General features: G+C 46.2%; 1 protein-coding gene and 1 long non-coding RNA gene across 5 annotated transcripts; one reads left to right on the top strand and one right to left on the bottom strand.

Moving 5' to 3' along the window:
- The first annotated feature begins 75,362 nt into the window (after nucleotides 1-75,362).
- Nucleotides 75,363-353,102, top strand: TCAIM (T cell activation inhibitor, mitochondrial). 4 transcript variants are annotated; one of them, XM_069211978.1, is made up of 13 exons: nucleotides 75,363-75,513; nucleotides 107,848-107,922; nucleotides 114,780-114,855; nucleotides 118,349-118,469; nucleotides 149,650-149,803; nucleotides 193,564-193,816; nucleotides 219,213-219,335; nucleotides 250,291-250,388; nucleotides 263,813-263,904; nucleotides 264,152-264,384; nucleotides 283,929-283,967; nucleotides 287,311-287,442; nucleotides 352,373-353,102. In XM_069211978.1, exons 3-13 carry the CDS (start codon nucleotides 114,827-114,829, stop codon nucleotides 352,596-352,598), a joined length of 1,500 nt encoding a protein of 499 aa, XP_069068079.1. In that variant the 5' UTR covers nucleotides 75,363-75,513; nucleotides 107,848-107,922; nucleotides 114,780-114,826; the 3' UTR covers nucleotides 352,599-353,102. The 4 variants fall into 4 exon arrangements, with proteins under 4 accessions (XP_069068079.1, XP_069068081.1, XP_069068082.1 ...); XM_069211979.1 differs by having other exon boundaries at nucleotides 75,370-75,552; XM_069211980.1 differs by lacking the exon at nucleotides 283,929-283,967.
- Nucleotides 353,103-470,181: 117,079 nt separating this feature from the next.
- Nucleotides 470,182-515,489, bottom strand: LOC138260851 (uncharacterized). Its single transcript, XR_011199026.1, has 3 exons — nucleotides 515,393-515,489; nucleotides 495,117-495,200; nucleotides 470,182-471,237 (listed from the first exon to the last, which is right to left on the bottom strand). It is a non-coding gene; the product is annotated as an uncharacterized lncRNA (long non-coding RNA).
- Nucleotides 515,490-576,716: the final 61,227 nt, after the last annotated feature.

Below are 576,716 nucleotides of genomic sequence, written 5' to 3' on the forward strand. Positions count from 1 at the left end.
TGGTAGCAAAGGTACAGTTTAGGGAAAGAACACTGGTGCTGGGGTCTGGTTAGCAGGGTCCCAGCACACTTTCAGTCAAAACTTAGCATCAGCAAAGGCAACAAGTTAAGGGGTAACCATCCAAAGGAGGCATTTCCTTACACAACCCCCCTCCCCAAACGAAAGAGGATGAGACTAACCTTTCCCAAGAGAGGCTTCATTTTCTAAGTGGAAGAACCTGGAAAGGCCATCTGCATTGGCATGGGCAGTCCCAGGTCTGTGTTCCACTACAAAGTCCATTCCCTGTAGGGATATGGACCACCTTAACAGTTAAGGGTTTTCTCCTTTCATTTGCATTACCCATCTGAGAGGTCTGTGGTCAGTTTGACCTATGAAGTAAGTACCAAAAAGGTATGGTCTCAACTTCTTCAGAGACCAGACCACAGCAAAGGCCTCCCTCTCAATGGCACTCCAACGCTGCTCCCTGGGGAGTAACCTCCTGCTAATAAAAGCAACAGGCTGGTGCAGGCCATCATCATTTGTTTGGGACAGGACTGCTCCTATCCCGTGTTCAGAGGCATCTGTCTGCACAATGAACTGCTTAGAGTAATCTGGAGCTTTCAAAACCGGTGCTGTACACATTGTTTGCTTCAGGGTGGCAAAGGCCTTTTGACAGTCCACAGTCCAGTTCACTTTCTTGGGCATTTTCTTGGAGGTAAGTTCTGTGAGTAGTGTCACTATTGATCCATATCCCTTCACAAACCTCCTGTAGTACCTAGCCAAGCCAAGTAATGCCTGACTTGAGTCTGGGTTTTTGGAGCTACCCAGTCCAGAATAGTCTGGATCTTGGGTTGGAGTGGCTGAACTTGGCCTCCACCTACAAGGTGACCCAAGTAAACCACAGAACCGTGCCCTATCTGAAATTTAGATGCCTTGATAGAGAGGCCTGCTGCTTGCAGGGCCTGCAAAACCTTCTTCAGGTGGACCAGGTGATCCTGCCAGCTGGAGCTAAAGACAGCAATATCATCAAGATAAGCTGCACTAAAGGACTCCAAGCCAGCAAGGACTTGAATCACCAACCTTTGGAAGGTGGCAGCGGCATTCTTTAGGCCAAAGGGCATCACAGTAAACTGGTAGTGCCCATCAGGTGTAGAGAATGCTGTTTTCTCTTTTGCTCCTGGTGCCATTCTTATTTGCCAGTACCCTGCTGTTACATCAAAGGTACCTAAGTATTTGGCATCACCAAATTTGTCTATAGGTTCATCTGCTCTTGGGATGGGGTGAGCATCTGTCTTGGTGACAGAATTAAGCCCTCTGTAGTCCACACAGAACCTCATCTCTCTCTTGCCATCTTTTGTGTGAGATTTGGGGACCAAGACCACAGGGCTAGCCCAGGGACTGTCAGAGAGCTCAATCACTCCCAACTCCAGCATCTTGTGGACTTCCACTTTGATGCTTTCCTTAACTTGATCAGACTGTCTGAATATTTTGTTTTTGACAGGCATGCTGTCTCCTGTGTCCACATCATGGGTACACAGGTGTGTCTGACCAGGGGTTAGGGAAAAGAGCTCAGCAAACTGCTTGAGGACCCGCCTGCAGTCAGCCTGCTGATGGCCAGAGAGGGTGTCTTAATCGATCACTCCATCTACTGTGCCATCTTTAGGGTCAGTGGAGAGGAGATCAGGGAGAGGTTCACTCTCTGTTTCCTGGTCCTCATCTGTTACCATTAACATGTTTACATCTGCTCTATCATGGAAGGGTTTGAGGCGGTTAACATGGATCACAGTCTTAGTGGTCCTGCTAGTGCCTAGGTCAAACAGGTAGGTGACCTGGTTCTTATTTTCTAATACTGGGTAAGGGCCACTCCATTTGTCCTGAAGTGCCCTGGGAGTCACAGGCTCCAGAACCCAGACTTTCTGCCCTAGCTGAAACTCAACCATAGGAGCCTTTTGGTCATACCACATCTTCTGGAGTTGTTGGCTGGCCTCAAGGTTTTTGCTTGCCTTTTCCATGTACTCTGCCATCCTTGAACGTAGGCCTAGTACATAGTCCACTACATCTTGTTTAGGCTCATCGAGAGATCTCTCCCAGCTTTATTTTACAAGAGCTAGTGGTCCCCTTACAGGATGGCCAAACAGAAGTTCAAAGGGGGAAAACCCTACTCCCTTCTGAGGCACCTCTCTGTAGGCGAAAAGCAGGCATGGCAGGAGGACATCCCATCTCCTTTTGAGTTTTTCAGGGAGCCCCATGATCATGCCCTTCAATGTCTTGTTAAATCTCTCAACAAGACCATGGGTTTGTGGATTGTATGGTGTGGTGAACTTGTAAGTCACCCCACACTCATTCCACATATGTTTAAGGTAAGCTGACATGAAGTTGGTACCTCTGTCAGAAACCACCGCCTTAGGAAATCCCACTCTGATGAAAATACCAATGAGTGCTTTGGCTACTGCAGGGGTAGTAGTGGGCCTAAGGGGAATTGCCTCAGGGTACCTAGTAGCATGATCCACTACTACTAGGATATACTGATTCCCTGATGCTGTGGGAGGTTCAGGTGGACCCACTATATCCACTCCCACTCTTTCAAAGGGGACTCCCACCACTGGAAGTGGAATGAGGGGGGGCTTTGGGTGGCCACCTGTCTTACCACTGGCTTGACATGTGACACAGGAGGTACAAAACTCCTTTACCTTCTGGGACATATTGGGCCAATCAAAATGGTTGACTAATCTCTCCCATGTCTTGGTTTGTCCCAAATGCCCAGCAAGGGGAATGTCATGGGCTAAAGTCAGAATGAACTCCCTAAACTCCTGAGGCTTTACCACTCTCCTAGTGGCAACAGATTTGGGATTTCTTGCCTCAGTGTAAAGGAGTCCATCTTCCCAATAGACCCTGTGTGTTCCACTGCCATTTCCTTTTTGTTGTTCAGCTGCTTGCTGTCGTAGGCCTGCAAGAGAGGGACAAGTTTCTTGCCCCTTGCACAGCTGTTCCCTTGAGGGCCCCCCTGGGCCCAAGACCTCAACCTGGTAAGGTCCCAGCTCCATGGAACCAGTTCCCTCAGGGGATAGAACTTCTTCCTGGGAAAAGAGGTTCTGTTTCGTTTTCTGTGCTGAAGCTGGCTCCCCAGTCTTCTTCCCTTTTCTCTTGGAAGTTTGGGCCATTATTCCAGACTCCAACATTTCTTTTTCCACCCTGAACCCTGCACTGTGCCCTAGTCTTGACACACATAATACCCAGCATGGCTGCATGGGTTTTGAGTTCTACCTCAGCCCATGCTGAGGACTCCAGATCATTTCCAAGCAGACATTCTACTGGTATAGCTGAAGAGACTACCACCTGTTTCAGGCCAGTGACCCCTCCCCATTCTAAAGTTACCATTACCATGGGATGTACTTTAGTCTGATTGTCAGCATAGGTGACTGGATAAGGTTGTCCAGCCAGGTATTGTCCTGGGGAAACCAGCTTGTCTGTCACCATAGGGACACTGGCACCTGTATCCCTCAGGGCTTCTACTCTAGTCCCATTAATTATGAGCTGCTGCCTGTATTTTTGCATGTTAGGCAGCCAGGCAGCAAGTGTGGCTAGGTCCACCCCACCCTCTGAGACTAATGTAGCTTCAGTGTGAACCCTGATTTGCTCTGGGCACACTGTTGATCCTACTTGGAGACTGGCTATTCCAGTGCTAACTGGAGTAGTAGTTGTTGTGGAACTTTACTTGGGATAGGTCTTGTCTCCAGTTTGGTGTTCATGCTGACTACAGCTGCGACACCAGGCCTTTTTGGGATCAAGGTTTTTACCCTTGTACCCAAATGAGGATTGTGAAGAGGGTTTGGACCCACCCTCCTGTGCAGGCTATTGGGGCCCTGTAGAAGACTCTTTACTTTTTCCTTTGGATGTCTCAACACTGTTCACCTGGGGAGGCTTTGTGATCCCTTTCTTTTGGTCACCCCCTGTGGAGTCTTGGTCACCCTTGTCTTGACGCAGTGGTCTGCCTTCTTTCCCAATTCTTGGGGAGAAATTGGACCTAGATCTACCAGATGCTGATGCAGTTTATCACTTAAACAATTACTTAAAAGAAGTTCTTTCATAAACAAGTTATACAGCCCATCATAATTATTTACACCACTGCCATTAATCCAACCATCTAGTGTTTTGACTGAGAAGTCAACAAAATCAACCCAGGTCTGGCTCGAGGATTTTTGAGCCCCCCTGACCCTAATCCTGTACTCCTCAGTTGAGAATCCAAAGCCCTCAATCAGGGTAGCCTTCATGAGGTCATATGATTCTCCATCTTTACCTGAGAGTGTGAGGAGTCTACCCCTACGCTTTCCAGTGAACATTTCCCAAAGGAGAGCACCCCAGTGAGATTTGTTTACCTTTCTAGTTGCACAAGCCCTCTCCAAAGCTGTGAACCATTTGGTGATGTCATCGCCATCTCCACATTTTGTTACAATCCCTTTGGGGATTTTTAGCATGTCAGTATTTTCTCTGACCCTATTTATGTTGCTGCCACCATTGATGGGAGCTAAACCCATCTCTTATCTTTCCCTCTCTATGGCTAGGAGCTGTTTCCCCAAAGCCAGTGTTTTGGCCATCCTGGCTAACAGGAGGTCATCTTCATTGAGGCTGCTCTCATTGCTTCCAGAGGTAGTGGTCTCTCCTGTGGAAGAACCAGTCTCTCTGATTATTACTTGTGGAGATAGGGTTTGAGGGACCCTATTCTCCCTAATTAGGACAGGAGGGAGGGAGTCATCCCCCTGCTCAGTAATTTCTCCCTCTGTAGGATTATCCTCAGAGGGGTAGTCCTTTGCAAACTCTGCCAAAAGCTCCTGGAGCTTTACCCTGGTAGGGTTGGACCCAGTCTTTATATTTTTTAGCTTACAGAGAGTCGTTAGCTTTGACATCCCTAGATGCAGGCAAGGGGTGAGGTTGAGCTCCACCACCATCTCATCTGTGCTAGACATTATTTATCTAAAAGTTGGGATTACTTTTTAAGAATCTAAAAACTACTTCTAGAACTTAAAGCCAAACTTTTACAAACGTTTAAACTCTAAAATAAATGCTAACATGGACTTGTACAAGGCCCTAGCAGGACTTTTAATAATTTAGAAAAATAGCTAAAACGTAAAAAATCAGTTTCTAATGACAATTTTTGGAATTTAGTCGTGTGATCAGATATTGGCAGAGTAGTCCAGCAAATGCAAAGTCTTAGACCCTACCGCTGATCCACCATTGTAGGAAGTTGTCTCTAAATATACTATCTCAAAGTAAGAGATAGTGTGCATATAGTCCAAGGGTTCCCCTTAGAGGTAAGATACTGGCAAAAATAGATAATTCTAATGCTCTTCTTTGTGGTAGTGTGGTCAAGCAGTAGGCTTATCAGAGGGTAGTTAGTGTTAAGCATTTGTTTTACATACACAGGCAATAAATGAGGAACACACTCAAAGACTTAACTCCAGTTTTGAGCAGAGCCGCTGTTCACTGGAGTTTCTTGTTCCTTTAGTCCAGGGCAGTCCTCTGAGGCTTCAGAGGTCGCTGGTCCCTGTCGGATGCGTCGCTGCTTGCAGGTTTTCAAAGTTGGAGACAGGCTGGTAGGGCTGGGGCCAAAGCAGTTGTTGTCGTCCGTCTTCTCTGCAGGCTTGTATGTCAGCAGTCCTTGTTTCTTCAGGTTGCAGGAATCTAGTTTCCTAGGTTCTGGGGTGCCCCTAAATACTAAATTTAGGGGGGTGTTTAGGTCTGGGAGGGCAGTAGCCAATGGCTATTGTCCTTGAGGGTGGCTACACCCTCTTTATGCCCCCTCCCTGTGGGGAGGGGGGCACATCCCTAATCCTATTGGGGGAATCCTCCAGAACTAAGATGGAGGATTTCTAAAGGCATGGGTCACCTCAGCTCAGAACACCTTAGGGGCTGTCCTGACTGGTGGGTGACTCCTCCTTGTTTTTCTCATTATCTCCTCCAGCCTGGATGCCAAAAGTAGGGGCAGTGGCTGGAGGGGCGGGCATCTCCTCTAGCTGGGATGCCCTGGGGTGCTATAACAAAAGGGGTGAGCCTTTGAGGCTCACAGCCAGGTGTTAAAGTTCCTGCAGGGGGAGGTGAGAAGCACTTCCTCCCAGTACAGGCTTTGTTCCTGGCCACAGTGACAAAGGCACTCTCCCCATGTGGCCAGCAACATGTCTGGTGTGTGGTAGGCTGGCAGAAACTGGTCAGCCTACACTAGAAGTCGGATTGGTATTCAGGGGGCATCTCTAGGATGCCCTCTGGGTGTATGTTACAATAAATTGCACCCTGGCATCAGTGTGCATTTATTGTGCTGAGAAGTTTGATACCAAACTTCCCATATTTCAGTGTAGCCATTATGGAACTGTGGAGTCCGTGTTTGACAAACTCCCAGACCATATACTCTTATGGCTACCCTGCACTTACGATGTCTAAGCTTTTGCTTAGACACTGTAGGGGCATAGTGCTCATGCCCATATGCCCTCACCTGTGGTATAGTGCACCCTGCCTTAGGCCTGCTAGATTGGTGACTTACCTATGCCACAGGCAGTGTGAGGTTGGCATGGCACTCTGATGGGAGTGCCATGTCGACTTAGTCATTTTCTCCCTACCAGCACACACAAGCTGTGAGGCAGTGTGCATGTGCTGAGTGAGGGGTCCCAAGGGTGGCATAAGACATGCTGCGGCCCATAGAGACATTCCCTGGCATCAGGGCCCTTGGTACCAGGGATACCAGTTACAAGGGACTTATCTGAGTGCCAGGGCTGCGCCAATTGTGGAAGCAAAGGTACAGATTAGGGAAAGAACACTGGTGCTGGGGCCTGGTTAGCAGGGTCCCAGCACACTTTCAGTCAAAACATAGCATCAGCAAAGGCAAAAAGTTAGGGGGTAACCATGCCAAGGAGGCATTTTCTTACATAGCCTGAATATCTTGGACTCGCTTTTCGGGAGGATAAGCCCGAGACTGCACTGTGTCCAGAACACCTACGATGAAGGTGAGCGTCTGAAAGGGAGTCAGGTGTGACTTAGGCTCGTTTATAGTGAACCCCAGCGTGTGCAGGAGGTTTGCCATAGTCTGAAGGTGGGAGGCGACTTTCTGGGACGAGTCCCCCTTCAACAGCCAGTCGTCGAGGTAGGGGAAGACTGATACCCCTAACCAACGCAGATAAGTTGCAACCACCGCTATCACTTTCGTGAACACCCGAGGGGTGCTGGTAAGTTCGAAGGGGGCACAGTAAACTGAAAGTGCTCATGACCTACCACGAATCGTAGGTAACATCTCTGGGCAGGCAGGATGGGGTGTGGAAATAAGCATCCTGCAAGTCCAACGCTACCATCCAGTCTCCTGGGTCTAAGGCAGACAGAACCTGAGCTAGGGTGAGCATTTTGAATTTCTCCTTCTTGAGAAGTAGTTCAGGTCCCGAAGATCTAAGATAGGACGTAAGCCCTTGTCCTTTTTCGGCACCAGAAAGTAGCGGGAATAACAACCACGACCTACTTAGGGCACAGGGACCTTCTCTATAGCTCCCTTGGCCAAAAGAGCTGCAACTTCCTAGTGGAGAAATGATCCTCCGGGAGTTGGCTGAGTGATGGAGGCATGGCTGGTGGAGCAGATTCAAAACAGAGGGAGTAGCCCTTTCAAACGATCTGCAAAACCCACCTGTCCGTAGTGATGGATTCCCAGTGGGGCTGGTGATGGCGAATCCTGCCGCCAACTGGAAGGGAGTGAGGGGATGGACTAGGAGGGTTTGGAGGCTGCAGCGGGGGCAGAGGTGGACTGGGCAGACCTCTGGTTCCCTGTCCTACGCCAATGTGGGATTCTGCGTCCCCGGCCACGCAGTGGCTGAACAGCATGGGTGGTACGGTTGCTGGGTGGGGACGCAACAGGGAGCCCCTTCCAGGGCCATGAAATGAGCGAAAAGGGTACTTCGGGGGTGAGGGGCAGAGGAAAGACCCAGGGACTGAGCCGTAGCCCGGGAGTCCTTGAATCTCTCCAAGACTGAGTCCGCTTTGCCTCCAAAGAGATTGGAGCCATCAAAGGGCATGTCCATGAGGGACTGTTGGACATCCCCAGAAAAAACAGACCAACCAGGCGTGGCAGCGCAAGGCCAGTGTCGTAGCAACCGATCTGCTCAGAGAGTCATATTGTGAACTTCACCGCATCTCTCCCATTGTTGACAGCTTGGGATATGATAGCACGGGCCTCCTCCTGTATCTACGGCAGGACTTGTGCAACCGTATCTCACAGAGAGTGGGTATAGCGTCCAAAAAGGCATGCGGTGTTCACAGACCGCAGCACGAGACTGGAGGAAGGAAGCAACTTCTTCCCAAATTCTTCCAACCTTTTTGATTCCCTATCCAGGGGTGCAGAAGGGAATGCGCCTGAAGAAGAGGAAGCCTGGATGACAAGACTGTCAGGCGTGCGGTGTTGGGACAGGAATTTAGGGTCGTTTGAGCGGGCCGATGGCGGCGTGCAATAGTCCTATTTACAGGAGCCCCTGTGTTGGGTTTGGACCAAGTACCGAAAAGGACATTGGTGAGGGCTTCATTGAATGGTAAAAGGGGCTCAGATGCGGAAGCCCCTGGTTGAAGCACCTCCATCAAGAGGTTGGACCTGACCTCTACAGTAGGAAGCTCAAGGCCAAGGACCTCAGACACCCTACTGACCACCGTACCATAAAATGCACCCTCCGCCATAGCCACGGTAGGAGGAAACAGCATGCCAGCGTCTGGAGAAGTGTCCAGTCCACTGGCCTCGCCCAGTTCCGGTGCCCAGTCCAAAGATGGGTCATCCTGGTATTCATAAGGGTCCAGGGACCCTTCCAATCCTTCCCCAAATCCGTACCCCTAGGAAAAAGGGTCCGAATCCGACCTGGGGTGAATAGGCCCCATCAAAGACATTGGGGATTAGGAGTGGGTCGACGTCGATAGTGGGCACTACAGATGTTGGGAGTGTCGACAGTCGACCCGGTGCCAGGGAAGGGCTCAATGGTGCGACCAGCGCCGGTGCGGATCCGGAGGGGACCTCAGTGCCCGGAGCCAAAGCCGCCGGAACGGAACCCAAAGGCCACTCAACCGAACCCTTTGGGCCCGAAGGTGCCGTATCGGAGTCGGTCTGCCCAAAAATGAGGCTCATGGCCTCATAGAATTCCTTAAGTTGGGTGGGGGTCACTCTGGCTCCTGGAAACTCGATGAAGTGCAGAGCAGACCCAGACGCAGGCTCAAAGGACGGAGGTCTTGACCGTCGACGATCCTCCTGCGTCGTCTCGTCAGCCGACCGACGGGGCAAAGTCGGAGAGCGATGGGACCTCTTTGACTTCTTCTTACCTGCACCAGAAGATTTTGAGGACGACGAGTGGTGATGGCTACTTGAACGGCCTCAAGACCTTCCTCTCGATCAAGACTGGGAACTACGCAGAGTCGAGCGCCGGGCTGCCATGAGTTTGAGGGACTGCTCCCCTGAAGGTCTTCGGGTGCATTGCCCGGCACTCGGAGCACGACTTCGGGTAGTGGTCGTGCTTGAGACACCACAAACAAACCCAATGCGGAGCTGTCGCTGACATCATGCGGTCACAGTCCTCGCACAGCTTGAAACCAGTCTTCGGGGACATCCTCGACACACCAAGTAACTCAATAAAAAAAGTCGACAAAACAGACGAATTCGGTCATAAAGAGACCCAAGGTAGCTCCCTCCGGATCAGCACCTGGCTCGGAAAGAAAAGAACTGACGTCACTGTGCTGAGGAGGCGTCTATGTACTACTCCCGACATCAACACAGTGACAACGACGCACGCGGAGTCGACCTACGCCACCTACCGACGCGCAAGGGTATTGCTCGAAGAAAAATCTCTGGATCCAGTCTGATGCCTGGGGGAAATTCCAAGGTAACTAGAATATGTCTCTACCAGATATTTTGTTACAGAAGGTAAGTAACTTGCACTTTAAGTCCTCTGCAGCATCCTTGGGCTAGCCACTGCTTAAAGGAGGACTGCTTTACAGTCAATACAGAGCTTGTGTATCTATAGCTATGCATGCCACAAACGCAATGTTACCCTGTAAACAACATGTAGTGATGTAGGTTCACATGCTCCCACCCTCCTCCCCAGAATTCCTTTAATGTTGTAGACACTTTTTTATCTTTTACATTTACAATATCTTCACATGGTCATTTTTGCCTCCTCTCTATACTCCATCGATTTTCTCACCCTTTGGATGGTAAGAAAACAATCTAACAATGAGGCTGTGGCCCATGCGCGTTCCCAGTAATAGAGTCCCTATACCTCATGACTCGAAGGACTTCTTCAAATAAAACCAACTTGCACACATCCAAGTCCAACAGTAGATGACAGCATGTGCATGTACAGCACTATATGCCACAAAATATGATTATAGGATATATAACATTTTCCGTGTGTGTTTTTTTTTTATATGTATATATATATATATATATATATATATACACACATTATTTTTATTTTTTTACACATCAACAAGAAACTTCTTTTGCTCAAAGGAAACACGCACTCCGGGCTCCAGAAAGACTCCTGTTATTGCATATTCCACTGACACCAGCTCATGCTACGCTTTTCAGCCAACAGGCCTTGTTCGCGCTGGCATATTCCAAAAAGAGCCCCTATTTTAAATTGTGCCACATTATAGTAACAAACAACGGACTGTGAAAATGTTATGCCAATCAATGAGGTCTCATAGAATCACCCATATTGGAACAAGTAAGCAAACCTAGGAGAGATATCACAGTTAAGATGAAAACATAGATCTGTTCTAAGTCATGCTCTAGAGCTCCTTCATACTTTCCATTATCACGCAAAATGCCATCAAGATCTTCTAATAAATTTAACTAAAGACTTTCTTTAGTAGAAGGATGGTATCATGAAAACTTCTATAGATGAAGGTCAAAAAAAAAAAATCAGATAGTATTGTTGACAATTCAAAAGTCATAATATTGCCCAGTTGGACTTACCAGTTACACCCAGGTGGAATGGTTTAAAAATAAACACACACAAAAAATAGGAATGACTGTCAAGCAAACTCACTGGTCAATCAGTCCATATTCTTCTTGTCATAATGCTTCAAAGGAAACAGTCATTTATCATCCCAAAATTAGATTCAAGTGGGCTACGAAGTCACCATAGAAGCATACACAGATACATAAGCTTTGTTTCTATGACAACAACTTCATTGCCTGATCTTTTAACATTCCTTCTAGGCATAGGTTAATTCACAGTCCTACTCAAGCCTTTGAGAAAAAAAAACAATAGTGAAGAATTAAAAAAAAAAAAATATGTCCAACCCATGTGTTGTTTTCAGACACAAAAGAGATGGGTAGGGTGCCTCTGAAGAGACAACCTCTCTTTACCTGGAATTGTTCAGAGAATCCCTTTCACTTCTTCTATAGGGAAAAAGTATAGAAAAAGACATGGTTAAACAAATGAAAAAACATCCACCTGTTAAAAAAAAAAAAAAAAAGCTTATGGGATATGAAGGGAAACATGATACTCTTACTGACAAAAATAACAGGTCTACTTAAACTGCACATATTGTTCCTCATCAAGATTAAGGCCATTGGGAGTCTGTGTCAAGCTCAATAATGCAACAGGATTCTTTTCTTTGCAACTGCTGTACCCCATCGCCACCTCTATGGTGTTCTTCTATTCTTTCGGCTCCATAGTATTTCAAAAGTTTCCAGTCACTGTTGTTTACCTGCTGAAAATGTCTGGCCATCAGGTGGCAGGGGTCCCTATTAGCAATGGCACGCTTGTGCTCCACTTCATGCTTACATACCAGGTGGATGGTACTCCCCTCATACTTTAACCCACAGGGACATTCCTGTATATAAACCACATAGGTGGTTGCACCCGTAATAAATTGGGTGATCTTCCTAACCTGGTTATTGGCTGTGGTATACTCCTTTCAACTGTGTGAGTTGGTGCATGCCTTGCATTTGCCACATATATAAAACCCCTTTAACTCATTACAGCCCCCCTTGACTTGTGATGTTACCATGGTGATGTCCCCATACATCACTAAATCTCAGAGGGATTTGCTTTTTCTGTATGTAATGTATTAATCATATTACCAATGATTGTATCATACTTCAGAATTTTCCATTTTCTGTTCATGATCTTATCTTCTTTCCTAGATTTAGTTTTGATCCTCTTCATAGCGTTCTCAGGTACCCATTCTGGGTATCCATGTTCCCTGAATCTCGCCCGCATGTGGATCAATTCTTTCTGGAAGTCAGTATCGCTACTACCATTGCATGTCGCTCTTAGAAATTCCGCATAGGGGATGCTCCACTTGAGTTGGTTATGATGATTACGCAGGGCATGGAGTAAAGTGTTGCCTGCTGTGGATTTTCTAGAGTTTAGGTGTCAGGTTGTCCCCAACCTCCTTACCTTCAACATATACAAAAACAATCGTAGTCACTAATGTGAATTCAAGATTATAGTTCTTGGTATTCAATCTTCTCACAAAATCCATAGCTTGTTTCTTAGAGCCTTGCCCGATCAAGAAGAGGTTGTCTACAAATCTTTCCCACATCAAGATCCTGTTCAAGTCCTCTTCAAACTCGGGGAGGTTGACACCTGCTCCTCCCACCAGCCCATCAACAAATTGGCATAGCTGGGGGCGAAACCAGTGCCCATTTCAGTCGAACAGGTTTGTCTGTACAGTTCTCCATTAAACACAAAGATATTATTGTGTAAGCAGAATTCCATCAAGTGCAATAGCATCTGAGTGTGGGCGATATAGGTATTGCCCTTAGGAAGTGTTCTGTTTCTTTAATCTCATTGGTATGCTTGATACATGTATACACAGATTTAACATCCATAGTCATTATGAGGTAATTCTATTCCCAGTGTATAAACTCAATAGGTTTGAGGAAGCCTTTAATATCTTCACTGTGTGAGGGGAGACCATTTACAAATGACCTCAGAAAGAAAACTATACATCGTGATGCATTTTCTAATACTCTCTCCCTGGTCAAACTCCTTTTATTGCATATTCCACCAATTCATGCAACGCGTTTTGGTCGGCTGGCCTTGTTCGCGCTAGCATTTTCCAAATAGAGCCACCATTTAAAATTGTGCCACATCATAGTAACAAAAAGTGAACTGTGAAAATGTTATGCCAATTTATTAGTTCTCAAAGAATCAGCCATATTGGAACAAGTAAGCAAATATAGAAGAAAAATCACTGTTGAGGCGAAAACATAGTTCTGTTCTAAATCATGCTCCAGAGCTCACTAATAGAGGTTATCATTAAAACATCTGTGGATCAGGGTAAAAAAGAACATTAAATAGTATTGTTGACAAATCAAAAGTCTTTGGTTAATTTTGTTAAGTAAGAAAAATACATTTTGATGCCATTTTGCTTGATAATGGAAAGTATTGGGGAGCTGTGGACTTTGACTTAGAACAGTCAGCCAAAACGTGTTGCATGAGTTGATGTTGGTGGAATATGCAAAAAAATAAGTCTTTGCAGAGCACTGAGTGCACATTTCTTTTGAGCAAATGCAGTGTCTTGTAGATGGAGAGTATCAAGTTCATTCCCAATTACACACGACACCCCCGCCTGGAGTCAGCACGAGTTAGCTGTATTGTTGTTTGGCGAGATATATATATAGATATATCTCCAATATGGTCCAATGTCGGATTCTCCGGCACTCTTGTTAGTGGTGCAATAAACTTAGCAGTGGGACTGCACCACAAATCTCCAACAATTTAGTTTGCCAGACGAAAATGAGTCGCACACCCTCACCAGGTTAACAAATTATATTTACTTTTATTCCATTAAAACAGGGTGGCGCAGACAAAGGCCTGAGATGATTCGGTCCTCATGGACCTTGATCACAGGATAATTTACACAGTCCTTCTACTATTTTTATCTTGCGTCTCTCCATTTCCTGTTTCTAGGAATTGTAGGTTCAAAGAATGTCATGATCAGTACTACTCTGCGATTACCCCACTACACCATATTGTGCGCAAAATAGTGATTTGGACGCATCATTATCTACGTTAAAAAGAAGTGCTGAGTGACTGTGTCAAAAAGTTCACTTTGTGATAAGAAGCGACGTGATTCCAGTTCATTTCACATTGTCCATTCTGTTTCCTCAACTGCTGATATTTACACTGTTATTACCACTGTCTGTTAGTAATATATGTTTGTTGTGTAATTGATTTACCAGTAAGTTTCTGGTGCCGTTCTACACCCCCATGATGTGGATATAATCAAAAAGGTTTTTTGTACTCTTTCATTCACTAATGTTAGATGACATGTGAGCCTTCTACAACCATCGCCTTCATATGTATTTATACGTTGTTTTCGCATGGCATTGAATGAGTGGGATTAATTGTATATTATAGTTGTGACTTTCAGATCCTCCCATTTTCACCATACATCAATTGTTATACTTTAGATTTCCCCATCAGGACATCATTTATTATATCTACATCTGTATCTCTTCTCCACCATCGAATTCTCCTATTGTTCGTTCACTGATGTCCTCAAACTGTCATTATGTCCTGCTTCCCCAAGTGGGCCATGAATGTTCCATATTAAATTTGATTTCTTGTGCCATGGATATTTTAACTCATTTCAACATATCATTTCTTATGATAATACTAAATAGGTCCCTTTGCCCCACTTCATAATCCAAATGTATATATATATTGTAAGAGAGGGCTTCTTTTTCACATGGTTATCCCCCCACTTTTGTCCTGGTGTGATGTGTCCTAGAAATTATACTACCCCCAGGGCTCCTGCTAACCAAGTTCCCTGAGCCAGAGCTCTTTCCCTACATCTGTTGTGATGCATTGGTACAATTGGATACACCCTGAACTACCACTTTAAGTCCCTAGTAAGTGGGTACCTATGTGCCCAGTGCATGGGGTACTAAGGGTAGGCCCTTGAGGGCAGGAACACTGATTGTGCCACCCTCTGAGCCATGCATCCAGATGCACCCAGCACTGCCATTGCAGGCTGAGTGTTCTGGTACAAACCTAAAACTCAAAATGGCACACTGTGTGCCTGTCCACTATACACCACGTTTACTATGGGTAAGACACCCATCTGGCACGCCTTGTAGCCCTAAGGCAGGGTGCTCCATATTTTATTTGAGGGCATAGCTGCATGAGCAATATACCCCCACTGTGTCCTTGCCCAGCCTGCCATATAGTGAGTGAACAGAGCAGCCATTTAATGCTTGTGCTGGACCCTGGTCAACACAGGTTTCCCAGCTACATGATGGCCACTCTGAACCTTGGGCTGTTTGGTATCAAACAACTCTGAATAATAAATCCAAACTGGTGTCAGTATTGGATTTATCCCTAAATGTACCCTGGGGTCACATTAGAGGTGCCCTCTACACAAGCTAACTATCCTGGCATGGTTGCTGACTGGTCCTATCCAGCTGCCACTTCCAGACAGCCAATATACAAACCTTGCAGGAGAGCCCTGCCTCTCCAGTTTGTAAGACAATGCCCTTCCTGGATGGAGGAGCTAACTCCCCCTCCCTCAAAAATGTGCACTGTTCTGGTGGTGAGCTTCAAAGGGATGACCGCCCTTGAAACTCAACCCCCAAGCCTGTTGCTAGCAGCAGCTGGCACCCACCTCTGTAAACCCCTACTTTTGGCGGGAGCAAAGGCGGGAAACCCAACAAAGGGAAAGGGGAGTGGCCCCACCTGGCAAGCACCACCCCCAAGGTGTTGCCTGCGAGGTGGACCCTCTCTTTAATTTTCCTCCATCTTGGATGGAAGGAAAATTACCAATTAGGGATAGGGCAGTGACCCTTCCCACAGGAAGTGCTCACTTTAGATAGTGTAGCCACCCAAGGGTAGGTGTCCCATTGCCAGGTTCCCCCTAAAGGACCCCCTAAATTCAGTATTTAGTGGGCACCCCTAGACCAAGATCGCAGATTCGAGAGGAAGAAGAGAAGACAGTACCAAGAAGAACCAAAGCCCGAGGACTGAGGACCGGCTGCACCAGAAAGGGCACCAAACCTTGCCTGCTGCACCAGGACCCGACAATCGCCGCTGGAGAGGAGCTGACCACCGGACAGACTTCAACAAACCCTGAGGACCTCCAGGCTTCACCAATAGCGTGAGATCTCTCTTCTGAGTGTAGGTAGCACTCTGCAACCAAGCAAGAACCAACAAGCCAGTAAGTGTCACTTCACTGACCGGCTAATATATCCAGAACCAGACGTTGCAACCGGACCCTATGACACCGCGACGACCACCAGGACAAACCCTGCCAGTGTCCAAGTTTGGCAGCACTGCGCCCTCCAGTGGCCCAGTCGTGCCAAAACCCTAAGTACTTGCCAGGCGACATTGGAGAACCAGAAAACAAGCTCCCTCAGAACTGAAAAAGGACCAGGAGGAAGCTCCAGTCGAGGGACTTCAGGAACACCCCAGACCTCCCACCAGAGTGCCCCCGTTGTCCTGTAAGCCACCCTCCAAGAGACTCACCTCCAATCTCCAAAGGTCTCCGTGGTGCCAGCTCCTGGATCACCAACTCGCTATGCACCTGGCCGTCCAGTGCCCTGCAACGAGGTACTAACTGTGACTACAGGGTACTACACGCCTTGCGACCTCGACATCCCAAGGGGACTCGAGGGCACCACCTTTAAATCTGAAAGACCCACTCTTTTCCAAGTGGTCCCCCTGGGTGGCCCTGTACCTGCTCCAAGAGGCTTACCAACGCTGCTCCTGCCAGAACCGGGAGCCACTTGAGCCTCTCGTGCTTGCACAACGTGTCCACCAACGTCCTCGACCAACCTGCAAAAGTGGAACCTGGTAACATAACTGTGCGATTTTATATGCATTTTTAAAAGTGACTGCCTAATGCTTCCTATGGTGCGTAATTACGCACAGAAAGACTGCATTAAATAAAACTTTAGAAATACATATCTTCAAAAGTACTTAACCAATTTTGATAATCCTGGTCTTAAAAATTATATAAAAATCTGAAGTATGTTTGTAAATTGGTCTCATGTTATTCCTTTGAGTGTGAGAGTCACATGAGTGATACTGTGAATACAGCAAATGCTTTGCACTTCTTCAAGATTAGCCTAACTGCTCAACCAACCTACCTCAAAATTAGACCATTAGGTGGTCTAGTTTTTACCTCTGGGATCCAACGTGTGGTTTTCTGGACCTCCTGCATAGTGTGCCTGGTTTTGCACACTACATAGAGGACCAGCCTTATATATATATGTTCGATGGCATGTGTAGCTGCAGATACACATGCTGTGCACATCCCGCCATCTGGTGTTGGGCTCGGAGTGTTACAAGTTGTTTTTCTTTGAAGAAGTCTTTTCGGGTCACGAGACCGAGGGACTCCTCCCATTTCGACTCCATTGCGCATGGGCGTCGACTCCATCTTAGATTGTTTTTTTTCCACCATCGGGTTCGGACGTGTTCCTTTTCATTCCGTGTTTCGGGTCGGAAAGTTAGTTCGAATCTCGGAAAAAACGTCGGTATTGTTTGCGTTCGGTATCGGGTTAGTTACAACAGATCGACACCGAATTTAGAAGAGTTCCGGTGGCCCTTCGGGGTTTTTTCGATCCCCCGTCGGGGCCTGGTCGGCCCGGCCACGTGTGAATTCAAGGCTGATGGAACGGACCCCATTCTGCTTCTGTCCAAAATGCCATAACAAGTATCCGTATATGGATCAGCATCTGGTCTGTAACTTGTGCTTGTCCCCAGAGCACAAGGAAGATACTTGTAAGGCCTGTCGAGCGTTTCGGTCCACAAAGACGTTAAGAGACTGAAGAGCCAGAAGACTGCAGATGGCGTCGACGCCGACAGAACAAGAGCGTTTCGAGGAAGAAGAGGAAGCTTTCTCTATCCAAGAGTCAGACTCGGAAGAGCTCGAGGCCGAAGAAACGCCGAAAACCGTGAGTAAGACGTCGAAACATCAGACTCACGAGAAGTCAACAAAAGCCCAGGGGACGCCACCGCCATCAGGCCATGGCTTAACCCAAACAAGCGGTGACCGAGCCAAGGCACCGAAAAAGGGCACGCTGGTGTCGAAGTCATCCGACTCCGGTCGAGATACCGCCACACAGCAATCTCGGACCCGAGACATCGGCTCTGAGAAATTTCGGCACCGTCACAGCGGCACCGAACAAATTCGGCATCGAGACACCACCACGCCGAAAATTACAAAGGTTTCTTCAGAGCCTAAAAAGACCTCCGAAAAAGTTTCGGTTCCGAAACATCCAGCCTCGGAGCCGAAAACAGGTTCCTATACAGAGGAACAAGGATTGGCCTCCCAAATGAAAAAACATAGATTTGGAGAGGAACTTCAAGCTGTAGAGCCAGACTATACTCAAAGGAGGCTCCACATTCATCAAGACACAGGGAAGATAACCACTCTTCCTCCAATTAAAATAAAAAGAAAACTTGCCTTTCACGAAAAGGACAAGGAGCCACAGGCAAAGGTGGCAAAGAAAACAACTCCACCACCTTCTCCACCACCATCAGTGCACACATTACCAGTAGCAACTCCTCCACTGATGCACTCCCCGACTCATACTGCCATGAGTCAAGATGATCCCGATGCATGGGACCTTTACGATGCTCCAGTATCGGACAACAGCCCAGACTCGTACCCTACCAGGCCGTCCCCTCCTGAGGACAGTACATCTTACACACAGGTGATCGCAAGGGCAGCTGCTTTCCATAACGTCACCTTGCATTCAGAACCAATCGAGGATGACTTCTTGTTTAACACGCTAACCTCCACTCATAGCCAGTACCAAAGACTACCTATGCTCCCAGGAATGCTAAAATATTCAAAACAAATCTTTCAGGATCCTGTTAAAGGCCGAGCCATAACTCCAAGAGTGGAGAAAAAGTACAAGCCACCGCCAACAGATCCTGTCTATATTACAATGCAGTTAACTCCAGACTCAGTAGTTGTCGGGGCAGCTCGTAAGAGAGCAAACTCTCATACCTCGGGAGACGCACCACCTCCAGACAAAGAGAGTCGCAAATTTGATGCTGCGGGCAAAAGGGTTGCAGCACAAGCAGCAAACCAATGGCGCATTGCCAATTCACAAGCGCTTTTGGCAAGATATGACAGAGCTCACTGGTATGAGATGCAACATTTGATAGAACACTTACCCAAGGAGTTCCAAAAAAGAGCACAACAAGTGCTGGAAGAAGGACAAAGTATCTCTAATAATCAGATACGGTCTTCAATGGATGCAGCAGATACGGCTGCAAGGACAGTAAATACTGCAATAACAATAAGAAGGCACGCTTGGCTCCGCACGTCAGGTTTCAAGCCGGAAATTCAACAAGCCGTGCTAAATATGCCATTTAATGAACAGCAGTTGTTTGGGCCGGAAGTCGACACTGCTATTGAGAAACTCAAGAAGGACACGGATACGGCAAAAGCCATGGGCGCACTCTACTCCCCGCAGAGCAGAGGCACCTTTCGCAAAACACCTTTTAGGGGAGGGTTTCGAGGACAACCTACAGAAACCACAACATCACAAACAAGGCCCACTTACCAAAGCCAATATCAGCGGGGACGTTTTCGGGGGCAATATAGAGGGGGACAATTCCAAAGAGGTAGAGGAAAATTCCAAAGCCCCAAAAGTCCTCAAAATAAGCAGTGACTCACAAGTCACCCATCCCCATCACATAACACCTGTGGGGGGGAGATTAAGCCAATTTTACAAACATTGGGAGTAGATAACAACAGATACTTGGGTACTAGCAATTATCCAGTATGGTTATTGCATAGAATTTCGAGAATTCCTTCCAACAGTCCCACCGAAAACACACAGTATGTCGAAACAACATATACATTTTCTAGGATTAGAAGTTCAAGCATTGCTCCAAAAAGAGGCAATAGAATTAGTACCAAAACAAGAACTAAACACAGGAGTTTACTCACTGTACTTTCTAATACCCAAAAAAGACAAAACTCTAAGACCTATACTAGATCTCAGAATATTAAATACATACATCAAATCAGACCACTTTCACATGGTTACATTACAAGAAGTAATCCCACTGCTCAAACAACAAGACTACATGACAACACTGGATCTAAAGGATGCATATTTCCATATACCAATACATTCTTCACACAGAAAGTACCTAAGGTTTGTATTCCAAGGGATACATTACCAATTCAAAGTGTTGCCATTCGGAATAACAACTGCGCCAAGAGTTTTTACAAAATGTCTAGCAGTAGTAGCTGCACATATCAGAAGGCAGCAAATACATGTGTTCCCGTACGTAGACGATTGGTTAATCAAAACCAACACGCAAAAACAGTGTTCACAACACACAAATTACGTCATAGAAACCCTACACAAACTAGGTTTCTCAATCAATTACTCAAAGTCACACCTTCTGCCGTGTCAAACACAGCAATACCTAGGAGCAACAATCAACACAGTAAAAGGAATTGCCACTCCAAGTCCACAAAGAGTCCAAACATTCCAAAATGTAATACAAGCCATGTATCCAAACCAAAAGATACAGGTCAAATTAGTAATGAAACTCCTAGGCATGATGTCCTCATGCATAGCCATTGTCCCAAACGCAAGGTTGCACATGCGGCCCTTACAACAGTGCCTAGCATCACAGTGGTCACAAGCACAGGGTCAACTTCTAGATCTGGTGTTGATAGACCGCCAAACATACATCTCGCTTCAATGGTGGAACAGTATAAATTTAAACCAAGGGCGGCCTTCTCAAGACCCAGTGCCACAATGCGTAATAACGACAGATGCATCCATGACAGGGTGGGGAGCACACCTCAATCAGCACAGCATCCAAGGACAATGGGACATTCAGCAAAAACAGTTTCATATAAACCACTTAGAACTGTTAGCGGTGTTTCTAGCTCTGAAAGCATTTCAACCCATAATAACCCACAAATACACTCTTGTCAAAACAGACAACATGACAACAATGTATTACCTAAACAAACAGGGAGGAACACACTCAACACAGTTGTGTCTCCTAGCACAAAAAATATGGCATTGGGCGATTCACAACCACATTCGCCTAATAGCACAATTTATTCCAGGGATTCAGAATCAGTTAGAAGACAATCTCTCTCGGGATCACCAACAGATCCACGAATGGAAAATTCACCCCCAAATACTGAACACTTACTTCACAATGTGGGGAACGCCACAAATAGATCTATTTGCAACAAAAGAAAACTCAAAATGCCAAAACTTCGCATCCAGGTACCCACAACATCAGTCTCAGGGCAATGCAGTATGGATGAACTGGTCAGGGATATTTGCGTACGCTTTTCCCCCTCTCCCACTTCTTCCATATCTAGTAAACAAGTTGAGTCAAAACAAACTCAAACTCATACTAATAGCACCAACATGGGCAAGGCAACCTTGGTACACAACACTACTAGACCTTTCAGTAGTACCTCATATCAAACTGCCAAACAGACCAGATCTGTTAACACAACACAAACAACAGATCAGACATCCAAATCCAGCATCGCTGAATCTAGCAATTTGGCTCCTGAAATCCTAGAATTCGGGCACTTAAACCTCACACAGGAATGTATGGAGGTCATAAAACAGGCTAGAAAACCTACCACTGGACACTGTTATGCAAATAAGTGGAAAAGATTTGTTTATTACTGCCATAATAATCGTTTATAAGTAGCTCTTAAACATTTGTAAATATATTACTTGAAACTTCATTATGTACATACGCATTCACTCCATTGCATGGGCACTATTACTAGCATACACAACTCCTACCTCACCCTCTGCGGGGAAAACAATCTAAGATGGAGTCGACGCCCATGCGCAATGGAGTCGAAATGGGAGGAGTCCCTCGGTCTCGTGACTCGAAAAGACTTCTTCGAAGAAAAACAACTTGTAACACTCCGAGTCCAACACCAGATGGCGGGATGTGCACAGCATGTGAATCTGCAGCGACTAATGCCACGAACAGATGTACACTGGGTAAGTAACATTTTCCATATATTTCTAATTTATTTATTCTTCTCACCAGTAAGTAGTTATTATTAGGACTATGTTTTTTTACTTGCCTATATCTTTGAAGCAGTTTGACGAATCTACACAAAACATTTGAAAAAAGTATTCCAGAGAATCTTGTTAGATGGGAAACATCCAGGTGATCCTTCAAGCGTGGGCTATGAAGGAGGGAGTGGGGGGCATCGGAGAGGGTTTTAAAAAAAGTGAATTTTTCATTAATATCCCATAGGAATTCTGAAATCAACTACAGTCCAAACTGCTGGACGGAATTACACCGAACTTGGCAGAAAGGTAGCTTTTGGTCCAGAAAGAAGCTTTTTTGATGTTTGGTGTAAATGTGCTCAGTAGTTTTTGAGATAATAAATTAAACTAAATATGTATATCTGGAGTTGTGAAGGCTTCACAAATACTCCTGATCTTGTCCTGATGTTGGCAGCCATTTTGAGAGTAGGCCTCAGCTTTCAGTCTAAAAAAAATGAAAAGCTTATCCCTCTAGCCTTGGCCCCCCCAGTGCTTAAAAGTGTTGCTTTTTAAATCACAGCAAAAATCGCGGCACTTCCACAAATTTTGCCGTAATTTTTTATTTAAAAAAAAAAGCAATAGCAGTCTCTTGCACCTGCTTTTATTTGTGCCTCCGGGTGGGCCAGGTAAAAAAAAAAAAAAGGAGGGGGGTGCATGGGGCCCCCTCATAGGATTTTTGAAGCCACCTCCCAGGGATTTTTTTTTAATGGGGGTGGGCCCGCGCAGCCCTCCACGGTCCCGCGGACCATAACCTCCACAGGGCTGAAATATAATAAGATAGGGGGTCTGTTATGCCCCCACAGATCCAGGGACCACTACCTCCTTGGGGCTAAATAGAAACTATGGAGGGGTCCCCTTGTGGAGCCAATAATGGCCCCCAGGGCCTGCTCCTGTTATGTCTTGGGGTGCCCACTTCTGGGACATAGCTGTTTGCTCTGACTTGGAGAGTCGGCGTGCGAGTGGATGTGTGACGGCGTGTGTGAGTGGCTGTGTGGCTCTGTGACTCGATGTGGGTGGGTGTATTTTTTTTAATTGGGGTCTGGATCTGCGGATGCGTTGCTGATTCACACAGGGGACTGTGCTGAGCACGGCAGAGGATCTGCGAAACCTTAAGCACCCCAATTTTTTTTTTTTGCCCATTTCTATCCTATCCATGAGGGGTACCTCAGACACCCCTCGATCGGTCCCATCGGGTCAGGATACCTTTGTCCTGGCCCCTTGAATCATATTTTTTTATTTCTCCCAACCATATATATATAGATATATATATACACACACACACACACACACAAGTTAAAGTGATGTTATAGTTAGGTGTTGAAATGAGATAAGAACTAACACTAAAACCCCTTTAAATTCCCCAGTAACTAACTGCAACTTGTGTGCCTGTTATGCCAGTCACTGCTTTGGCACCTCAAATGACATCATCCTTGTTACTGCTATTTCATATTACTCCTTACGTTCTTACATCATTTAAAAAAAGAAAGTTCTTAGTAAAGGCTCTATAGTCAAAAATAGCATAGAGTTACTTTGTGTATACTTAAAGGTGTATAACATTGAAATACTACACGCAATAGTGATTGTGCATGTTCAAAGTTATCCGGTGCACTGTACAGAAACCAGTAAAGTTTGGGGTGCAAGTAGTACTCCATATTAAAGAGCATAACAGCTTGAGAGCGCCTGATATGCAGAGGCATTTATTTAAATAGGTGTGTTTTTGAGACAAATGCTGTTGCAAAAATCTGTGACAAAAACCAATGATCCTGTTCACAATAGATTATCCACCAGTGAATGTCTGAGGATGTGCCCATGTTAACTAGTTGTAATACAGTGCTACAGACAGATTCAATGTAACAAAGGCATTTATGATGTCCATGGCCCTCATTATGACATTGGCGGTAAATTCTGCTTACCGCCGTACTGACGGCCGCCAGCTTACCGCTGCACTGGCGAATATCCGTTCACCATATTATGACACACACGCACACCAATCCGACAGAATACAGCCACATACACAAATCCGCCAGACCAAAGGTCAGTACTAAAGTGGGGGACTCAACACCCATACTGTTACGCCAACAAAACAACACCCATGACGTTATGACCCACAAATCACCACGACGGACATTCAATGGTGATAAACCATTGGCGGTACATACCGCTGCGCTTAGAATGGACACCCACATACAAAACACCTCCACATTGGCCAATACCAAATACACACACCTGACACCCGTACATACACAACACACCCACACCACTATAAAACACACACCCACAGTACCCACAACCCCTTGCGAACAACAATTTCCACCAGGAGACTGAGCACAGAGACAACTAGACACACACATCTACTTATACCCATACACCCCTCATGCACGCCACATCACACACCCCACCATATTACCCAGCACACCCTCACCAACACACATCACACAACACCCATAGCACCACAACGCACCCCCGTTTCACTGAGGAGTTAAGGGTCATGGTGGAGGAAATCGTCAGGGTAGAGCCACAGCTCTTTGGAGCACAGGTACAGCAAGGAAGATGGATCTTTGGAAGAGAATCGTGGACAGGGTCAACGCCATGGGACAGCACCCAAAAACAACGGATGCCATCAGGAAGAGGTGGAACGACCGAGTGGAGAAGGTACATTCCATAGCAGGAAGGCACCAGCTCGCCATATAGAGGACTGGCGGTAGAGCCCCTCTTCCTCCCCCACAGCTCACAGCATGGGAGAAGCAAGTACTGGCAATACTGCATCCTGAGGGACTCGCTGGAGTAGCCAGAGGATTGGACACTGGTAAGTCAACATTTGCTACTGATCACCTCCCTCCCCCAATACCTGCATGCCATATCACCCACAGCATCACTCCACCACATCCCACACACTCCACCAACACATCTCACTAATACCAATGCGAGGCCCTGCATGCTGTACCAATGCATGGACACCCATCGCTAAAGCATGCCCAGCACAGGGAAACTAACATAACCACAATACACCAACATACACAAGTAAAAGCTGGCAGGGTAACACCAACCATAGAGGGGAACCTAGGGAAGTACAAATGTCATACACTTGAAGCATAATACATCATTTACATCCCAACAGGTACCCCAGCCAATGTCAGTGGAGAGGATGTGCCACCACTATCCAGTCCCCCAACAGAAGAGCCCCCCAGTGATGACAGTAACTCTGGACTTTTGGTTCTGGAGGACCTATCTGGCCCATCAGGGACCACTGGACAGCCGGTCACCCAAGCCCACTCACAGACCACCACAGAGCCTCCCCCATCTGAAACCAACACCACAGCACCCACCCAGCATACCCACGCCTCTGTCCCGAGGACATGTCAATCAGCAGTGTGCCCACCTGTACAGGGACCCAAGGCCACACCTCGCCCACAGGACAATATGGGACCTGGGGTCAGTGGCAGTGGACACACCGTTCAGGGGACACAGGCCAACAGGGACACTGGGAGGACTGCTGTGCGCCAGGGGGAGGACAGGCCCAGGGAACAGACTCTCCAGGTGGCACTCACCGAGATCCTGGGAGCCTACCAACATTCCCAGGACACAATGGGCCAGATCCTTGACAACATGCAGGAGAACAGGCAGCTGCAGGAGGAGCAGTATTATGGGGATCAGGGAGGACTTGGAGGCCATTAACACCATCCTGATCTCCATAGCATGGGTGCTGGCAGACATGGCCAACGTCATGTGGGAGGCAACAGCACGCCAGCGGGCCCCTACCACTAGCCAGTCATCTGAAAAGCCCTCCACTTCCGCTGCTGCAAGTGGCCAGGAGGCCCCGCCACAGGACCCAAGGCCACCAGCATCCCTCCCCCTGCAGAAGGTGAACCACCCCATAAACGTTCCCTGCGGCCCAGACAGAAGCCAGAGACACCTGCCAAGACCACCACCGGGAAATTAGAGTTTCCTGATTGTCCCCCTTGTATCCCACTCTGTCACCTTGTCCACCTTGAACTGCCATTGCTCCCCTTCCTATGTCCCCCTTGGACACTGCACCTGTGCTACAGACAGACTGGAACAATACCCTGGACTTTCCTCCATCATCCCACCATTCAATTGCACTTTTCCCTCTATATTTTAGCACAACAATAAACACCCTTGGATAAAACACGACTGTAGGAAGTTGGCTCTGTATACACTATTTCAAAGTAAGAAATAGTGTGCACAGAGTCCAATGGTTCCCCTTAGAGGTAAAATAATGGCAAAAAGAGATAATTCTAATGCTCTATTTTGTGGTAGTGTGGTCGAGCAGTAGGCTTATCAGAGGGTAGTGTTAAGCATTTGTTGTGCACACACAGGCAATAAATGAGGACCACACACTCAAAGACAATTCCAGGCCAATAGGTTTTTATATAGAAAAATATATTTTCTTAGTTTATTTTAAGAACCACAGGTTCAAGATTTACAAACAATACTTTAAATGAAAGGTATTTCACGCAGGTATTCTAGGAACTTTGAATTATCACAATAGCATGTACAGTTTTGGCAAAAATTGCAATAAGCTATTTTAAAAGTGGACACTGCAAAAATCAACAGTCCCTGGGGGAGGTAAGTAAATGTTAAGTTCACAGGTAAGTAAAACACTTACAGGGTTCAAAATTCGGTCCAAGGTAGCCCACCGTTGGGGGTTCAAGGCAACTCCAAAGTTACCACACCAGCAACTCAGGGCCGGTCAGGTGCAGAGGTCAAGTGGTGCCCAAAACACATAGGCTTCAATGGAAATAGGGGTGCCCCGGTTCCAGTCTGCCAGCAGGTAAGTATCCGCGACTTCAGAAGGCAGACCAGGGGGGTTTTGTAGGGCACCGGGTGGGACACAAGCAGGCACAGAAAGTACACCCTCAGCGGCACAGGGGCGGCCGGGTGCAGAGTGCAAACAGGCGTCAGGTTTTCAACAGGAATCAATGGGGCGACCCGGGGGTCTCTTGAGCGATACAGGCAGGCACGGGGGCTCCTCGGGGTAGCCACCACCTGGGCTAGGAAGAGGGTCGCCTGGGGGTCGCTCCTGCACTGGAGTTAGGTTCCTTCAGGTCCTGGGGGCTGCGGGTGCAGTGTGTTTTCCAGGCGTCGGGTTCCTTGAAACAGGCAATCGCGGTCAGGGGGAGCCTCTGGATTCCCTCTGCAGGCGTCGCTGTGGGGACTCAGGGGGTCAAATTTTAAATCAATCTTTATTCGGATTTTACTCCATAAAAGATAAACGATCTTGATAATAATAATATACAATAAAAATACTTCAAGTAATCATTACTAATAAATAAATAATACCTTTTCTGCAACAAATTGGGCTATTATTAATTCTTATACCAGAAGTTTTCTAAATAAGACAGCTTTTTTCTTTGTTCTATGGCATATAGGATAAAATGTATTACTGCATCACATTTCTCTTTAGTATCCAGTTTACATAAATAATTAAAAGCTTCCTTACAATAACATAATTTGTTAATAACAAATAAAGGTTTAAAAAAATGTTTCCTCATGTCATGATAAAATTTACAGGATATAATAAAGTGCATTGTAGATTGTGCAAATCGTCCCAAGCAGGGGCACTTCGGTAGGCTTTTACTCCAAATCCTCACCTATGGGAAAGCTACCAAAAAATGCAACATTCTAAAGCGCATTCGAGTCAGATAAAATCTATACTGAATGTTTGCGACTGACAGTAAGTAATTTGGCATTACCTCGTTAGTTTCAGTCATATAAAGTGCAACTGATGATTTCCTACATTCTCTATTTTCTCTATCACTATCCCTCCATGCCATTAATTGGAGGATAATACCTGGATTGTTCAAATTTGGAGCTAGATTTATGCCTTTCAACAAATCTTTTAAATGCACGAACCATGGAATTCTATCCCAGTATTCTAATGTAAGGCAATCTTTAATAATCTTTTGGGTAAATTGCGTCCCTTCTTTGGACCAGATACCATGCCAAGCCAACAGCGCATTGGTATATATTAGATCTTCCACATAAGGGCAGCCCAGTTCCTTATGTACCATAAATGTGGAGGTGGTATTTGGGACTGCAAGTAGTCTACTAAAAAATGTGTTCGCTAGCACTTGTAATGAATGGATCTCGGGCATCAAACCCCAAAGGGCAGAACCATACGTAATGCTGCTAATTGATTTACTTTTGTAAATTTGCAACATTTCCCTAAGGGGTTTATTACCGATTATTTTATTTTTTTGAAAATCTAAAAATAGCCTTAGTTGTCCTAATATACTTCATCTTGATAGTTTCTAGATATTGTTTCCAGTGACCCATATTGGAAAACTGTATACCCAGATATGTAAATCCATTCACCTCTTCACATTTATGGCCCTTAATAAAATAAGTTTTCTTCCTGGCCTTTCGCTGTCCACAAGTCATTACAACAGTTTTGCTCATATTCAACAACATATCTCGTTCCTCCATAAATTCCACAAAGCCCTCGATTAGCCGCTGCAGCCCATTTGCCGTTCGTGACAGCAGTACTGCATCATCTGCATATAAAAGGACTGGAATAGAACATTCTCCTATTTTAGGTGTATCAATTTCTATATTCTTTAAGTGGGCATCTACTCCATTTATATAAAGGGAAAATAAAAGGGGCGTCAAAACACAACCTTGGCGTATTCCTCTCCCTAGCCTAAAACCTGGGGTACACTTGCCGTTTCTTCCATATCTCACCCACGCTGTTAAATGGTTATATAATCGCGCCAAGAAGTTTATTATATCTGAGGGCGCACCCATATCTATTAAGACTTTCCACAGCTTTTCATGATTCACCAAATCAAAAGCGCTGCTAAGATCTGCAAAACAAAGGAACACATGACCCTTCCTTGCTATTGTATATTTACTTTTTATTAGATTAAGGTTTATACATTGTTCCAGAGTACCAACCCCAGGTCTAAATCCCAATTGAGCCTCTGAGAGTATATGATTGTTGGTTGCCCATAACTCTAGTCTTTCTAGGAGTACTCTTCCCATCAATTTAACAGAAGTATCTAAAAGTGAAATTGGTCGATAGCATTTGGGGTCACCTCTATCTCCCTTTTTAAAAATAGGAACAATTATACTTTCAGTCCATGATGTTAAAATATATCCCTTTGTCACACTCATAAAAACTTGGGTCAAAATAGGACACCATAGATCGACGTGTGTCAAATAGGCATCTACTGGCACCCCATCAGGGCCCGGTGCCTTCCCTTTCAAACATCTTCCCATAGCAGATTTCACTTCCCCCAAGCTAACTGGTTTCAAGAAGGGTGGCTTGATCTCAATTATCCCAATATTCGATAAGTGAATAGTCAAATTATCTGGGTTAAAAATTGAGCCAAAATGAGAAAGCCATTCCAATGACGGAACATGTACTGTTATTTCAAGTGCATCACTATTTTTTAGGAATGGTTGTTTAATAGTTTTCCAGAATAGAGTACTGTCTTAGTGTCATTGCTTGCTCACGGTTAGCCCATGCCCTAGCTCTCAGTTGTGCCTTCCTGGTCTTTAATGCATGTTTGTAGCTAGAGCGTTTAATAATTACTTCTTCCCTATTTCTTGGTCGAGCTTGCAGGGCTTGTTTTAATTCCTGGCTAGCTAATGAACAATTATGATCAAACCACCCCACTTCTTTTTCTCTCTTTTTATTCCCCGATGTTATCACTAGGCTTCCTGCGATGGCGTTTCTAAGCTGGTTAAAAGATCCTAAAATCTCGTTTGGACTTTGATTGTATTCTGTACATGTGAACATTTCTTGACGGTGTCGTGTCACAACTTTTTTCATCACATCTATTTCATTTACCCCAGTCCATTTAATTACAATTCCATTTTCCCTTTTTATTCCTATATTCGTTGCTAATCGTTCACCTATGTTAAAGGGTTTAACTAATCTCATAGTAAGTAACAAGGGGTGATGATCACTATAGATGGTTGGCTCAGTCTTCAGAGATTCGACCATATCTATATTACTCTTAGAAATTAATATGTGGTCGATTAATGAAAAATGTCCTCTTCCTATAAACGTTGGAAGCTTCATTCCATTAAGCCCATCTTGTTCCGTCAATTCTAAATCATATCTAGATAATATTTAATTCAGTACAGTTCCGTAATTATTATGCAAAAAGTGCGATTGGGCGCTTCCCCCATCGTCGATAAATCCACATGTCTTTCCTATAGTATTCTGGCATGTCCCAATATTAAAATCTCCAGCCCATATTATTATATAACTAGAGGTTATATCATTTACAAAGGTCTGTAGATCATCCTGGAGGGTCGACGCCACTACTCTATTGGTGCCATCAAATTTATTATTGTAATAGTTTATTAATACAATTCCTAAAATTCCATCTATCCGAAAATATAAAAACTGATAATAAGGGGAATCAAGGGATGATTTCACCAATGTATACGGTACCAATGTTGAAATCAGTATTGCTAATCCTCCCTTTGCCCTACCACTGGCTGAGGCAGAAGCTGGTGTGGAGAATATCGCATATCCTTCAATAAAAAAGGATCCCGTATGCCATGTCTCTTGTAGGCAGATTATATGTGATGAGCTTATTATGGTCTGCCATTCCTTCTCAACCATTTTCGTTTTTACTCCAGCTATATTCCACGACATGAGTATAATTGAGTCTCCTGCTAGGGACCTCCCATCTGTCTCAACATCACCATTACAGCTTAAAGATTTTAATTTGGGCACTACAGTAATAGATTGTATTTTGTCAGGTAGCAAAATCCCTTTTCTACTCATGTCCTCCTGCTGTCAGTCCAAATCCTCCATGTTACTCAAGGGAGCGAATCGATTGGAACACTCTAGTTTGTTATGCCTATCCAAATTACTGGGTATATTCCGTGTAGCACCTATCTCTCTTGTACCTGAGATATTCATCATTCTATAAAAATATCCTAGGGGAACATCCATAATCTCCCTTCTCAAATTTTTACAGGTTCGATGTCCTATATCCAAGTCCACTAGTAGTTGACCCACAAAACGAGGATTACGGAAATTGACCACAATGCAGTCTCCCTCTTCTTCCTCCAAATACCCCACCCAATCGACTCTCCTTGCATATAAAATTTCGCAAAATAGTTTATCTGGTGTACATATATTCTCTGACGTCCAGTGTACTACTTTATTATGTAAATCTGGCCAGGTCTCAACAATGTTTGGTCCCAATTTGGGAACATTTTTAAGAATGATTGTGTATGGAGTAGCATTTGGCGGAAATTGTAATACCTCTTTCACAGGTCTATTTCTAATCGAGGACTGGTGCCTATAATTTCTATCCAATTGCTCCATTTGATTAATCATAGGTACCTTAGACTGGGGGATTTCTTCCCGTATGGGGTACCGGTATTCCATACTTCTTTTATTAGGATCTGCTTTCCCAGTCATTGCACTGTTCCTTATATCTACAGCCACTTGACTCTCATTTGATATAGTGTCACTGCCAAGGGACAACATTTTCGCTTTAGTCACTGAATTAACACTTACTTCTATCCCAGTTATGCGTTCTTTTATCTCCTTGAATTCTAACAGTACTTTTGATGCTATATGGTCTAACTTGCCATGCAATTTCTTGAAAAGATTTTCCATACGTTTTTGTAAGGGACCATTGTTATCTGATGATAGTACTACTGAATGACCCCCATGCATTTCAGTGATTATTTTGCTACCCTTAGGGAACTGTGGAGGTGGTAACATAAACTTAGATTTGGTGATCTGACTACTTCTTTTTTTCTTGGGTGGTGAAGGAATTTGGTTGTCTATACTGTTCGATGGATCAATTTCTTCTATTGTGTCTGTAGGTAATAAAGGGCCTAAGGAAAATCTAGGATCCACCCCAGTAGATTTTTCCTTTGGGGATTTTAATTCAGAAATTAAACCTACAGCCTCAGTACTCACTTCAGTGATGGCCTCATGTAAGACATTTTTTGTTGCCACTAGACGTACTTCAACATTAATAATTTCTTCATTAATTTTCCCCATTGCATCTGTAAGATAATTGGTAATCGTATTGGTACTTCTCTGGGTTTTTGTATTGATACCGTTCCCCATTTGATTTTGCTTTCTTTTCCCCATTATATATATGGGGTTACTTTATTGGACACTCTTTGCTGGTCATGGCAAAATATATGCAAATCTCTAGGCCAGATTTCAATAGGGTATGCCCTGCCCAGCCTCCTCCGGGCTCTGGCAGGCGCCCGGCGGGAGCGCAAAGGAATTATTAAAGTGCTCCTGCCCCTGTCCACAGAACCGGCACCAGCTGCAGCTCAGAGTCCTTAAGCGTCTCCTTGCGGCCCTGTAGCACACTGGATCATAAAGTCCATAGGAGAGTCAGCCTGGTGAGGAGCACGTCCCAGCCCTATATAGGTCCCCAAACCAGTGATTGCAGAAAAAAATGTCTGGGGGGTGGCTCAGCCCAGCCTCTGCCAGGCGCTGACGGGCCCGCCCTTGTCCCGGGCGTCACCCGGGCGCTGCCCGCGCGTGTCCCGCAGAGCGGGAGCGCGAGCTCAAATTTAAAGGGCTCCTGCCCTCGTTTCCTTTGCCGCCGCCGCCGCCTCCTCCAGCAATACGCACTTCCCGCGGAGCGGGAGCGCGAGCTCAAATTTGAAGGGCTCCTGCCCTCGTTTCCCTTGCCGCCGCCTCCTCCTCCAGCAATATGCGCTTGAGGGGGGGTCATCTCTGGCTACTCACGGGCTCGCAGTCGCCGGGGAGTCCTCCCTGTAATGTTAGTTTTCCACAGGTCGAGCCGGGGGCGTCGGGTGCAGAGTGGAAAGTCTCACGCTTCTGGCGGGAAACGTGTGGTCTTTAAAAGTTGCAAGTTGTTGCAGTTTCTTGAACAGGGCCGCTGTTCTCTGGAGTTTCTTGGTCCTTTTAGCTGCAGGGTAGTCCTCTGAGGCTTCAGAGGTCGCTGGACCCTGGGGGATGCGTCGCTGTTGCAGTTTTTTTAAAGTGGGGAGACAGGCCGGTAGGGCCTCCGTCTTCTCTGCAGGGCTTCAGGTCAGCAGTCCTTCTTCGTCTTCAGGAATCTATCTTCCTCGGTTCTGGGGTCCCTAAATACTCACTTTAGGGGTGTTTTTAGGTCTGGGAGGTTAGTAGCAAATGGCTACTAGCCCTGAGGGTGGCTACACCCTCTTTGTGCGTCCTCCCTGTGGGAAGGGGAGCACATCCTATTGGGGGAATCCTCCATCTGCAAGATGGAGGATTTCTAAAAGTCAGAGTCACCTCAGCCCAGGACACCTTAAGGCAGTGGTTCCCAATCTGTGCGCCGCGGCTCGCTGGTGCGCCATCAAAACTAGCCAGGGGCGCCGCACACAGTTTGGGAACCATTGAGCTATTTATAGCCCTTGGGCCAGTTCGTACAAAATAAAACTACTCAGTTGTAGCAGCTCTTTTTTAATTTTGTCCTTGAGCGCCCTCTGGTGGTTAAACACAAATAAAGGGATTCTACATTTCACAATATTTAAACAGTTATGTTATAACTACATAAAAATGAGACCTGCCCATTTTACTAGGGTTACCGTCAACCAATATTTTCCCCTTACTAAAAAACCCTATGCATGCTGTAATTAAACAACTGTTACATTTTTATTTTTTACAGTTATATATAGAATTACAATACCTTCATTGGCGTCATCCCAATTCTTTTCAGGGAGAAAAATGGATGTACTCCCTAGGCCAGGCTTACATCCCCCACCCGCCAACAAAAAGTAACATAATGGGGAGCCGCAGCCAGTGGCCAATAGATCAAGGGAGCCGTGGGTCGAAAATGTTTGGGAACCACTGCCTTAAGGGTTGTCCTGAATGGCCAGTGACTCCTCCTTGTTTTTCTCATTATCTCCTCCAGCCTTGCTGCCAAAAGTGGGGGCAGTGGCCGGAGGGACGGGCATCTCCACTAGCTGGGATGCCCTGTGGCACTGTAACAAAGAGGGTGAGCCTTTGAGGGTCTGCACCTCCACCCAGTACAGGCTTTGTTACTGGCCACAGAGTGACAAAGGCACTCTCCCCATGTGGCCAGAAACATGTCTGTTGTGTGCAGGCTGGCAAAAACTAGTCATCCCACACTGGAAGTCGGGTATGTTTTCAGGGGGCATCTCTAAGATGCCCTCTGGGTGTATTTCACAATAAAATGTACACTGGCATCAGTGTGCATTTATTGTGCTGAGAAGTTTGATACCAAACTTTCCAGTTTTCAGTGTAGCCATTATGGTGCTGTGGAGTGCGTGTTTGACAGACTCCCAGACCATATACTCTTATGGCTATCCTGCACTTACAATGTCTAAGGTTTTGCTTAGACACTGTAGGGGCATAGTGCTCATGCTCCTATGCCCTCACCTGTGGTTAGTGCACCCTGCCTTAGGGCTGTAAGGCCTGCTAGAGGGGTGACTTACCTATACCACAGGCAGTGTGAGGTTGGCATGGCACCCTGAGAGGAGTGCCATGTCGACTTAGTCATTTTCTCCTCACCATACCACACCATAAGACATGCTGCAGCCCTTAGAGACCTTCCCTGGCATCAGGGCCCTTGGTACCAGGGGTACCAGTTACAAGGGACTTACCTGAATGCCAGGGTGTGCCAATTATGAGATAAAGGTACAGTTTAGGGAAAGAACACTTGTGCTGGGGCCTGGTTAGCAGAGTCCCAGCTCACTTTCAATCAAAACTTAGCAGCTGCAAAGGCAAAAAGTTAGGGGGTAACCATGCCAACGAGGCATTTCCTTACAGTGTGTCCATTATTACTTGATTGGTGATAGAAAATTGGGCACAGGGTACAAAATTGGGCACAGGTGTAGCATAGCATAGCATCTCAAGGACTGGATGAGATAATCATTCATGTCATTTGAGATGTAATCACTGAAGCCTTTTAACATGTCATGAGTGATGTAATATGTGAAAGCATTAGCAGTGCATGACTGGGCACAAGTTATAGTTAGATCACTAAATTATAACAGGAAAATGTCAGTGGTGCTTGAGAAATTAGTGTTATATAAATGTCATATGGGTTTGAAAGGATTAAAACAAGATTTCTTGTGAATAGTTTTAAGCCCAGATTCCTCTCCTTTAGAATATCCCCAGATGCCAGACTGGATCCAAAGATTTTTCAATATAGCCCCTTGTGCCAGGTTGAAGACATTGTGCAGCTTTTTCTCGCTTCAACTCTGCATCATATAAGCACCATTCAGCCATCCAACCACACTGACGTCAGTTCCTTTATTTCTGCACCTTCATATGCGTATCTGGTGCTAACTCCTACTTTTTCTCATCAGTTGACAAGGATTTTCTCTTCACAATTCTCCCAAGTGTACAAGGAAACAGGACACTTCCTAGAACTGCAAGATTTAAGCTTTGTAGGGATAGCTAAAACCAAATGTCTGTGGCAGGTCTCCACGAGGTGTACCTCTGCTATTTGAGGTCGGGTCACAACTCCTTGTCATGTGAGAAATGTGCCCTGATGCACCTTAAGGTGGCCCACGACTGTAAGACCAAGCTCTATGTCACTTGAAGTCAAGGGGACAGACTTGTTCCCGGTTAAGTCCAAATTCAAAAAGAAGCACAAGATGTCCAAGCGGTCCTCATCCAAACCTTGCCACACTCCGCCTCAGAAGTCGCAACGATGTGACGATGCACTGCAGTTTGCTCCCAGTCCCCTACCAAAGAGTCCATTCTGCAGTTGATTCCAGTGCATCCTGAATTCCTGGGTTCATCAGTGATGCCAAAACAGAGTGAGTCATTTAAGGAGGCCATGCTCTGCATTTTCATCACCCTTCCCACTCCCTCTGGCATGACTTCAGGCCCCATGGATCCACATGCTTTGTTGTGTTACTGCTGGCAGGTCCAGCTTTGGTGCCAGCTGTGCCTCCTGACTGAACTTCGGGTTCAGCTCCAACACCAAAACTGACGACATGTCCAGCACCACAATGTATGCTAGTTTTCAACACATTGATACCAGTGGAGAATCCTGTTGTCCTGTCCTACTTCTAACCTAATCTTTCTTGACCTCTGCCATAGCAGCATTCTGATTCAAATCCTACACATCCAGAGCCCATATGTTCTGTAAAACTGTACCTTTGCTGTTCTGATGGTGGTCGGAGCACACCTTTGGAGGTGGTGGGGGGAGTACCGTTCTTCCACTACCTTGATGACTGGCTCGCTACAGACAGTCATGGACCACTTTCAGATGATGTAGAACCTCCTTACATCGCTGGAGGTCCCTAGTACTTCATAGATATATCTCATTTGTATTTGTAAATACTTTCATATCCTCACCCTCCCCCCCATTATTAGCAGCAGGGTTCCCCATGTATGAGGGAAAATTTATGATATGCGAAAGACTAGACCGGGGGGAGGTTCAAAGCATAAGCCACCTGGTAACAAGGTAAACTTATGTGATGGCCTGAAATAACAATGTGCAAAAGCTCCAAATAGCAGAAGGCCTACCAAGTAAACCTAAAGGACGGAGAAAACTTCCAGATTACATGGACACCAGTTATGTCTCCAAGATATGCCTACTATTAGGAACTGAAATTGCTTAAACGTACCAATCTGTGAAGAATCCACTAATGTATCTTATTCTTAAATATCAAAGGTTCCTGCAGTTACCCTGAAGAGACCCTGCAGTACTGGAATAAATCCTAGTAAAGAAAACTGAGTCTCAATGATTCTGTGACTAACACTGGTGTACTTTAGTTTCACTTTATTCACTTGCACTGTGCAGTCACATATGAGGAGCATCTAAAATAGAAAATTGAGAGTGGTCTTGAATTGGATATTTATAAATATTGTTGTTGAATAAAATGTGTAAGGTACTTATGAAACCTTATGGAAGTGGAGGGTTTTAAATCTATTGGTCACTGCCGAGGAAGTCAAGGTCTACACTTACCCTGTAGGAGCCCTCTTTTTTGTCATAGAATTACATACCCAGGTCCCAGGGTTGCTGAGTTTGCCACATTTTTTCAGTGTGCCCAAGAAGGATTGAGGCATGAGGCTTTTACTAGATCTCTGCCTTGTAAACCTGTTAATCAAGATGCAATCCCTGAGCTAGGTTTTGTTGGTCTTGAATTCAGAGGATTAATTTGTTTCCTGGATCTCCAGGACTCCTACTTTCATCTTCCAATTCTACCCACCCACAGGTGCTACTTGAGGTTCACAGTTTGAAGTCCTCCCTTCTGGAACAATGAAACCTGCATGTCTTTATGAATGAATGTGCTGGCAGCTTTGCTGCAGAGGTTAGGAGTCCATGCATTTCTGTACTTTGTCGATTTGCTGGAGAAGGCAGTATCCATGCTGCTAGTCCAGCAATATCTCAAGCCGATAGTGACTCTCTTCTATGTCTGTGGTCTTACCATCAATGTCCAGAAGTCTAACCTCACTCCCAATCAGAGGCTGACTTTTATTAGGGCATTTGACATAACGCTAATGAAGGCTTTCTCTCCTTAGATGATCGTGGATATTCAGCTGATGATTCTGATGTGTCTTACTCAAGCTTAGGTCCCAGTTTTGAAGGTCTTGAGCCTGTTAGACTTCTTGGCTTTGTGCATCCTGCTGCTGCCTCACTCCGGCTGGAGGATTAGAGCCCTACAGTGATGTCTGAGGAAGCAGTGATGCAACACCAAGGAAATAGCTTACGCAGGGACTTTCCAGCCAGTGCATTAGGGTCTACGCAGGTGAGTGGACCCCCTCCAGTCTTTTAAGGAGATTCAGCCCTACCTCTCCACCCCAAAGGCTCAGTCTACAGCGGTCACTGATGCTTCCATGCTGGAGTACTCATCTGGGCGACAACACAGCGCAGGGTGTTTGGTCAATGTTAGAGCAGCACCTGCACATAAATGTGCCTCAAGCTGCAGTGATTTTGTCTTGCACTGAGGACTTTTCCTTCGTTTTGTCTCATGGGCCAACATAAAAATTTGATTGGCTACCACCACTGTCTCTTACCTCAGCAAATAAGGCAGTAAGGTGTTGTGGACTCTACATTGGGAACTGATGTACCAGTGAAAGCACAAAAAAATATTCCCAGTGCTGGCTCTCTTAGCATGCTTCCTCAACGTGACCGCATATATATACTCAGTCACCTCGAACTGAAGAACCATGAGTGGGAAATAGAACCTGAAGTGATGGAGGTGCTTTTTTCAGATAAGGGTTTTCATTTGTGTATCGGTTTGCCATAGCTGTGAACAGGAAGTGTACTTGGTTTTGTGCCAAATATTTCCCTCTGGAATATTGCCTGGAGGATGCCGTCAGGTGCAACTTCTATCACTATTTGCTGTATAAATTTTTGCCGATTCCTACCTCTTTCAAAGTATAGCAGAAGGTGAGGGCGGATCGAGCACAGTTTATTCTTATTCATTCCTAATCAGCCGTCCCTATTTAGTTTGTCACTACCTGCGTGTATTCTGAAAGGTTAGTTTTATTTGTTCCCGCCCACTCCTGTTGTGTTTGTGTCTTTTTTATTTTTCTTGTTTGTGTCTTTTTTATTTTTGTTTTTATTATTATTTATGGCATCTCCATTCAAGATGATGTACAACTGCCAAGTTTAAATTCTTGCTCTAAAACATTTCTCCTAGTGATGATTATTTCTGTATGCAGGGTTGTTGAATTTCAGGTACTATCACTTTGTCCCCCTTGAGTTTTTATTTAACAAAACAATTTTATTGAGCTTTTTTTTAAAAACAAAATACAAATCTGATATATATTATATAGAATATTTCCCAGGCATCAGACTAGATCAGAAAATCTCGAGCAGTACCTGTGCACATCAGTAGATGCGCCTATGGCTCCGTGTTGACATCGCCCACACCGGATGTGACATGCCTATATAGACGCAACTTGAGTGCGCTGACATCAGTTCCTTTCTTTCTGCGACAACAGACGCTGATCCAGAGGACTACCTCTGTCATTTTTTTACTACCTTTTTCTTGACTTTTGTCGAGCTGTTTCTTCACTGTTTCCAGTGTGCCATGAATATGTCCCCCTCAGAAACCTACTGTAGGAAAATGACACTGTTGGCATGGTTACCCCCTAACTTTTTGCCTTTTGTTGATGCCAGCTGTGATTAAAAGCGTGCTGGGACCCTGCTAACCAGGCCCCAGCACCAGTGTTCTCTCCCTAAACTGTACCTTTATCTCCACAATTGGCACAACCCTGGCACTCAGTTAAGTCCCTTGTAACTGGTACCCCTGGTACCAAGGGCCCTAATGCCAGGGCAGGTCTCTAAGGGCTGCAGCATGTCTTATGCCACCCTGGAGACCCCTCACTCAGCACATGCACACTGCTTCACAGCTTGAGTGTGCTGGTGGGGCGAAAAAGACAAAGTCGACATGGCACTCCCTTCAGAGTGCCATGCCAACCTCACACTGCCTGTGGCATAGATAAGTCACCCCTCTAGCAGGCCTTACAGCCCTAAGGCAGGGTGCACTATAACACAGATGAGGGCATAGCTTCATGAGCACTATGCCCCTACAGTGTCTAAGCCAATTCTTAGACATTGTAAGTGCAGGGTAGCCATAAAGAGTATATGGTGTGGGAGTTTGTCAAACACAAACTCCACAGTTCCATAATGGCTACACTGAATTCTGGGAAGTTTGGTATCAAACTTCTCAGCACAATAAATCTACACTGATGCTAGTGTGGGATTTATTGTAAAATGCACACAGAGGGCATCCTAGAGATGCCCCCTGTATACCAGTCCAAATACTAGTGTTAGGCTGACCAGTTCCTGCCAGCCTGCCACATCCAGATGGGTTTCAGGCCACCTGGGGTAGGTGCCTTTGTCACTCTGTGGCCAGGAACAAAGCCTGCAGTGGGTGGAGGTGCTTCTCACCTCCCCCTGCAGGAACTGTAACATCTGGTGGTGAGCCTCAAAGGCTCAAGCCTGGTGTTACAGCATCCCAGGGCACTCTAGCTAGTGGAAATGCCCGACCCTCCGGACAAAGCCCGGCAAGTCCGGAAGAGATGATGAGAAAAACAAGGAGGAGTCACCCACCAGTCAGGACAGCCCCTAAGGTGTTGGCTACTGACCCTGAACCCAGGAAATCAGATTCCTGCAACCTGAAGAAAGAAGCAGGACTGCTGACCTGAAAGCCCTGCAGAGACAACTGAGAGAACAGCTGACTTGGCCCCAGCCCTACCGGCCGGTCTCCAAACTCAGAGAACCTGCACAGCGACGCCTCCAGGGGGAACAGTGACCTCTGGGGACTCGGAGGACTGACCTGCACCTAAAGGACCAAGAAACTCCAGAGGACAGCGGCTCTGTCCAAAACTGCAACTAAGAAACCATCTTTAAAGAAGACTCCAGCCTCACTCCGGAAGCGTGAGTCTTCACACTCTGCACCCGATGCCCCCGGCCAGAAGAACCAACACCGCAGAGAGGACCCCCAGGCGACTCCAGCAACATGTACACCCTGAGTCGACCTCCCTGCACCTCCACAGTGACGTCTGCAGAGAGGATCCAGAGGCTCCCCCTGACCGCAACTGCCCCGTAACAAAGGAACCAGACGCCTGGAAGAAGCACTGCACCCGCATCCCCCAGGCCCGAGAGAAACCAACTACCAGTGCAGGAGGAACAGCAGGCGGCCCTCATCCATGCCCAGTTGGTGGCTGGTCCGAGAAGCCCCCCTGTGCCCTGCCTGCATCGCCAGGGTGACCCCCGGGTCTCTCCATTGATTCCTACCTGAATCCCAACACCTACTTCACACACTGCATCCGGCCGCCCCTGTGCCGCTGAAGGTGTATTCTGTGTGCCTGTGTGTGCCACCCCACCCCCCAACCCCCCGTGCTCTACAAAAAACCCCTGGTCTGCTCCCCAAGGACGCAGGTACTTACCTGCTAGCAGACTGGAACTGGAGCACCACTACATAATGGGTTCACTGAACCCTAAGGTGTTTGGTATCAAACACTTCAATTTAATAAACCCAGACTTATGCTAGTTCCGGGCTTGTCAACAAGTTACCCTTTGCAGTCTCTTTCTGGATGGCCCCTGTCGTCGCCAGCTGTGCCAGGCACCTGACTCGACCAGCACATCTGCAACCAGACGCCCTAGGGCAGGTAAAACTGTAATGCTGGTGATTTTAGTGACTTTGTACACCTAGCACCCTACAATCATCAGGGGACACCGAGAACTGTCTACAAGGGCCCCCTTGCAGTAAAAGTACTTGCAAGTCTTTTCTATGTAAAAGCGCTTTTGAGTAAAAGTGTTACTTGCTAAATTGATACAACTGCAACAGTACTTCTGTTCTTTGAAAATTTCTGTTGTTGAAACATTATATAAACAAAGTAACTATTTTTGCTAAACATTGGTCTTGAGTTCCTTTTTGAGTGTGTGTCTCATATATTGACTCTGTGTGTTCAACAAATGCTTAGAACTATATTCTGATAACCCTAACCACAAAAGAGAGCTTTCAGGATTATTACTTTCACCCCTGTAAACCAATAAGAGTCATCTGTGCTATCTACATAGTGTACCCTTACACTAGGTACTCTAGATAGATAGCCAGCTTCCTACAACTCCTATGGCTTATGAAAGCTGAGTACTAACTGAATCCAAGGCCTGATATGCCATACCGAACAGGAGGTTTTGGGAATTAAGCATGGATGTGCCCATTTCTACTTGTATCTACGCAGCAGTAATTTTTAATCCATGACCAGTCATAAACTGCTGATCAGCTTTTTCCAAGGGACTTTCCAACATCCTCCACCTAGAATCGAGAAGTGAGTAGTGCAGCTCCAACAGTATATCTTCTCCATCAGCTAACAACTAGAGGCCAATAATCTGATGGACTATTTATCACGCCATCCCTGAAACGTGATAACTAACAGCCCTCAGGCAAGCTGAAGACACAAGGATATGTGGATTTGATCACGTGGGCAGTGTGTCTAAATGCTATGGAGATTGACAATATCACTCAAGAAACCCACCAAGATGACTCTCTGTAGATAGTGAATCTGGCAGTTCAGCAACACTTGACCCAACTCACAGTACATGATGTCCAGATCTGAGAGACTCTCGCACAGTTGTGGATGGCCAAGGCAGAATTGAGCACTACCAGTGACTATCTTAAGAGGACACCCCATTGTGGTCCCTGAACACTGCAAGCCCCTGTTGTTGTACTTGCTTACTAGGGGCACCAAGTGGTTGCTAAGATGAAAGAGAGACTGCACGAGAAGTTGTGGTTCCCTGGGATGGGCAGTGCTGTCAAAAAAGCAATCAAGGAATTATAAGCTTCTCAACTTGACAATAAAGCCGAACAACCGACCCTATTTATAACCGAAAGCCCATGAACATCTCCATGGACCAATCTTAGTGCTGATTTGGGCAGTTTTCCCAGTGGGAGGCAGACATTGGTCGTTATGGACACTCAAAGCAAATTTCCCATGGTCAAAATAATGACTACCTCTGTATTTCAACATGGGATCAAAATGAGAAAATCCTTGCCTATATGAACTGCCACACAAAATGAGAAACAATAGACCTATTTTTTTAAGGGAATGGGCATCTGAATATTCGCCACTGCAAGGTCTTGCCTAGGTGACCAAAGGCAATTGAAGATGTGGTGCGCTTCATGCATAGCCTTAATGGAGTAATGTGCATGGGAATTGAGCAGGGCAACGACCCAAAGTGGGGACTTCACAATTTCTTATGAGTGTACCACAATACACCGCAAAGTGTTACACATAGTGTCCCAGCTACTCTATTTGGGCAACCACTAAGAGACACTATTCCATGCACTCTCCAGTGACGCACACCTCTCTTGGACATCAAGACCAGCCAATAGTGCCAGAAGAACAAAGAATCCAGATGCCCACCGGCCTGAGGCTGGGAGAAGGAGACTGAGAAACTGGCACTTTGTTGCAGTAAAAATAAAAATAAAAAACACACTCTATCTTTTCTCTCTCTCTTTTTGCCTAGGTCTGTTCTGCTTTCCTACATATCTCCTATCGGAGCTTACAGAACCTCTCAGGAATGCACTTCTGAGTTCAAAGAAGACCTTTATTGTTGTTAATTCTTCCCCACCCACAAGTTCTTAAGAGACAAAATTAGTAGATTTCAAGCACACGTTTAAAAGAGTAGTTGCAGCAATGAAAGCAAAATATATCACAGTACTTCTCAATTGCAATGTACACAGCAAATATATATGATTATAGCATAGCAAACCATAAAAGTCAAATTCATCACCGTATGGGCAAGGAGGCAGGGCCTATCTTCAGCTTCATCTTTCTGGGGTCTGCAAGTTGATGACTCTGGTCAACTGCGAGAAAGAGATTATCTACCCAAACGGGAGACTGGCAACTGACGTCTAGCTCCAGCATGAAGTCAAGCAGAATCCAACTCACTGTAGCCCAGAGTCATCCTTAAAAGCAAACTCAGTGTGAGACTTGAACGACCTTGGAGAATGGCCAGTTCTCTTGAGCCATTCCGGTCTCAGACTGGATCGCGAGGTAAACACAAAATCTACGTGCTCTTATCAGCTAAGGTCTGGTGTGAAGAAAACAGCTTGGTTCATCTTGTGGAAAAACACAGCTTGGAAGAATACAGACATCTGTAATGTCTCAACTGCAATGTCTAACTCCATGTTAAAGCCAATAGGCAGCTAACCTAAATACAGAATGTAATGTCATGTCAAAGCCAATAGGCAGCTAAACTGCTAATGTCATGTCAAAGCCAATAGGCAGTTAACCTAAATATCAGATGTAATGTCTAATATCATGTCAAAGCCAATAGGCGGCCTGGGGCTGCAAAAAGACCAGGAGGAAGCCCCAGTAAAGGGACTTCTGGAACACCCCGGACCTCCTGCCAGAGGGCCCCTGTTGTGCTGCAAACGACCCTTGAACCAACTTACCTCCTGCTGTTGAGGGCATCCTTGTGCACAGCTCCTGGCTCGGTGATTAGCTCTGCACCCAGCCGCCTTTGTGTTCCCCACCAGTTGCGACCATGACACTCCAAGGGGACCCCAAGGATCATCTTTAAACTTACCTGTGCTGTGCTTTTCCAAGTGGTCCCCCACAGTGGCCTTGCACCAGCTCCAGAGACCTTCTCTTGCTGCTCCCGCCAGAACTGGGAGCTGCCCGATCTTCTCCAGCTGGCACAGAGTGCCCACCAACGAATTAGACCAACTTGCAAAAGAAGAACTTGATAAACCAATTGTGCGATTTTATATGTATTTTTAAAGGTGATCCCCCATTGATTCTTGTGATCCTCTATTGATTCCTATGGTGCATAATTACGCATAAAAACATTATTTTTATTAAACTTCAAAAATTCATATCTCAAAGTACTTACCCAATTCTGATGACCTTGGTCTTAAAATATTTATATAAAAACTTGAAATATTTTTACAACTTGCAAGTTATTCCTTTGTGTGTGTGAGTTGCAAGATTAATGCTGTGAGTACAACAAATGCTTTGCACTTCTCCAAGATTGGCCTCACTGCTCGACCAAGCTACCTTAAAAATTAGAGCATTAGTTAATCTAGTTTTTACCCATGTAAACCAAAGTGTGGTTGTCTGGACCCCCTGCACAGTGTCCCTAGCTTTGCACACTAAATAGAGGGCCAGCTCCTACAGAGACTGGGTTTTAATAAAGGACCAACATCTTGGGTGAAAATTTTGCACTGCTTGGGTTGTGCTAACCAGAAATAAGAGAAAAAAGGAACAATTGGCACCAAGGGACAACCTGCAGGAGCTCATTCTGACAGGTTGGAGGGCAGGAAGACGTAGATCCAGCTTGCCTACACCAACAATTTCACCTTCAGCCACATAAAGGTTCACTGTGAAAAGAGCCCTCGTCTACACCCGAAAGCAAACCAGCATTGCCTCCCATCTGTTGAGGGATTCAGAGGATATTCATGTTCTAGTTGGTAGTATAACCAGAGGTCAAATTGAGTAGGATCTTTGGGCACCGTGCCCATACTTTTTTTCAATTTCCAAAACTGTTTTCCTACTTTTTAGGTCGAGTGTGCAAGCGTTTTTTGACATTTTGTAAGTATTGTGTGGGCTTTTAACCACGCCCATCTCACGCCTCTCACTTTCACTGGTTCGTGGGCTTGCCTTTTTAAAAAATCCCTTGATGTCATTGTTAAATGCTTTAAGTTTGTCCTGCCTTGGGGCAGTTTTGTTACCGCCTTGTAGCCTGACCCTGTTACATAGATTATTGCACAATTGTCGATATACTTCAGTGTGGGCAAACTATTTTTTCATTTCGGTCTCCCCTTCGTGCTTCACAGCGGCCCTAGGGCTCACAGCACAAACAGCGCAGAGAGTGCGAACTCCATCGGCGGTATTGCAGCGCGGGTCACATTGTTCACGCTGTTACCTAATTAGAGTAATTTTTGGGGGCTCTCCCCTTCACGCTCCATAGCTTTCACAAAAACACTTGTAATTAATAAATGCTTTGCATAAAAAACACAGAAACCCTCAAAGCGGCTCTCCCGACACAGCAGGAGAGCCGATACTACAATATTCACTGCACACAGGAAGCTCGCCCCATAACGTTTTGCAGGCCATTACTTTTAGAAAAACGTTTGGCTCATAACTCAAACTGTGGTGGTCTTAGGACAATGGGACCACCTTCAAAACATTCACCACAAAGTGTCTACAGCATCTCTGGATCCCCACACAAGGTTAGTGGGGACCCCAAAATAATAACCACTCCCACCATTTAGTCTCTTTTTAAGCGCTCTCATGGTTGGAACTTTTGTTTTACAGCTTAAAGTAGTTTGTGTTTTAAAGGCCATGTTTGTAATTTCATTGCAGTAGGCCTGATATCCCTAAACACGTGTAATGCGCTATGCCCTCTGGGGCTAAACATATGGTTACAGAGCATTATTTTCTGACATTTTCTTTTCATGTGGTTATACTCTCTAGGGGCTAACTGTATGGTTACATAACCATGTTTCTTACAAATGCTATTTTCATTGTGGTGTCCTCTGGGGCCTATTCTGAGCATTCGAGTCTAATACCAGAAGTTTATTTGTGATAATGTTTTTTATTGGGTTTACATGATAATTGTATATGTTTTATTAATCTCTCCTTATTGCAATTAGGACCATGATTCAGGCCAGCTTAACATCCTTATTACACTATGACTGTTTGAACACTCTTGATATATTTGGGTGACCCTTCTAGTTTATTTTTCTCATTTCTCCTCCCTGGCTGTCTTGTGTCTTTTTTGTGGGGGAACTGAGTTAGCCAGCCAGTAGCTCTGAAGGGGTGGTGAAAGTGGTATTCTATTGGAATTAGCATGGCAGATTAAAATTAGGATGATAAATAGCAACATTTTCATTTTTGGCGGCAGATAGAGGGATAATGTAAACGCAAGTGCTTTAGTTATATGCCAGGCCACTGGAATTATGTGCTAGGAAAACCCAAAATCATGAGGCACGGTTGACCAATTTATGTGGCGAGAAAAGTCCAGTTATGAATCTACAACGCCAAAAGCTCTAACTCCAGCAAATGCAAGACCTATCGCATTGCAAATGTTTGTTAATAAAAGGTACCATCCAAGGATGGTTATTTACGACAGTTGAGATGCCTCAGCAGAAATCAAAGAGAAGACTCCTGTGCTGTAAAGCTGAGCGAAGGACGTATCGCTAAACAAGAAACAAGCCTTCTTGCCTGGATCCCTGCTGCCTGAAAGAAATGTACATGTATGCAGCAGGTTAATCTGCAAATGTAAAAACTGCTTTGAAGCCAATATTGGCTTTAATAGATTAAGTCATTTGAAGTTTCATGATGTCAAAGATTTTATTGTTTTTGAAAGGAATTGTAAAGGTGTTGCCATCTGAATTCTGGAGTGTTTGCACCATCAATAGTCTGGATGCGTAATACTCAAATCTGTTTTAAAGGGGCTTTTTTTATCTTAAACCTACATTTTTTGTAGAAGCCTATCTAAAACTGTGTGTAATACAAGTAATATAAGTTTCAAATATTAACTTACTGTAGCAGGGCGGCACAAGGAGGACACGTAGTCAGTGGTAAAATGATATGGTGACTTTTTATTGTATTTAAAGGTATGGTTCACGTTGTTCTATGTTCCCCGGGTGTACGATGACTGTCTCTTTAATTCTTCTCCTCGTCTTCTCATTTCAGGGCTCCCAGGAGGCGCGTGTGGGAACAAGAACGAGAAAAAGACCGGTAAGTAGGCTATCCTTTGCTATGGTTTTTTGTTTTCTTCTATTTGATGTCCCCCCCCCCCCTTTTGTCCTTTGTCTCCTCTCTGAATTACTGCCTGGCTCTCCAACGTCTTTTCTATGGCCTATGCTGGCTGCCTCTTCGTCTTTCTCTACTTGCGTTTTTCTTTTCTTTTGCGCTTTCAGCTTATTTTCTATAGTTGTTCCTTTTCCTCTTTCTTTGTTTTCCCTGTTCCCGGTTCTCTTCTTTAGGGTCTGACTGGGGTCGCACTCCTCCCACATCCGGCTTTATCTAGCGTATTCTAGGTCTGGACTTGAACACTAAGACCGCCTTCCTTTTGTGGTTCTTTTCCCCCTTTTCCTGCTTTCTTTTCTGCCTCCTGGTTCAGATTATGAGAACTTCTAGTATCTCCGTGTTTTGTATAGATTCCCCTAAACACCCTTCACCTGTGTCTCCTTTAAAGAAAACCCAAGAAAATACCGTTCTTACCCTCCTCCCGTACTCCCTTCCCTCCCCCAGTTTAGGGTAGCCACCCACCTGAGGGGGCCACCCCTTTCCCCAAGCATGGCTGGAATTCGCGCTGGACGCCTCCCGCACCGCTGGTGCTGGACTCTGGGTCTCTGTCAGGGTCTTCCGATCCACAGCTGTCTGCACCGTTTTCTCCTCTCCCTTCGTCAACGTCTTCGTTTGTTCTTCTCCCTCGGCTCTCATCCGTCTTCCTCCCTTCACCTGGTCCGGCCTCCGTTTTTTAATCCAAAAATGGCACGGATCCGCTGTCTCTGCCCGCCAGCTCCCGGATGCAAAAGGGATTTGGCGGCCAGCACTGCACTTCCGGGTCAGGAGTGGCAGTGCCGTTTTCATCCTCTGAATATGGCGAGTCCGTTGGTTGTAGCAACAGCCCGTCACACTTACATATTCACAATGCTTCCTGTCACAGACTGGAACCTAGCAGCATAAAAACACACAAGTCACTATCCCCAACTGTACCAACCAGGATTCAGTTCTGTGGCCCTCTGGTTACACATGCACAGATATCAGCAGTGAATACATTAACCAATAGAGGTTTCATAATATGAAACAGTGCATTTCCCACTGATTAGTTTAACTTGTATTTATTTTTCATTTGAGTTTGTGTGTCATTTTATATGCAGTTACCTAAAAGTGAAAGTCTGTAACAAAATAGTTATAGAATATTTTGTTCTTTTTGACCCCCTTGCCCATTGCACTCAAAATCACTGTCCCAGTACTTTACTTCGACCGCTAGCTGTAACGTAATACCCCATCTGGCACCCAGCCAAAGACTGAGAAACTGTGTGCTGACTGGCCACAACCCTGTACTAAGGACATCCCCTCTGAAAGAAAGTTAGGCTAAGATCCAAAGTGAGGCATCATGTAGTGAGCCATCCTCGAACTGCATGTAAGACATCCCCACATAACAGACACCTGGAGGCCAGCTCGGCCGAAGGAATAAGAAATGTGGTGGGACTGCTTGTGGACTCCTTCCACACCATTGACCTAGATATTGGGGACATATTTGTCCTTGTAACCCCCTGCCCTACCAACATACTGCATTATCCAAAAAGAGGGAACCCTGTAACCCTAACTTGACCTGGGTACTGAAATAGTCAAAAAAACCAATTGGTAGACAGGTAGGGACAAATTCAATCATTATTTTAAGAAACCAGTGCTCACTCCTGATTTCATGGGTCAATTCAATTCCCTTATTTATTTAAATCATTTGAAAAGGTCAGCAGTAACTCGTCATTAAACAATCTATAACATAGCTATATACACAACATAGATATATACATAACATCACAAACATTTATGACAGAAAAACAAATCACAATATTGACTGTATGAAAAAAGAGGGTTATGCCCAACATTATTTCTTTACATTGTGGTCACTGTTACAAGATTACGAATGTGATCCACTAAAATGTGATGATAGAGGGGTTTAGCTGCACCCAGCTGTCAAATTCCTAAATATGTTTTCAAAGGTATTATGTAGTGCATGTAAAATTCCATATTTGAGTTAATTAACTTCAAAACCCTCAATCTCGCTAGAGATGTGTCAACGCGTTTCGGCCTCTTCAGTCAGGGCCTCATCAGGACTGTCAGGGGGCACTGGCGCCTCTACAAAAACTAACAGAAAGACTAAAATCATACCAATTCAAATGGTATCAACATAACAAATATCCAAACGCAGTATGCATCAGTGTCAGTGTTACCCAAACTCATCTGTATCTCATCAATGAAACTTCTTATCAGCACATTTAAAAAATAATCCTTAATTACACCACCGTGTTATTAAGGTGAAAGCTAAAACTCAAGTTGAAACAGTGTACTGAGTCACCCACAACTAACGTGTTCTCTGTTGTAGCTAGGCATGCACCTTAGTCATGTGTCCTCCAAAGGTAAAGAGCTCTTAGTCATACCTTTATTCTGTTAGGCTTAGCACTACTTGCAGTTGCCGCATCTACTTTCAAGTTTATATCTAGCCAGCCAAAAAGAACAACAGCACATTAATATATTTGAATCAAAAACCTTTGTGCAAAGATGTATCTGTGCCTTCTATTAACCCCATTAAAAATATACTCAAACCTTACTTTATAATTTCAAGCATCTATGGTGGTTCACTGTCAAAGACTGGGGTGAATCCTTTTAATGGTTGGACCGATGTTGCTATCAAAAGTATGAAACAAAATCCAAAACTCAGAGGGTGCCATTACTCGTTAGCCCAGAATTGCCGAAACAAAATGAATTGCCTAAAGTCCAAAAACCCGACTCACTTGTATTGCCATGCCGGATGCAGGTAGTTCAAAGTTTTACGAACTTTCAGACGACAAGGATTTTCCTCTCTGCTGCTCGCGTCTTTCTCAACCCAAAAGTGGTTTCTTAGACATGCGTGGTATAATCAAGGTTTTATGGGAGCCTCCACTAGCTCGCGCCTGCTTTGAACTATTGGCGCACGTAGACCCCCATCTTAGGGGAACCCAATTCCCCGTTTGTATATGCAGCATGTTACGTAACCATCACTCTGAATGAAATAAACCACAAAAAATTTAATTAAACGCATCGCTAGAGAAGCGACAACCCTTTTCCTCTAGTGGTCGGGCACCATGTGCCTGTACCAACTCTCATCATCATCTGGCCCTGAAGGGGCCATTATTCGCCTTCCAACACAGTGACTAAACAAAATTCAGGGCAACTGGAACGAACAGGCGGCCATCTTGGGTGTACTTGTAATCTCGTTTTCATAGTGTAGGGTATAACCGGCCCTCGGCGCTAAAAATCTCTACTACGTAGCTCCACACTCGAAAATAAATTACAGACCGTATTGATGTTAGACATACAGATTTGTGTACCTTATCTCATGTTTGTTTCAGTCCAAACCCACCGCATATTCATTAATTATCAATGCAGCACAGTTATCAGTTAATTTCATCATCTTTGCTGAAGCTCCAATATTGGTTAACAACCTTCAACATATTGAGTGCACCATTCATATATTGTCACTACCTTTGTCATAATGGCTCCTTGTCATCTCTGACACATGGCTGAACAGCTATTATAGTCCCACCAACTGATTAGTGTCCATACTTCATCACAGTCATTTAGTCCAGTTTTAGCTGTTTGAAATTTTTCAATCATTCTTGCTTCTAATTTCAGCAATTTTGTTGTCATTGATGGTCCGTCCACTTTAGGCTGTACCACAGCCAATACTGTCCACCGTATATCTTCGGCTTTATGGTTGTGTTCCAAAAAGTGTTCAACAAGCGGTACTCCTTTTATTGCACATTTGATTCTTGAACGATGCTGCAGAATACGGGTTTTTACTGATTGTGAGGTTTGTCCAATATAGGCTTTATCACATGGGCACAAAATACAATAGATAACATTTTTTGTGTTACAGTTTGAGAAATCATATTGTACATGCAATTTGCCATTTATTTTTATATCTTTAGAGTCCTGCGTATATTGGCATGCTATGCACTTACAACACCTATAATGGCCCTGGACTGCTGGTAACTGCAACATTGAACTCAAGTTTTTTCTATCTGTTTGTATTTGTGCCGCCTGTACCCACTGATCTTTTAAGCTACGCGCTTTCTTAAATGAAAAGAGCGGTTTCTCTATATTTAGGTCTTTGATCATTTTCCAATTATTTTCTATAATAGCACGTATCTTATTGGCCTTTGGACTAAACATAATCACACATGTTAAAGGAATCTCTTTTGTTCTTATTTTAGGCATAAAAAGTGTTTCCCTTGGCATAAACCACGCTCTTTTTGCCGCCGCTTTTACCAACTTTTTGGGATATCCTCTGACTATTAGTTTTTTTATCAGTTCTTCTGCGTTACAAAAATAGTCTGCTTTGTCAGTACAGTTTCTCCTTATTCTTAGAAATTGCCCGTACGGCAAATTCTCTTTAAGTGTTCTGGGGTGTCCGCTAGAGAAATGTAACAATGTATTTCGGTCTGTAGGTTTTTTATATAAGCTTACTTCTAGCTTCCCATTTTTCGTCAAGATCCATAAATCCAAAAAGTTGATTTTTAATTTATCTTTACTCATGGTAAACTTGAAGTTAGCTGTACGCTGATTTAGCCAGTTGAAAAACAAGTTAAGCGTTACTTCTGACCATTCCCAGATCATTAGGATGTCATCTATGTATCTAAACCAATTGGTGATGTGTATTTTAAAGCCTCAGATAACACCATACAGAATGCTCAACAACTTCTAGATTCTGTTAATAAAACAATAGCAGAATTCAAAGTAAACACGATAAATCAAAAAACAACTAAATTAGCACGGGATATAAAAAACGTTAGCATTTTGACTACATATCCCTACTTGAGAGTAGATTTTTATAAAAATAACAACCCAAATACTCTCAATCTACAATTTCAAACAAGATCTCGCAGGAGATTCATAACTTTTTCAGATACATCCTCTGACTCCGAGTTAGAAACGCAAGGATCTTTCCCGCCGGCACAACCTTTTTTAGGCAGAGGCAGCCGGAGAGGGACAAGAGGGGGTGGAATCCCCAGGGGTCAATTTCAAGACCAGAATTTTTTCCGCACCAGGTGGAGAGCTTACAGGAGACAATAATGAGATCAGAAGACCCTATTCCTATCTATAACTTGTCCACATACCCTCTCTCACAAGAAGAGAAACAGGTACTTAGTAAAGGATTATCTTTTGTACAGATTAGAAATCAAGATCCTATAGATAGTAAAATAGAAGTCCTTAAATTTCTCCGTAAAGTTATATTGAGAGCTTTTTTTTAGCTCAACGCCCCTGCAGGAAGAGATTACAGATAGTGGCTTAGACCAAAATCTACCTTTTTACCTGAAAGAAATTACATGCCCGGAGAGATTAAAGTCTTTGAAGATCTAGTGTTGAAAGAACTAGATTCTCTTAACTCTAAAAAGACTTACTTTAAAGATAATTGCTCTAAAATTGAAAAAGAAGCTATCTCCAATTTGGCCGAGAAAAAAGACATCATAATTAAACCGGCCGACAAAGGAGGGGGTATTGTGATCTGGGGGTTGGGACAATATAACAAAGAGGTGATGAGACAATTGGACAATCGAGCGCACTACCGTGAGATTGAAGCTAATACACCTAAACAGGTCAGAGACCAAATTGAAACGATGACACAGACAGCTAGGGAGCACGGGTGGATTAGTAAAAAAGAATTTGAATTCCTGAACCAAAATGAAGGAAAGACCCCTTGTTTCTATGTCTTACCTAAGATACATAAGAATACAGAAAATCCACCTGGCAGACCAATAGTTTCAGCTTGTGGTTCCATTTTGGAGCCCCTGCCCAATTTGTAGACGTGTTTCTGAAACCCTTTGTAGCTAAGACACCAGCTTATGCACGGGACTCAATATACATCATCAATAAGCTAGAAAATTTGCCATATAATGAGGAGAGACAATTCTTAGTTACTTTTGATATAGAGTCCTTATATACAAACATCACGCAAGATGAGGCAATAGAGATCATTAAACAGATTCTGAACGACAATATAGAGCCAATGAACCCTCCTACAGATTTTCTAGTTGGGTTAGCCACGCTATGTCTGAAAAACAACTTTTTCAAATTTAATGAAAAACTATACCGACAAGTGAAAGGAGTAGCAATGGGGTGCAGCTTTGCCCCAGAAATTGCTAATTTGGTGATGGATTGCTTCGAGCAAAAATGGATCTATCCACAATCCAATCCCTTTAAAATACACATCACCAATTGGTTTAGATACATAGATGACATCCTAATGATCTGGGAAGGGTCAGAAGTAATGCTTAACTTGTTTTTCAACTGGCTAAATCAGCGTACAGCTGACTTCAAGTTTACCATGAGTAAAGATAAATAAAAAATCAACTTTTTGGATTTATGGATCTTGACGAAAAATGGGAAGCTAGAAGTAAGCTTATATAAAAAACCTACAGACCGAAATACATTGTTACATTTCTCTAGCGGACACCCCAGAACACTTAAAGAGAATTTGCGGTACGGGCGATTTCTAAGAATAAGGAGAAACTGTACTGAGAAAGCAGACTATTTTTGTAACGCCGAAGAACTGATAAAAAAAACTAATAGTCCGAGGATATCCCAAAAAGTTGGTAAAAGCGGCGGCAAAAAGAGTGTGGTTTACGTCAAGGGAAACACTTCTTATGCCTAAAATAAGAACAAAAGAGATTCCTTTAACATGTATGATTACGTTTAGTCCAAAGGCCAATAAGATACGTGCTATTATAGAAAAGAATTGGAAAATTATCAAAGACCTAAATATAGAGAAACCGCTCTTTTCATTTAAGAAAGCTCATAGCCTAAAAGATCAGTGGGTACAGGCGGCACAAATACAAACAGATAGAAAAAACTTGAGATCAATGTTGTAGTTACCAGCAGTCCAGGGCCATTATAGGTGTTGTAAGTGCATAGCATGCCAAAATACGCAAGACTCTAAAGATATAAAAATAAATGGCAAATTGCATGTACAATATGATTTCTCAAACTATAACACAATTTTTTTTATCTATTGTATTTTGTGCCCATGTGATAAAGCCTATATTGGACAAACCTCACAATCAGTAAAAACCCGTATTCTGCAGCATTGTTCAAGAATCAAATGTGCAATAAAAGGAGCACCGCTTGTTGAACACTTTTTGGAACACAACCATAAAGCCAAAGATATACGGTGGACAGTATTGGCTGTGGTACAGCCTAAAGTGGACGGACCATCAATGACAACAAAATTGCTGAAATTAGAAACAAGAATGATTGAAAAATTTCAAACAGCTAAAACTGGACTAAATGACTGTGATGAAGTATGGACACTAATCAGTTGATGGGACTATAATAGCTGTTCAGCTATGTGTCAGAGATGATAAGGAGCCATTATGACAAAGGTAGTGACAATATATGAAGGGTGCACTCAATATGTTGAAGGTTGTTAACCAATATTGGAGTTTCAGCAAAGATGATGAAATTAACTGATAACTGTGCTGCATTGATAATTAATGGATATGCGGTGGGTTTGGACTCAAACAACCACGAGACAAGGTACACAAATCTGTATGTCTAACATCAATACGGTCTGTAATTTATTTTCGAGTGTGGCGCTACTTAGTAGAGATTTTTTAGCAGCTGAGGGCCGGTTATACCCTACACTATGAAAACGAGATTACAAGTGCTCCCAAGATGGCCGCCTGTTAGTTCCAGTTGCCCTGAATATTGTTTAGTCACTGTGTTGGAAGGCGAATAATGGCCCCTTCAGGGCCAGATGATGATGAGAGTTGGTACAGGCACATGGTGCCCGACCACTAGAGGAAAAGAGTTCTCGCTTCTCTAGCGATGCGTTTAATTAAATTTTTTGTGGTTTATTTCATTCAGAGTGATGGTTACGTAAAATGCTGCATAAACAAACAGTGAATTGGGTTCCCCTAAGATGGCGGTCTACGTGTGCCGATTGTTCAAAGCAGGCGCGAGCTAGTGGAGGCTCCCATAAAACCTTGATTATACCGCGCATGTCTAAGAAACCACTTTTGGGTTGAGAAAGACGCGAGCAGCAGAGAGGAAAATCCTTGTCGTCTGAAAGTTCGTAAAACTTTGAACTACCTGCATGTGGCATGGTGTAGGAGGCTGGACTGGCTTGTAGTGAGTACCAAGGGGTACTTGCACCTTGCACCAGGCCCAGTTATCCCTTATTAGTGTATAGGGTGTCTAGCAGCTTAGGCTGATAGATAATGGTAGCTTAGCAGAGCAGCTTAGGCTGAACTAGGAGACGTGTGAAGCTACTACAGTACCACTTAGTGTCATATGCACAATATCATAAGAAAACACAATACACAGTTATACTAAAAATAAACTTTATTTTTATGACAATATGCCAAAGTATCTTAGAGTGTACCCTCAGTGAGAGGATAGGAAATATACACAAGATATATATACACAATAGCAAAAATATGCAGTATAGTCTTAGAAAACAGTGCAAACAATGTATAGTTACAATAGGATGCAATGGGGAAACATAGGGATAGGGGCAACACAAACCATATACTCCAAAAGTGGAATGCGAACCACGAATGGACCCCAAACCTATGTGACCTTGTAGAGGGTCGCTGGGACTATTAGAAAATAGTGAGAGTTAGAAAAATAACCCTCCCCAAGACCCTGAAAAGTGAGTGCAAAGTGCACTAAAGTTCCCCTAAGGACAAAAGAGTCGTGTTAGAGGAATAATGCAGGAAAGACACAAACCAGCAATGCAACAACTGTGGATTTCCAATCTAGGGTACCTGTGGAACAAGGGGACCAAGTCCAAAAGTCACAAGCAAGTCGGAGATGGGCAGATGCCCAGGAAATGCCAGCTGCGGGTGCAAAGAAGCTTCGACTGGACAGAAGAAGCTGAGGTTTCTGCAGGAAAGAAAAGGGCTAGAGACTTCCCCTTTGGTGGACGGATCCCTCTCGCCTTGGAGAGTCGTGCAGAAGTGTTTTCCCGCTGGAAGGACGCCAACAAGCCTTGCTACACGCAAATCGTGCGTTTGGCGTTTTTGGACGCTGCTGGGGCCCAGGAGGGACCAAGAGGTCGCAAATTGGACCTGCAGAGAGAGGGGACGTCGAGCAAGACAAAGAGCCCTCACTGAAGCAGGTAGCACCCGGAGAAGTGCCAGAAACAGGCACTACGAGGATGCGTGAAACGGTGCTCGCCGAAGTTGCACAAAGGAGTCCCACGTCGCCGGAGACCAACTTAGAAAGTCGTGCAATGCAGGTTAGAGTGCCGTGGACCCAGGCTTGGCTGTGCACGAAGGATTTCCGCCGGAAGTGCACAGGGGCCGGAGTAACTGCAAAGTCGCGGTTCCCAGCAATGCAGCCCAGCGAGGTGAGGCAAGGACTTACCTCCACCAAACTTGGGCCGAAGAGTCACTGGACTGTGGGGGTCACTTGGACAGCGTCGCTGGATTCGAGGGACCTCGCTCGTCGTGCTGAGAGGAGACCCAAGGGACCGGTAATGCAGCTTTTTGGTACCTGCGGTTGCAGGGGGAAGATTCCGTCGACCCACGGGAGATTTCTTCAGAGCTTCTGGTGCAGAGAGGAGGCAGGCTACCCCCACAGCATGCACAAGCAGGAAAACAGTCGAGAAGGCGGCAGGATCAGCGTTACAGAGTTGCAGTAGTCGTCTTTGCTACTATGTTGCAGGTTTGCAGGCTTCCAGCGCGGTCAGCGGTCGTTTCCTTATCAGAAGGTGAAGAGAGAGATGCAGAGGAACTCGGCTGAGCTCATGCATTCGTTATCTAAAGTTTCCCCAGAGACAGAGACCCTAAATAGCCAGAAAAGAGGGTTTGGCTACCTAGGAGAGAGGAAAGGCTACTAACACCTGAAGGAGCCTATCAGCAGGAGTCTCTGACGTCACCTGGTGGCACTGGCCACTCAGAGCAGTCCAGTGTGCCAGCAGCACCTCTGTTTCCAAGATGGCAGAGGTCTGGAGCACACTGGAGGAGCTCTGGACACCTCCCAGGGGAGGTGCAGGTCAGGGGAGTGGTCACTCCCCTTTCCTTTGTCCAGTTTCGCGCCAGAGCAGGGGCTAAGGGGTCCCTGAACCGGTGTAGACTGGCTTATGCAGAATTGGGCACATCTGTGCCCAACAAAGCATTTCCAGAGGCTGGGGGAGGCTACTCCTCCCCTGCCTTCACACCATTTTCCAAAGGGAGAGGGTGTCACACCCTCTCTCAGAGGAAGTTCTTTGTTCTGCCATCCTGGGCCAGGCCTGGCTGGACCCCAGGAGGGCAGCTGCCTGTCTGAGGGGTTGGCAGCAGCAGCAGCTGCAGTGAAACCCCAGGAAGGGCAGTCTGGCAGTACCAGGGTCTGTGCTACAGACCACTGGGATCATGGAATTGTACCAACAATGCCAGGATGGCATAGAGGGGGCAATTCCATGATCATAGACATGTTACATGGCCATATTCGGAGTTACCATGGTGAAGCTACATATAGGTAGTGACCTATATGTAGTGCACGCGTGTAATGGTGTCCCCGCACTCACAAAGTTCAGTGAATTGGCTCTGAACAATGTGGGGGCACCTTGGCTAGTGCCAGGGTGCCCTCACACTAAGTAACTTTGCACCTAACCTTTACCAGGTAAAGGTTAGACATATAGGTGACTTATAAGTTACTTAAGTGCAGTGTAAAATGGCTGTGAAATAACGTGGACGTTATTTCACTCAGGCTGCAGTGGCAGGCCTGTGTAAGAATTGTCAGAGCTCCCTATGGGTGGCAAAAGAAATGCTGCAGCCCATAGGGATTTCCTGGAACCCCAATACCCTGGGTACCTCAGTACCATATACTAGGGAATTATAAGGGTGTTCCAGTAAGCCAATGTAAATTGGAAAAAATGGTCACTAGCCTGTCAGTGACAATTTGGAAAGAAATGAGAGAGCATAACCACTGAGGTTCTGATTAGCAGAGCCTCAGTGAGACAGTTAGTCACTACACAGGTAACACATTCAGGCACACTTATGAGCACTGGGGCCCTGGGTTACCAGGGTCCCAGTGACACATACAACTAAAACAACATATATACAGTGAAAAATGGGGGTAACATGCCAGGCAAGATGGTACTTTCCTACACAACCCCCCCCCAAACGAAGGACAATAAGACTAGCCATTACCTGATGAGTCTTCATTGTCTAAGTGGAAATATCTGGAGAGTCCATCTGCATTGGAGTGGCTACTCCCAGGTCTATGTTCCACTGTATAGTCCATTCCCTGTAGGGATATGGACCACCTCAACAATTTAGGATTTTCACCTTTCATTTGTTTTAGCCAAAGTAGAGGTTTGTGGTCTGTCTGAACAATGAAGTGAGTGCCAAACAGGTATGGCCTCAACTTCTTCAGTGCCCAGACCACAGCAAAGGCCTCCCTCTCAATGGCAGACCAACGCTTTTCTCTAGGGGTCAACCTTCTACTAATAAAAGCAACTGGTTGATCCTGGCCCTCAGAATTAAGTTGTGATAGGACTGCCCCTACTCCTAATTCAGATGCATCAGTTTGGACATATAATTTTTTAGAGTAACAAGGGCTTTTCGGGACAGGTGCAGAGCACATGGCCTGCTTCAGCTCCTCAAAAGCTTTCTGACAGCTTGCTGTCCATAATACCTTTTTAGGCATTTTCTTGGATGTGAGGTCATTAAGAGGGGCTGCAATGGAGCCATAGTTCTTAATGAACCTCCTGTAATACCCAGTGAGGCCTAGGAAGGCTCTCACCTGAGTCTGAGTGGTAGGGGGAACCCAATCAATAATAGTTTGGATTTTCCCCTGAAGTGGTGCAATCTGTTCCCCACCAACAAGGTGTCCCAGATAAACCACCTTACCCTGCCCTATCTGGCACTTTGAAGCCTTGATAGTGAGGCCTGCCTTTTGCAGAGCCTCCAAAACTTTCCATAGGTGGACCAGGTGATCATCCCAGCTGGAGCTAAAGACAGCTATATCGTCCAAATATGCTGCACTGAAAGCTTCCAGCCCTTGCAGGACTGTGTTCACCAACCTCTGAAAAGTGGCAGGTGCATTTTTCAAACCAAAAGGCATTACAGTAAACTGGTAATGTCCTCCAATGGTAGAAAATGCAGTCTTAGGTTTAGCATCTTCTGACAATTTGATCTGCCAATACCCTGCAGTCAAATCAAAAGTGCTTAGATACTTGGCAGATGCCAGTGTATCTATAAGCTCATCTGCCCTGGGTATGGGGTGAGCATCAGTTTTGGTTACCAAGTTGAGACCTCTATAGTCTACACAAAACCTCATTTCCTTCTTTCCATCTTTAGAATTGGGTTTTGGTACCAGTACCACAGGAGAAGCCCATGGACTGTCAGAGTGCTCAACCACTCCTAGTTCCAACATTTTCTGAACTTCTTGCTTTATGCAGTCCTTGACATGGTCAGGCTGCCTATAGATCTTACTTTTGACAGGTAAACTGTCTCCAGTATCTATAGTGTGCTCACACCAAGAAGTGGTGCCTGGCACAATAGAGAAGAGTTCTGAAAATTGTCCTAGGAGATTTATGCAATTATCTTTCTGCTCAGCAGTAAGACAATCAGCCAAAACTACATCTTCCACAAGAGCATCTTGTTCTGTGGAAGAGAAGAGATCAGGTAGAGGATCACTGTCTTCTTCCTGTCCCTCATCAGTTGCCATGAGCAGGGTGAGATCAGCCCTGTCATAGTAGGGTTTCAGGCGGTTGACATGGAACACCCTAAGGGGACTCCTGGCAGTGCCTAAGTCAACCAAGTAGGTGACTTCACCCTTCTTTTCAACAATTGTGTGGGGTCCACTCCATTTATCTTGGAGTGCTCTTGGGGCCACAGGCTCCAAGACCCACACTTTCTGCCCTGGTTGGTACTGAACCAAAACAGCCTTCTGATCATGCCATTGCTTCTGGAGCTCTTGGCTGGCCTGAAGGTTTTTACTGGCCTTTTTCATGTACTCAGCCATCCTTGATCTGAGGCCAAGTACATAATCCACAATATCCTGCTTAGGAGCTTTTAAAGGTTGTTCCCAACCCTCCTTTACAAGTGTGAGTGGACCCCTAACAGGGTGTCCAAAAAGAAGTTCAAAGGGGCTGAAGCCCACTCCTTTCTGGGGTACCTCCCTGTAGGCAAAAAGGAGGCATGGTAGAAGGATATCCCATCTCCTGCGGAGTTTTTCAGGGAGTCCCATAATCATGCCTTTGAGAGTTTTATTAAATCTCTCCACTAGTCCATTTGTTTGTGGATGATAGGGTGTTGTGAACTTGTAAGTTACACCACACTCCTTCCACATGGCCTTTAAGTATGCAGACATGAAATTGCTTCCTCTGTCTGATACTACTTCCTTTGGGAAGCCCACTCTGGAAAATATTCCCAGGAGGGCCTTTGCCACTGCAGGAGCTGTAGTGGTCCTTAAAGGAATAGCTTCAGGATATCTTGTGGCATAGTCCACTACCACTAAGATAAACCTATTGCCTGAAGCAGTAGGAGGGTCAAGGGGGCCAACTATGTCAACCCCTACCCTTTCAAAGGGAACCCCAACCACAGGCAGTGGGATAAGGGGTGCCTTTGGAGTGCCACCTGTCTTGCCACTGGCTTGACAGGTTTCACAGGACTTACAAAATTCCTTTGTGTCCTCAGACATCCTAGGCCAATGAAACAATGGTACCAATCTGTCCCAAGTTTTCATTTGACCCAGGTGCCCAGCTAGGGGAATGTCATGTGCTAGTGTTAGGAGGAACTTTCTGTACTCCTGAGGAATCACTAGTCTCCTGGCAGCTCCAGGTTTAGGATCCCTATGCTCAGTGTACAAGAGGTTGTCCTCCCAGTAAACTCTGTGAGAGTCACTGACATCCCCATTAGCCTGTTTGACAGCTTGCTGTCTGAGACCCTCTAATGTGGGACAGGTTTGCTGTGCCACACTCAGCTCCTCCCTGGCAGGCCCCCCTTCACCCAAAAGCTCAGCAGTGTCTGCTTCCAGCTCCTCTGGTGTAGGTTCTGCACAGGGAGGGAATTCTTCTTCCTCAGAAGTTGAATCCACTGTAGAGGGAGGGATAGTAGGAAGTGGTTTGCTTCTACTAGCCCTAGCTTTAGGGAGCACTTGGTCCATTGTTCCAGGATCCAAGCTTCCCTGTCCTTTTTGCTTTTTGGCCTGAGCCCTTGTCAAAGCAAAAATATGCCCTGGGATGCCCAGCATTGCTGCATGGGCCTCCAACTCCACATCTGACCAAGCTGATGTCTCCAAATCATTCCCTAATAGACAGTCTACAGGTAAATCTGAAGCTACCACAACTTTCTTTGGACCAGTTACCCCCCCCCCAGTTGAGATTTACAACAGCCATGGGGTGGCTTTGTGTTATGTTGTGAGCATCGGTTACTTGGTACTGGTGTCCAAGTATGTGTTGTTCAGGGTGCACCAGTTTCTCAATCACCATTGTGACACTGGCACCTGTGTCCCTGTAGGCCTGGACCTCAACACCATTTATTAGGGTTAGTTGCTTGTACTTCTCCAAGTTATGGGGGCAAGCAACCAAAGTGGCTAAATCAATAGCCCCTTCTGAGACTAAAGTAGCCTCTGTGGTCTCCCTAATCAGACCAACCCCAACTAAATTACCAAAAGTGAGCCCAGCTACTCCCTTGGATTGGCTATTAGTAGGTTTGCTCCCACCACCACTGCTATTAGTAGGGACACTAGGTGTAGCAGTAGGGGTTGTAGTGGTAGGAGCTGTGGTGCCTTTCTTTGGACAACTGGGATCTGTTGTCCAATGGCCTTTTATTTTACATAAATAGCACCATGGTTTCTTTTCCTTGTTCTGATTAAAGGAGGATTTGGACCCACCACCCCCACCAGAGTGTTTTTGTGGGCCTGATGAAGACTCATTTTTAGATTTGTCCCCACCCTTGTCAGAAGACTTACCATCCTTCTTTTTGTTGCCATCTTTGTCACCCCCTGTATGAACTTTTCTGTTCACTCTTGTTCTGACCCATTTGTCTGCCTTCTTTCCCAATTCTTGGGGAGAGGTCAGATCAGAGTCCACCAAGTACTGGTGCAACAAATCAGACACACAATTATTAAGAATATGCTCTCTCAGGATCAAGTTATACAGGCTATCATAATCAGTAACTTTACTGCCATGTAACCACCCCTCCAAGGCCTTCACTGCCTGGTCAATGAAATCAACCCAGTCTTGTGAAGACTCCTTTTTGGTCTCTCTGAACTTTATCCTGTACTGTTCAGTGGTTAAGCCATAACCATCCAGGAGTGCATTCTTAAGAACTTGGAAATTATTAGCATCATTTTCTTTTACAGTAAGGAGCCTATCCCTACCTTTTCCAGTAAATGATAGCCATAGGATAGCAGCCCACTGCTTTTGAGGGACATCCTGTACAGCACAGGCCCTCTCAAGTGCAGCAAACCACTTGTTAATGTCATCCCCCTCCTTGTAAGGGGGAACTATCTTGTGCAGATTCCTGGAATCATGCTCTTTTGCAGGATGACTATGGGGAATACTGCTGCTGCCACCATGGGTTTCTAAACCCAACTTCTGTCTTTCCCTCTCTACTTCTAAAGACTGTCTATCCAAATCCAGCTGTTGCTTCTTGAGCTTCAGTCTGGTTTGTTCCACTCTCAATCTATTGAGCTCCCTTTCTAACAATCTGTCATCAGGGTGGGTGGGAGGGACATTTCTAGATACAGAGGTATGATGGGAATGAACAGAAGGAGACCTGTCCCTTACAGAGGGCACCCTAACAGCTTGGCTACCAGTATAATGTGAGAGCACACCATCAGTATGGTGTGATTCAACCTCTGTACCAACTATGCTAGACTGTCTAGTAATGGGCAGGCTGAGAAGTTTCTTTCCTGAATCTTTTCCTGGGGGAGTCCCTGGATCAGATTGAGAACCATTAGCTACTTTTTCACCAGATTCGGCACTTATGGCCTTATCCTGTACTCTAAGCATGTTAATTAACAGTTCTAAGGAAGGATTCTTCCCTACACTCAAACCTCTCTCTATGCAGAGACTCCTTGCTCCTTTCCAGCTAAGGTGATCATATGCAAGTTTGGACAGTTCAACATTTTGGCCTGTGCCAGACATTTTTAGAGAGAGTTAAAGTGATAGAAAAAAAGAAAAAAGTTTTCAGAACTTTTTGGAAAGACAGAAAAAACTTTTTAAACTTTTAAGAACTTTTTGAAAGTTTTAGAAGTACTTTTCAGCACTTTGAAAAGAGTGCAAAGAGGAAATGCAAAACTTTTTGGCTATGTGTATATACACTGACCTTGTTTTGTATATTTTTCTCTTATGAAAAGTACAATGACAAGAGTGGTAAGCAGTCTCAGGCACTTATCCCACCACTGCACAACCAATGTAGGAGGCTGGACTGGCTTGTAGTGAGTACCAAGGGGTACTTGCACCTTGCACCAGGCCCAGTTATCCCTTATTAGTGTATAGGGTGTCTAGCAGCTTAGGCTGATAGATAATGGTAGCTTAGCAGAGCAGCTTAGGCTGAACTAGGAGACGTGTGAAGCTACTACAGTACCACTTAGTGTCATATGCACAATATCATAAGAAAACACAATACACAGTTATACTAAAAATAAAGGTACTTTATTTTTATGACAATATGCCAAAGTATCTTAGAGTGTACCCTCAGTGAGAGGATAGGAAATATACACAAGATATATATACACAATAGCAAAAATATGCAGTATAGTCTTAGAAAACAGTGCAAACAATGTATAGTTACAATAGGATGCAATGGGGAAACATAGGGATAGGGGCAACACAAACCATATACTCCAAAAGTGGAATGCGAACCACGAATGGACCCCAAACCTATGTGACCTTGTAGAGGGTCGCTGGGACTATTAGAAAATAGTGAGAGTTAGAAAAATAACCCTCCCCAAGACCCTGAAAAGTGAGTGCAAAGTGCACTAAAGTTCCCCTAAGGACAAAAGAGTCGTGTTAGAGGAATAATGCAGGAAAGACACAAACCAGCAATGCAACAACTGTGGATTTCCAATCTAGGGTACCTGTGGAACAAGGGGACCAAGTCCAAAAGTCACAAGCAAGTCGGAGATGGGCAGATGCCCAGGAAATGCCAGCTGCGGGTGCAAAGAAGCTTCGACTGGACAGAAGAAGCTGAGGTTTCTGCAGGAACGAAAAGGGCTAGAGACTTCCCCTTTGGTGGACGGATCCCTCTCGCCTTGGAGAGTCGTGCAGAAGTGTTTTCCCGCTGGAAGGACGCCAACAAGCCTTGCTACACGCAAATCGTGCGTTTGGCGTTTTTGGACGCTGCTGGGGCCCAGGAGGGACCAGGAGGTCGCAAATTGGACCTGCAGAGAGAGGGGACGTCGAGCAAGACAAAGAGCCCTCACTGAAGCAGGTAGCGCCCGGAGAAGTGCCAGAAACAGGCACTACGAGGATGCGTGAAACGGTGCTCGCCGAAGTTGCACAAAGGAGTCCCACGTCGCCAGAGACCAACTTAGAAAGTCGTGCAATGCAGGTTAGAGTGCCGTGGACCCAGGCTTGGCTGTGCACGAAGGATTTCCGCCGGAAGTGCACAGGGGCCGGAGTAGCTGCAAAGTCGAGGTTCCCAGCAATGCAGCCCAGCGAGGTGAGGCAAGGACTTACCTCCACCAAACTTGGGCTGAAGAGTCACTGGACTGTGGGGGTCACTTGGACAGCGTCGCTGGATTCGAGGGACCTCGCTCGTCGTGCTGAGAGGAGACCCAAGGGACCGGTAATGCAGCTTTTTGGTACCTGCGGTTGCAGGGGGAAGATTCCGTCGACCCACGGGAGATTTCTTCGGAGCTTCTGGTGCAGAGAGGAGGCAGGCTACCTCCACAGCATGCACAAGCAGGAAAACAGTCGAGAAGGCGGCAGGATCAGCGTTACAGAGTTGCAGTAGTCGTCTTTGCTACTATGTTGCAGGTTTGCAGGCTTCCAGCGCGGTCAGCGGTCGTTTCCTTATCAGAAGGTGAAGAGAGAGATGCAGAGGAACTCGGCTGAGCTCATGCATTCGTTATCTAAAGTTTCCCCAGAGACAGAGACCCTAAATAGCCAGAAAAGAGGGTTTGGCTACCTAGGAGAGAGGAAAGGCTACTAACACCTGAAGGAGCCTATCAGCAGGAGTCTCTGACGTCACCTGGTGGCACTGGCCACTCAGAGCAGTCCAGTGTGCCAGCAGCACCTCTGTTTCCAAGATGGCAGAGGTCTGGAGCACACTGGAGGAGCTCTGGACACCTCCCAGGGGAGGTGCAGGTCAGGGGAGTGGTCACTCCCCTTTCCTTTGTCCAGTTTCGCGCCAGAGCAGGGGCTAAGGGGTCCCTGAACCGGTGTAGACTGGCTTATGCAGAATTGGGCACATCTGTGCCCAACAAAGCATTTCCAGAGGCTGGGGGAGGCTACTCCTCCCCTGCCTTCACACCATTTTCCAAAGGGAGAGGGTGTCACACCCTCTCTCAGAGGAAGTTCTTTGTTCTGCCATCCTGGGCCAGGCCTGGCTGGACCCCAGGAGGGCAGCTGCCTGTCTGAGGGGTTGGCAGCAGCAGCAGCTGCAGTGAAACCCCAGGAAGGGCAGTCTGGCAGTACCAGGGTCTGTGCTACAGACCACTGGGATCATGGAATTGTACCAACAATGCCAGGATGGCATAGAGGGGGCAATTCCATGATCATAGACATGTTACATGGCCATATTCGGAGTTACCATGGTGAAGCTACATATAGGTAGTGACCTATATGTAGTGCACGCGTGTAATGGTGTCCCCGCACTCACAAAGTTCAGTGAATTGGCTCTGAACAATGTGGGGGCACCTTGGCTAGTGCCAGGGTGCCCTCACACTAAGTAACTTTGCACCTAACCTTTACCAGGTAAAGGTTAGACATATAGGTGACTTATAAGTTACTTAAGTGCAGTGTAAAATGGCTGTGAAATAACGTGGACGTTATTTCACTCAGGCTGCAGTGGCAGGCGTGTGTAAGAATTGTCAGAGCTCCCTATGGGTGGCAAAAGAAATGCTGCAGCCCATAGGGATTTCCTGGAACCCCAATACCCTGGGTACCTCAGTACCATATACTAGGGAATTATAAGGGTGTTCCAGTAAGCCAATGTAAATTGGAAAAAATGGTCACTAGCCTGTCAGTGACAATTTGGAAAGAAATGAGAGAGCATAACCACTGAGGTTCTGATTAGCAGAGCCTCAGTGAGACAGTTAGTCACTACACAGGTAACACATTCAGGCACACTTATGAGCACTGGGGCCCTGGGTTACCAGGGTCCCAGTGACACATACAACTAAAACAACATATATACAGTGAAAAATGGGGGTAACATGCCAGGCAAGATGGTACTTTCCTACACATGGCAATACAAGTGAGTCGGGTTTTTGGACTTTAGGTAATTAATTTTGTTTCGGCAATTCTGGGCTAACGAGTAATGGCATCCTCTGAGTTTGGGATTTTGTTTCATACTTTTGATAGCGACATCGGTCCAACCATTAAAAGGATTCACCCCAGTCTTTGACAGTGAACCACCATAGACGCTTGAATTTATAAAGTAAGGTTTGAGTATATTTTTAATGGGGTTAATAGAAGGCACAGATTCATCTTTGCACGAAGGTTTTTGATTCAAACATATTAATGTACTGTTGTTCTTTTTGGCTGGCTAGATATAAACTTGAAAGTAGATGCGGCAACCTGCAAGTAGTGCTAAGCCTAACAGACTAAAGGTATGACTAAGAGCTCTTCACCTTTGGCGGACACATGACTAAGGTGCATGCCTAGCTACAACAGAGAACACGTTAGTTGTGGGTGACTCAGTACACTGTTTCAACTTGAGTTTTAGCTTTCACCTTAACAACACGGCGGTGTAAGTAAGGATTATTTTTGAAATGTGCTGATAAGAAGTTTCATTGATGGGATACAGATGAGTTTGGGTAACACTGACACTGATGCACACTGCGTTTGGATATTTGTTATGTTGATACCATTTGAATTGGTATGATTTTAGTCTTTCTGTTAATTTTTGTAGAGGCGGCAGTGCCCCCTAACAGTCCTGATGAGGCCCTGACTGAAGAGGCCGAAACGCGTTGACACATCTCTAGCGAGATTGAGGGTTTTGAAGTTAATTAACTCAAATATGGAATTTTACATGCACTACATAATACCTTTGAAAAAATATTTAGGTATTTGACAGCTGGGTGCAGCTAAACCCCTCTATCATCACATTTTAGTGGATCACATTTGTGATCTTGTAACAGTGACCACAATGTAAAGAAATGATGTTGGTCATAACCCTCTTTTTTCATACAGTCAATATTGTGATTTGTTTTTCTGTCATAAATGTTTGTGATGTTATGTATATATCTATGTTGTGTATATAGCTATGTTATAAATTGTTTAATGACTAGTTACTGCTGACCTTTTCAAATGATTTAAATAAATAGGGGAAAGGAATTGACCCATGAAATCAGGAGTGAGCACTGGTTTCTTAAAATAATGATTGAATGTGTCCCTACCTGTCTACCAATTGTGTTTTTTGACTACCAACATACTGTGCCACTTCATTACACCCCCCCAGGAATTGTTGCCAGACTGGACTATTTCCTGCACCAGTGAGCGATAGTCCCACATTTGTCCAGAAAAACCCCCCACTCTTGGTGGTTAGAACAAATTTAGGCTTATTTGTCCGTTTGTGCTTAACATTTGTGAAGGCAGTGATGCCTAGCATGTTCCAGGCAGATGCCAACATTCTACACTGCCCACGGACCGACAGCAGGGCTGTCAGTCATTCAGTGCACAAAAGCACTAATTATGATGGCCTTGCTTCATACGGCTGGCCTGCCCACGGAGGGACTGGAGCAGTGTAGTTAAGAGAGGCAAAAACGTCATCTTTTTTTTTTTTTTTTTTTTAGGATTGCCCTTGTCGCTTGTTGTCCATGTCTTGGCGGTCTGAAAAAGGAGGAGAGTCAAGGTTGGCCTCCCTCCAGCCTGCTGCTGTGTTGAGTCTAAAAGTCCATGTGTGCCCAGCAATTCTCAAGGGATAAGAATAATAACAGTAAAATAATCTTAATTCTCTTGCTGGAAAGATCTTTAGACAAAGTTTTGCCTCATCATTTTTAGGGTCGAGCCTGCGAGAGCATGCGCTAGTGCATGTGTCTCGCTTGCAAGACACTATTGTATACAGAAAAGGGCTTGAGCCCACCCATTGCGTAACATTTGTTGGCTTCAAGTCACTCTTCTTTACAGGTTGCTTAATTGGCCAGTGCATGTGAAACGTCATTTCCAAACATTTCTGTTGAGCGAGGACCAATCACAGATTGATTGACGTTAATTTGTGCCTGCTCACTGACCCTGACATGATTGAAGTTCTGTTTCTTCTCCCCTCCAACTCCCTCTGCCTACTACTCTCTTCATACCGCTTGCTTTTTTTAAATTTTTTTTTAATGAAAATAGCTTCCAGAAGTGCACTTTGAGAATTTTTGTTCACCCAAAACCTCCGAATCCTTAACAAACTATAAGCACTGGCCTGTTTTGTGACTACCAGTTTGATGTGATGTTAACAAGAGACTCTTCAGATTCAGATGGGGATTTTAGCAGTAACATGCCCATCACCCCTTTTTAGAGCGTTTGACCATGACAACGATGAGTTAATGCTTCATTAGCATTTCATGCCACATTGTCAGTCGCAAAATATTTTCACTGTCAGGATGTATTGAGCAACAGCAAACCAAAAACAGTTGCAACAAATCCTAAATGCGCATTACATTTTTTTTTGATCCAGCCATGTAACTAGTTTCCGTAGAAAGGCTGGAAGATCACAATGAAGAGCTAGCGCAAATTGTGAAATAAGTTGTGTAAAGAAATGCCACATTTTGCCTTTTGTTGATGCCAGTTATGATTAAAAGTGTGCTGGGACCCTGCTAACCAGGCCCCAGCACCAGTGTTCTTTCCCTGAACTGTACCTTTATTCCCACAATTGGCACAGCCCTGGAACCCAGATAAGTCCCTTGTAAATGGTACCCCTGGTACCAAGGGCCCTGATGCCAGGGAAGGTCTCTAAGAGCTGCAGCATGTCTTATGCCACCCTGTGGACCCCTCACTCAGCACATGCACACTGCCTCACAGCTTGTATGTGCTGTTGGGGAGGAAATTACTAAGTTGACATGGCACTCCCCTCAGAGTGCCATGCCCACCTCACACTGCCTGTGGCATAGGTAAGTCACCCCCTCTAGCAGGCCTTACAGCCCTAAGGCAGGATGCACTATACCTCGGGTGAGGGTATATGAGCAGAAGCAAAACCTTAGACTTTGTAAGTGCAGGGTAGCCATAAGGAGTATATAGTCTGGGAGTTTGTCAAATACGAACTCCACAGTTCCATAATGGCTACACTGAAATCTGGGAAGTTTGGTATCAAACTTCTCAGCACAATAAATGCACAATGATGCCAGTGTGGAATTGATTGTAAAATGCACCCAGAGGGCATCTTAGAGATGCCCCCTGAATACCAGTCCGACCCCTAGTGCTAGGCTGACCAGTTTCTGCCGGCCTGCAACAACCAGACGAGTTTCTGGCCACATGGGGAGAGTGCCTTTGTCACTCTATGGCCAGGAACAGAGCCTGTACTGGGTGGAGATGCTTCTCACTTCCCCCTGCAGGAACTGTAACACCTGGCGGTGAGCCTCAGAGGCTCATGCCTTTTGTCACAGCACCCCAGGGCATCCCAGCTAGTGGAGATGCCCACCCCTCCGGCCACTGCCCCCACTTTTGGCCACAAGGCTGGAGGAGATAATGAGAAAAACAAGGAGTCACCCACCTGTCAGGAGTGCCCCTAAGGTGCCCTGAGCTGAGGTGACCCCTGTCTTTAGAAATCCTCCATCTTGAGATTGGAGGATTCCCTCAGTAGGATTAGGGATGTGCCCTCCTCCCCTCAGGGAGGAAGCACAAAGAGGGTGTAGCCACCCTCCAGGAAAGTAGCCATTGGCTACTGCCCTCCTGACCTAAACACACCCTTAAATCTAGTATTTAGGGGCGACCCAGATCCCAGGAAATCAGATTCCTGCAACCTACACAAAGAAGAAGGACTGCTGACCTGAAAGCCCTACAGAGCCGACGGAGCCGACAACTGACTTGGCCCCAGCCCTACCGGCCTGCCTCCACACTCAAAGAACCTGCACAGCGACGCATCCGACAGGGACCAGCGACCTCTGAAGTCCCTGAACCCGAAGGACCAAGAAACTCCTGTGAACAGCAGCACCGTTCAAAAACAGCAATAACTTTGCAACTTTCTTGCAACTTTTAAAGAACTTAATCTTCCAGACAGAAGCTTGAGACTTCCCCCTCTGCACCCGACGCCCCTGGCTCGAGCTCCAGAGAACCAACACTACAGTGAGGACTCCCAGACGACTGCGACCTTGCGAGTAGCCCGAGATGACCCCCCTGGACCACCACAGTGACGCATGCAGAGAGAATCAAGAGGCTCCCCCTGACCACGACTGCCTGAAACAAGGAACCCGATGCCTGGACCAAGCACTGCACCCGCAGCCCCCAGGACCAGAAGGAACTGAACTCCATTCCAGGAGTGACCTCCAGGCGACCCTCTGCCTAGCCCAGTCGGTGGCTGTCCCAAGAAGCCCCCCTGTGCCCTGCCTGCACCGCTAGAGTGACCCCCGGGTCCCTCCATTGATTCCTATTGACAACACGACGCCTGCTTTGCACACTGCACCCGGCCGCCCCTGTGCCGCTGAGGGTGTGTTTTGTTTGCCTACTTGTGCCCCCCAGTGCTCTACAAAACCCCCTTGGTCTGCCCCCTGAAGATGCAGGTACTTACCTGTTGGCAGACTGGAACCGGAGCACCCCTGTTCTTCACAGGCACCTATGTGTTTTGGGCCCTCTTTTGACCTCTGCACCTGACCGGCCCTGTGTTGCTGGTGCAGTGATCTTGGGGTTGGCATGAACCCCCAACGGTGGGCTGTCTTTGCCCAGGAACTCGAACTTGTAAGTGCCTTACTTACCAGAAAAACTAACCAATACTTACCTCCCCCAGGAACTGTTTTTTGGACTGTGTACACTTTTTAAATAGATTATTGCCATTTTAACTAAAACTGTGTATGTTACGGCTCTAATTCAAAGTTCCTTACTTACCTGTGTGGAGTACCTTGCATTTTATGTATTTACTTCAAATCTTGAATCTTGTGGCTCTAAATTAAATTAAGAAAATATATGTTTCTATATAAAAACTATTGGCCTGGAGTTAAGTCTTTGAGTGTGTGTTCCTCATTTATTGCCTGTGTGTGTACAACAAATGCTTAACACTACCCTCTGATAAGCCTACTGCTCAACCACACTGCCACAAAATAGAGCATTTAAATTATTTAATTTTGCCACTACCTTACCTCTAATGGGAACCCTTGGACTCTGTGCACACTATCTCTCACTTTGAGATAGTATATACAGCGCCAACTTCCTACAAGTTGCCTCTAGGTCTGGGTGAGTTCAGATTATGTGTTAATGTTTGAGGGGCACAACAGAGAGCCCTGAGGTTTAAGGCAGAATGAGTTTCTCACGGTGTCTGCCAGCGTACCATTAAGGTGTTCAGAGTGAATGCACATCCAGTCCTTGGCCTCTATGCAGAGTGCATAGAGTGAAGGTCATGCATGTAATCCAATGGAAAATTAAAGCACCACTGCCATGTACAGATGGAGACTGGATCATGGGCACAAATCCTTATGTAATCCGTCATTTGCCTATCTTACATCATCTCTTTCCTATTCAGCACTGTAGGAAATCACCCTTTTTGGCATGGTTAGCCCAACTTTTTGCCTGGTATCTGATGTAATTTCAACTGAAAGTGCACTGGGTTTGTGCTAACCAGGTCCCTCGTGCCAGATCACTTCCTCCAAAACTGCACAGTTGTTTCCCCAATTGGCAAAACATTTAGCACCCTCTGTAAGTCCCTAGTAAATGGCACCCCTGGTACCTGGGCCACTTAAAAGGGTCCCTAAGGGCCACAGCACAAATTGTGCTACCCTAAGGGCCCCCTCACCAAGCACATTACAAGACGTGTGTCTTGGTGCAGACCAAAGTGAAAACACAGATATTCCCCTGCTATGTCTTTGTTGCTCCTCAGACATAGTAAGGGACCAGTGAAGCCATTTGAAATGCATGTGCTTGACACTGGTCACTACATGATGGCTTCAGTGAAGATATGGATGTTTGGTATCAAACATCTCGTATTGGTGAATCCACACTGATGCCAGTGTTGGATTTACCAATACATGCACCCAGAGGGTGCCTTAGAGATGAACCCCTGAAAGACTACCAACTATCAATGTGTTAACTGACTGTGATCCCAACCAGTTCAGCCACCTTAGCCACATTTCAGACCCCATAGGGTGAGGTCCAGCTCTCTTGGGGTTCAGAGACAAAAGCCTGCACTGTGCTGGGGTGTTAACACCTCCAGGCAGGATGGACATTCTAGGGAGGGAAGCTTCAAAGGCCTTGCCACCTTTGTAATGCGACCCAGGTCTCTTCAAATGGCAGAGATGACCAACCCCCCTGTCTTGACTCCACTTTTTGGTGGCAAGACAGGGGGACAATTTAGGCAGATTAGGAGGTGTGCCCACTTCATGCCAGTCACACTTGTAAGGTGGGTGAGCTGAAGTGGACACCACTTTTTAAATTCCTCCATCTTGGTTTGGAAGGAGTTAGGCCACTGGGGTCAAGGTTATGCCCACTTCCCAACAGAAGTGGACATAGAAAGAGTGAAGTCACCCTAAAGGTGGGCAACCCATTGGCTGCCATCTGTCACTCCCTTAATACCCCTAAATTGAGTATTTAGGTGGCACCCCTGAACCTCAGAACGGAGATCCTGATGACCTAAGAAACGGGACAAAGAAGAGTTGTACCCGCAGAAGAGGAGAAGGGAAGCAACTGACGTGGTACCAACCCCGCCAGCCTATCTACAACCCTTGAAGGAGTCTGCACCAAAAGACGACTCATCCTTCAGCTGAGCCTCCAGAAACCAAGGAGGACTGCCTGCCTTCGACAAAGACTCAAGACTCCTGTGAGCAGCGGACCTGTTCTCCAACAAACTCCAAAGAAGGGACTCTGCAGTCCCCCGGATCGCAAAGACCCGACACCTGAAGTCACCACTGCACCCGTCGTCCACAACCCAAGGTGAAGTGAGCCATCAGTGATAACAAGGTTCCTCAGCTGTCCAGTCAGAGTCCTTCATGGTTTTACCCCTCCTGGACTCCCAGAAGTTGCCTGCAGTCTCTGCACGCAGGCCTCCTCTCGTGCAACCTCTGAGGTGAGAGAAACTTGACACCTAAAGCACAACTGCGCCCGTCTCCACTGGCCCAAGTTGAAATGGACTCCTGGTGTCAACAACATCCCCAAGCTCTACTGAGCTCGAGTCCACTGGGGTTTCACCCCTCCTGGACTCCGCAATGACGCCTGCAGCCTCAGACTACATGACCCCCCAAACGCCAAAGTACACCCCTGCATCCGTAGCCCCTGGTGAAGAGGACCAAAAGTCACCTACATTACCGGGCACCCCAGGTTTGCGACCTACCCTTTGGTGGTCCCCGAATGGCACCCCAGCCAGAGCCTCCAGCCGAAATCCACGAAGACCAATCCCCATTGAAATACACTGGGCACCTGACACCGAACCGAGCCTCTGCACCCAGCTGCCCCAGTGCCTCCCGTAGTGACCTATTGGAGAGGTCCTCTCCCTTGCCCATTTAGGTCTATAAGATTAGTCCCATGAGTCATTGCAAAGTGCTTGTTGGCTGAATGTGTTTTCTTTCCATAGGTTAAAATTCAAGAACTCTGAAACTGCACTGTTGATATTTGCAAGTGGAAAGAATTTATGCTCAAAAACGTACTTACCTTATAACAAAGTTATTGGGCTCAAACTATATATATACAAAGAAGTGTTATGTTTCTAAATTGGTCTCATTTATTCTTTGAGTGTGTGTCTCATTTATTGCATCTGTGAGTACAAAAATTCTTAGCACTACCCTATGATAAGCCTAACTGCACACCCACACCACCACAAAATAGAGTATTAGTCCTATCTACTTTTGACTCTGCAAACCAGTTGGGGATCCACTGTACTCTACACAGTGTACTTTTTTTGAGTGCACCATATAGAGTGCCAGCTTCCTACAACCACAAATATAATGACACACCTCCTGTGTTGCTCTTATTACGTGATCATGTTAAATGACGTTGGACTGGAGGGCAGGGAACTGGTTGGAGTAATTGCGTGTTTCTTTCTTGGCCTCGTCAGTGCATTTTAAATTAAGGGGTGTCGGCCCCTGATCATACTGTGGAGACCATTGCAACTGTCAAACAGGACACTTCTCTTTCTAGTCTTTTAAGTTTTCGCTTAACAATTACATACACTTGTTTTTCATGAAAACTGCTTGCTGAATTGTCTGCATGAACGTTTATTTTTCACAGTTGTCCCATCCTGTCATTGTAAAAAATCAGTCTTCTTTTTATTTGAATACCTTCAGGCAAGTAGATTAAATGCAAGCCTTGCCAAACAAGTTGTGCTAGAATTACTTTAACACATCGGTCGTTTCTTAATAAGTATATCATTATGTGGTGTTGATTCTGCAAGGTCTGTGCATTGTTTTTTTTGTTTTTTTGGAGCAACACAGTTTAGATTTAACGTTCCCAATCTTAGAATTCATTAAAGTAGATTATAATTTAGAATTAAACATGAAAGGTTAGGGTTTCTCGGCATTTTAAGCCAAAGCCGTTTTAAATAAAGAACTAAAGGGCTTCTTCTGTCGCATTTCACTTGCTCGCTGCATGTCTAAAACGTGCATTTCGCCCCCAGCAGTGTTCTTCTGGCCCCAACTCTGTGTCACACTCCGCACCGTCCGGTGAAGGGTGGGGTCTTCGGTTTCAGTAAAATCCATATAAAAATTACTATAAATCTGCCATATCGTTTCCCCCCCCAAAGTCATATTAGTTATCGAAGTAGTTAAATGTACAAATAATTATGATGAGGAACGTTGCTATTCCAAGATGACTGCCACAAAATTCCTTTCATGGCATGCCTTTTCCGGAAAACTTTCCCAATCCAAAATGGCTGCGGTCGTGAGTGTTGGTCTCGTCCTCTTTCTACTTAAGATGACATGCAACGATATCCTCTCTTTTGTTTCCATGGAACCATCATTTTAGTCCCGCCTCTACGGTGATGAGCAGTGCTGCTGTTGGTGCTTATCGTGCCACGGATCAACAACAACAACACAACACAGCAGCTGCAGCCTGAGGACAGCGTGAGCTGCGCAGGGACAGAGGGCTGCAGAGAAGGTTAGTTGTGCAGCACAGGCAGGTCCCGGGCCCTTTGAAGTGAGTGGTGGCCAAGTGTTGCACCGCACACCTTAATTATTGCACATAACTAGTTTGTGTGGATAAAAATATTCATTTATTTTGGAATTTAGTAAACTGCGTAGAATTTTATTTCACTAAAATAAAGTCAGGACTATCTGTTAAAATCTGCATGCACATTATATTCTGTTGCATGAAATATACCTATCTCAGTAGATTAGGAAATGGCTGAACGTGTTCCCTTTTGATACTTGACCTAGAATGTGTTTTATTTGCTGTCACGGGCACGAGTACTTGTTGCTAATTAACACTGGTTTGCTAGACATACTTGCAAAAGGGTGGGACTTGATTGTTGCTCTACTTTGTGATCAGCTTATCCCGTGCCCTCTCCTCTCGATAACATCCAATCACAGAGGCCCATCTTGCTCATCCCACTTTTTATGAGCCAGTGAATCGCCTCCTTCCCCAGCTACAGCAGCAGCAACAGGGGGTTTAAATGACACACTGGAGAGAGCAGATGGGCCAAGGGAACAAAAGCATGCACATTTGTCAGCACCAAACTATTTTAAAAAAAAGTCAACAATATACTGGAGCAGTATACAGGGGATGCTAAACGTCTGATTATGTATGATGTATGTATTCTTGGCGGATTGATGTGCAAGAACAAACGTTGGAAGTGTGTGTTTCATAAGCTTATTCGCGAACATGAATTTATGTTTTACATTAGCCACTAATGGGTTGGGCTTGTGTATTTTGAATGTAACTGGAATATGTCATTTTATGTAAAGAGGAACTTCATGGATTCCATTGTAATGGAGATTTTTAAATGTTTTGTTGATTATTTTTTTATTTATTTGCTGATTTGATTTTATGAACATCTTTTCGACTATGCCATATTGATCTTGTCATGCAGGAGTAAACCAAAATAAGAGGTCAGCAGAGGTCTTAAGTTGCCAGAGTTTTCTCTCACAATAAATAGGTAAAAGTAAGATAAATACGGACGTGTAAAGTTATCGTAAATATGACGTTAATATTGAAGATTTACTCGGCTCATTTTGATAGAAAATCCTAAAACTTCCCAAATTATTTGAAGTTATTTCGGCTTTTAGAACTTTAAATATTAAAATAAAACTTCCAGACTAAATTATTTTCTTGTTAACAATGGGAGTCAACATTTTGAAGTACGAGGTGGTAACCTATTTGTTTACAGCATTAGATTCTGAGAGCAAAGCAGAGGGCAAGAGCAGCCAGCGAGATTTGTGGGACCCTCAATCCAGGCACAGGGAAAGGACTGAGGAACTATGAGAGACATCAGATCCAAAGAAACATGGACATGTGCCAGTTTAAGAGTACTCATATTCTGAATTTGTCTGCCCTCAAATTATCTCATTAAGCACTCACGGTGTCTAGAAGCTGTATTCCTTGTTCTTCCCTTTTACGCAGTGCAACTGTCAAACAATTTCATTTCCCAGTGATAGAGTGCCTTTTCAGTTTTAGAAATTCCGCAGGCCTTAACCCTTTGGCATCTAGCTTTGTCCCCCTGCGCACTTGTTCTTTGTTTATTTTTCGTGTGCTCAGAAGATTAATATCACGCTGAAAGAAACACCGTGAAATACAATGCTGTAAACGGGGTGTTACTCAAGTAACTAGAGAATTTTTTTTAGGCAATTATTAGCTGACCGTTGTTGCTAAGAACATACTTTGTATTTTATGCAGGTATGACGGCCTCGCCCTAACTCTGAAAGGTCATTAGGGGGTAACATCACTTGTGACTTCATACAATTCTGGCTCAGTAACAAAAAACTCTTAACACACAGAAACCTGGGGCCTCCGAATTATAATGGGAAAAAAAACAAATCCACAAGTCCCAGAAGGGAGAGTGCAGCTAATTAGAATTTTCACCTGGTTATGACTACCACATCAGTTTAGATCACTTCCTGTTGTCATGACTATTTTCATTCTCTTCTTAAGCTTTGGCTCCATGCTTCCTTGATACACCGCAGAGCAATTGATTCTATGAACACAAAAAGACTCGATCACCAAAAACCTATAAAAGGTGACCGGTTATCTACTAGTAGGAAGTGTGTTATTATTTTACACTGTTTAATATCTGAAAGACTACACATTTTTCCGATCTGTCTCTGACTGCTAATATGTAGTAGGAAACATACATAAATACATTTGACTAATCTGTGACCAAGGTGAAGGAGAGGTGTGCTAAAATAGTCAATGTGTAACAGAATAGCATACAATTTACTAACATAACGGGGAAAGTAAAGAGACTGTTAATGAGTAAATCACTGTTCTTTGTGACATTAATTAACATTGTGTTTTTAGACACTTCTTGGACTAGGTTGTACTCTAGCATCTAGTAATCCACACAAACCCACAAAAGATTAATTCTACATTTGAAAAGACAAGTCCATCGAACGGTCACTCGATTGTCTTAATGAAACGTTAGAAGAGAATAAAATAGGCTTGGTTGCTTCTTGGATGAATGGACTGACGGAAGATCTGCAAACTGGATGGGACTGAGTGGTGATCTGCATCAGTAATGCAAGTGCCTAATGTGAGGAAATGCCTCCTTGGCATGGTTACCCCCTAACTTTTTGCCTTTGCTGATGCTAAGTTTTGATTGAAAGTGTGCTGGGACCCTGCTAACCAGGCCCCAGCACCAGTGTTCTTTCCCTAAACTGTACCTTTGTCTCCACAATTGGCACAACCCTGGCACTCAGATAAGTCCCTTGTAACTGGTACCCCTGGTACCAAGGGCCCTGATGCCAGAGAAGGTCTCTAAGGGCTGCAGCATGTCTTATGCCACCCTGGGGACCCCTCACTCAGCACATGCACACTGCCTCACAGCCTGTGTGTGCTGGTGGGGAGAAAATGACTAAGTCGACATGGCACTCCCCTCAGGATGCCATGCCAACCTCACACTGCCTGTGGCATAGGTAAGTCACCCCTCTAGCAGGCCTTGCAGCCCTAAGGCAGGGTGCACTATACCACAGGTGAGGGCATATGTGCATGAGCACTATGCCCCTACAGTGTCTAAGCAAAACCTTAGACATTGTAAGTGCAGGGTAGCCATAAGAGTATATGGTCTGGGAGTTTGTCAAACACAAACTCCACAGTTCCATAATGGCTACACTGAAATCTGGGAAGTTTGGTATCAAACTTCTCAGCACAATAAATGCACACTGATGCCAGTGTGCACTTTATTGTAAAAATACACCCAGAGGGCATCTTAGAGATGCCCCCTGAAAACATACCCGACTTCCAGTGTGGGCTGACTAGTTTTGCCAGCCTGCCACACACCAGACATGTTGCTGGCCACATGGGGAGAGTGCCTTTGTCACTCTGTGGCCAGGAACAACGCCTGTACTGGGTGGAGGTGCTTTTCACCTCCCCCTGCAGGAACTGTAACACCTGGCGGTGAGCCACAAAGGCTCACCCCCTTTGTTACAGCGCCACAGGGCATCCCAGCTAGTGGAGATGCCCACCCCTCCAGCCACTGCCACCGCATTTGGTGGCAAGACTGGAGGAGATAATGAGAAAAACAAGGAGGAGTCACCCACCAGTCAGGACAGCCCCTAAAGGTGTCCTGAGCTGAGGTGACCCCTGCCTTGAGAAATCCTCCATCTTGAGTTTGGAGGATTCCCCCAATAGGATTAGGGATGTGCCCCCCTTCCCACAGGGAGGAGGCACAAAGAGGGTGTAGCCACCCTCAAGGACAGTAGCCATTGGCTACTGCCCCCCCAGACCTAAACACCCCCCTAAATTCAGTATTTAGGGGCACCCCAGAACCTAGGAAACTAGATTCCTGCAACCTGAAGAAACCAGAAGGACTACTGACCTACAAGCCTGCAGAGAAGGAGGAAGATGACAACTGCTTTGGCCCCAGCCAGCCCCAACCAGCCCCAGCCCCAGCCCCAGCTTTGGCCTGTCTCCAACTTCGAAAACCTGCACCAGTGACCTCTGAAGCCTCAGAGGACTGCCCTGGACTAAAGGAACAAGAAACTCCAGTGAGCAGCGACCCTGCTCAAAACCAGCTACTTACCAGCTACTTCTTTGCAACAAAGAAGTAACTTTCAAAGACTGCACGTTTTCTGCCGGAAGCGTGAGACTTCACACTCTGCACCCGAAGCCCCCGGCTCGAGATCTAGAAAACAAACACCTCAGGGAGGACTCCCTGGCAACTGCGAGCCCGTGAGTAACCAGAGATGAACCCCCCCTGAGCCCCCACAGCGACGCCTGCAGAGAGAATCCAGAGGCTCCCCCTGACCGTGACTGCCTGGAAGAAGGGACAGACGCCTGGAACCAACACTTCACCCGCAGCCCCCAGGACCTGAAGGAACCGAACCTCAGCGCAGGAGTGACCCCCAGACGACCCTCTGCCTTGCCCAGGTGGTGGCTGTCCCGAGAAGCCCAACATGTGCCTGCCTGCACCGCTAGAGTGACCCCCGGGTCCCTCCATTGTTTCCTACCTGAAACCCGACACCTGCTTTGCACACTGCACCGGGCCGCCCTGTGCCGCTGAGGGTGTGTTTTGTGTGCCTACTTGTGTCCCTTCCCCTCCCCCCCCAGTGCTCTACAAAATCCCCCTGGTCTGCCCCTCGAGGACGCAGGTACTTACCTGCTGACAGACTGGAACCGGAGCACCCCTGTTCTCCATAGGTGCCTATGTGTTTGGGGCACCTCCTTGACCTCTCCACCTGAACGGCCCTGAGCTGCTGGTGTGGTAACTGTGGGGTTGCCTTGAGCCCCCAACGGTGGGCTGCCTATGCCCCAGAACTGAGACTTGTAAGTGTTTTACTTTCCTCCTAATCTAACCTTTACTTACCTCCCCCAGGAACTGTTGATTTTTGCACTGTGTCCACTTTGAAAATAGCTTATTGCCATTTTTACAAAGACTGTAAATGATATTGCTTTTATTCAAAGTTCCTAAAGTATCTAAGTGAAGTACCTTGCATTTAAAGTGTTTACTGCAAATCTTGAACCTGTGGTTATTAAAATAAACTAAGAAAATATATTTTTCAATATGAAAACCTATTGGCCTGGAATAAGTCTTTGAATGTGTGTTCCTCATTTATTGCCTGTGTGTGTACAACAAATGCTTAACACTACCATCTGATAAGCCTACTGCTTGACCACACTACCACAAAATAGAGCATTAGAATTATCTAATTTTGCCACTCACTTATCTCTAAGGGGAACCCTTGGACTCTGTGCACACTATTTCTTACTTTGAAATAGTATATACAGAGCCAACTTCCTACACCTAGAATGGAGTGGCTTAGAAGAGGGGATATAAGGTATGGGAATTGAGAGTATTCACTAAGGGCATTATTCCACTCTTCACAAAATACTGAATAAGTATTATGTCACTGACTTCCATAGAATTTATATGTTGCTTATTTTTGTAAGCTATCTGTAACAGTCCCCACAGTATAGATACTCGGGAGAGGTATGTTTGGTTTTACGGTAAGTATTTTTATTGGTTATTGAAAAAAAGGTACTATGGATATTTAGATGGTTTAAGTTCTGTTTCTCCTTTGGGTGGTGAGTTTCTCCCTTCTAATGGTATGTCCCTCTTCTTCTTCTTTGGTACTGTGTGTGGTCGTCCTCGTAGGATCCCGCCGTCAACCATAAAGGGAAAAGGAACAGATATCTACTGTAAGTGGGATGACCACATGCATTCACGTCCTTTCTTAGTCTAACTACTGGGGAATGGGATACTGGAAGGGGGGGGTGATTCTGTGTCCGTGAGGATTGGAAGGTAAGTGCTTATTATCTTATTCACTCGTGCGCGGTGGGGTTTTGTGGTTTCCACGTGCTCTTTAGGTGTCCCTTAGTTCCCTCCCTGTCCTCCCCTCACCCTTCCTCCCTCCCTTCCCCAGCTCTCTTCTATTAAAGTGCCCCTCGTTTTGCCCACAAAGACCGTACCTTCCAGAGCCACGACCCTCCGGGGTCGTGGCTGGCTCTGGGGAGTTCCTCGCGTCGGTCTCCGGTATGGTTGCCGATCGGTCCAGGCTTCCCGTCTTCGAGACCGGATCTGCTCCTCCGAGGTCCGCTGTCTTCGTCCTGGGTTTCTCGGGGCTTTTCTTCTCTCTGGTAATTTTCTCTGTCTCTCTGCTTCTCCTCGCCGCCGCCGCCGCCTCGCGTTCCTTCCTCTCCTCTCTCTCGGGAATTCCGCCCCTTTTGGCCTCCTTCCTCCCCTCTTGGCCAATCCGAACTCTCCTCGTCATCGGAGGTTGCCCCGGTAACCTACCGATGCGTGCCTCGCTGTGAACGCGTTCCCATGGTGACGTGGGAACGCGGAAGAGATGTTCCGGCCTCCTCCGGCATGGGGGAGGCCTCTTGATCCGACACGGAGATGGGGGCCACCCGGTCACACACCCTTCCCCAAGAACTGTCCTGTTCCAGGACAGGAGACGACAGGGGAAACCGAGACAGATAATCCGCGGGGGCCTGCTGGGATCCCGGAACATGGCGAACCTGGAAGGAGAATGGCTGAAGTTCAAGGAACCATCTGAGTATCCTAGAATTCGAATCCTTATGTGCAGCTAGCCAAGTGAGGGGAGCGTGATCTGTGAATAGTATAAAAGGCCGACCCAGTAGATAGTATTGTAAACAATCCACGGCCCACTTGATGGCCAGGCACTCTCTCTCGATGATGGGATAGCTACGTTCTCTCGGAAATAACTTTCTACTGATGTAGACAATGGGATGGTCCAGCCCCTCGCTACCCGGTTGAGTCAGAACCCCCCCAAGCCCAACATCCGAGGCGTCCGTATAAAGGTGGAAAGGTTTTGAGAAATCAGGACAGTGGAGGATGGGGACGGAGGTTAATGAGGCTCTCAACCGCTCAAAACTTGCGTTCTGTGATTCAGAAAAAGGTAAAAGCCGATTGGGATGGTGTTTCATGAGGAGATCCGTAAGAGGGGCTGCCCAGGTGGAGTAATGGGGAATGAACCGCCGATAATAGCCCACTAGCCCTAAAAATGAGCGCAACTCCTTTTTAGTGCGGGGAAGAGGTGCATGTAAAATGGCATCAACCTTCCGCGTTTGTGGTTGTAGGGTACCTTGTTTTATGCGATACCCTAGATAAGAGATGTCGGTTTTCCCTATAATACATTTCTTTGGATTGGCAGTTAAGCCGGCTGTCGTGAGAGTCTGGAATATGTGCTGTAGATGTACTAGATGGTCTTCCCAGGTCTCACTGAAAATAACAACATCATCTAGGTATGCAGCCGAGAATGTAGGATAGGGTTTTAAAATCCTATCCATGAGTCTTTGAAAGGTTGCTGGTGCTCCGTGAAGCCCAAATGGCAATACGGTGAATTGATACAACCCGGACTGGGTGGAAAATGCCGTTTTTTCTTTATCTTGGGTAGCTAGGGGAATCTGCCAATACCCTTTTGTTAGGTCAATTGTGGACATGTATTTTGCTTTCCCTAGTTTCTCAAGAACGTCATCTACCCTGGGAATGGGGTAGGTGTCGAACAGAGAATTTGAGTTAAGTTTGCGAAAATCTATGCAAAACCTGACAGTACCGTCAGGTTTGGGTACTAGGACTACCGGCGAACACCAGGGACTAGTGGATGGTTCTATTACTCCTAAGGATACATTTTTTTTTATTTCTTCCTCGAATATTTGTTTTCTGGCTTCGGGAATGCGATATGGTCTTACTCTAGTGATAGTATTGGGGTTGGTTCGGATGTTATGGTGTATCAGGAAAGTTTTGCCTGGTTTTTCTGAAAACAATCTTTGCCATTGTTTTAATACCTTATGTGCTTGCCGTTGTTTATCCTCAGTTAAAGTTTCGTCAATTGAGGGTAGATTATCTTTCGGGGCTGGTGTGGTAGGGCAGAATTCAATGTCTAGTGTCTTGTTGGTGCATAGAAACTGGCCCATTCCTACGTTATGGTTTGGTTGTTCGGGTGCCTCCCATTTTTTAAGTATGTTCACATGATATATTTGGGTTTTCTGTGGACGAGATGATATTTCAACCAGGTAGGTGACGGGGGAAACTGCCTTGACTATCCGATAGGGACCTTGCCATTTTGCCAGGAGTTTGTGTTCAGAGGTGGGTCTCATTAGTAAGACTTGATCCTCAGGTTGAAATACCCGTAATTTACTTCCCTTGTCATAGTGGGACTTTTGGGTTTGTTGTGCCTGTTCCATGTTTTCATGTACTTCAGTCCATGATCTGTGTAGGTGTGTTCTTAACTTTTGGGCATATTCTAGCAAAGGAGTCCCCCCTTCCTCCGCCTCTGCCTCCCAGGTTTCCACAGCCATGTCTAACAGGGACCTAGGTTGGCGTCCAAACACCAACTCAAACGGGCTATGACCGGTGGATGCTTGTTCATGGGTTCGTATTGCGTATAATACTAACGGCAACTTTTGATCCCAGTCTTTCCCAGTTTCATGGACAATCTTCCTGAGTAGCGTTTTAATAGTTCGGTTATACCGTTCGACCAGTCCATCCGTTTGAGGATGGTAAGCGGAGGTTCTTATCTGAGCAATACCTAACGTTTTGCAGACCTGTTTCATTAAGGTGGACATAAAAGGGGTACCCTGGTCTGTAAGAATCTCATGGGGAAACCCAAGACGAACGAAAACATTGATCATAGCCTGTGCAACTGTTTTGGTAGTCATGCTGGTGAGGGGAATAGCCTCGGGGTATCTGGTGGCGTAGTCCACAATAACTAGAATATAGGTGTGTCCCTTTGATGAAGGAACCAAGGGTCCGATTAAGTCCATTCCTGTTCTTTTAAAAGGGACATCGATAATCGGAAGGGGCATAAGAGGTGCCTTCTTAGGCCTCCCAGGTTCGGTTAACTGACATCGTGGACATTGTGTGCAATATCTTCGTATGTGTGCATATATTCCCGGCCAATAAAACCGCCTGAGCAAATACTCTTCGGTTTTCTCTCTCCCGAAGTGTCCCCCCCCCTGGTTGATTATGAGCTAAGGTGAGAACATGTTCTCTATAGGCTGTAGGTACTAGAAGTTGGTGTTTACGTACTCCCGACCTGGTGGTAGTCACCCGATATAACAGGTTTTTCTGTACTAAAAAATAGGGACCCACCTCCTCACTCTCTTCTGTTACCGCCGACCTCCAAGCATGGGTAAGGGAGGGGTCCTCTCTTTGTTGTTGGCAAAAGCTACTGGGAGCCTCATGTAATTCTGCCACTATCTCTTCGATGGGCTTGGCACCTGATACCTTCCGGTATTGCTCTCTCTCTTGTCGTTTTTCTCTTCTGGATAATTTTCTGCGGTCTACTGAACATTCAATGTTGCTATCTGAAAAACGGGCCTCTATCCACCAGTCCTGGGATACCTTGTTATCTCTTACGTGGTCTAACAACTCTTGGAAGTGTATATAGTCCGTTCCAATGATACACTCCTCGATTAATTGTTGCATTATTCCCACCTGCAGGAAATCTCGATAGGGACCCCACCCGATCTGGAGTACCTTTAGGGGATATTGGGCCTTATCCCCGTGTATACAGCAGATAGACACCCATTTTTTCACTTCTGTGTCATCGTCGACCAGGTCTTTTCTAATTACCGATTGGCTACAGCCTGAATCCACAAGGGCATACACATTCTTTTCATTAACTGTTATCATTGTCTTGAACTTCAGTGCCCCTCTTCCTGTACACAGTACCCTACGTCTTGTCATTCCTATTTCCATTGGTTCCCCAATTTCTTGTTTCTGGGGACACATACGTGCAATGTGTCCCCATTCACCACAATTATAGCATTGGGGTCCCGTTGCAGGTGGTGCTTCAGGAAATCTACGAGTGGCTAGCTGATCGTGTGGGTTTTTCGCAAAGGTCTTTGGATTCGATAGGACCGGTTTAAGGGTGGATCGAGTTGGGAGGTTCCTGATATCTGTAGAACGATGAAAAGCGCAGGCTAAATCGATAGCTGTCTCGGTATCTACTTTTGGGTGTTGCCTGATCCAGTGTTTTGTGGATGGTGGTAGTCCTTCAAGATATTGTTCTAATATAATAGTCGTGATAACCTCCTCTCGGCTACTCCCAATATGGCCTAGCCACTTCAGTGCTAAGTCTTTGACCCGAAAATAAAAGGTCCGGGGATCTTCGTTGGTGCCCCATTTAACCTTACGAAATCTAACCCGATAGTACTCGGTATCGTGTCCTACCCTTTCGAGTATGCTGGTTTTTATATCTCTATAAGGTGTGAGACCTCCTGGATTCGCAGCTTGGTATGCTGATTGCAGGAGACCGGTCAACAAGGGGGCGACATACTGTCCCCATTTATCTTCCGGCCACAGGGCAGAGGATGCCACTCTTTCAAAGTTTGTAAAGAAGGATTCTGGGTCCTCTCCCTATTGATACTTCTGTAGCACCGAACTGGGAACATTTGGGTGCACTTTGCTAGCGGCAATAGTCTCCGTGAGCTTTTTCATCGCCATTTCATGCACTAGCTGATTATTCGCAAGTATGGTTGCCTGAGTCTTTAAAGCAGATTGTAGGGCTTCTCGATCCTCTTTGGCTTCTCGCTGTTGGGCTTCCCATACCAGTTGTAAGTGTCTTTGCCCTTCTGCTAATTGCTTGACCATGGTCTCTAATGACGGATTTTTACTCATTGTCTATACTGTTTGGACTGTTAAGGCAGGATACGTAATTCTATCCCACTTCTGACACCACTGTAACAGTCCCCACAGTATAGATACTCGGGAGAGGTATGTTTGGTTTTACGGTAAGTATTTTTATTGGTTATTGAAAAAAAGGTACTATGGATATTTAGATGGTTTAAGTTCTGTTTCTCCTTTGGGTGGTGAGTTTCTCCCTTCTAATGGTATGTCCCTCTTCTTCTTCTCCTTTGGTACTGTGTGTGGTCGTCCTCGTAGGATCCCGCCGTCAACCATAAAGGGAAAAGGAACAGATATCTACTGTAAGTGGGATGACCACATGCATTCACGTCCTTTCTTAGTCTAACTACTGGGGAATGGGATACTGGAAGGGGGGGGTGATTCTGTGTCCGTGAGGATTGGAAGGTAAGTGCTTATTATCTTATTCACTCGTGCGCGGTGGGGTTTTGTGGTTTCCACGTGCTCTTTAGGTGTCCCTTAGTTCCCTCCCTGTCCTCCCCTCACCCTTCCTCCCTCCCTTCCCCAGCTCTCTTCTATTAAAGTGCCCCTCGTTTTGCCCACAAAGACCGTACCTTCCAGAGCCACGACCCTCCGGGGTCGTGGCTGGCTCTGGGGAGTTCCTCGCGTCGGTCTCCGGTATGGTTGCCGATCGGTCCAGGCTTCCCGTCTTCGAGACCGGATCTGCTCCTCCGAGGTCCGCTGTCTTCGTCCTGGGTTTCTCGGGGCTTTTCTTCTCTCTGGTAATTTTCTCTGTCTCTCTGCTTCTCCTCGCCGCCGCCGTCGCCTCGCTTTCCTTCCTCTCCTCTCTCTCGGGAATTCCGCCCCTTTTGGCCTCCTTCCTCCCCTCTTGGCCAATCCGAACTCTCCTCGTCATCGGAGGTTGCCCCGGTAACCTACCGATGCGTGCCTCGCTGTGAACGCGTTCCCATGGTGACGTGGGAACGCGGAAGAGATGTTCCGGCCTCCTCCGGCATGGGGGAGGCCTCTTGATCCGACACGGAGATCGGGGCCACCCGGTCACACTATCATCATACTGCTCTGTGATTCCAGGTGTATTTATCAGTGTGCTCCTTGTTAGGTTGAGCCTTACTATATGTATTCTGATATTGAAAGATCTATTGTGATCTTAAAGTGGGCTTACACCCTGCCCTTTGTTTACCATTGGTTGGCTTTATTGTCACTTTCAGTTTCGTACTTCTTACTCAATGACTTGCAGTTTTCTTCTTATGGTTTTCCCTCCCCTGCAGCATAACCTCTTTACGACCCTTTTGATTGACCGACTTATGTCCTTCCGCTGCTCCCACTTAAGGTAGCACTTTTTTCTTTTTCATGCAGAACTTCATGAGAGTGCATGTGTTTGCTAGCTTTCTCCCAGTTGTACTGCTTCACCTCTCAAATACCACAGCCCTCGCTGTGTTGTCCCCCACCTTCAAAGCTTGTCTAAAGAAAGAATTAAACAGCAATATTCTTGCTGTGGTATGTATGGCTGAAAAAAAGACTTTGTGGGATTTTTGTCTCCAGTATTCCACTAAGCAAGTTTTGGCCGGAGGCTGTCAAGGTGCTAGGCCATTTGCTGCACTAAGATGTCTGAGGTAGCATGGTGTTTCTCCTGGAGGCCCATTCCTTCCCTCCTCTCACTGTAACAAAAGAAGCGCTGTGATGCGGACAGCGCTGGCCACGTCATATCGCTTTGCTTTCCAACTTTATTACCTCAGTCTCACTGCCCTCTTCCCCTTATCTGAATATCAGTGGAGTGAATGAACCGAGAAAACAATGCTTTTCATTTTAATGAAATATTAGCAGGTCTGACTTATAAAGGAGAACGTGCCAGCTCTGTACAAACGTTTGTGTACAGTAAAAACTAGTTTGCCTCTATAACCAAGCCTTACTGTTAACCCATTGAGTGCCTGTGGAACTGAGGCACACATATACCTCTCTGGGGAAGTCTGGTCGATACACGGCCTGCCTGTGGGTCAGTAAATATAACACACCTCATCAATGATACACAACTGCAAAGTAGTAATTATTTAGCATACACAGTTATTCCCAGCGTGCCTAGACACCCTGCAAAGTTTGCGTTGAGCTGCTATAACCTGCTAAGCAATTTACTGGTTTGTGAACCATGAAAGGCTGAGACAGGATTTGAATCTGTGACTGCCAGGTTACATGTCCACCCTGGCTGCAGATGTAATATTTCTCTATGTTTTTATATCAGTTGAGTTATAGCTTCAGAAAAGCAGGTTGCTCAAAGTGTCTGATCCCTGGCAAAATATGTCATGTTGAATCTAGCTTCATTGAATGCATCGCCCAGTGCCTTATGGGCAAGTATTATGAAGGCATCTAGATTCTGGTACTTCTGACAGCAGCAACTGGTGTAGGCTTCTGGCTGTCATTTCCGATGTACTCATAGTGATAGTTAATTGAAACCATTCACAATGTGCAGATTAATTCTAAAAACACTGCCAAAGCCAATTGGTTTTGCCTACACTAGAGCTGTTGGCCTTGTCAATGTATTATTTAGCCATGTTGTACAGCAGCATGGCTGAAAGTAAAGAAAAAGAAAAGCGATATGATGTGGCCAGGGTGGACTGCGTTATAGCACTTTTTTTGTTCTTTACTTTCTGCTATAGTGCACAGCAGCCGCACTGCAATCCTACATGGCTAAAACACATTGACTATGCGAATCGCTGTCGCATAAGTGACTATTCTTTTGCCAAAGGTTGTTTTTCTTTGCTTTTTATTTTTGTAGCTTCTGCTTGCAATATATAAATATATATATCACTGAAAAAAACAAAGATTACAGGGAAGTGATAGTTAGGAAATATAACTTGGGCCCCCGCCATGCACAGTTTTGACATCAATGTTACCTCAAATGTTAGTGATATCATCAAAGATGTCATGAGTATTGTAATATCTAGGGTAAATAGCTGTGCATGGCGAAGGCGCCTGTTATTTTTACCCAAGGGCACAAGTTTTCGTTACTTGAAATAACTCTAATTATAACAGTGAATTTCTGTGGTTTTGTACATTTAATATGTGAGTCTAACTAAAACTTCCCTGTAACCTTTATTTTTTTAAGTGAACTTCTATGTTTTTTCTTAAATTCTATTTCCTAACTATAACACCCCTGTAACCTTTGTTTTTTAAAGTGAACTTCTATGTTTTTTCTTAAATCCTATTTCCTAACTATAACGTACCTGTAACCTTTGTTTTTTCTTGTAAATTTCTATGTTTTTTTTTTTAACATAAAGTAATTTAAATTAATTTATGACCGCCGCGCACAGCATCCTCCTATAATGACCCACCCCTGTGCTACACACGGCATTTGTCTGTGCGCGCAGGGTATTGGCTGCAGGGCCTGGCCTGAGACCAGGCACTTCGGCCAACCCTCAATAACCACCCAACCCGTGCCATGCACAACCTTTGGCCAACCTCCTATAATTACCCAACCCCATGCATGAGTCTGTGAGTGGGTGCATGAGTATCCGAGTGGGTCTGTGAGTAGGTGCATGAGTGTTTGAGTAGGTCTGTGAGTGGGTGCATGATTGAGTAGGTCTGTGAGAGTGTGAATCTTTTTTAGTTTTTGCACTTTTCCACGATTTGTCTCATCGTTACACAGGGCGCAACATACTCGTTAATATCGCATGTGGTGGAAAAAAATTCCCTTTTCTTCATTTTAAACTTATAATGTGACCCTCAAACACCCCTGTATCTCACCCCATGTACCACTTTTCTTCATAATTTTCACCCCTAAGGACCAGGTCCCGTTACATAAAGTGGAGGTCGGAACTTTCTACTGAAGTTGCGGCCAGCCAATCAGGGCATTCCTGTTTGCGCGTGCATTTGCGAACCATCATGAATTTGTCGCAAAGTATTTGCGCTTCTCGATATATAATTTATATTTCCTTTAATATCTCGAAAACTACTGACTGGATTTACACCAAATAATATAAAGTGTGTTCTCCAGATCTAAAGCTCCCTTTCTACCAAATTCCAGCCACTCTGGCTGCAGGTGTGTCAAAAGATTCTATGGGAATTAACATGAAAAACACACCTTCCCCCTCTTTTTCTCAGCCTCTGCTTGATGGATCGCCCCAAAACTTTCCATGCACAACAAGGCCCAACTTAACACCTTCTTGGAAAATTTCATGAAGATTCGTTAAACGACACCAAAGATATAGCTAAGTAAAAAAAACGCTACTTACTGGTGACCGTCAGTAGGAGAATATATGTATATACATATATATATATATATATATATATATATATATATATATCTCAATCACCAGCTTGTCATAGCCAGTGGATCTGCCAGTGCTTGTTTCTTAAGCATTTAAGATGGAAGATGTATATCCCCACTTTTTTGTGTTCCACTTTCCACCTCACTTTTATTTACCCAACTGTCCACTGAATAGCCTGATATCTGGAATACCAATTTCCAAAGCCATGCAAAACTGAAATGTGTGGTAGTCTTTGGATCAGGTAGCTTTCTTGTAGATGTAAGATCTTAAATACTTTTTAGCAGAGTGAGGTCACCTGCAAACTGAAGTGGTACTATTGACAGAAGAGCTAGTCAATAAGAATAATCACATACACTCACTGAGTTATTTATTTATTAAAAGGTGTTTTGCAAAGCTATGAGGGTCTCCTTTCTGTTGCTACAAAGCGCTCACAGGACTGAGCTGCAGATGAGAATAAGCAATATTATTAGCACAGGAAAGGGCCATCTCTGATGTTCCATGCAACAGACAAAATGCGAAGCCCTTCAGCTGACAACTTGTGTTAAAACCTTTGCACTGGATTCCGAGAATAGTGATTGACCTCACTGATCTTAATGTTGCATTGAATGTATATTAATTATTACAGCTTTAAAGTGACCTGAAGGGTTTATCACCGAGCAATAGAGTAAGAGTGCGTAAGTGGGATCCAAACAGCAAGGATTCGGGTAGCAAATATTCTAATTCCACAAATACTTTGTGTACCCTCTCATACTTTATTACTGAATACTAACCCTTGTGAAATGTAAACACTTTGTATTTACCACTGCACGATCATGTGTAACCCTGGACAGGATTCCCCTTTAAAAGTTGAGGTTAGCACTTGTGTTATTTCTAATGCTGCAGTGGTTTACCACCTGTTTTTAGTACAAGCTGGTGATCTATAATCTGTTGGGATTTGTTTTTCCTCCATTTTTGGGGAGGAGTCCTAATGAATGTTGTGGTATGCAACAGAAACTTGGAAAGTCCTGGCAGAAATTCCAGAGGAGAATTTCCCTGTGTTAAGTTTATACTGTTTTGACTTTGACATGTGTTTTATTGAAAACTAAGCCTATTTGTTCTCTAGTGTACACTCCCACAACAAAATTCAAGTTTATTGAATTCAGCAACAAAGGGCATCAGCTTTAGATGTGACACTCAGTTAGCTTTTCCCATTATCTTTTAGAACAGTTAGCCAAGCCCAGCCCATCCCACCACAACCAACTTCTCCCTTCCTACAAAATGCACACCTCCCATAGGCCCATTCATGTTTGCAAACAGTACCTTATGAGCCCAGGTGACTTTGGTACAATCCAGAATCTTCACAATTAGATGCAAAAATAGTAACTTTTACTGAAACAAATTATGAGTGCAAAAGTAATATTCTCATTCTTGTCAGGTGCTTTATTACCTTGGACAAGGTGATCAATCGATCTACAAATACTGATTGATTGATTACCTTGTCCATCTGTGAAAGATGATGAGATGAGGGTTCCTGGACTTTGCAAAGACAGCATATTGCCTATTCAAGTTATAAGTGATATTTTGCGTTTCAGTTACATGACATACCATGATATTTCTTCTTTTATTGATGGTGGGTCTCACTGATTCTAGACTGCCGCTATAAGTAGATTTCGTGCCATTACTAAGTGATCCTCGGAGACCCTAAATGAGTTTGACATGCTTTTTGCTAGCTCATACCTAAGGATCACAACACTCGGTATCTAAGACAAGGTGGCCCAATGCTTTCTTATTTGACTAAGGAGATTTTTTCAAAATAGTCTCAATTTAGGGTACGCCTACTTTATAAAAAAAACATTCTGTCTCTGTATAGCCAGCATTGCCAACTCACTACTAGTGATGCTGAACAAATGCTTTGTACTTTCTCGGGTGCCAGGGCCATTAACATAATAACTTTTAGTTTCTGCGGTGTGAAGCTTATTGCATCAAACAAACGGGGTGCAACACATTCCGGCTTATCAAGCAGGAAATTACTTTCAGTCAGATTTATGGAAACTGTACACTCTTGCCACAATCCCGGTTTATTTTCTAAATGTGATCAAGTCGTGCATTTTAGGCAAAATATTTAGGCTAATTTGAGAACGAATATATAACAACTTGTTTTGGTACCACTGCTAGCCACCACAGTTTTGCCATTCCGCAGTGTTTTGTTACTTCATATTACCCTGTTCAGTGGTACACATTTTATGGATAAAAGGATGAAACACTGAGTCTGTACTTCCAGGATTCCAATTTCTGACCGAAAGGCCACTCTGGTGCTGGCAAGGGATGCTGAACTGCCTCAGCAATATGGCTAACTTCTGTTGATTTTTATTGGGGAATTTCCAATTTCTTTTAATTACAATATATTGCTAACGTTTTCCAAGAAATCTTACCGTGACCCAGCTGAGTGCTATTTGTAACTTTTTTCCACTTCCTGCCTCTTCCTGCTTTTCTCCAGTAAACTCACTTCTTTCTAATGTCTCAAACTTATTTTCCGACATGCTGCTTTCTCTTTACATATAAACTCATCCTGCATGTGCTTTCTTCACTGTCTGTATGTTTTCCACCTTTTTTTTCCTCTGTATTCCCATAACTGTTTTCTCCATTGCAGGTAAGAAGCTTTCAAGGAGGAGGCACAGCAACTGATAATTCGGCGCTTTCTATAATAATTGACAAATTAAAGTTGATCAGGCAATCAATTTTTCTCTGTTTCGTGCCTTAAAGGCCGCATTTGACTGTGTGCAGCTTAATCTCCTCTGCCAGAAAATTTCACGTTGGGGCATTCTGCGCGTCTTTTCTAAGCAATACAGATACCGTACACAGGCTCTTGGGGCCAGATGTATCAAAGGTTTTTACCCATTCTATGTCTATGGGAAAATGTGTTCATAAATATGGCCCTTGGACAAGAGTGAGAATTGGGGAAGGCTCCTTCCTATCTAGGAAAATATAGTCCCCTCAGGCCCAAAAACAAGGATGTTTAGTGGAGCCATATTTATTCAGTCTGTCTCTGGTAGACCTGACCGCAGACCTGGATGAGGTAAATGCTCATACTACAAGGCTAGGGGTTCTTCATATTTCCAGTGTTCTGTATGTGGATGATGTGATCCATAGTAGTCAAAAGTCGCTCTGCAATGTCTCATCGACAAGCTATACAGTTACTCAACAAGCCACTAAATATCAATAAACCAAATGAAACCTAACTCATGTTTGTGAGTAACGGAATACAGAACAGCTACAAATAGCATTTACAAGGCCAGCATCTGGAACTGGTGGAAACCTACAGGTACCTTATTCGATGATAAAGACCCCTTTTATCAACGTAGGCAGGAGCTACAGAGAAAGGGTCGTGCACTAAGCCTGTCATTTCGACCATTGCAGGGATCCTTGGACCATCCAAGCTTCACATCTCTGTTATAGCAGCAGAACTAATCCCAAGCCTGTCATATGGAAGCGAGACACTACGAGGCAAAGATGCAGAGGCCTTGAATTCAATCATTATAAAAACTTACAGACTCCCCTTTCGTCTTCCTTTCAGCGCCTCCACAGCCCAGATCAGACACAAGTTTGGCTCAGTAAATCAATTGATTGCTAGAAAGGAGTCATATATCAAAGTCTGGAAGAGAATACAGTCCTTGTTAGCCAACCCAGTGAGTAAAGCCCTCTGACACAGAATTCAAAAAAGCCAAAACACTCCTGCTCACCAGTACCTAGGCTTCGCCATTGTTTTGAAAGCGAACATTATGGGCACAGCTCTTCCCCAAGGGTCTTTCAAAAAATCAATAAATGGTGTAATGAAGAAAATCTCTGCAGTCAGTGGTAAGGAGGTACTATCAGTTAGATCACATGCTCAGACTGTCCTAAATGATTATAAAGTCCTTAAACTTCAGCCTTATTTAGAGACTGAATAGTCCAAGCAGCAAAAAGAGTCCTTTTTCAGGCACTGCTTTGGCCTAATTTCCAGGCTTACCCACCCTGTGCCGTGGCTTCGGGAAGAAGAACCCTCTTCACGCAGGCTGTGCCACACGGGAGGGGAGAACATTGCCCGTCTAGTCTGTCGTTGCCCGGGACTCATGAGCGAAAGGAGGGCGCCTTTGAGAGCACTTTTTAAACCAGCGAGGCATCCGATCCTGTAGTCGGGTCGTTATCGCACGTTTTAGCCTAGTGGACATCATTTTGAACTGCTGTTTTACAAACTTTTAAAAGCTGGTTGCACAAAAACTGAAGGACTGTGAACTGTGTTATTCTTTTTTCTAATACTAAGTGTATTAATTTTTCCTGTTTTAAGGTTTTTATTAAAGTCGCTGTGGCAGCTGTTAATGCAAAATTATGTCAGTGTATGCTACAGTTTTTATTAAACTTGCATACAAAATTACTTACTTAGTAGCTATCAGTGAACATGAAGTCTATTTAAGAGAGCGCCTTGAAGCGGCAGAGAGGGGCTGACCTCATTTTAGCCCAAGGAGGACAGCACAGTGTTTATTTTTTATGTCTCCCTACAGGCAGCGTTAACTGTTTGTTACTAGAATTTATGGCATCAATTCTTCGAAAAAACGCATAAACAGTACCTGTTGATTAGTATGTTGAACCCAGTAAGATTTTTTTTTTTTAAACGTATTCTATTATTAGTGTTCTCCTCCAGAATTTAGAAGGCAAAGCCAAGGTCCCTTGATCTATTGAAATTGATGACATGACTTGTTGCTCTATTTTTATTTATTATACTTCAAGCTCAGTTAATGATAGAGGGTGTCTATTTTAGTGTTTTATTTGATTGAAAGGATGTTATAAACCATGTAAGAACTGGGTTGGTGAGGATGTCAAAGAATATGTCACTACTACCAAAAAGTTCGCTTTTGACAGGCAAACCAATAGTAAATATACATTTTGATTTAAATTTTAAGGTTTCTTAGCAGCCGACAGAGAAAGGTACTCGGATAAGAGGAATCAAGTAACATTGTTTCACTGAGATTAAACATCTAGAGGTTTTTAGGAATCAGGCAATGGAGTAAAGAGGGAAGGTAACCCAAAAGCTCCAACACAGTTGGAAGAGCACTTTGGGTCCAAGTTGGATATGGCATTATGTTTTTCCTGTAACTACAAAGGGTGCAAGAATCTCTTCATTTTTATGTTGCAAGCTAAATTAGTTTTTTGGCAAGTACAAACATTACTGAGGTGCATATTAACTACTTGTCGAACCAGTTAATCTAGTTGAACTATACACAAAAAACTGTGACATGCCAGAAATTCTTCATTTCCAGAAACCTGGAGTACTGCAAGAGGGAATAGCATTTGACAAAGCATGTCAAATTTGTAAAGGACGGAAAAATTACTAAGTATTCCTAATTGATTAGACATCAGGTAAAATAAGTAGTTGCATAACGTTTAGTAAAAGAGTTTGCCATTATTTTATTGTAGAGTGTTGAATTTCTTCACTGTCCTCACACGCCACCTACCGTGTCACCACTGTGATCTTCACCCTATCACAGTTCTTTGCAATGTTTTTATCTGTCCACTTCCTTTCAAAATTGCTCTATGCCAGGATTTATATTGCATGATTTATCACAACCCTTTCCTGTGTCGTGTTGCATTGGCCTTCCTTATTGCTGCTTCTGGCTGTGATCTATGCTTGACACTTTTCCATCTGCATAACTTCTCCTTAGCTATTCTTGTCCTGTACTTGCAAGCCTTCTCCTCTGTGTTCTGTGTCATAGAAAGTTTCCACACCACCAGTCATGGCACCCATTCATGTCTTTGTAGAACACACATATAATTTGATGGAATACATCACAGGGGATAAAAAACAGGGGATGTGGTGTTTTTTAGGTTTGCAAATGTCAGGTGAATCCGTGGGTTATGAGATCTAATGTGACTCAACGGTGTGAAAAAAACATGGCAAGAGCAAGAGGAATTCTGAGTTGACTATGAAGGGGTGCAACCCGATCAAAATGTAGGTTAATCCACCCATCATATTTTCACAGTGCTTGCCATTGTGCTTGTTTAAACTACCTTGATTTTTGTTTTTGTTAGTGACAGATTTGTGTTGCAAGAGGTGAGTATTGCCTCATTATACTAAGAAGGCGGCTAATTCTTCTAATTTTTAATCATAAAGCATACATTAGTAAAATGTTGCATTTATAAATCAATTCTAACGAGTTCTAACTTGTTTTGAGTGCGTCAAAAACTATTAAAGCAGATATACACTAGTATGTGGGCATGTTGTGAAGACTGGTTGATGGCCCTGAGAAAATGGTCCCATCGACTTAGCCAGAATCCCTACATCCAATTGATGAACCCTAAAAGTTGCAAGATATGATCATTCATAAAGTCACATTTGGAACATCCAGTTGTGTAGCCCATATATGAAGTGTTGTCTAATCTTGAAGGCCAGACCTCCAGAGGGAAAAAGATAACTTAAATACTATTATGAGACTGTGACAAAAATGTAAAATGCTACATGTCCTTGTGCAACAAGTCGCATAATCTGAACATGTCTTAATTTGGTATGCATTCCGATCCTAACAAAGGATAAACGCTCCCCAAGAGTTAAACTGTATGTAAAGAGTAAATACTACAAGGGGGGCTCCAAGGCAACTTTGAAAATGTATTAGGTATCCTCACAGAAGTGGAAAATAAGTAAACACTAAATTAATTCAAAAGACAACCCCATATATGGACTGTAGAATTACAATAAAGGGGGAAATAAAGCTAATAGGTTGTAAGGTTTTTGAGGCATGAAATAAGAGACTGAAAAGGCCTGTATCAATGCAAGAAGATGCCATGCATGAACAGGAGGAATCAGTTACTTTAGATAACAACCAACATAAATCTATCTCTGCCCATTATTAAACCCAGCAATACATCACCTCCAATAGTTCCTGGAACCGTTTTAGTAGAAGTTCACAGCATCTTGTCTTCCACTACAGAATCGTGCTTAGGAAACCTCAAGATGTCTCATCTGCTGATCATAGCACTCCATTGTCAGAAACCCGAGTTTCAAGAAAACCTTCGCCAAAAACATTTCCTTGAGCAACTCAGTTTTAGTCAAATTATAGAAGCCTTGTTGGTAAACCTAACTACAAGTTGCCTGAGTAATCCTCAAGAACACCCATGGCAAGGTATTCACTCTGAGTTAAATCATGAACGTGAAGATATCAAAAGCTGCTTTTTGTGAAATGCGATTATATCACTGGACAGAAATCATGTATGTAGGTTCCGCTTTAAGCATCTAACTAATTTAGCAATTTCTCACCCATCTTTTTATCTCAGTACCCATTCTTGGCTATTCATTATAAACTCTTAATATTGTAATATTTCTTTCAAAAGAAGACAAGCCAATAGATCCATCATGTGCGCTTTCAAGAATGTTACTCATCATACTGTAAGGGTAGCACCGAGCTTTGGGCTAATCAGTAGTCCTCGATATTATACTGGTTGTTGGAAATGGCCCTCTCTCCAGGTCAGCCCCAAACATTTTGCCTTCCTCCTCCTACATTTTGCTGGCTTTTTACTTATTGGCCTTAAGACTCTGTGCCCTTTCCACTGCTAAGCAGTGCTACAGTGATTGTGCTCTCTCCCTAAAACATGGTATGATTGGGGTATACCTGATTGGTGTATTTAGTTTACATGTAAAAACCCTTTAGAGTCTCTTTTAGAGTGGTATACCATATCCGGGGCCTGTAAATTAGATGCTACAAGTGGGCCCGCAGCACTTATTGTGCCACCCACTTAGGTAGCACCTTAAATCTTGTCCCAGCCACGCCATTCCAGCCTGAAGGCAGTGTCCCACTGCCATGTCGACTTGTCATTTAAAACCCCTTGCCAAGATTTAAATGACCCTTTCAGTACATATAAGTCACCTCTAAGGTAGGCCCTAGGTAGCCTATAGTGCAGGGTGCTATATAATTAAAAGGTAGGACATGTACTTTGATGTTTTACATGTCCTAGTAGTGAAAGATTCCCAAATTCGTTTTTCAGTACTGTAAGGCCCACCCATCCCATAGGATAAAATTGGGGATTCCTTATTACATCAAATAAGCTGTAATTCCTCAACTAGAGGTGGTGGATATGTCATAGTTGGTACTTATAAACTTGTAACGATAAACCCTCTTTAATGGTAAGGTCAAATTTATCATTATAAGTTTGAAAATGACACTTATAGAAAGCCGGCATTTTCCTACTCTTAGCCCTCTTTGCCTGCAGCCTGCCTTGGGTCACATGACTGGGTTTAACTCACAGTTAGGACTTTGTGACGTCCTCCCAGACAGTCACACAGTAGTGGGATTAGCAGAGCCTGATTGGGCCACTAACCGACTTGATTGGGGGAGGAAGGGCATAGCTAAGCACAATCTAATCATGGCTATGCTCTGCAACCACACAACAGGCTTAACAACACTGTATTGTCAGTGCAGCCAGCTAGGAGACAGGGCAGGGGAGGCAGGAAACTCCTGGAACTACAAAGAACCCTTCTGAAAGCCTTTTCCAACTTCTAGGAGCAGGGCACCAGGGTATAACAAAAGGGCTCTCAGACACTGATCACTTCACTACTGGACCTGCGAAAGGACTCAGGTCTGCCTGCTGCTGTCACCTGCTGTGCATTCTGCCAGACTGCTGCTGTACCTGCTTTGCATCCTGGACCCTGCCTTGAACCTTCAGAGGCCAGCCCTGCTGTGGAGTCCTGCATCTTTATCTGCACCCAGGACTTCAGAAGTGGCTCGAAGGGGTAGTTTAGCTGGCCTCCTGTTCAGAACCACAGGAACATAACAGGCTTCCACCATCTTAAACTCACATCTATACCTAGCCTGAGTGAGTCTTGAACCCCACAAAAGGTCTCCAGCCACTCCTAGATCCCTGGTTGTGGTGCTGAAGGTGCCCAGGTGGCCATTATCCAAAAATGAGGACTTTCTCTTTTGAACCTTTAAACTTTAAAAGTTTATAACTCAGGTTCTAATAATTGCATTTGATGGGTTTGGTGTTAATTAATTTACTTACATGTCCTCTATTTTTCTAAATTGGTTTGGGATTTTTATTGTGTTGTGTTTTAACTGTATTGCTGTTTGTGTGCTTCACAAATACTGAACACATTGCCTCTAAGGTAAGCCTGACTGCTTTTTGTGCCAAGCTACACAGGGGTAAGCACAGGTTAATTTAGTGACTTGTTGGTGTTCACCCTGCAAGGGATTGTGGCTGTCGCTTGACCAGGGCTCATACCCGAGTAAACAAACAACCCACTTTCTCACACCAGTCCATTACCCTCTTGTGCAAAAGACCTCTGCGCATCGTTCTCATTGTATCATCCTACAAATCAGCCGTTTTCAATGAATCCTCAGTCATACGCTACTTTATACAATCATGGGAGCAGCATCTTTGGTTTCAACTCGCTGTCCCGCTCCAAGCTGCATGCAAATGAGACAAAAAGCCACTTTAACATTCTTTTGCTACGCGTGTACCCAAAACTCCGTATTCTAGTTTTGAACTGGGCTGTTCAGTGGGAGCGGTGGAATTTATACCATTACCAGGACGGACACAAAATAAGTACCTATAGTGTGATTGATCCTCAGATGAGCACATCATTTCTCCAGTTACCTGCCCATGCTTCCCAAAGTAGGTCTATTAAAAAACGGCACACTTAAGGTCAGTCTCATTCATAGTACTCAAAACTAGGCTACAAGCTACACATCATCAATACTCACAAATATAACACAAATACCCACAAAACAAAAATATTAGTACCTAGACTACGGATAATCCAACTCCAACAAAGAGAAAGCAGACTGTGGTCTGTAGTGCAATCACTGTGACTAGGGCGTGATGGCACCTGAACTCTAGCAGTATGCGAAGCCATACTGATGCCTACCAACACAGATAATGCAATAAATGTCTATAAACAATATAGCGCGACACAATTTACAACAATTTAATGGCTTCAAAGTAGGCGCTTCCACGTTGCCTTTTTAATTGTAATAATTCGTAATTTTGCACCTGAGAGTATACGTACTCAACATTTTGTATAAAGGCATTCTCAAGATCTGCATTTCATTAGCAAAACATAAAGCAAACTTAATACAGTGTTTATCTAGCCCACAAAATGACAAATCATTCTTGAAATATGGAATATGTATTTATTCGAGTGCTTATGGTCGAATCCATTTATAGATCTTGCTGCTTACAAAAAGGTATTGTATACACAAAAGTGGCTTACAGCCCGATCAATACTTACCATTGGTTGACTTGATTGTCATTCCCTTGCTTCTCATTCGTAAATGCATGGGTACCTCCCTTACGTTTGTGTGTTTCTCTCTCACTAGAGCCTGGACCAAGAACTGATTACGTTTCTTTCTGCTGTTCCTGCTCCGATTTGTTTCCCTCTTATTGTTGTTTCCCGCTTCGCTTCTTGACCTGTCCCCCAGCCACCTCCCTCATCGCTACTGCTTGCACCCTCGCCCATTGTTGCTTGCGCCGCTCCTCTCCTGTGTGTGCGTTTGTGTCTGTGTGTATTTATTTAATTTTTTCTCTGAAAAACCCCCAAAGACTATAGGGATGTTATAGTTAGGTTCACGTTCTACGCACACAAAACCATACCAATTTAGCAGTTATAGTTATACTTATTATAAATAGATTACAGGGATGTTGTAGTTAGGTTCAGAATTTACACAGTTAAAGGCGTAGCCCGTTGATTTAAAAAAAAAATATATGTTTCACACTCTGTTGAACCTGTAATTATGATGCCCAAAGAAGAACAACGATAAAAAAATTACTGATGTTTCGAATTGGACCGGGAGCCGTTTGTCCTTGTGCCACCATGTAACTGGTCTGGGGAGTGGCTGAGAAGAGACCTGTTTGATATTGAGATATATATATATATATGTGTATATATATATATATATATATATATATATAACTAAATCATCAGTCCCATATTTCACATACCTTCTGAATTTGTATTTGTTTTGCCGTTTTGTATAGAGTGAGCTCGACCCAAAGGCATGGGAGCGGTATACATGCACACTAGTTACATTACACAAGGAAACATTCACTTGTGTTTCTTGGGCACAAGGAGAATAAGCGATTTGCCCAGGACCACAGGATGTTGAGCTGATGCTGAGACTCTAACCTGGTTCGCCAGTTCCAAAGTCGGCAGTTCTGGCCATTACGCCATAACCTCTCCCCTAAGCATTTATTCTGAAGATCGCTTGTGGCTATGCTATTGCTTTCACCTTATTCACTGAACTAATAAAATGCAAAACAATTACAGTATTTTACACTGTTATTACCGCTAACATTTACAGCATACATTTCTTGGTACAACTTCCTGTGTTATCTTTGTGCTAATTGACAACATACCTTCAGAATGCACTCTTTGCTAAAATTAGATCAAATTTAAGAGCCACATGACAGGAAGCTTGCAAAAAATGCAGCAGATGTGGAAATGCTGTAAGCCTCCAAAGGCGAAAGAAAGGAGTTCCCTGAATGAATTGCTCGCTAGCTGCAGAAAACACAATGCTTGTCGTGTAATCATATATATGCCCTCGAGCACTGATTCAATTTCCTTGTCATTTAGGAGGAAGATGGCACAATTATACAATTGACGTTTTTTTTTTCCTATCCTGTGTTTTTGTCACTCACACAAAATTTATAAACATATGAAGCAGTCTGCAATTGTGTGTACTTTACGAAAGCACCATATAACGTTAACACGGTGGTGTCTCTGGAGATGACCGAACCAATTGTGGTATTTTTTTGGTATAGTGCGAACATGACCCAAAGGTATTGGAGCGCTTTACATGAGCACCAGTTACATTACATAACATCAAATTTTTTTTTTTTTTTTTTTTTGGTAAGCACAGGGAGATTAAGCGATTTGCCCTGAATCACAAGATGTTGTGCTGACGCCAAGACTCAAATCGGGTTCCCCAACACCTTAGTTGGCAGCTCTGGTAGTTACGCCACATCCTCTGTTACATGTTTATCATGAGTGAAAGGAAAATGCCCCATAATTTCAGGCTCAGTGTGTATTTCCATCTGGCACGTCTTCTGCCTCCAGTTTGTTGCAATCACCCCCCTTTTTCCTTCTTACATCTTAGTCTCTCCTTCCACCATCACTTATTAACCCTCCGTGAGGTTCTGCATATGGCTTTACTATTTTTAGGTCGAGCCTTCAAAGTGTGCAGGCGCTGTCTGCAAGACCTATTGGAATGGAGCAAAGGACTTTGCTCCCTCCTGCCTGCTGCTTAAATAGGTTGAAGGCAGTGTTGCTCTTTTTTTGCTGCCTCCTAACTGGTTTGGCAGCTGATACATCACTTCCTGATCTTGGCTGAGGAGCACCAGCCAAGTACAGTTTAATTATGCCTGGTTTGCGTTCTGTATCTTGGATGGGCTATTTTTTTGTTTCCTGCCTCTAATGAGTTCACAGATTTTATACAGCGGTCTTTAAAAGTTGCTTCTTTGTTTCCAAAAGTTGCAGTTTCTTGAACAGGGCCGCTGTTCTCGGGAGCTTCTTGGTCCTTTAGATGCAGGGTAGTCCTCTGAGGCTTCAGAGGTCGCTGGACCCTGTGGGATGCGTCTCTGTTGCAGTTTTCTTCGAAGTAGGGAGACAGGCCGGTGGGGCTGGGGCCAGGGCCAAATAAGTTGTCGTCTCCGTCTTCACTGCAGGGCTTCAGGTCAGCAGTCTTTCTTCTTCTTTAGGTTGCAGGAATCTATGTTCCTCGGTTCTGGGAGCCCCTAAATACTCAATTTAGGGGTGTGTTTAGGTCTGGGAGGGCAGTAGCCAATGGCTACTGGCCCTGAGGGTGGCTACACTCTCTTTGTGCCTCCTCCCTGTGGGGAGGTGGGCACATCCCTAATCCTATTGGGGGAATCCTCCTTCTACAAGATGGAGGATTTCTAAAAGTAAGAGTCACCTCAACTCAGGACACCTTAGGGGCTGACCTGACAGGGGGGTGACTCCTCCTTGTTTTTCTCATTATCTCCTCCAGCCTTGCCGCCAACGATGGGGCAGTGGCCGGAGGGGCGGGCATCTCCACTACCTGGGATGCCCTGTGGCGCTGTAACAAAGGGGGTGAGCCTTTGAGGCTCATCGCCAGGTGTTACAGTTCCTGCAGGGGGAGTTGAGAAGCACTTCCACCCAGTACAGGCCTTTTTCCTGGCCACAGAGTGACAAAGGCACTCTCCCCATGTGGCCAGCAACATGTCTGGTGTGTGGCAGGCTGGCAAAAACTAGTCAGCCCACACTGGAGTCGGGTATGTTTTCAGGGGGCATCTCTAAGATGCCCTCTGGGTGTATTTGTACAATAAAGTGCACACTGGCATCAGTGTGCATTTATTGTGCTGAGAAGTTTGATACCAAACTTCACAGTTTTCAGTTTAGCCATTATGGTGCTGTGGAGTTCGTGTTTGACAGACTCCCAGTGTTATGGCTACCCTGAATTTACAATGTCTAAGGTTTTGCTTAGACACTGTAGGGGCATAGTGCTCATGCACCTATGCTCTCATCTGTGGTATAGTGCACCCTGCCTTAGGGCTGTAAGGCCTGCTAGAGGGGTGACTTATCTATGCCATAGGCAGTGTGAGGTTGGCATGGCACTCTGAGGGGAGTGTCATGTTGACTTAGTCATTTTCTTCCCACCAGCACACACAAACTGGTAAGCAGTGTGTATGTGCTGAGTGAGGGGTCCCAGGGTGGCATAAGACATGCTGCAGCCCTTAGAGACCTTCCCTGGCATCAGGGCCCTTGGTACCAGGGTTACCAGTTACAAGGGACTTACCTGGGTGCCAGGGTTGTGCCAATTGTGGAGACAAAGGTACAGTTTAGAGAAAGAACACTGGTGCTGGGCCTGGTTAGCAGGGTTCCAGCAGACTTTCACATCATAACTTGGCATCAGCAAAGGCAAAATGTCAGGGGGTAACCATGCCAAGGAGGCTTTTCCTTACAGGGTGCAGCTGCATTTGCGGTGTTGCTGATGTCGTTGGTTGTTTCCGTGCTGATAGTGAGGTGGCAGTGTCAGCAGGAGAACGGTCCTCTGGTGGTACACAGGGATGTGCGGCAGCAGTGGTTGTTGGTGCGTCTAGGGTTCAGGGCTCGGAGGTCAGCTGCAGTGTATCTTTGTGTGGTGAAAGAGCCAGAGGTCCTGGTGCTGGGTGCGATCCAGGCTTGGATGGGTGCATACGGGCTTGCCTTTTGCACACCTTCATCGCGCCGGTAGCCCACACGCTGCATGCGTCCGCTGCGCAGCCGTACTGCGGCCTTCATTAATTAGGTCCTGGGAGGAGCGCTGGGAGACAGTGGGCAGGGCTAGGTGGGAAAACAGGCAGCAGGCGGAAGCGGCAATTGGAATAAAGGAATGAACAGTGAAAAAAAGTAGAAAAAACCCAGTAGAAGGTACTCAGAAAAACGGGAAAGGAAGGAGAAAGCAGTGAAAATGAGTCAAAAAACAGACAAGAGCACTCAGAAAAACGTTGGAAGAGGAGAAAGCAGTAAAAACGAGGCAGAATGCAGGAGAAAGTATTCAGAAGAATGGCGAGTCAGGAGGAGAAAGCAAAAAGGAGAAAGCAGTCAGAAAAAAACAGGGGGAAAGGAAGACAAAAGCAGTGAAAACTAGGCAGAAAGCACCCAGAAAAACAGGGGAAAGGAGGGAGTAAGCAGTGAAAACGAGGCAGAAAGCAGAATGCACTCAGAAAATTGGGGAGAGGAGGAGAAGGCAGTGAGAATGAGGCATGAAACAGGAGAGAGCAATGCAGCAGCAGGAGAGAGCTGGCCTGTGACCTGATCAAAGGTGTTGCGCTGCGGCCTCCATTAAGTAGGTCCTAGGAGGAAGGAGGGCTGCTGGGAGGTGATGGGTGGGGCTAGGCAGGAGGCGGGAAAACCGGCAGCAGGCAGAAGTGGCAATATGGGGGAAAAAGGAATGAACAGTGGGAAAAAAAAGAGGCTAAGAGCAGGAGAAAGTACTCAAAAAGCAGTGAAAACGAGGCAAAGAGCAGGAGAGCACACTCAGAATAACGGGGGAGAGGAGGAGAAAGCAGTAAAAATGAGGCAGAAAGCAGGAGAAAGCACTCAGAAAAACAGGAGAGAGGAGGAGAAGGAAGTGAGAACAAGGCAGAAAACAGGAGCGAGCGATGCAGAGGAGAGCTGATCTGGATCACACCACAGACTGCCTTCGATATGGTTTGAATTTCCCAGAGGTAAGGCATGGGGGGTAATACGCTGGGGACACCCACTTGCCCTGTTGATGTCGCTACCCATCGCTCCTCCTTCCTGGCTGCCTCCTGGGCAGGTTTTGACTTAACACTGAGTCCAGTGAAACTCTCCCAGATGACTCCGAGTGCTGACCATGTTTAAGACAGAATTGGTCAGACTCTCCACCCCTATTATGTTTTCTAGTTAATAGCCTGATGTTTCTTGATTGTGTCAGTTTTCCGCAGTAGACCAGCCACCTCCATCCCTCCCCCTTACCTGATAATCTTCTCAATGATTTGCTGTCCACTGACACACAACTCTGAGATCCCCACCAATGGGACTGTTTGTTGATTGTTTGGACTGTTGGAGGTTGCTCGGCTGCCCCTGGGTTGGGAGTTCTGGTTTTCTTGTTTACACAGCAATGCAGCGTGAGTTCAGCCAGCCCCACATACTGTCTAACCCCCACGATAGCGACTAGGGGAGTGTGTCTTTAAACCCCCCCCCCCTCCTTGCAGAGAGGATGCTATGGTTAGGTTGCGCTTTTTAACTTAGAACGTCTGGGGCATGGAGACAGTGCACAAAAGATATGCAGTACAGTAGTACATTAAGAGATGAGATGCCCAGAAAGTGTTTTTTCAGGAAACCCAGATATATAAATGGGAGTATGCACACCTACAAAAGTACTGGCATGATCCATGTTACAGCACCACATACACGGGCATTGCTAGAGGGGCCCGTGTATGGGTTAGGCCTGCAGTGCCCTTCATATGCGTGACCACAGAGATAGATCTGAAGGGCATTATGTCATAGTGGAAGAGCAACTCGATGGTAGAGCCCTCTTATTAGGGAGCATATACGTGCCAAATGTGACACAACAGTCTTTCCTGGTGTGCCTCTCTGTCATCCTGATGAGATGGGGACATATACCTTGGATCACTGGCAGGGACTTTGATTATGTCCTACACCAGCAACTGGACCGCTCACGCTCTCCTCTGCCGACATCCTCTGTGATGGCTGTTGCCGCTCACCTGTCCCAATAGGTCACGCATTGGTCTTGATGGAGAACTGGCACGTCCTGAACCCAGACACCATGGAGTACTGTTGTTACTGGCCACCGCACGATCTTTATGTTCGTCTAGATAGCATCCTTTTGCCATCATGCCACTGAGCTGCAGGTTGTGAGTGCAGAGTATCTAGGGAAGATACTATCGGACCATAAGCCACCTCAACTACACCTCAAGTGAGGGGTGACACGACCCCTGGCCCTTCATGGCGATTGCAGCCTTCTATTCTAGAGATTCAGGTATTTAGGCACATGACGACTACTGCCCTATCCAACTACCTGACCGAGAACTAGGGTACTGCCACCTCTAGACTTACGGAATGGGAGACAATGAAGGTGATACTCGAAGGTGGTACTCCGGGGCCATTGTATACACGCCGTGGTGGGAGTGAAGGCTGACATACACTGGGACTCTGTTTGGGTGGAGTCTTCCCCAGGGACCCCAGAGGTGGCATTGTGGGCTACCCCTGCTGAGAGACTGGCGCTAGAGGCAGAGGCAGCAAAGGAACACCATGCTTGCCTGATTGAACAGGTGAGATGCCTAGACTATAGAGTGTATCGGGGATAGATGGACGCTAAGGGTGATAAATCCAGCCGGTTGTTGTCAAGGGCTGCTGAGAAGTGGTGTACTAACCGTCCTCAGTACCATTTTAAGTATTCTCGGCTAGGCACTAGCCACATGGACATACATGAAGCGTTTACTGCCCGTCATTGTGCCCTTTATGACCCCCACCCACCGAACCATCAAACACAGACCCTGGAGTTCCTCATAAAGGTCACAATGCACGTTATTGAACCACCAGATTGGGAGGAGCTCAACGTCTCCATCAAGGAGCAGGAGATCCAGGGGTGTGGCCACAAGTAGGACCCCAGGTTTGGAAGGCTTGCCTGCTGAATATTACAAGGCGTAAAAAGCCCTCTTGACTCCCAAGTTGTTGGAGTTATACAAAGTTGCTTTGGCAGAGAGTAGGCTTCTGCTGATCCTTCATGAGGTGTTGCTGGTCTCACTTTCCAAACCGGGTAGGGACCTGTGGTGGGGCGAGGTGTGTGGTACGGAGGACTCTGAGCCTTTTTTAGTGAGAGTACTTATTTATTGAATGTTGAAATAAGGAGGAACGGAAATTATTAATTTAACGAAGTTTTGCTTGATGCACTCCACCGGAGTTTCTTCTGTAATGTCTCTTTCTCTGTCTTTTTATAGGTTCCCTGTTGCCTGGCGCTGGTTCGTGTGGACTCCCAGGTGAACCGAGAAAGGAAAAAGGAACGAAAACAAAAGGTAAGTTGGGTGTGGGGATATTTGCCGCAATACTAAGTTTTTAGAAGAGAGAGAGAGGAAATGAGTGGGAGGATTTGTGATTTCCCATGTGCTCTGCTGATTTCAGAAACAGCCTCTCTGGTGTCTCCCTTTAAACGCCCTCCTTAGTCCCCTCCCGTCTCTATCCCCTCTCCCCTGTGCCCTCGTAGTTGTAAAGGGTTGTGGAACAAGGACCGTACCTTGTGAAGCCACGTCCCTCCGGGGCCGTGGCAGAAAGTGCTCTTCTCTGGGGATCCGGTCACTGCTGCAGAATCCCTGCCGGTCCCTGTAATCCCCTTTTGGGCGTCCTCGTCTTACCCATTTTGTTCTCACCAGCACACACAAGCTGGCAAGCAGTGTGTCTGTGCTGAGTGAGGGGTCCCTAGGGTGGCATAAGATATGCTGCAGCCCTTAGAGACCTTCCCTGGCATCAGGGCCCTTGGTACCAGGGGTACCAGTTACAAGGGACTTACCTGGATGCCAGGGTGTGCCAATTGTGGAATCCAAAGTACAGGTTAGGGAAAGAACACTGGTGCTGGGGCCTGGTTAGCAGGCCTCAGCACACTTTCAATTCAAAACATAGCATCAGCAAAGGCAAAAAGTCAGGGGGTAACCATGCCAAGGAGGCATTTCCTTACAGCCGGTTTCAGAGATTCATCAAGCTCTTCTACTCGGGTTACCTCCGGGTGGGGGGTGAAGTGGTCAAAGACATACCTGTTCCTGATGCACCTGGAATGCCCGCTGAAGCAATTTGTGGTGGGCACGCATCCCCTCCGTTGGGAGACGCTTACCTTATGGTACTTGGGTTTCAACATATACCGTGCCTCCCTGGATCTTACACATGATAACCTCACGAACCTCATGAGCTATGGAGCACGCTGTCACTCTCAGTGTAAGGCAGGGTGTCACTATAAAAAATTGTGAGACTTCTCTGCCTACTATACTATTTTCATAACCTCCCAGAGAGCATACCTAGGAGTACTTTTTGCACCCTACATGCCATGTTGGGGTGTTTTCTTTGGAATAAGGGTAGAAGCTGAGTAGCACTGTATAAGATGCAGCTGCTAGTGGAGAAAGGGGGTCCCTAACTTCAAACATTAATATTTGGTGGCCCAGTTACACTGGCCCAGTCACTGCCTGGCAGGGTGGCTAGTTTCGGAACTGGGTATGCCCTCTGAAGACCGAGCACAGTCGGTGGTGGGGAGGCATTTCTACCATGTGGGGTAGCATCAGGTGAGCAATGCTACTGCACACGGCAGCTTCCATAGGAGCCTGCACCTTATGCCAGCTATGCCCCAATACGCACCTGGGATCCGCCTTGTTTCCATCTGACAGTTCAGGGATTTGATGGTGAGAGACAGTCTGGCAACATGGGAGGCAGTTAGAGGGGGAACTTTGGGCGATTTGTTCCAGGATGGTGTGCTCCTCCCCTTTGAGCAACTGGAGGCTGACCATGATATCACAGCGTGCCACTTCTACCCCACTGCCAGTTGGTGGCTGAGCTGGGTTGGCTGTGGCAAATCATCAACACAGAGCCTGATCAACACCCGTTGGCACACACCTTGTGTACCAAAGGGGAGGGTTACTGCTTGATAACATGGCTCACAGGAACCCTATCGCACGTTTTACAAGACCCCTTATTGACAATCTGTAGTTGCTGGGAGAGGGACATAGGCTCTGACTTGACACAGAAGCAATGGGATAGGGCACTTTTTCACCCACTTTAGGTTTCCCCCAGCGCCAAATTTCAATATATCCAACACCACGTTCCACATAGGGATTATCTCACCCAGTTGAGGCTTCACCAAATATACAGATCTGCTTTTAACTGTCTGCGGTGTCAGCAGCCCGAGGTTGACATGGCACAGATGTTTTGGACTGTCCTGTGACAGTGGATTTGTTGCGCAAGATCACTAATCCACTAGCTGGCATACTAGGCTGTATGAACTTAACACCCTGGTGAGTTGCCTCATTAGACTGTTTAGGCGCAGGAAAGCCAAAAAACACTTTATAGACCTGGCAATGTTGATGGTTTGTAGGTTGATTGCCATGCACTGGAAGGCTACCACACTAACCGGGTTGGGACATTGGCACACTACAACACAGGTAGGGCAGGGCTAAGACGGTAGTGCTGCGGCGGTAGGAGGCACGAGGGCTGCGCAAGTCACCCATTGCAGCAGACTGGAAAAGCTTGCTTGGGGTCTTGCAGGTGTCCCAGGAGGAGCTCCCTGCGCAAGGGTGAGGCGCTTACCCGGTTGACAAAGGCTGCCGTGCCGTAGATTATCGCTCTGTCCACCCCTTCCTATATTTGATCGCCCTGGCGGGTGGAGATGGAGTGTACAAGGGGGTCGGGATGAGGGGTCGTGCTTCTGGGAGCATGGATTCCCTGAAAATAGGGGTGGGGATGTGGGGTGGCCGGCTTTTAAGTAGGGGGGTTGATTCCCCACCATTAGTCCCTCTTGAATGAGACTGCGGTTGTCATGGTTTACCGTTTACTATGTTAAACTTGTTAATTTAATGAACCAGTACCCCCTGACAGACCCGGTGAAGTGCAACATATACACAGTGATTATGGTGGGACCTTGACACCTTGATACGTGCAACTGGTTAGCATAACTGTTTATACATTGTACTGTGTCATTGAAAAACCAACTAAAGATGGTTACAAAATAGTAATAGAAACATTGCCACACACTCCTATGTGCTCACTAGATTTCTGGTTTTGGGAAGCGGATGCAAATCAGAAAAGTTAGCATTTAATTGTCTAAGGTCTTTATATGGACATAAAGTTAAACCCCTTTTCGGGCAGAACCACTAACAAACACCATTCAGATTAATCTATCTCTTTGATAATACCATCTTGAGATAGGCCTATTAGCATACCCTATAACATTTTTTTTAATATGTTGAGCATCTTTCTTACGACACAGTTTACTGTAACCTTCTATTTTTCACAGATAGTCATCACACAAGGAAATGATTGCACACAATTGCTTTTTAAATCTGGTACCACCAAAACGTGTTCATATGTTTTATGTTATATTTATTTCTATAGCACACAATTGACCAGCAGGGTATCCTGCTGCTGATGTAGGAGCTGGATGGGCCGGGTGGGTCAGGGCAGGGTGAAGTGCCAGGTCTTCATTTTCTTGTGCAATTCAAGAATTGAGGAGGCGACTCTGATGTGTGGTGGCCAGGCTCTAGGAGTGAGATAGGAGAAGGCACGACCACTGGACCTGGTTCTGCATACGTGGGGTGGGTGTGCAAGTAACAGTCCAGCTGTGCAGATGTGTCTGGTAGGTTTGTGAAAGTTTAAGTGGTTGTCAATGTATGTGGGGCCAATGTTGTGTAAGGCTTTGTATGCCTTACACAAGTAGCTTGAAGAGTGCTGGTTTGTGGGTTGGGAGCCGCTGGAGCTCTTTGAGGTGTGGGGTGATGTCAGTGTGGAGTAGGAAGTTGATTGTGAACCTGGTGGCTGAGCTTTGTATGGTTTGGAGTCTTCTGGTCAGTCAAGCGCTGATTCCAGCACAGAGTGCATTGCCGTAGTGCAGCTTGCTGGGTGATGGTTCTGCTACATTCAGTGGTGAGCTATTTGAAGATCTTGTTGCGCATCTTGAGTGTGTGGAAGCAAGAGAGGGACACTGTGTTCGCTTGGCCGGTCATAGTAAGTGGATTGTCGATTACTATTCTGAGCTTCTTTGCTTGGGCTGCCAAGAGGGGTATGGTCCAAGTTCCACAGGCCCCCAGGTGGAGTCCCAGAGAGAGGTGTCTTTGCTGAAGAGTACTGCTTCCATCTTTTCTGTGTTGAGCTTGAGTATACCAGAAAGTGATGGAAGGAATGCTTTAAATAATCTCAGCACTAGTAATTGCTCAGGCTGCATCCCAGTCCATTGTTATTTTGCACACTGTGCCACCTCAGTTTGGACCCAGCCATTTGGAAATCAGTCTTGACCGTGCTCCAATGGAAACAGTCCAGCTGAGATTGCCAGGCCAGGCTCTTCCTGAACCAGAATACAGTCAACCCTGATCCGATACCGCCCTGATGTAGCATGGTGTGCAAAATAACAATGGACTCAGATGAGGCCTGAGTAATTACCAGTGGCTGAGAATACTTCAAGCATTTCATTCATCGCTTTTTTGTATACTTTAATGTGTCACCCTCGGGATGGTATGCCCAAGCGTGGGTCCGGTGCACACTGTGTACCTGGGATGAACCCATATCTGGCTGATGAGCCCTAACTAGGATGAAACTGGTTCAGAGTCGTTGCTGATGAGCCCTAACTAGGATGAAACCGGTCCAGGGTTGCTTGTGTTTCGATTCAGGGAGGACTTTGCCTTGAGTTCAGGCTGAACTGTTCCATTGGATCCAACTTCGTGCAGTTATTTGGTAAGGATGGGGTGGGAGCAGTGTTGCTGGCTGCAAAAATATCCAGTAGGCTGTGGCAACACCTCTGTCCATAGTCATCTGGATGTTGCCTGTGGTGGCGATGAGGGCAGTCTGTAGTGTGGTTGTGCCTGAATCCTGATTGAGCAGTAATGGTGAGGTGGGTGGCTAGATGTTTATCATCTTTTCCATGATTGTTTCTGGGTAGGATAATAAGTAGATAGGCCGGTAGATGGCTAGCGTCTTCGGATCTCCTGAGGGTTTCTTGAGGACAGGGAGTACTGTGGCCTGTTTCCAAGCATCTGGGTAGAAGGCTGTGATGACTGAGTAATTCAGGATTGGGAGGATGTGGTTTGCACTAATGGGGTGAGGGCAGGGTACGAGGGTGCTCTGGAGTAAATAGATTGCATGGTTGTTGCAGTTTCGTCAGACGGGCCTGCAAGAGTGGAAGGGTCTGGTTTGGGGCTCAAAGTTTTTGTAGGTGCTGGTGATCTTGTTGCTGAAGAATAGGGGCAGCTGGATGCAGAGGTCCTAAGCGGGAGTTACACTGGTAGAGCTTGCTGTCAGAGAGGTGAAACCTTGGAGCTGTTGGTGTTGCTTTTGATGTGGTCAGAACTCTTCTATGTACTAGCTTGCTTGCGGTCAGGTTCTCGTGGATTTGTTGGCTTTGAGAGGAACCAGGGTATCTGCAAAGGTGGTGATCCAGATGTGGAAGATGGAGGTGGATTTATGGAGTTTGTAGTTGTGTTGAAGCCAGTGATGTAGGAGTTCAGAGCACCAGAATGCTTCTGAGATCTTGTTCCAGTCCTGTCATGAAGATGGTCATGAAGGTTTGATGGTGGTGTTTCTTTGGTGGTGTGGGATGGGAACGTTGAAGTTGATAAAGGTGTGTTTGTTGTGGCTTGTCTAATGTGATGTTGCTGAATCTGCTGAAGATGAGGTCCATTAGGTGTCCGGATGGCATGTGTAGGGACTTATACTTGCTGGTTGAGTCCAGGTTAGTACAAGTCCTTGAGGAAGGTCACTCGTGATGGGATCGGTGAGGTCTTCCAGGTGGTGGTTGAGGTCATGCAAGGAGGATGAAGGCACTGGAGTTGAGAATCACAGGGGGCAAAGAAGTCTGTAATGGTAATAAAAAAAAGTTTATCTTGGAGGGCAGTAGATGAGTCTGATATTAATCACACAAAAAGTGATGGGAGGAATACTTGCAATTAGTCTAACCACTGGTAATCACTCGGAGTAGCATTCTACCCCATCACTCTTCTGCGCACTATGCCCATTCAACTATATTCAAATCAATCTTGGCCCTGCTCCAATGGTAACAGTCGAGCCCGAACTGCCAAGCCAGTTCCTTCATGAACCTAAAGACAAGCAACCCAAGAGAAGAACAAGAAGACAAGAGCAGTAGGTTGGAATGCTACCCCGCGCAATTCCCAGTGATTAGACAAATTGCATGCCACCCACTCATCACCTTTTGTCTGTTAGATTTACAGTCCCAGGCTACAAGGATATTCACAGATGTGGATCCCGTGTTCACTGTGCCATTTGAACCAAGCTATAACTGACTGAAGAGCACCAGTCACGGTGACCCCGGACCTGGGTTGCTTGTCTTCCGGGTTAGGGAGGAACTGGCCCAGCAGTGTGGACTGGACTGTTCCATTGGAGCAGGATCAAAACTGATTTGCATATGGCTGGATCCAAACTGAGAACAAGAATAGCCTTGAAAGGATGCAGTATGAAAACCACTGCCACACCTGCAACGAATCCTATTAGCTTCACTCCTTTTCACATTTTGGTAACAGCCCTACACATTTCATCTTTTTTCTTCCTTTTCAGTTCTGCCACAGTTTAGCGACTGCTCTACATATTTTGCAGTTGTCATTACTTCACTTGGAGATCGGTCTCCCATCATCAACAATCTTACGTGACCTCTGTAGCTATTTATGCATACAATTAATTGATCTCTCTGCATTTCATCAAAGCTTCATTGTTCACTTTCTCTTCTGGCAAGGGACATTGCACAATGCCTGCTCAAAATGCCACCTCTGATGCAAAATATGGTTGAAGTACTCAGCTAGGGATAAGCACCTTTATTCAGCTAAAAGGAATTTGAACAGACTTCAGTCAAGTCTGCAAATTGTGCATTTTAATAGAATTTTTGGAGGAGTTCTGTTTGATTCCACTGCAGTATACAGAAAATCCACCTTTTTCGCCCCTGAAAGTTCCTTACAGTCTGTGAATTTGCACACATTTTGCTAGGGCTTTACATATCATTTTAAAAGGCACTTAATGCTCCTCTGTAAAGATATGCTGTTTTTAATACTTCTGTGAGGTTTGGACAATTCAGTCATAATCCACAGCACACAAAGATTTGATGCTTTAACAGTTCTCTGTCTTTTTAGACACCTTTGTACATCTAATATTTTCTGTTCTTCTCTTTCTTGTCTCTTTAAAGATTTTCTCCTCATTCTACAAGCTGAGCAGTGGGATCAATGCACAGAGATGTTTTGCATCTCAAGAACCATCAAGAGGTGAGATTGCTGAATGTATTCACTTTTCTAGGTGTGTCTGCTAACATTGGTTTAGTTAGCCCAGTTGCTGTGTTTTTGCTGGAGTAGTTGACTGTGTACCCATACTTGAACTTTTCAATATTCTTGAACCTAATTCTAGTATTTATTTGTTTAGCTCCTACCCCCAAACATGTCTCTTTCATGACTATTAGTATGTCTTCCTTATACAATGCAGGATTTGGAATGCCATACTAGGTGGTTTCTTGATTGTTCATCTGTTTGCATTGTATCAATGTGACCCTTGAAGGTAAAAAGCCAGAGAATGACAATTGTGGAAGATTCTTTCTACATTACTGAATATCATTTAGGAAAATATGCTATTGTTCAGTTTTGTCTTCCAAAAGGCATTGCTGGTGATGGACATTCACTGTTTTATGACCACTCAAAGAGAGAGAGGTGTTCTGTGTTGCAACATTAGTGGCGTACGTCTCATTTCTTAGCGATATGTTATGGATACAAGTTTTTGCGAAGTATCCGCCATCACCTCACTTGCATCTGAATTTTGCTATTTTGAATGTTTCTTTAAAATGTTTGTTCTATAACCATACTTCCTACAGAGAGTTTATCCTGGTCTTACTGTACCAAACACCAGTCTGGCAGGCAACGTTTCCAGTCTACTTCCAGCAGTGCTATGAAGTTAGTCTGCGCAGGCAGTCAGGTCCTGCCATTCACTTTTGATTAAAAAGCTCACCATTGATCAAACTGACAGCAAGTCTTTCATTCACTTGCTAGTTTATTGGGCTCCGTCTCAGAATATCCCCAGCAGATAATACCCACCTGCTGCTAAACAGTATATCTCATGTCCAACCTTGATGAACGTTCGAGAGATCATGTTCTGCTGAGATTAATTCTGCTTTTATGTCTGAGATGGAAGGGGGGGCTAGGACAAGCACCACATGTACCCCAAAGGAGAACAAAACCGATGAGACTTCACAAAAGTGCCAGCAACTACAATGTTTATGATTCATAGTAATGCCAAAATCTCACACAGGTCAACCTCCCCTGGTGCACCATACACAGAAGAACGATGGAATTGACTCAATGTTAAGTATACAAAAGTGAGGCTGAAATGCTTTTATTAATCTTATCCATTGGTAATTACTGGAGTCTGCATCCCAATCCATTGTTATTTTGCACACCATGCAACCTCAGATTGGACCCAGCTGTATGCAAATCAGTCCTGACCCAGCTCCAGTGGGAACAGTCCAGCCCAAACTGCCAGGCCAGGTGCTCCCTAAATCGGGACACAAGCAACCTAGGACCAATTTTGCCCTAGTCAGGGCACATCAGCCAGGTATAGCATCGTTCCAGTGACACAGTGTGAACTGGACCCAAATCTAGGCATACCTGTCCCACTAGGACAACAGACAAAAATACACAGAAGTGATGGCTGAAGTGCTTGAATTAATCTCAGCCACTAATAAGGCCTTCTGCCAGCTCTGCAGCAGCTGTAGGAGATTTAAACAGTGGACAACTTTGAGAGGATGAGACGAGCAGCTGTAAGGATGCTCATAGTTTTATGCTTTTTACACAATCACATTTATGTAAGCCATGTTGGTTTAACCTGCATTTATAATGTACTCCTTTGTTACACAAAGAGATGTAGGCCTTCTCATTTGCGAGAGCTCTAGTCTCGTTTTCACAGTTGTACTTGTTAGCTCAGCAGAGACACCTCTGTTGTGTATCTCCTAATCAAGGTTCCTTCAACCATCTTCTCAAGAAAACCAGGGGCAAAAGTTAGTATACCAAATATTTGTGTGCTTAGTGCTGCGCCTGGGCCATGCAATTGACCTCACGTGTGGAGGCTTTCAGTATTATTCCTTAAACATAGGAACATTTCTGACAATGGGACCAAAGCAAGCAAACGGACACATATAGCATTCCCAAATAAAAATCTTCTTAAACATCAGGAGGCTCAGGGAGGTGGATGATGAGAGGAAAACTGTAGAAATGGCTTACTAACAAGTGGGCAAAGGATGTTGTGAGGTCTGCACAAGAAGGCAGAGAGGATATCTCTATTGGGGTTACACTTATAGAGCAGCAAAGTGAAAGGTCGTATTGCAGAGCGCACTTCCTTCAGAATAGTATACACCACACCACACAATATCTACCAGCGAGATCTTGAGGTGGAGCGGTGAATAACCAGGCCAAAGCTGTGAGCATTGACATTTGGGATCTAGGCTGTAGAAGAGGATCTCAAATAATTTATTGACCACATGATAAATTTGGTTCTTAATCTGCAGACCCCAAGGTCCCTCTGTACAACGAGAAGACCTTCAGCTCTCTCCTCAGGGTGCCAGGAGAGGTAGAAACCGTGAAAGGAGCTGCGTAGTGTTACCTTTAAATACCCAGTAACACAGACAGTAGAGTAGCGATAAAGTAGAATGAGTTTGGACACGGAGGAACTGATGTTCTGTTATTGATCTAAGGCATGAAACGCTCATGAAGAAGAAAATACTGATGGGCCTGAAAAAGGGGTTGTATTCTCCATATTCAAACAGTCACCGAAGGCCAGGTTTATTGTGATCTAGCAAAGAACGAACTTCAAGAATGAGAAACGAATTAGTGATTTCAAGTAAGGCGAGGATCATTGTTCCTCTACTGCGGATATCTGAGAGAGCAAGAGATTGGGACCAATTTATCAAGTGAACTTCAGGTGTATTAGTTCCTTTGATAATTAGCTTGTTCCTTTGCCTGTCTCTCTCTGTACCTCTTCCTTTCTTTACATCTCTCTCCTCATTAAGGCATCTCTTCCCGTGTCCTAGGACTGCGGACCTGTAGAGAAACAACATGTTGGTCAACAACGAAAAGTTTTTTAAAATATGATTGAAAAGAAAATTATAGTTGTGGGTGTTTTCATGGAAGAAAACATAACTTTAGTTCATCTTTTGTTATGTGTATATGTTTGGTCTAACAATAAAAAGAATTGAAATAAATCTCTAATGCAGTCAACAAAGGGGTTCCGGTCAAAATGTGCACATCTTTAGTGGGTACTGTATTCCTCACCAGTGATATCACTAAAACTCCTGCACAGTAGCCCCTGTCCTCCGTAATGCCTTGGGTTCTTGGGCTGTTTCCCTTTATAATGACCTGTGCATCTCAACCATAACCATCTAAAGGATTAGTACGTTTTGCACCTAATATTAAGAGGTGTGTAAGTTCTGGGCCTCTGTGTATAACAAAGAACCTGTTCTTTATAGCTAAAAAACACAATTTTGCCATTTACGAGCCTGTAAATGAAAGGTTTCATTATTTACCAATTTAATGGTAGTCGATGTATCAGCCTCAGAAGAACGAAAAGTTGAATGTATTTCTTAAACACATTCTATGTTTGTAAAAGTGAAATTGAAAACTTCGGAGTTGAGCTCGAAGGTCGCAGCCAGTAAGGCTGAACAGAGGCAACAATATATCTGCCATTTTACAGCTCATGTGTTTGAATTTCTCATTTCCTTAGGTGGTGCCTGCATGAAGTGTTTCAGGCGAGAGCCCTATCTGGAGCTGACGCTGTCAATGCTCTTAGGCCCTTCTATTTTGCTGTGCATCCCGATTTCTTTGGCCAGCATCCCAGAGAGCGGGTAAGCATAATGCATTTTAACTTTTTATCTTGTGTATGAGATCCCAGAAATGTAGAATAGCAAGCTTGAAAATATATGGTATTATCTGAGTCAGCATTTGCTAAAATAAAAAAGCTTTGTACAAACAATATGACGCCTATGCAAATGGAATAGTAAACTCACATTATACATAATTTTTTTAAAAAGGACACATTTTGCTCTGTTCGTCAGATTTCTCGTGTTGAGCTTTGATTCACAGATATAAAAAAGCTATGAAATTTGTGTTTAAATATTGTTTTCTAGGTGGAAGGTAATTTATCTGTGCAGAAGACGGGTACCAGATGTGGCTTTTCCCAGACCTCTGGGACCAGTAGTGTACAGACATTTGGTACTGGTTTTTAGGTATAGATTACGGACATGTTTGGTGTTTGTTTGTTATACAGAGAGGGTCTTTCAGTCAGTGATCTTCAGCCATTGGTTTCTTGAGGTGTCATTCACACTTTCCATCAGCATTCAGCCCACAATACATATAGTGGGGCAATGGGTCAGCTCCTTGCAGGCATTCACTTGTCAATATCATTCATATTTTGTGTCACCCCACAGGGCAACCATAGTGTTTCTATTGTCAGATAACATAAGTGACTTTCTACCACTTTATCTTTATATCTGCATTGAGCAAAGGCAGTTCTGCCAGGGAAAGGAAACCATCTTTAGCTTTGCCACTTGACCTCCAAGGAGTTGCAGTTGGAGGCCTACACTGGAAGCGAAGGCAGTGACTCCAAAGACATTGCCCTCGTCTCGGCGCATATAATTTACTAATCTATTTCCTATCCTTTGTATTTGGAATCTATTTTCTAATTCTAACTGTATTGCTTTGTTCCACACTTGTGCTGTTTGAACGATAGAAAACTGAATGAATTTTGCTGGGGTTCAAATTGGTGACCCACCTCAACCCGCATTGAGTCATCATCCTGGCTTTGCGAGACCCAGTCTTTTGCAGGAAGCCTGTTACCGCACAAGGTGCAGCCACCCGGGTGAAGGGGAAACACTGCATATATTTGCAGTAGTGAACAGAAATATACTTAACTGGCTAGCATTTCATAGGAATGCCTCCAATTTTAGAAAGATAAAAGATAATTTACAAAGATATTTTCACCTGCAGATTGGTTCTTCGCTACTGAGAAGACTGTTAATGCAGACTCAATAACAGCAGGCTGCTTCATCACTGAGGAGACTGCATCCTCCTCAGTAGCAGCGTTTTACATCATAGGAGACAATATTTGTTTTCAGATACACTTGAGGAGACAGTCACTGCAGCCTTTACCTACAGTTGAGCCCTTCATTACTGAGGAGACTATCACTGGAACACTGGCAGGGCTCTACCACTGAGGATAATGTGCTACAGTCGTCACCTGTAGAAGCACCCATCACTAGAGGCAACAGTCCATGTAGGTAACCTTTTCATCAGCAAAGAGGCACACATTATTATATTTACAGGTGTCACTCCCCTTTCCCATTAGTCAGTTTATAAGTCAGAAAAATGTCACCTTTTGGAAACTCTAATATGAAACTCCTGAAACAAGAAAGACATCATTTGGTGGACACGTTTGGCAAAGCTAAAACACTGGAATTGTATCCGTCCCAATGATTTATCTTAAGATGTCAGTCTGTTCCTTTCTTTGATATTTTCTTCCTTGCAGCAAGATGTTTGACAGTGCTCAGCAGTTGAGACAATCTACGCTGAACTCAAGAAACACGCAGACAAGCATTTGACCCACGACAGAAGGGCAGAATTTGCAGCTTCCAGCTGCAGGATGGTGCCATTTCTTCTCTTTGTAGAGAAATAAGGCAGCTGCCCTGAACGCAGCTCATTCATTGGCAGGATCTTTTAATCTACAGCCACAGGTGACAGCTTTTTATCTAGTGCTTTTTAGTTTCAATTGGATCAAGAGTATTTCTACTGATATTGTATATGCAAATGTACCAGGGGAAGGGTTTACTGAGCTTAATTCCACCTTTGGTCCTTGTTTAGAGGCTGTCTGTGTTAAAATGGGGGTCTGATCCTCCCCTTCTTCTCCTTTTCTCTGATTTGAGTACCTTAATTTGAGTTGACTTACCGGTGGGGTCCTTTTCCTCCCGGGGAAGCATTGCTTTGGCCTGTCTCGGAGCATAGAGACGGTAGCCATTTTTTCACCTCCACATAGGCACAATCACGGAAGCCTTCTTTGGAGGTCAGTGGTCTAGCTATCCGATTGTCCTGAATTTGGGACACACTTAAAGCCGGCAATGCTGCGGCTGCGCAGCGGGTGCGCCGTGGGCATGCCAAAGGCAAGCCCGTCTGTGCCCGTTCGGGCCCAGCACCCATGCCCATTTTAGTAGAGATAGAATATCCTATGATGCTGAGTTTCTCCTCTCACTCAGACCAGATCCAGTAGATGAATGTAATGGGCAAATGGATTTTATGGAAGCTACCCTGCCCTGCACTGGGTGTTACGAACATGCTAAGCCGTCAGCACAGACCCCACCTGGACCTCAGAAAGCACTACAAAGCTTGTTCCTTCTGGCCGCTCATAATTTGGACATCAACCTCCTTCTGGGCGAGCAGAGCCCTACAGTTTTGTTTTTAATAGAGACATGGCTCCATGAGGGTTCAGCACCAGATGTTATCTTGGCTCTGCCTAGCGACTACTTAATAACAAGGCTTGATAGAGCCTCTGGGAAGAGAGGGGGAATTGCTATCATTTGTAGGGATTCAGTCAAGGTCACCACCTGTCCCCTCCAGCTGCCAGACTGTGAGAGCATGTATTGTTCTGTCTCCTTAAACTTTCATTATAGTTTCTCTGGGGCCCTAGTATATCGTCCCCCCGTCAAGCTTTTCTGGAGCAAATGGCTGAATTAATATGCAACAAGCCAAATTTTACAATTCTCTGTGATTTTAATATCCCTGCAGAGAATCAAGACAATGCTGCTGCCAAAAGACTTTTGTCTGACATGAAGGCCTTAGACCTCACACAATTGATTAGGGACCACACACATAATAAAGGTCACACTATTGACCTAGTTTTTAGTACTATAGCTGATCTAACTGCCTTGCCTCTCACCCCCCTGGCTTGGTCGGACCATTTTTTTATCTCCCTCTCCCTTCCTACGTCAGCACCGGGCAAATCCTCCCAAATCATATCCCAACCCTATAGACGCTGGCACGTGCTTAAGGTTTGTGAGTGGATTGGTATTTTAGAGTACAAAACCAGCCCTGAAGGAGAATATGACTTGTTCCCTAGAAATATTTAATAATTGGATTACTAAAAGCTTAGATCTTACTCTCCCTTATACTCCTAGGCCGGAAGGCCACAGGACAAATAAGTGCCCCTTGGTTCTCCATCCATCTTCATCTGTTAAAGAGAGACTGCAGATGCTTGAACACGACAAAGGCCTGCCACTTTTGCGAGCTCTGGCCTCCTTCCATAAGCCTGTCAGACATCTTAGGTCATCTTCAGCACCTTTAGCTGTAACTCCCTCAATAGAAAAGGCCAAATGGGGAGGAAGATCTATGTCCTATCTTGGCACCAAATTGTGGAATTCCCTACCGTTAGCCCTACGACATACTAGCCACAAACTTTCCCTTCGGCGGCTACTAAAAACATGATCATTCTAATCTCTGTTCCTAAAGCAGTGTTTTTTAAGATTTCTGCATAGCGCCGGGAGGCCTCCGGGTAGCCATGCGCTTTATACATTTCCATAACATAACATTCATGTAATATCTTTACAAAGAGTGCCATTGATGATCTACACACCACACAACACCTGTGGCAGCCATAGTTTAGTGGATTTCTTCTCTCTTTGAGTCTGCTTATCCTTAAGTAAGACTACTCCAGGTTTCAATGGCTCCAATCAGAAGTTTATATGCATCAATCTAGTAAGCAACTGTAAAACAATAAGCATTTAAACAGTTCATATTTCTTACATGGTTAAAACTACTGGTATTAATCAATTACGATTCACACAAAACACTTTAATTTTTGTAATTCAGCCTATGGGGGTAACAAGCTCAGTTAATATATGATTAGTCTTCAATATTCCTTTCGCCTGCTGATAAGTTATTGAATAGACTGGGTACATATTTGTCAAGCTATTATGAGCAACGTGAATGTAGTTAAACTTTTTAATAGCTTACACGTATTTTATAGTAAGTTAATGATCCAAGTTAAACATAAAGGCAATGACTTTTGTTGGTCTTCCCGTATAAGGTGACGGAGCCTTCTGATGACATTATTCAGAGCTTTTGCTGTATTTGTATTAAACTAACACTATATTAGTCACTGAAAGATTTCATGACAGTAAATATTAAAAAATTAGGCAAATAGAGACTAGTAAAATCTATTGCTACTAAAGTATTATCTCAGTGAAAAAATGCTGCGCCTGAAATAAAGCATTGGACCATCAACATTGGACCTCTGATGGCTTCTTTGTTTGGCCCCTAGTCCCATAGCTTGGCCAACCCCTATATATTCTATTTCCAGATGTAAGTACCTTTTTTCTTGTCGCAAACCGTTTGTGACAAGAAAAACGCATTTTGGTATGTACAAACCCTATTTTGTGATTCTGTAATCTATTTGCCGAATCGGTTTGCAAGTTGCAATTAGGAAGGGGTGTCCCCTTCCTAATTGCGAGTCTTAGTTCGATGTATGATTGTTTTGTGACCGTGAATGCAGTCACAAAACAATCACAGTTAGCACCATGGGACCCCTTCCCCTTGGTGAATGGTAGCAAAAATATTTTTTCGGAGCAGGCAGTGGTCCTAAGGACCACTGCCTGCTCTGCTGAAAAAATGAAAAGAAAACATTTCATTTTCATTTTTGTTTTTTAAATGCATCCCGTTTTCCTTTAAGGAAAACAGCTCCATTGAAAAAAAAAAACTGCTTTATTTAAAAGCAGTCACAGACATGGCGGTCTGCTGTCCCCAGCAGGCCACCATCTCTGTGAGGGCTGTCCACAGGAGCAGAGGCAGCACCCACAGGAGTCCCACAGGACGGGGACACAGGAGTTGCAGAAGGAGCCCACGCAGCACTGCAAAAAGGGATCCCATGCCGTAGGAGATATATGAAGGAGGCTGTACTTTGCAGGATGGAGTGCTGGTGGCTGGAGCAGCAGGCAGAGAGGGCCAAGAGGACTACTCCGGACCACCACCCATGATGCAGGATCCACGCAGCTCAGCAGAAGAGGGGATCCACGCAGCCTGTCTTCGCTTGTTGTAGGTGCTTGCTGTTGCAGGGAAGTGACTCCTTCACTCCAAGGGAGATTCCTTCTTCTTCTTGTGCAGGCTGAAGAGTTGCAGCCTTCTGAGGATGCGCAGCGAGGGAAATGTTGCAAAGCTGTCAAGAGCCCTGGAAACAATGTTGTGAAGAGTCCTTTCTTCTTGGAAGCAGCTTGTCGGGTCCTGGAAGTTCCAGTCACAGTTTCGTAGGCCAGAAGTCGAAGCTGAGGTTGCAGAGGAGTCTTGCTGTAATCTTGCATGCCGAATCTGAGGACCCACCCAAGAGGAGAGATACCCTAAATAGCCCTGAAAGAGGAATTGGTCACTTAACCAGATAAGCACCTATCAGGAGGGGGCTCTGACATCACCGGCCTGGCCACTGAGATGCTCCCAGAGTTCCCTACCAACATTGGAAAAAATAAGGCAGAACCCAGGGATCCTCTGGAGGAGCGCTGGGCACCCCCCCTGGGGTGGTGAGGTGATGGACAGGTGTAAGGAAATGCCTCCTTGGCATGGTTACCCCCTGACTTTTTGCCTTTGCTGATGCCAAGTTATGATTTGAAAGTGTGCTGAGGCCTGCTAATCAGGCCCCAGCGCCAGTGTTCTTTCCCTAACCTGTACCTTTGTTTCCACAGTTGGCACACCCTGGCATCCAGGTAAGTCCCTTGTAACTGGTACCCCTGGTACCAAGGGCCCTGATGCCAGGGAAGGTCTCTAAGGGCTGCAGCATCTTATGCCACCCTGGGGACCCCTCACTCAGCACAGACACACTGCTTGCCAGCTTGTGTGTGCTAGTGGGGATAAAATGACTAAGTCGACATGGCACTCCCCTCAGGGTGCCATGCCAACCTCACACTGCCTATAGGTATAGATAAGTCACCCCTCTAGCAGGCCTTACAGCCCTAAGGCAGGGTGCACTATACCATAGGTGAGGGCATAAGTGCATGAGCACTATGCCCCTACAGTGTCTAAGCAAAACCTTAGACATTGTAAGTGCAGGGTAGCCATAAGAGTATATGGTCTGGGAATCTGTCATGCACGAACTCCACAGCACCATAATGGCTACACTGAAAACTGGGAAATTTGGTATCAAACTTCTCAGCACAATAAATGCACACTGATGCCAGTGTACATTTTATTGTAACATACACCCCAGAGGGCACCTTTAGAGGTGCCCCCTGAAACCTTAACCAACTACCAGTGTGGGCTGACTAGTTTTAGCAGCCTGCCACACACCAGACATGTTGCTGGCCACATGGGGAGAGTGCCTTTGTCACTCTCTGGCTAGTAACAAAGCCTGTACTGGGTGGAGGTGCTTCTCACCTCCCCCTGCAGGAACTGTAACACCTGGCGGTGAGCCTCAAAGGCTCAGCCCCTTTGTTACAGCACCCCAGGGCACTCCAGCTAGTGGAGTTGCCCGCCCCCTCCAGCCACGGCCCCACTTTTGGCGGCAAGGCCGGAGGAGATAATGAGAAAAACAAGGAGGAGTCACTGGCCAGTCAGGACAGCCCCTAAGGTGTCCTGAGCTGAGATGACTCTGACTTTGACTTTTAGAAATCCTCCATCTTGCAGATGGAGGATTCCCCCAATAGGGATAGGGATGTGCTCCCCCTCCCCTCAGGGAGGAGGCACAAAGAGGGTGTAGCCACCCTCAGGGCTAGTCGCCATTGGCTACTAACCCCCCAGACCTAAACGCACCCCTAAATCGAGTATTTAGAGGCTCCCAGAACACAGCAAGAGCTGAAAAACCTGCAGAGAAGACGGAGACACCAACTGCTTTGGCCCCAGCTCTACCGGCCTGTCTCCCCACTTCTAAAGAACTGCTCCAGCGACGCGTTCCACAGGGTCCAGCGACCTCTGAAGCCTCAGAGGACTACCCTGCATCTAAAAGGACCAAGAACTCCTGAGGACAGGGCTCTGCTCCACAAAGACTGCAACTTTGCAACAAAGAAGCAACTTTGAAAGAACACACGTTTCCCGCCGGAAGCGTGAGACTTTGCACTCTGCACCCGACGCCCCCGGCTCGACTTGTGGAGAACAAACACTACAGGGAGGACTCCCCGGCGACTGCGAGACCGTGAGTAGCCAGAGTTGACCCCCCCTGACCCCCCACAGCGACGCCTGCAGAGGGAATCCTGAGGCTCCCCCTGACCGCGACTGCCTGCTTCAAAGACCCGACGCCTGGTAAAGACACTGCACCCGCAGCCCCCAGGACCTGAATGATCCGACCTCCAGTGCAGGAGCGACCCCCAGGTGGCCCTCTCCCTTGCCCAGGTGGTGGCTACCCCGAGGAGCCCACCCCTTGCCTGCCTGCATCGCTGAAGAGACCCCTAGATCTCCCATTGGATTACATTGCGAACCCGACGCCTGTTTGCACACTGCACCCGGCCGCCCCCGTGCCGCTGAGGGTGTACGTTTTGTGCTGACTTGTGTCCCCCCCGGTGCCCTACAAAACCCCCCTGGTCTGCCCTCCGAAGACGCGTGTACTTACCTGCTGGCAGACTGGAACCGGGGCACCCCCTTCTCCATTGAAACCTATGCGTTTTGGGCACCACTTTGACCTCTGCACCTGACCGGCCCTGAGCTGCTGGTGTGGTAACTTTGGGGTTGCCCTGAACCCCCAACGGTGGGCTACTTTGGACCCAACTTTGAACCCTGTAGGTGGTTTACTTACCTGCAAAACTAACAAACACTTACCTCCCCCAGGAACTGTTGAAAATTGCACTGTCTAGTTTTAAAATAGCTATTTGCCATTTGTGTGACAACTGTATATGCTATTTTGCTAATTCAAAGTTCCTAAAGTTCCTAAGTGAAATACCTTTCATTTAAAGTATTGTTTGTGAATTTTGAACCGGTGGTTCTTAAAATAAACTAATAAAAAAATATTTTTCTATACAAAAACCTATTGGCCTGGAATTGTCTTTGAGTGTGTGTACCCCATTTATTGCCTGTGTGTTTACAACAAATGCTTAACACTACCCTCTGATAAGCCTACTGGTCGACCACACTACCACAAAATAGAGCATTAGAATTATCTCTTTTTGCCACTATCTTACCTCTAAGGGGAACCCTTGGGCTCTGTGCATGCTATTTCTGACTTTGAAATAGTACATGCAGAGCCAACTTCCTACAACAGGGGAGTGGTCACTCCCCTTTCGATTGTCCAATTTTACGCCAGAGCAGGGACTGAGGGTCCCTGAACTGGTGTGGACTGCTTTATGCACGAAGGCCACCAAATGTGACCTTCAAAGCAAAACCAATGGCTTGGGGAGGCTACCCCTCCCAAGCCAGTCAAACCTATTTCCAAAGGGAGAGGATTTTACCTCCCTCTCCCAAATGAAATCCTTTGTTCTGCCTTCCTGGGCTTGATCAGATCAAGCAGCAGGAGGGCAGAAACCTGTCTGGGGGGGGGCTGCAGCTGGGCTGCCCGGAAAACCTTGTAAGACTGGTGGTAGCAATGCTGAGGGGCCCTCTAAGGCCCCCCAGAGTTCATGGAGTCATACTTCCAGTACTTGCAACAGTATTAGGGTATGATTCCTGCTTGTTTGATACCAAACATGCCCAGGTTTGGAGTTACCATTATGTAGCTAGACATAGGTAGTGACCTATGTCCAGTACACGCGTAAAATGGTGCCCCCTCACTCATAGAGTCCAGGAAAATGGATCTGGAGTTTGTGGGGGCACCTCTGCTAGTGCAGGTGTGCCCTCGCATACAGGTACCTGCACTCTCCCCTCTGGGCTGAGAGGGCCTACCATCGGGGTGACTTATAGTGACCTGGTGTAGTGACCTGTAGTGAAAACAGGTGCATGCACCCGTTTCAAGCAGGCTGCAATGGCAGGCATGCGGAACCCTATGCATGGGCTCCCTATGGGTTGCAGAATACCTGCTGCAGCCCATAGGGATCCCCTGGACCCCAATGCCCTGAGTACCTAGGTACCACATACTAGGGACTTACATGGGGGACCAGTATGTCAATTGTGGGAAGAAAAAGGTACAATTTAGAGGAGAGAGCAAAACTACTGGGGTCTTGGTTAGCAGGAACCCAGTAGAACAGTCAAACATACTGACAACAGGCAGAAAATAGGGGTAACCATGCCAAGAAAAGGGTACTTTCCTACACGACCCCATTGGGGATCGCAAACAGTGTCATTGGCACTGTTGACATCAGGTTTTGCGACTCGCAAATTGCGAGTCGCTAAGACTCACAATTTGCGAGTCGCAAAACCTTATATGTGTACATGTAGACCTAGATGTCTTGAGATGTGATGAGGAAAAATTGTAAAGGCATTCTAATGGGAACTTATGAAAATGGTTTAACCCTGCAATAGGGTGCCCACAGAATCTCAAATCCCCCACAAGACGCACTGTGGGAGTACATTTATTTATAATAAAGTTGTCCCTCCTGCCCCCACACACAGGGTTTGGTGGCTTCTGTATTGAAAACATTCCCAGTAAACATTAAGGAAAGTTTCAATTCTATTAAGGACACAGAGGTGAGGATTATGCATTTCTTTCTTTGTTTATCATTCCATCTGCTCATTATCAGAAGAGTGGGACCCTAAACAAAATTACATTTTCCAGTAGCTCTAAGAATAAACAGTTCCAGCCAATCATCTTTCCGTCAATCTTGAAGAGGCATCATTCTTTTCTGTTCATCCTTTTTCTTTGCATGACAGCCATTGTCATTGTGCTGTAAGTGATCATTTTCTGTATTTTGTTGGTTCCCTACTAAAGAACATAAAATAGTCACTAACTGTATACCTTGTGTTAGGACAAATGCATGCAGTATACATAAAACATTGCCTTGACATTTATCCGCCTGTTTATTTTTTTATTATTTTTTTAACTTTATTTATGCTTTTCAAAAACAAAAATCAGGGCAGTTGAATATACTCATATACAGTTATCAGTGAGGGCTTAGGGAGGATAAAGGGCAAGGGATGGTCTCATGAACAACAATTTGTAGACAGTAGTGCGAGTACACAGTCATAGATAGTAACAATCGAGGCATACTAATGAGCAGAGGTGAGGGCATTGGAGCAAATGCAGGAGTCGACTTAGGCATGAACATCAGTGTCGTAGGTGAGAAGGTAGTCCCTGAGGGGTTGCCAGATGTCTCCGGGTCGTGATGTGGGTGGTTGTAGTGCAGCATTAATTTTACTGGTGATATCACAGTAGATTAAGCTGTTGGTCCATGCCTTAATCGTCGGGCCAACTCTGCTACCCTATTGTAGCTCTCTCTCTCTTGCCAGTAGTAATGCAAGTGCTGTGTATCTGTGAATTGATTGACATATGTCACATAGCCAAGGAGTGCCATAAGGGGGTCTGGGCCGAGGTCAATATCTGCATTAAGTAGAGACGTGCTAATACGTCAGTCCAGTAGTTCTCAATGTGTGGGCATGTCCACGTGAGATGAGCAAAGTCAACTTCAGGTGTGTTATATTTCTTACAATGTGAGGATCTAGTGGGGGCGATTTTGGCCAGGGTACTGGGGATGACATATGCCCTGTGTAAGAATTTGAAGTGTATCAGCTTGTGTTGATGATTGGGGGAGATGAGTTTAATCTGTGAGCAACAGTAGGACCACGTCCATCAGGGCATGGCCAAGATCAGTCTCCCATTGCTCCCTTATCCAAGTGTTCAGAGGTGGTGGTGGAGGGGGTGAGGGGGTGAGGGGGTTTAATGACATGGAGACTTTATATAGTTTGGAGACCAGTCAACCCCATTCAGAGTCTGATATTAGTAGCGTTACGGGGGTGGGTTGGCTGGAGCTAAGGGGTATGAGGAGATGCTAGCATGGATAACAGCATGAAGACAACATAGGATGAAAAGATCTAGTCGCGTAGCTTGTGCGAATCTAAAATCAGCATGTGAAAGGACATGCCCATTGGGAAATAAAACTCCCATTGTATATAGTCCACAATTACTTAGTGTGCGTTGTACCACGCGATATTAGTAATAAGGAGGAGTAAAGGGGGTGTCCGCAAGAGTCGATTGAGTTGTTTCGAAGCCCAGCTTGTAATAAATAAGGTTTGAATGTCTACAGGGTTGAGTCTGATGCTGCACTGAAGTATAGCAGCCAGTGGAATGTCCTCCGCTTGATCTCTTTCTGGGATGGAGTAAGGGATGCACACATCTAGGTGGAACCAGTGAGAGGCAAACTGCGCCTGAGCCGCTAAGTAGTAAATTTGAGGGTCAGGAACACCAGATCTGCCCTTGTCATAAGGAAGGACCAGCATGTCCTATCGCACACACGGGTGACGACCAGCCCAGATGAGGCGAAGCAGATGACCGCGAAGAGTTTTGAAAAAGGTATCGATGAGTGATATGGGAACACTGCAGAAGAGATAAAGGAGGCGGGGCAGGATGACCATTTTAATAATAGCTGTCCAACCTGCCATTGAGAGGGGAAGGTGTATCCATCTCTCAATTTGAACAGTAAGTTTGTCAATAGCAGGACCATAATTCGAGCGAATCACCTGTTCCTGGTTTCTGTGGAATATAATACCAAGGTGTTTGGTGGAGTCACCACACTGCCGGAGTGGGAATTCACTGGGGACATGCAAAGTGACGCCCATTAGTGGAAAGATTTCTGAGTTTGCCCAATTGATACGGAGTCCAGAGCGCTCCTCAAATCTGGTAATTTCACAGATAACCAGGGGAAGAGTGCAGATAGGGTGGTGAAAAAAAATCAATATGTTGTCTGCATACATAAAAATGAGTAGAGGGCCCGGACGGAAACGAAGATTATGGTGCATGTGGTTTTCCTGTAAGTGGCGAACAAGGGGGTCCATAGCAATAACAAAATGTAACAGCGATAAGGGGCATCCCAGGTGGGTATCTGTAGTAACTCAAATTGGGATGTTAAGGATCCACTGACACTATCCATGCTACCAATTGGGAGTAAAGAAGCATAATAAGGGCTATAAACCCTTTCAGGATACTGAGTTTACGAAGCTTAGCTTGAAGGAAAGGCCACTTTCAAAGGCCTTTTCTGCATCAACTAGTGCGGCGGACGTGGGAATCTCAGAAGAGATCCTGTTGAGTACTGCAAAAAATGTTCAAAGGTTAAGGGCTGTAGATCTTTGGGGGACAAATACAGTTTGAACCGGGTAAATGGTCTGGTCTGTTATGATGCAAATCTATTGGATAAAACTTTGGCTAAAATGTTATTGTCGAAATTTAGAAGAGAAAGGGGATTGTATGATATGCAAAGATGAGAGTCTTTGTTGGGCTTCAGCAGAAGTACAATCTGTGCCTCCCAAAGTGAGGGCGGAAGCCCTCCATTGTTGAGGGCCTCAGCAGGTGGGGAATTAGGATAACTTAAAATGTTTTTTAAAAGATGCCTGGGAACCCATCAAGGCTAGGGGCCTTGGATCCAGTAAGCTCATCTATAGCCTGGGAAATTTATTCTGCAGTGATGGGCTCACTCAAGAATTGGTGTTGTACGTCTGAGATCCAAACCATGGCAACCTCATCACGGTAGGCAACCCTTGCAGTATGATTACCTTACAACCTGGTAAAGTACAATTGTTCATAGAAGTGAAGTAGGCTGTCAGCAGTGTCAGTGCTGAATCTAACCTGCCTGCCACTGTCAAGTAATAGCTCAGGTATGTAATCGTGACCACGGATGGGACGAAGCAATCTTGCCAAGGTGCGCCCTGGGCATTCCCCTTCTCCATACTGACGAACCCAAGAATATTTGCTGAGGAGGGAGACCTCCCTCTCAGCCAAATAACGATACTCATCAATTGCATGACAGACCCATCAAGGCCCTTAAAGGCTGTTTCCACGCAGTCAATACTGAAGGCTGTTTCCACGCAGTCAATGCTGTTCCGGATATCTCAGAGGACGCCCGCATGTTTTGAAATGCAGATACCTCGAATGTATGCTTTGAATGCCTCCCGAAGTGCATCACTAAACCCGAATTTAGGATTAAGTATTTCAATATGGCATCCCGGATCTCTGAGCGGAACACCATATGGAGGAGGGCTGTACCCGGGAAGCACCATTTACATTGAAACCTACCTCTAAAAGGGATGACTAGTGCGATACGTACAGGGGAATGATCGGATAATGTACGTGGTATATGTTGTATGTTCCTAAGCCATGAAATATCTCAGTTCGATATAAGCCAATAATCTATGTGTGTCAGTATATATTGTGGTGCTGAGTAGAATGTATATGAGGGCATTGTGGAGTGTAGGTGCCTCCATGCATCTTTGAGAGAATACATTTCTTCAGTGTCCTGAAGTACCCAAGTAGCTTGGCAGTGGAATGTGCCCCTGTGGAGTCGAGTTGTGGGTCTGGTGCTAAGATAAAGTCATCGCCTCGTAGAACAATTGCATTGTCGAAGTGGCCAATAATGGGCAAGATTTCATGAAAAAAGTCAGGGTTATCAGTATTGGGGGCGTACACATTAGCTAGGAGGACACAGTGGTCAGTAAGGCGACCAACCAAAACCACGTAACTGCCTTCCTTGTCAATAAAACTAGTGGTAAGGGTAAAGGGGACGCTTTTATGGATTAGGATGCATAGACCTCTTGAGTAAGTACCGGGGCAAACAAAATTTCGATGTGGCCTCCAATTGTTCGTGAAAGCAGGTTAATTCTGCGAGGGAAGATGTGTTTCTTGCAAAAAAAAAACAGTTTTGGCCCCGTGACTGATAATGTAGCCCAGGACTTCCTTGCCCTTACCTCGATTATTTAGCCCCAAGCATTCAAAGTCAGACATGTAATATCTACAGTTTCACTTCGCCCTGTCACAGTCTTGGTTATAGAGGTTGATGCATGTGTCAACCTGTAATCTCCACTAAGCCTAGTGTGAACAAGAGTACTCAAAACAACATAACAATTCCCATAGGAACAAATACCAACCAGAGCCCACCCCACAGAGCTCCCAGTTGCTCTGTGAATTCCTGGAGAAAAAAACACAAAGAAACTAAAAAAAAAAAAAAGAAAAGAAGGTACGGTATATACAGGGAGTGCAGAATTATTAGGCAAATGAGTATTTTGACCACATCATCCTCTTTATGCATGTTGTCTTACTCCAAGCTGTATAGGCTCGAAAGCCTACTACCAATTAAGCATATTAGGTGATGTGCATCTCTGTAATGAGAAGGGGTGTGGTCTAATGACATCAACACCCTATATCAGGTGTGCATAATTATTAGGCAACTTCCTTTCCTTTGGCAAAATGGGTCAAAAGAAGGACTTGACAGGCTCAGAAAAGTCAAAAATAGTGAGATATCTTGCAGAGGGATGCAGCACTCTTAAAATTGCAAAGCTTCTGAAGCGTGATCATCGAACAATCAAGCGTTTCATTCAAAATAGTCAACAGGGTCGCAAGAAGCGTGTGGAAAAACCAAGGCGCAAAATAACTGCCCATGAACTGAGAAAAGTCAAGCGTGCAGCTGCCACGATGCCACTTGCCACCAGTTTGGCCATATTTCAGAGCTGCAACATCACTGGAGTGCCCAAAAGCACAAGGTGTGCAATACTCAGAGACATGGCCAAGGTAAGAAAGGCTGAAAGACGACCACCACTGAACAAGACACACAAGCTGAAACGTCAAGACTGGGCCAAGAAATATCTCAAGACTGATTTTTCTAAGGTTTTATGGACTGATGAAATGAGAGTGAGTCTTGATGGGCCAGATGGATGGGCCCGTGGCTGGATTGGTAAAGGGCAGAGAGCTCCAGTCCGACTCAGACGCCAGCAAGGTGGAGGTGGAGTACTGGTTTGGGCTGGTATCATCAAAGATGAGCTTGTGGGGCCTTTTCGGGTTGAGAATGGAGTCAAGCTCAACTCCCAGTCCTACTGCCAGTTCCTGGAAGACACCTTCTTCAAGCAGTGGTACAGGAAGAAGTCTGCATCCTTCAAGAAAAACATGGTTTTCATGCAGGACAATGCTCCATCACACGCGTCCAAGTACTCCACAGCGTGGCTGGCAAGAAAGGGTATAAAAGAAGGAAATCTAATGACATGGCCTCCTTGTTCACCTGATCTGAACCCCATTGAGAACCTGTGGTCCATCATCAAATGTGAGATTTACAAGGAGGGAAAACAGTACACCTCTCTGAACAGTGTCTGGGAGGCTGTGGTTGCTGCTGCACGCAATGTTGATGGTGAACAGATCAAAACACTGACAGAATCCATGGATGGCAGGCTTTTGAGTGTCCTTGCAAAGAAAGGTGGCTATATTGGTCACTGATTTGTTTTTGTTTTGTTTTTGAATGTCAGAAATGTATATTTGTGAATGTTGAGATGTTATATTGGTTTCACTGGTAATAATAAATAATTGAAATGGGTATATATTTTTTTTTGTTAAGTTGCCTAATAATTATGCACAGTAATAGTCACCTGCACACACAGATATCCCCCTAACATAGCTAAAACTAAAAACAAACTAAAAACTACTTCCAAAAATATTCAGCTTTGATATTAATGAGTTTTTTGGGTTCATTGAGAACATGGTTGTTGTTCAATAATAAAATTAATCCTCAAAAATACAACTTGCCTAATAATTCTGCATCCCTGTACTGTAGGGGCGGACAGCGCTAGATGCAGCACTGCCCAATAAACTGATTGTTTTGATACAGTATGCAATAGTTGCAGGCAGATTAATGTAAACTTATCCAGACCATGATGAAACGGTAACAAGCAGGTACTTGGGCCAGTGTAAACAGCAGTCTACTGCATCCAGTAGAGGGAAGGTAGAGGGTCAGTCGATGGGGAAAAGGTCCAAACTTTGGGAGGCTGAAGGGCACGCCGAGGCCTGGTCCGGTATAAGTCACAGTGAAGCAGCGCCTGGGGGGACGAAGTGATTTACAGTATGATAATGCCTCTGTTGATGAGTCAAATGTACCTGACTTTCCGTCCACCTCTATCCGAAGCCAGGCAGGACATGGCATAGCTTATTTAATACCTTTATTGCAAAGCAGAGCCTTGACATCTTGAAATTTATGGCGTGCTTTTTGGACCACCATTGTAAAGTCTGAGTATATAGAGATGGAGGAGCCTTGGCACAGTAGAGGGCCAAGCTTGTGGGCAAGAGGGCGCGCCGTATCCCTCTCTCTAAAGTTTAATAAGTGGGCAGTGATTGGACGGATTGGAGCCCCGGTGGGCACCAAAGGCCTAACGATCTATGTGCCCATTCCACTTCAAAAATATCCGTAAAGTTGTGGCGGTCAAATAGCTCAACTATCAATCGTTTAATAAAATGATCTGGACGCCCGAAATTGGTGGACTCTGCGATGCCAGTTATGCAAATGTTATTGCTATGCAACCTCGCTTGTAGGTCTTTGTTTTTAATGGCTACAGATTTAAGAAGGTGCTCCATCTTGTCTAGATTCTTAAAAAGGGAGGAAGTGTTATCCTAGTCCTGAAATACGTTCCTCTGCGCCATCCAGTTGGGTACTTTGATAATCAAGTTTCTCTCCCATGCATTCTGGACGCCCAGTTAGTGTATCAAAGCGGGCGTCAATTGAGCGGAAGCCGGCTCATAATTCCGCCATAATGGCATCAGTCCCTGAGAGATGTTCACTGTTGGCAGCAGTTTGGATATGGTCTTCAGTGTCAGATGTGGACGCTGGCATCCGTGACTGCTGAGGTTTTTCAAAGGGGAGTTTGCATTGTTTTTGGGAATGTGCTTCCCCACGTTGGCACTGTTGAATATGCAAGGGTGAGTGTAAAGTTGTGCTGATAAACGGCGTGTCAGGGTAGGGCAGTAGATTCAAAGTGACAGCTGTAGCATCCTGCAGGAGTAGTCCATTGCATGCAGATTGACTCAGGGGAAATTTGTGATGACAAGGGGCATGTGTAGGAAATTGCCTCTTTTGACATATTCTCCCCCCCCCCCCCCCCCCCCCAATTTCGATTGAAAGTGCACTGGATCCCTACTAAACAGGTCCCCCGTGCCAGATCTCTCTCCCCAAAACTGCACAGTCATTTTTCCCAATTGGCCAACCCTTTAATTGCCACTGTAATTCCCTAGTAAATGGTACTCCTTGGTACCTACAGCATAGTACACTAAAGAAGGCCCCTGAGGGCCGCAACACAGATTGTTCCACCCTCAGGAACCCTCTCACCAACTGCACACAGTGCTGCCTTTGCAGACTGCGTGTCTTGGTGCAGAGATAAAATGAAAACATGACATGACCCACAGCCTGTGTGCCCTATCACCCTTACACTGCATGCAATATATGTAAGTCACCCCTCTAGCAGACCTTCCAGCCAGCAAGGAAGGGTGCATTGTATTACATGTGAGGGCATGCCTGCCTGGGGAGATATGCCCCTGCTATGTCTATGTTGATTATCAGACATAGTAAGTGAACAGAGAAGCCATTTTAAGTACATGTGCTGGAAACAGGTCACTACGAGTTCCCCAGCTACATGATGGCTTCACTGAAGATAGGGATGTTTGGTATCAAAGATCTTATATTAACAACCCTTCACTGAATTCAGTGATGGATTTATTGATACATGCATTCAGGGGGCACCTTAGAGGTGCCCCATGAAAACCTACCTACTCCTAGTGTGGGCAGTGAGTGGTCAAAACCGTGAGATAGGGTTCTGGCCACCTGAGGTGAGAGCCAGTGCTCTCAAGGGCTCAGAACAAAGGCCTGCTCTGGGCAGATGTGTGATCTCCTCTCCCAGGCCAGATGGACATTCTAAGGCAGGGCGCTTCAAAGACCTTGCTTCCTTTGTAATGCAACCCAGACCTCTCCAAATGGTAGAGCAGGCCGAGTCAGTTTCTGACACCACTTTTGGTGGCAGGACTGGCAGGAATATTAGTTAAATTAGGAGGAGTGCCCACTTCATGCCAGTCTCACCCCTAAGGTGGATGAGCTGAAGTGGACACTACTTTTTAAATTCCTCCATCTTCTGTGGAAGGAATTAGGCCAATAGCGTTAGGGCTATGCCCGCTTCCTACAGGAAGTGGTCATAGGAAGGATGTAGTGGCCATAAAGGTGAGTAGCCCATTAGCTACCACCTGACACTCTCTGTAACACCCCTAAATTGAGTATTTTGTAGCACCCCTGAACCCTAGAACTCAGATTCCTGTCGACCTAAGAAGAGCCAGGCACCACAGGAGTCGCACCAGCGGAGAAGCCTGAATACACTAACTAACTTGGCCCCAGCCCTACTGGCCTGTCTGCAGTCCTCGAGGAACCTGTAACAGAAGATGACTTATCCTGCAGCGCAGTGACCTTGAAAGCCTTTGGGAGGACTGTCTCCCTTCAATAAAGACCAAGAACTCCAGTGAATAGTGACCTGTCCAAAAGAAACCAACTCAAAAGAAGAAGACGTCTGCCTGAGGTACTGCTGAACCATCTCTGGATCCACCTCTGCACCCGACGCCCACAGCCCTAGTCCAAGTGGCCCACCAGTCCTGTGAAGGTTCCCCAGAGCTTCTGAAAAGGAGTCTACCATGGGCTGACCCTTGCTGGACTTCACAGTGGTGCTTGCAGCCTCAAACCGTGGACTCACCCTGACTGTGACCTGCCCGGTAACCTTTTTCCGATGCGCAAAGAAACCCTTGCATGCGGAGCCCCTTGGCCTTGCGGAGATGGACCATTGGTGTACCTACAACCCCTGGCATCTCTACTTACCTGGGCAGGTGTGCGTTGTCCCTGCCTGGCCTCCTGGCCAGAGCCTGCAGCTTTTTCTAAAACTGATCTCCCCTTCTGGTTAACATTCGGTTGCCCCTGTGCCGCTGAGAGTGTAAGTTTGGTGCTACCTTGTAGCCCCGCCCCCCTTGTGCTTACCTCAACTCCGACTCCGCTCTACTCACCTGTGAGCAGGGCTTCATCTTTCACCCTTCTCGCCATTGGTTAACATTGGGCACTCAATGCTGTGTTGTCACTCTGCATTCAGTTGCCCCTGTGCCGTTGAGGGTATAAGTTTGGCGCTACCTTGTGGCAAACCGTGTGCTTACCTTGACCCCAGACGACCAACCTCTGACACCGCTTTTACTTACCTGTGAGCAGTGCATCTTCATTCACCTGCAGTCTCTATTGAATAACATTGGGCACTGACTCCGAATTCAACCTCAGCACCCGGCTGCACCCGTGCTGCTGGGTGTGCACTCTTGGTGCTGATTTGAACCTTGCCTGGTGTTGACCTAAAACCCCAAAGACTGGATTGGTAAGTTGTGTATTTACCTGCAAAACTGCATTCTTGTTTCCTCCTATACGTTAACACTGAAGACTCTAAAAACTGCACTGTGTAGATTTTTGGAACTGAATAATATTTTTAATTTAAAAACTGCTTACCTTATAATGAAATTCTTTGGTTCAAAGCATATATAAAAGCAACAGTTATTTTTCTAAATTGGTCTCAGATTATTCTTTGAGTGTGTGTTTCATTTATTGTCTCTCAGAGTACAACAAATGCTTAACACCACTCCTTGATAAACCTATTGCTCGCCAACAGTACCACAAATAGAGCACTAGACCCATCTATTTCTGCCTTTGCAAACCTTTGGGGATCCACTGGACTCTGCACAGTGCACTTCATTTTAGTGTACTGTATAGCGAGACAGTTTCCTACAGTATGTGAAACGTATACAGTCCAAGGCACTCAGAAAGGAGAGTTTAGATAGGTCCTGTTATGTTTTTTTAATGAAAGAAGTACCAGTGTCCTTGAGATATATAAAATGGGTGACCTTGCCGGATATGAGGTGCTTCACAATATGGCTGGTCACTGTTATTTTATACACTGTGGGGGCCCACATAGCAGGTGGCAGGACAAGGCCAGTCTGTAATCAATAAACACAGTGTTGGCTCCGGGGTGTGCTCAGATGTCCCCCCTCCCTTCATTTGGCAGGCAGTTGAGGAGGCCATGTTATGACATGCAAGTAGAGGAGTGGAGTAGGATGGCTCCCAATGCTCAGGAAGCCGGAGCCGAATAAACATCGCGGTGCGTCCTTGCCGCCAAGTATCAGGTGGGGAAGATCTTTTGGGTCCACAAGAAGCAAAGGAGGGTGGGTGTTGCACAGTCGTAGGGGGGGTGGCGGCCTTCCTCCAATGTGGCAACAACATAAGCCGCACACCAGCAATCCTCCACTCCATCTCAGCAATGTTGCACGGCCGCAGTTCCGACTGGAGTCCGCCCACGAACCTGGAGCCCCTCCACAGTCATCCCATGGTCCGTTCACGGTCAGTGGTGAAATATTCCTGTCATAGTGGGCCACGGCGGGTCCCGCAGGCCTTGGTCCTCAGGCATGCTCGTGGCCTCGACACCATGGGGCCTCCGAGGAGTCGGGCCTGCATAGGCTTCCAGGGTTTTGTGCACCATCCACTGCCTTACCTAGCACAGGAGACAGGGTATGAGTGCAGGGAGCGATCTGATGCAGTCCGGATTCGTGGATTGAGTGAACATGGGTATAGGGACCTCCAAACTCTGTGTTTCAGGGCCAATGGAGCAGGATCTTCACTGCTGCGCAGCCATACTGGACGCCAGCGTGGCCATGGCCCGTCTGTTTATTTTTCATCATGTAAAGAACAAGACTTATTTGCTTACTACATAACGTTGAAATGATCTGTGAAAGCAATACGTATGTTCTACAGCCGGTCATTAGACATGGTGGGGGCCTTCTGACTATTGAATATGCAGAATGGGTAAGATAATCCTTTCCTCTGTGTCCTTAGTAGAATGTACATTTTACTTTACGTTTTCTAGGACATTTATCATTCTGTCAGGAATGGAGGGGAGGTTTGTGCAAATTAAAAGCTTACTTACCACCAAAGAGGCAAGGTCCACAGCAGATTTAAAGTAAAACCTCTTAAGTGTGAATCTTAGGACCAGTCTGCCACTCTGAGAATATCTTCCAGTCTTGCGCCCAGTTTGTAAGCCTTAAACGCCACAGTGCCTATCGCTGAATGAGTCCCAAACATGGCAGTGTGTGTCCTTGCCTCATGCATGATCCACCTCATGTACTTAGCTATAGTTGGGGAGTAGACCTCTTTATAAGGTTTCTGAAGAGTTATCAGGAGCTGTTTTTCTGTTAGTGGTCATGCTTTCATAGGCCTTCAAGCATTCAACTAAATGCATCAATAAAAGCTAGGTAAGAAATCACCTTTTTGTCTGATTTCATCTTTCTTCATATTGTGAAGGTAAATCATTGAGAAGTGGCCACCCTGCTAGGAACTCGTCTACATGAGATGAAACATAAGACTATTGCTAGCTTACTCAGCAATTCCTTCCAGTTTAAATAGGTATTCTGAGGCCACAACACTCAAATGTACAGAACAGTGTTCATATCCCACAATTTAGAGTACCTGGACTCCAATGGTAAGGAAGCCTTAAACCTCTAAGTAGTGTCCTTACCACAGGATGTTCCCCTACCTACATGGCCTCAATAACTGTCCTGCAGAAACAGCAGATCTAAATGTATTTACTGATCTGTAAGCTAGGGCTTGCAAGGCCAGATCCAATATGAACTGTAGGATCTGGACAATGCCCATCCCCATTGGATCCTTGTATCATTGCACACACCAACCCAACCACCTTTTCCAGGCTGATCTGTAGCTTTTCTGTGTGCCTTCATAGCATGCCCTGTAAATGAGTTTCTGTGCATGTTCCAAACGTCCGACATCTTCCATTGTCCCCTGTGATTCTCCATGCCATGAGTTTGAGTGTGCCCTCTAGAACTAGCTGATGAGACGGTATGTCTCGGTTCTTCAAGATATGAAGATAGTGGGGTAGATGGATTGGAGAATCCCAGGAAAACTCCAATAGAACTGAATACCACACTTAAGTTCCCTAGATAGATGTTATCATGACCACGTCTATCTTCTGATGTTAAATCCAGACTAAGGTTTGTGTGAAGATCGCAAATGGAGTGAAGTCATATCTCTGTTCCAGATTCAAGTCCTTATGAAAGGCATCAGTCAACTCTGGCCTCCATCTGAAATATCTGGATAATTGGTGGTTGACACACGATGCAAAGAGATCTGCTGAGAAGGGCCTCACCTCTTGTTCATTTGCCTGAATATTTCTGGGTCCAGTTGCCACATGTTTGAATCTTGAAGGAATCTGGAATGCCAATTGGCCACATATTCTCTTTGCCTGGAAGGTACTCCACCGTACTTGCCACCTGATGTAGAAAGCAGAACTGCCAGAAATGTTTCGCAATCTCCGTGAGGATTTTCAAGTGAGGCCCGCCTGGTTGATTTATATACTTTACTGCTGAGATATTGTCCATTTTCAAAAGAAGACAGCCTTGTTGTTTCTTCTTGGTCTAGCACTTTATGGCGAAGGATCTCACTTGGAACTCCAGGTGATTGATAAGTAGTTGTTCTTTCTCTGACCATGTTCCTCCTATAGTCGAGTTTCCACATATGGCGTCCGTTTCTTTTTGTTTTGTTTTTTAGCTCTGGGACCAATCTGGAAATGGCTATCACTTTCCACGCATTCCATCACCACCTTATTTCCACTTTGGCATCTTTCCTGAAATTAAAAGATTCTTAGTAGGTGAGGCCCTCACTCAGATAAAAATCCTTCAGCCTCTGTAGGGCCTTGTAGTGCAGTGGTCTCGGGAAGATTGCCCGGATGGAAGACAAGAACAATCCTACAACTCTTCTGATGTGTCTCAGTAAGGGCTTTGTTCTGGAAGGCATCCTTCGTAGTTCGTGTGGGTTCTTGCCCAGTTTTGTGAGGGGTATGCTAGGAGTGGTCATCACTGAGTTTATCAAAAAGGTCACCATCTGTGAGGGTGACATTGAGGATTGTTCCTCGTTGATGACAAATTCTAAACTCCAGAATAGGGTCACCGTCATGGTCAACGGTGTACAAAGTGCTTCTTGGTGCTGGTCTATAATGGGTATGTTGTTGAGATCTCCTATGGGGCGGATGCCCCATGCCCTCCACTGCTACTCTGAGAACCTTTTTGAAACACCAAAGGCCTAACAGCAAGCCAAATAGTAGAGATGTGAACTTGTACACCTTCTGTTTCCAAATGAATTGAAAAAACCTCCAGTGAGGCTTGTAGATACTCATTGTCACATATGCATCCTTGAGATCGAGACACACCATCCAGTCTCTGGGTCAAAGGGGATCCCTGAAAAATGGATCCCCTCCTTCTTGAATTGGTGGTAAACCAGCCACTCATTGAGGGGTTGATCTCCAGATGAAAGCCTTTGCCCCTCTTCTTGATTAGGAAGAGATTGCTTGTTTTATTGGTGATGACATAGTTGGACTCCAAATCTGCCACTTACCAATCTATCTGAGTGCTCCTCAGAGAAGACCAGAGGATTTGGAGTGGGCGTGTCTGAGGAGCCCAGTGTTAAATTGTTTTGCAAGTCGGAAGCCTCTGGCCGAGAAGAGGAAACTGATGAGAGGGAAGTAAAGTACATGATGCTGTTCCCTGCTCAGCTCAGGGTGCTTTATGAGGGCAAGTCCTGGACTTTGGAATGCCTGAGGAGGTGTGGGACTGGCTCAAGGGCTGGTCCATGGTTGTGAGGAGATAAGCTCGGGACACCAGAAGGGAACAGCGACTGGCTAATCTGGGACCAGGGGTATGAGGATGCGCTGAGGGAGTGGGCCCCCTGATGGGTGCCCAGTCAGAGGGTGGTAGGTTTGAAGTGTTGAGACTCCCTGATGCGGACAGAGAAGTGGCTGAGGTCCGATGGAAGGCTCCTGATGTGCTTGCGGGAGGGAACTGGAATGAGGAGGGCTCTCCTCACCTCTTCTCAGATGGGGGTGCATGATGCGTCAAGGTGCCTCTGTGAATGGTCTCTGGATGCTTGTTATGATGCCCGACTTGGCTGTAGTAATGACAGCGGCTGCCCTCTCTAAGTACTATGCAAGCTTGCTGTTCAACGTAGCGGGGGAGACTGCTGCAGGCACTGTAGCTATAACTTGTCAAAGAGGATTCTGTTGTGGAATTCTGACTGGCCATGTGAAGGAGTTCTTGTTAGTTTGAGAGGTATGCTGCTGTTGTGGTGACAGGCACCCTGAGAATTAGGGCTGGCAGGCAGTTTGAAGCCTGTCTTACAGGGGAGTGGGGTAGTTGGGTGGGGGGAGTTAGAGTTACCATGTCATTGGCATGACTACTTTTTGCTATCCTGGACTCACTGCAGGCCAATGAAGAGGCCAGATGCCCCAGAACTCTACAGACTTTATTTTCAGTGCCTCTACAAGCCACACCTCTCAAATGGTGTGGGCTGACACATTCATTTTTATGTCCTGAAATGTTAACGGCTTGCGGAACAAGATTAAGAAAGGGGTGTTTAAGAAGAGCTTGGGCCGTCATGGTCTGGATATTGTAATGCTCCAAGAACCTCAACTGAATGTTACTGAAATTTAAATGTTAAATAGATAGGAATATAGAATGTCGGCTCACATGAGCTTCACCTTAGATTCAAGAGGGATTGGGATCTTGCTGGAAAAACCTAGCCCGTTCAACCTGCAACATACTTGGGTTGATAGCCGGGGGAGGGGCAGGGGGGCATGTAATGGTACATGCAATGGGAAGATTTTCAATGTGTGTGTGGTGTATGTACCACCTACATTGAAGGCACAGACCCTAACAGAGCTGGGATAGGCCCTGCTTCACTTCCTAGACAGTGTTCTTGTGCTGGGGAGGAGGGGGTGACCTTAACCATATCCTGGCTGCCTCGATGGACTATGACTCTCTGTGCAGGTATAGTCAGCTTTTATGCATACTGTGGGCCTGGGAGACATTTGGTGGGCTCTTAACCCTGGGAAGAAGCGCTTCACCAACTACTCGGGGTCTCACCACACCTCCACCAGAATTGACTAATTCCTCACCACTTGCGCATCCCTGGCTGGTTAGCCACTTTGGGTGGAATTCCAGGGCCGGGTCTTAGGGACTAGCTGCGGATGCAAACTGGACCCTGGTACCTGGTGAAGGAAGAGATTTTGAATAATATTAGGAAAGATACTGTAGGTAACTGGGCTTCTTTGCAGAAGCTCCCCCACACTTTGCCCCCTTTTAGAACTACTAGATGCTGATTTTAGACTCTTACAGTGCACTGAAGCCTGCCAAACAGACCTCAGTGCCAGTGCTCTTTCCCTAAAAGGAAGGTCTGTCTAATAGTTTTCAATTGCCACAGGACTTTAGCACGCCTGTAAGTCCCTAGTAAATGGTACCCCTTGTAACTAGGGCATGGGTACTAAAAAGGGCCCCTAAGGGCTGCAGCATAACCTGTGCTACCCTAGGACACACACACAAATTGCACACAGCCTGCTATTGCCAGTCAGTGTCAGTGTGCCATGCCAAAGTCACTGTATGCATTATATGTAAGATACCCCTGGAGGAGGCCTTAAGAGCCCTAAGGCAGAGTGCATTATAATACATGTGAGGCATATCTGCAAGAGCACATATGCCCCTGTGATGTCTAGTTCCATTCCTAGACATTGCAAGTGACCGGACAGTCATCTTAAATCATGTACTGGACACTGGTCAGCGCAAGTGACTCAGCTAAATGATGGCTGCACGAGATGTTTGGTATCAACACCTCACCTTAATAAATCCATACTGCTACCAGTATTGGATTTATTATGACATGCGCCTAGAAGGCACCTTAGAGGTGCCCCCTGAAATCTGGTTGCCCTTCATTGTTCTGGCTGACTGGTTTCCACCATCCTGCCACCACAGATGAGTTTTGAACCCCCTAGAGGTGAGAACCTCTGCTTTCTGAGGTTAGACATAATGCCTACTCTGCCAGAAGTTGTTATCATCTCTGCCAACAGGATGGCTAGTAAATCTGCATACCAAAGCCAAGGACTTCAAGTCCCTGCCGCCTATGGTATGTGACTGCCCCACTTCCCCCAGACCTGGGAGAGGCAACCCCATGCCCTAAGGCCCATTTGGCACAAGGACAAGTGAGAAATTAGCTATGCAGGGAGCATGTTGCACTGGCAGGCTGGACACACATCTAAGGTGACCAGCATGAAGTGAACACAAAAGTAGAAATTCCACCATCTTATGTGAGGTGGAATTAGGAATTCTGGGACAGGGTGATGCCCACCCCCAAATGAAGTGGTCATGTAGGGGGTGTAGTAACCCAAGAGGTAAGTAGCCTATTGGCTACTACCATTCACCCCCTTTAACGCCCCTAAATTGAAAATTTAGGGAACCCCCTGATACCAGGACTTCAGATTCACTGGACTAAAGATGAAGAAGGACGTGAAGAGACGCAAAAAGCAAGAACTGAGGAGCAGCAACTGACTTGGCCCCAACTTCACCAGCCTGCCTCCTGTCTTCGACAATAGCACTACAGGCGACTCATCCTGCAGCTGTTCTGCCTCAAAAAGCCTGGGAGGACTGCCAGCACTTCGAGAAGTAACCAGGTTCTCCTGTGGAGTAGCGGAGCTGCTTCCCTGCTCCCTGCATGCACCAAAGAAGACTCACAAGGATTCCTGACTGCTAAAAACCGACACTTGACAACACCTGTGCCCCTAGCCCGAGTTGAAGTGGGTCAGTAGTGCCAGCGAGATCCCCAGGCCCTCCAGAGCCAAAGCCCACCTTGGGTTTTCCAACAGTAGACTTCCCGATGCCACCTGCAGCCTCTTTCTGCAGGCCTCCTCCAGCCACGAGTTTCCCCTGCACCGGAATCCGATGCCAAAAGACACCACTGCGTCTGAGCCCCACAGCCCGAGGAGAAGTGGGCCATCAGTGTCCCTATGTGATTGAGAATCTCAAAGGTCGAGGCCCCCTCTTATGGGTTCCCCTGGACTGGCCCTCCAGTCCCTGCTTGCAGCCTCCTTCTGACCGGACCGATCTCCATTGAAGTGAATTGGACACCTAATGGCATAACACACCTCTTGGTGTGGCCTTGGATCTTGCTTCATACTCACCCAAAGTCCAGAATAGCAGTCCTGTAAGTCGTTGCCAGGTACCTGTACTTACCCGATTCCGATGATCTTGGTATCTAAATTCATATAAAATCGGTGTTATTTTTATAAATTGGTGTCAGATTTCTTTATTGAGTGTGTGTCTCGCTTACTGGCTTTGTGTGTGTGCAATAAATGCTTAACACTGTCCTCTAATAAGCCTAATTGCTCGACCACGCTACCACAAAAGAGAGCTTTTAGGGTCATTATTTTAGCCAATAAGGGTCGCACTGGACTATCTGCATAGTGTCCCCTAACACTGGTACACTACATAGATACAGAGCTTCCTACAGGTACCAGATTGTACTTCCAGGAAAATATGGTTGTGCTGAACTCCATGGTTACAATGTAGGAGGCCTATAAGGCACTCCTGTGGGGCCAGCCATGTCACTGATAGCAGAGGGGAAAAAAGAGAAAAAGGGAGTGAGCTGACAGACTAGACAAAGAAATATTGAACCTGGATACTGATGGGGGGTGCTTCCCTTACGCCGGAGCAGTGTCACAGGCTTTGGCTTAAGCAGAATTCATTTAGAGACAGGGCAGGGCAGAGAACTCAGCCCGCAGCATTGCTTTGGCCACACAGAGAAGGGTATACCAGGTGGGTATAAGGTGGGACCCCTACTAGCTTGGTTGGGCATGAGAGGGAGGGAGGGATGGAGAGAATCTGGGTCCAGAAACTGCGTTCAGCAACTCACGAGGTAATCAGGGACACTGGTGAGATTGCAGACAGATTTTCGGCCTGCTACTCTTTCCCTCTACAGTAAGTTCACCACAAAGTTGAATATGGATATCAGGAAGTTCCTGAGTGACCTGAGGGTACAGGAGCTTAAGGCGGAGGCATGAGATGTAAGTGCATATTTGTGAAGAGGATGTTGTACTAGCCATCAGAGAGAGTAAGACTGGAAAAGCCCAGGGCCCAAACGGCCTACCAGAAGAACTATATAGGAATTGGCGCTCGACCTGGCCCCACATCTCTAACTTGTTCTGGGCTGCTAAGAGGCAGGGTGACTTTCCCCGTGACCAGTGCTTTAAATGGGCCGGTACTCTCCGGTACTGAGTACCGGAACTTTTTTATTTTGAGAGGGAGAGTACCGGCACATCTCAAGAAAAACGTAATACTTTTAATTGGAGAGTACCGGCACTTCTCAGAAACAAGCAGGTACTCTGGTACAGAGTACCTGCACTTCTATTTTTCCATTTAAAGCACTGCCCGTGACCAGTGTCTGCCTACTACCATAGTGATCCACAAAGAGGGCAGGCCACACATATGTGCCTCCTCTAGTCCAATCTTGCCTCTGAATTTGGAATGCAGCCTCCCGGCCACCAGGGTGTGCAGGGTAATACAGACACTGGTGTTCCCTGATCACTCGGGCTTTATGCGTACCAGAGGAACACCCCTAAATGTACAGCAATTATATGCTTGCATTGAGGGCACCAAAAGCAGAACTGAGCCTGTGGCAGTCCTGTCCCTAGACACAGCCAAGGCTTTGACACCTTAGAATGGGATTTCCAATGAGATGTCTTCGACCAGATGGGATTTGGCCCTATTTATATCGGGTGGATCACGCTGCTGTATTATGAACAATTAACACACATTAGAGTCAATGGAATGTGATCCAGTCTGTTTGTGCTGCTCCAGGGCACTAGGCAGTGGTGCCCACTGTCCCCGATGTTATTTGCCCTGGCACTGAAGCGCTTGGCGTGCTTGGTGCGGGCAGACCCGCTGGTTGCGCTGGACTGGGGAGGGGGTTGAGAGGATAGAATTTTCCTTTTTGTAGATGATATTCTCTTGCACATTAGTACTACTGAATCCACCCACCCCGGCCTCTACATATAGCCCATCTCTGGGGCTTACTCAGGCATCTGGATCAAATGGGGAAATTCCCTTCTCTAGCCCTTATGTGCATTGACGCACCTCTCATAGGGATTAGTGGTGGAGGAAGTGGGCTTTAAATATCTCAGCCTTTGTTACCAGGCAACCTGACACCTCTCTCTCTCTCTCTCTCTCTCTCTCTCTTCTCTCTCTTCTCTCTCTCTCTCTCTCTCTCTCTCTTCTCTCTCTCTTTTCTCTCTCTTTTCTCTCTCTCTCTCTTCTCTCTCTCTCTCCTTTTTTTGTTTTTTTTGTTTTCCCGACTGATTTAGAGCCAATGTGCAACGTTGGTGGAAGCTCCCCTGTTGCTTCTAGTCAGGGCGGCTTTGTATAAAATGATGACCCTAACAAAACTCTTCTACATTCTCCAAAATTTGCAATATGGGGTTCCACCCGAGTTCTTTGGGAAGGGGGTGTAAGGTTCAGCTAGGATAGCACTCCCTAAATTCACGAGGGGGTGTTATAATGGGGGCATTGCCATCCCTGATTTGGAGAAATATTACTGGGCTTCCCAACTGATACATATTAATGAGCAGGTTTTTGCCCCTCAGGGGGAGCCCTCGATTAGGGCGGATTGTAAAGCATTAGGTCTGTGGGGCAGTCCGAGAGCACTATATTCCAGGGGAGGCTGTAGGTCGCTTACACCTCTGATGCAGGATTATATCAACTTTAATTCTTGACATATAAGAATTGCTGATATGGCTTCTTTGGTTAGGGACATTTTACATTTGTCTGTGATGCCTACATCTTTATTTCTTTGATAAAGGGTGTTAACAGTAATAAATATAATAATGTTTTATATAAACCATTTTTTATTGATATCACAAAATTGTTTTACTTAATAATATAAAACAAATTTTTGTATTGATTTAAATTGTCTTTTTGGCCGATCCAGATTTGTTAATATCTTAATGCCATTAGAGTATGGCTCGCCTCTAGAGAATAGGTGTTGTCTGAAGCACTGCATAAGAGTGCAGTCTCCCTTCGAGAAAACTGATGCACAATGCTCCTGATCCTCTGGTGAAGCTTCGAGAGACCTGGGAGGTGGATGCAGGCGTTATGGAGGATGAGGCATGGGAAAAGGCGATTCGCTCACCCAGGGAAGTTGCCATCAGTGCAGTTGCACTTATTGCACAGATTCTACTACACAAGGGCAATTATACACAGGATGGGGCTGGCTTTCTCTGATAGGTGTAACAAGGGGTGTGTGTTACAGGGGGGTGTCTTGCAAGCTCTTTGGGACTGGGACTGTCCAAGGTTGAAGGACTTCTAAACCTGGGTTTGGGATGGTCTTAGGCAGGGGCCGGTTTTTCGTACCGAGGCCCAGTCAAAATGGTCCCTTTGAACATGTGCGTGGAGGAAAATCCGGGCACGTTCCCCATGACTCCTGTCCAGTCTGGGATCTGCAGTGGCGAAACATAATATTGTACATTTGTGGGGGACGACCTAACTACCAAGTGTGTAACAGTGGCAAATGGATATGGATTGTCGTAGGGTGGTGGAACACCTGGTGTATGAGGGCAGGTGAAGCCCCTGTAAGTGGGGGAACAAATCTTGCGAATGTAGGAGTACTACAGGGGCAGTCTTGACAACCTTTTGGTGACAGAATGAGGGTATATTATGTGTTCTTGTACATTGTGGATGTAGTATATCTTTTGTCTGTGAGGAGAGGTCTGGAGGGTTCGAGGAGATCACCCAGGGGGGTTACCAGATATATTGTTGTGGTATCCTGCAAGGTACAACGTGCTGACATGGGGTTTTGGTTGTGTGTGTGTTTTTTTTTTTAACAAAATAAAAATTGTTTAAAAATAAAAAACGTTAGCTTTGCTAGGACCAGCATGGGCTTTTAGTTTATTTATGGATCCATTTGTCCTTTGTTAATGTACACACAGGTTAGTGACATAATTTAGCAAAAAATGTGATTACTTGTTCTGTCTTCTTCCTCCATCCTGGTTCTGCTGGTTCGTAGCTAAGAGGAAGCCATTACCTTTGATCACATTTAAATTTCCACATAACTGAATTGGAACACTGGCACAGACCTACATGCACTATTTCTCGTTGCTAAACATGATTGGTACACATGCACATTTATTTAATTCAGCAAAGCCATAACAAATGTTGCTGGATTTTCTGAGGCTTTGAGGCTTTCAGATATTAAACTGTTGTCGATTTGGTCTTTCTGGTAATCATATATTTATATTTTTGTCTTCAAGGAAGTCAATGAAAATTCCCTGAAGAGACTAAATGGCTATTTGGAAAACCTGCAGAAGCCTGGATTTAGGACCAACAAACCAACCCCACTCACCTTCTATGTACGAGAGACTGATCAGACGTCAGTAGAAGTTGAGGAACCTATTGGCTCACCAGGTGATTTGCTTCTTCTTTTCAATGTGTGCACTGACCTTGAGGATGATCTTGGTCTGTAGCTCTACAGCTGTTAGTATGTCAAAAATGTTGTCTCAATTTGCAACCTACCGCTGTGGTGTCAGGATACTACATTTCCAGCCTTCTACTTTTCTGTTACAAATCAGTGTTGGCACTTTTATTAGTCCGATTGTTTCAATAGAACCTATCAGATGGAATCCCAGGAATGGAGACATGGTGCTCTGACAGTGTGGACCCAAATGACAACCCTAAAGTAGTCTGAGAGCTTGAGGTTTTTGTTCAACGGCTATGCCCAGATGTGGGCCCTGACAAAGCTTAAATGGACCAAAACCATACTGGGGTAGCATGTCTATCCGTTCGTAGGGGACAACATCTGGTAGTTCTGCTCGTCTGTTCCTCTCACACCAGGAACAAGCCTGATTTGCATACTGTTTGTTCCTGACTGAGGTGGAACCATTGGCAAAAAACAATGGGCTGGATTGCATATCCATGTAATTACCTTTGACAGAGTAAGTCAAGACTTCCACCCATCACTTTTTTTCTGCAGTGCATCATCCTAGATGCAGCGACATGCACAACAGTTAGCCCCATTCTCACTGTGGCATACAACTCAAGTGCCACCCTAATGACAGTGCTGAAATAGGGCAAAACTGGTATAGGGTAGCTTCTGTTTCTGTTCAAAGGGTACCTACTCTGCCAGTTCAGGTTGGGCTCTTCCTATTAGAGCAGAACCAAGACTTATTTGCATATAGCGTGTTGCTGACTGAGGTGACATGGTGGGCAAACAAATCAATGAATTGGCTTTCAGCCCAGAGTAATTGCGGGCTGAGATTAAATTAAGCAATCCACCCATCAATTTTTTGTTTTCCTTCCTGCTTGGGAGAACACTTTGATGTGTTTTATGTGTCTTTGTAGGTATTTCTATCAGGAGAATAAGAGACAAAAGCTACATGACTATGCTTTTTGAGGTACTCTGGAAAAATAAAATTGACTTTATTTTCCTGGTAAATGATGGCTCAAACTTCTTTGATGTTATTTTAAAATTATGTTCCCCTGGAAATATTTTGATATACCAGTAGGAAGGAACCACCCAACAGATTTCAGAATATGGGGAGCCAAATTTTGGACAGGACTGAATGGGATGCTGGGATTCATTCTGAATCACTAGCAGAAGGGGTGCTTTTAATGATACAAGTAACTTGACAACCTCAGAATAAAAAGCCAAAGTTCATAGGGAGGCAAACCAGTTGGGTATGCGTTTCACTTCAATGGCTAATTGTGAATTGGGGACAGCGATAGGATCATGATCTGAGACAATGCTAACACAGGCAGACTCAGCTTTTTTTCAATTATTCTAGATATGTTTTACCTTTTTTCGGTTTCTGTTTGTTTTGAATTCTGGTGTTTTTCTAGTGTTTTCCAATGTTTTACAAAATTGTAAAAAAAACTGCGGTTATGAGTGTTTATTATTTTTTACTCCATACAAAATCACAGAGATGATGTTTTTCCAGTGCTTATATAAACATTTGAAATGATTCTTTCTTTTCTCTTTTATTCCTACTGTCAAATTTCCCTTTCTTCTTTCCTACTGCTAACTTCGCTCTTTGCACTTTTTCATTGAATTTACTCTTTGAAGTAACTTTTCATTATTTATCTCACCTCTCTTACTGTCAAAATTCCCAGTAGACATATCCCTTTTTCCAGCATTCCTGTTCCACCCCATACCAATGATGTGCATGAAGGGGGATGTGTTTGCACAACATTAAGATTTGATTGGGGCAGATAAAAGGTTAATGTTGAAAAGATTTTCTAAAGGAAGACTTTTTTTAAAATTATGATATATGTGTGTGTGTGTGTGTGTGTAGGAAGTTGGCTCTGTATGCACTATTTCAAAGTAAGGAATAGTATGCACAGAGTCCAAGGGTTCCCCTTAGAGGTAAAATAGTGGCAAAAAGAGATAATTCTAATGCTCTATTTTGTGGTAGTGTGGTCGAGTAGTAGGCTTATCAGAGGGTAGTGTTAAGCATTTGTTGTACACACACAGGCAATAAATGAGGAACACACACTTGGAGACAATTCCAGGCCAATGGGTTTTTGTATAGAAAAATATATTTTCTTAGTTTATTTTAAGAACCACAGGTTCAAGATTTACAAGTAATGCTTTAAATGAAAGGTACTTCACTTAGGAACTTTAGGAACTTTGAATTAGCAAAATAGCATATACAGTTTTCACATAAATTACATATAGCTATTTTAAAACTAGACAGTGCAATTTTCAACAGTTCCTGGGGGAGGTAAGTGTTTGTTAGTTTTTGCAGGTAAGTAAACCACCTACGGGGTTCAAGTTTGGGTCCAAGGTAGCCCTCCATTGGGGGTTCAGGGCAACCCCAAAGTTACCACACCAGCAGCTCCGGGCCGGTCAGGTGCAGAGGTCAAAGTGGTGCCCAAAACCCATAGGCTTCAATGGAGAAGGGGGTGCCCTGGTTCCAGTCTGCCAGCAGGTAAGTACCCGCGTCTTCGGAGGGCAGACCAGGGGGGTTTTGTAGGGCACCGGGGGGGACACAAGTCCACACAGAAAGTACACCCTCAGCGGCACGGGGGCGGCCGGGTGCAGGGTGCAAACAAGCGTCGGGTTCGCAATAGGATTCAATGGGAGACCAAGGGGTCTCTTCAGCGATGCAGGCAGGCAAGGGGGGGGCTCTTCGGGGTAGCCACCACCTGGGCAAGGGAGAGGGCCACCTGGGGGTCGCTCCTGCACTGGAGGTCGGATCCTTCAGGTCCTGGGGGCTGCGGATGCAGTGCCTTTACCAGGTGTCGGGTCTTTGAAGCAGGCAGTCGCGGTCAGGGGGAGCCTCGGGATTCCCTCTTCAGGCGTCGCTGTGGGGGTTCAGGGGGGCCAACTCTGGCTACTCACGGTCTCGTAGTCGCCGGGGAGTCCTCCCTGTGGTGTTTGTTCTCCACAAGTCGAGCCGTGGGCGTCGGGTGCAGAGTGCAAAGTCTCACGCTTCCGGCGGGAAACGTGTGTTGGTTCAAAGTTGCTTCTTTGTTGCAAAGTTGCAGTCTTTGTGGAACAGAGCCGCTGTCCTCAGGAGTTCTTGGTCCTTCTAGATGCAGGGTAATCCTCTGAGGCTTCAGAGGTTGCTGGACCCTGGGAACGCGTCTCTGGAGCAGTGTCTTTAGAAGTGGGGAGACAGGCCGGTAGAGCTGGGGCCAAAGCAGTTGGTGTCTCCATCTTCTCTGCAGGTTTTCAGTTTAGCAGTCCTCTTCTTCTTAGGTTGCAGGAATCTATCTTGCTTTGTTCTGGGAGCCCCTAAATACAGAATTTAGGGGTGTGTTTAGGTCTCGGGGGTTAGTAGCCAATGGCTACTGTCCTTGAGGGTGGCTACACCCTCTTTGTGCCTCCTCCCTGGGGGGAGGGGGGCACATTCCTATATGGAGGATTTCTAAAAGTCGGAGTCACCTCAGCTCAGGACACCTTAGGGGCTGTCCTGACTGGTCAGTGACTCCTCCTTGTTTTTCTCATTATCTCCTCTGGCTTTGCCGCCAAAAGTGGGGCCGTGGCCGGAGGGGGCGGGCAACTCCACTAGCTGGAGTGCCCTGGGGTGCAGTAACAAAGGGGGTGAGCCTTTGAGGCTCACCACCAGGTGTTACAGTTCCTGCAGGGGGAGGTGAGAAGCATCTCCACCCAGTACAGGCTTTGTTACTAGCCACAGAGTGATAAAGGCACTCTCCCCATGTGGCCAGCAACATGTCTGGTGTGTGGCAGGCTGCTAAAACCAGTCAGCCTACACGGGTAGTCGGTTAAGGTTTCAGGGGGCACCTCTAAGGTGCCCTCTGGGGTGTATGTTACAATAAAATGCACACTGGCATCAATGTGCTTTTATTGTGCTGAGAAGTTTGATACCAAACTTCACAGTTTTCAGTGTAGCCATTATGGTGCTGTGGAGTTAGTGCAAGACAGACTCCCAGACCATATACTCTTATGGCTACCCTGCACTTACAATGTCTAAGGTTTTGCTTAGACACTGTAGGGGCATAGTGCTCATGCACTTCTGCCCTCACCTATGGTATAGTGCACCCTGCCTTAGGGCTGTAAGGCCTGCTAAAGGGGTGACTTATCTATACCTGTAGGCAGTGTGAGGTTGGCATGGCATCCTGAGGGGAGTGCCATGTCGACTTAGTCTTTTTATCCCCACTAGCACACACAAGCTGGCAAGCAGTGTGTCTGTGCTGAGTGAGGGGTCCCCAGGGTGGCATAAGACATGCTGCAGCCCTTAGAGACCTTCCCTGGCATCAGGGCCCTTGGTACCAGGGGTACCAGTTACAAGGGACTTACCTGGATGCCAGGGTGTGCCAATTGTGGAAACAAAAGTACAGGTTAGGGAAAGAACACTGGTGCTGGGGCCTGGTTAGCAGGCCTCAACACACTCTCAAATCATAACTTAGCATCAGCAAAGGCAAAAGGTCAGGGGGTAACCATGCCAAGGAGGCATTTCCTTACAGTGTGTGTGTGTATATATATGTTCGATAGACATACTGTGCATTATCCTGCCATCTAGTGTTGGGCTCAGAGTGTTACAAGTTGTTTTTCTTTGAAGAAGTCTTTTCAAGTCACGAGACCGAGGGACTCATCTGTTTCGGCTCCATTGCGCATGGGCGTCGACTCCATCTTAGATTGTTTTCTTTCTGCCATCGGGTTCGGACGTGTTCCTCTTCGCTCCATATTTCGATTCGGAAAAGTTAGTTAGTTATCGGAAAATTCGACGGTATTGTTCGCGCTCGGTACCGGTTTAGTGTTAGCACATCGACACCGAAGAAAGAAGCGCTCTGGCGGCCCTTCGGGCTTCCACTCTCCAGCGGGGCCTGGTCGGCCCGACTGCGTCCATCTTCAAACCTCATGGACCAGACCCCCTTCTGCTTCTGTCCCAACTGCCACGCAAAGTATCCTTATACAGACCAACACTTGGTCTGTAATCTGTGTTTGTCTCCGGAACACAGGGAGGATACTTACGAGGCCTGTCGGGCATTTCGATCCAAGAAAACACTACGAGATCGAAGAGCTCGAAGGCTCCAGATGGCGTTGACACCGGCCGAGCAGATCGACGTCGAGGAAGAGGAGAGATTCTCCATTCGAGATTCGGACTCGGACGAGTCCGAAAGTGAGCAGCCAAAGACGCAGCAACAAACTGTGAGTAAACCAGCCCCGGCAAAGACTCAATCAAAAATAATAAAGGCCAAGGGGATTCCACTGCCAACAGGCCATGGCTTAACCCGAAAACACAGTGACCAAACATCTGCACCGAAAAAGGCCTCCCAGCAGCCGAAGACATCAGACTCCGGTCGATATTCCAGCTCCGAACAATCTCGGCACCGAGAGTTCGGCACCCCAAAAGTCAAGAAGGTTTCCTCGGAGCCGAAAAAGACTGTACAAAAAGCTTCCGTGCCGAAACATGCAGCATCGGAGCAGAAACCAGGCTCCTATACAGAAGAGCAAGGCCTTTCAAGTCAGTTGCAAGGGCACAGATTTGAACAAGAACTGGGCATGGGAGAGCCAGACCATACCCAGAGGAGGCTGCACATACAAAAGGACACGGAAAAATCCAAACTCTTCCTCCAATAAAAATCAAGCGAAAGCTAGCTTTCCAGGAGACGGAAATGCAGCCAAAAACGAAAGTGGCTAAAGACGAAACACCACCAAGGTTGTCGCCACAGCAATCTCAATTGCATTTGCCACACCTGTCCCCGGTAGCGACACCCCCAATGACGCAGTCGCCGACACTCACGGGGATGACACAAGATGACCCGGAAGCATGGGACTTGTATGATGCACCGGTCTCAGACAATAGTCCCGATTGCTACCCGGCAAGGCCGTCACCACCTGAGGACAGCACTGCATATATGCAGGTGGTTTCAAGGGCAGCTACATTCCATAATGTAGCAATGCATGCAGGGCCCATAGAGGACGACTTTTTGTTTAACACATTGGCATCCACTCACAGCTCATACCAAAGTTTGCCAATGCTACCAGGCATGTTAAAACACGCCAAACAAGTGTTCCAAGACCTGGTAAAAGGCAGAGCCATCACACCTAGGGTGGAGAAGAAATATAAACCTCCCCCAACGGACCCTGTGTTTATCACACAACAATTAACTCCTGATACGGTGGTAGTGGGAGCAGCCCGAAAGAGGGCGAACTCACAGTCCTCAGGGGACGCACCACCGCCAAACAAGGAAAGTCGGAAATTTGATGCAGCAGGCAAGAGGGTGGCAGCACAGGCAGCCAATCAATGGCGGATTGCCAATTCCCAGGCTCTACTGGCTCGATACGACAGGGCACATTGGGATGAAATGCAACATCTCGTTCAGCACCTTCCCAAGGAGTACCAAAAACGTGCCCAACAGGTTGTTGAGGAAGAACAAACTATTTCTAACAACCAAATAAGGTCGGCTATGGACTCAGCAGACACGGCGGCAAGGACAGTGAACACTGCAATAACCATTCGTAGGCACGAATGGTTACGGAGCTCCGGTTTTAAGCCTGAAATCCAGCAGGCTGTGCTGAATATGCCGTTCAATCAAGAACAATTGTTTGGGCCGGAGGTGGATACGGCAATAGAAAAACTCAAAAAGGACACGGATACGGCCAAAGCCATGTGCGCGCTCTACTCCCCACAGAGCAGAGGCACTTTTAGAAAGCCTCACTTTAGGGGGGGGGGGTTCGTTCCCAAACCACAGAGCCTTCCACATCACAAGTCAGACCCACATATCAGGGCCAGTATCAGAGAGGAGGTTTTCGAGGAACATATAGGGGTGGACAGTTACCAAAGAAGAGGGAAATTCCAGGGCCCAAAAACCCCACAAACCAAACAGTGACTTCAATGTCACAAACCCCCACCACTCAACACTAGTGGGGGGGAGACTTACCGAATATTACCACAACTGGGAAAACATAACTATGGAGCATGGGTCCTAGCCATTATCCAACATGGTTATTGCATAGAATTCCTACAATTGCCACCAGATGTGCCTTCAAGAGCACACAATATGTCCAAACAACACTTAGACCTGTTACAACTAGAAGTTCAAGCATTGTTGCAAAAACAAGCAATAGAAATAGTACCCAATCATCAAAAAGGAAAAGGTGTCTACTCCCTGTATTTCCTAATTCCAAAGGAAGACAAAACGGTGAGACCCATATTAGACCTCAGAACACTGAATCTTTGCATCAAATCAGATCACTTTCACATTGTAACACTTCAAGACGGGATTCCCTTGCTCAAAAAACAGGACTACTTGTCAACATTAGATCTCAAGGATGCATATTTCTACATACCCATACATCCTTCCCACAGGAAATACTTAAGATTTGTAATCCAAGGCGTGCATTACCAATTCAAAGAGTTACCATTCGGGATAACAACAGCCCCAAGGGTATTCACAAAATGCCTTGCAGTAGTAGCCGCTCACATCAGGAGGCAGCACATGCACGTATTCCCTTACTTGGACGATTGGTTAATAAAAACCAGCACTCAACAACAGTGTCTTCTACACACACAATACGTCATAGAAAAACCCTACATAAACTAGGGTTCTCTTTAAACTACCAAAAATCACATCTACAACCGTGTCAAATACAACAATACTTGGGAGCAACACTCGACACACAAAAAGCGATTGCCACTCCAAGTCCACAAAGAGTACAAGCATTCCAAAATGTAATATTAAACACGTACCCAAACCACCACTACCAAGTGAGGTTTGTAATGAAACTTCTAGGCATGATGTCTTCATGCATAGCCATTGTCCCAAATGCAAGACTACACATGCGGCCCTTACAACAGTGCCTAGCAACACAATGGACACAAGCACAGGGTCAACTTCAGGATCTAGTGTTGATAGACCGCCAGACACATCTCTCGCTTCAATGGTGGAATCCTATAAATTTAAACCAAGGGCGGCCATTACAAGACCCAGTGCCTCAATACATAATCACAACAGATGCTTCCATGATGGGGAGCACACCTCAACCAGCACAGTATACAGGGACAATGGGATGTTCAGCAAAAACAACTGCATATAAGTCATTTAGAACTGTTAGCAGTGTTTCTAGCATTGAAAGCATTTCAACCACTAATAGCCGACAAACACATTCTTGTCAAAACAGACAACATGACAACAATGTATTACCTAAACAAACAAGGAGGGACACACTCATCACAACTGTGTCTCTTAGCACAAAAGATTTGGCATTGGGCGATTCACAATCACATTCGCCTAATAGCACAATACATCCCAGGGATTCAAAACCAGTTGGCCGACAATCTCAGTCGAGCTCACCAACAAACACACGAATGGGAAATTCATCCCCAGATACTACAAACTTACTTTCTACGCTGGGGAACACCAGAAATAGACCTATTTGCAACAAAAGAAAACGCAAAATGCCAAGACTTTGCGTCCAGGTATCCACACCCTCAGTCCAAGGGCAATGCGTTGTGGATTAGTTGGTCAGGGATATTTGCTTACGCTTTTCCCCCTGTCCCACTCCTTCCGTATCTAGAAAACAAATTGAGTCAAAACAAACTCAAACTAATACTAATAGCACCAACTTGGGCACCCCAACCTTGGTACACAACACTACTAGACCTGTCAGTAGTGCCTCATATCAAACTACCAAACAGACCAGATCTGTTAACTCAACACAAACAACAGATCAGACACCCGAATCCAGCATCGCTCAATCTAGCAATCTGGCTCCTGAAGTCTTAGAATTCGGACATGTAGACCTAACACAAGAATGTATAGAGGTCATCAAACAAGCTAGAAAACCTACTACAAGACATTGCTATGCAAATAAATGGAAACGATTTGTTTATTACTGTCATAATAATCAAATTCAACCATTACATGCGTCCGCGGAAAACATTGTAAGCTACTTACAAAAGTCAAACTTAGCTTTCTCATCCATTAAAATACATCTTACAACAATTTCTGCCTATCTGCAAATTGCACATTCAACTTCACTATTTAGAATCCCAGTCATAAAAGCATTTATGGAGGGTCTAAAAAGGATCATTCCACCAAGAACACCACCAGTTCCTTCGTGGAATCTTAATATTGTGTTGACACGACTCATGGGTCCACCATTTGAACCCATGCACTCTTGTGAGATGCAATACTTAACATGGAAAGTAGCCTTCCTAATAGCTATCACATCTCTCAGAAGAGTAAGTGAAATACAAGCCTTTACCATACAGGAACCCTTTATACAAATACACAAACATAAAGTGGTTCTACGCACAAATCCCAATTTTTTGCCAAAAGTCATATCACCGTTCCACTTAAACCAAACAGTGGAACTCCCAGTGTTCTTTCCAGAACCAGACTCTGTAGCTGAAAGAGCATTACATACATTAGACATAAAAAGAGCACTAATGTATTACATTGATAGAACCAAACAATTTCGCAAAACAAAACAATTGTTTGTAGCTTTCCAAAAACCTCATGCAGGGAATCCAATATCCAAAAAAGGCATTGCCAGATGGATAGTTAAGTGTATTCAAATCTGTTATGTTAAAGCAAAGAGAGAACTGCCTATTTCACCAAAGGCACACTCCACTAGAAAGAAAGGTGCCACCATGGCCTTTCTAGGAAATATACCAATGACAGAAATCTGTAAGGCAGCCACATGGTCTATGCCTCATACATTCACTAAACATTACTGCGTGGATGTGTTAACAACACAACAAGCCACAGTAGGACAGGCAGTATTACAAACATTATTTCAAACAACTTCTACTCCTACAGGCTAAACCACTGCTTTTGGGGAGATAACTGCTTACTAGTCTATGCACAGCATGTGTATCTGCAGCTACACATGCCATCGAACGGAAAATGTCACTTACCCAGTATACATCTGTTCGTGGCATGAGACGCTGCAGATTCACATGCGCCCTCCCACCTCCCCGGGAACCTGTAGCCGTTATAAGTTGATAAAAATAAACTTGTACATTTGTAAACTTGTGAATATAACACTTTAAATCACATTATGTACATACTTACTCCATTGCATGGGCACTATTACTATATACACAACACCTACCTCACCCTCTGCGGGGAAAACAATCTAAGATGGAGTCGACGCCCATGCGCAATGGAGCCGAAAGGGGAGGAGTCCTTAGATCTCGTGACTCGAAAAGACTTCTTTGAAGAAAAACAACTTGTAACACTCCGAGCCCAACACTAGATGGCGGGATATGCAAAGCATGTGAATCTGCAGCATCTCATGCCACGAACAGATGTACACTGGTTAAGTGACATTTTCCATATATATATATATATATGTGTTCGATGGCATGTGTAGCTGCAGATACACATGCTGTGCATATTCCGCCATCTAGTGTTGGGCTCGGAGTGTTACAAGTTGTTTTTCTTCGAAGAAGTCTTTTCGAGTCACGAGATCGAGGGACTCCTCCCCTTTCGGCTCCATTGCGCATGGGCGTCGAATCCATCTTAGATTGTTTTCTTTTCGCCATCGGGTTCGGACGTGTTCCTCTTCGCTCCATGTTTCGGTTCGGAAAGTTAGTAAAGTATCGGAAAAATTTGACGGTATTGTTTGCGTTCGGTATCAGGTTAGTTATAGCAGATCGACACCGAATTAAAGAAGAGCTCCGGTAGCCCTTCAGGGCTTCTATCCCCCGGCGGGGCCTGGTCGGCCTGACCGCGTGCGTCTTCAAGGCTCATGGAACGGACCACATTCCGCTTCTGCCCCGAATGCCACAATAAGTATCCTTACACAGATCAGCATTTGGTCTGTAATTTGTGTTTGTCTCCCGAACACAAAGAGGATACTTGCGAGGCCTGTCGGGCATTTCGGTCGAAGAAGACGCTACGGGACCGAAGAGCTCGAAGGCTTCAAATGGCATCGACGCCGTTAGGACAACACGACGTTGAAGAAGAGAAGACTTTCTCCATTGCCGACTCGGACGAGGCCGAAAGTGAGCAGCCGACGAAAACCGTGAGTAAACCTGCCCTGACAAAAACTCACGCCAAAATAATGAAGGCCCAGGGGACGCAACCGCCGGCACGCAATGGCTTAACCCGTATACTCGGTGACTAACCATCTGCACTGAAAAAGGGCACACACGTGTCGAAGTCATCCGACTCCGGTCGAGATACCGGCACAGAGTATACTTGGCACCAAGATACTGGCTCTGACCAAACACGACACCGAGATACCGGCTCCGAGCAAAGTCGGCACCGAGAGAGTGGCACCCGAAACTGAAAAAGGTAGCTTCGGAGCCGAAAAAGACTGTGGAAAACGTTTTGGTGCCGAGACATCCAGGATCGGAGCCGAAACAGAGCTCCTATTCTGAGGAACAAGGCCTGTCATCCCAACTTCAAGGCCATAGATTTGGACAAGAATTGGAGCTGGGGGAGCGAGACTATACACAAAGAAGGCTCCATATTAAAAAAGAAACAGGGAAAATAAGAACTCTTCCCCCTATTAAAATGAAAAGGAAACTTGCTTTCCAAGACACAGAAAAATAACCAAAAGCAAAGGTGGCGAAAGAAAAAACTCCACCACGTTTTTCGCCACAACCGTCGCCACACCACTCACCGCAACTGTCACCAATTGCAACACCCCCTATGATGCAATCTCCAACGCACACAGGGATGACCCAGGATGACCCAGATGCATGGGATCTATATGATGCACCAGTATCTGACAATAGTCCAGACTGCTACCCAGCAAGACCGTCACCACCTGAAGACAGTACTGCTTACATGCAGGTGTGGTCCAGAGCAGCTACTTTTCACAATGTGGCACTGCATGCTGAACCTATTGAGTATGACTTTTTATTTAATACTTTGTCGTCAACACACAGTCAGTACCAGAGTCTACCAATGTTACCAGGGATGTTGAAACACGCAAAGCAAGTGTTTCAAGACCCCATCAAAGGCAGAGCCATCACACCTAGGGTGGAGAAAAAGTACAAGCCTCCCCCTACGGACCCTGTGTACATCACGCAACAACTAACACCTGACTCAGTGGTAGTAGGCGCAGCACGCAAAAGGGCAAACTCACAGACCTCTGGAGATGCACCACCACCCGACAAAGAAAGTCGAACATTTGACGCAGCGGGGAAAAGAGTTGCAGCACAGGCAGCCAATCAATGGCGCATTGCCAATTCACAGGCTTTATTGTCAAGATATGACAGGGCTCATTGGGATGAAAAGCAGCACTTTATAGAACATCTTCCCAAGGAGTTTCAAAAGCGTGCACAGCAAGTGGTGGAGGAGGACCAAAGTATCTCCAACAACCAGATACGATCGGCAATGGACGCAGCGGACACAGCTGCAAGAACTGTGAATACAGTGGTCACTATTCAAAGACACGCATGGCTACGCACCTCCGGATTTAAGCCAGAGATCCAACAGGCTGTGCTTAATATGCCTTTTAATGGACAGCAGTTGTTTGGGCCGGAGGTGGATACAGCTATAGAGAAGCTGAAGAAGGACAGTGACACAGCCAAGGCCATGGGCGTGCTCTACTCCCCACAGAGCAGAGGCACATTTAGGAAGCCAAAATTTAGAGGGGGGTTTCGGGCCCAAAGCACAGAACCCTCAACCTCACAAGCCAGACCCACATACCAGGGCCAGTATCAAAGAGGAGGCTTTCGGGGACAATATAGAGGTGGACAGTTCCCTAAAACCAGAGGGAAGTTCCAAAGACCCCACAAACTAAACAGTGACTTCAATGTCACAAATCCCCAACACGTAACACCAGTCGGGGGAGACTCACAGATTATTACAAAAATTGGGAGGAAATAACAACAGACTCGTGGGTCCTAGCCATTATCCAACATGGTTATTGCATAGAATTCCTACAATTACCACCAAATGTGCCTCCAAGAAAACACAACATGTCCAAACAGCACTTGGATCTATTACAACTAGAAGTCCAAGCGTTATTACAAAAAGAGGCAATAGAACTGGTACCCAACCATCAGAAAGGAACAGGTGTCTACTCCCTGTATTTTCTAATACCAAAAAAGGACAAAACTCTGAGACCCATATTAGATCTCAGAACACTGAATCTTTACATCAAATCAGATCACTTTCACATGGTGACACTTCAAGACGTAATTCCCTTGCTCAAACAACAAGACTACATGTCAACATTAGACCTCAAGGATGCTTACTTCCATATACCTATACATCCTTCCCACAGGAAATACTTAAGGTTTGTAATCCAAGGAGTACCTCACCAATTCAAACTGTTACCATTCGGGATAACAACAGCACCAAGGGTATTTACAAAATGCCTTGCAGTAGTAGATGCACATATCAGAAGACAGCACATACACGTATTCCCGTATCTAGATGATTGGTTAATCAAAACCAACACTCAGGAACAGTGTCTTCAACACACAAAACACATCATAGAAACCCTTCACAAACTAGGGTTCTCATTAAACTACCAAAAATCACACTTACAACCGTGTCAAATACAACAATACTTAGGAGCAACAATCAACACAAAAAAAGGGATTGCCACTCCAAGTCCACAAAGGGTACAAGCATTCCAAAACGTAATACTAGGCATGCACCCAAACCAAAAATATCAAGTGAAATTAGTGATGAAACTACTAGGCATGATGTCCTCATGCATAGCCATTGTCCCAAACGCAAGATTGCACATGCAGCCCTTACAACAGTGCCTAGCAACACAATGGACACAAGCACAGGGTCAACTTCAAGATCTAGTGTTGATAGACCGCCAAACACACATCTCGCTTCAATGGTGGAATCCTATAAATTTAAACCAAGGGTGGCCTTTCCAAGACCCAGTGCCTTAATACGTGATCACAACAGACGCTTCCATGGTAGGGTGGGGAGCACACCTCAACCAACACAGCATCCAGGGACTATGGGACACTCAGCAAAAACAGCTTCATATAAATCAACTAGAACTACTAGCAGTGTTTCTAGCGTTGAAAGCATTTCAACCACTAATAACCCACAAACACATTCTCGTCAAAACAGACAACATGACAACAATGTACTACTTAAACAAACAGGGAGGGACACACTCATCTCAACTGTGTCTCTTAGCACAGAAAATTTGGCATTGGGCGATTCACAATCACATTCTCCTAATAGCGCAATACATCCCAGGGATTCAAAACCAGTTGGCCGACAATCTCAGTCGAGATCACCAACAAATTCACGAATGGGAAATACATCCCCAAATACTTCAAACCTACTTCCAAAACTGGGGAACACCGTAAATAGACCTATTTGCAACAAAACAAAACGCAAAATGCCAAAACTTCGCATCCAGGTACCCACAGCCTCACTCCAAGGGCAATGCGTTATGGATGAGTTGGTCAGGGATATTTGCTTACGCTTTTCCCCCTCTCCCACTCCTTCCGTATCTAGTAAACAAATTGAGTCAAAACAAACTCAAACTAATACTAATAGCACCAACTTGGGCACGACAACCTTGGTACACAACATTACTAGACCTTTCAGTAGTGCCTCATATCAAACTACCAAACAGACCAGATCTGTTAACTCAACACAAACAACAGATCAGACACCCGAATCCAGCATCGCTCAATTTAGCAATCTGGCTCCTGAAGTCTTAGAATTCGGACATCTAGACCTAACACAAGAATGTATGGAGGTCATCAAACAAGCTAGAAAACCTAGTACAAGACATTGCTACGCAAATAAATGGAAACGATTTGTTTATTACTGTCATAAGAATCAAATTCAACCATTACATGCGTCCGCGAAAAACATTGTAAGCTACTTACTACACTTACAAAAGTCAAACTTAGCTTTCTCATCCATTAATATACATCTTACAGCAATTTCTGCCTATCTGCAAATTACACATTCAACTTCACTATTTAGAATCCCAGTCATAAAAGCATTTATGGAGGGTCTAAAAAGGATCATTCCACCAAGAACACCACCAGTTCCTTCGTGGAATCTTAATATTGTGTTGACACGACTCTTGGGTCCACCATTTGAACCCATGCACTATTGTGAGATACAATACTTAACATGGAAAGTAGCCTTCCTAATAGCTATCACATCTCTCAGAAGAGTAAGTGAAATACAAGCCTTTACCATACAGGAACCCTTTATACAAATACACAAACATAAAGTGGTTCTACGCACAAATCCCAAATTTTTGCCAAAAGTCATATCACCGTTCCACTTAAACCAAACAATGGAACTCCCAGTGTTCTTTCCAGAACCAGACTCTGTAGCTGAAAGAGCATTACATACATTAGACATAAAAAGAGCACTAATGTATTACATTGATAGAACCAAACAATTTTGCAAAACAAAACAATTGTTTGTAGCTTTCCAAAAACCTCATGCAGGGAATCCAGTATCCAAACAAGGCATTGCCAGATGGATAGTTAAATGTATTCAAACCTGTTATATTAAAGCTCAGAGAGAACTGCCTATTACACCAAAGGCACACTCCACTAGAAAGAAAGGTGCCACCATGGCCTTTCTAGGAAATATACCAATGACAGAAATCTGTAAGGGAGCCACATTGTCTACGCCTCATACATTCACTAAACATTACTGCGTGGATGTGTTAACAACACAACAAGCCGCAGTATTACGAACATTATTTCAAACAACTTCTACTCCTACAGGCTAAACCACCGCTTTTGGGGAGATAACTGCTTACTAGTCTATGCACAGCATGTGTATCTGCAGCTACACATGACATCGAACGGAAAATGTCACTTACCCAGTGTACATCTGTTCGTGGCATAAGACGCTGCAGATTCACATGTGCCCTCCCACCTCCCCGGGAGCCGGTAGCCGTTATAAGTTGATAAAAAATAAACTTGTACATTTGTAAACTTGTAAATATAACACTTTTATCTACATTATGTACATACTTACTCCATTGCATGGGCACTATTACTATATACACAACTCCTACCTCACCCTCTGCGGGGAAAACAATCTAAGATGGAGTCGACGCCCATGAGCAATGGAGCCGAAGGGGAGGAGTCCCTCGATCTCTTGACTCGAAAAGACTTCTTCGAAGAAAAACAACTTGTAACACTCCGAGCCCAACACTAGATGGCGGGATATGCACAGCATGTGAATCTGCACCGTCTCATGCCACGAACAGATGTACACTGGGTAAGTGACATTTTCATATATATTACCTAGTGGCGGTCACCATTAGGTAGTTATAATTAGGACTTAGGGCCAGATGTAGCAAAACTAGGTTTTGCGACTCGCAATTTCCGAGTCGCAAAATCATATGCAGAATGGTGTCTCAGACACCTTCTGCGAGTCGCTATGGGGTCGCAAAGACCCACCTCATTAATATTAATGAGGGGGGGTCGCATTTTGCGACCCCATAGCGAGTCCCTGCACTCACAGGGATGGTGGCCTGCTGAAGTCAGCAGACCTCTATGTCTGTGACTGCTTTTTAAATAAAGCAGTTTTTTATTTTTATTTTGCAGCCCTTTTTCCTTAAAGGAAAACGAGTTGCAAAATAAAAAAAATAATGAAACCTTTTGGTTTCGGTTTTTCAGAGTAGGCAGTGATCCATTGGACCACTGCCTGCTCTGAAAAACCCTTTTTGGCAACATTCACAAAGGGAAAGGGGTCCCATGGGGACCCCTTCCCTTTTGCGAATGAGTTACCACCAGTGTGACACTGGTGGTAACTGCGAATTGCTTTGCGACCGCATTCGCAGTCACAAAGCAATTTAGCAAGCGATGCGAGTCGCAAATAGGAAGGGAACACCCCTTCCTATTTGCGAGTCGCCTTCATAATTTGCGAGTCGGTACCAACTCGCAAATTGTGAATGAGCATCACAAACGGCATTTTGCATGGCGCAAACTGCGATTTTCACAGTTTGCACCATGCAAAATGCTGGCTACATCTGGCCCTTAGTTTCTAGTTTCCATTGGAAAAACTTTTTTTACTTACCTATATCTTTGGCGCAGTTGATGAAGCTTCACTAAATTTTCCAAACCAATTTGACATTCACTTCAGCTGCTGTCTGGAAAGTTTCGGGGTGATCCTTCAAGTGGGGGATGAGAAAAAGGGGGGAAGGTCCCAAAAAACGCTTTCCCCATGTTCATTTGCATAGGGATTTTGAACATGACTGCAGCCAGATCCACTGGACGGATTTACACCAAATTTGGCAGAAAGCTAGATCTTGGTCCAGAAAGCGTCCTTTTTGTGATTTGGTGTAAATCCGTTTTTTTACTTATTAAATGAAAACCAAATTTGTATATATAGGGATGCAGATCCTATGTGGAACTTTGCGAACACTCACATCAGGAGAAGTGCTGTGATTGGCGGACTGCATCCTGTGAAGAAAGTTGCTATGTCCTGGAGGAAGAGTTTTGAGTCTAAATAGTATAGAAGGGATCATGATAGAGGTACCCTGACACCATGGAAGCATTTCAGGGGTGCCTGAGGGAACCCGTATAAGTTTTAAAATGCCAGAAATCGTTTTTTAAATGTTTTTTTTAACATGTGTGAAGTCCAAACTTTGTTGCAATGCTCAGCACGGCCTCTGTGTAACGCTGCAACGGAGTCGCGAACCTTGCTGAAAAAATGTTTGAAAAAATATACATTCACACACACTAAAGCACGCACCCACAGACCCACTCAGACACTCATGCAACACAGATCCACTCAGACACTCACGCAGCCACTCAAAGACCACTCACTCACGCACCCACTCACAGGCTCGCTCAGACACAGATGCATCCCACTCACTGATTCACACGACACTCATGCTCCCACTCACAGGCCCACTCAGAACCTCACACACCCACTCACAGACCCATTCGTGACTCATGGACCCACTCAGACATTCACACACCCACTACTCTCACAGACCCACTCACGGACACAGACGGACACTCATACACTGTAGGAGGCTGGCCTGGCTTATAGTGGGGACCTGATGGTACTTACACTTTGTGCCAGGTCCAGTTATCCCTTATTAGTAGATTACTAGTGTTCGAGCAGCTTAGGCTGATAGAGCAGCTTAAGCTGAACTAGGAGACATGCAAAGCTCCTACTATACCACTTATATCATATAGGTACTATATCATAAGAAATACAATACTCAGAGTTACTAAAAATAAAGGTACTTTATTTTAGTGACAATGTGCCAAAAATATCTCAGAGGATATACTCCCTTAGGAGGTAAGTAAAATACACAAATATACACACAAACCAAAATCAGGTAAGTAAAACAGTCAGAAAGTATTGCAAACACTGAAGAATACAATAGGCCTAGGGGCAACACAAACCATATACTAAGAGAGTGGAATGCGAACCATGTAGGGACCCCAGGCCTAGTGTAGTGTGTAGAGGGTCACTGGGAGTGTAAGAAAACACTAAGGGTGTCCAAGATACCCTACCCCAAGACCCTGGAAAGTAGGAGTAAAGTACTACTATTTCCCCAGAAACACACTAAAGTCGTGATAGAGGATTTTGCAAAGAACACAACAGACTGCAAAGCACTGAAGACGGATTCCTGAACTTGAAGAACTGCAAAGGAAGGGAACCAAGTCCAAGAATCGCTAAAGTGTCCGGGGGGGCAGAAGCCCACTAAACTTCAGATGAAGGTGCAAAATGGCTGCCTCTGGATGGAAGAAGCTGAAGATTCTGCAACAACGAAAGGTGCTAGGAACTTCTCCTTTGTGCAGAAGATGTCCCATGGCGTGCTGGAGGATGCAGAGTTGTTTCTTTGGCAAAAGACCGCAAACAAGCCTTGCTAGCTGCAAGAGTCACGGTTGAAGAAAAAGGGTGCTGCCCGGGCCCAGGAAGGACCAGGATGTCGCCACTTGGGAGAAGAGAGAGAGGGGTCCCTCAGCAACGTAGAGAGCCCACGCACAAGAAGGTAGCACCCGCAGAAGCACTTGAACACGGGTTCAAGAAGTCTGAACACGGCGGTCGTCTCAACACTGCAAAAGAGGGTCCCACGAAGCCGGAGATCAACTCAGGGAGCTGAGCATTACAGGACAGAGTGTTAGGGACCTGGGCTAGGCTGTGCATGAAGGATTTTGTGGAAATGTGCACAGAAGCCCAAATGGCTGCAGTTCATGATGTACACAGGATTACTGTCTGGAGAGGGGAGGTAAGGACTTACCTCCTTCAAATTTGGACAGATGGACCACTGGACAGTCTGGGTCACTTGGGTTCTCCACCTGTGTTCCAGGGCCACGCTCGTCACGATGAGAGGGGACCCAGAGAACCGGCGAAGCTGAAGTTTGGTGCCTGCTGAAGCAGGGGAAAGACTCCGTCAACCCACGAGAGATTTCTTCGTGGCTTCCAGTGCAGGATGAAGGCAGGCAGCCCCCAAAGCATGCACCACCAGGAAACAGTTGAGAAAGCCGGCAGGATTAGGTGCTACAATGTCGCTGGTAGTCTTCTTGCTACTTTGCTGCAGTTTTGCAGACGTCCTGGAGCAGTCAGCGGTCGATCCTTGGCAGAAGTCGAAGAGAGAGGTGCAGAGGAACTCTGGTGAATTCTTGCAATTTGTTATCTGAGGAAAAGCCAACTGGAGAGACCCTAAATAGCCCTCAGAGGAGGATTGGCCACCTAGTCAGGTAAGCACCTATCAGGAGGGGTCTCTGAGGTCACCAGCTGGTACTAACCACTCAGAGGCCTCCAGAGTGCCCTCACACCTCTAGATCCAAGATGGCAGAGGTCTGGGACACACTGGAGGAGCTCTGGGCACCACCCCTGGGGTGATGATGGACAGGGGAGTGGTCACTCCCCTTTCCTTCGTCCAGTTTCGCGCCAGAGCAGGGACTGGGGGATCCCTGAACCTGTGTAGACTGGCTTATGCAAGGAGGGCACCATATGTGCCCTTCAAAGCATTTCCAGAGGCTGGGAGAGGCTACCCCTCCCCAGCCTTTAACACCTATTTCCAAAGGGAGAGGGTGTAACACCCTCTCTTAGAGGAAATTCTTTGTTCTGCCTTCCTGGGACTGGGCTGCCCAGACCCCAGGAGGGCAGAACCCTGTCTGTTGGGTGGCAGCAGCAGTAGCTGCACAGAAAATCCCAGAGAGCTGGTTTGGCAGGACCCGGGGTCCATAGTGGAGCCCCGGGGATGCATGGGATTGTCACCCCAATACCAGATTTGCCATCGGGGGACAATACCATGATCTTAGACATGTTACATGGCCCTATTTGGAGTAACCATTGTGAAGCTACATATAGGTATTGACCTATATGCAGTGCCCGCATGTAATGGTGACCCCGCACTCACAAAGTCCGGGGAAATAGCCCTGAACTATGTGGGGGCACCTTTGCTAGTGCAAGGGTGCCCTCACACTAAGTAACTTTGCACCCAACCTTCACCAGGTGAAGAAGGTTAGACATATAGGTGACTTATAAGTTACTTAAGTGCAGTGGTAAATGGCTGTGAAATAACGTGGAAGTTATTTCACTCAGGCTGCACTGGCAGGCCTGTGTAAGAATTGGCAGAGCTCCCTATGGGTGGCAAAAGAAATGCTGCAGCCCATAGGGATCTCCTGGAACCCCAATACCCTGGGTACCTAGGTACCCTATATTAGGGAATTATAAGGGTGTTCCAGTGTGCCAATTAGAACTGGTAAAAATGGTCACTGGCCTATAGTGACAATTTTAAAGGCAGAGAGAGCATAATCACTGAGGTTCTGGTTAGCAGACCCTCAGTGACACAGTTAGTCACTACACAGGTATACACATTCAGGCCACAAAGTATGAGCACTGAGGTCCTGGCTAGCAGGATCCCAGTGAGACAGGCAAAAACAAACTGACATACAAGTAAAAATGGGGGTAACATGCCATGCAAGATGGTACTTTCCTACACACACACACTCACAGACCCACTCAGCAACTCATGCACCCACTCACAGACCCACTCAGCGACTCATACACCCACTCACAGACCCACTAAGACTCTCATTCGCCAACTCACTGACCCACACAGACACTCACACACCCAGTCACAGAGACACTCACACCCAGAGACACCCTGTTACACCTACTCTCACACCCATACACTCTTACACTCTTTTGTAGGCCCTCTCACACCCATTCTCGTGCCCCGACAAACACTGTAACACCCACAGACACCCTCCCATACCCAGAGGGACAGGCCCTATGGTCAGTCCCCACATTGGTCGGCCAAAGACCATGTGTGGAGGGGGGTTGGGTGATTATAGGGGGTTGGCTGCAGGGCCTGGCCAAATGCCAGGCCCTGCAGCCAACCCCCGCTGCGCACTACCAAAGGCCGTGCATAGTAGAGGTTAGATGAATGTATAGTAATTAAAATTACTTTAGGTTAAAAAAAAAAAAAACATAGAAATTTACTGAAAATAGAAAGATTACCAGGACCTTTGAGTTAGGAAGTAGAATTTAAAAAAAGCATAGAAATTCACTTTAAAAAAACAAAGGTTACAGGGACAATATAGTTAGGTTTTGAATTAACTCACACAAAACCATAGAAATTAAGCAGTTATAGTTAGTTATTAGTTATTTCAAGTAGCCATAACCTGCGCCCTAAGGTAACTATAACTTGTGCCCTCGCACAAGTATGTACATATATATATATATATATATATATATATATATGTTCGATGGCATGTGTATCTGCAGATACACATGCTATGCTATGCATAGGTTCTGCCATCTAGTGTTGGGCTCGGAGTGTTACAAGTTGTTTTTCTTTGAAGAAGTGTTTTCGAGTCACAGGATCGAGTGACTCCTCTTCGGCTCCATTGCGCTTGGGCATCGACTCCATCTCAGATCGTTTCCTTTCTGCCATGGGGTTCGGATGTGTTTCTTTTCGCTCCGGTAGTTCGAGTCGGAAAAGTACTACAAACTCTCTAAATTTGTCGGTATTGTTTCGATTGTGTACCATCTATCATCGACACTTCGGTACCGGCGGATCCAGCTCTTTACTTGCCCTTCGGGGCACCCACGCCCAACTCGGGCCTGATCGGCCCGACTAAAGCCTCGTCGAAGCCTCATGGACCGGACCCCGTTTCGCTTCTGCCCTCAGTGCCACGCCAAGTTCCCTTATAAGGATCAACATCTTGTCTGTAACCTGTCCAGACCACTGAGAGGATACTTGCGAGGCCTGCAGATCCTTCCGCTCAAAGAAGACTCTGCGAGACCGAAGAGCGCAAAGGTTGGAAATGGCGTCCGAAGCACTGAATGTCTCGACGTGGAGGAGGAGGAGATCAGACACATGGTTGTCTCCGTCCGAAGTTCCGTCTCCGAGCAAGATTCCCACGAGGACAGACCGTTCACTGCAGGACATCATGTGTGTACGCCTGACCCTGTCCCATCCAAGCCCAAACACAAGGCCTCGGCGATGCCACTGCCAGAAGGCCATGGCTCCACCCATAAAAAGACTTCCAGTGACCAAGCAACAACTTCTGCACTGAGAAAGGCCACGCCACCGAAGCCTTCGGACTCGAGCCGAAGCACAGGCTCCGAAATAGGCAAACACCGACCCATTGAGTCGAAGCCTCGAAAATCCCTCTCGGAGCCGAGGCCGACGTCTACTCCAGGCCTTTCGATCTCGAAGAAACCGGCTTTGGAGCCGAAAAGACCCATATACACAGAGGAGCATGGACTTTCCAAACAACTTAAAGAAAGCCATAGATTTTCTGAGGAACTTACGCAAATGGAGGAATTTGATGAAAGGCAGGCCAGAATTCAAATTCATAAAAACACTGGCAAGATCCGCACTGCACCTCCTCTAAAAACAAAGAGGAAGCTGACCTTTCAAGGACGTTCAGACACTGATCAGCCACCAGCTAAAGTGACAAAACCCAAACAAAAATCTCCATCTTCCCAGTTCTCACCTCACCAGTCTCCTCCTCATTCTCCTCACCTGACTGTCTCTCCACCTACTACCCCCACTGCACAGTCTCCAGTACACTCTGCAGATACACACCAAGATAATGTCGACCCATGGGACCTTTACGATGATCCCATTTCTGATAACAGTCCAGACTACTATCCGTCAAAACCATCACCCCCAGAGGATAGCACCTCATACACTCAGGTTCTAGCTAGGGCAGCGTCATACCATAACATAGCCATGCACACAGAACCTCTTAAGGATGATTTTCTCTTTAATACGCTGTCCGCCACTCACACTACGTACCAGTCTCTACCCATGCTTCCTGGCATGTTAAAACATGACATCAGATTTTTCTTGAACCAGTTAAGGCAAGAGTCATCACTCCTAGGGTAGAAAAGAAATATAAGCCGCCTCCTTCTGACCCAGCTTTCATTACCCAGCAGCTACCTCCAGATTCCGTAGTGGTCAGCGCAGCTAGGAAAAGGGCTAATTCCCAGTCGTCTGGTGATGCACCGCCACCAGATAAAGAAAGCAGGAAATTTGATGCTGCTGGTAAAAGAGTAGCATCACAAGCGGCTAACCAATGGAGAATAGCCAACTCCCAAGCGCTACTGGCTAGGTACGATAGGGCCCACTGGGACGAGATAAAAGATATCATTCAGCATCTCGCCAAGGATCAACAAAAAAGAGCCCAGCAAATAGTCGAGGAAGGGCAGGCTATTACAAATAATCAAATTAGGTCAGCTCTAGATTCAGACACAGCAGCAAGAACAATCAATACGGCAGTCACTATTAGAAGACACGCATGGCTTCGGTCGTCAGGGTTTAAACCCGAAATCCAGCAGGCTGTCCTTAACATGCCATTTAATGAAAAACAGCTGTTTGGCACTCAGGTTGATACAGCCATTGAAAAAATGAAAAAGGACTCTGACACTGCTAAAGCCATGGGGGCTCTTTATTCAACACAGTACAGAGGCTCATTTCGAAAGCCTCAATACAGGGGAGGTTTTAGAGTTCAAACATCTGAGGCATCTACCTCACAATCAAAGCCGTCTTACCAGCCTCAGTACCGAAGAGGTGGGTTTCGAGGAACCTACAGGGGCCAATTCCCCAGAGGTAGGGGAAAATATCAGCCCTCAAAGCAAACCACACACACAAAGCAGTGACTTGCTCCACATCTTCCCTCACCACACTTCCCCTGTGGGAGGAAGACTGCAAAAGTTCCACACACACTGGTTACCCATCACAACAGACAATTGGGTTTTATCCATTATCCAACATGGTTACTGCATAGAATTCGCACAATTCCTCCAGATATACCTCCAAAACCAAACAAACTCTTCTCCCAACACATTTCAATGTGGCAAGCAGAGGTACAATCACTATTACTCAAACAAGCCATAGAGCTTGTACCACATTATCAAATAGGAACAGGGGTTTACTCCCTGTATTTCCTCATTCCCAAAAAAGACGGATGTAAAGAAATGGCTCCCTGTTGCAGTTACCCCCCACTTTTTGCCTGATACTGATGCTGACTTGACTGAGAAGTGTGCTGGGACCCTGCTAACCAGGCCCCAGCACCAGTGTTCTTTCACCTAAAATGTACTTTTGATTCCACAATTGGCACACCCTGGCATCCAGGTAAGTCCCTTGTAACTGGTACCCCTGGTACCAAGGGCCCTGATGCCAGGGAAGGTCTCTAAGGGCTGCAGCATATCTTATGCCACCCTGGGGACCCCTCACTCAGCACAGACACACTGCTTGCCAGCTTGTGTGTGCTGATGAGAACAAAACGAGTAAGTCGACATGGCACTCCCCTCAGGGTGCCATGCCAACCTCACACTGCCTATGCAGTATAGATAAGTCACCCCTCTAGTAGGCCTTACAGCCCTAAGGCAGGGTGCACTATACCATAGGTGAGGGCACTAGTGCATGAGCACTATGCCCCTACAGTGTCTAAGCAAAACCTTAGACATTGTAAGTGCAAGGTAGCCATAAGAGTATATGGTCAGGGAGTCTGTCAAAAACGAACTCCACAGCTCCATAATGGCTACACTGAATACTGGGAAGTTTAGTATCAAACTTCTTAGAATAATAAACCCACACTGATGCCAGTGTTGGATTTATTAAAAAATGCACACAGAGAGCATCTTAGAGATGCCCCCTGTATTTTACCAAATTGTTCAGTGCAGGACTGACTGGTCTGTGCCAGCCTGCTGCTGAGAGACGAGTTTCTGACCTCATGCGGTGAGAGCCTTTGTGCCCTCTGAGGACAGAAACAAAGCCTGCTCTGGGTGGAGGTGCTTCACACCTCCCCCCTGCAGGAACTGTAACACCTAGCAGTGAGCTTCAAAGGCTCAAGCTTCGTGTTACAATGCCCCAGGGCACTCCAGCTAGTGGAGATGCCCGCCCCCTGGACACAGCCCCCACTTTTGGCGGCAAGTCCAGGAGAAATAATGAGAAAAACAAGGAGTCGTCACTGGCCAGTCAGGACAGCCCCTAAGGTGTCCTGAGCTGAAGTGACTCTAACTTTTAGAAATCCTCCATCTTGCAGATGGTGGATTCCCCCGAATAGGGATAGGAATGTGACCCCCTCCCCTTGGGAGGAGGCACAAAGAGGGTGTACCCACCCTCAGGGCTAGTAGCCATTGGCTACTAACCCCCCCGACCTAAACACGCCCTTAAATTTAGTATTTAAGGGCTTCCCTGAACCTAAGAATTTAGATTCCTGCAACTTACCGAAGAAGAAGACTGCTGAGCTGAAAACCCCTGCAGAAGAAGAAAGAAGACACCAACTGCTTTGGCCCCAGTCCTACCGGCCTGTCTCCTGCCTTCTAAAGAAACCTGCTCCAGCGACGCTTTCTCAAGGACCAGCGACCTCTGAATCCTCAGAGGACTGCCCTGCTTCAAGAGGAACAAGAAACTCCTGAGGACAGCGGACCTGCTCCAAAAAGACTGCAACTTTGTTACAGAGGAGCAGATTTAAAGACCCCTGCAATCCCCGCAAGAAGCGTGAGACTTGCAACACTGCACCCGGCGACCCCGACTCGACTGGTGGAGAAACAACACCTCAGGGAGGACCCTCCGGCGACTCCGAGACTGTGAGTAACCAAAGTTGTCCCCCATGGGCCCCCACAGCGACGCCTGCAGAGGGAATCCCGAGGCTCCCCCTGACCGCGACTGCCTGACTCTAAAATCCCGACGGCTGGAAAAGACCCTGCACCCGCAGCCCCCAGCACCTGAAGGATCGGAACTTCAGTGCAGGAGTGACCCCCAGGAGGCCCTCTCCCTTGCCTAGGTGGTGGCTACCCCGAGGAGCCCCCCCCTTGCCTGCCTGCACCGCTGAAGAGACCCCTTGGTCTCCCATTGAAACCTATTACAAACCTGACGCTTGTTTGCACACTGCACCCGGCCGCCCCCGCGCTGCTGAGGGTGTACTTCCTGTGTGGACTTGTGTCCCCCCCGGTGCCCTACAAAACCCCCCTGGTCTGCCCTCCGAAGACGCGGGTACTTACCTGCTGGCAGACTGGAACCGGGGCACCCCCTTCTCTCCATTGAAGCCTGTGCGTTTTGGGCACCACTTTGAACTCTGCACCTGACCGGCCCTGAGCTGCTGGTGTGGTGACTTTGGGGTTGCTCTGAACCCCCAATGGTGGGCTACCTTGGACCCCAATCTTAACCCCGTAGGTGGTTTACTTACCTGCAAGAACTAACAATACTTTACCTCCCCCAGGAACTGTGAAAATTGCACTGTGTCCACTTTTAAAACAGCTTATTGTGTTTTATGAAAAAAGTATATATGCTACTGTGATTATTCAAAGTTCCTAAAGTACTTACCTGCAATACCTTTCAAATGAGATATTACATGTAGAATTTGAACCTGTGGTTCTTAAAATAAACTAAGAAAATATATTTTTCTATAACAAAACCTATTGGCCTGGATTTGTCTCTGAGTGTGTGTTCCTCAAAGTCAAACAAAACTTTATTCGGCTTTCAACGAGCCATAAAAGTGTCAAGTAATAGCACATTGGTAATAAATGAATATAAGAAGGGTTGTACATAAAATAAGTAAGATTATAAGACACATCCTTAATTCATTCAAGAACAGGTATATATAAAACTTGATAAATATACATCAGTGCAAAGACGAGTTCAATTACGTTTTTTTTTTTTTTTTTTGGGGAGTAAGGAATTTGCCAGAAATTGCAGATTTAGAAGTAAAATTAATTCAGTACACCCATAGACTTCCTTACAGAGAGTACTGTACATAAAAAATTTGCTAAAATCCCACATATTTCAATAGAGGATAAAATCTGTAAGCTAAAATACGCGTCGCGACACTTGCGCATATTAGTTGATCTTAAAAAGGCAGTAAAAAGCGTTTTCTTGGTATATCATAAAATTTACAGAAGAGGACCACATGCATTGTAGATTGGGGAGCTTTCGCATCACATGGACATGCTCTTAAGACTGTACTCCAGTCACGCATAGTCGGAAAAGTTACTAGCCGGTGGAAGATATTTAAGCGGAATCTTGTGAGAACAAATCGATGTCGGGGATTTACCACGCTTACTAAGTAGGGCTGGACTGCGTCCGTCGACAGAATTAGTTGGTTAGACATTACTGTTGTTTTTTTTTATTCCACTTCCCATCTCTGTTCATCCAAATACTTCAAAGTCAGAGCCTTCAAGTCTCTCCTGGTTATTTTTTCCAGTAAATGTGGGTTTAGATAATACGCTTCGCAGCCCATATTTTTGAAAAAGGTCATGATATATTTTAGCCAGGGAACTCTATACGAGTGTGTTAGATTCATACAGTCGGATAATATGGCCTGGTTTAGTCCGGTATGCTCAGAGGTCCACACTTTGTGCCATAATAATAAAGGCTGTATCTTAATTAAATCAGTTACAAAGTGGACCCCAAGTTCCGAATGGCTAATATATGATGACGTGCTATTTGGTGCCATTAGTAGATATCTCAGAAAGTCATTTTCCACCAACTGTATCGCATGGCAGTTCGTGTACCCCCAAATGCATGCTCCATAGGTAGCCGCCGGGATACATTTGGCTTTGTAGATTTTTACCATGTTTGACGGGGAGATTCCCCCTAGCTTTTTGGAGAAGATCTTCAAGGTCGCCGTTGTTTTAATAATCTGGTCTTTTTTTGTTTTCACAGTGTGCCCAGGTGGCCTGTTTGTCAAACATTATGCCCAAATATGAGAAGGTGGGAGCTATCTTCACTTTGTCCTCTTGAATAGTAGTTTTATAGGGCTTACTCAGTTTCCTGCCACAGTTCATTATGAACGTTTTCGAACGGTTAACTGTGAGGCCCAGGGCTGTTATGTAATTTATACAGGAGGTTAGGAGTTTCTGGAGGGCTAGCGGTGTCCTGGCCATGAGTACTGCATCGTCTGCGTAAAGAAGTACAGGGACGGGGCGGTTACCTATTTGTGGGAGATCTTTACATTTGTTTATCAATTCATTTTCTAGGTTATTTTTATATAATGAAAATAGTAGTGGTGCTAAAACACAACCTTGACGCACCCCTTTGTATATACCGAAAGACTTAGTGCATTCCCCTCTCATCCCGTACCTTACACTTGCTCCACACCCAGTATACAGTTCTCTTATAAAATGGACTATTGTTGGTTCAACTCCCATGCTTGTTAGGATGTCCCATAACTTTTCATGCAGGACGCAGTCAAATGCTGAGGACAAGTCTATGAAGGCCAGATGCAAATTACCCTCTCTAGTCTTCGTATACTTCCCCACTAAAATAGTTAAGTTCAGAGCCTGTTCCACTGTGCCTAGTCCTGTGCAGAAGCCATACTGCACTGAGGATAAAATATTATTTTCTTCCGCCCATATTTGAAGTCTGTTTAAAATTATTCTCCCTGCTAATTTGGCTGATGTATCAAGGAGGGAGATTGGCCTATAACAGGCTGGGTTTAGACGATCGCCCTTTTTGTATATGGGTATGATGATAGAATGACGCCATGTTAATGGTGGGCCTTGTGAGCAAATGGCCCTCAGTACCTGCGTCAGTAGGGGGCCCCATAAGTCAATGTTAGCTTTATATAGATCAATTGGGACACCATCAGGCCCTGGCGCTTTCCCAGCTTTGCTTGTGTTTATAGCTTCTACTACCTCCCCTAAGGTAAACTGAGGTGATACTGCTAGATGTCGGGCTTCCTCAGGATCTTGGACTTTTAAAAGGTCCGGGGGAGCTCTGTCATTGGGTTGACGGTATATTTTAGAAAAGTATGTAATCCAGTCCTCTTCCGAAATTGCAATTTCCATGCTGGGGGTATTATTGGCCCCTAGAACGGGAGAATGTATTGTTTTCCAGAAGAGGGCATTGTCTTTCGTCAGGCTGGCTCTGTGTAGGTTGTCCCATGACTTCTCTCTCAAGGCGAGTTTCCTCTTTTTTGTGGCTATCTTGTATGCCTGTCTACAGGTACGTATTTCAGTCTGACATCTTATGGGGGCGCTTAGGGCTTTTTTTAATCTTGTGTGCGCTTTCGTGCAATCGTGGTTGAACCAACCGATTTCCCTTTTCTTGCCCCCTGCCCCTCCAGACCTAACCGTGAGGGTGTTTTTTACAGCATAGGTTATCTGTTGAAAGGCACTTAGGCGTTGTCCAGGGTCCATGTCTTCACTAAGGCAATCTAAGAACACTTGGGTATGTTCACATAATATGTCTTTCAATAATGCCTGTGGGTCAGTCTGAGTCCATCTCAAAGTGTAACCATTACCCGGGGCTAGTTCAATATCGTTTGCCATCGTTACCTCTCTAGTTTTAGCCTGTGTGGGCGGGATTAAGGAAAGTTCCAAGCTTTGGGGGAAATGGTCGCTTATTGCGATATCGTGGATTGTATAATTAATAAAATAGTGTAAAAAATGTGTTGACATTAAAATATAATCAATAATTGTGTGTGCACCCCTTCCATTAAAGGTTGGTTTAAGCTGTAGTTCTTTAGTCAGTAATTCATTTACAAAAGACAAATTATATTTTTGAGCCACTGAGTTCATTGCCTCTCCTTGAATGGTATGTGAGAAGTGCAATCCTAGGCCAAGATCTTCGGTATCCCAGCCACACACCTTTCCTGTAAGTTCCTTGCAGAGGTGTACGTTAAAGTCGCCCCCCCATATAATGAGGGTCTCGCGTCTATTGCTCGCGCATATTTCCTCTAGGTCCTCACCCATCTCTGTTAAAATTTTGGGGACTTCTCTGTGGGTTGCATTATTATAGAAGTTGATGAGTACTAGGTGCGTGTTCTGGTCCAAGTTGCATTCAATCATTTGATAGTAAGTTTTTGTAATTTGCATTTTTGGGTTATTTATCCGTGCCTTGTTTGAGATATATGTACACAAGCCTCCCTTTGGCCTGCCGTGATTAACCTGTACAGCTGGTGTATGGAATGTCTTATACCCATTTATGTGAACTGGATTTAGTGTCCAGGTCTCCTGGAGACAAATACAGGGAAAATCCCTGATGAAATTCACCCAGAGTTCGTTGTTGATCTTATTGGTTAGGCCTGCCACATTCCAATAGAGTATAGTTGTTCCCGTGTATTGATAGGGTTGAGGGTGCACCTCCTCTATAGATGGTATAGGTTGTACATCGTCTTGAGTGTAGATTATTGGAGGGAGATGGTTTCCCTGATTCGAACGGATATCTATGATGTTCCGATCGGGTGCCTCCTCTTGGGATACATCGCCGCTATTCTCAGTAGGTCTTTCTTTATTTACATCCGGGGCAAGGTCATATAGAGGATCTATCTGGTTCCTGTTTAGTCAGTCCAAATCTTCTAGCGTTTGAAGAGGTAGAAATCTATTACTAAGAGGATTATGGCCCAAGGTATTTAGTACTTGTTCATTTACGGGTTGTAGGTTCCCAACATTACGCCCCGGAGATCTTGGATAAAAGAAACCCAGGGGTAGCAGTGAGATTCCTTGGCAAGTGACTTGTCTAGCGCCTAGTTTGTGGATGATACTGTGGACCAGGTCTGGTGTCTTAAATGAAAGAACCACACAGTCTCCTTCCGCAACTTTTTCCCTGTTTCCTAGCCACTTGACTCTTCTTACCATTTTTATATCGTTAAATAAGACCCCCACCCCCCCTCAGGACCCAAACGTGTTCCTATCCAGTGCAGGGCCTTATTCCTCAATGCCGGCCACGTTTCCCGGTATTGATCACCTATGGGGGGAACGTTTGACAGGACCACTACATATGGGGATGCCTCCGGAGGAAGATGTAAGTGATCACTAGGTATGTATGCGGAGTTCGGGGGTCTTGTTTCAATATGTTGGGACCTTCCTTTGTCTGTTTAGGGAGTATTTATCCTAATTGGTGAAGAAGTATTGGGCAATGTGGAAGCTTGTTTATGATTAGTAGTTAGTGCTGGTGGGAATGATTGTGTGCTAGATGGAGGCTTGTGAATAGGGAGTATAAGGCTAGTACTTGCTGTTACGGAAGATACCTGTGGTTTAATCAGAAGCCTTGGGAACGAGTGTGGGTCATTAGCCTTATCTATGAGTATGGGTTCAGAATTTCGCTCGAAATTCGAGTTTGGCAGTATTATACTTTGGTTTTGTTTTAGGTCATGTAGAGCCTCTGAGTATAAAGACTTTACAGATCCCATGCCTGCCTCGACCCTACACTCCACTATTTTTAAGCGTTCCAACAGGGAATCCAATTTGGCCCCAAATGATGAGTTCATGCTATTTATTAGGTCACAGAGGTTGGCTAGGAGAGATCTAGTCGTGTCTGCTGGTTTAATTAGGAGTTTCTTCCGAGCTGACTTCTTTATGGGGTTTCTATCGAGTGTGGGTACCGAGTCATTCTTTAGAGATTTTTTAGGGGTGTTGTCTGCCTTCTCTGGCGGCGGCTTCCTTTGTCGTTTGGCTACAGGTGAAAGGTCATCTAGTGAGAGGATTGAGTCTGAAATGTTTTGAATGCATCCATTTTTTTCTATTACATCTCTGTTCAATGCATCATTATTACACCTTATAAAATCATCAGTTATCACTACGTCCGTTAGGGATTGGATATTATGGTCTTTAGATGTCAGGATTTTCCCCTCTACGTTAGCAATTTGTTTGTCTATCATACCCATAGCCCCTGAAATGTATTTTAATATAGAAGTACTATCTTTTAAGGTTGGGGGGTGACTCAGTTTTGAGTGCTTCCTTTTCCCCATATTTTTATATGGTGTCTCTCTGAATCCGGTATGAGGAGAGATGGGGTATTTGTTAGTTATGTGGAGCAAGATAACACCAACCCAACTAAAATAATTATATGATTTGGCAGAAAGTGGAAATATATAGAGAACACTTTGCCGAGGGTAACAGTCTGTTTGAGTATGAATTAGAATTTTTTTAAAAAAGAAGGAAAATAAGAAAAGGAAGGGATAAAAATAAATTGTCACTTAATTATCCCGCGTATAGTAGCTCCTGGGATGTTCCTGCTCTTGGTGTCCCACCAAAGGCTGAGGCAAAACCCGATGTTTCCCAAAGAGAAGCCGCTGGCCGGGTCAAAATGGGCAATAGTTCCTGTGTCTTCTCAGTTCCAGTTAGTATGTCTCCTTCCTTTGTGGGCTAGGGCCCTCGGGGGGCAAGTGAAAGGGGGGGGCCCAGCCCAGCCTCTTCCGGGCAATGACGGGCAAGGACGGGCCCGCCCTTGGCCCGGGCTTTGCCCGGGCGCGTCCCGCGGCGGCGGGAGCGCGACGTGAATTTAAAGGGCTCCTGCCCTTTGATGTTTCCCCCGGCTGGTAAATTTAAAGGGCTCCTGCCCTTTGATGTTTCCCCCGGGTGGTAAATTTAAAGGGCTCCTGCCCTTTGATGTTTCCCCCGGCTGGTGAGCGCTTCCCGCGGCGGCGGGAGCGCGACGTGAATTTAAAGGGCTCCTGCCCTTTGATGTTTCCCCCGGCTTGTAAATTTAAAGGGCTCCTGCCCTTTGATGTTTCCCCCGGCTGGTAAATTTAAAGGGCTCCTGCCCTTTGATGTTTCCCCCAGCTGGTGAGCGCTTCCCGCGGCGGCGGGAGCGCGACGTGAATTTAAAGGGCTCCTGCCCTTTGATGTTTCCCCCGGCTGGTAAATTTAAAGGGCTCCTGCCCTTTGATGTTTCCCCCGGCTGGTAAATTTAAAGGGCTCCTGCCCTTTGATGTTTCCCCCGGCTGGTGAGCGCTTCCCGCGGCGGCGGGAGCGCGACGTGAATTTAAAGGGCTCCTGCCCTTTGATGTTTCCCCCGGCTGGTAAATTTAAAGGGCTCCTGCCCTTTGATGTTTCCCCCGGCTGGTAAATTTAAAGGGCTCCTGCCCTTTGGTGTTTCCCCCGGCTGGTGAGCGCTTCCTCATTTATTGCCTGTGTGTATGTACAACAAATGCTTAACACTACTCCTTGGATAAGCCTACTGCTCGACCACACTACCACAAAATAGAGCATTAGTATTATCTCTTTTGGCCACTATCTTACCTCTAAGGGGAACCCTTGGACTCTGTGCATACTATTCCTTACTTTGAAATAGTGCATACAGAGCCAACTTCCTACAACGGAACATTGAGACCAATACTAGATCTCAGAACTCTCAATCTTTACATCCTATCAGAACACTTTCACATGGTAACACTACAGGATGTAGTCCCACTTTTACAACAACAAGATTTTTTGGCAACACTGGATCTCAAAGATGCGTATTTTCACATACCCATCCATCCAGCGCACAGAAAATATCTCAGGTTCGTAATACAAGTAAAACATTACCAGTTCAAGGTGTTACCTTTCGGGATAACAACAGCTCCCAGGGTATTTACAAAATGCCTTGCCGTAGTTGCAGCCTACATAAGAAGGCAACACATCCATGTCTTTCCATAGCTCGACGACTGGCTAATAAAATCCAACAGCCAGACACAGAGTCCACATCATACACATTATGTAATACAGACCCTACACATGCTAGGGTTCTCAATAAACTACCAAAAATCTCACTTACAACCAGCGCAAGTTCAACAGTATTTAGGAGCCACATTAAATACCCAAACAGCACTTACAAGTCCAAGTCCACAAAGGGTACAATCATTCTACAATATATTACCACAAATTCAGCCAAACCAACAGTACACAGTCAAGTTTGTCATGAAACTGTTGGGCATGGTGGCATCATGCATCGCCATTGTCCCCAATGCAAGACTAAACATGCGGCCCTTACAACATTGCCTTGCAAAACAATGGTCACAGGCACATGGTCAACTTCAAGACACGCTAGTGTTGATAGACCGCCAAAAACACATCTCGCTTCAGTGGTGGAATTCCACAAATTAAAAAAAAGGGCAGCCTTTTCAAGACCCTGTGCCTCAAGCCACACTTACGACAGATGCATCAATGATTGGATGGGGAGCACACCTCAACAATCACAACATTCAGGGACAACGGGACAACAAACACAAACAACTTCACATAAACCACTTAGAATTGCTAGCCGTATTTCTAGCACTCAAAGCCTTTCAACCTCTTCTCGTTCGCAAACACATTCTCATCAAAACAGACAACATGACTACAATGTACTACCTAAACAAACAAGGAGGGACCCACTCATCACAACTTTGTCTTCTAGCACAAACGATTTGGCATTGGGCAATACACAACAACATTCACCCTGTAGCACAATCCATTCCAGGGATACACAATCAGTTAGCAGATGTTCTCAGCCGGGATCATCAACAAACACACGAGTGGGAAATTCATCCCCAAGTACTTCACAAATACTTTCACCAATGGGGAACACCAGACATAGATCTATTCGCCACCAGCAAAAACGCAAAATGCCAAAACTTTGCATCCAGGTTCCCATACCCTCTATCAAAGGGTATTGCTCTATGGATCAACTGGTCAGGGATATTTGCTTACGCTTTTCCCCTCTCCCGCTCATTCCATTTCTGGTCATCAAACTGCGTCAAAACAAACTCAAACTCATACTTATAGCACCAACGTAGGCACGTCAACCATGGTACACAACATTGTTAGACCTATCACTAGTACCACACATCAAACTGCCAAACAGACTGGATCTGTTGACACAAAACAAACAACTAATCAGGTATCCAAATCCAGCAATACTCAATCTAGCAATTTGGCTCCTGAAGTCTTAGAGTTTGGATATCTACATCCTCCACCAGAATGTATGGAAGTAATTAAACAAGCAAGAAAACCCACTACCAGGCAGAACTATGCAAACAAATGGAAAAGTTTTGTCTTTTACTGTCAATCCAAACAAATTACACCTCTTTCCGCATCAATACAAGACATTGTAGGTTATTTACTTCATCTACAGAAAGCAAATTTAGCTTTTTCATCCATTAAAATACATCTCACAGCTATTTCAGCATATTTACAAAATATACAAAACACGTCTCTATTTAGAGTCCCTGTTATCAGAGCCTTCATGGAAGGGCTAAAACGTATCATGCCACCAAGAACACCACCAGTGCCTTCATGGAATCTCAATATTGTACTCACATGGCTCATGGGTCCACCATTTGAACCCATGCATTCGTGTCAGATTCAATCTCTAAAGTGGAAAGTAGCATTCCTCGTTGCAATCACTTCATTACTAAGAGTTAGTGAAATACAAGCATTCACTATTGAACAACCCTTTATACAAGTACACAAACATAAAGTAGTACTTCGCACGAACCCAAAATTCCTACCTAAAGTCATCTCAGTGGGTCTTCCAGTCTTCTTCCCACAGCCAGACTCAGTAGCAGAAAGAGCACTGCATGCATTAGACATTAAAAGAGCTTTGATGTATTACATTGACAGAACAAAAACAAAATCATTTAGGAAAACTAAACAGTTATTTGTGGCATTCCAAAAACCACATACTGGAAATCCAATCTCAAAACAAGGACTAGCTAGATGGATAGTAAAATGCATCCAAATGTGTTACCTAAATGCCAAAAGACAACTATTAGTAACACCAAAAGCACATTCCACGAGGAAAAAAGGTGCAACAATGGCCTTTTTAGGAAATATACCAATGATAGAGATTTGTAAAGCGGCCACTTGGTCAACACCCCATACATTTACCAAGCATTACTGTGTAGATGTGTTAGCAGCACAACAAGCCACAGTTGGACAGACTGTACTAAGAACACTATTTCAAACTTCAACTCCTACAGACTGACCACCGCTTATGGGAGGAAAACTGCTTTGTAGTCTATGCATAGCATGTGTATCTGCAGCTACACATGCCATCGAACGGAAAATGTCCCTTACCCAGTGTACATCTGTTCGTGGCATGTTCCGCTGCAGATTCACATGCTCCTCCCCGGGAGCCTGTAGCCGTTAAAGTTACAACAAACATTTGTACATATGTATATATATATTTCAATTCCATTTGCATGGACATCTCTTTTCTTTATACTCTATCACTTCTACCTTACCCTCTGCGGGAAAACAATCTAAGATGGAGTCGAAGCCCATGCGCAATAGAGCCGAAGAGGAGGAGTCACTTGATCCTGTGACTCGAAAACACTTCTTCGAAGAAAAACAACTTGTAATACTCCCAGCCCAACACTAGATGGCAGAACCTATGCATAGCATGTGAATCTGCAGCGGAACATGCCACAAACAGATGTACACTGGATAAGTGACATTTTCCATATATATCTTCTCTCGTATGAATTATATTATTTTTTCATGATCGAGTGCACTCTACCATCTCCTATATGTGAAATAGATTGACCAAGTGAAAAAGATTATTTAAGGCATAGATGTCAATATTTGTATCTATATTTTCTGTGGGTGTGTACCTTTATGTAAGGGTGTGGGTGTACAAGAAAAAAAAAAGAGAAAAAATATATGAAAGAGATTGATCAAGTGAAACAGATTATGTAAGGCATAGATGTCAATATTTGTAACTATACATTCTGTGGGTGTGTACTTTTATGTAAGGATGTGGGTGTACAAGAAGAGAAAAGAAAAAGAGGTGTGTACCTTTATGTAAGGGTGTTGCTGTACAAGAAAAGAAAAAGAGGAAAAAAAAGGAGTATGCGCCTTTAAATTGACGTGTTGCACTGCACTGTGGGATGTCCCAGTCGAAGGCTTTTGCCGAAACGCGTAGGCCAGATTTTTAAATTGGTTATTTTTTTATTTTTAATGTGGCACCTCGCACTTTGTAATGATGATGTAAAAAAACCCTGTTAATAGCAAGTCTTTGTGTACCGGATTGTGCCATTTTTCTGGATTTGCCCGAATGTGAAGGTCGTGCCCTGGGACAGGAGTCCTTGGAAATTGATATATTGATATATATATATATATATATATATATATATATATATATATATATATATATATATATATATATATATATATGGAAAATGTCACTTACCCAGTGTACATCTGTTCGTGGCATGAGACGCTGCAGATTCACATGCTGTGCATATCCCGCCATCTAGTGTTGGGCTCGGAGTGTTACAAGTTGTTTTTCTTCGAAGAAGTATTTTCGATTCACGAGATCGAGGGACTCCTCCCCTTTCGGCTCCATTGCGCAAGGGCGTCGACTCCATCTTAGATTGTTTTCCCCGCAGAGGGTGAGGTAGGAGTTGTGTATATAGTAATAGTGCCCATGCAGTGGAGTAAGTATGTATGTACATAATGTGTCTAAAAGTAATATATATATTTACAAATTTACAAATGTACAAGTTTTATTTTTATCAACTTACAACGGCTACAGGCTCCCGGGGAGGTGGGAGGGCGCATGTGAATTTGCAGCGTCTCATGCCACGAACAGATGTACACTGGGTAAGTGACATTTTCCGTTCCATGGCATGTGTAGCTGCAGATACACATGCTGGCATAGACTAGTAAGCAGTTATCTCCCCAAAAGCTGTGGTTTAACCTGTAGGATTTGAAGTTGTTTGAAATAATGTTCGTAATACTGCCTGTCCTACTGTGGCTTGTTGTGTTGTTAACACATCCACACAGTAATGTTTAGTGAATGTATGAGGCGTAGACTATGTGGCTGCCTTACAGATTTCTGTCATTGGTATATTTCCTAGAAAGGCCATGGTGGCGCCTTTCTTTCTAGTGGAGTGTGCCTTTGGTGTAATAGGCAGTTCTCTCTTTGCTTTAAGATAACAGTTTGAATACACTTAACTATCCATCTGGCAATTCCTTGTTTGGATATTGGATTGCCTGTATGAGGTTTTTGAAAAGCTACAAACAATTGTTTTGTTTTGCGAAATTGTTTGGTTCTATCAATGTAATACATTAGTGCTCTTTTTATATCGAATGTATGTAATGCTCTTTCAGCTACAGAGTCTGGTTGTGGAAAAAATACTGGGAGTTCCACTGTTTGATTTAAGTGGAACGGTGATATAACCTTTGGTAAAAATTTGGGATTTGTGCGTAGAACCACTTTATGTTTGTGTATTTGTATAAAGGATTCTTGTATGGTAAATGCTTGTATTTCACTTACTCTTCTAAGAGATGTGATAGCTATTAGGAAGGCTACTTTCCATGTTAAGTATTGCATCTCACAGGAGTGCATGGGTTCAAATGGTGGACCCATGAGTCGTGTTAATACAATATTAAGGTTCCACGAAGGAACTGGTGGTGTTCTTGGGGTAATGATTCTTTTTAGACCCTCCATAAATGCTTTTATGACTGGGATTCTAAAGAGTGATGTTGAATGTGTAATTTGCAGGTAGGCAGAAATTGCTGTGAGATGTATTTTAATGGAAGAAAAAGCTAGCTTAGACTTTTGTAAGTGTAGCAAGTAGCTTGCAGTGTTTTTTGTGGACACGTGTAATGGTTGAATTTGATTATTATGACAGTAATAAACAAATCGTTTCCATTTATTTTCGTAACAATGTCTTGTAGTAGGTTTCCTAGCCTGTTTAATGACCTCCATACATTCTTGTGTAAGGTCTAGATGTCCAAACACTTAAGACTTCAGGAGCCAGATCGCTAGATTGAGCGATGCTGGATTCGGGTGTCTGATCTGTTGTTTGTGTTGAGTTAACAGATCTGGTCTGTTTGGTAGCTTGAAATGAGGTACTACTGACAGGTCTAGTAGTGTTGTGTACCATGGTTGGCGTGCCCAAGTTGGTGCTACTAGTATTAGTTTGAGTTTGTTTTGACTCAATTTGTTTACTAGATACGGAAGGAGTGGGAGAGGGGGAAAAGCGTAAGCAAATATCCCTGACCAACTCATCCATAACGCATTGCCCTTGGAGTGAGGGTGTGGGTATCTGGATGCGAAGTTTTGGCATTTTGCGTTTTCTTTTGTTGCGAATAGGTCTATTTGCGGTGTTCCCCAGTTTTGGAAGTAAGTTTGCAGTATCTGGGGATGAAGTTCCCATTCGTGGGTCTGTTGGTGATCTCGACTGAGATTGTCTGCTAACTGGTTTTGAATTCCTGGTATGTACTGCGCTATTAGGCGAATGTGATTGTGAATCGCCCAATGCCAAATCTTTTGTGGTAAGAGACACAGCTGTGATGAGTGTGTCCCTCCCTGTTTGTTTAGGTAATACATTGTTGTCATGTTGTCTGTTTTGACACAAATATGTTTGTGGGCTATCAACGGTTGAAATGCTTTCAATGCTGGAAACACTGCTAGTAGTTCTAGTTGATTTATATGAAGTTGCTTTTGTTGAACGTCCCATTGTCCCTGTATACTGTGCTGTTTGAGGTGTGCTCCCCACCCTACCATGGAAGCATCTGTTGTGATCACTTTTTGAGGCACTGGGTCTTGAAATGGCCGCCCTTGGTTTAAATTTATAGGATTCCACCATTGAAGCGAGGTGTGTGTTTGGCGGTCTATCAACACTAGATCTTGAAGTTGACCCAGTGCTTGTGTCCATTGTGTCGCTAGGCACTGCTGTAAGAGCCGCATGTGTAATCTTGCGTTTGGGACAATGGCTATGCATGAAGACATCATGCCTAGACGTTTCATCACTAACCTTACTTGATACTGTTGGTTTGGGTGCATGCTTTGTATTACGTTTTGGAATGCTTGTCCCTTTGTGGACTTGGAGTGGCAATCCCTTTTTTTGTGTTGATTGTTGCTCCTAAGTATTGTTGTATTTGACACGGTTGTAAGTGTGATTTTAGGTAGTTTATTGAGAACCCTAGTTTGTGAAGGGTTTCTATGACGTATTTTGTGTGTTGAAGACACTGTTTCTGAGTGCTGGTTTTTATTAACCTATCGTCTAGATACGGGAATACGTGTATGTGCTGTCTTCTGATATGTGCGGCTACTACTGCAAGGCATTTTGTAAATACCCTTGGTGCTGTTGTTATCCCGAATGGTAACACTTTGAATTGGTAATGTACTTCTTGGATTACAAACCTTAAGTATTTCCTGTGTGAAGGATGTATGGGTATATGGAAGTAAGCATCCTTGAGGTCTAATGTTGACATGTAGTCTTGTTGTTTGAGCAAGGGAATCACGTCTTGAAGTGTTACCATGTGAAAGTGATCTGATCTGATGTAAAGATTTAGTGCTCTGAGATCTAAGATGGGTCCCAGTGTTTTGTCCTTTTTTGGTATTAGAAAATACAGGGAATAAACACCTGTTCCTTTCTGATGGTTGGGCACTAGTTCTATTGCCTCTTTCTGTAACAACGCTTGGACTTCTAGTTGTAACAGATCCAAGTGCTGTTTGGACATGTTGTGTGCTTTTGGAGGCACATTTGGTGGTAATTGTAGGAATTCCATGCAATAACCATGTTGGATAATGTCTAGGACCCATGAGTCTGTAGTTATTTCTTCCCAATTTTTTTAATAATCTGTGAGTCTCTTGCCACTGGTGTTATGTGTTGGGGATTTGTGACATTGAAGTCACTGTTTATTTTATGGGGTTTTTGGGCCTTGGAATTTCCCTCTTGTTTTAGGGAACTGTCCACCTCTATACTGTCCCCGAAAGCCTCCTCTTTGGTACTGGCCCTGGTATGTGGGTCTGGCCTGTGAGGTTGAAGGTTCTGTGCTTTGGGCTCGAAACTCTCCTCTAAAGTGTGGCTTCCTAAATGTGCCTCTGCCCTGTGGGGAGTAGAGCGTGCCCATGGCTTTGGCCGTGTCCGTGTCCTTCTTTAGCTTCTCTATAGCTGTATCCACCTCCGGTCCAAACAACTGTTGTCTATTAAAGGGCATATTAAGCACGGCCTGCTGGATCTCTGGCTTAAATCCGGAGGTGCGTAGCCATGCATGTCTCTGAATAGTGACCGCTGTGTTTACAGTTCTGGCGGCTGTGTCCGCTGCGTCCATAGCCGAACGTATCTGATTATTGGAGATACTTTGGCCCTCATCTACCACTTGCTGTGCACGCTTTTGGAACTCCTTGGGAAGATGTTCAATAAAATGCTGCATTTCATCCCAATGAGCCCTGTCATATCTTGCCAATAAAGCCTGTGAATTGGCAATGCGCCATTGATTGGCTGCCTGTGCTGCAACCCTTTTCCCCGCGGCATCAAACTTTCAACTTTCTTTGTCGGGAGGTGGTGCATCCCCAGAAGTCTGTGAGTTTGCCCTTTTGCGGGCTGTGCCTACTACCACTGAGTCAGGTGTTAGTTGTTGCGTGATGTACACAGGGTCCGTAGGGGGAGGCTTGTACTTCTTTTCCACCCTAGGTGTAATGGCCCTGCATTTTACGAGGTCTTGAAACACTTGTTTTGCGTGTTTTAACATCCCTGGTAACATCGGCAGACTCTGGTACTGGCTGTGTGTTGATGACAAAGTATTAAATAAAAAGTCATCCTCAATAGGTTCAGCATGCAGTGCTACATTGTGAAAAGTAGCTGCTTTGGACACCACCTGCATGTAAGCAGTACTGTCTTCTGGTGGTGACGGTCTTGCCGGGTAGCAATCCGGACTATTGTCAGATACTGGTGCATCATATAGATCCCATGCATCTGGGTCATCCTGGCTCATCCCTGTGTGCGTTGGAGATTGCATCATTGGGGGTGTTGCAATTGGTGACAGTTGCGGTGAGTGCTGTGGCGATGGTTGTGGCGAAAAACGTGGTGGAGTTTTTTCTTTAGCCACTTTTGCTTTTGGCTGTTTATCCGTTTCTTGGAAAGCAAGTTTCCTTTTCATTTTAATAGGGGGAAGAGTTCTTATTTTCCCTGTGTCTTTTTTAATATGGAGCCTTATTTGTGTATAGTCTGGTTCTCCCAGCTCCAATTCTTGTCCAAATTTATGACCTTGTAGTTGAGATGAAAGGCCTTGTTGTTTGGAGTATGAGCTCTGTTTCGGCTCCGAGGCTGGGTGTTTCGGCACCAAAACTTTTTCCGCAGTCTTTTTTGGCTCCGAAGCCACCTTTTTTGGTTTCGGGGTGCCGATCTCTCGGTGCCGACTTTGGTCGGAGCCGGTATCTCGTGTCGAGTTTGGTCGGAGCCTGAATCTCGGTGCCAAGTATGGTCTGTGCCGGTATCTCGACCGGAGTCGGATGTCTTCGACACGTGTGTGCCCTTTTTCAGTGCCGATGGTTGGTCACCGTGTTTACAGGTTAAGCCATGGCCTGCCGGCGGTGGCGTCCCCTGGGCTTTAATTATTTTGGTGTGAGTCTTGGCCGGGGCAGTTTTACTCACGGTTTTTGCCGGCTGCTCACTTTCGGCCTTCTCCGAGTCTGGAATGGAGAAAGTCTCCTCTTCTTCGACGTTGTGATGTCCTGACGGCGTCGACGCCATTTGAAGCCTTCGAGCTCTCCGGTCCCGTAGCGTCTTTTTTGACCGAAATGCCCGCCAGGCTTCCAGGTATCCTCTTTGTGTTCGGGTGACAAACACAAATTACAGACCAAATGTTGGTCTGTGTAAGGATACTTATTGTGGCATTCGGGGCAGAAGCGGAATGGGGTCCGTTCCATGAGCCTTGAAGACGCACGCGGTCTGGCCGATCAGGCCCCGCCGGGGAATGGAAGCCCCGAAGGGCTACCGGAGCTCTTCTTTTATTCGGTGTCGATCTGCTATAACTAACCCGATACCGAACGCAAACAATACCGTCGAGTTTTCTGAGATTTAACTAACTTTCCGAACCGAAACACGGCGCGAAGAGGAACACGTCCGAACCCGATGGCGGAAAGAAAACAATCTAAGATGGAGTCGACGCCCATGCGCAATGGAGCCAAAAGGGGAGGAGTCCCTCGATCTCGTGACTCGAAAAGACTTCTTCGAAGAAAAACAACTTGTAACACTCCGAGCCCAACACTAGATGGCGGGATATGCACAGCATGTGTATCTGCAGCTACACATGCCATCGAACATATATATATATATATATATATATATATATATATATATATATATATATAACATGGGCCTCCCATGCCAAACACCACAAACTGCTACGTCAAGCAGAAAGAAAAGGAACACTTCTGAAGTTTGACGCAGTACATTTAATATGTGCCAAACCTACAGCGGAACCAACAACTCGGCCTTGCTAAAAGTGGATGCAATATTAGAAAAAAAAACTCTTCTTAAGTTAACAATGTGATAAACATTGAAGATGGGCCAACAAAATCTGTGTCTCTTTTCTGAGTCACACATGTGTTCTGGATTTCCAGTCCTGGATTCCTCCATACAGAGGGAGGCAAAACACCAGGTTGTCATAAATACATAAACTGGAAAATAATATGTTTGCTCAATTCTATTTCCCTCTACTGGCTCATCATTGGAGAAATGTGTTTGAGTCTTGTAGAAAGCCAAAAAGAAATGTTGTAATTTTACACCTGTTAAGCACTTCAGTGGTCCATATTAAATCAATTGTGTGTTTTATTTTCAATTAGGGCGAGGTACATTAATGATATAATTGAGTTTTACAGTACATAACTAGGCATTGTTTGCTTTTCACAGGGTTTCGAGCAGTATGTTTTACCTTGCACACCAGAGATCTACTGAGTGCAGTTCTGGATATTCTCAACTCTTGCAGTCTACCCACAGAACACATGAAAGACTTCAGTGGTAAGGTGGACTCACAGCCTCACAAGAGAGCACAGAATGCATTCTACAGGCCCATTAAATGGGACAAGACATACTATTCGTTCACTGGATTCAAGGACCCTGAGGAAGAACTGGAGCAAGCCCAGAAGATGGAAACTACTTTAAGGTATGAAGTGGATTTTTGTCAATGTAATCTTTGATGATGTATCTGAACATATGTCATTTCTGATCAGTATGTAAAATGTACATTCTGGTCAGTAAAACTAGTGGAAACATTTGAAAAATATGTCACTAAATAAGCTAGCAAACTAATAAGCTAATAGTATTGTATGTTGTTAGTGCTTACAAGCAGGAGAGATTCTGTATGTAGCACATCAAAATAAATCAGTTCACAGACTCTGCCTACGTGGAGGATTATTTTCTCATGGATAGATTATTCCACATTGTGATGCTTCCATCCAAGCGTATCAAGCATGTAAATGTTGGATCCATGCCTTATCTTTTTGTGGTTCCCAACAATATGGAACTCTCCCACAAAGAGCTAGAATTCTTATGCAGAGTGTGAATCCTGCCTTTTAAGATAGGCCTGTTTTAAAGAAGAGTAATAGTAAACTCCCTCAAACAGTGGCACGCTTTACTTGTTACTCTCCAATAAAACTATGACGAATGGCCAGGGATACAAGTTAACTCCCCCCAAACAGTGACATGCTCTACTTGTTACTCTCCAATAACCCTTGACAAATGGTTGAAGATACACATGAACTTTTGGGAGGTCAAGACATCATAAGGACTTTCAAAGTCGAAAAGGCCCCCCTAACATCAAGGAAAATATTGCTCACTTGAAGGGCTCTTTGGAGAAAAATGGGACATAGGGAAAGACCTCTACACTGCACACCATGTGGTGCTCAGTACTTTGACATGCTAAACTTAAATGTCAACATAATGAGCCTCTCTCCTTAGCACCTAAGGAAAATTATGTACAAACACCTTAACAAATATGGAGTGCTGAGTTCTGTGTTTCTGGAGGACCATGCTACATCCTTATCAGCTATGATTCAGCATCTCAAGATATTCATGACTCCAAATGGCTGAAACACCCTGAGGAGGGTACTGATTGGGGAAAAACACAAAGCTAGCCAGATGTAATGTGCTTTACATGCAGCAGCATAAAGAATGTTGAAGCTTAATGATGTGTGGGGGTGTGGCTTGCTGTCGCGGGAAAATGGCCGCACATTAGAATGGCTCTCTAACTGCCAGCCGATATCCCCTTCCATCTGCCCAAAATCCTTCTTGCCAGCACCTATTCAGTGCCCTGCGGTTGACTTGGAATCCTGGAACCCACCCAACCCCACTCCCCCCTTGAGCGCGGGGGTGATTCCTACACTCCTGGAGATAGCTGAACGAGTGGGCCCAAAGGCACTGATCCTGACAAGATGGCAGCTGGGGCCCAGGGAGACCTCAGAGAGGAGTGGCGACACAGGACTAGCCTGTCCCCGGCAGAGGATCCTGTGAGATCAGACTAGTGAGAAACCAGTTCCCAGCAATGGCAAGAGTAAAGAACGACTACCTGCGTCTGCAGAGGCTCTGCTGCCAGCAACAACTGATCCATCTGGCGGGCCCAGGGCTGTGCTGCAGGGCCTGCCTCGCCAGCTGCGAACACACACTGCAGTCTCCACCGATGCCCTGGCCTAGACCTGATATTGCGCTCGAAGGTGAGAGTTTAGGAGTGGTGGCTCTGGCATTTGGGACTTGAGCCCCACGGCAGCCCTGGGAGATCAGAGTCAGGAAGACACACCGCTACTGAAGCCTGCCTGCTCTGGAGGGCCAGAGACAGCGAGACGGGGGGAGGGTGGCTAGGAGTCGAGGCGCACACACCTGCCACCCCCTTTAGTGGGGGGGATGGATTGCACTCTCCACCTCATCCTTCGGTCTTAGACTTAGCTATTGGGGGCCACCCCTGAGGGACTGAGGAGCACCCAGCTTGGGGGGCTGCACAGGGGATGGCCTGACTCAAACCCGACTAGCGGTGGGCTACCAGTCCTTGCTTTAAATTCTCATTGACACCACTGGAGGCGCTCTGGAGCATTCCCCTCTTTGTTCAACACACTGCAGCTGCCAACTGTTAGGTTGAGGAGCGGCCCCCTGTTCTCTGGGGTGATCGATTCCTTCCCTCCTGAACTGTGACTCCCTCGCCGGGGTGACGTGGATCGTATAGGGGTGCAGGCGGACAGAAGGAGTTGTCAGCATGCATGGTTCGTAATTGAGGGGATGCAGCAAGGCCCTATGATGGATACACTCCTTCCTGTCAGGCAGAACAGAGAAAGTCAGGCTCCCGCCACACCGGTCTGAACCCACTGATATCAGCTGTGGAGTACCCCAAGGGCCATCACGGAGCCACATGCTGTTCAACATCTATATAATCCCACTTACCTCCATTGTCAGGAACTACGGTATGGATATCATCTCCTATGCCGATGACACCCAGCTGATCATCTCCCTGATTGAGAACCCTTCAACACCCCAGAAGAACTTCAGGGACGGGATGGAATCAGTTGCCACCTGGATGAGAAAGAGCTGACTTAAGCTGAACTCCGACAAAACAGAGATCCTCATCCTGGGGCTGTCCTCATCAGCCTGGGACGACACCTGGTGGCCATCAAAACTCAGCAGGCCCTCCACCGCTACTGACGGTGCACAAAACCTCTGCATCACCCTCGACTCAATGCTGACCATGACCAGACAGGTCAACTCTGTTGCCTCCACCTGCTTCCACATACTCTGACTCCTACGGATGATCTTCAGATGGATGCCAACCAACTGCCAGAAAATCATGAGACACGCCCTAATCACGAGCAGATGTGACTACGGCAGCGCCCTCTATGTCGGAACCTCCAAGAAGAACCTGAACAAGGTGCAACAAATTCAGAACGCTGCTGCAAGACTCGTCTTAAACATCCCCCACCGAGAACATACACAGAACACCTGAAAAACCTGCACTGGCTCACTGTGGAGAAGAGGATCAACTTCAGACTCCTCGTACACGCCTACAGAGCCCTCCACAACAGCGGACCCAGGTACCTCAACCACTGCATCACCTGGTACTCCCCTTCCAGACCTCTCCGCTCATCCCAGCAGTCACTCGCCAACATACCCCAACGTAAAGAAGTCCTTGGCTAGAGGAAGATCTTTCTCATACTTGGCAGCAAAAGGTTGGGACACCTTACCTCCTCACCTCAGACAGTCGCCATCGCTGCCTCAGTTCAGGAAGGACCTTAAGACCTGGCTCTTCAACTGGTGTCTGAGGAAACATCTCTCAGCACCTTGAGACCCTATGGGTGAGTAGTGCGATCTAAAATTATATGATTGATTGATTGATTTCCCAAAGCAAACAACTTAGATAAGTATACAGTCTGGCTAGCAACGTCTGAAAGGGCGACAGGAGGGTCGGGTGATGGGGAAGGCCTGTCTGACAACCAGGCGCCTACTGAGCCTTCTCTCTGAGAAATAATATCAGCGATCCAGGATTTGAAGAGAACCCTTGAGCCCAAAGTAGACACAGTTACAATAGACATTAACCTATGGCAGGCGGACTGTTGCAATCTCCCAAAGAATCGCAATATCAGAAACTCAGATCAATGGCCTGCAATCCACGACTAAGAGACTCGAGGATCAGGTTTGGGCCCTAACAAAGCAAAATACCGACATTACTGCAAAGCTGGCAGACCAGGAGGGAAGTTCTTGCAGCAATAACATTCAAGTGGTGTGGTTTCCCGAAGGGTCCCAGCATTGATCTTTTCCTGGAAGATCTTATCTTAAACTCCCTCTGCCCAAAAAACCTTTACAAACTCTTCTCTATTGAGAGAGCACACAGAGCACCAGGACCCCGAATGCGCCCCTGTGGGTGAACATCACCAGGGTATTTAACTATAGGGACCGTGATGCGATCCTGTAAGCAGCACCAACCCATGGTGACCTTTGATTCGAAAATGCTGTAATTCGCTTTTTTCCTGACTTTACATTAAAAGTAAAAAAGCAGCGCCGAAATGATTAGGTTAAAAAGGCCCTGAGGGCCAAAGAGTTGAAGGTCATGATGATTTACCCATACAAATTGTGAGTAATTGCGGAAGGCAAAGCATGGCATTTCAACACGCCTGAGGAGGTATGGGACTGACTGAAGGGCTGGCATATTGGGGGCTGGAAGAGCTCTCTGGTCCAGGCTGACACACTTCCGTGGGCTGAACCTACACATCGTGGGTGGCCCTGGCTTTTTGGAGGTGACACAACATGGTTCTCCCCAGATGAACCCTTGAGGTGCAGCCCACATGTTTTGTATTTCAACTCTGTTGGCTCTGGCCGTCAGCCCTGATGGCAGTTCTTCCCAGTTGGAGGAGTGGGGGTGCATCTGAGGTCCCAAACCGAGAGAACTCTTCATTGTCTTTGCGACTTGCCTGCAAACCTCTCATTTGATATAGTAGTGACCTGTGACAGTGGGCGTGGGGAGTTGGGGGAGGGGTGGGTTATACACATTATAACATTCATTGGTATTTGGCAACAGTGGGGTTGTGCATCTGATTTGACAAGTCAGGGGATGTGATTTCATTATCCATTATCCTGCGGTATGTCCATATGGTGGCATGACCAACCCACAGATGTTGATGTTTCCTGGGCGACAGGCTCGCTGCAAGTTGTTGGGGGGGTGTTGTTCTAAACCCACAGTGCGGGGCAGCAGGGTGGGGGGAGTTTCTTAATTGGGGACAGCCGTTTTGTCTTGGTTTTATGTTTGGTTGTTCTTCGCTTTGCTTGAGTACTGACTCATTAGGTTCAGTTCTAGTGCAGAGGGTCTGCAGAGAATTGCTACGAAGACAATGGCCTTTTTCTGCTCCCTGAATCCTATGGTGACTTTTTATTTCCATAATCAAACCATATGGACGTGGAATGTGAACGGACAGAAGAACAAAGCAAAGCGTACACTAGCCCTTCAATAATTGCGTAAACATACCCCTGACCTTGTACTGCTCCATGAGACACACCTGCATTGTACTAATTATAAGATACTAGACCGATTTCGTTACACCTTGCTTGCCCATGCAGGATATACAACTGACTTGATGGGGACTGGTATACCCATTAGGAAATCGGTTTCGCTACTCCCCCACCACATCATACATGGCCCCCTTGGTAGATATGTGGTATTGTCAGCCAATTGGGAGGGCACTTTCCTTAATATCTGCTCTCTATATATCCCGCCGTGACTAAATGCACAAACCCGCTCCAACATAGGCTCGCTTTTCCTGGACCCGCCCCCTGGAGTGCTCATTCTGGGGTGTGACACAAATGCATAAGATAGGGCGGGAGCAGCCTCGGGCGGTGTGGGAGGCCCTTTCTGCCCCTTTGTAGAAGCCATGGGCTTGGGTGATCTTTGGTGCATTCACAACCTGCATATGAGACAGTACACCTATTACTTGCCACCCCATGGCTGCTTCTCTCTGGTTGACCATGTTCTTACCCAACATGCTCATGCAGACATTTTCCAGGCAGCAGTGCTATGACCAAAAGGTATTTCCGATCACTCTCCAGTTCAGGTACAGCTGCGAGGCCCAATCCGCCATTTTACGCTGGCCCCCAGATTGGACTCTTGGCACCTGCGAGATAAGCAAATCAGGGACAAGTTACATACTGGAGTGGACACTTACTTTAAAGAGAACAAAGGTACTGTTACATTGCCTTGTACTCTTTGGGAGGCTTTTAAGACTGTCATTAGAAGGCAAGCCCAGGCCTTGTTGGGAGGAAAAAAGAAAGAAACAATGCAGAAGTATACAGATATAGAAACAGATATCACAAATATATAGGACAGGATAGCAAGGGAGGGCACAGAGTCACTCCGCACCTCCTGTGCCTCTGACAGTGTGATCTACGAGCCCAGATGGAAGACTAACCGCGTAGTTATACCTTAGTACCACAACGCCAGCTATATGATGTAGTCGATAAGGCTAATAAACTACTGGCATAGCTGTAGGAGAGAGAAAGCGAGAACGTTCGTGGATATTAGAAGTAACTGATGACAACCGCAGGCTCCACAGTAGTAGTAATGACATAGTAGAGGCCATTCTGGCCTACTATGAGGGCATTTACACATCCACAGCGACTATGACAAAAGGGGACTGTGCAAAGCTCCTAAGAGGTATCAGTCTCCCGACTTTAATTGAGATACTCTGGAGGAAGATTTTATGGTATCTGAAATAGCACTAGCCAAACGTGACCTCCAGTCAGGGAATGCGATGAAGCCTAACGGCCTACCTATCGAACTGTACAAGATAATGGCAGACAGTATAGCTCTACATATGCTAGAAATGCTCCAGGTGGCACGGGAGAGAGGCCCCCTGCTGGACGATCAAAGATTGGCCATGATAGTAGTTAAACATAAGGAGGGTAAACCACCTACAGACTGCAGGTCCTACAGACTGATTTCCCTACTAAACATAGAAGCTAAAGTCCTGGCAAAGGCTCTCATGCGTAGACTGAGAATATTTACTACATCAGTAATACATCCAGTTCCGTTGGGTTTTATTTCACATAGTAGTACACGCCTGAATCTGTCTCTAAAATGTCCCTCCTACACTTAATCTATATATTTCAGAATACACCTTACAGAACTCCACCAGAATTTTTCGGGCGAATAGACAGTGCGATTTGCCTTTTGCTATGGGATGGGGGCACTCCACATGTTGCCCTATGCAAACTCCAGCAGGGGGTGTCTGACGGTGGGCTGGTGGTCCCAGACACCCTAAAATACAATGGGCCTCGCAGTTGATGGTGGTGAATGACTGTGTCTACAGTGACAGTGAAGAGCTGGTATACCGAAAAGACTAAGCTGTGATGGGGGAGGAGGGCTATGTGACTGCACTATACCACCAGGATATAGGGAATAGCGATTCTGAAGATGAGCAGAAGTGAAGGTACTCCTACTGTGACCTCCTTTGAGTGATCCGTACGCCATGTTTCAGACCGTAAAAGAGCCAGTTCGGCCTATGCTATGTTCCTAATGGTCATAAATCATTGCTTCCATTGTAGTATGCTGATATGATTCTCTGTCATTGCTTTTTGCTTCAACTGTACAGCGAGTACTGTTCTAATAAAAAGAGTGCCAAAAAATAGAAAGTTTAATGATGATAACAAGTATCAAAGAATCCCTTATCGTGAGAACAGATGGTCTTGATTGTGTCCCGTCATTGACATCTAATCATACAATTCTGGACTTGTGGTTCTAAGTAAAGCTCATTCCATCTGTGAATGTTAAAAAAATATATATAGTTGCAGTCATGCTCAACTTAGCAAGTCATTCAATACAATGTAAGGCACCAAGCATTCATTGATCACAGGAGTATAGTCTTGGAGATCACAAGAGTTTGGGTTAACCCAGATCCATATCGGACCTCCCCCAGGATATAGCAACATCAATCACTAATTTTGTGACATATACAAGGGGAAATGTTTCACTATGAAATTGCTTTTTTGCTGCTACTTTGCAGAAGTGAACATTAAATAGCAGATCATAAGCAAGCCAAAACAACTTCCTGCCTCAGGCTGTGCATTCTGTACCACTCTAGCTTGCAGTTTGTGTGAGGTTGTCTGCCAGCCTCAGCACTGGCTTCTCACCCTCCTGAGCACTTGCTTCTTTGGCCTCATCTTGTCGCCAGTTACCTGGCTGATATCAGCCCCAGCTAAAGAGGAGTACTGAGACCATGAACAGGCCAAGCAAGACCAACTTCAGCTAGCCTGAGCATACCCATCAATGAGCTGGAGCCAACTGGTGCCAAAATTCATAGAACTGAAGGCTCCCAGGTGGGTCCTTGCTCATTGTGTCGAATGGTGGGCACACTGTCAAGAAAACTCTGACAGAGCAGCTGTGGCCCAGTCCTGGACTCCAGCCCATGGCTTCTCTCACTTCCTTCTTTTGCGAAAGCTTGAAGCACTAATAGCAAGAGAGGGCTTATAGACTTGAGACCCCTTCTCCGAAGCCTCCGGGGCTTCTCTCCTTCCTGTAGCTGAGTGACTGGAGCAGGTAGCACGGGAGTCTAATGGCAAGAAAGGCCCCTGCTTGTCCGTGATCTGATTATACTACGTGCCCTGGACAAAACAATCAGCGCTAGTCACTGTAGGAAGCTAGCTCTGTATATATTATTTCAAAATGAGATATAGCGTGCAAAGAGTCTAGGGGTTTCCCGGAGGCTAAAGTAGATAATACTATTGCTCTCTTTTGTGGTAGTGTGGTTGAGCAGTTAGGCTTTTCAGAGGGTAGTGCAAAGCATTTGTTTTACACACACAGTCAAGAAATGAGGCAAACACCCAGTGACTAACTCCAGACCAATCGTTTTTATATAACAAAAATGTATTTGTAATCAAAAGATTCTCGTTGCTGGTAAGTACAGTTGTAAGTATGTATTAAGATATGTATCAAATGTACTTTGTTTAGGTTTGGCAAATAAAACAGTTTACAGGCAAGTAACACTTTTCACTTTCAGAAGTTGAAATGCAATTTTCAGTACAGCCCTAGGGGAGGAAAAGTGTTAGTGCAGTTTTTGGGTAAGGATTCGACTTACAGTTCCAGTCTCCGGGGGTTAAGATGTCCACTGGTCAAGTTTCAAAATGACCCCAAACATACACCACCAGCAACATTGGGCTGGCCGGGTGCAGAGGGCAAAGTTAGTGTTGGATTAAGGAGAAGAGTTCAGCGTACTGTTGCAGGACTTGCCTGCAGTCAGCCTGCTGTTTTTGAGTTCTACCTGAGCCCAAGCTGAGGGATTGCAGAAGAGACCACTACCTGTTTCAGGCCAGTAACCCTTCCCCATTCTAAGGTCACCATAGCCATGGGATGGACCTTAGTCACATTGTCAGCATTGGTGACTGGATATTTTGTCCAGCCAGATACTGTCCTGGAGTAACCAGTTTTTCTTTCCCCATTGTGACACTGACACTGGGTATCCCTCAGGGTTTCTACTTTAGTCCCATTAATCAAGGGATGATTTCTGTATTTGTTCATATTAGGGGGCCAGACAGCAAGAGTGGCAACATCTACCCCACCCTCAGAAACTAAAGTAGTTTGAGTGTGAACCCTGATTTGCTCTGAGCACACCGTTGATCCCATCTGGAGGCTGGCTTTACCAGTGCTAACTGGTCCAGTGCTAGGGGGATTCTTTTTGGGACAGGCCAAGTCTCCAGTTTGGTGTGTATGCTGAAACACCAGGCTTTTTTGGGATCAAAGTTTTTACCCTGGTGCCCATGTGAAGAGGCTCGGGCCCACCCTCCTGAGCAAGATTTTGGGGCCCTTGAGAAAACTCTTTACTTTTATCCTTAGCTGTCTCACCACCCTTCCCCTGGGAAGGCTTTGTAACCCATTTCTTTTGGTTACCCCCAGTGGAAGTCTTGGTCACCCTAGTCTTGACCCAATGGTCTGCCTTCTATCCCAATTCATGGGGAGAAATTGGACCTAGGACTACCAGATATTGATGTAACTTGTCATTGAAGCAGTTACTTAAAATCAGAGTAGCCTTCATGTGGTCATAGGATTCAGCAGCTGCACCAGTGAGTGTGAGGAGCCTATCCCTACACTTACCAGTGAACAATTCCCAAAGGAGAGCTCCTCAATGAGATTTGTTCAGTCTTCCGGTTCCACAAGCCCTCTCAAAGGCTGGGAACCACTTTGTGATGTCATCACCTTCCTCATACTTAGGGACAAACACTTTAAGAATTTTAGGGGTGTTAGAGTGTTCTCTCTCCCTAGTTACTAAGTTGCTGCCATCATTAATGGGTGCTGACCCATTTCTGCTGTCTCTCTTTCTAGCGTCAGGTGTAGTCTCTCACCAAGGCTAGTCTTTTGGCCATCCTTGCTAAAAAGAGGTCCTCTTTAGTGATGCTGTCTTCAGTGTTGCCAGAGGAGCCTGACTCACCTGTGTGAGGCCCAGGTCCTGTGAGCACTATCTTCGGGGACCGGGGCACAGAGACCCTCTCTTCCGTAGTTAGGCTAGGAGGGAGGAGTTCCTCCTGAACCCTAACTTTTTCTTCCACTAAGTGGAGATCTTCTTCCTCAGCAGGGTGTTCCCTTGTATACTCTGCCAAAAGCTCCTGTAGGGTTAGAACCAGTTTTAATTTGTTTCAGTCTGCAGAGGGACCTTAACTCTCTTGTCCCAAGATGAAGGTAAGGGGTGAGGTTGAGATCCACAACCATGTCCTTTGAGCTGCTCATTTTGTTAAAAAAAGTTGGGGATTATTTTTAGGAACTAAAAACTACTCCAGGTTACTTTCCCCTAACTTATAATAACTTTTAAATCTAAAATTAAATGCTAAAGGGGACTTAACCAAGGCCCTGCAACGACTTTTTAAACATTTGGAAAAAATGTTGATTCAAAAAAATCTATTGAATCTAAAGGCAATTTTGGAACTTAGTCATGTGATCAGATATTGGCTGAGTAGACTAGCAAATGCAAAGTCCTAGACCTCACCGCTGATCCACCAATGTAGGAAGCTGGTTCAATACATACTATATCAAAATGAGATACAGTGTGCACAGAGTCCAGGCGTTCCCCGGAGGATTAACAGAGATTAAAGTAAATTATACTAATGCTCTCTTTTGTGGTAGTGTGGTTGAGCAGCAGTTAGGCTTATCAGCGGGTAGTGCAAAGTATTTGTTGTGCACACACAGTCCAGAAATGAGGCACACACTCAATGACTAGTTACAAGCCAATTGTTTTTGTATAGCAAAAATATATTTGTTACTTTATTTCTAGAACCAAAAGATTCTTGTTGCAGGTAAGTACAGTTGTAGGTATGTATCAGCATATGTATCAAATGTACTTTGTTTATGTTTGGCAAATAAAACAGTTTATAGGCAAGTAACACTTTTCTCTTTCCAAAGTTGACAGTGCAATTTTCAGTACAGTCCTAGGGGAGGAAAAGTGTTAGTGCAGTTTTAGGGTAAGTACTCGACTTACAGTTCCAGTCTCCGGGGGTTAGGTTGTCCACTGGTCAAGGTTCAAAATGACCCCAAACATATACCACCAGCAATACGGGGCAGGGCGGGTGCAGAGGTCAAAGTTGGTGTTGGATTTAGAATGGAATCCTATGGAGAATGGGGCACTTAGAAACAGATCTGCTGGCAGGTAAGTACCCACGACTTTGGAGGGCTGACCTGGGAGGTTTAGTTGAGCACCGGGGGGACCACAGGTTAGCACCAAACACACCCCCTCAGCGGCACAGGGACAGCCGGGTGCAGGGTGCAAACAGCATTGGGCTCCTAATGCTTTTCAATAGGGGGGACCTAAAGGGTTAACAAGATGCTGCAAGCTGGTTCCAGAGGGTTGGTTTTGGAAAACCAAACGCTGGACAGGGAGGAGGGCTGGCTGCTGAACATTGTTGGTCAGTCTGATTCCCCAAGGCCAGTGGGCTGCAAGTGCAGGGGTACATTTGGGCGTATCTTCATCTGGTTCTTTGGTGGTCAGGGGGGTCCTCTGGATTTAGGCTGCAGACGTCCTTGTGCTGGCCAGGAGGGGTCAACCCAGGGTGGACACAAGGTCTGAATCGCCTGGGGACCTGCTCTGCATCAATGGCCCACCTGGACACGGGCCATGGGTGTTGGGTGCAGAGTGGGCAGGACTTGCGATGAGGTTCTGGAGTCCTTCTTGGAGTTTCTTGTGGACAGGGCCGCTGTCCTTGGGAGTTCTTGGTCCTCTGGTATGCAGGCAGTCCTCTGGGTGTTTGTAGAGGTCACTGGTCCTGCAGGATGTGTCGCCTTTTTGTAGCAGGGCTTCTGAGGCTGCAGACAGGCCGGTAAGGCTGGGGCCAAGTCAGGTGGTGTCTGGAGTCTTCTCTTCTGGAGTCAGTTTAGCAGTCCTTCTTCGTGCTTCTTTCTTCTTGAGGTCGCCAGGAATCTGGTGAGCTAGGTTCAGGGGTGCCCTTAAATCCTAGATTTAGGGGTGTTTCAGGAGTGAGAGGGCAGTAGCCAATGGCAACTGTCCCTGAGGGTGGCTAACACCCTTCCTTTGCCCACTTCCTTTGGGGAAGGGGCACATTCCTAACCTTATTGGTCCCTGTCCTCCAAACCAAGATGGAGGATTCTGCAGGGAGGGGGTCACTTCAGTTCTGGACACCTTAGGGGTGGTGCTAGCTGGAGTGGTCACTCCTCTCTGTTTTCCCACCGAACTTACCGCCAAAAGTAGGGCTTCGTCTAGGGGGAGGGCGGATGGTCATCTACACTACCTGGAGTGCGCTGGGGCTCTGTAACAGGAGGCCTGAACCTTTGAGGCTCACCCCCAAGTGTTACAGTACCTGCAGGGTGTAGTTGTGAAGCACCTCCACCCAGATCAGGCTTTGTTTCTGGCTCCAGAGGGCACAAAGGCCCTCACCCCATGGGTCAGAGACTTGTCTTTTAGTGGCAGGCTGTCCCAGACTGGTCAGCCTTACACCAAAGGGTTGGTTAAAATACAGGGGGCATTTGTAAGATGCCCAGCTGGGTGCATGGTACAATAAATCCAACACTGGCATCAGTGCGGGTTTATTGTGCTGAGAGGTTTGATACCAAACTTCCCAGCCTTAAGTGAAGCCATCATGGAGCTGTGGAGTTCGTAATGACAAACTCCCAACCCATGTACCTAATATGGCCACACTGCACTTACAATGTCTAAGAATGGATTTAGACATTTAGTGGTATATTTCTCATGCAGATATGCCCTCATCTCTGGTATAGTGCACATTGCCTTAGAGCTTTAAGGCCTGCTAGAGTGGTTGACTTACCTATGCCACTGGCAGTGTGGTAGGCATGGCACCCTGAGATGGATGCCATGTCGACTTTACCTTTTTATTCCCACCAGCACACAAAATCTGCAATGGCAGTATGCATGTGCTTGGTGAGAGGTCTCTTAGGGTGGCACAAAACATGCTGCAGCCCTCAGGGATCTTTCCTGGTCACAGAGCCCTTGATACCACTGGTACCTTTTACAAGGGACTTTGCTGTGTGCCTATAGTAGGAGCAGTGGTACAGTTTAGGGAACGAACACTGGTGGTGGGGCCTGGTTAGCAGGATCCCAGCACACTCTGTCAAGTCAACATCAATATCAGGCAAAAAGTGTGTGTAGGGAGGAGTTAAAACCATGTCAAAAGGGGCACTTGTCTATATTCATGATAGACCTATCCACATTATGATGTGTTGGGCATAGAGTCAGCAGATGTGACAGAAACGGATAAAGCTCGCTTTCAATGAAGGAATGAGAGTTTTGCGTAGCACTACGTAGAACTACTGTTACCCATCTAGGGTGTCCTAGGGCTAAAAAAACTTCAGGGGGCAAGAGATTTGTCAAAAGAGCCAAAGGAATCCCATTCCAGTTTTTAGGTGCATAGCTGCAAGAAAGGCAAAAGAGTGTCCCCTAAAGGCGACACTAGGGGGCATAGCCTGAGATGTGATGCTGGAGAGACAATAGGCTTCTGCAGTGAGTGCATGAAGGTATGTAGAGATCAATGCCTAGGAGGCTTAGTATCAGCCTGGTATTGGTGTTCTGTATTGGTTGAAGCTTGGATAAGAAGAAAACTTGGGGAACCATCAATACAGACAGTTACAGTAGTGAAGTCTGAAGCTAGTAAAGATATTAGTTTTCCTGCAGTCCAAACAAAGCAATGGGATGACTTTGCAAAATGTATTGAGGTAATAAAAAGAAGAGAAAGAGATTTTTTTAAATGTATGTATCGCATGATAACTGATGATGAAAGATAAAGCCAAGATTTTTGGCAGGTTTAGAAGGGATGAGAGCTGCACCAAGTCCAAGGAGCCACTAGGACCTGTTCAAACTGAAGAGACACCTTCAAAGATCAGGGCTTCAGTTTTGTTTCTGTTGATCAACTTTGTTATCCTGTATATTAATGAGTCTTCCTCTAGAATCTTCAAGAGCTTTAAAATCTTAAGCCTTGGATTGGACAGATGTTTGTAGAAAAACTTGTGGTCATTGTTCATTTTCAGCTTGCTAAGAACACCTTGTATTTTGAGCATCATTGATCAATGCTTTCATTACATTCAGGTTAAGCTACACAAAGACTTTTTGGATTGGGCAGCATATGCAGCTAATATAATAAATGGATTCAAAATCGAGCAGTTAGTTTAATTTGTAAGCCTGGAGATTCACTGCCTTATGTGCCTCTCATGTACATGCTTAAGTATCAGAGATTTGGTGGGATTTAAAAAAATGCCCAAAGTGACACGGATTTTAAGTGACACATGATTGAGTTGAAATAGCACAGATGAGGTTGAATATGTATGTCATGGTGCATATATGATGGGTTGTGTTTGTGAGTGATATTTTCTTTTTTTTAAACCATATTTTATTGTGATTTTAAGTTTTCATTGCAAACATACAATCTACAGATAGTCTATATTACACAACTAGCAAGTGGGACATGTGTCCCCAGTGATTGTCGATTCGGTGTTCATACACAATAAGGTTAACATAAAACTACACATTAACTTCCCAACCTTATCCCGTCCCAATTCCCTCCCTCATGAGCTTCTGTGGTGTGTTTAAGGTCTTTTTGTGGTGCTGCGCCTAACATGACTCTCGAAGGGCAGAATCCCGACACAAGAACTGGGTCTTCTAAGGTGGAGTTTGATTCTGGGTGTCGGCTTTGAGGGCCTCGAGTAAGACCTCCCATCCCTCAGCCACTTCTGGGGGTCTGATTCTGCGTCTGGCTTCTCGGTGAAGAATAATTCCTGCGCTACTCGCCCACTTTGTTAATTCAGTTTTCCAATGGGACGCTCTAGGACCCCTTGGGTTTTTCCAAGATGCCGCGAACTCTCACCTAGCCAGTGAAAGGGCCAGTCCTTGAAACCTATTTCTGACTTTATGCTTGGCAGGATGTGAAAATCAATGCAAGAGGCAGTGTCCCATAGTACGGGGTATTTCTTTTTCTGTAAGTTGCGACAAGGAGAGGAGTACGTTGGTCCAATAGTGGTCCAGGCTGGGGCAATCCCAGAACATATGTCTGAACTCAGCCCCTATCAAGCCACATCTAGGGCAACCCTCAGTCACCTTACCAAAATATTTGTTAATACGTGCTGGTGTCAAGTACGCCTGGTGAAGTACATAAACATTTATGAGTTTGAATCTGGCATTTCGTGTCGCTCTAGGGAGTCCCTTCAGGATACCCTCCCACTCCTCCTCTGGAATATCTAGGTTTAGATCTTTTTCCCAGGCTTGTCTAAGTGGGGTTAGGGGGATCATTTTATCTGCCCGCAATAGGACATAGAGGGTCGAAACTGCTTTGTGTTTGCCGGTGGCGGAGGCCAGGTAAATGCATACCACCTGGGTTGTGGGTTCCCTCCCTCTCATCTGCCAGTGTCTATGGATGGAGGCTGCCAATGCTCCATGTAGTAGAAAGTGTCCCCCTGGTAGCCCAACTTCCGCCCTAAGGGCCTCAAAGGACATCAGTTCCCCATCTTTAAATAATTCACCTACCGTAAGGATCCCAGCCTCAGCCCAATGTTTAAGGTCATTCCACGAGCCCCAACGCGGGAGGACCCGTAGTGACATAATAGGGAGTTCCGGGGAGTAGGGGAACCTCACTCCGATCTTCGCAGGAAAGTTCTCCAGCACCGCGCCAGGACCTCCAATTCTGGAGGGTCTTGTTTACTATTCCCAGGGGTTCTAAATAAGACCTCAAACAACCTGGACTCTGAGGGTGTAAACGCCTTCACTATTGTTCCCCCCTCCTCTCTATTTGACCTCCATTGTGCTAACCACTGAAGCTGAGCCGCCATATAATAAGATTCAAAATCTGGTACTGCCAGGCCGCCATCTGAGGTCTGACGTTGAAGTTTAGATAGAGCTACTCTCCTCCTGCCTTCTCCCCATATAAATGAGATTGTCATTGTTTCTAGATCTTTAAAGATTACTCTTGAAATCCATACCTGAGCATCATTCAAACCTAGCTAACATGCAGCGTGCCCATGGCTGATCTCTCTGGACATCCTCTAGGAATATTAAGAGGTCATCAGCATATAGGGCTATACGATGCCTCTCGCCTCCTGCCATTATTTCTGGTCCCCCTCCTCCTGTCCTAGCCGCCGCTGCTAAAGGTTCCATTGCCAGGGCAAATAGAAGTGAGGATAGAGGGCAGCCCTGCCTAGTTCCCCTTTCGACCACATAGCTCCTGGATATTGTCTATCCCGTGCGCACTCTTGGCGTGGGCTTAGTGTATAAGAGTTTCACCCAGGAGATATATTCAGGACTTTTTTTGAGGTGGGCCATCACTTTTTAAAGAAACTCCCAATTCAAACTATCGAACACTTTTTCTATATCTACTGCCAATACTCCAGTGGGGGAGGCCCTGGCTGATTGATCTCTCATGATGGCTAGTAGTCTGCGGATGTTGCTGGTGGTGCTACGCCCCGGGATGAAGCCTGCCTGATCTGGGTGTATCAATGTGGTCATGTATGGGAGCAGTCTAGTTGCCAAGATTTTACTGAGAACTTTATAGTCAAGGTTTAACATGGATAATGGTCTGTATGCCCCCACCTCTGTAGCGTTTTTACCAGGTTTGAGGAGGGGAATTATAATCGCCTCCTGAGACGTTGTTGGTAGTTCGCCCTGTTCTTTAGCAGTTTTATATAGGCTTTCTAGTTGCGGTGAAAGAATGTCTTTGTAAGTGGCGTAAAACTCTATAGGGAGGCCATCTGTAGGAAGTTGGCTCTGTATGCACTATTTCAAAGTAAGGAATAGTATGCACAGAGTCCAAGGGATACCCTTAGAGGTAAGATAGTGGCAAAAAGAGATAATACTAATGCTCTATTTTGTGGTAGTGTGGTCGAGCAGTATGCTTATCAAAGGAGTAGTGTTAAGCATTTGTTGTACACACACACAGGCAATAAATGAGGAACACACACTCAGAGACAATTCCAGGCCAATAGTTTTTTGTATGGAAAAATATCTTTTCTTAGTTTATTTTAAGAACCACAGGTTCAAATTCTACATGTAATACTTTGCATGAAAGATATTGCAGGTGAGTACTTTAGGAACTTTGAATAATCAAAATAGCATATATACTTTTCAAATAAAACACACATAGCTATTTTAAAACTAGACACAGTGCAATTTTCAACAGTTCCTGGGGGAGTTAAGTATTTGTTAGTTTTTGTAGGTAAGTAAACCACCTACGGGGTTCAGGTTTGGGTCCAAGGTAGCCCACCGTTGGGGGTTCAGAGCAACCCCAAAGTTACCACACCAGCAGCTCAGGGCCGGTCAGGTGCAGAGTTCAAAGTGGTGCCCAAAACACATAGGCTTCAATGGAGAAGGGGGTGCCCCGGTTCCAGTCTGCCAGCAGGTAAGTACCCGTGTCTTCGGAGGGTAGACCAGGGGGGGTTTGTAGGGCACCGGGGGGACACAAGTTAGCACAGGAAGTACACCCTCAGCAGCACGGGGCGGCCGGGTGCAGTGTGCAAACACACGTCGGGTTTGTAATAGGAATCAATGGGAGACCAAGGGGTCTCTTCAGCGATGCAGGCAGGCAAGGGGGGGCTCCTCTGGGTAGCCACCACCTGGGCAAGGGAGAGGGCCTCCTGGGGGTCACTCCAGCACTGGAGTTCCGATCTTTCAGGTCCTGGGGGCTCTGCGGGTGCAGGGTCTTTTCCAGGCGTCGGGATCTTAGAGTCAGGCAGTCGCGGTCAGGGGGAGCCTCGGGATTCCCTCTGCAGGCGTCGCTGTGGGGGCTCAGGGGGGACAACTTTGGTTACTCACAGTCTCGGAGTCGCCGGAGGGTCCTCCCTGAAGTGTTGTTTCTCCACCAGCCGAGTCGGGGTCGCCGGGTGCAGGGTTGCAAGTCTCACGCTTCTGGCGGGAAACGCTGTTGCCTTTAAGTTGCTCCTTTGGAAACAAAGTTGCAGTCTTGGGTGAACAGGGCCGCTGTTCTCTGGAGTTTCTTGGTCCTTTTAGAGCAGGGCAGTCCTCTGAGGATTCAGAGGTCGCTGGTCCTGGGGAAAGCGTCGCTGGAGCAGTTTTCTTCCGAAGGGGGGAGACAGGCCGGTAGAGCTGGGGCCAAAGCAGTTGGTGTCTCCGTCTTCTCTACAGGGTTTTTCAGCTCAGCAGTCCTCTTCTTCTTAGGTTGCAGGAATCTGAGTTCCTAGGTTCAGGGGAGCCCTTAAATACTAAATTTAAGGGCGTGTTTAGGTCTGGGGGGTTAGTAGCCAATGGCTACTAGCCCTGAGGGTGGATACACCCTCTTTGTGCCTCCTCCCAAGGGGAGGGGGTCACATTCCTATCCCTATTGGGGGAATCCTCCATCTGCAAGATGGAGGATTTCTAAAAGTTAGAGTCACCTCAGCTCAGGAAACCTTAGGGGCTGTCCTGACTGGCCAGTGACTCCTCCTTGTTATTCTCATTATTTCCTCCAGCCTTGCCGCCAAAAGTGGGGCCGTGGCCGGAGGGGGCGGGCAACTCCACTAGCTGGAGTGCCCTGTGGTGCTGGAACAAAGGGGGTGAGCCTTTGAGGCTCACCGCCAGGTGTTACAGCTCCTGCCTGGGGGAGGTGATAGCATCTCCACCGAGTGCAGGCTTTGTTACTAGCCACAGAGTGACAAAGGCACTCTCCCCATGTGGCCAGCAACATGTCTCGAGTGTGGCAGGCTGCTAAAACCAGTCAGCCTACACGGGTAGTTGGTTAAGGTTTCAGGGGGCACCTCTAAGGTGCCCTCTGGGGTGTATTTTGCAATAAAATGTACACTGGCATCAGTGTGCATTTATTGTGCTGAGAAGTTTGATAGCAAACTTCCCAGTTTTCAGTGTAGCCATTATGGTGCTGTGGTGTTCGTGTTTGACAGACTCCCAGACCATATACTCTTATGGCTACCCTGCACTTACAATGTCTAAGGTTTTGCTTAGACACTGTAGGGGCACAGTGCTCATGCACTGGTGCCCTCACCTATGGTATAGTGCACCCTGCCTTAGGGCTGTAAGGCCTGCTAGAGGGGTGACTTATCTATACTGCATAGGCAGTGTGAGGTTGGCATGGCACCGTGAGGGGAGTGCCATGTCGACTTACTCGTTTTGTCCTCACCAGCACACACAAGCTGGCAAGCAGTGTGTCTGTGCTGAGTGAAGGGTCCCCAGGGTGGCATAAGATATGCTGCAGCCCTTAGAGACCTTCCCTGGCATCAGGGCCCTTGGTACCAGGGGTACCAGTTACAAGGGACTTACCTGGATGACAGGGTGTGCCAATTGTGAATACAAAAGTACAGGTTAGGGAAAGAACACTGGTGCTGGGGCCTGGTTAGCAGGCCTCAGCACACTTTCAATTCAAAACATAGCATCAGCAAAGGCAAAAAGTCAGGGGGTAACCATGCCAAGGAGGCATTTCCTTACACCATCTGTCCCCGGGGTTTTCCCTCTAGCCAAACTTTTAATAGCTTCTCTAATTTCTCTTTGTGTTATGGGCCCATCCAGTTGTCCTAGGGCTTCTGGTGGTAGTGAGTGCAATTGCGGCCCGATAAGTATCCCATTATGGTCTCTGAACAGTGATTGATTCTATTTTTTTATAGGTGTTCGTAAAAGGATGTGAAGCACGCGTTGATTTGTTCCTGTCCATATATATGAACCCCCTGTTCTGTGGTTAAATCCATTATGGCAGGGGACCTAAGGGACTTTGACACTACCCATGCGAGTAGGCGGCCCGCCTTATCTCTCTCCCCATGCACACGAGCAATATAACTTCAATAGTCGAAGCATCGGAGGCGTTCTGTGCAGTCTGCTACTTCCGCCCTGAGTTCCAAAATGGATTTCTGTAGGTGTGGGTTCTCAGGTCGGTGTTTCTCAGCCTCCCCCAGTTTGTCCTCCGCTCTCTCTGTCTCCCCTAGTAGAGTTCTACGCATGCCCAACGCTCCCGCAATGCATTTCCCCCGGATCACCACTTTAAAAGCTTCCCATTTGTTCAAGGGGTTAACAGCATTTGCATCATTGTCTTTAAAAAACTGAGTGATATGCTGCTGTAAATCCTCTCGGAAGAGTGGGTCTTCGAGAATTTCAGGTTTTAGTCTCCAAGTGGGTATGCTGGGGATAGGAGACCCCCCATCTCATTGATAATAGCAGTGGGTTGTGATTGGAAATAGTGCGGGTTAAGTATTCCGTATTGTATATTTGGGGGTATACATCTGGGGTGCAGAGGAATGTGTCTAATCTAACATGTAACTCATGTAACTGGGAGAAGAATGAGTAATCTCTTTCGTTTGGGTGTAATCTGCGCCAAGCGTCAATCAGCCCCCAGTTCTTTTGCCAGGTCATGAATGAACTGGCCGTTCTCACTAGTGGTGAATCATGTAGTGGCGGATGTGATCTATCCAGGGTAGGGTCCCCCACGCAATTAAAATCCCCCCCCAGTATGAGTGAGGTTTGTAAATAAGGGGCCAGTGAGCCTGATATGTTTGCGAAGAATTCTCCCTGGTCTGTGTTGGGCACATATACATTAATTAGCGCTAGGTCTTTACCTTCCAGCCTGCCCCTAACTGCTACAAATCTACCCTCGGGGTCTACGAGGTTATCCAGCATCTGGAATGGGACCCCCGCTCGGATCCAAATTAGTGTCCCCCTCGTAAATGTAGAAAAAGAGGGAAAGTATGCCTGACCTCGCCATCTCTTTTGCAGTGCCTTCCCCTCTGCTTGGATCAGATGTGTTTCCTGAAGCATTGCTATCTGAATTCCCCTCTGTTGTAAATATGATTTTTTAAATTATCTTTTAATCATCGAGTGCATGCCTCTTACATTCCACGTGAGGAATTTATATGAATTTAAAATCATCATTTTGGTGTTTCCCCCCCACTTCTTGGCTAAATATCACTTCACTAGTATTGCCATTCGCTCCTCGCATTTTAATAGATATCCAAGTTAGCGCCATGTTTGTAGAAATTCTTATCAGAAGCTCGGTTATCCCCGCCCCTAAACCCCTATAACTAATAGCCCACCTCCCCATCCCCAGGACAAAAGTAGGAACGTCTCTCGCCCAAACCAAAAAAGCTATAACCAATGTGTCAAATAGGGGGAGTGCTCTTATCTCGAATCCAAAGTGCACTGCGACACCGTCTCCCCGTCCCGGGGTAGGTAGCATACTGGGTCAACATTATTCTTGTTTGTCTGCGAGCTCGGTCATTGTTATGCAGTAGGGTTCAGAGATGATCCCAGGTTAGATCTTCGCCATCTCATTGGTTGTAACATCCTCTCAGTCTTGGGCCTTTACTGTTTTCCATGAGCAGGCTCAGACAACCTATCCTCAAATGATGCAGTCTGAAGTGCCAGGTGTCACACTGGGGCCGACTTTGTCCGGTGAGTGTGATAGGTCTGATCCCAGCTCGGGCCCTGATAATTCGGGCTCCTCTTGAGTCAGTTTATAGGAGCCCGGGTCTGGGCTCCAAAAGGAAGCAGCTGCCTCCATCGCTTTTTGTCTCTTTCAGTATTTCGGATGGAGATGGGCTACCCATCCTGCTTGTTCTACTGCAGCTGACTTTCTTCTTCTGTTCTGACTGGGAGGCCTCAGAGCTATGTGGGTGTTCTTCCTGGGATTGTGTGTCAATCCATTGCCAGGTTTCTTCAGCTGTGTTGAAGAATTGTATGCCAGTTTTGGTCACCACTCTCAGTCTTGCTGGGAACATCATTCTATATTGGATCCCCATTTTGCAGAGCCTCTGTTTGGCGTTTGTGGCGGGCCCCCCGGTGGAGGAGGGCGAGCCGGGACTCGATGTGCTCTCTCAATTGCAAAGAAGGGGGATAAACCATTCTCAGCCACCTCCTCTCTTAGCCAGCGCTCAAGAAACTCCACCAGGTTAGGTTTTTCTGCCCGTTCAGGTAGTCCACTCACCCGTATATTGTTTCGGGGGGAACAGTTTTCCGCATCTTCTGCGCGTAGTTCTAGTGCTTGGATCCTTTTTTCAATTTGTCGCGTCGTTTTGGTGTTGTCTTTGATCTCGGGTCGTAGTTCCTCAAGTTGCTTGTCTGTGGCAGTCACTCTCTCAGCCAGGCGACGATAATCATCCCTGAGCACTGTAAAGTCAGTGGTCAACGCGTCGATTTTCCCTTCCAGCTCTACCCGGGATGCCGAGATAGCTAGTAGGACTTCTTGAAGAGTGGGGTGTCCTCCCAGATCTGCCATCTCTCTTGGGGAGGGTCCATTTTTTGTTTCTGGCTCTTTTTTCTTGCCCGTTCTACCCATCCTGTTCATCTTTCAAGATAGACACTGTGGTAAGTTCCGTTCCAGACCAGTGGGATCCGTTCACGCAAGGGGTCAGGCTTGTTCTGTTTGTGGGACTGTCCCTCTCCTTACAGCCCCTTCTTCCTTCCCAAGTTCCTAGTAGTAGTCTCTATCAGTTCCCCTGCTAACTCTCACCGCCCAGGTGTTCGGTGGTTCGTTCTCAGCGTTGGTCTGTTCCAATAGGGCTTCAGTTTGGCCCTACTCGATTTATCCCTCAGTCGTCAGTAGGGCCGCTTTTTTAGCAGGAAGATGGTGCCCTTGGGGCTTCCACCGCTCTTACACGTACAAAATTGTAAATGTGGTGCGCAAGATTAAGAGCTCCTTCCTGGGTTCTCTCCAGGGATTAAGGGCCAGTTGGTTTCCCCCTTGGTTTACAGGTATGGCCTCTATCTATTTGACCGATGGTTCGGAGCTTCGTGGTGCTTCTTTTGCTTGGCCCCCAGTGTTTGATAGCTCCAATGCCTCTCCCCTCGTAGCAACAAAGTGGTAAAGTCGTGCGCCTGTTATCGGAAGTTAAAATGTTTATCCGTTGGTAGTCGCTATAGCTGGGGTTCCCGTGGCTTAGCGCCGCTTTGAATGCAGCATCATCCCAGTTTGTGTCCCCCGGGCCTTCGTTCCAGTCGGGTCCAAATCCAAATGTCCAAATCCAAATGTCCAAATCCAAATGGGGACTTTTCAGGTCTGATTGCGCTCTTCAGGTTTGGGCCCAGCAAGTCTCCAGGTGTCCCACGGCCCCTGCGCCGTTCCCCCGGCAGATCACCGCTTCGGAGTTGGGTCGTGCGGGAGATCTCCGCTGCGTCAGCGAGGCATATCAGCCTCAAGAGCCGGTCATCGGGTCTAAAAGCGCTGGGCTCTCCATGTCTTCAGCCCCACTGCCAGCTGAATTGTAGGGCCCATGCAGGTCAGGTTCTCCCGGGACGGAGGGAGAAGGACGGGAGCCTCACGAGGAGGCTACTACTGTCATTGCGCCCTTGTGTTTGTGAGTGATGTGCACACTTGATAGAGTGTGTTTGTGAATTTGAAATGTTAGGCTTCACTAACAGAGTCAGCATAACAGGTAAACTAGTTGTTTTATTGATTTCAGTGCATAGGATAAAACCCAAATAAAGTATTTTAAAATGGAGACCACGCGCATCATTAAAACTGCATATAGCAATTATGGATAGCTTATGCGGCTGACACGAGAGCAAAAAAATAACAATCACTGAAAAGGGACAAGAAAAATGACCCGTCCAATCAAGAAGAATAAGGATCTTGGAAGGAAATACTAACATAGAGCTATCATTAAATCTGTAATATAGACCTTGTCAATAGCCAAAACATAATTTTGTTGAGCAGGAGGACAATTTGCAAAGGTAATTCATTCTATATTTGGAGGGAGTGTCAGGAATTTTAAAGGCCTCGAAACATTATGGGAATGTCGCCAGTGTATTTACACTTTTTTGGTAACACATTCAGTTGTCTGACCCTTACCAGCATTACTAAAACTTACATTGGGCTTGCAGATATTGCTTTGTGAAAAGTTTGCAGTAAATGGCATTGTGAGGTTCTGGCAGATGTGGGCAGAGTGAGAAGCTAGCATAGTTCTGCAGTGCAGAAAAAAGGGTCAGTGATGGGCTCTAGGAGAAACATTTACTGACGCTACGTGTGAAAAATGTACAGTGGTGGGAAAAGTGTTGGAAGCTGTCACGTGTACAGTTTTGGAGGCTCAGGCAGTTTTATAAGCGGCACTGGTAGGCTAATGCAAGAAGCTGCCACTCCTGGCTGAGAAAGAAACTGACATTTTTTCTGGTTCGAAGAAGATCAAACACTAGTGGGAATTAGAACAACCCCCTAAATACTGGGGAGAAGTTGGGGTCTTTGGCATTGTGCTGCTATTTGAGAACTCACTCTAATTTAGAACGCTCAACTTTGTTGACAGTTGTAAAGCTTGCACTAGTGGGCAGTACAAGAAGCTTACTTTGGTCAGAGCAGTGATTAGCTGGTACTGGAGGGCAATATAAGGAGCTGATAATGAATTGCATTAGTCTGCACTGTAGCACATTACTGATTAAAACATCAGGCTCCGGTGCTGTGTTAATTGTATCTGTGCACTGGATTCAAATCTTTAATTTCACAGATTGTTCCATTTACTGTGATTCTTAAACAGTCAAGCATTGGCAATGCCAACAAATCTGGCTTGCGTTTTAACTTTTTGACTTTATTTTACTTTTATAAAGTTCAGCAGAACTGAAGTCTGCACACCTTACAGATGACTAACGAGTTGAGAGAAATCACTAGGTATAATTTTTCTGATGTATAGAGATGTTTCCAGGGCACTACAGCATGTTACCCTTCTCCGTGTGCATGATGGTGCCAACTTGCATTAGAGAAATCATGGTGGAATCTCCCAGGTGCGGCGTGCAGGAGGGAAAAGGGCCAGGCAGGGTCGGGCGGGTGGGGAGGAAGAAAACAAATATATATATATATAGCTTACTTTTTTTCCTCGTCGCAATGCTCCATCTGCTTCGTCTTGCATTGCAGGCACAGGCTCCCAGCTTGACCTGCAGCCAATCCTGACGCTGCTCAGAGCAGCGTTAGGATTGGCTGGAAGCGCCCAGCCAGGACGCTTCCAGGCAGACTGGGAGCCTGTGCCTGCTCTCTCCAGCCCGGCAACAGAGTGCCGGGCTGGAGAGAGCATAGAGGGCATTTGTGTTTGGCCGGCTCGAGACGGCCGTCCAAACATACATGCGCACTGAGGGGGAGTGCTGTGCTCTCCCCCTTTGTCCTGGTCACGCCCGTGGCCCTGCCTCTTTTATAGTAAAAACATAATAGAGTTTAATATGTTTTTACTATAAAAGTTTAGCAGCTGCTGCTGGCATGGGGGCGACGCTCCTCTACCATAGCAAAGGAGCCGTCCCTGGAATCTCCAGCAGTTGCATTTCAAGTGCTAAGACTCTTTCCATCTACGAATCTATATTCTTATTGCTTTGAGACTTTCAGTAAGTGGTCCTAACAAGAGCCAAAGTAAGTCGCAACATGAGGCAGAGCTTAGCTGCCTATTCAGTTTGCTACTCATCGATCAAAAAAGACTGCTGTACAGAACAGCTGCACATCTCACACAGTGGAAAGAATTACCAATTAAAACCTCAGGCGCATGGAATCCAGTACATGCCATGCCTCTGGATTGTCAAGAATAACTTGCAGAAGTCAGTACATTATCTGAATTTCTCAAAGAAGCGAGTTCATCTTGGCAGTGTACATGTTTGTAGCATTTAAGTAGATAATGGCTACAAAATGTGTTTCATGTTGTCTTCTTGTAGCTCATGGTTGGATAGCATTGCAGAAGTTGCTGCTAAGAAGCTGAAGAACAGTTTTCCACTACGAGATGAGCTGGAGCGTTTGAAGGCTGATCTCATTCATCACTTGCATCTTTCTGATATCCGGTAAGGCTGTCCAAATAAGATAACCTATGATCAAGGCGATGCATTGGCTACTAGTTTACAGCAAGAATGCCCAAAACAGGTTTATATTGAGTGCAAGTTATCTGGACATCAACATAAGATACATTTGCATACAATCGTTTTAAATGGGATTCATTTGATCAGTTATCCTGAAAATCTGACATGGATGAGGGACTTTCCCAAGGGTTCACCTTCTCCTGTGTAATTTTTTTAATGGTTAGCCATTCTTCACCTGACTGACACTTGGCACACAAATGAGTTGAGCCATGCATGGAATACATGTTGACCTGGAACCATATTAACTGTTTCAGTGAGTATATTTTTTACTGAATTATCTTTATTGATTTGGTATGGATGTAAATATTTTTAGGTTGAGCCAAGACATGCTCTAGTCTATTTCTGTTGGCTTTCACCATGCCCATCACTTTAATTGGTTCCTTGGCTTGCCTTTCGAAATTCCTTTGGTTTATTAGGTAAATGCGTTGCATTTGTCGCGCCTTGAGGCTATTTTGTTACCCCGTTAGACACTGACCCTGTTACATGGACTATTGCACGATCGGCCATATACCTTAATGTCGTGCACTACTTTTTTGTTTTGCTTTCGACTTCGTGGCAGTATGTTTGGGCATGTTGCTTTAGCTTGTTGCTGTTTCTTTTCAGCGCTTTTTTCTGGGATCTCTTGCTCTGCACTTTGAGCACGCTGGTGGTGCTTTTTTATTGGATATATATATATATATATATATATATATTTCTTTTTCCCCCGGAGCTTGTTTAATGCATGCTGATCGTTTCACTTCCAGGCAGTATTGTTACTTAATGCGTTTTTCTCCCAGGGAAAGCCATCAGAGATGTGGCTTCACTTTACACACCACGTTCATCTGCTTCACAAACAATTTACCCAAGAGGAATGGCAACCTCCATTAAGAGTAGACGATGTGGCGTAATGTGCAGAGCTGCTGACTTTAGCACTGGGCGACTCGCTCCGAGTCTCTGCGTCATCTCAACATCCTTTGATTCTCGGCAAATCACTTAATTTCCCCATGTCCTTGTGTAATTTAATTTTTGCTAATGTAACATGCTCCAGTAACTCTGGTTTGTGTTCACGGTATATAAAACTGCAAATAAGAAAATAATAATCCTTGTCTGTTTTATTAATTTGATATCTGAGCCAATTCAGGCAGTAACTGCAAGGCACTCCTGTGCAAGACATGTATGTGACTTAAAGAAAAAAATAAGTTCCGCACTTTGCTCGATTTTAGTGAAAATAACGGGGCTTTTTTTCCGTGCCACCACCGTTTATTCGATTAGGGGATAACCCCTTTCACTTGTGTTCGCTTTTCTTTTTCCCCCCACTGTCCATTGTTCCCCAAATGCCACACTCCTCCATCACCCCGCTTCCCAGCTTCTCAATTACCGTATTTATAGGATAGGCAATGTGCAGATGTCAGAAACACATTTGTAAATACGGAATGCTTTTTTCCTTTCAAACTTGATGCGAAAACGAAGTGCACAATATAAATTAAAACCGTCAAAGATGTGGCTTCACTTTACCCCTATCAGTGCCAGGGAAGAAATTTCCTGGCACTGATAGTGCCTACTGCCATGTTTTTCATGGTGGTAAGATTGGCACGAAAACCATGGCGGTAGGCTGGGTTGTAATCCCGAGGGTGGGATTGTGACAGCCGCCGGGCTGGAGACTGAAGTCTCCAGCCCAGCGGCTGGTACTACCCTGACTGTCGTTGTGTTAAAGTGGCTGTCTGTGATGGCAGTTACCGCCAGGGTCAAAATTTAATTTTTTGTTTTACCACCGGCCTGTGGGCGGTATTAACGCCACTTTAACTCCGACCGCCAGGGTCGTAATGAGGGCCTTAATTTCCCCATGCTTATAAACAAAAAATAAATTAAATTGGTCCTTGTGTAATTTCCTTTTTGCTCATGTAAAGAGCTCCAATGTTTTTGCTTTGAGTTTGCAATACATAAAACTACAAAAAAGAAAAGAATCCTTGTTTATTTATTGATTTGATATCTGTGCCATTTCAAGCAATAACTGCAAGGCACTCCTGTGCAAGACACGCATGTGGCTTTTATGAACTTAAAAGAAATATGTTTTGCACTTAACTCGATTTTTAGTGAATATAACTGGGCTTTCTTTTCCGTGGAACCACTGTTCATTTGATTAGGGGGTACTATAGAGGATTTCAAGAATGGGATTTACTTAAGTTGATCACAAACAAGAACCAGTGTCACGTGAAGTAACGGAAGATGTAGCACCCAGGCTAATGTGCTGCATGGCTAAATACTCATAAGGTCCCAAAAGTGAGACCTATTGGCTGTGCCAATGCTTGTTTTAATAGTAGGTTGTTGTACATAATTTAGAGAAACAAACCAAAAAATGTGTTTAGGTAGGCAATGTATATGATATATGAGTATGTTCCTTATCCATCCCCACTGGTGTGGGGTCTCTTTAATACTAAGTGAGACAATCAGAATCCCCTACCATCTCTGGCCCATCGGGCTTTCTTCTACTGACATGATGCTTCACGCTAGTCGTGTGTGTCCCAAGTTATCTGGGATTAGTTTTCAGCTCCCTGGCGTGGCTATCGGCTAAGGCTAAGCAATTGGATGATCCTTATTCATGGAGATGAAAACTCTAAATTGGTGAATTATTGTATATTTAGGGCCATTTTGCTCTGATTTTGTGTTCTGTCAGGTGTTTATTGTGTGTAAGCAATTCCATTGCTTGGAACTGCCAGTCTGTGAAACCACAGGGCCAACGGTGGAGATTCTCCCTTTTTCCAAAAAAAGCAAACATTTACTTTGTCGCTCCCAGTATGTGGCGCAGCAGGAACACCTGTGCGGGCTCATCCCTTCTATAGATCAATGCCTAAACCCTGGAATCACAGTTGCTGGATCTGCATGAGTAGAGAAACCCAGAACTCCCTTTGTGCTTCAAAGTCTGACAAGACAGAAGCATCTGCATTTTTGTATCTTAATCGAGAACATGTCTGGGAAAACCTGTTATTGTCTCTGCATCACCACTGTGTCCTTACATCTGATATTTTACATTATGAGCTCTTTATACTCAAAGAAGTGCACCCCCGTCAGGATGCCAGTTGACGCCACTCACGCATATTTGATGCAATATCGGATTTATTATCTGTCAGTCTGTCACAATGCGGGGGCATCATTGATGTCTGTGTTGTAATGTTTATACTCATGTTTTTACTTTCCTATGCTTACCAAATAAAGATCATATAATGTTAAACTTTCAAGCACATTTGTGTAGCTCCTATTCACCTCGGACCACCACAGTAATAAGGAACAACACATCTGCACTAAAATGTAACATATTATCACATTTTAACTTTATTTTTTATTTTCATTTAAATTAATTTTTTTAATTATATTCTCCCATCCTGCCCACCTCTTACAGTAACATTCGTGTTGAATGTGTCACGATCTTGTATACAGGTTCCATTTTATTTTATTTGTGAGATTTTTAAAAATATATTAATCAATCAGTTTTTATAAAGCGTAACTACTCACCTGTGATGGTCTTGAGGCACTGGTGGTGGGTCTGGGCCTCATTCAAAGAGCAATGTCTTGAAGTTCTTCCTGAAGATGGTGATTGATGGGCTTTGTCTGGGGTGTGCGGGTAGGTTGTTCCAGCTTTTGGCAGCGAGGTAGGTGAAAGATCTTCCTCCGGTGGTGGTTTTCCGGATGCGTGGAATGGTGGCTAGTACCTGCTGGGTGGATCAGAGGGGATCTGGCAGGGTTATGGAAAGAGATGCGATGATTCAGGTAAGCCGGTCCGATGTTGTGAAGGGCCTTGTAGGTGTGGTTGAATAGTTTGAAGTTGATTCGTTTCTCTACCGGGAGCCAGTGGAGGAGTCTCAGGTGTTGGGAGATGTGTTCCTGCCGGGAGAGGTTCAGGACGAGTGTGGCGGCGGCATTTTGGATGAGTTGTAGTTTTCTGATGTTCTTTGTAGTGGTGCTGGTGTAGAGGGTGTTGCTGTAGTAGAGGGTGTTGCTGTAGTCGAGCTTGCTTGTGACTAGGGCTTGGCTGACTATCTTGCTGCAGTCGTCTGGGATCCATTTGAAGATTTTACGGAGTTGGTGGAGGGTGTGCCAGCAGGAATTAGGTGACTGTATTTACCTGTCGAGTTGTTGTTAGGGAGGAGCTGAGGATGATTCCCAGGTTGTGGACATGGTCAGTCGGAGTAGGTGGGACTCTGACCTATGTGGGCCACCAGGAGTTATCCCAGGCTGAAGTGGAGTTTCTGAAGATGATGAGCTTGGTCTTGTCTGAGTTGAGCTTGAGGCAGCTCTCCCTCATCCAGGCGGTGATGGCCTTCATTCTGGTGTGAAAGTTCCTCTTAGCTTTGTCCGGGTCGTCAGTGAGGGATGAAATGAGTTGTATGTCATCGGTGTATGACACAATGTTCATACCGTGCCCTCTCACGATGGCTGCAACCGGGCACATGTAGATGTAAACGACCGTTGGGCTCAGGGAGGATCACTGAGGGGCTCTGCTGCTGACTTCTGTTGATTTGTATATGAAGGGTGGGAGCCAGACTCTGTTTTTCCGGTGAGGAAGGAGTGAGCCCATTGCAAGGCTTTTCTGCAGATTCCTGCGTCGTGGAGTCTGGTGGATAAGGAAGACCGCGTCGAAGGCTGCTGAGAAGTCGAGTTGTGTGAGTGCTGCATTGTGGCCGTGGTCGAGAGATCTGTGGATGTCATCGGTGGCTCCAAGAAGAGCTGTCCCGTGCTGTTTTTACTGTGGAAGCAAGACTCGTTGGTATCCAGAGAGGAGTTGTCGTTGATGAATTGTCGCAGCTGTGAGTTTATGGCTTTTTCCAGGACTTTGGTTGGGTAGGGTAGTAGCGAGATGGTCTGGAAATTCTTTAGCTTCGATGGGTCGGCTGTGGGTCTCTTCAGGAGAGGGCAGACTTCAGCGTGTTTACAATCATCAGGGAAGTTGGCTGTTTCGATAGAGAAGTTCAGCGTCTTGCGGACTTCAGGGGCGATGAATGCACTGGCTCTGTTTTAGCTGTGGTGAAGACAGGGGGTCTGTGGGAGCTCAAGAGTGAATGCTGTTCGTGATGATTTCAGTCTCTTCTGTGGCGAGAATGGACCAGCTGTGGACAGTTTGCGTGGGTTGTGGAGGCTGGGTCGGTCGCTGGGGGGGTTCAGTGGGAGGAAGCTGTCATAGATGCCCTTAATCTTGAGGTGGAAGAAGGTGGCCAGTTTATCGCAGAGGTCTTGTGATGAGGGAATGATGGTGGCTTCAGAGGGAGGACTGATGAATTTGTTGATTACCATGAAGAGTTCTCTTGTGTTGTGCAGGGAGGTGTTGATGCGTTCCCGGAGTGTGGGCTTTTTTTGCGTTCTTGATATGTCAGTGATGGGTGGCAGGGGCGGCTCTGAAGGAGGCGAGGTCTTCGCTGGTTTTGCTTGGTTTTATATTTGATATATTTTATAAAAATGCTACATATATTAAAAAAATATAATTAAGTGTTATTGCCTTTTGCCTCTGATTTATATGGTATTGTGATGCAGTACAAGTGGCTGGCCATGTGTGGTGCTTGTGTTGGATTATATTTGAGCACGTTTTGTCAGTAGTACTACTGTAGTAGATTTAAGTATGTCTTTTGCCACTGGCAATTATCTTACTCTTATGTGGTTGTGTGTTTTGTGCTAGCATGTCCCTCTTTCAGATTCCAGTAATCCAACTTGTTTTGTACCTATTATTCACTATTTTCTAACAACCCCCTCTTGTCCCTACATTTACTACTAAAACCTACATCTACATGTACTGAGATCTCTGCAACCTGAATATAAATTTCCATACAGAGAAGAAAGGTGAAGTGGAGATTTCCAGCTGGAGAATTGTGAATTGCATTTTGGAGTATGTAAAGTAATGTTAATTGATGTATGCCTTAATAGTTTTTGTGAATAGACACCTGAGTTTTGTACTAACAGCTAATACGCTGCTGTATGTTTTGTAGCACTGGGTCCTTCCTGGTTATTCAGTAGAACGTAGACTTGTCAATGTACAGTTCACACCAAAAGGCATGGGTCTCTATGATCTTCACCAAGTGGACCATAAAGATTTCAGATAGGAGTGGTGATCGGGCAAGTTGAACCCTTGGGTAGCCAAATTCCTGGAAATGCTCTACACATAAATTGAGTTAAATAAATGTGTTACTGGTGACTTGTAAGAAACAAATCCAGTCTAGTGCCCTACCACTCACTTCCTATTCATATCTAAATTGACAAAGACCAAATTATGACTGCAGACAAGACTAAAGGTATTAGTGCTCCATCATGACGCCCCTAACCTGGTTTCTAGTAATTGGTCCTTGATATTGAGTATAGACATTTATGTTTCGTGAAGGGGTCTTATCTTGACATAGCTTTTGCACACAAGGAAGGCCCTCCTGCTGCGGTCATTAACATGTGCATTTCAAAGAAAATTAGATCTCATGCACATGAACAATCCATCAGAATTTGTTTCCAAAGAAACAGCTGCTAGCAAAAATAGACTGAAACCCTTTAACTTTAAATGTCTCATCTTTCAGTGACTTTGCTTTTTTATATTTTGCCAAAAAACATGTCCATATTTTGAATAATTTGCTGGAATATATTGTTTTTAGATCTCACCTAGGCAGCACACCTGCTGTCTTTTTGAGACGTATTGTCTAATTATTGGCTAGGAGCTTGCCCATTACTTACTATTGGCTGGTTTCATTGGCACCCTCGTTTTCTTGCTCCTTATTTGTCATCTCCCATTGGCATCCTTCTTCTTTGTGTATTTGGCCCTCCCCTTGGGTATGGACATTTTACTTGTGCCCTGAAGTTAATTTTTTTAGGTTCTATGTTTTTATTTGTGTTTAAGCACTCTACCAGAGTTGTCTTTAGCTTGTTTCCAGACCCTCCCTCCTACCCTCCATTGTTGTCAGCTTGCATCGAGCCCCTACTCCCCACTTTTTGTTGTGGTAATTTTACCCAACCCCTTCCTCCCACACTATGTTGTCATCAGCTTGCCCAGCCCCTCACTCTCACCCTCCATTGTCAGCTTGTCCCCAGCTCCTCTGTCCTACCCTCCGTTGTCACCAGCTTGCCTCCATCCTCTCCCACTCACCCTCTGTTGTCATCCTTTCTCCCCAGCGCCATCCAACCTCCTGCTGTTGTCTGCTTAAATTCCACAGGCCCTCCCACTCTTTGTTGTCATCCTCTTCCCTCTGCCCCCACTCTGTTATCTGCTTGCCCCCAGCCCCTCCCTTCCACCCTCTGTTGTCATCCCCTGGCCCCCATACCCTTCTGTGCCACCCTCCTTTGTCGACAGCCCACCTCAGCCCCTCACTACCACACTCCATTGTCATCAGCTTGGCCCCAGCCCCTCCCTCCCACCCTCTGTTGTCATCCCCTGGCCCCCAGCCCTTCCGTGCCACACTCCTTTGTCAAAAGCCTGTCAGAGCCCCTCTCTACCACACTCCATTGTCATCAGCTTGCCCCCAGCCTCTCCACCACACCCTCTGTTATCAGCTTGCCCTGTCCCTCTCTCCCACTCTCTGATTTCAGCTTGCCCCATCTGTCCTCCCTCCCTTCCTCTGCTATCAGCTTGCCCCGCCCCTCCCTCCAACCCACTACTATCAGCTTGCCCTGCCCCTCCCTCCCACCCTCTGCTATCAGCTTGCCCTGCCCCTCCCTCCCACCCTCTGCTATCAGCTTGCCCTGCCCCTCCCTCCCACCCTCTGCTATCAGCTTGCCCTGCCCCTCCCACCCACCCTCTGCTATCAGCTTGCCCTGCCCCTCCCTCCCACCCTCTGCTATCAGCTTGCCCTGCCCCTCCCTCCCACCCTCTGCTATCAGCTTGCCCTGCCCCTCCCTCCCACCCTCTGCTATCAGCTTGCCTGCCCCTCCCTCCCACCCTCTGCTATCAGCTTGCCTGCCCCTCCCTCCCACCCTCTGCTATCAGCTTGCCCTGCCCATCCCCTGCCACCCTCTGCTAACTGCTAGCCCCGCCCCTCCCACCCTCTAACAGCTTGCCCCTCCCTCCCACCCTCTGCTAACAGCTTGCCCCGGCCCTCCCTCCCACCCTCTGCTAACAGCTTGCCCCGCCCCTCCCTCCCACCAGCTATCATCAGCTTGCCCCTCCCTTCTTCCCACCCTCTGCTATCAGCTAGTCAGTCCCTACCATCCTCTGTTGTCATCAGCTTGCCCCAGCACCTCGCTCCATTTTCCGTGTTGCCCACCCTTCCATATTGCCTCCTGTGCAGTGAGGAGTGTAATTTGCCTTAAATTCAGTAACATGCTTAGGGCTTGAGGTAGCAAAAGAAGGTATTTCACTCAAAAAGAACATATAATTGAAGCTGTGAGCAATGCAGCAGCTCCTGCTTCTAAAGAAGTTGTGTCCTTCCTGGGTCTAGCAGAATTATTTTCCAAATTTGTACATACTTTTGCCATGATGACACATAGATTGCAACAATTGTTAAAGGCAATGTGTAGGAAGTTGGCTCTGTATATACTATCTCAAAGTAAGAGATAGTGTGCACAGAGTCCAAGGGTTCCCCTTAGAGGTAAGATAGTGGCAAAATTAGATAATTCTAATGCTCTATTTTGTGGTAGTGTGGTCCAGCAGTAGGCTTATCAGAGGGTAGTGTTAAGCATTTGTTGTACACACACAGGCAGTAAATAAGGAACACACACTCAAAGACAACTCCAGGCCAATAGGTTTTTATATAGAAAAATATATTTTCTTAATGTATTCTTAGAACCACAAGTTCAAGATTTGAAGTAAATACATAAAATGCAAGGTACTCCACACAGGTAAGTTAGGAACTTTGAATTAGAGCAATAGCATACACAGTTTTAGTAAAAATGTCAATAAGCGATTTTAAAAGTGAACACAGAGCAAAAATCAACAGTTCCTGGGGAAGGTAAGTAATGTTTAGTTTGTCAGGTAAGTAAGGCACTTACAAGTCTAAGTTCCTGGGCATAGGCAGCCCACCGTTGGGGGGGTTCAAGGCAACCCCAAAGTTACCACACCAGCAGCTCAGGGCCGGTCAGGTGCAGAGGTCAAAGAGGTGCCCAAAACACATAGGTGCCTATGAAGAACAGGGGTGCTCCATTTCCAGTCTGCCTACAGGTAAGTACCTGCTTCTTCGGAGGGCAGACCAGGGGGGTTTTGTAGAGCACGGGGGGACAAGTAGGTACACAAAACACACCCTCAGCGGCACAGGGGCGGCCGGGTGCAGTGTGCAAAGCAGGCGTTGGGTTTTGTATAGGATTCAATGGAGGGACCTGGCGGTCACTCTAGCGGTGCAGGCAGGGCACAGCGGGGCTTCTTGGGCCAGCCACCAACTGGGCTAGGCAGAGGGTCGCCTGGGGGTCACTCCTGCGATGAGGTTCGGTTCCTTCTGGTCCTGGGGGCTGCGGGTGCAGTGCTTGGTCCAGGCGTCGGGTTCCTTGTTACAGGCAGTCGCAGTCAGGGGGAAACTCTGGATTCTCTCTGCATGCGTCGCTGTGGGGGTCCAGGGTGGTCGTCTCAGGCTACTCACGGGGTCGCAGTCACCTGGGAGTCCTCCCTGTGGTGTTGGTTCTCTGGTGCTCGAGGTGGGGACGTCGGGTGCAGAGAGTGAAGTCTCACGCTTCTGGCGGGAAGAGTGAAGTCTTTAGAAGTTGCAAGAAAGTTGCAAAGTTGCTTGTTGTTGAGCAGAGCCGCTTCTCATGGGAGTTTCTTGGTCCTTTGGTTTAGGGCAGTCCTCTGAGGCTTCAGAGGTCGCTGGTCGCTGCCGGATGCGCCGCTGTTGCAGTTTTCTTCGAGTCAGGAGACAGACCGTTAGGGCTGGGGCCAAAGCAGTTGTCATCTCCATCGTCTCTGCAGGGCTTTCAGGTCAGCAGTCCTTCTTCTTTATTCAGGTTGCAGGAATCTCTTTCCTGGGTTTTTGGGTGCCCCTAAATACTAAATTTAGGGGTGTGTTTAGGTCGGGGGCAGTAGCCAATGGCTACTGTCCTGGAGGGTGGCTACACCCTCTTTGTGCCTCCTCCCTGAGGTGAGGGGGGCACATCCCTAATCCTATTGGGGGAATCCTCCAAACTTTAAGATGGAGGATTTCTAAAGGCAGGGGTCACCTCAGCTCAGGACACCGTAGGGGCTGTCCTGACTGGTGGGTGACGCCTCCTTGTTTTTCTCATTATCTCCTCCAGCCTTGCCGCCAAAAGTGGGGGCAGTGGCTGGAGGGGCGGGCATCTCCACTAGATGGGATGCCCTGTGGTGATGTAACAAAAGGGGTGAGCCGTTGAGGCTCACCGCCAGGTGTTACAGTTCCTGCAGGGGGAGATGAGAAGCACCTCCACCCAGTACAGGTTTGTTCCTGGTCACAGAGTGACAAAGGCACTTTCCCATGTGGCCAGAAACTCGTCTGGTTGTGGCAGGCTGGCAGAAACTGGCCAGCCTAGCACTAGATGTCGGATTGGTATTCAGGGGGCGTCTCTAAGATGCCCTCTGGGTGTATTTTACAATAAATTCCACACTGGCATTAGTGTGCATTTATTGTGCTGAAAAGTTTGATACCAAACTTCCCAGATTTCAGTGTAGCCAATATGGAACTATGGAGTTCGTGTTTGACAAACTCCCAGACCATATACTCTTTATGGCTACCCTGCACTTACAATTTCTAAGGTTTTGCTTAGACACTGTAGGGGCATAGTGCTCTTGCACATATGCCCTCATCTGTGGTATAGTGCACCCTTCCTAAGGGATCTAAGGCCTGCTAGAGGGGTGACTTACCTATGCCACAGGCAGTGTGAGGTTGGCATGGCACTCTAAGGGGAGTGCCATGTCGACTTAGTCATTTTCTCCCCACCAGCATACACAAGCTGTGAAGCAGTGTGCATGTGCTGAGTGAGGGGTCCCCAGGGTGGCATATGACATGCTGCAGCCCTTAGAGACCTTCCCTGGCACCCATGAGTGCCATGGCTGTGCCAATTGTGGAAGCAAAGTTACGGTTTAGGGAAAGAACACTGGTGCTGGGGCCTGGGCATTTCCTTACACAATGCAAGAACTTATTTGGAATAATGATCTAGAAACAGATTCTAAAAAAATCAAAACAGACATATGTACTGCAGTGCAGTTACAAGGGTTTGACGTAGGTGCATGCAGCATTGTGACAATGGATGCTAGTGGCTACGGTCTGGGTGCTGTTTTAACCCAAGTATCTGAGGCAGGAGAGAATACACAGTAGCCTACGCTTCCCGTTCTCTGACCCATGCAGAAGATAAGTTTTTGTTAATTGAAAAGGATATGTTGGCAGCAGTTTGGAGTATGGAGAAATTTAGACCATATACATGTTTCTAGATTCAAATTACGCACAGACATTAAACCATTAGTGAAAGTCCTAACATCTAACAGTATAGTTAGAGGAACACCACGTATTGCAAGAATGACACTCGATTGTTGGATTTTGTGTATGATGTAGAAGACTTACCGGGTAACAAGAATAAAGCGTCAGACTATTTGAGTCGTTCACCATTACTGTTAAATGAATACACAGCACACACTAAAAATGAATTGGATGAATACAGTCTGGCCACAATCAATGAGAGCAATGCATGTATATTGATGAATGGAAATTGAAATACGAAGAAGATAAAATACTGCCACAAATTGAAAGAGTTTCTCACAATAGGGTGGACAGAGAAAAGAAAATTACAAGAAGAATGCAAAACATTATAGAAGATTAAAGATCAACTGTCTCTTAATGAAACAGGAAATATTCTTAGGGCGGACAGATAAGTTCCGCCCAAAGGGTTACAACTAAAATTCTAGAAATAAACCATGAGGGGCTTTTAGGTATTGTAAAATTGAAGAAATGGGGGGCAACAGCTTACTGGTGGCCTGGTATAGACATAGACACAGAGAGGTTTGTTAGATGCTGTCAAGTATGTTTGAATTCTGATAAAGCACAATCAATGTTGCACCCACCTTTAGGAGAACGTAAATATACAGAAAATCAGTGGAAAGATGTGAGTGTAGACATATTAGGTCCCATTTTAGATGAGTGGGGAGTGGTCAAATACATAATAGTCATCATGGATAACTATTCCAAGTGGCCTGAAATTGAAGTAACTGAAGTAGTGGATGCTAATGCTGTAATTTTATTTTTTTAGAGAGAAGGGATTCCCCAAATCATACTTAGTGACAATAGGCCACAGTTCACAGTAGAAACATTTACAAAATGTTTGACTAGTAATGACATGAAGAGCAAGCACAACCCAGTTTACCATCCTGCAGGAAATGTAGTAGTAGAATGGTTTAACAGAGTGATAACGGGAAGTGTACAAGCAGCCATTAATGCAGGGTTAGATTGGAAATAGGAATTAGCTAGAACAATTTGGGGATAAAGGATTACACCAACATTACCAGGATGTAGTCCCTTCAGAATTTTAAGAGGGAGAGAACCATTCACAAGCGACAATAAGGCATGGATGAATATGAAATTATGCAGCATATGGTCTCCTTCCATAGTAAAAAGCAATTTGCTTAAATGCAAACACTGTATAAGGAGAACTACAAAACGAAAGACGGTGTGAAGGAAGTTCATTTAAAAACAGGTGACTGGGTGAGAGGGAAACTAGGGTACAAAACAAAAAAGGGTTGCAGTAAAATTTCAGAACCAATGCAAGTAAAAGAAGTGTATGCTAAATCTGCATTGTTAAGTGTTAAGGAAGTGTGGCATTTCAGCAGAATGTCAAGATGTAACAAAATCATGGAATGGGAAATAAACAAAAGGAGAAATTCTTGCATTCCTTACACTAATGATTGGTTGTGGAGTGATGCGATTGATTTAAGTGCTGACATGAGAGTTGATTCAAGTGAAACTTTAAATACTTCAGTTCCAAACACAAGGGGGATTGATGGTAGGGCACCTAATACTACATCTGTACAGGTACATGCAGAGTACCCACATGTGCAGGAAGATCTGTGAGGTTGCCTTAAAAATTCAGAGAGTTTGTAATGAATTAGTCCATCCGATTCAGTTTTTTTTGTATTTTGCTGTACCTTCTCCTCTGACCTAGGTTATACAGAAAGAAGAAGTACACTTCGTTCCACATCTCTTAAATTTCAGAAAAGGGAATTAGGGGTTATTGCGTAGTTTTTTATTTTATTTTTTTAGTTATTTTTTGCTTGCTTACTGTTTTATTTCTTATTAATTACTGTTTTCTCACTGTTATGTTACCTGTACTCCGTTTAAGTCTGTGTCATGTACTGTTTACATGTAACAAATGTACTGCTTTAAATTTTTTTTTAGGTTTAAGAATACAGTTATTTATTGATTATCAGTATTCATATTTTGTGGGTTACTTGTGAAGAAGGGGAAATGTGGAATCCAGGTTGCTTGTATCCTGGCAACCACTGTTACACAATAGGTTCTCGAATGTGGACACGAAGAATGAATGGCAGTTGGAGGATAGACACAAAGCGATAAGTTGTGTTGCCTGTTCTCGCAATAAATATTACAGTTGATCTCCTCTACGAGTATTGTGCTTACTACCCCTCCCCCAAAAAGTGCTATGATGTGGCCAGACACACCTTCCCCTGTGCTGCTTCTCACCCCACTAACAGCTGTCCATGTCATAGCACTTTTATTTCAATTTCAGCAATGCTGCTCTACTACTTGGCTACACAACCATTGACAAAGCCAACCTCTCTCTCGTATGAATGATGTATTTATTGGCTTTGCCAGTTCTTGTTTTTTATATTGTGCTGAACAACCTTCATGGATGACTCACTATAAACATCAACTCTAGGTTGGCTTTTACACAGTCCAACTGTTTGAATGTGGCTTTAAACAACCGTTAAAGTGTGCCTGTGAGATGGTTGCCATACAGTCTTTTGTAAGTGCGCCTGCTCATCATGTATTTAAAACGTTGCACATTTAAATACTTCAATAAAATGTAAGTACCTCTTTTCCTTTACTTTCTGGTTCTATATTTTATGATACAAAACATTTACAGAAAAAAACAGAAATACATCATTTGTATAGGTGTGAGATCTCCATCCATACTAGACACTGAACAAGAGGCATATTTATGGTTCACAGCCAACCTTAACAATTATAAGGTTAAAATGAAGCATATGTTCAGCATTTTTCAGAAAAGGCTCATTAACAGTTTTATGTAGCGATTCACACCCCATTTCTGCAATTTCTAGGCACTATAAATAACAGGTTTTACTATTACCCAATTCATTTGTATTCAATGTATAAACCTCAGAGGATTTGCCAGGATTCAAACTGTTGACCATAAGTTGTCTGCCTCGAGCATTAGCTTGCTGAACCATAGATCCTGCTGGAAGGAGATGTTTTGCGAGAGGGCAGAGCTGTGGTTTGTCACTTGTGGGTTTCACTAGTATTTTTCCTTGGTTTTCACATGTACGTTGGTAGTGCATGAGGAAAAAATATGAATAGATGCAAAATTTAACATTGCCATTAAAGAAGGGTCATCCCAACTGGTCGAAGAAAGCCAATAGATGAAAGAGGCAAAGCCAAAGCCCCCTGCGTATGTATTGTTAGTAGTAGGCTTGTTTGACAGCCTGACATGACTACAGCCCGAACCACTGAATGGAGTTACACCAAATTTGCCAGAAAAGTAGATTTTGGTAGCTATAACCTGTGCCCTCAGGTAATTATAACTCGCTCCCTTGCCATACACAGTTTTCTTATCAAAAATTTTATTGCAAATGTTGCAATGACATCAATGATGCCATAGACGATGTCATGAATAATTTAATATGTGGGGTAATTGGCTGTGCATGGCAAGGCCGCGAGTTATAGTTACCTTAGGGCATGAGTTATAGTCACTTGAAATAACTGTAGTTAAATTCTGAACCGAACTATAACGTCCCTGTAACCTTTGTTTTTTCAGTGAATTTCTGCGTTTTTTAAATGCTAATTCCTAACTATAAGGTCCCTGTAACCTTGTTTTTTTTGCAGCGAATATACATATATATATATAAATATATATATATATATATGGTTAAATGGCTTTTGTCATTTTACAGCTCGGCAAGGATGACACTATGTCAATCCTATGCTTAAAGATTTTGCTGTACAAATGGCAAAAGACTTTGTCACTATCTAGCTCGGCGAGGATAGCACTGTGCTAATCCTATGCTTAAAGACTTTGCTAGATAAGCAGACATTTGAGGTGAGCAAATCTAGAGTGTGGCTGGTGTTGCAGGGTGCTCCTTACTAGAGCAGCTCTCCACCTAAAATTGGGAACTTCCCAGAGTTCTCCTTTGTTTTTTGCATAATTTATGCGTCGCTCTATCCCTGAAAGGGTTTTGGTTTGACTTATACTGGGTGCTCCCTTGTGTCTGGACAAAGCTATACCCCTCTGAAGAGCTCTAAGGAGAGCGAAACATATGTCAGGGGTTGCTTTACTCATTCCAGGTTGGCTTGGATGGTATTTGACCAGTCCAAAGCTGTAATACTGTGCCTGGAGTGGTAAATGGCTTTTGTCATTTTACAGCTCAGCAAGGATGACACTATCTCAATCCTATGCTTAAAGATTTTGCTGTACAAATGGCAAAAGACTTTGTCACTATCTAGCTCGGCGAGGATAGCACTGTACTAATCCTATGCTTAAAGACTTTGCTAGATAAGCAGACATTTGAGGTGAGCAAATCTAGAGTGTTGCTGATGTTGCAGGGTGCTCCTTACTAGAGCAGCTCTCCACCTAAAATTGGGAACTTCCCAGAGTTCTCCTTTGTTTTTTGCATAATTTATGCGTCGCTCTATCCCTGAAAAGGGTTTTGGTTTGACTTATACTGGGTGCTCCCTTGTGTCTGGACAAAGCTATACCCCTCTGAAGAGCTCTAATGAGAGCGAAATATGTGTCAGGGGTTGCTTTACTCATTCCAGGTTGGCTTGGACGGTATTTGACCAGTCCAAAGCTGTAATACTGTGCCTGGAGTGGTAAATGGCTTTTGTCATTTTACAGCTCGGCAAGGATGACACTATGTCAATCCTATGCTTAAAGATTTTGCTGTACAAATGGCAAAAGACTTTGTCACTGTCTAGCTCGGTGAGGATAGCACTGTGCTAATCCTATGCTTAAAGACTTTGCTAGATAAGCAGACATTTGGGGTGAGCAAATCTAGAGTGTCGCTGGTGTTGCAGGTTGCTCCTTACTAGAGCAGCTCTCCACCTAAAATTGGGAACTTCCCAGAGTTCTCCTTTGTTTTTTGCATAATTTATGCGTCGCTCTATCCCTGAAAGGGTTTTGGTTTGATATATATATATATATATATGTACACTTGGGGGTTACACCACAATAAGTAATGTTTTTGGGTGGGTGAGGAAATTAGCCTGCCCGTAAAAAAAAAAAAATATATATATATATATATATATACATATTGAATGTTGTTGAATACTGGGTCGGTAGATCCAGACACCACTAGCTTTTTAACACTCTCAAGCCCACCAAAACAATTTGTAAATGCTAGTTTCTCGGACTACTGGATAAATTTACACCCAGCAAAGATACTACCTTGACTAAAGTACTACTTTTATACCACGTTTGGTGTAATTCCGTTCAGTGTTCTTTTCCTATAGTAAAGAGCGGCGATTCCTACAAATGCGAAAATGACACCTCTTCTTAAGGATATGAATGAAATCTGCCATCACGATCTCAAATCTTATTAACTGTTTTCTGAAATTTTTCTGCAGATTTGTTTGGAAGACAAAAGAAATCCCTTATTAGTGAAAACTCTGACTAAACCATAACTACAGAGTTGCTATTGTTTTTACACGTATGCAATTTAATGACTCTTGCAATATAATGATACTTCCAATGTAGTGATTTCTGATGTTGTGATCTTAATGTAGTGAAAAAGACGCATACCATGTGGAAAGAAAAAGGTTAAGACACAATGGGTGCAGTGAAGGCATGTAAAGAAATGGCTCCCTGTTGCAGTTACCCCCCACTTTTTGCCTGATACTGATGCTGACTTGACTGAGAAGAGTGCTGGGACCCTGCTAACCAGGCCCCAGCACCAGTGTTCCTTCACCTAAAATGTACCATTGTATCCACAATTGGCACACCCTGGCATTCAGATAAGTCCCTTGTAACTGGTACTTCTAGTACCAAGGGCCCTGATGCCAAGGAAGGTCTCTAAGGGCTGCAGCATGTCTTATGCCACCCTAGAGACCCCTCACTCAGCACAGACACACTGCTTACAAGCCTGTGTGTGCTAGTGAGAACAAAATGAGTAAGTCGACATGGCACTCCCCTCAGGGTGCCATGCCAGCCTCTCACTGCCTATGCAGTATAGGTAAGACACCCCTCTAGCAGGCCTTACAGCCCTAAGAAAGGGTGCACTATACCATAGGTGAGGGTACCAGTGCATGAGCACTGTGCCCCTACAGTGTCTAAACAAAACCTTAGACATTGTAAGTGCAGGGTAGCCATAAGAGTATATGGTCTGGGAGTCTGTTTTACACGAACTCCACAGCACCATAATGGCTACACTGAAAACTGGGAAGTTTGGTATCAAACTTCTCAGCACAATAAATGCACACTGATGCCAGTGTACATTTTATTGCAAAACACACCCCAGAGGGCACCTTAGAGGTGCCCCCTGAAGCTTAACCGACTGTCTGTGTAGGCTGACTAGTTCCAGCAGCCTGCCACACCAGAGACATGTTGCTGGCCCCATGGGGAGAGTGCCTTTGTCACTCTGAGGCCAGTAACAAAGCCTGCACTGGGTGGAGATGCTAACACCTCCCCCAGGCAGGAGCTGTAACACCTGGCGGTGAGCCTCAAAGGCTCACCCCTTTGTCACAGCCCAGCAGGGCACTCCAGCTTAGTGGAGTTGCCCGCCCCCTCCGGCCACGGCCCCCACTTTTGGCGGCAAGGCTGGAGGGAACAAAGAAAGCAACAAGGAGGAGTCACTGGCCAGTCAGGACAGCCCCTAAGGTGTCCTGAGCTGAGGTGACTCTGACTTTTAGAAATCCTCCATCTTGCAGATGGAGGATTCCCCCAATAGGGTTAGGATTGTGACCCCCTCCCCTTGGGAGGAGGCACAAAGAGGGTGTACCCACCCTCAGGGCTAGTAGCCATTGGCTACTAACCCCCCAGACCTAAACACGCCCTTAAATTTAGTATTTAAGGGCTACCCTGAACCCTAGAAAATTAGATTCCTGCAACTACAAGAAGAAGGACTGCCTAGCTGAAAACCCCTGCAGAGGAAGACCAGAAGACGACAACTGCCTTGGCTCCAGAAACTCACCGGCCTGTCTCCTGCCTTCCAAAGATCCTGCTCCAGCGACGCCTTCCAAAGGGACCAGCGACCTCGACATCCTCTGAGGACTGCCCCTGCTTCGAAAAGACAAGAAACTCCCGAGGACAGCGGACCTGCTCCAAGAAAAGCTGCAACTTTGTTTCCAGCAACTTTAAAGAACCCTGCAAGCTCCCCGCAAGAAGCGTGAGACTTGCAACACTGCACCCGGCGACCCCGACTCGGCTGGTGGCGATCCAACACCTCAGGAGGGACCCCAGGACTACTCTGATACTGTGAGTACCAAAACCTGTCCCCCCTGAGCCCCCACAGCGCCGCCTGCAGAGGGAATCCCGAGGCTTCCCCTGACCGCGACTCTTTGAACCTAAAGTCCCGACGCCTGGGAGAGACCCTGCACCCGCAGCCCCCAGGACCTGAAGGACCGGACTTTCACTGGAGAAGTGACCCCCAGGAGTCCCTCTCCCTTGCCCAAGTGGAGGTTTCCCCGAGGAATCCCCCCCTTGCCTACCTGCAGCGCTGAAGAGATCCCGAGATCTCTCATAGACTAACACTGCGAACCCGACGCCTGTTCCCACACTGCACCCGGCCGCCCCCGAGCTGCTGAGGGTGAAATTTCTGTGTGGACCTGTGTCCCCCCCGGTGCCCTACAAAACCCCCCTGGTCTGCCCTCCGAAGACGCGGGTACTTACCTGCAAGTGGACCGGAACCGGGGCACCCCCTTCTCTCCATTCTAGCCTATGTGTTTTGGGCACCACTTTGAACTCTGCACCTGACCGGCCCTGAGCTGCTGGTGTGGTGACTTTGGGGTTGCTCTGAACCCCCAACGGTGGGCTACCTTGGACCAAGAACTGAACCCTGTAAGTGTCTTACTTACCTGGTAAAACTAACCAAAACTTACCTCCCCTAGGAACTGTGAAAATTGCACTAAGTGTCCACTTTTAAAACAGCTAATTGTCAATAACTTGAAAAGTATACATGCAATTTTTATGATTTAAAGTTCCTAAAGTACTTACCTGCAATACCTTTCAAATGAGATATTACATGTAGAATTTGAACCTGTGGTTCTTAAAATAAACTAAGAAAAGATATTTTTCTATACAAAAACCTATTGGCTGGATTTGTCTCTGAGTGTGTGTACCTCATTTATTGTCTATGTGTATGTACAACAAATGCTTAACACTACTCCTTGGATAAGCCTACTGCTCGACCACACTACCACAAAATAGAGCATTAGTATTATCTATTTTTACCACTATTTTACCTCTAAGGGGAACCCTTGGACTCTGTGCATGCTATTCCTTACTTTGAAATAGCACATACAGAGCCAACTTCCTACATTGGTGGATCAGCGGTGGGGTACAAGACTTTGCATTTGCTGGACTACTCAGCCAATACCTGATCACACGACAAATTCCAAAATTGTCATTAGAAATTGATTTTTTGCAATTTGAAAAGTTTTCTAAATTCTTAAAAGACCTGCTAGGGCCTTGTGTTAGATCCTGTTTAGCATTTCTTTTAGAGTTTAAAAGTTTGTAAAAGTTTGAATTAGATTCTAGAACCAGTTGTAGATTCTTAAAAAGTATTCCAACTTTTAGAAGCAAAATGTCTAGCACAGATGTGACTGTGGTGGAACTCGACACCACACCTTACCTCCATCTTAAGATGAGGGAGCTAAGGTCACTCTGTAAAATAAAGAAAATAACAATGGGCCCCAAACCTACCAAAATACAGCTCCAGGAGCTTTTGGCAGAGTTTGAAAAGGCCAACCCCTCTGAGGGTAGCAACTCAGAGGAAGAGGATAGTGACTTGGAGGAAAATTCCCCCCTACCAGTCCTATCTAGGGAGAACAGGGTCCCTCAAACCCTGACTCCAAAAATAATAGTCAGAGATGCTGGTTCCCTCACAGGAGAGACCAACACCTCTGAAATCACTGAGGATAACTCCAGTGAAGATGACCCCCTGTTAGCCAGGATGGTCAAAAGATTGGCTTTGGAAAAGCAGCTCCTAGCCATAGAAAGGGAAAGAAAAGAGATGGGCCTAGGTCCCATCGATGGTGGCAGCAACTTAAATAGGGTCAGAGATTCTCCTGACATCCTAAAAATCCCCAAAGGGATTGTAACAAAATATGAAGATGGTGATGACATCACCAAATGGTTCACAGCTTTTGAGAGGGCTTGTGTAACCAGAAAAGTGAACAGATCTCACTGGGGTGCTCTCCTTTGGGAAATGTTCACAGGAAAGTGTAGGGATAGACTCCTCACACTCTCTGGACAAGATGCAGAATCTTATGACCTCATGAAGGGTACCCTGATTGAGGGCTTTGGATTCTCCACTGAGGAGTATAGAATTAGATTCAGGGGGGCTCAAAAATCCTCGAGCCAGACCTGGGTTGATTTTGTAGACTACTCAGTAAAAACACTAGATGGTTGGTTAACTGGAAATGAAGTGTGTGACTATGTTGGGCTTTATAATTTGTTTATGAAAGAACACATTCTAAGTAACTGCTTCAATGAAAAGTTGCATCAGTATCTGGTAGACCTAGGTCCAATTTCTCCCCAAGAATTGGGAAAGAAGGCAGACCACTGGGTCAAGACTAGGGTAACCAAAACTTCCACTGGGGGTGACCAAAAGAAAGGGGTTACAAAAACTCCCCAGGAGAAAGTGGGTGACACTAGAAACAAAGAAAAAGAGTCCTCTGTAGGCCCCCAAAAACCAGAACAGGTGGGTGGGCCCCAAGACACAACCCAAAACAAAGGTGGGTACCAGGGTAAGAACTGGGATGCCACTAAGGCATGGTGCCACAACTGTAAACAGTCTGGGCACCACACCAAGGACACTTCTTGTCCCAAAAACAAACCCCAGAACAAAATTCCAGGGGTAACCAGTGTAGCCATGGGAGATGACTCCTCAGATGAGGAGGTCTTCATAGCCTTCAACTGGAAACAGGGCCCAACAGGTGAGTTGGAGATTCCAGAGGGAAGTAGACACTTCCACCACCTACTGGTGAATGGAATCCCAACCACTGCCCTGAGAGACACTTGTGCCAGTCACACTATTGTGCATGACAGGCTGGTGCTCTCAAACCAGTACATCCCAGGTGAGACTGCCAGGGTAAGAGTTAGCCTAGACAGGGTCACTAAGAGGCCTGTGGCTTTAGTGCCCATAGAAGTGGGTGGCACTCTTAGCTGGAGAAGGGTAGTAGTCAGTACAGACCTCCCCCTTGATTGTCTCCTTGGAAATGACTACCCAGAGGTTAGTCAGAGCCCAAGAGAGGAACTGGTCCAGTGCCAGTCCTCTCCCAAGGATTCTGGAAGTCCTGCCTCTGCAGTAAATGCAAGCAGGCCCCAGAAGAAGAAGAAAAGAAAACAGAGTAGGAAGGGTGGACAACCTTTAGCCAAGGTTACAGCAAGCCAAGGAGATTCTGCTCCAGTAGGGGAGAACTCCAAAAATGGCCCTGATAAAGTCCAACCTGACCCACAAGAAGTCCTGGCTAGTCAGGCAACTGTTAAACCTGAGTGGGTGGCTCCTCAGCTAACAGAAGAAAGAGTGGAAGAAGGGTGTTTACTACAAGATGTGGTAACCCCCCACTCTAATACAGCAGACAGGCAACCTGAACCCAAAGAGGCCTGTAACTTAGCCCCTTCCCTTTTAGGTGAAGAGCTAAAGGTGTGGTTCTGGGCACTGACAGCTGTCAGTGGCCTCTGCTGGGTGTTAGCCTTTATGGCTGCACTATCCTTAGCATGGTGGTCTGACCCCATGCCAAATAGCAAGTTAGGCCCCCTGACCCTATTAGTCATGGTGGGGTTACTCCAGCTCTGGGTAACCTCTCTGGGTAAGCTAGGGGTAACCCTGGCCAAGATAAGGTTAGCAGAGGTGGATACCTCTAAGACCAAAATAGAAAGAATGGGTGGAGACATTGAAGAGGCAGACAAGAGGCAATTCAGACTAGGTCCTATCACTGTGGAAGTAGGTCAGTTCCCCAAAGGGAATGACCTGAACAGAAGGATGTAAGGCAGAGTAGGCCCTGCAACTAACCAGCCTATTTCTCCTACTCTTCCTCGCCTGACAGACTAGGAAGACTCTCCCAGCTTGGGCTGAGTCTCCTGGCCTGTGGGCTGGGGGGGGCTTGTGTAAAGAAATGGCTCCCTGTTGCAGTTACCCCCCACTTTTTGCCTGATACTGATGCTGACTTGACTGAGAAGAGTGCTGGGACCCTGCTAACCAGGCCCCAGCACCAGTGTTCCTTCACCTAAAATGTACCATTGTATCCACAATTGGCACACCCTGGCATTCAGATAAGTCCCTTGTAACTGGTACTTCTAGTACCAAGGGCCCTGATGCCAAGGAAGGTCTCTAAGGGCTGCAGCATGTCTTATGCCACCCTAGAGACCCCTCACTCAGCACAGACACACTGCTTACAAGCCTGTGTGTGCTAGTGAGAACAAAATGAGTAAGTCGACATGGCACTCCCCTCAGGGTGCCATGCCAGCCTCTCACTGCCTATGCAGTATAGGTAAGACACCCCTCTAGCAGGCCTTACAGCCCTAAGAAAGGGTGCACTATACCATAGGTGAGGGTACCAGTGCATGAGCACTGTGCCCCTACAGTGTCTAAACAAAACCTTAGACATTGTAAGTGCAGGGTAGCCATAAGAGTATATGGTCTGGGAGTCTGTTTTACACGAACTCCACAGCACCATAATGGCTACACTGAAAACTGGGAAGTTTGGTATCAAACTTCTCAGCACAATAAATGCACACTGATGCCAGTGTACATTTTATTGCAAAACACACCCCAGAGGGCACCTTAGAGGTGCCCCCTGAAGCTTAACCGACTGTCTGTGTAGGCTGACTAGTTCCAGCAGCCTGCCACACCAGAGACATGTTGCTGGCCCCATGGGGAGAGTGCCTTTGTCACTCTGAGGCCAGTAACAAAGCCTGCACTGGGTGGAGATGCTAACACCTCCCCCAGGCAGGAGCTGTAACACCTGGCGGTGAGCCTCAAAGGCTCACCCCTTTGTCACAGCCCAGCAGGGCACTCCAGCTTAGTGGAGTTGCCCGCCCCCTCCGGCCACGGCCCCCACTTTTGGCGGCAAGGCTGGAGGGAACAAAGAAAGCAACAAGGAGGAGTCACTGGCCAGTCAGGACAGCCCCTAAGGTGTCCTGAGCTGAGGTGACTCTGACTTTTAGAAATCCTCCATCTTGCAGATGGAGGATTCCCCCAATAGGGTTAGGATTGTGACCCCCTCCCCTTGGGAGGAGGCACAAAGAGGGTGTACCCACCCTCAGGGCTAGTAGCCATTGGCTACTAACCCCCCAGACCTAAACACGCCCTTAAATTTAGTATTTAAGGGCTACCCTGAACCCTAGAAAATTAGATTCCTGCAACTACAAGAAGAAGGACTGCCTAGCTGAAAACCCCTGCAGAGGAAGACCAGAAGACGACAACTGCCTTGGCTCCAGAAACTCACCGGCCTGTCTCCTGCCTTCCAAAGATCCTGCTCCAGCGACGCCTTCCAAAGGGACCAGCGACCTCGACATCCTCTGAGGACTGCCCCTGCTTCGAAAAGACAAGAAACTCCCGAGGACAGCGGACCTGCTCCAAGAAAAGCTGCAACTTTGTTTCCAGCAACTTTAAAGAACCCTGCAAGCTCCCCGCAAGAAGCGTGAGACTTGCAACACTGCACCCGGCGACCCCGACTCGGCTGGTGGCGATCCAACACCTCAGGAGGGACCCCAGGACTACTCTGATACTGTGAGTACCAAAACCTGTCCCCCCTGAGCCCCCACAGCGCCGCCTGCAGAGGGAATCCCGAGGCTTCCCCTGACCGCGACTCTTTGAACCTAAAGTCCCGACGCCTGGGAGAGACCCTGCACCCGCAGCCCCCAGGACCTGAAGGACCGGACTTTCACTGGAGAAGTGACCCCCAGGAGTCCCTCTCCCTTGCCCAAGTGGAGGTTTCCCCGAGGAATCCCCCCCTTGCCTACCTGCAGCGCTGAAGAGATCCCGAGATCTCTCATAGACTAACACTGCGAACCCGACGCCTGTTCCCACACTGCACCCGGCCGCCCCCGAGCTGCTGAGGGTGAAATTTCTGTGTGGACCTGTGTCCCCCCCGGTGCCCTACAAAACCCCCCTGGTCTGCCCTCCGAAGACGCGGGTACTTACCTGCAAGTGGACCGGAACCGGGGCACCCCCTTCTCTCCATTCTAGCCTATGTGTTTTGGGCACCACTTTGAACTCTGCACCTGACCGGCCCTGAGCTGCTGGTGTGGTGACTTTGGGGTTGCTCTGAACCCCCAACGGTGGGCTACCTTGGACCAAGAACTGAACCCTGTAAGTGTCTTACTTACCTGGTAAAACTAACCAAAACTTACCTCCCCTAGGAACTGTGAAAATTGCACTAAGTGTCCACTTTTAAAACAGCTAATTGTCAATAACTTGAAAAGTATACATGCAATTTTTATGATTTAAAGTTCCTAAAGTACTTACCTGCAATACCTTTCAAATGAGATATTACATGTAGAATTTGAACCTGTGGTTCTTAAAATAAACTAAGAAAAGATATTTTTCTATACAAAAACCTATTGGCTGGATTTGTCTCTGAGTGTGTGTACCTCATTTATTGTCTATGTGTATGTACAACAAATGCTTAACACTACTCCTTGGATAAGCCTACTGCTCGACCACACTACCACAAAATAGAGCATTAGTATTATCTATTTTTACCACTATTTTACCTCTAAGGGGAACCCTTGGACTCTGTGCATGCTATTCCTTACTTTGAAATAGCACATACAGAGCCAACTTCCTACATTGGTGGATCAGCGGTGGGGTACAAGACTTTGCATTTGCTGGACTACTCAGCCAATACCTGATCACACGACAAATTCCAAAATTGTCATTAGAAATTGATTTTTTGCAATTTGAAAAGTTTTCTAAATTCTTAAAAGACCTGCTAGGGCCTTGTGTTAGATCCTGTTTAGCATTTCTTTTAGAGTTTAAAAGTTTGTAAAAGTTTGAATTAGATTCTAGAACCAGTTGTAGATTCTTAAAAAGTATTCCAACTTTTAGAAGCAAAATGTCTAGCACAGATGTGACTGTGGTGGAACTCGACACCACACCTTACCTCCATCTTAAGATGAGGGAGCTAAGGTCACTCTGTAAAATAAAGAAAATAACAATGGGCCCCAAACCTACCAAAATACAGCTCCAGGAGCTTTTGGCAGAGTTTGAAAAGGCCAACCCCTCTGAGGGTAGCAACTCAGAGGAAGAGGATAGTGACTTGGAGGAAAATTCCCCCCTACCAGTCCTATCTAGGGAGAACAGGGTCCCTCAAACCCTGACTCCAAAAATAATAGTCAGAGATGCTGGTTCCCTCACAGGAGAGACCAACACCTCTGAAATCACTGAGGATAACTCCAGTGAAGATGACCCCCTGTTAGCCAGGATGGTCAAAAGATTGGCTTTGGAAAAGCAGCTCCTAGCCATAGAAAGGGAAAGAAAAGAGATGGGCCTAGGTCCCATCGATGGTGGCAGCAACTTAAATAGGGTCAGAGATTCTCCTGACATCCTAAAAATCCCCAAAGGGATTGTAACAAAATATGAAGATGGTGATGACATCACCAAATGGTTCACAGCTTTTGAGAGGGCTTGTGTAACCAGAAAAGTGAACAGATCTCACTGGGGTGCTCTCCTTTGGGAAATGTTCACAGGAAAGTGTAGGGATAGACTCCTCACACTCTCTGGACAAGATGCAGAATCTTATGACCTCATGAAGGGTACCCTGATTGAGGGCTTTGGATTCTCCACTGAGGAGTATAGAATTAGATTCAGGGGGGCTCAAAAATCCTCGAGCCAGACCTGGGTTGATTTTGTAGACTACTCAGTAAAAACACTAGATGGTTGGTTAACTGGAAATGAAGTGTGTGACTATGTTGGGCTTTATAATTTGTTTATGAAAGAACACATTCTAAGTAACTGCTTCAATGAAAAGTTGCATCAGTATCTGGTAGACCTAGGTCCAATTTCTCCCCAAGAATTGGGAAAGAAGGCAGACCACTGGGTCAAGACTAGGGTAACCAAAACTTCCACTGGGGGTGACCAAAAGAAAGGGGTTACAAAAACTCCCCAGGAGAAAGTGGGTGACACTAGAAACAAAGAAAAAGAGTCCTCTGTAGGCCCCCAAAAACCAGAACAGGTGGGTGGGCCCCAAGACACAACCCAAAACAAAGGTGGGTACCAGGGTAAGAACTGGGATGCCACTAAGGCATGGTGCCACAACTGTAAACAGTCTGGGCACCACACCAAGGACACTTCTTGTCCCAAAAACAAACCCCAGAACAAAATTCCAGGGGTAACCAGTGTAGCCATGGGAGATGACTCCTCAGATGAGGAGGTCTTCATAGCCTTCAACTGGAAACAGGGCCCAACAGGTGAGTTGGAGATTCCAGAGGGAAGTAGACACTTCCACCACCTACTGGTGAATGGAATCCCAACCACTGCCCTGAGAGACACTTGTGCCAGTCACACTATTGTGCATGACAGGCTGGTGCTCTCAAACCAGTACATCCCAGGTGAGACTGCCAGGGTAAGAGTTAGCCTAGACAGGGTCACTAAGAGGCCTGTGGCTTTAGTGCCCATAGAAGTGGGTGGCACTCTTAGCTGGAGAAGGGTAGTAGTCAGTACAGACCTCCCCCTTGATTGTCTCCTTGGAAATGACTACCCAGAGGTTAGTCAGAGCCCAAGAGAGGAACTGGTCCAGTGCCAGTCCTCTCCCAAGGATTCTGGAAGTCCTGCCTCTGCAGTAAATGCAAGCAGGCCCCAGAAGAAGAAGAAAAGAAAACAGAGTAGGAAGGGTGGACAACCTTTAGCCAAGGTTACAGCAAGCCAAGGAGATTCTGCTCCAGTAGGGGAGAACTCCAAAAATGGCCCTGATAAAGTCCAACCTGACCCACAAGAAGTCCTGGCTAGTCAGGCAACTGTTAAACCTGAGTGGGTGGCTCCTCAGCTAACAGAAGAAAGAGTGGAAGAAGGGTGTTTACTACAAGATGTGGTAACCCCCCACTCTAATACAGCAGACAGGCAACCTGAACCCAAAGAGGCCTGTAACTTAGCCCCTTCCCTTTTAGGTGAAGAGCTAAAGGTGTGGTTCTGGGCACTGACAGCTGTCAGTGGCCTCTGCTGGGTGTTAGCCTTTATGGCTGCACTATCCTTAGCATGGTGGTCTGACCCCATGCCAAATAGCAAGTTAGGCCCCCTGACCCTATTAGTCATGGTGGGGTTACTCCAGCTCTGGGTAACCTCTCTGGGTAAGCTAGGGGTAACCCTGGCCAAGATAAGGTTAGCAGAGGTGGATACCTCTAAGACCAAAATAGAAAGAATGGGTGGAGACATTGAAGAGGCAGACAAGAGGCAATTCAGACTAGGTCCTATCACTGTGGAAGTAGGTCAGTTCCCCAAAGGGAATGACCTGAACAGAAGGATGTAAGGCAGAGTAGGCCCTGCAACTAACCAGCCTATTTCTCCTACTCTTCCTCGCCTGACAGACTAGGAAGACTCTCCCAGCTTGGGCTGAGTCTCCTGGCCTGTGGGCTGGGGGGGGCTTGTGTAAAGAAATGGCTCCCTGTTGCAGTTACCCCCCACTTTTTGCCTGATACTGATGCTGACTTGACTGAGAAGAGTGCTGGGACCCTGCTAACCAGGCCCCAGCACCAGTGTTCCTTCACCTAAAATGTACCATTGTATCCACAATTGGCACACCCTGGCATTCAGATAAGTCCCTTGTAACTGGTACTTCTAGTACCAAGGGCCCTGATGCCAAGGAAGGTCTCTAAGGGCTGCAGCATGTCTTATGCCACCCTAGAGACCCCTCACTCAGCACAGACACACTGCTTACAAGCCTGTGTGTGCTAGTGAGAACAAAATGAGTAAGTCGACATGGCACTCCCCTCAGGGTGCCATGCCAGCCTCTCACTGCCTATGCAGTATAGGTAAGACACCCCTCTAGCAGGCCTTACAGCCCTAAGAAAGGGTGCACTATACCATAGGTGAGGGTACCAGTGCATGAGCACTGTGCCCCTACAGTGTCTAAACAAAACCTTAGACATTGTAAGTGCAGGGTAGCCATAAGAGTATATGGTCTGGGAGTCTGTTTTACACGAACTCCACAGCACCATAATGGCTACACTGAAAACTGGGAAGTTTGGTATCAAACTTCTCAGCACAATAAATGCACACTGATGCCAGTGTACATTTTATTGCAAAACACACCCCAGAGGGCACCTTAGAGGTGCCCCCTGAAGCTTAACCGACTGTCTGTGTAGGCTGACTAGTTCCAGCAGCCTGCCACACCAGAGACATGTTGCTGGCCCCATGGGGAGAGTGCCTTTGTCACTCTGAGGCCAGTAACAAAGCCTGCACTGGGTGGAGATGCTAACACCTCCCCCAGGCAGGAGCTGTAACACCTGGCGGTGAGCCTCTCACCCCTTTGTCACAGCCCAGCAGGGCACTCCAGCTTAGTGGAGTTGCCCGCCCCCTCCGGCCACGGCCCCCACTTTTGGCGGCAAGGCTGGAGGGAACAAAGAAAGCAACAAGGAGGAGTCACTGGCCAGTCAGGACAGCCCCTAAGGTGTCCTGAGCTGAGGTGACTCTGACTTTTAGAAATCCTCCATCTTGCAGATGGAGGATTCCCCCAATAGGGTTAGGATTGTGACCCCCTCCCCTTGGGAGGAGGCACAAAGAGGGTGTACCCACCCTCAGGGCTAGTAGCCATTGGCTACTAACCCCCCAGACCTAAACACGCCCTTAAATTTAGTATTTAAGGGCTACCCTGAACCCTAGAAAATTAGATTCCTGCAACTACAAGAAGAAGGACTGCCTAGCTGAAAACCCCTGCAGAGGAAGACCAGAAGACGACAACTGCCTTGGCTCCAGAAACTCACCGGCCTGTCTCCTGCCTTCCAAAGATCCTGCTCCAGCGACGCCTTCCAAAGGGACCAGCGACCTCGACATCCTCTGAGGACTGCCCCTGCTTCGAAAAGACAAGAAACTCCCGAGGACAGCGGACCTGCTCCAAGAAAAGCTGCAACTTTGTTTCCAGCAACTTTAAAGAACCCTGCAAGCTCCCCGCAAGAAGCGTGAGACTTGCAACACTGCACCCGGCGACCCCGACTCGGCTGGTGGCGATCCAACACCTCAGGAGGGACCCCAGGACTACTCTGATACTGTGAGTACCAAAACCTGTCCCCCCTGAGCCCCCACAGCGCCGCCTGCAGAGGGAATCCCGAGGCTTCCCCTGACCGCGACTCTTTGAACCTAAAGTCCCGACGCCTGGGAGAGACCCTGCACCCGCAGCCCCCAGGACCTGAAGGACCGGACTTTCACTGGAGAAGTGACCCCCAGGAGTCCCTCTCCCTTGCCCAAGTGGAGGTTTCCCCGAGGAATCCCCCCCTTGCCTACCTGCAGCGCTGAAGAGATCCCGAGATCTCTCATAGACTAACACTGCGAACCCGACGCCTGTTCCCACACTGCACCCGGCCGCCCCCGAGCTGCTGAGGGTGAAATTTCTGTGTGGACCTGTGTCCCCCCCGGTGCCCTACAAAACCCCCCTGGTCTGCCCTCCGAAGACGCGGGTACTTACCTGCAAGTGGACCGGAACCGGGGCACCCCCTTCTCTCCATTCTAGCCTATGTGTTTTGGGCACCACTTTGAACTCTGCACCTGACCGGCCCTGAGCTGCTGGTGTGGTGACTTTGGGGTTGCTCTGAACCCCCAACGGTGGGCTACCTTGGACCAAGAACTGAACCCTGTAAGTGTCTTACTTACCTGGTAAAACTAACCAAAACTTACCTCCCCTAGGAACTGTGAAAATTGCACTGTGTCCACTTTTAAAACAGCTAATTGTCAATAACTTGAAAAGTATACATGCAATTTTTATGATTTAAAGTTCCTAAAGTACTTACCTGCAATACCTTTCAAATGAGATATTACATGTAGAATTTGAACCTGTGGTTCTTAAAATAAACTAAGAAAAGATATTTTTCTATACAAAAACCTATTGGCTGGATTTGTCTCTGAGTGTGTGTACCTCATTTATTGTCTATGTGTATGTACAACAAATGCTTAACACTACTCCTTGGATAAGCCTACTGCTCGACCACACTACCACAAAATAGAGCATTAGTATTATCTATTTTTACCACTATTTTACCTCTAAGGGGAACCCTTGGACTCTGTGCATGCTATTCCTTACTTTGAAATAGCACATACAGAGCCAACTTCCTACAAGGCACAAAAGTGCTTGAGATGCTGACATATTAAGTATAAACTGTTTATCATAGTTATTAAGATGTGTAAATCTCAAGACTTCAGTCTTCAAGTGGAGGAGGAGCTGGAGCGTGTGAGCATGTTAGGGTTGCGGAACTGTTTGAAGTTACTTTCCATAAAGTTGTTGTATGTTACCCCCTCTATAACCAGACAGTAGTGGTTGTCTTCAATGCTACAAATGTTTTCTTTTTGCCAGCGTGCAATAAAAATATATTACATTCATAATTCCTTTTATAAAACCTTGTAAGTACAAGATAATACAAACAATAACGATACCCGAATCTCTAATTTCGATTTCCATAGGTGGCAGAGAAGCTGGGGTATTGCTCATCGCTGTAGTCAGCTACACAGTTTAAGTCGTTTATCTCAGCAAAGCCCTGAAACACTACTCAACGTTAAAGGTAGGCATTTTGTAAATTATACTTTGATTTACATTTTGAGGCATAAAGATTCCTACAACTACAAACAAAGGAATAGTTATTAAGAAAGAGTTTAATTACACTAGTTACAGTATTACTTTAAGAACCACTTGGTTCATAATCAAGTATGTGTATGAGAAAGAATTACTAATCATAGTTTAGCAACCTTTTTTTATAGTGCTTTTGTCCTTTCCTAAAGCTCCATTGTGCTAACTCCAAGGACATGGAGAGTAAAGTGACACTCTGTAAACGCAAAATAATCTTAGTTGCGAAAAAAGCTGGGCCTTGAATTGTTTTAAGGAAAGATGGTTTACATTTTCCTTTTATATTAATCTAATTAATCCAATGGTAGCATGTAGCTTTAACAGCATTGGCAAACAAACTAGTTGTGACCTATCTAGGGCTATTGCCCTAGTTCATCAGGAGATTTCTGCCCTTCTCACCTATGTTCATAAGTAGTGAGAAAACTGCTGCCACATTGCTTCAAAAATGTAAGCATGATGTCAACCATTTAAGTAAACAGGAATGTCACACAGACGTAAATGTGCATGCTCACCCTTCAAGACCTTGACACTTGTTATGCATATTCTGCACCTTGAGGTATGTTCTTAATGTTAACTGTCCAGCACACTGACCGTGTTTTGGAGCTGCTCCAGGGATGAATGATGGGTGCTTATAACACAGTAGAGTGCATTAAAAAATCACTATTATGTACTATATTCTGTAGCAGGCTTTTCAGATTGTCTCTAGAATGAGACCCATTAATAGGAAAGTAAATGTGAGTTCAAGGAGACTTAGGCTCAAGCCAGGCTTTAAACATACTGCTAGAGTACACTTGACCAAGTATTTTATTGCTGCAGAGGGCACTTGACAAAGTATTTTATTGCTGCATCCAGAGTTTGATCACAAATGGCAAATACTGTCTCACACATGTTTGACCAACCTCCGAACATTCAGAAAATAAATCTAACGCCGCTAGACCTTCCATCAATTTCCATGAGTGCTTACTGCACGTTCTGTCCCCCTACACAGATCTCTCTTTTCACCAGCACCAAGAAGAAGTTAAGTTATGCAGTGCGTGGTATAAATATTAATAAAATATCAATGACTGGATCATGTGTCGGAAAGTTTTGTGTGCTCCTCTGACTCTGGCGAAATGAGCAACAAATCCACCTCAGTGTCCAGTTCAGCTCCGCCACTTACCATAGAGCTAAAGATATAATATTTATTACATTAAATTTCAAGTTCTTGTTGAAGGTTAAAGTTTGAGCACTTATCTTTGTAAACCAGGCGCTCTCTATATACACTGCATGACTGGAATAAACATATTTTCTAAGTCAGGTTGTAATTGAATCAAATCCTCCAGTGCTAGCAGGAAAGAAGCCATATCTTTTAGCCTTCCTGTATCCACTACAAATTTGCCAACGTTACAGCTTCTTTTCCTGACTGATACTTCCAACAGCAGATTCCTCACCTTAAAATACTCCCCTGCAACCAGACTGGATCCAGAACATGTTTCCATGGCATTGCTCTTGCACACTGATAGGTGGCTCCACTGAACTCCATGATGACTTCACACCACCCTAGAAGTAACGGAATGGATCTAAATATAAAGGTAACCCCTGCACGCTGACGTCACCTCCTTTCTTTCCATGCTTTCTGATGCAGGTCCGCTCCCAACTTCGTCGGTTTTCCAATGACTTCTAAACAATTTTAACCAGTGTCTGAGGTGATAATGTCCTCACCCAAAGCAGTAGGTTTGAAGCACACCACAACAGCAGGAATCAGATGTTGGTCACAGACCCGCACAAGGTGTGTCTTTGGTGTCAGGGCTCAAGCCACGACTGTAAGTCATGCTGTAAGTGTGCCTTCATGTACCTGTTGGTGATCGGAGACCGGGAGGCAAAGCTTTATGCTGCCGCACACAAAAAGAACTCACAGGTGTTGCGTAAGTCAGATCCAAGTTGCAGTTACAGACTTGGTCTGAAGCCTGCTCCCACGACTGCTCTACTTTGCACTTGAACTCCTATAGTAAAACGAAATGCAAGTATAATGATGCAAAGTGAGACTGGACCCCTGTGGCATTATGAAATTACAAACGTGCAACCGGTCACCTTATAACCTGACCCTAAACCAATGCCTCTGCCATGTTGCACCTAGCAGCAGAGACTCATTATCTTTTTCTTTCTGATTCGTCTCTCATGCTAGAGCAGGGGACATCCAGAGATGTTTATGATGATGGGGATTGCTTGCCCCCTATACTGATAATACCGTATACAGATTTACAGAATGTGAGTGGGCATGACACCATGCCTGTGACAGAGCTTGGCACACCTCTTGGGCCACCAACAGAAGAGAGTGCCTTGTTTGTGGTCTGGAGGGCAGCTGATGCACCAGAATCACAGCTGCCCTTCATTGAGACCAAAGCAAATCCCCTAAGGCAGATTGTACAGCCTGGAACAGCTACTTCTTAGTCCTTGCTTCACTTTTAACTACACCCTTTCTGACGCTTTGGTGGCTACTTGGTCAAATCTTGTCCCTGCCTGCCTATTTAAAGACAGGTGGTTAGACATCTCAGACAGGCATCTAGTAATCCAGTTTTTCTCTTCAAGCACTCCACTCGATAGAGCCTTGCCATGCAGGCTTCACCCCCTTATGTGAATCTTTACTTGTTTCAAACTACTACTCCAGAGAGTCCAAGAGGATTGAGGCTTTAGGCAAGCATCTGTTTTCCTCTACTAGCCTAGCATTGTGATCAGTAAATGCTTTTTGTTTGCTGGGTTGCTACACACAGGCCCTCTGAGACCAAGGCAGCAAGATCGTGCCGTCAGTCCCAGAAGACCTTAGGGCCTCTTTGGGTCAGGCGATTCGGGATGAACAGTTCACAACCCAATATGTTATCTGCGCATGCCTGGGTACTACAGATTGCCTGGGGAGAGTTGCTGGTGCTAATGGAATGCTTCATCAACGCTCATAAATGTGTTCCACAGGATCCTCTAGTAATGTACACACTTCCTGAAGGATATGCTCTTTGATGGGTCCCGTCTTTTCGGAGAGAAGGCAGACTCTGCATTGGAGCTCCTGAAGGACAGTAGAGCTACAGCATGGGGCTGCTGACCACTGCTAACAGTTCCCACATCAATTCAGAAAGGATGGCATACAGACAGAGATAGTCTTCACAGCCAGTGCAGCATGCACCCCAGTCCTTTTGGAGTCATGGAAGTGGGCTTAACAAGCAGCGAGTAGGCCAGGTGGGGCAACAGTACTCAAATTACTCTTCTCCCACTACAACGGCCATCAAACAACTGAAGTTTGCCCTTGGTGGCGTATGGACAATGCTGTGGGACAGGATTCAGCTGTTGCTCTCAGGCTGCTGATCTATTACATCAGACAGATGGGCCTTACAAATTGTTCAGAATGGATATGCTCTACCTGTTTTTTCTTTCCTGTCTACTATTCCTTCCAAACCAGAGCGAATTTCCAATGAGCACCTGTCCATTCTATTAAGAGATGCAGCTGTTACTCTCCAGCCTCTGAATGTCTTCATGTGGAAGGACTGATTCAGAATGCTTACGTTGGCCCAGATCCTCTCCACTGTGGACCTGTGTGACTGGATGGTGTCCTTGGAACTACATGACACAAATGTTTGTTTACTCACCCTGCAGTGCTACAAACAACTGCAGTTTAAGGTAGGCCAGGAGCACTTTCAGTCTGTTGTGATCCCTTTCGGCCTCCCCAGTGTCCCTCAAGTGTTTACGAAAGTGATTGCAGTGGTCGCTGCCCATCTTCGGAGGTCAGGTATACAAGTGTGCCCTTACCTCAGTGATTGAATATTGAAGGCAGGTTTGCCACAGTTCACCATGGACCACCTCCAGATAATGGCAAACCTCTAGACATTGTTGTGGTTCATTATCAAACAGCCCAAGTCACACTGAATTCCTTCACAGAGGCTCCAGTTCATGGACCTATTATGGTCACATTTGCAAACAGGGCTTTCTCTCCACTGCAACAAGTTCAGAATATTCTGGCAGTGATCCCGATGTTTCAGGTTTTATATTTGATCTCAGTGAGAGCAGCTCTGAGACTGCTTGGCTTCTTGGCCTCTTAGCCTCCTGCATCCATGTTTACATGCAGGCCCTACAGTGGTTCTTGAAGTTCCAATGGGCCCAGCATCAAGTCAGTGTGATCTATGTCATCCAGGTTTTGGAGGAAACAGTTTAGGATACGCAGTGGTTGCTGCTCAAACACAACTGGTCCAGCAGCAGACCCTTCTGCCTTTCATATCCACAGCTGATGGTGGTGACAGACGCGTCTGTGCTGGGCTGTGGAGGTAATCTGGGGGATTGGGAGATGAGGGAACTCAAGTCTGTAGTAGAGGGGGTGGCTCCACATCAGTCTGCTGGAATTGAGGGCCATATATCTTTTTCGGAAGACCTTTCTTCTCTCTATCAAGGGGAGGTTGGTGCAGGTTCTCATGGAAGATACTACAGACATATGGTACTGCAACAAGCAGGGCAGAATGTGGTCCTGGTATTCTGTGTCGTGTGGCAGGAGGCTCTGCGACTTTGGAAGTGGCTGAATTGTCAGGGCATTTTCCTGACTGTGAACCACCTTGCAGGGACCCAGAATGCCACAGTGAACAAACTGAGCAGGTGGTATCTGGCAAATCAGAAGTGGCGTCTATTTCCCAAAGCAGCACAGGGCATCATCCAACCGTGGGGAGAGCCTTGGCAAGATCGTTTCGCCACAGCTGAGTACGTGCACTGTCAACAGTTTTATGTGTTTTCACTAGAACACTTTTTATATTCATAGACTAATTCTGCCTGGAGTGGAACACAGGACTCCTATCTGCCTTTCCATCCCTGTCTCTACTTCTTTCTGAAGAAGATCAGGAACAACCATGCTCAAGTCATTCTAGCAGCTCTGTATTGGGGCCAGGCGAGTGTGATATTCTGACCTTCTGGGCATGAGCCTCTGTCATCTGATCAGGCAGCCATTTCGCGTGGTCCTCCTGTCTTGGCAACAGGGCAGGATCCTCCACCTAAAACTGTGCAATCTACACCTACGTGTGTGGTCATTGAGTGGCAGCAGTTGACAGCGTTTGATCAGCTGCCTTAATGGTGGATGTCATCCTTGCTTCCAGGTGACCTTCCGCGAAATCCATATAAGTCTGGAACTGGTACAAATTTGTGGCCTGGTGTGGTGTTCATGAGACTGGGCCTCTACAAGTAAAGCTGTCAGACGTTCTTTTGTTTGTATTATCTTAAGCCCACCAAGGCCTTGTACCTTTTTACATCTGGCAGACCAGCTGTCCTTTCTGAAACCACCTGTTGTGATGAGGTTTATAATAGGTTTGATACGTTTCTTTCCATGTTGTGTGTGATGCCACAGTCGCACCTTAATTTAGTCTTGACATTTCTCATGAGTATGTCAGTGCATAGCAGCTCACTATTCCCAACTGCGATTTACCTAAGCTCATTGTGTCTGTGACCTTAAGGCACTTTCTCTGCAATCACCCTATTCCTCCTTTTACCCACGCAAATTAATGCTGAGGAGTTGGGTGGTAGTCTTGCCAAAAGTCATGATTCACTTCTGTGTTGGGCAGTCTATCACTCTGCCAGCATTTTGTGCTCCCCCCAAGCATTTGATAGAGGAAAGAGTTGGTGATGCTACTTCAGTTGAGCCCCAAAAGGGATTTAAGCTTTTACATTGATCAGTCTAAGGATGATTAAGTGGTCTATCAGCTTTTGTGGGTTTCTTCAGAGTAAAGAAAAAGAAGGTTGTACAGAAGAGGACTTGTTGAGCTGGATAGTCCTCTGCATTAAACTCTGCTACACACTAGATAACCTACAGCCTCTGAAAGGTCTGAGAGTCCATTCCATCAGGGCTAAGGCTGCCTTCGTGTGCTGGTTAGCAGTCTAGTTTGTCATCCTCCACTATTTAATGGAGGCTGGTGCGTGAACGTGTCGCTGGTGTGCCAATTGCACACCAAAGGCAAGCCTGTCTGCGCTCGGACGGAACCAGGGGCCAGCCTCTATGCCTGTCGTGGGTCAGACAAGTTAGTCCTTACATCAGCAGAGTTATGTAGTTTTAATAAACCTTTGGGTATTAATTGTCTTCATTCTTTAACTCCAGACAGCCTGTTGGCCAAGTCTTGCAAGCATGCCTTTGCTATTAATGATGTATTTGCCGTTAATGGCAATCTTCATGAAGGCAGTCCCTCCCTGTCTCATGTTAACCCATTGAATGCACAATCAATGGTCAATGTGAGGTGTCAAATGTTTTTAGTGAACTGCAGGTCTCTTTCAAAACATAAGTGGGATCTGTTTACGCTACTAGAGGGCTTCTCTCCAGATATAGACTTTCTTACAGAAAGGTGACTTAAGGAGGTTAGTGAACCAGGCATTGCTGTTGCCTTGCCTTCTGGATATCAGATTACTAGGTGCGACCAGGCTGGGAAAATAGGGGTAGGAGTCGCCATTATCACTAAACAAAACTTAGAATGTAAGTTCACTCCCAACATAATTCCTGGCTGCAATTGCCTACTATTTTCAATCAAACTATCTCAGACCTTCACGTTTACTGGTGTGTTGGTCTACCGTCCTCCTGGCCCTACAGCAGATTTTGTATATGCTGTACCGGAGATATTAGCAACACACATTCTTCAGTCAGCCAATTTCACTGTGTTGGGTGACTTAAACATGCACATGGAAGATACCACATCTCAAGTAGTTTCTGGCTTCCTACAGGACATGTTGGTATTTCAGTTAAGCAAATTAGTGAACTCTCCAACTCATAAGGGCCATATTCTTGATCCAGTTTTTTCTAATGTGGAGAACATGGGAGATAAGCTCCATGTACAAACATTATGGACAGACCATTATGTGATTCCTTTTAATATCTTTATACCATCAGCAGTGGCGCCTAGATCTGGTACAGTCTTTAAATCACATCAGTGGTCCACATTAAACGTAGTCAGTTGGGAGCATGCTCTGCAGAGTGCAACTGTACGTCCTGTAATAGAGCTGCTGTAAGAGGAGGATGTTTCATGGTGCTACAAGGCTTTAAAGGCTTGGAACATCAAAGACTAGATGAAGTAGTCCCCATTAAAACATGCAAAAGAGCTAAACCTTTTTGAAAAGTTGAGTTGGTTCTCCATAAAACTGAAATTATTTAAAAAAGGAGTGCAAGGCACAGGAAAGGAGATGGAGAAGGGGCTATAATGAAGCGGAGCAACTTAGCTATAAAGCTCTGGAAAAGAAATATAAAAATGCTATCCGTAAAGCACAAATAAATGACCTCGCCAATAAGATTAGTTCTGCCCCTATTACTACGAAATAAATCTATTGTATTGTGCGAACCGTTTTTAAAGTTATTTTGACTAAGGGAGGTCTGTCACCCTCAGAACAACACTGTGAGTTATTGGCGAGGTACCTTCTTGGGAAAGTGAATAGTATTTATAATTCTCTGGCGTCAAGAGCTGTGGTTCACTAAGATGAGGTACCAGGCTCTAATACTCAAGGAGTCAGACTCTCGAGTTTACCCACAATAAATAAAGAGGAAGTTGCTAAAGTAGCAAGGTCAGTCACATCAGGCTCGTCGTTAACTCCTGCCCCTATAGATATTTTATTGAAGGGGGGTGATGTTACACTGACTGCTTTGACAGATTTGTACAATCCATCTTTGAACAGTAGGGCAGGTCCTGAATGACTGGAAATGTGCAATTATGTGCCCCCGCTAAAGAAACCCTGCTTACACCCTTCAGCTGTTGAGAATTACAGACCAATATCCCTTCTTCCAGGGCCTAGTAAGATTCTGAAGAGATAATTAACAGCAAGTAATCAGCTTTTTGGAAGCTAATAACATCCTCCACCTAACCCAGACAGGCTTCCAGGCAGATCATAGTACAGAAATCACACTTTTGAGGGAGACAGAGGTTCTTAAATGGTTTCTTGATCAAGGGGATCAGCAGCTCTCATTCTTCTTGAGTTGAGTGCTGCCTTTGACACTGTCTCTCACAATGTATTATTGCATCGCAGGCAATTTCTAGGGAACTCTGGATTGGCTTTAAGATGGCTGGGCTCTTTTGCTTGGTGAGAGGAGTTTTCAAATGAGTGAGGGGCTTTGTTATTCTGCCAGTCATCAACTGAGTTGTGGAGTACCGCAGGGTTCGTCAATAAGCCCTACACTCTTTAATATTTACATCTGGCCATTGTCTGACATCATTGGGGTGTTTGGTTTCTCTTTGGTCTCCTACGCTGATGATACCCAGCTGATTGTTTCACTGTCTTATTTTATTGCAACCACCTCTGCTATTTTTGACAGTTGTTTGATGGGGGAAGTAAAATGGATGTGAGATATCTGCCTCAAGTTACACGGAGGGAAAACTGAGTTAATGGCAGTCGGTAATAATGTATCGCTATGGCAACAAATAAGCTGGCCCTCTGCTCTAGGTGTTAGTCCGGTACCGAAAACTGAAGTAAAAAGTCTGGGCTCCACTTTAGATCATAAGATTTCAATGGTCTCTCAAGTGAATAGGATTGCGGGTACCTGTTTTGGCCTTTTGAGAGCCCTTCGAAAAACCTTGCAATGGCTCCCATTGGAAGCCAGAAGAATTGTGGTCCAGGGGTTGATACTATTGTGCCTGGACTACCGGAATTCAGTCTATTTAGGCAGCCCAAAAATGGTTATCAGGAAACTACATGTAATCCAAAACGCTGCTACTCGGATCCTTCTGGGGATTCAAAATATTATTATGGAAGGGAAGCGTTACATTGGTTATCCATAAGTAGCAGAATTCAGTTCAAGGCTCTTTGCCTGGTTCATCGCAACAAACACACCAGGGCCCTAAAAGTCTCCATCAATTGATTGACTGGTATCAACCCAGTAGGTCCCTTAGATCCAGCTCCTGGGACCTTCTTGAAATACCCAGGATAAAAAGATTCAGGGGTGGCAGTCGGTTTGTCACGTATTTAGCTCCCAAACTGTGGAATTCACGTCCGATCAGTCTGAGAATTGAAAATAAGTGGCTGTTCTTATGTAAGAAACTCAAAACATACTTCTTTCCCAAGTAGAGTTGTTTGTAGCTTACTGGATTCTCTCTAGCACTGGGAAGCCCGGTTTCGGGTAGCCATGTGCTTTACAAATCCGGTAATGTACTGTAATGTTCTTGACATCTGCCAGGCCGCAGCATGAACATCAGTGTACACATTCACAAAGTACTTCTGACTTGATAGCCAGGCAATTACATTTTACCCGCTTCATCCTGCTAGACTCTTTGGTCTGAGTCCACTCCACAGACTCTCTACCTGGGAGAGTTACTGCTTTGGTGCTAAGATGAGGAGTCCTCAAATACAAGTATCCATCAGAAGAACAAGAATATTACCTCTGGTTATGCTCTTATTGGTGAGTACTCTATCTAACTACAGATTCCTCACTAACCTCCACCCTCCTTTCTCTCGAGTGGCTTCTTTTTAACATCTAAAAAGGTCTCAAGTTAGCATTCAACACACTGGCACCAACAATTGTTCACTCTGCATCTTCTGGGGCAGTGTGGAGTCAACTCTGAGCCTCAACTGCCGCCTAGTGGATCTCAGAAGCACTTCTATGTAAACATTTTCCAGATCCAGTCTTTTGCCTTTGGAGTTTCCTAAGATGTGGAATCTGCAGTATCCACTAGAAAAAGCCATACCAAAGGTAATTAACTTGTTCATCAGTTTCTGGTAGCACCACCTAGAGATTTTACAATGGACTTATACCCCATCGTGGACACCATTCTTTTTCATTGTTTTGACCTTTGCAGCCATTTAATATAAATCCATAGCAAGGTTTGATAATGAGTTCTTGTTTACTCACCTTGGTAAACACCACTGCTTTTTTCTGAGATGAGATTTGCTAAGAATTCATGATTTGAATCTCATGAAGGTTTTTAGCTTGCATTTAAAAAACACAGTTACTCAAAACATGAAAATTGTTGTCTCTGATCGAGCAATGTATTTAAAGTAATTGGGCAAGGAAGTATTCCATAGGTCTCAAAACTGGTCATTAAAGTGAAGACCACGGGCCTTCCTACACTTGGATCTTCTCATGTTTTTAGATATAAATGGTTGAAGCAAAACGTATTTTTAGCAGATTTAGTAATCATGTGTTGTAAAGGAATTAGAACATGAAAGACCAGTACCAGAACCACCTCAGTTACTTTTCTTTTGACTGTTATCCTGCGTCTCTCTCTCTCTCTCTCTCTCGAAGTAGGGAGCTTGCATATGCTTACCATGCCTCAGACACATAAGTTATGAAGATCTCGTTGAGCATGAGCTGTATCTTGTCTGGAAGATGCATATAAAGAACAGAATAAAGATTGTGTGCTGGCTTTAGTCATTTAAAATTAAAGTAGATGTTTAGGACAAATACTTTAATTATGACAAAGTGAAACTGACGATATAATCATGAAAAATCCTTAAGGAAAAGATAACCTACTAAAAAGTAAAACCAACTAACAAAATGCATATTTACGAAGCAATTGCACTCTACATGAGAGAAATGATCCAAAAGAGGAAGGCAGGCTGGATGGGGAAGGATTTGCCTTCTGAGGTGGTGAGAAGGTGCTTCTGATGTTCTGGGTTGCACAGAGATAACTGAGGAAAAGAGAAAGGCAAGGTAATAAAATACAAAGAATTATTGATTTATAAATATAGTTGATGATTTATAAAAAAAACACATAAATAATGTCACAACACATATACAAAAGTCAAAATATAATACCCAAAGTTAATCCCACACTTACAGGTAAAAATCAAGGCTTATCATTTAAAAAGAGGTTAGTACAATTATCACAATAATCTACCTGATATTCCATTGTATGCCTGTCCTTTGCAGTCATAATATCCTGTAGTATTAAAGTGGTACTGTTAGATTTGTGGCATGTGAGTAATTCATATTATTTAATCGTCAAGAAATAAAGAAGGTCTACGCTTTCAACCTTTGACTGTCATGTTGTACCAAGAACCTTCAATCTCTAAAAGGAAAAAAACTACATATTCTGACTCCTCTTATTTCTTCCACATAGGGAGGTGCTGTATTAGTTAGTAGTATGTAATTTCTATGATAGGTTTTCTGAGCCTGCATTCATTTTCTTAATTTTTGAGTGCGACATCAGAAAAAGTAGATAGTAGTCTTCCGACCCCAAAGAACCTAAGTTAATTATCACAAACATCAGCATAGTACTGTTATTTTCTAGGGGCTATTTGGGGCAACTCCTCTGATATCCAAAGTGAAAGCCTATTGTGCGGACCCTGTTAACCAGTATGAACTAAAATGATGGTTAGTCTAAGGAGCAGGCCGATTTGGGTTTAATTCAGTCTCTAGTAAAATCAGATCTAGTGGAGTGCTGCCTCTGAGTTCCAAAAGCCTATTCTAGATGTACTATTTGATGGCATTTCAGCCAAGGGTAACCTAATGGGATCTCATGGATCAATTGTGAACTGGTCTTGCCCTGCTACAACTTAAAAAGTACCGGCAAAGATGATTCCCAAGTACTTGTAATTATCGACTGTCACAAGATGAAGATTTTTGATATAGCAGTGTTTACACAACGATCTACATTCAAAAGCCATAGTTAAACATTTTACTGCGATTTGTTCTTTGTGCATTACTATGAGAATATTTTAGTGGTCTGTAGGACTAGTAGTGTTAGCGAACTGGACCCAGGTTTGAAAATTTGGAATAGTCAAAATGTTAAGAAGTGAAAATAGGAAACATTTCAATAAGTTCCATCCACCAGAGAGCTCCATTTAAATGATTAAAAGCTTGGAAGCTCAAAGCTTGTCAGCAAAAGTACAGTGCAGCGGCACAGCACCAGCAGGAAGCTCCCTACTTGCTAAACAAAATTGGGCTGCTGCACTGTGCAAATGCAGCATTCCCCTATGTAAGCCAGTTTGTGTAAACAGAAGAACTCTATTAACAACTAACCATGTTTCAAGGTTCTCCAAGCGTGACTGGTGGGCAAAGCACAGGCAGTAATCAATTGTTTGATGGATCACTCTGATCTCCCTTCTTCCAGTTTCGTGAAGAAGCATACCCTTACATCTTTCATTTATTCAAGCATCCGTTCCTCCAAAAAAGGATTGAACAGAGACGTCAGTACCTCTGTCCACCATGTTGAATGTTCTTCCATGTTATTTTCTGTATCGAGAATCAAAGAATCCTGTGGGAGTTTAAATGCCAAATGTTGCTTCTGAGAACCTCCCCTTCTTTTTTTATTGGCCTCTGCTTGATGGATGTGCATCAAAGCTACTACAAAGAAATTAAGGTGGATAAACCTTTTTTATTGGAAAGGACAGTGCAGATCCATCAATCAGCGCCAACGTTATTAACAAAACTAAAAATACCTTTTCGATGGAAAATCTGACCAAACCTGTTGCAGCCTGTGTGATATGCCCTGTGATATGCCCTGTATCAGCCTTTGCTAGGGTGTGTAAATACATCCATTGGGCAGTGGAATAATTATCAGGCAGATATGTTAATATTGATAAGATATGCTAAAACAAAATGAAATTATGTAGATCAACATTGAATTTTATAAACATTAGTTAATAAATAAACAACATGTGCACTAAGTTGGTTTAAGGCTGTCACTTTGAAGAGGATTCAGTGATACTCACTTTATCATCTTTGATTGAATGACTTAACCATACGTGGGTTTTCCCCAGAGATCTGCAAGTCACTGGACAGGTGCCCAAGACAATGATTTATCTTACTGTTTGTTTTTACCTAACTTTTAAAATTAAGATACTGTATTCATATGAAGCTAAGATTGGTACGTTCCCAGGTACTTTGGTGCTTCTGATAGAATTTATTATTCATAAGTGTCTTCAGGTTGATTTTTTTTTTGGGGCGGCTATAAGGGAAAAGTGTTGGATATCTGTGGTCCTGTGGTCACAGTGCTTACTTTTCTTCATGATTTGTTGGGGGGAGTTTGATTACATTGTGGGGTTCAAACTTTGCTTTGTGTGCTGTTGTTAATGGTTTGAAGGTGATTCTGGCTGGTATAGGAGCCCAATAACTGGTCTGTCTACTCTCATTTACCAGCTGTATAAATGTGGCTCCTACAAATGTGACAGGGTATTTGGTGCATTCACGTGTCCTAAAGATTAACAATTGTGTTCACAATTTGTTCCTTTAGATTACTCTGATGTGTCCCTTGACATGGTCCATGTTCAACAAAAATAAATAAATATACTATGAATAAATACATTCAGTTATCTGTGCCATCTGCTTCTGTGAATGGTCACCTAGTTTTAACCAAAGTTCGCATAGATTTGGGCAAAATAGAGGAGGTGTCAGTGTTGCCTGGTTGTTGCTTAAATGCTGAATAAGTGAAAACATGTATAATGTTTTTTGTTTTTTAGGATGCACAGTGATATTTACAGATTTCTCGGGAATGAGTGCAGCAGGTCACATAATGCTAGGAACCATGGATGTTCACCATCACTGGACAGAGGTAAGATTATACATGTATTTTTCCTGCCCTCCTGTAGGGCAAGTGAATCTCTCTGTTTTAGAAGTAACCAGTCAAGTGTTGATTTAAAATAATATGCAGTTTCAACATATGCATAATTTGTTTTATTGAATTTGAATGTCATTTCGGCATAAATACGCTTTGAAGTTTCAACATGAAGTACAATTGTCCAATAAATGATTTGCTTGATTGAAAACATGTTTTACACATTTTTTGTTTGTTACCATAGCTTTTTGAGAGGCTACCAAGTTATTATAGACTTCAAAGGAAGCTTGTGCTGTTGGAAGACCAGATCAGCCATCTTCTAGGTGGCATGCAGTTACTGCACACAGAGGAACTACAGCCTCTGCTAAGCCTTGAAGAGTATTATGTCCTTCTTGATGCCTTTTGCAACAAGCTGCTCAGCACCAGGCTACCATTTCATCCTAGAAGTCTACATGGCTTGCAGATGGTCCTACAGAAGTAAGTGCATGATGGATTTCTACAGAAGCAAATGCCTTTCTATTGCTTGTTATGGGGCAGGACTATGGGGTTATGTTAACCACTAGAAACTACAAACATAAAATACATTTTATGTAGATTGGTGTCCATACCACGGAGTACATCATGCATTAAGAATTATACCAAATATTGAAGACATACTCGCTGTTGTACCCTTATTACTGGTGAAATATTTGATATCGGAGGATTGTGTCAAATTAGACCATATGGATAAGATCCCCTGATCACCATATGTTAAACACGCTTTTTTAAACTTAGGGAAGGAAAAACTTTTATTTTCACCTAAACTATTGATAGTAGGTCCAATCTCTTGTTAAACATCTGTTTTTTTAGTCATAGACGGGGCGTAAGGGCAGCATGTGTCTATGATATGGACACAGTGATTAAAGACTCTAAGATACTAACCACACTGGATCTTGGCTCTTAAAGTGGATAGTTAACACTGAACATAGATGTTATCTTACCTGTTTCAGATTATTTACTGTGCAATTTTTAACACCTTTTCCTCAGGCTGGCTCATGGTTTGCAACTCTGCCTTATTGCCCTGTGATAATATATCATATCAGACAACAGCACACTTCTTTTTGTAAGCTGTATAGCTATCCTACGTCGAGCTTTTAGACACCAGTACTATGTGAGGAAAATATTAAATCTTATAAGCTAGGGCTGAAATGTTTACAGTGTTTAGGAACTTAACCAATATGTTGCGTGGCTGTCAGTTTTATTTGGTGGGCCCCAAAACTTAGAACACTGTATGCCATATAAATACAATGCCTACATTTGAAATGGATGCTTTTAATGTATTACTGTGATTATGTCTATTTTACAAAAAAGTAATGGGCAAATAATTTTTAAGTGGATTATTTCAGATGCATTGTATCTTAAAAATTGTTTTACCTTTTGTATATTTTAATAGATGTTTTCTACTTTTATGGCAGTTACCACTGACTGGATATTCATAATCTGAAAAATAATACACATCGGTCTTATAGTTGTTGAGGTTTTAGTAGTTCTTGTTTTTTACTGTCTTAATAACCGTTTGCAAGTTTATGAATAATTCATGTAAGTTTTTAATGGTACTTATTACACAGTACATATTCCCAAGTGATACTGTATAGAATGAGATGTGATATTAGAGATTCCTATATAAAGCACTGGACTGTTTTAGTTTTAAAAGTGCCTTTTGGACCTCAGAAAATGATGATTGATGGCGGGAGGCATTTATACTCTGCCTTGATATGGATTTTCACCTATTTTGACCCAAGTCTTGTCATTACTGTTTATCCTTTATTCCTGACAGACTATTTTGCTGTTCCATTTTTTCTTCACCTCAGTTGCTCCCGTTAAAGCCCCTTCTGATTGAGGGCAGGGCCTAGTTCAAAGTCATTACTGATAAGGCTTCACTGTCTGAACAGAAATTCCCATCCTCATCTAATGCCTTCTCTGGACAGTTTTAGCAAAGTCCTTTGTAGACTGTGGCACTTTTCAAAGAACAATATGCAACCGAGTTTAAAAGTTGCTGTGCAGCAATTACTTTTACACCACCAACAAAGCTTACTATGAAAACACCCTAGAACATATAGGGAGACCAAACCCATACTCAAGTCCATCAAAACCATATTAGCAATGATTCTGATGTTATCAGAAATTCTCTAACTACCTTCCTTCGGGCTGCTCTTCAACTGCTCCTCCGGCATTATAGCTATGTACTCAACTATCTAATTACTTCTTTGTTAAAACCATCCTAGTTAGGATGCCTTTTGTCTTCTCAGTTCATTGTTTGGTTTCTCTATGGTACTAGACTCAGCTAAATCCCCCCGCAATAAACCTGCCTTCTTCCACACTCCTATCTCAGAGGAAACTCGTAAGGTCAAATTGGCTGTCATGAAATCAGGCTTATCTTGAGATCCTTTCCCAGTCCAGTGATAGTTGCTAAAGTAGCCAAATAATTCACTCCCCCTCCTAATGCTTCTGTGATCTATTTCTGCTACATAAAAACACACAGTTTTCTCACCTCTGCTGAAATAGGTAATTGCTGACCATTTGGCTGTTTACTACTTTTGGTTAAAATGGTACAGCATATCATCAGTGAGCGACTTTCTAGAAGTAAATGCTATCTTAAATGCTGCCAAGGCGGAGTTTAGAACAGTCCTTGGAACTGAACTTGTTCTTATTTCTGTGCTGTATGAACTCTCAGAAGCCTTCAACATAATCTCCCATCCTTCTGGATTGTGTTTAAAGGTTTAGGGGTGAGTGGTTTTCTTATAGTCTGGCACAGGTCTTTCCTGTCTGATCAATCTCAGGTTGTTGACATACATCATTCTTACTTCAATATTTTACTCCATGGAGTTTCTGGGAACTCATTTTCAATATTTATGTTGCTCTTCTGCCCAACGTAGTTCATTTATTTTGTATTATTTTATTTTTGTACGCAGACACCCAACTGATTTGTCACCTTAAGAGTTACTCTTTGTCTAGTCTGGTTCAGATTTAAAAAATACATGTTGATAATAGAAGCTTAGATATGCCCTCTACACCTTCAAACTGATCTTTGTTAAAACAGAGATATTTGTACTCAGGGTACCTTCTCTATATGGTCGGGAGAATGATGGCTCCTAGTAAGAGAGTCCCCATCCTGCTTCTGTAGTACCTAGCCAGTTTGATCTGTTACCACAAAGAAATGCACTCTCCTGATAATGCTAAGCAAAAGCCACCATGTGTTACATAAGCAGACTCATTTGTCTTATGTAAAGCTTTTATTATTCTAGATCTTTGGTATCTGCCAAGTTCATGTTGACTCATAACAAGCTATAATATCAATCTTTTGGTTCAAATTGTGCACAAGATATTCTTTAAGTACGTGTTGGGATACCAGTCCCAGTGTTAAGTTTGGTAAATTGTTACCTGAACAGTTCATTCTTACTAATAGCACCATCATTAAATGGTACTCTGCAAGTTGTATGCTGCTTTGTTAGAGCTACATCAACAACAGATCCTAGTAACATTTTATATATTAGTGGAACTGGTTAGCCCTTTTAAGGCATCAATATTGCAAAGCTTCCATGTACTCCTTTATTATCCAAGTGACAGCGATGGAACCCTGAAGAAACCTGGAGGATTAAATACATGTCACCTGAGATTTAAGGACTGGAAGTGAATCGTACACTTTGTTTTTATGAGGCAAGAAAGTTGGGAAGCAACAAACTGTGACTATAACAAATACTATGCATACAATTGTTACCAGCAGATTGATATTGCAAACTTAATATGTGAGTGAAGAGGTGTATGTTTGTGTGTCTGTGTGAAATAATGTCGAAAAACACTGTTTCAACGTTTTAGTAACGTTTCATCACTTTCTCAAGATGTATTTGTGTGAATTTTAGGGGTGATGCTGTTTGGGCAGCTTAAATTGAAAGTTTATTTGTGGTACCACTAAATTGTGTTTTTCAGAAGTTGATAACATTTGCTGGTGATGTTTCTTTTAAAAGACTTGTGAGAGCTGCAATATCAGGTATTTTGATCTGAATATACATCATCATTTGACTTTCTCTGTGCACATTTAGGTAAAGGAAGATTTTTAAAGTAGGATGTTTGGTAGTTTACAAAAGTTATTTGATGCTCTTTCCCCTATCTGACCTCAGTTCTGCCTGGCAGCAGATGACCATCTTCAAAGTCCGTGAGAAGAAAACCTACTGTAGGATAATTTGAATTTGTTTTTACTCAATCATCCAACTATAGATATTTTAGGTTGGGTTGGTCATAAACGTCTCGGAGGATTTCACATCACTTATAGGACATTTTGTCAATGATTTAATTTTCTGTTGTGTAGGGGCCTGTTAGTTGGAAGTACAGGCACCAGCACAGTCCGTTGCATGAATATAAACATTTATTAGCAACAAGTCATAAATCATACAGGCAGCTGTTCGTCCGACACCAGAAAGTTCAGTCCTACCTCCAACCGTCGTTTGCTCGTTGCCAGCATTCCAATAGAGCACTCATGCCACGAGCGAACATGATGCAGAGGTATCACAAGCTGACACAGCACAGGGCGGCAACACAGTAGGATACAACACACCTCGCCCTTTTCCATCCAATAAATATACCACAACAAATGAGATAACTGGAAAAAAATACAACAATAAAAAAACAATACAAAACCCTATAAACAAAATAAATAGGAAACCATCATAAGATAGCAAGATAATACAATTTCAAGATAAAATTAAGTCTTTCAACCTTCCCGGGAGACTACAGACACGCTTCCCTGTTGAAGTTGCAACATTCATTGCTTTATTCCCAACTGGCCCAAAATGACCAAGAACAGGCCCCCTCACTTTCCTAACGTTGCACAATTCCCTCCAGTGCCCATTTTGTATTATCACTGCGCATCCATTTCTGCTTACTTCTTCCACTTGACAAGGTGGACCAAACCTTATTCTGGATTTGAGAAGAGTTTCACACACATCCAGCCCCCCTCCTCTCAGATGGAACTGTTTTGGTTGCTTTAATCACATCACATCTATTTTTACTTCTGTTCTAGCTTTCCCAGATTTTATTCTTAGTATCTTTAATGTTGTGAGTGACCCACTACTAGATTTTACCTTCCATATATTATTCAACCACGCCACCCTCAACAGATCATGAGTGACCCTGCCCCTTAAACCAGAAATGGAAAAATGGCAGTCACGCTGAGAGGTGAGTTGCGATATGACCACAGAATAGCCCATACAGCATCCAGAACATCGACACACCCAATTACTGACCCTGACACAGTCAGAGACCATTCTGATGCTCTCTCAATATGACCATTCCCCTGGGAATGATAAAGACTGCACCTTCTACGCCTGATCCCTGCTCCATTCATGAATTCCTCCATCTCACATGAAACAAATTGCATACCATTGTCAGATACTAGCTCAGAGGGAAAACCCTCACTGGCAATACTTCAAGTCACTTTGACAGGTGATCAATTAGAACGGTGGCAAAACATTGAGCCTGGGGTAAGACATGAAAAAGACCCAAAAAATCTATACTAACTTTGTCCCATACTTTCTGAGGACTCTCAGGAATAACCATTGTTGGGGTCACAGATTTCAGACCTTTGTCATTTGTCAAACAACTCACGCACTTACAAATCCAGTCTTCCATATCTCTGTCCATCCCAGGCCACCTGAAAGATTCCCTCAATCTTTTCTTGGTCATAGTCAAGCCAAAGTGACCCCCGTGACTTATGCTCAGTAGTGTGTTTCTGACAAATCTTGGAGTAACTAATTTGTTCTGTACAACAACCCATTTTCCTATGAGAATTCCAATTGCCCCTTGCTGTATGTCTGAAGGTCCACAGAAAGTTTACCTTCCCTCTGCCAGCATTTTCCTTCGTACTCCATAACTTTTTTCAGCACCAGATCCTGGTTCACATATCCACTCCTCTTCACTGACACTCTTGGTATCTCACCAAAACACATTAGCAATCGAACATTCCACATCTTGGTGGTCATCAATTTTCTCTTTGTCAACTTCTTCCGAGAAGGATAATCTGGATAGACAATCGTCTTTCTATTCCTACAACCAGGTATGTAGTCAAGAAAGAATACACATTCTGTGGTCTAAGCATGTGAGAGGCAAACACAATAGTGTGTTTATATTTTTCTCTTCCTCCGGGGACAGCTCAGCTCCCAATCCAACTCAACTTTTATCCACTGTTACCGTCAAACACTCACCAGGTGTGTATAGGCTGAGCAAACCTTCCTTGATTTCTTTAAAGGCAAATGCTTATGCTGCACCCCAGAAAACCTAGCATTCTTTTCTTTTCATAAGCAGGTTCAGTTGAGGAGCCAGGTTTTCAGTTTCTTGCGGAACTCCATAAGAGAATTGGCTGTCAAAATATGCTGGGGGAGGTTGTTCCAGGATTTGGCTGCCACGTAAGAGAATGCCCTGTCTCCTGTCTTGCTTCTATGGATACAGGTGGGTGAGCACAAGTGAGGCCGAAGGGAGGTTCTAGTTTGTTGGTGGAAGTGTGGTTGGTAGTTGAGGTAGGTGGGACACAGGTTGTGTAGTGCCTTGTAGGCCTATCTTGAACTGGCAGCGTTTCTGAATGGTGAGACAGTGAAGTTTTCAGAGGTGAGGTGTGATGTGCATGTGGTGAGGAAGGTTGATTACTAGTCTGGTGGCAGCGTTTTGGATTGTTTGCAGTTTTACAGCAGACACTGCCATAGTCCAGTCTGCTTGTGATGAGGGCTTGGGTGACGGTCTTTATGTTGTTGGGAGGAAGCCATTTGATGATTTTGCTGAGAATGCGGAGTATGTAAAAGCAGGCGTTGATCTGATGTATCGTGGTGAATTTGGTGTCAAAGATTATGCCCAGGTCTCTGGTGTGGTTGGAGGGTGTGGGGCCTAGTTCTGTGGGCCACCAGGTGGAGTCCGAGGTTGAGCTCTTGTTGCTGACTATCAGAACTTCCGTCTTGTCAGTGTTAAGTCTGAGGCTGTTATCTCTCATTCAGTTGGCCACGTTGGTCATGCACATTTTGAAGTTACTTTTGGTGCTGTTTTTGTCTTCTGAGAGGGATAGAATGAGGTGGGTGACGTCAGCGTAAAAGATGATGTTAAGGCCATGGGTCTGAATGATGTTTGCTAGAGAAGTCATGTACGCGTTGAAGAGAGTGGGGTTGAGAGAAGAGCTTTGTGAGACTCCACAGATGAGGTTCTTGGGTTCTGAGGTAAATGGAGGGTGCTTGACCTGTAACATTCTTCCGATCAGGAAGGAGGCTCCCCACTTGAGAGCTGGTCCCTGGATTCCAGTTTTGTAAAGTCTGGAAATGTGTGTGTGGTGGGAGACTGTGTTGAAGATCAAGGAAGATGAGCGCAGCAGTCTGGTCTTGATCTAGTATGGTGCAAATGTTGTCTGCCACTGCGAGAAGAGCAGTCTTATGGCAATCACAACGTGGAACGGCTAGATTCTTTGAACACCATACAGTTTTGGGATGTGGGTTTGGAGCAGACGGTAGCAGTTGGGGAGCGAATAATCTTTCGGGGAACTCCCAAAATCAAAATTTCAGAAAATTCCAGTGGGCTCATAGAGTAGTGGTGCTAGGGATGCAATGGGTGTGGCCGGGAGGAAAAAGCTAAATGACCATGCCATCAGACCCATTTCAATAGGGGACATGAAGAAAGCAAACCGCAGCACAATACACAACAGGACGGCAAATCCAGTCACTGCAAAGAGCGGGTCATCTCTAAAGAGAGAAGACAGTAAATAAGGGCCTGATTTATATTTTGTCTGACGGGTTACTCCGTCACAACGGTGATGGATAGCCCTTCCGCCAAAATCTATATCCCATTATTTACTATGTTATTTAGATTTAGGCAGATGGGCTATCTCTCACTGTAGTGACGTAGTAACCCACCCACCAAAATCTAAATCAGCCCCTGAGTGCTTTATGGTGAATTTCTTTTTGAAAGCGCTAAACTAAAGCGGAAATTGAAGACTTCTGTGAACTTAGACACATTAGAATGAGATGTCCTTCTGCCGAGAATCGCACCAGGCTCAGACACTGTAAAAAGAATAATAGAAAATTTGTCTTCAAGGAAAATATGAAGATCTAGAAACCTGAACCTAACAAACGAATTTTACAGATACTAGAAGTAGCAAAAGGCACCAAAGAGGACAGTGTTTGATGTATTTCATTTAAGGTCTCTTTAGAGTTTTGCCAGAGTGATCGGGAGAGGACCCGATAAACTTGACAGTCCACAGAGTATCTTTGAATCTCAACAAGAACTCTCTACCCAACACAATGGCAAAACACCAGGCCATTAAGCTAGTGATAAATTTTATCATAGATAGCGAAGCTCTAAGTCACCAAGTCCCTGGAAGAAGTCTGCGTCTTTCTAGGTCATTTTTACAGAGTGCTTGGAGTTATTCACAAGGTGTAGGCATCACCACAAGAGCACTGCAGGTATGGCAGCGATCCAAGGAAGCCATATGGAAGTGGTAGTTGGTACAGGTAACTGGGCAACCTCACAAAACCTCAAAACCAAAGGAGTAGTTTGGATTCACATAACAACTTACCAGCACCATAATGGCCTGTTGATGCACCTTAACATTCTACATGAGCTGATAATGCTTAAAACAGACTCTTTTCTTACAAGAAATTCACTTGGTGAATGTCAGCCACCATGAGTTCCACTCAAATGCTTTGCAAGACAGTTCTTGCACTCAGTCTCTAAGAAAGTGGAAATGATTAGGACGTTTCTTGTGGCCCATGTCATCAAGGGGCCTCAACCTTGTTGTGTGTGCCCAACAAGATACGTCTCAGCAAAGATTTCAGGGACAGGGGTAATGTGGCTGAAAGTGATACGCTAAGTTAACACATTTTGACATAGGCATACTCAAGATAGACAATTCTCATTCAGAGAAAGCTCATTCAGGAAGCATGTCTTACTGGTTCGATTTCTTATTAATATATAAAAGATGGTGCTGATGTGTAAAGAAATGGCTCCCTGTTGCAGTTATCCCCCTCTTTTTGCCTGATACTGATGCTGACTTGACTGAGAAGTGTGCTGGGACCCTGCTAACCAGGCCCCAGCACCAGTGTTCTTTCACCTAAAATGTACCATTGTCTCCACAATTGGAACAACCCTGGCACCCAGGTAAGTCCCTTGTAACTGGTACCCCTGGTACCAAGGGCCCTGATGCCAGGGAAGGTCTCTAAGGGCTGCAGCATGACTTATGCCACCCTAGGGACCCCTCACTCAGCACAGACACACTGCTTGCCAGCTTGTGTGTGCTGGTGGGGAGAAAATGACTACGTCGACATGGCACTCCCCTCAGGGTGCCATGCCAACCTCACACTGCCTGTGGCATAGGTAAGTCACCCCTCTAGCAGGCCTTACAGCCCTAAGGCAGGGTGCACTATACCACAGGTGAGGGCACATGTGCATGAGCACTATGCCCCTACAGTGTCTAAGCAAAACCTTAGACATTGTAAGTGCAGGGTAGCCATAAGAGTGTATGGGCTGGGAGTCTGTCAAAAACGAACTCCACAGCTCCATAATGGCTACACTGAATACTGGGAAGTTTAGTATCAAACTTCTCAGAATAATAAACCCACACTGATGCCAGTGTTGGATTTATTAAAAAATGCACACAGAGGGCATCTTAGAGATGCCCCCTGTAATTTACCCAATTGTTCAGTGCAGGACTGACTGGTCTGTGCCAGCCTGCTGCTGAGAGACGAGTTTCTGACCTCATGCGGTGAGAGCCTTTGTGCTCTCTGAGGACAGAAACAAAGCCTGCTCTGGGTGGAGGTGCTTCACACCTCCCCCCTGCAGGAACTGTAACACCTAGCAGTGAGCTTCAAAGGCTCAAGCTTCGTGTTACAATGCCCCAGGACACTCCAGCTAGTGGAGATGCCCGCCCCCTGGACCCAGCCCCCACTTTTGGCGGCAAGTCCAGGAGAGATAATGAGAAAAACAAGGAGGAGTCACTGGCCAGTCAGGACAGCCCCTAAGGTGTCCTGAGCTGAGGTGACTCTGACTTTTAGAAATCCTCCATCTTGTAGAAGGAGGATTCCCCCAATAGGGATAGGAATGTGACCCCCTCCCCTTGGGAGGAGGCACAAAGAGGGTGTACCCACCCTCAGGGCTAGTAGCCATTGGCTACTAACCCCCCAGACCTAAACACGCCCTTAAATTTAGTATTTAAGGGCTCCCCTGAACCTAAGAAGTTAGATTCCTGAAACTACAAGAAGAAGAGGACTGCTGAGCTGAAAAACCCCTGCAGAAGAAGAACCGAAGACACCAACTGCTTTGGCCCCAGTCCTACCGGCCTGTCTCCTGCCTTCCAAAGAAACCTGCTCCAGCGACGCTTTCCAAAGGACCAGCGACCTCTGAATCCTCAGAGGACTGCCCTGCTTCAAGAAAGACAAGAAACTCCAGAGGACAGCGGCCCTGCTCCAAAAAGACTGCAAGTTTGTTTCAAAGGAGCAGATTTAAAGACCCCTGCAATCCCCGCAAGAAGCGTGAGACTTGCAACACTGCACCCGGCGACCCCGACTCGACTGGTGGAGAAACAACACCTCAGGGAGGACCCTCCGGCGACTCCGAGACTGTGAGTAACCAAAGTTGTCCCCCCTGGTCCCCCACAGCGACGCCTGTAGAGGGAATCCCCAGTCTCCCCCTGACCGCGACTGCCTGACTCTGAAATCCCGACGGCTGGAAAAGACCCTGCACCCGCAGCCCCCAGCACCTGAAGGAACGGAACTTCAGTGCAGGAGTGACCCCCAGGTGGCCCTCTCCCTTGCCCAGGTGGTGGCTACCCCGAGGAGCCCCCCCCCCCCCCTTGCCTGCCTGCACCGCTGAAGAGATCCCTTGGTCTCTCATTGAAAACCATTGAAAACCCGACGCGTGTTTGCACACTGCACCCGGCCGCCCCCGCGCTGCTGAGGGTGTACTTTCTGTGTGGACTTGTGTCCCCCCCGGTGCCCTACAAAACCCCCCTGGTCTGCCCTCCGAAGACGCGGGTACTTACCTGCCTGCAGACCGGAACCGGGGCACCCCCTTCTCTCCATTGAAGCCTATGTGTTTTGGGCACCTCTTTGACCTCTGCACCTGACCGGCCCTGAGCTGCTGGTGTGGTAACTTTGGGGTTGCTCTGAACCCCCAACGGTGGGCTACCTTGGACCCAAACCTGAGACTTGTAAGTGATTTCCTTACCTGACAAAACTAACGAAAACTTACCTCCCCCAGGACCTGTGAAAATTGCACTGTGTCCACTTTTAAAACAGCTATTTGTGTTTTATATGAAAAGTATATATGCTACTGTAATTATTCAAAGTTCCTAAAGTACTTACCTGCAATACCTTTCAAATGAGATATTACATGTAGAATTTGAACCTGTGGTTCTTAAAATAAACTAAGAAAAGATATTTTTCTATAACAAAACCTATTGGCTGGATTTGTCTCTGAGTGTGTGTTCCTCATTTATTGCCTGTGTGTATGTACAACAAATGCTTAACACTACTCCTTTGATAAGCCTACTGCTCGACCACACTACCACAAAATAGAGCATTAGTATTATCTCTTTTTGCCACTCTCTTACCTCTAAGGGGAACCCTTGGACTCTGTGCATACTATTCCTTACTTTGAAATAGTGCATACAGAGCCAACTTCCTACATTGGTGGATCAGCGGTGGGGTACAAGACTTTGCATTTGCTGGACTACTCAGCCAATACCTGATCACACGACAAATTCCAAAAATTGTCATTAGAAATTGATTTTTGCAATTTGAACTATTTTTCTAAATTCTTAAAAGTCCTGCTAGGGTCTTGTGTTAGTCCCTGTTTAGCATTTCCTTTTAGAGTTTAAAAGTTTTGTGAAAGTTTGAATTAGAACCTAGAACTAGTTTTAGATTCTTAAAAGGTATTCCAACTTTTAGAAGCATAATGTCTAGTACAGAGATGAATGTGGTGGAACTCGACACTACCCCTTACCTCCATCTTAAGATGAGGGAGCTTAGGTCACTCTGTAAAATAAAGAAAATAACAATGGGCCCCAGACCTTCCAAACTACAGCTCCAGGAGCTTTTGGCAGAGTTTGAAAGAGCCAACCCCTCTGAGGATGGCAACACTGAGGATGAAGATAGTGACTTGGAGGGCAATTCCCCCCCTCCAGTCCTACTTAGGGAGAACAGGGCTGCTCAAGCCCTGACTCCAAACATAATAGTCAGAAATGCTGTGTCCCTCACAGGAGAGACCAACATCTCTGAAATCACTGAGGATAGCCCCAGTGAAGAGGACATCCAATTAGCCAGGATGGCCAAGAGATTGGCTCTGGAAAGACAGATCCTAACCATAGAAAGGGAAAGAAAAGAGATGGCCTAGGACCCATCAATGGTGGCAGCAACATAAATAGGGTCAGCGATTCTCCTGACATGTTGAAAATCCCTAAAGGGATTGTAACTAAATATGAAGATGGTGATGACATCACCAAATGGTTCACAGCTTTTGAGAGGGCTTGTGTAACCAGAAAAGTAAACAGATCTCACTGGGGTGCTCTCCTTTGAGAAATGTTCAATGGAAAGTGTAGGGATAGACTCCTCACACTCTCTGGAAAAGATGCAGAATCTTATGACCTCATGAAGGGAACCCTGATTGAGGGCTTTGGATTCTCCACTGAGGAGTATAGAATTAGATTCAGGGGGGCTCAAAAATCCTCGAGCCAGACCTGGGTTGATTTTGTAGACTACTCAGTGAAAACACTGGATGGTTGGGTAACTGGAAATGAAGTGCATGACTATGTTGGGCTTTATAATTTGTTTATGAAAGAACACATTTTAAGTAACTGCTTCAATGAAAAGTTGCATCAGTATCTGGTAGACCTAGGTCCAATTTCTCCCCAAGAATTGGGAAAGAAGGCACACCACTGGGTCAAGACTAGGGTAACCAAAACTTCCACTGGGGGTGACCAAAAGAAAGGGGTTACAAAGCCTCCCCAGGAGAAAGTGGGTGACACTAGAAACAAAGAAAAAGAGTCCTCTGTAGGCCCCCAAAAACCAGACCAGGTGGGTGGGCCCAGAGACACAACCCAAAACAAAGGTGGGTACCAGGGTAAGAACTGGGATGCCACTAAGGCATGGTGCCATAACTGTAGACAGACAGGGCACCACACCAAGGACACTTCTTGTCCCAAAAACAAACCCCCTAGCAAAATCCCAGGGGTGACCAGTGTAGCCATGGGGGATGACTCCTCAGATGAGGAGGTCTTCATAGCCTTCAACTGGAAAAAGGGCCCAACAGGTGAGTTGGAGATTCCAGAGGGAAGTAGACACTTACTGGTGAATAGAATCCCAGCCACTGCCCTGAGAGACACTTGTGCCAGTCACACTATTGTGCATGACAGGCTGGTGTTCTCAAACCAGTACATCCCAGGTGAGATGGCCAGAGTAAGAGTTAGCCCAGACAGGGTTACTGATAGGCCTGTGGCTTTTGTGCCCATAGAAGTGGGTGGGACTTTTAGCTGGAGAAGGGTGGTAGTCAGTACAGACCTCCCCCTTGACTGTCTCCTTGGAAATTACTACCCAGAGGTTAGTCAGAGCCCAAGAGAGGAACTGGTCCAGTGCCAGTCCTCTCCCAAGGATTCTGAAGGTGCTACCCCTGCAGTAACTGCAAGTAGGCCCCAGAAGAAAAAGAAAAGAAAACAGAGTAGGAAAGGTGGACAACCTTTAGCCAAGGTTCCAGCAAGCCAAGGAGATTCTGCTCCAGTAGGGGAGAACTCCAAAAGTGGCACTGGTACAGTCCAACTTGACCCACAAGAAGTCCTGGCTAGTCAGGCAACTGTTAAGCCTGAGTGGGTGGCTCCTCAGCTAACAGAAGAAAGAGTGGAAGAAGGGTGTTTACTACAAGATGTGGTAACCCCCCACTCTAATACAGCAGACAGGCACCCTGAAACCAAAGAAGCCTGTAACCTAGCCCCTTCCCTTGTAGGTGAAGAGCTAAAGGTGTGGTTCTGGGCACTGACAGCTGTCAGTGGCCTCTGCTGGGTGTTAGCCTTTATGGCTGCACTATCCTTGGCATGGTGGTCAGACCCCATGCCAAATAGCAAGTTAGGCCCCCTGACCCTGTTGGTCATGGTGGGGTTACTCCAGCTCTGGGTAACCTCTTTGGGTAAGCTAGGGGTGACCCTGGCTAAGATAAGATTAGCAGAGGTGGATACCTCTAACCCCAAAATAGAGAGAATGGGTGGAGACATTAAAGACACAGACAAGAGGCAATTCAGACTAGGTCCTATCACTGTGGAAGTGGGTCAGTTCCCAGAGGGAATGACCTGGACAGGAGGATGTAAGGCAGAGTAGGCCCTGCAACAAACCAGCCTATTTCCTCTACTCTTCCTCGCCTGACAGACTAGGAAGACTCTCCCAGCTTTGGCTGAGTCTCCTGGCCTGTGGGCTGGGGGGGGGGCTTGTGTAAAGAAATGTCTCCCTGTTGCAGTTACCCCCCACTTTTTCCCTGATACTGATGCTGACTTGACTGAGAAGTGTGCTGGGACCCTGCTAACCAGGCCCCAGCACCAGTGTTCTTTCATCTAAAATGTACCATTGTCTCCACAATTGGCACAACCCTGGCACCCAGGTAAGTCCCTTGTAACTGGTACCCCTGGTACCAAGGGCCCTGATGCCAGGGAAGGTCTCTAAGGGCTGCAGCATGACTTATGCCACCCTAGGGACCCCTCACTCAGCACAGACACACTGCTTGCCAGCTTGTGTGTGCTGGTGGGGAGAAAATGACTACGTCGACATGGCACTCCCCTCAGGGTGCCATGCCAACCTCACACTGCCTGTGGCATAGGTAAGTCACCCCTCTAGCAGGCCTTACAGCCCTAAGGCAGGGTGCACTATACCACAGGTGAGGGCACATGTGCATGAGCACTATGCCCCTACAGTGTCTAAGCAAAACCTTAGACATTGTAAGTGCAGGGTAGCCATAAGAGTGTATGGGCTGGGAGTCTGTCAAAAACGAACTCCACAGCTCCATAATGGCTACACTGAATACTGGGAAGTTTAGTATCAAACTTCTCAGAATAATAAACCCACACTGATGCCAGTGTTGGATTTATAAAAAAATGCACACAGAGGGCATCTTAGAGATGCCCCCTGTAATTTACCCAATTGTTCAGTGCAGGACTGACTGGTCTGTGCCAGCCTGCTGCTGAGAGACGATTTTCTGACCTCATGCGGTGAGAGCCTTTGTGCTCTCTGAGGACAGAAACAAAGCCTGCTCTGGGTGGAGGTGCTTCACACCTCCCCCCTGCAGGAACTGTAACACCTAGCAGTGAGCTTCAAAGGCTCATGCTTTGTGTTACAATGCCCCAGGACACTCCAGCTAGTGGAGATGCCCGCCCCATGGACCCAGCCCCCACTTTTGGCGGAAAGTCCAGGAGAGATAATGAGAAAAACAAGGAGGAGTCACTGGCCAGTCAGGACAGCCCCTAAGGTGTCCTGAGCTGAGGTGACTCTGACTTTTAGAAATCCTCCATCTTGTAGAAGGAGGATTCCCCCAATAGGGATAGGAATGTGACCCCCTCCCCTTGGGAGGAGGCACAAAGAGGGTGTACCCCCCCTCAGGGCTAGTAGCCATTGGCTACTAACCCCCCAGACCTAAACACGCCCTTAAATTTAGTATTTAAGGGCTCCCCTGAACCTAAGAAGTTAGATTCCTGAAACTACAAGAAGAAGAGGACTGCTGAGCTGAAAAACCCCTGAAGAAGAAGAACCGAAGACACCAACTGCTTTGGCCCCAGTCCTACCGGCCTGTCTCCTGCCTTCCAAAGAAACCTGCTCCAGCGACGCTTTCCAAAGGACCAGCGACCTCTGAATCCTCAGAGGACTGCCCTGCTTCAAGAAAGACAAGAAACTCCAGAGGACAGCGGCCCTGCTCCAAAAAGACTGCAACTTTGTTTCAAAGGAGCAGATTTAAAGACCCCTGCAATCCCCGCAAGAAGCGTGAGACTTGCAACACTGCACCCGGCGACCCCGACTCGACTGGTGGAGAAACAACACCTCAGGGAGGACCCTCCGGCGACTCCGAGACTGTGAGTAACCAAAGTTGTCCCCCCTGATCCCCCACAGCGACGCCTTCAAAGGGAATCCCCAGGCTCCCCCTGACCGCGACTGCCTGAGTCTGAAATCCCGACAGCTGGAAAAGACCCTGCACCCGCAGCCCCCAGCACCTGAAGGAACGGAACTTCAGTGCAGGAGTGACCCCCAGGTGGCCCTCTCCCTTGCCCAGGTGGTGGCTACCACGAGGAGCCCCCCCCTTGCCTGCCTGCACAGCTGAAGAGATCCCTTGGTCTCTCATTTGAAACCATTAAAAACCCGACGCGTGTTTGCACACTGCACCCGGCCGCCCCTGCGCTGCTGAGGGTGTACTTTCTGTGTGGACTTGTGTCCCCCCCGGTGCCCTACAAAACCCCCCTGGTCTGCCCTCCGAAGACGCGGGTACTTACCTGCTGGCAGACCGGAACCGGGGCACCCCCTTCTCTCCATTGAAGCCTATGTGTTTTGGGCACCTCTTTGACCTCTGCACCTGACCGGCCCTGAGCTGCTGGTGTGGTAACTTTGGGGTTGCTCTGAACCCCCAACGGTGGCTACCTTGGACCCAAACCTGAGACTTGTAAGTGATTTACTTACCTGACAAAACTAACAAAAACTTACCTCCCCCAGGAACTGTGAAAATTGCACTGTGTCCACTTTTAAAACAGCTATTTGTGTTTTATATGAAAAGTATATATGCTACTGTAATTATTCAAAGTTCCTAAAGTACTTACCTGCAGTACCTTTCAAATGAGATATTACATGTAGAATTTGAACCTGTGGTTCTTAAAATAAACTAAGAAAATATATTTTTCTATAACAAAACCTATTGGCTGGATTTGTCTCTGAGTGTGTGTTCCTCATTTATTGCCTGTGTGTATGTACAACAAATGCTTAACACTACTCCTTTGATAAGCCTACTGCTCGACCACACTACCACAAAATAGAGCATTAGTATTATCTCTTTTTGCCACTATCTTACCTCTAAGGGGAACCCTTGGACTCTGTGCATACTATTCCTTACTTTGAAATAGTGCATACAAAGCCAACTTCCTACATGATGTCAATCAGGGGCCACTGTTCTTCTGATCATGGACTACTCACTGGGATCATGGAACGGGAAGGCTTAGAGGAGAGACATACTGTGGACGGCTGTAGATTGAGTGACTCACTGTTAAAAGGCTCCACTGTCATCAGCACTGGCAGTCAACAGACTGAGTAATTGCCCCTCAACAACAGAGTAGGTGTCTGTGAAGCATTGTGTGGGATTTGTTTGCAGGCTGTACTAAGAGGAAAGGTAGCACTCTTAGTCAAACTGAAGGAAGAATTGACTGAGGCTGAATTCAGAACATAAATAGACACAGTTGCAAGTACTCTGGCACAGTGCTGTGGCACTGTGAGACCAAATTAAAGCAGGGTAACAGAGCTAATTACATTCTTGTGAGGCTCAGTACGAAATATAATGTAGGAGAAAATAAAGCTCTGCATCCTCTATCTAATATGTTATGAGCACTAAAAGCATAGATTTCCGTCACAGAAGTGAGAGTTGCAGAGGAGGTATACAAATAGAGGGAGTCAGAGACGCTCAAATGCTGTAAGAACTGCTATCATATTTTGTACAATGTGGAACACACAGGAGAATGCCAGGAAAGGTTACTTGGGACCTGTGCTCACTTTGACACTAGATTAGCTGAAAGCATTTAGAAGAAGTAGCGTACAAAGACAACATACTGTTTGTGATTTGCAGCCTCATGGCCTGCTCTTCCATTATACCAGTTTTCTTCAATCTAGACAGCAGGATTTTCATCAAGAATTTGATGAGTAGGCTGTTCAGGTTCAGTCTAACTTTGATACACCCAAACCAGACAGGGCTTATTAGGGAAAAGAACATGGGAGACAATTCAAAGAAGGTCATACACTGCAATGACGTGGTCTTACTCTTATTGAATGCTGACAAGTGACAAGGCAGGACTGAGCATTCCAGGCAGATACATTTATCAAGTACAGCTTTGGGCCACAGGTTCTGAGGGGGGTAATGGAGGCTCATCAACATATCACTGGGTTACTGGGTGTCACTGCGATCAGGTAAACATCTGGAAGTTGACTCAGCAAGTCAGCTTACTGTCCTAACTCTTATTTATTCTCTCTTTGAAGCCTTTAAGCAAAGAATTACAAACAATTTGCTAGTTCAAAGCATTTGATTGAGAGTAGGGGAGGCAATATCATACATTCAAGCCTTCTTCGTGTACAATGTCCTCATGGTAGTGACTGACTAAGGTTCCTCCATTCTGACCTGGCTGGTAGAGAAACTAGAGGGATTTCAATCCTCTGCAGGATTTAAGGTTAGTATGATGAAGTCAGAAGGACTGGTTTGCTTTGTGGAAATGAGGATGTGCCTGTGTTAATGCAGACCTTGGAAACTTCAATCCCTTTCCATTAGACTATGGGGAAAATTGGACATCTGGCTGGGATGTTCTTGGCCTGTTGGGATAGTGTTGGGAGGAATTTGACCAACTTCCATCAAAATTGTCAAGGCAATCTATTGAGTGGGTGCACCCACATGTTGTGCTTGCAAGGGAGGATTGTCATGATGAAAATAGCAACCCTGACAAAGATTTTGTATGTCTTCCAAGCTTTAACCTTACCTCTAGAAAAGTCAGATATCAAATTGCTTCAGGATCTATTAAATGATTTCACCTGAGGTTGAAGAGTGTTTGCATGGATGAGGTCATGCACACAAAGTCCAGAAGAGGGAGGGCTGATCGTCACACATCTCTTATGGTATTACCAGGACGCCCATGTCTCAAATATGTTTGAGAGGTCAGGGAGACAAGCACTGGTGCTATTCTGACCACACACTGGTGGGTCAATTGTGGACCATGCATCCCCAGATACCATTGAGAAGGGAAGCTATATATTTTGTCATTCACTGGGATCACTGTAGGAGCCGCATGATGCATAACTAGTTCTTCAGCTTTATTCACACCACTGTCCTGGATGGGACCTTTAGCCCAGCTGTTGACAGACATGGTTGTAGGGTCTTGGATGAGAGATAATGTGCCCCATTATACAACTTGTTTTCCAAGAGGAGATTTGACTTTATGAATAGGCTGGCTCAGACCTCAATGTACCCAAGACACTGTAGTTTCGATATACAACAATCAGTCTCTGTGTATTGTGTAAAAGGGGCTACTAGAGGTCTAACAAACTTTGAAAGACTCACAAAGATACTTTCCCATTCAGCACCTTCAATCTCTATACATCCATATATAGTTCTTAATACCCCACATTCCCAGGACAAGCTATCATCCTAACTTTTGTAAAAATAAAAACAAAAAAAAGAACTAGCCATCTAGTTGGATGCAGAGCACTAGAAAGAGTTATTAAGTATAATCAACAACTTTACCAAACATGGACAGCTGAGGAAGGCACTGTTCAAAATCCTGTATAGAAGGCACCGTTCACAGAACTTCCCCCATGCCTTTGATCCAGCTGGAGCTGACATGAAGGAATGTGGCAATAAACATATTACATATTTCAATTATACATATACTATAAAGGTGCCCAGCATTGGTTATGTGTTTGGCCTCCTATATTGGAGGCTATACCCTTGCCTTAGAGAAAGGAGAAAGCAAAGTGTCTTGATGTAGAATTGCTGGGATATTTGTCAGAGGCCAATCTATCATAGGGGAGACGCTATTACCACCTGTTGCTGGAGACGTGGGTGTAGATGGTTTTTAACCACCTCCAAAAGATCTCAAAATAATCTAGTTTTACTACTTATGATTTGACTTTTAAGCTGAAGATGATCTTTGATAATTGTTTGGTCATTACTTGTGCATACATCTTGTAGTGCGTTAAGTGGTTAACAAACCTGTGAGCTGGAGTTAATAGTGAGTAGACTTCTCGTTTCACAAACAGAGGTGAACTGCATCGGACAAGGGATGCAACAGATCAAGGGTAAGCAGAGTGGTCTTCTGATGCAATTCAAGAATTTGGAGAAAGCTTAGTGGACGAGACTTTATCTTGGCAAGTAACGTCATTAATATCATATTTAGAAAATGAAACAGTGCCATCTGGATTAATGATTATGACCTTCCCGAATTATTTTTGCATGTGGTTGGCTGTTGAAAGTATCCACTTACACAATATAACTTTGTAAACCATTGTGTTCTGTTCTCCTTATAGGCAATCTATGTTAGATGTTTTCTTTTCATTGACTTTTTGGGCATGCGCACAGATGCATACAACTTCTTGTTCTGTTTTGCATCTCACTATGATTGGGGAAAACACACAAGATTTTTCCAACTCCTACACCTTTATTCACTTGTGGAAAGCTATATCTAATGGCTAAGGGCTGTATTATATCAGTGTTGTACAATCTCAACACCAATCCATTAAATAGGCACTTGAAGACTTACAACATGCTATATATCTCTTGCTTGTTCACTCGGAGGGCAAACTAGGCCTTTAGCAGACCTACAGTCTGGTAGCTGAGCAGAGTTGTGTAACTTGTTTTTTTAGAAATATTTGTATTGACTTATTTTCATGTTGTAATAGATACAGAACCACATCAATCTTATATGTATATGAACAATATCTAATTGATTTGTATTCACTTACGTTCCCTTGTAATCATTGAGTTAAGCTATTAGCACCACTGCAAACAGGATTTTATGCATGAATTGTCAATAAAAATTAACGAAATAAGCAATCAATAGGTTCTAGACCGCAGGAAAGCATTTATTGAAAGAGTGATTCTATTAGTATGCAGAATTTGGCCAAAATGCTATTAACCCCATATATGGTCTCCCCCATCATGTCTGGGAAGCTCCTCAAGAAGAAAAAGAAGTTGCATCACAACTATCTAAGAGAAGCTTGGGATCAAGTTGTCCAGCATCACTTCACATATGCAGAGACACACACACACACACAAATATAAACCATTTATTTGTGGCTTCAAAGAGGGCCTCTCATCTGTTTTGTACTGCACTGATAACATGATGGAGTCACGGTGTGTTAGCTTCTCCTCACCATCCGCTATTAAGGCCTTTCAAAAATATTATTTCGACTCCGACCCATTTTTTAACCGCTGGTAGCCACACCTTAATGTCAGGTGACTTTGGGTTTCCATGACATTGCTTTAGCCTGTTTGGTGAGTGCCAAGCCTATGTCTATGAACCTAATAGTTTGTCTGTGGGGTTTCGGATGGGGAAGCTGTCCAGTATATCTTGCGAAACAGTTCTACGTGATACTTCAGTGAGGTTCAATATATCCTTGCTGTCCTGACTGGAGTCAGATATGTCTGGTTCAGACAGTTAAATTGCTTGTACTTAAAGCATGGGTTTCTGCATACCATTTTAGTGTATTACAAGATCCTGTCCTACTCTGTATCTGCAGGTTCTCTTTCTAGAGAACCTTCCCAGAGGACATCATTGCTTCAACATCACTGTGTAATGTAGTTTAGATGGTAACATATAGGTGGTTAATGGCCCTTTTCTCCATCCCAAGAGTGAGTATGGAGTGAAGAAAGTCATACGTGGGGGCTTGATCTCACCACCCCGCCCGCAGTATGTTCCTAATTGCTGTAGCTCCCAGACATCTGCCAGTGTCGTACGAGTGTAGGGTGTTGTTAGAGGAAAAAGTCCCACACCGTCAATATCTCATTTCAGTCCACACCCAATGATCATACTGACTCACTAATAGTTAAACCTCGGAGAGCGCACACAAGTCACAATGTGTCAGGTGCTTCTTCAAGTGCTGCCAGCACCGAGCCCCACAAACAGCCTACAGGCATCCCTCGGGCATAGGCACCGTGCTGAGGATCGCCTCATAAAGTGAATAAGATCTAATATCCTGATAAGCTCTGTATGCATAGGTTCCTGCTCTGGAGCGATCCAATGCATTGGTCACTGGAGTTGAGTCAGCAGGTGGTAGGCATTGTAATTCAGCACTCCCAGAACACCACCATCCAGTGAGCCCTGAGGTTTGCACAGTGCCACCCTCCTCCTATACTTACGACATCAGTTGTCTAAGGAGAATATTGATCTCTGAAAAAGAAATCCCATATGTAACCGCATCAGCGGGGTTGTAAAGTAATAGAGGACTCATGGAAGAAGTAACATCTTGGTTAATGCTACAAGAAAGTTGCACCAAAAATGAAGGAAGTTTCTTGAAACAGCAAGACCTGAGCAATGTTCCCAACAGAGTACTATAACTTGTTACCTAATCTTTTCTTCCTCTTACTGATAGGCTGGGTGTCAGACGTCTGGTTTCATTTTCCACCAATTGAGCATTCATTTACCTTTCGGGTGGAATTCTTGATTGAGGTTAGCTAAATTTGCAGTTTTCAAAGCAGCAAATGTTTACTTTGCTTTCAACACACACTAATCTATGCAAGAGAACAGAACAGTTATGTACATCTTTTAGTAAATTGGAGTTAGTAAATTAAGTCTCTGTGTATGTACTAGATGAGGAAATTATATTTACACTTATCAGCACAGTATATTGCACATTAAATACAGAATGACTGAAAGACTGTTGTTTTCAAAATAGCGTAATTACAAAACAGTCAAATATTGGATTTTATTTATATGTGGATGCTATGTGAAAGAGAGGAGGAATGGTGCAATGATCATGTGGTACAAAACATGTAACAAATGTTTAAACATGGTTGTATTGAGAGGCTTGGATTGAGATAGAAGTTTAGAACCAGACAATGGTCAAAAGAAACAATCCAAATGTTACACTAAATGATGACCTTTGAAGCTTTGGAGAAGTGACTTAAACCTTGTCTAACTATGGAGAAAATTGTCATAGCTACCCTCCAATAGTAAACAAATGAGTGGTGTGTTAGCAAGCCCACTTAGTGAAGTACCAATATGTGGAGTAATAAAGTCAATGAAATCTGAAAGTGCCAATTCAGTTTGTGCTGTGTTTTCTGTATGAATGATCACATCATATCAAGAGGAGTGAGAATGGAAGGGCTTCAGTATTCATGGGCCACTTGGGCATTACAGGAGGTGCTGAAACTACAAAATGCGCAATTTGAAACTTTATAAGAAGTAATTTGTCTCACAAGGGTGAGCTCCAGCGAAGAACTGTATACTATACAAAATGCTGTCAAATAACATAATTGATGAAGGTACATCAATCTGGTCAGTTTTAGCATCTAAAACCTATTTCCACAATTAGTATTTGTTCTGCACAGGACTGAAGGGAGTGGCTCCGGAGTACTTTAGTGGTATTTAACCTTGACAATACAATGTCCTCTTGAACACATAACATACTTGTATCATTTTAGTGATCGACACACCCCACAGCTGCATGAACTGGGACACTTCATCGTACCAACCAACTGCGATCTGATCTCTCTCCAGTGGTTTATTCTCACTAAAGCACAACAAGCAAAGGAGAATCTGAAGCTAAAAGATGAGTAAGTATTCATACTGGATAGTGTATGAAGAGAAAAGATGAGTACGTATTCTTGCTGGATAGTTTATGTTTTTTTAGCTTTTGTGTTCTATCTTGTTAGATTTTCTTTAATATCTCACTTTTGTTCAGTTTTATCAACAAAATATTACTGAGAAACTGTAGGACCAGCAGATCAGGTAATACAAGGCATGTGTTGAAATTGGGTTCCACAGATTCAGCATGCCCAGATTTCTTTGCTTTTTAGATCAGCCGGTTTTGGACTTTTTACTGTGGGTGAGCCTCACTACTTGTGTCTCCCCCACGTTTATCACATGTCAAATGGACTGCGCATGTTTACTGCTGGTGTGCCTTTTAAGATTAAATTTCTGCTCTGCACAAAGGTTAAGGGGCACCTGGCTGGTTATATATAAACATGTGTACACGTGTGTAGGCTACGCGTGGGAAACTACTGTCATTTGCAGCCCGGTAACTGCGCATGAGTAGCCGAGAGGACTCTGCTGGATTAGATATTGACCTGGGGTAGGCCTTGTAATGTTTGTGTCCACTTATGGGGAAAGCAGTGTGATTTACTGTCTTGTCTTTAATGACACTTTATTATGCAGATAGGGAGAAAACTGCCTTACATTGCAGTTTCGCTTCCCTACAGCAACCACTGACGTACCCAAATGGTAAGTAACCTGTGCTAGAAAATCAAATCTGCATGTTCCACAAACATATCTGTACAACCTATGGGTCATCCAAAACTGTCATATTTGTCTGGCTCAGCTCAGGATCAGTGCACAGGCCTTTTGTCACCCGCTGTGCTAGGTTAATTACATTTCTATCCAGCAGCAGCAACAAAGGCCTCCCCACACAAAGGGAGCAATTAACAGTGCTTTACTCAGCTCCTAAGGAGGAAAGTGATAGGGCAGAAGGATATGCATCAATCAGTCAATCAGCTGTCACACTGTACCCGGGATGGGCGTGCCCAAGCCCACTGAACAAAAGAGGAAGCCCACTGCTCTGGAGCCACCAGAGGAGGAGGAGCTACCCTTTGAACCTTTAGTGAGAAAGGCCCTGGGAGTGATGTCACTGAAGGGTGGAGCTGAGGTCCCCAGAGATGATGTGACCAGTAATCCTGGGTGACACCATTATGAACTGTTCTAGCATGCTGTTCAGGAGGTACAAGTGAATGAGAGGGACAAAACCTTAAAATCCACAATTAATTTTTACATTATCATGTGTCTATATAACAATATCCAGTAAATTGAATCAAGAATTGATGCTCTCAGACATATGTAGTACTCTTTATTTTAATTTTAGTGCAGAAAAGAGCGCAGCCAATGCGTTTTGTCTCCAAGAGACCACCTTAGGACTTCTACCGGGCTGCCATAAAAACAGATACATAAACATAATTATAAATAAAAAAAACAACAGAACATAGTGTGCTAGATATTTAAAACAAAATAAATCATCTTAGTTGAGTATTCTACGAACTGCAGGAGTCACTACAGTTTTGAAATTGTTTAATAGTGTCCATCTAAGGGTCACACTAGCTCGTGTGCTGCAAAAACAATTAAATAAGATGCCTCCTGCAAGAAAAAGGTTAAACAAATGATGGCTTTGCCTACAAGATGAACACATGTAAAGAATGAATGTGTGGTGAATGAATATACCCCTTAGATGTATTATAGTCCTTCATGCATTAGTAATAATAGTGTTTCATCAAGTAAGCAGTGGAGGGATAGAACCGATCCAGTTAGAACACTGTGAGATCAAAATGCTCCTGGGCATGACAAGCAGTGGAATTGGGAAGAATGCCATTGAATCAAGAGCATTAAACTGAGTTGCACAACAAAGTTATGCAATCATGAGCAAGGGAATGACCCAAAGCTGTCTCTAAATATATGTCATGCATTGGAAACAAAGTCTGCCACCTGACAGCTAAAGTTGTCTGTAGCTTAGACCTAACAAACAATTAATGTTTGATACACACTTTAATTGCATGTTCAGCAGCTTGTCAAAATGTATATATACTTTGCTCAGGAACCCATCTCCTAGGGCCTTGGTGGAAGTAACAGGGTTAATTGCTTCCCTGATTTCTCCCTAAGTAAAAGGATTGCTTAATATCTCCTTGATATCTCAGGAGTCATCGCATCCACACAAGCTTACATAAAAAATGTATTAGGCCCGGGTGTTATTTTAATAACGCCTGCGTAATTGGAGTAATTTCAGTAATTCCTTGTTGCTCTTTGACACGGAATTACTGATAATAATGCGATTATGCCAGCTCGCATGATTAAGAGTAATATGGGGGAAAACAATCGTACCTGCGAGAGCACATTTAGCAAGCGACTGTTTGCGCTTACTGTTTGTGTTCTGCTGCATTTAGTGCTATTTCTTAACGTAAAATGCATCCTCGTGTCCATTTTGGACTTGAGGGTGCATTTTGTGCTAAGCTAATTGCACTACATGCCGGGAGTAAGTTGGGGGCACTTAGTGCAAAATGCCTTCTCATGTCCATTTTGGTTGCAAGGGGAAGCAGGAATTTTGCACTGAGAAAATAGCGCTAAATGCCAGAGCTAAATTGGGTGAAAATCCTACTCCAAGAGCACATTTACCGAGGGCGGGCAGCTGCTCACACTTGCTATTCATGTTTTGTCGCATTTAGCACTATTTCTAAGCACAAAATGCATTCTTCCTCCTATCTTGGACACAAGGGGACATGTTTGCATTAAGAAAAAGCACTAAATGAAACGCAGAATTACTCTTCTTGCATGATGATGCGTAATCTTGCAGAACTTTAGGTAATTCATGTGTTTACGCTACACTGAATTACGCAATTTACATCCACCCCTAAACGTTATCCATCTCATTAGCAAATGGTCTGAATATTTTTCTCAATAGGTCTTCGTAGAACTTTAAGATCAATGTAATCCTTTCTGGTAATACTTCTTGATTACCACTCACTTGAGGTCTATCTCATTTTGTTAGTAATATGTTCTATCCTCACTTTCCAGGCCAAGAATTTCCCTCATTGTCCTGAAATACGTTTGTAAGATAGCCTGCTTGTTTATATTTTAAATACATTTTCTCTCTGGCTAATCATTTTTTTATTTGATGGAAATTGCTGCATGATCTGAGAGAAGCAGAGGAATAATCTTAGCCCTGAGCATTTATGTAACGCACTCAAGAGAAGGTAATTAATTTGAACATGATTTTTATATTGTTTATTTTTTTTTTAACTTTATTTTTTAAGGTTTTCAAGGTAAACGAAAACACATAAGTTGCACATTACTACACATTAGTTGATGTTTCAAAAATACGTTTGGGAGAATCACAAAGACAGGAAATAAGGGAGTAGCAGAGAAGGAGCATTCCTCAGGTCTAATAGATGGGGAGCACAGAGAGAGCCGCTCACGGTAGGATTATAGAACATTATCCATTTGCAGTTTACGTATACCACATATTCTAGAAAGGGGAAGAAGACATCAGTTGTCATTATCGTGGTCCAGGGTTAGGAGATAATCTCTGAGCGCCTGCCATATGTCCTTTGGTCTGGAGGTGGGCGGTTGCAGGGAAGCATAAATTTAATTGGTGGAATCACAGTATGACATATCTCTTAGCCAAGCAGCTACAGTGGGGAGCCTGGTACTGCCCCAATTGAGAGCAACCTGTTGTTTAGCTGAAAGTAGCGCAATGGTAGGGAAGCCCCGCAGGCCAAGAGGAAGTGGCTTAACATAACCCGGCAGGGCAACTAAGGGGTCTAGGTCAAGTGTCTGCTCCAGCTTAAGAGATAATGTGGATAAAACCTCCTCCCAATATAATTTTATGACTGTGCAACGCCCACGAGAGGTGTCCAAATTCAGCATGATCCATGTTACATTTAAGGGAGTGGTGGGGTCTTGTTGGGTCAAGTTTGGCCAAGGCATTTGGGGTCGTATACGCATTGTGAAGGTATTTGTAGTGTAGCAGTTTGTGCCTGTGATTATTGGACACTAGCTTGTTTTGTGTACAATAGTACCAAGTTTTGTCTGGGATGAAGTGCCCCAAATCACGTTCCCAGGCAGCTTTAGCCTCTTCTGCTCCAGTGGGCTGTAATTGGAAAGAGGTGTGGCACATTCTGGATATGAGATGTCAGTTGTCAGGGGTGTAGAATACTAATGTGAGGGGGGAACTCCTTAGGTCCCTCAGGGTATGAAGGTATGGTGTCTCATAGCGTACTGTGTATGCGGTGAAAAACAAAGAAATCCAAATGTGTGAAGGTGCCCCCTCTGCCACAGTGGTGCTGGGTTTAAGGGTACCATTGGCAAACAAATCACCCGCTACACATAGCTGGTGTGAACTAAGTGAACGCTGCACCACTATTTCCCCAGTGAGCGGGAGCCATAGATTATTTGCGAAGGGTATATGTGGCAAGTACTGAGTCTCCCAGCCTAGGTAGCACCAAAGTTTGGACCAGGCCTAACGGGTGGTAGATATTGTCTGTTTATCAGTGGGGCTCTGCGGTAGCCCCAGAGGTAGAATGGAGGTAAGGGGAAGATTATTGGGCACCTGAGTTTTCTCCAGTTTAAGATATGGTAACGTCGGGATGGCACCAATAATAAGCAAAGTGGGTTTGAGCCACCAAGTAATATAACTGTAGGTTGGGAACCCCAAGGCCACCTAGTTCATAGGGTAGTGTCAATGTGTCCCAATGAATACAAGGTCGGTGGCCGACCCAGATAGGTCATGGAAGGAGCCCCCACAATGCTGCAAAAAAACTATTGGTCAGAGCAATGGTAATATTTAAGAACAAATACAGGAATCATGGCAGAGCTACCATTTTGATGATGCCGATGCACCCAGCCATGGCTAATGGTAGTTTAATCCAGCGTTCCATTTGAGTGGTAAGTTTATCTAAAGCAGAGCCATGATTGTGGCGGATCTCCTCTGACTTACCTCTATGTAGAAAAATTCCGAGATACTTGGGGTAATCTGTACACCATTACAGGGGACACTCTAGGAGGCAGGGCTCTGTGGATTCTGTCAACTGAAAAGTTCCAATTCATTCTAATTAATTGACAGCCAGAAAAGGCCCCAAAACGTATCACTTCACGAATGAGGAGAGGGAGGTTAGTAGGTAGATCGCAAACAAAGAGCAAGACAACATCGAGGAGGCCAATAATGGGCCACGTTGAAATCGCAGGCCCCTGTCAAGATGACGTTTCTGCAACTGTCTAACAAGGGATCCATGGCAATTATAAATAAGAGAGAATGAGCAGCCCTGCCGTGTGCCTCATGTTAGGGGAAAAACCACAGGGAGGGTGCGATTCACTTTAAGGCGCACAACAGGATCTTTATAAAGTGACATATTGAGGTCTCAGAAGCCATTGGGGACTCCTAGTTTAATCAGTGTGGCGTGGAGGAACTACCAGTCAAGCGAATCGACCACTTTTTCAGCGTGTAACAAGGCAACTGAAGCCAGGGTGGTGGGGGAGATTTGTCTTAATACAGCAAAGGACAAAACCGGATGGCATGGGGCAGATTATACAATCCATTAAAAGGGGAAATCACGTGGCTACCACTTTGGCCAGTATTTTATCATCGTTGAGAAGCAATTTTTTTTATTGTTTATTAAAACAGGTGAAGCTCAAGACACTGACATGCAATTCTTTCCAAATATCCACTAGTCATAGCCAGAGAGAAGGCTGTGTGTGGATTTTCTTTCAATCTCTTAAAAGCAACATTAAAATCACCTCTTGAGAGTGGCGGGTCATCTATAGTAAAGTCATAGTCACAGCAAACCGTGAGCTCCTACTCCTTTAAAAATGTTAACAAAATCAATGGGACCATGTAGGAAGTTGGCTCTGTATATACTATTTCAAAGTGAGAAATAGTGTGCACAGAGTCCAAGGGTTCCCCTTAGAGGTAAGATGGTGGCAAAATTAGATAATTCTTATGCTCTATTTTGTGGTTGTGTGACCGAGCAGTAGGCTTATCAGAGGGTAGTGTTAAGTATTTGTTGTACACACACAGGCAATAAATGAGGAACACACAGTCAAAGACTTAGTCCAGGCCAATAGGTTTTTATATTGAAAAATATATTTTCTTAGTTTATTTTAAGAACCACAGGTTCAAGATTTACAGTAAACACTTTAAATGTAAGGTACTTCACTTAGATACTTTAGGAACTTTGAATAAAAGAAATATCATATACAGTCTTTGTAAAAATGGCAATAAGCTATTTTCAAAGTGGACACTGCAAAAATCAACAGTTCCTGGGGGAGGTAAGTAAAAGTTATATTAGGAGGTAAGTAAAACACTTACAAGTCTCAGTTCTGGGGCATAGGCAGCCCACCATTGGGGGTTCAAGGCAACCCCAAAGTTACCACACCAGCAGCTCAGGGCCGGTCAGGTGCAGAGGTCAAAGAGGTGCCCAAAACACATATGCACCTATGGAGAACAGGGGTGCTCCGGTTTCAGTCTGCCAGCAGGTAAGTACCTGCGTCCTCGGGGGGCAGACCAGGGGGGGTTTGTAGAGCACTGGGGGGGGACACAAGTAGGCACACAAAACACACCCTCAGCGGCAGAGGGGCGGCGGGGTGCAGTGTGCAACGCAGGCGTCGGGTTTTAGATAGGAATCGATGGATGGACCCGGGGGTCACACTAGCGGTGCAAGCAGGCACAGGGGGGGCTTTTCGGGAGAGCCACCACCTGGGCTAGGCAGAGGGTCGCCTGGGGGTCACTCCTGTGTTGAAGTTGGGTTCCTTCAGGTCCTGGGGGCTGTGTGTGCAGCGTTGCTTCCAGGCGTCGGGTCCCTTATTACAGGCAGTTGAGGTCAGGGGGAGGCTCTGGATTCTCTCTGCAGGCGTCGCTGTGGGGGCTCAGGCGGGGTCGTCTCTGGTTACTCACGGGCTCGCAGTCACCGGGCAGTCCTCCCTGAGGTGTTTGTTCTTTGGATCTCGAGCCGGGGGCGTCGGGTGCAGAGTGTAAAGTCTCACGCTTCTGGCGGGAAACGTGCAGTCTTTCAAAGTTGCTTCTTTGTTGTAAAGAAGTAGCTGGTTTTGAACAGGGCCGCTGTTCACAGCAGTTTTTTGGTCCTTTAGTCCAGGGCAGTCCTCTGAGGCTTCAGAGGTCGCTGGTCCCTGTCGGATGCGTCGCTGGTGCAGGTTTTCGAAGTTGGAGACAGGCCGGTAGGGCTGGGGCCAAAGCAGTTGTCGTCGTCTGTCTTCTCTGCAGGCTTGTAGGTCAGCGGTCCTTCTTGTTTCTTCAGGTTGCAGGAATCTAGTTTCCTAGGTTCTGGGGAGCCCCTAAATACTGAATTTAGGGGTGTGTTTAGGTCTGGGAGGGCAGTAGCCAATGGCTACTGTCCTTGAGGGTGGCTACACCCTCTTTGTGCCTCCTCCCTGTGAGGAGGGGGGCACATCCCTAATCCTATTGGGGGAATCCTACAAACTCAAGATGGAGGATTTCTCAAGGCAGGGGTCACCTCAGCTCAGGACACCTTAGGGGCTGTCCTGACTGGTGGGTGACTCCTCCTTGTTTATCTCATTATCTCCTCCAGCCTTGCCGCCAAAAGTGGGGGCAGTGGCCGGAGGGGCGGGCACCTCCACTAGCTGGAATGCCCTGGTCCGCTGTAACAAAAGGGGTGAGCCTTTGAGGCTCACCGCCTGGTGTTACAGTTCCTGCAGGGGTAAGTGAGAAGCACCTCCACCCAGTACAGGCTTTGTTCCTGGCCACAGAGTGACAAAGGCACTCTCCCCATGTGGCCAGCAACATGTCTGGTGTGTGGCATGCTGGCAGAAACTGGTCAGCCTACACTAGAAGTCGGATTGGTATTCAGGGGGCATCTCTAAGATGCCCTCTGGGTGTATGTTACAATAAATTGCACACTGGCATCAGTGTGCATTTATTGTGCTGAGAAGCTTGATACCAAACTTCCCAGTTTTCAGTGTAGCCATTATGGAACTGTGGAGTTCGTGTTTGACAAACTCCCAGACCATATACTCTTATGGCTACCCTGCACTTACAATGTCTAAGGTTTTGCTTAGACACTGTAGGGGCATAGTGCTCATGCACATATGCCCTCACCTGTGGTATAGTGCACCCTGCCTTAGGGCTGTAAGGCCTGCTAGAGGGGTGACTTACCCATGCTACACGCAGTGTGAGGTTGGCATGGCACTCTGAGGGCAGTGCCATGTCGACTTAGTCATTTTCTCCCCACCAGCACACACAAGCTGTGAGGCAGTGTGCATGTGCTGAGTGAGGGGTCCCCAGGGTGGCATAAGACATGCTGCAGCCCTCAGACACCTTCCCTGGCATCAGGACCCTTGGTACCAGGGGTACCAGTTACAAGGGACTTACCTGAGTGCCAGGGTTGTGCCAATTATGGAGACAAAGGTACAGTTTAGGGAAATAACACTGGTGCTGGGGCCTGGTTAGCAGGGTCCCAGCACACTTTCAGTCAAAACATAGCATCAGCAAAGGCAAAAAGTTAGGGAGTAACCATGCCAAGGAGGCATTTCCTTACAGACCAATACGATCTCAGCATATTATTTGACCATAAAGGAATTAATTTTAACCAAAATGTCGGTGGGATTTCCAAATTCTGTAGGGTACCCCTGCTCTGCAGTACCATTTTGTCTTTATTTTAGAGTCAATATCTTTTCTTAAATCCGTCCTTACAAGGGCCTCTACAAAGCCCTCCTAGTAATGTTGTGTTTCCTCTTTGATGTTCTAGATGTGCATGTTGTCCTGCCTGGACCAATTTTCAAGGATTTTGTTTTTGCCTGTATCCACTATGGCCATCTGGTGAATCCAGTCTTGAGTCACCACATAATTAATAGTTGTTCAGACCCCAATTATTTTTAGTTCTTTCTGTGTTTCCATAATTGCCTAGCCGAGCTTGTCTCTTTTCTGAAGCACGTCCGGCTTTACACTCTAAAGGCATTCCCAAAAGCTTCACCGCTGTGAGCCAGGTATCTATTCTGAATACAATCATCATTTCATTCAGTAGTAATGGTGGTGGTAACAGTGAGGGAATGCTGTCCCTATTATGTTGTGTATGAATGCCTCCCACCTTCCCATTCTTTTCCCTCGTCAGACAATTGTGGTAGCCACCATGCTACAGCAGTTCCCAAAAGCTGTATACTCTGTCACTGACCTTCTGATTAGGACTGTAAGTGTGGTCAATGGATAGCGTATGCAGTTGTCTTCACAGCCTAGATGTGTGTCTCAGGCTCCTGGCTTCTCCTTGAAAATGCTTTTCTAGGGACACCAGCAAGTTGATGTCTTGGTAAGCAATTGATCACCTGTGATAGTCTGTTTCTGCTTTGTTACGTAGCACTTCAGATGTACTGTGGAACTTCAAAGTCTGCTTCTTCAGCGGCATGCCTGTTATGACCAACAGCTCAAATCCTAGGGACGTGCCAACTTCTGGCGTAGTTTTCCTTTGTGTAGGAAGCTGGCTCTTTATATGATACATCAAAATTAGATATATTGTGCAAAGAGTCCATGGGTTCCCTTACTAGTGAACCGATACTTGCTATAGCAATCACAAGGTGCTTTTTTTAATGGGGGTAGCTTTGTCAAGCAGTCTTAGGCTTTTCATAGAGGAGTGTGAGGCATCTGCAAATACACTCACAGTTATTAAATGAAACCCACAACTCAATAACAAAATTTACAAAAATAACAAGTATCTTTATATATGTTTTGGCACCAGAATCAATTTGCTCAGGTAAGTACGTTTTGTAAGAAAAATCTTTGCAGTTTAGAAAAGTCGACAGTGCAATTCTTGGAAGCTGCAATGTTATCCTATGGAGGAGAAACAAATAAAGCATACCGGTAGAGTACAGCGATTTATGGGACCAATTTCCTGGACAAAGGTGGGTATGAGGCAATGTCCAAGGCCACACCAACAGGCTACACTGGACAGCACTGGGGCAGCCGGGTACAGAGGTGTAGTACAGTGTTGGGTGGTTAATGCTAGCCAGTGGGGATCGGTCCTGTTGAAAAAATGCTGCAGGTTAGGGTTGGGGGTCCAGTCAGGGTGAGTCACCAAATGGGCTTGATTCTTGCGATGCTCAGGGACTTAAGGACACCAGTCGTCCTCTTCTCATCGGTCTGGGGCATCTGGGTGCAGACGTTTCTTAGATCATGAGGAATCTGTCAACGGTGGCTGTCTCAGTGGAGTGGGCCCACAGAAACGGGCGGCAGGGGTGGACTGGGGGACCGGTCCGGATTACCCAACAAGTGGGCTGAAGTCTCAAAGGCCTTGGAGATGCAGAGACACAAGTGGTCCTCTTCTCCTTGGTCCGGGGTATCTGGATGCAGAGGTGCAGTGAACCGTTGGGTTGCCGTCACCGGAAGCAGTCGCAGTTGAGGGGGGCCTGCACAAAGAGACTGCGGGCGTCGGTGTGGAGGTCACAGTGGGAAAACCTAAGATGGACCTTGTCTCTGGAGAGGTTGGGAACCACACTGGAACCGTTGGCCTGCTTTGACTCAGGCTGTGGGGAACGGGTGCAATGGTTCTGTCAGCCATTAGATTTTGGCAGTCCGGAGTCCTCTTCAGTATTTCTTGGGCAACTGCAGAGGTGCAGGGAAGCATCTCTGCTGCTCCACGGTAGTTCCTTGTGCTGGGGTGAAGACAGGCAGTGCTCCTGGCTTTTAGAAGTTTCAGCAGCTAGAGGACGAGACGTCTTTCTCGTAGTTGTAGAACTCAGCAAGCAGGCTGGCAAGGTTGGTGTTGAGTCAGTCACTTCTTGCCTTTTGCGTCTCTGGAGTGCCCTTCTTCAGTTCCGCAGGGATCTGCTTTCCTGGTTCCAGGGGCTCCCCTAAATACTGAATTTAGGAGTGTTAGGGGAGCGTAGACTAATAGCCAATGGGCTATTTACCCGTGGCGTCACTACTCCCCCTATATGACCACTTCCTGTGGAAAGTGGACATTACCCTGTCCCAGAGTTCCTAGTTCTGCCACCACCACGATGGCAGACATTCAAAAATTGTGCCCACATCAGGCAGCTCACCTTAGGGGTGGGTCTGACCAGAGAGGTGGGCACGTCTCTGTTACTACTAATTTTCACACCTGTCCAGATGCCAGATGGGCCCTGGGGCAGGGAGGTTGGCATCCTCTCTTTTGAAGGAAGCCAGATCTGCATATAAAGAGCAGCGGCCTTCTTTGAAGGCCCCCTACCTTGGAATGCAGATTTACAGGTCATCCTTTAGGGAGAGGTGTGCTAATACCCCTGGCAGAGCAGTCTTTTGTTCATGTCCGCCTGAGAGTAAAGGCCCTCACTCTTGGGGGTCAGAAACATGTCTTGTGTTGCACACTAGTTAGAATTAGTCATCCAGCACATGGGTAAATGGTAGTTTTTTCAGGGGGCACCTATAAGGTGGCACCAGTGAGGGTTTATTAATACAAGGTGTTTGATACCAAACATCCCTATCTTCTATGAAGCAATCATGTAGCTTGGGAATTCGTAGCGACCAGTGTCCAGCACATGTATTTAAAATGGCTTCCCTGTTCACTCACTACGTCTAAGAATCAACAAAGACATAGCAGGGGTATATTTGCTTGTGCAGAAATGCCCTCACATGTAATATAATGCATCCTGCCTTAGGGCTGTAAGGACTGCTGTAGGGGTGACTTGCATATATTGCATGCAGTGTTAGAGGACATAGCATACAGCCTGTGTTCCTTGTTGTGTTTTCACTTTTAGCTGCATCAGGACACACAACCTGCAGTGGTAGTCTGCATGTGGTAGGTGAGGGGTCCCTGAAGGTGGCACAATACATGCTGTAGCCTTTGGGGACCCTCTTTGAGGTTTTTTCCCCTGTGGGTTTTTACCCTCTTTGGTTCCATGCTCTAGGTACCAGGAGTACCATTTACTAGGGACATATAGTGGGGCCAAAGGTATTGGCAACTGGGGAACAATTGCCCAGTTTAGGGAAAGTGCTCTGGCACTGGCGACTTTGTTAGCAGGAACATAGTGCACTTTCAGACAAAATTGCATTTAATACCAGGCTAAAAGTGGGGGTGACCATGACTAAAAGGGGCACTTTCATACACTTTGCAGTAGTGTTGTTGGTAGGAACAGCCCATGTGAAAACTGCTTGGTCCAAAGCTTGTCTTTAAATGGTGCAGGATGCTACATTTTAGAGGATTCCTCTGGCTCCCTGCAGCCCTGCCCACTGCTGTGATGCCTGTGGCAGCTCTACCAAGTTTTCCTTGCGAGTTCTTTTGTGAGGGTGTGGCTGGTATTATCCTATCATGTCCGTGCCATGATGCCCATCAAAATGGCTGACATTCTTCTCTTGATGGCCTCCATTTTCCCTCTCAAGATGGACTACAACTTCCTCACTTTAATGCCACTTCCTGTGCATAGGAAGTTAATTCTTTGTTCGATTCAAAGCCCTTGTTTTTTTCCGTTCATCGCCCCTTGACTTTTTTGTCCTTACTTTTTCTTTAGATCTTGGTGGTTTCTTCTGTACCTTCAAGGCTCTTTTCTACCTTGTTTCAGGATGGTTTGGTGTGCGTTTTTCTTCTGGATTCTTCTTCAGTCAGAGATAGCCTCAATGCCATTTTTTTCTTTTTTCCTGTGGGTTTTATCCCTCTCTTAGGGGACTTTTGAAGCAGGCACTTGAAGCTTTCCACATAAAACGTTATGCAGGGGGACACTGTGGCTACAGGGAGGAACCGTCTTTTACTTAGGTACTAAAAAATAACAATTTCCATTTGGCCAGGACCTTGACAAGATCATAAGGGGCAGCACAGCTCAGCCAGTTGACATGAATGCTATAGAACCCTTTTGTCTTTTCATCTCAAGGTGATCTACTTTTTAACCCCAGCATTAGGGATTTTTTGTGTCTGGGCTTGGACATGCACTGTCTGCTACATCTACCATAAAATATTTCTCATACTGTAGTAATCGTGCTGTTGTTCTTTTATTGCATCCCGCTGAGCTTTGTGTGTGTATGCACTTTAGTGCGCCTGTGCGTGGCCTGACAGCACTGTGCGGCCTTCTTCAAAAACTAACGCTTTTCAGATAGCCTGATTTCTCCTTCTCAGAGAAGGAGAATTCGGGCTATCTGAAAAGCGTTAGGAGAGGAAAAAGGGAGACGAGCAGGGTGGTTGCCTACTAGTCACCATGGATAATGGACGTATAAAGTAGGGTACCCTGACCAAACTGGTGTTCTTCATCAAGGGGAATAAGCAGTGACGGCTTCACTGTCTTAATTTCCAGATGCAAGCTTGTGTCCCAAGACCTTGGACTGAGTGAGAGATTCTTATGTCTCATCTTTGTGTTCTTTTTTTTTATAATGCCTTGTTGGCAAGACATTGCTGATCCATTTAGTATAAATACAAATGATTTCTCCTTGTGCAAAACTTTCATTAAGGCTTGGCCATTTCTGTGAGTTCAAACTTCTGCAGCTCTTTTTTTAATGTCCAACAAGCTGTATTTCCCCTGAAGCGTTGCTGAGTATAGATCAGGAAATAGAAAGGTCCTCTTTCCCTCAAAGGAAAAATATTTAGATTGTATCCACTCTTTAAACACCCTCTCTCTGTCTCTGGAGTTTTGATTGGAAAATATTGCAGAGCCTCTGGCTTTTTCTTTGATTGCCAGGGTCTTATTGGGAAGCCTAAAGACTTTACTAATTGGAACCCTAGCCCCTCCGCCTGATCCTTCATCAGGGTTTTTATCACCAAATACAATTTTCTGGATGTTCCCATCCCCTGTACCAGGGGCAGACCCACTAACTGAATGGTTGAGCCTCGATGTGCGTTGCCTAGTATTTCTAGTTGTTTCTATATAGATAATGGTGCTTTCTGCACTGCCTCTCCAAGGAGGCCTCCATCTCCGTACAGGTGTGCTACCTGTCTTATACTTACTGGCTCTGTCTTTTCAAATTCTGCTATATGGATAATATTGGTCCCTTGAGCATCTTCATTTTCACTTTCATCTTTCCTGTCATCAACTTGATTGCTCCTGTAACCCCTTTAGCTGTAAATTGCAGGTCAACATGCAGCAAGTTGATGGATCTCATCAAAACAGCTCTCCTTTAGATAGGTCTTTATCATCTGCTGAATCTTACGCAGCAGAGGTCCTCTGCAATTCTTTGGAAGTAGAACTATGTAGCTTAATAAATATGTCAGTACTTCTTTTGTTTTTGGAACTGCTTCTGTTTCATTTCCCCCTTACAAAACCGTCTGTAAGGGTCTGCAACTCTACTTCTTCTGCCTCAATTCAGCCACGGTCACAGGGAAGTAAGAGACAACTTTTTGGGGCGATGAGCCCATCACCCACACCACAGAACTGGTCACATGTCAGCAGCTCTGGTTTTCATTCAGACTCAGGTTGGCCTCCTGCTGCTGACAACTTGGTTCCTCCTTCCCTTCATTCTCAACCACAGCCTCAGATACCCTCAACAGTACTTTGCCTTAGTCACATCCAATCATCCTCATAGCTGCTTCTACGTCTCAACAACTCATGCGGTGCACCACACTCCATGCACATTTCACGCCAAGCCTCTACCCTGGCATCGCCATCTTGGGGATCAGTCTTGCAGTGAAAAGGCAGGGTTGTACTGGTCTCTGTTTGGGATTAGAAGACTGTTGTCTACCTCCAGATAATGGGCGTCCCTATCAAAGCAGTTCCACTAGTGGAAACTGCTGACTCTTAAAACGTTGAAGTTCGAGAGCCAGATATTGCATTGGAGCCATCACTTTGAGCTCAGAATACTGTGGCCGTCTTCCAACCTCAATAAAGCGTTTTTAATGCTGAAAAGCATTTTCTATATCCCAATTGTTTCTAGTCATATTTTAATAATATAGCAGTACTCTGTCTTATATATCATAGTCTATCCATTTTACTTGATGCTATCCTGTCAATTCTTTCTTTATCCTTTATGTCCGTTATCCTAAGTGTTAGTGTAGGACTCAGCTCCTGTTTTTTTTATTTGTTTGGTGCTGGAGATTTTTGTTCTGTCGCTAGTTCAACATATTTGAGGCTTTCCTCTGCTTTTAGTCCCAGATTCTTTATCCGCGTGGAAATAAAAGGTAGGGTCTTTCTTTTCACCCCAACCTCAAACCAGAGTTTCTTCCTTTGTTGGTCTCCAAGAATGTACTTTTAGGATTCTCTGTTCAATGTGCCAGAGCTCTAATTTCATGGGTTACAGTTTTATCTCCTTGCCAGCGCTCACATATGGTATCATGTCAAGGGTAAACCTGGAATAAATGAGTCCTATTTCGTCAAACTTGGTCGATCTTCCTTTGAAGGAGGTAAACCTGTAGTTCAGCTTGTACAATTTGGCTGAAGTATTTTTCTGCCCTTTGACTGCTGATCCATGTTTATCCTTTCTGGCTGCATGATACAGATGTATTCTCATATGTGCTTCAAGTATCTCTTTGGTGCCTTAAAAGCCTACCTGAGCCATGCAGTAGCCAGGGATATCGCACTAAGGAATAACACAAATTTGTCTGAGAATCAGCTGCCAGAGAGAGCCTGCCAATTCTCAAGCATAGTGATCATTCTTTAAATCTGAGCCGTGCCAGCTGTTGAAATTGCCGATAAGACATAGTAACAGGCCGTGCTGTACTGCACATGATCTCCACATCATCCTAACATGTTCACATAAGTTGTGATCACAGCAGCCAAATTGAAAGAGCCGACTGGCCACCAGTGGGATTCTCCATGGAGCAGAGCTGTGCTTAGGACTTACCTAGCAGAGCCTTGTGCAGTGACTGAGTCGGGTCATCCCATTCAGGCACATTAAGATTGTTTCATCATGATAAATGTATGCAAATGGAGGTTGTTCTGCTATGGAATCCACAGACAGAGACTGAGTTTTTTTTTCTCCAGAAATGATGGAGGAAGTCAGAGAAGGGAAAGGCACACTATGATTTCTCACCATGAGTGCACATCATGGTACTAACAGCACCATTGTTCTGCAGTGGCCATTGTTCTCCATTCAAGTAGCCCAGCAGTGGTGACTGTGGTCCTGCGCTGTATTTGTTTTCCAGCAGTGCTGAGCCATGTGCTGGAAGCAGTGCCCATGGGTTTGCAAAAGATTCGGGATGCACATGTGGATTAGTGCATCTGTGTCTTGTGTTCGCTGCAGAGTTGTTCTGCTCTTGCCCTCACATCACATATCGCTCCCCGTTCTCTGCAGGCCCAGGCACTAATAAGACCCGCAACACAGGCCCAGATAGCGGGTTCTAGAGGTATTCTGGCCAAGGATATGGCTCAGCCAAAATATGATCCAAGTGGATTCATCCATTTGGCTTGTAAAACCCTTGCAACAAAGGTGATGTAAATTAAGATAATGACAAAATAAAAAAAAAAAAATGTTTTACTCTTGGGCTCATTTCACATAGTGCTTTAAATTGTATCACTGCAATGTGCTATTATTAGGAGTAATCTTTATTTAAAATTGCATATTTGCTAAATTAAAGTTAATGTTCATCTTATTTTATTTATTTTGTTGTGCTAAAGCACTGGCATAAATGACTTTACATTCCTTTATGATTTGTTTAAAACTGTCACACTTTATTCGTTTCGACAGCATTTGAGAATAGGATCTATAATGAAGCAACAAGTAGCAAAAGCTGAGTGCTCCCTTTTCAAGATTACTTCCTGTGATTCCGCATCCTGTGATGACATCAGGTCACAGGTTATCTGATGTCACTAACTGTGATGTCATTAATTATGCTAATCGTAACTCGCTCACAAGATTTTCCAACACTTGGAAGCTCTATTGTGTACCTGGACAATAACAAATTATTGTTTAAATGTCTCTGACTGATTGAAGTGGTTCCAGCTGTCATATAGCACTTTTTGACAGAACCGGTGATCACACAGTCCCAACCTTTGCTTGCCTAGGAATCGTAGTATGTGAAAACCAAATCTGATATAGTTCATCTGTCAAAATCAGATGCCTATCAATGTGCTATTCAAATAATAAAAAACATTGTTAGATATGGGGTCTCTAGTTGGGAGTCAGTTTACAACCTATCCAAGTAGGGATCCTCTTTCTAATCAGGGTAAGGGAGATACACAGCTCAGGTAACCCCTGCTCAATCCCTTGGTAGCTTGGCAATAGCAGTCTGGCTTATCTCAGAGGCAATGTGTAAAGCATTTGTACAAACACACATAGTAACACAGTGAAAACACCACAAAAGTACTCCACACCAGTTTAAAAAAATAGCCAATATTTATCTAAATCAAAAAAGACCAAAACAACAAAAATCCAACGTACACAAGCAAAGATATGAAGTAAAAAGAGTCTTAATCCATAGAAATCAATGGATGCGTTGTTTTAACACAAAATAAGGCCGCACGGGTGAGCGTGCGTCGGAAAAGCAATCGATGCGTTGAATCCTTACCAGCACATGAGGCAGTGCTTGAATTCTCTCTCTGCCAGGTAAGAGAAATGTCGGTTTCTGGACAAGCAGCTTCGGGTCCGTGTTGTGATGTTGAAGATTTTGACGCCCAGGAACAATGTGTGGAAAATCCAGACTCACAGCAGCGATGAATCCGCGCTGAGCTAGCGATGGGTCGACTTCACTGGCGATATGTGGATTTTTCAGCCACAGTGCAGGCTCTGCATCGATTTTTCTGCCACTCGGTTCTGGTGCGTGGGTTTTCACTCTAGTTCTGCCAGCTTCTCCTTCCAGGGGCCCAGGGACTGGATGTTGCACCACTTGGCAAGTCAGGGGGTCTCAGCAAGAGAGCCCGCGTGATGGCAGATGAAGTCTTTCATGTCCCTGAGGCAAGCTCAGTCCAAGCCCTTGGAGAATCTTCACAAGCAGGATACACAGCTAAGTCCAGTCCTCTCTAAGGCAGAAGCAGCAACTGCAGGCCAACCCAGCAAAGCACACACAGCGAAGGGGCAGTACTTCTCCTCACAGCTCTTCTCCTTGGCAGAGGTTCCTCTTGATCCAGAAGTGTTCTAAAATTGTGGGGTCAGCAGTCCATTCGGGTACAGCCTTTAAAGAAGGACAACTTCAAAGGAAAGTCTTTGTAGTGCACACAACCCTGCCTCTTCCGTGCCCTGACCCAGATACACACACAGGGGATTTGAGTCTGCATTGTGTGAGGGCAGGCACTGCCCTTTCAAGTGCATGTGTCAGCTCCGCCCTACCACTCTAGTCCAGTATGACTCATCAGAATATGCAGGACACACCTTAGCTCCCTTTGTGTCACTGTCTAGAATGTATTCACAAACAGCCCAACTGTCAGTCTGACCCAGACGTGTATTCAGCAGCCAAGCAGAGGCACAGAATGGTTAAGCAAGAAAATGCTTGCTTTCTAAAAGTGGCATTTTCAAACAGAGAATCTAAAAAAACAACTTTATCAAAAAATGTATTTTTAAATTGTGAGTTCAGAGACCCCAAACTCTGCATCTCCATCTGCTCCCAATGGAAAATTGTACTTAAAAGATATTTAAAGGCAAATCCCATGTTAACCTATAGGAGAGACAGGCCTTGCAATAGTGAAAACCTAATTTGGCAGTATTTCACTATCAGGACATATAAAACACACCAGTTCATGTCCTACCTTTTAACTAAACTGCACTCTGCCCGTGGGGCTACTGATGGCCTACCTTAGGGGCGACTTAAACATGTAGTAAAAAGAAAGGTTTGGGCCTGGGAAGTTGGTAAACTTGCCAGGTCAAATTGGCAGTGCAGAACTACACACAGAGACACTACAGTGACAGGTCTGAGACATGTTTACAGGGCTTCTCATGTGGGTGGCAGAGTCAAAAATACAGGAAGCAGAGGCAAAAAGACAGGGGAAACCACACCAAGGATGCCAGGTCTAACAGACAACTTCACAAGAACCATCATGACCCATGTTCTTTAAATGCTTCCAGCACCTTGGGTCCCGGATTTTGCCTAGGTAATATTTTTAGACTTGGATATCTTGCCTTGCACTTTAAGATTAAATACAGGATAAACTACATTCCGCCTTACATAATAAGGGTATTGCAAGTCACCAAGTAGTTCCTTTGTAAATTCATAGATCTTTGAGGTGACTGAAAAGATCTTTACATTACATAAAGGGGATTGTTTAATCATAATAATACAATGCCACACAATATCAGTTTCCCTGACCCACTACTGAAACCTTGGTCTCATGCTTCTTCTTACGAAAGAGATACTGTGGTTGCAGATATATCTAATTGGTTGAATATAAAAAGTTGAAAAACATATTTTAAGCAGATTTACATATCTTATTTTGAGAAACTGCTGTATTCGATAATGTTTTTAACCTCTGCATGGATTCCTATGTTGCTGTAATGCAACCTCAGCAATGAAGTAAGCACTACCGCCTGCAATGGCTCCTCATTAACTAATGAACATACATTTTCAGAGATGAATTGTTCTGAATAAACAGCTGAACAACAACCTATCACTTTCATTTCTGAGCAGCAGTTGTAATAATTCTGCTAAGCCCCAGCCTTTCACACAGTCTACAGGCTCTGTTTGCACTCAGTGTCACATCACAACTGAGTTGTAATAACTTATTACAGTAGAGGAGCAATGTCACTTTCTTATTGAGTAGTGATATCACAACTAGACTGTAATCAAAATATCAGAGTTGGCACTTGGCTACTATGCAATGTTTCGGTGATTTTTGATGTGCTGTTAATTTTTGAGACCCCGCTGAGTGGGACGGTGAAAGTACACCACTATCATTTCCATGAGTTGACCAAATCATTCGCTTTATTGTTTACTGAGCACGTCAGAAAGGCAGTGATCATTTCTTGACATAAGAACTGCATGTCTCTTTATTTGATGCAGCAATCATTTCTCAACTCAAGTACTATATGTTCCTTTATTCAAATGTATCTAAGTTGCTTTCTAAACTACAGCTGTTTCCGAATAAAGTTCATACAATTATGATCTCCTTGAGAAACATTCTACATTTAACTCCCTGCTTTAAAAAATTAAAATGACACATAGCAGCTAAGCACATACAGCGAAGAAGGCTACTCAAATTTGGAAATGGCTTAGAACTTCAGGACCAGATTACTTAACTAATTTGTCATACCAGATGCTTATGTTAAAGCCTGGAGTCCGAACTGTTGACTGTAAGGCATTAAAACGTGTGTAGGAGTTAAATCCTAGAAAGGAGCTGTAGTTACATTTCAGAGCTCCAGCAGATGTTTGATTGTCTTAAAATATGATAGAACCGTGACATTTCTGGTGACTGTTGATTCTCGAAATTTTGAAAGAGTACAGTGGCTTGAGGCTGGAAATTGGCTGGATTTTTATGATTGAGAAGATTTCTTAACTCTGAATTTGATGATCGGGAAGCACCACACCTTGTGATAAACTCAGATTGCACTAATCCTAGTTTAGTTGAGCAAACACCTAAAGTTGTGATTCCAATTGAAGATACTGCCAGGATGTCAGAGTAAATGTGGCATCATATGTAATGCACACAACATATCTAAAGCACCCAGCATATCTCGTTCTGCATTGCTACAGTATATAAAGCTCCAGTATCATACAAACATCTACATAACCCCAATCTGTATAGCCCTACTGCCATCATGCAATATTCTGGCATGTTAAGAGCTTTTCCTTCATTGAACTGTTTGCAACATTTATTTCAGTTTTTAAAAGAATATTGATTCCCACATCTCCCAAGCATTGAAGGAGTCATTGTTGTGATTGTCTATATATGTACAGTGTCACTAACATCTTGCCAGTGTGTCACCAGTATGTAATGCACCGCTGATATCATCCTAGTGTCCCCAGAATGTGAACCACCATTTCAGTGAGCCATACCAGTATCAACATTTCCTCAGTACATAAATCATACGATGGTAGTCCCTTTGTAATTCTATTTTAGTAAAGTTCCATTGAACTCTGTGCATGTAGAACACTACCAGTATCATGTTCATAACCCACAGTAAGTATGGTGCCTTTGTGATCACTGGTAACAACTTTCATGTTGCCCCACTAAATATTGCACCACTGCAATGTTAGTATCCACAATGGTGCTCTGCAAATACCCTTTATGCTTCAAAAGCTGAATACTGTTGTACTTTTCCTATATAAAGAACCCCCCTCAATTATGTTGTGAAGATACTGTATTAGAGATGAATAAGTTACTTACCTTCGGTAACGCTTTTTCTGGTGGATATAATAACTACCTGTGGATTCCCCACCTAAAGAATTCTCCCCTCGCGCCAGCCCTCAACGGAAATTTCTTCTAGATCTGCACGTCGACGATGACGTCACAATCGCCCGACGCCACATGACATCATCCAGGCAATAAGAAGCCCTCGTCGATGTGCAGACGTCGGTTTTCACCATTTTTTACGTGCCATAGAGGCGAACAGGTTAAACCTAAAGAGTACACATTCATCCAGAATAGATGAAAATAAAACATTTAATATAAAACTCAACAAAAGTCACAGATATGACTGCTCAAACCGAGATATAAATAAATATATATGAGTATAAATCCAGTCCAAAATGTCCCTTTCACTATCTTAATGTGCAAAGGAAAAGTATATACAATGAATACAACCATATGCATGAAACAGCTATATACATATATTACAAGATCAAGGATGCGCACCCAAAGAAATCTTGGTTTGACAGACAGGCAACGGGGAGGTGGGTGGGACCGTGAGGAATCCACAGGTAGTTATTGTATCCACCAGAAAAAGCGTTACCGAAGGTAAGTGACTTATTCTTCTGATGGATACACCTACCTGTGGATTCCTCACCTAAAGAATAGAGTCCCAAAGCAGTAAAACCTCCGGTGGTGGGTGCCCGAATGGTCAAACCAAGAAATCTTGCAGCACCGAGTGAGCAAAATGGCCATCCCTCCTAACCTCAGAGTCCAAACAGTAATGCTTGGCAAAAGTATGGAGGGACACCCAAGTCGCTGCCCTGCAGATGTCAGCCACAGGAACACCTCTAGCCAAAGCTGATGAAGCTGCTTTGGCTCTGGTGGAATGGGCACAAATCCCCACAGGTGGATCCTTCTTCGCCAAAGAATAGCAGATCTTAATACATAGAATGACCCACCTGGATAGCGTTCTCTTGTGGACCGCTCTACCTTTCCTCTTCCCCATGTATCCAACGAAGAGCTGTTCATCCTGTCTGAACTCTTTCGTCCTGGCGACGTAGAAGCTCAGAGCTCTTCGTGGATCCAGCCGGTGGAGCCTCTCTTCCTCTTTGGATGGGTGAGGTGGAGGGTAAAAGGAAGAGAGAGTAATCGACTGCCCCAGGTAAAAGGGTGTAACAACCTTCGGTAGGAAAGCCGCCTTGGTCCTCAACACCACTTTGTCCTTAAAGAAAGAAAGGTATGGCGTTTCCACTGAGAGAGCCTGAAGCTCGCTAACCCTTCTGGCAGATGTTATGGCCACCAGGAAAACAGTTTTTAATACCAGGTACCGTAAAGAACAAGAATGCATTGGTTCGAACGGAGCCCCCATAAGAAAAGTTAAGACTAAGTTAAGGTCCCACTGAGGCATAACGAATGGCGTGGGTGGACACCTATTAGTGAGCCCCTTTAGAAACTTTAAAACAATTGGTGATTTAAAGAAGGACGGTTGATCAGGAAGGCACAGAAAAGCAGATAGTGCAGACAGATAACCTTTAATAGTGGCAATTGCGAAACCTTTCTGTGCCAGATGGAGTGCAAATGACAAAATGTCAGACAAACCAGCTTTTACAGGATCTAAACTAGTCTCTCCACACCAGCTTGAAAATTTAGCCCAACGATTAGCATAGATTGACTTGGTGGAGTGTCGCCTGGCCGATAAAATAACTTCCACCACATCTGGAGGGAGAGAAAAGGAACTCAGATTGCCCCGTTCAATCTCCAGGCATGAAGATGCAGGCTCTGGAAGTGGGGGTGTAGAATCTGCCCCTGCGACTGCGAGAGGAGGTCCACCCTGCAAGGGAGACGGAGCGGAGGGCACTGAGAGAGTTGGAGTAGGTCCGAATACCACACCCTTCTCGGCCAATCCGGAGCTATTAAGATGACTTGAGCTCGGTCTTGGCGGATCTTCACGAGAACTCGAGGAATCAAGGGTATTGGGGGAAACGCGTAAAGCAACTGACCCTTCCAGGACATCTGAAACGCGTCCCCCAAAGCTCCTTGCACCGGATACTGGAGGCTGCAAAATAGCGGACACTGCGCATTCTCTTGAGTTGCAAACAGATCTATTTGTGGATAACCCCACATCCGGAAGATACCCAGAACTAGATCTGGATGAAGACGCCACTTGTGATCGACCGAGCTGCGTCGACTGAGAATGTCTGCACGCACGTTCAGGACTCTGGCCAAATGATGTGCAACCAAGCAGATCTTGTGATCCTGAAGCCAGGACCAGAGACGAAGAGCTTCTCTGCAGAGAAGATACGACCCCACTCCTCCCTGTTTGTTTATATGCCACATAGGTGTCGTGTTGTCCGTTAGAACTTGGACCGATTGACCGCGAATGGAAGGGAGGAAGGCCTTGAGTGCCAGACGTACTGCCCGCAACTCTAACAGATTGATATGCAACTTCTGTTCCCCTGGAAACCAAAGGCCTTTGAACTCCAGGTCCCCCAGATGAGCTCCCCACCCTAGAGTGGAAGCATCCGTTACCACCGTGGTCACTGGAGGAGGCAGCGAGAACGGCCTTCCTTGAGACAGGTTGTCGACCGCTGCCCACCATCGAAGATCCTCCGCAGTGTCTCTGGAGATCTTTATCGAATCTTCGAGATCCCCTTTGTGTTGAAACCACTGCCTGCGGACGCACCACTGGAGAGCCCTCATGTGCCAGCGTGCATGAGTGACCAACAGTATGCAAGAAGCAAAAAGACCGAGCAGACGAAGGACCTTGAGGATTGGATCTACCGCTCCATTTCGAAACATTGGAATCAAAGCCTGTATGTCCTGAACACCCCGGGAGCGGAGGAAAGGACGATTCAATGTCGTGTCCAATACTGCCCCTATGAACAGGAGGCGTTGAGAGGGCTCCAGGTGAGATTTGGGTACATTGACTGAAAAACCCAGGTCGTACAACAATTGAGTCATCGACTGGAGATGGCACCGTACGAGCTCCGGAGTTTTGGCCTTGATTAACCAATCGTCCAGATAGGGAAACACAGCTATCCCCCTTCTTCTGAGCTCTGCTGCTACCACCGCCATCACCTTCGTGAAGACTCGAGGTGCTGAAGTAAGACTAAAGGGAAGGACTGCAAACTGATAATGCTGTGATCCCACTACAAACCGGAGATACTTCCTGTGCGATTTGAGGATCAGAATATGAAAATATGTGTCCTGCAAATCGACCGACACCATCCAGTCTCCTTCGTTCAACGCCAAAAGAACCTGTGAGAGGGTCAGCATTTTGAACTTTTCCTGTTTGAGGAACCAATTCAAAATCCTCAAGTCCAAAATCGGTCTCAGTCGACCATCCTTTTTGGGAATCAGAAAGTATCTTGAATAGCACCCCTGACCCCTCTCTTGCTCGGGAACCAACTCTATTGCACCTTTTTGTAATAGGGATAATACCTCCTGCTGTAACAGGAGAAGATGGTCTTCCGAACAGAAGGATGGGCGGGGAGGGAAGGTCGGAGGGAATTCCCGAAAGGGAAGAGCGTACCCCCTCTTCACAATGTCGATGACCCAGGAGTCCGATGTTATGACCTCCCACATTGGAAGAAAAGAGGCAAGTCTCCCCCCTACCGGAACCGAATGGACAGGGAGTGGTGGAGGACTACGGCTGCTTTCCTTGCTGCACCCCTCCCGAGGAAGAGGAAGAGGCAGAGTGCTGCAAGGTGGCTCCTCTCGTACGGACTCTGCCCCTGCCCCTGAAGGATCTGTAAGGCAGGGCAGAAGTAGATTGTTGTGGTCCTTGCAATCTTCCTCGAAAGGAACCACGTCCAAATCCCTTAAATCTCCGAAAGCCTATGAAGGTGGATGAGGCCGACGACTGGAGTCCCAATGACCTAGCTGTCGCTCTGCTCTCTTTAAAACGTTCCAAGGCAGAGTCAGCCGTAGAGCCGAAGAGCTTTTCTCCATCAAACGGAAGATCAAGGAGTGTGGCCTGCACGTCCGACGAGAAGCCTGATGATCGAAGCCAAGACTGCATCCTAGAGACTGTGGTCGTGCCCATAGCCCTAGCCACCGAGTCCGAAGTGTCCAATCCAGACTGGATCACTTGCGTCGCAGCCGCCTGAGCATCCGCTAATAGTTGCAGCATCTCCTGGGACAAATTAGGGTGGCCCTTCGCTTCTTCCATAAGGGCATGGATGTAACGCCCCAGTATACATGTGGCATTGGAAGATTTTAGGGCCATACTGCAAGATGAAAATGTCTTTTTAGCAGTATGGTCCAACTTTTTTGACTCCCTGTCCGCAGGGGCCCCAGGAAACGAACCAGGAGAGGATCTGGAAGAACATGAAGCTTGGACCACTAGGCTCTCCGGAGTTGGTTGCCTGGAAAGAAACACCGGATCCCCAGGCGCCGTCCTGTACCGCCGAGCCACTGCTCTGTTGACCGCAGCGGTGGATACAGGTTTCAGCCAGATATCCTTAATGCGGTCCAGCAGAGCCTCATTGAATGGTAGAATAGGCTCAGCAGAAACAGACGTCGGATGGAGGACTTCTGTCAATAAATTTCTCTTGACTTCCGCGGTAGGAAGGGTAAGATCCAAAAAGTCTGCAGCCTTACGAATGACTGCATGGAAAGAAGCAGCTTCCTCCGTGACCTCTCCAGGGGAAGCCAGATCCCATTCCGGGGTAGTGTCAAGGCCACTAGCTGAGTCCAGTCCCTGGAAGTCACCTGAGGGCTCTATAACTTCTCCTTCCTCCAGTTGTTGCCTCGCGTACTCCTCCTCATCCAAGAGACGAAGGGCCAGACGTCTTGACCTAAGTCTTGACTCCAAGCCTGGAGTCGACAAGGCGTCAGCCGACGCCAAAGATCTTTGTCGGCGCCAAACCTCGGATTCGTCCGAAGCCGGAGGCTCCGGCTCCAAAGTGTTCTTGGACGTCGATCGGATCCGAGGCGAATCCGACGGCGCTGTAACAGGTGTAGCCATCCTGGGCGACGTTGTAGGCATCGGCGCCGCTTCAGGTGCAGCAGACAAAAACAGGGTGAACGGCGCCGACCTGTAAGACGCCGGAACACCCAAATCATAGGCCAAAGGGCCAGACGGACCTGCATGACTTCCACCCGGCGTCATGAAAGCAAAGATGTTATACATAGTGTTTAAAAACGCTGCAGGATCCGATCCCGGAGTCGGGAAAGCCGGGTACTGCTGCTGCTGCTGCACCGGCACCAGCAAAGCTGCCGAAGAGGGTCCAGGTAACTCCTGGCCAGGAGAACCCTCAGGCCTCTGGGGAGGCTCGACCTCAAAGACCGACCCAGGTGACGTCGGGGTCGCCGGAGGTGGAGGGGTGACGGTCGGGCTTATCTCCCACGTCGGACGACACCGAGCCGACGGAGAAGCCGATCTAGATCTGGACCGTCCCTTGCTCGATCGGCGCCGAGATCCATGACGGCGCCGAGAGTCACTATGATGATGACGAGACCTCGAAGATCTCGACGAAGACTCCCTCCTATGACGCCTCTCCTTCTTCTTCTTGGACCGGGCCAAGAATAACTTCGCCTCCCTCTCCTTAAGTGCCTTAGGGTTCATGCGTTGGCACGAACCGCATGCCTCGACCTCATGGTCGGAACTAAGGTACCAGAGGCAGTTTTCGTGGGGGTCGGTAACCGACATCTGACCCCCGCACTGGCTACAAGGTTTAAAGACGGATTTTCTAGGCTGCGACATCGTAACCGCCGTTGGAAACAGTAGCTCCCTGTGAGCTTCAAAGAATTAACCGTTATTCGGGCACGGAAAAAAGGGAACTGACGTCTGCACGTCGACGAGGGCTTCTTATTGCCTGGATGACGTCATGTGGCGTCGCGTGGAGTCGGGCGATTGTGACGTCATCGTCGACGTGCAGAGCTAGAAGAAATTTCCGTCGAGGGCTGGCGCGAGGGGAGAATTCTTTAGGTGAGGAATCCACAGGTAGTTGTATCCATCAGAAATGCCTTTTTTTGGTCTTGGCTATGGACGGTTCGCATGCGCTGTCTCGAACCAAGACATGCTGTATCTATTTCTGGGCTTACAGCCCACCCATAGGCATCTCATGTGCTGGCACCATCGTTGCACCATTTTTCCTTCTCCCCATTTGACAAGGGCATGCATACGTCATGCCTCTTTCGGTCTTTAGCCCTCCCTGAGAGAACCAGACAAGTACTATAACGTTACGAGGCACCCATTTTTAAATTATTGTTTCAGGACTACTTTTTGAAATGGTGACCAGTCCGCCACACATTAGGAGCACTGTAGCTCACTCTACAGGCTAATAAAAAAAAAAAAATGTATATAGCGCAAATATAACCAAGGTATTAAAGCGCTTTATACAAGCACCAATTAGGTTACACTATGACATATTCATATTTTTTGTGGACACGGGTTGATTAAGTGATTTGCCCACAATCACAGGATGTTGAGCCGACGCAGAGATTCATTTAAACCAATAACTACCATCTTGACAATGGACGTTGTATTGTATATGGAAATGTAAATGTTTGTGAATTCTGCAAAGAAGCACGGTAAGCAGCTTGTGTTACGAGAGGGCTGTCTGGGCTGTGACTCCTAGCCAAGAAGGAAGAGAGAGGAGGCAGGCTTTCACTTTTGCGTTTGAATTTACTAGGTAGCTGAGGGATCGGCAGTGGGATCCTGCCAGCAACTTCCCACGTAACCCAGACACTGCTTCTGTGCGCACTTTTCTGAAAAATATGATGTATCCTGCATGGGTTTGCCCTTTGTGACTTGTAAATACAGATTTATTAAAAGGAAACTCATTTTTTACAAAGATAAACTGTATTATATACACAATGTTGGTTTCCAGCCGAGGCACAAAACACATGCAAAATAACAAACGCTGGGCTCTGCTTTGTGACTGTGAGGGAAACAAACCATCAGGAAACCACTGGGCCGCAGGAGAACTGCTGGCCAGCACAAAGAACACCTGGAAATAGTGAGATTTTACTTAGTATTTTTATGGTTTTCGCACATAGGGATGCACAGTGACCCCCTGAAGGGTTTCTCGGGAGCCTGCTGCTGGGATGCCTTTGCACAAGCTGACCGTGGGGCCCAGTGATCCCCGTCCGGTGGTGGTCTCCAGAGTGCTGGTGGGCTTGTGGCAGGAGGTGAGTGCCCAATCCCTGCTGCTGGTTCTGTGGCAGCTGTGTGAGTTCTCCTGCCAGGCTGGCAGCATCTTCGAGGAGCTGGAGGCAGGCGCACAGTACTTATGGGGGTCCCTGCCTGGAGCGCTGCCTTGGATCCCTGCTGCACCGCACCTGCTCTCTGTTGTGGCAGATTTATTGTTATATAAATTTATATTTAACTATACAACATACGCTTATGTGGGGCGTCGAGGCACGTTTTTGGTTGAGGAGCAAGTTACATGGAGTACGTGGCTGGCAGAGTGGTTCATTTGTTTAGATGTTGTGTGCGAAATGTGTTGGTGTCATATGGGAGCAACCAGAGAGGTGCTCTTGTCTTGGAATGAAGGGCCTATTAGTATTGCTTGCTCCACTACCCACTCCCACCATGTTGTGTTTCTTGTCCCGTCCCTCCTGCCAGACAAAAGAGCAAAATTATATTGCTAGCCGCATCATAACGTTTTTTTCCACAATTTTCAGCCATGTTGGACAGCAGCCATTCTGCTATACCATATGGCTAAAAGGCATTGACATTGACAGCGCCAATAGCTCTTGTATTGTTTGTCTTATTATAGAACCAGTATTCTGCACCTGATGTGCTTTATTGTGTAATATAATATTTTTAAATTCTTTATTAGCACAATTAATATAGCAAAATAACATAAGGCACATTAAGAAGTAGCAGCTTATGATCAGTGTTGTAATTTAAATATAACAACAACTCCCACAGTCTCACACCCTTCTGACAGCCAATCAGTACAACAAATAAATCACAAAATACCTAAGGATGTTCTGCAATACGTTCATACTGTGCAGAAATAATTTACATTGTGAACCATCACTTAAGATTTATATCATTATACAACGTACAGTCAATAAACCCATGTCGAAACAAAAAAATCAACCATATGTTATCAACAGAATTCTAATTTGTGAATCAGCAGGAGGTGGAATCTACGGAGGACGATCGTCATCTTTAGTCAGGGATTTAAACTCCTCAACAAGGCGATCCTATGTCATTGAGAGACATTGTTTCTGCAGATTGGCCCGCTCCACTCTATGCAAGTGCGCACTCTCTGACCTAGGCCATGGCAGCACAGCCTATTCCATGTCTCCACTGAAGGGGGAAATTGACTTTTCTAATTAATAGTTATATTTTGGCTGGCCCGGAGGAACGCAAGATCTGTACATTTCCTAGAGGCTTTCTCAGCTTTGGATGAGGGATGACGCCCAGTCTAGTCTTCTCTAAGGACTAGCACAGCTCTCATCTGGTTTTGCGAGAAAGTGTTTCTAACACTTGTGACCAATGTGCAGAAAGAGAATTTGCAGGACTATAAAATATAGAAAAGATCAGCATCTACAGTATAGAGGTGAGGATGTCTTGAATCAACACCATTGTAAATTCTGCCAATATGTTTAGGTGTCAGAGAAGCCCTATTCAGTATATTAAACTAAGTATATTTAAACCACATGATGCTGGATAATTTTTGCAGATATTTCAATTCCTTCTTCCACTCGGAGTCATATAAGAGTCTTACGAGGTCAGTCTCCCAGGAAATGTGTAATTTGGACCATGACAGATCCAGTGTTGTACATAAGCCTTATACAATCAACAAATCCATTTCTTTCCAACTCCCATATTTCATGTGTCTGTGATGGTTCAGAGGACTAAATGTGAAATAAATCCCAAAGCGTGCATTTGATGTGCCTGTACGTGAGGAATTGCCCCAGTCAGATATTATAGTCAGAAATTAAAGTCAGAAAATCAATTATTTCAGTATATCAGGTCGGACCATGAATGGATCTGATATGTGGGTAATAATCCCGTTTGTGTGGGGATGCTAAGAAGTGGTATTGCTGGTGCACAGGGTTTTTGGGGTTTCATGATACTACAGGTTTTTTTCAAATGAGACAGGGCTGTACAGAGCAAAGTCGGAGGAGGAATCAAAAGGCACTTCATCGGGAACATCAGACAATTTAAAGAGCGATCACTTAAGCTATTTTATGGAAGGCCCATTTCAGCTGCATCCCAAGACAAGAGTACCACTCTGCCAACCACCCATTGCAGCTGTGCTGCAAGCAGTATCTCTCGAAATCAGTAAGACCAAAACATTCTGCTTCCATGGGCAATTTTAGAGTAGAACAGGTGATCCAGCAACGCCACAAGCCCATACCAACTCACCAAGCAACTGATTTTTCTCTTTGCATTATTTTTATTATTATGATTATATTCCACTGCAAGGCATTCAATTCTGTTCTTCCTCCAGCTCACAAAGTCTGAGGCAAAACAGGTGGATCCCTATCATAAACACTAAGATAGACATCAGACTCGAGAATAATAGCACTTGATACCACTTAAAAATTATCTGTGACCCCGCTTTTTCCTACCAAATCTTATCACACATATGTTCTCGTTTTGCAAACAAATTATTACACACTTTTTCACATAAACCACAAGTAGATGCTGCTCCACTCAAGGAGCCAGAACCCAGAATTTGTGATTCACCCAGGATCTTAGACAACTAAACAAAAAAAAATATAAAGTAGCAAAACAAGTTGAAGCACTACCTACGACTAGACTATTGGAAGGGTACAAATATATGCAGAACATATGGGAGGCAAAGAAGGTTTATTAAGAGTCACAGTTCTTATGGATACACCTACCTGTGGATTCCTCACTAAAAGAATAGAGTCCCAAAGCAGTACTACCTCCGGAGGTGGGTTTCTGAATGGTCAAACCAAGAAATGCTGCAGCACTGAGCGTGCAAAATGGCCATCCCTCCTGTAAGGAAATGCCTCCTTGGCATGGTTACCCCCTGACTTTTTGCCTTTGCTGATGCCAAGTTATGATTTGAAAGTGTGCTGAGGCCTGCTAACCAGGCCCCAGCACCAGTGTTCTTTCCCTAAAACTGTACCTTTGTCTCCACAATTGGCACACCGTGCAATCCAGGTAAGTCCCTTGTAACTGGTACCCCTGGTACCAAGGGCCCTGATGCCAGGGAAGGTCTCTAAGGGCTGCAGCATGTCTTATGCCACCCTGGGGACCCCTCACTCAGCACAGACACACTGCTTGCCAGCTTGAGTGTGCTGGTGGGGAGAAAATGACTAAGTCGACATGGCACTCCCCTCAGGGTGCCATGCCAACCTCACACTGCCTATGGCATAGATAAGTCACCCCTCTAGCAGGCCTTACAGCCCTAAGGCAGGGTGCACTATACCACAGGTGAGGGCATAGGTGCATGAGCACTATGCCCCTACAGTGTCAAAGCAAAACCTTAGACATTGTAAGTGCAGGGTAGCCTTAAGGGTATATGGTCTGGGATTCTGTCATACACGAACTCCACAGCACCATAATGGCTACACTGAAAACTGGGAAGTTTGGTATCAAACTTCTCAGCACAATAAATGCACACTGATACCAGTGTACATTTTATTGTGAAATACACCCAGAGGGCATCTTAGAGATGCCCACTGAAAACATACCCGAATTCCAGTGTGGGCTAACTAGTTTTGCCAGCCTGCCACACACTAGACATGTTGCTGGCCACATGGGGAGAGTGCCTTTGTCACTCTGTGGCTAGTAACAAAGCCTGTACTGGGTGGAGGTGCTTCTCACCTCCCCCTGCAGGAACTGTAACACCTGGCGGTGAGCCTCAAAGACTCACCCCTTTTGTTACAGGGCCACAGGGCATCCCAGCTAGTGGAGATGCCCGCCCCCTCCGGCCACAGACACACTTTTGGCGGCAAGGCTGGAGAAGGTAATGAGAAAAACAAGGAGGAGTCACTGGCCAGTCAGGACAACCCCTAAGGTGCCCTGAGCTGAGGTGACTCTGGCTTTTAGAAATCCTCCATCTTGCAGATGGAGGATTCCCCCAATAGGATTAGGGATGTGCCCCCTCCCCTCAGGGAGGAGGCACAAAGAGGGTGTAGCCACCCTCAGGGCTAGTAGCCATTGGCTACTAACCCCCCAGACCTAAACACACCCCTAAATTGAGTATTTAGTGGCCCCCCGAACCAAGCAAGATAGATTTGTGCAACCTGAAGACGAAGAAGGACTGCTGACCTGAAGCCCTGCAGAGAAGACGGAGACACCAACTGCTTTGGCCCCAGCCCTACCGGCCTGTCTTCCCCACTTCGAGAAAAATTGCAACAGCAACGCGTCCCCCAGGGTCCAGCGACCTCTGAAGCCTCAGAGGACTACCCTGCATCTAAAAGGACCAAGAACTCCCGAGGACAGCGGCCCTGTTCCACAAAGACTGAAACTTGCAACAAAGAAACAACTTTTAAAGGACTCCACGTTTCTCGCCGGAAGCGTGAGACTTTCCACTCTGCACCCGACGCCCCCGGCTCGACCTGCGGAGAAACAACACTACAGGGAGGACTCCCCGACGACTGCGAGCCCGTGAGTAGCCAGAGTTGACCCCCCTGAGCCCCCACAGCAACGCCTGCAGAGGGAATCCAGAGGCTCTCCCGGACCGCGACTGCCTGCTTAAAAGAACCCGACGCCTGGTAAAGACACTGCACCCGCAGCCCCCAGGATCTGAAGGATCCGACCTCCAGTACAGAAGCGACCCCAGGTGGCCCTCTCCCTTGCCCAGGTGGTGACTACCCCGAGGAGCCCCCCCTTGCCTGCCTGCTTCGCTGAAGAGACCCCTGGGTCTCCCATTGGAATCAATTGCAAACCCAACGCCTGTTTGCACTCTGCACCCGGCCACCCCTGTGCCACTGAGGGTGTACTTTTTGTGCTGACTTGTGTCCCCCCCGGTGCCCTACAAAACCCCCCTGGTCTGCCCTCCGAAGTCGCAGGTACTTACCTGCTGGCAGACTGGAACCGGGGCACCCCCTTCTCCATTGAAGCCTATGCGTTTTGGGCACCACTTTGACCTCTGCACCTGACCGGCCCTGAGCTGCTGGTGTGGTAACTTTGGGGTTGCCCTGAACCCCCAACGGTGGGCTACCTTGGACCCAACTTTGAACCCTGTAGGTCTTTTACTTACCTGCAAAACTAACCAAAACTTACCTCCCCCAGGAACTGTTGAAAATTGCACTGTCTAGTTTTAAAATAGCTTATTGACATTTTTGCCAAAACTGTTCATGATATTGTGTTGATTCAAAGTTCCTAAGATACCTGAGTGAAATACCTTTCATTTAAAGTATTACTGGTAAATCTTGAACCTGTGATTCTTAAAATAAACTAAGAAAATATATTTTTCTATATAAAAATCTATTGGCCTGGAATTGTCTTTGAGTGTGTGTTCCTCATTTATTGCTTGTGTGTGTACAACAAATGCTTAACACTACCCTCTGATAAGCCTACTGCTTGACCACACTACCACAAAATAGAGCATTAGAATTATCTCTTTTTGCCACTATCTTACCTCTAAGGGGAACCCTTGGACTCTGTGCATGCTATTTCTTACTTTGAAATAGTACATACAGAGCCAACGGCCTACATTGGTGGATCAGCGGTGGGGTACAAGACTTTGCATTTGCTGGACTACTCAGCCAATACCTGATCACACAACTAAATTCCAAAAATTGTCATTAGAAACTGATTTTTGAAATTTTAGCTATTTTTCTAAATTTTTAAAAATCCTGCTAGGGCCTTGTGTTAGTCCCTGTTAGCATTTCTTTTAGAGTTTAAAAGTTTGAATTAAGTTCTAGAGATAGTTTTAGATTCTTAAAAAGTATTCCAACTTTTAGAAACAAAATGTCTACTACAGAAGAGATTGTGATGGAACTCAACCTCACCCCTTACCTGCATCTTAGGATGTCAGAGTTAAGGTCTCTCTGTAAAATCAAAAGGATAAAGACTGGTTCAAACCCTACCAATGTACAGCTCCAGGAGCTCTTCGCAGAGTTTGCTAAAAACAACCCCTCTGATGATGCCCTCACAGAGGGGGACACTAGTGAGTTGGAGGAACTCCCACCTCCAGTCCTAGATAGGGAGACCAGGGTTTCTCCAACCCTGACTCCAAATGTGATAGTCAGAGATGCTGCTTCTCTCACAGGAGAGTCCAGCAACTCTGGAAGCATTGAGGACAGCCTCAATGAAGATGACCTCCTGCTAGCCAGGTTGACCAAAGGATTGGCTTTCGAAAGACAGATCCTAGCCATAGAAAGGGAAAGACAAGAGATGGGCTTAGGTCCCATCAATGGTGGCAGCAATATAAATAGGGGCAGAGATTCTCCTGACATGCTAAAAATCCCTAAAGGGATTGTAACTAAATATGAAAATGGTGATGACATCACCAAATGGTTCACAGCTTTTGAGAGGGCCTGTGCAACCAGAAAAGTAAACAAATCTCACTGGGGTGCTCTCCTTTGGGAAATGTTCACTGGAAAGTGTAGGGATAGACTCCTCACACTCTCTGGAAAAGATGCAGAATACTATGACCTCTTGAAGGCTACCCTGATTGAGGGCTTTGGATTCTCAACTGAGGAGTACAGGATTAGGTTCGGGGGGGCTCAAAAATCCTCGAGCCAGACCTGGATTGATTTTGTTGACTACTCAGTCGAAACACTGGATGGTTGGATTAATGGCAGTGGTGTAAATGATTATGATGGGCTGTACAATCTGTTTATGAAAGAAGAACGAGTTACTTACCTTCGGTAACGACTTTTCTGGTGGATACATTAGCTACCTGTGGATTCCTCACATAATGAATACTCCCATGGCGCCAGCATTCGACGGAAATCTTCTTACTAGTCTCTGCACGTCGACGAGGACGTCACTCTAGCCCACGCGACGCCGTCTGACGTCATACAGGCAATAAGAAGTCCTCGACGACGTGCCGACGTCAGTACCAATAATTTTTTACGTGCATGAGAACAACCAGGCAATGCAATGAAAGAGCAAGGCAACATCCCATAACATTGTAAAAATACACAACATTGCATGAATAACTGTAAATCTTTTATATATATATAACTCTCTCTTTTTAAAATATATATACACATCAAGTATATACACAAAGATATATACATATATAAATATATTATATACAACATCTATTGCACCCTCGAAGACCAAGAGGAGCGTACTCAAGGATTACCTGGTAAGACCAGAAAGGCAACGGGGAGGCGGGTGGGACCGTGAGGAATCCACAGGTAGCTAATGTATCCACCAGAAAAGTCGTTACTGAAGGTAAGTAACTCGTTCTTCTGATGGATACAACTACCTGTGGATTCCTCACCTAATGAATAGAGTCCCAAAGCAGTACCACGCCCGGCGGTGGGTGCCTAAATGGTCAAACCAAGAAATCCTGCAGCACTGACCATGCAAAATGGCCGTCCCTTCTAACCTCAGAATCCAAACAGTAATGTTTTGAAAAAGTGTGAAGGGACGACCAAGTTGCGGCCTTGCAGATGTCGACCACAGGAACACCTCTGGCCAAGGCCGAAGTGGCCGACTTAGCTCTGGTGGAATGAGCTCTAATGCCCTCAGGAGGATCCTTCTTTGCCAAAGAGTAACAGATTTTAATGCAAAGAACAACCCACCTGGATAGTGTTCTCTTGTGGACTGCCTTTCCTCTCCTCTTGCCCACGTATCCAATAAAGAGCTGATCCTCCAGCCTGAAATCCTTTGTTCTATCAATAAAAAAGCTCAACGCCCTCTTTGGGTCCAGACGGTGCAGTCTTTCTTCCTCTTTGGAAGGATGAGGCGGAGGATAGAACGTGGACAAAGTAATTGCCTGAGCCAAATGGAAAGGTGAAACAACCTTCGGGAGGAAAGCAGCCTTGGTCCTCAACACCACCTTATCCCCATAAAAAGTTGTATAAGGGGGCTTTACTGATAAGGCCTGCAACTCACTCACTCTCCTTGCTGATGTTATAGCTATCAGGAAGACTGTTTTTAAAACCAAATACCTTAAGGGGCAAGAATGCATAGGTTCAAAAGGGGACCCCATAAGGAAAGTCAGGACCAAGGACAAATCCCATTGCGGCATAACGAATGGCTTTGGAGGATATTTACTTAGAAGACCTTTCAAGAATCTGATAACAATAGGGGATTTAAATAAAGATGGTTGGTCTGGAAGACATATGAAGGCTGACAAGGCCGATAAATAACCCTTAATGGTAGCCACTGCACAACCTTTCTGCGCTAGAGACAGAGCAAAAGACAAAACGTCCGATAGATGAGCATGCAAAGGATCAATCTGCCTCTCTCCACACCACGCAACAAATTTAGACCATCTATTAGCGTAGATAGATTTAGTGGAGTGTCGCCTGGCCGCTAATATAACATCCACTACCTCAGGCGGGAGAGAGAAGGAACTCAGGTTGCCCCGTTCAATCTCCAGGCATGTAGGTGCAGACTCTGGAGGTTGGGGTGTAAAACCTGCCCCTGCGACTGCGAGAGGAGGTCTGCCCTGAAAGGGAGACAGAGCGGAGGGCACATTGAGAGTTGGAGAAGGTCGGAGTACCATACCCTCCTTGGCCAATCCGGAGCTATTAGGATGACTAGAGCCCGGTCCTGGCGAATCTTCGTCAATACTCGAGGAATCAAGGGTATGGGAGGAAACGCATAAAGCAACTGGCCGCACCAGGTTATTTGATACGCGTCCCCCAACGCTCCCTGCATCGGATACTGGAGGCTGCAGAATAACGGACAATGCGCGTTCTCTCGAGTGGCAAACAGATCTACCCGAGGAAACCCCCACCTCTGGAAGATTAAACGGACTTGATCTGGATGGAGACGCCACTCGTGGTCTGCCGAGAATTGGCGACTGAGATTGTCCGCACGCACGTTCAAGACTCCGGCCAGATGGTTTGCTATCAAGCAAATCTGATGGTCCTTTGCCCAGGACCATAGTCGAAGAGCTTCTCTGCAGAGAAGGTACGACCCCACTCCTCCCTGCTTGTTTATGTACCACATCGTGGTAGTATTGTCCGTTAGGACCTGTACCGACTGACCACGAAGGGAAGGGAGGAAGGCCTTGAGAGCCAGACGTACAGCCCGTAACTCTAACAGATTGATGTGAAACATCTGTTCCTCTGGGGACCAAAGGCCTTTGATCTCCAGATCCCCCAGATGAGCTCCCCACCCTAGAGTGGAAGCATCCGTTATGACTGTGGCCACTGGTGGCGACTGCTGGAACGGCTTTCCTTGTGAAAGATTGTTGTTTGCAATCCACCACTTCAAATCCACAGCAGCATCTCTGGAGATCTTGACAGTACTCTCTAGATCCCCTTTGTGTTGAGACCACTGCCTTCGGAGGCACCACTGAAGAGCCCTCATGTGCCAGCGAGCATGCGTGACCAACAGAATGCAGGAGGCAAACAGACCGAGCAGACGAAGGACCTTGAGGACTGGAACTACCGCTCCATTTCGAAACATTGGAACCAAATCCTGAATATCTTGAATCCGCTGAGGCGGAGGAAAGGCCCGACCCAATGTTGTATCCAGTACTGCCCCTATGAACAGGAGGCGCTGAGAGGGCTCTAGGTGAGATTTGGGCTCGTTCACCGAAAAACCCAGGTCGAACAACAACTGGGTTGTTGACTGCAGATGATGCGACACAAGCTCCGGGGACTTGGCTTTGATCAACCAGTCGTCCAAGTAAGGGAATACTGCTATCCCCTTCCTTCTGAGCTCTGCCGCAACCACCGACATCACCTTCGTGAAGACTCGAGGTGCTGAAGTAAGACCAAACGGAAGGACCGCAAACTGATAGTGCTGCGATCCCACCACAAACCGGAGATACTTCCTGTGTGACTTGAGTATCGGGATATGAAAGTAAGCATCCTGCAAGTCGACAGACACCATCCAGTCTTCCTTGTTCAACGCCAAAAGCACCTGTGCTAGGGTCAGCATCTTGAACTTTTCCTGCTTGAGGAACCAATTCAAGATCCTCAGGTCCAGGATTGGTCTCAAACGACCATCCTTCTTGGGAATCAGGAAATACCTTGAATAACATCCTCGACCCCTTTCCTGCTCTGGGACCAACTCCACCGCGCCCTTTGAAAGGAGGGCTTGTACCTCCTGTTCTAGCAACAGGAGGTGTTCTTCTGAACAATAAGAAGGGCGGGCGGGATGAGGGGCGGGAACTCCCAAAAGGGAAGGGTGTAGCCTTTTCCCACAATACTGAGAACCCAAGTGTCCGTTGTAACAGTCTTCCATTTGGTGAGAAAAGGCTGTAATCTTCCCCCTACAGGAGAGGAGTGAGTGGGAAATGGTGGAAGCCTAAGGCTGCTTCCCCTGCTGCACCCCGCCAGAGGATGAGGAAGAGGCAGAGTGCTGCTGAGAGGCTCCTCTGGTGCGGACCCTACCTCTCCCTCTAAAAGATCTATAGGGATGGGAAGAGGCAGGTTGCTGATATCTTCCCCGAAAGGAAGAGGAGGAAGAGCCACGCCCAAATCCACGAAACCTCCTGAAAAATCTGGAAGAGGCCGTGGAAGAAGGAGCTTGGAGCCCTAACGACTTAGCCGTGGCCCTGCTCTCCTTAAAACGTTCCAAGGCCGAATCAGCCTTGGCTCCAAACAGTTTGTCCCCATCAAACGGGAGATCCAACAATGTGGACTGTACATCCGCAGAAAAGCCCGAGTTACGGAGCCAGGCCTGCCTCCTTGCCACCACAGTTGTGCCCATTGCTCTGGCTACCGAGTCGGTCGTATCCAGTCCAGTCTGGATAATCTGGGTCGCAGCAGCCTGGGCATTTGAAACAACATCCAAAAGACCCTGGGGAAGCTCTGTAAACGATGAGGAAATGTCATCCATCAGAGCATGAATATACCTCCCTAGGATACAGGTTGCGTTGGTGGCCTTCAACGCCAGACTGCAGGACGAAAAAATCTTCTTGGACTGCGCCTCCAGTTTCTTTGAATCTCTGTCCCCAGGCACCGTCGGGAAAGAACCAGGCGCTGACTTGGATGAACAGGAGGCCTGCACCACCAAGCTCTCCGGCGTAGGGTGCCTAGACAGAAAACCAGGGTCAGTTGGAGCCGCCCAATACCTCCTGGCCACGGCTCTGTGAACTGCTGGGGAAGATGCCGGCCTCTTCCACACCTCTAACACCGGATCCAGCAGAGCGTCATTAAATGGCAAAAGAGGCTCCGCCGCAGCTGAGGCCGGATGTAGCACCTCTGTTAGAAGGTTTTGTTTAGCCTCCACCACCGGCAAAGGCAGGTCCAAAAAACTAGCTGCCTTCCGTACCACTGCGTGAAAGGAAGCAGCCTCCTTAGTATATTCTCCCGGGGACGAAAGGTCCCACTCAGGGAAAGTGTCCAGCCCACTGGCCGACTCCAGACCACGCAGCCCATCACCCGAGTCCTCTAGCTCTCCTTCCTCCAGGGCTCGTTGGTACTCCTGCTCCTCTAATACACGGAGAGCACGTCTCCTCGAATGAAGCCGTTGTTCAATACGCGGAGTCGACAATGCCTCCGCCGAAGTCGAAGATCGGCGCCGATCTTCAAAAGCCACCAACGCCGCGTCCGGCGCCACAGGTAACTTCGGCGCCGACGAAAGAGCAGTCGAAGCAGATGGACCCACCGGAGTCACAAGCCGAAATCCCGACGTCGACGGGATGGAAATCCCCGGGGCCAATCCCTCTGAAGCCACCGGAGCGGCCACCGGCGCCGACACCGGCGCCGAGCCCACGTTCCCAAAAGGGAGAAAGGGCATAAAGGGTGCCGGCCGAAGAGGCGCAGGATCACCCAATGAAAAGGCCAAAGGCCCAGCCGGAGAACCCCCTGGAGCCATCTGCTGGAAGATGGCATACATCGCATTCAAGAATGCGGAACTATCGGCTCCAGGGGTGGGAAAAGCCGGATACTGGGGTGCCTGTCTCGGAGGCGACCCCGACGCCGGCCTCGACGTCTGCGATGCCGGAGATAACACCTGAGGCTCCAATACCTCAATCACCAACGCCTGTCCAGGTGAAGACGGAGACGCCGGAGAGGGCAACGGCGTCGAAGGATGCGGCGTAACCGTGGGACTGATCTCCCATGTCCTTCGGCGCCGATCCGAAGACCTGGAACGAGTCTCCTTTGAATGACGCCGAGATTCTCTACGGCGCCGGGAGTCTCGATGACGCCGATGTCTTGGCGAAGAAGACTTCTTGTGATGCTTCTCCTTCGATTTCGCCATAAACAGCTTCGCCTCACGTTCCTTGAGGGCCTTTGGATTCATGTGCTGGCATGAATCACAAGTCGAGACGTCGTGGTCGGAGCTCAAACACCAAAGGCAGTCGGAATGAGGATCCGTCAGTGACATCTTGCCTCCACACTCACGACAAGGCTTGAATCCAGACATTCTCTGCGACATTATTACCACAGCGAAAGACTACGCAGCAAAAATACACTGTAACCACAAAAGTAACAGTTGCTCCCTCGAAGATAACCGTTTTGAATGCACGGAAAAAAGGGAACTGACATCGGCACGTCGTCGAGGACTTCTTATTGCCTGTATGACGTCAGACGGCGTCGCGTGGGCTAGAGTGATGTCCTCGTCGATGTGCAGAGACTAGTAAGAAGATTTCCGTCGAATGCTGGCGCCATGGGACTATTCATTAGGTGAGGAATCCACAGGTAGTTGTATCCATCAGAACACCTTTTAAGTAATTGTTTCAATGATAAACTGCATCAGCATCTGGTAGACCTAGGACCAATTTCTCCCCAAGAATTGGAAAAGAAGGCGGACCATTGGGCCAAGACTAGGGTGACCAAGACTTCCACAAGGGGTGACCAAAAGAAAGGGGTCACAAAGACTCCCCAGGGGAAGAGTGTTGAGACATCCAAGGGTAAAAGTAAATTGTCTTCTAAAGGGCCCCAAAACCCTGCTCAGGAGGGAGGGTCCAAAGCCTCTTCACAAACCCAATTTGGGTACATGGGTAAAAACTTTGATCCCAAAAAGGCCTGTTGTCGTAGCTGTAATCAGCAGGGACACCAAACTGGAGACAAGGCCTGTCCCAAGAAAGGTTCCACTTCAAACTCTACTCCAGTTAGCACTGGAATAGCCAGTCTCCAGGTGGGATCAACAGTGTGCCCAGAGCAAATCAGGGTTCACACTGAAGCTACATTAGTTTCTGAGGGTGGGGTGGACTTAGCCACACTGGTTGCCTGCCCCCCTAATATGCAAAAATACAGGCAGCAACTCTTAATTAATGGGACTAGTGTAGAAGGCCTGAGGGATACAGGTGCCAGTGTCACCATGGTGACAGAGAAACTGGTTTCCCCTGGTCAATACCTGGCTGGACAAACTTATCCAGTCACCAACGCTGACAATCAGACTAAAGTACATCCCATGGCTATGGTAACTTTAGATTGGGGAGGGGTCAATGGCCTGAAACAGGTAGTGGTCTCCTCAAATATCCCTGTAGACTGTTTGCTTGGAAATGACCTGGAGTCCTCAGCATGGGCTGAGGTAGAACTCACAACCCATGCAGCCATGCTGGGTATCCCTGAACTGGTGTGTGTCAAGACAAGGGCACAATGCAAGGCTCAGGGTGAAAAAGTGGTGTTGGAGCCTGGAATAATGGCCCAACCCTCCAAGAGGAAAGAAAAGAAGACTGGGGAACCAGCTTCAACACAACAAAAGAAAGGGAACCTCTCTTCCCAGGAAGAAGTTCTGCCCTCTGAGGGAACTGAGCCCATGGAGTTGGAACCTTATCAGGTTGAACTCTTAGGCCCAGGGGGACCCACAAGGGAACAGTTGTGTAAGGGGCAAGAAACCTGTCCCTCTCTTGAAGGCCTTAGGCAGCAAGCTGCTGAAGAGACCAAAGGAAAAATCACTGGAACACATAGAGTGTATTGGGAAGATGGACTCCTCTACACTGAGGCAAGAGATCCCAAACCTGGTGCCATTAGGAGAGTGGTAGTGCCTCAGGAGTTTAGGAAGTTCATTCTGACCTTAGCTCATGATATTCCACTTGCTGGGCATTTGAGACAAACCAAGACTTGGGAAAGGTTAGTTAACCATTTCTATTGGTCCAACATGTCCCAGAAAGTAAAGGAGTTTTGTGTCTCCTGTGCCACCTGTCAAGCCAGTGGTAAGACAGGTGGACACCCATAGGCCCCCCTCATTCCACTTCCAGTGGTGGGGGTCCCCTTTGAAAGAGTGGATGTGGACATAGTGGGTCCACTTGAACCTCCCACAGCCTCAGGGAACCAGTATATCCTAGTGGTAGTGGATCATGCCACTAGGTACCCTGAAGCAATCCCCCTTAGGTCCACTACTGCCCCTGCAGTAGCTAAAGCACTCATTGGTATCTTTACCAGAGTGGGATTTCCTAAGGAGGTGGTGTCAGGGGTACAAACTTCATGTCAGCATACCTGAAGCATATGTGGAATGAGTGTGGGGTGACTTACAAATTCACCACACCATACCATCCACAAACCAATGGACTTGTAGAAAGATTTAACAAGAAATTGAAAGGCATGATCATGGGGCTCCCTGAAAAACTCAAAAAGAGATGGGATGTCCTCTTGCCATGTTTGCTTTTCGCCTACAGAGAGGTACCTCAGAAGGGAGTAGGGTTTTCCCCCTTTGAACTTCTGTTTGTCCATCCTGTCAGGGGACTACTATCTCTTGTAAAAGATGGCTGGGAGAGACCTCTTCATGAGCCTAAACAAGATATAGTGGACTATGTACTGGGCCTACGTTCCAGGATGGCAGAGTACATGGAAAAGGCAAGTAAAAACCTTGAGGCCAGCCAACAGCTCCAGAATATGTGGTATGACCAAAAGGCTGCTATGGTTGAATTTCAGCCAGGGCACAAAGTCTGCGTTCTGGAGCCTGTGGCTCCCAGGGCACTTCAGGACAGATGGAGTGGCCCTTACCTAGTGCTAGAGAGAAAGAGTCAGGTCACCTACCTGGTAGACCTAGGCACTAGCAGGACCCCCAAAAGGGTGATCCATGTGAACTGCCTCAATCTCTTTCATGACAGGGCAGATGTGAATCTGTTGATGGTAACAGATGAGGACCAGGAAGCTGAGAGTGAACCTTCCCTGATCTCCTCTCCACAGACCCTAAAGATGGCTCAGTAGATGGAGTGATCTATTCAGACACCCTCTCTGGCCAACAGCAATCTGACTGTAGGAAAGTCTTACAACAGTTTGCTGAGCTCTTTTCCCTAACCCCTGGTCAGACACATGTGTGTACCCATGATGTGAACACAGGAGACAGCATGCCTGTCAAAAACAACATTTTCAGACAGTCTGACCAAGTTAAGGAAAGCATCAAAGTGGAAGTCCACAAGATGCTGGAATTGGGAGTCATTGAGCACTCTTGACAGCCCCTGGACTAGCCCAGTGGTCTTAGTCCCCAAACCACACACCATGGATGGTACGAGAGAGATGAGGTTTTGTGTGGACTACAGAGGTCTTCATTCTGTACCAAGACAGATGCCCATCCCATTCCAAGGGCAGATTAATTAATTGACAAACCAGGTGCTGCCAGATACTTAAGTACCTTTGACTTGACAGCAGGGTACTGGCAAATCAAAATGGCACCAGGAGCAAAAGAAAAGACAGCATTCTCCTCACCTGATGGGCATTATCAGTTTACTGTTATGCCCTTTGGCTTAAAGAATGCCCCTGCCACCTTCCAAAGTTTGGTGAATCAAGCCCTTGCTGTCTTGGAGTCCTTTAGTGCAGCTTATCTTGTGATATTGCTGTCTTTAGCTCCAGCTGGCAGGATCACCTGGTCCACCTGAAGGTTTTGAAGGCCCTGCAAGCAGCAGGCCACTCTATCAAGGCATCCAAATGTCAGGTAGGGCAGGGAACCGTGGTTTACTTGGGACACCTTGTTGGTGGAGGCCAAGTGCAGCCACTCCAACCCAAGATCCAGACTATTCTGGACTGGGTAGCTCCAAAAACCTAGACTCAAGTCAGGGCGTTCCTTGGCTTGACTGGCTACTACAGGAGGTTTGTGAAGGGATATGGATCAATAGTGACACCCCTCACAGAACTTACCTCCAAGAAAATGCCTAAGAAGGTAAACTGGACTATAGAATGCCAACAGGTCTTTGACACCCTGAAACAAGCTATGTGCACAGCACCAGTTCTAAAAGCTCCAGATTACTCCGAGCAGTTCATTGTGCAGACTGATGCCTCTGAACATGGGATAGGGGCAGTTTTGTCCCAAACAAATGATGATGGCCTTGACAGCCTGTTGCTTTCATTAACAGGAGGTTACTCCCCAGGGAACAGCGTTGGAGTGCCATTGAGAGGGAGGCCTTTGCTGTGGTTTGGTCCCTGAAGAAGCTGAGACCATACCTCTTTGGTACTCACTTTGTAGTTCAAACTGACCACAGACCTCTCAGATGGCTAATGCAAATGAAAGGTGAAAATCCAAAACTGTTGAGGTGGTCCATCTTCCTACAGGGAATGGACTTTATAGTGGAACACAGACCTGGGACTGCCCATGCCAATGCAGATGGCCTTTCCAGGTTCTTCCAGTTAGAAAATGAAGACTCTCTTGGGAAAGCTTTGTCTCATCCTCTTTTGTTTGGGGGGGGGATGTGTAAGGAAATGCCTCCTTGGCATGGTTAACCCCTGACTTTTTGCCTTTGATGATGCCAAGTTATGATTTGAAAGTGTGCTGAGGCCTGCTAACCAGGCCCCAGCACCAGTGTTCTTTCCCTAAAACTGTACGTTTGTCTCCACAATTGGCACACCCTGGCATCCAGGTAAGTCCCTTGTAACTGGTACCCCTGGTACCAAGGGCCCTGATGCCAGGGAAGGTCTCTAAGGGCTGCAGCATGTCTTATGCCACCCTGGGGACCCCTCACTCAGCACAGACACACTGTTTGCCAGCTTGTGTGTGCTGGTGGGGAGAAAATGACTAAGTCGGCATGGCACTCCCCTCAGGGTGCCATGCCAACCTCACACTGCATATGGCATAGATAAATCACCCCTCTAGCAGGCCTTACAGCCCTAAGACAGGGTGCGCTATACCACAGGTGAGGGCATAGGTGCATGAGCACTATGCCCCTACAGTGTTTAAGCAAAACCTTAGACATTGTAAGTGCAGAGTAGCCATAAGAGTATATGGTCTGGGAGTCTGTCATACACGAACACCACAGCACCATAATGGCTACACTGAAAACTGGGAAGTTTGGTATCAAACTTCTCAGCACAATAAATGCACACTGATGCCAGTGTACATTTTATTGTGAAATACACCCAGAGGGCATCTTAGAGATGCCCCCTGAAAACATACCCGACTTCCAGTGTGGGCTGACTAGTTTTGCAGGCCTGCCACACACCAGACATGTTGCTGGCCACATGGGGAGAGTGCCTTTGTCACTCTGTGGCCAGGAACAAAGCCTGTACTGGGTGGAGGTGCTTCTCACCTCCACCTGCAGGAACTGTAACACCTGGTGCTGAGCCTCAAAGGCTCATCCCCTTTGTTACAGCGCCACAGGGCATCCCAGCTAGTGGAGATGCCCGCCCCCTCCGGCCACGGCCCCACTTTTGGTGGCAAGGCCGGAGGAGATAATGAGAAAAACAAGGAGGAGTCACTGGCCAGTCAGGACAACCCCTAAGGTGCCCTGAGCTGAGGTGACTCTGACTTTTAGAAATCCTCCATCTTGCAGATGGAGGATTCCCCCAATAGGATTAGGGATGTGCTCCCTCCCCTCAGGGAGGAGGCACAAAGAGGGTGTAGCCACCCTCAGGGCTAGTAGCCATTGGCTACTAACCCCCCAGACCTAAACACACACCCCTAAATTGAGTATTTATTGGCCCCCAGAAACAAGCAAGATAGATTCCTGCAACCTGAATACAAAGAAGGAATGCGGACCTGAAGCCCTGCAGAGAAGACGGAGACACCAACTGCTTTGGCCGCAGCCCTACCGGCCTGTCTCCCCACTTCGAGAAAAACTGCAACAGCGACACGTCCCCCTGTATCCAGCAACCTCTGAAGCCTCGGAGGACTACCCTGCATCTAAAAGGACCAAGAACTCCTGAGGACAGTGGCCCTGTTCCACAAAGACTGAAACTTGCAACAAAGAAACAACTTTTAAAGGGCTCCACGTTTCCCGCCGGAAGCGTGAGACTTTCCACTCTGCACCCGACGCCCCCGGCTCGACTTGCAGGGAAACAACACTACAGGGAGGACTCCCCGGGTAGTGTGAGCCCGTGAGTAGCCAGAGTTGACCCCCCTGAGCCTCCACAGCGACGCCTGCAGAGGGAATCCAGAGGCTCCCCCTGACCGCGACTGCCTGCTTCAAAGAACCCGACACCTGGTGAAGACACTGCACCCGCAGCCCCCAGGACCTGAAGGATCCGACCTCTAGTGCAGAAGCGAGCCCCAGGTGGCCCTCTCCCTTGCCCAGGTGGTGGCTACCCCGAGGAGCCCCCCCTTGCCTGCCTGCTTCGCTGAAGAGACCCCCGGGTCTCCCATTGGAACCAATTGCAAACCCGACGCCTGTTTGCACTCTGCACCCGGCCGCCCCTGTGCCGCTGAAGGTGTACTTTTTGTGCTGACTTGTGTCCCCCCCGGTGCCCTACAAAACCCCCCTGGTCTGCCCTCCGAAGTCGCGTGTACTTACCTGCTGGCAGACTGGAACCGGGGCACCCCCTTCTCCATTAAAGACTATGCGTTTTGGGCACCACTTTGACCTCTGCACCTGACCGGTCCTGAGCTGCTGGTTTGGTAACTTTGGGGTTGCTCTGAACCCCCAACGGTGGGCTACCTTGGACCCAACTTTGAACTCTGTAGGTCTTTTACTTACCTGCAAAACTAACCAAAACTTACCTTCCCCAGGAACTGTTGAAAATTGCACTGTCTAGTTTTAAAATAGCTTATTGCCATTTTTGCCAAAACTGTACATGATATTGTGTTGATTCAAAGTTCCTAAGATACCTGAGTGAAATACCTTTCATTTAAAGTATTACTTGTAAATCTTGAACCTGTGGTTCTTAAAATAAACTGAGAAAATATATTTTTCTATATAAAAACCTATTGGCCTGGAATTGTCTTCGAGTGTGTGTTCCTCATTTATTGCTTGTGTGTGTACAACAAATGCTTAACACTACCCTCTGATAAGCCTACTGCTCGACCACACTACCACAAAATAGAGCATTAGAATTATCTCTTTTTGCCACTATCTTACCTCTAAGGGGAACCCTTGGACTCTGCATGCTATTTCTTACTTTGAAATAGTACATACAGAGCCAGCTTCCTACATTGGTGGATCAGCGGTGGGGTACAAGACTTTGCATTTGCAGGACTACTCAGCCAATACCTGATCACACAACTAAATTCCAAAAATTGTCATTAGAAACTGATTTTTGAAATTTGAGCTATTTTTCAAATTTTTTAAAAGTCCTGCTAGGGCCTTGTGTTAGTCCCTGTTAGCATTTCTTTTAGAGTTTAAAAGTTTGAATTAAGTTCTAGAGATAGTTTTAGATTCTTAAATGTATTCCAACTTTTAGAAAGAAAATGTCTACTACAGAAGAGATTGTGATGGAACTCAACCTCACCTCTTACCTGCATCTTAGGATGTCAGAGTTACGGTCTCTCTGTAAAATCAAAAAGATAAAGACTGGTTCAAACCCTACCAAAGTACAGCTCCAGGAGCTCTTGGCAGAGGTTGCTAAAAACAACCCCTCTGATGATGCCCTCACAGAGGGGGACACTAGTGAGTTGGAGGAACTCCCACCTCCAGTCCTACATAAGGAGACCAGGCTTTCTCCAACCCTGACTCCAAATGTGATAGTCAGAGATGCTGCTTCTCTCACAGGACAGTCCAGCAACTCTGGAAGCATTGAGGACAGCCTCAATGAAGATGACCTCCTGCTAGCCAGGTTGGCCAAAAGATTGGCTTTGGAAAGACAGATCCTAGCCATAGAAAGAGAAAGACAAGAGATGGGCTTAGGTCCCATCAATGGTGGCAGCAATATAAATAGGGTCAGAGATTCTCCTGACATGCTAAAAATCCCTAAAGGGATTGTAACTAAATATGACGATGGTGATGACATCACCAAATGGTTCACAGCTTTTGAGAGGGCTTGTGCAACCAGAAAAGTAAACAAATCTCACTGGGGTGCTCTCCTTTGGGAAATGTTCACTGGAAAGTGTAGGGATAGACTCCTCACACACTCTGGAAAAGATGCAGAATCCTATGACCTCATGAAGGCTACCCTGATTGAGGGCTTTGGATTCTCAACTGAGGAGTAACGGATTAGGTTCAGGGGGGCTCAAAAATCCTCGAGCCAGACCTGGGTTGATTTTGTTGACTTCTCAGTCAAAACACTGGATGGTTGGATTAATGGCAGTGGTGTAAATGATTATGATGGGCTGTACAGTCTGTTTATGAAAGAACACCTTTTAAGTAATTTTTTTCAATGATAAACTGCATCAGCATCTGGTAGACCTAGGACCAATTTCTCCCCAAGAATTGGGAAAGAAGGCGGACCATTGGGTCAAGACTAGGATGACCAAGACTTCCACAAGGTGTGACCAAAAGAAAGGGGTCACAAAGACTCCCCAGGGGAAGAGTGTTGAGACATCCAATGGTAAAAGTAAAGAGTCTTCTACAGGGCCCCAAAAACCTGCTCAGGAGGGAGGGTCCAAAGCCTCTTCACAACCCTAATTTGGGTACAAGGGTAAATACTTTGATCCCAAAAAGGCCTGGTGTCGTAGCTGTAATCAGCAGGGACACCAAACTGGAGACAAGGCCTGTCCCAAGAAAGGTTCCACTTCAAACTCTACTCCAGTTAGCACTGGAATAGCCAGTCTCCAGGTGGGACCAACAGTGTGCCCAGAGCAAATCAGGGTTCACACTGAAGCTACATTAGTTTCTGAGGGTGGGGTGGACTTAGCCACACTGGCTGCCTGGTCCCCTAATATGCAAAAATACAGGCAGCAACTCTTAATTAATGGGACTAGTGTAGAAGGCCTGAGGGACACAGGTGCCAGTGTCACCATGGTGACAGAGAAACTGGTTTCCCCTGGTCAATACCTGGCTGGACAAACTTATCCAGTCACCAACGCTGACAATCAGACTAAAGTACATCCTATGGCTATGGTAACTTTAGAGTGGGGAGGGGTCAGTGGCCTGAAACAGGTAGTGGTCTCCTCAAATATCCCTGTAGACTGTTTGCTTGGAAATGACCTGGAGTCCTCAGCATGGGCTGAGGTAGAACTCAAAACCCATGCAGCCATGCTGGGTATCCCTGAACTGGTGTGTGTCAAGACAAGGGCACAATGCAAGGCTCAGGGTGAAAAAGTGGTGTTGGAGCCTGGAATAATGGCCCAACCCTCCAAGAGGAAAGAAAAGAAGACTGGGGAACCAGCTTCAACACAATAAAAGAAAGGGAACCTCTCTTCCCAGGAAGAAGTTCTGCCCTCTGAGGGAACTGAGCCCATGGAGTTGGAACCTTATCAGGTTGAACTCTTAGGCCCAGGGGGACCCACAAGGGAACAGTTGTGTAAGGGGCAAGAAACCTGTCCCTCTCTTGAAGGCCTTAGGCAGCAAGCTGCTGAAGAGACCAAAGGAAAAATCACTGGAAAACATAGAGTCTATTGGGAAGATGGACTCCTCTACACTGAGGCAAGAGATCCCAAGCCTGGTGCCATTAGGAGAGTGGTAGTGCCTCAGGAGTTTAGGAAGTTCATTCTGACCTTAGCTCATGATATTCCACTTGCTGGGCATTTGGGACAAACCAAGACTTGGGAAAGGTTAGTTAACCATTTCTATTGGTCCAACATGTCCCAGAAAGTAAAGGAGTTTTGTGTCTCCTGTGCCACCTGTCAAGCCAGTGGTAAGACAGGTGGACACCCAAAGGCCCCCCTCATTCCACTTCCAGTGGTGGGGGTCCCCTTTGAAAGAGTGGGTGTGGACATAGTGGGTCCACTTGAACCTCCCACAGCCTCAGGGAACCAGTATATCCTAGTGGTAGTGGATCATGCCACTAGGTACCCTGAAGCAATCCCCCTTAGGTTCACTACTGCCCCTGCAGTAGCTAAAGCACTCATTGGTATCTTTACCAGAGTGGGATTTCCTAAGGAGGTGGTGTCAGGGGTACAAACTTCATGTCAGCATACCTGAAGCATATGTGGAATGAGTGTGGGGTGACTTACAAATTCACCACACCATACCATCCACAAACCAATGGACTTGTAGAAAGATTTAACAAGAAATTGAAAGGCATGATCATGGGGCTCCCTGAAAAACTCAAAAGGAGATGGGATGTCCTCTTGCCATGTTTGCTTTTCACCTACAGAGAGGTGCCTCAGAAGGGAGTAGGGTTTTCCCCCTTTGAACTTCTGTTTGGCCATCCTGTCAGGGGACCACTATCTCTTGTAAAAGAAGGCTGGGAGAGACCTCTTCATGAGCCTAAACAAGATATAGTGGACTATGTACTAGGCCTACGTTCCAGGATGGCAGAGTACATGGAAAAGGCAAGTAAAAACCTTGATGCCAGCCAACAGCTCCAGAAGATGTGGTATGACCAAAAGGCTGCTATGGTTGAATTTCAGCCAGGGCACAAAGTCTGGGTTCTGGAGCCTGTGGCTCCTAGGGCACTTCAGGACAGATGGAGTGGCCCTTACCCAGTGCTAGAGAGAAAGAGTCCGGTAGACCTAGGCACTAGCAGGACCCCCAAAAGGGTGATCCATGTGAACTGCCTCAAACTCTTTCATGACAGGGCAGATGTGAATCTGTTGATGGTAACAGATGAGGACCAGGAAGCTGAGAGTGAACCTCTCCTTGATCTCCTCTCCACAGACCCTAAAGATGGCTCAGTAGATGGAGTGATCTATTCAGACACCCTCTCTGGCCAACAGCAATCTGACTGTAGGAAAGTCTTACAACAGTTTGCTGAGCTCTTTTCCCTAACCCCTGGTCAGACACATGTGTGTACCCATGATGTGGACACAGGAGACAGCATGCCTGTCAAAAACAACATTTTCAGACAGTCTGACCAAGTTAAGGAAAGCATCAAAGTGGAAGTCCACAAGATGCTGGAATTGGGAGTCATTGAGCACTCTTGACAGCCCCTGGGCTAGCCCAGTGGTCTTAGTCCCCAAACCACATACCAAGGATGGTATGAGAGAGATGAGGTTTTGTGTGGACTACAGAGGTCTTCATTCTGTACCAAGACAGATGCCCATCCCATTCCAAGGGCAGATGAATTAATTGACAAACTAGGTGCTGCCAGATACTTAAGTACCTTTGACTTGACAGCAGGGTACTGGCAAATCAAAATGGCACCAGGAGCAAAAGAAAAGACAGCATTCTCCTCACCTGATGGGCATTATCAGTTTACTGTTATGCCCTTTTGCTTAAAGAATGCCCCTGCCACCTTCCAAAGGTTGGTGAATCAAGTCCTTGCTGTCTTGGATTCCTTTAGTGCAGCTTATCTTGATGATATTGCTGTCTTTAGCTCCAGCTGGCAGGATCACCTGGTCCACCTGAAGGTTTTGAAGGCCCTGCAAGCAGCAGGCCTCTCTATCAAGGCATCCAAATGTCAGATAGGGCAGGGAACCGTGGTTTACTTGGGACACCTTGTTGGTGGAGGCCAAGTGCAGCCACTCCAACCCAAGATCCAGACTATTCTGGACTGGGTAGCTCCAAAAACCTAGACTCAAGTCAGGGCGTTCCTTGGCTTGACTGGCTACTATAGGAGGTTTGTGAAGGGATATGGATCAATAGTGACACCCCTCACAGAACTTACTTCCAAGAAAATGCCTAAGAAGGTAAACTGGACTGTAGAATGCCAACAGGCCTTTGACACCCTGAAACAAGCTATGTGCACAGCACCGGTTCTAAAAGCTCCAGATTACTCCAAGCAGTTCATTGTGCAGACAGATGCCTCTGAACATGGGATAGGGGCAGTTTTGTCCCAAACAAATGATGATGGCCTTGACCAGCCTGTTGCTTTCATTAGAAGGAGGTTACTCCCCAGGGAGCAGCGTTGGAGTGCCATTGAGAGGGAGGCCTTTGCTGTGGTTTGGTCCCTGAAGAAGCTGAGACCATACCTCTTTGGTACTCACTTTGTAGTTCAAACTGACCACAGACCTCTCAGATGGCTAATGCAAATGAAAGGTGAAAATCCAAAACTGTTGAGGTGGTCCATCTCCCTACAGGGAATGGACTTTATAGTGGAACACATACCTGGGACTGCCCATGCCAATGCAGATGGCCTTTCCAGGTTCTTCCACTTAGAAAATGAAGACTCTATTGGGAAAGGTTAGTCTCACCCTCTTTCGTTTGGGGGATGGAGGGGGGGGTTGTGTAAGGAAATGACTCCTTGGCATGGTTACCCCCTGACTTTTTGCCTTTGCGGATGCCAAGTTATGATTTGAAAGTGTGCTGAGGCCTGCTAACCAGGCCCCAGCACCAGTGTTCTTTCCCTAAAACTGTACGTTTGTCTCCACAATTGGCACACCCTGGCATCCAGGTAAGTCCCTTGTATCTGGTACCCCTTGTACCAAAGGCCCTGATGCCATGGAAGGTCTCTAAGGGCTGCAGCATGTCTTATGCCATCCTGGGGACCCCTCACTCAGCACAGACGCACTGCTTACCAGCTTGTGTGTGCTGGTGTGGAGAAAATAACTAAGTCGACATGGCATTCCAATCAGGGTGCCATGCCAACCTCACACTGCCTATGGCATAGATAAGTCACCCCTCTAGCAGGCCTTACAGCCCTAAGGCAGGGTGCACTACACCATAGGTGAGGGCATAGGTGCATGAGCACTATGCCCCTACAGTGTCTAAAGAAAACCTTAGCCATTGTAAGTGCAGGGTAGCCATAAGAGTATATGGTCTGGGAGTCTGTCAAACACGAACTCCACAGCACCATAATGGCTACACTGAAAGCTGGGAAGTTTGGTATTAAACTTCTCAGCACAATAAATGCACACTGACGCCAGTGTACATTTTATTGTAAAATACACCCCAGAGGGCATCTTAGAGATGCCCCCTGAAAACATACCCGACTTCTAGTGTGGGCTGACTAGTTTTACCAGCCTGCCACACACCAGACATGTTGCTGGCCACAAGGGGAGAGTGCCTTTGTCACTCTGTGGCTAAGTAACAAAGCCTGTACTGGGTGGAGGTGCTTCTCACCTCCCCCTGCAGGAACTGTAACACCTGGCGGTGAGCCTCAAAGGCTCACCCCCTTTGTTACAGCGCCCCAGGGCACTCCAGCCACTGGAGATGCCCGCCCCCTCTGGCCACGGCCCCACTTTTGGCGGCAAGGCCGGAAGAGATAATGAGAAAAACAAGGAGGAGTCACTAGCCAGTCAGGACAGCCCTGAAGGTGTCCTGAGCTGAGGTGACTCTGACTTTTTGAAATCCTCCATCTTGCAGATGGAGGATTCCCCCAATAGGATTAGGGGTGTGCCCCCCTCCCCTCAGGGAGGAGGCACAAAGAGGGTGTAGCCACCCTCAGGGATAGTAGCCATTGGCTACTAACCCCCCAGACCTAAACACCCCCCTAAATAGAGTATTTAGGGGCTCCCAGAACCTAGCAGAACCTAGCAAGATAGATTCCTGCAACCTGAAGACGAAGAAGGACTGCTGACCTTAAGCCCAGCAGAGAAGACGGAGACACCAACTGCTTTGGCCCCAGCCCTACCGGCCTGTCTCCCCACTCAAAGACAATTCCAGGCCAATAGGTTTTTATATAGAAAAATATATTTTCTTAGTTTATTTTAAGAACCACAGGTTCAAGATTTACAATCAATACTTCAAATGAAAGGTACTTCACTTCGGTATCATAGGAACTTTGAATCAGCAAAATAGCATGTACAGTTTTGGCAAAAATGGCAATAAGCTATTTTAAAACTGCTTCCAAACCCACCCCAAGCGCACCCATGGACCCTTCGCCTGTAACTCCTGCAAACGCATCTTCCACCACGCAACTACCACGACCACCAGCCCACGCGCCATCAACCACCTCAAGTGCATCCTGGTCAACGCTCGCTCTGTCCACAAGCACGCCGTTGAACTCTGGGACCTCCTGGACTCCACAGCTCCGGACGTCGCCTTCATCACGGAAACCTGGATGAACGCCTCATTAGCTACAGACATCGCCACTGCCAACCCGAAGGCTACAAGATCTCCAGAAAAGACCGCACCAACCAAGTAGGAGGAGGTATCGCCATCATCTTCAAAGACTCCATCAGCGTCACCACTTCCACCGAAGACACCCCTCTCGCCGCTGAACATCTGCATTTTCAAATTCGCACCGACCCCAGGACCACCCTCAGAGGATCCCTCGTCTACCGTCCCCCCGGACCGCGCGCCCCTTTCAGCGACGCCATCGCCGACTTCATCTCCCCGCACGCCCTCGCCTCGCCGGACTACATCCTCCTAGGCGACCTCAACTTCCATCTGGAACAGAACAACGACCCCAACACCACCGCCCTGCTCGACAACCTCGGCCTCAAGCAACTGGTGAACACCGCCACCCACATCACCGGACACACGCTCGACCCTATCTTCTCCGCCGGCAAACACATCTTCTTCAGCCACACCTCCGCTCTACACTGGACCGACCACAGCTGTGTCCACTTCACATTCCGACGTGAGACCCGCCACCTCCGCACTCAACCCATCCCTCGTAGACAGTGGAACAAGATCCCCGAAGAGCAACTCTTCTCCGCACTCGCCGCCAACCAACCCACCCTCACCACCGACCCCAACGACGCAGCCCTCAGCCTCACAAACTGGATCTCCAACTGCGCAGACTACCTTGCTCCCCTGAAACGCACGCATCGACAGACCAACACCAAAAAACCTCTCTGGTTCTCTGACACCCTCAAAGAATCAAAGAAAACTTGTCGCACCCTCGAGAAGGCCTGGCGCAAGGACCACACCGCTGACAACATGACCCCCCTCAAGAACGCTACCCGCGAACACCACCACCTGATCCGCGCTGCCAAAAGGAACTTTTTCACCGACAGACTGGACAAAAACAGCCACAACAGCAGAGAGCTTTTCAGCATCGTCAAGGAGTTCTCCAACCCCAACGCCAACGCCGTCACGCCCTCACAGGATTTGTGCGAATCCCTCGCCACCTTCTTCCATCGCAAGATCAGCGACCTCCACGACAGCTTCGGACACCAGACCCAACCAAACATCACCGAACCCGCACCCCCGGCCTTCACCCTCAACAACTGGACCCACATCAACACTGAAGAAACCAAATCCATCATGAACTCTATCCACTCCGGCGCCCCTTCGGACCCCTGCCCTCACTTCATCTTTAATAAAGCCGACAACATCATCGCCCCGCACCTCCAGGCCGTCATCAACTCTTCTTTTTCTTCTGCTACCTTCCCCGAATGCTGGAAACACGCCAAAGTCAACGCCCTCCTAAAGAAACCTACGGCTGACCTGAGCGACCTGAAAAACTTCCGCCCCATCTCTCTCCTGCCTTTCCCAGCCAAGGTAATAGAGAAGACCGTCAACAAACAGCTGACCACCTTCCTGGAAAACAACAACCTGCTCGACCCTTCACAAACCGGATTCCGAACCAACCACAGCACGGAAACCGCCCTCATCTCAGTCACAGACGACATCAGAACCCTGATGGACAACGGTGAAACAGTCGCCCTCATCCTCCTCGACCTCTCGGCTGCCTTCGACACCGTCTGTCACCGCACCCTAATCACCCGCCTCCGCTCCACTGGGATCCAAGGCCAGGCCCTGGACTGGATCGCCTCCTTCCTCTCAAACCGTTCCCAAAGAGTTTACCTCCCACCGTTTCGCTCAGACCCCACCGAGATCATCTGCGGCGTACCTCAAGGCTCATCGCTCAGCCCGACACTCTTCAATGTCTACATGAGCCCCCTCGCCAACATCGTACGCAAGCACGACATCATCATCACCTCCTACGCCGACGACACCCAACTTATACTCTCCCTCACCAAGGACCCCGCCAGCGCCAAGACCAACCTACAAGAGGGGATGAAGGACGTCGCAGATTGGATGAGGCTCAGCCGCCTAAAGCTGAACTCTGACAAAATGGAAGTCCTCGTCCTCGGCAACACCCCGTCTGCCTGGGACGACTCCTGGTGGCCCACGGCCCTCGGCACCGACCCCCACAGACCACGCCCGCAACCTCGGCTTCATCTTGGACCCCCTTCTCACCATGACCAAGCAAGTCAACGCTGTGTCCTCCGCCTGCTTCCTCACCCTCCGCATGCTCCGCAAGATCTTCCGCTGGATCCCCGCCGACACTAGAAAAAACGTGACCCAAGCCCTCGTCACGAGCCGCCTGGACTACGGCAACACCCTCTACGCTGGGACCACCGCCAAACTCGCCTGCAACGCATTCAAAACGCCTCGGCCCGCCTCATCCTCGACGTACCCCGCAACAGCCACATCTCCGCACACCTGAGACACCTGCGTTGGCTCCCAGTCAGCAAAAGGATCACCTTTCGACTTCTCACCCACGCACACAAAGCCCTCCACAACAAGGGACCGGAATACCTCAACCGACGCCTCAGCTTCTACGTCCCCACCCGCCTCCTCCGTTCCTCTGGCCTCACTGCCGTCCCTCGCATCCGCCGCTCCACGGCGGGTGGGAGGTCTTTCTCCTTCCTGGCAGCCAAGACCTGGAACTCCCTCCCCACCAGCCTCCGGACCACCCAGGACCACTCCGCATTCCGGAGACTCCTAAAAACCTGGCTTTTCGAGCAGCAGTAACCCCCCCCCCTTTCCCCTAGCGCCTTGAGACCCGCACGGGTGAGTAGCGCGCTTTATAAATGTTAATTGTAAGGAAATGCCTCCTTGGCATGGTTGCCCCCTGACTTTTTGCCTTTGCTGATGCTATGTTTACAATTGAAAGTGTGCTGAGGCCTGCTAACCAGGCCCCAGCACCAGTGTTCTTTCCCTAACCTGTACTTTTGTATCCACAATTGGCAGACCCTGGCATCCAGATAAGTCCCTTGTAACTGGTACTGCTAGTACCAAGGGCCCTGATGCCAAGGAAGGTCTCTAAGGGCTGCAGCATGTCTTATGCCACCCTGGAGACCTCTCACTCAGCACAGACACACTGCTTGCCAGCTTGTGTGTGCTAGTGAGGACAAAACGAGTAAGTCGACATGGCACTCCCCTCAGGGTGCCATGCCAGCCTCTCACTGCCTATGCAGTATAGGTAAGACACCCCTCTAGCAGGCCTTACAGCCCTAAGGCAGGGTGCACTATACCATAGGTGAGGGTACCAGTGCATGAGCATGGTACCCCTACAGTGTCTAAACAAAACCTTAGACATTGTAAGTGCAGGGTAGCCATAAGAGTATATGGTCTGGGAGTTTGTCAAACACGAACTCCACAGCACCATAATGGCTACACTGAAAACTGGGAAGTTTGGTATCAAACTTCTCAGCACAATAAATGCACACTGATGCCAGTGTACATTTTATTGCAAAATACACCCCAGAGGGCACCTTAGAGGTGCCCCCTGAAACTTAACCGACTATCTGTGTAGGCTGACTAGTTCCAGCAGCCTGCCACACTAGAGACATGTTGCTGGCCCCATGGGGAGAGTGCCTTTGTCACTCTGAGGCCAGTAACAAAGCCTGCACTGGGTGGAGATGCTAACACCTCCCCCAGGCAGGAGCTGTAACACCTGGCGGTGAGCCTCAAAGGCTCACCCCTTTGTCACAGCACCGCAGGACACTCCAGCTAGTGGAGTTGCCCGCCCCCTCCAGCCCGGCCCCTACTTTTGGCGGCAAGGTCGGAGAAAATAATGAGAATAACAAGGAGGAGTCACTGGCCAGTCAGGACAGCCCCTAAGGTGTCCTGAGCTGAGATGACTCTAACTTTTAGAAATCCTCCATCTTGCAGATGGAGGATTCCCCCAATAGGGTTAGGATTGTGACCCCCTCCCCTTGGGAGGAGGCACAAAGAGGGTGTACCCACCCTCAGGGCTAGTAGCCATTGGCTACTAACCCCCCAGACCTAAACACGCCCTTAAATTTAGTATTTAAGGGCTACCCTGAACCCTAGAAAATTAGATTCCTGCGACAACAAGAAGAAGGACTGCCCAGCTGAAAACCCCTGCAGAGGAAGACCAGAAGACAACAACTGCCTTGGCTCCAGAAACTCACCGGCCTGTCTCCTGCCTTCCAAAGAACTCTGCTCCAGCGACGCCTTCCAAAGGGACCAGCGACCTCTGAATCCTCTGAGGACTGCCCTGCTTCGACGACGACCAGAAACTCCCGAGGACAGCGGACCTGCTCCAAAAAGACTGCAACTTTGTTTCAAGGAGCAGCTTTAAAGACCCCTGCAACTCCCCGCAAGAAGCGTGAGACTTGCAACACTGCACCCGGCGACCCCGACTCGGCTGGTGGAGAACCAACACCTCAGGGAGGACCCCCGGACTACTCTCCGACTGTGAGTACCAAAACCTGTCCCCCCTGAGCCCCCACAGCGCCGCCTGCAGAGGGAATCCCGAGGCTTCCCCTGACCGCGACTCTCTGAAACCTAAGTCCCGACGCCTGGAAAAGACCCTGCACCCGCAGCCCCCAGGACCTGAAGGACCGGACTTTCACTGGAGAAGTGACCCCCAGGAGTCCCTCTCCCTTGCCCAAGTGGAGGTTTCCCTGAGGAAGCCCCCCCTTGCCTGCCTGCAGCGCTGAAGAGATCCGTTGATCTCTCATAGACTAACATTGCAAACCCGACGCTTGTTTCTACACTGCACCCGGCCGCCCCCGCGCTGCTGAGGGTGAAATTTCTGTGTGGGCTTGTGTCCCCCCCGGTGCCCTACAAAACCCCCCTGGTCTGCCCTCCAAAGACGCGGGTACTTACCTGCAAGCAGACCGGAACCGGGGCACCCCCTTCTCTCCATTCTAGCCTATGCGTTTTGGGCACCACTTTGAACTCTGCACCTGACCGGCCCTGAGCTGCTGGTGTGGTGACTTTGGGGTTGCTCTGAACCCCCAACGGTGGGCTACCTTGGACCAAGAACTGAACCCTGTAAGTGTCTTACTTACCTGGTAAAACTAACAAAAACTTACCTCCCCCAGGAACTGTGAAAATTGCACTGTGTCCACTTTTGAAATAGCTATTTGTGAATAACTTGAAAAGTATACATGCAATTGAAATGATTCAAAGTTCCTAATGTACTTACCTGCAATACCTTTCAAACAAGATATTACATGTTAAATTTGAACCTGTGGTTCTTAAAATAAACTAAGAAAATATATTTTTCTATAACAAAACCTATTGGCTGGATTTGTCTCTGAGTGTGTGTACCTCATTTATTGTCTATGTGTATGTACAACAAATGCTTAACACTACTCCTTGGATAAGCCTACTGCTCGACCACACTACCACAAAATAGAGCATTAGTATTATCTATTTTTACCACTATTTTACCTCTAAGGGGAACCCTTGGACTCTGTGCATGCTATTCCTTACTTTGAAATAGCACATACAGAGCCAACTTCCTACATTAATGATTTGATAAAACTAGACACAGTGCATATTTCAACAGTTCCTGGTGTAGGTAAGTATTTGTTAGTTTTGCAGGTAAGTAAACCACCTACAGGGTTCAAAGTTGGGTCCAAAGTAGCCCACCGTTGGGGGTTCAGGGCAACCCCAAAGTTACCACACCAGCAGCTCAGGGCCGGTCAGGTGCAGAGGTCAAAGTGGTGCCCAAAACGCATAGGATCCAATGGAGAAGGGGGTGCCCTGGTTCCAGTCTGCCAGCAGGTAAGTACCCATGTCTTCGGAGGGCAGACCAGGGGGGGTTTGTAAGGCACCGGGGGGGGGGCACACAAGTCAGCACAAAAAGTACACCCTCAGCGGCACGGGGCGGCTGGGTGCAGAGTGAAAACAGGCGTCGGGTATGTAATAGATTTCAATGGGAGACCCAGGGGTCTCTTCAGCAAAGCAGGCAGGCAAGGGGGGGGCTTCTCGGGGTAGCCACCACCTGGGCAAGGGAGAGGGCCACCTGGGGGTCGCTTCTGCACTGGAGGTCGGATCCTTCAGGTCCTGGGGGCTGCGGGTGCAGTGTCTTTACCAGGCGTCGGGTTCTTTGAAGCAGGCAGTCGCGGTCAGGGGGAGCCTCTGGATTCCCTCTGCAGGCGTCGCTGGAGGGACTCAGGGGGGGTCAACTCTGGCTACTCACAGGGTCACAGTCGCCGGGGAGTCCTCCCTGTAGTGTTGTTTCTCTGCAGGTCGAGCCGGGGGCATCGGGTGCAGAGTGGAAAGTCTCACACTTCCGGGGAGAAACGTGCAGTCCTTAAAAAGTTGTTTCTTTGTTGCCAAGTTGTATCTTCTTTGGAGCAGAGCCGCTGTCCTCTGGAGTTCTTGGTCCTTTTAAATGCAGGGTAGTCCTCTGAGGCTTCAGAGGGCGCTGGACCCTGGGGGACGCGTCGCTGTTGCAGTTTTTCTTGAAGTGGGGAGATAGGCCGGTAGGGCTGGGGCCAAAGCAGTTGATGTCTCTGTCTTCTCTGCAGGGCTTCAGGTCAGCAGTCCTTCTTCGTCTTCAGGTTGCAGGAATCTATGTTGCTTTGTTCTGGGGCCCCTAAGTACTCAATTTAGGGGTGTGTTTAGGTCTGGGGGGTTAGTAGCCAATGGCTACTAGCCCTGAGGGTGGCTACACCCTCTTTGTGCCTCCTCCCTGAGGGGAGGGGGGCACATCCCTAATCCTATTGGGGGAATCCTCCATCTGCAAGATGGAGGATTTCTAAAAGTCAGAGTCACCTCAGCTCAGGACACCTTAGGGGTTGTCCTGACTGGCCATTGACTCCTCCTTGTTTTTCTCATTATCTCCTCTGGCCTTGCCGCCAAAAGTGGGGCCGTGGCCGGAGGGGGGCGGGCATCTCCACTAGCTGGAATGCCCTGTGGCGCTGTAAGAAAGGGGGTGAGGCTTTGAGGCTCACCGCCAGGTGTTACAGCTCCTGCAGGGGGAGGTGGGAAGCACCTCCACCCAGTACAGGCTTTGTTACTAGCCACAGAGTGACAAAGGCACTCTCCCCATGTGGCCAGCAACATATCTGGTGTGAGGCAGGCTAGCAAAACTAGTCAGCCCACATTGGAAGTCGGGTATGTTTTATGGGGGCATCTCTAAGATGCCCTCTGGGGTGTATTTCACAATAAAATGTACACTGGCATCAGTGTGCATTTATTGTGCTGAGAAGTTTGATACCAAACTTCCCAGTTTTCAGTGTAGCCATTATGGTGCTGTGGAGTTCGTGTTCGACAGACTCCCAGACCATATACTCTTATGGCTACCCTGCACTTACAATGCTAAGGTTTTGCTTAGACACTGTAGGGGCATAGTGCACATGCACCTATGCCATCACCTGTGGTATAATGCACCCTGCCTTAGGGCTGTAATGCCTGCTGGAGGGGTGACTTATCCATGCCATAGGCAGTGTGAGGTTGGCATGGCACCCTGAGGGGAGTGCCATGTCGACTTAGTCATTTTCTCCCCACCAGCACACACAAGCTGGCAAGCAGTGTGAATGTGCTGAGTGAGGGGTTCCCAGGGTGGCATAAGACATGCTGCAGCCCTTAGAGACCTTCCCTGGCATCAGGGCCCTTGGTACCAGGGGTACCAGTTACATGGGACTTACTTGGATGCCAGGGTGTGTTAATTGTGGAAACAAAGGTACAGTTTTAGGGAAAGAACACTGGTGCTGGGGCCTGGTTAGCAGGCCTCCAGCACACTTCTCAGTCAAGTCAGCATCAGTATCAGGCAAAAAGTGGGGGTTAACTGCAACAGGGAGCCATTTCCTTACAATTACATTGACAGAACAAAACAATTTCGTAAAACAAAACAATTGTTTGTAGCCTTCCAAAAACCTCATGCAGGTAATCCTATATCCAAACAAGGCATCGCCAGGTGGATAGTTAAATGCATTCAAACTTGCTATATTAAAGCAAAAAGAGAATTACCTATTACACCAAGAACACATTCCACTAGGAAAAAATGCGCCACAATGGCTTTTCTTGGGAATATACCTATGACAGAAATTTGTAAGGCAGCCACCTGGTCTACGCCTCATACATTTACTAAGCATTACTGTGTAGATGTGTTAGCAACGCAACAAGCCACAGTAGGACAGGCTGTATTAAGAACATTATTTCAGACAACTTCAACTCCTACAAGCTAAACCACCGCTTTTTGGGGAGATTACTGCTTGTTAGTCTATGCACAGCATGTGTATCTGCAGCTACACATGCCACCGAACGGAAAATGTCACTTACCCAGTGTACATCTGTTCGTGGAATGAGATGCTGCAGATTCACATGCGCCCTCCCACCTCCCCGGTAGCCGTTCTTAGTTGAATGAAAATAGTAAATTTGTAAATAAATATTCTTTTGATACACATAAAGTACATACATACCTACTCCATTGCATGGGCACCTCTAGTATACTCACAACTCCTACCTCACCCTCTGCGGGGAAAACAATCTAAGATGGAGTCGACGCCCATGCGCAATGGAGCCGAAAGGGAGGAGTCACTCGGTCTCGTGACTCGAAAAAGACTTCTTCGAAGAAAAACAACTTGTAACACTCCGAGCCCAACACTAGATGGCAGGATAATGCACAGCATGTGAATCTGCAGCGTCTCATGCCACAAACAGATGTACACTGGGTAAGTGACATTTTCCATACATATATATATATATATATATATATATATATATATATATTATTACATCATTTACGTCAAATTGTATTTGTCCCAGGATAAGGTGCTGCATAGCTAAACACATATGATCCAAAAGGCGAGACCTATTGGCTATGCCAATGCTTGTTTGCATTTGCGGCTTTTTCTAGTCCCACTTCCAGGAAGGGTGGTCTATTTATAGTCAGTCAAACACTACTTTCTGCTTATGTGGCTACAACAACGAGTCTCTGACAGACTTGGGGGGTGATTCTGAGACTGGCGGGCGGCGGAGGCCGCCCACCAGTCTTCCCCCGACAAAATTCCGCTCCGCGGTCGCAAGACCGCTGAGGGTATTTTGAGATTTGCCCTGGGCTGGCGGGCGGCCGCCCGCCAGCCCAGGGCAAATCTACCTTCCCACGAGGACGCCGGCTCTGAGTGGAGCCGGCGTAGTGGGAAGGTGCGACGGGTGCAGTTGCACCCGTCGCGTATTTCAGTGTCTGCTTTGCAGACACTGAAATACTTTGTGGGGCCCTCTTACGGGGGCCCCGCGGCACCCCCTACCGCCATCCTGTTCCTGGCGGGTCTCAGATGGCGGTAGGGGGTGTCAGAATCCCCATGGCGGCGGAGCGCGCTCCGCGCCATGGAGGATTCTCCCGAGCAGCCGCGGTCAGAATGCTCGACGGAGCACCGCCAGCCTGTTGGCGGTGCTCCCGTGGTCGGTGACCAGAATGACCCCCATGGTGTTCATTCGCTCTTATATCCTTCCTGAAAGAATGAAATGGCTAAAGCCCGGTTTTTTAAAAGGAGGCCATAAGGTACGCCCTAAATGAGGAAAACTTGAAAATGTCATAAGCCCTTGTAAAATGTATGCAACACACAGTCAAACAGGTAACTGCAAAGGAGAACTTAAATTTATCCCCATTCATTGCATCTAAATCAGACTACTATTACTCAACAGAGAAGTTAAATTGCAAATGGTTTATTTGTAAATTTATTCATTTTATAGGATGCTGCAGAGCCTTAATTATTTTATACAGGGTTCTGACACAGTTTTCTTAAGGTACACTGGATTGATTGTAATGTATTGTGAGATTTTAACCTTTATTGTACAGTTATTCATTGTTTTAGAATGTTCTGCCACTACCGTTGGAAAATTGCATTGGTCATTTAAGGAAGCACAATTACAATATGAATTTCAGGGAGTGTTGGTTGTTGTGTGTTGGTGGAATTCATCCCATTTATGGTTTTAATTAACTAAGTAAGGTTTCATTCATTCATTTCTCTTTGCAAAAGGAATGGGGAGGACAATGGGAATATTGGTAACATAATATAGAAGCCGTGGCAGTCTTTCAATCTTAATAAGCCCTACATGTGGCAGTGAAGTCCAAAACACAAAGTGAGTGGATTGCGCTTCCTAGGTTACCATCATGTAAGTCATGTGCAGAGTGCTAGACATTCAGGCCCATATTTATACTTTTTTTAGCGCCGCATTTGCCCCGCTTTTTGACGCAAAAGCGGCGCAAACTTACAAAATGCAATTGTCAAATGCGACGCTAAAAAAAGTATAAATATGGGCCTCAGTCTCAAGTAGCTAAGAGATACAGCCTCCCATGAGAGTCTACCATCCAAAATCGGCTGCCAGGGTGACTGACCAGCAGCGTTTAGAGGGAAAACGCAGGATTTTGTTGAGTTTACATGAAGGCCAGAGAGCCGTAAGAAACCATCTAAAGCTTACATGGTATCGAAGAGGTCTATTTCACCCCTTATCTACAAAAGGATAAAGTGGCATATATTGATACTGTGTGTGTAGCTCTGCATAATGGCACTCCTCAGTGTGCTCACAGGAGTCATAATCGAGCTGCAGGAGGCTCAATAACATGGCAAATAGGAAAAGTACAGCCTTGATGGTTACTCCTGTCAACTGCACAAGAGTCAGTCTTGGCTCTTACACTCCATGCGTAAATAATCAAAGACCTTTTTTAAATATGCGACAATTCCCAATTATGTAATCCACTGAAATTTGTAACAATACAGAGTCATTATAATTAACACGGCTGGGATGTAGTTAAAACTTTGAGGTACAAACAGCATGACTGTTGCAGATCCTTCTCAGTTTTATTTTTTCAGATTAAAAAAAACGTTGATTTTATTGAGTTCAGCTATGCAGATTCCTGATAATGTTACTTTTTGTATTTTAGGCTGAAAGTGCGGGAGCGAGAGCTGAACAATTCATGCATTGAGAAATTCTCACTGCGAAGACTCCACAAGGAGACAGGGATTTCCAATGCACAGATGATAGACTGTTGTACCAGGCTTCTTAACGAGTCGTTGCCTCACCTGCAGGGCATGCACCTCTGTGTGTCTCGCTTTTACTCTGTGCTGCAGGATGGTGACCTCTGCATTCCTTGGAATTGGAAGAGCTGAGAAGGGCCCTGTGATGAACCTGACGTCTCTGGGGCAGGTTTATTCCGTAATACTATGACTTTCCATAGGGGGATTTTACAAGTCTATTTCCATATTTCAGTGTTTTATTCTCAGTGGAAAAGAACCTTGCTCTTGTTGATGCTGCTAAGGACCTTGACTATTGACATCTTGGCAGTTTTGAACAGTGTTGCACATTTCTGGTCAATCATTATTTCAAGCATTTGGGTATTGGAGAGTAAAACGTATATGTAAAACCCAGTATATACAACAACAAAAAATCCGAAAAGGTTCTACAAAGATGACACAAACGTTTTCCCTTATATAAAAAAAAATAGCTAATATATTTATGGGCAGTATTATAGTTATTTAAGTACAGAAAGTTCTGTTTTGGTACAGTGTGTACCAGCTGTTGTCACTAAAACATTAGTGAAAAGGAAAACAGGTGTTGTAATTGTTTGTTCATTAAACGGTTAACAACTACAATTAAAAAGTTTCTAACTAAAATATTTTACTTGACATTGTAAAATGATTTAATCGAGCAGAGCACTGAATGATTTATATTAGAATTTAATTCCATAATCCAGTAGAGCACCTACAGCTAGTCCATTTAAGGCAGTGATCTTCAAACTTTTTAATTTCGCCCCCCGTGAAAAAAGTAGCACTCGGCCCCCCTTCAAATATTTCATAATTATTCAATTAAATTGGTAATGTTTAAATTTGTCTAGACTTATTTAAACATTGCATTTAAGTTCTAGTATTGTTTTAAAAATGCAGTCAAATGAATGATGTCAAACATACTATTCTGGTCATGCAGGCAGTACTAACGTGTAAAAGTATCCACAGTGTGAATGTTAGAAGTGAGTGTGGGGGTTTTGAAGAGTTCTCTTTAGATACATATTTCCAGCTTCGATATAAATGACAAAACATGTTATTGATGGCCCATTACAGAGCTGTTTTACTGCTTCTTGTTCTTCAGCTTAAAACAAAGCCCTTTTAGCAGCATAACGCTTCTTTTGGCAAGAGCCTTGCACCCCCTGCGGGATCACTTGAGGGCCCCCTTGGGGGGCCCACCCCCCAGTTTGAAAACCGCTGATTTAAGGGTATATTTAAGAGCCCCTAGCGCCACCGGAGTGACACCCCTTCACACGCAGCACTTTGTGTGGAAGGGATGTGCAATGGGTGTACCTGTGGGTGTGCCACAGAAACACCCATTGCATTTTGACGCTGCCCCAGATTTACGAATTTTTGTAAACCTGAGGCTGCACCAAAATCGAATGCCACCCCAAGGGTGACGTTAGCATGGCACAACGAGGAGACAGGCTTTAATTTCTTCTTGTTTTTTTGCTATTTCTATGTGTGCACACATAGAAAGAGCAAATCACCATTTAAGATTGATTTTGTGCAGGAAGGCGTCTCTTCCTGCACAAAAACAATCTCCCCCTCAACACACCCATCCTTGCACTATGGCGCAAGGGTTGCTGCATTGGCGCACAGCAGCAAATGTAGTGCCGGCGCAGGAGGAAACACAGGGGTGCGCCGTATTCTAGTAAATACGGCACATCCCTGCATTTTGAAAATGACGGTACGCGATGCTGCCAAATTTGTCACAGTGATGCGCACCGTCATTTTCTGTTGAATCTAGCCCTTAATGTTTTATTTGTATAGAACTGTTAGAATCATTAAATGTCTTAAGGCGTAATATAGTGCATAGGATAAACCACAGAACAAACCATTCATGAGGATTCAGTTACTTTACCTTCTTGCTTTTGCACCTGCACAATAAGTCCGAATTTTCAAGCTCAGGCAAGCAAGGGTGGTGCCTTCTCCTTGAAACGTGTCTCTGCACTCTCGCCAAAGGGCCTCTGAAGAAAGGAAAAGGACTGTACTTATTTTGGAATGCCTGTTAGAAAAAGAATGACAGAGCTGCGCTCAACTGCGGAAATCCTGGAGCCCATTTGAAATGCACATATGTTGGAAGAAGGTGTGTGGTCTGGTACTGAAAGTCCCATGTGTGAAATATGTCCAAACAAAAAAAAAAAAGAGAGCACAAATTGTGTGGAGCATACGACACCGGCACCACAGAAATGGAAGTAGGATGGATTATAGGTCTTGACTGATAGTTGACACCTAAAACAAAAGTGTGAGTTAATCCTTGCCCAGATTTGTTGCAGCTTCCTTGGCTGCAGTATTGCCTGAGTGATGTTAATTTCCAAGTAGAAGGCTTCCAAGGTACTCACACTATTTAATAACTATTGAGGATAACTGTGCTTTCCAGTAACATGTCATGACAAAACTAGAAGCATAAAAAGGCCAAACTGGTACGAGTGCATTTGTGATTGCCCTTTACAACTAGGTTCCTACTGACCATTGTGTGCAGACAGGTGTGGTCCTCAAAACCGAATGACAGAAGTTCAAGGCATGTATGATTGCTGATAAACTATGAGATATAGATTGATGTTGATTATTTTATTAGGAGTCATAAGGATATTGTGCAACCTCTGGAGACCTATAGAAAGCAGTACCACACTGCTCTTAAATCCCAACCACTTGGGCCAGTTTTCTGGAAATGTGGTGATATTATCAGCATGCGGAACATTTGACATTGGTAGAAATGTATGATGTTCGAAATCCTCTAAAACAGAAATAGATTAATGGGTGGGTAACAGTATGGCAATGAATATGAAGGATGAAATCCCAAGTCTTTAAATATTATAAAACTCCATATATTGGCATGTTATAAACAGCTGTGAAAGATTTAAATGTTTTGTCATGGTATGCTCGAGTTTCCAAAGGCTGCATACCTCATTGCGTAATATTGCTGGGAGTGATAAATTATTCCTCTGGGTCGAACCTTTATAGTACATATGTTCGATGGCATGTGTAGCTGCAGATACACATGATGTGCATATCCCTGGGCTCGGAGTGTTACAAGTTGTTTTTAATCGAAGAAGTCTTTTTTCGAGTCACGGGATTGAGTGACTTCTCCTCTCCATGATTGTGTGCATGGGGATCGACTCCTTTGTTGGATAGTTTAATTTCCATGGTCGAGTTCGGACGTGCTCCCTCTCGCTCTGAGACTTTCGATTCGGAAACTTTATATTCACTTTCTCATACCGTTGGTATTGTTTTCAAACGCGTTTTACCTCTGCAACTGATCCGATAGTACCGTCGGGATCAAGAAAATGGCCTTTCAGGCGCTTGCGCCTTTCTTGGTCCTGTTCGGGCCAACTGCGCCATAGCTTGATGGATCAGACTCCATTCCGATTTTGTCCTCGGTGCCACGCTAAATTCCCTTGTACCGACCAGCACTTGGTCTTTAATCTTTGCCTTTCTCCTGAACATCGTGAGGAAGGTTGTGAAGCTTGCCGTTTGTTTTGATCGCAGAAGACTCTGTGTGATCGAAGGGCAAGAAGACTCGAGATGGCGTCAAAACACACACTGACACCTTAGAGGAGGAGCAAGCACAGATGGCTGTTTCGATCCCAGATTCCGACTTCGAACAAGGATCAGAAGACGACAGCCAGCCAATCACAGTGGCACAGTATGTGAGTACACCTGCCCCTACATCCACTTTCAAATAAATCAAGCAAGGCCTTGGACGCATCACTGCTGTCCAGCCATGGTTCCACCCGAAAAAAACTATTCGCGACCGGACTCTGGGTTCGGTGCCAGAAAAGGCCAAAACACCCCATCAACAGGCCACGCCTGTTTCGGTGCCAGTGTCGAGCAAGAAAATAAGACGCTCAAACTCCTAACCGAGCCGACGCCTAATATCTTTGGGACGAAACACCTCGGGACCTTTTCGGAGCCGAAAACATCCTTCTATACAGAAGAAACAGGACTTTCGACCCGACTGAAACATATGCCCAAAATATCCATTAAACAATCCTCTAAGGGCACAAAAACAACCTCTGAACATCAAATAGAGGAATCTGACATTCAACCAATTTTGGAGGTTATGGACAGTAAGCAGAGAAGAATACAAATCCACAAAGAGACTGGGAAAATTATTACTTCTCCACCTCCACAGACTAAAAGAAAGCTAGCATTTCAAGAGACTCTTGATACTGCCCCACCACCAGCAAAAATGTTCAAGCAAAAAGAGAAGCCATCCCCTCTCCAGCTTTCTCCACCACATTCACCACAGCTTTCTTTCTCACCACTACCTAATACCCCACCACCACTACCATCACTATCACACTCCCATACTTATTCACAGGTAGACACGGTGGACCCATGGGATATGTATGATTCGGATCCTATACAGCCCAATGATCCAGATTTTTACCCTACTAAACCATCACCACCAGAGGATAGTACGGTTTATACCCAAGTTATATCTAGGGCAGCTGCATACCATGGGGTCCAAATGCATGCAGAACCTTTGGAAGAGGATTTTCTTTTTAATACACTATCCTCTACCCATAAACACTACCAGTGCTTACCAATGCTTCCTGGTATGCTTAAGCATGCCATGCAGATGACATATTTAAAGAACCAGTTAAAGCTAGGGTTCTAACTCCAAGAATTGACAAAAATATAAGCCTGCACCAACAGACCCAGTCTACATTACACAACAACTGCCACCAGATTCTATTGTGGTCCGTGCAGCCAGGAAACGAGCTAATAGTCAGTCTTTAGGGGTACCCCACCCTGTGACAAAGAAAGTTGAAAATTCGATGCTGCAGGGAAAAGGGTGGCAACACAAGCAGCCAACCAATGGCGTATTGCCAATTCCCAAGCCCTGTTGGAAAGATATGACAGGGCACACTGAGATGAAATGCAAGAATTCTTGCAAAACCTACCCAAGGAACACCAAAAGAGAGCGCAGAAAATTGTAGAGGAGGGACAGGCTATTACAAATAACCAGATTAGATCTGCTCTAGATGCAGCTGTCACTGCATCTAGAAGTATTAATACTAGCATTACAATCAGATGACATGCATGGTTTAGATTCTCAGGTTTTAAACCTGAAATACAACAGGCAGTGCTTAATATGCCCTTCAATAAACAGCATCTCTTTGGAACAGAAGTGGACACTACCATTGAGAAACTCAGAAAGGACTCTGATACTGCAAAAGCCATGGGAGCCCTTCATACCACACCTTTTCAGGGTTCCTTTCGGAAACAACAGTTTAGGGGACGTTTTAAATCCCAAACTGCAGAAGCTTCCACCTCCCATCCAAAACAAGCACAGCAGTATTATTCAAGAGGGTCATTTAGAGGTTCTTACAGAGGACAGAACTTCAGAGCCAGAGGAAAATTTACAGCCTCAAAGAGTGCTACCACACCCACTAAACAATGACTTCCCAAACATCCCACAATCCCATACGTCTCCTGTGGGAGGAAGACTGCAACAATTCCACTCTCACTGGCAGAACATCACCACAGATCAGTGGGTACTTTTAATTATCCACAACGGTTATTGCCTACAGCTCCTCTCTACTCCATCAAACATTCCCCCCTCGTTCTCACAGACTCTCTCCAGAACACACTGTTCTACTAAAACAAGAGGTAGAATCTCTATTACTAAAATGGGGAATAGAAATGGTTCCCATCTCACAGCAAGGGACAGGAGTATACTCGCTATACTTCCTTATACCAAAAAAGGATTTTACTCTCAGACCCATTCTAGATCTCAGACCTCTAAATCTATATATCCTGTCAGAACATTTTCACATGGTTACTCTACAGGATGTCATTTCCCTACTACAAAAACACGACTACATTCCCGCGTTAGATCTAAAGGATGCCTACTTCCACATTCCCATACATTCAGCTCACCGCAAGTACCTAAGGCTCGTAATATCAGGCAACCACTACCAATTCAAAATACTACCCTTCGGGATAACAACAGCACCAAAAGTGTTCACAAAATGTCTAGCTGTAGTAGCGGCTTACCTCAGAAGACAACACATACGTCTTCCCTTATCTAGACGATTGATTAATAAAAACCAGTAACATTCTACAGTGTCAACAACACACACAATACACAATAGATACCCTACACACACTAGGATTCACAATCAATTACCAGAAATTTCATCTTCAACCAGCACAAATTCAAACTTATCTAGGTGCAATTCTCAATACTCAAACAGCATTAGCCTACCCAAATCCACAAAGGATACCGGCTTCTCAATACCTCATATCACAAATCCAGGTCAATTAGACTTACACAGTACGATTTATCATGAAACTATTGGGAATGATGGCATCATGTATAGCAATAGTACCCCATGCAAGACGGAACATGAGACCACTGCAACAGTGTCTCTCACAACAATGGTCTCAGGCACAGGGTCAGTTACAGGATCTAGTGTTGTTAGACCGCCAAACTTACAAATCTCTGCAATGGTGGAATTACAACAACTTAACAAAAGGGCGGTCCTTTCAAGACCCAGTGCCACAGACCATAATCACAACAGATGCGTCAATGACGGGTTGGGGAGCCCATCTCAACAACCTAACCATACAAGGGGAATGGGACTCAACACAATCAACTTGGATACCCATGAACTCTGTGTTGCTTCTTCCACCAGTGCCCTGAATGTTCGCACCTCCAACTACGTTTCATATACCCTCAATCTTTTTTTAGTTTTTATTTGCCTATCTAACTCCGATCAAAGCCAATAGGTCTCAAGGGCAAGACCTATTGGCTTTGCCAGTGCTTGTTTTGTTATGTTTAACACACAAATACATGGTTTACATAGCTATTCTGGATGTCATGCCATTCTAGAGCTCCTGCTTGTTTTCTTGGAGTTGAGAGCCTTTCAGGACCTTTGGTAGAAATGGTAGGGCGTGCTTATTTAGCATCCCTAATAGCTCTATATGCATGAGATTCTCTATTTGTCCCCTTTCTTCAAATGTCTTTTCCATTTCATCACTGAAATTGAAGGCATGCATAGGATTCTTCAACATTAGCAATTTTAAGATGGTATATAATGATCTGTATCCCTAATTTACAGGACTGGTGCATGGCCTCGCACCAGGAATTGTAATTCAGTTCTATTAACGGTTTCCTCTGCCCACTGGGGTTGACTTCAATCTCTTTGAGATCACAGATGAAGCTGTGAAGGGACTTTGCTGTGGGGTTCAGTGCCATTCACAGAAGGTTCAGAAGATTAGCTGCTGGGCTGGAGGACAGTTGCAGACTCTGGTTTCATAAGTCTTGGTCCTTCTGAACTGCTCACAGAAATCTGCTTTGTTGCTGGTGTCTTGTCCCAGGCAAAGCAAGTTCTCTACATGGCAAGCTTATCCTACTCCACCTTAGGCTGCGGCAGCCCAGCCATTTCCTCGGTCCTGGAGTTTGTGCTATGCCTCTCGGCCCTGGGGTTCAGAACAGCCAACGCTTCTGCCCCTGGTTCCAGCCTTCCTCCTCAGAAGCACATAGAGCTCTTTCAAATGAGAAGTGAATAATGATTAAACCAGAGGTGTCTACTTCTATACATTATAGTGACCGTTGGGCAAACATTTGGGGGAGGGAATCCATACAAACTGCATTCATTTCATGTAGAACATCGGCAAAGGATTAGATGACATAAACGTACCGTGCAGGAAAACCTTTAGGTCGGAATTAGGAATGAGGAGTGTGTGCGCGTCCTACCTTATATTTGTTTTGATCATTTATTTTATAAGGGGACACTTAAAGGTAACCAGCCATCTATCCTCATGAGGTTGAATGAACCTTTGGACTCAGATAGGTGTGAGTGTTTGGCTCTGAACAAAACAAAGTAAATATAAAATAAAAAAAAAAACAATAGCATCATTAAACAACATTAAAGTCAGTAATTTATACACATCTTCACCTATTTGGTCATGAATCACCACGCCAGTTTAGTAAATTTCAAACATTTATTGCCCTTTAGATTAGCAATGCTAAGGTCACGTAAACCAAGCGCAAAGCCCAAATTATAAAGATACATGAATAATACAGGTTGACCAAACCTTCTAAAGAATCTCAGCTTTGACAGAATATGACTCATTAGGCACTCAAGAATCACCATACAGAATAACGGCAATATCAGATGCACAGTTGAGATTGAATACATTGAGTTAACACAGATGTATTATTCACAATCAGTTATTTTGAGCATCCAAATATAGAAGGTGAAATTCTAACTATTACCCTAATTAGATTAAGCATGTTGGAAAAAGAAGACAAAAACTAATTTCAAAAACATCTGTCTATGACATTAACAAAAGTAGCGGTTGAGTTTCTAGAAGACAAAAACATGAAAACCTGCAAGAAAGACAAATGCACAAACTAGGTTATACCTCTCCTTAATGGGTTCAGCAGGCAGCGAAGTCTTCTTCAGTGGAGCATCTTCATGGTCAGCTTCAGTGGACAGTGACATGTATGGGAACAGTTCAGTAATATTTGGCCTTAATGCACCTGAACTGTCAGTGGCACATAGCAAATTATTTCACTAACAGAAATAAAAGAATATCTGAACACAGAAAAGGAAAAAGCAAAATCCCACCCAAGTCTGAGCTTACATCACAATATTAAAGTCCCAAAAATAACTAACTACTCTACCATTGGTTTAGACTATAGGTGGTTTTGGACAGAACCAATTTAAACTAAAGCACGTTTCTTCATGTTGCAAATCTTATGTTTTTTTCTCCCTCATTGGTTTAGCTCCTTCCATTGCCATCACCAGTTTCCGTTGCAGAAATAAAATGTTCCATACTACATAAAACTACTGAAAGCCATAGTTTTCTGTGGAACTCTATCTAACAGGAACTAAACAGTTTGTTTCAAAATATACAGTATGAAAATATTTCTCTTGGACATTAGATCCTCACACGGGATGTTTCAGAAAGAACAGAAAACTTTCCACTGCCATCAGCATTTTCTAAGCATCACGTTTATTTCATTCTGAATTAACTTAACTTAACAATTTCAAACACGCAGTAAAATGTGCAGTGTACAACATATCATAAAACTCAAACTATTTATTTCTTGAACATGTAATTATTATTTTTCATTACTCTCAGTTAGTAAAACATAAAATACATTTAATTAGACAGTGATTTATTTTCATTTTCAAAATATCTGTGTCAATTATCAGTGTAGGCCTCATTTTCATTTCAACCTTGCCCTTTTTAACATGTTTTTCTTTCTTTAATCACACAATTTTATTAGTAATTTTTACACTCTAACAGAAGTAGAATGTCACATGGACTCTGCACCACCGACACTCAACCCTACAAGTGCCATTATTGTAACAGTACAAATAGAAACACTGTTGTTTGACATGACTCCAGATCTGGTCATAAAAGAAGCTTGTTGTTTGTTTGACACTGTTGGGTACAAGGGAGATTTGCAGGCAATGGACATCCTCGAAAGCCCCCTCCAAGCCTGAATGGCTGAGTGCTGTGGTTAACATATGTAGGATGAATTCAAACCGATCTTGTGCGAAGGAAGTGGCAAAGCTGTGGAGACCATGGGTAAGGTGGCTGGAGTGGGGAGTGATAGTACGCTAAAACATCCTGCCTGTAATAGTCCAATGATTAAAGTCATATGGGATCAAGACACAGCAGCAGGTGGGTACACCCGTAAGTGTGGTCTTTACCTCCCAAACTTCCTACTTTGAGTACTTGGATCTTTCAGGGGCGTTCGAACAGAGTAAAGATCTTGGAGCTCAGAATGGAAGCATATAAGGCAAATGAGGACACCAAAAAAAAAAAAAACACAGTTGGAAGAGGCTACACCCTACCCCAAAAAGTATTTCATACTTGTAGGCAGCAGGGGATTTCGTGAAGGAGTGCAATCTCAAAGCAGTACTTGGTGGGCTTGTGGAAAACCCTCTGCTCTTTTTATCTGTAATTAAAACCTTTGCTTTTCCAGATTAAAATTATCTTCCTGGTATGCCAGTGAGTCTTAAAGGATAAAATGGGAACAGCGATGTGCACCAACTTCACTGTGGTGTGGCATCTCATGCTTTACCAGTGCCCTCATCCAATGCCAATCTTTCCACAACCCGTACCCTATTTCCAGGGGCTTGAAAGAACTGTGACAAATGTAACTTTACATATCAGGCACTGAGGCACTAGAATTGACTAAAGAATTACTTTGAGATTAGAGCTCATTCCTCATACTGATGGCATAATGGTTGATAGCCAATCTTTCATCAGCTGTGGTACAAAACAAAACCATGAGCAACCACTGTTGAATGACTTATAACTGAGGAGTTTCTTGAAGAGGAAGTGTCTACAACTTTTCAGTGGTGTTAGTAGCGGATGCAGTTTCCATAATCTGTCTACAGTAGTTTTGGTGAAGTCAAAACACACAAAATTCGAGTGCTTGCAGACAGTAATGAGTATGTCATTCTTGAGTACAGATGCTCACTTAGGGTGCAATTTAGAAACTTAACCAGGATAGCTTATCAACTCATCTTGCCTGGAGTAAGTTTGACGGAAAAACAAAGGACCCTCAGCTAATCTTGACAAATTTCCACACAGCCTCGCTCAGGTAGTGTTCTTCGGGTCTGCACCCCAGCTTCTTCATTGAACCTCCTGGATTCCCTCACTACTGCTAGTTTTCCTGAACCTCTTGATTGTAATTCAAAATATACATTTGATTACTTAAAATGTAAATTGGTGTTACTTACTGCCTCCACTGTGTCTCCTTGCCTGAACTCTAGTTCAGTCTCATCCATTGTTTATACAAAGAATTAAAAGGTTTGTCTATGATAAGCAAATTGGCATTAACCTTAGAGATGGTCATGATATTGGCATGCATTCCAGGATAATCAAATCAGATTATCTTGCTACTGTAGTTTCATTCTTGGGACATTAACACTAGCAAATCGATTGGGTCTCTCGGGTGTGGGCAGCAGTTGAGGGAGTAGCTATAATGAAAGCCCTTGCTGAATGGCCCCATGTCTATGATTAGGCTTATAATTTAAACTGAAGCCAAACTGGCTCATAGTGTTGTTCTTTGTTTGGGAGTAACGGGGCTCGAAAGTCCCTCCCTCCAAGTTGCAGTTTTATCTCATGTTTTAGCAAGTAGGCTAGACGTTACCATCTGTGGTAGCAACAGTAGAGGTTTGATTTAGGGTACTGCAATGGATGTTGGCCAGCCTCTGGGAAGATGCTTTCCACGTACCCTTTTACAGGACCAGGAATTAGTCTTAGGTCTTATGAGCAACTGAAGCAATATTCTCTTTATTGTCGTAAAAGGTTGCAAAAAGTTAGTTCTTGAAAGAGATGAAGAGGCCTGAGGCACATTGTTACTGTTTGGGATTGGACTGGCTACTCGCAGGGTTTTTGTCTAAACCTAGTGAGAATCCCTAGTTTTTAATAATTCATTTATGACCTTGGCTTGTAGCCGAGAGAGTATGCAGTTCATCTAATGGTGCTACTAGCTTAACTAATGCGATGGCAGGTGTGACTCTGGTAACGATCAGTCAGTCAACAGGGTCGACTGGTGTGTACTACAGATCTGGATGTTGGTGCCCTCTTGATGCAGCAGCACTATCAATTTGGTTTATATGACCCTGAAGACTAATGCCAACAAATCTTTTTCCACAGAAATGTTTTACTGAGTAACTATTCTGAGTGGTCAACCAAAGCAATGATAGGGTGACCCAATCTATTTTGTAGCCTTGGTAGGATCAGCTGACAGCCTCACTATCTCTCCTAACTGTGCAGAAACTGCAATGTCCTGAAGGCAACCTTCCACATCTTAGGATCCAAATAAAAGATCTCTGCTATTCTGCAAGGTCCAGCTACAGTCTCCCACCTGGAGTGGGTCATCCATAGGCATCCATAAGCTGATGTGTCCAGCAACTGGTCTCCACAAGGAACAGCCCAGAAATAAAAGAAGGAGGTGCTACGGGAGTCCCTGCAAAGGGGGCCGTGCTAGTACCAGAACACACAAGGTAGTTGAAGAATGGAAATAGCAAAGGGGTGAAAAATGGTAGTAAAATGGTGTTTGCACTACTGCTTTTCACCATCTGCTTTTAAAAGGGTACTGGTAAGAAGGATTAGAAATCTAATAAATGATGATCATCTTGGTTGTGCTTGGAAATCTAATCTGAAAAAAAGCAGGTGCGGGAGAATCCTCACCTGTGGCTGTCAGCCGTCATCTTCTTTATGACTAAATTAAACAATCTACTTAAGAGAGATAATTTGCTGATCTAATGCCACATCTCGGCTGGGCAAGCGTGCTGAGCCCTAAATTCCCCTTCTAAGTATGATAAGAGACACAGAGGTGCGCCTAACAATACATACTAAGCTCAGCATAACACACAAACCCAAGACAGCTCAAATATGCCCGCCACTTAGAAAACCACCAACAGAACATATTAGACCAATGCTTCTCAAATTATTAGAATCCCACCCCAAGTTTTAGAAGAACAAACTTTCGCAACCCTTTTATCTTTAATAGACAGGAGGTAGGCAATTTGTTTTCATGTAACTAACGCATTGTGCTGGTAGCACACTGTCACTTATATACAGCACATGTTCTATTAAAATGGCCAATAAATTTGCACAGGCATACAGTTTTACTGATAAACTTAGAATGCATACAAATGATAATGCGTGGAAATCGACCTCCAAAGAATATTAACAGTCTGTGCATCACCAAGTAAATTGTCTTGATTTATTGTGATCCTATTAACATATTTGTTTCCATCACACTTCATGATTACAAAAGAAAAGATTGTGCTTCATTTTCGCTTTCCCACCTGCTGAATTTATACTGTTCATTTATTTACATTTTGTTATGTTTCAAAACATTACACCCTTCAGACTTTCCTGTCACACTCCCTGTATCCCAGCAAGATTGTCCCATAATTCATTTGACTTTTCTTTATTCTAGTGAAAAGTGAGAGGAGAGTGTAAACACCAATCCCCACGTTAAACATAAGCAGCAATTTGTCAGAAGACATAGCCTGACATTTGAACTATGTCGGAAACACAGCAAATGTGACAAGATAAATACAGATTTTGATGGCATCTTTTTAATGTTTGACTTTTCAGACCCATCAAAAACTGACTCACAACAACTGCACTAGATACAGCTCCTGACACTGTCATGCACATATAGCACAAATCCATGTGTAAGCATTTGTCACATCAGTTGTACATCCATTTACCTATGTCCAAACCCACATTCACATCGAATGACATCCAAGCCATAAAATGAGGAAAATTACCTTGAAAAATATTGACCACAAGAATCCAAGCACTGCACAAAGGTAAGCCTCATCAGAATGAATCAATTGGAACTGCCCTTTGGCGCACACAAACATCCATTTACATAATGCTTCTCCAAGACCCATAAAAAATCTAGCAAGCCACTATCCAACATATTCCGTCACTAAACAATACAATAGTCCATGCCATTTCCAGAATAAAGGGTGCTCAGACAGACAAAAGCACTTGATCCATATGATTGGCAGCAATACACTGTATTGTCATGAGTAGCTTTCAGAAGTAATGTTTTAAACTACTTTAAGAAATTGTAGGAAGCTGGCTCTTTATATAGTATTACCAAAATGAGCGATACTGTGCAAAAGGTCCAAGGGTTCCCTTACTAGTGGTCAGGGGCTTGATCTAGCAATCCCAATATGCTCATTTTAGGGGTACTGTGGTCGAGCAGTCCTTGGCTTATCAGAGATGAGTGTTAGACATATGCAAATACACAGAGTCAATAAATGAGACACATGACTCAATAAGGAGATCCACACCAATTTATAAAATAACTAGTATCTTTATATATATTTAGATACCAGAATCAATACAATCAGGTAAGTACTTTTTGCAAGAAAAATCTTTACAGTTTTGAAAAGCCGAATTTTTAGAAGCTGCACTGTTATCCTATGGAGGAAAAACAAATATGGCAAACAGGTACAGTACAGCAACTTATGGGATCAATCTCCTGGACTTAAGGTAAGTATTGGGCAAGGGTCAAGACCACACCAACAGGTCACACCTGGTCGCACTGGGGCGGCTGGGTGCAGAGGTGTAGCATGGCATTGGGTGCCCAACGTTAATCAATAGGGATCGGTCCGGTTGAAAAAGAGGCTGCAGGCTTGGAAAGGGAGTCTAGTCGAGGAGAACCAACAGGTGGGTTCAAGTCTTGTGATGCTCGGGGAGGTGCGGACAACTTCGGTCCTCTTCTTCACATACCAGGGGTGATAGATAGTGAGGTGTCCTGAGGCGTCATGTTTTCTCTACCAGGAGAACTCATGGTTGAGGGGGCCTGCAGGCAGAGGCTGCAGGTGGCATCGAGGACTCCACAATGGGCAAGTCCAAGGTGGGCCCTGTCTCTGGAGGGCCAGGGGACCATCTTGGCACCGTTGGCCCACTTCAGCCTGGGCTAGGTGGCACCGGTGCATTGGAACTTTCAGGCGTCAGGTTTTTACAGTCCGGAGTCCTCTCAGGGCTCTTGAGATGCCTGCAAGATGCAGGAAAGCACCTCTGCTGATCCAAAGAAGTTCCCGGGTCTTTATTGAAGACAGGCAGTCCTTTCAGGCACAGCAGCTTGCAGGGCCATTCGACTTTGAGGCAAATCGGTGGGAACAGCAGACAGGCCAGCAGGGCTGGGCACCAAGTCGGGTGCTTCTTCCTTGGGCTTTGCTTTTGCTGCTCTTGAGTGTCCTTCTTAGGTCAGCAGGAATCTGATTTCCTGGGGCCAGGGCCTCCCCTAAATACTGAATTTAGGGCTGTAACGGAGTGTAGGGTGGTAGCCAATGGGATACTGACCCCTGAGGTCACTACACCCCCCCATAGGACCACTTCCTGTGGGAAGTGGGCATAACCCTGTCTCAGAGTTCCTAAATCTGCCAACACCAAGATCACAGATTTCTAAATGTTGTGTCCACATCAAGCAGCTCACCTTAGGAAATGGACTGACCTGAGGTGTGGGCACACCTCTCGGAATACTTAATGTCCCACCTGTTCAGGTGCCAAAGGAGAGGTCGGCATCGCTCCTTTGAATGAAATAAGATCTGCATTCCAAGGGCGGTAAGCTTTTTTGAAGTCCTGCCCTGGAAGGCAGATTTGCATGTCAACCTGCCGGGTGGGGTGTGTAAACACCTCTCCCAGAGCAGGCTTTGTTCCTGGCTGCCCAAGAGCAAATGCTGTCAGCCGTGAGGGTCAGAATCATGATTGGTGGTGGCAGGCTTGCTAAAACTAGTCAGTAGGCACACTGGTAGTTGGTAGGTTTTCAGGGCGCACCTCCTGGCATCAGTGAGGATTTATTACTATGAGATGTTTGATAGCAAACAACCCTATTTTCAGTGAAACCATCATGTAGCTGGTGGACTTGTGCTGGACCAGTGTCCAGCACATGTACTTAAAATGGATTCCCTGTTCACTCACTATGTCTGAGAATCGACACAGACATGGCAGGGGCATATCTGCTCTTGCAGAGATATGACTTCACTTGTAATATTATGCACCCTGCATTAGGGCTGTAAGGCCTGCTGTAGGGATGACCTACATATATTGCATGCAGTGTTAGGAGACATGACACAAAGCCTGTGTGCCATGTCGTGTTTTCACTTTTAGCTGCACCAAGACATGCAGCTTGCATTGGCAGTCTGCATGTGAGGGGTCCCTGAGGGTGGCACAATATGTGCTGCATTCCTCGGGGACCCTCTTTGGTGCCCATGCCCCGTATACCAGGGGTACAATTTACTAGGGACTTACAGGGGGGACAAAGGTATTGCCCATTGGGGAACAACTGCACAGGATTAAGGAAAGAGATATGGCACTGGGGACCTGGTTTGCAGGAACCCAGTGCACTTGCAGTCGAAATTGCATCAAATACCAGACAAAAAGTGGGGGTGACCATGTCAAACAAGGGCACTTTCCTACAGAAATCTGTTACTAATTTGTTTTTTATCAGCAATGTGGTCCCTCTTAATGCAGGATTCTGCATGATGGGCTTAAACAAAAACTTTATTGTAAGGTCCAACTTGTCAACTACGATCAAGGTCTTTAAGTGAGCTTAGCCTAATAGTGCTAATTGCATTCATTGGGCAGCATGGTATCTGTGCATTTCAAATTGCAAGTCTTAGATAAAAGGTTTCTGCCAGGCTTCGAGAAGAAGTGCCATCCTTCTCTGTCTAGTCCTTTGTGTTTACTCAAGGAAGCACTATGAATGTGTAAGTCCCCTTTTAGTGCTTCATCTTTTTCTGAAATGGCTTTGAGAGCTGGCACTAATGACTCTGGTACACAAGACTGTACCCCTTTTCTGAGTGCTGTTGGCTTCTGCTCTCTCAAACAAAGCTATGGACGACTAGAGATTGTAGCAGATTAGTAGACCAGATGCACAGATATTTTTACATCTTTTCCCCTGACAAGGGGGTGAAGATGTCTGCTATCTTTTAAAAGCCAATCTAGTTCCCGTAACAGGTTGCTTGCCTTCTGCATTTGTAGACATAACTGAAGGCTGTAAGTAAATCGTTTGTGTCCATTTGAACCCTTTGTCAATCCTGCAGAAGGTGGTGGCTCTCCTTCATGTATTCTGCCTTTGTCTATGCTGGACATACCATCCTGCATACATTTCTCCAAGACTCCATTCTGAAAACCTGTTATACATGGGAGGGCCAAATTGGTGGGAGGCTGTAAGCCCATTCGGTTTGTTGTTGTAGGTTTCACTCTTTTTTCTAGGGAGACACATCCTTCTCTTTGGTGTGATTTCCTCATCTAGGTCTAGTTCCTTTGTTGTGTGTAGCCAGCTACCCCAGGGGTGCTGGCTCAATCATGTTACATTAAATAACAAATGCGGTTAACTGCATTGAATTGCCATTGCTGGGTTTAATCAAGGCTCGTTACTTGTTGCTGTTAATGTGCACAGTTGCCATTGCCAAGGCTTGTTTATTCTGCTCCCGAGGCCGGTTTGTAAACACCTGAGCCTCTGCACATTTCTAGACAGCTGCTGTCCTGGTTGCTAGGCAACACTCTTCTGCTCTTTTGTTTGTCATGTGCTACACAACTTCTTCCAAGAGAGACCATAAATAGCCTCACACAGGTCAGGCAGTGCTTAGCTTTGTTTCCTGTTTCTGCCTGAGGTCAAGAGGGTCAGCCAACTCCTCCAAGCTTCTTCACTGTTACCAGGCAACCAGGGAAAGGACTAAGCTAAATTTGAGAGCCAGTGCAGCAGAGAATTCCCCAAGGCTTTCTCACTGTTGCTCGGCGACCAGGATTTAGGACTTCTTCCAGTAAAGATAAGTGACAAAAAAGGCAATCCTAGTAATGTGAATGCTTTTGAACTAATACTTTGTGTATTTAAAAAAAAGACTTTGGTGACTTTCATTTCAGAAAGAGACATTCAAGGTAGTTAGCAAGGATATCTGAAAGACTGTTTAGCCATGATTATTTTTATTATAACTCTTATCCAATCGCTTGTGGTCTTCAACTGGTGACCTGTGAAAGAAAGAGACACACCTAAAACCGTGTTCTAAGAATATAACCCTCAGTTATGTTTGTGTGCCGCCTATTACTAACAAAATCACAAATTCCTATAAATCATTTTCAGCGTTGATCCATACTCAATGTCAGTGATTGTCACAAAAATGAACATGGGGGGCAATCATGTTTTGAAAGTCTTCTGAGCTTTATTGTTCTACCAGTGCTTATGCATATTTGCTTGTCGGAAGAAAATATTCCTGTTTTGTGTATTTTAGTTAAGTTACATGTTTAATGTGTGCAATAACGTCAAGAGTGATTACATAACACAATATAGGAGAGAGAAAAGTCCCAGGCAATAGTGGCGCATTTCTGCCAGCCCTATGGAGTGGAGAGAAAGTACAAGGAAGCGAGTTGAGTGATAGGTGATTATCTGGGGGTCTGAGTGAGTGTGTGAGCGTTAGTTGCTTAGTGGGCAGCACGTCACTCATACCTGTTCCTCTCTGTATATAACCTGACTCCTCAACAACGCAGTGACATCGACCACCTGCACCCTCACGAGTAAGGGCCCGGCTGGACCAGGCAGCAGTGGCAGTATCTCTCTCTCTCTCTCTGTCATCCAAATCCCCCTCCCTTTGGGGACACATGTTGGGACTCCTGTGTTAAGATCAGCAGTGCAGAGAGGTGTCCTGGGAGGACAGGGAAACCATCATCGCCCCTACAGATGACCTGCTTTTCAGGTGAGTGGTTGAGCTCTCACATTCTTCCTGTGTTGTTACTGGTCACCAGGTAATCAGTGAAGGGTCTCTGTCTGATCTGTAATCTACAAATTCACCTAGACCATTCCACACTGGCTGACCTATGACTTCATATTCCATGCCTAATAAACTTGGAGAACAAAGGGAAGTTAACACTTCTCCAGGATTGGAGGTGTGTTTGAACTTAAAAAAAAAAGTAAACACTCTGGTTGGCTCTAGTTTCTGATTTTGGCAACCATCATTTGGACTTTCCAGGGAACTCTACACTGTGCAGAGCAAATGTGCTGCCAGGAATTAAATCTCTTCTGAGTCGTTTCTTTACTTTTACACCAGACCTCAGTCTGGAGTTCTGTATGAGGCTGGGTTGCTAGGACCTGTAAAGAGCCTATATAACTGTGAGAGAATCTAGAATGCGCCTGCTGGTAAAATAGCTGACTTGATCCAACAAGTTCTACACAAGGCCCGGTTGAATGGACAATCTACACAAAAGGCATCTCAATTGACCAAGGTCGCCAAGGAGCCATGAGATCCCTGCAACCTGGCTGCCTAACAAAGAAGTCTAGCACCAAGACCTACATCATCTGGCTTGAAGAAGCAGAACATCTCTTTGTTGAGCTGGTGGGCCATCACTGCCTCTCTGGTACCCTTGTACTTGTTATTGAGTCTTATCTCCGAGTTTCTAACCTCTCTCACCTTTTAGAGTAAGTGTTAACTACTCGATCATGCACCCTAGAGAGTATCAAGTGCCCTAAAGGAGTACGTTTGTTATCAAACTGAAGTGCTATAGTACTGGTTTCACTGACACACCAAGAGTAAACAGTACCCACCAGGATTGTGCCAGAGTAACCACTGATGTCCAGAGCAGCCAGCAACTGTGGGCAGTTGTCTATTTAGCGATCACAATAAGGAAACAATGCTTAATTGTAACCTTAGTTTTCTTTCACCCGATTCTATATTGAAAATCATAAGCACTGAATTGTCCCTCCAAAGTTTGAAATACCAAAGCACGTTATAAAAAAAAAATAAACACACATACTTTTCTCTAGAAAAGCCAATCTCTTTCTCGAAATTAAAACAAATTTGGCAGCCTATGGAATGGTATACTGGCCAAGTTGTGTCCATTTCCCTTTAAAAAAGCAACCAATGAGGTCAATGTAATTACATAGGCTACAGACTTAAGAGGCTAAAAACTGCCACTGCTCCTTTAAGGTAGCATATACCACCAGTATGCCCTTATAGCCTGCTAGGGACACTTGTTCCAGTTCTTTTTGATTGGAGACTTAGGATCCTGTCCTGTAGGTATTCACTGTTTCTATTCTTCCTCCGAGGAGGAGGGGCTGCTCATAATTTCAATAGAGATTACCTAAAGGAGACCTAGGATTACAGGTAAGCAACTTTTTTTATCGTGATGGCAAAATAGGCAACTGCCCTAAGACATTCAAGACATCCTAAGACAGCCAACCAGTTTCATCTGTATTGATAAAAGCAGAAGGTCTCCACTGATAATTACAAGCATTGAATAGAAGAGCAAGCCCATCCCAAACAGTGGGACATTCAAGGCTAAGCAAGGAGATGCCTCAAAGACACTTGCCCTACCTGGACACCTGCTCTAGAATCCAGGCAATGGCATCTTGTAAATGTATGGACTGAGTGCCATTTGACCACTATATAAATCTCCACTAAGCAGATGTTTCTCAAGGCAGTGGATGCAGTTTTATTGCCAGTAAAATGGGCCTGGGTTTACCCAGCCTGGATTTATTTGATTTCTAATAATAAAGTAGTAGACAAAAGACAATCTATCAGGACCTGGACTGCTTTGAGGTGGACAAACCTGCCTGACCGCACCCATAGTTTACATATAGAGGGGCAGGCCTGTGTATGTCTTTCTTATCAAATTAAAATGTAATTACATCAAGAGTGCATAAATACCTTTTAGATGGAGTGGGATGTTTTTTTTTTTTTTTTAATGTAGGAAGAGAAATAGTGTGTTTAATGTGAAAATCAAGGCTACCTTGGGAAGACCACTTGGGCATGTTGTCATGCCCACCGTGTCCTTATGGAAGACTATATAGGGTTGTAGGAACATAAAATGTAAATTTTACTAACCCTGCATACAGATTTAATTGCTACTAAGAAAGCAGCCTTATACAAAATTTGCTGCAAGGTGGCCCTATAAAAGAAGTTGAAAGAGGGGCCAATCAATCTTAAAAGAAGTACATTGAAGTCCTAAGGAGGTGCGGTGCGGAAACCTACTGGTGCGGAAACCTACTGCCTTCTACCAAGTCTTTATTAACTCAGACCCTTAATTGTCATTTAAAAAGGTTTGTCAAATAGTTTTTACTGTCACTTGTTCTTTAGTGATTTTTTAAGAAAAATAAATGAAAATTGGCCAAAAAAACCTTCTACAGGCTACCAAATGTTTTTAATTTTGGTGGAAAAGATTGGCTTTTCTAGAGAAGGACTCTCAAGATAGTATTTACAGCTGATTAGAAGCCACAAGTAAATATGTCTAAAACAACATCCAAGATAATGAATTAAACTGATGTCACCATCGTAGGTGACCTAAACAATTGTACTCCCATACATGATGTGGTGACAAAATGAACACAGATTTAAATACTGAAAAACCGTTATGTGGAAGGCAGATGCCCAGTGTGGACTTAACAAAATTATCCTACCAACTAGGAGATTTGCTTTGGATTAAAAATGAGTTCTATAGTTTTGCTGGGAAATAACTCTCTGAAAGAGCTAATTTACATCAGCCTCATGTATTAAGTTGCTTCCAGAGACATGTCATAGTTGCTTTGCTCCCCATAACATTTTTCACTGTTTAAGAAGCATGTTGTCTTGGCTATATAAAGTCCAGCAGATGTTCTCCATAGAAACCCAATAATGTGGATAACAACGTAATAAGCACTGGCTTGGTGGCTGAAATGCACAAAAGGTATTTAACTGTCTCACAATGCTTCTAGGGCCTGATGTACTAAGAGGTTGAACGTTTTGGACTGGTCTGTAATTTTCCGATGTATGGGGTGGGTTGGAAACAAAATGGACAGCAGGGTGGTTACTGGACAAAATGGACAGCAAGGGGGTGGGGGACAAAATGGATGGGGGATTGGAGTAAACGGACCGGGGTGGGTGGGGGAACAGTCAGCAGAAGGGTGGGGAGGAAACGGATAGTGGGGGTGAGTGGTGACCATACAGTGCCATGCCCTCTGTAGGAGTGCATGGCCAAAAATAAAACAAACAAAGAAGTACCTGAAGCAATAAGTAGCCAGTAGCTGCAAGCAGGAACCTGTGCTGTCTCCATGCTCCACAGCATGGACAGAAGCCCGGAAAAGATTGCAGGAGGAGGCGACCAGCTGGCAGGAAGCAGGAGGCATGGTCAGTAAGAAGCAAGAAAACCAGAGTGAAGTAAAAGGCAACTAATGGTAAGTACTGGTAGGTAATGGGCAATTTCTAAGCCCGTTTTAAGCTTTTTTTCTGATGGATACAACTACCTGTGGATTCCTCACCTTATGAATTCTCCCAATGCGCTAGCATTTGACGGAAACATTTCTTTCCAGCTCTCCATGTCGACGTCATAATAGCACGGCTCCACACACAACTCCATCTGACATCAAAGGAGCCATAAGAAGTCCTCGCCGACGTCAGTTTCCTTTTTTCCGTGCCTTCAACGCCAATGGTTTCCTGCTCTCCGTAGCTTTCTTCAACGGTCAAGGGAATTTCTTGTACGAGCTACTATGCCTCTGCCGGGGAAATCTGGTATTAAATCTTGTAGCGAGTCCGGAGGTCACAATTCGTTGACAGATCTGCACGGATATTGTTTGTGGTGTCTGAGTTCAGATCATGATGTTGCAGGTTTCTCTTCCTGTTGCAGCATGAATCTGAAGGCTCTGAAGGAGAGGAAGGCGAAGCTCTTTCTTTCAAAAGCCAAGAAGGAGAAGAGAGGACATCGTAGGTCAAGAACTCAGGTTTCTTTATCACATAGATCTTCAAAGTCCCACAAGAAGCATCGTCATCACGGATCACAATGCCGTTCATCCAGACACAGTGCTTAATTGCCTTCACTGACTTCGAGATCGCAACGCCGTACGACTTGGTAAGTCAGTCCCACAGTATCTTCCCCACCGAAGTCATCTGAGGCATCTCCCACGCCGTTGCTGGTAGAGATTTCAGCGTCACCTATGAGCCCGGCGGCTCAATTTTCTCCAACATCTATGCACAAGGTTATGGAGTTGGAGCAGACCCTTCCTCCACAAGAGAAATAGGACTATCCTGCTGTTCCGGCTCCTGGAGCAGATCAGTCCTTGTTCCTTAATGCTATGTTCAGCATATTCAGTAAGGCAACGGTCCCCTCTGGTGCGCCTGCTGGCCCCACGGGTCTATTAACCTTCACACTAGGGGTTCTGGCGCCATACAGGCAGGCTCCTTTTCTGCCTTTTCTTCCGGCATCTGGTTCGGCACCGATGATGACATCACCACTGCCACAGATTCTGGCGCCAACGGCACCCTTACCGAGGTTGGACAAACCTGAAGTGGCGACAACCCAGGCTACTCCAGTGGAGAGTGTGGATCCAGCTCCTCTTCCGACTTCACCTTTGAAGATGTCGTCGACGTCGGTAAACTTGTCAATGCTGCATTTGGAGTCAAGACTTAGATCAAGGAGGGAAGCCTTACGGCTGCTGGAAAACCAACACCTACAAGAAGGGGAGATTCCTGTACCTTCTGATAAGTACCAGGGGTTAAATGTGGCTAGAGGACTGGACACTTCACCTGAATGGGAGCTTTTGCCACCCGGAAGTGCAATTTCGTCAGAAATTTCAACCTACCATGGGGTTATCAGGAAAGATCTAGGTGTGCCCGCTTCAGAACTGAAGACTAATATTCTAACTGATGTATTGCACCCCTCATCCTCATCTTAGGAGCCTCTGCTTCCGTTTAATGCTGCTTTGACTGAGCCCATATTGGACTACTCTGGCAGATTCCAGGTCTATAGCCAGGAGATATAAGGCTGCTCCAGGGGACCCACAATTTTAACACAGCACCCAACACCAGAAAGCTTGGTGGTTCAGGCTTCCTGTTCTTCTAAGGTGCCTACAGACTCATTCCATACAACTCCATTGGATAGGGAGTCGAAGTGGCTGGAGCAAACGGCTAAAAAGACCTTCTTTTCAGGGAGTATGGCCTTGAAGTCTTTGAATGCAACCTCTGCGCTGGGATGCTACATCTACGCCATGACGGATACGGCCAAGAAGGTGGTCCCTAAGTTGCTGCTGGATTTTCAAAGACATGTCCCAAAACTTTTGCAGGATAGTCAAGTGGCAGCCAAGCAAGTAATCCAGTCAGGCCGGGACACTAGACTCTATTGCAAGAGCCACGGGGACATCAATTACCACCAGGAGTCATGCGTGGCTTAGAGGTTCTGGCTTTTCATCTGATGTACAAACAACATTAATGGACCTCCCTTTTTGATGGTGCCAGGCTGTTTGGGGCAAAGGCAGACTCAGCCCTGGAGAGAGTTAAATATAGCAGAGCCACTGCAAAATCTTTGGGCCTTCAGTCATATTCGTCATCTTATAGGCCATTTCGGAGATTCAGAGGGTTTGGTCGTGGCTCATCCTTTCGTGGGAGACAGCAGTTTCAAGTCCAGCAGCCTTCCAAGCCCCTCTACAAGGCCTATAGAGGTAGTGGAAAGATTAGATCTCTGCAGGGAACCAGTCAGCGAAGCAACTCTAGTTCTGTCCCCTTCCTCCAGCATGTGTTGCCCGTAGGGGGAAGGTTGTTACATTTTCTCAAGGATTGGGAGTAAATAACATCGGACTCATGGGTGTTAAGTATTATGAGAAAAGGTTATGCCCTTCCCTTTCAGGAGTTTCCTCCGCCCTTCCCTCCCTGTCATTCCTTGTGCTCAGATGAGCACCTTCTGTTGCTTCAACAGGAGGGTGCATGGTCTTCTGTTAAAGGATGCAGTGGAGTTGGTTTGGGAGCAGGAAAGTGGTCAGAGATGCTATTTGAGGTATTTCCTGATTCCCAAGAAGGATGGTCATTTGAGGCCTATCCTGGACCTAAGGATTTTGAATTAGTTCCTTGCAGGAAGCTGGCCTGGTGTGTGGTGGGTACCCATGGTACTTACACCTTAAACCAGGACCAGGTATCCTCTCTTAGTGATGTGTGGGCAGTGTCTAGAAGCCAGGCTCTCTAGAGACAGCTGTGGATGAGCAGCCAAGGCTTATGTAGGAGACATGCAAAGCTCATGCAACACCACTGTAGTCAGAGAGCATTTACACATATGAATGAAAATACTCAGCTGTACAAAAATAAAGGTACTTTATTTTTGGAACATATCACCAAAAAATACTAGATAAGGTGACCCACCAGTAGGAGGTAAGTAATACACTAAATATATACACTAGTAATCAGATACAGGCATAGAAAGGTTAGAAAACAGTGCAGATAGCAATAACCAATAGTGTCCCTAGGTGGAGCACAAACCATATACTAAAAAAATGGAATGCGAATAAGGTACTCCCACCCAGGTTTAAGTAAAATGTGTAGAGGGGAGCTGGGAGTACTAGAAAACCACAGTACCACTCAGCGACCAGGAATGCAGGAGTAAAACACTGGATTTTCTCCAAACCACCCAAAAGGAGGAAAAGAAGAAAAAGAAGATACCCATGCAAGAGTTGGTCGACGGTGATGAAGAACAGGTCAGCACTGCAGCCCTGGAGCCGGAAAAGAGTTCCTGATGGATGCAGGTTAGGAGAAAAGAAGTGCTGCAGGGGACCAGCAAGGCCCAGGAGGACGCAACCCAGGAGGGGGAGTCACAGGGGACCCTCAGCATCACAGAAAGTCCACAGAGCAGAGGCAGCACCCACAGGAGTCCCACAGGATGTGGACACAGAAGTCACGGAAGAAGCCCATGCAGCACTACAAAAGGGGATCCCACGCCGCAGGAGAACCACGCAGGAGGCTGTGCTTTGCATGATGGAGTTCTGGGGGCATGAGCTACATGTTGCCTAAAGTTGCTTTGGAGGAGATGCAAACAAGCCTTGGCAGCTGCAAGGGATGCGGTGCATGGGGGTACTGTCCTGCGTGGGAAGACAAATGCTTACCTCCACCAAAGTTGGATAGCTGGCAGAGAGGACTACTCTGGACCAGCTCAAGATGAGAGGATATCCACGCAGCCGGTCGTTGCTTGCTGTAGGTCCCTGCGGTTGCAGGGAAGGGACTCCTTCACTCCAAGGGAAAGTCCTTCTTCTTGTGCAGCATGAAGAGCTGCAGTCTTCTGAGGAAGCACAGATGGGGAAATGTTGCAAAGCTGTCAGGAGACATGGGAGTTGCAGAACAGTCTTCTTTGTTGCAGCAGTGTTTCTCGGTTCCTGGAGGGTCCAGTTGCGGTTCCAATAGCCAGAAGTCGAAGCAGAGGTTGCAGAGGAGTCCTGCTGGAATCTTGCATGCCGACTCTGAGGACCCACCCAAGAGAGAGACCCTAAATAGCCCTGAAAGGGGGACTGGTCACCTAACCAGGTAAGCACCTATCAGGAGGGGCCTATGACGTTACCTGCCTGGCCTGCCCTCTCAAATGCTCCCAAATTTCCCTGCCAACCTTGGAAACAAGATGGCAGAACACAGGGACCCTCTGGAGGAGCTCTGGACACCACGCCTGGGGTGGTGATGGACAAGGGAGTGGTCACTCCCCTTTCCATTGTCCAGTTTTGTGCCAGAGCAGGGACTGGGGATCCCTGAACCGGTGTGGACTGGTTTATGCATGGAGGGCACCAAATGTGCTCTTCAAAGCAAACCAGTGGCTTGGGGAGGCTACCCCTCCCAAGACAATCAGACCTATTTCCAAAGGGAGCGGGTGTTACCTCCCTCTCCCAAATGCTGTCAACTGCCGCCGCTCAATCTCCATGCAAGAAGGCAGAGACTGGACAGGTTCGGGTGAAGAATCAACCCCTGCTGCTGTGACAGAAGATCCTCCCGAAGTGGCAGTCTGATCGGAGCATCTGTGGCCATGCTCAATTGCTCTGGATACCATCCTCTTCATACCCAGTCCGGAGCCATAAGAATGACTTGGGCCCGGTCGTTCTTGATCTTCTTTAGAACTCTGGGAAGAAGTGGTATTGGCAGAAAGGCATACAGGAGGCCCGAGCTCCACTCGAGACAAAAAGCGTCGCCGAGCAAGGACCACCTTGGAAACCCCAACACTCAAAACTGCCGATATTGCACGTTCTCTGCAGCGGCGAACAGATCTAACCAAGGCTTTCCCCGCAGCTAAAAGAGACCTTGCGCCACCTCTGGTTGGAGACGCCATTCGTGATCAACTATCGATGGGTGAGTTTGTCTGCTCTGGTGTTCAGACAGCCTGCCAGATGTTGATCCACCAGAGAAATGCCAGCAATGTCCAGAGGCGCAGCACTTCTTGACAAAGGGTCCGGGACCCCACACATCCCTGTTTGTTGCAGTACCACATGGCGGTGGTGTTGTCTGTGAACACCTGCACCAATTTCCCTATGATAGAGGGAAGGAATGCTTTCAACGTAAGACTGATCACCCGGAGCTCCAGCAGACTGATGTGAAATCCAGACTCCGCCGGAGACCAGAGGCCGCTGATCTCTGCCTCTCCCATGTTGGCTGCCCCAGCCCAGAAGTGTGACATCTGTCACTATTGTAAATTCTGGTTGAGGAAGGGAGAGGGATCTGCCTCTGACCCAATCTCGATTCAAAAGCTACCACTGCAGATCTTTCGCAGTCCCTTCTGAGATCTGGACCATGTCGGAGAGATTCCCCTGATACTGCGCCCACTGGAACTTCAGGTCCCACTGCAGAACCAGCGTATGGCATCTGGCATGTGTCACCAGCAGGATGCAGTAGGCCATGACTCGCAGCAGCCTCAGGGTCATTCTCACAGAAACCCAGGATAGAGGCTGAAACATCGGAATCATAGCCTGAATATCCCAGACTAGCTAATCGGAAGGATAGGCCCGAAACTGCACTGTGTCCAGAACAGCTCCAATGAATGGGAGCGTCTGAGAGGAGGTCAGGTGTGACTTTGCCATGTTTATGGTGAATTGCAGTGTGTGCAGAAGGCTCGCCGTAGTCTGAAGGTGGGAGATGACTTTCTGGGGCGTATCTGCCTTCAACAGCCAGTTGTTGAGGTAGGGGAAGAATGAAACCCTTAACCTGCGCAGATGATCTGCAACCACCGCTATACCTTTCGTGAACACCAGAGGGGCGCTGGTAAGGCCGAAGGGGAGCCCGGTAAACTGAAAGTGTTCATGACCTACCACGAATCGTAGGTAACACCTTCAGGCAGGCAAGACAGGTATATGAAAATAAGCGTCTTGCAAATCCAACACCACCATCCAGTCTCCTGGGTCCAAGGCAGAAATATCCTGGGCCAAAGTGAGCATTTTGAACTTCTCCTTCCTGAAGAAGAGATTGAGGGTCCTGAGGTTGAGGACAGGAGGTAAGCCTTTGTCCTTTTTGAGGCACCAGAAAGTAGCAGGAATAACAACCACAGCCTACTTCTAGCGCAGGAACCCTTTCTATGGCCCCCTTGGCCAAGAGAGCCGCAACTTCCTCGCAAAGAAGTGCCAAGTGATCCTCCTTCAGGTGGCCAATGATGGGGGCATCGCCGGAGGGGAAGTCTTGAAGGGGCGGGTGTAGTCCCTTTGGACGATCTGCAAAACCCACCTGTCCGTCGTGATGGATTTCAGTGGGGCAGGTGATTGTATATCCTGCCGCCATCTAGGTGGAGGTTCGGGGGACAGACTAGGAAGGTTTGGAGGCTGCAGCGGGAGCACACCAACAGTCACCACAAAATTCAACAAAAGTGTTGGGGCTGGTCGAAAAGTTACCACGGTAGCTCTTCTCCAAATCAGCGTGTGGCGCAGAAAGAACTGACGTCACTGCCAAGGCGGTGTCTATATTTGACCCCAACGTCATCGCATCGACTATGACGCCAACGAAAGAAGCGGAGTCGACCAACGCCAACTAACACGCGCAAGTGTACGGCTCAAAGAAAAGTCTCTGGATCCTGTGTCTGATGCCTGGGAGGAATTCTAAGGTAAGGAATCTGCAACTAGAAGTCTCTATCAGATATCGCCCACTCATCTCGCAGGGTGAAACCCTTGGCACACTACATCTACTCATCAAGGTGCACACCACTCCAAGTTGCCTCGCAGTTATTGAGGGTTACAAGAGTTAGTTGGGTGTGGGGAGGAATTCAGGAACCATCCAGGAGAACCTGAACAACTCAAAATTGGTTTTACTTTCATTTTTATTAGGTTGAAAACTCGCCCAGGAAAAGCACCTTAATCCAAGGGCCATCCCCCCTCAGTTGATCGGGCCTTTAGCACGTGCACATTATCAACCACCCTGGTAGGTTCTGTCAGTGGGTGGGATTTGATCCATTTCAGCTCTGCAAGGCTGTCGCCCCTCTCAGGTAAGAGTCAGCGGCACCACTTTTGGCAGTGGTGATGGGCAAATGCAGGGAGTGCACCTACTGCAAATACAGAATGTTTCAGTTCAGGCACCTGCCCAACGAATGCAGATACCAATACAAGCTCCAATGGCCCCAGAGAATATGGAAAATCCCATGTTTAATATAAATCAAGTACCAAGAGCAAATTCAAAACCATTTAAAAATCAGAACCTATTTCAACAGCTCCACATGTTGGAGAACAATGGTTTTGACCCTGACAATTCCCAATAACGGTGATGAGGGGGGGGGGGGGGGGGGAGAGAAAGAGGATTGCGTACTTAGCACAGTCTTTGAGGAAGACCAGAGTGGACCATTTGTAGAAGAAGTTATTGGCCATCAAGTGTCATTTATTATTGACACCGGAGCTACCCATTCCACAGTTAGAACAGTGGAAGTCCCAGACCTACACCTCTTGGGAAAGAAGATCCACGTTGTATAAACAAATAACTAATCCTGCTTCAGAGAAAGTGCCAGTAAAAATACATTAATTTGAGGAAGATCATCAGTTTTTGGTATGGGATTCAAGCCCTAGAAATCTGTTAGGAAAGGATATTTTGTTCAAGTTAAATTGCACTATTTATTGCACACCGGATGGGGTTGTCGCGTAGGCTCTCATTATTCTAATGAGACTACTCGATTTTGACCGGCAGAATCGCCCGCGATGTGGGAGACTTAGTCTGACCCACTGCGGGTGACACCTGTCGCTCCAATTCGGGTTTTGCTCCGGCTAACTAACAGTGCCTCATCCCCATCAAAGGATGATTGGGCAGCCGAGCGCATGACATACATACTTGGCTTCTCAGGGAAGTCGTGGTCACTCAAGTCTCATCCGGTTCTCTCACTTACAATTCAGTCTCATATATAAATGACAACCAGAAGCAGTATATGTTTCAATAATGAGTTTAATAAAACAACTGCATCTTAGATAGCAAGGCATGAGCTGCAATAACCAGGACGACACAACATGACCGTATTAAAATTGTGACGAGAAGAGTGAAGCATAAGAACAACGCTATCATATTGTCACTATTTTCGATAGACTAATCCCTACCTAGGCTAGGATAGAGCACAGCATATTAAGCTCTAATTCTGCCCTTCAGGTTCCCCTGGGAAGACATCGACCCCCATACCTGAGGAAAGGACTGCGGTCTGCGTTAGCATCTGTAGTGAATCATTCAGCAATCAGCATACAGTCGTGGTTCTCTGGCTGGAACCTCCCTCTAACGTGTAAGGGACAAGGAAGTGTTTTTATAATAACACAGCTGATATTCTGAGAAAGTGTCCCTACGTAAGGATGTGTATTTTCTACGAATATAGAAGGCTAAACTTCTACCACGTTTACCGGCAATGTACCGTGCTGTAGCCTTGGAAGAAGCACAGAGTGATCAAGAAGGAATGGTTTCTTACCTGTAACTCCAGTTCTCTCGTAGGGGTATTTCCATGATAGTCATAAGCACTGAATAGTTCCGCGCGCCTGCGGGGACCCCGGAGCACTGTTGTGTAGTATATTCTTAAGTGCAATCATCAGCTCCTTGACAAAAAAGGTCTGTGAAAAACACTTAAGAATAACAATGTGCAGCCTATGTGAACAGCTACACAGGCCAAATTGTTAGAAGAAAAAACAGTTGTAGTTTAAATTTCAAGTTTAAACCTCTATTTATTCTATAAATACATAAATAAATACATTCTCATATTTTATTTACACCTCTCATGAGAATAAAACAATGTAGGGCAGTGTAGCCCATAGGCTGCCATTATACAGAATGAAAATAGAGCTGTGCCTTTAAGAAAGTAAAGTCTTCCTGTTTCCCATCATGCACAGCAAAAGGCAGTTGCCTCAGTTCTTTTTTGGAGGCTATTAACCGGACATGAAGAAAAAACAAAACATTTGTTGGAGTACCAACCTCCATAATATTCATGTTCTATGTCAACTCCACCGGGGAGGAGGGAGGGTTGCTTATGACTATCATGGAAATACCCCTACGAGAGAACTGGAGTTACAGGTAAGAAACCATTCCTTCTCTCGTAGGGGATTTCCATGTATAGTCATAAGCACTGAATAGAGTAGCAAGCCCATCCCCATAACCGCGGTGGAGTAGATATAAGAATACTGAGAAAAACATGAATCATGCAAACAAATTCTTGAGCAAAGCCTGCCCAACCTGAGCATCTGCCCTAGCGTCTGTATCAAGGCAGTAATGCTTAGTAAAGGTATGGACCGACCTCCAAGTGGCAGCCTTGCATATTTCTGCCAAAGGGACATTTCTCATCAAGGCTACAGTAGCTGCTTTCCCTCTGGTAGAGTGGGCTTTTGGCCTACCACCAAGGGATTTGTTTGCTAACTGATAACATAACATTATACATGAAACAATCCACCTGGATAACGATTGTTTAGATGTGCCCAAACCTGTTCTGATTGGGCCATAGTTAATAAAAAGCTGTTGTGATTTTCGAAAGCTTTTTGTCCTGTCCAGGTAAAATTTCAAGACTCTCTTTACATCCAGAGAGTGCAGAGTTCTCTCAGCAGGGGTAGCTGGATTCTGAAAGAAAGTCGGTAATGAAATTGTTTGGTTCACATGGAAGTCGGAGACTACCTTAGGTAAACATTTTGGATGAGTTCTCATTACCACTTTCGCAGAATGAAAAACCGTGTAGGGTTCCTGAGCGCAAAGGGCCTGGATTTCGCTGACCCTACGCGCTGAAGTGATTGCCACCAGAAAAGCAGCTTTCCATGTGAGATGCTGCAGCGATGCCTTATGTATCGGCTCGAATGGCGGCAGCATCAGACGTGATAAGACAACGTTCAGTTCCCATGGAGGAGAAGGCTTTCTAATGGGAGGAAAAACCTTCTTTAAACCTTCTAGGAAATCCTTAATAATCGGAATCCGAAAAAAGGAAGTTTGTGAAGGACTCTTTCTGTATGCCGTTATCGCCGCCAAGTGAACTTTTATTGACGACAGTTGTAAGCCCGATTTTGCCAAACTTAACAAGTATGGCAGGATAGATTGTTCCCCACAGGAAACCGGGTCAATGTTGTTGTGTAAACACCAAATGCAGAATCTCTTCCACTTGCTTGCATAGGCTGATCGTGTGGAAGGGCGCTTTGCTTCCTTCAGAATTTCCATACAGTCCTGAGGTAGGTTCAAGTGTCCATATTGCACTAGCTCAGGAGCCATGCTGCCAAACTCAACGATGAGGGGTTGGGATGAGATATCTGCCCTCTGAACTTCGTGAGAAGGTCCGGACGATATGGTAGCCTGATGTGTGGTTTGAGTGACCGGTGAAGAAGGTCTGGGAACCACCACTGGCGTGGCCACTCCGGAGCAATTAGGATCATTTTGGTCTGAACATTGGACAGCTTCTGGAGGACCGCCGGAATCAGGGGAAGCGGTGGAAAGGCGTAAAGAAATGCTCCTGACCAGCTTATCCACAGGGCATTCCCCAGTGTCCCTGGATGGTAATATCTGGAGGCGAAGTTTTGGCATTTTTTGTTTTCTGGGGTTGCGAATAGGTCTGTAGAGGGGGTACCCCAGAGTGCGAAAATGGAATGAACGACGTCGTCGTGTAGTACCCATTCGTGGTTCTCGTCCATTACCCGACTGAGGGCATCCGCTTGAACATTCTGGATGCCGGGCAGGTGAGTTGCCACTAGTGACAGGTTCCTGGCTAGAAGCCAATGCCAGATTGTCTGAGCCTCTCTGGATAAAATTCTGGACCTGGTGCCTCCTTGTTTGTTCACGTAGTACATAGTGGCCACGTTGTCTGTCTGGAGAAGGAGAGCTTCCGTTCTCAGAGAGGGAAGGAAGGCTTTGAGCGCAAGGTGGACTGCGCGAAGTTCCAGCAGGTTGATGTGATAGAGACTCTCTCTCTGTGACCACTCGCCTTGGACTCGAAGATGTTCCATGTGCGCCCCCCATCCGATCAGTGACGCATCTGTTACGATGGTTTGAGATGGGGGCCGTTGTTGGAACGGAATCCCCACCAAGAGATTGCTGGGTAAACACCACCACTTGAGGGATTGTAGGGTGTGAGGAGAAAGAAGGACTTTGTTCTCCCAATCGTCCCTCAGTTGACACCACTGATCCTCCAGGTTTTCCTGCAATGGTCTCATATGGAGGCGAGCATTGGGAACCAGATGGATACAAGACGCCATCGAGCCCAGTAGAGAAGCTATTATTCTTGCAGTGGCTTGAGGTCTTTCCTGCAGTTGTTTGCACTTCTGGAGAATCGATAACCGTCGTTCCTCCGAAGGAAACACCTTTCCTAGCCTGGTATCTACAATGGCCCCTAAGTAATGCAACCTCTGAACAGGTGTTGCTGTAGATTTCAGGAGATTGACTTGAAGACCAAGTTTTTGCAGCAGTTGTAGAGTCCATTCGAAATGTTGCTGTGTCTCGAGACAACTGGAGGCCTTTATGAGCCAATCGTCTAGATAGGGGTAGACGAATATTCGCTGTTTCCTCAAGTGGGCGGCTACTACCGCCATGCATTTGGAAAAAGTTCTTGGCGCTGATTTTAGGCCGAAAGGTAGAACTGCAAATTGGTAATGGCGTTTTCCGACGGTGAACCTTAGGAATTTTCGATGTTTCTTGGTTACTGGGATATGAAAGTAAGCGTCGCAAAGATCTATCGCACATAGCCAGTCGCCCTGACGTAGATGTGGATAAATTTGGTGTAAGGCTAACATCCTGAATTTTTCTTTGCGAATCCATTTGTTTGCTGTCCTCAGATCTAAGATGGGACGAAACTCTTGTTTGTCTTTTTTCGGTACAAGGAAATATCTTGAATAAATCCCCTTCCCTTGTTGGCTGATGGGAACGGGTTCTATGGCTCTTTTTTGCAATAGGATATTGACCTCTAACTGTAGAGCTTCGAGATGGCGGTTGGCTGTTTTGGGTGGAACAGATGGTGGAGAACTGGTGAATCTGAGAGCGTAACCATGTCTCACAATATTCAATACCCAGGCGTCTGTTGTGATGCGTAGCCACTCGTCCAGATGATTTGAGATACTTCCCCCTACCGGAGTGGATAACGGAGGAGGGGGAAGCAAAGATTCAGGGCTTAGACGTGGGAGCCTGTCGAGTTGCCTGAGTTTGAGGTGTTGAACGACCCCTTGTCGACCTTCACTGAGTAGAGAAACCCCTTTGATACTGCTGTTGTTGCTGCTGCTGGGGGCGCGAAGACATCCAGTGTGGCGACTGATACCGGTGGGTGAAAAGTCGTCGTTGATATGGCCGGAAAACCTTTCTTTGTTCTTTCGGTCTTTCCATGCCTACCGCTTTCAAGGTATCTAGTTCAGCTTTCATTCTAGCCATCTCGTCATCGGCATGAGAACCGAACAAGGTGGAGCCCGAGAAAGGCAGGTTTTGTATTCTCTGCTGCGCTTCAGGTTTGAGTGATGTAAGTCTCAACCATGCATGCCTTCTGAGCGCTATCCCGTGTGCATAATTGTGTGCGGATAGCACCGAAGAGTCAGCTGCAGCACTTATAATTTGGTTAGACACCATGGCTCCCTCACCCACGACCTCCAGGAAATCTTCCCTTTTATCCTTAGGAAGATGTTCCGCAAACTGCATTAAAGAGTCCCAGAGGGCACGATCGTACCGCCCTAATAACGCAGTAGCGCTGGCTGCCTTCATCGTGACGGCTGCAGTAGAGCATACTTTTCGTCCTGCAGCATCTATCTTTCTGCTCTCTTTATCTGGAGGTGAAGAAGAAGATGGTGAGGTTGAATGCAGTTTCTTTGCCGCTACTATGACCACCGAATCAGGAACTGGGTCCGACCTCAAGAATAGAGGATCTTGTTCTGGTGGACGATATTTTTTAATAAGTCTGGAAGGAGCAGACTTTGTTGCGGCCGGTGCAAGGAAAATATCCATTGCTGGTTCAAGGAGACCTGGAACCAGTGGAAGCAAAGGTCTGGAAGATGTCCTGTGATGCAAGGTCTCGAAGATCACTGACGTCGATGGGGCAGGTACCGCCAGCGGGATGTTCAGCTTGGTTGCCCCTCGTACTAAGACCTCCTGGAACGTATTCACATCATCTATGGGGGACACTCTCGGGGACGGTGAGTCCGATAGGGTTGGAGAGTAGTCCCGTGTAGACGAAGAAGAACGCCTGTGATGTGAATGCTGAGATCTTTGTGGGTCATGATGGTGCCGAGAGGAAGAAGAGCGTCTAGAGGAATGTCCCGAACGTCTTACAGACCGCGTTGGAGTCCTCAAAACAGACTCTGAAGGCGGAGCCGGAAGAGGCGCCGTAGGTGTTACCGGCGTCTGTGGCAATGGTGATTGTCGAGGAGAGAGTTGTGGAGACGCTGGAAGGAGGATGAGTGAAGCCGAGGATTCTGAGGTTGTATAAACCCTCCTAGGTCTTTTTGATTGTCTCGACGTCGACACACTCCTCGACGTCGAAGTACGGTGACGGCGAGTGCCCTTCGCCGTCGATTCTTCTCGCCGTTGAGAATCTCTCGACGACGACCCTCGACGTCGCCGTGATGACGGTGAACGTCTACGACGTCGAGCACCCCTCGACGTTGATCGATCTCGCCGTTTCGACGGCGAACCGGATTCAGATCTCCTCGACGTGGAACGTCCTCGCCGTGTCGACGGTGACCCAGATCTCGACGGCGAAGGTCCACGCCGTCTCGACGGCGAAATCGTCGTCGACGGCGAGCGATGTCTCTTTCTCGCCGGCGAACCACTCCTCGACGGCGAGCATGTTGGCGCCGTTCCTTGCCTCGACGTCGACGCCCTCGACGTCGTCGGAGACCTGTGCCGTTTTTGAGCCGGTCTGGTCGGAGTTATAGAGGAACCAGTGTGAGCCCTGGTAGAAGACTGACCTTCTCCTCGCTCTGTGGTAGAATGACCACTTTTCCTCCTGTCCTCTTTCGCCTGGAGTCGGATCTTCTCCCTGTCACGAAGGGTCCTTCTGGAGAAGGTTTTGCAGATGTCACACGACTCCGGTTTGTGGCTGGATGGAAGGCAAATTATGCAGACCCGATGTGGATCTGTTTTGGCCTTTTTTCTGCCACAAGAAGGACATTTGTCAAACAGTGAAGGCATTTCTGAAGTAGAAAAACCTAAAAATTCTGTCAGAATCTAACAGAAAAAAGCAGAAAATTATCACTCAATGTTAAAAACGTCGAGTGAAAATGAAATTCAAAAGATTTTAAATGAATTTCTGTCACAAAAGGATTTTGTGAGGTAGAGCTCAATGCTTCAGGGTCCTGTCAGAAAGGAGCCGGAAAAAAGAACTGAGGCAACTGCCTTTTGCTGTGCATGATGGGAAACAGGAAGACTTTACTTTCTTAAAGGCACAGCTCTATTTTCATTCTGTATAATGGCAGCCTATGGGCTACACTGCCCTACATTGTTTTATTCTCATGAGAGGTGTAAATAAAATATGAGAATGTATTTATTTATGTATTTATAGAATAAATAGAGGTTTAAACGTGAAATTTACACTACAACTGTTTTTTCTTCTAACAATTTGGCCTGTGTAGCTGTTCACATAGGCTGCACATTGTTATTCTTAAGTGTTTTTCACAGACCTTTTTTGTCAAGGAGCTGATGATTGCACTTAAGAATATACTACACAACAGTGCTCCGGGGTCCCCGCAGGCGCGCGGAACTATTCAGTGCTTATGACTATACATGGAAATCCCCTACGAGAGAATGTCTTGTTTGAGAACCGAGTGCTAGGCAAACACAGTTAGATATACGGAAATAAAACAAGACCGTAAAATGGTTATTGTAACAATAATAAGACGAAGCTGAATAAAATATATCTAGGTTAAAGTGCACAACGGCCTAGTGTGTTAAAATAACATGCATGGAGCTATAACTAAAATGGCTATACAACATGGTTGAATTTCAAATGCATGATTAAGATGGTGAACGACCTAGTGTGTTAAAATAACATGCATGGAGCTATAACTAAAATGGCTATACAACAGGGTTGAATTTCAAATGCATGATTAAGATGGTGAATTTACAATGGCCCAACAAGGAACAGTTGTAGGATTGTATCCTGTGAGAATGATAGAAAATTTATCTCCTGATCTGAGAGATACAGTAAACCCAGAAGTATGGGATTTTCCAGGAAAAGACATCAGACTTATCAAAGGTATAGAACTAGTTTAAATCACAGTAAAACCAAATGCAATTTTTCTGAGAACGCCACCTTACTATTAGCACCAGAGACAGTGGCTGGAATAACACCAGTGATTAAAAACATGCTAAAGGAAGGGATTTTAAAAGAAATTGTTGGGAGCCTTTGCAATTCTCCTATTTTGAGTTTGCAGAAATCCAATGGGAAATATAGAATTGTACAGGATCTTCGGAAGATTAACAACATAGTTGTCCCATAGTACCAAATCCAGCAAAAATATTTTTTTCAGATTCCCTGCACCACAGAATGGTTTACTCTTGTGGATCTGTCAGGCCTTCTTCTTTATTCTATTGCATGAGGACAGTCAATTCTTGTTCTCATTTGTGTTTAGAAATAGAGTGTAGGCATGTTGCCGAGTTCCACATGGGTATATGGAGAATCCTTCTATCTTTAATCGGGTCTTTAAAAAAATCATTAGACTCTGCAGATGCTTTGCAATTAAGTTCTCGTATAGTACATTGATGATCTGTTTTTACCATCACGTGCACGAGAAGCTTGTAAATAAGATACAATTGCACTACTGAATCATTTAACTGAAAATGGTCACAAGGGCTCATATTTATACTTTTTTGTGCCGCATTTGTGTCACTTTTTGATGCAAAAGCAGCGCAAACTTACAAAATACAATTATATTTTGTACGTTTGCGCCACTTTTGCGTCTCAAATGCAGTGCAAAGAAAGTATAAATATAGGCCAAGGTGTCTCTGAGAAAACTACAATACTGTCAAAAAGAAGTACAATAGATGGGACAAATCATTGAAAAAGGAACCGGAAAGGTGTCACAGGAGAGAGTTAGGACCATTCGGAAAATGAACACCCCCAAAAACCCAGCGAGAAGTCAGGATGTTTCTGGGATTGGTTGACAGTGGATACCAAACTTTTCCTTAGTGGCCAAGCTGAAAAGATGTGCCTGAGCTGCTTCCATAGGACAACGATTGCTTGAAAGCTTTACTAGAGATGAGAGAACGTCTCTGCTTTAGGCACTACGAATTCCTGATTATAGTAAAATGTTCCATTTTTTTTTTGCAGAGGGAGGGCTGCACTTTCTCAGTGCTTACTCAGTTGCATGGACATTCACAAAGACCTGTGGTTTCTTTTTCAACTACAATTGACCCTGTTACCATAGGACTGCCTAGCTACCTTAAAGCTGTTGCAGCAGTTCGTGTCAATATTGAGAATTGTGAGAGCAAAGTATGTGACATCATCTTACAGTGATGGTTCCTCATTCTGTGGAAATTTTGCTCACTTGAATGAAAACTCACTATCTGACAAACAGTAGACTTGTAAAATATGAACAATGCACTGTCTGAGCGGTAGTCCAAGCTGCTCAGACCAATCCTGGTTCTGCTCTTATGCTAGGTATAGTGTGTGAACCGCACCAGGATTGCGTGGGGAGCCTGTGCTGGTGTCCCAAAAAGAGAGCAGAGGAGCGAGGCGGCCAGCGGATTCGGGAACTGTACGCTTCAATTTCTCTCTTTATGGGTATATGAATTTACACCTTTTCTCATAAATTATTTATTCGATTATGGAACTTTTGTTTATGGAACACGCTTGTGGAATTATTACTATATTGACTGTAATAGTAACAAATATATTAGTTTACTTTATAATCAAATATTGATTGATGGATTATGTTAAGCTTTAAAGAGGCTTGGGAAATAATATTTTCATAAAAGAGGAATAGCTAAAAGATTTTAAAATAAAACCCTTTAGCTCACAAACTCTTTTTATTGACTGAACTAAAAGATTTAATAACTGATAATGTTCTGAGACCACAGCTCTTTATTTCTCTCTGTTGACATCAAAGATCCATACGACTAGTAAGCGGTGTTTGTTTAATGATTACATGGAAAATTACCGCTCCAACAATTACTTTATTGGCAGTAGTTGTTTCTCAAAGAACATGTAAAAGTGAAGCAGGCTGAAGAATGCCCATGTGTCACAGATATGTGTCTTAATAGAAGCAGTGAAATAACTGGTTGTTAATTAGTAAATATAATACATTTATTGATCTTTTTTAAAGAGCATTCCTACTCTCAACATACAAACCATTAGCTTGTTAAAAATAAGATACAACTGGTATAATTAATTACTAAAAATCAGCGAAACGTGATTTCTAAGTTTAATTATACCTGTAAGTGTGAAACAGCTACTAATAGTTTATAACAGGAGTAAATGGCATGGGATCTGCTTACACAAGCAGGGAGGTGACAAGTAAGAGAGGGCATAGAATAGTATTTTCACCTAAGTCAACCGAAACTCTGGGGCATGCCACGTTCCTCACAATCTGGCTCTGCTCATCTACGTAAGAACCTTGTATCAACATGAGTTTAGTCTGTGTGCTTCCTGAATACTGTAAACACTGACACTTCGGCAATTTGTCAATTATGGTGACCATTTTGTGTTACATTTGCATAAAAGACTAGCATGACATGAGACTTGCACTGCCTAACTTGGATCTAGCAGTGAAACTCCCCGCAGAGCAGAGAGCTCTTCAAAACTAGTTAACACACATGACATCACAGTAACTATGTCATACGATTTTTGACCTCAACAACACAGTGAAATTATATAAATAGTCAAAATCTCTCTAAAATTAACAGAATGACAGCAAATCCTCCCTAAGGTCGACTTGTGGCCTACAAAAGTAGTGGAGCAGTACTTTGAAGTGCACAAAACAGCACATTAAATCAAATGAAAAGATTTGAAATTAACTTCCTTTATTGCGGGGATCACTTCCTGATGCCTCTACAGTTTGATTAAGTTGCTCTGGAGATAACAGAGCTCTGAAGAGAGCTACGTTTAAAGCTTGTGTTATAATTCTTCCCACAAGTTGTGATATTTAGCCTGTTTTAAATGAGCATATGATGACTTCCAAATGTGTGTCTCGCGATGAGCGAGACTTGAGGTCTCTGCCAGAGCACCGTGGAAGCTGCATGTAGTTCAGGTTTATTAGTAAAGAGCTAGTTGAGTCCTACACACTAGATAGGTTCTCCGCCGCTATTTGGCCTGCCAAAGAGGCAAAGGGAACCTTCTGCCCTACACTGTCTCATTTCACAGAACTCTTAGTTTATGAACACATTTTAGGATCTAGAAAGATTATTTTTTCATCTCGTAGGCATTGGAATTTATTATTATTATCGTCATATATTCATATAATATAATGAATGCATAAGAGGACTGTAATCTGTCTAACAAAAAGTAGACAACAGTGAATAAGTGAAATACAAATATGTGTTCAAGCAATACAAATAAGTAAGAGTTTTAATAGTAGAAAGCCTTGTACGCTCAAACTGTGCACCAAGTGAAAACTGATAGCACAGGATTTAGTATTTACCAGGTGTGCAATTTGCAGCCCACTCTTGAATACACATATTAGTATAGGGAACAAGACAAAAAATAGTGCATGTTACTCCCAATTCCAAGGTTTGTAAGCAGTGCATTTGTGATTTTTGCTTAGATGATTTGTACCCGGCTTAAACTGAGGAAAATCAACTGGGCAACCCATCAGCACCTGCAACCCACAGCTCCCTGTCTCCTGAGAGTTCGATTTGCACCTGGGATGTAACACTCGGTAGAGCGCAAATAGTACCTTATACCTAACTCAGAAGAATAGCAACAGCTGAGATCAGAACCTTAGATATTACTTGTAACTACAGTACTCCACATGCATGTGTCACACTTAAAGGTTTACAATTCGCTATGACACATTACCTTGATTAGCACATGTAAATGCGTACTTTTAACTGTCAATCAGTAAATAAAATAAAGTACATACCATAAAACAGCTTTCTTTTTGTGCAAAGAAGGATATGGTCCCCACTTAAATGCTTGTCATAATAAGCAAAAAATAGACAAAAAGAGATTCAATACATATAACTTTGTACATGTCTATCATTTTTTCAATTTTCATTTAATCAATATAAAGACATAACTTATCCTTGAATTTCAGGGACCTTATCCTGTGTGCCAGGTTATAGGTTTGGCCCTATTTCTTAGGTGTAAGGAAATGCCTTCCTTGGCATGGTTACCTCCTAACATTTTTGCCTTTTGTTGATGCCAGTTATGATTGAAAGTGTGCTGGGATCCTGCTAACCAGGCCCCAGCACCAGTGTTATTTACCTAAACTGTACTGTTTGTAGGAAGTTGGCTCTGTATGTACTATTTCAAAGTAAGAAATAGCGTGCACAGAGTCCAAGGGTTCCCCTTAGAGGTAAGGTAGTGGCAAAAAGAGATAATTCTAATGCTCTATTTTGTGGTAGTGTGGTCGAGCAGTAGGCTTATCAAAGGAGTAGTGTTAAGCATTTGTTGTACACACACAGGCAATAAATGAGGAACACGCACTCAAAAGACAATTCCAGGCCAATAGGTTTTTATATAGAAATATATATTTTCTTTGTTTATTTTAAGAACCACAGGTTCAAGATTTACAAGTAATACTTTAAATGAAAGGTATTTCACCCAGGTATCATAGGAACTTTGAATCAACACAATATCTTGTACAGTACAGTGCAATTTTCAACAGTTCCTGGGGGAAGTAAGTATTGGTTAGTTTTGCAGGTAAGTAAAACACCTACAGGGTTTAAAGTTGGGTCAAAGGCAGCCCACCGTTGGGGGTTAAGGGCAACCCCAAAGTTACCACACCAGCAGCTCAGGGCGGTCAGGTGCAGAGGTCAAAGTGGTGCCCAAAACGCATAGGCTTCAATGGAGAAGGGGGTGCCCCGGTTCCAGTCTGCAGCAGGTAAGTACCCTCGACTTCGGAGGGCAGACCAGGGGGGTTTTGTAGGGCACTGGGGGGGACACAAGCCAGCACAAAAAGTACACCCTCAGCGGCACAGGGGCAGCCGGGTGCAGTGTGCAAACAGGCGTCGGGTTCGCAATAGGTTTCAATGGGAGACCCAGGGGTCTCTTCAGCGAAGCAGGCAGGCAAGGGGGGGGCTCCTCGGGGTAGCCACCACCTGGGCAAGGGAGAGGGCCACCTGGGGTCGCTTCTGCACTGGAGATCGGATCCTTCAGGTCCTGGGGGCTGCGGGTGCAGTCTCTTAACCAGGGGGGGGGGGTCAACTCTGGCTACTCATGGGCTCGCAGTTACCGGGGAGTCCTCCCTGTAGTGTTGTTTCTCCGCAGGTCGAGCCGGGAACGTTGGGTGCAGAGTGGAAAGTCTCACGCTTCCGGCGGGAAACACGGAGTCCTTTAAAAGTTGTTTCTTTGTTGCAAGTTTCAGTCTTTGTGGAACAGGGCCGATGTCCTCGGGAGTTCTTGGTCCTTTTAGATGCAGGGTAGTCCTCTGAGGCTTCAGAGGTCGCTGGACCCTGGGGGACGCGTCGCTGTTGCAGTTTTTTCTTGACGTGGGAGACAGGCAGGTAGGACTGGGGCCAAAGCAGTTGGTGTCTCCGACTTCTCTGCAGGGCTTCAGGTCAGCAGTCCTTCTTCGTCTTCAGGTTGCAGGAATCTATTTTCCTAGGTTCTGGGGGCCCTAAATACTCAATTTAGGGGTGTGTTTAGGTCTGGGAGGTTAGTAGCCATTGGCTACTAGCCCTGAGGGTGGCTACACCCTCTTTGTGCCTCCTCCCTGCGGGGTGGGGGGCACATCCCTAATCCTATTGGAGGAATCCTCCTTCTGCAAGATGGAGGATTTCTAAAGTCAGAGTCACCTCAGCTTAGGACACCTTAGGGGTTGTCCTGACTGGCCAGTGACTCCTCCTTGTTTTTCTCATTATCTCCTCTGGCCTTGCCGCCAAAAGTGGGGCCGTGGCCGGAGGGGGCGGGCATCTCCACTAGCTGGGATGCCCTGGGGTGCTGTAACAAAGGGGGTGAGTCTTTGAGGCTCACCGCCAGGTGTTACAGTTCCTGCAGGGGGAGGGGAGAAGCACCTCCACCCAGTACAGGCTTTGTTACTACCCACAGAGTGACAAAGGCACTCTCCCCATGTGGCCAGCAACATGTCTGGTGTGTGGCAGGCTGGCAAAACTAGTCAGCCCACACTGGAAGTCAGGTATGTTTTCAGGGGGCATCTCTAAGATGCCCTCTGGGGTGTATTTCACAATAAAATGTACACTGGCATCGGTGTGCATTTATTGTGCTGAGAAGTTTGATACCAAACTTCCCAGTTTTCAGTGTAGCCATTATGGTGCTGTGGAGTTCGTGTTTGACAGACTCCCAGACCATATACTCTTATGGCTACCCTGCACTTACAATGTCTAAGGTTTTGCTTAGACTCTGTAGGGGCATAGTGCTCATGCACCTATGCCCTCACCTATGGTATAGTGCACCCTGCCTTAGGGCTGTAAGGCCTGCTAGAGGGGTGACTTATCTATGCCATAGGCAGTGTGAGGCTGGCATGGCACCCTGAGGGGAGTGCCATGTCGACTTAGTCCTTTTCTCCCCACCAGCATACACAAGCTGGCAAGCAGTGTGTCTGTGCTGAGTGAGGGGTCCCTACGGTGGCATAAGACATGCTGCAGCCCTTAGAGACCTTCCCTGGCATCAGGGCCCTTGGTACCAGGGGCACCAGTTACAAGGGACTTACCTGGATGCCAGGGTGTGCCAATTGTGGAGACAAAGGTACAGTTTTAGGGAAAGAACACTGGTGGTGGGGCCTGGTTAGCAGGCCTCAGCACACTTTCAAATCATAACTTGGCATCAGCAAAAGCAAAAAGTCAGGGGTAACCATGCCAAGGAGGCATTTCCTTACACCGTTGTTCCCACAATTGGCACAGCCCTGGCACACAGATAAGTCCCTTGTAAATGGTACCCCTGGTGCCAAGGGCCCTGTGGCCAGGGAAGGTCTCTTATGCCACCCTGGGACCCCTCACTAAGCACATGCACACTGCCTCACAGCTTGTATGTGCTGGTGGGGAGAAAATGTTGAAATGACACTCCCCTCAGGGTGCCATGCTCATCTCTCACTGCCTGTGGCACAGGTAAGTCACCCCTCTAGCAGGCTTTACAGCCCTAACGCAGGGTGCACTATACCACGGGCGAGGGCATAGTTGCATGAGCAATATACCCCTACGGTGTCTAAGCCAAATCTTAAACATTGTAAGTGCAGGGTAGCCATAAAGAGTATATGTTCTGGGAGTCTGTCAATTACGAACTCCACAGTTCCATAATGGCTACACTGAAATCTGGGAAGTTTGGTATCAAACTTCTCAGCACAATAAATCCACACTGATGCCATTGTGGGATTTATTGAAAAATGCACACAGAGGGCATCTTAGAGATGCCACATGCATGCTAGTCCGACTCCTAGTGTTAGGCTGACTGAGTTCCTGCCAGCCTGCCACAACCAGACTAGTTTCTGGCCACATGGGGAGAGTGCCTTTGTCACTCTGTGGCCAGGAACAAAGCCCGCACTGGGTGGAGGTGCTTCTCACCTCCCCCTGCAGGAACTGTAACACCTGGCGGTGAGCCTCAAAGGCTCATGCCTGTTGTTACAGCGCCCCAGGGCATCCCAGCTAGTGGAGATGCCCGCCCCTCCTGACACAGCCCCTACATCTGGCGGCAAGTCTGGTGGAGATAATGAGAAAAACAAGGAGGAGTCACCTACCAGTTAGGACAGCCCCTAAGGTGCCCTGAGCTGAGGTGACCCCTGCCTTTAGAAATCCTCCATCTTGGTTTTGGAGGATTACCCCAATAGGAATAGGGATGTGCCCCCACTCCCATCAGGGAGGAGGCACAAGGTGGGTGTAGCCACCCTCAAGGACAGTAGCCATTAGCTACTGCCCCCCAGACCTAAACACACCCCTAAATTTAGTAGTTAGGGGCGACCCTAAAGCCAGGAAATCCTGCAACCTGAAAATTGACTTGGCCCCAGCCCTACCGGCCTGTCTCCCGACTCAAAGAACCTGCACAGCGACAGACTCAGAGGACTGCCCTGCACCTAAAGGACCAAGAACCTCCCGAAAACAGCAGCACTGTTCAGCAACAGCAACCAACTTGCAACAAAGAAGCAACTTTTAAAGAGTGTCACTCCCGCCAGAAGCGTGAGTCTTCACACACTGCACCCGACGCCCCCGGCTCGAGTCCAGGACAACGAACACCGCAGAGAGGACTCCCAGCTGACTCCCACAACGTGGACACCCTGAGTCGACCTCCCTGCACCCCAACAGCGACGCCTTCATAGAGGATCCAGAGGCTTCCCCTGACCGCGACTGTCTGGTAACAAAGGAACCCGACGCCTGGACCAAGCACTGCACCCGCAGCCTCCAGGACCGAGAGGAACCACCTACCAGTGCAGGAGTGACCAGCAGGCAGCCCTCATCCTAGCCCAGTCAGTGGCTGGCCCTAGAAGCCCCCGTGCCCTGCCTGCATCGCCTAAGTGACACCTGAGTCCCTCCATTGCTTTCAATAGCAAACCCGATGCCTACTTTGCACACTGCACCCGGCCGCCCCTGTGCCGGTGAGGGTGTGTTTTGTGTGCTTGTGCCCCCCTACTCCCCCCTCCCCCCTGTGCTCTACAAAATCCCCCTGGTCTGCTCCCCGAGGATGCAGGTACTCACCTGTTAGCAGACTAGAACCGGAGCACTCCTGATCTTCATAGGCGCCTATGTGTTTTGGGCCCTCCTTTGACCTCCGCACCTGACCAGCCCTGTGTTGCTGGTGCTGTGGCTTTGGGGTTGCCTTGAACCCCCAACAGTGTGCTGCCTATGCTCAGGAGACTGACTGTGTAAGTGTACTTACCTGACAAACTAACCAAAACTTACCTCCCCAGGAACTGTTGATTTTTGCACTGAGTCCACTTTTAAAATAGATTATTGCCATTTCTGCTAAAACTGTGTGTACTACTGTTTTAAATCAAAGTTCTATACTTACCTGTGTGAAGTACCTTGCTTTTGATGTATTTACCTCAAATTTGAATCTTGTGGTTCTAAAATAAATTCACAACCCTGTGTGCCGCTGGTGAATCATTTTTTGTGACGCACTGGCGACGCGCAGTGGTATCCCATATCTACAAGGCGATGAAACGCCACTTTGCTTGGCTTTTCATGGCCTTGTAGATATGGTGCATTACTTTACACTGATTAAGGATGGCGCTCCATGGGTGTTGTGGTGGGTTTTCTCACGCAACACCTCTGGATTTTGGTGCGCATTCCCAGATTTACAAGGCATTGTAAACCTGGGAATGCGTCAAAATCTTACACCTCCCCAGGGGAGGCTCAACGAGGAGAAATATAATTATTTCGACTCCTTTTTTCCTCTTTCTGTGTGTGCTCGTTTTGCAGCACACATAGAAAGAGGAAAATGCCTCCATTGATTCTTTTTGTGCAGGAAGATGTCCCTTCCTGCACAGAAACAATCCTGCCTGTGATGCAGGCATGTTTGTACCATTGTGCAAGGGTGTCTGCATTGGGGCTAGGCAGCAATTTGTGCACCAGCGCAGAGGGAAAGGACAGAAATGCATTGTATCTTGTAAATACGGTGTATTTCTGCCTTTTCAAATTGGCGTAGAGCAGCGCAGCAGAAAGGCTTGCTGCACTGCCCTACACCAATTCCTTGTAAATATGCCCCTCTGGGTGGAATGGTATAGGAACTTACAAAGATTGGTGATGATTAAAAGTTAAAGTGATGATAAATAAAGTGGAGAGGACTATACTAATGCCTAAACAAATATGACGACCATGTGATGGTTCGGTGTGGTTTCTGAACTAATATTGCCTTCTGACACAACTCATTAATTTAAGCTTACTGTTTTAAGATAAGAGGTGTTCGGTATATTACTCTCACCATTTGTATAGAGTGTTTTTTTCCCTTTTATGCTCTCTGAATGCTTACATTTGTAATAAAAGTCCAGGAGAAACATTTGCCTCTTGTCTCTCTAGCGGCTGGATTCTTGTTTTACATACTTACCGTACAATATGTACGCATAAAGAAAGTGTATGACATTTGTGTTAGCTTAATGTAACTTTGTCCTACCTAAATAAACGATTATAGGCCGTATTGATTGAAACACAGGAACGACGCTCTTCTCAAACTTCTCCACAAGAGGGCGGCGTTTGACAAGACTTGTATCATAGAATTCCATGTTAGTACAATGCACAAGTAGTTTCGGTCTGTGGGAAAGCGACTGTAAAGGGAAAGAAACCACATAAGGCCTGTTTCACAAAGTAGAATAAGCACGTGTATACTTACGTGCATATTTAGTCCTACATCTAGGTGTATATCTCAGTTTTAGTTATTCACCTTTTCCGAGTGGAGATTTACATCGCTGTGTATACACTTCTCCACCTCCTTCAATAAGAGGTTAGAGAACTGGAGTTGCTCCGGTTGCTGTACGTGTAAAATGCTTCGTGGAAAACTAAAGAGACATTTAATAAAGTTTTTCTGTAAAAACAATATATATATATATTAATGTATAAAATAAATTAATTTAAAAATAATTATTAACCTGGGAGTAATAAAGTAAGATTTTACAGCACTAAGGCCCATATTTATACTTTTTTAGCGCCGCATTTGCACGGCTTTTTGACGCAAATGCGGCGCTAAAAAAGTATAAATATGGGCCTATGTCGCTAAACTCTTCCTATTGAGCAGTAATTATTCCCTGTTTACAAAGTCCCTCTTACTTTTACTGTGTATAAGCTAGGTGCGCAAGAGAGGCAAAGGTCTCCGGCCACAGTTTTCGGAATTGCATTTTGTAGTACGCGAGTAGTGCTTTTGCAGTACTGCTTTAAATACAATAAAATGCAATTTGTGAATCAAGCCCTTAGTAATTTTAGTTACCTATATGAGGTTTGGAAATATGTGTATTCTCATAATACGGTTGGTCTCAATATTGTAACTCAGTCCCTGGATATGTCAGGAAAAGCATGTTTCACACATTCGTGTGCTCCTGACTGTAAGGCTGTAAACCAATCAGATTTTTGATAACAATTTGCCATCATATTTGGGGGGTTCCTGTAAGGAGAAGAAGGTGACTTCAAGATACTGCTGTGTGTCTCTAATATAGCCTTATAGACTGCCATAGCGGGATATACCCGCCATTAAGGCCCGCTCCAGCACTAAAGGCTGGAGCTGAAGGCAAGGGCCTTTAACAAGAGAGAAGGACTTGAATGCCGTTGTAGCCCAGCTACAGAAGGCTATAAGGCTATTAGAACATTCCACCACTAGAGGGCAGAATGTTCTAATAAATAAAACAAAGGCCTGAGAGAGCCTTAGGGCAACGGTACTCAAAGTACGGCCCGCGGGCCGCCAGCGGCCCCACGGACCTAGCTTGGCGGCCCGCAAGACGCACACCAAACGCCATATCATAATGGCAGCAGTATGTAAACATAGAAGAGGGCCGCGGGAGCATGTGCAACAGTGGCTTCCTTGCGCATGCTCCCGCGGCCCTCCTCTATGTTTACGTACGGCGGCCATTGTTTATGGCGTTACCCTGACGATCCTGGAAGCCAAAGCCCCATAAAAGTCAGCGCTTGCAGCTAACTTTTACGGGGCTTTGTCGTCTGCTTCCTGTCACCGGCTCCACGTCTGCTGCCCGCCTGCCTGCCTGCTGTTCCACATTTGTGGCATCTTTACAATGCTTTTAGTCAGGTAAGGCTCTTTGGTTATTTATTTATTTGTTTTTAATGTAGTGTGTGTTACTGGGGTAGGCGTGAGAGCAGATTGCGCTGTGTGTGTGCGCTGTGTGTGTGCAGATGGCGCTGTGTGTGTTACTGGGGTAGAGGTGGGAGCAGATGGCGCTGTGTGCAGATGGCGCAGTGTGTGTTACTGGGGTAGGGGTGAGAGCAGATGGCGCTGTGTGCAGATGGCGCAGTGTGTGTTACTGGGGTAGGGGTGAGAGCAGATGGCGCTGTGTGCAGATGGCGCAGTGTGTGTTACTGGGGTAGGGGTGAGAGCAGATGGCACTGTGTGTGTTACTGGGGTAGGGGTGGGAGCAGATGGCGCTGTGTGTGTTACTGGGGTAGGGGTGGGAGCAGATGGCGCAGTGTGCAGATGGCGCTGTGTGTGTTACTGGGGTAGGGGTGGGAGCAGATGGCGCAGCGTGCAGATGGCGCTGTGTGTGTTACTGGGGTAGGGGTGGGAGCAGATGGCGCTGTGTGCAGATGGCGCAGTGTGTGTTACTGGGGTAGGGGTGAGAGCAGATGGCGCTGTGTGTGTTACTGGGGTAGGGGTGGGAGCAGATGGCGCAGTGTGCAGATGGCGCTGTGTGTGTTACTGGGGTAGTGTGCAGATGTTTTGAAAAAGGGGGTGGGGTGGTTGTTCCTCCTCTAAGCCTCGCCCCCTCTAAGCCCAGCCCCCTCTAAGCCCCACCCCCTCTAAGCCCCACCCCCGCTGTCACTTCAGTGCGGCCCTCGGCCGCAAACCATACTGCAATTTTGGCCCCCGAGAAAAAGTTTGTGAGTACCCATGCCTTAGGGGATTTAAAACCCTCGGTCCCCATGAGGCCTTTGTTCTACACTATCGGAATGTTGGAGTTCCCGGCTTTTACTGGTCATTAGAAGCTTAGACCACTCCATTGTTTTCAATGGGGCTTCCATTATTCCAATGTTCTAATTAGCCTATGTTCAGATATATCAGTTACTTTCTCTCAAGAGTGCAACTGACCAGTGGTGAAGTTGTGCAGAATGCTGGTTGGCTACGATGACGTTGGCTTATTGTCAGGTGAGAAAGGCCTGCTTGAAAATCTAGTATTTATACTGTTTCTGGACATTTACAGCATACCTCAGACCTTGGTTGATGTCTTGTGTTAAGTTTCTAACATCCTTTGGCAATTACTTGGCTTCCTGCTGCTTTTCACACACTTCTATTAATTCTAAAGTTTTCCTTTTCTTGAAGTAATTCTTTCTGAACCATGTTTTGGTGAGGGTGATTGGCTTGGGAGGTGTTGTTATTATTCTGGAGATGCTCTGTAAGGTGATGATGGGTCTGGTGACCTTTTAACCAAACCTATGTGAATAGAGTGTTTGGTTGATTTACTTAAGCGGTTACTTGCAGTGGAGGTTTGGGTGTTGGATTTCTTAATCTAAGTCATCTTTTGTTGTCTGACACAAGTTAGGTCCAAATGGATCATTTGGGTATGGCAGGGGTGTTGTACTACTCCTGTGAATATATATGTAAGGCATTTGTTGTGGAGGTGCAATTAGATGTCCTGTTTTTGGAAGTGAAGTTCCTGTTTTTTTGATTCGGGTGTAGACCTGTGGACACGTAGTCTGGAGCCTTAGGGACATATTTATACTCTGTTTGCGCCGGATGTGTGTCATTTTTTTTTTTTTACGCAAATCCGCCTCAAACTTAACTCCATATTTATATTTTGACGCTAGACCCATCTAGCGTCAAAATATTGGAGTTAACGTCATTTTTTTACTGTGAAAATCCATCTTGCGTCAATGAGATGCAAGGTAAGCATTCCCAGGCAAAAAATGACTACTTTTCTGACTCTAACCTGACTAGCGCCATTCTTCGACGCACAATCTCCTGCTTCCCCTATGCCTCCCCCACCTGGTTAGCATCATTTATTTTGACGCTAACCGGGCCTTACCGCCGGCTAGCATTATTCCTTAAATATGACGCCCGGCTGGCATCCAGGAATAGCGCTAGCTGGCAGTAAACTTTTTGACGCAAACCTGCACTAACACAGGTTTGCATCAAAAAGTATAAATCAGGACCTAAGTGCCTCAGCGATTGTTTGCCAGCGTTTTAATAAAACTCTTAGGCCCATATTTATACTTTTTTTGTGCCACATTTGTGTCATTTTTTAACGCAAAAGCGGCACAAACTTACAAAATACGATTGTATTTTGCAAGTTTGCGCCGCTTTTGCATAAAAAAATGATGCAAATACGGCACTAAAAGAGTATAAATATGGGCCTTAGTGACCAGAAGATGTGTCTCTAGTTTGTTTGGATGCTAACTCCATTATCCCTGGTCCTCTTGTTTCCCTGGTTTTTCATTCTGATCAATACTGCTCTCTACATAGTACAGCATGTCACTTGAAACCTTGTCTAAAGTATTTCTTTTATTGCATCCTGCAGTCACCCAATATCTTGAGTTCAAAAACAGTGACAGTCCAGTGTAGGACTGTTGTCCAGCGTGAGGTGGAGAAAAGAAAGTTGCACCACAACATCTATCATATCTTTGGAGAAGAGGAAGTTTTCTACTTCCTCGACATGTAGAATGGTAGGACTTTTGCCACTGGCTGAAAACTGAGGAATATTCTGTCACAAATTTTAGGAATTGTATTTTTCACAAATCTTTTATGTTTAGGAAATGACCCCTGCGCTGACAAGTCACAATTTGTTTGCTGAGGTAAGGTTTGAATTGAAAGTGTCTGGTGCCTGTGTACTCCCAGAATGAACCCCAAAACCTTTATGTTTAAATATATGAATATAGAAAGAGGGAAGGAACTTGTGCCAGATCTACAGATAATCATGCAGTGCAGCCTGAGAATGTACAACGCTTTATTGCACAAAAATACAAATCATTCATAATGTCAAAAATAGGAAGTCTATTTTTGATGATGCACCAAGCAGCACAGGTGGAACACATAATGATGCAACAGAGTCAGAGTTGCTGCAATCCATCTGGTCACACTATATGTAAATAGCATCAAATGAACCATGCACATCATCATTTCCCTGTAGTGAGAATCACACTCAAGGAGGTTGTATATTTCAGGATTTATTTTACATAAGACCGTTGTACAATCGTCAGTGCGCTTGGTCGCTTGTCTCCACCGCCCAACTGCCCAAACCTCCCAACATTCTGCTCTAGAGCCCCATGTATGACAATAGCGCACAAGACCCCACACGAGAGCAGCATACTACATTATCCTCTCCTCTTACATATGGCAAACAACATTTCAAATACAACATATACTACCCTCCGAGAAATAGAAAACATAAAAACTTTAAAAAAACTAAAGATCAAAAAATTATAAACAGGATAAATTAACAATATAAATAAACATACATTTCAGCTGAATCTGTAATGCAAACCTCACTAAAGAACTTAGCACCTTGAAAACAGGTAACCAAGATCAAATTATAAAGTCAACAGTGTCTCACAGGTTTTAACTTTTGCCTACAACCTCTGCTGACATACAAATCTGGATTAAATCTATTTACATCTTTTTGATTTTTTTAGATTAACAACATGTTCGCTTGGAACTTCATTTCTCTGAAACACAAAAGATTGATTAGAAACATTTGTTCTGTTACACTCATCCTTGACCACCTTATCAACATTCCACCAAATTCACATATTGACCCTGACTGCATTACCACATTTCTTGTCAATAACCATTGGGTCTGAAAACGTCTTCTCTCCTTTCTTCTTGTGAACAGGTATCTTAATCCTAATTTTATCCCCAACCACCAACTGGTGGGAACAAACCTTTTTAGATGAATTAAAATACTTCCTTTGCTTAAACTATACCCTCTGAACATTTTTTCTGACCATACCATGAATCTCACTCAACTCACTTTGTTTAATCCAATTGGACATCCCGCCAGGACAGATTTCTGAAGATGGTTTCCTGCCACACAACAACTCAAAAGGAGAAAATCCAGTGGCAGAATGGGGAGTTGTGCGATAAAACCAAAGCATGGATCGTACTGCAATCTGAACATTCGATTTGTTAAAAATAGCCCACTGCACACAATTCCCCAACACTCAATTCATGCGTTCCACAAGACCATTAGTTTGAGGATGGTATGGTAAACTCCTAATGTGCTTGACATCTCCTTCTAGCAAACATTTCTTAAATTCATGACTTAAAAATTGCACACCATTGTCAGACAGAATAGAAGACCGAAACCCCTCACGTAGAAACATCTCTCAAGAATTCAATCACATTCCTCGCTGAGGGATCACCTATAAATTTAATTTCAGGCCACTTTGAGTAACAGTCAATTAAGACTACAGCAAATTTAACGAAACTGGTAACATGTTGAAAGGACTAATAAGGTCAATTCCCACCTTTTCCCAAGGTATTGAGGGTAAATTAATAGGTTGTAAAGGTGGAGTTCTCACCTTCAATCCCTTTTCACAGCTGTTGCATATTACACATTCATCCACCATGCATCAACACACTGATCCATTGCAGGCCACTAAAATGTTTCACGTAACCTACGCTTTGTAAGTGTCCCACCTAGGTGACCCTCATGCGCACCAGCAACAATTCTTTGTCTCAAACTTCCCTGGGGAACAAAACTCTCACCCCTCATCAGAATGTCATCTTAAAATGACATTAATTCAGATACTTTAACAAATGTCTGGAACTGAATTGGAACATTTCTTTCTCTGGGCCAATCATTTTTACAAATTTCATGACCTGTGCCAATACCAGGCCCTTTGCCAATTCCTCCTTACACTCATTTTCACTCACTGCACACATACCCTCTAAATCTATGGCTGCTATAAAACAGTTATCTACATCATCCTCATCTCCATCCACACTAATGCTAGATTCTTCGTGTGTCGGAAATCTAGATAAAAAATTTGCCCTAACATTCTTGTTGCCTGGAATGTACTGGACTTCAAAATCGTATTGCAATAACTTTGTGACCAGTCTTGAAATTTGAGGTGTCAATTCCTTAATCTTGTCTCCTATCAAAATAGAAACCAGAGGACTATGATCAATGCACAGAACAAACTTCTTGCCCCATATATATGGATGCAACTTCCTAATAGCCCACCAACATGCCAACAATTCCTTTTCAATAACTGAAAAGTTAACTTCAGATCCTCTCAAAACCCTTGACGCATAACCCCAGGTATTTTTCACACCTCCTTTCACTTGAGTCAACACTGCACCCACACCAAAGCTACTAGCATCCACAGTTAAAATACACTGCACTTCTGGACCAAAAGCTGTTAAAATATGTGATCCTATTAATTGGGACTTGACCCAATCAAATGCCTCCTGACAGTCTTTTTTCCATTCAAATGCAACATTTTTCTTTAACAAATTTGTCAAAGATTTGGTTTTAGCAGCATAATCATTCATGAAATGTGAATAAAATTTACACAACCCAATAAAATATTTCAATCCAGCCTTGTCACAAGGTGGTAACGCATCCATAATTGCTTTGACTAAACGAGGTTTAGGTTCGATTCCTTTTTCAGATACAACATGACCCAAATATTCAACTTTATGTTTCAAAAATTGGCATTTTTCACTTCTCAGACCAAACCCTCTACCCTGCATGATCTTCAGCACTCTTCCCACAATGAGATCATGCTCCTCCCTAGATGCTGCATGGATCAACACATAATCCTGAAAAACAGCTACTCCCTTAATGTCCTTTAAGATCTGAGACATTACCCTTTGAAAAACAGCTGCTGCAGATGCCAATCCAAAAGGCATTCTGCAGAATTGAAAGGTACCTAAAGGTGATACAAATGCAGTAAGGTGTCTCAAAGCTGGATCTAAAACAACTTGATGGTATACAGCCACTAGATCCAATTTGGAAAAACATTTAGACTCTCCAAAAGTAGCTAACATGTCTCTTATTTTGGGCATAGGGTGCGAATCTACCCAAATATGCTTGTTTAAACTGCGAAGATCAACACAAACGCTCAAATCGCCATTCTTCTTCCTAACGACCACCAAAGGAGATAACCACAGAGAGGATTCTATTAATTCAATAATACCTTTCTCACTCAAATCCTTTCATTCCTTCTCTAGCTTGTCTCTCACACTGAATGGTACACTCCTGAGTTTATGCCTGACAGGTAAGACACCCTCCTTTTCTTTTATTTGATGAGTAAAGTATTTAATGGTGCCCAATTTCTCTGAGAAAACCAATGGAAAGTCTTCCTTTAAACTGACCCCATAATCACTTGATTCTACCACAGATAATTGTTCTTTGGTACCCGGCCTCAAAAACATTTTTAAAAATCCTTGATGAAACCAACCTAATAAGTTTAACCCTTTTATTGTCACATAAACTTTACCAAAAATGTTTCTACTCTTGAATTCAAGTACGTTCTCAAAATACCCTGCTAATTCAATCTTTCTCCCTTCATACAACACTGGTGCTCTGTCAGGCGCACTAAGAGGCCAGTCGCCCGAACCCCCTTAAATAATTCTTGGGTAGTCATTGTGATTCTAGCTCCAGAATCCACTAACAATTTGATAACTTTGTCACCCACACCAATTTCAACATACGGATCAACACACATTGTAGGATCACCACTCACTATTTGACCATCCGTAACAATCATTACCATGTCTCTGAATTCCTCCTGGATTTTATCAAAATCATTATCAACCACTTCTGTGACGTTGGCCACCCCAGTACTGTTTGTATACCTTCCTGAATTCTGATGAGAACCCGTACTGATTGTGCCGCTCTGACATACTTTGGCAAAATGCCACATGTTGTAGCATTTTCTATATGTAACATTCCTAGCAGGACACCCTATACTGCTCTTAAAATGGTTTGGATTACCATTATCATGTCTCTGAATTCCTCCTGGATTTTATCAAAATCATTATCAACCACTTCTGTGACGTTGGCCACCCCAGTACTGTTTGTATACCTTCCTGAATTCTGATGAGAACCTGTACTGATTGTGCCATTCTGACATACTTTGGGAAAATGCCACACTTTGTTGCAAATTCTACATGTAACATTCCTAGCAGGACACCCTCTACTGCTCTTTAAATGATTTGGATGACCACACCTAAAACAAATATTATTATGTTTAAAGAAGGGCTTAATAGAAACCTTAGTCAATTTTAATGTTTTTTCATCTCAAGACTAATCCTATATTCTCTGTTGTCCCGCACTCCAATTCCTTCACCCATACCCTAGACGTCTCAATGCTTTTTGCCAATCTTAATGTCTCATCAAGTGAAGGATTGCTCATGAAAAGAAGTTTTTGGTGAATGGACTTATCCGTGCACTTTGCAATAAATTGATCTCTCACTAACTGGTCACTAAGGGGCATATTTATACTCTGTTTGCGCTGAATGTGCGTCCGGTTTGAGGCATGCTTTTTGCCTCAAACCTGACTTGCACCATTTTCTGACGCACAACCCCCATTTTCCCCTACGCTGGCGCTACCTGGTTTGAGTAATTTTATTTTACTCTGACCAGTCCGCAGCGCAGGCTAACGCCATTCCTTAAATAAGGTGCCTGCATGGTGCGTAGGAATGGCGTTAGCCGGCGGTAAAAGTTTTGACAGCGCTGGTTTGCGTCAAAAAGTATAAATATGGGCCTAAATGTCTGAAACTAATAGTCAGCTGCAAGTTTTTCTCAATGCTGATATAAATGTATCCACATCTTCACCAGAATGTTGTTCTCTTTTGAAAAACTTGTTTCTGATTACTACCAAACTGAATAACAAATTTAGTTCCAATACTCATTGTTGGACCTGGCCCTTTTTGCAGGGTCATCCCCAAACTTTTTGTCTCCTTCCTCCTATTTTTCCTGACCTGTTTTTGTTGACTTTTGAACTCTGAGCTATTCACCACTGATAACCAGTGCTAAAGTGCATATGCTCTCTGTGTAAATTGTACTGTTAATTGGTTTATTCATGATTGGCATATTTGATTTGCTAGTAAGACCCTAGTTAAGTGCACTAGAGGTGCCCAGGGCATGTAAATCAAATGCTACTGGTGGGCCTGCAGCACTGGTTGTGCCACCCACATAAGTAGCCCTGTAATCATGTCTCAGACCCACCACTGCAGTGTATGTGTGTGCAGTTTTAAACTGTAAATTCGACTTGGCAAGTGTCCCCACTTGCCAGGCCTAACTCTTCCCGTTTCCTACATATAAGACACCCCTAAGGTAGGCCCTAGGTTGCCCAATGGGCAGGGTGCAGTGTATGGTTAAGGTAGGACATATACTAATGTGTTTTATATGTCCTGACAGTGAAATACTGCCAAATTCGGTTTTTACTGTTGCAAGGCCTATCTCTCTCATAGGTTAACCTGGGGGCTGCCTTTAAACATGATTAAAGCGAAGCTTCCGTTTGGGAGCAGATAGACATCTGGAGTTTGGGACCTCTGAACTCACAATTTAAAAATACATCTTTTAGTAAAGTTGATTTTGAGATTGTGTGTTTGAAAATGCCACTTTTAGAAAGTGGGCATTTTCTTGCTTGAACCATTTTTCTGACTCTGCCTGATTGTGGATTCCCTGTCTGGGTTAGTTTGACAGTTGGGCTGGTTGCACCTATCTCCAGACAGTGACACAAAGGGGGCTGGGGTGTAGCCTGTATATTCCAATGATCCATCAGTGCTAGGAGGGAGGGGAGGAGTGGTCACTCGTACCTGAAAGGGCTGTGCCTGCCCTCACACAATGCAGACTCCAGCCCCCTGGTGTGTGTCTTAGGCCTTGCCTGGGCAAGGCAGGATTTCAAAATCAAGTGAGACTTTCTTTGAAGTAAGCCTGCTTCAAAGGCTGAAATGGGTATAAGAAGAGGACCCAAAACCACAGACTTTAGACACTTCTTGAGGTAGACAGTCTACCTCACAGACACTTCTGGACAAGAAACCTGCTGGTGAAGAATCCCTGAACCAGACCTGCCAACAGGAACTGCCTGGCTGCCCAAAGGACTCCCTGGGACTGCTTTTCTGACAAGGACTGCTGCCTTGTTGTTGCCCTGCTGCCTTGCTGCTCTCTGGCTGTGCTGATAAGTGCTTTCCAAGGGCTTGTATAGAGCTTGCCTCCTGTTCCCTGAAGTCTCAGGACCAAAAAGACTTCACTCATGCAACTGGACTCCTTGTGCGGCAAATGTTTGACGCATAGCCTGCTAAAAACGGCGCACACCCTGCCCCTCGGTGAGAAGTTCACCACATGCCGAACCGGAATGACACCTTTGCAGGGAGAAGATCGACGTGGCGCATGCGTTGCAACAGGAACTTCGACGTGCGGCCCACCGGATCGACGTCCAACCGACCCGCGACGACGTAGCCCAACTTCCAGAGAGGAATCGACTCAGCGCCTGCCGTACAGGAGAAATTTCCAAGCAAACGCCCCTGGATCAACGCAGCGCTTGTGACTTCGTTCTGCAAGCCGGGGATTCCAAGCACAGTCCCCGGGGTGCCAAAAAAAAAAACGCAACCTAAAGAGGCACCAAGTCCGCGTGCCGGAAATTGACGCAAAGCCTTCCCCTGCGTGAAAAATAACGACGCAAGTCGGTGTGCAAAGGGGTGAAACTGACGCACACCTCCCTGTTTTCCACACATCGCCTCCTCTGTGGTCCCTTGCGGAGATTTTTAACGCGAACCAGGTACTTTGAGCTTGCAAGAGACCTTTATTGTTTTTAAGAGACATTTACTTGTTTTGCAAAGACTTAAGACACTTTATATCGCTTTTACAGTGACATCTCAACATCTACTTATGGCAATTTAATCGTTTTGACCTGCGTATTATCAGATAAATATTATATATTTTTCTAAACACTGTGGTGTATTTTTGTGGTGCTTTATGGTGTTATTGTATGACATATTGCACAAATACTTTACACATTGTCTTCTATGTTAAGCCTGACTGCTCAGTGCCAAGCTACCAGAGGGTGGTCACAGGATAATTTGGATTGTGTGTGACTCACCCTGACTAGAGTGAGGGTCCTTGCTTGGACAGGAGGTAACCTGACTGCCAACCAAAGACCCCATTTCTAACACTCATCAACTTATTCTCCTTCACACCAAAGGTGAAAAATGTATGAATACAGATCTCCCTTCAAACTCTAAAGAATGTAATAGTAAAAAATGTTTTCTCTCAGGACTGAAACGAGATGCACCTATTGCTCCTAAATACATTTCAAAAGCATCAAACCAATTTTTCCAGACAATTGGTGGATTCCCGGGGGTCTCTAGAAAAAGTGGCAGAGGGTTCGCTGACTGCATTGAGAAACTTCCTCAACAAGCTGATCTCAGTTCACAAAAACAAAAGCTGCTTGATGTAAAGCAAAGTAAAAATCAAGCACTTTAATGTCACGGGGTGTACACCTCTTGAGCCAATTAAAGCTAATACCAAAATACTGTAGGCACTTTAAGGTTGACTGGCCTGTATGAATACCTTCAACCATTTCTGTAAAATTTCCTTCAAGTTATTTGTATAACAGTTTATAAATACTAGAAAAATGTACAAAAAAACGAATCTTGTAGTACTCAGGTAAAAAAAATAAGTGTCTCTTTCCTTGGATAAAGGAAAAAAAAGTGCACTTTCTTTTAAGTTTGACGTTGAACAGCACAATTCCCTTTTTATTGTAGTTTTTATTATGTTTTCCTTTTATTTTGAATAAACAGCTGAACGCACTGATGGTAAACCAAATTGCATGGCTTAAAAAAACACACACACTTGACCTCCTTTGATCAGCATGCTCGGAGACAGGGCACGACGGGGCAGTTAAATATTAAATGCCAGTTAGCTGTCTAGCTTCTTCCTCTTGCGATAAGCGTCAGACAATTATGGGATTTTCGCTGCTGCCATACACAGACGTACTTTCCCCTATAGGAAATCAGGATCCATCCATGCGACGCTGTGGCACACACAACAGGAAGAAGAGCCTCAAGAACACACCGATTAAGCTGGTAAGTGGGTCCAGGACAGCGGTCCTGAAAGCTCGTCGCCAATTTCCTTGTAGTGAGAATCACACTCAGGGAGGTTGTATATTTCAGACCGTCATACAATCGTCAGTGCGCTCGGACGCTTGTCTCCACCGCTCAACTGCCCAAACATCCCAACATTCTGCTCTTGCGTCCAGTGTATGACAATAGCGCACGAGACCCCACACGAGAGCAGCACACTACAATTTCCTAACGCTAAACAATGCAATGGGGCTTTGGCTGAGAAAGACAAAGGTCTAGGGAAGTTAGTAGAATCCAGGAGACCACCAGAAAGTACAAGTTAAAATGTATAGATTAACAGTTTAATATACCGTTGAATGAGGTGATTGTAGTGCAGGATCAGTTATTTACTTAATCCAAGATTTCGCCTGCAAAAAAGGCTACACTGTGGACACGTATCCTAGACCAGGTGTACGCTGTTGCCATAAACAGAGGATAGTAGAAGAATTGGCACAAAATGAAGAGGAGAACTAAGGAGAAGTTGCCTATGAATTGCAGGGCTGCCATCGCCATGGAGGTGGCCAAACGAAATGACAACTCAATGGCAATGTGGAACAGATTGAAGCAGTGGTAGCTCCTGAGTTGATTCACTGAAAGACCTGCTGCCCTTCCTCACACTCAAAACCAGGGTGAGCAATGTCTCAACAATTACCAACAACAATGGTCAAAAATACTTCACTCAATGCAGCACAGCATCTACAAATCTGACGTGTGCTGCTGTGATAATGCATACTACAAACATTACAATATACATTACATACACTAATTAAAACAGTTCTTTAAATTCAGAAAACTATTACATTTTTTTTTTTTTAAACAGTGAATATCTCTTGTATTCGCCATATTTTGGACAAATGTTACAGCGTCAGCATCCTTTGACATCTTCAGAATGGCAAAAAGTATTTTTTTTAAACTGATGCCTTTGGTAGGTTAATTCAAGACACACAAACAGAACACAAATCAGATCCCGAGGACAAGCATAAAGTGTAAAATAACTCAGTTTTCCTCTAATACCGTTTAGTATGAGCTGTCAGATATATAAGATAAGGTTGCATTTCCTTCACCTGTGGAGAGTCACCGATAAATAAGTGAAATAGAGTTTCTTCAAGCTTCCATATTAGTAAGAACACTGTTTTCATTAGACAGGTTCTTAATCATGGATGAGAAGATATTTATTGGAAAGGTAAGCAGATCCTCTTTAAGTTTTAGTCCTAAGTGGGAAGAAGCGCGAGTAAGACTTCTTACAAAGTATAGCCACAGTGCTTACCTGCATCAAGTTAATTCTTTATTGATCCTCTTAATGACTCAGGTTTAACCATATACATTTTGTAGCCCCATCTCAAAATGACTCAGTACGCTTTAAAAAGAGAAACTGTAAACATAATTCTAGATTTATTATATAGGCTGGAATTCTTTGCTGGATGGTAATATTGATTTCAAAGTTTTTTCTTCTATCTCGTTTAGAAATAAATTAAAGGAATGCATTTAATGCCCAAAAAAATAGTGTGGAGAGTAGCTTTGCATTGAATACTTTAAGGATTTTCCTAAATTACTTTTTTTCTAAAGTTTTATATACTTTTCTTACACTTGCCCTCTGAGATATGTCTTTAGTTTCCAAGTAGCAGGTGTGAAGTTCACGTTATGCCTTAAAACAAATACCAAACATTCATAAGATGCAGCCCACATAGAAAGATGAAAACACCTACATGAATTATTTTTTGTGCAGGAAGATGTCCCTTCCTACACAGAAACGATCCTGTCTGCAATGTGGGCATCCTTGCCCGATGTTGCGAGAGTGCCTATGTTGGCGCTAGGCTGCCCATTGTGTACCAGCGCAGGGGGAGAGGACAGAATTGTGCTGTAGCACATTTCTGCCCTTTCCCTGTGGCGCTGGGCAACAGAGCAAGACTTAGGATACAAGACTTTGCAATTGCTGATACCGCTCTGTCAATAAGTGATCCCACAAGGAAATCCACAGTTTACATTAGTAAAAAATATTTTTTTCGAATTTCGATTTTGTTTTCTAAATTTCCCAATCTGAACTGTTAGGACCTTGTGTTAAGTCTCCCAGTCCTTTGCATTAGAAATGTGAAAAGTTTGCAAGTCTTTTAGATTTTTTTATTTTTTTAAAAGGTCTCAACTGTCCTAAATATGCCTGGCGTGGAGGAAATTGTGCAGGAACTCAACCGGACCTCTTATCTGCAGCTTAGCATGCAGCAGTTACAGAACCTCTCTAAAGTAAGCAAAATCAAAACTGGCTCAAACCCTACAAAAGTCCAGCTCCAAGAGCTCCTCTTAGAGTTTGGAGGATCCTGACGCCCTTCTAGGGGAGGAGGTGGACAGTGACCATGAAAGTGGGGACAGTTCTCTAGGAAATTGTTCCCTTACACTCACTAAGGCTGCACTTCAAGTGACTTCCCTTGCAGGTGGTAGGTCAGGCAACTCCAGGTGCAGAGAAGAGCTAGAGGATGAAGAAGCAATTCTTGAGAGAGAGACTAGCCAGAAGGGCAGCCACGGAAGCCAACATCCTGGCTTCAAAAAATAGAGGGGGCTGTCCTGAGTCTAGAACCCAAAAGTGGGTGCAGCAAAAAAATCAATATATATATATATATGTATATATATATATATATATATATATATATATATATATATATATATATATATGGAAAATGTCACTTACCCAGTGTACATCTGTTCGTGGCATTAGTCGCTGCAGATTCACATGCTGTGCACATCCCGCCATCTGGTGTTGGGCTCGGAGTGTTACAAGTTGTTTTTCTTCGAAGAAGTCTTTTTTCGAGTCACGAGACCGAGGGACTCCTCCCATTTCGACTCCATTGCGCATGGGCGTCGACTCCATCTTAGTTTGTTTTCCCCGCAGAGGGTGAGGTAGGAGTTGTGTATGCTAGTAATAGTGCCCATGCAATGGAGTGAATACGTATGTACATAATGAAGTTTAAAGTAATATATTTACAAATTTACAAATGTTCAAGATCAACTTCTAAACGGCTACAGGCTTCCGGGGAGGCGGGTGGGCGCATGTGAATCTGCAGCGACTAATGCCACGAACAGATGTACACTGGGTAAGTGACATTTTCCGTTCGATGGCATGTGTAGCTGCAGATACACATGCTGTGCATAGACTAGTAAGCAGTTATCTCCCCAAAAGCGGTGGTTCAGCCTGTAGGAGTTGAAGTTGTTTGAAATAATGTTCGTAGTACAGCTTGACCTACTGTGGCTTGTTGTGCTGTTAACACATCTACACAGTAGTGTTTGGTAAATGTATGAGGCGTAGACCATGTTGCTGCCTTACATATTTCGTTCATTGGAATATTTCCCAAAAAGGCCATGGTAGCACCTTTTTTTTCTGGTTGAGTGTGCCTTTGGTGTAATAGGCAGCTCTCTCTTTGCTTTAAGATAGCAGGTTTGAATACACTTAACTATCCATCTAGCAATGCCTTGTTTAGAAATTGGATTCCCTGTATGAGGTTTTTGGAAAGCAATAAATAGTTGTTTTGTTTTTCGAATGAGTTTTGTTCTGTCAATGTAGTACATTAGTGCTCTTTTGATGTCTAATGTATGCAGTGCTCTTTCAGCTACAGAATCTGGCTGTGGGAAGAACACTGGTAATTCTACCGTTTGATTCAAGTGGAACGGTGAGATTACTTTTGGTAAAAAATTTGGATTTGTCCGTAGAACTACTTTATGCCTGTGTATTTGAATAAATGGTTCTTGTATGGTAAATGCTTGAATTTCACTCACTCTTCTTAGAGATGTGATGGCAATCAAAAATGCAACTTTCCATGTTAAACATTGCATTTCACAAGAGTGCATGGGCTCAAAAGGTGGACCCATGAGTCGTGTTAAGACAATGTTGAGGTTCCATGAAGGAACTGGTGGTGTTCGTGGTGGTATAATTCTCTTTAGGCCTTCCATAAATGCTTTTATGACTGGTATCCTAAATAATGAAGTTGAGTGCGTAATTTTCAGGTAGGCTGAAATTGCGGTCAGATGTATCTTTATTGAAGAGAAAGCTAGCTTTGACTTTTGCAATTGTAGTAAGAATCCTACTATATCTTTGGCAGATGCGTGTAAGGGTTGAATTTGATTATTATGGCAGTAATAAACAAATCTTTTCCACTTATTTGCATAGCAGTGTCTAGTGGTAGGTTTCCTAGCTTGTCTTATGACCTCCATACATTCTTGTGAGAGGTTTAAATGTCCGAATTCTAGGATTTCAGGAGCCAAATTGCTAGATTCAGCGATGCTGGATTTGGATGTCTGATCTGTTGTTTGTGTTGTGTTAACAGATCTGGTCTGTTTGGTAGTTTGACATGAGGTACTACTGAGAGGTCTAGTAGTGTTGTGTACCAAGGTTGTCTTGCCCATGTCGGTGCTATTAGTATGAGTTTGAGTTTGTTTTGACTCAATTTGTTTACTAGATATGGAAGGAGTGGGAGAGGGGGAAAAGCGTAAGCAAATATCCCTGACCAACTCATCCATAACGCATTGCCCTGAGACTGATCTTGTGGGTACCTGGATGCGAAGTTTTGGCATTTTGAGTTTTCTTTTGTTGCGAATAGATCTATTTGTGGTGTTCCCCACATTTGGAAGTAAGTGTTTAGTATTTTGGGGTGAATCTCCCATTCGTGGATCTGTTGGTGATCCCGAGAGAGATTGTCTGCTAACTGGTTCTGAATTCCTGGAATAAATTGTGCTATTAGGCGAATGTGGTTGTGAATCGCCCAATGCCATATTGTCTGTGTTAGGAGACACAACTGTGTCGAGTGTGTGCCTCCCTGTTTGTTTAGGTAATACATTGTTGCCATGTTGTCTGTTTTGACAAGAATGTGTTTGTGTCTTATTATGGGTTGAAATGCTTTGAGCGCTAGAAATACCGCTAACAGTTCTAAGTGATTTATGTGAAACTGTTTTTGCTGTATGTCCCATTGTCCTTGGATGCTGTGTTGATTGAGGTGTGCTCCCCACCCTATCATGGAAGCATCTGTTGTTATTACGTATTGTGGCACTGGGTCTTGGAAAGGCCGCCCTTGGTTTAAATTTATATTGTTCCACCATTGAAGCGAGATGTATGTTTGGCGGTCTATCAACACCAGATCTAGAAGCTGACCCTGTGCTTGTGACCATTGTGATGCTAGGCACTGTTGCAAGGGCTGCATGTGCAACCTTGCGTTTGGGACAATGGCTATGCATGAAGACAGCATGCCTAGTAGTTTTATCACCAGTGTGACTTGTATCCTTTGATTTGGATACATGGTCTGTATCACATTGTGAAATGTGTGAACTCTTTGTGGACTTGGAGTGGCAATCCCTTTTGCTATGTTGATTGTTGCTCCTAAGTATTGCTGTGTTTGACACGGCAGAAGGTGTGACTTTGTGTAATTGATTGAGAAACCTAGTTTGTGGAGGATTTCTATGACATATTTTGTGTGTTGTGAACACCGTCTTAGCGTGTTGGTTTTGATTAACCAATCGTCTAGGTACGGGAACACATGTATTTGCTGCCTTCTGATATGTGCAGCTACTACTGCTAGGCATTTTGTAAAAACTCTTGGTGCAGTTGTTATTCCGAATGGCAACACTTTGAATTGGTAATGTATCCCTTGGAATACAAACCTTAGGTACTTTCTGTGTGAAGGATGTATTGGTATATGGAAATATGCATCCTTTAGGTCTAGTGTTGTCATGTAGTCTTGTTGTTTGAGCAGTGGGATTACGTCTTGTAATGTAACCATGTGAAAGTGATCTGATTTGATGTAGGTATTTAATGTTCTGAGATCTAGTATAGGTCTCAGACTTTTGTCTTTTTTGGGTATCAGAAAGTACAGGGAGTAAACTCCTGTGTTTATTTCTTGTTTTGGTACTAACTCTATCGCTTCTTTTTGTAGCAATGCCTGAACTTCTAGTCCTAGAAGATCTATATGTTGTTTTGACATATTGTGTGTTTTCGGTGGGATGTTTGGAGGGAATTTGAGAAATTCTATGCAATAACCATGCTGGATAATTGCTAAGACCCAGGTGTCTGTTGTTATTTCCTCCCAATGTTTGTAAAACTTGGTTAGTCTCCCCCCCACAGGTGTTATGTGTTGGGGATTTGTGACCTTGAAGTCACTGCTTGTTTGGAGGAGTTTTGGGACTTTGGAACTTCCCTCTATTCCTTTGAAATTGTCTCCCTCTATACTGTCCCCGAAAACCTCCCCGCTGATACTGGCTCTGGTAAGTGGGCTTTGTTTGTGAGGTTGTGGCTTCTGTGGTTTGCCCTCGAAACCCCCCTCGAAATTGTGTCTTTCGAAATGTGCCTCTGCTCTGCGGGGAGTAGAGTGCGCCCATGGCTTTGGCCGTGTCAGTGTCTTTCTTAAGTTTTTCGATCGCAGTGTCCACCTCCGGCCCAAACAACTACTGTCCGTTGAATGGCATATTCAGCACAGCTTGCTGTATCTCTGGTTTAAATCCTGATGTACGCAGCCATGCATGTCTCCTTATTGTTACAGCTGTGTTGACAGTTCTAGCAGCTGTGTCTGCAGCATCCATTGCTGACCGTATCTGATTATTGGAGATACCCTGTCCTTCTTCTACTACTTGCTGCGCTCTTTTTTGGAACTCCTTGGGTAAATGTTCAATAAGGTGTTGCATCTCATCCCAATGGGCCCTATCATATCTGGCTAGCAAAGCTTGCGAATTTGCAATACGCCACTGGTTTGCTGCCTGTGCCGCCACCCTTTTGCCTGCAGCATCGAATTTTCGACTTTCTTTATCTGGAGGTGGTGCATCTCCTGAAGTATGAGAGTTGGCTCTTTTGCGCACTGCTCCCACTACAACAGAGTCTGGTGTTAGCTGTTGTGTAATGTACACTGAGTCTGTTGGTGGCGGTTTATATTTTTTATCTACTCTTGGAGTAATGGCTCTCCCTTTAACAGGCTCCTCAAACACTTGTTTGGAGTGTTTTAGCATTCCGGGTAGCATAGGATGACTCTGATATTGGCTGTGTGTGGACGACAGTGTATTAAAAAGAAAGTCGTCTTCAATGGGCTCTGAATGAAGGCTGACATTATGAAATGCAGCTGCTCTTAACACCACCTGTGCGTAGCCTGTACTATCCTCTGGTGGCGATGGTTTAGCTGGATAGCATTCTGGACTATTATCTGACACTGGTGCGTCATAAAGGTCCCATGCGTCAGGGTCATCTTGACTCATTCCTGTATGAGTTGGGGATTGCATCATTGGTGGAGTGGCTACCGGTGATGGTTGCGGAGAGTGATGTGGGGATGGTGGCGGTGTTACTTGTTTAGCCACCTTTGTGTGTGGCTGTTTGTCTTTGTCTTGGAAGGCAAGCTTGCGTTTCATTTTGACTGGAGGAAGAGTGCTGATCTTCCCTGTATCTTTTTGAATAAAGAGCCGTCTTTGTGTGTGATCTGGCTCTATTGCCTGTAATTCCTGTCCAAATCTATGTGTCTTCATTTGTGTGGACAGTCCTTGTTCCTCAGTGTAGGAACTTGTTTTCGGTTCCGAGGCCGGATATTTCGGTACTGAAACCTTTTCGGCTGCTTTTTTCGGCTCTGACGAAACCTTTTTTACTTTCGGCGTCGTGCTCTCTCGGTGCCGACCCGTTTCGGTGCCGCGGTCTCGGTGCCGAATCTTCTGTGAGCCACTATCTCGGGCCCGAGATTGCTGTGTGCCGGTATCTCGACCGGAGTCGGATGACTTCGACACCAGCTTGCCCTTTTTAGGTGCCGATGAACGGTCACCTACTTTTCGGGTTAAGCCATGGCCTGTTGGCGGTGGCGTCCCCTGGGCTTTAGCGCTTTTCTCGTGAGTTTTTGGTTTCAACGTCTTACTCACGGTTTTCGGCATTTCCTCAGGATCGATCTCCTCAGAGTCCGACTCCTGGGTGGAGAATGTTTCTTCCTCCTCCTCGAAAAGCTCTTGTCCTGTCGGCACCGACGCCATTTGCAGTCTTCTTGCTCTTCGGTCCCTGAGTGTCTTCCTGGACCAAAACGCTCGACAGGCCTCACAAGTATCCTCCTTGTGTTCTGGTGACAAACACAAGTTACAGACCAGATGTTGATCTGTATATGGATACTTGTTATGGCATTTTGGACAGAAGCGGAATGGGGTCCGTTCCATCAGCCTTGAAGAGACACGTGGCCGGGCTGACCAGGCCCTGACGGGGATTGAAGAAAACCCCGAAGGGCCACCGGAGCTCTTCTTAATTCGGTGTCGATCTGTTATAACTAACCCGATACCGAACGCAAACAATACCAACGATTTTTCCGAGATTCTAACTAACTTTCCGATCCGAAACACGGAGCGAAAAGGAACACGTCCGAACCCGATGGCGGGAAAAAAACAATCTAAGATGGAGTCGACGCCCATGCGCAATGGAGTCGAAATGGGAGGAGTCCCTTGGTCTCGTGACTCGAAAAAAGACTTCTTCGAAGAAAAACAACTTGTAACACTCCGAGCCCAACACCAGATGGCGGGATGTGCACAGCATGTGTATCTGCAGCTACACATGCCATTGAATATATATATATATATATATATATATATATATATATATATATATATATATATATATATATATATATATATATAGAGGACACTTTTGATCCCAAGATCCCCAAAGGGATTGTCCCCAAATATGCTGAGGATAATGATACCACATAATAGTTTACAGCCTTTGAGAGGGCTTTTAAGCTCTCTAGTGTGGGAGTTGTTCTCAGGAAAGTTCAGGGATAGACTTCAGACACTGAGCGAGGAAGAAGCTGAGTACTATGACCTCATGAAGGGTACCCTGATTGAGGACTTTGGACTCACTACTGAGGAGTACAGGATTAAGTTCAGGAAGACTCACAAAACCTCGAGTCAATCCTGAGTGGATTTTTTACACTTCTCAGTCAAAACACTAGGTGGCCGGTTCAAAGGTGGTAAGGTGCAATACTATGAAGGGCTCTATAATTTGAAAATGAAAGATCATCTGGTGAGTAATTGTACTTCTGAATATTTGCATCAGTACTTAGTGGACTTAGGGTTAGTCGCTCCTCAGGAGTTGGGGAAGAAGGCTGACCACTGGGTCAAAACAAGGGTATCCAGAAAGAACCATGGCGGGGTGACCAAAAGAAAGGGGTTGGCACTCCCCCAAGGAAAAGAAGTGGGATATAAAGGGAAAAAAGCCAAGGAGTATTCCAAAGGCCCCCAAAAACCTGTACAGGAGGGTGGGCCCGAGACTCTTTCCAATCAAAGGGTGGGTACCAGGGTAAACACTGGGATCCCAAGAAAGCTTTGTGCCATCTCTGTAAGCAGAATGGACACAGAACTGAGGACTATTCCTGCCCCAAAAAGGCTTCCACTAGTTAAACACCTTTAGGAGTTGTTAGTCTCCAGATGGATCCTTGGTGTGCACTGACCAGGTCAGAGAGCACACTGAAGCTATCTTAATCTCAAAGGGAGGGGTGGCTATTGCTACCCTGGCTATCTAGTGCAGTAACCTGAAGAAATACAGATAAAAGCTACATATCAATGGGGTTGAAGCAGAAGCATTGAGGGATACAGGTGCAGGTGTCACCATGGTGACTAAAAAACTGATAGCCCCAGAACAATACTTAAATGGACAGACACAACTAGTTATCATTGCTGATAACATTGTAAAGGTTCATCCAATGGCTATGATTACTGGCTACTGGCTACTGGTTACTGGCCAGAAGAAGGTGTTTGTGTCCTCTGCAATTCCAGTAGAATGTCTGCTAGTTAATGATCTAGAGACCTCAGCATCAGCTGGGAATATCTGAATGGGTGTGTTTAAAAACAAGAGCACAAAGTAAAGCCCAGGGTGAATAAGAGATATTGGAGCCTGGAGTAATGGCCCGAACTTTCAAGTGAAAAGGCACAAAGGCTGGGAAACCAACTTCTAATGAGCTACAAGCTCAGGTCCCCTCTCCTCAGGGAGAAGACCTGTCAGCCCTTGAAGGAACCTTCAAGACTTGGCCCTAGAGACTTGGGCTTAACACGGCAGAGCTCCTAAGCCCAGGGTAACCCTCTAGAGAAGACCTTTGCCAGCGACAGAGAACCTGTCTGTAAGGAAATGCCTCCTTGGCATGGTTACCCCCTAACTTTTTGCCTTTGCTGATGCTAATTTATGGTTTGAAAGTGTGCTGGGACCCTGCTAACCAGGCCCCAGCACCAGTGTTCTTTCCCTAAACTGTACCTTTGTCTCCACAATTGGCACAACCCTGGCACTCAGGTAAGTCCTTTGTAACTGGTCCCCCTGGTACCAAGGGCCCTGATGCCAGGGAAGGTCTCTAAGGGCTGCAGCATGTCTTATGCCACCCTGGGGACCCCTCACTCAGCACATGCACACTGCCTCACAGCTTGTGTGTGCTGGTGAGGAGAAAATGACTAAGTCGATATGGCACTCCCCTCAGAGTGCCATGCCAACCTCACACTGCCTGTGGCATAGGTAAGTCACCCCTCTAGCAGGCCTTACAGCCCTAAGGTAGGGTGCACTATACCACAGGTGAGGGCATATGTGCATGAGCACTATGCCCCTACAGTGTCTAAGCAAAGCCTTAGACATTGTAAGTGCATGGTAGCCATAAGAGTATATGGTCTGGGAGTTTGTCAGACACGAACTCCACAGTTCCATAATGGCTACACTGAAAACTGGGAAGTTTGGTATCAAACTCCTCAGCACAATAAATGCACACTGATGCCAGTGTGCAATTTATTGTAACACACACCCAGAGGGCATCTTAGAGATGCCCCCTGAGTAGCTACCCGACTTCTAGTGTAGGCTGACCAGTTTCTGCCAGCTTGCCACACACCAGACATGTTGCTGGCCACATGGGGAGAGTGCCTTTGTCACTCTGTGGCCAGGAACAATGCCTGTACTGGGTGGAGGTGCTTCTCACTTCCCCCTGCAGGAACTGTAACACCTGGCGGTGAGCCTCAAAGGCTCACCCCTTTTCTTACAGTGCCCCAGGGCATCCCAGCTAGTGGAGATGCCCACCCCTCCGGCCACTGCGCCCACTTTTGGCGGCAAGGCTGGAGGAGCTAATGAGAAAAACAAGGAGGAGTCACCCACCAGTCAGGACAGCCCCTAAGGTGTCCTGAGCTGAGGTGACCCCAGCCTTTAGAAATCCTCCAACTTGAGTTTGGAGGATTCCCCAATAGGATTAGGGATGTGCCCCCCACCCCACAGGGAGGAGGCACAAAGAGGGTGTAGCCACCCTCAAGGACAGTAGCCATTGGCTACTGCCCTCCCAGACCTAAAACACCCCCCTAAATTCCGTACTTAGGGGTCCCCAGATCCCAGGAAATCAGATTCCTGCAACCTGAAGAAAGAAGAAGGACTGCTGACCTACAAGCCTGCAGAGAAGGAGGAAGACGAAAACTGCTTTGGCCCCAGCCCTACCGACCTGTCTCCAACTTCGAAAACCTGCTCCAGCGACGCATCCGACAGAGACCGGTGACCTCTGAAGCCTCAGAGGACTGCCCTGGACTACAGGACCAAGAAACTCCCGTGAACAGCAGCCCTGTTCAAAACCAGCTACTTTTTTGCAACAAAGAAGCAACTTCTAAAGACTTCACATTTCCCGCCAGAAGCGTGAGACTCTACACTCTGCACTCTACGCCCCCGGCTCGACCTGCAGAAAACCAACACCCCAGGGAGGACTCCCCGGCGACTGCCAGTCCGTGAGTAACCAGAGACGACCCCCCCTGAGCCCCCACAGCGATGCCTGCAGAGAGAATTCAGAGGCTCCCCCTGACCGCGACTGCCTGTAACAAGGGACCCGACACCTGGAACCAACACTGAACCCGCAGCCCCTAGGACCTGAAGGAACCGAACTGCGACTCAAGAGTGACCCCCAGGCGACCCTCTGCCTTGCCCAGGTGGTGGCTGCCCCGAGAAGCCCCCCCTGTGCCTGCCTACACCGCTAGAGTGACCCTTGGGGCCCTTCATTGAAACCTATACAAAACCCGACACCTGCTTTGCACACTGCACCCGGCCGCCCCTGTGCCACTGAGGGTGTGTTTTGTGTGCCTACTTGTGTCCCCCCCAGTGCTCTACAAAACCCCCCTAGTCTGCCCCCGAGGACGCAGGTACTTAACTGCTGACAGACTGGAACCAGGGAACCCCGGTTCTCTGTAGGCGCCTGTGTGTTTTGGGCACTTCTTGGACCTCTGCACCTGACCGGCCCGGAGCTGCTGGTGTGGTAACTTTTGGGTTGCCTTGAACCCCCAACGGTGGGCTGCCTATGCCCCAGAACTGAGACTTGTAAGTATTTTACTTACCTCCTAATCTAACCTTTACTTACCTCCCCCAGGAACTGTTGATTTTTGCACTGTCCACTTTGAAAATAGCTTATTGCCATTTTTACAAAGACTATACATGATATTGTTTTCATTCAAAGTTCCTAAAATATCTAAGTGAAGTACCTTACATTTAAAGTATTAACTGTAAATCTTGAACCCGTGGTTCTTAAAATAAACTAAGAAAATATATTTTTCAATATAAAAACCTATTGGCCTGGAGTAAGTCTTTGAGTGTGTGTTCCTTATTTATTGCCTGTGTGTGTACAACAAATGCTTAACACTACCCTCTGATAAGCCTACTGCTCGCCCGCACTACCACAAAATAGAGCATTAGAATTATCTAATTTTGCCACTATCTTACCTCTAAGGGGAACCCTTGGACTCTGTGCACACTATTTCTTACTTTGAAATAGTATATACAGAGCCAACTTCCTACACTGCTCCACTCTTGAGAGCCCGATACAGCAAGCTGATGACCAAGAAAAGGAGATATCAGTGTCTCCCACTGGACATATTAGGAGGAGGGAGTTTTGTACTCTGAGGCCGGAGACCCCAAACCTGGTGCCATCAGGATAGTGGTGGTGCCTCAGCAATACAGAGAGTTCTTACTTACATTAGCAGATTACATCTCCCTAGCGGGGCATCTTCGCCAAACTAAAACTTGGAATACATTAGTCACCCACTTCTACTGGCCAGGTGTGTCCCAGAAAGTGAAGGAGTTTTGAAACTCCAGGGTCACCTAACAAGCCAGTGGCAAAACAGGTGGCAAGTCAAAGGCTCCTTAATTCCACTTCCAGTGGTTGGGGTTCCCTTTGAAAGGTTACGGATTGACATTGTTGGTCCACTTTACCCTCAAACAGCATCAGGAAACAGATTTATACTGGTGGAAGTGGCTCATGCCACCAGGTATCCGGAGGCAATTTCCCGTAGGACTGCCACTGCCCCTGGAGTTGCCAGAGCCCTCTAAAGTATTTTTACTAGAGTGGTTTCCCCTAGGAAGTTGGTTTCAGACAGCAGTAGTAACCTCATGTCTGCTTACCTAAAAGCAATGGGGAATTAATGTAGTGTGACTTACAAGTTCACTACCCCATATCACCCACAGAGCAATGGTCTGGTGGAGAAATTCAACAAGAACATGAAAGGTATGATAATGAACTCCATGAGTAACTCAGGAAATGTGATGTCTTTTTGCCATGCCTGCTTTTCACCTTCAGAGAGGTGCCACAGAAAGGAGTGGGCTTTAGTCTTCTGTTTGGCCATCATGTTAATAAACTACTGAGTCTAGTGAGGGAAAGCTTGCGGAAGCCTCTCAAACTTCTCATTGTGGGTGATGTGCTTGGCCTTCATTCCTGGATGACTGAATACTTGGAAAAAGCAAATAAAAACCTTGAGGCCAGCCAAAAGTTTCAGAAGCAATGGTTTGACCAAAAGGCTGCACCAGTTGAGTTTCAGCCAGGGCAGAAGGTATAGGTTTTAGAGACTGTGGCACCTAGGACCCTCCGAGACAAATGGAATGTTCCCTACCCTACCCTACCCTAGAAAGAAAAGGGGCGGTCACCTATCTGGTAGACCTAGGCACTTGCAGGAGCCCTCACAGGGTCATCCCTGTAAACCGCCTAAACCTTTTTATGGCCGGGCCGATGTGACCATGCTGATGACCACTGATGGGGATCAGGAAAAAGAGAATGTACCTGTCCCTGACATTCTCTCCAACAAATCTAAAGATGGGTCTGTTGAGGAAATTGTCTTTGAGACACTCTCACCACCCAACAGCAAGCTGAATGTAGGCAAGTCCTGGGGCAGACAACCTGGTGTAACATGATGTAGACACTGGGAGCAGTCTACCTGTCAAAACCAAACTGTACAGACAGTCTGACCAAGTCAAGGAAAGCATCAGAGCTGAATTCAGCAAGATGCTGGAGTTAGGGGTGATTGAACCCTCTGAGAGTCCCTGGGCCAGCACAGTGGTCTTAGTCCCCAAAATCATTCTAAGGGAGGTAAACCAGAGCTGAAGTTTTGTGTGGACTACAGGGGTCCCAACGCAGTCACAAAGACTGATGCACATCCTATTCCAGGAGCTGGCGAGCAGATAGACAGGCTGGGTGCAGCAAGATTTCTCAGTACTTTTGACCTAACATCAGGACACTGTCAGATTGTTCTCACTGCAGAAGCCAAAGAAAAATCAGCATTCTCAACCCCAGATGGACATTACCAGTTCACAGTAATGCTATTTGGTCTAAAGAATGCCCCTGCAGCTTTACAGAGACTGAGGAATAAAGTCCTGGCTGGGTTGGATTCTTTAAGTGCAGCATATCCTGATAATATTGCTGTCTATACTCCACTTGGCAGGATCACCTGATTCACTTTAGGAAGGTCCTTGAGGCTCTGCAGAAATCAGGGCTCACTATCACGGCCAGCAAGTGCCAGATGGGGTAGGGATCAGTTGTATACTCAGGCCACCTTGTAGGTGGAGGCCAAGTTCAATCCTTACAACCCAAGATCCAGATTATTCTGACAGGAGATTCCAACAACCCTGACTCAAGTCAGGGCATTCCTTGGCTTGACTGGGTACTACAGGAGGTTTGTGAAAGGGTATGGTACTATTGTGGCGCCCCTCACCAAACTGACTTCCCAGAAACAGCTCAAGAAAGTAAACCGGACAGGGATCTATCAAAAGGTTTTTGACACTCTGAAAGAAGCAATGTGCTCACCACCCATTCTAAAAGGTTCAGATTACAAAGCAGTTCATTGTGCAGACAGATGCCTCTGAGCATGGGATAGGAGCAGTCCTATCATAGACCAGTGATGATGGCCAGGACCAGCCTGTAGCTTTTATTAGCAGGAAGCTACTTCCCAGAGAGCAGCATTGGAGTGCCATTGAGAGAGAGGCCTTTGCTGTGGTTTGGTCCCTGATGAAGCTGAGCCGATACCTGTTTGGTATTCACTCCCAAAGGCCTCTCAGATGGCTGATGCAAATGAAAGGGGAAAATCCTAAACTATTGAGGTGGCACATAGTCCATCTCCATACAGGGAATGGGCTTTACAATGGAACACAGACCTGGGACTGACCATGCCAATGCAGATGGCCTTTCCAGGTTCTTCTAGTAAGACAGTGAAGATTCTCTTGCAAAAGCTTAGTCTCATTCCCTTTCATTTTGGGGGGAGGGGTGTTGTGTAGGAAAGTGCCCTTTTTGACATGGTCACTCCCAGTTTTTGCCCTAGTACTGATGCTTTTTGACTGAAAGTGCACTAGGTTGCTGCTAACGAGACTCCAGTGCCAGTGCTCCTTCCCTTAAAACGAAGTGAAAACAATTATAACCCAATTGGCATGGCAACGACTTTAGCACTCCTGTAAGGCTTCAGCTTAGTAAATTGTACACCTGGTACCCAGGATAAGGGGGCTTAAAAAGGGTCCCTAAGGGCTGAAGAATGTATTATGCCACATAGGGGACCCACACACAAACACACACAGACTGCCATTGCAGAATGCGTCAAATTGTGCAAAGTACATTTTTAAAACATATTACACACACCCTATGTGCAATGCTCACTAGCACTGCATGTACTATATTTAAATTACCCCCAGTCAGGGTGCATTATACTACAGGTGAGGGCACCTCTGCATAAGCAGATCTACCCCTGTGATGTCTAGTTCCATTGCTAGATATTGCAAGTGAACAGGCAGCCATCTTAAGGACATGTACTAGACACTGGTCATTACAAGAAACCCAGCTACATGATGGCTGCATTGAAACTGATGGTGTTTTGTATCAAACACCTCATCTTAATAAATTTGTACTGATGCCAGTATCAGATGTATTATAACATGCACCTAGAGGGCACCTTAGAGGTGTCCCTAAAAAACCTACCAGTTTCTTAGTGTGCTGGCTGACTGGTCCTGAATAGTCTGCCACAACAGATGAGTTTCCTATTTCCGTATAGAAGACAGCCAGTGCTTTTAGGGGCCAGAAATAATGCCTGCTCTGGAGGAATGTGATCGCACATCCCCCATCAGGATGGCTGGCCATTTAGCATATCAGGGCCAGGGGCTTCAAAGCCCGATGCCTCTGATATGCGCCCCTGGCTTCCACCAGACCTGGGGAATGGCACCCCCTGCCCTGAGGCCCATTTGCCACCAGAGCAGATGGGAAATTAATTATTCAGGAGGCATGTTTCACTTCTAGGTTAGTCACACACCTAAGGTGGACTACCTGAAGTTGACACTCCAGGAAGGGTTTCACTATCTTGTTTTTGGTGAAACTAAGAACTCTGGATCAGGAGTATGCCCACTCTCCACAGGAAGTGATCATATAGGGAGTGTAGTTACCCCCGGGGCAAGTAGCCCATCGGCTACTACCTTACACTCCACTTAACACCCCTAAATTCAGTATTTATGGGTTCCACTGACACCAGGAACTTGGGCCCATATTTATACTCTGTTTGCGTCGGATTTACGTCAACATTTTTGACACAAATTCGGCGCAAACCTACACACTATTTATACTTTGAAGCCCGACCCAGCAAACGTCAAAATTCAGAAGTGTGCGTCATTTCTGGATGCGTGAAACCGCCTTGCGTTAATGACATCCAAAAAATTACTTTGAGGCATGTGCGCCTTATTTATACTCCTGCGTCATTTTGACGCAGAGGAGGGGGTGGGCCTTAAAAAATGGTGCACAGCCTGATTTGCGCCGTTTTGTAATGCTTGGGTGAGGGCAGGCGTTAAGGGACCTGTGCGCTCATTTCCATGGTCTCTAACCATGGAAGCAGTCCACAAGGGGCTCTTTCCTGCCCCCAGGGACACCCCCTGCCACCCTCGCCCACCCCTGAAGGACACCCATGGACCAATCCCAGGTAAGTCATTTTGAATTTCTTTTTAAGGGGCACAGGGGGGCCTAACTTGGTCCCCCCTGCATGCCACTGTGCCCAATGACCATGCCCAAGGGACAGAAGTCCCTGGGCCTGGCCACTGGGCAGGGGGGCTTGACTCCTGTCTTTCCTAAAACAGGAGTCATTTCAATGTGGGTTGTGCGTCAAAAAATGGCGCAAGTCCAGTTAGAGCGTGATTTTTGACTCTAACCTGACTTGCACAACCCCCATTCTTCCCTAAGCCTGCGCTGCCCGGTTAGAGTATTTTTTGTTTTTACTTTAACCAGCCTGCAGTGCTGGCTGACATCAATCCATAAATAAGGCGCCCGCCTGGTCCGTTGGAATGGCGATAGACGGCGGTAAATTTTTTGATGCAAACCAGTGCCGGAGCAGGTTTGCGTCAAAAAGTATAAATATGGGCCTTAGATCTGTCTACTGGGAGCAGAAAAAGGACAAAGGAAGAACAATCACCATGAGAACAGAGGACTTACTCACCATTTGGTATCAAACTCTGCCCTGCAGCTGGAATCTCAACAATCGCACCAACCCGACTCGGTCAAAAAGCTGTGCATCCTCCAAAAGTTGTGGAGGTCTGCCCAGTGCTTCAACAACCAGGCAGCATCTCTCTTGAGGTGGAGAAGCCATCCCCCTGCATCTGCAGTCACCAACCGCATCTGTACGGTAACCTGTGTTGTTGGCCAACAACACTACCAATGGAGCAGCACGACAGGAGGAGGTTCTTAAGGCTCTAGGTCAGTCCCGTCTCTCTGGTGAGTTTTGAGACTTTAGACCCTCCAGGAGCCCAATGCACTAATATCCTGATTACCGAGGCACTTGCACACACCATGGCTTGTTTGTGTCCAGCCCGGACACCACAGCTGCCAAAACTTACCTGCATTCCGAGGGACTTCAAGACAGATGAATTCCATATCCAGAGTGGCCCTGCTGTTTTGTTTTTCTCCCTTCAGCAAGATGACTGAGAACCGTGGGAGGCTCTAACTATAAGTGGACAGCCAGCCAGCACCTCTGCATCCAAGCCCCCCAGCCTAAGTACAAGTCTTCTGCCTGCATCCCCTTGACCTATGAGCCCCCACAGGCGGAACCTCATGTTGGCTTCTGCCAGACTTGTCCCCAAGCACCCCCTTGCAGACTCTTGTTTTGACAGGTCCCTTTCAACTTTTACCACTGTAGCGCTCCAGGCTACCAAATCAACCAGCACCTCTGCACCCAGACACACCACAGCAGGTAAACCCAAACTGTTGGTTGTACTTGGAACCTTGGTCCCCACCAGCATCTTAAGTCCTAAAGGATACCATCTACAACCGACTATACCTAGGCAGTGTATGTTTCTCCCATAGGATAACATGCTCATGCCTCAAATCTGACAGCTTTGCTATTTTCACGTTTTTTCTGTAAAAATCAATAATGTTTAAAGTACTTACCTAATATTAATGATCTTAGTGTCTAAATATACATAAAATCCTTTTTTTTTTAAACTGGTCTCTGATTTTTTTTTTCCAGTGTCTGTCATTTATTGACTCTTTACAACAAATGCTCAACACTCACTTCTGATAAGTCTAACCTGCTCAACCACACTACCACAAATAGAGCACCTGGGATCATTAAAGTAAGCCCCGGGAAACTAGAAAGGGTTGTCTGGACTTTTTGCAAGGTGTTCCCCTACATTGGTACACAACATAAAAAGCCATCTTCCTACAAGAGGGTAACCACTTTTGGAAGAAAGGAGGCCTGCGTGAGATGCACCGTTTTGTCAGGATGGATGGATAAATAAGGCAGCTTAGATGACAAGGCCCATAGCTCACTGACTCATCAGGCAGATCAAATGGCCACAAGGAAAGCTGTTTTGATGGTGAGTAACCGCAGGGGATAATTGTGCAATGGCTCAAAAGGCGCGCACATTAAGTTCCACTGAAATACAATAAAAGGAGAAAGGGGGGAAAAAATGAGGTAAACCTTTCAAGAATCTACATTCAATAGGAGATTTGTAAAGAGAGGGTTAAATCAGGTAATTTGAGGAATGCAGAGATAGCAGAAAGAACAATCTGAGAAAGAGGGTCAACATTTCTGTCGGAAACCCAAGCCACAAATTTCTTCCCACGGCATGCATATACTGTCTTGGTGGAGGAACGCCTGGCTACCAAGCTAACATCACAGACTTCAGGAGGAAGGTCAAAGGCTGTCAACTGCTGCCGCTCAATCTCCACGCAAAAAGGCAGAGACTGGACTGGTTCTGATGGAGAACCCTCATCCGCTGCTGTAACAGAAAATCCTCCCGTATGGGCAGCCTGACTGGTGGATCAGTAGCTTGGGATACCACCATGACTTGGGCATGGTCGTTCTTGATCTTCTTGAGAACTCTGGGCAGTAGTGGTATGGGTGGAAAGGCATACAGGAGGCCTGAGCTCCACCCAAGATCAAAAGCATCACTGAGCGAGAGCCGCATTGGAAACTCCAGCACGCAAAACTGCTGGCATTGCGCAGTCTCGACTGAAGCAAAAAGATCTAACCAAGACTCTCCTCGCTGCTGAAAGAGACCTTGCGCCATCCCCGGATCGAGATGCCATTTGTGATCCGCTAAGCATTTCCAGCTAAGTTTGTCCACCCTGACATTCATAAAGCCCACCAGAAAAATGCCCCAATATTTCAGCCATGTCCAAGACGCAGGAACTCTTGACATAAGGTACATGACCCCACCCTGTGTGTTGCAGTACCACCTGGTGGTGGTGTTGTTGTCCGTGAACACCTGCACTAGCCTCCCCTTGATGCAAGTTAGGAAGGCTGTCAATGCTAGTCGAATCACCCACAACTCCAGCAGATTTATGTAGAGTCTGGATTCCACTTGAGACCAGAGTCCACTGATCCCCACCTCTCCCAGATGACCGCCCCATCCAAGGAGTGAAACGAACGAGTTACTTACCTTCGGTAACGACTTTTCTGGTGGATACATTAGCTACCTGTGGATTCCTCACCTCATGAATACTCCCATGGCGCCAGCATTCGACGGAAATCTTCTTACTAGTCTCTGCACGTCGACGAGGACGTCACTGTCTCGCACGCGACGCCGTCTGACGTCATACAGGCAATAAGAGGTCCTCGACGACGTGCGGACGTCAGTACCAATCATTTTTTACGTGCATGAGAACAACCAGGCAATGCAATGAAAGAACAAAGCAACATCCATTATATTGTAAAAATACACCACATTGTATGAATAACTGTAAATCTTTTTTATGTACATATATATATATATATAAAACTCTTTCTTTTAAAATATATACACACACCAAGTATATACATAAAGATATATACACCTATACCTATATATATATATAAATATATTATATATATACATCTATTGCACCCTCAAAGATCAAGAGGAGCGCACTCAAGGATTACTTGGCAAGACCATAAAGGCAACGGGGAGGCGGGTGGGACCGTGAGGAATCCACAGGTAGCTAATGTATCCACCAGAAAAGTCGTTACCGAAGGTAAGTAACTCGTTCTTCTGATGGATACAACTACCTGTGGATTCCTCACCTCATGAATAGAGTCCCAAAGCAGTACCACGCCCGGCGGTGGGTGCCTAAATGGTCAAACCAAGAAATCCTGCAGCACTGACCGTGCAAAATGGCCGTCCCTTCTAACCTCAGAATCTAAACAGTAATGTTTTGCAAAAGTGTGAAGGGACGACCAAGTTGCGGCCTTGCAGATGTCGACCACAGGAACACCTCTGGCTAAGGCCGAAGTGGCCGACTTAGCTCTGGTGGAATGAGCTCTAATGCCCTCAGGAGGATCCTTCTTTGCCAAAGAGTAACATATTTTAATGCAAAGAACAACCCACCTGGATAGTGTTCTCTTGTGGACTGCCTTTCCTCTCCTCTTGCCCACGTATCTAATAAACAGCTGATCCTCCAGCCTGAAATCCTTTGTTCTATCGATAAAGAAGCTCAACGCTCTCTTTGGATCCAGACGGTGCAGTCTTTCTTCCTCTTTGGAAGGATGAGGCGGAGGATAGAACGTGGACAAAGTAATTGCCTGAGCCAAATGGAAGGGTGAAACAACCTTCGGGAGGAAAGCAGCCTTGGTCCTCAACACCACCTTATCCCCATAAAAAGTTGTATAAGGGGGTTTTACTGATAAGGCCTGCAACTCACTCACTCTCCTTGCTGATGTTATAGCTATCAGGAAGACTGTTTTTAAAAACAAATACCTCAAGGGGCAAGAATGCATAGGTTCAAAAGGGGACCCCATAAGGAAAGTCAGGACTAAGGACAAATCCCATTGCGGCATAACGAATGGCTTTGGAGGATATTGATTTAGAAGACCTTTCAAGAATCTGATAACAATAGGGGATTTAAATAAAGATGGTTGGTCTGGAAGACATATGAAGGCTGACAAGGCCGATAAATAACCTTTAATGGTAGCCACTGCACAACCTTTCTGCGCCAGAGATAGAGCAAAAGACAAAACGTCCGATAGATGAGCTTGTAAAGGATCAATCTGCCTCTCTCCACACCACGCAACAAATTTAGACCACCTATTAGCGTAGATAGATTTAGTGGAGTGTCGCCTGGCCGCTAATATAACATCCACTACCTCAGGCGGGAGAGAGAAGGAACTCAGGTTGCCCCGTTCAATCTCCAGGCATGTAGGTGCAGACTCTGGAGGTTGGGGTGTAGAACCTGCCCCTGCGACTGCGAGAGGAGGTCTGCCCTGAAAGGGAGACGGAGCGGCGGGCACGTTGAGAGTTGGAGAAGGTCGGAGTACCACACCCTCCTTGGCCAATCCGGAGCTATTACGATTACTAGAGCCCGGTCTTGGCGAATCTTCCTCAATACTCGAGGAATCAAGGGTATGGGAGGAAACGCGTAAAGCAACTGGCCGCACCAGGTCATTTGAAACGCGTCCCCCAACGCTTCCTGCATCGGATACTGAAGGCTGCAGAACAACGGACAATGCGCGTTCTCTCGAGTGGCAAACAGATCTACCCGAGGAAACCCCCACTTCTGGAAGATTAAACGGACTTGATCCGGATGGAGACGCCACTCGTGGTCTGCCGAGAAGTGGCGACTGAGACTGTCCGCACGCACGTTCAAGACTCCGGCCAGATGGTTTGCTATCAAGCAAATCCGATGGTCCTTTGCCCAGGACCATAGTCGAAGAGCTTCTCTGCAGAGAAGGTACGACCCCACTCCTCCCTGCTTGTTTATGTACCACATCGTGGTAGTATTGTCCGTTAGGACCTGTACCGACTGACCACGAAGGGAAGGGAGGAAGGCCTTGAGAGCCAGACGTACAGCCCGTAACTCTAACAGATTGATGTGAAAAATCTGTTCCTCTGGAGACCAAAGACCTTTGATCTCCAGATCCCCCAGATGAGCTCCCCACCCTAGAGTGGAAGCATCCGTTATGACTGTGGCCACTGGTGGCGACTGCTGGAACGGTTTTCCTTGTGAAAGATTGTTGCTTGCAATCCACCACTTCAAATCCACAGCAGCATCTCTGGAGATCTTGACAGTACCCTCTAGATCCCCTCTGTGTTGAGACCACTGCCTTCGGAGGGACCACTGAAGAGCCCTCATGTGCCAGCGAGCATGCGTGACCAACAGAATGCAGGAGGCAAAAAGACCGAGCAGACGAAGGACCTTGAGGACTGGAACTACCGCTCCATTTCGAAACATTGGAACCAAATCCTGAATATCTTGAATCCGCTGAGGCGGAGGAAAGGCCCGACCCAATGTCGTATCCAGTACTGCCCCTATGAACAGGAGGCGCTGAGAGGGCTCCAGGTGAGATTTGGGCTCGTTCACCGAAAAGCCCAGGTCGAACAACAACTGGGTTGTTGACTGCAGATGACGCAACACAAGCTCCGGGGACTTGGCTTTGATCAACCAATCGTCCAAGTAAGGGAATACTGCTATCCCCTTCCTTCTGAGCTCTGCCGCAACCACCGACATCACCTTCGTGAAGACTCGAGGTGCTGAAGTAAGACCAAACGGAAGGACCGCAAACTGGTAGTGTTGCGATCCCACCACAAACCGGAGATACTTCCTGTGTGACTTGAGTATCGGGATATGAAAGTAAGCATCCTGCAAGTCGACAGACACCATCCAGTCTTCCATGTTCAACGCCAAAAGCACCTGTGCTAGGGTCAGCATCTTGAACTTTTCCTGCTTGAGGAACCAATTCAAGATCCTCAGGTCCAGAATTGGTCTCAAACGACCATCCTTCTTGGGAATCAGGAAATACCTTGAGTAAACTCCTTGACCCCTTTCCTGCTCCGGGACCAACTCCACCGCGCCCTTTAAAAGGAGGACTTCTACCTCCTGTTCTAGCAACAGGAGGTGTTCTTGTGAACAATACGAAGGGCGGGGCGGGATGAGGGGCGGAAACTCCCGAAAGGGAAGGGTGTAGCCTTTTCCCACAACACTGAGAACCCAAGTGTCCGACGTAACAGTCTCCCATTTGGTGAGAAAATGCTGTAATCTTCCCCCTACAGGAGAGGAGTGAGTGGGAAATGGTGGAAGCCTAAGGCTGCTTCCCCTGCTGCACCCCGCCAGAGGATGAGGAAGAGGCAGAGTGCTGCTGAGAGGCTCCCCTGGTGCGGACCCTACCCCTCCCCCTAAAAGGTCTATAGGGATGGGAAGAGGCAGGTTGCTGATATCTTCCCCGAAAGGAAGAGGAGGAAGAGCCACGCCCAAATCCACGAAACCTCCTGAAGAATCTGGAAGAGGCCGTGGAAGAAGGAGCTTGGAGTCCCAACGACTTAGCCGTGGCCCTGCTCTCCTTAAAACGTTCCAAGGCCGAATCAGCCTTAGCCCCAAACAGTTTGTCCCCATCAAACGGGAGATCCAACAATGTGGACTGTACATCTGCCGAAAAGCCCGAGTTACGTAGCCAGGCCTGTCTCCTTTCCACCACAGTTGTGCCCATTGCTCTGGCTACCGAGTCGGTGGTATCCAGTCCCGTCTGGATAATTTGGGTCGCAGCAGCCTGGGCATCAGAGACAAGATCCAAAAGACCCTGGGGAAGCTCTGTAAACGAAGAGGAGATGTCATCCATCAGAGCATGAATATACCTCCCCAGGATACAGGTCGCATTAGTGGCTTTTAACGCCAGACTGCAGGACGAAAAAATCTTCTTCGACTGCGCCTCTAGCTTTTTTGAGTCTCTGTCCCCAGGCACCGTCGGGAAAGAACCAGGCGCTGATTTGGACGAACAGGAGGCCTGCACAACCAAGCTCTCCGGCGTAGGGTGCCTAGATAGGAAACCAGGATCAGTTGGAGCCGTCCGATACCTCCTGGCCACGGCTCTGTGAACTGCTGGGGAAGATGCCGGCTTCTTCCACACCTCTAAAACCGGATCCAGCAGAGCGTCATTAAAAGGTAATAGAGGCTCCGCCGCGGCTGAGGCCGGATGCAACACCTCTGTCAAAAGGTTTTGTTTCGCCTCCACCACCGGCAAAGGCAGGTCCAAAAAACTAGCTGCCTTCCGTACCACTGTATGAAAGGAAGCAGCTTCCTCGGTATATTCCCCCGGGGACGAAAGGTCCCACTCAGGGGAAGTGTCCAGCCCACTGGCCGACTCCAGTCCACGCAGCCCATCACCCGAGTCCTCTAGCTCTCCTTCCTCTAGGGCTCGTTGGTACTCCTGCTCCTCTAGTAACCGGAGAGCACGCCTCCTTGAATGCAGTCGTTGCTCAATCCGCGGAGTCGACAACACCTCCGCCGAAGTCGGAGATCGGCGCCGATCTTCCGAAGCCACCGACGCCGCATCCGGCGCCACAGGTAACTTCGGCGCCGACTGAAGAGCAGATGAAACGGATGGACCCACCGGAGTCACAGGCCGAAATCTCGAAGTCGACGGGATGGAAATCCCTGGGGCCAATCCCTCCGAAGCCATCGGAGCGGCCACCGGCGCCGACACTGGCGCCGAGCCCACGTTCCCAAACGGGAGAAAGGGCATAAAGGGTGCCGGCCGAAGAGGCGCAGGATCACCCAAAGAAAAGGCCAAAGGCCCAGCCGGAGCACCCCCTGGAGCCATCTGTTGGAAGATGGCATACATCGCATTCAAGAATGCGGAACTATCGGCTCCAGGGGTGGGAAAAGCCGGATACTGGGGTGCCTGACTCGGAGGCGACCCCGACGCCGGCCTCGGCGTCTGCGCCGGAGAAAACACCTGAGGCTCCAATACCTCAATCACCGACGCCTGTCCAGGCGAAGTTGGAGACGTCGGAGAGAGCAACGGCGTCGAAGGATGCGGCGTCACCGTGGGGCTGACCTCCCATGTCCTCCGGCGCCGATCCGGAGACCTGGAACGAGCCTCCCTTGAATGACGCCGAGATTCTCTACGGCGCCGGGAGTCTCGATGACGCCGATGTCTTGGAGAAGACTTTTTCTTGTGATGCTTCTCCTTTGACTTGGCCATAAACAGCTTCGCCTCGCGTTCTTTAATGGCCTTCGGATTCATGTGCTGACACGAATCACAAGTCGAGACGTCGTGGTCGGAGCTCAAACACCAAAGGCAATCGGAATGAGGATCCGTCACCGACATCTTGCCTCCACACTCACGACAAGGCTTAAATCCAGACTTTCTCTGCGACATTATTTCCACAGAGAAAGAGTACGCAGCAAGATATACACTGTAACCGCAAGAGTAACAGTTGCTCCCTCGAAGATAACCGTTTCGAATGCACGGAAAAAAGGGAACTGACGTCCGCACGTCGTCGAGGACCTCTTATTGCCTGTATGACGTCAGACGGCGTCGCGTGCGAGACAGTGACGTCCTCGTCGACGTGCAGAGACTAGTAAGAAGATTTCCGTCGAATGCTGGCGCCATGGGAGTATTCATGAGGTGAGGAATCCACAGGTAGTTGTATCCATCAGAAATCTGTCACTACTGTGAGATCTGGTTTGGGAAAGGGAGAGGGGTCTGCCACTGCCCCAATTGCAGATCATCGGCTACCACTGAAGATCTTTCACAGTTCCCTCCGAGATCTGGACCATGTCAGAAAGATTCCCCTGATGCTGTGCCCATTGGAAATTCAGGTCCAGCTGCAGAGCCCACATATGGCAATGTGTATTTATCAACAACATGATGCAGGATGCCATAAGTCCTAGCAGCCTCAGAGCCTGTCACACAGAATAGAGGCTGAAACAGCGGTATCAAAGCATGAATATCCTGGACTCAGTGCTTTTGAGGATAAGTCTGAAACCGCATTGTGTTTAGAAAAGCTCTGATGAGGTGCCCTTGACGGTATAAGGGCAGGTTAGGAGGGTTTGGAGACTGCAGCTGCGGGAGGAGTGGTGGACTGACCCAACCTCTTGCTGCCTGATGTATATGGGTTGAGAACACCGCTCCCTCAGCTGCACAGGGCCTTGGGAGCATGTGTGGCACGGTGGCTGGGTGGGAACTGGCACAGTTGGTAGCCCCTCTTCCTCGTGCCGCAAGTTATCTGCTTGGTTTTTAGTGCATTGATTTCAAGGCTGTGCAACAAGGAAAACATGCTAAATCTGCCATTAAGGGTTTGCAAACCAGCCCTAGCTTTAGTAAGCAGAAGAGTATCGTCTGCAAAGAAGAAAGCAAGAATTTTTCCCCCTCCTAGCATATGGGAGTTGTTGGCACAATTACTCAGAAAGTTGACACAGTTATTAATATACACAAGGAAAAGAGTAGGGGCTGAAAACACAGCTTATTCATAGCGGTTTTTCTGAATTGATTTGCCATTCACACCACAATTTACCCTGGCAAAGATTCCCTTGTGGATGTGCATTGTCAGGGATTCCTAGCCCATGAAGAACCCCCCCAGAGTTTATTCCTGTGGATGAGGTCGAAAGCAGCTCTAATATCGGTAAATGCCACAAAAAGGGCCCCTCCCCAGTATCCACAGTCCTCCACTTGATCACCAAAAAGCGGAAGACCTTGTTAATAGAGCTTTCTTTTACCTGAACTCTGCCTGGAGGTCGGAAGGAATATGATTATCCTCAATCTAGTCTAACAATTTCTTCAGGACCTCTTCACAGGTCCACAAAAATTATTCTGCAAATTCTCCAGAAAAACAAGACAGTTTCCAGTAAATATGAATACAGGTTTCCAAAATAGGTAACTGATTCACTTGGGAATAGATGATTCTGCTGGCTTAAGTAAATTCCCACTGCCCAGTTTCACTAACTGCCAAATTTTCTTCAGATCATTATTAGCAGATGCTTTTGTGAGGTCTTCCCATCTGTTCCTTTCCCAATTTGCCTTGTCTTGCCTTTTAACAGACCGATATAGTATTCTGCGATTCCTAATCTCATGCCTTACTCCTTTCTTTAGAGCTTTAAGGAGGCAGTTCTTTGCCTCTCTACACTGATGTGAGAACCACTCTGCCTGGTTAGCCTTGTTAGAAGCCTTCCTAAAATTCTTCAGGAAGAGGTATTTAAGGCCCACAAATAATTTGGCATGTTCAGCAACATTCATATAATTACTCTCCCAAGTACTGCTGCCTTATGAAGAGCAACATCAGTGTATATACCTTCTAACACCTCAGTAGAAGAGCACACGGCTTCCCACTTCACATTCCTATGGTTGTTAGTGGCCTCCAGAATGTGGCCATGGGGCTGAGAAAGAAATGATGGTTCACAAGGAATTAGGTCCTTCACAGAAAGGATCAAGGGATTATGGTTGCTCTCTTCCTACTCTAGAACTTTCATATCTACCATCAGAAGCCATATCCTAAGATCTAAGATAATATAATCAACATGGCTGGAATATGTCTCTCTTAACATATAGACATAGGAGGGACATCAGATGCATCTTTCATAATATACAGTATCCTCGCCAATTTGTATAATTGATGTTTAAAAATTTTCATTTCTGGTGTGTCAGGATCAGGAGTGCTGCTATTTCTTTTTTTTTTTAATTTTAGTTACCTTCAGATTTGAAATATGTGACAAAATAAATTACATGTTTGTATATGTTTCATAGTATTTTGTTTACATCTTGATTTAAAAACACAGAAATTTCACTCAATAATAGAACGTTTTGTATTTGCAGCAGCAAAGAAATAATTTGTTTGGGCTTTGATGTAATTATGTTTTGACTGTAGGTAGCAATAGTCTTGAGCAGGCATTATTGGTGGAGTTTTGAGGCTGATTAAGAGTTTGGCGGTGGCGGTCATACCGCCAATGGGCTGGCGGAGCGGACGGCCGTATTATGAGTTTGTCGGTCGAGCAACTGGAAGACTGCCAGCGGTCCGCTGCCACCGCCAGGCAGCACAGACCGCCACGATCCCTTGGAAGCTTAAACAGGCTGACGGAGACCATGTTTCCTCAGGCCCTATTAGGTTGCACACTGCCAATGTGACTGCGGCAGTTCAACCACCACGTATCAGAAGGTGGAAACTGACAGTATAAAGGGAGACCCTCACCTGCAAACAACCATACGCATCCAGAGCCGCCATGGAGCCTTTCCAAAACGTCATGCCGCTGCTCCTGGGGGGGGATGCCACAGGCGGCAGCTACACGGAACATTCAACCATTCAACACACATACATTAACATACTGCAACATGGACACCCACACAGTCACAACATGCACACTTCAGCCAGCAGACACACACTGCACAATAACACTACACATGTACACATGGCTACACAGCACAGACTCAGGTACAAAGAAGGCCACATGACATTCACACACACAGCAACGACAACACAACTCCTGCGCATATACAAATACATTCCACACAGTCACACTCAACACTGGTAAGGGACTGGCCACACACACACAACACACATATACATACATGTGCCACGGAACACACAAGATCACCATCGAACAACCATCCTATCGACACACACACAAAGCACAATGCCATGCACAGTACACACAGAGACAAATAGACAAAAGACACAAAGCGAGACCACAACAATACCTGCACAACTGGGATAGGAGCATCAGGACCACACATGGAAGGAGGCTGCGATGGGACACATATCACATTGAACAGGGCCACAGACAGTATGTGCACATGAACTGACACCCATTGGATCTCAGGGACAAGCAATACAAATACCAATTGTCATGCACAGTCACACAATAGGGAAGGGCAAGGCAACACACACACACATAACTCACATTCCATAAGACATACCCCTACAATAACCAGCTGTGAGGGACACACACCTAAACGGACATATGCACACCAAATGCAAAGCAAAATAGCACAACCCAACATACACCATGTCTGCAGTGGCAAACTCAAGTACACACACACACACCACATATAGGCAATAGCCACAGCAGGGCGGCAAGTCCTACACCATACATACCCACATCGCACAACACAAAAAGATACACATACTACAACAAACAAAACACAAAGCCATGGCACCAGCATTGCAGCTACACACACACACACACACACACACACATTCTCATACCAATCACACAACACACCCTTCCCTTGGGGACAACAGAACTGCACACAAACTCACATACAGCAAAAAACACCACATGGAGCAGCAAGCAGTCCTAACACACACAACTACAGGCACACAACCAGTGTCACTCAGGAACAACAGAAAGCTAGGGAAGGAAATGCAGGACAAAGGTTTATCCAATAAACCAACAACAGGGTGGCTTTATTACTAAATAATGTCTGCAAACCAAAGTCCAAAGCCATAGGCCAATCCAAAACAAAGTATTGGGCCAAAAGGCCCATTGTTGGGCCCCTACTTAATTCCTGGCCGCCTTAGAACCTCCACAGGTAGGGGCATCAAGGGGCAGGCAGGCACCTCAGGGATTAACTGGGGGGGTGGGCTGGCGGAGGGGGGAGTTTGGGCTTGGGATAGAGTTGTTGGGTTTGGGGGGGGAGCATTCTGGGAAGGGGTGGGCTTCTTCTTGACGGGGAGGGGCATGGGTGCTTGCGGGGGTGGGCAGGGGAAGCCTTGGAGGTGGGAGGGAGTTTGGGAGGGAAACTATCTTTTTGGGGGTTGCACAGGGGTAAGGTCAAAGTCACAAAGGAAACCTTTTTTAGACACACGGGACGGTCATCAGAATGGGGTTGGGATTTTGAGGTTGAGGGAATGGTTGTCCGACATTTAGTTGTGGATTTCTTGGGTGCGTGTTTGTGGGAGGTGTGCTTGTGTGTGGTGGGTGTCTGTTGGGTGGGTGAGTGAGGGCGTTTATGTGTTTTGGGTTGAAGGGTATGGTGGTGCAGGGGGGGTGCGGTGATGGTGGGGGGGTGTCTGTTGGGGTGGTCTGTAGGTATGGTGGCTGTGCTGCATGTAGGTGTTTCTGTGGTTGTGGTGTCTGCAGGTGTGGTGACTGGGGTAAATGTCTGAGGGTATGCTGCAGTGGTGTCTGCAGGTAGGATGGGTGTGGTGACTGTATCAGTGACTGTTGTGCTGGTGTTTGTAGATGTGCCAGATATTGTGTGTGTGTGTGGTGCTGGGGGTGAGGGGTATATCCAGGCAAGTTGAGACTGTTGCTCTGTCTGCGGGTCGATGTTGTCTGTGTGCATGCCAGTGTCTCTTGTGGTGTTTATGTTTGTGGGTGATACTCTTGTCTGCTGAGGTGGATGCAGCACAGTCTGTCTGTGTGCTTTGGCTGGACTGGGGAAGGGGGGATTTGGACTGGGAAGAGGAAGGTGGACGGGAGGATGGAAGACAAGGAGTGACTCGCTGCCGTTAGTGTGGAGGCCAAATCTCTGTAGGCCAGCCATTGCACAGTGAATGCCCTTCAGGGACACATTGCTCTTTAGCATTTGGGTTGCCAGTCCCTGGATGGCATTCACAATGGCGGACTGACAGAGATCGCCCTCAGGAGGTCACTAGCCTCTTCACTGAGGGTAGCAAGGGGTAACAGGGGCTGGTGCAGAGGTGCTAGCAGCAAAGGAGACACCCACCCTCTTGGGTGAGCAGGCACTGCCTACTGAGTGGGAAGCAAAAGGGAGGGTGATAATAGAACAGTGGTGGTGGGCAAATATGATACTGGGGTGGTCCCTAATGGGTCTGCCACCACTAGGGCGTGGCCACCGGAAGAGGAATCTGATGATGAAGAATGAAAATGTCACTTACCCAGTGTACATCTGTTCGTGGCATCAGTCGCAGTAGATTCGCATGTTCTGCAATAGCTCGCCATCTGGTGTTGGGCCGGAGTGTTACAAGTTGTTTTTCTTCGAAGAAGTCTTTCGAGTCACGGGACCGAGTGACTCCTCCTTTTGTCTCCATTGCGCATGGGCGTCGACTCCATCTTCGATTGTTTTTCCCCGCAGAGGGTGAGGTAGGAGTTGAATTGTAGTAATAGTGCCCATGCAATGGAGTGACTAAGTATGCACCTATTTAAGGTTGAGATGATACATATAGAAATAATTGAAGGTAACTTCCAAACTGCTACAGGCTCCCGGGGAGGCGGGTGGGCACATGCGAATCTACTGCGACTGATGCCACGAACAGATGTACACTGGGTAAGTGACATTTTCAGTTCGATGGCATCTGTCGCTGTAGATACGCATGTTCTGCATAGACTAGTAAGCAGTTATTTCCCCAAAAGCGGTGGATCAGCCTGTAGGAGTGGAAGTAGTCTGAAATAATGTCCTTAATACGGCTTGACCTACTGTGGCTTGTTGTGCGGATAACACGTCTACACAGTAGTGCTTGGTGAATGTGTGAGGCGTAGACCATGTGGCTGCCTTACATATTTCTTGCATTGGGATGTTTCCTAGAAAGGCCATGGTAGCACCTTTCTTTCTGGTTGAGTGTGCCCTTGGTGTAATGGGCAGCTGTCGTTTAGCTTTAAGGTAGCAGATTTGGATGCATTTAACTATCCATCTGGCTATACCTTGTTTTGAAATTGGGTTTCCTGCGTGAGGTTTTTGAAATGCAATAAAGAGTTGTTTAGTCTTTCTGATGTTTTTTGTTCTGTCAATGTAATACATTAATGCTCTTTTGACATCTAATGTATGTAGTGCCCTTTCAGCTACGGTATCTGGCTGTGGAAAGAACACTGGAAGTTCCACTGTTTGATTTAGATGGAACGGTGAAATAACCTTTGGCAAAAATTTAGGATTGGTCCTTAGGACGACTTTATTTTTGTGTAGTTGTATAAAAGGTTCCTGTATAGTAAACGCCTGAATCTCGCTTACTCTTCTCAGGGAAGTAATGGCGATGAGAAATGCCACCTTCCAGGTTAGGAACTGTATGTCGCAGGAGTGCATGGGTTCAAAAGGTGGACCCATAAGTCTAGTTAGGACAACATTTAGGTTCCATGAAGGAACAGGTGGTGTTCTTGGTGGTATAATTCTCCTAAGGCCCTCCATGAATGCTTTAATGACTGGTATTTTATATAGGGAAGTTGAATAGGTAGTCTGCAGGTATGCAGATATTGCTGCAAGGTGAATCTTAATGGAAGAGAAAGCTAGGTTAGATTTTTGTAAGTGAAGCAAGTAACCCACTACATGTTCTGGAGTTGTGTGTAATGGTTGTATTTGATTAATATGGCAGTAGCAAACAAACCTCTTCCATTTACTTGCATAGCAGTGCCTGGTGGATGGCCTTCTTGCTTGTTTTATGACTTCCATACATTCTTGGGTAAGTTGTAAGTGCCCGAATTCTAGGATTTCAGGAGCCAGATTGCTAGATTCAGCGATGCTGGATCTGGGTGTCTGATCTTTTGGTTGTGCTGTGTCAACAGATCTGGCCTGTTGGGCAATTTGATGCAGGGTACCACTGATAGGTCTAGCAGCGTTGTGTACCAGGGTTGCCTTGCCCAAGTTGGTGCTATCAATATGAGTTTGAGTTTGCTTTGACTGAGTTTGTTTACCAGGTAAGGAAGGAGAGGGAGAGGAGGAAAAGCGTAAGCAAATATCCCTGACCAGTTCATCCATAGGGCATTGCCTTGGGATTGTTTGTGTGGGTACCTGGATGCGAAGTTTTGGCATTTTGCGTTCTCCCTTGTCGCAAACAAGTCTATCTGAGGTGTTCCCCAGAGTTTGAAATAAGTGTTCAGAATTTGGGGGTGAATTTCCCATTCGTGGACCTGTTGGTGATCTCGAGAGAGATTGTCTGCGAGTTGATTTTGTATCCCTGGTATAAACTGTGCAATTAGGCGAATTTGGTTGTGAATTGCCCAATGCCAAATTTTTTGTGCTAGCAGGCTTAACTGCGTGGAGTGCGTCCCTCCCTGCTTGTTTAGATAATACATTGTTGTCATGTTGTCTGTTTTGACGAGAATGTATTTGTGAACTATTATTGGTTGGAAAGCTTTTAGTGCTTGAAAAACTGCTAGCAGTTCTAGGTGATTGATATGCAGTTTTGTTTGATGTACGTTCCATTGTCCTTGTATGCTGTGTTGATCGAGGTGTGCTCCCCACCCTGTCATGGAAGCATCTGTTGTTATTACGTATTGTGGCACTGGGTCTGGGAAAGGCCGCCCCTTGTTTAAATTTATGTTGTTCCACCACAGAAGCGAGAGGTAAGTTTGGCGGTCTATTAACACCAGATCTAGAAGGTGACCCTGTGCTTGAGACCACTGTGATGCTAGGCATTGTTGTAAGGGCCTCATGTGCAGTCTTGCGTTTGGGACAATGGCTATGCATGATGACATCATGCCTAGGAGTTGTAATACCATCTTTGCCTGTATCTTTTGTGTTGGATACATGCGTTGTATGATGGTGTTGAAATTTTGAATTCTTTGTGGACTTGGAGTGGCTACTCCCTTTGATGTGTCTATTATGGCTCCCAGGTATTGTTGTACCTTGCGTGGCAGAATTTTGGATTTTGTGAAATTGACGGTGAACCCGAGTTTGAAGAGGGTTTGTATGATCTGATTTGTGTGATTTGAGCACTGTATGAACGAATGGGCCTTGATTAGCCAGTCGTCCAAATATGGGAACACATGTATTTGCTGCCTTCTTATGTGTGCAGCGACTACCGCTAGACATTTGGTAAAGACTCTTGGTGCGGTTGTTAATCCGAAAGGCAGTACCTTGAATTGGTAATGTATTCCTTTGAATACAAACCTTAGGTATTTCCTGTGAGATGGGTGTATTGGTATATGGAAATAAGCATCCTTGAGGTCTAAAGTTGCCATGTAGTCGTGTAGTTTTAGCAATGGCAATACTTCTTGTAGTGTGACCATGTGGAAGTGGTCTGATTTGATGAAAGTGTTCACTACTCTGAGGTCTAGGATTGGTCTCAGCGTTTTGTCCTTCTTTGGTATCAGAAAGTACAGTGAGTAAACTCCTGTGTTTATTTGTGTGTTTGGCACTAATTCGATTGCATTCTTTTGCAATAGTGCCTGCACTTCTATCTCCAGGAGATTGGAATGGTGTGTTGTTAAATTTTGTGCTTTTGGTGGTATGTTTGGAGGGAATTGTAGAAATTCTATGCAATAACCATGTTGGATAATTGCTAGAACCCAAGTGTCTGTAGTGATTTCCTCCCATGCTTTGTAATAATGACCTATTCTTCCCCCCACTGGTGTTGTGTGGAGGGGGTGAGTGACATGTGAGTCATTGTTTAGTAGTAGGGGTTTTGGGGCTTTGAAATCTCCCTCTATTTCTAGGGAATTGCCCTCCTCTATATTGTCCCCGAAAACCTCCTCTATACTGTCCCTGGTAAGTGGACGGTGTTGCTTGTGAGGTGCTGGCTTGTGTGCTTTGACCCCGAAACCCCCCTCGAAAGGGCGTTTTACGGAATGTGCTGTAATTCCCTCTGCTCTGCGGGGAGTAGAGTGCGCCCATGGCTTTGGCAGTGTCCGTATCTTTTTTGAGTTTATCAATCGCTGTGTCCACTTCTGGACCGAACAGTTCTTTTTCATTAAAAGGCATATTGAGAACTGCTTGTTGAATCTCTGGTTTAAATCCAGACGTTCGGAGCCATGCATGCCGTCTGATAGTTACAGATGTATTAATTGTCCGTGCAGCTGTATCTGCAGCGTCCATGGAGGAACGTATCTGGTTGTTGGAGATGGTCTGTCCCTCCTCAACCACTTGTTTCGCCCTATTTTGGAAGTCCTTGGGCAGATGTTCAATGAGATGTTGCATCTCGTCCCAGTGGGCTCTGTCATAGCGCGCAAGTAGTGCCTGGGAGTTCGCGATGCGCCACTGGTTTGCAGCTTGTGCTGCGACTCTTTTACCAGCTGCATCGAACTTGCGGCTTTCTTTATCTGGGGGTGGTGCATCTCCAGATGTGTGAGAGTTGGCCCTTTTCCTAGCTGCTCCTACAACAACAGAGTCTGGTGGCAGCTGTGTAGTGATGAAAACCGGGTCCGTAGGAGGCGGCTTATACTTCTTTTCCACCCGTGGTGTGATTGCCCTACTTTTGACCGGCTCCTTAAATATGTCTTTTGCGTGCCGGAGCATACCAGGGAGCATAGGCAGGCTTTGGTAGGAGCTGTGGGTGGAGGAGAGTGTGTTGAACAAGAAATCATCCTCGACCTGTTCTGAGTGGAGGCTTACGTTATGAAATTGTGCTGCTCTAGCCACCACCTGAGAGTACGCGGTGCTGTCTTCTGGTGGAGATGGCTTTGTAGGGTAGGCCTCCGGGCTGTTATCTGACACTGGGGCGTCGTATAGGTCCCATGCGTCCTGATCTTGGTCACCCTGGCTCATGGTGGTGTGAGCTGGGGAGTGAGATGGAGTTTGTGCTGGTGAAACGTTAATCACGGGCGGAGGAGAGGGTGGTGGTGTAATTCTTTTAACCACTTTTGGTTGTGGTGCTTGTTCCGTCTGGAACTCCAACCTTCTCTTTCTCCTAATGGGGGGAAGGGTGCTTATTTTTCCTGTCCCCTGCTGAATGAAGATACGCTTTTGCGTATGGTCCACATCAGTTGCTTGTAGCTCTTCCTCAAACCTATGCTTTTGCATTTGGGAGGTTAGCGAGTGCTCTTCTGTATAAGAGCCTGAAGCTGGGTCGCTTGCAGTTTGTTTCGGCGTTGAAACTTTGTCTGCGTGTTTTTTCGGCTCCGAGGTGACTTTTTTCCTTTTCGGGGCCGAAACCTCTCGGCGTCGATCTGTTTCGGTGCCGCTGTCTCGGCGTCGAGCCGTGTCCACACCGGTATCTCGGTGTCGAGGCTTGTCTCCAGCACTTTCTCGGTCCCGAGAAGGCTGCGTGCCGGTGTCTCGACCGGAGTCGGACGATCTCGGCACTGTTTTGGCCTTTTTCGGTGCCGACGGTCGGTCACCGAATTTATGGGTCGAGCCATGGCCTGGTGGCAGTGGCGTCCCCTGGGCCTTGTAAATGTTTCTCTGTGTGTTTTTCGACGTCTTACTCACGGTTTGTGTATCGTCGAATCCTTCGGAGTCTGAGTCTTGGATCGAGAAGGTACCTTCTTCTTCCTGTTCCTCGAACTCCCGTTGGGCTGTCGGTGCGGACGCCATTTGAAGTCTTCTGGCTCGACGGTCTCGGAGTGTTTTTCGGGACCGGAACGCACGACAGGCCTCGCAGGTGTCTTCGCTGTGCTCAGGTGACAGGCACAGGTTGCAGACCAAGTGTTGGTCTGTGTAGGGGTATTTATTGTGGCATTTGGGGCAGAAACGAAACGGGGTCCGTTCCATCGGCGTTCTTCAGCACGCGGTCGGGCCGACCAGGCCCCGACGGAGGATCGAAAAACTACCCCGAAGGGCACCGGAGCTCTTCGATCTTCGATGCGGTGTGGAATCTAAGTACGCCGATCCCGAACGCAACAATACCGACGAAAATCTTCCGAAATTAGCTAATTTTCCGTTCCGAAACTCGGAGCGACAGGAACACGTCCGAACCCGATGGCGGAAAAAAAACAATCGAAGATGGAGTCGACGCCCATGCGCAATGGAGACAAAAGGAGGAGTCACTCGGTCCCGTGACTCGAAAGACTTCTTCGAAGAAAAACAACTTGTAACACTCCGGCCCAACACCAGATGGCGAGCTATTGCAGAACATGCGTATCTACAGCGACAGATGCCATCGAACTGTTCGGTGTTCCTGTGGCACTCCCCTCGCCCTCCGGGTTACTGGGTTCCTCTGTATTAGTGGTTCCATGACCGGAGGTACTATGACCTGATGCTTTGCCACTCGGCGCGGCCCCTTCTCCTTTGCCCGCCAGTGCTGATGCTACCAAAAGAAAGTGAAGTAGAGTCATGACATGGACAGGAAAACACTTCAATCACAACTCTAAGAGACACACCATACTATCATGTAAAGTGGCCCCCCGCACGAAGTGCCAGCAAAGTGGCACTATCATGTGCCAATACCAAACCATGCATGCCATCTGGAATTACAAAGGTAACACATGAGAAAAACTTGGTCTCAGACAACTACAATAGCATGGATGAAGTCAAGCTACCACACTAACCATAACACAACTAGGTGACCACTGCACCCCAAACCTGTGCCACATACAGCACACCCAAGTGAGCCAGTAGCCAACAATTGGATCTCATTGCAAGGTACCCTACCAATTACACAAACAAGCCTATGCACACATCTAACTTGCTCTGATCTAATGTATCAACAATAACAGATGTTGCTAAGGACATGCAGATAACACTGGTACAAACATGCCATACCTCGTTTAGAAGACCTGGAAACATCTATGTCACTATGGACACATCCCAACAACGTATAGTCCTACGAGTGACGCCTGCCCAAAATGAGTCCAGGAGGTAGTAGCAAGGGCACTCAGACGTGCCCTACATGTGGTGTTGCAAGGAACAACAATGAAGTCAGGTCCTAACCATCATGGAGAGATGTCTCCTGAATACACACAAGAATGGTCCTGTAAGGCACAGGATAGCCACCACCAACGTCTCACACACATTTCCATCCACCCATATTCATGACTTCTGAGAGTGTTTGTAGTAGACAACTGTACCATGCAGGAAGGAGGGACACAAACCTTGAAACCATTAACTGAAGGACACCAAACTGTTGTACTATGAGACGCTACATCACTACCCACATATCAGACATGGTAAATATGGCAACTGTCTGTGTAAGATTCCTTGGAGCCTAATACATTTGATGCAAACATAACTGCAACTCAATCAATGATGCATCCAAAAAGTCAGTGCAAACAACACACAGGTGCTGTGCACCTACAACCACATTCCACATCAAGGCTACAAATGGTCATGAAGAGGATCCACACCCTGGCCCTACCTGTCATGTCCATCATGGCTACTGCAGATAAACATTGTAGGAAAGTGCCCTATTGCAATGGTTACCCCCACTTTTTTGCCTGGTATTGATGCTAACTTGACTGAGTGTGTGCTGGGATCCAGCTACCCAGCACCAGTGTTCTTTCCCTAACTTGTACCATTGTTTCCACATTTGGCACACCCCTGTCATGGAGCTAAGTCCCTTGTAAAAGGTACCAGTGGTATCAAGGGCTCTGAGACCAGGGAGGGCCCCAAAGGCCTGCAGCTTGTATTGTGCCACCCTAGGGGACCCCTCACCACGCACATGCACACTGCCATTGCAGATTGTGTGTGTTGGTGAGGAGAAAAAAGCAAAGTTGACATGGCATCCCTTCCAGGGTACCATGCCCATAACCACTGCCTGGGGGATAGGTAAGTCACCCCTTTAGCTGGCCTAACAGCCCTAAGGCAGGGTGCACTATTTCACAGGTGAGGGCATAGCTGCATGAGCAATATGCCCCTACAGTGTCTAAGTCCATTCTTAGACATTGTAAGTGCATTATGGCCATATTCAGTACATATGCTGGGAGTTTGTCATTACGATCTCCACAGCTCCATGATGGCTTCACTGAAGGCCGGGACGTCTGGTATCAAACTTCTCAGCACTATAATCCCACACTGATGCCTGTGTTAGATTTATTGTACAATGCACACAGAGGGCATCTTAGTACCTCCCCCCTGCAGAAGCTGTAACACTTGGCGGTGAGCCTCAAAGGCTCAGGCCTCCTGTTACAGTGCCCCAGGGTACTCCAACTGGTGGAGATGCCCGCCCCAAATCCATTCCCCACTTTTGGCGGCAAGACCACCAGGAGAATTAAGAAAAACAAGGAGCAGTGACCACTCCAGCTGGGATCGCCCCTAAGGTGTACAGAGATAAAGTGACCCCAACCTTGCAGAATCCTCCAGCTTGGGGGACCAATGGGGGTAGGAATGTGCCCCCTCCCCAAAGGAAGTGGGCACAGGAAAGGTGCAGCCGCCCTCAGCGAAAATAGCCATTGGCTACTGCCCTCTGACTCCTGCCATGCCCCTGAATTTAGTATTCAGGGGCTCCCTGAACCTTACTCACCAGATTCCTGGCTACCTCAAGAAGAAGAAGAAGAAACAAGAAAGAAGAAGGACTGCTAAGCAGACCCCAGCAGAGAAGACTCCAGATGACAACTGACTTGGCCCCAGCCCTACCGGCCTGTCTGCAGCTTCAAAGACTCCTGCTCCAAAAAGGCAATGCATCCTGTAGGACCAGCGACCTCTTCAAATCCCCAGAGGACTGCCTGCCCAGCAAAGGACTAAGAACACCAGAGGACAGCGTCCCTGTCCAGAGGAAATCTCCAAAGGAACTCCAGAACCGCCCCGTATCCGTGAGCCCTGTCCACCCTGCACCTGACACCCAGGGCCCAAGTCCAGGTGACCTACTGGTCCAGGGAAGGACACCAGGCAATTCAGACCTCGTGTTCATCCTGGGTTGACTGCTCCTGGCCAACACAACGATGCCTGCAACCTGAATCCAGAGGATTCCCTCCCTCCCGAACAAGACCAGATCCAATGAGAATTCCTGACGACCAAGGAGACCCCTGCACCCGCAGCCCCCTGGCATTGGGGAACTCGACCGACAGTCCAGCAACATCCAGCGGGCACCTCTCCTGCCTGTCCAGCCTTTGATTTCCTGGACCCAGCCTGCAGCCTCTTTTGTGACCCCCCCCATTGAAAAGCACTAGGCGCCCAGCTCTGCGTTTGCACTGTGCTGCACCCATGTCGCTGAGGGTGTGTGTTTGGTGTGATTCACCCCCTCACCCCCCACATATTTTACTGATATATAAAAACAATTGGCCTGGAGTTAGTCATTGAGTGTGTGCCTCATTTCCTGACTGTGTGTGTACAACAAAACCTTTGCACTACCTCCGATCCGATAAGCCTAACTACTTGACCACACTACCACAAAAGAGAGCATTAGTATAATCTAGTTTAGCCTCTGTTAGGCCTCTGGGGAACCCCTGGACTTTGTGCACACTGTACCTCATTTTAGTATAGTCTATACAGAGCCAGTTTCCCACATTGGTGGATCAACTGTGGGTTCTACGACTTTGCATTTGCTGGACTACTCAGTCAATATCTGATCACACGCCTTAGTTCCAAAATTGCCTTTGATTCAATAGATTTTACAATTGGCATTTTTTCAAATTTTTAAAAAGTCCAGCTAGGGCCTTGTTAAGTCCCCTTAGCATTTATTTTTGGATTTAAAAGTTACCTTAGTTAGGGGTAAGTGGCTAGAAGTAGTTTTCAGTTCCTAAAAGTAATCCCCGACTTTAGTCACAAAATGAGCAGCTCAAAGGACATTGCTGTGGAACTGAACCTCAACCCTTATTACAATCTTGGAATGAGGGTTAAGGTCTCTCTGCAGACAAACAAATTAAAACTGGTTCAACCCTGCCAAGGTTCAGCTCCAGGAGCTCTTGGCAGAGTATGCAAAGGAACATCCTACTGAGGAGGAAGACATCCCCTCAGATGGGGAAGAAGTTAGGGATCCGGTGGGTGAACTCCCCCATCCTAACCTAACTAGGAAGGACAGGGTCCAAATGCCCCCGACTCCAAGAATAATACTCACAGGATGTGGGTCTCCCACAGGGGAGTCTAGCTCCTCTAGGAACATTGAGGGCAGCGTCAAAGAAGAAGAGGACCTCCTTTTAGCAAGGATGGACAAAAGATTAGCTCTGGAGAGACAGCTCCTGGCCATAGAAAGGGAGAGATCAGAAATGGACTTAGCACCTATTAATGGTGGCAGCAACTCAATACCTAGGGGCATAGAGCACTCTGACACGCCTAAAATCCCTAAAGGGATTGTCCCCAAGTATGAGGAAGGTGATGACATCACCAAGTGGTGAACAGCCTTTGAGAGGGCTTGTGGAACCAGAAGATTAAAAAAAGCCTCCCTGGAGAGTTCTCCTTTGGGGACTGTTGAATGGTAAGTGTAGGGATAAGCTCCTCACTGGTGCAGATGCTGAACCCTATGACCGCATGAAGGCTACCCTGATTGAGGGCTTTGGATTCACCACTCAGGAGTATAGAATTAGGTTCGGGGGGCTCACAAAAGCTTGAGCTAGCCCTGGGTTGATTTTGTAGACTACTCAATGAAAACACATGATGGTTGGATAACTGGCAGTGGAGTGGATGACTATGATGGGCTTTATAATTTGTTTGTGAAAGAACATCTTTTAAGTAACTGCTTCAATGAAAAGTTGCATCAATATCTGGTAGACCTAGGTCCAATTTCTCCCCCAGAATTGGGCAGGAAGGCAGACCATTGGGTCAACACTAGGGTGACCAAGATGTCCAATGGGGGTGACAAAAGGCAAGGGGTTACAAAACCTCCTCAGGGGAAGAATGATGAGACACCTAAGGATAAAAGTAAAGAGCCTTCTAAAGGCGCTAAAAACCTGAGCAGAAGGGTAAGCCCTGAGCCTCTTCACAATCTTCACATCGGTACAAAGGTAAAAACATTGATCCCAAAACGGCCTGGTGTTTCAACTGTAAACAGCATGGACTCCAAAGTGGAGTCTTGGTCAGTCCCAAAAGGAATCGTCCCTAGCACTGCACCAGTTAGGTCTGGTATAGCCAGTCTCTAGGTGGGATCAACAGTGTGCCCAGAGCAAAACAGGGTTCACACTGAAGCTACTTTAGTTTGTAAGGGTGGGGTATATGTTGCCACTCTTGCTGTCTAGCCCCCTAATATGAACAAATACAAACAGCATCCCTTCATTAATGGGACTAAGGTAGAAGCCCTGAGGGATACAGGTGGCAGTGTTAACATGGTGACAGAAAAGAATAAGTTACTTACCTTCGGTAACGCTTTTTCTGGTGGATACAGTAACTACCTGTGGATTCCTCACCAAAAGAATTCTCCCCTCGCGCCAGCCTTCGACGGAAATTTCTTCTAGCTCTGCACGTCGACGATGACGTCACAATCGCCTGACTCCACGCGACGCCACATGACGTCACCTAGGCAATAAGAAGCCGTCGTCAACGTGCAGACGTCAGTTATCACCATTTTTTACGTGCCATAGAGGCGAACAGGTTAAACCTAAGGAGCACACACTAATCCAGAATAGACGAAAATAAAACATTTAATATAATAAAATATATATATCACAGTTATGAATGCTCAATTCGAGATAGAAATAAATAAATATATATGTACAATTCCAGTCCAAAATGTCCTTTTCACTATCTTAGATTGCAAAGGAAAAGTATATACAATAAATACAACCATATGTATGTGAAAGCTATATACATATATACACAAGTCCAAGGATGCGCAACCAAAGAGATCCTGGTTTGACCAGTCAGGCAACGGGGAGGTGGGTGGGACCGTGAGGAATCCACAGGTAGTTACTGTATCCACCAGAAAAAGCGTTACCGATGGTAAGTAACTTATTCTTCTGATGTATACACCTACCTGTGGATTCCTCACCAAAAGAATAGAGTTCCCAAGCAGTATAACCTCCGGTGGTGGGTGCCCGAATGATCAAACCAAGAAATCTTGCAGCACCGAGCGAGCAAAATGGCCATCCCTCCTGACCTCAGAACCAAACAGTAATGTTTGGCAAAAGTATGGAGGGATGCCCAGGTCGCTGCCCTGCAGATGTCAGCCACAGGAACACCTCTAGCCAAAGCAGATGAAGCTGCTTTGGCCCTGGTGGAATGGGCACAAAGCCCCACAGGTAGATCTCTCTTCGCCAAAGAATAGCAGATCTTAATACATAGAATGACCCACCTGGATAGCGTTCTCTTGTGGACCGCTCTACCTTTCCTCTTCCCCACGTATCCAACGAAGAGCTGTTCATCCTGTCTGAACTCTTTCGTCCTGGCGACGTAGAAGCTCAGTGCTCTTCGCGGATCCAGCCGGTGGAGCCTCTCTTCCTCCTTGGATGGATGAGGTGGAGGGTAAAAGGAAGAGAGAGTAATTGACTGCCCCAGGTGAAAGGGTGTAACAACCTTCGGTAGGAAAGCCGCCTTGGTCCTCAACACCACTTTGTCCTTGAAGAAGGAAAGGAATGGTGTTTCTACAGTTAGAGCCTGAAGCTCGCTAACCCTTCTGGCAGATGGTATGGCCACCAGGAAAACAGTTTTAAATACTAGGAACCGTAAAGAACAAGAGTGCATGGGTTGAAACGGGCCCCCATAAGAAAAGTTAAAACCAAGTTAAGGTCCCACTGAGGCATAACGAATGGCGTGGGTGGATACTTATTAGTGAGTCCCTTTAGAAACTTTAAAACAATCGGTGATTTAAAGAAGGATGGTTGATCAGGAAGGCACAGAAAAGCAGATAGTGCAGACAGATAACCCTTAGCAGTAGCAACTGAAAAACCTTCCTGTGTCAAAAAGAGCGCAAATGACAAAATGTCAGATAAACCAGCTCTTAAAGGATCTAAACTATTCTCTCCACACCAGCTTGTAAACTTAGCCCAACGATTTGCATAGATTGACTTGGTGGAGTGTCGCCTGGCCGATAGAATAACTTCCACCACATCTGGATGGAGAGAAAAGGAACTCAGATTGCCTCATTCAATCTCCAGGCATGAAGATGCAGGCTCTGGAGGTGGGGGTGTAGAATCTGCCCCTGCGAGAGGAGGTCCACCCTGCAAGGGAGACAATGCGGAAGGCACTGAGAGAGTTGGAGTAGGTCCGAATACCACACCCTTCGCGGCCAATCCGGAGCTATTAAGATGACTTGAGCTCGGTCCTGGCGGATTTTCCTGAGAACTCGAGGAATCAAGGGTATGGGGGGGAAACACGTAAAGCAAATGACCCTTCCAGGACATCTGAAACGCGTCCCCCAGAGCTCCTTGCACCGGATACTGGAGGCTGCAAAACAGTGGGCACTGCGCATTCTCTCGAGTTGCAAACAGATCTATTTGTGGATATCCCCACATTTGGAAGATATACAGAACTAGATCTGGATGAAGACGCCACTTGTGGTCTACCGAGATGCGTCGACTGAGAATGTCTGAACGCACATTCAGGACTCCGGCCAAATGATGTGCAATCAAGCAGATCTTGTGGTCCTGAAGCCAGCACCAGAGTCGAAGTGCTTCTCTGCAGAGAAGATACAACCACACTCCTCCCTGTTTGTTTATATACCACATCGCGGTCGTGTTGTCCGTTAGAACCTGGACTGACTGACCACGAATGGAAGGGAGGAAGGCCTTGAGTGCCAGCCGTACTGCCCGCAATTCTAACAGATTGATGTGCAATTTCTGTTCTACTGGAGACCAAAGGCCTTTGATCTCCAGGTCCCCCAGATGAGCTCCCCACCCTAGAGTGGAAGCATCCGTTACCACTGAGGCCACTGGTGGGGGTAGCGAGAACGGCCTTCCTTGAGACAGGTTGTCAACCGCTGCCCACCATTGAAGATCCACTGCAGTGTCTCTGGAGATCTTTATCGAGTCCTCGAGATCCCCTTTGTGCTGAAACCCCTGCCTGCGGACGCACCACTGGAGAGCCCTCATGTGCCAGCGTGCATGAGTGACCAACAGTATGCAAGAAGCAAACAGACCGAGCAGACGAAGGACTTTGAGGATTGGAACTACCGCTCCATTTCGAAACATTGGAACCAAAGCCTGTATGTCCTGAACCCGCTGTGGCGGAGGAAAGGCCCGATTCAATGTCGTGTCCAATACTGCCACTATGAACAGGAGGCGTTGAGAGGGCTCCAGGTGAGACTTGGGTACATTGACTGAAAACCCCAGGTCGTACAACAATTGAGTCGTCGACTGGAGATGGCACCGCACGAGCTCTGGAGTACTGGCTTTGATCAACCAATCGTCCAGATAGGGAAACACAGCGATCCCTTTTCTTCGGAGCTCTGCCGCTACCACCGCCATCACCTTTGTGAAGACTCGAGGTGCTGAAGTAAGACCAAACGGGAGGACCGCAAACTGATAATGTTGTGATCCCACCACAAAACGGAGATACTTCCTGTGCGATCTGAGGATCGGAATATGAAAATACGCGTCCTGCAAATCGACTGACACCATCCAGTCTCCTTCGTTCAACGCCAAAAGAACCTGTGAGAGGGTCAGCATTTTGAACTTTTCCTGTTTGAGGAACCAATTCAAAATCCTCAAGTCCAAAATCGGTCTCAGCCGACCATCCTTCTTGGGAATCAGAAAGCATCTTGAATAGCACCCCTGACCCCTCTCTTGCTCGGGAACCAACTCTATTGCACCTTTTTGTAATAGGGATAATACCTCCTGCTGTAACAGGAGAAAATGGTCTTCCGAACAGAAGGATGGGCGGGGAGGGAGGGTGGGAGGAAATTCCCGAAAGGGAAGAGCGTACCCCCTCTTCACAATGTCGATGACCCAGGAGTCTGATGATATGACCTCCCACATTGGAAGAAAAAGGGTAAGTCTCCCCCCTACTGGAGACGAATGGACAGGGAATGGTAGAGGACTACGGCTGCTTTCCTTGCTGTACCCCTCCCGAGGAAGAGGCAAAGTGCTGCAAAGTGGCTCCTCTTGTACGGACTCTGCCCCTGCCCCTGAAGGATCTGTAAGGCAGGGTAGAAACAGTTTGATGTGGTCCTTGCAGTCTTCCTCGAAAGGAACCACGACCAAATCCTTTAAATCTCCGAAAGCCTCTAAAGGTGGATGAGGCCGACGACTGGAGTCCCAAGGATCTAGCTGTCGCTCTGCTCTCTTTAAAACGTTCTAAGGCTGAGTCAGCCTTAGAACCGAAGAGCTTTTCCCCATCAAACGGAAGATCAAGGGGCGTAGCCTGCACGTCCGTCGAGAAGCCCGATGATCTAAGCCAAGACTGCCTCCTAGAGACTATGGTCGTGCCCATAGCCCTAGCCACCGAGTCCGAAGTGTCCAAACCAGACTGGATTACTTGCGTCGCAGCCGCTTGAGCATCCGAAAAGAGTTGCAGCATCTCCTGTGACACATTAGGATGGCCCTTTGCGTCTTCCATAAGGGCATGTATGTAACGTCCCAGTATGCATGTGGCATTGGAAGATTTCAGGGCCCTACTGCACGATGAAAATGTCTTTTTAGCAGTATGGTCCATCTTCTTCAACTCTCTATCAGCAGGAACCCCAGGAAACGAGCCAGGCGAGGATCTGGAGGAACATGAAGCTTGGACCACAAGGCTCTCTGGAGTTGGTTGCCTGGAAAGAAACACCGGATCCCCAGGCGCCGTCCTGTAACGCCGAGCCACCGCTCTGTTGACCGCAGCGGTGGATACAGGTTTCATCCAAATATCCTTAATAGGGTCCAGCAGAGCCTCATTGAATGGAAGAAGAGGCTCAGCAGAAGCAGATGTCGGATGGAGGACCTCTGTCAATAAATTTCTCTTAACCTCCGCGGTAGGAAGAGTAATATACAAAAAGTCCGCAGCCTTACGAATGACCTTATGGAAAGAAGCTGCTTCCTCTGTAATCTCTCCCGGAGAAGCCAGATCCCATTCCGGGGTAGTGTCAAGGCCACTAGCCGAGTCCAGACCCTGGAAGTCACCTGAGGGCTCTACAACTTCTCCTTCCTACAGGTGTTGCCTGGCGTACTCCTCCTCTTCCAAGAGACGAAGGGCCAGGCGCCTTGATCTAAGTCTGGACTCCAAGCCTGGAGTCGACAAGGCGTCGGCCGACGCCGAAGATCTCCGTCGGCGCCGAACCTCGGATTCGTCCGAAGCCGGAGGCTCCGGCTCCACAGCGTTCTTGGACGTCGATGGGATCCGACGGTGCCATAACAGGTGTAGCCATCCTGATCGACGTCGTAGGCATCGGCGCCGCTTCAGACGTAGCAGACATAAACGGGGTGAACGGCGCCGACTTGAAAGACGCCGGAACACCCAAGTCGTAGGCCAAAGGACCAGACGGACCTGCATGACTTCCACCCGGCGCCATGGAAGCAAAGATGTTAAACATAGCGTTCAAAAACGCTGCAGGGTCCGATCCCGGAGTCTGGAAAGCCGGGTACTGTTGCTGCTGCACCGGCGCCGGCAAAGCTGCCGAAGAGGGTCCAGGTAACTCCTGGCCAGGAGAACCTTCAGGCCTCTGGGGAGGCTCGACCTCAAAGACCGACCCGGGTGACGTCGGGGTCGCCGGAGGTGTGACGGTCGGGCTTATCTCCCACGTCGGACGACGCCGAGTCGACGGAGAAGCCGATCTAGACCTGGACCGTCCGTTGCTCGATTGGCGCCGAGAGCCACTATGGTGATGACGAGACCTAGAGGATCTCGACGAAGACTCCCTCCTATGATGCCTCTCTTTCTTCTTCTTGGACCGGGGAAAGAATAACTTCGCCTCTCTTTCTTTGAGTGCCTTAGGGTTCATGCGCTGGCACGAACCGCATGCCTCGACCTCATGATCGGAACTAAGGCACCAGAGGCAGTTTTCGTGGGGGTCGGTAACCGACATCCGACCCCCGCATTGGTTACAAGGTTTAAAGCCGGATTTTCTAGGCTGCGACATCGTAACCGTCCGTTGGTAACAGCAGCTCCCTGTGAGCCTCGAAGAAACAACCGTTATTCGGGCACGGAAAAAAGGGAACTGACGTCTGCACGTCGACGACGGCTTCTTATTGCCTAGGTGACGTCATGTGGCGTCGGGCGATTGTGACGTCATCATCGACGTGCAGAGCTAGAAGAAATTTCCGTCGAAGGCTGGCGCGAGGGGAGAATTCTTTTGGTGAGGAGTCCACAGGTAGGTGTATCCATCAGAAACTGGTTTTACCAGGACAGTATTTGGCTGGACAAACTTACCCAGACACTAATGCTGACAATGTAACTAAGGTCCATCCTATGGCTATGGTGACCTTAGAATGGGGAAGGGTTACTGACCTGAAAGGGGGGCACATTCTCTTCTGCAATCCCAGGTGAATGCCTGCTAGGGAATGACCTGGAGTCCTCAGCTTGGGCTGAGGTAGAATTCAAAACCCATGCAGCCATGGTGGGAATCCCTGAGGTGGTGTGTGTGAAAACTAGAGCACAGTCCCGAGCACAGGATTAAAAAGAAGTGTTGAAGTCTGGAATAATTGCCCAACCTTCCAAGAAAAAAGGCAAGAAGACTGGGGGACCAGATTCTGTACTGCAACAAGCACAAGACTCCTATACTCAGGAAGAAGTCTTTACATCCTCTGAGGGAACTGAATCCATGGAGCTAGATCCTTATGAGGTAGAGCTCTTGGGCCCAAAGGGACCATGTAGGGACCAGCTGTGCCAGGGACAGATAAGCTGTCCTACTCTTGAAGGCCTGAGGCAACAACCAGCTGCACAGGAAAAGGAAGATATCAGTGGCTCCCACAGGGTCTGTTGGGAGGAAGGACTCCTATATACTGAGGCCAGAGACCCCAAACCGGGTGCAACCGGGAGAGTGGTAGTGTCTCAGCAGTTTGGGGAATTAATCCTCACTTTAGCACATGACACCCCCCTATCTGGGCATCAGGGTCAAACTAAAATTTTGAATAGGCTTGTCAGCCATTTCTACTGGCCCAACATGTCTCAAAAGGTGAAGGAGTTCTGCAGCTTCTGTGTCACCTGCCAAGCCAGTGGTAAGGCAGGTGACCACCCAAAGCCCCCACTAATTCCATTACAAGTGGTTGAGGTATCCTTTGAAAGGGTTGGTGTGGACATAGTGGGTCCACTTGAACCACCCACAGCCTCAGGAAACCAATATATACTGGTAGTAGTGGATCATGCTACCAGGTATCCTGAAGCAATTCATCTTAGGTCTACTGCAGCTCCTGCAGTAGCCAAGGCCCCCATTTATATCTTTACCAGGGTAGGGTTTCTTAAGGAGGTGGTTTCTGACAGAGGTGCCAACTTTATGTCAGCTTACCTAAACACATGTGGAATGAGTGTGGGGGGACTTACAATTTCACCACACCAGACCATACCATCCACAAACCAATGGACTTGTTGAAAGGTTCAAAAAGACATTGAAGGGCATGATCATGGGGCTCCCTGAAAAACTCAAAAGAAGATGGGATGTCCTTCTGCCATAATTGTTTTTCGCTTAAAGAGAGGTGCCTCAGAAGGGAGTAGAGTTTCTCCTTTGAACTTCTGTTTGGCCACCCTGTTAGGGGAACACTTGCACTTGTGAAGGAAGGTTGGGAGAGACCTCTCCATGAGCCTAAGCAAGATGTGGTGGACTATGTGCTTGGCCTCCGCTCTAAGATGGGTGAGCACATTTAAAAGGCATCCAAAAACCTTGAGGCCAGACAACAGCTCCAGAAGCAGTGGTATGACCAAAAGGCTGCACTGATGGAGCTCCAACCAGGGTAGAAAGTATAGGTGGTTCTGAAGCCTGTGGCCTCCAGGGCACTTCAGGACAAATGGAGTGGCCCCTATCCTAGAAAAGGGAGGTCACCTATTTGGTAGACCTGGGCACTAGCAGGACACCAAAAAGGGTTATCCTTGTGAACCGCCTCAAGCTTTTTTGTGACAGGGCTGATGTAACCATGCTGATGGTTACTGATGCGGAACAGGATGCAGACAGTGAACCTTTCCCTGACCTCCTCTCTCACAATCCTAAAGATGGGTCAGTTGATGGAGTGGTCTACTCAGACACCCTCAATGCCCATATCAGGCTGACTGCAGGCAAGTCTTGCAGCAGTTTGCAGAGCTTTTTTCTTTAACCCCTGGACAGACACACCTGTGTACCCATGGTGTGGACACAGGACACACCTTGCCTGTCAAATCTAATATCTATCAGCAGGCTGATCAAGTTAAGGAGAGCATCAAAGTTGAAGTCAACAAGATGCTGTATTTAGGAGTTAGTGAAAACTCTGACAGTCCTTGGTCTAGCCCACTGGTCTTAGTCCCCAAACCTCATCCAGAGGGGGGAAAGAAAGAAATTAGGTTTTGTGTGGACTACAGATGACTCAACTCTGTCACCAAGTCAGATGCTCACACTATTCCAAGGGCTGTTGAGCTGATAAATTAGGTGCAGCAAAGTACCTTTGATTGACTGCAGGGTACTAGCAAATTCACAAGGCACCATGAGCAAAGAAAATAATGTATTCTCTACTCCTGGTGGGCATTATCAGTTCACTGTTATGCCCTTTGGTTTAAAGAATTCCCCTGTCACCTTCCAAAGGTTGATGAATAATGTCCTTGCTGGCTTGGAATCCTTCCAATGGTTGATGAATCATGTCCTTGCTGGCTTGGAATCCTTCAGTGTAGTGTATCTAGATATTAGTGTATTCAGCTCCTCCTGGCAGGATCACCTGATCCACCTGGGGAAGGTTTTGCAGGCTCTGCAATCTGTAGACCTCTCTATTAAGGCATCCAAATGCCAGATAGGGCAGGACACTGTTGCATACTTGGGCCGCCTTGTAGGTGGATGCCAAGTGCAACACTTACAGCCCAAGAGACAGACAATTCTGGTCTGGGAAGCTCCAAAAACCCAGACTCAAGCCAGGGCGTTCCTTGGCTTGACTGGTTATTACAGGAGGTTTGTGAAGCGGTATGGATCCATTGTGACCCCCCCCCCTCACCCCCCCCCACCCCCACAGAACTGACCTCTAAGAAGATGCCCAAAAAAGTAAACTGGACTGTTATTTGTCAAAAAGCCTTTGACACCCTGGAGGAGGCAATGTGCTCAACACCAGTTCTCAAAGCTCCAGACTACTCTAAGCAGTTAATTGTGCCGACAGATACCTGTGAACATGTGATAGGAGCAGTCCTGTCCCAAACCGATGATGGCCACGGCCAGCCTGTTGCTTTCATTAGCAGGAAGTTACTCCCCCAGGGAACAGTATTGGAGTACAATGGAGAGGGAGGCCTTTGCTGTGATTTGGTCCCTGAAAAAGTTGAGACCATACTTGTTTGGTACTCACTTTATCATTCAAACTGTACACAGGCCTCTTAGATGGCTAATGGAGATGAAAGTTGTGAACCCTAAACTTTTGAGGTGGTCCATCTCACTACAGGAAATGGTCTTTATAGTGGAACATAGACCTGGGTCTGCCCATGCCAATGCAGATGACTTTCCAGGTTTTTCCACTTAGACGATAAAGACTCTCTTGGGAAAGGTTAGTCTCATCCTCTTTCGCTGGTGAGGGATTTGTGTAGGAAGGTGCCCATTTTGGCATGGCTACCAGCCCCCCTCACTTTTGTGCCTGGTATTGATACTAACTTGACTGAATGTCTGATGGGATCCTACTAACCAGGCCCCAGCACAGTTTTCTTTTCCTAACATGTACCATTGTTTCCACAATTAGCACACCCCTGGCACACGGCTAAGTCCCTTGTAAAAGGTACCAGTGATACCATAGGCTCTGTGACCAGGGAGGGTCCCTGAGGGCTGCAGCATATATTGTGCCACCCCATGGGACCCCTCACCAAGCACATGCATACTGCCATTGCAGATTGTGTGTGCTGGTAAGGAGGAAAAAGCAAAGTTGACATGGCACCCCTTCCAGGGTGCCATGCCCACAAACCACTGCCTGGGGCATAGGTAAGTCACCCCTCTAGCAGGCCTTATAACCCTAAGGCAGGGTGCACTATGCCACAGGTGAGCAAAGTGGCACTTTAGGGTTAGGACAGTGCCCCCCTCCTGAAACGGAGTGGGCACAGGAAGGGTGTAGCTGCCCACAGGGAAGGTTGCCATTGGGTACTGCCCTCTGACCCCGGTAACACCCATAAATCTAGTACTTAGGGGCTCCCTTGAAACTTCCCAGATTCCTGGCGATCTCAAGAAAAAGAAGAAAGAAGATGGACTGCTAAGCCGACCCTGGCTGGCAAGACTCCAGACAACAACTGACTTGGTCCCAGCCCTACCGGCCGGTCTGCAGCTTCAAAGACTCTAGCTCCAAAAGGAGACACATCCTGCAGGACCAGTGACCTCTATAAACCCCCAGAGGACTACCTGCCCAGCAGAGGACCCACAAATTCCGAGGATAGCGGCCCTGTCCAGAAGAAATCTCCAAAACTATTCCAGAACCGCCTAAAATCCACGAGCCTGCAGCCTGAATCGGGAGGACATCGTGTACTTACTTGCTATCTGTGCTAACACTTTCTCCCCGTAGGACTCTATTGACTCCTAAGAAAAATTGCACTGTGTCAACTTTTGAAAAATAAAAGTGTTAATTACTTGTTAACTGCTTTACCTTCAAAAACCAAACAAAGTACTTTTGATACATATTCTTGATACCTATTGACAACTGTACTTACCTGTAACAAAGTTCTTCTGGTTCTAGTAATAAAGTAAGAAAATATATTTCTGCTATATAGAAACAATTGGCCTGGAGTTACCTCATTTCGTGCCTGTGTGCGTACAACAAATGCTTTGCATTAACCTCTGATAAGCCTCACTGCTAGACCACACTACCACAAAAGAGGGCATTAGTATTATCTACTTTAGCCTCTATTAAGCCTCTGGACTCAGTGCACACTATACCTCATTTTGGTACTGCATGTACAGAGCTAGCTTCCTACGCACATGAGAAATGAAAACCTATGAGGCACAAATGTATCTGTCTGACAACAATGGTGATGAGACAGTCCTGTCCCAGTAAATGGACAACAATTGCAGATGTACCTTTACGGCAACATGACGACATGGACATATATGTTAGAGATTCTAGACATCATCCCATCTGCATAACCAGCACATGCCTACATCTGATGCATAGTCATGTATCCTAGTAGGAATAAAGCACATGCAGGCATGCAGGCAAATGGAATGTTGGCTACAATGATGACACGTCACCCATGACAATGCACATTTCCCACTTACCAAGGGAAAGTAGCAGGTTACAGCTGCCAAGATTTTGCCATGTAAGTCATGTCACATGTAGGATGGACACCCATTCATCACAGACTGCTGTGAGGCATCAGCACCCAACATACAATGGAGAAAACTTGCACAGTTTGCAGATGTCAACCTACACATTTCCCCAGACACATAGTAGTGGACAGGGAGCCACATCATACCTACCTTTGGACTGTGACATTTGGGAGGAGCCATCTGCTGATGGAAACCAACACACACCAGATTAGGTAAATCAGAAGATTTGTACACTAAATACAATCATATGTGCTCTCTGCTGTGCAACGGGACTGAGGGTACCCCACAGTTTGGTCCCAGGTCTCAGCTCCAAAAGGTTGAGCACACCAGTTGGAAACACATGGCCCCTCTACACCAATTTGAACCCAGATGAACGGTGACACATGACGCATCCCACATTGTCAGGGGGAGCAGTCTGTCCCTCATTCAATCGCTTGGCAAAGGGTCAAGCATCAATTTGCATTGTACTCACCCCCCTGTGGCTGCTGTGCTGCCCTCAAATGCTCATCCAACTCCGGGTTGGCCACTGCCATGTTTGGGGGGGGGGGGGGGATAGGGAGGTGTCATGGTCTGACGGGCACCCCCTCCTTGTTGGGAAGACAGCCCCAGCTGGGCCTCTGCAGTCTTCCCGGCCCAGCGTCTCAGGTCCTCCCACCTCTTCTGACAGGGGCACTCCGCTGGCCGTGGCCCCCATAGGGTCCGCACCTTCTTGGCGATGGCTCTCCAAATCCCCTTCTTCTGATGGGTGTTGACCTGCAAGGATGCAAAGGACAAGACAGCATGTAATGTCCACAAGTCCCATACAAAATGGCTGAGTCACATATATGTCAGTGCACTAAGCTAATAACATCCTGTTTTGACCATCCTGTCCACCTGTGGCAAACAGCAGTCATTGGACACAGGGACATGAGTACAAACACTCTCCAATAGGGTGCCCTACACACACCCCAGCTCAAGCCCCCCAAATCAGGCCCTGCACTGATCAAGTAGGTCTACTGTGACTTTTGTGGGACAGGAGGTAGCCATATTACATTAACCAGGAACACAATGGAACACATCACACAAAGTGGTAAGTGACTGCAAAGAACGTGCACAAACATCTACTAACTATGAATGTCACTTGCTGCATACAGTCCCTACAAGTCACAGCCAGTCTAAATATTGACCCATTGTGCTTGGACCACAATGAATGAAGTGACATAATGAGCACACAAAGAGTCACGCCTCTCCATGTGTGGACATCTGCTGATAGACATGTAGGCACCTGCTACTTCAGGGGGTGGGGGGTCTGGGTGTCAAATCAGCACAACAATACACACTTCAACACATGTGTATTCATGAAACCTAGAGTACCTTAAGCGAAACGTGGCCATGCAGTGTACATGTCCAGCTTTATGCCCAAAACACAGAGTCCGATATCATGGCAAATCAGTTAACAACACACTGTTTGCAGATGTGCAATGTCCAAAGTGCAAGGAGCATACACAGGACACATCAGAGCTGGATGAAAGAGACAACAAGGCTGTGGGATTAAGGGACGCATTGTTAGAGTTAAAAAGAGCACATCATTCACTGATCACCAGCGTTCCCCCAATGCAATTCCCATATTAATCAGCGGACAGAGGCTCAGTAAGCTGCATATTGGCAGTGGGGTATGATTTAGCAACATCACATGCTGTGCAGGGGTACAGGGTGTGGGCACAGTGTCACACTTACATTGCAAAAGGGAATAAATACCAGGCTAGAATTTGACTTTTGCTGTTAGTAAGGATGGACAGGCCCCGGCCTCTGCAGGCTGAGCAGACAGACCTACACAAAACACCATATCTGACATATCACATGCCTCACAGTACATCTTGTAGCCTACAGCCAATTGCCACTGGCTGTCTATGTGCAGAGTTGAGGGGCATTGTAAGTTATTAACTGACTGCAGAAGAACAGTACAACAAGGCCAGATATCACTGTGCAAACACAGAAAGAGCTCGAAAAGTGATTAACTGACACACACAACATGCATCCCCACCTCCTGATCTCATGCAATCACATGTGGCCACATATGATACACATTTTATGGCAAGAGTTGCCTGGGGATGGCTGTCATGACATCACACCTAGTTATGTGCATCAAACCCAATTTGGGTCAGGGAACATTCAATACACACTCACCACATTGTCTCAGGACTCAAAACTTGTCATTTGACATAGATACATGAACATGGAATCAACAATTATTGTACAATGTCAGCCCCTACAGGGCTTTGAGGACACAATCTGACAAACTGGGCCTAAACCTAGGCTGATTAAAGCTAAGATGAGTACAGGTACAGAAAGAATTGTGCACATGGGGCACTTACCTGCTCCTCTGGTGCACCACAGATCTGCATACTGAGATAGGACCTCATCCACTAGTTTCTCACGTTCTTCTGGCAAAAAGGCAGGGGCCCAATCACCTGTTGGACAAGACATAGTTGCTCCTAGAGGTGGTACACAGAAACTCAAGCATTGAAAGTCTTGCTGTCAGCAGTGTCAGGTGAGGGATTCATTTGAAGATAGTGGTCTCGTTCGCCACGTACGCGACCGTCACTGCCTGCCGACACTGCCATTGGCCCAAGACTGCCAGAGGCAGCAATGTTACACAATGGCAAAGTCTGCTGCGGTAGCATCCGCCTACCACCATGAAAAGTTCTACTAGTAGTCGCAGGCGGATCCTAATGTCCAGTGGAGTAGGTCAGGCAGCCGCCAATTTAGAGGCATACAATGTAATGTAACGCAATATTAGATGCGTCACAAGTTTGAAAAGTGTTGTCCTAGCGAATCTTGAGTGAAGGCCTTGTAGGTCTATTGTTTCAGTGTACATATAGGTACGGGGTCCAGCACATATGACACCATCTCCCCCATAGGCGTTTCATGATTTTGGGCATTGAATCACAGTCAGAGTTGCAAGTTAGGTGCACGTATTGTTGCTGTCCAGATAGAGGATGTGCACAGATGTTTAAGTGCAAGGAGGTAATGTGGACAAAAATGAGGTAATGTTAGTCTTGCTGAATGCTGTGTATCATGTTTTCAGTGACTCCCATGACATGTCACAGTTCGTATATGACATGTATTATGTAATATGCAAGGTACACAATGAAAGATGGCCACAACTTCCTTTTTTTCCACAGTTACCCTGGGAGGAGAAGGATCAGACAACCTCATATGTACCGTCCACTAGCAGACTTGCAGGCCGTGGAGGACAGACACCTCATCCAGATTTACCACCTGGATAGGCAGACAATCGTGGATCTTTGTCATCAGTTCGAGCCAGACATGATGCCGGCTATCCGTCATCCAAACAGCATACCACCCATTGCACAAGTCATGTCAGTGTTGCACTTCCTGGCAACAGGGTCCTTCCAAAATACAGTGGCACTAACTGCTGGGATGTCCCAGCCTATGTTCAGTCTGGTCTTCAAGGATGTTCTCTCAGCAGTGTTGAAACACCTGGACAGCTACATCCGCTTTCCTCAAAGTTAGGATTTTGGCCATGTGAAGGCAGAGTTCTATGGTTTGGCACACATCCCACATGTAGTGGGAGCCATTGATGGAACCCATATAGCCTTGGTTCCATGGAATGGCAATGAACAGGTCTATCGTAACAGGAAGAACTACCATTCCATCAATGTCCAAGTAGTTTGTATGGTGGACCTCTACATTTCCCATGTCTGTGCCCGGTACCCGGGTTCAGTCCATGATGCCTTCATCATGCGCAACAGTGCAATTCCACAACTGTTTACACAACTGTACCCAGAGAGGGCCTAGCTGGTTGGTAAGTAACATATGACATGTGTGTTTGTATGCTATGTCTCCTGCTGGTAAGACAATGCTTTGGACTCATGATAGCACACGTTGCATCCTCTTACAGGGGATTCTGCATCCCCAAACCGTCCATGGTTGTTGACACCGGTGAGGAACCCAACTAGGCCAGGGGAAGCCCACTTCAACAAGGCACATGGAAGAACACAGCGAGTCGTGGAGCAGGCTTTTGGGCTCCTGAAGGCAAGATTTCAGGCCATTGACAAGACTGGTGGAGCCCTCCTCTACTTACCCACAAAAGTGTGTAAGATCATTGTGGCCTGCTGCATGCTCCACAACCTTGCCCTGAGGAGAAACATCCCATACATCTCTGATGAGGTGGAGCTAGCAGTGGCACCGGGTGAGCCTCCTGAAATGCCAAGTGTGGATGACAGTAATAAGGATGAAGGTGGAGACATACGGGCAGATCTCATCAATCAGTACTTCACATGAGTGTAAGTATGTGATGTTCTGTGATTAGTATGACTGCATCGGGTACTGTAGGGGGTCACTATTTGTTGAGAAGAGTATCTCTGTCACCATGAGACAGGGCATCTCATGCTATGCATCACTGAGATATGGTTTGCTGGTTATATCCGGCTTTAAGATGTGACTCTCTTGAAGATCTCATTTGTTTGGGGCAGTCACATTGAACTGTCAGTGAAACACATGAAGTTTGAAATTAAGTTTGTGTCGTATGTATGCCTTTACCTGCCTAAACTCCCTGTATGTCACTTATTCCTTCCAGGTGTCTTCACCATGCCATCCTCATGTGGGCGTTTTTCAGAGTTGTGTCATTGGCAGGTGGCTGTTGCTGGTCTGACATGTGAAGTGAACATGGACTGATCTAGGTACTGTTGGTCGAAGATTTGGGGTGCATGGGTCCTAAGGCCAGTCTGCCTGGACAGTGGGAAGGCAGGAATCTGAGCTAAACAACAGACCTGTCTACCGTGGTGTGTTGGTCCAATGGTCTCATGTGTGTGATCATGTGGCCTTGTAACATGTCATCCTGTGCTGGGACGTTCTTGGCTATGACTGTGCAGACATTCTTCACAGCTTATGTGCAATACAGTACAATAAAACTTTTGATGTGACCAGACACCTGTGACATTGTGTTGTTATTCATCCTCAGCATGACACAACCTGCAACATATCCCTCCATCTATTGACTCGTAATGTCTAAAGCATGTACATTAAATGTGATTAGCATTCAACATTCCAGACAGATAACACGGAGAGGCAGTAGGCAGTTCTTTAGTGATGGGGTGTGTTTATTTACATTCAAACAAAAATGAAAAGTGATACTGGATAAAAACTATACTTCAGGTGAAGAGATCAGTCATGGTGGATACAATCAATAGAGTAGAGGCCACAACATTTGGAGTCCAGAGTCCAGTGTCCTACTAGCATGAAATATGGAAAGTGGTTAAGGAAGGGTCAACAGAGTGAGTCTGTTGCACACAAAGGAGTGCCATCAGGAAGTGGTCAGTTGCTGGCAATGGTTGGTGTCTAGCCACCCACACCTCCTGGATGCTTGGCTGGCGTCCCCACTTGCTGGAGGGTTCAGTAACTACAGAGGCAGGGATGTCTTAGGCGGGTGCTTACCCTGGCAGGGCCTCCCTTCCAGTGGCTGGCATCAATGAAGGGCATGATGTGGATGCACCAAAGGAAGGGGTGTGATATTGTTGCCTATCCCTGCTCATGGTACTGTTAATGCCCCTCAGCACCACTGGTAGGGAGGCCATGTTGGAATTGTCGGCCACCCACTGTTCCCATTTCACAATGGAAATCCCTCTGTAGCTCCTTGATTTCCCTGATTTCATTCAGTACCTGGCCCATCATGCCTTGGGAAAGTTGGTAGGCACCCAAGGCCTGGCTGATGGTAAGCTGGGCAGGGGCAACACCAGCAGCCTTTTGCCACACCATCCCATTCCATACCCCCTACCCCACGTGCCTGTGCCCTTGGTGCAGCCTGCCCCCTTCCACTGGTTCCAGGTCCATCATTGTCAGGGTTCGCAGGTTGAGACTCAGGAACCTGGATGGGGGGGGGGGGGGCACAGATGTAGGAGACTGTTGTAGGGACAAAGGCCTGGGGGCAACTTACTGCCTGTGATGTTGAGGCCACAGGGCTGGGAGGAGTTGATGTGGTCAGGCTGAGGCTGACCGGTGTCTCCCCAGGTTGACCGGATGGGCCAGAACCGTCCTCAACGTCCAGCGGTCCAGGAGTGTTCTTTCCACAGAGGGATTCGTCCATGGGGGTAGTGGCAGTCTCCTCTGTGGTGTCGATGATAGCATTCCCAGTTGCAGTGGCAGAACAACCTGTTGATGTGGAGAGATTATGTTAGTGGTTGTATTGTGACATCTATTTCCAATAGTTGACATTGACATTGGGCTAGGGCCATGTTCACTTTATATTTGCTGATTTTCCTCATGTGACAGATACACATATTGTCATTTGTAGTGAGCTGACATTGTAGCCACATACCAATTCCTGTTCAGTGACCTAGCCTCAGACTGTCTGGAATCCTTAGCTGTTGGAGCGAAGGTAATAGACTCATGTGTTGCCAGCAGTGCAGGCAGGACATTGGCTGGGCAGGATGTTGCTTGAGTCATCTTCAAAGCTATTTGTTTGTCATGCAGGCATTGTCAGGACCTTGGATGAGTGAGTGATAGTTGTCATCCTGTGGTCAGTGCATTGTGTAAGTGAATGCTGCCAATGGCATACAGCAGACACATTTTGGGGGCTTTAATCTGTCTAGGAAGTACATACCAGACAATCTGAGCTGTCCTTCCTGTCTACAGTATTGTCATCTTGGCATGTCAGCTCTGATGGACCTAGGCTGTACCATGACCTGTGTCCTTGTCCCTCCCAGGTGTATCCGGTTCATTGTGGTTCAGGGACTGTGACACTATCATCTAGACAGTGATCTGGTGTTTGGGGTTGCATGTCCTGGTCCTCCTTGAATTTATTTTGACATTGCTCTTGATACAACTCAGAGTTCACATTGTACACAGCACAGCAGGAAAGAAGCTAAACTAGCCTGACTTGGCTGCCTGTGGGGGAATATCTTCTGAAGATATATCATTGGGGAACCTGGTAGTCATATAGGCCTTGATCTCTGCTGCACAACAGGATAATCTCTATGCCACCCTTAAAGGTCCAAAACAATCGGATGTCCAATTACCTTACTCCACCCCAGACCCAATCGATCTCTACTGATACTGTCCCTGAAAATACTATGGCCCTTACAAAAGATCTGCTATCCTCCCTCTGCGACTTCAAGCTGGAGCTCCAGGAAGAACTCAAGGCTGACATAGCTGAGCCCTTTGACTCCTTCAAGATGGAAGTTAATTCCCGGTTGATAACACTCCAGGCAGACGGTGACTCCGTAGCGGTGCACACTTTAGACTTAGAAAAGAAGGTGCAAGACTTGGAGCAACAAACGCACCCACTGGGGCATGACATGGCTCACCTCCACTCTCAATTCTCCATTAAGTGCGAGGAATTAGAGAACCGGTCCCGGAGGGATAACATTCGAGTAAAGGACCTAGAAGAGGGAATCGAAGAAACAGACCTGGAGGCCTTCATTGTGGGCCTATTCTTGGAGCTTCTGGGAGAGGACCACACAGAGGTGAGAATGAACGAGTACACAAAGTGGGGCCAATGGCAACATCGGGTGGGAGAGGCAACCCAGAGATGTTTTTGCAAAGCTAAGCTCTATAAGACAAAGGAACTGATACTCCGTGCAGCGCGACTGACGGATACTGTTATTTTCTAAGGGGGGGACATGCTCGTTATATCAAGACATCACTCCAGTGACTGTAGGAAAGTACCATCTTGCCTGGCATGTTACCCCCATATTTCACTGTATATATGTTGTTTTAGTGTATGTGTCACTGGGACCCTGCCAGCCAGGGCCCCAGTGCTCATAAGTGTGCCCTGTATGTGTTCCCTGTGTGATGACTGTCTCACTGAGGCTCTGCTAACCAGAACCTCAGTGGTTATGCTCTCTCTGCTTTCCAAATTGTCACTAACAGGCTAGTGACCAATTTCACCAATTCACATTGGCATACTGGAACACCCTTATAATTCCCTAGTATATGGTACTAAGGTACCCAGGGTATTGGGGTTCCAGGAGATCCCTATGGGCTGCAGCATTTCTTTTGCCACCCATAGGGAGCTCTGCCAATTCTTACACAGGCCTGCCACTGCAGCCTGAGTGAAATAACGTCCACGTTATTTCACAGCCATTTACCACTGCACTTAAGTAACTTATAAGTCACCTATATGTCTAACCTTCACCTGGTGAAGGTTGGGTGCAAAGTTACTTAGTGTGTGGGCACCCTGGAACTAGCCAAGGTGCCCCCACATCGTTCAGGGCAAATTCCCCGGACTTTGTGAGTGCGGGGACACCATTACACGCGTGCACTATACATAGGTCACTACCTATGTATGGCGTCACAATGGTAACTCCGAACATGGCCATGTAACATGTCTAAGATCATGGAATTGTCACCCCAATGCCATTCTGGCATTGGGGAGACAATTCCATGATCCCCCGAGTCTCTAGCACAGACCCAGGTACTGCCAAACTACCTTTCCCGGGGTTTCACTGCAGCTGCTGCTGCTGCCAACCCCTCAGACAGGTTTCTGCCCTCCTGGGGTCCAGCCAGGCCTGGCCCAGGAAGGCAGAACAAAGGACTTCCTCAGAGAGAGGGTGTTACACCCTCTCCCTTTGGAAAAAGGTGTCACGGCTGGGGAGGAGTAGCCTCCCCCAGCCTCTGGAAATGCTTTGATGGGCACAGATGGTGCCCATCTCTGCATAAGCCAGTCTACATCGGTTCAGGGATCCCCCAGCCCTGCTCTGGCGCGAAACTGGACAAAGGAAAGGGGAGTGACCACTCCCCTGACCTGCACCTCCCAGGGGAGGTGCCCAGAGCTCCTCCAGCGTGCCCCAGACCTCTGCCATCTTGGTTTCAGAGGTGTGCTGGCACACTGGACTGCTCTGAGTGGCCAGGGCCAGCAGGTGACGTCAGAGACTCCTTCTGATAGGTTCTTACCTGTGTTTCTAGCCTATCCTCCTTCCTAGGTAGCCAAACCTCCTTTTCTGGCTATTCCTGGCTATTTAGGGTCTCTGCTTTGGGGAATTCTTCAGATACCGAATGCAAGAGCTCACCAGAGTTCCTCTGCACTTCTCTCTTCACCTTATGCCAAAGGATCGACCGCTGAGGACTGCTCAGGACGCCTGCAAAACCGCAACAAAGTAGCAAAGACAACTACTGCAACCTTGTATCGCTCATCCTGCCGCCTTCTCGACTGTTTCCTGGTGGTGCATGCTCTGGGGGTAGCCTGCCTCCTTCTTGCACCAGGAGCTCTGAAGAAATCTCTCGTGGGTCGACGGAATCTTCCCCCTGCAACCGCAGGCAACAAAAGACTGCATCACTGGTCCTCTGGGTCCCCTCTCAGCACGACGAACGTGGTCCCTGGAACTCAGCAACTCTGTCCAAGTGACTCCCACAGTCCAGTGGCTCTTCAGTCCAAGTTTGGTGGAGGTAAGTCCTTGCCTCCCCACGCTAGACTGCATTGCTGGGTACCGCGTCATTTGCAGCTGCTCCAGCTCCTGTGCACTCTTCAAGGATTTCCTTCGTGCACAGCCAAGCCTGGGTCCCCGACACTCTACCCTGCAGTGCACAACCTTCTGAGTTGTCCTCCGGCGTCGTGGGACTCCCTTTTGTGACTTCGGGTGGACTCCGGTTCACTCCTCTTCTAAGTGCCTGTTCCGGTACTTCTGCGGGTGCTGCCTGCTTCTGTGAGGGCTCCCTGACTTGCTGGGCGCCCCCTCTGTCTCCTCATCCAAGTGGCGACATCCTGGTCCCTCCTGGGCCACAGCAGCATCCAAAGACCCTAACCGCGACCCTTGCAGCTAGCAAGGCTTGTTTGCGAACACCTCTGCAAGCTTCTTCACGACGTGGGACATCCATCCTCCAAAGGGGAAGTTTCTAGCCCTCTTCGTTCTTGCAGAATCCACAGCTTCTACCATCCGGTGGCAGCTTCTTTGCACCCTCAGCTGGCATTTCCTGGGCATCTGCCCACTCTCTACATTGTTGCGACTCTTGGACTTGGTCCCCTTGTTTCACAGGTACTCAGGTCCGGAAATCCACTGTTGTTGCTTTGCTTGTGCTGGTCTTCCTTGCAGAAACCCCCTATCACGATTTCTGTGCTCTCTGGGGGTTATAGGTGCACTTTACACCTACTTTTCAGGGTCTTGGGGTGGGCTATTTTTCTAACCCTCACTGTTTTCTTACAGTCCCAGCGACCCTCTACAAGCTCACATAGGTTTGGGGTCCATTCGTGGTTCGCATTCCACTTTTGGAGTATATGGTTTGTGTTGCCCCTATACCTATGTGCTCCTATTGCAATCTACTGTAACTTTACATTGCTTGCATTACTTCATTTTTCTATTACTGCATATTTTTGGTATTGTGTACATATATCTTGTGTATATTTGGCATCCTCATACTGAGGGTACTCACTGAGATACTTTTGGCATAGTGTCATAAAAATAAAGTACCTTTATTTTTAGTATATCTGTGTATTGTGTTTTCTTATGATATTGTGCATATGACACCAGTGGTATAGTAGGAGCTTTGCATGTCTCCTAGTTCAGCCTAAGCTGCTCTGCTATAGCTACCTTCTATCAGCCTAAGCTGCTAGAAACATCTCTTCTACACTAATAAGGGATAACTGGACCTGGTACAGAGTGTAAGTACCCCTAGGTACCCACTACAAGCCAGGCCAGCCTCCTACAGTGACACTGGCGATTTGCTTGCAGTTTAGGCCTGTCACAGAAGCGCTTCGCTGGGAACAGGTGAAATACTGCTGGACTTACCCCTTTGGGATATCTTTTGAATATCGTAATAGACATAACAATACCATCTGGCTACCCTGTTGGGCCTCATGGCAACTGCATCTACAGACTCTGGAGACCAAGAAGGGGAGGGGCTGCAGAGTAGCCCTGGTGCTGCTACATCTGGAACATGGCAAACACAATGGAAGACAAAACGGAATGGCAAAGTAAACCTTGACTCAGTCTCAACTCACCACACGGCGAACACCCCTGGTGCTGTGGGGTGCGGACCTTGGAAGTGGGAAACCCTAGTGACTGGTGCTCATATTTTGACGACTGAGGCCACACGCAGGATGAGAAATAATGTAGGGGCCCTAAACTGACTATGACTAGTTTCTTGTGAAAGAAGCAGACTGCGGCAGCTGGCTATGCTGGGCTCAGGTGATACACCACACAAGGCATCTCTCTGCATATGCGGGTTGCTTGGTTGGTTTAGGTCCACTATACCCCTCGTCTTCAAAAGCCAATGGAGTTGCCACTATGGAAAGACCTTTTGCTCCCTGGTTTCAGTTATATGTTGTTTGTTTGTTTCCTTGCATGGCGGGACTACATTTTTAGAAACAAGGGCAGTTCTGGGGAGAGGGAACCAAGGGTTGGAGGGGGAGGGAGATGTAGGAATCTCTCTATAGCATCCCTTGAGGGACCATGGCTGTCAGACACCCCTATTATGGTTATTTAGATGGTATTAAACACTTTAAAATGGAATGTTAAGGGGCTCATTCCCCAAATAAGCGCTTTCAAATATGGCAATACTTACTAAACAGGCGTTTCAATGTTGTTGCGCTCCAGGAAAAACACCTCAAACGGGCAATGGTGCACAGACTGCACCATAGAGCATATCCCTGTGTCTACACCTCCTCAGCCAACAGAAAACACAATGGAGGTGTGCTCCTTATCCATTTTACTCAACTTCAACTTTCTTGGTAGTAAATCAGATAAAGAGGGGAGAGTTATGATGGTTAAGGGCCTCACAAATGGTTGCCTCTGCACCTTTGCCACAGTTTATGTTCCCAATACGGGCCAGGCAGAGTTTTTCCGCTCCTTTCTTTCTTTGCTAGGTGGGTTCACTGAGGGAGATATCATTTTGATGGGGGATAGTAATTTAATATGGGACTCCAGTCTGGACACCACAGATCCGCACAGAACCCAAGCTGGACTATTCCCCAAAACCAGTGAAGCGACACAACGTCAGTTGGGGTAGTTGGACTCACACAGAACCTACTCCAGAATCGACCATACATTCGTAAGCCAAGAGCTAGAACACTCCATTTTAACTACAACTATTCACCCCATCACTATTTCAGATCATGCCCCGTTGGAAACAGTTCTTTAATGTCATCCCCAGAAATCCTCCTTCCAAAGGTGCTACCTTCCTTAACGTTCTGGGGAGGGACCCCACACTCTGCACCGAACTCAGGAAACTGATTAGGAAATATTTTCAGCTCAACCAAACTGGACACATACCCCCCCCGCTATGGGACGCCTTTAAGGCAGTCATTCGTGGGAAATGCCTACCGCTGATAACCACATTAACTAGACACAAGACGGGGGTGAGGGAGATGCTCGAGGCAGACCTTGTCAAGCCCAAAAAAGCTCAGAAGGTGACCCCTACCTTTAGCCCTCAAAGGAAAGTTACAGCCCTTCAGGGGAAAGTTAAAACTATATATGCCAACAGGGCGGAAATCTCCCTCTTAAGACTCAAACATAATACATATAAGAAAGGTAATAAGATAGGTTCACACTTAGCAAAGCAATTACGAGCTAAACCAGAGCAGACCTATATCAAGCAGCTCCGAGGCAAGGTAGGAAGGCTTCAACATACGGAACAAGGGGAAAGCACAAACGCTCTGAGATTTTCACGAGCGCCTCTATACCGCAGATCCAATGGATGATAATGAGCAACTAGCCTACCTAGCAGATGTCACCTACCCAAGTCTCCCCGACTCATAATGAAATCTTAAGTGTCCCTAATGCACCAGAGGAAGTACAACTTGCTATTGATTCCCTTAAACCCCATAAAGCCCCTGGCCCTGATGGCTTTGATGCACCCTTTTATAAGACATTCAGCTCTGAACTAGTTCCACACCTGACAGAACTCTTTAACCATATTGCCAATACCCATGCAGTCACCCCTCCATGGTAAAGGCCTTGATTTTGATTATTCCAAAGCCAGGGAAACCCTTGGACTTATGTGTCATGTCGCCCGATAGCCCAACTTTACTGAGATGCTAAACTTCATACTAAGATTCTGGCTCATAGGCTGGAGGAGGTGATGCTGGAGCTTTATCCACCCGGATAATCAGGCTTTATCGCGGGGTGCCAAACCCATGACAACTTACAATGAGTTATTTACTTAACAGAAAAAGCTACAAAGAAACCCCTTTCGGCGAGTCTTCTAATGCTGGACACTGACAGAGCCTTTGATAGGGTAGACGAAAAAGTTACCTACCTTCGGTACTGCTTTTTCTGGTGGATACAGTAGCTACCCATGGATTCCTCACCTTATGAATTCTCCCAATGCGCTAGCATTAGACAGAAATTTTCTTCCTAGCACTTCACGTCGACGAGGATGTCACAATTGCACAGCTCCGCACGCAACTCCATCTGACGTCATTATGGCAATAATATGTCCTCGCCGGCGTGCTGACATCAGTTTCACCATTTTTTACGTGCCTTCGAGGCGAACGGGTGAATACCGACCTCACAAGAACATTATATACCAATCCAAATACAAACGTAAACCACAATATTTGTTTATATAAAAACACCCAAAACGTATATACATTTATAACAAAAGAAGTCTTTGTATGACCAGACAGGCAACAGGGAGGCGGGTGGGACTGTGAGGAATCCACAGGTAGCTACTGTATCCACCAGAAAAAGCGTTACCAAAGGTAAGTAACTTGTTCTTCTGATGGATACACCTGTGGATTCCTCACCTTATGAATAGAATCAGTTCTGGAATCAGAGAGGAGCCACAAATTTCCTTCCACCCAGCGTTCCCCCAAGTCTCCCGATAAAAATGATACCTCACTTGTGTGGGTAGGCCTAGCGCCTGCGACAGGAAATGCCCCAAAAAGCAACGTGGACACATCACATTTTTTTAAAGAAAACAGAGGTGTTTTTTGCAAAGTGCCTACCTGTAGATTTTGGCCTCTAGCTCAGCCGGCACCTAGGGAAACCTACCAAACCTGTGCATTTTTTAAAACTAGAGACCTAGGGGAATCCAAGATGGGGTGACTTGTGGGGCTCTGACCAGGTTCTGTTACCCAGAATCCTTTGCAAACCTCAAAATTTGGCTAACAAAACACATTTTCCTCACATTTCGGTGACAGAAAGTTCTGGAATCTGAGAGGAGCCACAAATTTCCTTCCACCCAGCGTTCCCCCAAGTCTCCCGATAAAAATGGTACCTCACTTGTGTGGGTAGGCCTAGCGCGCACGAAAGGAAATGGCCCAAAACTCAACGTGGACACATCCCATTTTTTTTTTTTTTTTTTACAGAAAACAGAGGTGTTTTTTGCCAAGTGCCTACCTGTAGATTTTGGCCCCTAGCTCAGCCGGCACCTAGGGAAACCTACCAAACCGGTGCATTTTTGAAAACTAGAGACCTAGAGGAATCCAAGATGGGGTGACTTGTGGGGCTCTGACCAGGTTCTGTTACCCAGAATCCTTTGCAAACCAAAAGATTTGGCTAAAAAAAAAACACATTTTCCTCAATTTTCGGTGACAGAAAGTTCTGGAATCTGAGAGGAGCCACAAATTTCCTTCCACCCAGCGTTCCCCCAAGTCATCCAATAAAAATGATACCTCACTTGTGCGGGTAGGCCTAGCGCCCGCGACAGGAAATGCCCCAAAACGCAACGTGGACACATCACATTTTTGGAAAGAAAACAGAGGTGTTTTTTGCCAAGTGCCTACCTGTAGATTTTGGCCCCTAGCTCAGCCGGCACCTAGGGAAACCCACCAAACCTGTGCATTTTTTAAAACTAGAGACCTAGGGGAATCCAAGATGGGGTGACTTGTGGGGCTCTGACCAGGTTCTGTTACCCAGAATCCTTTGCAAACCTCAAACTTTGGCTAAAAAAACCACATTTTCTTCACATTTCGGTGACAGAAAGTTCTGGAATCTGAGAGGAGCCACAAATTTCCTTCCACCCAGCGTTCCCCCAAGTCTCCCGATAAAAATGGTACCTCACTTGTGCGGGTAGGCCTAGCGCCCACAAAAGGACATGGCCCAAAACACAACATGGACACATCACATTTTTTCACAGAAAACAGTGCCTACCTGTGGATTTTGGCCTCTAGCTCAGCCGGCACCTGGGGAAACCTAGCAAACCAGCACATTTCTGAAAACTAGACACCTAGGGGAATCCAAGATGGGGTGACTTGTGGGGCTCTGACCAGGTTCTGTTACCCAGAATCCTTTGCAAACCTCAAAATTTGGCCAAAAAAACACTTTTTCCTCTCATTTCGGAATCTGAGAGGAGCCACAAATGTCCTTCCACCCAGCGTTCCCCCCAAGTCTCCCGATGTAAATGGTACCTCACTTGTGTGGGTGGGCCTAGCGCCCACGAAAGGAAAGGGCCCAAAACACAACGTGGACACATCACATTTTTTCACAGAAAACAGAGCTGTTTTTTGCAAAGTGCCTACCTGTGGATTTTGGCAGAAATGGCCTAAATACAATTTGCCCCTCCAGGGGAGCGACCCTTGCCTAAGGGGTCGCTCCCCATCTCTAAAAAAACAAAAAAAAAAAAAAATGTGCCCTGGCACCTAGAGGTTTCTGCCCCACCTGTGGGCAGATCGGCATAACAATAGGCCGATCTGCCCCCAGGGGGGACAGAAATGGCCTAAAATAAATGTGCCCCCCCACCCCCGCCTGGGGAGCGACCCTTGCCTACAAGGTCGCTCCCCTTGCGTGACAGCGCAAAAAAAAGATCCCTGGTGCCTAGTGGTTTCTGCCCCCCTTGGGGGCAGATTGACCTAAAATCGGCCGATCTGCCCCCAAAGAGGGCAGAAATGGCCTAAGTACAATTTGCCCCTCCAGGGGAGCGACCCTTGCCTAAGGGGACGCTCCCCATCTGTAAAACAACAACAACAACAAAAATCCCCGGTGCCTGCAGATCGGCCTAATTAAAATAGGCTGATCTTCCCCCATGGGGGGCAGAAACAGCCTAAAATAAATTTGCCCCCCGGGGGAACGACCCTTGCCTAAGGGGTCGCTCCCCTTACGTGAAAAACAAAAATATAAAAAAAAACTCCCTGGTGTCTAAAAAAAAATTTTAATTTTTTTTTTTTTAAATTATCCCTGGTGCCTAGAGGTTTCATCGGCCTAATAATAGGCCGATTTGCCCCCAGGGGGGGGCAGAAAAAGCCTTTAAAAAAAATGCCCCCCCCCCCCCCCCGGAGCGACTCTTGCCCAAGGGGTCGCTCCCTTATGCCAGTTTCATTTTTCAAAAAGACATCCCTGGTGTCTAGTGGGCGTTTTGACAGCTGGATTGATTTACAATCCGGCTGCCAAAACGCAGAGAGAGACTTCAAAGGGAAGGAAATACATTTCCTTCCCTTTGAAGCCTCTCTGCCTCCTCCACGTGATCGGAAGAGAAATGCTTTGCATTTCTAAGGAGGAGGCATTGTGACAATCGCTGATGTCACAGGGGGGGTGGGGGGTCGGGGTGGAAGGGGAAGGGCTTCCCCTTCCATCCCTGACTTGGGGGGGTGGGTGGGGAACCCCACAGAGGGAGCGCTAGCGCTCCCTCTGGGCTGGGTGCCCAGGACGTAATGGTTACGTCCTGGGCACAGCAGCACTGTAACCATTACGTCCTCGGCACAGAACCGGTTAAACATGGTTTCTTTTTTGTAGATTAGACAGAGCCGCTGTCCACAGGAGTTTCTTGGTCCTTTGGTTTGCAGGGTAGTCCTCTGAGTCAGCAGAGGTCACTGGTCCCGCTGGATGCGTCGTTGTTGAAGGTTCTTTGAGTCTAGAGACAGGCCGGTAGGGCTGGGGCCAAGTCAGTTGTTGTCTCCATTGTCTCTGCGGGGCTTTCAGATCAGCAGTCCTTCTTGTTCAGGTTGTCGGGAAATCGGTTTTCCTGGGTTCAGGGTTGCCCCTAAATACTGCATTTAGGGGTGTGTTTAGGGCTGGAGGGCAGTAGCCAATGGCTACTGTCCCTGAGGGTGGCTACACCCTCCTTGTGCCTCCTCCCTGTGGGGAGGGGGGCACATCCCTAATCCTATTGGGGGAAATCCTCCAAAGCAAGATAGAAAATCCTCCAAGGCAGGGGTCACCTCAGCTCAGGACACCTTAGGGGCTGTCCTGGCTGGAGGGAGACTCCTCCTTGTTTTTCTCATTATCTCCTCCTGACTTGCCGCCAAAAGTGGGGGCTGTGTCCAGGGGCGGGCATCTCCAATAGCTGGAGTGCCCTGGGACATTTTAACACGAAGCCTGAGCCTTTGAGGCTCACTGCTAGGTGTTACAGTTTGTGCAGGGGGGAGGTGTGAAGCACTTCCACCCAGTGCAGGCTTTGTTTCTGGCCTCAGAGAGCACAAAGGCTCTCATCCCAAGGGGTCAGAAACTGGTCCCTCAGTGGCAGGCAGGCACAGACCACTCAGTCCTGCACTGAAGGATTGGGTAAAATGCCGTCTGTGTGCATTTTGTAATAAATCCAGCACTGGCATCAGTGTGGGTTTATTATTCTGAGACGTTTGATACCAATCTTCCCAGTATTCAGTGTAGCCATTATGGAGCTGTGAAGTTCGTTTTGACAAACTCCCAGACCATATGCTTAATATGGCCACACTGTTCTTACAATGTCTAAGAATGGACATAGATACTGTAGAGGCATATTGCTCATGCATCTATGCCCTCACCTGTGGTATAGTGTACCCTGCCTTAGGGCTTTAAGGCCTGCTAGAGGGGTGACTTACCTATGCCACAGCCAGTATTTTGTGGCCATGGCATCCTGAGGGGGATGCCATGTCAACTTTGCCTTTTTCCCAGCACACACAATCTGCAATGGCAGTGTGCATGTGTTAGGTGAAGGGTCCCTTGGGGTGGCACAACATATGCTGCAGCCCTTAAGGACCTTCCCTGGTCACAGGGCCCTTGGTACCACTGGTACCTTTTACAAGGGACGTTTACAAGGGACGTATGTGTGTGCCAGGGATGTACCAGTTGTGGAACAATGGTACATTTTTAAGTGGAAGAACACTGGTACTGGTGCCTGGTTAGCAGGATCCCAGCACACTTCTCAGTCAAGTCATCATCAATATCAGGCAAAAATCAGGGGGGTAACTGCAACAAGGAGCCATTTTCCTACAGTGACCCACTTGGAAAGGTTCTCCTGTTGACGGCCTTGCCCCTCATCTTGCCCACATATCCAAAGAAGAGTTGATCATCAACTCGAAAGTCTCTTGTCCTCTCAATGTAGAAACTCAGAGCCCTTTTTGGATCCAAGCGATGAAGTATTTCCTCCTCCTTTGATGGATGAGGAGGAGGGTAAAAGGATGAGAGTGTTATAGACTGACCCACATGAAAAGGAATGATTACTTTAGGAAGGAAAGCCCCCCGGTTCTCAGCACCAACTTGTCAGCATAAAAGGTTGTAAAAGGAGGTTTCACATTAAGAGCCTGAAGCCCACTCACACGCCTAGCTGACGTGATAGCCGTTAAGAAAACTGTTTTTAAAACTAAAAGCCTCAATGAGCAAGAATGCATAGGCTCAAACGGTGAACCCATTAAGAAAGTCAGAACCAAATTCATCCCAATGAGGCATGACAAACGGAGTGGGAGGAAACTTGTTAGTCAAACCTTACAGGAATCTAAAAACTATAGAGGACTTAAATAAAGAAGGCTGATCAGGAAGGCACAGAAAGGCTGACAGCGCTGATGAATGACCCTTCACAGTCGCAACTGCACATCCATTCTGTGCCAAGGAAAGGGCAAAAAGTAAAACATCAGATAAATGGGCCTTCAAGGGATCAATTTGCCTCTCTGCACACCAGCAACAAACTTTACCCATCTGTTAGCATAGACAGTCTTGGCGCAGTGTCACCTGGGGGGTGGGCGTAAAGCAACTGGTCGCACCAAGACATCTGAAACGCATCCCAATGCTCTCTGCACCAGATACTGGAGGCTGCAGAACGACGGGCAGTGTGTGTTCTTGTGAGTGGCAAACAGGTCTATCTGTGGAAATCCCCACATCCGGAAGATGTGAAGAACCAGGTCTGGATGGAGACGCCACTCGTGATCGGCTGAGAAATGCCGACTGAGACTGTCCGCACATACACTGAGAACTCCGGCCAGATGATTTGCAACTATGCAATTCCGATGGTCCTGTGCCCAGGACCAGAGTCGCAGAGCCTCTCTGCAGAGAAGGTACGACCCTACACCTCCCTGCTTGTTGACATACCACATCGCTGTAGTGTTGTCCGTCAAGACTTGAACTAACGGACCGCAAAGGGACTGGAGGAAGATCTTGAGAGGCAGATGTATTGCCCGCAATTCTAACAGATTGATGTGACACATCTGTTCTGCTGGAGACCAATGGCCCCTGATCTCCAAGTCCCCCAGATGAGCTCCCCACCCTAGAGTGGAAGCATCCGTTATGACCGTGGCCACCGGAGGTGGGAGGCAAAACAGCCTTCCTTGGGAAAGGTTGCTGTCTACAGCCTACCGCTGCAGCATCTCTGGCGATCGTTATCGAATCCTCCAGATCCCCTTTGTGTTGAAACCACTCCTTGCAGAAGCACCACTGGAGAGCCCTCAAGTGCCAACGTGCATGAGTGACCAACAGAATGCAAGAAGCAAACAGACATAGGACCTTGAGGGCCGAAACAGCCGCTCCCTTTTGAAGACATAGGACCTTGAGGGCTGAAACAGCCGCTCCCTTTTGAAACATTATAATCAACGCCTGAATGTCCTGAATCCTGAGGCGGAGGGTAGGCCTGATTCAATGTTGTATCCAGTACTGCCCCTATGAACAGGAGGCGCTGAGAGGGCTCCAGCAGAGACTTGGGCACGTTTACCGTAAAACCCAGGTTGAACAACAACTGTGTTGTAATTTTCAAGTGTTGCAGCACAAGCTCTCGGGACCCGTCTTTGATCAGCAAATTGTCCAGGTAAAAGAATACAGATACTCCCTTCCTTCTGAGGTCCGCTGCAACCACTGCCATCACCTTCGTGAAGACTCGAGGTGCGGAAGCAAGACCAAAAGGAAGGATCGCAAACCGATAGTGTTGCGACCCTACCACAAATCGGAGATGCTTCCTGTGCGACTTCAGAATGGGGATGTGAAAATAAGCATCCTGCAAATCGACAGACACCATCCAGTCTTCCTTGTTCAATGCCAGAAACACCTGTACTAGGGTCAGCATTTTGAATTTCTCCTGTTTGAGAAACCCATTCAAAATCCTCAGGTCCAGGATAGGCCTCAATCGACCATCCTTCTTGGGAATCAGGAAATACTTTGAATAGCATCCCTGACCCTTTTCCTGCTCTGGAACCAACTCCACTGCACCCTTTAACAAAAGGACTAGCACATCCTGCTGAAGCAACATGAGATAATTTTCCGTGCAAAACGAACGACGGGGAGGGGTGGGAGGGGAAAACTCCTGCAAAGGAAGGGCATAACCTTTCCCCACAATATTCGGCACCCAAGAGTCCGATGTGATTAACTCCCACTCGTGGAGAAAATGAAATAGCCTTCCCGCTACAGGAGAAGTATGATGCAAGATGGGGAGAAAATTAGGGCTGTTTTCCTTGATAGGTTCCCCCAGAGGAAGATGAGACGGGAGGCTGCTGAGTGGCTCCTGGCGTTCTAACCCTCCCCCACCCATAAGACCTATAGAGAGGGTTGGCAGGCTGCTGCATGCTGAATTGTGGCCTCCCATGAAAAGAGGACCCACGGCCAAAACCCCTAAACCTCTGAAACGATCTTATGAGTGTGGATGCTGAGGCCCGGAGTCCCAAGGACTTTGCAGTAGCCCTGCTGTCTTAAAAACGCTCCAAAGCTGAGTCAGCCTTGGATCCAAACAACTTCCCGCCATCAAATGGAAGGTCCAACAAAGTTGTCTGAGCATTTGTGAAAAAGCCAGAAGACCTAATCCATGCATGCCTCCTGGTCGCCATCGAAGTGCCCATTGCCCTGGCAACTGAATCTGCCGTATCCAAACCAGACTGGATAACCTGCTTTGCTGCCGCTTGAGTGTCCAAGAGGAGTTCATCAAACTGCCCCTGCACATCCTGAGGCAAGCTTGGCACCACAGCTCTTGCTGTGTCCATCAGGGCATGAATATACCTCCCCAGCACACAGGGAGCATTGACAGACTTCAAGGCCATACTGCACGAGGAGAAACCCTTCTTTGCTGTTTGCTCCACTCGCTTAGACTCTCTATCTGATGGAGTAGTAGGGAACGAACCAGGTGCAGACCGTGCAGAAGAACGAGTTACTTACCTTCGGTAACGACTTTTCTGGTGGATACATTAGCTACCTGTGGATTCCTCACCTCATGAATACTCCCATGGCGCCAGCATTCGACAGAAATCTTCTTCCTAGTCTCTGCACGTCGACGAGGACGTCACTCTAGCCCACGCGACGCCGTCTGACGTCATACAGGCAATAAGAGGTCCTCGCCGACGTGCCGACGTCAGTACCAACATTTTTTACGTGCATGAGAACAACAACCCAATGCAATGAAAGAGCAAGGCAACATCCCATAACCTTGTAAAATACACAATATTGCAATGAATAGCTGTAAATTTATTATAACTCTCTCTTTTTTTTTTTTTTTTAAATGAACAAATATATGCAAATCATGTATATACACCAGAATATATACATATATATATACAGATAAATATACACAAGTATCCATATATACAACATCTATTGCAACCTTGAAGACCAAGAGGAGCGCACTCAAGGATTACTTGGTAAGACCAGAAAGGCAACGGGGAGGCGGGTGGGACCGTGAGGAATCCACAGGTAGCTAATGTATCCACCAGAAAAGTCGTAACCGAAGGTAAGTAACTCGTTCTTCTGATGGATACAACTACCTGTGGATTCCTCACCTCATGAATAGAGTCCCAAAGCAGTACCACGCCCGGTGGCGGGTGCCTAAATGGTCAAACCAAGAAATCCTGCAGCACTGACCGTGCAAAATGGCCGTCCCTTCTGACCTCAGAGTCCAAACAGTAATGTTTTGCAAAAGTGTGAAGGGACGACCAAGTTGCGGCCTTGCAGATGTCGACCACAGGAACACCTCTGGCCAAGGCCGAAGTGGCCGACTTAGCTCTGGTGGAATGAGCTCTAATGCCCTCAGGAGGATCCTTCTTTGCCAAAGAGTAACAGATTTTAATGCAAAGAACAACCCACCTGGAGAGTGTTCTCTTGTGGACTGCCTTTCCTCTCCTCTTGCCCACGTACCCGATGAACAGCTGATCCTCCAGCCTGAAATCCTTTGTTCTATCAATAAAGAAGCTCAACGCCCTCTTTGGGTCCAGACGGTGCAGTCTTTCTTCCTCCTTAGAAGGATGAGGCGGAGGATAGAACGTGGAAAAAGTAATTGTCTGAGCCAAATGGAACGGTGAAACAACCTTCGGGAGGAAAGCAGCCTTGGTCCTCAACACCACCTTATCCCCATAAAAAGTTGCATAAGGGGGCTTTACTGATAAGGCCTGCAACTCACTCACTCTCCTTGCAGATGTTATAGCTACCAGGAAAACTGTTTTTATAACCAAATACCTTAAGGGGCAAGAATGCATAGGCTCAAAATGGGACCCCATAAGGAAAGTCAGGACCAAGGACAAATCCCATTGCGGCATAACGAATGGTTTTGGAGGATATTTATTTAGAAGACCTTTCAAGAATCTGATAACAATAGGGGATTTAAATAACAATGGTTGGTCTGGAAGACAAATGAAGGCTGACAAGGCCGACAAATAACCCTTAATGGTAGCCACTGCACAACCTTTCTGCGCTAGAGACAGAGCAAAAGACAAAACGTCCGATAGATGAGCATGTAAGGGATCAGTCTGCCTCTCTCCACACCATGCAACAAATTTAGACCACCTATTAGCGTAGATAGATTTAGTGTAGTGTCGCCTGGCCGCTAATATAACATCCACTACATCAGGCGGTAGAGAGAAGGAACTCAGGTTGCCCCGTTCAATCTCCAGGCATGTAGGTGCAGACTCTGGAGGTTGGGGTGTAAAACCTGCCCCTGCGACTGCGAGAGGAGGTCTGCCCTGAAAGGGAGACGGAGCGGAGGGCACATTGAGAGTTGGAGAAGGTCGGAGTACCACACCCTCCTTGGCCAATCCGGAGCTATTAAGATGACTAGCGCCCGGTCTTGGCGAATCTTCCTCAATACTCGAGGAATCAAGGGTATGGGAGGAAACGCGTAAAGCAACTGGCCGCACCAGGTTATTTGAAACGCGTCCCCCAACGCTCCCTGCATCGGATACTGGAGGCTGCAGAATAACGGACAATGCGCGTTCTCCAGAGTGGCAAACAGATCTACCCGAGGAAACCCCCACCTTTGGAAGATCAAACGGGCTTGATCTGGATGGAGACGCCACTCGTGGTCTGCCGAGAATTGGCGACTGAGACCGTCCGCACGCACATTCAAGACCCCGGCCAGATGATTTGCTACCAAGCAAATCTGATGGTCCTTTGCCCAGGACCATAGTCGAAGAGCTTCTCTGCAGGGAAGGTACGACCCTACTCCTCCCTGTTTGTTTATGTACCACATCGTGGTAGTATTGTCCGTCAGGACCTGTACCGACTGACCACGAAGGGAAGGGAGGAAGGCCTTGAGAGCCAGACGTACAGCCCATAACTCTAACAGATTGATATGAAACATCTGTTCCTCTGGAGACCAAAGGCCTTTGATCTCCAGATCCCCCAGATGAGCTCCCCACCCTAGAGTGGAAGCATCCGTTATGACCATGGCCACTGGTGGCGACTGCGCGAACTGCTTTCCTTGTGAAAGATTGTTGCTCGCAATCCACCACTTCAAGTCCACAGCAGCATCTCTGGAGATCTTGACAGCACCTTCTAGATCTCCTTTGTGTTGAGACCACTGCCTTCGGAGGCACCACTGAAGAGCCCTCATGTGCCAGCGAGCATGCGTGACCAACAGAATGCAGGAGGCAAACAGACCGAGCAGACGAAGGACCTGGAGGACTGGAACTACCGCTCCACTTCGAAACATTGGAACCAATTCCTGAATATCTTGAATCCGCTGAGGCGGAGGAAAGGCTCGACTCAATGTTGTATCCAGTACTGCCCCTATGAACAGGAGGCGCTGAGAGGGCTCCAGGTGAGATTTGGGCTCGTTCACCGAAAAGCCCAGGTCGAACAACAACTGAGTCGTTGACTGCAGATGATGCAACACAAGCTCCGGAGACTTGGCTTTGATCAACCAGTCGTCCAAGTAAGGGAATACTGCTATCCCCTTCCTTCTGAGCTCTGCCGCAACCACCGACATCACCTTCGTGAAGACTCGAGGTGCTGAAGTAAGACCAAATGGAAGGACCGCAAACTGATAGTGCTGCGATCCTACGACAAACCGGAGATACTTCCTGTGCGACTTGAGTATCGGGATATGAAAGTAAGCATCCTGCAAGTCGACAGACACCATCCAATGTTCCTTGTTCAACGCCAAAAGCACCTGAGCTAGGGTCAGCATCTTGAACTTTTCCTGTTTGAGGAACCAATTCAAGATCCTCAGATCCAGGATTGGTCTCAACCGACCATCCTTCTTGGGAATCAGGAAATACCTTGAGTAACAACCTCGACCCCTTTCCTGCTCTGGGATCAACTCCACCGCGCCCTTTGAAAGGAGGACTTGTACCTCCTGTTCTAGCAACAAGAGGTGTTCTTCTGAACAATAAGATGGGCAAGGCGGGATGGGGGCGGGAACTCCCGAAAGGGAAGGGTGTAGCCTTTTCCCACAATACTGAGAACCCAAGTGTCCGTTGTAATAGTCTTCCACTTGCAGAGAAAATGCCGTAATCTTCCCCCTACAGGAGAGGAGTGAGTGGGAAATGGTGGAAGCCTAAGGCTGCTTTCCCTGCTGCACCCCTCCAGAGGACGAGGAAGAGGCAGAGTGCTGCTGAGAGGCTCCTCTGGTACGGGCCCTACCTCTCCCTTTAAAAGATCTATAGGGATGGGAAGAGGCAGGTTGCTGGAATCTCCCCCGAAAGGAAGAGGAGGAAGAGCCACGCCCAAATCCACGAAACCTCCTGAAAAATCTGGAAGAGGCAGAGGAAGAAGGAGCTTGGAGCCCTAACGATTTGGCTGTGGCCCTGCACTCCTTAAATCGCTCCAAGGCCGAATCTGCCTTGGCCCCAAACAGTTTGTCCCCATCAAACGGGAGGTCCAATAGGGTTGACTGCACATCCGCAGAAAACCCCGAATTACGGAGCCAGGCCTGTCTCCTTGCCACCACAGCTGTGCCCATCGCCCTAGCCACCGAGTCGGTCGTGTCCAGCCCAGACTGAATAATCTGGGTCGCGGCAGCCTGGGCGCCCGAAACAACATCCAAAAGACCCTGGGGAAGCTCCGTAAATGATGACGAAATGTCATCCATAAGAGCATGGATGTATCTCCCCAGAATGCAAGTTGCGTTGGTGGCCTTCAACGCCAGACTGCAGGATGAAAATTTTTTCTTGGACTGCGCATCCAGCTTTTTCGAGTCCCTGTCTCCAGGCACCGTCGGGAAAGATCCAGGCGCTGATTTTGATGAACAGGAGGCTTGCACCACCAAGCTCTCCGGTGTAGGGTGCCTAGAAAGAAAGCCAGGGTCAGATGGCGCAGCTCGATACCTCCTGGCCACAGCCCTATGAACCGCTGAGGAAGATACTGGCCTCTTCCACACCTCTAGCACCGGATCAAGCAAAGCCTCATTAAACGGCAAGAGAGGCTCCGCTGCAGCAGAGGCCGGATGTAGCACCTCCGTTAGAAGATTCTGCTTCGCCTCTGCCACCGGCAAAGGCAGGTCCAGAAAGTTAGCTGCCTTCCGTACTACAGCGTGAAAGGAAGCCGCCTCCTCCGTATATTCCCCTGGAGACGAAAGATCCCACTCAGGGGAAGTGTCCAGCCCACTGGCTGTATCCAGACCATGCAGTCCATCACCAGAGTCCTCCAGTTCTCCTTCCTCCAGGACTCGCTGGTACTCCTGCTCTTCCAATAGACGAAGAGCCCGTCTCCTCGAATGTAGCCTCTGCTCGATACGCGGAGTCGACATGGCCTCCGCCGAAGTCGAAGATCGGCGCCGATCTCCAGAAGCAACCGACGCCGCGTCCGGCGCCACAGGCAACTTTGACGCCGATGAAAGAGCAGGACGAAGAGAACTTGGAGCAGATGGACCCACCGGAGTCACAGGACGAAATCCCGACGTCGACGGGATGGAAATCTCCGGGGCCAATCCCTCTGAAGCCACCGGAGCGGACACCGGCGCCGAGCCCACGTTCCCAAAAGGGAGAAAGGGCATAAAGGGTGCCGGCCGTAGAGGCGCAGGATCACCCAATGAAAAGGCCAAAGGACCAGCCGGAGCACCCCCTGGAGCCATCTGTTGGAAGATGGTATACATCGCATTTAGGAATGCGGTGCTATCGGCTCCAGGGGTGGGAAAAGCCGGATACTGGGGGAGCCTGTATCGAAGGCGACCCCGACCTCGACGTCTGCGACACCGGAGACAACACAAGAGGCTGCATCACCTCAATCACCGACGCCTGCCCAGGTGAAGTCGGTGACGCCGGAGAGGGCAACGGCGTCGACGGATGCGGCGTGACTGTGGGACTGACCTCCCAAGTCCTCCGGCGCCGATCCGAAGGCGACCTGGAACGAGTCTCCTTGCTTGAACGGCGCCGTGAATCTCTACGGCGCCGGGAGTCTCGATGACGCCGATGCCTTGGCGAAGAAGACTTCTTGTGATGCTTTTCTTTCTTCGACTTCGCCATAAACAACTTAGCCTCACGTTCCTTGAGGGCCTTCGGATTCATGTGCTGGCATGAATCGCAAGTTGAGACGTCGTGGTCGGAGCTCATACACCAAAGGCAGTCGGAGTGAGGATCTGTAACTGACATCTTGCCCCCACACTCTCGACAAGGCTTGAAACCCAACTTTCTCTGCGACATTATTACTGCAGAAAAGGACTACGCAGCAAAAAATACACTGTAACCACAATAGTAACAGTTGCTCCCTCGAAGATAACCGTTTCGAATGCACGGAAAAAAGGGAACTGACGTCGGCACGTCGTCGAGGACCTCTTATTGCCTGTATGACGTCAGACGGCGTCGCGTGGGCTAGAGTGACGTCCTCGTCGACGTGCAGAGACTAGGAAGAAGATTTCCGTCTAATGCTGGCGCCCTGGGAGTATTCATGAGGTGAGGAATCCACAGGTAGTTGTATCCATCAGAACAAGAGGATTGCACTACCAAGCTCTCAGGTTTTGGATGCCGAGACAAAAACTGTGGATCCCCTGGAGCAACTCTGTACCTCATAGCCACAGTCCTGAGTCGCTGGAGTGGTGACCAGTTTCCTCCAAATGTCTAGAATGGGCTCAGTAAGGGCATCATTAAAAGGGATTATGGGCTCCGAAGACGTGGAGGAAGGATGCAACACCTCAGTCAGGATGTTCATCTTCACCTCCCATGCGGGTAAAGGAAGGTCCAAGAACTCAGCAGCCTTTCTTATCACAGTGTGGTAAGATGATGCTTCCTCTGTGAGCTCGCCAGGGGATGAAAAATCCTACTCAGGGGATGTATCTAGGCCACTTACAGACTCCAGGCCCTGAAGTTCACCCATAGGCTCAGGAATCTCTCCTTCCTCCAACAGCTGTTGCTGATACTCATGCTCCTCCAAGAGCCTCAAGGCCCTCTTTCTTGACCTTAGTCTGGCCTCCAACCGTGGCGCTGACAAAGAATTAGCCAACGTCGACGACATCGGTTTCAAAGGAGATGGACGCTCCGGCGGAGGAGAGGTTGGAGAGACACTGCGTCCCGATCGGGACCCATCCGGCATCAACTCCATCGGCAACATCATCTGGGGTGACGCCATCATTGGTGCCGAACCAGCACCTTCAGCTGGATAGAAGGGTACAAACTGGGGCTGTTTGTACGGCGCCGGTGAACCCAGCGTGAAAGCTAATGGACCCGTGGGACCAGCCAGTGCACCAGCAGGGGTCATAGCTCTGTTGAAAATGCTAAATATAGCATTAAGGAACGCTACTGGATTCGCTCCCGGAGTCGGGAAGGCAGGAAACCTCTGCTCGTCCTGAGGCCCTTGAACCAAATCCAAAGCTTGTACCACCGGCTCCTGACCATGAGTTGACACAGGAGAAAAGTGAACTGGAGGACTCGCCGGGGACTCGAAGACCTCTATCAACGTCGGCGCAGGAGAAGCCTGTGGACTCTGAGGCTGAGAAGTGACCGTTGGACTGACCTCCCACGCCGTACGCCGCCGTCTTGGAGGGGAACCAGACTGTTCCCTGGAAGAAAGGTGTCGAGAATCGTGCTGGTGCCGCTTCTTATGTGACCTCAAGGACTTATGTGAAGAAGAGTCCCTCGCCTTAGATCTTCGGTGACCCTTATGCTCCTTCTTAGCTTTCGCCAAGAAGAGCTTAGTCTCTCTCTCCTTCAAGGATTTGGGTTTATACGCTGGCAGGTTAAGCACCCCTTCAAGTCGTGGTCCGAGCTTAGGCACCACAAGCAGTCCTTATGAGCATCTGTGACCGACATGCGACCCCCGCATTCATGACAAGGCTTAAAGCCCGATTACTTTGGTGGAGACATTGTAACTCGAAAACAACAACACCTTCAAAACAGTAACTGTTTGAGAGCCAGGAAAAACTGTTAGTGTCAAAGGCGTGGAAAAAAGGGAACTGACGTCAACATGCCGGCGGGGACTTCTTATTGCCACGATGATGGCAGACGGAGTCACGTGCGAAGCCGTGCAATTGTGACGTCCTCATCGACGTGAAGATCTAGGAAGAAAATTTCTGTTGAATGCTGACGCTTTGAGAGAATTCATAAGTTGATTAATCCACAGGTAGTTGTATCCATCAGAATGGGCCTTCTTATATAAAATACCATACTAGGGTTTGGATTCCATGAGCGCTTCATAGTGATGATACAACCTAACTATTGCCACCTTCCCTCTAGTGTTTTAGTGAATGAGGCAGCCTCAGATTTTTTTCTTCTTACTAGGGGCACACGCCAGGGATGCCCCCTCTGCACTTTACATTTTTGCCCTTAGCATTGAACCCCTGGCGGCAAAGATAAAGGTCACCCCCTTCATTCAAGGGATTCCTGTGGTGTGATCCCCACCCATTCCAAACACTTACCTGAGGCTTTTGGGGAGGGATCCATGGCGCACATCTGTGAAACAAAACAAAACCAAAACAAATCGGGGAAACATCAACCCTGACCCCAGATGTTATTTTTCATAACGAGGCCAGCTCTAAGGAAGACCCGGAAGAAGAAAAGAGAGGACGGACAGAGAGCAATAAAGTCCGGGATGAGCGAAGGGGGTGGCACGCAGAAGATGGAGAAACAGGAGAAGCCGAAGACGTCAGGAGAGAGGAGCAAGAAGAAAAAACTGACGAGATAGAAGAAGGCAAAGGAGGAACTGGAAATGAAGGAAAGAAAGAGCAAAGGCGAGATGAAGACAAAGGAAGAGTAGAGCGAGGATGAGAAGCAGATGAGAGGAGAGCGACGCCAGGACAAGAAGCACACGGCCAGAGCAGAGAGGCGGTAGAAGACGAGGAGTGAGAGGAGTGGTTCAAAGCAAAGTCCTGGAACTCCACCAGAGAAGCCAAGGCACCTGCCACAGTTCTGGGGAACTGTGGCACTCGTGGTGAGTGACCCAGGCTGGAAAAGGGGGGGGGGGACGTGAAAACAAGAAAGCACAATCTTAAAGAGGTCTTTTGTGCACAGTACGGATAAAGAACAGCAAATGGGGGGGAGGGGTAAGAGGGCTGCCAGCCTCAATTAAAGTCAGTATATTTTCACTCTGCATGAGCGTATAGACTGAAATCTCTCTAGTGAAGAGGAGCACTCCGCAAAGCTTACCCACCGTGAGAATAGTTTGTTAAGGTGGGCAGGTCAGCGAACAGTCCTTTATTTTTCTTTGAGGGATGTCACAAGCACCCTTTTCACTATGTAAGTTTTTTCCCACTCCCATCTGTTGTATGAGACTATAGGTTCACTTCCACTCACTAAGGTATTCACTTCTGGTGTCTGGGTGAAAGGGGAAGCCCATAATCTTTCCTGGTTTACTTACCACAGAATGTTTTCTTCCCTCTCTCTCGGTGCCCACATGACAACACTCTGGCGGTAATCACTACTCCTGGCCTGCACCGGTACGCTTAAAAGGGAAAAAGAAAGAAGAGAAATATTAGAGCTTCAAGGATCAGGACAACTCCAGAAGCTTACATCACTGTCACTATCAGTATCCCTGCGAAGAAAATCCTGCAGGATACTTGTCCATTATTTTTGCACAACTTGAAAGAAATAAAAACAGCCAAAATGTCACACCATATCAAGCCTCCGAAACCTTAATTCCGACCTGGTTTCCCACAATCCCTTTGTGTCAAAGGAACATAAACTCTCGTTATTTGCAGATGATATCCTGCTTTCCCTCACTTCCCTGCTGACATCTCTTCAACCCCTTCAAATTGAACTCCACCACTATGAAGCAGCCTAGGTCTTTCATGTCCAGCCCAATAAATCGTTCATGCTTAATCTCACAGTCTCCCCAGTCGAAATTGTACATTTGACATCAATCTCCCCCTCCAACTGGAGAGGAAGGAAACCACATACCTGAGGATAAAACTAACTTCTGCAATATCTGATCCCTATTAGGCAAACTACTCCCCTATATTGTGCCAACTCATGCGCGATCTGAAACAGTGGGGCCCATTATACTTAACTTGGGTTGGTCGTATAAATTCTGTTTAAATGGCAGTGGTCCCCCGGGTACTGTATTTATTTGAGAGGCTTCCGACTGAGGTCGACAAGGAACTTTTTACAAATTTGCTCACAGATTACAGAATTTATAAGGCAAAACCGCCAAGCCTGCTTGGCTTACTGCCTTTTAACGCTTTCCAAGGATATGGGGGTCTGGGGCTACCGGACTTCTTGACCTATTATAGAGCGGCTCAGCCTAGTTATGTCTGAATGGTCATGAAGGTGTTTGACAAACACTGGCTGCATATGGATCGAGTGATAGTGTGTAGAACCATTTAGGACATTCTTCGGAATCCCAGGGCTGACCGGCCGCGTCACGCCTATCTAAGGACTCCAAATGAGACCACTTTGAAAACCTGGGATACAGTCACCAAGATTCTTGGGCTGACATCCTTCCCCTCTCCCTATACACTGATACTTTTCAACCTGGCTTTCCCTCCCGCTCAGATGCCTGCCCCTTTGATAAAGGGCAAGACAGGGGCTGCCTCACCATAGCAGATCTCTTTCACAATTGGGACATATTAACATTTGATAATTGCTGTCAAGATTTCAACCTCCCTGGCTCAGAGGCCTATCATTATGCCCAACTGACAGGCTGCCACTAGGGATCTCCTCCCCATAGAGCAGTATGTTCGTAGGGCTGGGTCTTCCAAAGGTTGCATTTCCTTTCTATATGCTCTCCTGAAATCCAACACACCCACCCCTCCCCTGCATCATGTAACGCTCTGGGAGCAAACATTAGGGACATCGATAGAGGATAGACAATGGTGCAGTTCATGATGTGAATGTGATACCTCTAGATTTAATCACTCCCTAAGCCTACATGAAGCCCATTTCAAAGTTATTTACGAATGGTGCCTGTACCCCGCAAAACTGAGGAAAATCTTCTGCAATACCTCAAACAGATGCTGGAGGGGATGTGGCCTACTGGGAGATTTTTACCATATCTGGTGGGATTGCCCAACTACTCACCCTTATTGGGAGGAGATTCTAGCCCAAATTAAAGAGATATTGGGCTACCGCATACCCTAAACCCAGGACATGTACTATTGGGCCTTAGAGACCCATCCCTTAAGCACCAGACACATGGAGACAGATCTATTCTTTGGCTATGCCTTGGTGCAGCGAAGATGACTTTGCCATCAGCCTGGAAAAAACCTAAAGCCCCAACACTGTCACGGTGGCACACACACTTGGGGCTTGCCCTTACCATGGAAAGGCTGACTGATATGACTGACTACAGGAAATATTTTAACTACATATGGTGACCTCTGGTGCAGTATCTTTCGAAGGGGTTCCTCTGTTTTCATGTCCCAACTGTAAGAGGACCCTTCACCTTTTCCACAGGGATGTTCCCCTCTTCCATTGCCCGGATGCACTTGCCATTGATTATTTTATAGCTATGACCCGATCATGCAAGTTGTTATTATTAACTCATATGGGTTGTAATATGTTATATAAATGTGTGTTTGATATCTACAGGAATGTACAGCGAAGCAAAGTCATGGATGTAGCTCTCTATTATTGCATTGGTCATATGGGGGTCTGTAGGGCCTTCTTATGATTATAACACTGTTCCTGTCGTCAGCTTTATCTAGGATGTAGGCCTCCTGGTGGGTATTTCATGACTGTATATGTATTGACCCGAAACACCAATAAAAACAGTTTCACAAACAAATAAAGTATCACATGATGTACCATAAACACTAGAATGTGGAACAATATAAAAATGACATTTGTAATGCACATTTTAAAAATTCCTTTTGCTACCTGTTAATTACAAGTGCCACGTTTCTTAGTACATCAGTCCATCATGATCTATAATGTATTAAAATCCAAAACTGCTAAGAAAAATGGGACATTATGTATTTTTTCATCAGCTAGAAGATAAATGTCATCCATATATTTACATATACAACAGTCAAGCGCCTAGACTTATACAATAAAACTATAAATGTATTAATCCTGTGTGTGTGTCAGGCATCTTGGAGCAATCCACACACAGTGTGTGTGTGGAGCATGCCTCATGGGCCAGCCCGCCATATGGTTCACCCTGTAATGGCATTGGAAGGGCTTCCGCTGCCACCCTCCCCTGGTGATCTGCTGATGTCAGCACGCACACCGCGTGCCAGCGCCACCCAGAGCAGGCCGGTGGCGCTGGAAGCCATTTGCTCCCAGCGCCATTGAGAGGTAGGAGGTATGTTTTACTCCTGGGAAAGGTGTGCAAGCTGCAAAAAGACACAGACAGGAAAGTAAAGCGTTTTTCCTTTCTCCCTGTGTCTTTTTGAAGTCCATTCCTGCTGCACGATTGCATGTGGGGCTGCGATCATGCAGCAGGAATGCACACTAGGCTACCAGAAATTTATTTGGAAGTTGTTTTGTTGTTTTGGGGAGCGACCCCTTTGGCAACGGTCACTGCCCTTTAGGGGTATATATTTTGGCAGTTTCTGCCTCCCTTGGGGGCAGATCAGCGATATTTTTAGGCTGATCTGGCCCCAAGGATGGCAGAAGCCATTAGCCATCAGGACATTATTGATTTGGGCATGTTGGGGCGTGGCCCCTTGGGCAAGGGTTGCTCCCCTTTAATAGGGGGCACATATTTAGGCCAATCTACCCCCAAGGGAGGCAGAAGCCACTAGCCAGCAAGGATTGTTGGGGGCTCTGGCAAGGACTGTTAGCAGGGAACACAAAGTAGGCAGAATACTGGGTACAGAGCTGCCCAAGATCACACAGAGAGTCAGAGGAGAAAGGGGATCCAAAGCGGAAGAGCTGTACAAGGGACTGAGAGTGTTAAGACTCAAAGGACAGGCATTCAAGGGGCAATATGGCATTCAGACTAACACCCAAGATGGATGTGCAAGACATATATATAACAACATTAACAATAAATGGAATGTGGAGTAAAGCACTCTGGAGCTCCACATGGTAGGATTGAAGCTCAGTAAGTTCCTCACCCACAATTGCTGTTGCAGATACTGAGTGCTAATACCCAAATATTGGATATACATGCAAATGCAAGGTCTGTGGAGCTAATACCTATGATGATGTTATAAAAGTAACTCATGGACAATACTGACAGTGGAGAAGAAACACCCCCAAGGTTGTCAGCTGAGCCCACGGATCCTGGCTCTTAAACAGGAACATGCAAGGTGGTTAACGGTAAGGGTGTAGAACTTAATACACAACCGCTGTGGACAACGAGCTAGCAAGGAGGAGTGCTTAACAAGAAAAGAAGAAAAACAAAGGACACACTTAGCAGAAAGCAAGGAAACTAGAAGCAAGACACCAGGAAGACAACAAACTAGGAACTGGAACAAAGGTCATGGGAATAAAGGCAAGGACTGGGAAAAGGTAATTATAGAAGGAAAGGCTTCAAGGGAGCAGAAGAATAGTGTTGATTCAGGAATCAAGGAAACAAGGTAGTACTGCAGGGAGTGCTAGTTCAAGGAACAAGGAATAGCTAGGGCTCAGGAGTCAAGTAGGAGTGCAGGTAGTGCTAGTTCAGGATTTGCTAAGGCTTAGGAGTCAAGGTAGCACTGCAGGAAGCGCTAGTTCAGGAGCAAGGATTTGCAAAGGCTCAGAAGACAGGGTAGCATTGCAGGCAGTGCTAGTTCTAGGAACAAGGAAAAGCTAAGGCTCAGGAGCAAGGAAGAACTATGGCTCAAGAACTTGAGAAATAAAAACGGCAAAAGCTCAGGAAACAAGGGTCGATCTCACAGCTACAAATGACCAACACTAGACTGAAGGGAGCTGGGGCTTAAAACAGCTCACAGTAATCACATCATCTGGTTTGAGCAGGCTAGCAGTTGCCAGCCACAGGTGTGCGGGATTCCTCCACCCATCCTTGGCTTGTAGGGGTGGAGATGAAGCAGTGAGCAGGGGAGTCTAGGTAATGTAGTTCCAAGCATGGGCAGACTGACTTCCATAAAACCCGGCAAGGATTGGGAATGGGTGGCAATTTCTAAATAGCATTCAACTCGCTAGAACTCAGGATATGCATGCAGGGGAAGGTTCAGAACATGATTAGAGCACTGGAAAGTCCCACAATTCGGCCCCCTGTTGGTGGGCACAAGAGCATAGGAAGCAAATCATGACAGGGATTTATTTGAGCATGTTAGGAAGTGGACCCTTGGCCAAGAGTCGCTCCTCTTTTTTAGGGCATATATTTTGGCCATTTCTGCACCCCTTTAGAGCAGATCAGCCATATTTTTAGGTCTATCTGACCCCAAGGGGGAGCAGAAAGTCACTAGACATCAGGGATTTTATTTATCAGGGAGCAGCCCCTTAGGCAAGGGTCACTCCCCTTTATTGGGACATGTATTTTGCAGTTTGTGCCCCCCTTGGGGGCAGACTGGCCTTCAGAAAGCTGCTAGACACCAGAGATGTTATTTATTTATATGGTGGGGAGTGGCCCCTTAAGCAAGGGTCGCTTCCCTTTATTGGGATATGTAGTGTGGCTGTTTCAGCCTACCTCTTCCTTTGAGGGCAGATCGGCCATATTTTTAAAACCAGTAAACACAGAAAGTTTTTATGTGTGTGTGAACTGGAGTTCGGCTGATGGTCAGCGTGTACATGCATTTGGCTGGCTGTATGAGTGTAAAGGCATTTTTCTGATGGTGTGTGTGAAATTGTGGTTGGCTGGCGCTGTGTGTGGGCTAGCACTTGGCTGGTGGTGTGTGTAGACTGGTGCCTGTCTGGCGGTGTGTGTAGACTGGCGTTTGCCTGGTGATGTGTGTGGACTGTTGCTTGGATGGTGACGGGCAGACCTTATAGTGTTTTATAATGTTAACTGTTATATTTCTTGTCATCATTTGCATTTGTGATTGTAATGTTTTATTTCTCTTTTTTATTGTAGTGCAAAGCTTTTGTTTTCCTTTGCTGTGACTCCTGCTTGCGGTTTCGGCACTGGTATAGCTGCAGTTTGTGTAGTTGCATGTTTTTAGTAAGAACAAGTTTTTTGTACTGTTCCCTCCAAATGAGTAGCATGGGTCTGCATTAATGTGTTTTTTCTAAACGGTGTAATAATAGCAACGTATTTAGCTTCTGTTTGATTGTGTGGGAAATTCTCCTTGGATTTGTGTGCAATGTGTATTGTGTTGTCTTGTGTGTAATTATATTTTGTTTTTCTTTTCTAGTGGGATATCATTGGAGCTTGCTGTGTCTGTGCAAAGTAGGTGCAGGTGATCTTAAGTCTAGCTCTCTCTGGCAAGTGAGTGGTATCGTATTTGAGTATATAGGTTTTTTGTGCTTTGTATTGATTCACTTTTCCTTCCAAATTACTAAGTGCCAGCAGTTTTACTTTCTGTTTGATAAAACCACACTTTCTTTATTACTTATTTTACACAGTGTTGATTACTGTTGACTTATTTGTCGTGTTACTTTTATTAGTAAGGATTGTGGATAGCCGCAGGATTATCGTTCAACAGGTTGTTAGTATGCTTTTTGAATCTTCCTCTGACTATGATTATGTGATTGACTCTGCATCTGAGGCAGAGGAGGAAGTCCAAGATTCTGGCAGTGTATTTTCTGTCCAAGAGAAATCATCTGATGATGAAGCCACTCTCAGTGTGGGGGAAGTGCCTCTTTGAGAGGAGGACAGTGATCTGTTGATAGTACAGCAAGAGACATCTGGATTGCAGCCTGTGGCTGAAAGGCTTCTGTAAGGAAAAGCCTTCCTTGGCATGGTTACCTCCTGCTTTTTGCCTTTTGTTGATGCCAGTTATGATTGGAAGTGTAAAGGGACCCTGCTAATCAGGCCCCAGCACCAGTGTTCTTTCCCTAAACTGTACCTTTGTTCCCACAATTGGCAGAGCCCTGGCACACAGATAAGTCCCTTGTAAATGGTACCTCTTGTACCAAGGGCCCTGTTGCCAGGTAAGGTCTCTAAGGGCTGCAGCATGTCTTATGCCACCCTGGGTACCCCTCAATCAGCACATGCACACTGCCACCCAGCTTGTGTGTGCTGGTGAGGAGAAAATGACTAAGTCGACATGGCACTCCCCTCAGAGTGCCATGCCCACCTCTCACTGCCTGTGGCATAGGTAAGTCACCTAGCAGGCCTTACAGCCCTAAGGCAGGGTGCACTATACCACAGGTGAGGGCATAAGTGCATGAACACTATGCCCCTACAGTGTCTAAGCAAAACGTTAGACATTGTAAGTGCAGGGTAGCCATAATGAGTATATAGTCTGGGAGTTTGTCAAATACGAACTCCACAGTTCCATAATGGCTACACTGAAATCTGGGAAGTTTGGTATCAAACCTATCAGCACAATAAATGCATACTGATGCCAGTGTGAGATTTATTGTAAAATTGGCCATTGGCTACTGCCCCCCAGACCTAAATACACCCCTAAATTTAGTATTTAGGGGTGACCCTAAACCCAGGAAATCAGATTCCTCCAACCTACACATAGAAGAAGGACTGCTGACCTGAAAGACCCGCAGAGATGACAACTGACTTGGCCCCAGCCCTACCGGCTTGTCTCCAGACTCAAAGAACCTGCACAGCGATGCATCCGACAGGGACCAGCGACCTCGGAGGACTCAGAGGATTGCCCTGAACCCGAAGGACCAAGACACTCCAGAGAACAGCGGCACTGTTCACAAACTGCAACATTTTTGCAACTTTGAAACAACTTTGAAAGCACTCTCCCTTCCCGCCGGAAGCGTGAGACTTCTCACTCTGCACCTGACGCCCCCCGGCTCGAGCTCCAGAGAACAAACACCGCAGAGAGGACTCCCAGGCGACTGCGATGACGTGAGTAACCTGAGTCGACCCCCCTGCACCCTCACAGCGACGCCTGCAGAGAGGATCCAGAGGCTCCCCCTGACCGAGACTGCCTGGTAACAAGGAACCCAACCCTTGGACCAAGCACTGCACCCGCAGTCCCCAGGACCGAGAGCAACCACTCACCAGTGCAGGAGTGACCAGCAGGCGGCCCTCTTCCTAGCCCAGTCGGTGGCTGGCCCGAGAAGCCCCCCTGTGCCCTGCCTTCATCGCCTAAGTGACCACCGGGTCCCTCCATTGCTTCCTATAGCAAACCCAATGCCTACTTTGTACACTGCACCCGGCCGCCCCTGTACTGCCGAGTGTGTGTTTTGTGTGCCTGTTTGTGTCCCCCCCAGTGCTCTACAAAACCTCCCTGGTCTGCTCCCCAAGGACGCAGGTACTTACCTGCCAGCAGACCGGAACCGGAGCACCCCTGTTCTCTATAGGCGCTCATGTGTTTTGGGCCCTCCTTTGACATCTGCACCTGACCGGCCCTGTGTTGCTGGTGCTGTGACTTTTGGGTTGCCTTGAACCACCAACAGTGGGCTGCCTATGCCCAGGCGACTGACTGTAACTGCTTTACTTACCTGCAAAACCTAACCAAACTTACCTCCACCAGGAACTGTTGATTTTTGCACTGTGTCCACTTCTAAAATAGCTTATTGCCATTTTAACCTATACTGTGTGTACTACTGCTTTGGTTCAAAGTTCCATACTTACATGTGTGAAGTACCTTGCATTTTATGTACTTACCTCAAATCTTGAATCTTGTGGTTATAAAATAAATGATGAAAAGATATTTTTCTATATAAAAACTATTGGCCTGGAGTTAAGTCTGAGTGTGTGTTCCTCATTTATTGCCTGTGTGTGTACAACAAATGCTTAACACTACCCTGTGATAAGCCTACTGCCTGACCACACTACCACAAAATAGAGCATTAGAATTATCTAATTTTGCCACTATCAACCTCTAAGGGGAACCTTTGGACTCTGTGCACACTATTTCTCACTTTGAAATAGTATATACAGAGCCAACTTCCTACAGCTTCCCATTGGAAGTGCTGAACTCTGGGTTGCCCCAAACATGGGGCCGGTGTTACTTGTCTTTACTGGTGTTGCAGGGTGTAGTGTGAATACTGAAAACTTTTTGCCTATAATTTTCTTTCAGTTGTTTATGGACAATGTTTTTTTGGATGAGATTGTTGAATAGACTAATTTGTATGCTAAACAGCGTTTGAGGGACAACAGTGCCAGACTTAAGTTCCACTCTTGAGCTAGCCGGTGGACTTGCACAAATCTGGATGATTTGAAGACATTTTGGGGTTTCACTTTTTTGATGGGCTTGATAAGGCAGCCATCACTGTCTTCATTTTGGTTTACTAGTCCCTTGATGGCAACAGCTATATTTCCTGCATGTGTCATGATCAGTATTTGCTTCTGCTCCAAATGCTGTATTTTGTTGATAATGCTTCAGCATTGCCACAAGATCACCCTGATAGTGACTGTCTCCTCAGGATTCGTTCTGTCCTTGATCATTTTGTAGATCACTTTTCACAAATCTTTCTTCCAGGGAAAGAAACAGCTGAAGATGAGTCTATGGTCCTGTTCAAGGGCTGTTTGTTTTTTAGGTAGTACATTCTTAGCAAGAGGGCACACTTTGGAATTAGGATCTATATGCTGCCTGAGAGTAATATTGAATATGTCTACAATCTCAGGAAGTTTACTGGTAGGAATTTCACTATTGACCCCCCACCTGGGAAGAGGAAGAGGAAAGGGTCCAAAGTCAGAGCCTCTTCATCTTGTTTTGGATGTACTTTAATAGTTTATAATTCCTCTCATTTGCCTCCTCCAATATGGCAAACTTCAACTTGATCTCAGCCATGTCCTTCTGCATTTCATTCTCAAACTTGGAGGTAGTGGAAGCTGGTCTTGGCTGTGGCTGGGATGCTGTTGTGGTAGGGGCTGTTGATGTTGAGGGGGTGGAACCTGCAGGCCCACCCCTGACCTTCTGTGTTGAGGCTCCTGTAGTAGCAGGCTGTTTGCCTGGTCCTCCATGAGGAAAATCCTGCCACGACCCCAATGTTTTTTCACGTCTGGATCACCTGGCCACCTGCAGTACCCTCTCTGAACCTCACAGATGTTCCAGAACCTCTCCACTCTTTTCAGAAAGGTACGCTTCTGCGCTGGAGTAATTGAGGCCACTAAAACATGAGGGGAACGTGTCATCAAAAACTAGGTTGGGCAGAGGAAGTAAAAACATGCAATGAAAACAGTATCTCTAGATGACGCATGTTGTCCAACAGACCTCAGAAAACAACGTCAATCCCAAAGTCTATACCAATCTGCTTCCCAAGCATCTACAATATATTGTTCATGTTGCAGGAAAAACAGCTATTCAATGTTGCACACCATTTGTGCACAAGCTTGTAACATCTCCTAAGTACCAGGTAAACACTGCATGCACAGCTCATACACATGATGTGACCATGCTCATTTGTACTGATCATGATCGGTAGATCGTGTAGGTTCACCTGCACACATCTTTTTTACTTCAATCCGTAGACATGTCCCACTATCATCAGAAGAATAGCTGAAATCTCAATGTGTGCTCAACTAACTGTTGGCCTTGTCAAAAAGCTCCTTGCGTGGCCGGTGCATCACTTCATTTCTGAAGAGTAGTGAAGCACCGGTGGTGGGGTCGAGGGCAACAAATTTTTATGTTTACTTTGTCCTTGGGACAAGTAAGCCCAACCCCCCTGCAGCACAAACCCTTTGGCTGCCTGTTTACAGAGAGTTGAACTCTCTGCAGTTGAGGTAATGTGTTTCCAAAGGATAACGCTGTTCAAACTTGTATTTATGGTTCATTATTTGAAAGCCTTCATTATTAGGGTGCGTGCTGTAAATAAATGTTTTAAGGTCACACTTCACTACTGACGTTGGTTCCAGTACAAAAAAAAAAAAAACGTGTACCCACATGTTTGAAAAGTTTAGGCTAAGAGGCTAAGTATAATGCTCCCAGAATGCTCTCTGATTATATGCAAATGAAGTGTCATTTAGTAAAATGTGTTGATGCATGCTAGTATTTCCCAAAAATATTTCTAATGGAAAATCAGTGTAACCATTTTCAATACGATTATGGGAAGCATGAAAATAAACAAACACTGACAAAGCCAACTGATCTGACATATTTTTATAAGTCTTTTAGTTTCATCAATGCGTGTCTTGTTTTGACATGGCTTTTGTAACACTTTATTGTTGTGGGAGCTACCAGGCCCTCAACATTGTAACAAACATTGGCAAAACCCCCCCAAAAAGTTTTTGAATTCTTAAAGCACACGTTGCCACCAGCGGCATAACAAAGGCCCCGCAGCCGCCCTCCAGGGGGCCCCGTCAGCACAGCACCTGCCCCGAGTGAGTCTGGAGAGGGGGCTCCTCCATGTTCTTTGCAAAGGGGCACCCTCCAGTTTCGTTACATCACTGATTGCCACTGTAGTTCCTGACACTGAACAAAACTACTTTGTGTGGCAATATGCTCCTTGTGGAAGAGCAGAATGCGATCACTCACAGTAAAGCCAGCCGAAAGAGAGAGAAATAGAAGTTTAATAAAAACAAAATGTCTTTGTTAACACCAGACCTAATTAGGGACCAAGACCCACATGTAGGTAGCTTTTTGCATGTCGCAAACAGCGACTTTCGCTGTTTGCGACGTGCAAAAAGCACATTGCGATGCACAAACCCAGTTTTGCGATTCAGTAACCTGGTTACCGAATCACAAAACGGGTTTGCGACTCGCAATTAGTAAGGGGTGTTCCCTTCCTAATTGCAACTCGCAGTGCAATGTAGGATTGTTTTGTGACCGCGGGCGCAAACCAATCGCAGTTTGCACCCATTTCAAATGGGTGCTAACACTTTTGCAAAAGGGAAGGGATCCCCATGGGACCCCTTTCCCATTGTGAATGTCACTGTAAACATTTTTTCAGAGCAGGCAGTGGTCCTGTGGACCACTGCCTGCTCTGAAAAAATGAAACGAAAACGTTTCATTTTTCGTTTTTGTTATGCATCTCGTTTTCCTTTAAGGAAAACGGGCTGCATTACAAAAAAAAATGCTTTATTGAAAAGCAGTCACAGACATGGTGGTCTGCTGTATCCAGCAGGCCACCATTCGTGAGGGGGTCGCAAATTGCGACCCACCTCATGATTATTCATGATGTGGGCATTTGCGAAGCCCTTGCGAATCACAGATGGTGTCAAGGACACCATCCTACATTCGGATTTGCGACTCGCAATTTGCAGGTCACAAATCTGAACCTACCTACTTGTGGCCCCAAATTCTTAAAGAAAGTCACAAAAGTGCACCCATGGTATATGTCGTACCCCTATAAAATATTTGTGAACTGTATTTTAGCGTGGGTAAATACGATGTGTAGATTTGCTCATGTGAAAATCTATTGAGCATTTGCAAGTTCATTTTCCCTCCAGCCACTTTCTTCCCAACCCTGGAAGAAGTTCTAATTCTGCCATTGTCAGGAGTAAATGTCCAACCTTTCTTATTATGGGAAAATATTAGAGAGAAGCTGGTAAAAATCTTTAAAACATGCAGGTTAGTAGGTTTGCAGACTCAAAGGCATTCCAGCCCTGGAACTATTGCTTACTGCTTCCTCCAGCCCCAGTATGCAGATCTGCAGAAAGGTGGCAAAATAAGGAAATTGCTACAGTAGGGATTGAAACTCCAAGTATTCAAGCCCTACTATGGTAGTAGCCCTGGCATAATCAGAGAGGCTATTAATTGCTGCCATAATTTGTCGCCACACTACATGGCACCAAAGGGACAAGTAGATCTTTTTACAGGACAAGTAGATTTGAGAAGCAACCTGTCCCCTGGACAAGTAGATATTTTAATAAATTCCACACCCCTGATAAGCCCCTTGGAGACCTCTACACATGGACATAAATTGTACCATGTCCAGAGAAACTCTGTGCTATGTATAGCACACAGTGCAGTAACGTGCTGTGACAAATATGTTGCCAACATACACACATTTTTTAAACCCAGCACCTCTGACACATATCTTGACTGACATCGCTGTGTTTCTGTGAATATTTACCTATTCAAAAGACTCACAAATCCATTGCAGCACACATCGGCACCTGTGCATCACTTTGTTGTATTACACATCCTCAACATGACATCAGACATACTGTCAATACCCAAGGATAGATTGTGGAGTCTTAATTTACATACATGCCATTTCAACATGGGATTGCACACATCATACTACCTCACACACAACCCTTGATTTACACATTTGACATAGATGTAACACTTATTAGAGGCAACGGGGCCAATGCAGTAGGGTGCAGGTCCACCTGCAAGACATGAAAGGAAAACATAGCTTTGTGATTTTAGAACAAAGAAAAGCATGGACAACAGTTACACATTCCACTTGTTTAGCTGATTGACCTAATTAACTTAGGTTTAGGAATGACCAACTGGCATATATAACATATCAATTAGACAGACATTGTTAGCCCACAAAAACATGTACATATATGGGATTCACCCATACGTACATGTCTCAAATACATGTGTAACAATTTCTAGGGGACAGGACACTGTCAATTGCCAGAAGCTTAGGACTATGTTGAAAATCTATGTGAAAAAGGACTATCGACTCAGAAGGTCCACATTTACTGCAGCCCCCTACCACCACCTAACTCCACCATGTGTGTGCCGTATTTGGCACATGGCACACCATGGCACGTTAGAACAGTAGTGTTGTAAACTATGACATTATGTTGGCAATTTGCATGCATTGCACCATACATGAAGGTGCCAAACCTGCCAAGTGAAATTAAGTATGTTGATAACAATGGGAGTGTCATCTTACCAACCTGCCTTAGGCACGGATTCATGTAAACTCCTAAATTGGTGCAGTGCATTCTAATAGATTTAAGTACTCAATTTCAGTATGCCTCCTACCGCTGGAACACACCCCTTGCATTCACCATGCATGGCACAGGCATTATGTGCCGACAGGGTTTAAAAGTGCCACGAAGCCTGCATTGCGCAACTTTTGACATCTGGTGTGACAAAACTTGCCTCCATCAACCACACTACCTTAAAAATATATGACACTTATGTTGCAGTAGCAGCCGCTAAGTCTTTGTTACATTTGGGTCCTCGTTATGTCATTCTGCACAAACGTGACTCAAGGAACGCACACATCCATGGTTACCTATACTCCAGCATCATGTTTGCCATCCCTTAAACATTACAATGCAAATTTCCACAGTTGTCAAGCCCATGGTGAATATGGACAGTTGTGCTGGGAAAACATGAACCCCTGCACCATTACACATGTGTTTTGTTTACTGCACTTCACCATGCATATGGGATACAGAAAGTACAAAGATAGGAATGTGCAAACTGCTAGCGACCGGTGCATTGCTGACCTCTCATGAATGCAGGTTGGCTGAGACACAGGACTTGCTGTCCTCACCTTTGTCATGACATGCTGAAGTAATCCTTATGTCCTACTGTCATGCAAATAAGGATGTTGCTACATTTAAGGGGACTTACCAATAGTTCCGCTGACCCAAATAACCAGGTGAACCTGAAGCTCCCTCTCACAGGAGATGAGGTCTGCCTACGTGCTTCAATTGGTGGTCAGTGCGCTGGACCGAGAAGATGCCTGTGAGCTGGTACAGCACCTTGCCCAAGCACAGCTTCTCTCTGGTTGCCCATTATTATATGGCCACCCATGGCCACCATGTTAGGGAGGTAGTAGCAGACCAACCAGATGAAGCCTCCCAGTTCATCCCCAGTCATTCTCTGCGCCCTTCCCTTTTCCCACACGTTGGAGTATCCGTACACTGCAACATAAATACCCAGAAAAAAATAATATAAAATGCTATTCCCCAACTACCTTATCTACCCCTAAGACAAACCCTTGACAATACTGAAAATAACAGGACAAACATTTACAAATACAAGGAGACAAATTACTAGACGAACAAGACTCAGACAGCACACAAGACTCCAAATCCACCACTCCTCACACCAGCACAAGCACCTCACAACCTCTCCTAAGCACAGACTACAAGATTGTAAAGTAAAAGTGAAAGTAAAATCACTTTTCCATGTGTGTAGCAAGGCAGTCCTGTTACATCACTTCCTGGGCGTATGCATTTTTTTTCATTTTTACGCATGATGGCCATGTGTGAAATTTTGTATGAAGGCTGACCAGGCATAATGAATTTTTTTTAGACGGGCAGGTGTGAGGCGTCATTTTCGCTATTTGAAGAACTACTGTATGCGTCCGTTTTTTTGACGCTTGATGGCCATGTGTGAATTTTTGTATGAAGGCTGGCAAGGCATGACGATTTAGTTTAGACGCGCAGGTGTGAGGTGTCATTTTTGGTACTTGTGATGTATGTCCTACTGTATGCGTCATTTTTTGACGCATGACAGGCATGCATGGATTTAAGAGGGAAGGCTGACAGGGCACCCAGATTCACATTTCTAGTCACATGTGCTTTCAATCCTTATTGTTTGCATACTAGGGCAACATATGTATGCATGAGTATTTCACTGTGTACCGGTAACATTGGAATGTGTTTCCACATGTTTGTAGGTGTGTGTGATGCATGGGAGGACTGATACTGTTTGCAAAAGGGCATGTGTATGAAGACTTTTTCCTCATACATTTCCACATGTTTACAATGTGTATACTGTAAGTGTACATACATGATGGAACTCATACTGTAGGTCTAACACATTATGTCCGAATTCCCACTGTTCGTTTCACAACACAGCATAAGATAGGTGTGCCATGTGCAAAAAATGTGCATGCATATGATAGCCTTGACAAAAGTTTAGCGATGGATGCTGTTGACTAAGGCTGGGTTATGATCCGGTAACCCAGGACAATGTAAGCACAAGTGTGTGTCACTCTCTGGTGTGTTCTAAGGGACAGACTTCATGATGTAACACAACAAGTGTAATGTATAGTTACCCATGCATGCGAATTGTTGAAGATGGTGTGCTGACATGTGTCATGGTTATGTATCTGACATGTTTGTGTGTGAAAAGATATCTTTCATGTATGAGTGGTGTGTTTATGGATATGACATCTACCAATTCTCTATTCCAGCATGGATGTATGTAAACCATTGTATCATAGTTGTGTACTCATATCTGTGTTTACTGTGTTTCCCTATGTAGAAACATATGTACTAGTCATATTAGTTTGGAAGTAAATATTTGACACGGACACATTTTCATATGTAAATTGTTCACTTTTGTCCATACGCAAATAGACAGCACCAAGCCTGGTCCACCTAGGTGGGACGTGTGTGCTAAAAATTAGGAATTATATATTTAGCCCATACACTTGGAATGTACTATGATTCACCCATGTTTCTATAGCCAGATTTCACTTTTAGCATACAATCTGTATGGAAGGGCTGCTCTCAGGCAGTGATGGCAGCTTGTCAGTGCTCCAGCGGCACTTTGTATGCTCACACAGGCACATTGTTGCATGTAATGACACAGGTTGACGGTGGTCATCACCTCAGCACAGTTCCCTGTGCACAGTCAGAAGTCCCCTGACTGTGTCAACAGTCGATGTAGCCTCCTCTGGGGATTGGGGTGGAGGGGGGTTGCCATCCTCAAGATCAATCATCAGCACTGCATAGCACAGCCACATGCAGAAAAACACCTGCACATTTGTGGTCCCATGGCCAACTGTGTTTTGTTGACTGTGGGGTTGTTGATGTCAAGCTTGCACTATTATTTACTAGGTGCTTACAGCTTGTTTGTGTTGGACATGTTTCATCATTTGCCTATGGCTGGACATGACTTTGCATACATAGGTGTGATTATTCCTATGATGCTCGGCTAGGTCATTGATAGATTGTGGAACTGGGTCATATCTGCAGACCTAGAGTACAGATACTGTCATTTGTCACTTGCTTCTGTCACACTTGTTTATGCTGGCCAAGCACATTGTTGTAGTTGTTGCCAATGTGGCTGGAATATGTACAGACCTACACAATCTCTGTGAATGTGTGGCTGGTGTTACATGGAAACACTGTTGTGCTGTACAGTGAGTATTAGTCTATGTGTGTTCCTTTACACACATTGATGGCATATTTTGTCAGGTATGCTTCTAGTTCAACATTGCAGGCACGGTTTGTGCAGATTACGCTTAGTACTCATCTTCTTCAACATTGCCCCTTCATTCATGCATAGCATATTTAGTCAAGACTTGTGAACTTTGTAGATGGGCATAGCTTCTTCTACAGGCTAAGCAATATTCAACCAATCGGTGTCCTTCATCACATGTACAATTTGGCAATGGTTTGTAACATGTTTAGACATTGCTTGACATATGCATATCCAAACTCGATTGAGTCTGACAGACCTAAACAATTAGGTGTTTTGGTCCCTATATGCCACTCTCTCGATCAAAAATGTGAATGCCACTGAGGAGTATTTTTTCAGTTATTACCTGTGCTAATGAAATGAATTCTTGGTTACATAGCAGACACAAACCTGTCAGTGTAAGTGATTGCTACTCTTTTCCTACCTAGGCCAGACATCAGTACAGAGGTCTTCACGTGTATTTCCGGGATTGCTGCAGGCATGTCAACCCAACACACTTGTGTGACATGTGTGTGACAGTATAAATTGTTGGTTCTACAGACTATGCCAGCATATCACCCACACATTCATATGGTTGTGCATTGTTTTTAGTTCCTGACCATGTTTCTAGCTTATTTACATCTTTTGTGGTGTAGTTATGCCCTCTGATATTTAGGTGAGTTCAATAGGTATAAGATGGTGAAAAGAAGTGTGCCATGAGAAATAAGAGTAAAAGTGATTTAGTTAAAAAAATGTATATATTACCACTTGGAGTACAGTCTCTAAACGAAACAGTTGTGCACAATTTGGTCTCTTCTACGTGCTCCAGCAGCAGAGTTTGATTGTTCCCCCTCCTCCAATTGTGCATCTTTGTCCTCATCCACATCACTGGGGACATCTACCTGTTTGTCCCAGGTAAAAATGGTGCGTACACAGATGTTGTACAAAATTGCACTGAAAGTATTATTTTGCACACAAGTGGTGTTGCATATAACAGGCTTTGTTAGACCTAGGCACCTGAAACTGAATTTCAGCATGCCAAATGTCCTTTCCACCACATTCCTGTTCATTTTGTGTGCTTCACTGTAATCCCGCTCTGCATCAGTTAGTGGGTTTCTATATAGGGTCATGACCCATAGCTGGATACAGTAACTTCAGTACGCTGCAACGGAATGTGAGAAAATGTGTCAGACATGCTTATGTGTTAACTGCTATGTGCCATGGCACATATTTGTTTTCAGTAGAGTGGTGATTCAGACTTGCATCAAATGTTGTGTATGTTCCTATTTGAATGCATGGTTGTATTTGTGTGGTGGTGCACTTTCCAGTCATGGGCTGTACCTCAGGAACCTGGTGATTGTTGATTAATTTCTGGTCTGAAATGCAGAATATGTGTGTTGTCTATATTTGTCCCATAACTTTAGACCTGCAGAACAGTAATGTTTGCTAATTTTGTACCTATTTTGTGCATTGTGTGCCATGAGACAGATGTTGCGTCTCGTGTGTTGCATGTGAATCCCACCCCCTTGACTTATCTCCCTTGCACAAAGTGTTGTTGTTGCCAATTGCTGGCTACCATACGTATGTTTTTATAGGCACAGTTGTATGGAAAGTATTGCAATCTATGCAATGAGTCTGCAGACACCTGTGGGACAGGGCATGAGGTGCTTTTCTGCACTGTCCTGCATCCCCAGTCCAGCCCTGCTAAGTCCCATGTCTCCTTAATATTATGTGTTTCTGGCCCCTACCAGTGCACTGGAAGTAGTTCAGCTGCCCCAGTCAACTCCTGTAAGGCAGAAAGGGATGGTTGTGAGATACCACCCACTTATGCTGCAGTGGTCTGAAATGATCCAGAGGCCAGCATGTGGAGGACGGCCAGGAGCCTGGTTATGGGTGGTATGGTTGTGTGTCTTTCCACTCTTCCTGTGATGTCAGGAGCAATGTGGTGGAGCAGCCGTACGATGGACTACTGCTTGAGACAGTACAGTCTGATGACTTCTTCGTCCCTGAGGTCAAGGATGGATGCAGGTGTCTGGAATATTCTCTCCCTCCTTTTGCGCTGCCTTTGTGGCTGCAGTTGTGGTGGTTGTGGTTGCTGCGGTGGTGCTGGTGGCACTTGGTGTTATTGCTGTCATCTTCTCCGGGTGCCAAGCTGTAGCAGTAACCGATCCATGTTGTCCAGTGGCTTGCCAGGATTTCTTCTGTGTGTTTTCCTTATGCAGTTGTGGCTGGGTGTTACATTTTTTACGCTAATTGGAATTAGTGTCATTTTTTGGGCCCGATCCTAGGCGTGCGTTGTTTTTCTGTTGGCTTGTAGATTTGGTGCTAGCGTCATATTTCAGGAAGGAATGCCTACCTTGCATATCACTGTTGTTAAAAAACGCAAGGTGAGGAGGCGCTCCTAAAAAATTATGCTAAGTCCAGAAACTTGTCGATAGACTGCTTTAGCGACACTGCCTAAATATGGCGCTGGCTTAACGCTGCTTTTGCATTAAAAAAATGTTGCAAAGGCGGCGCTAACTTTTCTTAAATTTGGGCCTAAACATGGTACAAAGAAAAGTGTAATTAATGTAGGTCAGAAGGGAAGAGTAAAGATACCTGGTAAAATCAGGAAAGATGAAAGCAAGTTTTATGAACCAATGGAGGTTGTGGCAGTATTGAATAATGCTGTACGTTTATCTGATGGGAAAGTCTGGAATCTTAAAAGGATAGCAAAATGTTTATCATCATCATCCGGGTTCTATAACAGTATTGAGGATTTGATGGGGGAAAAAAAGTAGACTCAAACGCAAGCAATGATGTTGCTTTGAATAATAATGCAGATGAGAACATCTTGCAAGACAGTGCTGTTTTTTCAAGAACGTACTAGTATTGACAAAGGGAGATCATCTAATTAAGCAGTTAATCCTTACAAAGCAGTTTATCAGGAAGAAGACATGGAAGGTGATAAGTCTATTCCGGACTGTCCATTGAGCAGAGAAAGCAGGAGGAAAAGGAAATTTCCAGTATAGTTAAAAGATTACATTTCGGACAGTTTTCCACAGCAACGTGATAATTTGAAATTTTTTTTATTTTATTTGTGACTTTAGTTCTGCCAACTCTTAAAACTTTCCTTTCTGTTTGATTTCTAAATTTTGTGAAACGGGGATGTGTTATGTACTAATGGAATGTTGGTGTTAGTAGAATGTAGAGTAGGTGAATTCTGTAATGGACAGTTCAGAGGAGGCTGAGAGAGGGAGGAAGCTGGTAGAGACCTTACCTGTATCTGCTTGCTCCTATAAATACACCCACAGCAACTCCCATGGCACATCTCCTTGAAGCAGTATGAGGCAATGCAGTGATGCCTTATTCCATATTTATAATAATGCCACGCAGGGCGGCTTTGCATGGCTTGTACAAATGGGTCTGCACTGTGAACCACCAGAGGTTCCAGACGCTTAGGTGGCTTACAAATCAGCACCTTTGTTTGATACTTTTTCCTCTCCCTTTATTCTTCCTTACTCTCACATTTAAAACGTACAAAGGGAAACTTAAAAACAAGAGCAACATCTACTTTGCATCCCGTAGGCATCCACGCCTACAAACGTTCGGCAACGTCGGCCTTATTTACTGGATTAATTAGAAACCCTTACTGAAATTTAAACAAGAGTCCGGTGTTGCAACGGGCACTAACCAGTTCACTGTCGTCCCTCCGTGCGCGTTAAAACGTGCCAGAAACGCACCTCAGACAGCTCCGAGAGCAACGGTCATAGTCACAGAGGAGATGGAGGGGAGGAGTTTGAGGTCACGTGACGCAAGCGCTCGGCTCGAGGGCTAAGAGGCGTGGTCTTGGATTGTGGGCGGGACCGTCTACCAACGGTTAATCAGTGGAGGGAGGGGTTGCGCGGGTGTGATACTCGGAACAGGTAGGTATAAATCAATCGATAATGCGATATAAACAAAATAAGCCTTCAGGAGAAAGGGTTGTTGTTTTTGTATAATTTTCTAAGGTGGCTGTGAGCCAACCTCCCGGCGCGGCTACGTTTGCTCTTTACAAACCACTAACGTACACGAATGACAACCTATATATAATGGGGTCGATTTTTGCCAATTATGCCTCTCAGAATGAAGCACACTTTATGAAAAATATAGGTGTGTAGCGTGTACCACAGTTACTATGACGTTCTGTGTTGTGAGCTCAAAAATAGCGTTAACGTTACTGCGTTCGATGTCTGTCAACGGATTTATTTCGTGTTTTTTGTCAGACATGGACATGTAGGTCATAAATTGAACTTCTCTTTAATATGAGTTAAAGAACGTTTGTCCGAGTAGGTGTAGTGCAACAAATAATCTAAAGTATAATTTACTTGTATTTACTTTAAGTATTTTTGGTAAAACATGTTTTTTGTACCGCGTGACTGCATAAAACCGTAGAAATGGCATCAGTTAGTGCGTTTCAAATCGACAATATATTAACTACATTTTATTTCTCTCGATTTAAAATGAGAAGAACGCTCAAAACGATTTGTGTGTAAAGTCGCTCCTTTTTTTTTTTAAATCAGATTTTTAAAAAGGTGTCCGTCATGCGACAGTCTTTTTTGTTTAATACGGACTCTAAATTCGCGCCTCGAATAAGTTTAGGCAAAATGCATAAATGCTCAGAACTACACCGGCACACGTGCTAATTGCCCTTCCCATGTGTGGTCTTTGTACGTAATAGCCGGGAGAGGGGTTTAATGTTCTTAAAGTTCCCCGCCCCATTCCCAGCATTCCTTTACGACGGAATGTGGAGAATTCGCATGCAAACGTGTTAATGTAGCTTCCGATTTGCTCTCCTTCCCGTAATCTTAGGCGAGCTGGTTAAGGAAAGGACAAACCCTAAAAGTAAAGGAGGAGGAAAATAAATAAATAGCCTGACTCTCCCTTCATCATCGCACCAATTAAAGACACGCTTTGTTCAGGGGAAGTGCCCCAGGGCCTTTGATCTCGTGGCACCCTCTCACCCCAGAAGAAACTGCCTTATTTCGGGATACGAGCTGACCATAGAAAGTAGGTTACATTTTTTTTTTTAAATAGTACCCTGTTCCAAAATGCAACATCAACCATATTTATTGATTTGCCCAAAAAAAAAAAACCTTAATCACTGAAATGCTCAGTGATTAAGGTTTTTTTTTTTTGGGGCAAATCAATAAATATGGTTGATGTTGCATTTTGGAACAGGGTACTATTTAAAAAAAAAAATTTAACCATGACGCTATACGCGACCGAAGGCTGCTTCGTTACTTTTTTTTTATTTTATTTTTTTAACAGTTTAGAGCGAACTCGAACCGATAGTATTGGAGCGCTTTACATTACACAAGATCACATTAATTTTTCTTAGGGGACATTAGTCCCACTCTGAGTCCACAGTTCCAAAGCCGGCGGCTGTAGCCATGACGCTACATCCTCTCCTACATACAGCTGTAAGTTTCCACGCTTTGGACATTTTTTTTTTCTCTTTTCATGTTTGCTTTTTTTTTTTTATTTGCACTGGCGCAGTTGGTTTGCTATTTTTCATTTTTTTATGTCCCAGCACTACTAATAAAGCATATAGCGTACATTAGTGATATTACTTTGACTCATCTAAGTGCTTTTTTTCTTCAAGAAAACAGCAACTGCAAACCCAAAGCAATTATATCTGACTGATTCAATAAAGAAGGCAACACTGTCATCGAATTTGGTACGTTGTAGATATGACTTTACAAGTGAACAGTGATTCAGTTAGAGACAATTCAGTAATCTTTTGTTAAAACACATCTGATGCATGGTTAAAGAAAACAATCTGTTTCGTATAAGACAGAGAACACCTCATTAGATGATTTTCAAGTCTTTCATATTTATTGTAATAGAATAATTCCTATATGTCTATGTGTAAAAGCAATTGGATGAATAATTAGGGTGGATGACTACCCACCTTAAGAAACCATCACAATGATGTCAGGGTGAACCTCGTTATCACTAAATTAGCTGTTGCTCAATTCCTCTGGTAGCTGCGCAGACAGACTTAAACATAGGGCACTGTGTAAAGTATTTATTCAATGCAAAAATAGTAATAAATTACTAATGCCAAACTGGATCAGGAATATAGAGTAAAATTTAATAAAATTACAAAAATCCAATAAGGCGAATCAGAGATAAGAGCTTCAAGTATGAATATTGCCAAAAAGCCCAAAGTGCCAATGATAGTCAACTGTTGCAGTACACTAGGACTTAATTGCAATTTGAGGTTGGCCACAATAGTGCGCGAGTCAGATACACCAACCAGGTTCAGATTTTACCTTCTGACATAGTCCTTTAATTCCAAATCCACCACTTGTGTAGCCTTCTAAAGCTCCACAGGACGTCAGAGGAGGCACTTGGAGACTCCGTGTGTCAGGCAGAGGCCAACAGCAGGGACCTGCCCAGCTCCAGGTACCTTTGGTCAGCTGGGTAGTTGCAGGAAATGCATCTTGTAGTTTGGTGTATCCCTGGAAGGGTGAACAGGAGGTCAGGCTTATAAATCTGGGTGTCCACTTCTTCATCCTAGGTACAATGGGGAGCAGCCCCAGTCTTTCGGGGTTCCTTTCATATCAAAGACAGGTGGTCTAGTTTCTCTCTCTTCTTCCAAACATCCTAGAAGTGTTCTGAAGTGGGTGCCACATTTATGCCTGGCACTAGCTAGTGGGTGAGAATGACTACTGGGCATGCTTTAATGAATTAGATAACATTCATGGGGCCAATTCTACCCACTTCGGGCATTTTCAAGATGGAAAAAGTTTTCAGCCACAGTAAACATTGTGGGTGGGGGTCTTTATCTTTGTGTCCTATGACATCTAACTCTAATATCCAGGGCAACATTTACAAAAGTAGCGCAGTGCAGCACAGCAAGTCATCTTGCTGCACCGCAACACTTAGAAGGGCAGGAATGTGTTGTATTTAAGAAATGTGGCACATTTCTGTCCTTTCATCTTGAGCTGGCACACAATAGGCTGCCTAGTGCCAACACAGGTACCCTTGCACCATGTGTTGCATGAAGGATTGTTTTAGTGCAGGAAGGAGCACCTTCCTACACAAAAACAATTTCTCCCTCCAATACTTTTCCCTGTTTCTATGCAGCACACACAGAAACAGGGGGAAAAAATGAGAAGGAATAAAGATACTTCTCGTTGCACCTCACCTGGGGCCGTGTAAAGTTTTGGCACATCCTCAGGTTTACCAGGGTTGGTAAATGTGGCGATGCGTCACAATCCATGGGTGTTGCATGGGAACACCTAAGCAATGCCCATGGAACATCTTCCTTGCTCAGAGTAAGGCAATGCAGCAATTTACACTGCGCCTTGCCTTACCCCATACCTATGAGACCAATAAAAGCCACGCAAAGTGGCTTTGCATAGCTAGCTAGCTATATATATATATATATATATATATATATATATATATATATATATATATATATAGTTGCAAGGATTGCGCCACTGCCGCGTTCAAGAAGTGACTCATAAATATGCCCCATTTGAAGCAGCCATCATACACACAATAAACGCAGAAGTCTGGTAGGATGAAGGCAGGGTTCTTCAGCAACCATACAGTGGCCATACAAGAACTGTCTTGGCATCCTGTTCCAACCTTTCAAGTACACATCCGTGGTATATGTAAAATCCAGAGACAACAGTTTGGTAGGACAAAGCAGGGACCTAGAGCAATTAGACAGACGATAAACAAGAATTGAGTTGGCATCCTGTTCCCTTCTTTTCAAGCGTTAAATGTGGTAAAGCAGGCTTGTCAATCTGGATTTGACACTATGCTGTCTAAAGATTTTATTATTTTATATTGAAAAAAATATGCACAAATTAAAAAAAATTAATGAGAAGGTTGGTGCGGCTTCTCAGCGACTAACTTTTCAATGTTTGGTTTTATTTCTGAAAGTTGAATCCTCAGGTCAGATTCCACATTTCCCAAGCAATTTCTATATTTATTTTTTAGGTACGTAAGATATGAGAAAGCATTTTCATATAAATATTTGGTGGGGAAAGGAAGTAAAACCTTGAGTGGCTCTCATCTCTCCATAGTCCCTCTATCTTTTGAATTTCATTTGTTTTATAGCACCTCTCATACCAATCTAGGGTGTCGGAGCACTTTACATCACACATATACACAGTCAATGAATCATATGTGTAAATAAGTGGTTAGCATTGACGTTAATAATAAGAATTTATGTCTACGCAAAGAAATCCTTTTTAGCGACATTAGGATAATGAAAGACAGGGGGGGAAAAACTTTCACTATGCAGCTGGCATACAGCCATTTGATGGCAGTTCATAGTTTACGGTGCTAGATTACAATCATAATTTATGAACTGCACAGTAACAAAATAATCTCGGTGACAAAAGCAGTATAGCACTGTGCTATGCACATAAAATACTGTTGCTTGATATGCATGATACACATTCTTTGCAGCAGGCATATTAACCATCTGAGCTACATTAGATGAGTCAAAACTGCCACTAGACAAACCTCCCATCTCTCACCATCATGTACATTAATCACCAGAGGTACCTTGACGCTAATTCTTTTACCAGAACACTGCTAGATATACACAGAATTTTGCAGTGCTTTTATAACTGCTGCACAAATGAAGTAACAAATATAAAAACTCAGTGTTTCTGTCGAGAGTCCCCAGGTGGAGAAATGCATTGCTGCTGGTCAAGGCCTTGAGATGCCTGCGGACCCCTGGGAATGTGTCACAGACCCCTAAGGGTCCACAGACCACAGGTTGGGAACACCTGGATTAAATGACTCATCTCTACCCATTCAGATCAGTCTGTTTGCTACTTTTACGTATTTGACACCTATTTAAGGCTAATAACTGTCTGAGAGCGGGCAGAGGACTATGCTAATTAGTCTTTTGACTGTTCAGGCAGATAAAGCATAACTTTCTAAAAGTTACTTTTCTTTAATATTTATTAAAATAAGACTTCATCTTTAAATTGTATTTTTAATAAATAATAAAGTAGCAATTTAATTATTCTTCTAGCTGACCTCTTCCCTGAGCTACAGTATTTATTAGTCTTTATTATTGCTTCCCAGTGTTTCTGTCTGCTCCCAGCCAACAGGAGCTTTAAAAACGCTCTTGCTGGCAGATATTTGATCAATTTCCCAAGGCCAGCATCAGTGCAGACAGAGAAACAGACCAAAATATTGCTTCTGCCTATAGGGAACAGCATTAGAAGTTGCTCCCTCCAGGCGGAAAGCAGTGCTGGCTCCAGCTGCATGTGGAGAGCTGGCTGGGGTTGCGGGCCTTTTACCCCCCTCCCCACCTGCAGCCCCCAACAAGTGTATGGTGAGTTCCCTAGGTGGGCAGCAGGGCACCCACTTTTAAGAAATGCCAGCCCTGGACAATGGGGTAGTCAGGGCAAGAAAAGGCTCTGGGAGGGTTAGCCACGCGCTTCCACCCTATTGCAAAAAAACAAGCCCCCAAAAAAACAGCCCAGGGAGATGGGGTACCGGGGGATGGGGGTCACAAGGGCCTAACTAGGGGACAGGAGGCACTCAGCACCCCACCCCTCCCCATTATTTGAAGTATTGGCCCTGGAGGTCCCAAAGGACTAAAAACGCTCAGGGGGTGGGGGGGGCACACAGACCCTCCCATTTAAATAAAACAAAATCCTGTGGGATGGGGTCCCCAGGGCCTAAAAACGCTCATGGAGGGGGCCCATATAGCCCCTCTCCCTCTTAATAAATAATAATTAAAAAAAGGGGCTTAGGGGAAGGGGTCCCCAGGGTCTAATAAGTCTCTAGGAGGTAGCCACGTGGCCCTCCCCCTTTTAAAATAAAACCCTGGGGGATGGGGTCCCTAGGGCCTCATGAGACTTGGGAGGGGGGGGGACGCAGCCCCCTTCCCTTAAAAAAAAAAAAAAAATGCCCTAGGGAATGGGGTCCCCAGGGCTACGCTCTGGCCAACCCCCGGTCATGCTCAGTGTGGAGTAGGATACATGCAGGGTATTGGCTGCCGTGGCCAACCTCCCGGCATGCACAACGTGTGTTTTGTAGGATTAGCTGCATTTATAGGGGTTGGCCACAAGGCCTGGCCATTGCAGACTGGCCTCGTGGCCAAATCCCGCTGTGTGGGAGTTGGCTACATGCAGAAGGCTGACCCTGCAGCCAAACCCCCTACCCCCACTGTGCGGTGTTGGTTCTAGATATGGTAATTAAATATTACTTTACATTAAAAAAAAAAGTTGAAATTCACTGGGAAAAAAAAGATTAAAGTAATGTTATAGTTCGGTAAAATGGTCAGTAAAAACAATGTTTTAAACTTTAAAAACCACTGAATAACCAGTTACTGTTGCCTTAACTAACTATAACTCATCCCCTAAGGTAACTATAACTCCTTCCCTCGTCATGCACTGCTGATTACCCTACGATTTACAGCACTTATGACACCTTCTGTGACATCATTGATTGACATCAGGGGCGCAGATTATAGATACCCCAGGGCACAAGTTATAGTTACTCGAGATAACTGTAATTAGTGAGTTTAAGTGGTCTTTAGAGTTTATAACTTTAAGTTGATACTGAACACTTCACCTAACAATAACATTACACTGAATCTTTGTTTTTGTCAGTGAATATATATATATATATATATATATATATATATACATACATATGTGTGTAAATATATATATATATTCACTGAAACAAAGGTTAAAGTAATTTGTTTTCCAGTGAGAATATATATATATATATATATATATATATATATATATACACACACACACACACACCTATTCAGTGAAAAAACAAAGGTTAAAGTAACATTATACTTAAGTTTAATAAAAAAAGATCTGTTTTCTTTAAAAACAACTTAGAAATTCATTGAAAAAAACAAAGGTTAAAGTTAAATGGATTTCTCAGTGACAATGTTAACATTTTGAACTAAAAAAAATACAGAAATTTAGCAGTTATACTTAGCAACACTAACTATAACTTGCATACACTGCTTATTACCTCAAATTTGACATGACTCATGACATGCTGTGTGCCATTTATGCCATCACTGACATATCAAATGACAGATCCTTTTATTACACCTAACTATAACGTTACTTTAACCTTTTGTTTTTTTTCTCAGTGATTTTCTAGTTTTTTTCCATAAATTAATTTATTTTGTGAGTGTATGTATGGTAGAATTACTTTATAACATATATATATATATAATATATTATGTGCAGACATTATTTTGAAAAGTAATGCTTTTGTATTGTAAAATAACAGGAAAGGGTCCACAGTTTGCAAAATGCTTCTTAAAATTTGTGAGTATTGAACAGAGTAACATAGCAGTATTTCACATGAGCTTGTGTATTTCCTTAGTTCTTGTAATTCTCATATTGAGATGTTATCTGCAGTGTATTTTTTTGAGGTGTGATCAGTCTCGCGCGATGTGCATAGTAGGGCGTGGGTAGAGACTGGCCTCTCCTTTCCGACCTCACTCTCAAATGACTGTGTAGTATGGTGTGTACACGGACTAGCCTCTCCTGTCAATCCTCTTTCTGAGATAACAGAAGTGCCTGGTAAGGTGTGAGGAGTGACAATCCTCTCCTTCCACACCTTTCTCAGATGACAGGTGATCATAGTACTATGGATGGACATGCCTCTACTTTCAGAACTATCATATGACAGGTATGTGTGGAGAGAAACTGGCCTCTCTGCTGAGACCTCTGTTACAGACAACATGTGTGCATAGTAGGGTGTGTGGACGGGCTTCCCTTTCCTTCCAGACCTCTGATCTAGATAATGGGTGTCTATAGTGTGTGGAGAATGACAGGCCTACCCTTCTAGTCTTCTCTTTCAGATCACTTTCTCAGATGACAGGTGGGTGTGTAAGTAGTGTGTGAGGTGGGACTGGCCTCTCCTGTCCGACCTCTCCCTCAGATGACAGGTGTGCGTGTTAGGGTGTGTAATGGCCTGGCCTCTCCTGTCAGAGCTTTCTCTCAGATGATGGGTTAGCGTAGTAAGGGTGCGCATGGACTGGCCTCTTCTTTCTGAACTCTCTCTCAGATGACAGTTGTACGTAGTATTGACTGGAGAGACTGGTCTCTACAGTCAGACCGCTCTGATTACTGTAATAGGGTGTGGGGAGTGACTGGCCTCATCTTACTCAGATGACGGGTGTGCCTTTTAAGTGTGTGTGGCGAGAGACTGGCCTCTCTGCAGAGACCGCTCTCAGATGACAGGTGTATGTAATAGGGAGGGACTACCCTTTCCTGCCAAACCTTTCTCTCAGATGACAGGTGTGCATATTAGGGTGTGTACTTGGACTGGCCTCGCCTCTGAGACCTATCTCTACAAGGACGGGTGTGCGTAGTAAATTGTGGGTAGTGACAGCCCTCTCCTTCAACACCTCTTTCTCAGATGACGGGTGACCACAGTACACTCTATTGATGGACCAGCCTCTACTTTCAGATCTCTCTGTCAGATGATGGGTGTGCATAGTAGGATATATGGAGAGAGACTGGCTTCTCCGCTGAGACTTCTCTCCCAAATTACAGGTGTTCATGGTTGGGTGTGAGGATGAACTGGTCTTTCCTTTCAGACCTCTGTCTCAGATGACAGGTGTGCATAGTAGTGTGTGGATAACGACGGACTAGACCTTTCAGACCTCTCAGATGATGGGTGTGTGTGGGAAGCGATTGGCACCTCTTGTCTGACCTCTCTCTCAGATGACAGGTGTGCGTAGTAAAGTGTGTGCATGGACTGTCATCTCCATTCAGACCTCCCTCTCAGATGACTGGTGTACGTAGTAGGATGCGTGGAGAGACTGGCCTCTCCGCTGAGACCACTCTCACAGATAACAGGTATGCGTAGTAATGACTGGAGAGGGACTGTCCTCCCTGCTAACACCCCTTTCTCTGATAATAGGTGTGCATAGTAGGGTGGGGAACTATCTGTACTATACTCAACTCTTACGAAGTGAAGGGGTATAAATAGTAGACTCTGATAAACAGCATCTCCAGTAAGACTCCTTCCTACAGTAGCAAGTGTGCTTACTACAGTGACATACTACTTTCTACTTTTCTTGATCCCGCAAGTCTCGTAAAATTGTAAAACTTTCTGGAAATAAGAATTAACCATCTACTCATTCCTCTCAAAAAGCAATGAGCACAATGTGCATTCCTAGTATTGGAGTGTGTTGAGAACTCATCTACTCCTTTTAAGATCCCACAAGATTACAAAAATAAGTTAAAAGCAAAATACATTTATTTTCTTCACAGTAGTTATCCCTTAGACACCTCCTCCCTAAAACTAGGGGGGCAGCATGCCTTTCTGCGGCCCCCCTCTATCACTTTTTACTTATTTTCAACAACACCTCTAATTTTTCACAGTGAACAGTAATATCAGCCATTTCTAATATTTCAACAGCCAGCCAATCAGAGCGCACGCGAGAGTGTGAAGGCTCACGGGGAAAACGGGCCTCTCGACCAATCACGGGGCTCAATTTTTGAATTTGTGGTTTTGCAGGTCTCTGGCAAGCCCAACTGCCAACATGTACAATTTTATGTCACCCTTAATTTCTCAAAAACTACTGAACTGATTTACACGAAATCACAAGAACCATAGTCTGTGGACCAAAATCTAGCTTCCTGCTGAATTTAGTGTGATTCCATTCAGCAGTTTTTGCTAAAACTTGTCTTAAAGAAGTCTATGGAAACTGCATGGAGATTTTACCTTGTGGGACCCCACCCCTTTTTTCTCGACCCTTACTTAACAGATCACCCTAAAACATTTCAGGAAGAAGCTGAGGTGAATGAACCAGTCTATGGGAAAGCAGACCTAACTAGAACTACCACTAGATTTTTTTTTTATATATACATATATATCAGGGGTGTGGAATTTAATAAAATATCTACTTGTCCATGGGACAGGTTGTTTCTTAAATCTACTTGTCCTGTTAAAAAATCTACTTATTCCTTTTGTACCATGTAGTGCGGCGACAAATTATGGTAGCAATCTCATTATGTGAGAGCTCTTATAATAGCCTCTTTGATTATGCCAGGGCTACTACTATAGTAGGGCTTGAATACTTGCAATTTCAATCCCTACTATAGCAATTTCCTTATTTTGCTACCTTTCCGCAGATCTACTTACTGGGGCTGGAGGAAGCAGTAAGCAATAGTTCCAGTGCTGGAAAGCCTTTGAGTCTGTAAACCTACTAACTTGCATGTTTTAAGGATTTTCACCAGCTCTTCTCTAATCTTTCCCCATAATGAAAAAGGTTAGAAATTTACTCCTGACAATGGCAGAAGTAGACGTTCTTCCAGGGTGGGGGGGGAAAAGGGTTTGGAGGAAAAGTGAACTTGTGAACACTCAATAGATTTTCACATGAGTAAATCTACACGTGCATATTTGTTCGTGCTAAAATACAGTTTACAAATATTTTCTAGGAGTATGATTTTCTGGTCTACTTCTATAAGTTCTTGTGAATTTATGAAAGCTACTAATTCAAAGACATATACCATGGGTGCACTTTTGTGACTAAGAATTGCGTTCCTAATTAGTTCTGGCATTAAAGACATTTTGTTTATATTAAACTTCTATTTCTTTATCTATCGGCTGGCTTTATTGTGAGTGATCGCATTCTGCTCTTCCACAAGGAGCATATTGGCACACAAAGTAGTTTTGTTCGGTGCCAGGAACCACTGTGGCTATCAGTGGTGTAACAAAACTGGAGGGGACTCCCCTGCAAAGATCTGGAGGGGGGCTGCAGGGCCTTTGCTACACCACTGGTGACAATTTGTGCTTTGACACCAAACACTTTTTTTCTTCTTTTTGCCAGTGTTTGTTACAATGGTGAGGGCCTGGCAGCTCATACAACAAAGTGTTACAAAAGCCGTGTCAAAACAAGACACGCATTGACAAAGCCAAAAGACTACAAAAAATGTATCGGTTGGCTTTACCAGTGCTTGTTTCTTTTCATGCTTTCTATAATCTTGTTGAAAATGACTACACTGATTTTCCATTAGTAATATTTTTTTTAGGAAATACTAGCATGCATCACCAGATTTTAACTAAATGACGCCTAAAAAAACAAATAGCACCTACAATTTCACAGTAGCTAAGCACTTTTGTTTCCTACTTGCATTTTTCTCTGAACATTGTATTTTGAAAGCAAAGAATCATCACTCTTGCTTACACGCTTCTGCAGACATTTGCATCTAATCAGAGAGCATTCTGGGAGCATTATACTTAGCCTCATATAGTTACACTTTTTTTTTTTTTTACTGGAACCACTGGCAGTAGTGTAGTGTGACCTTAAAACTTATTTGCAGCGCTCACCCCCCTAATAATGAAGGCTTTTTATTAATGAACCATAAATTCAAGTTTGAACGGCATTAACATATGGACAAACATATTACCTCAACTGCAGACAGTTCTGTGCTGCAGGGGGTTGGGCCTACTTGTTCCACGGGCAAAATAAACATGAAAACTTGTTTCCCCCCGACCCCAAACAATATGTCCCGGACGTCAAGCAATAGGAATTCCATATATATATATATATATATACACATATATATACACATACACACACATACATCACTTAAAAAAAACAAAGGTTACAGGGACGTTCCATTAAATGTATGAAACCACAGAAATCCACCAGATATAGAGTTACCTCAAGTAACTTTAACTTGTGCCCCCCATGTACAATTCTTTCATCAAAATGTTACTGCAACTATTACACTGATATTATCAAAGATGTCATGAGTGCTGGAATTTGTGGGGTAATTAGCAGTGTATGGCGAGGGCACGAGTTATAGTTACCTTAGGGTAACTACGTTTAAAATGTGAGTCTAACTATAACATCCTTGTAACCTTTGTTTTTTTTAAGAGAATTTCTATGTTTAAAAAAAATTATATTTCCAAACTATAACGTCACTGTAACTTTTGTTTTTTACAGTGAATTTCTATCCTTTTTTTTAACGTATAGTCATTTAAATTACTATACGTTAATCCAACCACTGCCGCACATGGCCTGTGCGCGTCTGTGGTTGGCCACAAGGCCTGGCCTGCAGCCATACCCCCAACCACACACCCCTATGCTGTGAACATCCCTTTGGCTGTGCGCAGCTGAAGTTTGTCTCATCTTCTCTGGGTGTGAGAAGGTGTATCTGGGGTGAGAGTAGCTGTCAGATTGTGTGTGAGTGCAAACATCAGTGTTTTAATGGGTGCGTCAGTGTGTGTGCAAGTCTGAGTGGGTGCATGAGGTTGTCAGTGGGTGCGTGAGTGGGTGCAAGAGTATCTGAGTAGGTCTGTGAGTGGGTGCGAGAGTGTGAGTAGGTGTGTGAGAAGGAGAAATTGATTGAAAGCGACAGAAAGAGATACTTAGAATGAGATATTTGTGCACAATTTAAAATAAAAAAATTATTTGTTATTTTTTTTTTGTAATAATATGATTTGTTTTTTATTTTAAAAAAACAGGGGTGGGGGGAGTGAATGAGTCCAGTTGGACTCGAGCCCCCAGTGCTCAGTGTGAAGGTCTAAGACCTTCATACTGAGCTATGGGTTTTCTTTTTTTATTTGTTTTTTTTAGCCCTTTATGGGCTATTTGGGACCCCAAGGGAGCCCTCAAGGGTTCCCCTGCAGTCCCTACATATTTATTTATTTGTTCTAATTTTATTTTTCACAAAATGCCCTCTTCGGACTATCTGGCACCTTAAGGCTTCGGTTGCGGTGTCATTGCTTCAGCAGAAGTAAAACTTCTTCCAGGGTCAGGGTGAAAGGGGAAGTGGTTGGAGGGAAAGTGAACATGAGCAAAATCTACACATGCATAGTTGCTTGTGCTAAAAGGCAGTTCACAAATATTTAGTAGGGGTATTATTCCCTGGCCTACTTCTGTAAATTCTTGTGAATTCATGCAAGCTGTTAATCTGCACTAATGCAAGGACATATACAATACGTGCAATTTTGTGACTGTCATTAATGATTGGGTCCTTACTTCGGTCTGGCGTTAACCAAGACCTTTTGTTTTTATTAAATTCTGTCTCTCCATCTGTTGGCCTCACACGGAGTGGGAGAATTCTGTTCTTTCACAAGGAGCATATCAGCACAACAAATAGTTTTGTTCAGTGCCAGGGACTACTGTTGCAATGTGTGCTTTTTGAGACCAAAAAAGATTTATTTTTGGCCAATGTTTGTTATAATGGTGAGGGCTCAACAACTCCTACAACAATAAAGTTTTACAAAAAACATGTCAAACAAAGACATGCATTAAAAAAAAGTTTGACCACCAACATCAGACCTGTCGGCTTTAACAATGATTGTTTATTTTCATGTTTCCCATAATCTTGTTGAAACCGATTACACGGATTTTCCAATATGAATATTTTGTGGAAATACTGGCATGCATCAACACATTTTACTAGAAATGGTACCTAAAATTTCAAAGGAGTTTGTTTAGGTAAACGTTCTTTTTCCCGTTGCATTTTTTTGCAAACATTTTATTTTAAAAACAAAGAATCTTCAATCCTACTTTCAAGCTACTGCAAATATTTTCATCTTATCAGATAGCATTCTGGGAGCATTATACATAGCCTCATAGTGGTAAACTTTGCAATTGTGTATACATATTTTTATGCTGGAACCACTGTCAGTAGTGCAGTCCGAGCCTACATTTCTTTAGTGGTCTCACCCTAATAATAAAGGCTTTGCGTTAATGAACCATAAATACAAGTTCCAACAGCATGAACATATAAACACAAATAGTAACTAAACTGTAGACAATGCCCTTCCCTGTTCCATAATGTGGCATTGTAAACTGGTAGCCAAAGGGTTTCTGCTGCAAGGCGTTGGACTACTTGTCCAAAGGACAAAATAAACATTAAAACTTGTCCTTGACCCGAAGCAATATATCCTGGGCGTTGAGCAATAGGAATTCCACACACCTGCAGTGGGTGCAACAATGGCAGGACAGTGCTGGTGACTATATTTCTACAGAAAGAAATGCAAAAAAACTGGCCATACCTACTACCTCTGCTGCACCAGGGGCAGGGTTCAGAGGTTTGCAGAATCATGATAGCATACAAGGGAGATGCAGATAGGAAGGACTTTGGCCCCTTGTAGGCAGAAGACACAGTCTGGAGGCATTCATTTCCAATCGAGGAACTCCTGGAAGGTTGGAGAAACACAGGGATTGTTCCTTAGCCTTTTCAACGGATACATGACACCACTCGCCAACATCATCCAATCACAAGACACTACTGTCTTCTACGTCAATGAGACACAACTCATCCTCTCCCTGACTGACAAAAAAACCACCGCCAGAATCAACTCACGAATTGCATGACCATAGTAGCAGGCTGGATGCGAATCAGTTGCCTGCAGCTCAACTCTGACAAGATCAAAATACTGGTCTTCTCCAACAAGATCTCCCCATGGGACTCCACCTGGTAGCTGATGGAGCTAGGACCACCACCCACAGACCACTCAAGCAATCTAGAGACCATCCTAGACAACAAGCTCAAAATGAAGGCTCAAGTCAAGGCAGTGTGCACCTCCTGCTTCGACTAGACTACAGCTACACTCTCTTCGCTGGAATCTTCAAACAACTCCTACACAGACTCCAGACCATTCAGAACACTGTTGCAAGACTTATACTCTACCTCCCATGATGCACCGATATTGCACTGCACCTCAGGAATCTTCACTGGCTCCCATATTCACAAGCACAGCCAATTCATACTTCTCACGCACACCTACAAAGCCCTACACAACACAGGACCAGAATACCTGAACAGCCACATATACTTTCATCAACCCACCAGACACCTAAGCTCTGCCTCACTCGCACACATTCCCCCACATCCGCAAGATCAAAACTGGTGGTCGGTCATTCTCTTACATCGCACCCAAGACATGGAATGACCTCCCTCTACACAGCAGAGCCTCGTCCTCACTTCTAGAGTTCCGCAAGAGTGCCTCTTTGTATCAGCACCTTGGGCACTACAAAACTTCACACATTCCCCAGGACCTGGGCACACTCTCGGGTGATTAGTGCGCTATACAAATCAATGTAACCAAACATAACAAAGAAGAGTTACAAAGCTGTGGGACAGAGGAAGCGAGAATGAGAAAGTGAGAGAGGACAAACGGAGAAGGTATAATGGGAGAGATGAAGAACGGAAAAAAGAAATGGAGTGAAGAGAGATAGAAAATGAAGCCAGAAAGAGAGGAGAGTAAGAAAACAAGCATTTACAATGCAACGGGTCTCGCGTTTGCTCATGTTAGAGCTGATCGCGTTGTAAACTCCTAACCCGACTTTTCACCTATCGGACAAAAGTGCATTTATGTACATAAACCGAAAAAGTGAAATTAACTATGTAAAGCGCTCTACTTCTGCCATGCAAGATCGCGCTCGTAAAATAGAGAAAAAGAAGTCCACGAGCCCGATGGAAAACAGCAAGCCTCGCATGTTTTCTGTACTTGGTTGCTGCGCTCGAGGAGGGCTAGCTACCGGAAAAGGCATAACGTATATGTGCCTTTGACTAATGAAAGCAAGCAGATTTTATTAGGCAAGCCCACGAACCAATAAAAAACACTGATGTGAAGTTGACAGGGCTCCGAGCCCTTTTCTGAACACTAGTCTTGCTGCGATACGCATGCGCGAGAGCATGCAACGCAGGCTCGACCCTAAAGATGGTCCGTGAGAGAGGAAGGGACAGAAGGAGAAGCAGGAGGCAGATATCAAAATGTAGGTAGAATGACTTAAAGAGAGAATTTTAATTTATTTAATCAGTACTTTTGCAGACATTAAGAAGTCCAGATTATTTTGGTATCTTTGATCTGTCTTTGTCAATCTCTTCGACAGTGCATACAGGCAAATCTGCTGGTCTCAGTTTAAACCAAATAGATGTTATTCAATGTTATCTTAGCTAATGCAGTGGTAAGCACATTTATGGGACCATTTGCTGTTGTTTTCATGTTCTTTTCTCTTAGGACTCAGCTTTTAATGTGATACCTTTTCTGTACAATTAGGTAGCACCTCTGAGATGTCGCTGAGCAGAAGCAAGATACATTCTTCGGTATCCAGCTGTTCATACAGTGTATACTTGATGGTATTACCGCTATTTCTGCTGGAGAGTCAGTAGTTGAGGAAAATGTGGGTTAGATCTTCATTTTGGCTGTAGAAGCAAGTGTTCGAAGATGCTTGCTTTCTTTTCTTCAGTAGGTCTTTCAAAGGGAGCACATTGTTTCCGGCTAAAACAAAGAGTCTTCTTTCCTTGCAATTGGTTAATTTTACCAATAGGACTGTACATGTTGAGAGGAAACGTGAAGGCCTGGTTGACCCGCTTGACGGACATTTACTAAGGCCTTGAGCTATCTGTCCTAAGGTTAGCATTAAAAGTGATTTCAAGATTTTTTTTCATGACATCCTATTTTGAATGTTTTTTTTGTCCAGGGCTCAATCTCAGTGGGCCTGAGCCATTCTATGCATGGCATTCAGTGAGGCTTTCAATTTATTTTTTGCTGTTTTATTGTATCAGATGGGATTTATAAGGTGTGGCTAATCACTCGTGAGGGTAGCCAGGCACTGAGCATAATATTGCTGTAGTTGGGTACAGTTGAACAGCCTGACCTTGAGTGGTTTCTGAAATGACAGGAGAGAGGTGAAGGTCCCAGAGGAGGTTGTTCCAGGATTTTGCCGTGAGGTAGGAGAAGGAACATCCTCCAGTGTTGTTTTGGGGGGGAAAGGTGGTTTGCGAAGGATAGAAAGGTGGAGCGTAGATGTCTAAAGGGTTGGTGGAAGTTCAGGTAGTGGTTGATGTAGGCTGGTTCTTGGTTGTGCAGGGCCTTGTAGGTGTGAATCAGCATCTTGAATTGGTATCTCTTCTGTATGGAGAGCAGGTAGAGTTTGAGGTGAGGGATGATGTGGGTCCGTATGAGGAGGTCAAGGATGAGTCTCTTCAGGAGGTAAGAGGTGATTATTGCATAGAGTGCGTTGCCATAGGGCTTGAGTGACATGCATCTGGTGTTGATGGGGAGCAATTTGAAGATTTTGAGGAGCATGTGAAGAGAGAGGAAGCAGGCAGATGAGATTGCGTTGGTCTGGATTTTTATGGGGAGTCTGCCGTCCAGGATGATGGAGAAATTCTGAGCATGGTTTGTCAGAGTGGGAGGTGATCCTAGTTCTTTGGGCCACCAGGAGTTATTCCACGCGTAGGTGTTGCTGAAAACAGTACTTTAGTCTTGTCTGTGCTGAGTTTCAGGCAGTTGTCTTTCATCCAGTTGGTGATGCTTATGATACACCTGCAGAAGTTTGCTCTCATGGTGCTAGTATATTCTGAGAGCAAGAGTATGAGCTGGGTGTCGTCTGCATAGGAGAGGATGTTCAATCCACGGACTCTGACGATATTGGCCAAGGGGATCATGTATATGTTGAACAGAGTGGAGCTGAGGGTCGAGCCTTGAGGAACGCTGCAGATGATGTACTTTGGTTAGGAGGTGAACGGAGGTAGCCGAACTCTCTGGGTTCTTTCGGACAGGAAAGAGGCAATCCACTTAAGGGCATCTTGGATTCCGATGTGGTAAAGTCTTTTGATGAGGGTGTGGTGGGACATGGTGTCAAACACTGCCCAGAGGTTGAGGAGGAACAAGGCAGCAATCTCACCCGATGAGGGTTCTGATATCGTTGGTGGTAGTGATGAGGGCGGTTTTGGTACTGTGGTTGGTGCGGAGTCCGGATTGGGAGGTGTTCAGAAGATGGCTGTTCTCCAGGTGTTCAGTGAGTTGGCGGTTGATGGCTTTTTCCAGTACTTTGGTGAGAAAGGGGAGCAGAGAAATTAGGTGGTAGTTCAAGTTTGCTGGGTCATGGGGTTTGATTTGTGCATGTTTCCATTCTTCGGGGAAGGTGCCAGTGGTGATGGAGACATTCAAGAGGGTGGTGAGCTCACAGCTGATCTTGTTGCTCCAGAGGCTGAAGATGTGGTGAGGACAGGGGTCCGTGGGGGTTCCTGAGTGGACAAGTTCATGATCGTTGTGGTGTTTTGTTTAGTTAGCTGGGTCCGGGTGGTGAGTGTGCTGTCAGGTCTTGCTTCTTTGGGAGAGTGGTGGCTGGAGAAGTCATATGGGGTTTGCTGGGGTTCAAAGGTCTTGTAAATGGTGGACATCTTTTTGTGGAAGGAGTCAGCTAAGGGGTTTCAGAGTTCCTGGGAAGGGGTGACCATGTTTTCTGTGGCTGATGCTGAAAAGGTTTGGAGCTGGCTTTGATGCAGTATGCCAAAGCATTCTTTTTCATCTCCTTTAGGAGCATGCGGTAGTGGTTGAGGTCCGTCTTGAAAGTGGCTGTGTCTGCAGGATTCTTGCTGGTGCACCATTTTTCTTTCTAGTTGCTGGCAGGTGCTTTTCACTGTTCTCAGCTCCATGGTGTAGCATCTGGCCTGTTTGGTGGATCTTTTGCATTTGCTGATCTTGATGGGGGCGACTGTTGGTGCAGTCGGTGATCCAGGTGGTGAAGTTCTTGACAGCTTGTTTTAGGTTGGATGCGGTGTCAGGTGGAAGTGTTGAGGGAGTCAGTCCACTGGCTTTCTGATACTTTGCTGCAGCTGTGGTGGGATGTGCTGGGAGTCCATGCCGTGGGGTCTGGGGATGACAAGGTGGATGATGGCGTGGTCTGTCCAGGTGAGTTCAGTGATGTGACTGTACTTAACTCTGTTGCTGGATGTAAATATGTGATCAAGCGTGTGTCCTGCGATGTGAGTGGAGCTGGTAACAAGTTGGGAGAGGCTGATGTTTATGCTTTCAAGAAGGTTGGCGGTGGTGGTGTCTTTGAGGTCATCAAGGGGAAATTGAGGTCACAGAGGAAGATGTAATCCTTGGAGACAATGGAGAGCGAGGCAATGAAGTCGGGAATGGTGTTGCAGAAGTTGAGGTGAGGCCCTGGAGGGTTGTAGGCGAGGGTGCCCTTGATGGTGGATTTGTCATCCACTTGGAGTCTGGAGTTGAGATGTTCCATAATGGGGTGGTGACATCTGCTGTGGTGGTGCAGTTGATGTTTTATTTGTGGATGGTGACACTTCCATGTTTGCTGATGCAGTCCCAGTGTGCTAACTTGTAACTGTCGGGTGTTGCTGAGATGTCGGGTGCAGATGCTGGGGTGAGCTAGGTCTCAGTGAGGAAGATGACGTGTGGAGTGAGGGTGGTGTTGATGTCCGAGATGTATGTATGTATATATTCCACCTGAGGTTGTTTGCAGTAGTCAAGCTCAGGTATATGATTGTGTTGACTTCTAGTCTTGAAACAGTGATCATAAAACCTTTGTTTTCAGTTTATGTGTATTGATCTTCAGCCCATTTTGTTGACAGTATTGGTCTATTGCTGCTTTGCAGGCCCTCTGGCATTTGTGCGAACAGAATGGAGGTGTCAATTTATAAGAGGGCAGGAACCTGAAAGTCTTCAAATTGAAGGCACATCTTGTCACCTTCAGTATTCTACTGTGAAGACCTTTATTATATAGTGAGAACAGTAGTGGAGCAAATAAACATCCCAGTTTCACTTTGCTGCTGATTGCAATTTTTTGCTTAATAGGTTATTTTGCTTTAGCGTAACTTGAGATGTGTCATTGTGTGGGAATTGGGTGTATTAGCTGGTGTGATTGTGTGACCATACAGTCTAATACACATACTAACCCCTTTAGGGCCAGTAGGTTTAGTTTGTTAAACCCTCTAGGTCAACTCCGGGTAATTGTGGCTCTGAGCAGCAAGGCTTACATAAAAGAACAAGTGTAAAGCATTTAAACAGTACCAAACCAATCGAAGACAAATTTCACAAAACACTCAAGAAAGCCAACACCAATTTATAAAAATAGATTCTAGTTTTATGTATTTCTGAACACCGTAATGAAAACACCAATTCCGGAGATACATAAATTACAAGGTATAGTAAGTAGGCCCCTTTTCACCTAATCCCAAAGAAGCATTAGAAAATTCAACAAATTTGACACTTCAAACTTCAAGAAAAACTTGGGAAAGAATCAATGCTTTTAAGTTCACTTACTTTATAGACCAACTCTGGCACGAAGTCAGTCTGGGGGACCGGCAAAGTCCTCAGAAACAGATGTCTTGGAGGAAGGAGCAGTCTTCAGGAAGTTCCAGGCATTTGAATCCCTTTACTATAGGTTCCTATGGGAGGGGTCCTGATGTAAGTGATACAGGATGCTGAAGATGCTCAAGGGTGCTGCAGATGTGATGCAGTCAATGGGGGCCTACCCGCGGATACTCCTCGGTCCACAAACTCGGTGAGGCAGAACTGACCATGGGTCAGCGTTCCTCATAGCCCTGTTAGTCCTGGCAGAAGTCCAGTCACCACTTGGCTACCAGTTGCCTGGTATCGAGGCTACAGCCAAATCCATTTCTGGGTGATAATCAGAAGGGTGACCAAAATGCACTAGGATGACTCTCCCAGGTCCTAGTCTCTGGTGTTGCATGGTAATGAGAAACAGCAGCTTGAAGATTAGGGTTAATATTTGCCCCAGCAGGCTTCTTCAGCTGTTGTCCTTTGCTAGCCACCAGGTTCAGCAGGTGCAGTCCATGCCAGTACAGCCTCATTTGGCCGCTTTCTGAATTAAATGATATTAAAATTTATAGAGCGCTTTAAACACTAGGGTATTCAACATCTAAACCAAATATGCAGAACCCGCTAATGGCTGCAGTGCCTGAAAGGACTAGGATGAGAATAACAATGTTTTCAAGGATTTTTTAATCAAATTAAGATTCGAGCTTAGAGATATGGGCAGCCAAAGAGTTCCATAACCTGGCAGCAGTCACACAAATGGAGCAGCCAACCCATCTGACTTTACAGAACCTGGGAATGATAACTTTCCTACCAGAGGAGGATCTAAGCATCCTACCTGGATTGTACCAATTAAAAAGAGCAGAAGGATGTTTCACCCTTCATGATAAAGGGCTAGGAAGACCAGGCAAATAGCTTTGAAGGAGATGCACTTCCTAATAGGGAGTCAGTGCAGCGCACAAATTCCCTCTTTAACTGACAGTCTTGGGGTGTGTGAAGGAGGTGAGCAGCAATATTCTGCACCACCTGCAGTTTGCTCAAAGAGGATGAGTTAATATTCAGGTAAAGGGCATTGCAGTAGTCAAGACCGGAGGAGTTTAAGGCAGTTACCACCAAATTACATTTCTGCTGGGCAGAAAGCAAAGATTTTGATTATGTGAAAGCTTGTACTCATAGTACAATTAACATGTGTCTCAAAATGAAGAGAGGTGTCAAACATGGTCCCAAGATTTTTACCAACTTTCACAGTGGTAGGTAGAGGGCCACATTTCTCTGGCCTCCAGGTACTGGTACAAAAAAATAGTTGTGCCCGAAACACCAGTTTTGTCTGTATTAAGGTTGAGACACTTCTTTCATCCAGTGATTAAACTTATTTGCTACAGAGGGCTGTGAGAAAGTAGCCTCTTTCTAGCACTGTTACCCCCACTTTTGGCCTGTTTGTGAGTGTATGTCAGGGTGTTTTCACTGTCTCACTGGGATACTGCTAGTCAGGGCCCAGTGCTCATAGTGAAAACCCTATGTTTTCAGTATGTTTGTTATGTGTCACTGGGACCCTGCTAGTCAGGACCCCAGTGCTCATAAGTTTGTGACCTATATGTATGTATTCCCTGTGTGATGCCTAACTGTCTCACTGAGGCTCTGCTAACCAGAACCTCAGTGGTTATGCTCTCTCATTTCTTTCCAAATTGTCACTAACATGCTAGTGACCAATTTCACCAATTTACATTGGCATACTGGAACACCCTTATAATTACCTAGTATATGGTACTGAGGTACCCAGGGTATTGGGGTTCCAGGAGATCCCTATGGGCTGCAGCATTTCTTGTGCCACCCATAGGGAGCTCTGACAATTCTTACACAGGCCTGCCACTGCAGCCTGAGTGAAATAACGTCATTTCACAGCCATTTACCACTGCACCTAAGTAACTTATAAGTCACCTATATGTCTAACCTTTACCTGGTAAAGGTTGGGTGCTAAGTTACTTAGTGTGTGGGCACCCTGGCACTAGCCAAGGTGCCCCCACATTGTTCAGGGCAAATTCCCCGGACTTTGTGAGTGCGGGGACACCATTACACGCGTGCACTATACATAGGTCACTACCTATGTATAGCTTCACAATGGTAACTCCGAACATGGCCATGTAACATGTCTAAGATCATGGAATTGCCCCCCCAATGCCATCCTGGTATTGGGGAGACAATCCCATGATTCCCCGGGTCTCTAGCACAGACCCGGGTACTGCCAAAATGCCTTTCCTGGGGTTTCACTGCAGCTGCTGCCAACCCCTCAGACAGGTTTCTGCCCTCCTGGGGTCCAGCCAGGCTTGGCCCAGGAAGGCAAAACAAAGGACTTCCTCAGAGAGAGGGTGTTACACCCTCTCCCTTTGGAAAAAGGTGTTAGGGCTGGGGAGGAGTAGCCTCCCCCAGCCTCTGGAAATGCTTTCATGGGCACAGATGGTGCCCATTTCTGCATAAGCCAGTCTACACCGGTTCAGGGATCCCCCAGCCCTGCTCTGGCGCGAAACTGGACAAAGGAAAGGGGAGTGACCACTCCCCTGACCTGCACCTCCCCTGGGAGGTGCCCAGAGCTCCTCCAGTGTGCTCCAGACCTCTGCCATCTTGGAAACAGAGGTGCTGCTGGCACACTGGACTGCTCTGAGTGGCCAGCGCCAGCAGGTGACGTCAGAGACTCCTTCTGATAGGCTCCTCCAGGTGTTGCTAGCCTATCCTCTCTCCTAAGTAGCCAAACCTCCTTTTCTGGCTATTTAAGGTCTCTGCTTTGGGTAATTCTTTAGATAACGAATGCAAGAGCTCATCAGAGTTCCTCTGCATCTCTCTTCACCTTCTGCCAAGGAATCGACTGCTGACCGTGCTGGAAGCCTGCAAAACTGCAACAAAGTAGCAAAGACGACTACTGCGACCTTGTAACGCTGATCCTGCCGCCTTCTCGACTGTTTTCCTGGTGGTGCATGCTGTGGGGGTAGTCTGCCTCCTCTCTGCACTAGAAGCTCCGAAGAAATCTCCTGTGGGTCGACGGAATCTTCCCCCTGCAACCGCAGGCACCAAAGAACTGCATCACCGGTCCTCTGGGTCTCCTCTCAGCACGACGAGCGAGGTCCCTTGAACTCAGCAACTCTGTCCAAGTGACTCCCACAGTCCAGTGACTCTTCAGTCCAAGTTTGGTGGAGGTAAGTCCTTGCCTCCCCACTCTAGACTGCATTGCTGGGAACCGCGTGTTTTGCAGCTGCTCCGGCTCCTGTGCACTCTTCCAGGATTTCCTTTGTGCACAGCCAAGCCTGGGTCCCCGGCACTCTAACCTGCAGTGCACGACCTCCTGAGTTGTCCTCTGGCGTCGTGGGACCTTCCTTTGTGACTTCGGGTGAGCTCCGGTTCACTCCACTTCGTAGTGCCTGTTCCGGCACTTCTGCAGGTGCTGCTTGCTTCTGAGTGGGCTCTTTGTCTTGCTGGGCACCCCCTCTGTCTCCTCACGCAATTGGCGACATCCTGGTCCCTCCTGGGCCACAGCAGCATCCAAAAACCCTAACCGCGACCCTTGCAGCTAGCAAGGCTTGTTTGCGGTCTTTCTGCACGAAAACACCTCTGCAAGCTTCTTCACGACGTGGGACATCCATCCTCCAAAGGGGAAGTTTCTAGCCCTCTTCGTTCTTGCAGAATCCACAGCTTCTACCATCCGGTGGCAGTTTCTTTGCACCCACAGCTGGCATTTCCTGGGCATCTGCCCACTCCCGACTTGATCGTGACTCTTGGACTTGGTCCCCTTGTTCCACAGATACTCTTGTCTGGAAATCCATCGTTGTTGCATTGCTGGTGTTGGTCTTTCTTGCAGAATTCCCCTATCACAACTTCTGTGCTCTCTGGGGAACTTAGGTGCACTTTGCACCCACTTTTCAGGGTCTTGGGGTGGGCTATTTTTCTAACCCTCACTGTTTTCTTACAGTCCCAGCGACCCTCTACGAGCTCACATAGGTTTGGGGTCCATTCGTGGTTCGCATTCCACTTCTAGAGTATATGGTTTGTGTTGCCCCTATCCCTATGTGCTCCCATTGCATTCTATTGTGACTATACATTGTTTGCACTGTTTTCTATTGCTATTACTGCATATTTTGGTATTGTGTACATATATCTTGTGTATATTTGCTATCCTCATACTGAGGGTACTCACTGAGATACTTTGGCATATTGTCATAAAAATAAAGTACCTTTATTTTTAGTATATCGGTGTATTGTGTTTTCTTATGATATTGTGCATAATACTAGTGGTACTGTAGGAGCTTCACTCGTCTCCTAGTTCAGCCTAAGCTGCTCTGCTAAGCTACCATTTTCCATCAGCCTAAGCTGCTAGACACCCCTCTACACTAATAAGGGATACCTGGACCTGGTGCAAGGTGTAAGTACCCCTTGGTACTCACTACAAGCCAGGCCAGCCTCCTACAAGGGCGGATTGCCAGTGGTGCATACAATGATCTGTGTATCATCAGCATATGAAAGGGGCTTGAAGCCTAAGCAGCAAATCAGGTCGGCCAGAGGCATTACATACAAGTTGAAGAGTGGGGTTAAGAGATGAGCCCTGAGGGACTCCACGTGGAAGACTGAGGGGTATATTTATACTCTGTTTGCGCCGGATTTGCGTAATTTTTTTAACGCAAATTTGGCGCAAACTTAGCTCTATATTTATACTTTGGCGCTAGACTTGTCTAGCGCTAAAATTTATGCAGTCATTTTTTTACCGTGGAATCCTACCTTGCGTTAATGCAAGGTAGGCGTTCCCAGGCAAAAAATGACTCAAAGACATTTGCGCCTTATTTATACTCCAGTGCAAAAATGACGCACAGGAGGTGGAGGGCCTTAAAAAATGACTCTAAACCGGTTTAGAGTCATTTTTTAACACCTGGATCAGGGCAGGCGTTAAGGGACCTGTGGGCTCATTTCCATGGTCCCCGACCATGGAAGCAGTCCACCGGTGCCTTTCACTGCCACCAGGGACACCCCCTGCCACCCTCGCCTACCCCTGGAGGACACCCATGGATGGGGGGATCCATCTACGGTAAGTAGAGGTAAGTATTTTTTTTATTTACGTAAAGTGGCATGGGGGGGCCTAACCTGGGCCCCCCTACATGCCACTGTGCCCAATTGCCGTGCCTAAGACAGGAGTCATTTCAATGGGGGTTGTATGTCAAAAAATGACGCTAGGCAGGTTAGAGTCAATATTTTTGACTCTAACCTGACTTGCACCATTCTTTGACGCACAACCCCCAGTCTTCCCTACGCCTTCACTGTCCGGTTAGCGTCATTTATTTTGACGCTAACCAGGCCACAGCGTCGGCTACCGTCATTCCATAAATATGATGCCCGGCTGGCATGTTAGAATGGCAGTAGCCGGCGTTATACTTTTTGACACAAATCTGCGTCAAAAAGTATAAATATGGGCCTAAATGCTTCAGCTATAAAGCCAGCACAACAATTTTAACCCTATTGGTGAGGAAATAATGTCAAAGATTGAGGGCCTTCCTGCTCACTCCAGCCTGATGAAGTTGTTGCACCAGGCAGGCAGGTGAGGTGGTGTTAAAGGCTGCTGAGTAGCCTCCCTCCCGAAGTCATTAATGGCCCCGGGGACCCCATACCACAGGGCTGGTTCAAATGCTTTGTCCTGGGGGTTCCCAACCCTAGGGCATAGTGGTTTCCCTACACAAGCAGGGAAACCGGTGTCTGCTCCCAGCGGGCGAGAGCTTCAAAAATGCTCCAGCCTGCAGGGAGCAGACTTTAGATCTGTTTCCCCGCCCGCAGAAATGAGGGCAGGGAAACAAATCTAAATATTGCTCCTGCCCGGAGTGAACAGCGTTAGAAGCTGCTCCCTGCAGGTGGGAGTAATGCTTGCTGGATGTGGGGAGCCAACTGGGGCCATTGGGCTTAGGTACTTCCCCTGTGGCCTGCAACAACAGCCTGCAACAACAGTATGGTGGGTGCCCTGAGGGATAGGGTACCCGGGTCGAACTCGGTCTGATGAGTAGGGCTGCGTTCCTCCACTCCTTTAAAATGACGTCTGGCCAGATGGGGTCCCCAGCGCCAAAACTGGCCATGGGGCCGCATGCCTCACCCCTTTCTGGCAAGAAATGTCACTAGGCCCCGGGGGATGGGGTCTCCAGGGCCAATAATGGCTCGGGAGGAGGGCTGCTTGGCCCCCTCCCCTTCAATTAAAATAACTGGGATGTGGTACCCAGGGCGTTAAAAGGTTCAGAAAGGGGGGCGGAGGGGGGGGGGGGGGGGGGGACACCACCCGTTAATAAAAAATAAATAAATAAAAAAGGCCATGGGTGATGGGGTCTCCAGGTGCATGTCCCCCACCCCCGCCCCACCAGTTTAAAATAATTGAGTTTCAGGGAAGGGCCCCACCATCTACCCAAAAAAAAAAAGGCCCTGCGGGATCCCCAGTGCCAGACCTGCAGCCAATCTCCCACCAGGCATGGCCAAAGGCTGTGTGCGATTGGCTGGATGTGGGGCCACAGTTGGCTGCAGGGCAGGCCCCCTCCGTCCATTCATGGCTGGCCATGCCCAACATGGGATTGGCTGCATTGGATTGGATTAACGAATGTCAATAAAATATTACTTTATTTTGAGAAAAACCCTAGAAATTCACTGGAAAAAAAAAACAAAGGTTAAATTAATGTTATGGTTAGGTGAAACATTCATGAAATTCGTTAACAGCGTAATGTTTTCAACCCCAAGGTAACTGTAAAGCACACCTTCACCATGTACTGCTAATTACCTTGCATATTACATCACTCATGACATCACTGAACATTTGCAGTGAAATTATTGATGAGAAAACTATGCTTGGGGGTGTGTGAGTTATAGTTAGCTTAAGGCACAAGTTATAGTTATTACATTGTTACTGAACGTTTCACCTAACTGTAATATTACTTTAACCTTTGGGTTTTCAGTGAATAAATATACACACACACTCTTACAGATAAGTTTGTATTTCGCAATATGCTGTGGGTATCCCGCTCGTGGGTGGGACAGTTCAGTACTTGTGACTTTGATGAGGATTCCCCGGGAAGAGAACCAGGATTACTGGTGGCACTAAAAACTTTTCCTTCTTCCCCCCTTATCCTTGTCCTGACCTGCTTTGACTGTTCCTTCAAAGGTGTAATGGCTACCTTGAAATACCTCCTTTCATTAATTAAATTCTCTAGCTCTGCCTCTTTAATTCTCTCAGTGTCATCAGATGTCTTATGTTCTCGATGGCATTTTTCCCTCAAGGGTGCCTGTCCCTTCTTCACTTTCAATGACTGATCCTCCTCAGAAGATGAGGTGATGCGTTTAAGCCTATCCTTACCGTCGAGTTTTTCTTTCCCGGTAGGATGGAGTTTTTCTTCTGCTCGTTCGTCTGCTTGTTTCTGTGGCATCAGGGGCTTAGCTTTGAGTGAATCTGTGCTCGCACTCACAGGACCATGCTACGGTGCCTTGGGATTATGTTTGAATGCCTTTTCATTCAGCAAATTAGGCGACTCAAGGGCACGTGGCACTGTGGACTTTGGGCCTCCACAGTGTAGGCTTTAGACCTTGTATGTGTCAAGCTTGAGATCTTTAAGTTCCCCCAAGCACCCTGCGCCTCTACGTCGTTGTCATCTCCTCCATCAATCGAGTGCTTTTCTATTCCTTTTTCATATCTGACAAGACCACCATGTCTGTATTTGCCCAGTGTGCTCAAAATGTCTTGTCTGTGGGCCAGAGTTTATGAATTAAAGTACGAGCATGGGATACAGGCCTCTGACGTATGGCCTTGAGGTAGGCACAGAATAGATATTCGTTGTTTCGAGTGAACGTTCAATGGCAGTTTGGGCAAAACGTGAACAGTAAGGTCATACTCTAAAATGTTGTTGAGGGATCCAGAAGATCCCATCTCATCAAAAATAAATATTCTCCAAATGCGGATTTCCCCGGACACACCACTGAAAAACTCTCTCCACTGCATATCTCTGTTCTCCTCTCATCCACTTTCTGCTGTTCTTAGGGGAATTCTTGATTGCCAATGTCAAAAAACATAATGAGCTCTCAAATCATCCCATATCAAAGAGAGCGGAGAAAAAAAAGTACCTGCAATGGTGGGCACACACATGGGCATTGTGGGATTATAGTCAGCCTCATAGGAGGGCTCCATCTTTGTTGACCCACCCACTAGCTAACAGAGTTTTAGGAAAACACAGACACTTCTAGACCCAGACACTAGATTTTAGAATAGTGCAAAGCATGTGAATCTAGAAGAGATTTCATGCTGCAAAAATGTGGTTAAAGTTGGCCTGGTAGAGGCTTCTGAAGGTGTCACCAGACTGTTCAACACTGAGGTGGGTACCTCCCATGTCAGAAGAATATACCTATAAAAGAAGTGTTCCGAGATCCCCACACATAGGATGGGACTAGTGTAGGTTCATGACTTCAGTGAGACTAATTACAGTGCAGAGCTAGGATTACAAGAAGGTAAAATCTCCTTTCCCAACATTTCTGAAAAGTACATACTTGTGGGAGTCCATGGTGGTGTGACTTGCGTGAATCGCATTATGTAGTCTTACCAGTAATACCCAGCTAAAGTCAAAGCAATATCTAGAAGAAAAAAAAAACATTCTCTGATTTCAATAATAGTGTCATCATTTGCAGGCACCACAAAAGTGTACAAACATGGGTCGTTTCCAAAAACCCAGGGGAATCCATGGTGATTTGCTTTGTATAGATCCATGCTCATTTTTCTATCCTTAATGCACTGCACTTATTAAAGTAGGAGTGCAAAAACTCAAATTGCACACACTTATGTTGCAGAAAAGTTGGAAACGTAATGCAGTTGCAAATGTCTTACAAACCTTCATTCCTACCCTTCTCCTGATAGAAACAATAGCACATGTGTGGGTGGGCCTAATGCCTGTGACAAGAGTGGTCCAAACCGGTGAGCATTGTCCTCACATGGTTACAGTTTTTAGTAGTTGGTCTCCAGTACGGCAGACCCACCCACACAATGGGGGTACAGTTTTAATGAGAAAAGTGTGACAGAGTGGTAGGACTGCAGTCAATGTCTGCGGAATCTAAAACTTTACTTCACAGAAGTGTAAGAAAAAGGAGTGTTTTTTAATAAAGTTTTTTATTTGCAGGACATCCTGCATAAGAATAAGTAGTGCAAACAACACAGGACATGCCACCTGGACTCTGCCTTGTGGCCAGTTTTCAGAAATGTCTGTGATTGGTAAGTTTCCATTGTTGCTGGCTAATCCTGTGCCCAAATACCACAGCTATCCACATCGTTGGAATGACTAAAAAACAAAAGGATGCATCAACGTTTCTAGATTGTGTTTGGGGGTCCTTCCTGTCAAATGCAAAAGGCTTTCCTACACAAATGGGTACCATTTGTATTAGAAATAGTATGGGAACCCCGGGTGGTAGGACTTTTGGCAATCCACACAGAATCTGGACTTTTTCTCACCGAAATAAGAGAAAGGGGAGTGTTTGCAACAAAGTTTGATGTTTGCAGGGTATTATAGGTAAGAAACAATAGAGGCAACCATGCAAGCCACGCCACTCTGGACTCCAAGACTGCTTACTCTTCAATAATGTTTGGCGTTGTAGGTTATCTTGGGTGCCAACAAACACTCAATTTAAAAACGTTAGCTACCTTCATCCTAATAATGTAATACAAACCAAAACTCTTTACATTGGCATGGTGTGTTTCGAAGCTTCTCCTGTTCTGTGCCATAATTCCACTCACACATGCGGGGCACCGTTTATAATTGAGAGATATGTGCCAACACAGAATAGGAGAATATGTTACAGACTTTCTCTAAAGTGGTGGCTTCCGAATTTCTGTCAGGTGCAAAAAAAAATAACATTTTTTTAAACACCATCTGACACAAGATTTTTGTTAACTGCAAATTAAGAGTGGCAGGAATCACTCTGATTCTTAAACTCAGATTCTTGGGCACATTTAAAACACATACCTTTCCTTCATAACCATTTTTCTATTAATAGATTATAAATCATGAATTGATGCATGGTTGAAACGCAGTGAAATAAAAACATTAAAAGTTGCAGCTCGGTTGATGCTTCTAGGTTTCACGTGTTTTTGGGCAACCAACAAAGACCTTATGTCTGTGCGGGCTGGAAGAGTCAAATGAATGTAGTGGTATGTCATTTTGGATATCAGATATGAGGGCAAAAAAATAACATTGTCACCTTCCGTTTTTTCTTATTTATTTTAACTGTTTGTTTGGAAAGCAACATAAGTGATGCAGTGCTGAATTTAAAAATATCTCCATTTCAAAATGTATCAATTTCCAGGATTATCCATAGTTTTCACATCTCTTTCCCACACAAAATTATAGTACGCTGAAACTGCAAAAATACTGAGCACCAGTTGGATAATTGCTAAAACTCTGGTGAGAAAAATGAATGATTACTTTTAACAACTGCGAGTTTCTTTAAGCTAGGAAGAATGTGATCATGGTACACCAAGCCTTTTTTGGTGCCATTTTAGAATATAAAAAGCATTCTTTCTTACACAGCACTAAAAAAATATGAACAAAAAAAAACCCACAGCAAAAGCCCTGTTCTGCCACATTTTGTGTAGTTTCAAGGTTGTCTCCAGAGGAAACTACACACCCTGGGTATCTTTTAGAGCCCCAAACTTTGAATAAAGGATGCAGAGTTGGCCTGGATATATAGTGTTGGTATCTTTTGGAGTTATACGTGCTTTTTTTTTCCAGACAGCTTTGGCGGCAGAGAGGGACTTTTGAGTTTTGTCAGATCTCCATTACCTTTCTGTTTTTTGTAGTCCTCTTACTTCCATGAATAACAAAATACAACCATGGGTTGCCAGGTTTGTGTGATATTTTTCTCAGCTCTTATGGTGCTGTTTTGTCAGTTATTTGTGAAACTGCCTCATCTTAATGGAAAACTGAACAGTTCACAGTATTGTAAATTTGGAGGTTAGCTGTATTATAAGATTTGTAAAGCCCTTAGTATTCCTATGTGGGGTGCTGAAGCACTTACCCATACGTATAGGAAGCAGGGTATATGCAGTTGGCTGGGAGGGGTTTTTATTTTGAGCCTCTGTGGGAAGTATTTTCATGTTGTGCATGAGGACCACCAAGGTGTTCCTATAGAGTTATGGGATGCAGTGCCTGCCGGTGGGATGAGGGACGCAGTGTGAGACACAAACATGCAAATTAGAATAGTAAAGAAGGACTAAACAGTATAGGGAGGTACGCATGCTGCGTAGAGGCTGCAAAATGCTGTGTATGTACTCCAAGTATGAGGATGGAGTAATCTGAGATTCTCCAGAATTGGATCTTTCCCAATTTCACATGCTTGAATCATCCCAGTTGCTTCGGTGCAAGTCTCAATGTAGGCATAATAAGCAGTGCAGTATTGTTAATTATAGCCTGTAAAGCTTTAACAGTCACATGATTAATGTTACATCATTTTTAGGAAGAACCAGCGTCCAACCAACCAGGAACACAATCACAGATCAGCACTTCCATAGAGGCTAAAATACCTCATATTTCTGATGGATACAACTACCTGTGGATTCCTCACCTCATGAATACTCCCATGGCGCCAGCATTCTACGGAAATCTTCTTACTAGTCTCTGCACGTCGACGAGGACGTCACTGTCTCGCACGCGACGCCGTCTGACGTCATACAGGCAATAAGAGGTCCTCGACGACGTGCGGACGTCAGTTCCCTTTTTTCCGTGCATTCGAAACGGTTATCTTCGAGGGAGCAACTGTTACTCTTGCGGTTACAGTGTATATCTTGCTGCGTACTCTTTCTCTGTGGAAATAATGTCGCAGAGAAAGTCTGGATTTAAGCCTTGTCGTGAGTGTGGAGGCAAGATGTCGGTGACGGATCCTCATTCCGATTGCCTTTGGTGTTTGAGCTCCGACCACGACGTCTCGACTTGTGATTCATGTCAGCACATGAATCCGAAGGCCCTTAAAGAACGTGAGGCGAAGCTGTTTATGGCCAAGTCAAAGGAGAAGCATCACAAGAAGTCTTCTCCAAAACATCGGCGTCATCGAGACTCCCGGCGCCGTAGAGAATCTCGGCGTCATTCAAGGGAGGCTGGTTCCAGGTCTCCGGATCGGCGCCGAAAGACATGGGAGGTCAGCCCCACGGTGACGCCGCATCCTTCGACGCCGTTGCCCTCTCCGGCGTCACCAACTTCGCCTGGACAGGCGTCGGTGATTGAGGTATTGGAGCCTCAAGTGTTTTCTCCGGCGCAGACGCCGAGGCCGGAGTCGGGGTCGCCTCCGAGACAGGCACCCCAGTATCCGGCTTTTCCCACCCCTGGAGCCGATAGTTCCGCATTCTTGAATGCGATGTATGCCATCTTCCAACAGATGGCTCCAGGGGGTGCTCCGGCTGGGCCTTTGGCCTTTTCTTTGGGTGATCCTGCGCCTCTTCGGCCGGCACCCTTTATGCCCTTTCTCCCGTTTGGGAACGTGGGCTCGGCGCCAGTGTCGGCGCCGGTGGCCGCTCCAGTGGCTTCGGAGGGATTGGCCCCAGGGATTTCCATCCCGTCGACGTCGAGATTTCGGCCTGTGACTCCGGTGGGTCCATCTGTTTCAGCTGCTCTTCAGTCGGCGCCGAAGTTACCCGTGGCGCCGGATGCGGCGTCGGTGGCTTCGGAAGATCGGCGCCGATCTCCGACTTCGGCGGAGGCATTGTCGACTCCGCGGATTGAGCAACGACTGCATTCAAGGAGGCGTGCTCTCCGGGTACTAGAAGAGCAGGAGTACCAACGAGCCCTAGAGGAAGGAGAGCTAGAGGACTCGGGTGATGGGCTGCGTGGACTGGAGTCGGCCAGTGGGCTGGACACTTCCCCTGAGTGGGACCTTTCGTCCCCGGGGGAATATACTGAGGAAGCTGCTTCCTTTCATACAGTGGTACGGAAGGCAGCTAGTTTTTTGGACCTGCCTTTGCCGGTGGTGGAGGCAAAACAAAACCTTTTGACGGAGGTGTTGCATCCGGCCTCAGCCGCGGCGGAGCCTCTGTTACCTTTTAATGACGCTCTGCTGGATCCGGTTTTAGAGGTGTGGAAGAGGCCGGCATCTTCCCCAGCAGTTCACAGAGCCGTGGCCAGGAGGTATCGGACGGCTCCAACTGATCCTGGTTTCCTATCTAGGCACCCTACGCCGGAGAGCTTGGTAGTGCAGGCCTCCTGTTCGTCCAAGTCAGCGCCTGGTTCTTTCCCGACGGTGCCTGGGGACAGAGACTCAAAAAAGCTAGAGGCGCAGTCGAAGAAGATTTTTTCGTCCTGCAGTCTGGCGTTAAAGGCCACTAATGCGACCTGTATCCTGGGGAGGTATATTCATGCTCTGATGGATGACATCTCCTCTTCGTTTACAGAGCTTCCCCAGGGTCTTTTGGATCTTGTCTCTGATGCCCAGGCTGCTGCGACCCAAATTATCCAGACGGGACTGGATACCACCGACTCGGTAGCCAGAGCAATGGGCACAACTGTGGTGGAAAGGAGACAGGCCTGGCTCCGTAACTCGGGCTTTTCGGCAGATGTACAGTCCACATTGTTGGATCTCCCGTTTGATGGGGACAAACTGTTTGGGGCTAAGGCTGATTCGGCCTTGGAACGTTTTAAGGAGAGCAGGGCCACGGCTAAGTCGTTGGGACTCCAAGCTCCTTCTTCCACGGCCTCTTCCAGATTCTTCAGGAGGTTTCGTGGATTTGGGCGTGGCTCTTCCTCCTCTTCCTTTCGGGGAAGATATCAGCAACCTGCCTCTTCCCACCCCTATAGATCTTTTAGGGGGAGGGGTAGGGTCCGCACCAGGGGAGCCTCTCAGCAGCACTCTGCCTCTTCCTCATCCTCTGGCGGGGTGCAGCAGGGGAAGCAGCCTTAGGCTTCCACCATTTCCCACTCACTCCTCTCCTGTAGGGGGAAGATTACAGCATTTTATCACCAAATGGGAGACTGTTACGTCGGACACTTGGGTTCTCAGAGTTGTGGGAAAAGGCTACACCCTTCCCTTTCGGGAGTTTCCGCCCCTCATCCCGCCCCGCCCTTCGTATTGTTCACAAGAACACCTCCTGTTGCTAGAACAGGAGGTAGAAGTCCTCCTTTTAAAGGGCGCGGTGGAGTTGGTCCCGGAGCAGGAAAGGGGTCAAGGAGTTTACTCAAGGTATTTCCTGATTCCCAAGAAGGATGGTCGTTTGAGACCAATTCTGGACCTGAGGATCTTGAATTGGTTCCTCAAGCAGGAAAAGTTCAAGATGCTGACCCTAGCACAGGTGCTTTTGGCGTTGAACATGGAAGACTGGATGGTGTCTGTCGACTTGCAGGATGCTTACTTTCATATCCCGATACTCAAGTCACACAGAAAGTATCTCCGGTTTGTGGTGGGATCGCAACACTACCAGTTTGCGGTCCTTCCGTTTGGTCTTACTTCAGCACCTCCAGTCTTCACGAAGGTGATGTCGGTGGTTGCGGCAGAGCTCAGAAGGAAGGGGATAGCAGTATTCCCTTACTTGGACGATTGGTTGATCAAAGCCAAGTCCCCGGAGCTTGTGTTGCGTCATCTGCAGTCAACAACCCAGTTGTTGTTCGACCTGGGCTTTTCGGTGAACGAGCCCAAATCTCACCTGGAGCCCTCTCAGCGCCTCCTGTTCATAGGGGCAGTACTGGATACAACATTGGGTCGGGCCTTTCCTCCGCCTCAGCGGATTCAAGACATTCAGGATTTGGTTCCAATGTTTCGAAATGGAGCGGTAGTTCCAGTCCTCAAGGTCCTTCGTCTGCTCGGTCTTTTTGCCTCCTGCATTCTGTTGGTCACGCATGCTCGCTGGCACATGAGGGCTCTTCAGTGGTGCCTCCGAAGGCAGTGGTCTCAACACAGAGGGGATCTAGAGGGTACTGTCAAGATCTCCAGAGATGCTGCTGTGGATTTGAAGTGGTGGATTGCAAGCAACAATCTTTCACAAGGAAAGCCGTTCCAGCAGTCGCCACCAGTGGCCACAGTCATAACGGATGCTTCCACTCTAGGGTGGGGAGCTCATCTGGGGGATCTGGAGATCAAAGGTCTTTGGTCTCCAGAGGAACAGATTTTTCACATCAATCTGTTAGAGTTACGGGCTGTACGTCTGGCTCTCAAGGCCTTCCTCCCTTCCCTTCGTGGTCAGTCGGTACAGGTCCTAACGGACAATACTACCACGATGTGGTACATAAACAAGCAGGGAGGAGTGGGGTCGTACCTTCTCTGCAGAGAAGCTCTTCGACTATGGTCCTGGGCAAAGGACCATCGGATTTGCTTGATAGCAAGCCATCTGGCCGGAGTCTTGAACGTGCGTGCGGACAGTCTCAGTCGCCACTTCTCGGCAGACCACGAGTGGCGTCTCCATCCAGATCAAGTCCGTTTAATCTTCCAGAAGTGGGGGTTTCCTCGGGTAGATCTGTTCGCCACTCGAGAGAACGCGCATTGTCCGTTGTTCTGCAGCCTTCAGTATCCAATGCAGGAAGCGTTGGGGGACGCGTTTCAAATGACCTGGTGCGGCCAGTTGCTTTACGCGTTTCCTCCCATACCCTTGATTCCTCGAGTATTGAGGAAGATTCGCCAAGACCGGGCTCTAGTAATCTTAATAGCTCCGGATTGGCCAAGGAGGGTGTGGTACTCCGACCTTCTCCAACTCTCAACGTGCCCGCCGCTCCGTCTCCCTTTCAGGGCAGACCTCCTCTCACAGTCGCAGGGGCAGGTTCTACACCCCAACCTCCAGAGTCTGCACCTACATGCCTGGAGATTGAACGGGGCAACCTGAGTTCCTTCTCTCTCCCGCCTGAGGTAGTGGATGTTATATTAGCGGCCAGGCGACACTCCACTAAATCTATCTACGCTAATAGGTGGTCTAAATTTGTTGCGTGGTGTGGAGAGAGGCAGATTGATCCTTTACATGCTCATCTATCGGACGTTTTGTCTTTTGCTCTATCTCTGGCGCAGAAAGGTTGTGCAGTGGCTACCATTAAAGGTTATTTATCGGCCTTTTCAGCCTTCATATGTCTTCCAGACCAACCATCTTTATTTAAATCCCCTATTGTTATCAGATTCTTGAAAGGTCTTCTAAATCAATATCCTCCAAAGCCATTCGTTATGCCGCAATGGGATTTGTCCTTAGTCCTGACTTTCCTTATGGGGTCCCCTTTTGAACCTATGCATTCTTGCCCCTTGAGGTATTTGGTTTTAAAAACAGTCTTCCTGATAGCTATAACATCAGCAAGGAGAGTGAGTGAGTTGCAGGCCTTATCAGTAAAACCCCCTTATACAACTTTTTATGGGGATAAGGTGGTGTTGAGGACCAAGGCTGCTTTCCTCCCGAAGGTTGTTTCACCCTTCCATTTGGCTCAGGCAATTACTTTGTCCACGTTCTATCCTCCGCCTCATCCTTCCAAAGAGGAAGAAAGACTGCACCGTCTGGACCCAAAGAGAGCGTTGAGCTTCTTTATCGATAGAACAAAGGATTTCAGGCTGGAGGATCAGCTGTTTATTGGATACGTGGGCAAGAGGAGAGGAAAGGCAGTCCACAAGAGAACACTATCCAGGTGGGTTGTTCTTTGCATTAAAATATGTTACTCTTTGGCAAAGAAGGATCCTCCTGAGGGCATTAGAGCTCATTCCACCAGAGCTAAGTCGGCCACTTCGGCCTTAGCCAGAGGTGTTCCTGTGGTCGACATCTGCAAGGCCGCAACTTGGTCGTCCCTTCACACTTTTGCAAAACATTACTGTTTAGATTCTGAGGTTAGAAGGGACGGCCATTTTGCACGGTCAGTGCTGCAGGATTTCTTGGTTTGACCATTTAGGCACCCACCGCCGGGCGTGGTACTGCTTTGGGACTCTATTCATGAGGTGAGGAATCCACAGGTAGTTGTATCCATCAGAAGAACGAGTTACTTACCTTCGGTAACGACTTTTCTGGTGGATACATTAGCTACCTGTGGATTCCTCACGGTCCCACCCGCCTCCCCGTTGCCTTTATGGTCTTGCCAAGTAATCCTTGAGTGTGCTCCTCTTGGTCTTTGAGGGTGCAATAGATGTATATATATAATATATTTATGTATATATAGGTATATGTGTATATATCTTTATGTATATACTTGGTGTGTGTATATATTTTAAAAGAGAGAGTTTTATATATATATATATATATGTACATAAAAAGATTTACAGTTATTCATACAATGTGGTGTATTTTCACAATATAATGGATGTTGCTTTGTTCTTTCATTGCATTGCCTGGTTGTTCTCATGCACGTAAAAAATGATTGGTACTGACGTCCGCACGTCGTCGAGGACCTCTTATTGCCTGTATGACGTCAGACGGCGTCGCGTGCGAGACAGTGACGTCCTCGTCGACGTGCAGAGACTAGTAAGAAGATTTCCGTAGAATGCTGGCGCCATGGGAGTATTCATGAGGTGAGGAATCCACAGGTAGCTAATGTATCCACCAGAAAAGTCGTTACCGAAGGTAAGTAACTCGTTCTTCTCTCTCATGTCATGTGTAAAATGCTATGAAGTCTGCTAAGTCTTCCACAGATAAGCATTTTTTTTTTCAATCTAAGACAATTTCCAGTTGGTCAGGATGATCTACACCTCTGTGGATTTATCACCTAGAAAAATACATTTAAAAAAAGTATCTTCAAACCTTGTAGGACCTTGGAAAGAAAAGGCTTCACTCTGAAGACTTCATTAAGATTGTATTTATTGCCTCTAACGTAAGCCTAAGGTTAAAGAATGTAAAATCTGCAGAACCTTTTCAACTAAATCTCTCAAAGAGAGAGGGAAGGCTTCTGGTTTGGCACCCAAAACCTAAAGAAATACCATCTCCTGATGAACAATCTAATGGCACCTCAAAGAGACAAATATTCTAAATGGCATAATTCAAAGCTATAGGGTCGTTGAAATCTCTAATCCTGAAAAAATACTGTTCAAATCTAAAGAACCTCTGAAAAAGGATTACAAAAAAGCAAAAGGACAAGATCTAACCCTGGTGAACAAAATTAAATGCAGGTCAGCATCTGAAACACTAACACGAAGGACAAAGACACCTCCTCTAGCGCTTCAGGGAGTTAAATCACTGTCAAGAACATTGACATCACAAAAAAATAATTGACTGGATCATTGTAGACTAGGAAATATGATCCATCACCGAAAAAGAACTTATGCAGTTACAGTCTGTACCATTGTAGGAAGCTGGCTCTGTATATACTATATCAAAATGAGATATAGTGTGCACAGAGTCCAGGGGTTCCCCAAGAGGCTTGACAAAGGCAATAATAGATAATACTAATGCTCTATTTGTGGTAGTGTGGTCCAGCAGTTAGGCTTATCAGGGGTAGTGTTAAGCATTTGTTTTACACACAAGCAAAAAGTGAAAACACACACTCAATGACTTAACTCCAGGCCAATAGGTTTTTATATAGAAAAATATTCTTTTTATTTTTAGAACCACAAGATTCATTCAGCGGCTAAGTACATTAAATGAAAGGAACTTTGCATAGTAATAGTTGAGACTTTGAAATAGATTCAATATTGTACACAGTTTTCATTAAAATAGCAAAAAGGCATTTTAAAAGTGGACACTGCAATTTTCAACAGTTCCTAGGGGAGGTAAGTACAGTACAGTTTCAGAGGTAAGTACCACACTTACAGGTTCAATCTAAAGGGTATAGGTAGTCCACTGTTCGGTGTTCAAGGCAACCCCAAACACCCAGCACCAGCAACACAGGGCCAGTCAGGTGCAGAGGTCAAATAGGAGCCAAAATAACGTGGGCGCCTATGGAAATAGGGGGTACACCGGTTCCAGTGTGCTTGCAGGTAAGTACCCGCGGTGTCAGAGGACAGACCAGGGGGGTTTGTGGGAGTACTGGAGGGGCCCAAAGTAGGCACACAAACTACACCCTCAGCGGCATGGGGGCAGCCAGGTACAGTGTGCAAACAGGGAGTCGGGTTCTCAATAGAACTCTATGGAGGGACCCGGGGGGTCACTTAGGCACTGCAAGCCACCGACTGGGCAAGGGTGAGGGCCGCCTGCTGGTCGTTGCTGCACCGGTGGTCGGTTTCTCACGGACCTGCGGGTGCAGTGCTTCTTCCAGGCGTCGGATATCTTCGTCCCGGGTAGTCACGGACACTGGGTTCCTCGGGATTCCCTCTGCAGGCGTCGTCGTGGGGGTGCAGGGAGGTCAGCCCAAGGTGGACACGTCATCTGAGTCGCCTGGGGGTCCTCTCTGGGTAGTTGGTTTCTCTGGACACGGGCTGGGGCGTCGGATGCAGAGCGTTGGGGACTCACACTTTTGGAGTGAGGTGGGAGTCCCTTTAAAGATGGATGTCTTCTTCGTGGGCAAAGCCGCTGCCCCTCTGAGTTCTTGGTCCTGGGTGATGCAGGCAGTCCCCTGGAGGCTTTTCAGGGGTCGCTGGTCCTGCAGAACACGTTTCTTCTCAATTGCAGGGTCTTTGAAGCAGGAGACAGGCCGGTAGGGCTGGAGCCAAGTCAGTTGTCTCCTTTTCTTCTCTGTGGGGTTTTCAGCTCAGCAATCCTCCTTCTTCTTGTGAGCTCGCCAGGAATCTGAAGAGCTGGGTCCAGGGTCGCCCCTAAATTTAGGGGTTTGTTAGGGTTAGAGGGTAGTAGCCAGAGGCTACTGTCCCTAAGGGTGGCTACACCCTACCTGTGTCCACTTCCTCTGGAGAGGGGGGAACATCCCTATCGGTCCTAATCCTCCTAAGCAAGATGGAAGATTTCTCAAGGAGGGGATCACTTCAGCTCTGGTCACTTTAGGGGTGGACCTGGCTGAGGGGGTGACTCCTCCTTGTTTTTCACATTATCCCTCCGGACTTGCTGCCAAAAAGTGGGGGCTCGTCCGGGGGGCTGGCTTCTCCACTAGCTGGAGTGCCCTGGGTCATTGCAACATCAGGCTTGAGCCTTTGAGGCTCACCGCCAGGTATTATAGTTCCTGCAGGGGGAAGGTGTGAAGCACCTCCACCCAGGACAGGCTTTGTTTCTTACCACAGAGTGCACAAAGGCACTCACCCCATATGGTAAGAAACTCGCCTGGAAGTGGCAGGCTGGCGCACTCCGTTGGCATGGTTACCCCCTAACTTTTTTCCTTTTGTTGATGCTAGTTATAATTGAAAGTGTGCTGGGATCCTGGTAACCAGGCCTCACCACCAGTGTTCTTTCCCTAAACTGTACCTTTGGTCCCACAATTGGCACAGCCCTGGCACACAGATAAGTACCATGTAACTGGTACCCCTGGTACCAAGGGCCCTGTAGCCAGGGAAGGTCTCTAAGGGCTGCAGCATGTATTATGCCACCCTGGGGACCCCTCACTCAGCACATGCACACTGCCTCACAGCTTGTGTGTGCTGGTGGGGAGAAAATGACTAAGTCCACATGGCACTCCCCTCAGGGTGCCATGCCCACAACCCACTGCCTGTGGCATAGTTACGTCACCCCTTTAGCAGGCCTTACGGCCCTAAGGTAGGGTGCACTTTACCACATGTGAGGGCATAGTTGCATTAGCACTATGCCGCTACAGTGTCTAAGCCAAACCTTAGACATTGTAAGTGCAGGGTAGCCATAAAGAGTATATGGTCTGGGAGTTTGTCAAACACGAACTCCACAGTTCCATAATGGCTACACTGAAATCTGGGACATGTGGTATCAAACGTCTCAGCACAATAAATCCACACTGTAAGGAAATGCCTCCTTGGCATGGTTACCCTCTGACGTTTTGCCTTTGCTGATGCCAAGTTATGATTTGAAAGTGTGCTGGGACCCTGCTAACCAGGCCTCAGCACCAATGTTCTTTCCCTAAACTATACCTTTGTCTCCACAATTGGCACAACCCTGGCCCCAGGTAAGTCCCTTGTAACTGGTACCACTGGTACGAAGGGCCCTGATGCCAGGGAAGGTCTCTAAGGGCTGCAGCATGTATTATGCCACCCTGGAGACCCCTCACTCAGCACATGCACATTGCCTGCCAGCTTGTGTGTGCTGTTGGGGAGAAAATGACTAAGTCGACATGGCACTCCCCTCAGGGTGCCATGCCAACCTCACACTGCCTATAGGCATAGATAAGTCACCCCTCTAGCAGGCCTTACAGCCCTATGGCAGGGTGCACTATACCACAGGTGAGGGCATAGGTGCATGAGCACTATGCCCCTACAGTGTCTAAGCAAAACCTTAGATATTGTAAGTGCAGGGTAGCCATAAGAGTATATGGTCTGGGAGTCTGTCATGCACGAACTCCACAGCACCATAATGGCTACACTGAAAACTGGGAAGTTTGGTATCAAACATCTCAGCACAATAAATGCACACTGATGCCAGTGTACATTTTATTGTGAAATACACCCCAGAGGGCATCTTAGAGATGCCCCCTGAAAACATACCCGACTTCCAGTGTGGGCTGACTAGTTTTACTAGCCTGCCACACACCAGACATGTTGCTGGTCACATGGGGAGAGTGCTTTTGTCACTATGTGGCTAGTAACAAAGCCTGCACTGGGTGGAGGTGCTTCTCACCTCCCCCTGCAGGAACTGTAACACCCGACGGTGAGCCTCAAAGGCTCACCCCCTTTGTTGCAGCACCCCAGGGCACTCCAGCTAGTGGAGATGCCCGCCTCCTCCGGCCACGGCCCCACTTTTGGCGGCAAGGCCGGAGGAGATAATGAGAAAAACAAGGAGGAGTCACTGGCCAGTCAGGACAGCCCCTAAGGTGTCCTGAGCTGAGGTGACTCTGACTTTTAGAAATCCTCCATCTTGCAGATTAAGGATTCCCCAATAGGATTAGGGATGTGCCCCACTCCCCTCAGGGAGGAGGCACAAAGAGGGTGTAGCCACCGGCTACTAACCCCCCAGACCTAAACACACCCCTAAATTGCGTATTTAGGGGCTTCCAGAACCTAGCAAGAGAGATTCCTGCAACCTAAGACGAAGAAGGACTGCTGACCTAAAAGCCCTGCAGAGAAGACGGAGACACCAACTGCTTTGGCCCCAGCTCTACCGGCCTGTCTCCACACTTCAAGATAAACTGCAACAGCGACGCGTTCCACAGGGTCCAGCGACCTCTGAAGCCTCAGAGGACTACCCTGCATCTAAAAGGACCAAGAACTCCTGAGGAGAGAGTCTCTGCTCCAAAGAAGAAACATCTTTGCAACAAAGAAGCAACTTTAAAGGACTGCACGTTTCCCGCCGGAAGCGTGAGACTTTCCACTCTGCGGAGAAACAACACTACAGGGAGGACTCCCTGGCGACTGCGACCCTGTGAGTAGCCAGAGTTGACCACCCTGAGCCCCCCCCCCCAGCGACGCCTGCAGAGGGAATCCAGAGGCTCCCCCTGACCGCGACTGCCTGCTTCCAAGAACTCGACACCTGGTAAAGACATTGCACCTGCAGCCCCCAGGACCTGAAGGATCCGACCTCCAGTGCAGAAGCGACCCCCAGGTGGCCCTCTCCCTTGCCAAGGTGGTGGCTACCCCGAGGAGCCCCTCCCCCTTGCCTGCTTCGTTGAAGAGACCCCTGGGTCTCCCATTGAACTCCATTGCAAACCTGACGCCTGTTTGCACTCTGCACCCACTATGTTACCTCTAAGGGGAACCCTTGGACTCTGTGCATGCTATTTCTTACTTTGAAATAGTACATACAGAGCCAACTTCCTACACAGATGTTTCATATCAATCTGTTGAAATTGCGGGCAATACGTTTGGCTCTCAAGGCCTTCCTTCCCTCCCTTTGCGGTCAGTTGGTCCAAGTTCTGACGGACAACACTACCGCAATGTGGTACATCAACAAGCAGGGAGGAGTAGGGTCGTACCGTCTCTGCAGAGAGGCTCTGCGGCTCTGGTCCTGGGCACGGGACCATCAGGTTTTCTTAGTAGCAAACCATCTGGTCGGGGTTCTAAACGTACGTGCGGACAGTCTGTCGGCACTTCTCAGCCGATCACGAGTGGCGTCTCCATCCGGACCTGATCCTTTACATCTTCCGGATGTGGGGATTTCCTCAGGTAGACCTCTTTACCACTCGGGAGAACGCGCACTGTCCGTCGTTCTGCGGCCTCCAGTATCCGGTGCAAGGAGCGTTGGGGGATGCGGTTCAGATGTCCTGGTACGGCCAGTTGCTTTACGCGTTTCCCCCCATACCTTTGATTCCTCAGGTTCTGAGGAAGATTCGCCAAGCCCGGGCCCAAGTCATCTTAATAGCTCCGGATTGGCCCAAAAGGGTGTGGTATTCAGACCTTCTCCAACTCTCACTGTGCCCTCTGCTGCGTCTCCCTCACAGGGCAGACCTCCTCTCGCAGTCGCAGAGGCAGGTTCTACACCCCCACCTCCAGACCCTGCACCTTCATGCCTGGAGATTGAACGGGCAATCTGAGTTCCTTTTCTCTCCCGCCAGAAGTGGTGGACGTTATTTTATCGGCCAGGCAACACTCCACCAAATCAATCTATGCTGGCAGATGGGCAAAATTTGTGGCTTGGTGTGGAGAGAACCAAATTGATCCCTTGATGGCCCATTTGTCGGACATTTTATTGTTTGAGTTATCCTTGGCGCGGAGGGGTTGTGTAGTTGCGACTGTTCAGGGCTATTTGTCAGCACTGTCGGCCTTTCTGTGCCTTCCTGATCAACCCTCTGTTTAAATCCCTTATAGTTATAAGGTTCTTAAAGGGTCTTACTAATAGGTTTCCTCCCTCTCCTTTTATTATGCCTCAATGGGATTTGAATTTAGTTCTCACATTCCTGATGGGTTCGCCATTTGAACGTTTACATTCTGATGGATACAACTACCTGTGGATTCCTCACCTTATGAATTCGTCCTTGCCCGAGCATCCGACGGAAAGTCTTCTTCCTAGATGTCGACGTCATAATGGCACGGCTCCAGGTGACTCCGTCTGACGTCCACGTGCCAATAAGAGGTCCTCGTCGGCTTACTGACGTCAGTTTTCCTTTTTTCCGTGCCTTCGACGCCAACGGTTTTTCCTCCTGGCTCGTTGATAACTGTAGCGTTTTTTGGTGGTTACAATGTCGCCTCCAAAAAGGTCCGGTTTCAAGCCGTGTAGAGAATGTGGGGGTCGGATGTCGGTGACCGACCCTCATTCTGATTGTATTTGGTGCCTTAGTTCAGAACATGATGTGGAAGGATGCTCTTCGTGCCAGAGCATGAATCCTAAAGCTCTGAAAGAGCGTGAGGTGAAGCTTTTCCTAGTAAAAGCGAAGAAGAAGGGCCATAAAAAGGATTCCTCCCATGCTTCACCCAAAATGCATAAGAAGCGGCGTCATCATGACTCTCGGCGCCGGTCGGAGCGGATCGAGGTCTTCTCGACGCCAGAAGACATGGGAGATGAGCCCTACTGTCACGCCTCAACCCAGGAGTCCGGAGTTGTCGCCGGCGCCATCTGTTTTTGAGGTCGTTCAACATAGTCCTCCATTTTCGCCGGCGTCGAGGGAGCCTGATGTACAGCGGTCCTCGGCTCAACAATATCCGGCTTTCCCGGCTCCAGGGACGGATCCGGCTGCATTTTTAAATGCAATGTATGCCGTGTTTCAACAAATGGCCACTGCTGGTGCACCGGCGGGTCCCATGGGGCCATTGGCATTTGATTTGGGCTCTCTGGCGTCGTACAGCTCCATTCATGCCGTTTTGCCCTACGGAGACTGTTGGATCGGCGCCAAGGGTTTCTCCTGGTGGGAGTTCACCACTGGTGACAGTAGATCCATCTTCGCGTCAGCCGACTCCATCACCGCGCCATCTGACGTTGATGGTGTCTCCTTCCAGACCGGCTCCATCGCTTTCCTGCCAACCGACTCCGCGGAGGTCTTCGTTGGACTCCGTGTCGGCGCCGGGGCCGGCGCCGGGTGAGACTAGGAGTCATCCAACTGTTCCTGGGCCTTTCCGAGGTTCGAAGTCGTCGGCGTCGATGGACTCTATCGACGCCGGCCCTAGAGACACATCTTTGATCTCGTAGGAAGGCTTTAAGGCTTTTGGAGGAGGAGGAGGAATATAGGCAGCTGGAGGAAGGAGAGATTGAGCCTTCGGATGAGTTCCAGGGTCTAGCCACTGCAAGTGGTCTGGATACTTCCCCGGAGTGGGACATTGCGTCTCCAGGGGAGTTTACAGAAGAGGCTGCTTCCTTCCATACAGTGGTAAGGAAGGCAGCAGAGTTTCTGGACTTGCCTTTGTCTGTGGCGGAGGTGAAGACTAACCTGCTCACAGAGGTTCTGCATCCTTCGGCGTCCAGTGCTGACCCTTTGCTGCCTTTCAATGAGGCTTTAACTGAGCCTATTTTGGACTTGTGGAAAAAGCCAGTGACTACTCCTGCAGTGAACAGGGCCTATGCCAGGAGACATAGGGGCGCACCAGGGGATCCGTTTTTTCTGTCACAACATCCAACTCCGGAGAGCTTAGTAGTCCAGGCGTCTTGCTCCGCGAAGTCTGCTCCTGGAACATTCCCTGGAGTCCCGACTGATAGGGAGTCCAAGAGGATGGAACAGTCTTCGAAGAAGATCTTTTCATCATGCAGTATGGCCCTTAAGGCTACTAATTCTACCTGTGTGTTGGGCAGATACGTCCACGCCCTTATGGACTCCGCTAAGGAAATGGCAAAGGATCTGCCTCAGGAGATGCAAAGGTCGTTTGGATCCCTTTTTATGGATGCGCAGGCGGCGCAACAAATTATACAATCTGGCCTGGACACTTCGGATTCGATAGCCAGGGCCAAGGGAACATCTGTGGCTACAAGGAGGCATGCTTGGTTAAGGTCCTCTGGCTTTTCTTCGGATGTTCAATCCACCCTAATGGATCTGCCATTTGATGGGGAAAAGCTGTTTGGGGACAAGGCGGACTCTGCCCTTGAACGGTTTAAGGACTGTCGGGCGACGGCTAAGTCCTTAGGTTTACAGACCTCTGCTACAACATCTTATAGACCCTTTTGCAGGTTTCGGGGGTTCACTCGTGGCTCTGCCTTTCGGAGGTCGTAGTCCTTCGCCCAGCAACCTGTCAATCCGCCCTATTGTGCCTTTAGAGGGCGGGGTAGGGGTAGAGCTAGAGGGCCAGCCCAGCAGCTGTCATCTTCATCCTCCTCCTCTGGTGGACAACAGCAGAAGCCGCCCTAGTTTTCCCCACTTTATCACCCATACTTCTCCTGTAGGGGGAAGATTGACTCTTTTTCTACAGAAGTGGAAGTCGATTACAACAGACTCGTGGGTGCTAAGAATTGTGGAAAAAGGTTATGCTCTCCCCTTTCAGGAGTTCCCTCCTTCCTTTCCCCCCCGTCCCTCCTTTTGTTCAGAAGACCATCTTCTGTTGTTGCAACAGGAGGTTATAACCATGTTGGCAAAGGGCGCTATAGAGTTGGTGCCGTTGCAGGAAAGGGGTCAGGGGTGTTATTCAAGATATTTCCTGATTCCCAAAGTGGACGGTCGTTTAAGGCAGATCCTAGACTTGAGGATTTTGAATTTGTTCCTCAAGCAGGAAAAATTCAAAATGCTGACCCTAGCGCAGGTACTATTGGCGTTGAACAAAGGAGACTGGATGGTGTCTGTCGACTTGCAGGATGCGTACTTTCATGTTCCGATAATCAAGTCGCACAGGAAATATCTCTGGTTTGTGGTCGGAACGCAACACTACCAGTTTGCGGTCCTTGAGTTTGGACTTACTTCAGCACCTCAGGTGTTTACAAAGGAGATGGCGGTTGTTGCCGCACATCTCAGAAGGAGGTAAGTAGAGGTTTTTCCCTACATGGACGATTGGTTGATCAAAGCCAAGTCTCCAGAGCTTGTGTTGTCTCATCTGCAAATGACAACCCAATTGTTGTTCGATCTGGGTTTTTCTGTAAATATGCCCAAATCTCACCTGGAGCCCTCTCAACGCCTCCTGTTCATAGGGGCAGTACTGGACACAACATTGTTTCGGGCCTACCCCCGCCTCAGCGTGTTCGGGACATTCAGGCGCTGATTCCATTGTTTCAAGTTGGAGCGGCAGTTCCAGTCCTCAAAGTCTTACGCCTGCTAGGTCTGTTTGCTTCTTGCATTCTGTTGGTCACTCACGCTCGCTGGCATATGAGGGCTCTTCAGTAGTGCCTCCGCAGGCAGTGTTTCCAGCACAAAGGAGATCTCAGGGATTCAGTAAAGATCTCCAAGGACGCTGTAGCGGATCTTCATTGGTGGACAGTGAACGGCAACCTTTCCCAAGGAAAACCGTTTTCACTGCCACCTCCAGTGGCCACAGTGATATCGGATGCTTCCACTCTTGGGTGGGGAGCTCATCTGGGGGACCTGGAGATCAAGGGTCGTTGGTCTCCAGCGGAACAGATGTTGCATATCAATCTGTTGGAATTGCAGGCGGTACGTTTGGCGCTCAAGGCCTTCCTCCCTTCCCTTCGCGGTCAGTCAGTTCAGATCTTAACAGACAACACTACCGCGATGTGGTATATAAACAAGCAGGGAGGAGTAGGGTCGTACCTTCTCTGCAGAGAAGCCCTGCGACTCTGGTCCTGGGCTCAGGACCATCAGCTCAGGACCATCAGATTTGCTTAATAGGGAATCATTTGGCCGGAGTTCTGAATGTACGTGCGAACGGTCTCAGTCGTCACTTCTTGATGGATCACGAGTGGTGTCTCCATCCAGACCTGGTCCTCTACATCTTCGAGATGTGGGGTACGCCTCAGGTCGATTCGCCACTCGAGAGAATGCGCATTGCCCGTTGTTCTGCAGCCTCCAGTATCCGATGCAAGGAGCGTTGGGGGATGCGTTTCAGATGTCCTGGAGCGGCCAGTTGCTTTATGCGTTTCCCCCCATACCCTTGATTCCTCGGGTTCTGAGGAAGGTTTGTCAAGACCGGGCCCAAGTCATCTTGGTGGCACCGGACTGGCCGAGAAGGGTATGGTATACAGACCTGCTTCAACTCTCTCATTGCCCTCCGCTGCGTCTCCTGCTCAGGGCAGACCTCCTTTCACAGTCGCAGGGGCAGGTTCTACACCCCCACCTCCAGAGCCTGCACCTTCATGCCTGGAGATTGAACGGGGCAACCTGAGTTCATTTCCTCTCCCACCGGATGTAGTGGATGTTATTCTATCGTCCAGGCGACACTCCACTAAATCCTTTTATGCCTGCAGGTGGGAAAAATTTGTGGTTTGGTGTGGAGAGAATCAAAAAGATCCCTTGAAGGCCCACCTTTCTGATATTATTTTGTTTGCTCTTAGCTTAGCAAAGAAAGGCTGTACGGTAGCTACGGTTAAAGGTTATTTGGCGGCTCTGTCGGCTTTTCTTTGCCTTCCGGACCAACCTTCTTTGTTTAAATCTCCAATTGTAAATAGATTTATTAAAGGTTTAGTAAATAAGTTTCCTCCCACGCCCTTTCACATGCCTCAGTGGGACTTGAATCTGGTGTTGACGTTTTTGATGGGTTCGCCTTTCGAGCCCATGCATTCATGTCCTTTGAGATACTTGGTCTTAAAGACTGTCTTCTTGATTGCCATCACATCTGCTAGGAGGGTTGGGGAGCTTCAAGCCCTTTCTGTTAAACCTCCCTTTACCATGTTTTTCCCTGATAAAGTGGTGTTGAAAACCAGGGTGGCTTTTCTGCCAAAAGTTGTCACTCCTTTTCATATAGGGCAATCTATTACCCTTCCCTCGTTCTAACCTCCTCCCCACCCCTCTAAAGATTAAGAGAGGCTCCATAGGCTGGACCCTAAGAGGGCGCTCAGTTTCTACCTGGAGAGGACTAAAGACTTTCGCTTGGATGATAAGCTGTTCGTTGGGTATGTTGGACAGCAAAAGGGCAGAGCGGTCCAGAAGCGAACAATCTCCAGGTGGGTCATCTTGTGTATAAAAATTTGTTACTCTCTGGCGAAGAAAGTCCCTCCTGAAGGTATCAGGGCTCATTCTACTAGGGCTAAGTCTGCTTCCTCGGCCCTAGCAAGAGGTGTTCCATTGGCAGATATATGCAAAGCGGCAACTTGGGCGTCCCTCCATACCTTCGTAAAACATTATTGTTTGGACTCTGAAGTGAGGAGGAACGGTCATTTTGCTCGCTTGGTATTGCAAGATTTCTTGGTGTAATCAGGAGGGTACCCACCGAGTGCGGTACAGCTTTGAGACTCTATTCATAAGGTGAGGAATCCACAGGTAGCTGTATCCATCAGAAGAACAAGTTACTTACCTTCGGTAACGCTTTTTGTGGTGGATACACTAGCTACCTGTGGATTCCTCACAGTCCCTCCCGCCTCCCCGTTGCCTGCCTGATTTCAGAGTTATCTTGTAGTGGTTCATTTTTGTTTATCTGGAGATATGTTTATTTGTGTATATATATATATATTTATGTAAATATATGTGTTCAATGGAAAATGTTATTGTGTGTGTGTATATATATATATATATATATATATATATATATATCTTTCTTTGCGGTTTTTAATGGGTCGGTTCTCACCTGTTTGCCTCTAAGGCACGTAAAAAATGAGGTGAAACTGACGTCAGTACGCCGACGAGGACCTCTTATTGGCACGTTGACGTCAGACAGAGTCACGTGGAGCTGTGCCATTATGACGTCCTCGTCGACGTGGACAGCTAGGAAGAAGACTTTCCGTCGGATGCTGGCGCAAGGACGAATTCATAAGGTGAGGAATCCACAGGTAGCTAGTATATCCACCAGAAAAAGCGTTACAGAAGGTAAGCAACTTGTTCTTCATGTCCATTAAGGTTTTTGGTGTTAAAAACTGTTTTTCTCATAGCCATCACATCAGCTAGGCGAGTGAGTGAACTTCAAGCGCTTAGGCCCATATTTATACTTTTTGACGCACAACTGCGCCAACGCAGTTGTGCGTCAAAAATTTTACCGCCGGCTAACGCCATTCCAACGCACAATGCGGGCGCCTTATTAATGGAATGACGTTAGCCGGCGCTGCGGACTGGTGTGCGTAAAAAAAATGACTCACACCAGGCAGCGCCGGCGTATGGGAAAATGGGGGTTGTGCGTCAAAAAACGGTGCAAGTCAGGTCTGAGGCAAAATTCAGGCCTCAAACCGGATTTGCGCCTTTTTTTTTACGCCCAACCTCCATTGACATGACTCCTGTCATAGCAAAGACAGGAGTCATGCCCCCTACCCAATGGCCATGCCCAGGGGACTTTTGTCCCCTGGGCATGGCCATTGGGCATAGTGGCATAGTGGCCCCCCTATGACACTTAAAAAAAACGGAACAAAATACTTACCCCAACTTACCTCAACTTCCCTGGGATGGGTCCCTCCATCCTTGGGTGTCCTCCTGGGGTGGGCAAGGGTGGCAGGGGGTGTGCCTGGGGGCAGGGGAGGGCACCTCTGGGCTCCTTCCGAGCCCACAGGTCCCTTAACACCTGCCCTGACCCAGGCGTTAAAAAACGGCACCCATCAGGCTGTGCGCCGTTTTTTAAGGCTTGCCCCCTCCTGTGCGTCAAAATGACGTCAGAGCATAAATAAGGGGCACAGGCCTTAAAGTCATTTTTTGGAAGGGAATGCCTACCTTCCATATAATTAACGCAAGGCTGGTTCCCCCTTCCAAAAAATGACGCACATGGTGGAATTTTGACGCCCGTGGGGTCGGACGTCAAAGTATAAATATGGGGCAGGGTTTGCGCCGATTGTGCGTCAAAACTTTTGACGCACATTCGGCGCAAACAGAGTATAAATATGCCCCTTAGTGTTAAGCCCCCTTTCACTTCTTTTCATGCGGACAAGGTGGTGCTGAGGACCAGGGCGGCTTTCCTACCAAAGGTTGTTACACCCTTTCATTTAGGGCAATCTATAACGCTCTCATCCTTCTACCCTCCTCCCCATCTATCAAAAGAGGAGGAGAGAATCCATCGGCTTGACCCGAAAAGAGCTTTAAGCTTCTACATTGAGAGAGTTCGGAGTGGAAGATCAGCTCTTCATCGGCTACGTGGGGAAGAGGACAGGCAAGGCTGTCCACAAAAGAACACTATACAGGTGGGTCATTCTTTGCATAAAAGTATGTTATTCCTTGGCAAAGAAGGTTCCTCCTGTTGGAATAAGAGCTTATTCCACCAGAGCTAAGTCGGCCTCTTCGGCTTTGGCTAGAGGTTATCCTGTGGCTGATATTTGTAAGGCCGCAACTTGGGCTTTCCTCCACACTTTTGCAAAGCAGTATTGCTTGGACTCAGAGGTTAGGAGGGATGGCTATTTTGCACGGTCCGTGCTGCAGGATTTCTTGGGGTGACCATTCAGGCACCCGCCACCGACTGCGGTACTGCTTTGGGACTCTATTCATTAGGTGAGGAATCCACAGGTAGTTGTATCCATCAGAAGAACGAGTTACTTACCTTCGGTAACGCCTTTTCTGGTGGATACACTAGCTACCTGTAGATTCCTCATGGTCCCACCTGCCCCCCCGTTGCCTGGTTGGTCTTACCAAGATATCCTAGGGTGTATATGTATATATATGTACATATATGTGGTTTTATTTATATATATATATATATATATATACATATATATATATATATATATGATATTTTGCTGTTTATATTTGATTAAATGTTATGTTTTATATTTGATTGATGTATTCATGTCAAGTATTTATTGTCGGTAGCCACCTGTTCGCCTTGAAGGCACGTAAAAAAATGGTGAAAACTGACGTCAGCACGCCAGCAGGGACCTCTTATTGCCTCGATGACGTCAGACAGCGTCACGTGGGAGTCGGGCAATGTGACGTCCTCGTCGACGTGCAGCGCTGGGAAGAAAATTTCAGTTGAATGCTGGCGCATTGGGAGAATTAATTAGGTGAGGAATCCACAGGTAGCTAGTGTATCCAGCAGATAAGGCGTTACCGAAGGTAAGTAACTTGTTCTTTAGGTGCGACCCTGAACCCAGGAAATCAGATTCCTGCAACCTGGAGAAAGGAGAAGGACTGCTGACTTGAAAGCTCCGCAGAGACGACAACTGACTTGGCCCCAGCCCTACCGGCCTATCTCCAGACTCAAAGAACCTGCACAGCGACACATCCAGCGGGACCAGCGACCTCTGAGGACTCAGAGGACTGACCTGCACCTAAAGGACCAAGAACCTCCCGAGGACAGCGGCTCTGTCCAGAAACAGCAACACAATTGCAACAAAGAAGCAACTTTAAAGAGACTCTCACTTCCCGCCAGAAGCGTGAGTCTTCACACACTGCACCTAACGCCCCCAGCTCGAATTCAGGACAACCAACACTGCAGAGAGGACTCCCAGGCGACTCTCAACGACGTGGACACCCTGAGTCTACCTTCCTGCACCCCCACAGCGACGCCTGCAGAGAGGATCCAGAGGCTCCCCCCTGACCGCGACTGCCTGGTAACAAAGGAACCTGATGCCTGAACCAAGCACTGCACCCGCAGCCCCCAGGACCGAGAGGAACCACCTACCAGTGCAGGAGTGACCAGCAGGCGGCCCTCATCCAAGCCCAGTCAGGGGGTGGCCGAGAAGCCCCCGTGCACTGCCTGCATCACCAGAGTGACCCCCGGGTCCCTCCACTGTTTTCTACGGCAAACCAGACACCTACTTTGCAAACTGCACCTGGCCGCACCCCTGTGCCGCTGAGGGTGTGTTTTGTGTGCTTGTGTGTGTGTCCCATAGTGCTCTACAAACCCCCCTGGTCTGCTCCCCAAGGACACAGGTACTTACCTGCTAGCAGACTGGAACCGGAGCACCCCTGTTCTCCATAGGCGCTTATGTTATTTGGCCCCTCCTTTGACCCCTGCACCTGAATGGCCCTGTGTTGCTGGTGCTGTGGCTTTGGGGTTGTCTTGAACCCCTAACGGTGGGCTGCCTATGCCCAGGAGACTGAACTTGTAAGTGCTTTACTTACCTGAGAAACTAACTATTACTTATCTCCCCCAGGAACTGTTGATTTTTGTAGTGTCCACTTTTAAAATAGCTTATTGCCATTTTAACCCGTAGGGTGCCTAGGATGAGATCACCTCGTCCTGCACCTAGTCCTGCTAGCGCTCCCCCCATGGGCCCCCCCCCCCACACCCCCCGGTCGTGGATGGAAGGGGAATACCTTCCCTCTTTACCCCCCCTCGGCAATCCGATGACATCAGCGCGCTGTCATCAAATATTGCCAAGGGACATGCTGGATGCCATTTGCTTCCAGCGCGTCGGGGAGAAAGGAGCTAAAAGGTAAGTACTTTCTTCTTTGGGGGTTGGGAGGGGGAGACAAACACGGGGGCAAATGAAAGGGTTTTTACTTCCCCCCTGTGCCTGTTTTCAGTGGATTCCACTGGGAGAATAGTAGCCAATGGCTACTAGCCCTGAGGGTGGCTACACCCTCTTTGTGCCTCCTCCCGGTGGGGAGGGGGTCACATCCCTAATCCTATTGGGGGAATCCTCCATTTGCAAGATGGAGGACTTCTAAAAGTCAGAGTCACCTCAGCTCAGGACACCTTAGGGGCTGTCCTGACTGTGGAGTGACTCCTCCTTGTTTTCCTCATTATCTCCTCCAGTCTTGCCGCCAAAAGTGGGGGCAGTAGCCGGAGGGGCGGGCATCTCCATTAGCTGGGATGCCCTGTGGCGCTGTAACAAAGGGGGTGAGCCTTTGAGGCTCACCGCCAGGTGCTACAGTGCCTGCAGGGGGAGGTGAGAAGCACCTCCACCTAGTACAGGCTTTGTTCCTGGCCACAGAGTGACAAAGGCACTCTCCCCATGTGGCCGGCAACATGTCTGGTGTGTGGCAGGCTGGTAAAACTAGTCAGCCCACACTGGAAGTTGGGTATGTTTTCAGGGGGCATCTCTAAGATGCCCTCTGGGTGTATTTCACAATAAAACGTACACTGGCATCAGTGTGCATTTATTGTGTTGGGAAGTTTGATACCAAACTTCCCAGTTTTCAGTGTAGCCATTATGGTGCTGTGGAGTTTGTGTTTGACAGACTCCCAGACCATATACTCTTATGGCTACCCTGCACTTACAATGTCTAAGGTTTTGCTTAGACACTGTAGGGGCATAGTGCTCATGCACCTATTCCCTCACCTGTGGTATAGTGCACCCTGCCTTAGGGCTGTAAGGCCTGCTAGAGGGGTGACTTATCTATGCCATAGGCAGTGTGAGGTTGGCATGGCACCCTGGGGGGAGTTCCATGTCTACTTAGTCATTTTCTTACCTCCAGCACACACAAGCTGGCAAGCAGTGTGTCTGTGCTGAGTGAGGGGTCCACAGGGTGGCATAAGACATGCTGCAGCCCTTAGACACCTTCCCTGGCATCAGGGCCCTTGGTACCAGGGGTACCAGTTACAAGGGGCTTACCTGGGTGCCAGGGTTGTGTCAATTCTGGAGACAAAGGTACAGTTTAGGGAAAGAACACTGGTACTGGGGCTTGGTTAGCAGGTCTCAGCACACTTTCAAATCATAACTTGGTATCAGCAAAGGCAAAAAGTCAGGGGGTAACCATGCCAAGGAGGCATTTCCTTACACCCCCTTTGGCAAGGGTTGTCCCCTAAATGGGGCACAGAGCTGTTGGCCATTTTTTGCCCTCCTTGGAGGCAGATCAGCCTATTTTGTTTAGGACCATCTGCCTCCTAGTGAGGCAGAAGCCACTTAGGAACCAGGGACAATTTCTAAGTTCTTGGTGGCGGGGTGTTTGTCAACTGGCGAAGTATTTGTATTTGTGATTATAACAGTTTATTTCTTCTTTTTGTTCTAGTTCAAAGCTTTTGCTTCCTTTGCTGTGGATCCTTGCGGTTTTGGCAGTAGTTGTCCTGCGGTTTGCATAGTTGCATGTTTTAGGTAAGTGAAAGCAATTTACTCCAAAGGAGTATTGTTGACATGCATGAATGACATGATTGTAGGTGGTGTGCTAAATGCAGTATTGTGTGTGAAATTGTCCTTAGATTTGAGCACAATGATATTTGCGTTGTCATATGCCTAATTTGCTTTTTTCTTTTTGGTGGGATATCATTGGTGATTGCTGTGTCTGTGCAGAGTAGTTGCTGGTGAGTAGCTTGTTCAGGCAAGTGAGTGGTATAGTTTTTAAGTACATAACTCTTTGTGATAAAGCTACACTTTGTTTATTACTTATTTTAGTGCTAGTCGTTGTTGGCAATCCATTTGTTGTTAGTGAGGATCATGGCTAACTGCAGAGTGGACCGCTCAGCAGGTTGTTGGCTTGATCTTTGAGTCGTCTTCAGACCATGATTACGAGACTGACTGTGCATCTGAGGCAGAGGAGGAAGTGAGAGATTCTGGCAATAGGTTTTCTGTCCAAGAGTATTCTTCTGATGAGGAAGCTACTCTCAGTGCAGATGAAGGGCCTTTTTTAGAGGAGGACATTGATGTGCCAAGAGTGCAGCAGCCTGGGGCTGAAGGGTTTCCCATTAGAAGACCTGACACCTGGATTGCCCCAAACATGGAGCTGCCACAGTTACCTGCATTTACTGGTCTCCCAGGGTGTAGAGTCAATACGGATAACTTTTTGCCTGTCCATTTCTTTCACTTGTTTATGGACGATGTATTTTTGGAAGCGATTGTGGAGCAGACTAATTTGTATGCAGAGCAATATTTGAGGGACAACGCTGCCAGACTTAGGCCTCAATCTAGAGCTACTCAGTGGGTTCCCACATATCTGGAAGAGATGAAAAAGTTTTTAGGTTTGACTTTTTTGATGGGGTTGATCAGGAAGCAGTCACTGGCTTCTTACTGGTCTACTAGTCCCTTGATGGCAACAGCTATATTTCCTGCAACTATGACACGTAATCGCTATTTGCTTATTCTTCGTATGCTGCATTTTGTAGACAATGCTTTAGCCTTGCCACAAGATCACCCTGATTGTGACCGTCTTTTTAAGATTAGGCCTCTCCTTGATCATTTTGTAGATCAGTTTTCAGAGGTCTATGTTCCAGGCAAAGAGATAAGTGTGGACCAGGGGGACCAGTATGGGATTACATTGTATATGCTGTCAGAAAGCAGTACAGGATATGTGTATAATTTCCAGGTCTACACTGGTAGGGATTCCAGTATTGATCCTCCAGGTTGTCCGGCCACCTTTGGAGTTAGCGAAACAATTGTGTGGGAACTTGGTAGACGACTGTTTAACAAAGGTCACCATTTGTACGTAGATAATTTCTACACTGGAGTGCAGTTGTTCAAGGAGTTGTTTAGAGTGGACACTGTTGCTTGTGGCACAATCCGTTCTAACCGGAAAGGCTATCCAAGGGAGCTTGTCTGTAAAAAACTTGAGAGGGGACAGTGCAGTGCCTTGCGGAATAATGAGCTGCTAGCTCTGAAATTTTCAGACAGGAGGGATGTGTACATGCTATCTACCATCCATGATGAGAGTACTTCCCCTGTGACTGTTTGGGGTCAGGTTGCGGAAGTGCGCAAACCTGCGTGCATTTTGGACTACAATAGGCACATGGGTGGTGTTGATAGAGTAGATCAGAGGTTGGAACCTTACACTGCTCTTCGTAAGTCTTACGTGTGGTATAAAAAGTTGGCCCTACATTTATTTCATTTGGCAACTTTTAATGCTTTTATTGTGTTCAAGGATTGTTCACCTGAGTCAAGAATGACATTTGTTAAATTTCAGGAGTCAGTGATAGAGAGCCTTATTGTGGTGGAACGGGCAAGAGTTCCTAGAGTAGAAGTGGTGGAGGAAGTGGCTAGATTGAAAGATCGCCACTTTCCAGATCACATTCCTCCCACTCCCAAAAAAGACTTGCCCACAAAGAAATGTTGAGTATGTGCCCGGAGATCAATCCGAAGGGAGAGCCGGATGTACTGCCCCGAATGCCCTTCAAAGCCTGGGCTGTGTGTGCCCAACTGTTTTAGAAGTTACCACACTAGGAAAATTTTTGGGAAATACCGTGAGATTAAACTGCCTGTTTTATATTTTCATATGTTCAGTTTCACGGTTGGCATTACTGTAATGTATTTAGTTAGAGCTTTTGTGTTTGTAGTTTTGTACTTTTTTTATAATTAGTTAGTGGTTTCTTTGTTGTTTATAAACAAAAAAAAGTGATGGCAGTGTGCGCTTGGCTGGCGGTGTGCGTGGGGTGGCGCTTGGCTGGCGGTGTGCGTGGGGTGGCGCTTGGCTGGCGGTGTGCGTGGGGTGGCGCTTGGCTGGCGGTGCGCGTGGGGTGGCGCTTGGCTGGCGGTGCGCGTGGGGTGGCGCTTGGCTGGCGGTGCGCGTGGGGTGGCGCTTGGCTGGCGGTGCGGGTGGGGTGGCGCTTGGCTGGCGGTGTGCTGGGGGTGGCGCTTGGCTGGCGGTGTGCTGGGTGTGGCGCTTGGCTGGCGGTGTGCTGGGTGTGGCGCTTGGCTGGCGGTGTGCTGGGGGTGGCGCTTGGCTGGCGGTGTGGGTGGGGTGGCGCTTGGCTAGCGGTGCCAGCCAAACGCCAGTCCACACACTCATCAGCTGGTGTGATTGCTGTATCAGGCATGTGGGCATATGAAAGTGATGGGCCCTTGACTGGCGCTCTCTGTCGATGAGTGTTGTAATGAGCTGGGCCCGTGGCTGGCGGCGTGAATGGTCTTGTGCATGTCATGTATGAAAGGTGTGTCAATGGACTGTAAAGCGGTTGGTGCCTTGCCGTGGCTTTACAGCTCACGAGATGTGAGTCATTGGTTCAGTTTTTTGGCCTTTCAGTTATTACCAGTGCATTTCACCTTTGTGAAATCTCTGGTTAATAAAATGTTATCTACTGAACCATCACTCACCCTCGTGCCAAATCCAACCAGTATGTGTGGTAAAAATGTTAAAACCTGCTCCGCTGTAATCAGGCGTTGCAGCACACTTGTGACACGCTAGGTGTCTCAGGTGGGACCCCGATGATGAAGCATGCCACCAACTTGGCTGGTGGGTGAGGGGTCTTTTTCACATAACCCAAGTGTGTTTCTTTTCACAATTTTAGTTTCTGATGGATACAACTACCTGTGGATTCCTCACCTAATGAATACTCCCACTGCGCCAGCATTCAACGGAAATCTTCTTCCTAGCTTCTGCACGTCGACGAGGACGTCACATTTGCCCACGCGACGCCGTCTGATGTCATACAGGCAATAAGAGGTCCTCGCCGACGTCAGTTCCCTTTTTTCCGTGCCATTCGAAACGGTTATCTTCGAGGGAGCTACTGTTGCTGTTCGGCAGTTACAGTGTGTTTTTGGATGTGTTTTTTCTCTGAGGTTACTATGTCTCAGAGGAAGTCAGGTTTTAAGCCCTGTCCAGAGTGTGGGGGCAAGATGTCGGTTACGGACCCACATTCGGACTGTTTGTGGTGTTTAAGTTCCGACCATGATGTGGCCAGGTGTGATTCATGTCAGCATATGAATCTGAAAGCCCTGAAGGAGCGAGAGGCCAAACTTTTTATGGCGAAGTCGAAGAAAAAGGAGAAGAGGCACCATAGAAAATCCTCCTCGCCGAAGTCTCATCGGCGTCATCGAGACTCCCGGCGCCGGTCGAGTAAGGAGAGGTCTCGGTCGAGGTCACCATCGACTCGGCGTCGTAAGACTTGGGAAGTCAGTCCCACAGTCACTCCTCATCCATCGATGCCGTTGCCTTCTCCAGCCTCGCCGACTTCGCCTGGGTCTTCGGGCCAGCCGCCTTCAGTATTTGAGGTGCCACAGACTCAAATGTTCTCTCCAACGTTGCAGACGTCGAGGCCGGCGTCGGTGTCGCCTTCGATCCAGGCACCCCAGTATCCGGCTTTTCCGGCCCCTGGAGCCGATAACGCATTTTTAAATGCGATGTTTTCCATCTTTCAGCAGATGGCTCCAGGTGGCGCACCGGCTGGGCCTTCGGGTCCTTTGGCTTTTAGCTTGGGTGCTCCGGCTCCGCTGCGACCAGCACCCTTCATGCCCTTTCTCCCCCTGGGGAACGTGGGCTCGGCGCCGGTGTCGGCTCCGGTGGCTCCAGGGACTTCGGCTCTGGAAGTTTCGACTCCAGCGGCTTCGGTGTTTCGGCCAGTGACGCCGTCTGGGCCTTCTGCGACTCCGAAGCAGTCTTCTCTTCATCCGACTCCTGGTTCGGCGCCGAAGCTTCCTGTGGCGCCTGTTGGCCCAGCGTCGGACGGATCCGGTGATCGGCGTCGTTCTTCGACATCTGCTGACGCCATGTCCACGCCGAGGATTGAGGAGAGGCTGCACTCGAGGAGACGTGCTCTCCGTCTCTTGGAAGAACAAGAGTATCAGCGGATCCTGGAGGAAGGAGAAGTTGAGGACTCTGGTGAGGGTTTTCATAGGCTGGACACCGCTAGTGGCCTTGATACTTCCCCTGAGTGGGACTTGTCATCTCCAGGGGAGTATACTGAAGAGGTGGCCACTTTTCATGCTGTGATAAAGAAGGCAGCTAACTTCCTGGAACTGCCTTTGCCGGTAACTGAGGCGAAGCAGAATCTGCTGACAGAGGTATTACATCGGCCTCTACATCAGCAGAACCTCCTTTGCCGTTTAACGAGGCACTGCTGGAACCTGTGTTGGAGGTCTGGAAGAAGCCGGTATCTTCCTCGGCTGTCAATAGGTCTGTGGCCAGGAGGTATCGGGCTGCACCAACTGACCCTGGCTTTCTTACAAGACACCCAACGCCTGAAAGCTTGGTGGTCCAGGCTTCCTGCTCGGCGAGATCTGCGCCTGGGTCTTTTCCGTCAGTGCCATCGGATAGGTACTCCAAGAAAATGGATATGCAATCCAAGAAAGTGTTCTCGTCATGTAGCATGGCGTTAAAGTCTACCAATGCTACGTGTATTTTAGGGAGGTACATTTATGCTCTGATGGACGAAATAACATCTACGCATACAGAGGTTCCTCAAGGGCTGTTGAATCTTGTGTCAGACGCTCAAGCTGCTGCAACCCAGGTTATCCAATCTGGGTTGGACACAACTGACTCGGTGGCTAGAGCGATGGGCACGGCTGTGGTTACGAGAAGACCGGCTTGGCTTCGCAACTCAGGGTTCTCATCAGATGTGCAGTCGACCCTCTTGGACCTCCCTTTTGATGGGGACAAGCTCTTTGGTGCCAAGGCAGATTCGGCCTTGGAGAGGTTTAAGGAGAGCAGGGCCACGGCCAAGTCGTTAGGATTACAAGCCACTTCTTCTACTTCCTCCAGATTTTTTAGGAGGTTTCAAGGAGTTGGTCGTGGCTCATCCTCATCCTCCTTTCGGGGGAAATTCCAACAGCCTACCTCTTCTTCTCTCACCTATAGATCCTTTAGAGGGAGGGGTAGGGTTCGTACCAGGGGAGCCTCTCAGCAGCACTCTGCCTCTTCCTCTGGAGGGGTGCAGCAGGGGAAGCAGCCTTAGGCTTCCACCAATTCCCACTCACTCCTCTCCTGTAGGGGGAAGGTTACTGTATTGTCTTCACAAGTGGGAGGTCATTACATCAGACGCCTGGGTTACCAGCATTGTGAGAAAAGGCAACACCCTTCCCTTTCGGGAGTTTCCGCCCCCCATTCCGCCTCGCCCATCTTATTGTTCAGAAGAACACCTCCTGTTGTTAGAACAGGAGGTTCAAGTCCTCCTTTTAAAGGGCGTGGTGGAGTTGGTTCCAGAGCAGGAAAAGGGTCAAGGTTGTTATTCAAGGTACTTCCTGATTCCCAAGAAGGATGGTCGGTTGAGACCAATCCTGGACCTAAGGATCTTGAATTGGTTCCTCAAACAGGAAAAGTTCAAGATGCTGACCCTAGCTCAGGTGCTTTTGGCGCTGAACAAGGGAGATTGGATGGTGTCTGTCGACTTGCAGGATGCTTACTTTCATATCCCGATACTCAAGTTGCACAGGAAGTATCTCCGTTTTGTGGTGGGGTCGCAGCACTATCAGTTTGCGGTCCTCCCGTTTGGTCTTACTTCAGCACCTCGAGTCTTCACGAAGGTGATGTCGGTGGTTGCAGCAGAGCTCAGGAGGAAGGGGATAGCAGTATTCCCTTACC

This window comes from Pleurodeles waltl, chromosome 10, assembly GCF_031143425.1.
Source record: "Pleurodeles waltl isolate 20211129_DDA chromosome 10, aPleWal1.hap1.20221129, whole genome shotgun sequence".
NCBI lineage: Eukaryota > Metazoa > Chordata > Amphibia > Caudata > Salamandridae > Pleurodeles > Pleurodeles waltl.

What these genes read in the sequence shown, in the direction of transcription:
- TCAIM (XM_069211978.1), top strand. Translation starts at nt 114,827, where the DNA reads ATGTTTTGCATCTCAAGAACCATCAAGAG. An exon ending in GGAACCTATTGGCTCACCAG is followed by an intron (nt 149,804 to 193,563) that starts GTGATTTGCTTC and finishes TGCTTTTCACAG; the next exon opens with GGTTTCGAGCAGTATGTTTT. An exon ending in TTGCAGATGGTCCTACAGAA is followed by an intron (nt 264,385 to 283,928) that starts GTAAGTGCATGA and finishes TTTCACAAACAG; the next exon opens with AGGTGAACTGCATCGGACAA.